Source organism: Artemia sp. Qi Xiang Cuo, chromosome 3 (assembly GCF_049724085.1).
Source record: "Artemia sp. Qi Xiang Cuo chromosome 3, ASM4972408v1, whole genome shotgun sequence".
Classification (NCBI taxonomy): Eukaryota; Metazoa; Arthropoda; class Branchiopoda; order Anostraca; family Artemiidae; genus Artemia; species Artemia sp. Qi Xiang Cuo.
Window position 1 is genome coordinate 12,767,240 of NC_142796.1, and position 576,716 is coordinate 13,343,955.

Genomic DNA, 576,716 nt, shown 5'->3' on the forward strand with positions numbered 1-576,716 from the left:
AATAAAAATCAGTGGACTTATAATCATAGTAGCTATTGTCTTCATAACGATGACGTAGAAACCATATTATTTTTTTGTTCCAATAGTTGAATTGCTGACCTGGCTTTTCCTCCCAGAATAATCTAAAACCACGACGATACCAATCTCGTAGCAATAAACTAAAATCACGCTTAGGATTCTTTCCAATCATACCGGGATATGTATTCTCCCACTGATTACATTTATTATAGTGGCAATTCGAGCATAGGTGGCCTCTAGGATGAGAGTCACACTCCCCTTCAAGACAGGAATTACAAACTTAAATTTGTACAGAATATTCCTTATGTGAATGAAGCGGGTTGCACGGACCGAATTTTCCCAATATCCCTTCAGGCCTTTTATTAATCCCACACTAGTACCCGATTTTCAGTCTTTGGAGAAATAGCGAGTATGTATGGAACATTTTTTCATGTGTTGACACTCATAGCATCACAATGAAACAGTGCTACGGAGAGAGATACCTTGTGTGGGGTAGAGAGAGATAGAGGAGTAAATCATCCTTGAACACCATTTTTCTCATGAAAAAAGTCTTAAATTTCTAAGCTAGTGTTTAAAAGCATATCCACAATACCATTTTGCCGTGTCATGATTAATATATCAATAAATTGTGTAAATGCATTTGGACCGCAACGTAAAAGCTTCATGCAATAGTCTAATTGTGGAGAATCAGTTTTCATTATATTGACAAGCATTCCCTGAGAAAATATCTTCCTTTGAATAGACAACTCTAGAAAATCGTCATCTAGAATCAAACGTTTTTCCATAAACACTAGATTTCCCATGAATCGCTCTTTCTCAAATCTATCCATTTTTTAGAGTCCTAACACTCTCACAACCAACTTAAGACTAACCAGAATTTTTTTTTCTACTCTAAAAATATACGCTAGTCTACTATAGCAAGAAACATTACCTTTGATTTACAAACAATTTTATTGAGAATAATTACAACAATAATATTCACTGATGTATTTTGTTCTCATCAATATATTTCACTAGCGCATCTAATGCTGCCTGAAGTCTATTTATATGCACAATATTCAGTTTCGCAGCAAAACATAATTGCTCCTCCAGCTTAAATTTGCTTAATGATATCACGTATCTAGCATACATATCGTCCCATTCAAGGTATAGTCTCCAGCCTCCTGTATATTTCCACAGCAACGTTTGGTACTCGTATATCTTTGCTGCTGCCAGCTCCACCATCAATCTCCAATTGTGAAAGTGCTCCACTCATTTTCTCTACTAATATCATCTCAAATAAACTATTCTCTCTGAATTCAATTCTCTTACTAACATCAATTGCAATGAAAATCAGTCCTTTTATTCAAATTCAATTACCGATCAAGTTATCGTATATAGAGTAACCTTTGCTCTCTCTCTGATTGGCCCTACAAAACGGATGTTGCCTCAAAAACCAGTTTGGTTGCATTATATAATCTCGACTATACTCTCAAAATGTGTTTGACCACTTTATAGGTATGCCAGCTTTTTAAAATGTGCACGTGAAACTCAAGTGTATAATCATGCCTCAGGCTTGTGTAATTCCGTGTGTATTTTCAATCAATAGCAATAACCAGTCTGATTGTCTTGTACAATCTTGACTATAGTTTCAAAACGTGTTTGACCACTTTATAGGTTTGCACGCTTTTTGCAATGTGCACTTGAAACTGTATTTTATATTCATTCCTCAGGCTTGTGTAATTCCATGTATATTTTCAATCAATAGCAATAACCAGTCTGATTGTCTTATACAATCTTGACTATAGTTTCAAAACGTGTTTGACCACTTTATAGGTTAGCACCTTTTTTGCAATGTGCACGTGAAACTGTAGTGTATATTCATGCCTCAGGCTTGTGTAATTCCATGTGTAATTCGGACCAGCACCTAGGTTACTACTAACCTCAACTCATAATATGCAATTTTGTTTAATTGTTCCGTGTTATTTGCATATATTACTCTATATATATTATTTTGAGTTATACTTTTATCGCATTGCGTTCATTTTTAAGGCTTGAGATAAAAACTGAAACCTTATCGGGGACAGTTGCGGGGGGAAGTCTCCCCCTCAAATGAATAATTGAGCAGCCACAGAGAAAGTAATACAAATAAAATTAACCTGTCTTTCGGAAATGTCTTTTTTTTAAAAGACACGAACAAAATCGTGTAAAGAAACCTGAAGTGCTATCTCTGACATTTCCATTGATTCTTTATTCCCGTTACTTCCAGATGTAGAATTTAGAATATTGTCAAATGGGTTTAGCCGTCTCCTCCCTGAATGACTCACATTTGGAAAACCCATCCCTGGGAAATTCCTCCCCCTTCAAAGAACATTTTCTTTTCCTGCTGATAAATCCCCCGCGATAAATTCCACTCAGCAGAAATTTCCCAGCCGTGTAATATACTCCCCCAAACATATTCCGCTCAGATAATTTCGGATATTCATAAAAATGGAAGCTGAAATTTCTAATCAACTTTTTAGGTCAGAAGCAATGCTATAGCGTTACCTAAGTAAAGAGCCATAAGGGTTCAATGAATTAATACTTATTTATTTTGCCAGGGGCACTTTATGTGGAAGAGGTAGTGACATAAACTTTGGACCGGGGTTCATTGAACTACAAATTAAAATTTATAGTGCCCTTACACTAGGGGAGGATACAGGATTTTTTAGGGGGGAGGGCAAAATAGGTTTATTCGATAAAATTGCGTTAGGAGCAAGTTTAATTAACGCAATCTTGCGTTAATTAAGTACATTACATTACTTTAGACTACGTTAGGGGGAGGTCGCCCCTCGCCCCTCCCCTGAATCCGCCACTGCCTTACACTCTCTGTTTCTTTCCTTGTTAGGGAGGAGAGCAGATGCCTAATAGGTGTGTATTAATACCAAAACATTCTGACTCTCATTGGCCTTCAGGTATAAACAGAATTAGTTCAAAGGGATGGCGGGGAAAAGGGCATGGGGAGGAGGGTATTTCCCCTTAGATCGATTTTGACTCGCAAGAGCTGTACTAGAACTTCCAAATTCCAATCAAACGAGCCCTCTCTGAAGTTTATACGAGAATCCCTTCCTGCCCCCGGGCCCTGGGGGGTTTTGTCGACGCCTGAGTTTTGTTACTTATCCTTTCAACTATTTTTAACAAGATTTTTCTCTGATACATTTAGGGCGTGGAGGAGGGGGGCTAGTTGCCCTTCAATCTCTTTCGACTCTTAAAAAGTGAACAGGAACTTTCAATTTCCAATCAAGTGAGCCCTCTCTAAGGTTTATATGAGTATCCCTTCCATTAAAGTAATATGAAGGATTCGGAGAATCCTTAAATTACAACCCCTGCCCTGAGGGCTGTGGGAGAGTTGTCATCCTCAAAGACCAAATTTCAAGACCTTAAAACTACATTTAATAAAATGGCTATCTCAAAATTTTGATTGGATGTGTTTGGGGAAAAGGTGGGCGTGAGAGGGGGTTAGTTGCCCTCAAATCACTTTCGACTATTAAAAAGGGCACTAGCCCTTTGAACTCCCAATCGAATGAGCCTTTTTTTTAAGTTTCTACGACACCGCCTTCTATAAAAACCCTATATGCACCTATGGTATAACATAAAACCCTTGCCCTGAGGGTTGTGGGGAGTGTCCTCCTCAAAAACATATTTTCTATCTGAAAATCAACTATGCTGAACAAAATGGCTATCTCAAAATTTCGATTGGATGTGTTTGGGGAAATGATGGGCGTGGGGGGGCTATTTGCCCTCCAATAACTTTCAACTATTAAGAAGGGTACTGTCCCTTTGTAGATCCAATCAATTGAGCCTTTTTTGATGTTTTTACGGCAATACCTTCTCTAAAAATCTTATATTTCCCCTTGGCATATCTTATAACTCTTGCCCCGAGGACTCTGGGAGTGTGTCCTCCTCAATAACATAATTTCTATCTGGAAATCAACTACGCTGAACAAAATGGCTATCTCAAAATTTCGATTGGATGTGTTTGGGGAAATGATGGGCGTGGGGGGGGGCTAGTTGTTCTCCAATAAATTTTGACCATTAAAAAAGGCACTAGCCCTTTGAATTTCTAATCGAATGAGTCTTTTTTGAAGTTTCTGGAACAACGTCGTCTATAAAAAACCTTATATGCCCCCAGGGCATAACTTTAAACCTTTGCCCTGAGAGTGGTGGCGGATTGTCCTCCTCAAAAACATATTTTCACTCTGAAAATAAATTACGATGAACAAAACTTCTATCTCAAAATTTCGATTGGATGTGTTTGGGGAAATGATGGGCGTGGGGGGGTTAGTTGCCCTCCAATCAGTTTCGACTATTAAAAAGAGCACTATCCCTTTGAATTTCCAATGGAATGAGCCTTTTTGAAGTTTCTACGACAACGCCTTCTATAAAAACTTATATGCCCCCAGGGCATATTTTAAAACCCTTGCCCTGAAGGTTGTGGGGGAGTGTCCTCCTCAAAAACATATTTTCTATCTGTAAATCAACTTGGTTTTTGAACTTCCAATCGAATGAGCCTGTTTTGAAGTTTCTACGAGAACGTCTTCTATAAAAACCTTATATGCCCCCAGGGCATAACTTAAAACCCTTGCCCTGAGGTTTGTGGGGTAGTGTCCTCCTCAAAACTACATTTTCTATCTGAAAATCAACTACGCTGAAAAAAATGGCTATCTCAAAATTTTTATTTGATGTGTTTGGGGGAATGAGGGGCTTGGGGGGGGGGCTATTTGCCCTCCAATCATTTTCGTTTATTAAAAAGGGCACTAGAACTCTCGAATTCCAATCGAATGAGCCCTCTTTGAAGTTTCTACGACGACCTCTTCCATTTGAAGTGCCTCTGGGAAAAAAAGTAGAACATTGGAGCCGTATGGCCTTTACTATAGGCAACGTTACAGCGTTGCCGCTGATATAGAATTGGTTTATGAGAAGTATAAAGACGTTTCAGGAGGGATTTTTTTCTTATGGGGGGGGGTGTCGGAGGAGAGAGTTATGGGGGAGGATCCTTCCATGGAGGATGTTTCCTTGGGGGAAGGGACATTTCTATGAAGGGGGCACCGGATTTCCCAGCATTTTTAAAAAAAGAAATTAAATAAAAAAAAACTAGTTTGTTCAACTGAAAGTAAGGAGCAACAATAAAACTTAAAACAAACAGAAATCATTACGTATATGAGATGGTTCGCCCCCTTGTCAATACCTCGCCGTTTTCGCTAAAGTATTTCTTCTTACTTTCAAAAGAGCTATATATTCTAATTAACCGGCCTTTGTGATTCAGGGGTTTGTGATTCGAGCAAAATTCGAACTTTAGCGTATAGAGCAAGGTATCAACTAGGGGGCAAACTCCCTAATATACTTAATAAAGCATGCGAATATAGAAGTTCGTTACGTAAGTTAATTCGTAAGTTACGTCAGAACAAAATTTCGTGAAAGCCATTTCGCCAAAAAAGTAAAATTAATACGCAAATTTCGTATTAATTATTCATGTGCGGTGAGCCCTCATCAAATATGAATTAATTCAAAAACGTTCAGAAATTAACTAAAAAAACTATTTTTTTTAACTGAAAGTAAGGAGCGACATTAAAACTTAAAACGAACAGAAATTATTGCATATGTAAAAGGGGCTGTCCCCTCCTATATACCTCGCTCTTTACGCTGAAGTTTGAATCTGTCACAAAACTTTATTTTTTTAAACAATAAAAAGCTTTAGCGTAAAGAGCGAGATATTGAGGAGGGGACAGTCCCTTTCATATACGCAATAATTTCTGTTCCTTATAAGTTTTAATTTCGCTTCTTACTTTCAGTTATAAAACTTGTTTTTTATTTATTCTCTCTACAGTGGTATAGGGTCAACCTCATTGACTCAAACCTGATCCATTGTTTCTTCTATCTCGCTTTGAAATTTAATCCCCGTCAGTATTAATAAAAATCATCATTTAAACATTTTTCAAAAAATCTTTCCAGGTTTCTCTTTGCTTCTGATTTTCTTTTAAATCTACTGTTTTACTGCGCGCTTGCTCATAATCTATAAAACTGAGGACCAAATGCGTTTGAAAACTCAGGCACTAATCAATTATTAGCATAAGAGTGAAAATTGGGTCGACACATCCTCTACCTTTTCTAAAACCGCACTGCTCTTCTCTTAAAACCTTGTCTACGGCATCTCTCAGTCTAAAAAGTATCATATTACTAAGTAATTTACTACCTACAGAGACCAGACTAATGCCTCAATAATTACCAAATTCACTTTTATCACCTTTCTTATAAAGTGGCTTAATTAAGGTTTTCCCAAAATCGTTAGGTACTTCCCCTTTTTCAAAATCACATTCATAATCTTCAGTAACTTATTTCTAACCTTCAGAGCCACCATATTTAAGAAACTCATTTACCACCCAATCAGCACCTGGAGCCTTATTAATCTTTAATCCTTTTAGTACTGTTGCTAATTAAGATGATTTAAGCATCCTAGATGAAAGTGTGAGCAAATGAATGAAGTTTTAGAGGTTTTGCGACTTCAGGGTGCTAGATTTGGTTTGAAAATTAATATTAGGAAGACTAAGTCACTAGGGCTAGGAATAAGTGAAGATGAAAAGGTGACGTTGGGTAATGAAAAGATTGATCAGGTGGACAGCTTCACTTACCTTGGCAGCATTATTAGTAAAGATGGTGGGAGCAGTGAAGATGTTAAATATAGAATAGCCAAGGCTCAGGGCGTGTTTTCACAGTTGAACAAATTTTGGAAGAATAGGAAGATAAGTCTGCAAACCAAGATTAGAATATTAGAAGCTACAGTGATGACAGTGGTCAAATATGCCTCTGAAGTATGGACGTTCCGAAAAGCGGATGAAGATTTGCTAGATGTTTTCCAGAGAGATTGCTTAAGGATTGTTCTGGGTACCCGGCTGACTGACCCTATTTCAAACAATAGGCTATACGAAAAATGTGGTTCAATACCGCTCTATAGAGCTATAATGAAAGAAAGGTTGAGGTGGCTAGGGCACCTTGTGCGGATGATGGATGACAGATTGCCGAAGATTGTTCTTTTCGGCCAACCGTCTAAGGCTAAACGGAAAGCAGGTCGTCCCCGTCAGGGGTGGGAGGACGTCATAAGGAAAGATTTAAAGGAAATAGGAATTTCGTGAGTGGGTGTATAAAGGGAGGCTTTGAATATATTGGGGTGGAGGAGGAGCGTGCGTAGCTGTGTTGGCCTCAGGCGGCTTGATGCTGCGTTGAGTTGTTAGTAGTTAGTAGTAGTAGCATTTGTTTCATTCTCCCCTGCTTTTTAATCTCCCGCTCTTTTCTTATTTCTTCTAGCTCACATTTCTTTCCACTTCATCTTTCTCTATAGCTTCTCTGCAACTTCAAAATTTCTCTCTCTCTCTTTTTTACTTTGATTTTATAAATTATTTTTCCAATTGCTTCGAGAGAGAATTCCTATTATCTTTATAAGTAGGGAAAGGGGTACCAGCGCGATCAGTACATAATTTATGCATGTTTTTATGGTTTTTGTCATTGAGAATGAAAAAACAGGATTTTTCTCACTTCGATGTATTTTCATGGTTTATTGATTCTAATGGGGTAAATGACACCTCTTTCAAGGTTGATTTATTTGTTGTTTGTCTAGGTGTAATGACTCCAGTGTGAAGTTTGCACATGTGCATTAACGGGGGGAGGGGGAGAGATGTATTGATCTAGGACAAGACGGGGGAGTGGATTTCTGAGAAATTGATTTGCATAATCGAGGGGAATTATTGATCTACGAAAGGGGAATTAGAAATGACATCACTTGTTTCCTAGGAATTATAAGGGATTCTAAAGAGATAGAAATTTTATTTTTAAATATGGCTTCTCCGATCTTTAGGTCAGAGTGATTAATTGATATTCTATCGAAACCATAATAGTGTAGCTAGGAACATCTCTGAGATGAAGAGGTTAACGCGGGAAAGGGTTTCCTAAGAATTTCAAATATGACAGCGCAGGGATGCCAAAACAAAAGGAACAAGCAGAAATTACTTTTAGGGGATTATTTGGGCGAAACCGTTTGAGACATTTTAGAAGATTATTTGAGCGAAACAGTTTGAGACATTTTAGAAGATGATTTGGGGTGAAACTCTGTGGTCGTTATAATACACAAGTTTCATTTGAACAGCGTTGTGATGTCCCATACCCCAACCCAAAAGGGCCCCCTACCCCAACCCCAAAGGGCCTTATCCCCCGGGCCTCCAAAGTACCCCCAGGTTCCAAAATACCCCCGTACCCCCAAAGGCCCCCGGGGACCCCGGGGACCCAAAGGGCCCCCCAACTTTTTGCCCCCCCCCCCCCATTTTTTAATACTTTTCTATTTGCGCATTTTGGAACACAAAAGGGTCCCCATCCTCCAAACTTTTTGGCTCCCCCTCCCACCCTTAGTGTTTTGTTGTGGTTTACCTTCTCACAGTTACATTCTGTTGATTTTTCAAAGTTCATTTGAATTTCTTTCGTTGAAATGCAAGAGTTGGAATATTTCAGTAGTGGTCTGTTCTGGTTTACTTTGTCACAGTTACATTCTCTTGATTTTTCAAAGTTTATTTTGAATTTCATTCATTGAAATAACAGAGATGTAATATTTCAGTAGTGAACTGTTGTGATTTTCTTTTTTACTTTTAGATTCTCTTGATTTTTCAATTTTTATTTTGAATTTCTTTCATTAAAATGCAAGAGTTGGAATATTTCAGTAGTGTTTTGTCATGGTTTACCTTGTCCCAGTTACATTCCTTTTATTTTTCAAAGTTCATTTTTGAGTTTCTTTCGTTGAAATGCAAGAGTTGGAATATTTCAGTAGTGTTTTGTCGTGGTTTACATTGTCACAGTTACATTCTCTTGATTTTTCAAAGTTCATTTTGGATTTCTGTCGTTGAAATGCAAGAATTGGAATATTTCAGTAGTGTTTTGTCTTGGTTTACCATCTCACACTTATATTCTCTTGATTTTTCAAAGTTCACTTTGGATTTCTTTCGTTGAAATGAAAGAGTTTGAATATTTCAGTAGTGTTTTGTTGTGGATTACCTTGTCATAGTTACATTCTATTGATTTTTCAAAGTTCATTTTGAATTTTTTTCGTTGAAATGCAAGAGTTGGAATATTTCAGTAGTGTTTTGTCGACGTTTAACTTCTCACAGTTACATTCTCTTTATTTTTCAAAGTTCATTTTGGATTTCTTTCCTTGAAAGGCAAAAGTTGGAATATTTCAGTAGTGTTTTGTCGTGGTTTACTCTGTCATAGTTACATTCTCTTGATTTTTCAAAGTTTATTTTGATTTTCTTTCATTGAAATGCAAGAGTTGGAATATTTCAGTAGTGTTTTTTCGTGGTTTACCTTGTCACAGTTACATTTTTTGATTTTTCAAACTTCATTTTGGATTTCTTTCGTTGAAATGCAAGTTTTGAAATATTTCAGTAGTGTTCTGTCGTGGTTTATCCTGTCACAGTTACATTCTCTTGATTTTTCGAAGTTCATTTTGAATATCTTTCGTTGAAATGCAAGAGTTGGAATATTTCAATAGTGTTTTGTTGTGGATTACCTTGTCATAGTTACATTCTATTGATTTTTCAACGTTCATTTTGAATTTCTTTCGTTGAAATGCAATAGGTGGAATATTTCAGTAGTGTTTTGTCGTGGTTTACCTTGTCACAGTTACATTCTCTTGATTTTCCAAGGTTCATTTTGGATTTCTTTTGTTGAAATTCTAGAGTTGGAATATTTCAGTAGTGTTATGTCGTGGTTTACCTTGTCATGGTTACATTCTCTTGATTTTTCAAAGTTCATTTTGGATTTCTTTCGTTGAAATGAAAGATTTGGAATATTTCAGTAGTGTTTTGTTGTGGATTACCTTGTCACAACTACATTCTCTTGATTTCTTAAAGTTCATTATGAATTTTTTTCGTTGAAACGCAAGAGTTGGAATATTTCAGTAGTGTTTTGTTGTGGTTTACATTGTCACAGTTACATTCTCTTGATTTTTCAAGGTTCATTTTGGATTTCCATCGTTGAAATGCAAGAGTTGTAATATTTCAGTAGTGTTATATCGTGGTTTACCTTGTCATAGTTACATTACGTTCAGTAGTGTTTTGTCGTGGTTTACCTTGTCACAGTTACATTCTCTAGATGTTCCAAGGTTCATTTTGGATTTCCATCGTTGAAATGCAAGAGTTGGAATATTTCTGTAATGTTTTGTCGTGGTTTATCGTGTCACAGTTACATTCTCATGATTTTTCAAAGTTCATTTTGGATTTCTTTCGTTGAAATGAAAGAGTTGGAATATTTCAGTAGTGTCTTGTTATGGTTTACCTTGTCACAGTTACATTATATTGATTTCAGTAGTGTTTTGTATTTGATTTATTGAAGGTTCATTTTGGATTTCTTTCGTTGAAATGCTAGAGTTGGAATATTTCAGTAGTGTTATGTCGTGGTTTACCTTGTCATAGTTACATTCTCTTGATTTTTCAAAGTTCATTTTGGATTTCTTTCGTTGAAATGAAAGGGTTGGAGTATCTCAGTAGTGTTTTGTTGTGGATTACCTTGTCACAACTACACTCTCTTGATTTCTTAAAGTTCATTATGAATTTTTTTCGTTGAAATGCAAGAGTTGGAATATTTCAGTAGCATTTTGTCGTGGTTTACATTGTCACAGTTACATTCTCTTTCTTTTGAATTTGAATTTCTTTTGTTGAAATGCAAGAGTTGGAATATTTCAGTAGTGTTTTATCGTTGTTTACCTTGTCACAGTTACATTCTCTTTATTTTTCAAAGTTTATTTTGGATTTATTTCGTTGAAATGCAAGAGTTGGAATATTTCAGTAGTGTTTTGTCGTGGTTTACCTTGTCACAGTTACATTCTCTTGATTTTTCAAAGTTCATTTTTTGATTTCTTTCATTGAAATGCAAGAGTTGGAATATTTCAGTAGTGTTTTGTTATGTTTTACCTTGTCACAGTTACATTCTCTTTATATTTCAAAGTTCATTTTTGAGTTTCTTTCGTTGAAATGCAAGAGTTGGAATATTTCAGTATTGTTTTGTCATGGTTCACAGTGTCAAAGTTACATTCTCTTGATTGTTCAAATTCATTTTTAATTTCTATTATTGAAATTCAGTAATTGAAGTATTTCAATAGTGCTTTGTAGTGGTTTACGATGTCTCAGGTACACTTTCTTGATTATTCAATGTTCGCTTGTGATTTCTATCGTTGAAATGCAATAGTTGGAATATTTCAGTAGTGTTTAGTCATGGTTTACCTTGTCATACTTACATTCTCTTGATTTTTCAAAGTTCATTTTGAATTTTCTTCGTTGAAATGCAAGAGTTGGAATGTTTCAGTAGTGTTTTGTCGACGTTTAACTTCTCACAGTTACATTCTCTTGATTTTTCAAAGTTCATTTTGGATTTTATTTCGTTGAAATGCAAAAGTTGGAATAATTCAGTAGTGTTATGTCGTGGTTTACCTTGTCATAGTTACATTCTCTTGATTTTTCAAAGTTCATTTTGGATTTCTTTCGTTGAAATGCAAGAGTTGGAATATTTCAGTAGTGTTATGTCGTGGTTTACCTTGTCATGGTTACATTTTTTGATTTTTCAAACTTCATTTTGGATTTCTTTCGTTGAAATTCAATTTTTGGAATATTTCAGTAGTGTTTTGTCATGGTTTACCGTATCATAGTTACATTCGCTTGATGTTTCAAAGTTCATTTTGGATTTCTTTCGTTGAAATGCAAGAGTTGGAATATTTCAGGAGCGTTTTGTCTACATTTACCTTGTCACAGTTACATTCTCTTGATTTTTCAAAGTTCATTTTGGATTTATTTCGTTGAAATGCAAGAGTTGGAATATTTCAGTTGTGTTTTGTTATGGATTACCTTGTCATGGTTACATTCTATTGATTCTTCAAAGTTCAATTTGGAATTTCTTTCGTTGAAATGCGAGATTTGGAATATTTCAGTAGTGTTTTGTCGTGGTTTACCTTGTCACAATTATATTCTCTTGATTTTTCAAAGTTCATTTTGGAATTTCTTTCGTTGAAATGCAAGAATTGGAATATTTCAGTAATGTTTTGTTGTGCTTTACCTTGTCACAGTTACATTCTCTTGATTTTTCAAAGTTCATTTGGGATTTCTTTCATTGAAATGAAGTAATTTGGATATTTCTGTAGTGTTTTGTTGTGCTTTATTTTGTCAGAGCTGCATTGTCTTGATTTTTAAAATTTCATTTGGAATTTCTTTCGTTGAAATGCAAGAGTTGGAATATTTCACTTGTGTTTTGTTATGGTTTACCGTGTCACAGTTACATTCTCTTGATTTTTCAAAGTTCATTTGGAATTTCTTTCGTTGAAATGCAAGAGTTGGAATATTTCAGTAGTGTGTTGTCGTAGTTTACCGTTTCACAGTTACATTCTCTTAATTTTACAAAGTTGATTTTGGATATCTTTCGTTGAAATCCAAGAGTTGGAATATTTCAGAAGTGTTTTTTCATGGTTTACCGTGTCACAGTTACATTCTCTTGATTTTTCAAAGATATTTTTGAATTTCTTTCAATAAAATGCATGAGTTGGAATATTTCAGTAGTTTTTTTGTCATGGTTTACCTTGTCAGAGTTACATTCTCTTAATTTTTCAAAGTTCTTTTTGGATTTCTTTCGTTGAAATGAAAGAGTTGGATTATTTCAGTAGTGTTTTGTTGTGGTTTACCTTGTCACGCCTACATTCTCCTGATTTTTCAAAGTCCATTTTGAATTTCTATCGTTGAAATGCAAGAGTTGGAATATTTCAGTAATGTTTTGTCGTGGTTTACCTTGTCACACTTACATTCTCTTGATTTTTCAAAGTTCATTTTGGATTTCTTTCGTTGAAATGCAAGAGTTGGAATATTTCAGTAGTGTTTTGTTATGTTTTACCTTGTCACAGTTACATTCTCTTGATTTTTCAAAGTTCATTTTGAATTTATTTTGTTGAAGTGCCAGCACTGGAAAATTGTAGTAAGCACTTTTTGTTCGTTATCTTGTCGCAGTTAAGTTCTCTTAATTTTTCAAAGTTAATTTTGAGTTTATTTTTTTAAAATGCAAGAGTTGCATTATTTCAATTGTGTTATGTAATGGTTTACCTTAGCACACTTGTATTCTCTTGATTTTTCAAAGTTCATTTTTGAATTTCTTTCTTTGAAATGAAAGAGTTGAAATATTTTAGTAGTGTTTCGTCGTGGTTTACTTCTTCACAGTTACACTCTCTTGATGTTTTAAATTTGATTTTTTATTTCTTTCGTTGAAATGAAAGAGGTGGAATATTTCAGTAGTGTTTCGTCGTGGTTTACTATATCACAGTTACATTCTCTTGATTTTTCAAAGTTCATTTTTGAATTTCTTTCGTTGAAATGCAAGAGTTAGAATATTTCAGTAATGTTTTGTCGTGGTTTACCGTTTCACAGTTACATTCTCGTAAGTTTTCAAAGTTGATTTTGGATTTCTTTCGTTGAAATGCAAGAGTTGGAACATTTCAGTAGTGTTTTGTTGTGGTTTACCTTGTCATAGTTACATTCTATTGATTTTTCAAAGTTCATTTTGGATTTCTTTCGTTGAAATCCAAGAGTTCGAATATTTCGGCAGTTATTTTTATGGCTTCCCTAGTCGCAGTTACATTTTCTTGATTTTTCAAAGTTCATTTTTTAATTTCTGTTGTTAAAATGCAAGAGTTGGAATATTTCATTTGTGTTTTTTCGCGGTTTACCGTGTCACAGTCACATTCTATTGATTGTTCAAAGTTCATTTTTGAATTTCTTTCGTTGAAATGCAAGAGTTGGAGAACTTCAGTAGTGTGTTGTCGTGGTTTACCGTTTCACAGTTATATTCTCTTGATTTTCCAAAGTTGATTTTGGATTTCTTTCGTTGAAATGCAAGAGTTGGAATATTTCAGTAGTGTTTTGTCATGGTTTACCGTATCATAGTTACATTCGCTTGATTTTTCAAAGTTCATTTTTGATTTCTTTCGTTGAAATGCAAGAGTTGGAATATTTCAGGAGTGTTTTGTCTACATTTACCTTGTCACAGTTACATTCTCTTAATTTTTCAAAGTTCATTTTGGATTTCTTTCGTTGAAATGCAAGAGTTGGAATATTTCAGTTGTGTTTTGTTGTGGATTACTTTGTCATGGTTATATTCTATTGATTTTTCAAAGTTCATTTTGGAATTTCTTTCGTTCAAATGCAAGATTTGGAATATTTCAGTAGTGTTTTGTCGTGGTTTACCTTGTCAAAGTGACATTCTCTTGATTTTTCAAAGTTCATTTTGGATTTCTTTCGTTGAAATGCAGGAGTTGGAATATTTCAGTAGTGTTTTGTTGTGCTCTACCTTGTCACAGTTACATTCTCTTGATTTTTCAAAGTTCATTTGGAATTTCTTTCGTTGAAATGCAAGAGTTGGAATATTTCAGTAGTGTTTTGTTATGGTTTACCGTATCATAGTTACATTCGCTTGATGTTTCTAAGTTCATTTTGGATTTCTTTCGTTGAAATGCAAGAGTTGGAATATTTCAGGAGTGTTTTATCATGCTTTACCTTGTCACAGTTACATTCTCTTAATTTTTCAAAGTTCTTTTTGAATTTCTTTCGTTGAAATGCAAGAGTTGGAATATTTCAGTAGTGTTTTGTTGTGGATTACCTTGTCATGGTTACATTCTATTGATTTTTCACAGTTCAATTTGGAATTTCTTTCGTTGAAATGCGAGAGTTGGAATATTTCAGTAGTGTTTTGTTCGTGGTTTACCTTGTCACAATTATATTCTCTTGATTTTTCAAAGTTCATTTTGGAATTTCTTTCGTTGAAATGCAAGAATTATAATATTTCAGTAGTGTTTTGTAGTGCTTTACCTTGTCAAAGTTACATTCTCTTGATTTTTCAAAGTTCATTTTGAATTTCTTTCGTTGAGATGCAAGAGTTGGAATATTTCACTAGTGTTTTGTCATGGTTTACCGTATCATAGTTACATTCGCTTGATGTTTCAAAGTTCATTTTGGATTTCTTTCGTTGAAATGCAAGAGTTGGAATATTTCAGGAGTGTTTTGTTGACATTTACCTTGTCACAGTTACATTCTCTTGATTCTTCAAAGTTCATTTTGGATTTATTTAGTTGAAATGCAAGAGTTGGAATATTTCAGTTTTGTTTTGTTATGGATTACCTTGTCATGGTTACATTCTATTGATTCTTCAAAGTTCAATTTGGAATTTCTTTCGTTGAAATGCGAGATTTGGAATATTTCAGTAGTGTTTTGTCGTGGTTTACCTTGTCACAATTAGATTCTCTTGATTTTTCAAAGTTCATTTTGGATTTCTTTCATTGAAATGCAAGAGTTGGAATATTTCAGTGGTGTTTTGTTGTGCTTTACCTTGTCATAGTTACATTTTCTTGATGTTTGAAAGTTCATTTGGGATTTCTTTCATTGAAATGCAAGAGTTGGAATATTTCAGTAGTGTTTTTTTATGCTTTACCTTGTCACAGTTACATTCTCTTGATTTTTAAAAGTTCATTTTGGAATTTCTTTCATTGAAATGAAAGAGTTGGAATATTTCAGTAGTGTGTTTGTCGTGGTTTACCGTTTCACAGTTACATTCTCTTGATTTTCCAAGGTTGATTTTCGATTTCTTTCGTTGAAATCCAAGAGTTGAAATATTTCAGTAGTGTTTTGTCGTAGCTTACCGCGTCACAGTTACATTCTCTTAATTTTTCAAAGTTCATTTTGGATTTATTTCGTTGAAATGCAAGAGTAGGAACATTTCAGTAGTGTTTCGTCTCTGTTTACCTTGTCACTGTTACATTCTCTTGATTTTTCAAAGTTCATTATGAATTTCTTTCGTTGAAATGCAAGAGTTGGAATATTTCAGTAGTGTTTTGTCATGGTTAACCATGTCACAGTTACATTCTCTTGATTTTTCAAAGTTCATTTTTGGATTTCTTTCGTTGAAATGCAAGAGTTGGAATATTTCAGTAGTGTTTTATTATGGTTTACCTTGTCACAGTCACATTCTATGGATTTTTCAAAGTTACTTTTTAATTACTTTCGTTGAAATGCAAGACTTAGAATATATCACTAGTGTTTTGTCTTGGTTTACCTTGTCACAGTTCTGATTTTCAAAGTTCATTTTGGATTTCTTTCGTTGAAATGCAAGAGTTGGCATCATTTCAGTAGTGTTATTTCGTGGTTTACCGTGTCAGAGTTACATTCTCTTGACTTTTCAAAGTTCATTTTGAATTTCTTTCATTGAAATGTAAGATTTGGAATATTTCAGTAGTGTTTTTTTGTGGTTTATCGTTGTCACAGTTTCATTCTCTTGAGTTTTCAAAGTTGATTTTGGATTTCTTTCGTTGAAATGCTAGAGTTGGAATATTTCAGTAGTGTTTTGCCGTGGTTTACCGTTTCACAGTTACATTCTCTTGATTTTCCAAAGTTGATTTTGGATTTCTTTCGTTGAAATCCAAGAGTTGGAATATTTCAGTAGTGTTTTGTCATGGTTTACCGTATCACAGTTACATTCTCATGATTTTTCAAAGTTAATTTTGAATTTCTTTCGTTGAAATGCAAGAGTTTGAATATTTCAGTAGTGGTTTGTCGTGGTTTACGTTGTCAGTTACATTCTCTTGATGTTCCAAAGTTAATTTTGGATTTGTTTCGTTGAAATGCAAGAGTTGCAATATTTCAGGAGTGTTTTGTCGAAATTTACTTTGTCACAGTTACATTCTCTTGATTTTTCAAAGTTCATTTTGGAATTTCTTTCGTTGAAATACGAGAGTTGGAATATTTCAGTAGTGTTTTGTCGTGGTTTACCTTGTCACAATTAGATTCTCTTGATTTTTCAAAGTTCATTTTGGAATTTCTTTCGTTGAAATGCAAGAGTTGGAATATTTCAGTAGTGTTTTGTAGTGCTTACCTGGTCACAGTTAGATTCTCTTGATTTTTCAAAGTTCATTTTGGATTTCTTTCATTGAAATGCGAAAGTTGGAATATTTTAGTAGTGTTTTGTCGTGGTTCACCTTGTCACAGTGATATTCTCGTTGATTTTTCAAAGTTCATTTTGGATTTCTTTCATTGAAATGCAAGAGTTGGAATATTTCAGTAGTGTTTTGTCGTGGTTTACCTTGTCACAGTTGACATTCTCTTGAGTTTTCAAAGTTCATTTGGATTTTTTTGTTGAAATGCAATAGTTGGAATATTTCAGCAGTGTTTTCTTGTGGTTTACCTTTTCATGGTTACGTTCTCTTGATTTTTCAAAGTTCATTTTCGATTTCTTTCGTTGAAATGCAAGGGTTGGAATATTTCAGTTGTGTTTTGTCGTGGTTTACCTTGTCACAGTTACATTCTCTTGATTTTTCAAAGTTCATTTGGATTTCTTTCATTGAAATGCAAGGGTTTGAATATTTCTGTTGGGTTTAATTGTGATATACCTTGTAACAGTTACATTCTATTGATTTGTCAAAGTTTATTTTGAATTTCTTTCGTTGAAATGTAAGAGTTGGAATATTTCAGTAGTGTTTTGTTGTGGTTTACCTTGTCACTCTTAAATTCTCATGATTTTTCAAAGTTCATTTTGAATTTCTTTCATTGAAATGCAAGAGTTGGAACATTTCAGTAGTGTTTTGTTCTGGTTTACTGTGTCACAGTTACATTCTCTTGATTTTTCAAAGTTCATTTTTGGATTTCTTTTACTGAAATGCAATAGTTTTAATATTTCAGTAGTGTTTTTTCGTGGTTTAACTTGTCACAGTTACATTCTCTTGATTTTTCAAAGTTCATTTTGAATTTATTTCGTTGAAATTCAAGAGTTGGAATATTTCAGTAGTGTATTGTTATGCTTTACCTGTGTCACCGTTACATTCTCCTTATTTTTCAAAGTTTATTCTGGATTTCTTTCGTTGAAATGCAAGAGTTGGAATATTTGAGTGGTGTTTTGTTGTGCTTCACATTATCACAGTTACATTCTCCTGATTCTTCAAAGTTTATTTGGAATTTCTTTCGTGAAATGCAAGAGTTGGAATATTTCAGTAGTGTTTTGTCATGGTTTACCGTATCATAGTTACATTCGCTTGATGTTTCAAAGTTCATTTTGGATTTTTTTCGTTGAAATACAAGAGTTGGAATATTTCAGTAGTGTTTTGTTGTGTTTTACCATGTCACAGTTACATTCTCTTGACTTTTCACAGTTAATTTTGGATTTATTTCGTTGAAATGCAAGAGTTTGAATATTTCAGTTAGTGTCTTGTTGTGCTTTACCTTGTCACGGTTACATTCTCTTAATTTTTTAAAGTTCATTTTGGAATTTCTTTCGTTGAAATGCAAGAGTTGGAATATTTCAGTAGTGTTTTGTCGTGGTTTACCTTGTCACAGTTAGATTCTCTTGATTTTTCAAAGTTCATTTTGGATTTGTTTCGTTGAAATGAAAGAATTTGAATATTTCTGTTGTGTCTAGGTGTGCTTTACATTGTGAGAGCTACATTGTCTTGATTTTTCAAAGTTCATTTTGGATTTATTTCTTTGAAGTGCAGGAGTTGGAATGTTTCAGTTGTGTGTTTCTGTGGTTTACCTTTTCACAGTTACATTCCCTTAATTTTACAAAGTTGATTTTCGATTTCTTTCGTTGAAATCCAAGAGTTGGAATATATCAGTAGTGTTTTGTCGTGGTTTACCGTATCACAGTTACATTCTCATGATGTTTTAAAGTTAATTTTGAATTTCGTTGGTTGAAATGTAAGAGTTTTAATACTTCAGAAATGGTTTGTCGTGGTTTACGTTGTCAGTTACATTCTCTTGATGTTCCAAATTTAATTTTGGATTTCTTTCGTAGAAATGCAAGAGTTGGAATATTTCAGGAGTGTTTTGTCGTGCATTTACCTTGTCACAGTTACATTCTCTTGATTTTTCAAAGTTCATTTTGGATTTCTTTCGTTGAAATGCAAGAGTTGGAATATTTCAGTTGTGTTTTGTTGTGGATTACTTTGTCATGGTTATATTCTATTGATTTTTCAAAGTTCATTTTGGAATTTCTTTCGTTCAAATGCAAGAGTTGGAATATTTCAGTAGTGTTTTGTAGTGCTTACCTGGTCACAGTTAGATTCTCTTGATTTTTAAAAGTCCATTTTAAATTTCTCTCGTTGAAATTCAAGAGTTGAAATATTTCAATAGTGTTTTGTTATTCTTTACCTTGTCACAGTTACAGTCTATTGATTTTTCGAAGTTCATTTTGGAATGCATTTCATTGAAGTGAAATAGTTGGAATATTTCAATAGTTTTTTGTTATGGTTTACCTTGTCACAGTTACATTCACTTGATTTTTCAAAGTTCATTTTGGATTTATTTCGTTGAAATGCAAGAGTTGGAATATTTCAGTAGTGCTTTGTCTTGGTTTACCTTGTCACAGTTACATTCTCTTTATTTTTCAAAGTTCATTTTGGACTTTCTTTCGTTGAAATGCAAGAGTTAGAATATTTCAGTAGTGTTTTGTTGTGGTTTACCATGTCATACACACATTCTTTTGATTTTTCTAATTTCATTTTGGATTTCTTTCGTTGCAATGCAAGAGTTGGAATATTTATGTACTGTCGTATAACGGTTTACTTATAAACACTTGCATCCTCTTGATTTTTCAAAGTCCATTTTGAATTTCTTTCGTTGAAATGCAAGAGTTGGAATATTTCAGTAGTGTTTTGTCTTGCATTACCGTGTCACAGTTACATTCGCTTTATGTTTTAAAGTACCCTGAGTATTACTTTGATTTAAATGTGAGAGTTGAAATATTTCTGTAGGGTTTCGTTATGGTTTCTTGTATCACAGTTTAATTCTCTTCATTTTTCGTATTCCATTTTAGATTAATTTTTTTGAAAAGATTGAGTTGGAATATTTCAATAGTGCCTTGTCGTGGTTTACCTTCTCACAGTTATATTCTTTTGATTTTTCAAAGTTCATTTTGAATTTCTTTCGTTGAAATGCAAGAGTTGGAATATTTCAGTAGTTTTTGTTAGTATAGCTTGTCACTTACATTCTCTTGATTTTCAAAGTTTACTGTTGAAATGCAAGAGTTGCATCATTTCTGTAGTGTTTTGTCGTGGTTTACCGTATCACAGTTACATTCTCTTGATTTTTCAATGTTCTTTTTTGAATTTCTTTCGTTGAAATGCAAGAGTTGGAATATTTCAGTAATGTTTTGTCGTTGTTTAACGTTTCACAGTTACATTCTCTTGAGTTTTCGATGTTGATTTTGGATTTCTTTCGTTGAAATGCTAGAGTTGGAATATTTCAGTAGTGTTTTGTCGTGGTTTACCGTTTCACAGTTACATTCTCTTGATTTTCCAAAGTTGATTTTGGATTTCTTTCGTTGAAATGCAAGAATTGGAATATATCAGATGTGTTTTGTCATGGTTTACCGTGTCGAAGTTACAATTTCTTGATTTTTCTAAGTTCGTTTTGAATTTGTTTCGTTGAAATGCAAGAGTTGGAATATTTCAGTAGTGGTTTGTCGTGGTTTACGTTGTCAGTTACATTCTCTTGATGTTCCAAAGTTCATTTTGGATTTGCTTCGTTGAAATGTAAGAGTGGGAATATTTCAGTAGTGTTTTGTCGTGGTTTACTTTGTCACAGGTACATTCTCTTGATTTTTCAAAGTTCATTTTGGAATTTCTTTCGTTGAAATACAAGAGTTGGAATATTTCAGTAGTGTTTTGTCTTGGTTTACATTGTCACAGTTACATTCTCTTGATTTTTCAAATTTCATTTTGGATTTCTTTCGCTGAAATGCAAGAATTGGAATATTTCAGTAGTGTTTTGTTAGGGCTTACCTTCTCACAGTTACATTCTCTTGATTTTTCAAAGTTCATTTTGGATTTCTTTCATTGAAATGCAAAAGTTGGAATATTTCAGTAGTGTTTTGTTGTGCTTTAGCTTGTTACAGTTACATTCTCTGGATTCTTCAAACTTCATTTTGAATTTCTTTCGTGAAATGCAAGAGTTGGAATATTTCAGTAGTGTTTTATCGTGGTTTACCTTGTCACAGTTACATTCTCTTCATTTTCAAAGTTCATTTTGGATTTCTTTCCTTGAAATGCAAGAGTTGGAATATTTCAGTAGTGTCTTGTCGTGGTTTACCTTGTCACAGTTGACATTCTCTTGATGTTTCAAACTTCATTTTAAATTTCTTTCGTTAAAATGAAAGAGTTGGATTATTTTAGTAGTGGTTTTACATGCTTTTCCTTGTCCCTGTTACATTTTTGTGCTGTTTCAAACTTTATTTTGGATTTCTTTTGTGGAAATGCAAGAGTTGGAATATTTCAGTAGTGTTTTGTTATGCTTTAACATAACACACTTACATTTTATCGCTGTTTCAAACATTCTTTTGGATTTCCTTCTTCGAAAAATAGGACTTGGATTAGTTCAGTTGGGTTTCTTTACTGTTTACCTAGCTACTCTCACTCTTCTTTTATTTTTCAATGCTCACTTGTGATATCATTCGTTTAAAATCAAGAAATATAATATTTCAGTTGTGTTTGGTTGCAGTTTATCTTTTCACACTTATATCCTCTTGATTTTTCAAAGTTCATTTTGAATTTCTTTCATTGAAATGCAAGAGTTGGATTATTTCAGTAGTGTTTTGTTCTGGTTTACTGTGTCACCGTTACATTCTCTTGATTTTTCAAAGTCAATTTTCGGATTTCTTTTATTGAAATGCAAGAGTTGGAATATTTCAGTAGTGTTTTGTTGTGGTTTACCTTGTCACAGTTACATTCTCTTGATTTTTCAAAGTTTATTTTGAATTTCTTTCATTGAAATGCAAGAGTTGGAATATTTCAGTAGTGTTTTGTTCTGGTTTACTGTGTCACCGTTACATTCTCTTGATTTTTCAAAGTTCATTCTGGATTTCTTTCATTGAAATGCAAGAGTTGGAATATTTCAGTAGTGTTTTGTTGTGGTTTACCATGTCACAATTATATTCTATTGATTTTTCAAAGTTCATTTTGGATTTCTTTCGTTGAAATGCAAGAGTGGGAATATCTCAATAGTGTTTTGTCGTCGTTTACCTTGTTACAGTTACATTCTTTTGACTTTTAAAAGTTCATTTTGAATTTCTTTCGTTGAAATGCAAGAGTTGGAATATTTCAGTAGTGTTTTGTTGTGGTTTACCTTGTCATACTTACATTCTCTTGATTTTTCAATGTTCATTTTGAATTTCTTTCGTTGAAATGCAAGAGTTGGAATTTTTTAGTAGTGTTTTGTCATGGTTTACCATGTCACACTTACATTCTCAAGATTTTTCAAAGTTCATTTTGAATTTCTTTTATTGAAATGCAAGAGTTGGAATATTTCAGGAATATTTTGTCGTGGTTTACCTTGTCACAGTTACATTCTCTTGATTTTTCAAAGTTCATTTTGGATTTCTTTCCTTGAAACGCAAGAGTTTGAATATTTCAGTAGTGTTTTGTTATGGTTTACCTTGTCACAGTTACATTCTCTTGATTTTTTCAAAGTTCATTTTGGAATTTCTTTCGTTGAAATGTGAGAGTTGGAATATTTTAGTAGTGTTTCGTCGTGGTTTACCTTGTCGCAATTACATTCTCTTGATTTTTTGGAATTTCTATCGTTGAAATGCAAGAACTGGAATATTTCAGTGGTGTTTTTTCATGGTTTACCTTGTCAGAGTTACATTCTCTTGATTTTTCAAAGTTCATTTTGGATTTCTTTCGTTGAAATGCAAGAGTTGGATTATTTCAGTAGTGTTTTGTCGTTGTTTACCTTGTCACAATTACATTCTCTTGATTTTCTAAAGTTCATTTTTGATTTCTTTTATTGAAATGCAAGAGTTGGAATATTTCAGTAGTGTTTTGTCGTGGTTTACCTTATTACAGTTACATTCTCTTGATTTTTTAAAGTTTATTTTGTATATTTTTCGTTGAAATGCAAGAGTTGGAATATTTCAGTAGTCTTTTGTTGTAATTTACCTTGTCGCGCCTAGGTTCTATTGATTTTTCAAATTTCTTTGTAGATTTATTTCGTTGAAATGAATCAGTTGGAATACTTCAATAGAGTTTTGTTATGCTTTACCTTGTCACAGTTACATTCTCTTGATTTTTCAGAGTTTATTTTGGAGTTCTTTCATTGAAATGCAATATTTGGAATATTTCAGTGGTGTTTTGTCGTGGTTTACCTTGTCACAGTTACATTCTCTTGATTTTTCAAAGTTCATTTTGTATTTCTTTCATTGAAATGAAAGAGTTGGAATATTTCAGTAGTGTTTTGTCGTGGCTTATCTTCTCACTCTCACATTATAATGAATTTTAAAATTTCATATCTGATTTCTTTCGTTTAAATGAAAGGGTTGGAATATTTCAGTAGTGTTTTGTCGTTGTTTACCGTGTCACACTTACATTCGCTTGATTTTTCAAAGTTTATTTTGGATTTCTTTCATTGAAATGCAAGAGTTGGAATATTTCAGTTGTGTTCTGTAGTGTTTACCTTGTTACAGTTACATTCTCTTGATTTTTCATAGTTCATTTTGGAATTTCTTTCGTTGAAATACAAGAGTTGGAATTTTTTAGTAGTGTTTTATCGTGGTTTACCTTGTCCCAATTAAATTCTCATGATTTTTCAAAGTTCATTTTGGATTTCTTTCGTTGAAAATGCAAGAGTTGGAATATTTTAGTAGTGTTTTGTAGTGTTTACCTTGTCGCAGTCAAATTCTATTAACTTTTCGAAGTTCATTTTTGATTTCATTCATTGAAATACAAGATTTGGAATATTTCAGCAGTGTTTTGTTGTGGTTTATCTTTACTTAGAGGTATTTATTCGATTTTTCAAATTTCATTTTTGGTTTTCTTAATATAAATTCAAGAGTTGTTATATTTCAGTATTGTTTTGATCGTGGTTTACCATGTCACAGTTACATTCTCTGGATTTTTCAAAGTTCATTATGAATTTTTTTCGTTGAAATGCAAGAGTTAGAATATTTCAGTAGTGTTTTGTCGTGGTTTACCTTGTCACAGTTACATTCTCTTGATTTTTCAAAATTCATTATGAATTTATTTCGTTGAAATGCAAGAGTAGGAACATTTCAGTAGTGTGTTGTCGTGGTTTACCTTGTCACAGTTACATTCTCTTGATTTTTCAAATTTCATTTTGAATTTCTTTCGTCGAAATACAAGAGTTGGAATATTTAAGTAGTGTTTTGTCGTGGTTTACCTTGTCACAGTTACATTCTCTCGATTTTTCAAAGTTCATTTTGGATTTCTTTCTTTGTAATGCAAGAGTTTGAATATTTCAGTAGTGTTTCGTCGTGGTTAACCTTGTCACTGTTACATTCTCTTGATTTTTCAAAGTTCATTATGAATTTTTTCGTTGAAATGCAAGAGTTAGAATATTTCAGTAATGTTTTGCCGTGGTTTACCTTGTCACAGTTACATTCTCTTGATTTTACAAGGTTCATTTTGGATTTCTTTCATTGAAATGTAAGAGTAGGAACATTTCAGTAGTGTTTCGTCGTGGTTTACCTTGTCACAGTTACATTCTCTTGATTTTTCAAAGTTCATTATGAATTTCTTTCGTTAAAATGCAAGAATTGGAATATTTCAGTAGTGTTTTGTCGTGGTTTACCTTGTTAAAGTTACATTCTCTTAATTTTTCATAGCTCATTTTGAATTTCATTCGTCGAAAAGTAAGAGTTGGATTATTTCATGAGTGTTTTGTCGTGGTTTACCTTGTCACAGTTACATTCTCTCGATTTTTCAAAGTTCATTTTGGATTTCTTTCTTTGAAATGCAAGAGTTGGAATATTTTAGTAGTGATTAGTCGTGGTTTACCTTGTCACACTTACATTCTCTTGGTTTTTCAAAGTTCATTATGGATTTCTTTCGTTGAAATACAAAAGTCTGAATTTTTCTTTATTGTTTTATTGTGGTTTATCTAGCCAGACCAATATTCTCTTGTTACTTCAATGTTCATTTTGAATTTCATCTGAAGAAATACATGTGCTTAAAATCTCCAGTAGTGTTTCGCCGGGGCTTTACCTTATACACTTCCCGTCACAATGGTTCCCGTTGTTGATTTTGAATATCTTTCGCTGGAAAACAAAAGTTGTAAAATTTCATTAGTGTTTTGTCATGGTTTACCTTGTGAAAGTTACATTCTCTTTATTTTTTAATTGTGAGTTTTTATATTTGTCATTGAAATGTAAGAGTTGTATTTTTTAGGAAGTGTCTTGTAGTGGTGTACAATCTAACTCTTAAAATATAAAGAATTTAAAATTTTCATTTCAGATATTTTTAGTTAAAATGAAAGAGTTGGAGTATTTTAGTAGTGTTTTGTTGTAGTGTACCTTATCACACTTACTTTCTCTGGATTTTTTCATGTTTATTTTGGATTTCTTTCGTTGAAATGCAAAACTTAGAATAAGTAATTACTCTTTTGTCGGGGTTTACCTTGTCACAGTGTCATTCTGTTGATTTTTCAAAGGTCATTTTAGGTGTCTTTCATTGAAATGCAAGAGTTGGAATATTTCAGTAGGGTTTTGTCGTGGTTTACCTTGTCAAACTGGACATTCTCTTGATTTTTCAAAGATCATTTTGGATTTCTTTCGTTGAAATGCAAGAGTTGGAATATTTCAGTAGTGTTTTGTTGTGGTTTACCTTTTCGCGGTTACGTTCTCTTGATTTTTCAAAGTTCATTTTGGATTTTTTTCGTTGAATTGCAAGAGTTGGAATATTTTAGTAGTGTTTTGTCGTGGTTTACCTTGTCACAGTTACATTCTCTTAATTTTCGAAAGTTCATTTTGGATTTCTTTCATTGAAATGCAAGAGTTGGAATATTTCAGTATTGTTCTATCACTGTTTACAGTGCCAGATCTACATTTTATTGATTTTTCAAAGTTCATCTTGGATTTCTTTCGTTGAACTGCAAGAGTTGGAATATTTCAGTAGTGTTTTCTTGTGGTTTACCTTGACACAGTTACATTCTCTTGATTTTTCAAAGTTCATTTTGTATTTCTTTCATTGAAATGCAAGAGTTGGAATATTTCAGTAGTGTTTTGTTCTGGTTTACTGTGTCACCGTTACATTCTCTTGATTTTTCAAAGTTCATTTTTGGATTTCTTTCATTGAAATGCAAGAGTTGGAATATTTCAGTAGTGTTTTGTTGTGGTTTACCTTGTCACAATTACATATTCTTGATTTTTCAAAGTTCATTTTGAATTTCTTTCGTTGAAATGAAAGAGTTGGAAAGTTTCATTAATTTTTTGCTGTGGTTTACCTAGTTACAGATTCATTGCATTGAATTTTTAATATTCATTTTTGAATTTCTTTAGTGGAAATGAAAGAGTTGGAATGTTTAATTCTTTTTTTGTCGTGGTTTACACTGCAACACTTACATTCTCTTGATTTTTTCAAAGTTAATTTTGGAATTGCTTTCGTTAAAATGCGAGAGTTGGAATATTTTAGTAGTGTTTTGTCGTGGTTTATTTTGTCGCAATTACATTCTCTTGATTTTTCAAAGTTCATTTGGAATTTCTATCGTTGAAATGCAAGAGTTGGAATATTTCAGTAGTGTTTTGTCGAGGTATACCTTGTCACAGTTACATTCTCTTGATTTTTCAAAGTTCATTTTGGATTTTTTTCGTTGAAATGCGTCACAGTTACATTCTTTTCATTTTTAAAGTTCATTTTGGATTTCTTTCATTGACATGCAAGAGTTGGAATATTTCAGTAGTGTTTTGTCGTTTTTTACCTTTTCACACTTGACATTCTCTTGATTCTTCAAAGATCATTTTGGATTTCTTTCGTTGAAATGCAAGATTTGGAATATTTCAGCAGTGTTTTGTTGTGGTTTACCTTGTCATGGTTAAGTTCTCTTGATTTTTCAAAGTTCATTTTGGATTTCTTTCGTTGAAATGCAAGGGTTGGAATACTTCAGTAGTGTTTCGTCGTGGTTTACCTTGTCATATTTACATTCTCTTGATTTTTCAAAGTTCATTTTGGATTTCTTTCGTTGAAATGCAAGAGTTGGAATATTTCAGTAGTGTTTTGTTGTGGTTTACCTTGTCAAAGTTATATTCTGTTGATTTTTCTAATTTCATTTTGGATTTTTTTAATTGAAATGCAAGATTTGTAATATTTCACTTGTGTCTTGTTGGGCTTTACCGTGTCACAGTTACATTCTCTTCATTTTTGAAAGTTCATTTTGGATCCCCTTCATTGAAATGCAAGAGTTGGAATATTTCAGTAGTATTTTGTTATGGTTTACCTTGTCACAGTTAAATTCGCTTGATTTTTCAAATGTCATTTTGGATTTATTTCGTTGAAATGCAAGAGTAGGAATATTTCAGTAGTGTTTCGTCGTGGTTTGCCTTGTCACTGTTACATTCTCTTGATTTTCAAAGTTCATTTTGGATTTCTTTCATTGAAATGCAAGAGTTGGAATGTTTCAGTAGTGTTTTGTCGTGGTTTACCTTGTCATACTTGACATTCTCTTGATTTTTCAAAGATTATTTTGGATTTCTTTTGTTGTAATGCAAGAGTTGGAATATTTCAGCAGTGTTTTGTTGGGGTTTACCTTGTCACGGTTACGTTCTCTTGATTTTTCAAAGTTCATTTTGGATTTTTTTCGTTGAAATGCAGGAGTTGGAATATTTCAGTAGTGTTTTGTCGTGGTTTACCCTGTCACACTTACATTCTCTTAGTTTTTCAAAGTTCATTTTAAATTTCTTTCGTTGAAATGCAAGAGTTGGAATATTTAAGTAGTGTTTTGTCGTGGTTTACCTTGTCACAGCTACATTCTCTTGATTTTTCAAAGTTCATTCGGATTTCTTTCGTTGAAATGCAAGATTTGGAATATTTCAGCAGTGTTTTGTTATGGTTTACCTTGTCACAGTTAATTTCTTTTTAATTTTCAAAGTTCACTTTGGATTTCTTTCATTGAAATGCACGAGTTGGAATATTTTAGTACTGTTTTGTCGTGGTTTACCGTTTCACAGTTACATTCTTTTGATTTTTCAAAGTTCATTTTTGATTTCTTTCGTAGAAATGCAAGAGTTGGAATATTTCAGTAGTGTTTTCAGTAGTGTTTACCTTGTTACTGTTACATTCTCTTGATTTTTCAAAGTTCATTTTGGATTTCTTTCGTTGAAATGCAAGAATTGGAATATTTCAGTAGTGTTTTTTGTTGTGCTTTACCTTGTCACAGTTACATTCTCTGGATTCTTCAAAGTTCATTTTGGATTTCTTTCGTTGAAATGCAAGAGTTGGAATATTTCAGTAGTGTTTTGTCGTGGTTCACCTTGTCACAGTGATATTCTCTTCATTTTCAAAGTACATTTTGGATTTCTTTCATTGAAATGCAAGAGTTGGATTATTTCAGTAGTGTTTTTTCGTGGTTTACCATGTCAAACTTACATTTTCTGGATTTTTAAAAGAACATTTGGATTTCTAACATGGAATTAAAAAAGATGTAATATTTCCGTTGTGTCTTGCCATGGTTCGTCTCAACACTACTGCATTCTATTGATTTTTCAAAGTTCATTTTGGATTTCTTTAATTGAAATGTAGGAGTTAGAAGATTTAAGAAGTGTTTCATTATGGTTTACCTTGTCTCTTGATTTTTCTAAGTTCATTTTGAATTTCTTTCGTCGAAATGCCAGAGTTGGAATATTTCAGTAGTGTATTGGTGTGGTTTTCCTTGTCACAGTTACATTCTCATGATTTTTCAAATATAATTTTTGATTTCTATCGTTGAAATGCAAGAGTTGGAATATTTCAGTAGTGTCTTGTTGTGCTTTACCTTGTCATGGTTAAGTTTTCTTGATTTTTCACAGTTCATTTTGGATTTCTTTCGTTGAAATGGAAGGGTTGGAATACTTCAGTAGTGTTTTGTCATGCTTGACCTTGTCACATTTACATTTTCTTGATTTTTCAAAGTTCATTTGGATTTCTTTCGTTGAAATTCAAGAGTTGGAATATTTCAGTATTGTTTTGTCATGGTTTACCTTGTCACAGTTACATTTTCTTGATTTTTCTAATTTCATTTTGGATTTCTTTCATTAAAATGCAAGAGTTGGAATATTTCAGTAGTGTTTTGTTTTGGTTTAACTAGTCACAGTTACATTCTCTTGATTTTTCAAAGTTAATTTTTGATTTCTTTCGTTGAAATGCAAGAGTTGGAATATTTCAGTAGTGTTTTGTTATGGTTTACCTTGTCACAGTTACATTCGCTTGATTTTTCAAAGTTCATTTTGGATTTATTTCGTTGAAATGCAAGAGTTGGAATATTTCAGTAGTGTTTCGTCGTGGTTTGCCTTGTCACTGTTACATTCTCTTGATTTTCAAAGTTCATTTTGGATTTCTTTCATTGAAATGCAAGAGTTGGAATGTTTCAGTAGTGTTTTGTCGTGGTTTACCTTGTCATACTTGACATTCTCTTGATTTTTCAAAGATCATTTTGGATTTCTTTCGTTGAAATGCAAGAGTTGGAATAATTCAGCAGTGTTTTGTTGTGGTTTACCTTGTCACGGTTACGTTCTCTTGATTTTTCAAAGTTCATTTTAAATTTCTTTCGTTGAAATGCAAGAGTTAGAATATTTAAGTAGTGTTTTGTCGTGGTTTACCTTGTCACAGCTACATTCTCTTGATTTTTCAAAGTTCATTTTGGATTTCTTTCGTTGAAATGCAACAGTTGGAATATTTTAGTAGTGATTAGTCGTGGTTTACCTTGTCACACTTACATTCTCTTGATTTTTCAAAGTTCATTTGGATTTCTTTCGTTGAAATGCAAGAGCTGGAATATTTCAGTAGTATTTCGTCGTAGTTTACTTTGTCACAGTTACATTCTCTCGATTTTTCAAAGTTCATTTTGGATTTCTTTCTTTGAAATGCAAGAGTTGGAATATTTTAGTAGTGATTAGTCGTGGTTTACCTTGTCACACTTACATTCTCTTGATTTTTCAAAGTTCATTATGGATTTCTTTAGTTGAAATGCAATATTTGGAATATTTCAGTAGTGTTTTGTTGTGGTTTTCCTTTTCACAGTTACATTCTCTGGACTTTCCAAAGTTCATTTGGAATTTCTTTCGTTAAAATGCAAGAGTTGGAATATTTCAGTAGTGTTTTGTTATGGTTTACCTTGTCACAGTTAAATTCTTTTGAATTTTCAAAGTTCATTTTGGATTTCTTTCATTGAAATGCACGAGTTGGAATATTTTAGTACTGTTTTGTCGTGGTTTACCGTTTCACAGTTACATTCTTTTGATTTTTCAAAGTTCATTTTGGATTTCTTTCATTGAAATACAAGAGTTGGAATATTTCAGTGGTGTTTTGTAGTGCTTACCTTGTCACAGTTACATTCTCTTGATTTTTCAAAGTTCATTTTGGATTTCTTTCGTTGAAATGCAAGAATTGGAATATTTTAGTAGTGTTTTGTCGTGGTTCACCTTGTCACAGTGATATTCTCGTCATTTTCAAAGTTCATTTTGGATTTCTTTCATTGAAATGCAAGAGTTGGAATATTTCAGTAGTGTTTTGTCGTGGTTTACCTTGTCACACTTGACATTCTCTTGATTTTTCAAAGTTCATTTTGGATTTCTTTCGTTGAATTGCAAGAGTTGGAATATTTTATTAGTGTTTTGTCGTGGTTTACCTTGTCACAATTACATTCTCTTGATTTTTCAAAGTTCATTTGGGATTCCTTTCGTTGAAATGCAAGAGTTGGAATATTTCAGTAGTGTTTTGTTGTGTTTTATATTGTCCCACTTACATTCTCTTAATTTTTTAAAGTTCATTTTGGAATTCTTTTGTCGAAAAATAAGAGTTGGATTATGTCAGTAGTGATTTGTCATGCTTTACATTGTCACAGTTAAATTCTCTTATTTTTTAGAATTTAATTCTGGATTTCTTTCATTGAAATGCAGGAATTTGAATATTTCACTAGTGTTTTGTTCTGGTTTACTGTGTCCCCGTTACATTCTCTTGATTTTTCAAAGTTCATTTTTGGATTTCTTTAATTGAAATTCACAAGTTGGAATATTTCAGTAGTGTTTTGTTGTGGTTTACCTTGTCACAATTACATTCTCTTGATTTTTAATAGTTCATTTTGGATTTCTTTGGTTGAAATGCAAGAGTGGGAATATCTCAATAGTATTTTGTCGTGGTTTACCTTGTTACAGTTACATTCTTTTGATTTTTCAACGTTCATTTTGTATTTCTTTCGTTGAAATGCAAGAGTTGGAATATTTCAGTTGTGTTTTGTCGTGGTTTACCTTGTCAGATTTAAATTCTCATGATTTTTCGAAGTTCATTTTGAATTTTTTCATTGAAATGCAAGAGTTGGAATATTTCAGTAGTATTTTGTCGTTGTTTACCTTGTCACAATTACATTCTCTTGATTTTCTAAAGTTCATTTTTGATTTCTTTTATTGAAATGCAAGAGTTGGAATATTTCAGTAGTGTTTTGTCGTGGTTTATCTTGTCACAGTTACATTCTCTTGATTTTTCAAATATCATTTTGGATTTCTTTCGTTGAAATGCAAGAATTGAAATATTTCAGTAGTGTTTTGTCGTAGTTAACCTTGTCACTGTCACATTCTCATGATTTTTCAAAGTTCATTTTGGATTTTTTTCGTTGAAATGCAAGAGTTCTTTTTGGATTTCGTTCATAGCAATTTAAGATTTTGAATATTTCAGAAGTGTTTTGTTGTGCTTTAACTTGTCACAGTTACATTCTCTGGATTTTTAAAAGTTCATTTTGGATTTCTTTCGTTGAAATGCAAGAGTTGGAATATTTTAGTAGTGTTTTGTTGTGGTTTACCTTGTCACAGTTACATTCTTTTCATTTTTAAAGTTCATTTTGGATTTCTTTCATTGACATGCAAGAGTTGGAATATTTCAGTAGTGTTTTGTCGTTTTTTACCTTTTCACACTTGACATTCTCTTGATTTTTCAAAGATCATTTTGGATTTCTTTCGTTGAAATGCAAGAGTTGGAATATTTCAGTAGTGTTTTGTTGTGGTTTACCTTGTCATAGTTAAGTTCTCTTGATTTTTCAAAGTTCAGTTTGGATTTCTTTCTTTGAAATGCAAGGGTTGTAATACTTCAGTAGTGTTTCGTCGTGGTTGACCTTGTCATATTTACATTCTCTTGATTTTTCAAAGTTCATTTTGATTTATTTCGTTGAAACTCAAGAGTTGGAATATTTCAGTAGTGTTTTGTTATGGTTTACCTTGTCACAGTTACATTCTCTTGATTTTTCTAATTTCATTTTGGATTTCTTTCATTGAAATGCAAGAATTGGAATATTTCAGTAGTGTTTTGTTGGGGTTTACTTTGTCAAAATTACATTCTCTTGATTTTTCAATGTTCATTTGGGATTTCTTTCGTTGAAATGCAAGAGTTGGAATATTTCAGTAGTATTTTGTTATGGTTTACCTTGTCACAGTTAAATTCTCTTGATTTTTCAAAGTTCATTTTGGATTTATTTCGTTGAAATGCAAGAGTAGGAATATTTCAGTAGTGTTTCGTCGTGGTTTACCTTGTCACTGTTACATTCTCTTGATTTTCAAAGTTCATTTTGGATTTCTTTCATTGAAATGCAAGAGTTGGAATGTTTCAGTAGTGTTATGTCGTGGTTTACCTTGTCATATTTGACATTCTCTTGATTTTTCAAAGATAATTTTGGATTTCTTTGATAAAATGCAAGAGTTGGAATATATCAGCAGTGTTTTGTTGTGGTTTACCTTGTCACGGTTACGTTCTCTTGATTTTTCAAAGTTCATTTTGGATTTTTTTCATTGAAATGCAGGAGTTGGAATATTTCAGTAGTGTTTTGTCATGGTTTACCCTGTCACACTTACATTCTCTTAGTTTTTCAAAGTTCATTTTAAATTTCTTTCGTTGAAATGCAAGAGTTGGAATATTTAAGTAGTGTTTTGTCGTGGTATACCTTGTCACAGCTACATTCTCTTGACTTTTCAAAGTTCATTTGGATTTCTTTCGTTGAAATGCAAGAGTTGGAATATTTCAGTAGTGTTTTGTCGTGGTTCACCTTGTCACAGTGATATTCTCTTCATTTTCAAAGTTCATTTTGGATTTCTTTCATTGAAATGCAAGAGTTGGAATATTTCAGTAGTGTTTTGTCGTGGTTTACCTTGTCACACTTGAAATTCTCTTGATTTTTCAAAGATCATTTTGGATTTCTTTCGTTGAATTGCAAGAGTTGGAATATTTTAGTAGTGTTTTGTTGTGGTTTACCTTGTCACAGTTACATTCTCTTGATTTTTCAAAGTTCATTTGGATTTCTTTCGTTGAAATGCAAGAGTTGGAATATTTCAGTAGTGTTTCATTATGGTTTACCTTGTCACAGTTACATTCTATTGATTTTTCAAAGTTCATTTTGAATTTCTTTCGTCAAAATGCAAGAGTTGGAATATTTCAGTAGTGTTTTGTTGTGGTTTACCTTGTCACAGTTACATTCTCATGATATTTCAAAGTTCATTTTGAATTTCTTTCATTGAAATGCAAGAGTTGGAATATTTCAGTAGTGTTTTGTTCTGGTTTACTGTGTCCCCGTTACATTCTCTTGATTTTTAAAAGTTCATTTTTGGATTTCTTTCATTGAAATGCAAGAGTTGGAATATTTCAGTAGTGTTTTGTTGTGGTTTACCTTGTTATATTTACATTCTCTTGATTTTTCAAAGTTCATTTTGAATTTCTTTCGTGGAAATGCAAGAGTTGGAATTTTTCAGTTGTGTTTTGTCGTGGTTTACATTGTCACACTAACATTCTCAAGATTTTGCAAAGTTCATTTTGAATTTCTTTCACTGAAATGGAAGAGTTGGAATATTTCAGTAGTGTTTTGTCGTGGTTTACCTTGTCACAGCTACATTCGCTTGATTTTTCAAAGTTCATTTTGGATTTCTTTCCTTGAAATGCAAAAGTTGGAATATTTCAGTAGTGTTTTGTTATGGTTTACGTTGTCACAGTTACATTCTCTTGATTTTTCAAAGTTTCATTTTGGAATTGCTTTCGTTGAAATGCGAGATTTAGAATATTTTAGTAGTGTTTCGTCGTGGTTTATCTTGTCGCAATTACATTCTGTTGATTTTTCAAAGTTCATTTGGAATTTCTATCGTTGAAATGCAAGAGTTGGAATATTTCAGTAGTGTTTTGTCGAGGTATACCTTGTCACAGTTACATTCTCTTGATTTTCAAAGTTCATTTTGGATTTCTTTCATTGAAATGCAAGAGTTGGAATGTTTCAGTAGTGTTTTGTCGTGGTTTACCTTGTCATATTTGACATTCTCTTGATTTTTCAAAGATCATTTTGGATTTCTTTGTTGAAATGCAAGAGTTGGAATATTTCAGCAGTGTTTTGTTGTGGTTTACCTTGTCACGGTTACGTTCTCTTGATTTTTCAAAGTTCATTTTGGATTTTTTCATTGAAATGCAGGAGTTTGAATATTTCAGTAGTGTTTCGTCATGGTTTACCCTGTCACACTTACATTCTCTTAGTTTTTCAAAGTTCATTTTAAATTTCTTTCGTTGAAATGCAAGAGTTGGAATATTTAAGTAGTGTTTTGTCGTGGTATACCTTGTCACAGCTACATTCTCTTGATTTTTCAAAGTTCATTTGGATTTCATTCGTTGAAATGCAAGAGTTGGAATATTTCAGTAGTATTTCGTCGTGGTTTACTTTGTCACAGTTACATTCTCTCGATTTTTCAAAGTTCATTTTGGATTTCTTTCTTTGAAATGCAAGAGTTGGAATATTTTAGTAGTGATTAGTCGTGGTTTACCTTGTCACACTTACATTCTCTTGATTTTTCAAAGTTCATTTGGATTTTTTTAGTTGAAATGCAATATTTGGAATATTTCAGTAGTGTTTTGTTGTGGTTTTCCTTTTCACAGTTACATTCTCTGGACTTTCCAAAGTTCATTTGGAATTTCTTTGGTTAAAATGCAAGAGTTGAAATATTTCAGTAGTGTTTGTTATGGTTTACCTTGTCACAGTTAAATTCTTTTGAATTTTCAAAGTTCATTTTGAATTTCTTTCATTGAAATGCACGAGTTGGAATATTTTAGTACTGTTTTGTCGTGGTTTACCGTTTCACAGTTACATTCTTTTGATTTTTCAAAGTTCATTTTGGATTTCTTTCATTGAAATACAAGAGTTGGAATATTTCAGTAGTGTTTTGTCGTGGTTTACCTTGTCACAGATACATTCTCTTGATTTTTCAAAGTTCATTTTGTATTTCTTTCCTTGAAATGCAAAAGTTGGAATATTTCAGTAGTGTTTTGTTGTGCTTTAGCTTGTCACAGTTACATTCACTTGATTTTTCAAAGTTCATTTTGAATTTCTTTCGTTGAAATGCAAGAGTTGGAATATTTCAGTAGTGTTTTGTCGTGGTTCACCTTGTCACAGTGATATTCTCTTCATTTTCAAAGTTCATTTTGGATTTCTTTCATTGAAATGCAAGAGTTGGAATATTTCAGTAGTTTTTTGTTGTAGTTTACCTTGTCACACTTACATTCTCTTGATTTTTCAAAGATCATTTTGGATTTCTTTCGTTGAATTGCAAGAGTTGGAATATTTCAGTAGTATTTTGTTGTGGTTTACCGAGTCACACTTACATTCTCTTGATTTTTCAAAGTTGATTTTGGATTTCTTCCATTGAAATGCAAGAGTTGGAATATTTCAGTAGTGTTTTGTCCTGGTTTACTGTGTCCCCGTTACATTCTCTTGATTTTTCAAAGTTCATTTTTGGATTTCTTTCATTGAAATGCAAGAGTTGGAATATTTCAGTAGTGTTTTGTTGTGCTTTACCTTGTCATATTTACATTCTCTTGATTTTTCAAAGTTCATTTTGAATTTCTTTCGTGGAAATGCAAGAGTTGGAATTTTTCAGTAGTGTTTTGTCGTGGTTTACATTGTCACACTTACATTCTCAAGATTTTGCAAAGTTCATTTTGAATTTCTTTCACTGAAATGCAAGAGTTGGAATATTTCAGTAGTATTTTGTCGTGATTTACTTTGTCACAGTTACATTCGCTTGATTTTTCAAAGTTCATTTTGGATTTCTTTCCTTGAAATGCAAGAGTTGGAATATTTCAGTAGTGTTTTGTTATGGTTTACCTTGTCACAGTTACATTCTCTTGATTTTTTCAAAGTTCATTTTGGAATTGCTTTCGTTGAAATGCAAGATTTAGAATATTTTAGTAGTGTTTCGTCGTGGTTTATCTTGTCGCAATTACATTCTCTTGATTTTTCAAAGTTCATTTGGAATTCCTTTCGTTGAAATGCAAGAGTTGGAATATTTCAGTAGTGTTCTGTCGAGGTATACCTTGGTAACCTTACATTCTCTTGGCTTTCCAAAGTTCATTTTGAATTTGTTTCGTTGAAATGCAAGAGTTGGAATATTTCAGTAGTGTTTTGTGGTGGTTTACCTTGTCACAGTTACATTCTCTCGATTTTTCAAAGTTCATTTTGAATTTATTTTGTTGAAATTCAAGAATTGGAATATTTCAGTAGTGTTTTGTCTTGCTTTACCTGGTCACACTTAAATTCTCTTGATTTTTCAAAATTCATTTTGTATTTTTTCATTGAAATGCAAGAGTTGGAATATTTCAGTAGTATTTTGTCGTGGTTTACCTTGTCACAATTACATTCTCTTGATTTTCTAAAGTTCATTTTTGATTTCTTTTATTGAAATGCAAGAGTTGGAATATTTCAGTAGTGTTTTGTAGTGGTTTACCTTGTCACAGTTACATTCTCTTGATTTTTCAAATATCATTTTGGATTTCTTTCGTTGAAATACAAGAATAGGAATATTTCAGTAGTGTTTTGTCATAGTTAACCTTGTCACAGTCACATTCTCATCATTTTTCAAAGTTCATTTTGGATTTTTTTTTTGTTGAAATGCAAGAGTTGGAATATTTCAGTGGGGTTTTGTTGTGGTTGATTTTGTTAGAATTACATTCTCTTGAATTTTCAAAGTTCGTTTGGAATTTTTTTCCTTCAAATGCAAGACTTGGAATATTTCAGTTGTGTTTTGTCGTATTTTACCTTGTCACAGTTACATTCTCATGATTTTTCAAAGTTCATTTTGGATTTATTTCGTTGAAATGCAAGAGTTGGAATATTTCAGTAGTGTTTTGTCGTGGTTTACCTTGTCACAGTCACATTCTCATCGATTTTCAAAGTTCATTTTGGATTTTTTTTTTGTTGAAATGCAAGAGTTGGAATATTTCAGTAGTGTTTTGTCGTTGTTTACCGTGTCACATTTACATTCGCTTGATATTTCAAAGTTTATTTTGGATTTCTTTCATTGAAATGCAAGAGTTGGAATATTTCAGTAGTGTTTTGTCGTGGCTTACCTTGTCACAGTTACATTCTCTTGATTTTTCAAAGTTCTTTTTGGAATTTCTTTCCTTGAAATGGAAGAGTTGAAATATTTTAGTAGTGTTTTGTCATGGTTTACCTTGTCACAGTTACATTCTGTTGATTTTTTAAAGTTCAATTTGGAATTCCCTTCGTTGAAATGCAAGAGTTGGAATATTTTAGTAGTGTCTTGCCGAGTTATACCTTGTCCCAGTTACATTCTCTTGGTTTTTCAAAGTTCATTTTGGATTTGTTTCGTTCAAATGCAAGGGTTGGAATATTTCAGTAGTGTTTTGTCATGGTTTACCTTGTCACACTTACATTCTCTCGATTTTTCAAAGTTCATTTTGAATTTCTTTCATTGAAATGCAAGAGTTGAAATATTTCAGTAGTATTTTGTCGTTGTTTACCTTGTCACAATTACATTCTCTTGATTTTCTAAAGTTCATTTTGGATTTCTTTCATTGAAATGCAAGAGTTGGAATATTTCAGTAGTGTTTTTTGTCGTGGTTTATCTTGTCACAATTACATTCTCTTGATTTTTCAAATATCATTTTGGATTTCTTTCGTTGAAATGCAAGAATTGAAATATTTCAGTAGTGTTTTGTCGTAGTTAACCTTGTCACTGTCACATTCTCATGATTTTTCAAAGATCATTTTGGATTTTTTTCGTTGAAATGCAAGAGTTCTTTTTGGATTTCGTTCATAGAAATTTAAGATTTTGAATATTTCAGAAGTGTTTTGTTGTGCTTTAACTTGTCACAGTTACATTCTCTGGATTTTTAAAAGTTCATTTTGGATTTCTTTCGTTGAAATGCAAGAGCTGGAATATTTCAATAGTGTTTTTTCGTGGTTTGCCCTGTCACAGTTACATTATCTAGATTTTTCAAAGTTCATTTTGGATTTCTTTTATTGAAATGCAATAGTTGGAATATTTCGACCGTGTTTTCTCATGCTATTACCTTGTCACTGTTACATTCTCTTAATTTTTCTAAGTTCATTTTGGATTTCATTCGTTGAAATGCAAGGGTTGGATTATTTGAGTTGTGTTTTGTTGTGGTACACCTTGTCACAGTTACATTCTATTGATTTTTAAAAGTTCATTGGAATTTATTTAGTTGAAATGCAAGAGTTTGAATATTTCAGTAGTGTTTTGATGTGTTTACCATTTCACAGTTACATTCTATTGATTTTTCTAATTTGATTTTGAATTTCTTTCATTGAAATGTAAGAGTTGGAATATTTCAGTAGTGTTTGGTTGTGGTTTAACTAGTCACAGTTACATTCTCTTGATTTTTCAAAGTTCATTTTGGATTTCTATCGTTTAAATTCAAGAGTTGGAATATTTCAGTAGTGTTTTGTTATGGTTTACCTTGTCACAGTTAAATTCTCTTGATTTTTTAAAGTACATTTTGGATTCATTTCGTTGAAATGCAAGAGTAGGAATATTTCAGTAGTGTTTCGTCGTGGTTTACCTTGTCACTGTTACATTCTCTTGATTTTCAAATTTCATTTTGGATTTCTTTCATTGAAATGCAAGAGTTGGAATGTTTCAGTAGTGTATTGTCGTGGTTTACCTTGTCATACTTGACATTCTCTTGATTTTTCAAAGATCATTTTGGATTTCTTTCGTTGAAATGCAAGAGTTGGAATATTAAAGCAGTGTTTTGTTGTGGTTTACCTTGTCATGGTTACGTTCTCTTGATTTTTCAAAGTTCATTTTGGATTTTTTTTTTTCGTTGAAATGCAGGAGTTGGAATATTTCAGTAATGTTTTGTCGTGGTTTACCCTGTCACACTTACATTCTCTTAGTTTTTCAAAGTTCATTTTAAATTTCTTTCGTTGAAATGCAAGAGTTGGAATATTTAAGTAGTGTTTTGTCGTGGTTTACCTTGTCACAGCTACATTCTCTTGATTTTTCAAAGTTCATTTGGATTTCTTTCGTTGAAATGCAAGAGTTGAAATATTTCAGTACTATTTTGTCGTGGTTTACTTTGTCACACTTACATTCTCTTGATTTTTCAAAGTACATTTTGGATTTCTTTCCTTGAAATGCAAGAGTTGGAATATTTCAGTAGTGTTTTGTTATGGTTGACCTTGTCACAGTTACATTCTCTTGATTTTTCAAAGTTCATTTTGGAATTTCTTTCGTTGAAATGCGAGAGTTGGAATATTTTAGTAGTGTTTTGTCGTGGTTTATCTTGTCACAATTACATTCTCTTGATTTTTCAAAGTTCATTTGGAATTTCTATCGTTTAAATGCAAGAGTTGGAATATTTCAGTAGTGTTTTGTCGAGGTATACCTTGTCACAGTTACATTCTCTTGATTTTTCAAAGTTCATTTTGGATTTCTTTCGTTGAAATGCAAGAATTGAAATATTTCAGTAGTGTTTTGTCGTGGTTTACCTAGACAGAATTACAGTCTGTTGATTTTTCAAAGTTCATTTGAAATTTCTTTCGTGGAACTACAAGAGTTGGAATTTTTCAGTAGGGTTTTGTCGTGCTTTACATGGTCACACTTACATTCTCATGATTTTTCAAAGTTCATTTTGAATTTCTTTCATTGAAATGCAAGAGTTGAAATATTTCAGTAGTATTTTGTCGTTGTTTACCTTGTCACAATTACATTCTCTTGATTTTTCACAGTTAATTTTTGGATTTCTTTCGTTGAAATGCAAGAGTTGAAAATATTTCACTAGTGTTTTGTATCTGGGTTCATTTTTTGCAAATCCAAGAATTTGTCTTTGTCTTTTTCTATGTCTGAATCTATTTGTTTACATGTCTGGGTTGATGTTTGGTTGGGTTAGGTTAGGTTAGCTAAGTTAGGTTAGGTTAGCTAGTAAACATTTCTGCATGTTTAAGTTAGGTTAGGTTACCTTATCATGAGCGCTCATGATAAGCTAACCTAACCTAAGTTAAACATGCAGAAATGTTTACTAGCTAACCTAACCTAACTTACCTATCCTAACCTAACATAACCAAACATCAACCCAGGCATGTAAACAAATAGATTCAGACATAGAAACAGAGAAAGCCATGCACTTCAGACATTCAAACCGCCAAAGAAAAATTCTTGGACTTGCAAAAAACCAACCCAGATACAAAAAACTAGTGAAATATTCCAACTCTTGCATTTCAACGACAAAAATCCAAAAATGAACTTTGATAAATCAAGAGAATGTTACTGTGAGAAGGTGAACCACGACAAAACACTACTGAAATATTCCAACTCTTGAATTTCAACGAAAGAAATCCAAAATGAACTTAAAAACATCAAGAGAATGTAACAGTGACAAGGTTAACCATAACACAACACTACCAAAATATTCCAGCTCTTGCTTTTCAGTGAAAGAAATTCAAAATGAACTTTGAAAAATCAAGAGAGTGTAACTGTGACAAGGTAAACCACAACAAAACACTACTGAAATATTCCAACTCTTGCATTTCAACAAAAAAATCCAAATGAACTTTGAAAATTCAAGAGAATGTAACTGTGACAAGGTAAACTACAACAAAACACTACTGAAATATTCCAACTCTTGCATTTCAACGAAAGAAATCCAAAATGGACTTTGAAAAATCAAGAGAATGTAACAGTGACAAGGTAAACCACGACAAAACACTACTGAAATATTCTAACTCTTGCTTTTCAACGAAAGAAATTCAAAAATGAACCTTGAAAAATCATGAGAATATAAGTGTGACAAGGCAAACCATGACAAAACACTACTAAAATATTCCTACTCTTGCATTTCAACGAAAGAAATTCAAAATGAACTTTTAAAAATCAAGAGAATATAACTGCGACAAGGTAAACCATAACAAAACACTATTGAAATATTCCAACTCTTGCATTTCAACGAAAGAAATCCAAAATGAACTTTGAAAAATCAAGAGAGTATAAGTGTGACAAGGTAAACCACGGCAAAACACTACTGAAATATTCCAACTTTTGTATTTCAACGAAAGAAATCCAAAATGAACTTTGAAAAATAAAGATAATGTAATTGTGACAAGGTAAACCACGACAAAACACTACTGAAATAATCCAATTATTACATTTCAACGAAAGAAATCCAAAATGAACTTTGAAAAATCAAGCGAATGTAAGTGTGACAAGGTAAACCACGACAAAACACTAGTGAAATATTCCAACTCTCGCATGTCAACGAAAGAAATCCAAAAATGAACTTTGAAAAACTAGTAGAATGTAACTGTGACAAGGTAAACCATAACAAAACACAACTGAAATATTCCAACTCTCGCATGTAAACAAAAGAAATCCAAAAATGAACTTTGAAAAAATAATAGAATGTAACTGTGACAAGGTAAACCATAACAAAACACTACTGAAATATTCCAACTCTTGCATTTCAACGAAAGAAATCCAACCTAAACTTTGAAAAATCAAGAGAATGTAACTGTGACAAGGTAAACCACGACAAAACACTACTGAAATATTCCAACTCTTGCATTTCAACGAAAGAAATTCAAAGTTAACTTTGAAAAATCAAGAGAATGTAATTGTGACAAGGTAAACCACGACAAAACACTACTGAAATATTCCAACTCTTGCATTTCAACGAAAGAAATTCAAAATGAACTTTTAAAAACAAGAGAATGCAAGTGTGACAAGGTAAGCCACGACAAAACACTACTGAAATATTCCAACTCTAGCATTTCAACGAAAGAAATTCAAAATGAACTTTGAAAAATCATGAGAATGTGACTGTGACAAGGTAAAGCACAACAAAGCACTACTGAAATATTCCAATTCTTGCATTTCAACGAAAGAAATCCAAAACGGACTTTGAAAAATCAAGAAAATGTAACTGCGACAAGGTAAACCACGACAAAACACTACTGAAATATTCTAACTCTTGCTTTTCAACGAAAGAAATTCAAAAATGAACTTTGAAAAATCATGAGAATATAACTGTGACGAGGCAAACCATGACAAAACACTACTAAAATATTCCTACTCTTGCATTTCAACGAAAGAAATCCAAAATGAACTTTGAAAAATTAAGAAAATGTAACTGTGACAAGGTAAACCACGACAAAACACTACTGAAATATTCCAACTCTTGCATTTCAACGAAAGAAATCCAAAATGAACTTTGAAAAATCAATTGAATGTAACTGTGACAATGAAAACCACAATAAAACATTACTGAAGTATTCAAACGTTTACAGTAATATGAAAAAAATCGTAAATCAACTTCGAAAAATTTTGAAAATATAACAGGGAAAAGCTAAACCACAACAAAGCACTACGGAAATGGTCCAACTCATTCATTTCAACAAAAGAAATTCAAAATGAACTTTTAAAAATCAAAAGAATGTAACTGCGACAAGGTAAACCACGAGAAAACACTACATGAAATATTCCAACTCTTCCATTTCAACGTAAGAAATTCAAAATGAACTTTGAAAAATCAAGAGAATGTGACTGTGACACGGTTAACCACGACAAAACACTACTGAAATATTCCAACTCTTGCATTTCAACGAAAGAAATTCAAAAATGAACTTTGAAAAATCAAGAGAATGTAACTTTGACAAGGTAAATCACGACAAAACACTACTTAAATATTCCAACTCTTGCATTTCAATCAAAGAAATCCAAAAATAAATTTTGAAAAATCAAGAGATGTAACTGTGACAAGGTAAACCACGACAAAACGCTACTGAAATATTCCAACTCTTGCATTTCAGCGAAAGAAATTCAAATGAACTTTGAAAAATCAAGAGAATATAACTGTGACAAGGTAAACCACAACAAAACACTAATGGTGGGAGGTGGAGCCAAAAAGTTGGAGGGATGGGGACCTTTTTTGTCTCAAAATATGCAAATAGAAAAGTATTAAGAAATGGGGGCTAAAAAAGTTGGGGGCCCTTTGGGGCCCTTGGGGCCCGGGGGGGCCTTTAGGGGCCAGGGTGCCTTTGGGGGATCGGGAGCCCCGGGGAGCCCTTAGGGGGCCAGGGGGGATAGGATCCCTTGGGGTTGGGGTAGGGGGTCCTTTGGGGTTGGGGTAGGGGGCCCTTTTGGGTTGGGGTAGGGACATCACAACACTGTTCAAATGGAACTTGTGTATTATAACGACCACAGAGTTTCACCCCAAATCATCTTCTAAAATGTCTCAAACTGTTTTGTTTAAATAATCTTCTAAAATGTCTCAAACGGTTTCGCCCACATAATCCCCTAAAATTAATTATTGCGTGTTCCTTTGGTTTTGGCATCCCTGCGCTGTCACATTTGAAATTCCTAGGAAACCCTTTACCGCGTTAATCTCTTCATCTCAAAGATGTTCCTAGCTACACTATTATGGTTTCGATAGAATATCAATTTATCACTCTGACCAAAAGATCGGAGAAGCCATATTTAAAATAGAATATTAATTTATCTCCGAAACTCAAGATCAGAGAAGCCATATTCCAAAACAGAATTTCTATGTCTTTAGATTTCCGTATAATTCCTAGGAAATAAGTGATTTCATTTCTAAATCCCCTTTCGTAGATCAATAATTCTCCTCGATTATGCAAATCAATTTCTCAGAAATCCACTTCCCCCTCTTTTCCTAGATCAATACATCTCTCTCCTCCCGTTAATTTGCATGCGCAAACTTCCCCCTGGAGTCATTACACCTAGACAAACAGCAAATAAATCGACCTTGAAAGAGGTGTCATTGACCCAATTAGAATCAATAAACCATGAAAATACATCAAAGTGAAAAAAATTGTGTTTTTTCATTCTCAGTGACAAAAACCATAAAAACATGCATAAATTATGTACTGATCGCGCTGGTACCCCTTTCCCCACTTTTATATGCTTTAAAACAGATAATTCTTACAGCAAATATTCGGGAAAATTAATACTGACAAAATATGAGAAAAAGTTGCAAAACTTGGGTACATGTTTTTTTGTATTTTATGGATATATTACGCTCTCAATGATGTTTATATCTTAGTTACTCTTGGGTCGACCTCATTGGCTCAAGCTTGGGGCACTTTTTTTCCTTCTCAATAAATTAAAGTTTCCTCCAAGCCAGTGTTAATCTAAATCACATTTTTGATATTTCGCTTAAATCTTTCAAGAGTTTTTCCCTTCATACTTTTCTTTGTATTATAATCTTGTTGCTGTAATGTTTCATTTTTATTTTATTTTCTTCTTCTGTCTTACCCTATTTTTCTCACTCTACTCACTCATGTTTCTATTTTTTGCATTTTGCTGTAACTTCTTTGCCATTCCCTAATTTCTCTTTCTCTTACTTCAATTTTAACTTATGCCTCCCATTGCTTTGAAAGAATAATAGTATTCTTTTTTGAATTATTTAAAGCACATAAAATTTAAAATGGATACAAATCAAATGGATAAAAAGAAAAAGGGGGAAAAAGAAAAATTCAAAGTGGAAAAATATGAGGAGAAAACTTGAAATTTAAGGATACATTTTTTTTTAATAAAAAAAAATTTTTTTTTCCCGAGTAGTCGGAAGCAGAAAAATAGCACCGATTTACTACGAATCTTGGTTTAAACAATAAAACGAGTGAATAATTGACCTTCAAACGATGAAAGAGTAATCTTTATTAGTAAGGTACTATCGCGCACCAAAGTCACCGACTAAGTATAATTAAATATAATATAATTAAATATATTTATTGCTGTATAAAATATTTAAGTATTCCTTATTATATTCAATTATTTTCAAAATTTGACTTAATTATTTAATGAATAGTTTAAAATATGTAATTTTTAATACATAATTATTAGAACATATTTTTAATATGCAACAGTCAATTTGGCTAAGAACAGGAATCGGGGCTGTGTAAAGTAGTGGGAATCGGGAAATGTTCAGAACTGTACCATCCCTACTGTCTCCTTCCCAACCCTAGCTTGTCAAATGAAGAATAATGTTTTACATGTTTATATAAACTCTGTAAGGGTTTGAGGCTCAGACGTATCCTTGAAGAGCTTACATAAATCCCTCTCTCCTCCAATGTTCAGTTCAAACAAATCAACCTGGAAAATTAAAAAAATTGTGTATAACAATGTATTTTTTCATGCCTACAACTAATTTACTGGCTTACGTACTGTGAATCTCTTATAAGATTAATATCTTGTCAGTTTTCGTAACTCCTTTCTGTTTATTTCTAGAAAACGAAGACCTCCCGATAATAAATCAAAATATGTTGCCAAAATTACATTATCAAACACCTCACTAGAGCCTTTGGTCCACTTTTTGAAATATTTCTTTGTCTTAAAGATAGAAAGATAAGCTACATAAAACATAAATTATAAAGATAATTTACTTAAAATGTGTGTAACATTTTTTTTTATATTACCGGGAAAGCTTATTCTTGGTTTGAGATTAATACGAAAAGAAAATAATTGAAGATAAGATGCAACAGGAAAGCTTAAATCGAACAGAAATTATTCCATATATAAAGCGGTTGCCACTTCCTCATTACCTTGCTCTACGCACTAAAGTTTTTAAATTTTTGAAAAAAGATTCCTATTCTAATTAAACAGCCATTCTGTTTCAGATGTAAAAAAAAACAGGACCAACAGATCAACTTAAAAAACAGGACCAACAGTCAAGCCTTAGCGTAAAGAGCATATTGAGGAAAGGGCAACGCCTTCGTACACGGAATAATTTCTGCTCGTTTTGAGTTTCAATGTTACTCCTTACTTTCAGTTGAAAAAAGTTTTGTTTTATTTTAACTTCTCGTCGTTTTTTATAATAATGCCGGTAAATATTACTCATCCTCCATGTAAAATCCCAAAGTTTCTCCCGTGCAAACTGTACCCTATGCCCTCGTAAAATTTCTTTTGGACAAAGAAATCCTTTCTAAACCTCACCCCTGTACCCTATCCCAATCCCAATAAGTCTGGATTTCTAAGGTTGACCCTAATATATATGAAGTTGTCTGGATAGAAAAAAACTTCTAAATTGAAACCTAACAAAACAGAAGCCACTGAAAAAAACCCACAAAAGACGTTTAAGGTGAAACGTAACTAAACAAAAGACTTAAAAAATATTTTAAGGTGAAACATAACAAAACAGAAGACACTTTTAAACAAATATTTAAGGTGAAATGTAACAAAACAGAAGATACTAAAAAAAATTTCTAAGGTGAAACATAACAAAACAAAAGACACTTTCAAAAATATTTTTGAGGCGAAACGTAACAAAATAGAAGGCACTAAAAAACACTTTTAAGGTGAAACCTAGCAAAACAGAAGACACTGAACAAAGCTTTTAAAGTAAAACCTAAAAGATCAGAAGACACAGAAAAAAAACTTTCAAAGTGAAACGTAACAAAACATAATACTCTGAAAAAATTTAAGGTGAAACATAAGTGAACAGATAATTCACTGAACAAAAACTTTTAAGGTGAAAAATCACAAAGAAGAAGACACTTTGAAAAAAAAACATTTAAAGGTAAAAGTAACAAAACATAAGACACTGTTAAAAAAAAATTTTAAGTTGAAACACAACAAAAAAAAAGACACAAAAAACTTTTAAGTTGAAACGTAAAAAAACACAGGACACTGAAAAAAACAACAAAAAACTTTTACGGTGAAACATAACAAAACAGAAGACACTTTGAAAAAAAACTTCTAAGGTGAAACAAGAAAACATAAGACACTGAAAAAATCTTTCAGGATGAAACGTAACAAAACAGAAGACACTGGAAAAAAACTTCTAAGGTTAACCATAACAAAGCAGAAGACACTGAAAAAAATCTTTTAAAGTGAAACGTAAAAAAACAGAAGACACTGAAAAAAACTTATAAGGTGAAAAATTACAAAACAGAAGACACTGAAAAATAAACTTATAAAGTGAAACCTAACAAAACAGAAGACACTTAAAAACAACTTTTAAGGTGAAATGTAACAAAACAGAAGACACTAAAAAAAATTTCTAAGGTGAAACATAACAAAACAAAAGACACTTTCAAAAATATTTTTGAGGCGAAACGTAACAAAATAGAAGGCACTAAAAAACACTTTTAAGGTGAAACCTAGCAAAACAGAAGACACTGAACAAAGCTTTTAAAGTAAAACCTTAAAGATCAGAAGACACAGAAAAAAAACTTTCAAGGTGAAACGGAACAAAACATAAGACGCTGAAAAAAAATTTAAGGTGAAACATAAGTGAACAGATAATTAACTGAACAAAAACTTCTAAGGTGAAACATAACAAAGCATAAGACACTTTGAAAAAAAAACATTTAAAGTTAAAAGTAACAAAACATAAGACACTGTGAAAAAAAAATTTTAAGTTTAAACACAACAAAAAAAAAGACACAAAAAACTTTTAAGGTGAAACGTAAAAAAACACAGTACACTGAAAAAAACAACAAAAAACTTTTAAGGTGAAACGTAACAAAACAGAAGACACTTTGAAAAAAAACTTCTAAGATGAAACGTAACAAAACAGAAGACACTAAAAAAAACTTTTAAGATGAAACGTAACAAAACAGAAGACACTGGAAAAAAAACTTCTAAGGTTAACCATAACAAAGTAGAAGACACTGAAAAAAATCTTTTAAAGTGAAACGTAAAAAAAACAGAAGACACTGAAAAAAACTTATAAGGTGAAAAATTACAAAACAGAAGACACTGAAAAATAAACTTATAAAGTGAAACCTAACAAAACAGAAGACACTTAAAAACAACTTTTAAGGTGAAATGTAACAAAACAGAAGACACTTTAAAAAAATTTTCTAAGATGAAACATAACAAAACAAAAGACACCGTAAAAATTCAGTTATGCTGAAGCGTAATAAAACATAAGATATTCTGAAAAAAATTTTTAAGGTGAAACAAAACGAAACAGATGACACTTTGAAAAAAACTCTTTTAGTGTGAAACGTAACAAAACAAAAGACTCTTTTAAAAAATACTTCTAAGGTGAAACATAACAAAACAGAAGACACTACAAAAAATGTTTTAAGGTGAAACTTAACAAAAGAAAAGACACTGAAAAAATCATTTTAAGGTGTAATATGACAGAAGATACTGAAAAAAACTTTTGAGGTGAAACACAACAAAACAGAAGACGCTGAAAAAATCTTTTAAGGTGAAACGTAACAATACAGACGGCACTGAAAAAACTTTTAAGGTGAAACATAACAAAACAATAGACGCTGGAACAAATATTTCAAGGTGAAACTTAACAAAACAGAAGACATTGAAAAAAACTTCTAAGATGAAACGTAATAAAACAGAAGACACTGAAAAAAAGATTTAAGGTGAAAGGTAACAAAACAGAATGCACTGAAAAAAACTTTAAAGTGAAGCCAAAAGCAACTTTTAAATTGAAGGTGGTTTGGGCTCAGTAAGCGTGCGCGAATGCTTACGGAGTCCAAACCAACCTAACTCAAAATCAGTTGGCATAATGTGACCTAAGAAAAAAATCAGTTGTGATACCATCAATAACTTTGGTCAAAAAATATGGTAGTTCATGCACCAAAAAAAAATTAAGTTGCTAAGAAATCCTCCTTGGTGGGGCATTGAACCCCGGTCTTCCGAGTGACAGGCGGGGAAACTGACCACTATACTACCAAGGAAGTGCTGTAAATCTATAAAAGTTAATCAATATTATTGTAAAGAATGAATTTGTATAATTATTAAGAAGAAAGAGGAGCTTGTGATTCTGTCGGATTAAGATTTTCCCTTATATTTGAAAGTTTTGGTACCCAGGACATGAAACTAAAATATTTTTTCGTTCACCTGAGAATTAATTTTTCAGTGTATTCGGTTTCGTTAGGTTTCACCTTAATAGTTTTTGTTTTTCAGTGTCTTCTGTTTTGTTGCGTTACACCTTACAAGACTTTATTTCATTTTCTTCTGTTTTGTTATTTTCATCTTAGAAGTTTTTTTTCAAAGTGTCTTCTGCTTTGCTAAGTTTCAAGTTAAAAGTTTTTTGTTATTTTTTTAGTTTCTTCTGTTTTGTTAGGTTTCACTGTAAATATTTTTTTTTTTAGTGTCTTCTGTTTTGTTATGTTTCGCCTTAGAATTTTTTTTTCAAAGTATCCTCTGCTTTGTTACATTTTACATTAAAAGTTTTTTTTCAGTGTTGTCTGTTTTGTTAGGTTCCACTTTAAAAGTTCTTTTCAAAGTGTCTTCTGTTTTGTAACGTTTCACCTTAACAAATTTAGGTCATGTCTTCCGTTTTGTTATGTTTCACCTTATAAGTTTTTTCACAGGGTACTGTTTTGTGAAGTTTCATCTTAAATGATTTTCTCAAAGTATCTTCTGTTTTGTTATGTTTCACCTTAAATTTTTTTTCATTGTCTTCTGTTTCGTTACGTTTCACATCAAAAATGTTTTTCAGTGTCTTCTGTTTAGTTATGTTTCACATTAGAATTCTATTTTCTAAGTGTCTTCTGTTTCGTTACATTTCACCTTTATTTCAAAGCATCTTATGTGTTGTTAGGTATCACTTAAAAAAAATTCCAGTGTCTTTAAGCGTTTTGTGACGTTTCATCTTAAGAGGTTTTCTCAGTGTTTTCTGTTTTGTTATTTTTCACCTTGACAGTTTTTTTTTTCAGTGTCTTCTATTTTGTTATGTTTGACCTTAGAAGTTTTTTTTCAGTGTTTTCTGTTTTGTTACGTTTCATCTTAAAAAAAATTTCACTGTTTCCTGTTTTGTTACATTTCACCTTAAAAGACTTTTATTAAAGTCTTCTGTTTTGTAACGTTTCACCTTGATTTTTTTGGGTGTCTTTTGTTTTGTTATGTTCACCTTAAAGTTTTTTCAGTTTCTTCGGTTTTGTTATGTTTCACCTTGAAAGATTTTTTGAAAGTGTCTTCTTTTTTTATGTTTCCCCTTATAAATTGTTTTTAAGTATCTTCTGTTTTGTTACGTCTCAACCTTAAAAAAATTTGTTTTTTCCAGTTTCTTCTGTTTTGTTAGGTTTCACTTTAGAAGTTTTTTTATCCAGACTAGTTCATAAAAATCAGGGCAAATCCTAGAAATCCAGACAAAACTATGGAAATCAAGATCAAACCATAGCAATAAGTACCAAACTTCAAAAGTCATGGCCAACCTCTAAAATATGAAGACCAATACAAACAAACCCCGACGAGTTCATAGAAATTAAGACCAAACTGAAGAAGTTAAGGCCAATCTCTTAAAATACAGAAAAATTCATAAATAAAGCCTAAACTGTAGAAACCAGTGCCAACTCTATAAATGTAGACCAAACCAGGGAAATCAAGACCAAACCATAGAAATCAAAACGAAACTGTAGAAATCATGGACAACCAATTAAAAAATCAAGTACATAGAAATTTCGACGAATTCATAAAAATTAAGACTCAACTGTAAAAATTAGGGCCATCCTCTTAAAATAAGGACAAATTCATAAAAATCAAGACCAAACTGTGGAAATCAGGGCCAACCCTAGAAATCAAGACAAAAATATGGAAATTAAGACGAAACTGTAGAAATCCTCTAAAAATCAGACAACCACTAAAAGACAACCTCTAAAAATCATAACCAATACATATAAATTCCAATGAGTTCATAAAATCCTTAACCAATACATAGAAATCCAGAAGAGTTCTATATAAATCATAAGCAATGCATAGAAGTTTACCCAAATTCATAACGATCAATTAAGACTGACTTATTTGTTTTATCCTCATTTTGTATTTTTTATAAATATCACAAGTGTTTTTTTGGTTATAAATAGGTCTATATCTAATGTGATTTTAAGATATAGAAAATAAAATTTTAAAAAATTTCCTTTAAGAAAATCGAAGTGAAAAAAAGCGACACTACAAACATTATTTTCTAAAAGGGTATCTTACGACTGACATATTTATACCATCCTCATTTTGTACTTTTAAAATTTCATAAGGTGGTTCTTTGCTATAAGTATATTTTATACTTATAGCCCCCTCTGAGTGGGGACTCAGAGTCCTGGTGGGAGACTTTAGGCCCTGGAGTGGGGACATGGGTTTTTGGATGGGCACACGGGGGCCCTGGATGAGCATTTGGGGGCCAAAACTCCTGCGCAAGCCTGGTAATGGAAAATTTATGTGCACAAGGTCATTACATTGTAATAACGATACCTGCACTGTTGTACTCATAATTAATCAGCAATAATCAATAATCAGGGCAATACCATTAGAGTACAAAAGATCTCTACCAATTGTTTATTAGAATCCATATCAAAACTTCCTCTATTTGACACAATATCACTTCAAACTCAGTTCTATTATTGAACAACAATACGTGTCAAACGAAACTCAGATATGACATAAACAATTACCAATAATCGATAATCAGCTCGATACAATTAGTGTACAAAAAATACCTCTACCAATTGTATATTAGAATCCATGTCAAAACTTCATTTATTAGACAACATGTCTCTTCAAACTCAATTCTATTATTGAACAACATACTTGAACGGGGGCGAGCATTCTTTTTTACCTGAATATTTGCTTGAGATAGTACTATAGAGCCGCTTGAAATCATAGCATTGTTAAAAAAAGTCCAATTCCAAGAAATAGTAAATGCTGCTTCCGGAAAATAACTTGGCTCTTGTTAAAAGCAGAGAAAAGATATGAGGGATTGGTAACTGCGGAGCATATTGGGATAGGGCTCTGCTTGTAACTGGGTACCGCTTGTTAGAATGACAGGATATGTGTGCGCATAAAGTAACAGGATATCTGTGCGCTCGGAATGATGGGATATCTGGGTGCTCAGAATGACAGAGGTACTGGCCTCCAGGAGTTTATACACCTATACTACTACTCACTTTCCTTTTAAAAGACTAAGTTCGAATAGTTTTTCATATAACTACTGAAATCCCCCTTCCGTGGAAAATTATTTCATGGAAATAAAAAACGCTGAAAATTCACCCGGGCAATTCCTGCACGACATCTCCACACGCAAAATTGATCTGTGAAAGAGAAGGTAAGACAAATGAAAAAATTTTCGTATAGAAATTCTTTCAAATCCCCCCAGGGCAAACTTTTTCTTAGAAAGGCTAGCCCTGGAAATTTCTCTGCATATGGAAAATTACTTCATGAAAACCCACCTCAAGCAGAACCCCTCCCCCCCCCCCATTCAAAAAATATCTATGTAACTAAGTTTTATAACTAAAATTAAAAAATTACTTCACAAAAACAGTTTTTTCGATGGATTTTTGGACAGAAGAATTTAATTAGTTTTGTCATTAATTATTTGTCTTTTATGTAATGATGCAAATATTAGCCAGTATCTCTAGGTTTAAAATTTTAAAAAAAACTATTTTGTTTGACTACATTTAGGAGTCGTGTACCAAAAGTCCCTCCTCCTTCTGATGTTCATATTTTAAAACACCTTTAATAGTGAAAATTGTTTTTGGGATTGAAGGTTAAATCTGTTTCTGAAAACGTGGCAAATATGGAACTATTTCTTATGAGGGGAGGGGCTGAAAACACGAAAAAATCTCATTTAATCGCATGGGACAATTGGAAATTATTTAATAGATAATCAATTTATAAAAAACTACATAAATATTTTGTTAAAAACAGTAGTAGAAAAAGTTGGTAGCCTAAGCAGAAAATAAAAAGAGTTTGATTGTTTTGCGAAATCTACCTTTTTTTGCTTATTTATTCTGACCATTAAGCATTCTGAAAATCAAAATGTGGAAGTTTTGAGCATAGCGAAGGAATTTTAAATAAATGTGAAGTGTGAAAAGGTAATTTTTTCAAAAGTGTATTATTTAAAAAGAAAAACTGGAAAAGTTTTAATCGTTAAATGTCATTTCAAGTAGTTACTTTGAAAAAAAATATGAAAAATTGTACAAGAAAAAACCTTAATTCTCCCTCCCCCCCCCACCCCCACGTTACCCTGTTCTTTTCTTCGCCACACTTTATTTTACACAAAAATTCAACATTTTTTCAATCGAATTAAGGGTTTTCTATCATAATAAATCATTTGCTCTTATTTTTGCTGTTTTTGCCTTATATTCAAAACAGTGCATTTTAAGCGGGGGCAGTTTTTTGCGCTTTCGATAACAGGTTTTGGGCATGCATCTTCCTTCTACGGTATGTTATGGGATTTTTCGCCGTAACCGAAGGTTTTATGCCCGAATCTCTTGTGATTTTCAGCAAATGATAATATGCGAAAATTGTTTTCAGCTTTCCTTTCACAACCAGGTACGTATATAGGAGTGGGGGTATCTGAAATCTTAACTGTTCCTGAATCTCTTAGAATTTCTTTTTCCAATCATCAAACTTCTTTTTTTATAAATGCATTCTAAGACCACTCTGGCTGTACATGACATATGAAACTAAGAGAGGAAAGGAAATAATAAATGAAAAATAAAATGAAAAAAGGTGAGAAATTGAGGATTTTGTCAGCCATTGGTATATTTCGACAAGAACCTCCGCCAAGTCATCCTCAAAAAAAAAAAAAAAAAAAAAAAAAAAAAAATCTAACCTTTCGAAATTTACCCAACAAGATTTTAGATTTTTACTGTTTTTTTTGTTTTTTTTCTTTTTTTTTTAACACTGAGGATGACTTGGCGGAGGTCCTTGTCGAAATATTTGCGTGTTGTTCGTCTTCATGTTTTGCCACTGGCTGACAAAATCCTTGTTTTCTCACATTTTTTTACAGATCCCAAGATAACACTCACAGGACTGTCCAAATTCAAAATATTTGCCCTTAAGAAGAAAGTTCTGAGTTAGATAGACCCTTCTTGTATATGGATCATCTTCTTGTATATGGGTCTAAATACGCTGCTAAAAAAAATACATTACAACTATTTTGGTAAATGTCCCAACAAAAAGTGGTTTTGGTACCACCCCACCCCCCACCTGAGCAAAAATACTGAATACAGCCTTGCAGCAGTTATGCACATTTTGGTTTTAATTTAATGCTTTTCCCTGCAGCCCAGTATTTTCAAAATGCAAAAGCTCAATTTTAAAACTTTCTAAGAAAGAATTTAGGTTTTTGACGGGTGTACCAAGGTTTACTACCAGGAAGGGGAAAAGAGCGTCCCCTCCCCCAGAAAACAAGAAGGTATTGAGAAAATACATCCTACAACAGTTCGTGGTAACGAACTTTAAGTAAGGAGCGACCCGGCTCAATAGTAACCAAAACTCTAAAAAACGAAATTTGATATCAATAGATACATCAAAAGAATTAGATTTTAATGCTGATTTCAAATTTAGAAATTTCATCAAGTTTAGTCTTATTCATCAAAAGTTACGGGCCTGAGAAAATTTGCCTGATTTGCGAAAAAAGGGGGAGACACTCCCTAAAGGTCATAGAACCTTAATGAAAATCACACCATCAAAGCGTATCAGAGAACCCTATTGCAGAGGTTTCAAGCTCCTATCTGCAAAAATGTGGAATTTTGTGTTTTTTGCCAGAAAAAAGATCACGGATGCATGTTTATTCGTTGTTTTTTTCCCAGGGGTGATCGTATCGACCCAGTGGTCCTAGAATATCGTAGGAGGGCTCATTTAAAGGGAAATTAAAAGTTCTAGTGCCCCTTTTAAGTGACCAAAAAATGGAGGGCAACTATGCCCCCTTCCACGCTCATTATTTTTCTACAGACAGCCGATAAAAATTTTGAGATAGTCATTTTGTTCAGCATGATCGAAAATATAATAAATATGTCTTTTAGGATGACTTAATCACCCAAAGTCTCTGGGGGGAGGGCTGAAAGTTATGAACTTTACCAAATGTTTACATATAGTATTGGTTATTGGGAAGTATACAGACGTTTTCAGGGGGGATTTTTTCTGTCAGTAGGGGGGGGGGAGGTCGGGGTTATGTGGGGGGATCTTTCCATGGAGAAAGTTTTCATGGGGGAAGACACACTGCTATGAAAGGGGCCCCGGATTTCCCAGCATTGTTTAAAAAAACGATCAGAAATTAAATAAAAAAAAAAGTTTTTTTCTACTGAAAGTAAGGAGCAACATCAAAACTAAAACAAACAGAGATTATTAAGTATATAATTGGGTTCTCCCCCTAGTCAATACCTCGCTCTTTGATCTAAATATTTTTTAGTACTTTCATAGGAGCTATTTATTCTAATTAACGGCCTTTTTGATTAAGGGGTCACTTTTAAAGAACTGGAACAAAATTTGAGTTTTTCCGTAAAGAGCGAATTATTGACTAGGGGGCGAACCCCCTAATGTAAGTATTAAAAACATATGAATATAGAAGTTCGTTACGTAAGTTAATTCGTAAGTTGTGTATATTTATTACTAATAAAAACGTTCGCAAATAAAATTAAACAGCCTTCGAGAAAGCCATTTAACCAAATAAAAGTAAAATTAATATGCAAATTTTTTTTTAATCACTCATTTACTGTGAGCCAAAATCAAAGCTGCATTAATTTAAAAACGTTCAGAAATTATATTAAAAAAACAAGTTTTTTTAACTAAAAGTAAGGAGCAACATTAAAACTTAAAACGAACAGAAATTATTCCGTATATGGAAGGGGCTGCCCCATCCTCAACGCCTCGCTCTTTACGCTAAAGTTAGACTCTTTCTCACAACACCATTTTCTAAAACAATAAAAACTTTAGCGTAAAGAGCGAGGCGTTGAGGAGGGGACAGCCCCTTTCATATACGGAATAATTTCCATTGCATTTTGCCATGTGTCACTCTTGTTTCAACTTAATGCTTGTAAATCGATTCAACACTGAGGATTGGAAAATAAAATAGGAAATACATTATTTGGGCTAAATGTTTGCACATTGGGGGGGGGGGCGGGGTAAATAATGGTGGAAGTGGCATAAAAGTATTTTTACTGCAATTGTTCAGCATATTTTGAACTAAGAATTGTTTTCTTAACCTTTTTCCTTCTCAAAAGCCGCAATTGTACATTTATATCCATTTTAGCAGTCTAGAGTTTGAGTAAGGGAAGAATGGTCCTCATATTTGAAAGCGAAAAAAGGAAACCTTACTGAATTCATTTTCAAAAAGTTAAAATCACATCGTATGTTCAAGAAACGTTATCATCCTAAAATTATACTAAAAGGGTTTGACCCTGGTCGCGTGGAAAGATGGTTAACGCTTCAATTGGTTGCTTCCTCACGCAAACAGTGCCTTTGGGTAGGGCAATGATCTTGTTGCTAATTCTGCTATTGTTTTCAGCTAGGTGTTGTGAATTGCAGGCCGTTTTGCATATACTAATGAGGGACGATTGTTCAGTTTTCTGGTTTGGGATGTTGCTGAAACACAGCATAGCATAAAAATTACAACAAAAATGCGTCAGGTATGCAGACAGGGGACATTCGGGGCCTGTCTTCCGTCACTTCAAAAAAAGTCTAACATTTCACCAAAATTTGCACTGTTATTCTAATTGCCTGTTGCCAAATACTTTTTTATTCCCCCCCCCCTTTCCCCAAAAAATCTACAGACCAGAATTTTTAACATTTTGATTATCCTAGACTCAAAATATATTTTTCAATGTGGTCCCATGCCCCTCTTACAAATCGAAATAATCACTACATTTATTCATATTAAACTAAAAAAAAAAAGTTTTTCCAAGGGAAGTAAAGAGTGAAGGGGAAACTTAAAACGGACAAAAACGGGGTGTTCCCATTTGAGCGCTTTCCCATTTGAGCGCCACGGAATTTTGTTCCATTTGAGCGCCACGGAATTTTGTTCCCATTTGAGCGCCACGGAGTACCATTTGAGCGCCAAACCCAAAATTGTGATTTTGCGGTGGATGAAGCGTGGTTTGCTGCCACATTGACCTGTAGAAATATTTATTGCCACGAAGACAACGAACAAAACTGAGGATTTTATTGGGTCAATGGTTGTGAAATAACTCTGTACTGAGAGTTAAGAAGCTAAACGTTTGTTAAGCTTGTGAAGAATATAAGTGAAGATTTTACGCACGTTCATAGGGTAAGAACTGATTGCCGCTGAAGAAGGCTTGCTGGTCAAGTCGAAATATTCGGCTCTTTTTTTAGAGTTATTTCACAACGATCGTTTAGAAATGGAACGAAATCACCCAAAAATCGTGCCAAAAACGGATAATTCAAATTAATATATTGGTAAAAATACAAACAAAAACTGCTAATATCACACATCCGGCGAAATGTTATGTGCGACACCCAAGAGAAGCTCGTCTGCTGTTCGAGTTCCAGCCCTGTACTCCGTCGACAGCTTTTCGAGTCGTTCGTTCAGCCTTGCATAATTCTTGTTCGTCCGATGGATGACATGACCCTGGAGTAGCTGTGTCCATGCAGAATAGACGACTGCTTGTTCTTCCTTCAGGAAAGAGATAAACTGCCACAAGTTCGGGTGGTTGTTAGCTCAGTTCAGTTCAATTTCGGACTTGGATAAGAGAAGAGCGATTTTCAACATGAAGAGGAAACGCAAAATATTATCTGGCGCTCAACTGGGACACAACTGAACTAATTAAAATACGGCGCGCAACGAGGAAAGTCCCATTTGCGCGCCATGGCGCTCAAATGGGAAAGCGCTCAAATGGGATACACCCACAAAAACTATTACTTCACAGCCTATCTAATATATATCAATCAAACTAGTACAAATAAACCAACTAATTATGTTTCCCTGTGTTTCTAGGATTATGGAAAAACAAGTGCTTTACTGAAAACACAAAAATCAAGTATTAAAAACAGAAATATTGATTTGGGAGTGAAAAGTGAGTATGAAGCCTAACAACAATAAACTAATCCATACAGCTTTTCATAGTCTTACACCAGTTGGGACATCAGTAACTTTCCATATACAATGAAAATTATCTTAAAAACATAAGCGAAAAATTAAATATTTTTTTAATAACCGCAAAGTCAATGAACAGCATACAGATTATTGGATTGATTTATCAGGTGCTATTTTGGAATAATGTTCATTAGTGTTTTAAGTTATAACATAAATAGTGATTAATAAACAATCTTCAAATGTAAGAAATATGCTTTAGTATTACTTGAAATGAAGATCAAATAAGACATAATATGAACTCTGAAAATCTGGTCATTTGTCTCTATACAACAGAGAATTTCAAGCTATGGTTCAAATTCTAAAGCTAGTCTATAGTCCTAATGCTATCAAGATGGCTTTACTTCGAACTTGTCTACAAACTAATCATTGCATGTCTTTTTTAAAACCAAAATGACAGCCAGGCATTGAAATGAGCCATGGTGCAGAAGTGATACCAAATTAAACGACAAAAAAAAATAAAGCAATAATCCTAAAATGAATTGTTATTTATCTTAAAAGGGATTGATCCTAAAAGGGATTGACAATAGTTTTATTCTGTAAAAAGTGTCCTTAATTGGTTTGCTTTTACTGTACCAAAACTTCTATATTATTTTGTGTTTTCAGTAAAGCGCTAGTTTTCTATAATCCTAGAAACACAGGGAAACATAATTAGTTGGTTTATTTGCACTAGTTTCATTGATATATATTAGATAGGCTGTGAAGCAATAATTATTTTCCGTTTTAAGTTTCAACTTTGCTCTTTACTTCCCTTAGAAAAACTTTGTTTTTTCAGATTAATCTTTGCTCGTTTTTGATTCAAATTTAATGTAGAAACAACCCTGCCATGATATTTTTTATTTATACGGAATAATTTCTGTTCGTTGTAAGTTTTAAAGTCATTCCTTAGCTTCAGTTGAAAACTTATGAAGCTGTTTAAGGGCGCATTTAGAAGCTTATATTTATGCCTAGTCACTTTTTATAAATTTGACTTGATAGCACATTCCCATAAAGTGTACTTTCCGTATTTTCACCCATTTTTTTCAAATGAAAAAAGTGCTATTTTCAGTGAAATAACCAAAAAAAATTGTTTTTCAAAATCTAGACAGGAGAAAAAAATAAGGGGACAAGGACATCTCTTCCCCTCAATTACCGCCTTTAGAACTAGCACACAGGCTTCATCGCAGAGTGAAGTTTGAAGGTTTAATTCGAAAGTGTTGATCATTCAAGCTTAATTTTTGGTAGATTTTAGTTAAAAAGTTTTTAGTTTTAGCTAATTTGTTTTCGCAATAATCTTTTACTTTTAAGATGAGTAGAAGATTTATGAAACTTACACAGAAGGTTTGGAGGGGGAGTATTTGTGAGGGGTTCTTAAAAACCTCCAGTTAAGGGCTTTGGACCATAATTGTTGTAATGGTACCGTCTTATGCTTCCAAACTCTTCCACTTAAGAAGTTGTAGCAAAAGTGCCGTTTTTAGTGGTATATGGCACCTATAGATGGTAAAATAGATAAAAAGTACGTAGATATGAGTAATAGATTTGAAATGAGTCTTCCCGGGATATGCTTGGGAAAATGAGTGCATCACATTATCAAAAATAGTGGATTATCTAAAAATTCATGGTAAGAAGGGACAAATCATGATTGAAAAAAAAAAATCCAATGAGGAATCAAATGCATGATAATTGAATTTGAAGTCCAGCGCTATGCTAAGAGAACCACACCTCTAATAATCTAATTTAATATATTGGTGTTTGTAGGACTTTAATTGCGTAGCTTATTAAGGGGGCCTGGGAGAGGAACCTGCGGGAGGTGTTGTTCGAGCTAAGGGTTTGGATCATAATTATTACACTTATACCGTTTTATACTTTCAAGATTTTCCACTTAAGAAGTAGCACCAAAAGTGTTGTCTTCTGTGATATGTCTCACTTACGAATTGTAGAATTGATAAAAGCCCGTGGATATGAGCAAAAGTTTTCAAATGAGCCATTACACATCATTCTAAGAAGTTCTGGCAGCCACTAACCCCAGCTTTTCCACTTCAGACATGGCACAAAAAGTGCCATTTTTAGTACCATTTGAAACTTGCAAATGGCGGAATTTATAGGAAGAACGTAAATATGAGAAAAAATTTTTATATGAACTATCAAAAATCTATCTACGATGTTCTGGTTGCTCGCTAGCCCCACCCCTTGAGAAATGGCATAAAGTACCCTTTTTATGCCATATGGCACTTACGGATCGTGGAATTTATATAAACCACGTACATATGAGAAATCGCTTTTATATGAGCTCTTAAGCATCTCTCTATGATGTTCCAGTAACCCGCTAGGCCCGGGGGAAAAAAGAAGAAAAAAGACCGTTTTAAAGTTTTTTAGCTTTTAGTCACTATGGGCTGTGGTTCGCTCTCTACTAGGTTGCAGCTACCGCTGCAACCATGATACTAAACAGTCGAGGAGTTTGCTGAATGTACGATCTGAGCAAACCGATTTCATAGCCACAAGGATAAATGACGACCGACAGAATGCATTGGACTTGTATAATTTTGGTTATATATTTGCACATTACGGGGGTGGGGTTAAGGGTAGGTTGAAAAAGGTTTTTAACCAGTTTCTGAAATTTATTTTATCCCTCCCCCCCTTAATGTGCAAATATTTGCCCCAAATTATATTTTTATATAAACTAAAGTATTATATTATCATCATGTTCTGGCATATTTCATTATGATTAACCTAACAGCCCCTGTTGAGTGTGCTTATATAATACATAAGTACTAGTAATTTTTCTTTCAAGAGGGCATAGACTAATGCTACCAATTTTCTGTGTGTATTTAAGTTAATCGCTGAGGGTTGAATTTATAGGAAGGGCGTAGAAAGGGCGTAATTTGATATGGGGCAGGGGGAGGCAACTGCCCCCTTCAGACCCAAGTGTGCTCCCCAGACCTCATTCCCCCCCCCCCCCGGCTGAAATTTCGTTTCTAAAAAAACTAAGATAAGCCATCATAATTCAAGCATCCAGAGAAACAGGTCAGTTTTCTTTAGTACATCTTTCCTTCTATGGTAATATATGGCACATTTTTCTATTTTCGCTATCATTTTCACTTGATTTGGAAAAATTGGATCCAAATTTGACACCCCCCCTCCCACACACACCTCAGGATTTCGACGAAATTACGCCACTCGCGTAGATATGACCAATATCTGTTATAGCCTATGAGCTATTAAACATCTGTCTAGACACATGCGATAACAATAGGCCCAATAACAATACGCTCACGCCGATACGCGTGATATAAATACGCCCGATACCGATACAGTGTGCAGCCCTTTCTCCGGGGAGTATGGAGGGTCGTATCATCACCAAAACCAAAGATATTTGACCTTTGGACTATGTTGAACAAAATGACTATATCAAAAATATGATTGGATGACATTGAGAGGAGAGGATCTTCAGGGAGGGGGGGCTAGTTGCCCTCCAATATTTTTAGTCACTTGAAAAGGAGATTATAAAATTTAATTTCCGCTGGAATGAGCGATTATACATCTCTGTGTGATGTTCTGGTCACCCCCTAGCCCTGCTAGAAAAAAGAAAAAAAAGAAAAAAAACGGGAGACGCATTATGTGCTACAACAAGGAAAAAGTTATTTTCTTTGTTGTTCTATGAGGGGGGACTGTAATTTGTCTGTAAAAAAGTTTCGACCATGGTGATTCCAATGGTACACTTTTCATTTTGATCTAACGCAATTTTCGAGGGGTTTCACTCTTTTTTCGAAATAAACATAAATTTCTTCTCGCAATGAACATTTACTTTTAAAACGAACCAAAATAATAGTCACCATTCCTCAATCAGTGTCAGATGACAATTTGTTTCCGCTGGGCAGTTTTTTCCTAAATATGATTTTTGACTTTTGATTCTTACCGTGTAAAAGAGTTTATAGTAAATTCTCCCAACAGACTAATGAGACTTACTAAGGGGGCTGGAGGGGGAGTATACGGGAATGGTCCCTTGTAAATCTCCAATTAAGGGTTTTGGAACATAAATATTATAATGGTACCGTTTTATACTTCAAAGCTTGTCAACTTAAGAAGTGACAAAAAAGGTGCCGTTTTCAGTGCTATTTGGAAGTTACGACTGGCAAAACTGATTTAAATCACACATATATGAGCAATAACTTTCAAATCAGCCATTGAACATCTCTCTAAGAAGCTCTGGCAAGTCCACTAGCCCCGTGCTTTTCCACTTGGGACATGGCATCAATAGTGCCATTTGGCAGTTGAAGTTGATGAAATTTATAAATAAAACGTAGATATGAGAAATAGCTTTAATGTGAGCTATTAAAATCTGTCCACAATGTTTTTGTAGCCCGCTAGACCCACCCCTTGAGGAATGGCACATAATGTACCATTTTTGTGCTATATGGCTCATTGAGATGGTGGAATTTATAAAAATCACGTATATGTGAAACACAGCTTTCTAATGAGCCATTACGCATCTCTCTTATGGCGTTCTGGTAAACCGCTAGCCCTGGAAAAAACGGGAGACAGATCAGTGCTACCCATACAAAAAAGTGATTTTTCTTGTTTTTCAAGGTTGGGGACTGTAAATTCCCTGAATAAGGTTTTTGACCATGCTGATTCCAATGATAAATTTTTTTTATTTTGATCTGACGCCATTTTTGAGGGGTTTCAGGCTTTTTGTCGAAATGACCATAAATTTCTTTTCCCAATAAACTTATATTTTTAATACGAACTGAAACGATAGTTACCATTCCTAAATCAGTGTCAGATGGAGTTTTTTTTTTATCAAGGCAGTTTTTTTCTAAGCGCGTTTTTAACTTTTGGATACTATGGGCCGTGGTTCGCTCTTTACTAGGTTGCAGATGCCGCTGCAACCATGATAATTTTGTAACTAGTAAAATATTTCCCATTAAATGCGCAGAAACTGAGGAAACTGAGATATAGTACCCAATTTTGTTTTCTTTTTTGTCTAAAAATTTGTTTGTAGTTTTGATGGAGGTATGGAGAGAAAGCCTGAGAAACTATCTTATTTTAGAAAAAAAGGAAACATCCCTCAAATTTTTCTATCCTGGAATCATGGAATCTTGTTAAAAATCGCAAGTTTGAAGCGCCCATCTGCAAAAATGTAGATTTTTTTGCCAGAAGAGAAATCACGGATGCTTTTTTTTTTTTTTTTTTTTTTTTTCTCAGTGGTCATTGTACAAGACTAATAGTCCTAGAAGATAGGAGAGCACTCGTTTAAAAGGAAATTAAAGGTTCTAGTGCTCTTTCTAGGTGAACAAAAAGATTGGAGAAAAGTTAGCCCCCCTCCCACACCCCTTTTTCACGAAAGTTGTCTGATCATAAATTCGATATAGCCAATTTGCTAAGTATAGTTGAAAATTCCAATAGCTATAAATTTGGGGTCGACAAGACCCCCAACAGCCCCCGGGAAAGGGCTGCAGGTTATAAAATTTGCCCATTGTTTACCTATTGTATTTGTTATTGGGAAGTATACAGACTTTTTTCGGGAAGGGGGGCGGTGATTTTCTGGAGGTTATCTTTTACGGGGAGAATTTTTCACTGGGAGGAAAGTTTCTGGGAGTGAGCTTTCAAGAGGAAATTTTACATGGGAGGCATTTGCCAGAATTCCTATACAAAATTCGTTTTATTTTTCTTATTTTCTCTTTGGTGACTCAATTTTACATGCGGAAATGTTCTGGGGAATTGTCTAGGGGAAATTTTCAGTAGGTTTAGAATTCCCTTGAAGTTTTTTTGTGCAAGTGAATATTCCGCGGGAGAAATTCTCCGTGGGGAATTATCACCAGGAACAATTCTCCCCCTTGGAAATTTTCCGCGAAAGTAACTTTTCGTTGGAGGGGGGTCCGGGGAAAGTCTTCCCTATAGGAAGGCTTTCCGGTACAAATTGAAAAATAATCAGAAATTCCATAAAAAACAAGTGTTTTTTCGAATGAGCGCATGATAAGGAACATTTTTCAGGCGAAAACATGAGCAAGAATTTTTCTTGGGTTTGCAGCGAAGACGGAATTGTCCAGTGGTAATTTCCCAGGAGGATACGAAGAATTTTTTGCGGGAGAAATATAAAATGAGAATATGTCTTGGGGAGATAATTTCCATGAGGGAGAGGCGGGTTTCACTGTATTATTTTAAAAAACACCAAAAATTAAATAAAGAAATTTTTTTCAACTGAAAGCAAGGAGCAACATTAAGGCTTAAAATGAACAGAAATCATTCCACATATTAGGAGAGCTGCCTCCTTCTCAATACCCCGATATTTACACTAAATTTTGACCTTTTGTCCCAATTCTTAAAGAACGGCTCCTGAAGCACAAGGACCGTGAAGAAAAGGGTGTTGAGAAGGAAGCACCCTCCCCCCCCCCTAATATACAGAATAAATTCTGTTCGTTTTAAGTTTTAATTTTGCCCGTACTTTTAGTTGAAAAAAACTTGTTTTTTCTATTTAACTACAGAAAAAGAACATGTCAGTCCCTAGAATTTTCACAATTATGGTTGCAATGACATTTTCAGCCTAGTCACAATCCAAGAGCAAACTACGGTCCATATAAATCGAAATTTCGAAAACCTACTATGAAGAAAAATCGTTTTAGGGGAAAAAATTACTATTTCAAGCTAATCCAGGAATAGTAACATGTATGTTGGTTGACCTTAACAGGAAAAATAAAAAAAAACAAGTTTTTTTAACTGAAAGTAAGGAGCGACATTAAAACTTAAAACGAACAGAAATTATTCCCCATGCAAGGGGCTGTCCTCTCCTCAATATCTCGCTCCTTACGCTAAAGTTTTTTATTGTTTAAAAAAATAAAGTTGTGTGACAGATTCAAGCTCTAGCGTAAAGAGCGAGGTATTGAGGAGGGGACAGCCCCTTTCATACACGGAATAATTTCTGTTCGTTTTAAGTTTTAATGTCGCTCCTTACTTTCAGTTTAAAAAACTTGTCTTTTTCATTTAATTTCTGAACGTTTTGAATTAATGCAGCTTTGATTTTGGCTCACCGTACATGAATAATTAAAACAAACTTGCATATTAATTTTACTTTTTTGGCTAAATAGCTTTCTCGAAATTTTGTTTTGAGGTAACTTATGAGTTAAATTACGTAACGAACTTCTATATTCGTATGTTTTATTACGTATATTAGGGAGTTTGCCCCCTAGTCGATGCCTTGCTCTTTACGCTAAAGCTCGAGTTTAGTTCGAATCACAAACCCCTGAATCACAAAGGCCGGTTAATTAGAATAGATAACTCTTTTGAAACTACTAAAAAAAACTTTAGCGAAAAGGGCAAGGTTACTAGGAGGCGAACCCCCTCATATGCATAATAATTTCTGTTTGTTTTAAGTTTTAATGTTGCTTCTCACTTTCAGTTGAAAAAACTAGTTTTTATTTAATTTCTGATCGTTTTTTAAATAAGGCCGGGAAATTCGGCGCCGCCTTCATAGAAATGTCTCTTCCCCCAAGGAAACATCCTCCATGGAAGGATCCTTCCCCGTAACCCCCTCCTCTGACACCCCTTCCATCAGAAAAAAATCCCTCCTGAAACGTCTTTGTACTTCCCATCAACTAATGCTATATGTAAACAATGGGCAAAGTTCATAACTTGTAGCCCTTCCCTTAGGAACTGTGGGGGATTAAGTTATCCTCAAAGGCATAGTTATTAGATTTTCGACTATACTGAACAAAATGGCTATCTCAAAATTTTGATTGGATTACTTTGGGAAAAAATTTGGGAGCGTGGGAGGGGGCCAAGTTTCCCTCCAATTTTTTTGGTCACTTAAAAAGGGCACTAGAACTTTTAATTTCCGTTCAAATGAGCCCTCTTACGATATTCTAGGACTACTTGATCGATACGATCACCCCTGGGGAAATAAAAACAAACAAACAAAAAAACAAATAAACACGCATCCGTGATCTTTCTTCTGACAAAAAATACAAAATTCCACATTCTTCAAGATAGGAGCTTGAAACTTCCGCAGTAGGGTTTCCTGATACGCTGAATCCAATGGTGTGATTTTCATTAAAGTTTTATGACTTTTTGGGGGTGTTTTCCTTTTTTTCGAAAATAAGGTAAATTTTGTCAGGCGCTTAACTTTTGATGGGTAAAACTAAACTTAATGAAACTTACATATTTGAAATCAGGATAAAAATTTGATTCTATCGATGTATCTATGGGTATCAAAATTCCGTTTTTTAGAGTTTCGGTTACTATTGAGCCGAGTCGCTCCTCACTTACAGTTCGTTACCACGAACTGTTTGAAAACTATTGCGAAAGAAAATTTATGAAATTTTCAAAAAAAAAACTTAATCAGCTTAAAAATACTGATGATTCGAAATGGAAAGTGTACCATTGGAATCACCATGGTCAAAAACCCTGTGTGGAAAAATTAAAGTTTGTCACCATGAACAACAAGGAAAATCATGCTTTGCATCAGTAGCAAGGACGTGTCTCCTGTTTTTCCCCAGGACTCCATCAAACGACTGGTCATAGTATCAAAGTATCAAACGACTGGTCCTAGAAAGTTGGGAAATGTCTGATTTGAATTTAAATGGCTATATCTGGAACCCTTTTTAAGCGATAAAAGAGATTGTGCTGAGGGCAATAAAACATCAACTTTTGGCCAGATATTGTCAAAATTCGAGGGAATGCAAATTCTACATTAGTCAATCGATTTTTAATGGCCTGAAATCCTTTAAAAGAAATTTTAAGCCCCACCCACTCATATTAATAAATAGCTCTACAGTATACGGATAGAGCTCTACTGTACGACGTGAATGTTGTAGTAATTGTCGTGTTAATTCATAAATCGTAACCCAAGACTAATGACGATTATATCAAATGACAAATATTATTTGTCAACTTTAAATATATATTAAAAATTGACAAAAAATGGATCTTAGTTGTGATGAACTTTAACTTTAACATGTTTATAGCAGGGCCCAACCGATATGGATTTTTGCAGTCAAACACCGATACCGATATATTCGTGCCGTACCGATACGATGCCGAAATCATTTCCCGAGAAATTCCCAATGCGAAAAAAAAATTAAAGTTTAAACCCATTCATATACCGGTAATTTGCCGGTATATGAATGTGGGCCCACATTCATATTCACACGTTTCTCCTTGGCTTATTATACACCAAAGAACAGCCTCAATAATTTACTGTTGATTCCAAAAATTATGCCATTCACAAGAATTGTTTGATTTTCGTTACGTTTTCTGATCACCAGCTTTTGAGCACCCAAACGGAAATGGGGATTACTTGAGGAAGTGAGGAGGAAGTAAGAAAAAATTAATCGAAGAAGCGTTTAGTTTCATAAACGCAAATACGTGAAAATCTGAATGAAAGAAGCATAAGATATTTATTGAAATTGATTACTCAAAGTCCAAATTTCAATAGTGGGACTTAGAATTTTAATCATTCAAATATTAATGTGAAAGTTCACTTTATGTTCATAAGATATGGTCTCTTACTAACGAGTTACCGCTAGGCACACTGGATACACGAGTGCAGCTAGAGTTTTAAGTATGGATGACAGAGTTAAAGATATGTGTCAACATAATTGTCCAAATTCAGACAAATGCAGACAGATAAGCTAAATTTTCAAGGTAAATAGGTAGATTTTCCAAGGTCTTGACACGCGGCGGTATCTTGGATCTGTCGCTCACGTAAGTTAACATTCCTTCAACAGAAATGCATTGTTCATTGCATTCTTTTTAGCTGCTTTGGTAGAAGATGTACGTTCCTGAAGTCACCGCATATTTCGAACATTGTTGCGCCCGGTGTGTATTGACAAGTTTTGACAACATATATACTTTGACTTCATCTCACTCACCTCTGCTGCTCTCTACACCATCTGGGGCCACTTATCTGGTGGCTCCGCCCCAAAGACTGCACAAGCAAAAACTATTTAAGTAAATCTGGTGCCCTCTTCTGGACAAGTTAAGCATAAAAAATAAAATAAAGCAAAATATCGCCCGATAACTGATATTTTTTCCGATATCCGATAATGACACTGACCCTCATATTGGCCCGATAATATTAGTCGGCCGGTATATCGATCTGGCCCTATTTTACAGATACTCTGATTACACACTACGGACTGATTGCAGATGCTCTGCAACTTTTAAGTTTGTGACATCAATGATTTTAGACATATATCTAAGGTTTAGTTTTCCATTTAGTACCTGTCTGAGGATATACTTAGGAAACTGAACTTAAAATCAAATAGCTTAATAAGTTGCTTAACATCGGAAGCTTTATTTCCATACTGATACGTTAGTATAAAAATATTTATTTGAACTGAATTGATAAAAGTGATAAATAAATAAAAAAACATGAATTCACAATGCTCTGGCAAGTGTTAAATTAGCGAAAAACCATTTAGACTACGATAAATAGCGTATAGAGTTCCAATAGAGGAGGTCATCCTCATTGACCAATGGGACACCATAAGGTCGGGCTTTATATCTTCTTCGGCCATGCAGTGGTCTACCAAAAGCTGGTGCACCTGTTACTGTGCATATGAATGACACCAGGATAAGGATCAGGAATAGCTAAAAAACAATCATTATAGTAGATTCTTTTTTTGAAGGGAAGGTGGGCAGTTAAATCAACTTAAATATTATGTAATTGAACTAAGCATAAAAGGATATTTCTTATACTCTGGCTATGACAAGACTTGAGATTTGGAGGGTGGTAATTTAATAAGTTGGTTAACACGACTTTGTTTATTGACACCCAGGTGTCATGTATATGACATCTTGGTATTTTGGGGAAAAGACACCTTAAAAAAACCTCAAAGAATAGGTTAAGAATTTGAAAAAAATTAAATAAATAATGTGGAAATTCATTAGAGCTCCGAAATTCCAAACACACAGCCCCAAAAGATATCCTATGCACCACCCCCTCTCCTACTCCGTGCACTGCTGATTCATAACGATACTATGTTTTTTTTTTCATCTTGCTCAAATATCTTTTTTAAAGCTTTATTTAAAAAAAAATTTTTGACCTCCCTCCCGAACACATTTCCACGGATTTGCACCCTGGTATGTGGCTTTCTTTGTTAAAGGTGACAATCCTTAAAGTAATAGCCAAGGAGCTGACACAGCTTTGTGGTGTCTTGGCCTTAGGCGGCTTTGTGCTCCAAGAAGTTGTTAGCAGTAGAAGGAGTATTCGTCTCCAATGTGACTACAAATTATACAGTACTTTTATTCTTAGGACTATTTAGTAGTTTCATTGGTCTTTTTATTGTAACTATCGGTTATTTATTGGTGATATTGATCTACAAATATTGGGAACAAAATTAACTACGTAACAAGGCAATTCAAACAAAATATATTTCTTCCAAAAATAAACAAAACGTATCTAAAAAAGCTAGCTGATTTCAAAAGCGTTTTATCGTACATTTGTTGCAGACTACTTAGCCTATATGCCGAAACTATTTGGTGGAAAATAAAGTCAATTAAATAAATTCGGATATTTTGAAATTTTTAACAAATAGTTTAACAATAGGTTTAACAAAATAGGTGTCATAAACACTTGTAGCCAAAAATACAAGGAATGATGTAGCTTATAGCGAGTTGTTCGGATTAGTTTCATTCAAAATGTAAAACATATTTGAAACAGAATTGCACGCAGTTAAGCATTTAACTTTAATTATAAAAAAAACGACTTTACTGATGGTTTTAACCTTCATTATTGTTTACATCTCATACGAAAATAGTAGATGGCACGTTTGCCCCATTTACCCCACAGAAACCGTAAAACAGCCTATTTTGGCCTTTGTTTAAACACATTTGATAGAGCAAAAAAGCGGAAAGTAGAAAGAGTCGAAAGTGATAAGACAATTATTTTGCTTTATTATTTTATAATAGACAAGTGAAAGACAATAAACATATTTGAAGTGCCAAATTGGGAATTATGGGCAAAGCCATGTAACTCGGTAAATCATGGAATTTCGCCTTTATTTTAATACCAGATTGGAAAAAATCGACAAATTGGATTCGAGTCATAAACAAACACATCGGAATAAGCCAAATTACAAATAATAAGCATTACCATGCATAATTTTAGAAGAAGTTGTTTAAATCATCTTGCTCAAGAATTAGGAATTCCTAATTCCTAATTCCTAATTCCTAATTCCTAACTACTAATTCCTAATTCCTAATTCCTAATTCCTAATTCCGCATGAATTAGGAATTATTTGTTTATATTTTAAGTTTTAGGTTAACTTTGTCACACGAAAGCAATTAATAGTTTGGTCCACTCCGGATTCAGCTCATAAAGTACAAATTTATTAAACAAATGAATAATATATAGAGTTATAGAGAGCTGGTTTTATGTGTTATTTAAGGGGTGCAAAAAGTGCAAATTCACCGACAAGCCTATTTTCTGTAAACTTGTAATTAAGTAAAGAAGAACATACTTGGGCAAACTTATATCGTATTTCCAGCTAATACGATACGTCAGCTGAGAAAAAAAGGTAATTTTTAGTAACTTTTTACCGGATCCGGAATATATCCTTAATTCTGTTTCTTTTTATTTAAGTTACTGCACCCCCTTATTTCCCGCCGTTGCTTAAACCAACTATTTGAAAGTGATACATTTGATTTAATGCACCAATGATCAGTATTATCAACGGGGGAAGGGGTTATTTCTGCTCCCCAATTTTTTTGTCCCTCCAACATGGATTTTGAAACATTCCCTTCTGGTATTATCATTGTAAAATACTTTTTTCGGTATCTTTATTGAGAAAGTAGGAAAAACAACAAAACTACCTTCCCTCCAGATTTTGAAAGTTCATTGTTCTCAATCTACTATTTTATCGCGAAATGGCACCTTTGTCACTGATATGATCTCTACGTCAGCTTTCAAAAACAAAACAAAAAATCTTTGTAAACCCACAAAAATAATGTAGATTTATTCAGAGGTGGCCAAGAAACAGGATTTTTTCTAGCAGTGAGGGGGGCAAACCCTGTAAAATACTCGTTGGGTAAACACAATCACAGGAGAAAATTCCCCTCCGTGAAATATTTTCTGATATTTCAAAGAAAACTTTAGCTATGCCGAAAAAAACTTTGAGGCGTTAGATGTGATATAAACTCCTGAGAATATCGGGAAATTTTATTCTTCGAGCCAAACTTCTGATCTTCCAAACAATAAAGAAGGTTTGCACGGAGAGCAGCTCCTTACCCCGTTTCAGAGACTATTGTTTCCCTTTTGGTAAAGATTATACAATTTTAATATACATTTAAGGAGATAGGATGTTTTTGGTTCATCCCAGGTGGCACTCGTTGTTACTGAAATTGAAATAAGTACTTACATTTTTCATTTCTTCCACTGTGTTTCTTCAATTCTTTGAACCTAGACTGAAACTGAAGCTTCTTTAAACAGGTATATATCATTTATCATTTATGGAAAAACCGCACGGCTTTGTTGCAAGTTTTTATCTTTTTTTGTGTTCCCAAGCTAGGCTCATTAAAATCTCTTGTGGGCATTATCATATGACAACATCATCACCATACCTAGTTCCGTTTTAGATTTCCCAGAACCTGTACTTTTAATAAAAAAAAATATTTTGCATAATAAAATAGTCAAAGTCGGTTGTGAAATGAGATAATTGATATACTTTCTGTTTACTTTTTCTAATGTTTGAATTTTCCGCTTGTAAATACCCGCCTTTTATTTAACATACATTCTTCTCTTAATCATTAAATCTCAACGCTTTTTACTTTGCTAATTGGAGTAAAAAAAAAATTCTTTTACTTAGGAAGTACCGAAGGGCTATCAACTTTCTGCTATCTGGTCCACATCACGGAGCGCAACTTGTTTTGCGACACGTAGCATTAGTCTAACTAACTCACCACATGTCTTGATGATGGTTGATTAATCGTCCTCTCTTGTTTGGTGACATTGTTTGGGACGTCCACAACTCTTCCAAAGACAGTTAACACATTTTGAACCACTCAAGGAGCACATCCACCACGCATGACGCTCGTCACCTTGCGTGTACGATTTTTAAGGTGGAATCTCCTTGGAAATTATATATCTTGCCGGTTTTATTGGATTCTCGGAACTTTCAATTACCTACTAATGAAAAATAATTATAGTCTATATTTTATAAATATAATTCTATAAATATATTCTATAAATATCTGATCTATATTGTTGAGTTTGTAATAAATAAAAGCCAGTAGCAGTATCCATCAATTGTCTCGTTTCTGGTTTTCTTATTCTTCTCGATCAATGTTGCTTTCCATATTCTAGTGTGTAGGTTCACTGTTTTGTAAGACCTTTTGATCTTTTGATGTGTATGAATTCATTCTGGATGCACCATAATTAACCATTGAGGGGAGGGGACTCCACAGACGTGGTCTAACATGGGACAAAGATAGGCATTGATGCTGCACCCGATTGAACAAAAAGGTCATTGGAAGTTAAACTAAGGCGTTTAGTGCTGGGCGGGAAATTTCATTATCTGGTTCCCAGCAGAAAGTGAAGTGAGAAAGTAAGCACCATAGCCAAACAAATAAACAAGTCAATTACATGAGAAATATTGGGAACTAAGGGGAAAATCCCAAATGTTAGGGTTACTAGGGACCTAGCATTCCTGCATATGTGTATATATTAGAAACAGAAAAAGTGATAACTTCTATGAAAACGCCTATATGCATCCTAACGATGATAAAAAGTTCAAAAACGTAATGCCTTTATTTCTGACTCCATGGTTCTATCATTTCTATCATTTCTAAAAGATATGAGGGCCAGTTTTTTCACTTTTTAGAAACAGATATGCTTGCTATTACGCATGTTATCTAGAATTACATTTTTTAGCATTGTATTTTTGCAGAAGTAACAAAATATTTACCATAAGATACAATTCTGAAGATAGTTTTGCTTTTACTTGTAAGACGGCGGGCTATACAAATACTTTATTTTTCTTTCTCCATTGATCTATTTGTACCAAAAATATACAGTTTTTAAACATTAGTTTACCAATTTGCAACATCTGTCTTAGGTTACCACTTAATATGGAAAAAGCAAAGTATTATACAAATTAAATAAATAATACAAAAAACATAACATCATCGTTTTACCAGACTCTAAGAAAACAAATCAAGCCAAATGAAAATCTCTTTTAAGCCAAACTTTATAGAATAATAAAAATAGGTTGTAACCAATAATTTATAATAAGGTAGTGGGTGTTTACCCCTCCCCCCTTCGGAAAAAACTCCCAGGAAAATACTCCCCAGACCCTCTACGCGCAGAAAATCCCCCTGCGCATAAAATACCCCCTGTAGAAAATAACCCCATGGAATATACCTTCTGTGGAAAATATCCCCGGGAAATTAAACCACACAGGTCCCCCCCCCGAAAAATACCTCCTCTGATAATCTTCCCTCAGAAACGTATCCCCCCTGCGGTTGGTTTGGTCTCCAATCACGTTAGACTTATAAATAAGGACTTGAAATCTCAATTTCTGATCTAATGAGCACCCTTCGAAGTTTCTGGAGGTGGAGATTTGAATGAGGAGGGGGCAGCCTATACGATTAAATTTTGCTAATTTTGTTGTTTAATGTTACTCTTTACTTTCATAATAACAGCCTAGACCAGAAATACTCCCAGAAATCATAAGGGAGTAGATATCAATTTCACATTTTGATGCGTTTTTAAAGTTTCTCCCCCCCCCCGGATTTCTTTTCAGTGAGGATGTATTTTCCGGGGGATATTTTCCACTGTGGAATTTTGTGGGGGAAGGTGTTTTTCCGGGAGGGGGGGGGGGCAAATTTCAGGGGGATTATTTTCAGAGGGAGGGGGATTTTCGGGGGAAATATTTTCAACGGGCGTATTTTCCAGTTTTTTCTGCTGTTGGGTTCTTTTCTGGGGGGTAAACGCCTAGAATCGTTAATAAACTGTACCTTGAGGAAATAGATTTAGTAAGTTTATCAATAAATAAACATGTACGATGAATTCACGATAATAAATTATGATAATAAATAAAAGTTCAAATAGGGATAAAATCCTTTTAATAGACAGTGATGATAGAAATTCACAAAAATACTGATGACGGTCACTGTATATGTGACCGAAATATCTGGTATTTTTGTGAATTTCTATCATCACTGTCTATTAAAAGGATTTTATCCCTATTTGAACTTTTATTTATCGTCATGGAAAGGCAGTGTGGTCTCCGAAATTATCTAAATTATGATAATAACTATTAATACAACTCTATTGGGTAAATAATAAACATATACAGTAAATACGAATCATATAATAGCATTTATCATATGACTAGATGTTATATGAAAAAATAACATCGGAATCGGATCGAGTAATCTCAGCTTTTCTTCTAATTTGAACTTTACCTCTTCTCATGAGCAATTTCTGCCCCTGACCTTACACCCCAGCTAGCTCGAATGTCGTAACTATAATAAAATATATATAATATTATAATAAAATTTGTAATAAATATTATAATTTTTATATTATATATAAATATTATATTATAATAAATATTATAATAAAATATTATAAAAAATATATATAAGTTATAATAAAAACTTGATTTCAAATGTTAAACCACAATCGTTTTTCACCAGATCTAACACAGTATAGTTTTGTTTGTTTATAGAATTACAATATTTTTGTGCTTTTTTCTCTGTTAATGATTGTTTGGAATATTGTAATATATGTATAATAATTATTATTTGAATAACAATAGCAATTGAAAAATTATAATGTTTTGCATTGTCAGCAATATAAGAATTGTAATTAAAATGTACAATCCATACAACTTTGTTGTATCGTTTCTGTTGTTTGCTCCTGGTTGTGTGTTCTCAATAAGGATGTAGAAAAGGGGGCCTTTGGAACCACCTACCTGAAATTCTAAGTTATTCAAAATTAAGGGGCACATCTTGTTCAAATCATCAAATAAAATTAATTTTTTTTTTATTCCCTCACCCCTCGAAATAAATTTTTAGGTACTTGTCTTGAATCCGATAAACACGCAATGAACCGTATAGAGAATTTCAAAACTACCATTTGAAAAACAGGTTTCTGCTAGTGAGTAAGTTGTTGTTCACTATCTGACAAAGATTTAAACTTTAGTTTTTTGGGGTTGAAGGGGCAACAAAAGGTACTTAGGTTAGGTTATATTACGTATTTAATATATGCTATGCTTTGCCCCACTCCACTCCTAATGTGCAAATATATAACCAGAATTTGTTTATAAACTATTATATTTTTATCCTGTTATGTTTTATTTCATTAGCATTAACAAAACTTCAGTTATTGCGTGTTTAACGGATTCAAGACAAGTACCAATTTCCACTTGTGGACAGCGTCACTGAGAATATCTTCTTTAAACCGTTTTCAGTTTCCGTCTTCAAATCGGTTCCGTTTTCGGTTTCTAAGAACCTGTATATTTTTATTAATTATGAACATATCAAGGACCAAAAAAGGACAAAAAAAGTAAAAAAGGGCAAAAAAAGTATATCAAGTAAAATTGCGATAAAAGATAATAGGCTAAACCACCTTTTTTTATCATTTATTTTCCCTTGTGGAAATACCACGCTTATATTTTCCTTTTTTGTTGTTATTGCTATTCAAACTCAATATCTTCTTAATTAGGCTTTAACCAGCCATAGCTATCGGCTAATTAGAGTTTGGGATGTCTCTAGCTCCGAGTTTCATGACCAGGACAGAAAAAAATGATTTTCGCTCTTTCCCCTTTAAAATACCCCACTTTTTATTTTGTTGAATTAGCAAAAAAAAACCACTAATTAATAACCCAAATCTCAAGTCCTAAGTAAAGAGCATTATGGCTTCAATGTTTTTTTTTCGTGAAGCCACTCCGCATGGAAGAAGTTGTCTTAGAAACTTTTGAGGGGACTGTGTTCATTCAACTAAAAATCCAAAGTTCTAGTACCAATTTGAAGTTTCGAAAGTGATTGGACGGCACCAAGTCCTCCTCTCATGTTCTGTTTAGCTGTTCCTCCCTAACTTTACAACCTCAAAAGACATTGAATCAAAATCTTGAGACGTTCATTTTGTTTGAAATAGTTGAATTTTTCAGTATATACTTCCAGGTATTACATTACCCCAAAAATCTCTATGCTAAGGGCTGTAAATTATGAAAGTTGATTCATCATTGTGAAAGGGGGCATATTTGATGCTAGGTATCCCAAAAACTCAACGGGATTAATATGAAACTTTCAGGGAGCATTGAACTAAATCAAAAGATACTATGTGCATGGCTATTCAAAGGGGTGGAGGTGACCTGGACAAGCTTTCCGGGTCACTGGTCTGTTATGAACTCGCTTCCGCTGTGCTAACATCTAATTGGTGTTTTCACTCTTGGTATTTGCCAGTCGAAATTTATCGTGTGTAACTTGAACATTTACAGACCTTGCATGTCCCTGGACTCTCCTAAGTGATATTGTTGACCTTGGTTCTTGTTAATTGGATTATATTACTAGTAGTATTGTAGTAATAGATATCAACCATACATGGAATTGCACAAGAATATGCTCAAAAGTGTAATAGATATCAACCATACATGAAATTGCACAAGAATATGCCAAAATGGAATCACAAGAATGACGTGCAAAAGTGTAATAGATATCAACCATACATGGAATTGCACAAGAATATGCACTACAGTATCATGTGGACATTTTAAAAAAGCTGGCAAAACCTATAAAGTGGTCCAACATGTTTTGAGATTATATAACACAACCAGAGTGGTTTTTGAGACAACATACGTTTTTGATGGGCCAATCAGAGACAGCGGAGGTTGCTCAATATACGGTAAGTTGATTAGTGATTGGATTCAAATAAAAAAGAGTGATTTACATTCGTCCTTGAGATTTTGTATATAATGGCCATGCATTACGATTAAACTTCCATAATGTTTTAACATACCATGGATAATACACTAAATTTTATTAACGTTGAAGCTATGCCTACTTGAATTTATAATGTGAGTACAGCTTTGTAAATTTCTTAATTTATTTCCAAATAGAATAATTTTACCATCTCTCCAGTAAATTCAAATTTCAGGGGGGCAAAGCCCTCCCCCAACAATACAAACCCTACAATATGATGATTATAGTCGCTAGAAAACGTAAAATACGCACTTTTTCCTATTATGTAAAATTGATCCCCCCTCCTCTCCTCTGCTTACAAGTTTAATTCATTAGAAATAGTTCTTTTCTTTCGAAATTTTCTTTCTCCCATTATCAAAAATCTTTTTCCGGTCTAAAACCACCTGTGTATAATTACAAAAACTGGTCATTTTTGGAACCAGACTTCAAACTCGTCTTATCTGAATTATGAAAACAAAAGGTTGGTAATTAAGACGGGCGTTGTTTAATTCTATCCAGAAACTCAGAATTGATATACAGTCAAATCGTATTCAAAATATTATCTCGGAAAGAAATTTAAGTTTTATATTAATTTTGGATATCTATAGATATTCATTGAGTTATATCATTAAGGAAGTTGCTAATTAAAGAATAGTAGATTAAACTCAGAATTGATATACAGCCAAATCTTATTCAAAATATTTTTGGGGGAAGAAATTTAAGTTTTGTATTAATTTGGATTTTAGCTCGCATTTAACAAACTTAGTCGTAGTTAGTTGAAAGTGTGCATAGATATCTTCATTTTTAATCTAATTGCGTGGCTACTAAAGGAACAATGAGCATTTTTTCTGCTTTTTTTGTTTTGTGCTTTCGCAAGAAAATAGCTCGCCTTTAACAAACTTAGCCGTAGTTAGTTGAAAGTGTGCATAAATATCTTCATTTTTTCTTCTGTAAAAAAGGAAATCGTTTTTCCATACTAAATTTTTCTTCTTTTTAAGGAGGAGGATTCATATAATTACTCTCCCCCTGAAAAGAGAGCAAGATGGAACGATACCACATCGATGCAAGCTACAAGGCCTTCCATCATCAGATATGCTAGTTTCATTACAAGTGCTCTGGGCCAGCCAATGACCACACAACTTTTAATGCCAGGAGTCTCTCATGCCAGTACCAGCTCTGAGCAAACCTCTATGCAACCTGGCAGAAAATTCAAGAAGGAATGGATGGCTTCTCATAATGCATCAGCCTCGTCTACTGAAGATCATGAGGCCACCCCCCTTCATGCTTTGCCAGGGACTTCAGGCATGCCAGTGAAGTCTGAATTTGGAAATGTAGGTATTTTACCTCTACCTTCTACCTGATTATAGAAATATCTACCTATTTCTTTCCAAATTTTTTTAGTCTTTTCTTTTTGCCATTTTTTTTCAACACTCTAAGAGTGTATGTCAGAGAAATTAAAATATTAATCCCCCGCCCCCAACCATTGTTTTAAATTTCTCTGCTCCCCTCAGAGATAGCTGAATATAATGTGTTTTTTTATTGTCAAAGAAAGCACTCTTTTGCTTCTTTTTGAACTTTCTGGGGGAGGGGGTGGAGACAAGTATTTACTTAAATAATGCTAGGAGGAATTGAGTTTTGCGGTTGGTGTGAAAAATGGTACTTATTCAATATCCTGGTAAACATACGACTAGAAATGCTTCAGCATAAATAGTGTATTGCGTCTTTCTAAACTTGCGGGGGCGGGGGGGGAGGCAAGTATTTAGTTTACATAATTCTAGTAGGAATTGAGTTTTGTGAGTGGGATGAAAAATGGTACTTAGTCAATGTCCTGGTAAAAATATGAGATGAAATGATTCAGGGCTAATAGTATTGTGCTCACTTAAGCAATTGCTGGGGAGGAGGGGTGGGATGGTGGAATGAATTTGGTTAAAATAAAGATCTAAGTTCTTGAATCGTCTGGGTGGGATGAAAAATGGGACTTATTAAATATTCTGCTAGACATACAACTAGAAATGCTTCAGGATAAATAGGGTATTGCGTCTTTCTGAACTTTCGCGGGAGGGGGGGGGGTGGTGGCAAGTATTTAGTTTAAATAAAGTTAGGAGGAATTGAGTTTTGTGGGTGGGATAAAAAATAAACATGGTTTTTTAACTTTATAAAATAATAGTTATTTCACATAGAAAATAAACCCTTTTTTCTATAGATTAATGAATTAGCAGCGACATCTTCATCGGGTCATGAAACATCAACTTTTGGTGGACCTGAATCAATCCTAGCACCGCCAATAGAGTTTAGAGATGAACCTACATTAGTTCTAGACAATATGGAGTGGCATAGGGGTTTTCTAAATGACTGTTTTTGGGACATGCTCAGCCTAGACGATTTAATTTGTGACATTGACATGGTGGAGAACCCGGAATGGACAGATAGATTTATGCAAGAGCATTTAGGTGGTGTTAGTAGTAGTAGTGCATCTGAACGAGGTCCTCATAAAGAAATTACGTCACAGGACAATACAGGCTGGCTTGATCAGCTATCCCCAAACACCCTGGAAGCCAAACTAACAGGCTTAGAGGATTTCATGCCACCTCCATCCAACGCAATTGAACAGACTCGGGGTGGTGCTTTTGACAATTCTATGTCACCCCCCATCATTCTGGTTAATGATACAACTAGTAGTAGTAGTAGTAATAACGATACAGCAACATCACAAGTACCCCCACTTCAGATATTTTTCTTTCCAACTCTGCCTTGCACCACACAAAGGTCTACAGCGCCAAATTCGGTGACCCCTTTAACTCTCTAGTGTCAGGGTATATAATAACATATCCCCCGGCCATTACACGTTTATATGCTAATAAGATTCGAACCATTCTTGAACAACAGATGGGGGTGTGGGGGTCAGTTTAAAAGTGTCAACAGCACTAAAAATATTTTTTTTAATGAAAATGCGAGCGAGTTGTATTCGAAATACTTGCACAAAGAGATGTTGGCAGTTCGCCCACATTTATCAAATTATGAGAAGATTTTTCTAATTGGGTTAATAGCATTCAAAGAAAGTGGGAAAATTATAACGAGGGGGGTAGTGGGTCGGTGGTTTTATATATTGAAAGTTTAAACGTTAATATATGTAGATTTAAAAGGATTCTATTTTAAAAGATGGGGCTGGGGAGAGGGCAATTGAATTAAAATATCATTCAGATTTAGAGCGACGTAGGGGGATACAACGAATCTGTTTCGATATGAGGCTAAAGTGTTTCAAGTGTGCATTTTTAATTGGCACCTACAGACCACTTCAAAAAGATACCACTAAGAAAAAGTTGGATGAAATGGCAGTTAATGGTAGGGAGGGTTCAAAGTTCCCCAAAGTAGATTTTAATTGTTTAAATGGTCAATTTCCCGTAACAATAAAAGGAATAGATATTTTCGAGCGGGCTAATGAACATTTAAAGATTGGTGTCACGGTATTATAGTAAGAAACAGAATTTGAAGAGGGTCACCGTTCCGATAATAAGGGCGCATTATTTCCAGTGAGGGCTCCTTCAATTGAATCAGTGGAGCATTGGGTGTGGCTTCTATACACCCCACCCACAGAACCTGATTCAATTGTACATTTTAATCCAATTACTGATATTAGTAGGGTTCTAAGTGAGGATAAAAAGGGGAAAGGTGTGTGCTATTACTGTCCAACATGCTTCTCAAGATTTTGCTCTGATTTAAAGTTAAAGCATCACATGAAACACTGTAAACGTCAGGGATATCAGGCTGTGGAGATGGTAAGCGGAGATAGAGCAATCTTACGTTTTAAAAATTTCCAAAACACGCTCTTACAGAGCAATAAGATCGCTTTGGACTGCGAAGCGAAACTCAGAGACGTGTACGATTCGTCAAAACCAAATCGTGTTAAAATACATGAAGCCATAGGGGTCTCTTACGCTCACGCGGAAAGAGATTCCAATAATACCATGCAAGTGCTGGATGTAGTTGAGATGTTGGGTGACCGTGAAGACTGCATGCGTTCGGCATTGGTCAGTGTAAACAAAACAGCGAACGGTGCAATTTCGCGCCTTCGTTACACAAACTATCCTATTCTCCTATCACCAGATGACAGATTGGCCATTAAAAATCGTAAAATGTGTTAGGTTTGCAAGGGAGAATTTGATGATGGTGTTGGAAATGGGTGGAGGAGGAAGGTGATCGACCACGATCATTTGTGGCAGGAAATTACATCGGGGGGGGGAAATTTTGGGGTAGCACATCAGTCCAGCAATTTAAACGTTAGACAACAATATTTCGTACCTGTTTTTATACACAATTCCAATTACGACTTAAATTTTGTTCTACCGGCGTTTGCCCGCATTGCCAAGGGTAGAGCTGTAGATGATGCATGGATAGATGGTTATTTTTCATATAATATCATACCCAAATCATCGGAGGAGCTACTGCTGCTAGAATTCATGTGGAAAACAGTAGACAAAGGTAACACGTGCCTGAATAAAATCCGTTTTTTAGACTCTTTGAGCTTCTTCCCCAAATTTTAAAGTCAATTGATTCGGGTACAGAAAAGTGACAATTTTGATAGCTTCCCCCTCCTCAAACAGCGCTTCCCCGATGATGAAATGTATGATATACTAACGTTTAAGGGTATATATCCATATGATTATTACAACTCTGGCTCGAGGCTAGATGAGGTGTCACTACCGCCCATTGAAGCTTTTTGCAATTCTCTTACTGAGAGTGAGTGCACCACTAGCGACTATGAATTTGCTAAGAGGGTTTGGGCAGAGGGCGAATGTAAAAATGGGTGGGATTATTGTAAACTATACTTGGCCAGTGACGTACTCACTCTTCTGGACATTGTGGGCAAAAATACGGATAAAATCTATGGGGAATTTGGGTTGGATTTAGGTTATCATTTTTTCATTCCTCATCTGGTGATGGACTTGATACTTAAAATCAGCAAAGAAGAAATAGGTCTGATCGCCGATATGGATCAGCATCTGTTTGTAGAGAGATCAATTAGGGGTGGGTATGTTTTTCACGGGGACCGTATAATGAAAACTGATCCGACTGGACAGCACACCGATGAAAAGTCGGACGCAGTTTTTTTGGATATGAATTCTCTTTACCCATCGGAAAATGTCTCACTACTGTTTGCCTTGTGGCAATTATAAATGACGACAATCCGTGTGCTTTGAATTTCCTCGATATTGCCAGTGTCGAGGAGACTGGGGCACAGGGATGGTTTTTTTAAACTAATGAGTAAAGACCATTGAATAACGATGATTCGGTATAAGACCTTGTTTTTCCATGAATAAATAGACTGGCTGGTAGGGACTCTCTGATCACCTACAATTTGGCATGAGCAAAGGACGGGAGTATGCACTGGGTACCTTCAGAACAATAACTTATTGACATTTTCAATCCAAAGCAGGATATCGCCGATCATAACGTTAAACTGAAGTGGGTGGTGTTCAATGGTTGCAAAGTCTCAAAGATTTAAAGAGCTCTCCAATTCGATTACTAGCCAGACTTAAAAATGTTTATTGACACCTTTGTCAGTAAGCGTTCACAAGCGAAAACGAAAGTTGAAAAAGAAGTCTATAAACTCATTTTGAACTCAGCCTTCGGTAAAATGTGTGAAAGCGTACGTAACAGAAGTCAATGTGACATTATAACCAATCCCAAAGGTTGTGCTCGAATCATTGCGGATCAAAAGTTCACACCGTTCACTATCGTAGACTGTAATATGGTGCTCCTAAACCGCAAGAAAAGAAACATTGTTTTAAATAAAAATATTGCAGGCGGAAGTGCAATAACTAAAATATCTAAGACAACTTTGTTTTAATACTAGTATAAAGTAAATGGGTTACAGTGGCCGACTGAGTGTAAACCGCTAGTTTATTGCGTGGAAATCGATTCAATCCTGTGCAAATATGAAAGAAAGAACTATGTGCATGATTTGGAGCTTGTTGAGTGCAGATTCTCACGAATGGACTACACTAATTGGGACGAATCCCGCTACCCAGAGCTAGTGAAAGGTTAGACCCCAAATTAATTGTTAATGCTGAAATATGAAATGGGTAGAGATCTGATATCCAGTAGTGTGTTTCCTGGACCGAAGGTATGCTCTATGGAAACGCACAACATGGATATCAAATAAGTTTTCAAGGGGGTACCTAAACACTTTGTAAAAAATAATTTCGATATGAGTGTCCATATACACTGTTTAAAACGTATTTTATTACAAAGAGTGAAAGTCATGGCAATTCGCTTTTTAAAATTAAAAAAGTACACAGTTAGAGTTGAGAAAAACACCATGTCTGCCACATCGGACGAAGTCTATGTACTTGAGGATGGTGTGAAGGTACTACCAATCGTTCATTATTTAATATCAGACCGAGTTGAATGTATAGAGTACAGAAAACAACTCGGTCTAGAAAAATTAGCTTAAATTCATTAAAAAAAATAGTACAAATTGGGCGGGAGGTTTTTTTGGGTAATGGGTGTTTTTAAATTCTTTTTTCCTTTATCACAAACAATTTTCAATGTGTGTGTGTGTGTGTGCAAGGCAGATCAATTTCCACTATTTAATGCCCTCCGCCCCCCACCCCCGGCCCGCCACAGCGGCCCCCGCTTCCCAGCCCGCGGCGCTTCCCGGCCCGCCGCAGCAGCCCGCGGCGCTTCCCGGCCACTACAGTGGCCGCGCCCCGGGGGGACCCCATTCCAAATGCTGTAAATAAAAATTATTTTATTTTAAGTGTGTGTGTTTGCATATTTTAATAAAAGTTGTATTTTTTATAAAAAAATTAAAAAAAGTGTATTTATTAAAGTGTTTTTTTTTAGTGCCTATGTTAATCTTGTATTTTTTATTATAAATACATTTAAAAAAGTGTTTTTTTTCATGTTTAATGTGCTTATTTTCAATGTAGTATTTGTAAAGTGTTGTTCTTTTTTTATGTGTATGATAAAAGAAAATATGATTCTTTATTCGTCTCATTATTATTCTTGAATAGACTAGTAGGGAAATTATTTAGTCATTAGACAGCTATAGTCTACAGTTAGTTGTCAAGGTGAACTGTTGAAGGGAACCTATATCAATTTAAAACACCATTCAGATCGTATCTGTTTGGGCCGTCAATGTCAGGCAAAACAACAATCTTAACTAAAATAATTAAAATTGCGATAAAATGTTTGTGGAAAAGCCCAAAATAATCTACTATTGTTAGAGTATTTGGCAGGAGTCATACTATGAAATAAAAGCAATTGGCTTGCTGAGAATGGTGCATATACAGTTCATATATGACCTTGATGTTTTCACTATTATTGAATCTAACTCTTGGCTTATTATTGACGATCTGGCTTAATCTATTGAACATTGGTCCCAAGAAGTTCTACAACTATTCACTGTTCGCTCTCATCATGAACAGATTTCCATCACTCTGGTTCTACACAATCTCTTTCATCAGAGCAAATGTATGCGAACACTTGCATTGAACTTCACCTACTATATCATCCACAGAGTTGTTCGTGATTCTAGCTCACTAATAACTCTCAATAAGCAAATATACCCCGGCGCCCCTAAATTTCTGCTCTCAGAATACAATCAGGCAACTAATAAACCCTACGGCTATATCCTATTGGATCTTAATTAAAATACACCCGAGGATTTGCGTGTAGTCACAGATATTTTTGACAATGAAATTACAATATATCTCCCCGTGAACACTAAAAAAGGCTATTAGTTGCTATCGTGACACTGAAGAAACTACATAAAAATATACTTTTATTTTTATTTCTATGCAATTCCAAAACCTTGCTTAGGAAAGCCATATTCAAAAACGTTACTTAATTTGCTTTGATTTATCTAATACCCGAGCTTTGTGCAAATTTGACCGAGGGTATTTTACAACTGCCAGAATTATTTAAGCAACGGGAAAAGAAACATCGTTCCATTTTACGTACATTGGCCTCTAAAAACAAAGGAAAGAATTTGAAAAGGAAAAGATTTCTTCAGGCGGATGGTAGCTTTTCCACACTTTTACTGCCAATAATTGCGGGACTTGTAAACAGTTTTCTTTAAAGAGAGAGAATGGCAAAACCCTATAAATTGACTCCAATAGAACTCATTCTCTCGCCCGTGGAACACTTTGAGAACAATCTGAGTAAATTCATTGACAACGAGAATATTGAGGATGATAAAAAACTTCTTTTACTTCAAGATGCACTTCGCCGAGTGGACAAACATAAGCCCTGTCGTACGAAGGCCAGTGGTATTGACCATAAAAAAGAATCATCGCCTCTGGATTTTGCTGCTGCTGGAACAAATTTGAATAAGTTTTAATGGTTTTAATTTTTTTCGAAATTCGGAACTATAATCCCCATAAAATAGCGTGAAAACATTAAACGGCCCATTGTTTGTTGCTTAAATTTTGTTCAAGTTAACATTTAAATTGTGGGCTACGGGAAAGGGACCGTAACTCAGTACTACACTTATAATCTACCTGATTTAACTTATGACTTGGTTGCAAATCGTAAAGAACTATTATCATTTGACGCTCATCTTTACAACTTTCTAAATACATTAAACTTCCCCAAAAGCCTTATTAGCAGTAGAGAAATTCTAAAAAAATTAAATGAACATGTACCATCATCAAAATCAACAACAACACCATTAAAATATGAAGAAGAAAAGGAAGAAGAAGAAGATTTTAAATCAATCTTGGAAAATACTAGCACACCTAGTGGAAACTTGACAATGGTGGCGACGAAAAAGCGAAAACGTATCATGTCACCAACCACAACTAGTATACAAAAGGGTAGCGGACGCTACACTACGCGTTTACGTTCAAAATAGTTGAAGTTCTGAAAGGTGTTTATGAAAATATTGGTGAAGCGGGGAGTTTAAGTTCCCCCACCACTCTTTCCAAAGTCCCTTTTGTTCACACTAAAAGTGTACAAGACTATCTACAAAATGAATCAAGTTACAAGCTGCATAGAAATCATAGATTTCGTGCTAATCATCATCGAAAAACTAAAGCCTTTTTCCCATTGCATATAATGCAAGCAGATATCCTGACTCTAGATTAGATTCAACGACGTCACAATACACCGTACAAGTACATTCTACTTGCAATCAGTGCACTCAGTGCACTGCAATCAGAAAGTATTCTCGAAGAGGATTCGTAAATAAAAAAATTCAAACGGATCGTGGTAGTGAATTTGTTCTTTCTTATATTGCAAAACTACTAGTAAATTATAATATACTGGTCTATTTCAGCCATATCTTTATAAGGGTTTCTTCGTCTAAAAAATTGAAACAGAAAGTTAGGATTATACTTGCAAGATCTTGCACGTAGAAAAATAACTAGGCTTTTATTAATGATTTATAAAAAATCATGTTGATTTATAATCAACGACCCCATCGATCATTGCACAACTCAACCCCAACGGATGTTCATCATTCTGATCATGATACAACTGACACCTTTCTTAAACAATATTCCAATGAAACGATTGTTAAGAAGAAAAAAAATTCAATGGTGGTGATACTGTTCTAATTAATAGAACAACTAATGTTTTTGAAAAGGGAAATTACTTTTGGTCGACACAACGTTTTAAAGTGACAAACATTCTAGACACTAAACCCATAATTTATTGTTTGCATGATATCCAAGATGAATAGATTCTCGGGGGCTTTTATGACTGTGAACTACAAAAAGTTAAAAATTAAAGTGAAATTTATGAAACTGGAAATATATTAAAGAGTCGTACTCGCAGGGGTTGGAAACAGTTACTTGTTCGGTGAATAGGATACAACTCTGATTTTGATTCTTGGATTGGTGTTGAAGATATTGACAATGCCCAATGATTTCTATGTAACATTTATGTCCAACGTTTCCGATCCACTCTACATCGACTGGAATAAGACAAGTGATTTTTGACGAAACTGCGTATGAAGTGGCTCTTGTCGATTGTATTCTCAAAAGTACCTATGACATCCTGAGAAAGGATCATGTATATGATAAAAGTTATACCATTCGATTGGTCACTCTTTGTCGACTATGAATGGGTTGAAGCACTTAAATCTAGTGAATATCCACATGTCAAATTGAAAAATTGAGATTTGTGTCGCACAATCAATAGAAAAATCTCATATCGTAGGAATGGTACATTCCATTTTAATTATTCATTGGAACACGATAGGATTTACATTACCTCACCTGTTAACACTGAAATAATTATTCTTAATGATAATCTGAGAGACGTTCTTGGCTTTAAACAGAATATGATCAATAGGAAATATGCTAGCACCGTTTACGGGATGGATCAAGTTATTTTTGCTGATTATCCACCTGGTTTCGCCTCGGACTCTTGCATATTTTTCTATGCATCCTTTGTTGAAACATCGAGAGTTGGTATTCAAAGGTCCCCCTCCTACGTGTTCTTGAACGAAAAACATCTCATGAACTTGTTCATCCCTATGATATAAAGCATCTTCAGTATGTTCCTGTAAACACTTCGTATTTGGAAATCTGTCAGTTAACACTAGGAAGTAAATTGGGTGATCCTCTAGTAATACCAAAAGGCTTAGCAGTGATTACATGTCATTTTCGACCCATTGTTGGCAACACCAGCACCACCTAAAATGAACAATAGAAGAATTCCATTTGTCTGTCCCGATATCAATTGTTATGTTGGTGCTCTGAGTCCAGATCAAATAGGCAATGGATTGGACTACTACAAGAGGCGTACTACAATGTTCGGCTATGGTCTTGGTAGCTGGTTTGCTAGGCTATTTTTTTCTGCACTACCCCTTGCCAGAAAATATCTTGTACCTGCTGCATCAAATTTTGCTGCCTCAACACTACAGGACTGGGGGTCGGGTAAGAACTTCCACGAGAGTGTTAAGGAAAATATTAGATCTTCAGCAAGAGTCGTTGGTGAGCAATTAAAATCTCAGAAAAATAGGAAGGGCTTGAAAAGGATTCATGCGCGTGATTCACTCATCAGTCTCCACCTAAGCAGGAAGCGAAGGATATCAACAAGGAAGTTGAGGAATGAAACAAGGAAGACCATTAAGCAGAAGAAGCAAAAGAAAAAGATTTTTAGATCAACGAAGGATTTCTTCTCTTAAGATGACTTACCTCCCCCACAAGGAATCACATCCATCAATCAGTTCCTCATTGAATCTATTCAATGCTTAAAATGTTGATGTCAGTGTCAATTATGGCTACTATGAGCAATTTCACCCCCAACAACCCCTCTTAGGAAATATACACTTTCAAATATTTTCCAATTAAGACTTTTTCATTGATTTGTCGTCAACATTTATTGATTTAAATGTTGCGGTGAAGAAAAGGTCAGATAATACAACTCCAACTGTTGCTGATGGTCTATCCTTCTATAACTGTATTCTACACAACCCGTTCAAACCAATTAATGTATTTATTAGTGGTACATTGGTCAGCACTAGCAATAATTTGTCCAACTATGCAAGCTACATACAATTTATGGTGATGACACCAAAGGCATACAAGGAGTTGAGAGGAGAATCATTGGACTATGAATATCGATCAGGTGTTGATACTGACGGCGAGTTGACTACTGCAGTGAGCCAGGAGTATCATCTGGTTGGACAATTAAATCATGAGATATTCAATATATACCAATGGCTACCCCCCCCCCCCCCCAATATCAAGATTGACATAAAGTTGCAACTGGCCCCATCGAATTTTTGAGAAAAACACTTCCTGCAGCACCCAATGCAAATGTCATTATCACATCGGCAATTCTCCACGTCCAAAAATAACAGGTTATGAGCTCTTTTGCATTGGCAGTGGAAAAGCTAAGAGCCAATGGCAACAACATTAAACTTCTTGTCCCCCATATGATTACCAATCAACATCACATTACCACTGGCTCTCTTAGCTATAGCGATTCACCATTTATCAATTGAGAAATCCCATTAAAATTGGCTTTGACCTTTGTGAAGAGTGGCAGTGCCGTTGGATCCTGGACTGAATCCCCCCACGATTTTAATTTTTTTGGTCTATCTAGCCTTGTGTGCAAAGTGAATGGGATTCCACTGTACACTTTATCATTTAACAAAAATCCTATAGAACTCTGTACGAGTTGACCATACAATCCCTAGATCATGACTTTAAACTATTTGAAACGGTAATAACCGATTTATTTGTGTCAAAAAATCATCGTATAATTGTTTTGGACTCGTCGGGGACCCAGGAGATGAGCACAGTACAAACAGGGAATGTGCGTTTAGAGTGTACATTTTCCGATGCTTTGACTTAGAGTATCACGCTAATATCATTTAGTCAATTTGAAACCTATTGGGAAATCACACCCGACGGCAGTATTCTACTAGACCTAGCACCATGAACACAAACCAAATAATCACTGTACTTAGTATGGATCCATACATGCGACAGTAAAAGTCCTAATGAATACCATCGGACTTTATTACGAAAATTGCATGTGTTAATAATACCCGAATAATTGTTAATAATAGTCCATCGACTTTGAAGACAGGTCACTGGCTATACATTTTTCAAACAGCGAAGAATATTGAATTTTTTGATCCTCTTGGACTAACGTAAAAATTCTACGCACCATACATCAACAACTTTACTGAAAGCAGTGGGAAACGCATTATTCAAATTCCACGAACAGTACAGGATCTAACGACTAAGACATGTGGCTTTCATGCACTACTCTTTTTCATGTTCAGATATCGTGGCTACACCTACAAGAAGTTTCTTAACTTCTACGTTGACTTACCTCGATTGAATGACTTTCTAGTGGAAAATATACTTACAATCGTGTTTAATATTTATTATAGTGCACTACGATTAAAATGTTCTAAAAATTAATGTGAATTTTTTTATTAATAAATGAAAAATGTATATACATGATAAAAACGACTTTTCTACTCTTTAGATTTTGTCTTCTACTAGGTATAGGTATTTATCGAGAACAACTAATGCAGGTAGATTATCTGAATTCACAGTATACTGATCCTGATGTACTGCAATGTCAGGGTCACATTTTCTACAGTAGAGTGTAACTTCACTCTTGTCATATCTCTTTGTATAGTCAATGATACTATTCTCATTCATTCTATAGAATTCACGTGTTTCAATTTGTTTATTTGAAGCAATGTCACAAACAGTGTCCTCAAGTGGCGAATCACATTCCGTCACAGCCAAATAAAAATCAGTGGGCTTATAATCATAACACCCATTGTCTTCACAACGATGCCGTAGAAATCATATTTTTTTGCTGTTCGAACAGTTAAATCGTTGACCTGGCTCTTCCTCCCAGAACAATATAACACCGCGGCAATATAAGTCTCGTAGCAATAAACTAAAATCGCAGTTAGGATTCTTTCCAGTCATAACAGGATATGTATTCTCCAATTGATTAAATTTATCATAGTGGCAATTGGAGCATTGGTGCCCTCTAGGATGAGAGTCACACACCTCTTCAAGACATGAATTACAACCTTTAACTTGTACAGCATATCTTCTATGCAATTTACACGGGTTGCATAATCTACACTTTTCATCATACTCATCAATCATTGTGCAGTTCTCACATGATGACCAGCTTCCCAGTGTGTACATGCATAGTGGACATGTATGGAACATTTTTTCATGTGTTGAAACTGTCACTGCCACAATGAAACTGAGCTAGCAACAACAACAAATTAACTGGGGTAGAGAGAGAGAGAGAGAGGAGTCAATCATCCTTGAACATCATCTTTCTCATGAAAAAAGTCCTAAATTTCTAAACTGGTGTTTAGAAGCATATCCACAATACCATTTTGTCGTGTCGTGATTAATATATCAATAAATTGTGTATCTGCATTTGGACCACGACGTAGAAGCTTCATACAATAGTCTAGTGATGGAGAATCAGTTTTCATTATATCGACAAGCATTCCCAGAGAAAATATCTTTCTTTGAATAGACAGCTCTAGAAAATCATCATCTAGAATCAAACGTTTTGCATAAGCACTAGATTCCCCATGATTCACTCTTTCTCAAATCTATCCATTTTTTAGATTTAACACTCACACAACCAACAACTGACTGACAAGACATCTTTCAACTCTAAAAAGTATACGCTAGTATACTATAATAAGAAACACATCTTTGATTTAGAAACAATTCTATTAAGTTATATTACATCGATAATATTCAATTATACATTTTGTTCTCATCATTGGATTTCACTAGTACATCTACTGCTGCCTGAGGTCTATTTATATGCACAATATTCAGTTTCGCAGCAAAACATAGTTGATTTCCTCCATTTTAAATTTGCTTAATGATATCACGTATCTAGCATACATATCGTCCCATTCAAGACATAGTCTACAGTCTCCTGTTATTTCCACAGCCACATTTGGTACTCGTATATCTTTGCTGCTGCTGCCGGCTCCATAATCAGTCTCTAATAATCTAAATGCTCCACTCATTTTCTCTATAATATCCTCTCAAATAAACTATTCTCTCTGAATTCAATTCTCTTACTAATTAGAATTGCAGTGAAAATCACTCCTTTTATTCAAATCCAATCACCAATCAAGCTATCGTATATGGAGCAACCTCCGCTGTCACTGATTGGCCCTAAAAACGGATGTTGCCTCAAAAACCAGTCTGGTTGTGTTATACAATCTCGACTTTACTCTCAAAACATGTTGGACCACTTTATAGGTTTTGCCAGCTTTTTTAAAATGTCCACGTGATACTGTAGTGCATATTCTTGTGCAATTCCATGTATGGTTGATATCTATTACACTTTTGAGCATATTCTTGTGCAATTTCATGTATGGTTGATATCTATTACACTTTTGAGCATATTCTTGTGCAATTCCATGTATGGTTGATATCTATTACTACAATACTACTATTACTACTACTACTACTAACAACTTACCGCAGTACCAAGCCGCCTAGGCCAACATAGCTAAGCACGCTCCTCCTCCACCCCAATCTATTTAAAGCCTCTCTTCTTACACCCGCTCACGAAGTTACCAATTCCTTTAAATCTTTCTTTTTGACGTCCTCCCACCCCAGACGAGGACGACCTGCTTTCCGTTCAGTCCTAGACGGTTGGCCGAAAAGAACAATCTTCGACAATCTGTCATCCTTCATCCGCACAACGTGCCCTAGCCACCTCAATCATTCTTTCATTATAGCCCTAGAGAGCGGTATTGAACCACATTTTTGTATAGCTTATTATTTGAAATACGGTCAGTCAGCCATGTACCCAGAACAATCCTTAAGCAATTTCTCTGGAAAACATCTAGCAAATATTCATCGGTTTTTCTGAGCGCCCATGCTTCAGAGCCATATTTGGCCACTGTCATCATGATAACTTCTAATATTCTAATCTTGTTTTGCAGAATTACGTTCCTATTCTTCCGAACTTTTTTTCAACTGTGAGAAAACACCCTGAGCCTTGGCTGTTCTACTTTTAACATCTTCACTGCTCCCATCATCTTTACTAATAATGCTACCAAGGTAAGTGAAGCTGCCCACCTGATCAGTCTTTTCATTATCCAACGTCACCTTTTCATCTTCACTTATTCCTAGGCTTAGTCACTTAGTCTTTTTAACATTAAGTTTCAAACCTATTCTAGCACCCTGAACTCGCAAAACCTCTAAAACTTCATTCATTTTGCTCATACTTTCATCTAGGATGATTAAATCATCAGGATAATCTAAGTCCGGGAGACTTTTTCTTCCCCATCTGATTCCGTGGTCTCCCATTCAATTTCCTGTGCTCTTTGAGACAAAGTCCATCAAAATAATCCATATAAAGGGGGATAGAACACAACCATGTTCAACTCCTGATTTAACACAAAACCAGCTGCTAACCTCATTTCCTACCTTAACCGCAGCAGTGTAATTCTCGTACATAGCACTAGTCACTCTAATGTATTTGTCTGGTATACCATACAGGGATAAAACCTTTGCTAAAGCTCTTCTATCAACAGAATCGAACGCTTGCTCACAATCAATAAAACTGAGGACCAAAGGTGTTTGACAACTCTGGCACTTCTCAATTATTAGCCTAAGAGTGAAAAATTTGGTCGAAACATCCTCTGTTCTTCTCTTAAAACTTTGTCTACGGCATCTCTCAGTCTAAAAAGTATCATATTACTAAGTAATTTACTACCTACAGAGACCAGACTAATGCCTCAATAATTACCACACTCACTTTTATCACCTTTCTTATAAAGTGGCTTAATTAAGGTTTTCCCTCTCAATTTCCTCTATTTGACGCCAAATCGCAGCCTTCCTCTTCAAAACATTCAGTTTTATCACATCCACAAGTTATTCGTTATTATAATCAAGAATGGCAAAGGTTAGCCACATACCTTGCAGTTGCCCATCTTATCCAAATTGAATCCAAGTGAACCAATTGAACTGCCAAAAAGCTACGGTCCAACTTTTATCCTTCAAAACAGGCATGAAATGCCATTCTAACTCAACATTTCCTACGATCCCAACTGTTACAATGTCCCCCAGAAATTTGAAAGAATCACCAGCACCTGAAACAATGGTAGAAGACCCAAGCGATAGCAAAATAGAAAAAAAAAACAAAAAAAAACAAGAAAAAGTCGACTAACACAGTAACACAGAAATTGACGACCCCTCACGAAGTCTCGTCGGGCGAGGATGATGTCCAAAGCAAAACCCAAGCGAAAAGATACCCAACAAGTATACCTGACGACTATTTAAAGTGTGACTTTTCGTTTTTAACTAATTTATCCCTTTCTAATAGCACTGCTTTTAATTATTTCGATATAGAAAGTAACCAGCATGCCAACCCCATAAGCAGCCCCGATGGTACCTTAACTCATGCTAGTTGTAAATATCTTGATATTCTCGATTTTGCTACCTATTTGAAGCCAAAACTAGTCAATAATAATTCCCTTATTGTTCTTTGTTTCAACATCAGAAGCGTCCGGGATAAGTGGCTCAAGTTTAAAGATTTAATTTCATTCAATGGTGTCTTTCCTTTTGACGTAATAGGATTAACAGAGACATGATTTTCCGATAATGATGACACTAGTGATTTCTTACTCCCTGGTTACCAAATAACCCATATGCCAAGGCAATTGACTAAGTGTTCTGGGGGTATCTCACTTTACATCCGATCGAATGTAAATTTTACCAGGCTATCAGAGTGCGAATCTATTTTCTCTGCACAAATAAATCTCAGATGTACTTATTCAATAATTGTTAACATAGTTATCGGCCAAAATTACTGTATACTCTCCTTGTTTTATAAACTTCCTCCATTTCCGACCTCATGTTTTTGTAATCTGTTTGATGATTCCTCTAATTTTAGTAATCTACCCCATAAAAAGGCAATAGTTCTTGGGGACTTTAATTGTAACCTACTCAATGTCGGAAAAAATATTGAATTTGACACTTTTTTTAATCAATGACCGCGAGTGGTCTTCTACCCACAATTTTTTTCCCTAGTAGAGTTAATCCTGTGAGATCAACTTCAACTTTAATTGATAACATTTTTGAATCTACTTCCATGGGAAATGACCTGTACTCAAATATAATATTTTCGGATCTGTCAGACCATTTTCCTATTTACTTGTCACTACCTTCGCAACCACTACCTCTACGCTCTAGAATTAATATCCCAACACCCACTAGAAATTAAGCTCTGCAAATATAACCCATTTTATTGATTGCCTAAGAACCACTGACTGGTCCGATGTTTTAAATTGTCAAGAGGTAAATTCTGCCACAGATGGTTTTGCGCAAAGGCTAGGTGAGATCACCATTCAACTTTTCCTATTCGTAAGGCTAACAGGAAAACTATCCCTATATGCCCCTGGATGTCAGATTGCCTCATTGTCTCCTCATATCGTAAAAACAAATTATATAAGTTAGTCTGTAAGACCGGTAGTGGTATTGACCTATCAAATTATAAAATTATAAAAACTTATACACTAAACTCATCCGTGAAGTGAAGAAAAATTATTATTATAAAAAAATTCTCAATTGCAAAGGAAACCTGAAAAAGATTTGGTCCACCATTAATGATATACTCTCAAAAAATAGAAAATCAAAGTCTATACCTATTCGCCTTAAAGACACAAATGGCAGATTAATTGACCCTTTAAATGCATCTGACGCATTTAATAATTATTTTTCTAATGTTCCTCATACTGAGTAAACAGATTTTTTTGCGAATGGTATCAAGTTTTCCATTTCAGGTCAACTAGACGCGGTATGAAGCTAAAATAAACACTTCTATTTGTTTCCAGATTTTTAAAAGGATGTATGTTCTTAAAATGGATGTATGGATGTATGTTGTCTCACTCCTTGACAACTCGTCAGGTGTCCAAATTGGGGGAATATCGATTGATAAATTAGCTTATGCAGACGACATAGACCAAGTAGCTGAGAACCTCGGGGATCTTCAGTCCCAGGCCGACCAGCTCCTTTAGCTCCTTCGTTCATGGTTCTCGCCCCAGAGGTCGGCCCCCTAAGAGATGGAAAGACAACTTCTCTACACTCAACCTGCCGCTACTTCTACGCCTGACTGAAGATAGATGCTCATACAGACGCCACATCAATAACATAGTGAATGAAGAGAACCCAAAACGACCTTCGAGGACAGATGGGACTTCAGTAAGTAAGTAAGTAAGTAATGTTGTTAAAAATTGCTAAAAAGAAAATTCCATCATACAAATAGTAGGCCAAACTATAAATCTTAAAAAAACGAAAAGGTTTAAAGTATTATTTTCTTTTTCCCTGAAAAGACTGTGTCAATATAAAACGAACAGAAATTAATTTAAAACAACTTTCTCCACAAAGTAGGTTTTTCAAAGAAAAGTAATGAACTCCGTTAAACCAAAAATGAGCAAAAATAGAATCAAACAATCTACCAAGCATAAAACTACCACAAATCAGCATCAATAAATAAATAAAACCTAAAGCGAACAGAAATTACAATAAATAACTGAGTCAAACTCAAAACGAGCAGATATTAACATAAGTTGGGCTCAAAACCCCTATACCTTCCCAAGGCCAGAACATAATTTGCACTTTACTGAAAAAAATACAAATGAATGTGCATTGCAAGTTTAATATACATATACTGATATTTAGCAATCAAAATCTTAATATTCTTTGAGTTTATTAAAGTTATAAAAGTAAAATCATTTATATTTTTTAAGTAAAGTGCAAATTATGTTCTGGCCATGGGAAGGCATAGGAGTTTTGAGCCCAACTTATGTTAATTTCTGCTCGTTTTGAATTAGACTCGGTTATTTACTGTAATTTCTGTTCGTTCTGAGTTTCATTTATTTATCGATGCTGATTTGTGGTAGTTTCACGCTTGGTAGATTATTTGATTTTATTTTTGCTCATTTTTTGTTTAAAGGAGTTCTTTACTTTTCTTTGAAAAACTTATTTTGTGGAAAATTTTTTTGAATTAATCATCAAATGACAGGTGAACCTACTAAATCACAAAATTTCAAATATGCTCTATACTTGCTATTTCCCAACATTTGCTCAGGTCAATTTTTTTCTTCATATTTAAGGTTTTTTACTCTCTAGTATCTATCAGTTCCAAAAGACATATCATTAAAAGATATTCTCTATTATCTAAAACTTCCAAAAGAGATTTCATTTGAGTCGTTGGAAAAAGAAGGTAGGTATACATCAAATATCATTATAAGATTTGTTATATAACTAGATAGGTTAACTCGATTATAGTTTGATGATTGATGTCGGTAGGAGTAAGGGGGCAGGGGTGTCATGTCAGGAAAAAACCAATAATTTGGAGAAAATTGACTATCCGCATATGGACCCCTCTTGCCCCCAATAAAAATGCTGGAGCTACTCCCCTGAAGGGGAATGGGGTATCGGTACGAGAAGGGGAGCCAGCCCTGGACGAGATGTAATGTCCTTGGTAAAAAGCTTTTTTTTCTAAGCCAATCACAGAGCTAGAAATACTGGACGAGATGAAGTTACAGCCACAACCTGATTGAATACTTCTGGGTTCTATATCAGACTAGATTTCTGGGAATTATTAGCTTAAATTATGCGTAATATGATGATGTGTAATTGATACAGACAATGAATTGCGTTGGAATTATAGAGCTTCGATTGTGTAAGAATTCATGACAGAAAAATCAATAGGCTTCATGAGAATTTATATGTATCAATGTACAGTTGCCAGAACAAAGGAATCGTCAGATATCAATTGACATTTTAGGGGATTATTGGAGCGAAACAGTTTGAAACACTTTAGGGGATTATTTGGGTGAAATATTTTAAGACATTTTAAGGATGATATGGGTGAAACAGAGTGATACATGTGAGTTGATTTAGCTTTACTTCATGGCTGTGTTCTGTATAATACACATGAAGCAAATAAAATATTTTTTAGAATTGCAGTATGCTAAAAAGTTAAAAGTAGTAGAGCCGTAGGCGTCAAGAAAAGATCACGTGACATGACCTAGCTTTACTTCTCGGCTATGGTCGTTATCATAGACAAGTACACATGTGATTTGGGCGATATAAAATATTGTTTGGCAATGGAGTATGCTAAAAAGTGGAAAGTAATAGAGACATCAGTGTCAAGATGACCTTATGACTTGACCTAGCTTTACTTCTCGACTGTGTTCTGTATAATACACAAGTACCATTTAAGCAGTGTTGTCAATATGAAATATTCTTTAGCATTCTAGTATACTAAAAAGTTGATACTAATAAAAATGTAGATACCAAAAAATGAATTTTAATAAAGAAATTAAGAACAATCCTTTGAAATCCTTAGAAATCAACTAGTGAGACGATTATGGGTATGAACCATCAAGGATCGTAAGCACCGATGACCCTAACCATCAAGGACCTCAACCTCCAAGGGACCCCTCTCCCCGACCACTAAGGCGTCCCCTCCCTCCAAGTTACTGAGGACAACCACCAATTTTCAATATAGAGGCTCCATTAAGAGTTATAAATGTGTAACAAAAAGGTTATCGGAACGTCATATCAGACCTCATCTTTCAGGACTTAGACAAGCGAATGGATTGAACATTCAATTCTGACACTTTTTGCTTAACATTATGAAATATGACAATTTAGAATGTTATCTTTTGAAAAGTCCCCCGTGGCCTAAAATGTTTCCTCATTATGACTTTTTTATTTACTAACCTTAGGCACTTCCACTTCAACTGTTCATGGAAATATCTAACAATAAATCAATATTAAAATGAAAATTACCACCATTTTCAGAAATTATGTATATCGAAAACATCTATTTTCAAACACATTTTTGACCGATCTGCTAAATTAAACGGCCAGATACAGTTTGAAAGTCGTTTACGAAACGTGGAATTGTTCTTTGTTCCTAAGCAATGAGCAAACTTTAAACACAGAAATTAAATTTCAGATGAATCTACAGAGTTTAAACTTCGTTCATTATAAGTTTTTTTTCATATTTTTTATTATTTTTGCGGGTCGAGTTCAGAAGGAAATTTGAGGTGAAGTTTTATTTTTAAGATGACATTGAGAGGTGGGGGATGATGCAAGGGCTCATTGGGGACATTTTTGCATCTCGTCCAAAATTGATTGCATTATTAGCGGTATCTAATAATGATAAAAACTTATACAATTTTCCTAGAGGTGAAACAAAGCTCGATATTATTCATATTTTTAATTGCATTGTATGAAGGGGATAAAAGAGTTATAAGTGCGTACCAGTTAAGGTAAGTCTGAGAGGATGATACGTCTTAGGCAACTTGACATAAATGTTAGAATACTTTTATGAAAAATCCATCTTCTGCGAAAAATTCAGAATCGTAGTACAACTTTTTTCTATTTTCTACGGAAAAAATTTATTTTTCATTTGTTTGAGAAAATTCAGAAGAGAACTTGAACTTTTTTTCACTTTGGTGAGAAAACTCAGAATTAAAGTGGAGCTTTTTCACTTTTTTGGGGAAAAATTCAGATTGAAACTTGAACTTTCTTCACTTCTTTGAGAAAACTTGGAATTAAAATGAACCTTTTTTTCAATTCATGGAGAATATTCACAATTGAAGTATAACTTTTTTCCATCTTCTACGAAAATTTTAGAACAGAACTTTATATTTTTTCCCGTATTTGAGAAAATTCAGAAGTGAAGTGGAATTTTTTTTATTTTTCATTGGAAATAATTAGAATTGATCTGTAACTTTTTTTCTTTGAGCAAATTCAGAAGCTCAGAATTAAAGTGGACCTTTTTTCTACTCATGGAGAATATTCACAATCGAAGTATAACTTCTTTTCATCATCTACGAATTTAAAAAAGAACTTTTTTTTTCTCGTCTTTGAGAACATTCAGAACTGAAGTAGAACTTTTTTATTTTTCATTGGAAAAAATTAGAATTGATCTGTATACTTTTTTACTTTTAGAAAATTCAGAAGAAAACTTGAAATTTTATTCACTTCGTTGAGAAGACTCCAAATTAAAGTGGAGCTTTCTATCATCATAGTGAATATTCACAATCAAATTATGACTTTTTTCTATCATCTGCGGAAAAATTTAGAATAGAACTTTAAATTTTTTTATGTCTGAGAAAATTAAGAACTGAAGTGGAACCTTTTTTTTTATTTTCTTTAGTGTAAATTAGAATTGAACTGTAACTTATTTTCTTTTCATTGACAAAATTCAGAAGAGAACTTGGAACTTTTCTTCACTTCGTTGAAAAAACTCACTTCGTCTAAACAAAATTTATGTTTGTTGTAGGCTTCACCCATTCATCCATAGAAATAAAGGTTATTTCAAAGCCTATTATAATTATTTTTTAAGTTTTGTTCATTTTAGGTTTCATTTATTCAATGATTGTATCAAAGCATCACTAGGTTAGGTTAAATTAGGTTAACGGCCTTTGAGTTAGGTTAGGTTACCATGGATGACATAGATTGAAACATCATACCATAGGCTTCTCCAAAATGCTGAATCTGAAGATGTAATTTTCATGGAGATTCTTTGATTTTCTTAGGTTAACTTGCACTAGGTTAAGTGTTGTGCCACTTAATCTAGTGCAAGTTAACTGAAAAAAGTCAAAGAATCACCAAAGAATTAAAGTTCTACTTTAATTCTGAGTTTTCTCACCAAAGTAAAGAAAAGTTCAAGTTCTCTTCCGACTTTTCTCAAACAAATTGAAAATAAATTTTTCCGTAGAAGATAGAGAAAAGTTATACTACGATTCTGAATGTTTCCACAAGGATAGAAAAAGTTCTACTTTAGTTCTGAGTTTTTTCAAAGAAGTGAAGAAAAGTTCCAAGTTCTCTTCTGAGTTTTCTCAAGGAAAAGAAAAAAGTTACAGTTTAATTCTAATTTACATTAGAGAAAATAAAAAAAGATTTCACTTCAGTTCTCAATTTTCTCAAAGATATGAAAAAAATTTCAAGTTCTGTTCTAAATTTTTCCGTAAAACATGGAAAAAAGTCATACTTTGATTGTTAATATTCTTCGTGATGATAAAAAGTTCCATTGAAAAAAGTTATGCTTCGATTCTGAATATTCTCCATGAATAAAAAAAAGGCCCCGATCTAATTCTGAGTTTTCTCAAAGAAGTGAAGAAAATTCAAGTTTTCTTCAGATTTCTTCCCCAAAGAAGAGAAAAATTTCCACTTTAATTCAAAGTTTTCTCACCAAAGTAAAAAAAAGTTTAAGTTCTCTTCTGAATTTTCTCTAAGAAAAGAAAAAAGTTACAATTCAATTCTAATTTTTCCAGAAGAAAATAGAAAAGGTTCCACTTCAGTTCTTAATTTTTTCAAAGACAAGTGAGATGTTAGTAGTAGTTCTATTTTCATGTTTATTGCAATTCATTTGTACTATACCTTAAACATTTTCAGATATTTTCTTTATAAAACGTATCTGCATTGACCTCAGGTGTCTTTATGTCACAGTGAGTTGTTAATAGTAGTTCTATTTTCATGTTTTTTGCAAGCTATTTGTACTACACCTTAAACATTTTCACGTATTTTCTTGATAAAGCGTAGCTGTATTGGCCTCAGGTGTCCTTATGTTGCAGCGAGTTGCTAGTAGTAGTAGTAGTATTTTGTGTTTCGCATGCCATTCATACTATAATCTAGAAATTTTCTAATATATTCTTGATAAAACGTACTTTTGTTGACCATGGATGGCTTAGTAGTGCAGTAAGTTGTTAGTACTAGTAGTATTATCATGTTTTTGAAAGCCTTTCTTACTATACCTTCAAAATTCTGATATTTTCATGATGAAACGTATCTGTAGTGACTTTAGGTGGCTTTATGCCACAGTGAGTTGTTAGTAGAAGTTCTATTTTCATGTTTTAGGAAGCCTTTCTTACTATACCTTCAACATTATCAGACACTTTATTGATAAAACGTATCTGCGTCGACCTCAGGTGGCTTTATGTCACAGTGAGCTGTTAGTAGTAGTTCAATTTTCATGTTTTTGCTTGTCATTTGTACTATAGCTTCAACATTTTCAGATATTTTCTTGATAAAACGTACTTTTGTTGACCACAGGTGGCTTAGTAGTGCAATAAGTTGTTAGTACTAGTTGTATTATCATGTTTTTGCAAGCTATTCATTCTATACCTTAAACATTTTCAGATATTTTCTGGATATATGTATCTGTATTGACCTCAGATGGCTTTATGTTACAGTGAGCTGCTAGTAGTAGTTCTATTTTCATGTTTTTTTGTAATCCATTTGTTCTGTACCCTAAACATTTTCAGATATTTTCTTGATTAAACAAATCTGTATTGACCTCAGGTGGTTTTATGTTACAGTGAGTTGTTAGTAGTAATTCTATTTTATGTTTTTTTTTTTCAATCCATTTGTACTATACCTTAAACATTTTCAGATATTTTCTTGATAGAACGAGTAAGTTGTTAGTAGTAGTTTTATTTTCATGTTTATTGCAATCCATTTGTACTACACCTGAAACATTTTCAGATGTTTTCTTGATAAAACGTATCTGTATTGACCTCAGGTGTCTTTATGTCACAGTGAGTTGTTAGTAGTAGTTCTATTTTCATTTTTTTTGCAAGCCATTTGTATTATACCTTAAGCATTTTCATATATTTTCTTGATAAAACATACTTTTGTTGACCAAAGGTGGCTAGTAGTAGTTCTATTTTCATGTTTTTTTGCAATCTCTTTATTCTATACCCTAAACATTTTCAGATATTTTCTTGATTAAACGTATCTGTATTGACCTCAGGTGGCTTTATGTTACAGTGAGTTGTTAGTATTAATTCTATTTTCATGTTATTTTTTCAAGCCATTTGTACTATACCTTAAGTATTTTCAGATAGTTTCTTGATAAAACGTACTTTTGTTGACCAAAGGTGGCTTAGTAGTACAGTAAGTTGTTATTACTAGTAGTAGTATCATGTTTTTTTGCAAGCTATTCATACTATACCTTAAACATTTTCGAATATTTTCTTGATAAAATGTATCTGTATCGACCTCAGGTGGCTTTATGTTACAGTGAGCTGCTAGTTTAGTTCTATTTTCATGTTTTTTGCAATCTATTTATTCAATACCCTAAACATTTTCAGATATTTTCTTGATTAAACGTATCTATATTGACCTCAGGTGGCTTTAAGTTACAGTGAGTTGTTAGTAGTAATTTTATTTTCATATTTTTTTTTTTGCAAGCTATTTGTACCATACCTTAAACATTTTCAGATAATGTCTTGATAAAACGAGTGAGTTGTTAGTAGTAGTTTTATTTTCATGTTTATTGCAATCTATTTGTACTACACCTTAAACATTTTCAGATATTTTCTTAATGAAACGCATCCGTATTGACCTCAGGTGTCTTTATGTCATAGTGAGTTGTTAGTAGTAGTTCTATTTTCATGTTTTTGGCAAGCCACTTGTACTATACCTTAAGCATTTTCAGATATTTTCTTGATAAAACGTAGCTGTATTGGCCTCAAGTGTCTTTATCTTGCAGCGAGGTGCTAGTAGTAGTAGTAGTATTTCATGTTTGTGTATGCCATTTATACTATAATCTATGAATTTTCTAATATTTTCTTTATAAAAAGTACTTTTTTGACCTCAGATGGCTTAGCAGTGCTGTAAGTTGTAAGTAATAGTAATACTTGCATGTTTTTCAAAGGTTTTCTTATTATAACTGAAATATTTTCATATGTTTTCTTGGTGAAACGTGTATAAAATGACCTCAGGTGGTTTCATGTCACGACGTGTTGCTATTACTAGTTAGATTTTTACGTTTTTGCAAGCATTTCTTACAATACCTTAAACATTTTCAGATATTTCCTAGATAAAACGTATCTGTATTGACCTCAGGTGGCTATATGTTTCAGTGAGTTGTTAGTAGTAGTTCTATATTTATGTTTTTTGCAAGCCATTCATACTATACCTTAAACATTCTCAGATATTTTATTGATAAAACGTATCTGTATTGACCTCAGGTGGCTTTATAATATAAGTTGTTACCACTAGTAGTAATATCATGTTTTTGCAAGCCTTTCTTACTATACCTTCAAAATTCTGATATTTTCATGATAAAACGTATCTGTAGTGACTTTAGGTGGCTTTATGCCACAATTTTAGTAGTAGTTGTTAGTAGTAGTTTTATTTTCATGTTTATTGCAATCCATTTGTACTAGACCTGAAACATTTTCAGATGTTTTCTTGACAAAACGTATCTGTATTGACCTCAGGTGTCTTTATGTCACAGTGAGTTGTGAGTAGTAGTTCTATTTTCATGTTCTTTGCAAGCCATTTGTACTATAAATTAAACATTTTCAGATATTTTCTTGATAAAACGTACTTGTATTGGCCTCAGGTGTCTTTATCTTGCAGCGAGTTGCTAATAGTAGTAGTAGTTTTTCATGTTTGTGTATGCCATTAATACTATAATTTATGATTTTTCTAATATTTTCTTGATAGAACGTACTTTTGTTGACCTCAGATGGCTTATTAGTGCAGTAAGTTGTTAGTACTACTAGTATTATCATGTTTTTGCAAGCCTTTCTTACTATACCTTCAACATTTTCAGATATTTTCATGATAAAACATATCTGTATTGACCTCAGGTAGCTTTATGTCACAGTGAGTTGTTAGTAGTAGTTCTATTCTCATGTTTTGCAAGCCTATCTTACTATATCTTCAACATTTTCAGATATTTTCTACATAAAACGTATCTGTATTGAGCTCAGGTGGCTATATTTTTCTGTGAGTTGTTAGTAGTAGTTCTATTTTTATGTTTTTGCAAGCCATTCATACTATACCTTAAACATTCTCAGATATTTTCTTGATAAAACGTATCTGTATTGACCTCAGGTGGCTTTATGTTACAGTGAGTTGTTAGTAGTATTTTTATTTTCATGTTTTTTGCATGCCATTTGTACTACAGCTTAAACATTTTCAGATATTTTCTTGATAAAACGTACTTTTGTTGACCACAGGTGGCTTTGTAGTGCAGTAAGTTGTTAGTACTAGTAGTATTATCGTGTTTTTTGCAAGCTATTCATACTATACCTTAAACACTTTCAGATATTTTCTTGATAAATGTATCTGTATTGACCTCAGGTGCCCTTATGTTACAGTGAACGGCTAGTAGTAGTTCCATTTTCATTTTTTTTACAATCCATTTATTCTATACCTTAAATATTTTCAGAGTAAAAATTGTGTCTTTGTCTTCTTGCATATTGGTCCTTGTATTGACAGCAACGGTAAATCGCTAACCGTTTCCATAGATTGATACCAGTGATGTTATTCTAACATTTATGGCAAGTTGCCTAAGACTTGTCATCCTCTCAGACTTACCTTAACTTTTACGCACTTTTAACTTTATTTTATGCTCTTCATACAATCCAATTAAAACTATGAATAATATCGAGCTTTGTTTCACCCCTATGAAAATGATATAACTTTTTATCATTATTTAAAATACAACTAATAATGCCATCAGTTTTTGACAAGGTGCAAAAATTTACCCAATGAGCCCTTGAATTATCTCCCACCTCCCTAAAAAATATTAAATTTCATTAGTCGCCTAAATTGTTTAATATTTTCACTAGCTAATTTTGAAATAGAAGGGCATAAGAATGTACCCAATGAGCCCTTGAATCGTCCCCCACCTCCAAAGCATTGAGCTTAAGGAAACCTCACCCTAGAGTCCAAACATCCTTTTTTTTACTTTGGCCAAGTTAAGTCACAAAATCTTCTTGACATGCTAACCGTTTCCATAAATTGATACAAGTGATGTTATTCTAACATTTATGTCAAGTTACCTAAGACTTATCATCCTCTCTGACTTACCTTAACTGGTATGTACTTTTAACTCTTTTATATTCCCTTCATACAATCCAATTAAAAATATGAATAATATTGAGCTTTGTGTCACCCCTATGAAAATCATTATACACTTTATTTCAGTATTTGATACCGCTAATAATGCATTTAATTCTAGAATATATGGAAAAAAATACCCAAAAAGCGCCTGAATCGTCCCCCACCTCCCAAACTTATCTTAAAATAAAACTTCAGCTCAAATGTCCTTCTGAACTCGACCCGCGAAAATAATAAAAAATATGAAAAAAGGCTTAAAATGAACAAAGTTTAAACTCTTTCGATTCATCTGAAATTTAATTTCTGTGTCTGAAGTTTGCTCATTGCTTAGGAACAAAGAACATTTCAACGTTTCGTAAACGATTTTCAAACTGTATCTGGCCGTTTAATTTAGCAGATCTGTCAAAAATGTGTTTGAAAATAGATGTTTTCGATATGCATAATTTTTGAAAATGGTGGTAATTTTCATTTTAATATTGATTTTATTGTTGGATGTTGGCATGAGCAGTTGAAGTGGAAGTGCCTAAGGTTATTAAATAGAAAAGTCATAATTAGGAAACATTTTAGGCCACGGGGGGCATTAAAAAAGATAACATTCTAAATTGTCGTACTTGATAATGTTAAGCAAAAAGTGTCAAAATTGATAGTTCAGTCCAATCGCTTGTGTAACTGCTGACAGACGAGGTCTCACATGATGTTCTGATAACTTTGTTTTACACATTAATAAATCTTAATAGAACCTATATGTTGAAAATTTGGAGTCGTCCTAAAAAATTAGAGGAATAAGACTCCTTAGTGGTGGGGGAGAGGGGTCCCTTAGAGGCTGAGGTCCTTGATGGTTAGGGTCATTGGTGCTTACGATCCTTATGGTTCATACCCATAATCGTCTCAGTAGTTGATTTCTAAGGATTTCTAAGGATTGTTCTGAATTTCTTTATTAAAATTATTTTCTTGGCATCCACATCTTTATTAGTTTCTACTTTTTAGTATACTAGATTGCTAAAGCATATTTTATATTGACAACACTGCTTAAATGGTACTTGTGTATTATGCAGAACACAGTCGAGAAGTAATGCCATGTCAAGTAACAAGGTAATTTTGACACCGATGACTCTATTACTTGCAACTTTTTAGCATACTTCATTGCCAAACAATATTTTATATCGCCCATATCCCATATTGTGTATTTGTCAATTATAACAACCATAGCCGAGAAGTAAAGCTAGGTCATTTCACGTGATCTTTTCTTGGCGCCTAAGGCTCCATTACTTTCAATTTTTTATCATACTCCAATGCTAAACAATATTTTATTTGCTACATGTGTATTATACAGAACACAGCCATGACGTAAAAGCCAAGTCAACTCACATGTCTCACTCTGTTTCACCCAAATAATCCTCTAAAATGTCTCGAACTGTTTCACCCAAATAATCTCCCAAAATGTCTCAAACTGTTTCGCTCAAATAATCCCCTAAAATGTCAATTAATCTCTGACGATTGCTTTGTTCTGGCAACTGTACACTGATACATTTAAATTCCCATGAAGCCTATTGATTTTTCTGTCATGAATTCTTACACTATCGAAGCTCTATAATTCCAACGTAATTCATTGTCTGTATCAATTACACATCATCATATTGCGTAAAATTCAAGCAAATAATTCCCAGAAATCTAGTCTGGTGTAACACCCGGCAGTATTCAATGAATTTGTGGCTTTGACGTCATCTCGTCCAGTATTTCTAGCTCTGTGATTGGCTTAGAAATAAGGCTTTTATCAAGAACATTAAATCTCGTCCAGCGCTGGCACCCCTTCTCCTACTGGTATCTCCTCTGGGAATTGTTTGATGGCTCTATTTTTTATTTTAAATATCTAATCGATACTCCAATAATTCTCCAAATTCTCTTGTTTGTAATTGAAATGGCTAATTAACCCGAAAAACTTCTTATTCTATGGAGGTTTCAAGCTCTTACATTCAATTAATTAATGAAATGTTTGTTTTTAACTGAAAGTAAGGAGCGACATTAAAACTTAAAACGAACGGAAATTATTCCGTATATGAAAAGCGCTGTTCCCTCCTCAATGTCTCGCTCTTTACGCTAAAGTTTGACTCTTTGTCACAAATTTACTTTTTAAAACAACTAAAACAATAGTTTCTGTTCATTTTAAGTTTTAATGTCGCTCCTTATTTTCAGTAAAAAAAACTTGTATTTTTTATTTAATTTCTGAACGTTTTTCAACTAATGCGGCTTAAATTTGGCTCACCGTACATGAAAATTAAAACAAAATTTGTATATTAATTTTTACAGATTTATTCCGTATATGAAGGGTTGCCCCTTCCTTAATACCTTGCTCTTTACGCTGAAGCTGTTAGCACTTTTAAAAAAGCTTCCGATTCCAATTGATCGGCGCCCTTGTTTCAGTAGACGCTCTTAAAAATTGGCACAGACAGTCAAACTAGCCTAAATAGAAATGTATTGAGGATGGGACTACCCTTCATTTATGGAATAATTTCTGTTCGTTTTCAAATTATGCCGGTAAATTTGGCTTACCCTCTATAAAATATACCCAAACCCCCTCACGGAAAATTCCGCGAAGGAGTTTTCACCTTGATTAGGGGTTGCGAGCCCTAATCATGTTCATTTCTGCTCATTCTGAGTATGACTCGGTTATTTATTGTAATTTGTGTTCGTTTTTGGGTTTCATTTAATTATTGATGCCGATTTGTTGTAAATTTACGCTTGGTAGATTATTTGATTCTTTTTTTGTTAATTTTTGGTTTAATGGAGCTCTTTATTTTCCTTGAAAAACTTGTTTTGTGGGAAAAGCGTTTTTTTTAGTTTATTGTCAGTAATAAACAGAGATATATTGGGGGAAAAACATTTTTGGGGGATCTTTTTTGTTAAAGGAACGGTAAGACTGATGCTTACTGAAATTTGTGAAGGGTGGGACAAATTTTTTTCATCAACATATAAAAAAGGTCATTTTTAAAATTGTCGCTGGTGTCCAGTAATTACACTAGCCGAACTAGAATAAAAATAAAATAGTTCCCATATTTTTTGGGAAAAACTGGGGTTTTGAATGAACAAGGAAAATAATCAAAAAGTAAAAGTAAATTTTTCGATTAGATCGCCGAGATCTTCACCGATCGGGGAAAAAACCCAGGATATCAAATCAGGAAAATACAGAGAGAAAGCAAGGATTTTGTTCTATTTTCGGCATAAAGACGCAAGAAGGAATTTTTCTGAATTTCAAGGGTAATTTTTGCTTGAGGAAAAACAAAACACCAATCCAAAGGGATTTTTCCACATCTAGGGGGGTAATTTTACACCCTTCCTATACATGCGCCTGTATAGAGCATGGAAAAGAAACTAAATAACTATTCATTGCTTTGATAAATAGTATTATAATTAAAGTGATTTTTTGGTTTATTTAATAATTTTCTTCAATAATCCAGTGACTTATGTGCTGATTAAATAATTTTTTTTCAAGAATCTAGTGATTTTTTTTCCCTAGGCTGCAACCCCGAAAGAGCCTTCTAGGAGATGGTTCTAGGCGTTTACAACACACTTGGAAAATACACCCCTTGGAAAATAGGATTTTTTAAATTTAAGAATTTATTTGAGTTATGTTTTTTTTAGTTTAGTTGAGAAGTGCTAAATCACCATAAATCACCATTAATAAATAAATTAAACCCAAAAAGAACAGAAATTACGATAGATAAACTAAAAAACTCAAAAGAAACCACAAATAACAGTAGTAGGGCTGACAACCCCCATGCTATCTCAAGACTAGAAGATAATTTGTACTTTACTAAAAAACAAACAAATAACCGTGGATTGTCAGTTTAATATATATATATATATATATATATATATATATATATATATATATATATATATATATATATATATATATATATATATATATATATATATATATATATATATATATATATATATATATATATATATATATATATATATATATATATATATATATATATATATATATATATATATATATATATATATATATATATATATATATATATATATATATATATATATATATATATATATATATATATATATATATATATATATATATATACTGATTTTTTTTCCCTAAAGTTTTAACAATTCTTTATAAAAAGGCACTTAAACTTCTACAATGGTGTTCTCTGATTATTTTGTAGTTAGGGAGGGAGGGTATACCTCAAAGGGTGCATTTTAATGCCAAAATATGTCAGCTCTCATTGAGTCTTCAGATAAATGCAGAATTAGTTCTAAGGCAGAGACGAGGGGAGAGTGAGGTTGAAATTGATATACAATTCACAAGGCCATAACTAGAATTTTTTTTTGAATGAGGGTATTTTTCGGGAGAGGGGGTGCACAAAATGAACTTTAAAAAACGCATCAAAAATGTGGCTTTGATATCTACTCCTTTATGATTTCTGGGAACATCTATGGTCTCCGCTGTTATAATGAAAGTAAAAAGCAACATTAAACCCCAGGATTAGCAGAATTTATTCTGTATAGGTGGGTGAATCCCCCCTTATATGGGTCTCCATTCCCTTCCTCGTCTTCCCATGTCATGGTCGCAGAAACTTTGTAGTGTGTTCATTAGATCAGAAATTGAGAGTTTTAGTCTTTTTTTTCAAGTCCAAAGTGATTGGAAACCTACCAGCCATGTAGGGATGGTATTTTTCAGGGGGTATATTCCACGGGGTGGGTTGGAAGGGGGGTCCAGGGGGTATTTTTAGGGTGGCCAAAATTATAGCTTACCATAAGTAGAAAAAATGATTATGTTTCTATAAAAAAAAAAATTTATTCCATTAGCATGATCTGCATGAATACCATTATGTTGGAAACACATTTCAATATGTTTCTCCCACTCTTGACGAGCATAAATCAACAAACAAATGATCTGCTGAAAAAAATAGGTAGCAGTGTAATTTCCAACTTCAATTGCAATCAAGATAAAAGCCTAAATGTTTTACACTAATACCTTGTTTTAAGAATACACCATTCAGATATATTTTACTATTTCAAATAAGGGGAGCACCAATTCTACAGAAAGTCACAAAATTCGTCTTAAAAACATTAACAGATAGGCAGCTACATCTCGTAATACTTGCCAGTTTATTTAGGGCCTTATATGCCTTTTCAATCAAAAGATTTTCGCAAGATGTTGTTTCTGTAAACACAGTGTCATCAGCAAAGGACGTGATTAGTGTCCCAGGAATATAAAATCGTATGGTATCTACATAAATTAGGTAGAGTAGAGGCCGAAGCACCGAACCTTGTGGAACTCCGCAATGAACTCTAGAACTTCATGATTTACAGCCATCAACATTCACTCCAAGTGTTCTCCCTCCAAGATGAGACTCAAACTAATGCAAAGATACATTCCTAACACCTAAACAACGTAGCCTGCTCAATAAGACCTTAAAAACAACAGTATCAAAAGCTTTGCTAAAATCTATGAAAATTGAAAACACCAGCTTCCAACCTTCAAGCGCAGAGTTAGAAAAATTTGTGAGATGGTGAACTGCATCTATTGTAGAATGGCCTTTCCTGAATCCAAACTGTGTTTCTGCAAGAAATCCATATAGATTCAGATACAATCTCCAATACATGACCTTTTCATACAGCTTTGAAAACAAAGAAAGCATCGAAATCGGTCTCCAGTTCAAAGGATCTGTTATCAGACCTCCTTTATGCAAAGGGATAACCGTGGCCTCTTTTAATAGTGAAGAAAATTCACCCTTTTTCAGCGGTAAGTTAATCAAATATACAAGGCAGTGCAACAAATATACCAATACTAATTTTAATGTTTGCAGATTGAGACCATCACTCCCAGACGAATTTGACTTCATCGATCCTATTATTTGCTTCATCTCCATTACATTAGTTTTAGCAATGTTCATGTTTATCCCCAAACCAATTTCATGTTTAAAGGGTTCAGAAATTTTACTGCTATCGTTATATGAAATTTCACTTACTGATTTACTTATTTTTGAAAAATACTCACCCAAAACATCAGAAATTTTCTTCCTTTCAACAACTATTCTATCGTCAACACTTAGGCTAGCTGGATTTTCATTTTTCTTGCCACCATTTAATAGTTCATTAATACTTTTCCACGGACCTTTTGTGTTCCCTTTATTATTTTCAAATTTGATCCCATAATATTTTGAACACAAGATCTTCGATGCCGATTAGTTTCATTATGAAGTTTTTTAAAGTAATTGAACACTACCTTTGACCCTGAATTCAAATAAATTACGTAAAAATCATTTCTTTTCTGGATTAGTTGAAGAAGCTCCTGGGTTACCCATGGTTTTCTAGGAGTAGATTTCTTCAGCTTGACAGTTCTCATTGGACATGTTGAATCAAATATCGGTTGAACACTACCTAAAAACTTATCAAATGCAGCGGATGGACTTTCATACTCATCATAAGCATCTTGCCATGAAAAAGAATTCAGTTCTTGCCTAAATTTATCAATATTCTCTTTTTTCAGTAGCCTTTTCTTTATCCTCTTTATGTCAGTCACTGACACCAAAGGAAAATGATCAGAAGACTCACTTATTATTACATCAGCATAAAAAGTAGCAAGTAGGCAAGATCGAACAATGGTCAAGTAAAAATCAACGGTCTGGGAGAAAATTGCAATATAAATGATTTTTACACCATTTTGTAGAGAAAAAAGTTTTGTACAACATACCAAAAGTCCCTAAAAATCCCCTCGGGGGAACAGGGTGAAAAACGGGGGGAAAGTGGAAAATCTAGGGGAAACTCGGAAATCTACGACCGGTAGTTTTTGATGCTGAGAAAGGTGTCCCTGATGCTCTTGGGTTCAAAAAGAATATGCGTTTTCTTATTGCTGTGCAATAAGTCGTTCCCCCGTTTTCCCACTTACAGGGGGAAAAGAGGGGGTAAATAAAGATCCTGTACAGCAGTCTGCAAGATTTGTTTTCTGGGGTTTTCCAGTACGAGAAGATTGAATATGTCACTTTGACAACTCTGTCATTAGCCTTTCCCCCCGTTTTCCAGTTACTAGGGAAAAGAGGGTGAAATCAAGATATCCTCTAAAGCGAAAAGATAGTCAGACGGCTGTAGAGAATTTGGAGAGGAGACAAAGGTCTATCAACTCGGTTTTAAAACCATCTAACATCGTTTTGACGAGAGTTTAATATCCTATCCCTGGTGCTTCTCTTTTCCTGTTTTCTGGAGATTCACTACCTGCTGGTAGGTTCAATCGGTCAGGCAATAATGCAGGCCTGCCGTCCTCAATCTTTGTTCTCTCCTTTACCCTTGGAGTCCAGCAACACCAGCAATCTGGTTCACGTTTTCTCATCGACCAGCTGAATAGGCTAGGCTTTTCTACTTCTTACTCTGAAGTGCTTTGATTCGAGCGTTCTACCGCAGTAACTCATGACACAGAATTTCCAGGGATGACTTCTAAAACTTTCATCCAGTTCATTGCCGACAATGTTGATCACAACATTTGCACTATCGACGGAAAAGGTACTTTTCAAGGGATGGGCATGCTAGCTGCTGCCACTCCAAGGCTAACCAAATTTCCAATTATATTCCCAAAAGCAATTGTAAATCTTGATGTACTCCAGCAGTTTGGACAAGTGCCTTTCGTCTTCTATAACAGAAGCCAACAGGAGAACAGTCTTGTGCACAAACCCATCCCGATAATCACCTTCGACGGCAAGATCGATGGCATTGACCTACTTTTAGCATGCAAGCTGGATACATGACACGAAAGGGGTCGGATAAAGTGTATTTATCCAAGCACTTAATCATGGGTTACACACAGATGTTTCGTCGATTGTTTTTCGATCAATGGTCGACCATAATCCCTCCGATCTCATTTGTTTATACACGGCTTTACATGGTGTTTCCGATAAAGCACACTAGCATAGAATGGTACCAGTTGTTACTCTCAACCAACCTTTGTACATGAAAGCGGTGAACATCATAAATGCTGAGCCTTATTAGCCACGACATGGACTTCCTCGTTTGACCAGGTTCTTCTAACAGCAAAAGTCAAATTCTAGACAAGCAATCTCAAGCCTATTACCTCCGATTCATTATATGTTCATGTCTCAAATATTTTACTATTATGGGGAGGCAGCCTTTTAATAGATATATTGGCTAGGAAGAGGACACGCAGCAGGCTTGAATACAGTATACTCGATTCTCTGTTTGCGCATTAGCAGGATTATCAGTTTATTCTTTAGCTCTTAAGTCATCAGGTGTCACTTCCGTTTTTATTCGTTGAGATTGTTGTTGCAGATATTCTAACCGCAAACTTCCTTGTTCTTCACTCTCGTTTTTAACTCTTGTGATTACCGCTGTTGCATATCTTCTAACCGCATATTTCTTTGTTCTTCACTTTCGTTTTTGATTTGCTCTGATAATATTTGTCGCATATCTTATAACCGTATATTTTCGTTCTTCGCTTTGGTTGTTGACTCTTTGTATTTCTCGCTGCTGCTTAACTTCTAAATAAATATTTTTGTGTTCTTCACTTTTGTTTTTGACTCGTTTTGATTTTTACTGGTCTTTAACCACGTATTTCTTTGTTCTTCACTCTCATTTTTGACTCGTTCTGAACCTCATTGTCGTATGTCTTGTAACCGTAAATTTCTTTGTTCTTCACTTTCGTTATTGACTAGGTGTAATTCTCGCTGCCGCTTGTCTTCTAACCACATATTTCTTTGATCTTCACTTTTGTTTTAACCCTTGACAGGCCACTATATGAACGAATACCAGGAAAAATCTACAACGCTTCCCATGTAATCTTTAGGTCAGACAATTGACGAAAAATTTAATTTTTGCTTAATTTATTCAAAATTGTAAATTTTAGACCATCTTGTAAAAATACGACATAAGCCTCTCGAGTATATAAAAATGGGGCATTTTCACTTGGTGTGGAAGGCTTTAAAACAATTGTTTTTGGCAGTAAGGCACAGTAGAAGGTCAAAATTTTCGCATTCAAAAGTTGTATATCTCGATTTACGCTCTTTGCAGTGGTTCTGCTTTTCAGTCTTTTTTTGGCCAGTGATCAAGTCCATCGGCTTGAGCAGATATTGCCGGTCGGATTCGATTGCAACTTCGAATGGGGCTGGGGCTGGGACTATATTCAACATCTGCGGATGGTCTACCCCGTTTACGTTGGGGTATCACACGCGCCGAGGCATACAACCCTGCAGCAACTTCAGACCTGAAGGCTCTCAAGATCATCGGTTCATCTGTCCTTGAAGTCAGCACTTTGACGTCTGACCTGAAAAGAAGCCAGCTATTGCAGACTGCTGTGTCAATAAGCCATCAGAAGATTCTCATATACCATTTTCGTGTCCGAAGATTAGTTCGGCACATCTCCGCCAGCATGTCTGCTAAATCTACGCCACCCATATGAAGTTTGTACTCATAAACAATGGATGGCCTAGAAACTTCAACCCTGAATTTATCCTTAACGTTCCAGCGTCTGCACGTATCCTATGGCGTTAGTCCCGCATACGTTGAAGCCAAGCAAACCGTGTTGTTATCTAACCATTTCACTACAAAAACGCCAGAATGAATGTCAGTCTTGTAATCTGACGCTCCTCTCACTCGTTTCTTCATTTCACCATCTGTGAGGAGCGGGCAGCTCTTCAGTTGCGCTTTGTTCAACGTACCAATACAAGGGAATCCTTTAATTTTGAGCAAACTCATTAGTTTCAAGCTCGAAAACCAGTTGTCAAAGTAAATCTTGTAGTTCATTTTCTCTGGCAAGGTACTCATCAGACGTAAAACTATGTTGCCTCCGACTCCAAGATCTGGCTCTATGTCATCTTTAACAAGAGTGCCCTTCCCTTGGTAAACTTCAAAATCATATACAAAAACTGACACATTGGCTCTTGTGAACACTTCTGGTCCCCACTTCGTCGGCTTTTTTGGTAGATATTGTCTCAAGTTGTTTTGCCCCTTAAAAGGAATCATTTGCTCGTCAATTGAAAGATGTTCTTCGGGGTTAACTTCAAGATACATGAATCGGATATGACCTCGGACTGGTTAAATCTTGTAGAGCTTGTCAAATCCTTCTTCTCCAGGTTTCTTAGCTTTATTGTTGTCGTTGAAATGAAGAAAGCGTTTGATCTTGTCAAACCTTTGTCGGCCCATCTTGTCGGCAATTTGAGGGTATCTGGTAGATACTTCCCAATACATTCAATAATAGGGAACTCTTATCACCCACAATAATACAAAAATGTTCATGAAAACTTTTAGCTCTTCGACAATGAGGCAAAGGTTGCATCCGTCAGTTTGGAGTGTAAAGACATTACTTTGTTCAACCATCAGCTTAAAAAGTTCATTGTCAAAGAATTTTCGCAAGTATTTCAGTGGAGTCTCCAAGATGTCCGGAACTTGGCGAGGCTCTCCTTTCCAAGACAGATCAACTTTTTCTATCTCTGCTTTTCTCCAGTCGAATTTTTCTTGGACTTTCTATTTCTTCTTTGATTTTCCAGTGCTTGCTGTTACCGGTTGCTGTTGCTGACTGGAGAGTGGAGTTTCCCCCGAGTCATCGTCACTGGGTTCAGTGTTAGCCTCCACGTCATCCTGTTCCAAGAAGAAGTGGAGATTGTCCAGTAGAGGCAACAAGTCTGCATCAGGATCATCGATAAGATCTTCTGGAGACAGGAAGTCTGGATCATCGTCATCATCATCGTCGCACAAATCAGACAACATGTCTTCTCGAATGTCAAAAATATACTTGGCCGCCTCTTCTGCGTCAATTCGGCGATTTTGTGCTCGTTTTCTTAGTCTGTCGTAAGATTCCGCCATCTAGAAAGAAAACAAAAATTAGACATATGAAACACCCTGTCTACTCAATGATCCACCATTCCTGAGGGGTGCTTTGAGCTACTATTTAGGAGGGACTCCTCCTACATAATAGCTGATGTAAAATTATATTGTTTTCTTCACCCTTTTTATTTTCTTATTTAGTTGTTTGTTTCATAATTTTGAGCCACGATCGTCAGATGTTGTATTTTTACAACAGGAGGAAGTTTATCTTGCTACTGATCCAAATTCTTGCTTATTTCGTTAATTTCAACTACAGTAATTCTAAACGGTATATATTTTATACGCATATGACATACAAGGAATCTCCTACCTTTTCGTTTTGTTTCCAGTTTCTAGCTTAGAAATTGCCTACCTTTTTATTCGTTTTTCTTATCCCTTGGTTTGGTGACTCACTTTTTAGGCCACATGTCACACAGCAGCTCCCCGAAGGTATCAATCGACTTCCATCTTTCAGCCCCAACGAAAGATGTTGATAAAAGCAGTATTTTTTTACAGCAAGATGGCAGTCCAAGCTCGAAAAGTACAGATTTGTTTTTTTACAACAATTGCCTGTGTAGGGTTAACTCGTTGTAATCGTTGTTGTTGCGAGGATTCTAACCGTATATAACCGCATTTATATCATTTTCGTTTATCATTACCTCAGACATTCTTTAAATGCCCTTTGCCGTAGCTGCTCGGATTGGTCTGGTCAAATTTAATGGTCTAGGTCTGAGGTTGGCAAACTTATTAACCAATGAGCCAAATACGAACATATGATCTTTCGCCATCATATAAAGTTATACTGCCAGAAATGGATCAATGGCAAACCATACAAAAATAAGGAAAGCAATACTAGTTAAAACGAACTTGATAGAGAAGAATTTTTCGACAACAACGGAAATAAGTAGCGGTAAAAGAAAAAAAAGTCTTATTTTTCAGCTTTACTGAGAGCAACCCATGTTATCGAAATAATAGAATAGTACTTTGCTCGTTGGAGTAATATTTCTTTTCAGTAATATTCTTTCGTGCTGCTATATTCAACTGCTTCTGTGCTGTAAATTTTTTTACGGGTGGCAGTTGTTGTGTAGAAACTAAAGACTAGTATATTTCACAGTTTGCATCTTAAGTAATAGCATCTATAGTAATTTATTTATTTGTAACCCATCATACAGACAACAACAACAAAAACAGAGTACAGCAAAGACAAAAGAAAAAAATATACACGAGAATAAAGGTAAATGTCCCAACTACATAACAGCAATAAGTTCTACTAATGACAGAGCATCTATAGTAATAAACTTCAGTAATAGACTTTACCAAGAACTGTTTGATGACTCGAATATATTGGCTAATTGATCGATATCATGAAAGAGCAGCTTAGACAGCTTTGACCTCAGGTGCTCAGAGTGGACAAATGTATTTGTATTGTAGGCCTACTTTTACTCGATAGCCTTTAAGGAGACAAGAAAAATAGGATTTTAAGGATTTTAGGTAATAGGATTTTAAGTGATGACTTAAGATCTTTCGGGCTTCTGGAGAAGGGGTGCGCTTTTTTTTTCTTATTTCACATTATTCTGAGAAATTAGAATAGGGAAAGGTCTCAAATGTATTTAAAAATCCAATTCTCTTGACGTATCTATTGATATCAAAATTCAGTTTGTTAAAGTTTCGGTTACTAGACGAGTCGCTCTTACTGTACCGTTCGTTACCACGAACTGTTTGATTAATCAGATATTTTAATATATCCTACATGGTCTAGTGGCTGGGACAGCTGGTTTTACTTATGATGATTTCTTAAGGAATACAATTAAAATAATCGTCTATATAATGATTCATTTTATTAGTTCAGTTACTATGGGATGCAGTTCGTTCCTTAATTTAATCTCAGCGCAAAGCGATCTGTGGAAAATAAAAAAAATAAAAAAAAAGATGCCTTTTAGGCAGAATGCTGTATTAGCTGCCACTTTTCTTGATTTTCAAGCAAATATATTTTCCTTGCTGTTCAAGTCAAGGGACAGAATCTTTCCTATATAGGGGTTTCGGACAAGGCAGTTCTAACGGTGTACTTTTTGTTTTGGTCTGACTCAGAAGTTAGGGGTTATTATATTTCTTAACATTGGACGTGATCGTCTGTTACTAGGTTGCCAGCTATAGCTGCAACCCGAATGTACTATCTTAACTTTTAGTTACAATTTGCTGTGGTTTTTTCTTTACTAGGTTGCCTTATTTTCGAAAAAAGGGGCAATTTGCCTTATTTTTGAAAAAGGGGAAAACACCCCCTAAAAGTCATAAAACCTTAACGAAAATAACACCGTCAGATTCAGCGTATCAGAGAACTTATCTGTAGAGGTTTCAAGCTCTTATCTGCAAAAATGTGGAATTTTCTATTTTTTGCCAGAAGGAAGATCACAGATGTGTGTTGATTTGTTTTTTGTTTTTTTTTCACCAGGGGTGATTGTATCGACCCAGTGGCCCTAGAATGTTGCAAGAGGGCTCACTTGAACGGAAATTAAAAGTTCTAGTGCCTTTTTAATAAAAAAAAAAAAAAATAGAATCACTTTTTTACAAAATAACTGCATTTTTTATGTCTTTTCATACTGCAGTCTTTTCAGAGATATTTCATTTTTTAAGCAATCAAACAGTTCGTGGCAACAAACTGTACAGTAAGTGCGACTCGTCTCAATAATAATCAAAGCTCTAAAAAACAGAATTTTGATACCAATTAATACATCAAAAGAATCGGATTTTCATGATGATTTTAAATATGTAAGTTTCAACAAGTTTAGTCTTTGCCATCCAAATTTACGAACCTGAGAAAATTTGCCTTATTTGCGAAAAAAGGACAAAATACCCCCTAAAAGTCATAAAATGTTAATGAAAATCAAACCATGAGATTCGGCGTATCAGAGAACCTAACTGCAGAGGTTTCAAACTCCTATCTGCAAAAATGTGGAATTTTGTCCTTTTGCCAGAAGGAACATCATGGATGCGTGTTGATTTGTTTTTTGTTTTGTTTTTTTTCACCAGGGGTGATTGTATAGACCCAGTGGTCCTAGAATGTTGCAAGAGGGCTCATTCGAACGGAAATTAAAAGTTCTAGTGCTTTTTTTAATAAAAAACAAAACAAAATTAAAAATAGAATCTTTTTTACAAAATAACTGCATTTTTCATGTATTTTCATGCTGCAGTTTTTTCAAAGATATTTGATTTTTTAAGCAATCAAACAGTTCGTGGTAACGAACTTTGTAGTAAGAGCGACTCGTCTCAATAGTAACCGAAACTCTAAAAATGGACTTTGGATACCAATACATCAAAAGAATCGGATTTTTATGATCATTTTTAATATTTAAGTTTCAACAAGTTTAGTCTTTGCCATCTAAAGTTACGTGCCTGAGAAAATTTGCCTTATAAGAGGCATTGCTATTGCGTTTCTTATAGTAAAGGCCGCACGGCTCAAATGTTTTTTTGTTTTTTTTTCAGAGGCACTTGAATTGGAAGGGGTCGTCGTACAAACTTCAAAGGAGGCTCATTCGATTGGAAATCGAAAGTTTCTAGTACCCTTCTTAAGAGTCAAAAGTGATTGGAAGGTAACTAACACCCCTTCCACACCCACCGTTTCCCCAAACATATCCAAAAATTTTTGAGATAGCCGTTTTGTTCTACATATTTGATTTCCACATAGAAATCATGTTTTTAGGGAGACACTCCCCCCCCCCCAGAGCCCTCAGGGCAAGGGTTGAAAGTTATGCTCTGGGGGCATAACAGTTTTTTATAGAGAGCTTTGTCGTAGAAACTTCAAAACGGGCTCATTCAATTGGAAATTAAAAGCGCTAGTGCCCTTTTAAATAGTCGAAAGTGATTGGAGGGTAACTAACCTCCCTCTCACGTCCACTTTTCCCCCAGACACATCCAAGAGATAGCCATTTTGTTCAACGTAGTTGAAAATTTTGGAAATTAGGTCTTTGAGGATGACAACCCCCCACAGACCTCAGGGCTAGGGTTGTAAGTTATGCCCTGGGGGCTTATGAGGTTTTTATAGAAAGTCTTGTCGTAGAAACTTCAAAATGGGCTCATTCAATTGGAAATTTAAATGGCTATTGCCGTTTTTAATAGTTGAGTGTGGTTGGAAGGCAACTAGTACCCCTTTGACGTCCACCATTTCCCCAAACAGATCCAATCAAAATTTCAAGATAGCAATTTTGTACAACGTAGTTGAAAATTCTGGAAATTATATCTTTGAGCAGGACACTACCCCACAGTCTTCAGGGCAAGGGTTATAAGTTATGTCCTGAGGGCATATATGGTTCTTATGGAAGGAATGCTCGTATAAACTTCATAGAGGGCTCATTTGATTGGAAGTTGAAAGTTCTAGTTAATTTTTTAAGCGTCAAAAGTTATTGGAGGGTAACCCCCCCCCCCACGCCCTTTTTTCCCAAGTGCATCCGATAAAATTTTGAGGTATATTTTTTGTTAAAAATGATTCAAAGATAATAAAACAAAAACTCCGGTATTGACACCACCCCCTAGGGCACGGGGGCAGGCGTTGTAAGTTATGCCCTGGGGGTATATATGGTTTTTATGGAAGGGATAGTCGCATAAACTTCAAAGAGGGCTCATTTGATTAGAAACTGAAAGTTCTGGTTCAGTTTTTAGGAGTCAAAAGAGATTGGAGGGCACCTAGACCCCCCCCCCTCTACGCCCTTTTTCCCTCAAACCCATCCGATAAGAACTTTGAGATAGCCCTTTTTTTAAAAGTAGTTCAAATACCATATAACGAAAGCTCCGGAGTCGACACAACCCCCCAGGGCCCGAGGGCAGGCGTTGTAAGTTTTGCCCTGAGGGTATATATGGTTAATGTGGAAGGGATGCTCGTAAAAACTTTAGAGAGGGCTCATTTGATTGGAAATTGAAAGTTCTAGTTCAGTTTTTGAGATTCAAAAGAGATTGGAGGGCAACTAGCCCCAAACCTATCCGCTACAAATTTTGAGATAGCCAGTTTTTTAAAAATTGTTCAAAAATTAAATAACAAAAACTCCGGTGTCAACACAAGCCCCAAGGGCCCAGGGGTAGGCGTTGTAAGTGTCGTCCTTGGGGCGTATATGGTTCTCATGAAAGAGATGCTCGTATAAAGTTCGGGGAGGGCTCATTTGATTGGAAATTGAAAGTTCTAGTTCACTTTTCAAGAGTCAAAAGATATCCGTGGGTAACTAGCCCCCTCCCACACACCCTTTTTTGCCCAAACCCATGAGATAAAAATTTCAAAATATCCATTTCATTAAAAATAGTTCAATTGTCAGATAAGAAAAACTCCTGTTTCGACACAAATCCCAAGGGCCCGGAGGCAGGTGCTGTAAGTAATGCTCTGGGGGCACATATAGTTCTTATGGAAGGGGTGCCTGTATAAACTTCAAAGAGGGCTCATTTGATTGGAAATTGAAAGTTCTTGTTCAGTTTTTAAGAGTGAAAAAAGATCACAGGGCAACTAGCCCCCCCCCCCTCATTCACACCTTAAATGCATCAGACAAAAATTTTGAGATATAGATTTTATTAAAAAAGGTTTAACGTTCAGATAACAAAAACTCCGGTGTCAACACAGCACCCAAGGCCCGGGGGTAGGCGTTGTAAGTTATGCCCTGGGGGCATATATGGTTGTTATCGAAGGGATGCTCGTATAAAACTTCATAGAGGGCTCATTTGATTGGAAATTGAACGTTGTAATTCACTTATTAAGAGTCAAAAGTGATCGGAGGGCAGCTAGCCTCCCCCCACACTCCCTTTATTTTATTCCCAGAGGCACTTCGTATAGAAGTGGCCATCGTATAACCTTCAAAGGGGGCTCATTCGATTGGAAATCGATAGTTCTAGAGCCCTTTTTAAGAACCAAAAGTGATCGGAGGGCGACTAGCCCCCCCCCCAATCCCTTTTCCCCCAAACACATCTGATAAAAAATTTGAGATAACTATTTTGTTAAAAATAGTTCAAAGATCATATAACAAAAACTCCTTTACGTATGAACATTTTGTTGAAAATAATTCAAAGGTCAGATAAGAAAAACTCCTGTGTCGATGCAACCCACCTGGGCCCGGGGTAGGTGTTGTAAGTATTTCACTAGGGGCATATTTGGTTCTTATGGAAGGCTTGCTCGTGTAAACTTCGGAAAGGGCTCATTTGATTGGAAATTGAAAGTTCTAGGTCAATTTTAAAGAGTCAAAAGATATCAGAGGGTAACTAGCCCCCCTCCATGCCCTTTTTCCTGAAACCAATCCGATAAGAACTATGAGATAGCAATTTTGTAAAAATAGTTAAAAGATAATATAATGAAAACTCCGGGGTCGACAAAACCCCCCAGGGCCCGGAGGCAGGCGTTGTAAGTAATGCTTCGGGGGCGTATATAGTTCTTATAGAAGGGATGCTCGTATGAACTTCGGAGAGGGTTCATTTGATTTGAAACTGAATGTTCTAGTTTACTTTTATAGAGTCAAACGATAATTAAGGGCAGATCGCCCCCCCCCCTCTCCACGCCCTATTTTCCTTAAACCCTTCCGATAAGAACTTTGAGATAGCTATTTTTTCAAAATGGTTCATAGATCATATAGGCTACTGCAAACTCCGGGGTCGACTAAATCCTTCAGGGCCCGGGGTAGGCGTTGTAAGTTATGCCTGGGGGTATATATAGCCGTTGTGGAAGGGATGCTTGATTAAACTTCAGAGAGGGCTCATTTGATTGGAAATTGAAAGTTCTAATTCAGTTTTTAAGAGTCAAAAGGAATTAGAAGGCAACTATCCCCCCACGCCCCTTTTCCCCCAAATGCATCCGATGAAAATTTTGAGATAGCCATTTTGCTAAAAATAGTTCAAAGGTCCGATAAAAAAAAACTCCGGTGTCGACACAAATACCCAGGGCCCGGGGACAGGCGTTGCAACTTATTGCTGGGGGTATATATGGTTCTTATAGAAGGGATGCTCGTACAAGCTTCAGAGAGGGGTCATTTGATTGAGCCCAACTCCGGAGTTGAAAAAAAACCCAGGGTCTAGAAACAGGCGTTGTAAGTTATACTCTGGGTGTATATATGGTTCTTATAGAAGGGATGCTCGTATAAACTTCAGAGAGGGCTCATTTGATTGAAAATAGAAAGTTCTAGTTCACTTTTAACGAGTCAAAGGAGATCGAAGGGCAATTAGCCCCCCACACCTTTTTTCCCCAAACCCATCCGATAAAAATTTTGAGATAGCCATTTTGCTAAAAATCGTTCAAACATCAGATAATAATAACTCCGAGGTTGACACAAACCAATTTTTTCACTTTGATATTGTTACTTTGATACCAGTTTTAATACTTTGATGAACATTTGATTTAAAAAAAGTGATTTTGAAAAAAGGAATTTTTAAAAACCTGAAACTTTTTGCAATCAAAAACGAACAAAAATTAATTAAAAAAAACTTTCCTAAAAATAAGTTTTCCAATGAAAAGTAAAGGCCATTTTAAACTTAAGCTCAGCAGATACAAATGTCTGTTAAAATTCAAACACGAAACGGCCAGAAATTACTGTTATTAAACAATAAATGAAACCCAAAACGAAAAGAAATTAAATAAACTATCAGAGCAAAAAACATTCAATAAGTAATAATATAAATGAATAAATAGATATCAAAGCGAGTAATGCTTAGATTTTATATGAAAATCAAGCTTAAAACGAAAAAAAAAATATTTTGCTATTGAAGTATAAATGAAACTTAAAACGAACAGAAATTAAGTAAACAATCAATGCAAACAAACATTCAATAGATATTAATGTAGGTGAATCAATAAGTCTTAAAACGAGTGAAACTTGAATTGAATATGCAAATCAAGCTTGAAACGAACAAAAGTCACTGAAAACAAGAGTTTGGGTATCGCCTCCTTCTCTCACTGTAAAAGTCTAAAACCTATTGCGTCATTGGTGCTTTACTGAAAACTATATGCGTCATGAACTGTCTGGGAAAGTATAAACAACACCAAGTTGAATATTTGATGTATAATGATGAAAGATCCATCAGATTGTTGAAAGATCCATCAGTTCAAGAATTTATTTTACTGTAATTTTATTTTTATTCTCAATGCTGTAAGAACTGGAAAAGAAAATATTTGTAATATAATTCATTTTCAGTGAAATGCCGATGACGCAATAGGGCTTTTGGTTTTATTTACAGTTAAGGAAAGGGGCAGTATTCAAACTTTTGTTTGTAGTGAAACTATATAAGTCTTGAACAACTTTAGAAAGAACTAATAAATTAAACTGAATATTTGATGTATAATGATATGAATTGCTGAAAGCTGATCAGTTCAAAATTTTACTATAACTTTAATGTTTATTTTCAAAATTAAATACAAAAAAAAACATTTTTATAAAATTGATTTTCAGTAAAGCGCAAATGACGCATTAGGTTTTAGACTTTTACAGTGAGAGAAGGAGGCGATACCCAAACTCTTGTTTGTAGCGATTAATTTTCGTTTCAAGCTTGATTTACATATTCAGTTTAAGTTTTACTCGTTTTAAGATTTCTTTATTCATTTACATTAATATCTATTGTATGTTTGTTTGTATTGATTGTTTATTTAATTTCTGTTCGTTTTAAGTTTCATTTATACTTTAATAGCAAAATATTTTTTTTGTTTTACGCTTGATTTTCATATTCAATCTAAACATTACTCGCTTTAAGATCTATCTATTCATTTATATTATTACTTGTTGTACGTTTTTTGCTATGATTGTCTATTTAATTTCTGTTCGTTTTGGGGTTCATTTATCCTTTAATAGTAATTTCTGGTCGTTTTGAGTTTGAATTTTAAAAGGTATTTTTATATGCTGAGCTTAAGTTTAAAATGGTCTTTACTTTTCATTGAAAAACTTATTTTTTGGAAAGTTTTTTTATAATTAATTTTTGAAAAAAAGGGAAGACACAAAAATGTGATTTGTTGTCATCAAGCACAAACCAGTGCACAATCCTACTTCATAAGTCAGTTCAAGCACAATTCGAATCTGGCTAATAACAGGCAATCCCGTTTATTTGTAAGAAATTATAGAATAAGATGGGTATATGGTCCCAGACTTAGCGAATGTAAAGTCAGATTTAGAAAACTTAAATACTATATTTGATATGTACAAAAAAAAAATAATAGAAAGTATTCAACCATTGAAATTAAACTACTGCTAGAAAAAGCTAAAGCGGTCATCAACAGGGCTTCAAATTCGCTAGCAAAGCTAAATACAAGCATCCAAAAGCAGTGTTCAAAGTTTTGGAGCATCTACCAAAAACAGATTATGTCACTGATTTGAAGAATTCACCGTTGCAATGGGAAATGTCAAGGAACATTTTGTGTATAATGAAGCATATCATGTCGAATCCGTGTATAAAGTCTTTGGTGTCAACCATTGCTTGAGATGTGGTCACACTGGTGACCATTACGGTGCAATTCCGATTGACGAGGAAAGAAAAGCCATGTGTTTTTACTATGGTAATAATCAAGCTGTAGAAATTGGTAATACATACTTGTGTGTAAGGACACCACAAAACCGGCAAGATAATAAAACTGGGCACAGCTTTCCTGATTTTGTACCTTCTTTTCTCAAAAGCTTAATAGAAGGATCAGAAACGCAATCTTCTGCCAAATTTGATTATGAAGAAGGGATTACTAAGATACAAAGTAAAATTTTCACTGAGATTTGTCAACAATATATGGCAAAAGATTTGAATTAAAATACTTTGAAGAGTAGGACCACCAAAATAACTTCTACTATAAAAATTCGGTTGGCAGACAAAAATCACCCTGTTAAATGGAAATGTCACCGAGATCTCTGCAAGCATGAGCCTGTTGACATTCAAATGTGTCAGGTACTCTTTTACACAATTTCCGAGATGAACAAAGAAGACGCGTCAATGGATTCCCTTGTAGAATTGTATTTGGATAAATTCAATTATTGCACAAGCCAGTCAATTCGGCTTGACAAAATGAAACATTCAATTTATTGTCATCCCCGCAATGGATATTACAGCTTTTTTTGTGCTCTAAACGCATTGGCGCCACATTCTCCTGTTCTAACAAACTTTGTTAGAAGCTTATACAAGGCAGTAGAAAACACAAGGCAGCAGAATCATTAGAGATGTAAAAACAATTAGAAGCAAAGGTAGTATTGTACAATTAAGATCCATTGTAGAAGCTGCAATTTCAAAACTGAATATGAAAAACTTTAAAATCTTTCTGGAGCCTAGGTGTCCTCGGGTATCTACTGAAGAATCAGAAGCAAAGGTAGTAGTGTACAATTAAGATCCATTGTAGAAGCTGCAATTTCGAAACTGAATATGAAAAACTTTAAAAGCTTTCTGGAGCCTAGGTGTCCTCGGGTATCTACTGAAGAATCAGAAGCAAAGGTAGTAGTGTACAATTAAGATCCATTGAAGAAGCTGCAATTTCAAAACTGAATATGAAAAACTTTAAAAGCTTTCTGGAGCCTAGGTGTCCTCGGGTATCTACTGAAGAATCAGAAGCAAAGGTAGTATTGTACAATTAAGATCCATTGTAGAAGCTGCAATTTCAAAACTGAATATGAAAAACTTTAAAATCTTTCTGGAGCCTAGGTGTCCTCGGGTATCTACTGAAGAATCAGAAGCAAAGGTAGTATTGTACAATTAAGATCCATTGTAGAAGCTGCAATTTCGAAACTGAATATGAAAAACTTTAAAAGCTTTCTGGAGCCTAGGTGTCCTCGGGTATCTACTGAAGAATCAGAAGCAAAGGAAGTATTGTGCAATTAAGATCCATTGTAGAAGCTGCAATTTCAAAACTGAATATGAAAAACTTTAAAATCTTTCTGGAGCCTAGGTGTCCTCGGGTATCTACTGAAGAATCAGAAGCAAAGGTAGTATTGTACAATTAAGATCCATTGCAGAAGCTCCAATTTCGAAACTGAATATGAAAAACTTTAAAAGCTTTCTGGAGCCTAGGTGTCCTCGGGTATCTACTGAAGAATCAGAATTTATGAATATTTTAAAAGCTTTCTGGAGCCTAGGTGTCCTCGGATATCTAGTGAAGAATCAGAGTTTATGAATATTTTTCGGAATAATCTAACAAAAGTAGCTGAGATAAGAGACGAATACCCATCAGTTCCCTGCGATTCTTGTGAGCAGTTAAAACTGCCGAATGATGTTAAACCTCTTGGCTGTTTTTCAAGGCGGAAAGGCTTCGATTTTATAACCCAAATACTTCAAGAGGAGACTTATAAGTATGTACCTGAGGAAGAGAGAGATGATCTCGATATGTCAATTGACTGGATGGCATACTTACTTCAAACTTTCAAGTTGTGCGAATATTGTGCAGGATCAATGCTCTTTAAAGAAGAAAATTTCCGTTCTGTTGGAAATAATCTTAACGTCCAAGCAACTCCAGATTGCATCAAGAATTTGAATAAATTTGAACTGGCAATGATAAGATTTGTCATGTTATGTCTAACTGTTGTTAGGCTTGGAAAAATCATGGCATCAAAAAGATCTGTAAACGAATTGACAGAGGCTCTTAATGGAAGAATTGTATACCTATAGATGTTCAAGAAAATGCAGATATACAACCAGATAAGCTTCTAAATATTGACAGCTTTCTAATACTTGTCAATGGACAACCAATATATAACAAGAATGTTTGGACAGCATTTACTGATTTAAGGAAAATACATAAAGCACTCCTTTGGTCGAAAGAAAACAATAGTGTGTATAGGAACATTAAAGCATACACATTAGAAGAGTTAAAAGAGACTCATGAGAGTCGTTTATTAGAAATAGAAAATGGATAAGAGCAAACTCATTAAGCACCAGAGGGAGCAATTTTAGAAAAACTTAAAACAATGCCAAATCACAATTAGTAGAGCATTTCTCTATGCAACCACTTGACTCGTCAGTGCCAAAAGACTTTATTGATGACTTCAAGAACAATAAAAACATTAAGAATAACCAATTTCAATTAAAAAGAATATTACATAAAGGATTTATATAGTTCATCATAATGGTGTTGGTCAAAAAATTCTCATTTAGTATTATAGAATAGAATTTATTTATAACCCGTTGTAATGCACTTGACAAACGAGGTAAAGAGAAAAAAAAAGTAAATAGGCAAAAAACTTGCATAAGCAACTTGACTATAGTTAAGATTACAGTATTTATATTATGACAAAGCAAAAGGTATGAGAAAAACTGCAAAACTTGGTAAACTACAAAATTATTTAGGATGTTTTAGTAACAATTTCACTTTATGAAAAGAAACTAGATACATTCCTCAAAATGTTTAAATAAGTTTTATTTTATCTAAATGTTTAAATAGCTTGATACAATATTATTATTACTAAATACCAAAAATTATTTGTAATTACCAGTTCGATGGTTTCAGTTTTCTATTAATTACATAAAGGATCGATAACATTAATAATAAATGGGGCCTAAGCTACTTTCAGCGGATATAGCAGAAACTGAGTACAGAACAAGTCACGGCAAAAAGTAACAAAAAGTTAAGGTAATAAAATTATCTTTTAAATGGAAGTTTGCTGCCTGACTCTTTCAGGGTCTTCTCTTACTATTCCAAATGAGAAAAAGCCATAAGCTTTTTCCTGTTTTTATTAGATTTTTACATATAAGAACGATATAGTGCATCATAAATGGTGTTAGTAAAGAGGATCTCGAGTAGTTGTCCATTGAATGGGATCTCGTGGGAAAGAACGACTATTGAATGTCTAGCTGTTTATGCAAAGAGCTGAAACCAAGACCAGAGGAGTTTTTGAGATATATAAAGAATCGATAATAAATAGTCTCAGTCAAGAGGACCTTATGCAGTTATAATAAATCTTGCATAAAAAAACAATCTAGATAGGTCAGAAGTCTGGAAAATTGGTTAAAAAGCTTAATTTCGGAAAAAATTGCAATAATCAAATATCTTCGAATAGACTGCAGTATGAAAAGACATTAAATTGCCTAGAGAACAAAAACTGTCAATTGCAAAAATATTTGTATATATTTTAACTAGAGATTTCAACAATTTAAAAAATTTAGTAAATTAAACCAAAAGTTTGAAGCTTAATAGAAATCGTTGTTAGAAATTAGAATTGCTTAATAATTAAATATCTTTGAAAAGACCCAGCATAAACAGACATTAAATTGTATAAAGAGCAAAAAACTGGTAATTGCAAAAATGTTTGAATATATTTTGACAAGGGATTACAACAATTCCAAAACCTAAAAGGAAGAAAACCAACTCCATATTTTTTTCGGGAAAATTGGTGTCCTAGTATATTCTGGCCTAAAAAAACGATTTAGATAGGTCAGAAGTTTAAGAAAAATCGTTAAGAGCCTTAATTTTGGTGTTTGCTAATGACGTCATGTAATAACATATTTTATAGCTCATGTTATTCACGTCAGGAATTTGTCACATCTACGTGCTTTTGTAATTAACACAAATATATTTAAAACAAAATCAATATTTTTGCAAAGAACTTTTACAATTACAAGAAGCTTGTAGACATAGTTATGCAAAACTGCAGTACTTTTTTGGGTAAATAAAACAATTTTATTTAGCTGCAAACTGCAAAAATATTTATGGTGTCTGAGCAATAATTTTTGTTTTTAAATTCAAACCAGAAAATACCTGAAAATTTAAAATTAGTTTGGTTTTCCTCTTGCTTCAAGTGACTCGTTACGTCAAGCCGAGATTCCAAACACAACTTCCTTTATGATGAAATCATTTTTTTTCATTGTTGAAATTTCAGTTTGTTTAATTATGCAAATAAATATTGCAACTGGAGGGAAATGCTTAGACCAATGTTCTATACATGACAACACTGTTGATGTGCACTGTGCAAGAATATCTGGTGTTGTAGGCATGCCGTTCGATTTTAAAGGGTCTCCTTTTAATACAAACCCTAAGGAAACCAGATACAAGACTATCATACAGTCTATCCAATCCAGTATAGAAAAAACAGATCTATATAATAGTACACATGTTAAAGAAAGACCTCAAACTTATACGGTTTCAGGCAACCAATTTTATACTCAAGGAAGGGGAAATATAACACTGCAACTGTCCGTTTCAGATGAGCAACAGAGACGGGAAATTGTTTCGATTGAATACTCAATTTGGCAGTCAGAGGAAATGAATGAAGCGAGAGGAAATACTATGTATTCGAAAGCAATAAATGTAGTCCGTGAAAATAGATTCGATGCCCTCTACCGGGCTAAATTAAAAAAAAAAGACTTGCCTTCCTTTAAAGACAGCAGATTGATGTTATCAAGGTCTTCTATGACTCCTTTTAGCATGATAACTATAAAATATAGACTGAAGACGCATAACTTAGTCAGTTCTGCTCTTATACCTGGAATAGTATTTGCCGAATTTGATAATTTTTTCAGAAATAACATGCCCAAGGAATATGGAGAAACGTGGCTTTGGGAAAATATGGTTGTGAAACTCGAACCTGGGAATGATGGGAAAAAATTTTTAAAACCTCATAGAGTTTTTGTTACTTTAGAACCCAAAGATGATAGTTTTTTTTTATTATTTAACTGCCCTCAATTTTGTACACATCGAGTAATAGAACCTAATCAAGAGCGACGCGTTAACACGTATGACTGGCCCCAGGAACGTTTTAGAATTTAGCTTAGCAGTCAATGCTGAACACGAGGGTATAAACTTTTTATTTAAAACGGATACGGAGGGTACTTTCATAGAAGTTATTCTATATCGAGATGGGTTCGTGGTAATATCAACAGATTGTAACGGAATAGAAAAACATGGTGGGAAGAAAAAATTTAGTCAACAGCTTCCTCCAGGCTGTCTAGCGAAATTGACGAATTATAACGGATCATCATTACAACGAGGGAATGGGCTATCTTACTACTGTTTATTTACATTTGAGGTTGATATCGATGATTACGTTAAAGTAACAGTTAAATCATACAACAGCACAGAGCTTCGTGGAGAATTGAAGCTAAAGAAACCTATACAAGCAAATGGTGTTAAAGAAGTATATCTACATGGGATGGGTTATAAACCTAAAGGACCCCAAACCGAAGACCAGAAGCGAAAGCTAATAGTTTATGCAGTCAATGGACAAAATGAACGTCCATGTAATCCTCTGATAAGAAATGACTATGGAGTTATTAACACTGAACGTTCCCACATATATGCAACAGAGGCATTCCTGCCTCCTCAAAGGCGAGCCAACGAATTCTCTTTCCCTCGTCGGTTGAAAATTAAAAAAAACTTTGGGAATGTTACAAGTCAAGGGTTCATACCCATGGGTAATTATAATCATCGTGGAAACACATATACCACCCATAGATGGGATTCTCAAAAGTTTAACCAGAAAAATTTTAGACGACGAAAATATGGAGATGACACATCGTCTGGGTATGCTATTAAGCTGAATATATTCCTTCCAGTTGTTCTATTTTGTGTTTTCGTAATAAATTTATAAATCTTGGCACCATTTAAACATGGGCCCCGTAAATTTAAAAATGTACCTCTAACGTGCTAGGAAGATTTGTCTTGAATTGTCTATGTCCTATTGTTACCTAGTGACATGATGCACCATATTGTAACATACTGTAGAACTTCTAGTCAAAATCAACGGACTCGGGCCGTTGATTGAATTCTTGATCAGCATTCCCACGGACTCGGTCCGTGGGAACGTTCAGTGTTAATAACTCCATAGTCAGTATTTTACCAATCTTTAAGCGGACAAATCCTAACATCAAAAGAAGTCTAATAGCAAGAAAACTTAATAGGAGCCGAAACTTTCTAAAGAAGAAAAAGTATACTCGTCATTTTTGATAAATTAAGTATCACTTATTAATGTCTATCGTAAGGGTTTTTGCCCATTGCTAAAAAGAAGATATCACAGACAGAGGTATAGTATTGCCTATAGTAAAGAGCCATAATGCCTCAATGTACTGTTATTAAATTTTTTTCCAGAGAAACTTTAGATGGAAGGGGTGGTCGTAAAAACTTTAGAAGGGGTTCAATCAATTAGAAATAAAAAAGTTCTAATTCCCTTGTTAAGAATCAAAAGGGGTAGAAGGGCAACCAGCTCCCCTTCTATGCCATTTTTTCCAAAATTGTTAAAACAAAATTGTTTTTTGTTAATTACAAAAAACAATAGATGTAGCAATTACATTAAAATGAGCCATTAATCAAGCTGATACATTAATCAAAAGATACTTTGCATGCTTTAGATTACAACCTATCTAAAAACATAACGATAAAAAATGAAGTGGTCTTTGGTGAACTGAAAAAATGACTAAGATCATGGCGAAATTAATTCTTTAATGAAACTTAGCAAAAGGTGTTTAGTTTGGTCAGACCTAATAATTTTTTCTTTCATTTGGGGAACTAGTTGAGAATGCTACTTTGGCAATTTAACATGGGTGTAACAGGCATTAAAAATTGGTGCTGTGACAATAGAGCGTCCTCCCAAATTAAAAAATTTAGAACAAGCTTAAATTAAAATCTATTTTCTTTCTTTAGTTTCTAGATTTTATTTAGAGCTCTAAAATTCTTTGGATCTAACCTGAAATTTTCTGGACGTGGCCAGGAACTCATTTCGTATTATAAAATACTGATGTTTAGGCTAATCTGTAAAATATAGGCTAGTTGCTAAAATATTTAAGCAAACACGCCCGTTGGGCTGCCATGACAGAAGTGGTCCTGTATCTTTGGGTAAGAGCAAAGCAAAGTGAAAATAAAAAATACATTAAAAGTACTTATTTTCTATTTCTATTATCAGCTTCCTGTGATCTTAAAATATATCTGAAGAATTTCTGCTTCCTTTTAGAGGTCTAATGTGAGGCTAAGCCCTATCCATACTCCCCTAATAAATTTAAACTAGTATTGACATTTTTACTGACGAATTCAGATGTTTTTAACTCGACGTATTATGGGTTTTAATAACTGATATGACACGGATTGTGAAATGAAAATTAGGGTGATAACAATTTATTTACTCATGTAGGAGGTCAGGGGGGGACACAGGCAGTAAATAAGGATCATGATGAATAAGGAAGCTGTTAAATCTTGCTTAGGTTGGGAAGGTATTAATAACAGAATGCAAGTTGTTCATTTTATCACTAAAAACGCAAGGTATAGTATAGGCTTCTGTAGAACCAACTGACGGAGATAGTAACGACTCAGATCACTTATGGCTACGAACAAATAGATAAGATCTCCAGGAGAAACCTGGTATCTTTATTCAACCAGGTCGAAACAGGGATAGATGGTATCCCAGCCTTGGCCAACTTTGTTGACATCACAATCTAGTTATAACTAATTCAGTACTTGGCATAAAATGACCCATAAATTAACATGGTATTCACATGAAGGTAAGACAACTAACCTTATTGATGATGTTATTGCAAACCGAAGATTGGCAGGATCAGTAGAAGATACACAGGTATATAAGAGTGTGGTTATTGATGTTAAAAATAAAGGTTGCAATTATAAGCGTCTAGGGTTAATCTAAAGCTGAAATACGAAGGGTAACTACCTTCCGGTAACTTATAAAATAGGTAGGTCAGTTACTTCAATTTTAGCAGCACAATTATAATCTCCCAGTCTTTTTCCCTTCAGGAAAAGAACTGGAGAGAAATTTTTCAGGAACAATTAAATATTAAACTAGATATTGCGAAAATTTGACAATATAACAGATGGATGCACAAATCTTAGGAAAATAGTTTGTGTAGTTGCAGATGGTATCTTAGGAAGGAAAGTTGGAAACTCAGCTAGGAATTTTACCGAAAAACTTTAAATTTGGTTGAAAAGAGGAGGGGCTTGCAAAAGAAGTATTCGAGTAACAGATCATATTAAAACAAGAGGAATGCAAAGAAAGTGGGGAAAGCATTAGAATATGAATTAAGGAACTTTGAAATGGAGGCCAAGGATAAAATGCCAAAGATCTGTAAGATGTAATTACGCCAGCTCTGGAATTATGCAGACGGCATTATTGTAAAGTATTGTTTTAGCAGATCGCGACTTGCTAGATCTGGAAGATCTGCAATTACACCAGGCGGCGTAATTGCAAAATATTGTTTTAACAAAGGCCAAAATAACTACCTAGTTTTTTTTATTTAGTGGGTTAAAATTATCCTCGTTTTTGCGCTTTTATTTTCTTCATTTAGTTTGTTTTTGTAATTCGTCATGCAGAGTCTATCCTATTCTGCCCCGTCTTATAGTCTATTTATTTCACAAACTAACAATGTATGGCTGCATACTGTTGATGAAGTTGCAGCAGCTATGTCATAATACTTGCAAAAAAATTCAAAAGGTCCACCACGTGAACTTGCTTAGGGGGAAAAAGAGCCTCATGGCCTAGACTTCTCCCGCTGGTCAAAATTTTCGTGACACTTTTTATCAAAATTATCAAATAAAATATGTTTTTTAAATATTTTTTCCCTAGATTTTTTTGTATTGACCCCTCCTGCACAGAAAAAAAATAATCTGGGTACGTGACTGGTCTACTGGTCAACTTTTCTGGATTCTTATTTAACTTTTGATAGTGCTTGGACTTGTGACTGGACAAGTAGCCCAAATTTCCTGCTGTTCTTGACAGGAAGCTGGCCACGAAAAACGCAAAAATCTACACATCTACCTCCTAGAGTGATAGGAGGTAGCACCTTATAGTTAGTGGGGAGGCTTAAAGTCTTGATATTTATCTAGTCTGACCGACAGAACATCCAGCATAATGAGACACTAAGTTGCCTGTGAAGAGAATTGTCACAAATTTATAATGGATACAATCTCGCCAGGAAAAACTTCAAGGTTTGCTGGTCAGGTTTCCAGAACATAGCACCAGGGCAATCGGAAGATTGTCAGAATCCTACTAGAAGACGAAAGTTTTGTCAAGAAAAAATCGTAAAAATTTTGAAACGTGATATGCTCTTAAATCAGCTTCCAAATAGAACACAAAGTTTTAGTTTCAGTATTTAATGAACATTCCAACAAAACAAACAAACAAAACGAATTTAGCAGGTAATAAAATGGCATTAAACTTCAATTGAATATTTCACAGCGTTAAAGAAGCAGCACACATTACCTCTCGACATTTCATCTTTTAAAAATGACAAATAATCATGTCCAGAACTTGTTTATATAGGTGAACAAAACTGTTCAAGAAAAAATAAAATTTCATGAAAATTTTCACAGTCGATTTTTCTTATTGAAACGGTGTATATTAAATTCCAAAAGTTTCAGGAATGACCCCCATTGGTGTTTTATTAAATACCAAAAACTCCAATTTATTAAAAATCTTGTTTTTAAAATTTCGAAGTCGTAGCGAAGCATGAAAGAAAGATGATGAAAAATAGTGTGAATAAATGTACCACAAGAAATTGGCAATTGAAAAATGGAAAAAATTGCTAGCTTGTAAATAACTCAAAAGCAGATAAATAATACAAAATGTAGGAACCTCAGGACAAAATCCTAAACTGCTTTAAATTCAAGCGGTGCGGAATTGAAAGCCCCCATCCTTCACGCGTACCTACTCTACTTTCAAGTAAAATCTTTTATACTCCATTTTGAGTATCCTTTATAGAGGATTATCATATAAATTAAGGAAAAATAAAAAACTTAAACAACAAGCAATATTAAGAGATTTTCCCCTTAATTCACGGAATAACAAATACAGATTTAACATTTCTATGTCTCCTGTACCACGTTTAACCAACCATAAGGAATAACTAAGCTGACCATTGCTACAAGGTTGAAAAACGCTGAAAAAGTCTTGGCACAAATAGTGGCATCAATTAACATAAATACAAAGAAGGGGGGGGGGCAAAAAATATGTGTCTATACATAGCGGTAGGGGAGAGTTATTGTGTATGTCAATTGAAAAAACAACAGTTATGTCGTTCATAACCTAGAGGAAGCAGTAGAAACATCGAGGGAGCGACTATTGTTTATTCATCGCAGCAAAGATCTGCCAGGTCTATGGAGTAGGCCAGAACAGCAGCGGCGACCTCTAGAGGCCAACACAGCAGCAAAAGTTTGTATCAGTATCTTGTGCATTAACCCTAATGACCAACAACCCTTGAGTGAAAAATGACTCGAGTGACATCTGCCAGGTCTCTGGAGTAGGCCATAACAGCAGCTGCAAACTCTACAGGCCAACACAGCAGCAAAATATATCAGTATCTTGTGCATTAGCCTTAATGACCAACAACCCTTGAGGGGAAAATGACTCGAGTGACAATAAAAATGTCGTGTTGTTTTTTGTTTTTTATTCAGTTTTTTCATTGTCCTTGTAACTTTTGATTTGATACGAAAAATCAGAAATCAATTAGTCGTTCATTGAATCAACTGCGTAAAAGCTATAGCTCCATTTTACTGAAAACTAACATTTAAATTAATTATGATAAATAAAGAAATGACAGGAATTTAACTTTCTATCTATATTACATGCTCAAATTTTTACCATAATCGATTGCGGTTAGTTTTAGGATAAGTTGTAACTGATTTGGAACTCTTTGCATATAAAAAAATAAAAAAGGGATACTTCCAAGTAACTCCCCCCCCCCCCAAAAAAAATATATCCTGACCATTAATACTACATATATGTAATTCTCTATATTTTAACGCCATTCACCTTTTTGTTGTATTATCTTGACTGCTGATCGGCCTACCTGTCCCTAAATTTTTTTTTTATTTTTATACAAAAAAGCTTATATAAAAAAGTTTTTATTTAAAAAAAAATGTATATACCTGTCCAAAAATCCGCCAAAAACCTTTTTGTTAAATTATCTTGACTGCTGATCTGGCCTACCTGTCCCCTAAAAGTTTTTTTTATATTTTTATAAAAAAAAAGTTTATATAAAAAAGTTTTTATTAATTTTTTTTTATATACCTGTCCAAAAATTCGCAAAAACTCTTTTTGCTGAATTATAAGACTGTTAAATATACTTATTTCAAGTTAAGTATACATAACATTTGAAAAGTTGCAGAATTGGAAAAAAAAAGGAGTTTGATTCAAGAAAATGGCGGGGTTTCATCTTTTTTTCTGAAAGATAAAGTGATTTATTCCAACTAAACTAGTCACAACATTAAGCCCCAAAGCTTAAATCATTTTGTTGAATTGATGAGTCTTCCGCCAAAAACCCACCAAAAACCTTTTTGTTGAATTATCTTGACTGCTGATCTGGTCTACCTGTCCCCTTAAAGTTTTTTTTATATTTTTATAAAAAAAAAGTTTATATAAAAAACCTGTTTGTTGAATTAACTTGACTGCTGATCTGGCCTACCTGTCCCCTCACAGTCCCATTACCTATTCGTAACAAGGCTTTATCCAGCATTTTTGTCCGGGAGGGGTATTTTTTCAGGGGGAGGGGGTTACAAAAAACTTTAAAAAACGTTAAAAAATTTCTTTATGTGCATTTTTTCAACGTTTTTACGAACGGACAAAAATTTCGTGAGGGGTTTAAACCTTCCAACCCCCCTGGATATGACCTTCTTCCCAGCCCCAACGAAAAAACTGTCGAAGACTCCCCCCCCCACCTCCCACAAGAATAAAAAAATGGTGGCTTACAAGCACTGTTTTCCAATTCGGTTTTCCAACTTCGTCAAACTGAACTCCCCTGAAAGGGGAGACCTTGAAAGGGGAGACCTCAGACCTTTCAGACCCCTGAAAGGTCTGACAACGCGACTGCCCATGTTTATTATCATAATTTTGATTTACCCACTCAGCACCATCACTTACTTATTATTCATTTGGTCATTTTTTATTCAGTGATTTTGTGAGTGGGAACAGAGCAAAGCACACCATAATTAACCATAACATTAAATATATGTTTCTTTTTTATTAGAACGTTCATGTTTATACAATTCACGAAACTATAGTTCAGTCGTCCCAATGCCAAAACTACTCAAATTAAACGTTAGGCATGACAAAGAAGGCAGTATAGACTATTTTTCCTAACGGGTTCAAGGATGCTTCCCCTAGTCTAGGAAACATTTATGTTTCAAAAAAGAAAACAAAAGGCAAGTGTCGACTACCTTCCTCCCCCCACTTTTTTCGTTTATACAAATCAATTATTCTATCTTAGGTTGCTTATGTTTCAAAAAAGAAAACAAAAGGCAAGTGTCGACTACCTCCCCCCCCCCCACCTTTTTCGTTTATACAAATCAATTATTCTATCTTAGGTTGCTGACTCTAGACACTTATACCTTGGTGAAAACGGATCTGACCTCCCTCCCGTCAAAAGTAATTTCTAAAAAAGTATATAGTGCACAATAATTTATTATTTGCAACCAACATGTTTTTAAATCTATTTTTAGAACTCCAGAACTTGGTGTTTAGTACACATTTTTTTTTTAATCAAATCCCCCTTGTCTTAAAAAAAAGAAGATCAACCCAAGGTTTTGAATCTGGATTCGTCTAGGTACAAATGTAGCGTCAAGAAAATAAAAAGGAAAACGAAAAATAACTACCAGCAATAGGAAGGAGGATTCCAAGCAGGAAGACCAGAAGCGATCCAACTAACTGGAATAAAAGATAGAACGCAGCCAGAAAATAGCCAAACAAATAAGAGGATGAGACTGCTTAAACGATGTAATTTGCGAATGCGCGTCAGATGCATATGAGAATCCAGCGACGCCAACAGCGAATGAAATCAGTCCCACAAGCATTTGTGTTGGATGAATAACCCTATAATATATTGGGCAAAATCAACAAAAAAACAGGAAAAATTAAAATCATTAGAAACAGACAAAGGCATATATTCCATTTGAAAATACTTCAAAAATGACAACATAATCACACCTGCATAAGGGAGAAAAAAAAGAAGAGACCGAAAAATAATAAGAATTGATACTGAAAAATAATGGCGTAAAAATCTACTTCTTCGTATTTTGACCTCCCCAAGCTCTTGATAAAAGTCCTAGAAATCTCTCTCCATTAGGCTCATCCTAATGGATGAGCTCATCAAGGAGTATCTGCGTATATACACAAGAATATCTATACAAAGATATCCAAAAACTATACATACACATACAAAAGTCCAGAAACGCCAACAGCGAATGAAATCAGTCTCATAAGCATTTGTGCTGGATAAATAGCACTAATATAGTGGGTGAGATCAACAGAAGACATAATAAAAACTATAAACCCCAGAAAGGTAGAAGAAGTATACTCCATTTGAAACTATTTAAAAAATAAACATCATCATCATTAATGCATAGATAAATCGAACAAAGTACGAAATTGACGTTGAAAAATAATGACCTAAGATTTACTTTATTAGTATTTTGACCCCTCCTTCGCCTGGAGAGCCAAATAATACCTCTCCCTCCAATAACCCATCCAGCATGTGCTAAGGAGCACCATATATAATATCCATATACAATAAAAATTAACGCTTTATCCAATAAATGCCACGCATAAACAAAAAGAAGCCAACTCCTGTTTTATAGGGAAATAGAAGAAGTATTGTATTAATAGATCCAGGCGGGCCCATAGGCAATCCACACAAGCAGGCCAACCATACAAAAAGACACATACCCCACCATACAACAAGACACATACCCAATCATAAAACAAGACACATATCCCACATTTGATGTTTCTTAGTATGGATGTTTTATGTGTATGGATGTATGAATTTTTATTCTTCATTGTATTGGTGTTTTATTTGATGTTTCAGAGCGGAATCATTTGATTGGAAATAAAAAGTTCTAGTTCTAGTCTCCTTTGAAGTGCCCCTTTGAATGAGCCCCTAAAGGTCATACAGCTCCAATGTTTTATTATTTTTTCTTCCCAGAGGCACTTCATATGGAAGGGGTCATCATATAAAATTCAAAGGGGGCTCATTCGATTGTAAATTGAGAGTTCTAGGGCCCTTTTGAAGAGTCAAAAGTTATCGGAGGGAACTAGTCCACCCTCCCGACGCCCTTTTTCCCAAATACATCCGATAAACAGTTTGAGGTATCCATTTTGTTAAAAATAGGTTAAAGATCATACAACAAAAACTCTGGGGTCGACAAAAGCCACCAGGGCCCTGGGACAGGCGTTGTAATTTATGCCTTGGGGGCAAATATGGTTCTTATAGAAGGGATGTTCGTAAAAAACTTCAGAGAAGACTCATTTGATTGGAAATTAAATGTTCTAGTTCCCTTTTTAGAGTCAAAGAGATCGGAGGGCAACTAGCCCCCCTCCTTCACGTTCTTTTTCCCCAATTGCATCAGATAAAAATTTTGAAATAGCCATTGTGTTAAAAATAGTACAAAGGTCAGGTAACAAACCTCCGATGTCGACACTACCAACTCGACAAAACCTACTGCGTCATTGGCGCTTTACTGAAAACTATATGTGTCTTGAAGAGTCTTTGAAAGTATAAACAAAATCAAATTGAATATTTTATATATAATGATTAATTGTTTGAAAGATCTATCAGTTCAAGATTTTATTTCATTGCAATTAATTTTCATTTTAAATGCTGTAAGAACTGGAAAAGAAAGTATTTTTAATATAATTCGTTTTCAGTGAAGCACCAATGACGCAGTAGGCTTTAGGTTTTTAGAGTTAAGGAAGGGGGCAGTATCCAAGCTCCTGTTTTTAGTGAAACTATATTTGTCTTGAACAATTTTAGAAAGAACTAATAAATTAAACTCAATATTTGATGCATAATGATATTAATTGCTGAAACCTCATCAGTCCAAAATTTTACTGCAATTATGTTTATTTTCAATATAGTAATAAGCGCAAAAAAATATCTGTAATACAATTCGTTTTCAGTAAAGCGCCAATGACGTAGTAGGTTGTAGACTTTTACAGTGAGAGAAGGAGGCGATACCAACACTCTTGTTTGTTGTGATTTTTTTTTCGTTTCAAGCTTGATTTGCATATTCAATTTAAGTTTCACTCGTTTTAAGATTTATTTATTCATTTAAATTACTATCTATTGTATGTTTGTTTGCGTTGATTGTTTATTTAATTTATGTTCGTTTTGGGTTTCATTTATACTTCAATAATATTTTTTTGTTTTAAGCTTGATTTGCGTGTTCAATTTAAGCATTACTCGCTTTAAGATTTATTTATTCATTTACATTATTACTTGTTGTATGTTTTTTTCGCTATGATTGTTTATTTTATTTCCGTTCGTTTTGGGTTTCATTTATTCTTTAACAGTAATTTCTGGTCGTTTTGAGTTTGAATTTAAACAGGTATTTGAATCTGCTGATCTTAAGTTTAAAATGGCCTTTACTTTTATTTGAAAAACTTCTTTTTCGGAAAGTTCTTTTCTAATTAATCGCTGAAAAAGGGTGACTTTCCTTCACGATTACAAGAGGCCACGGTTATTCCTTTGCATAAAGGAGGTCTGAAGACAGATCCTTCAAACTGGAGACCGATTTCGATGTCGTCTTTGTTTTCAAAGCTATATTAAAAGATCATGCATAGAAGACTGTATAACCATCTGAATCTATATCGATTTCTCGCAGAAACACAGTTTGGATTCAGGAAAGGCCATTCTATGATACATGCAGTCCACCATTTCACAGATTTTGTTAACTCTACGCTTGAACCTGGGGAGCTAGTGCTTTCAATTTTCATAGATTTTAGCAAAGCTTTTGATACTGTTGTTTTTAAGATCTTATTGCTCAGGCTACGTTGTTTAGGTGTTCAGGATGTACCTTTGAATTGGTTTGAGTCTTATCTTGGAGGGAGAACACTTAGAGGAAATGTTGATGGCTGCAAATCAAGAAGTTGGAGTCCATTGCGGAGTTCCACAAGGTTTGGTGCTTGGACACCTACTTTACCTAATCTATGTAGATACCATGCAATTTTATATTCCTGGGAGACTAATCACGGCCTTCGCTGATGACACAGTGTTTACAGTAACATCATCTTGGCAAAATTTTTTTATTGAAAAGGCAAATAAGACCCTAAAGGAACTGGCAAGTTTTACGAGATGTAGCTGTCTATCTGTTAATGTTTTTAAGACGAATTTCATGAATTCTTGTAGAATTGGTACTCCCATTAGTTTAAATAATAAGATATGTCTGAATGGTGTATTTTTAAAACAAGCTTTTAGTGTAAAATATTCAGGATTTTATCGTGATTGCAATTTGAGTTGGAAATTACACTGTGACGCAGTAGCAGCAAAAGTGGCAAGAGGACTGGGTCTTATAAGAAGGCTAAGGAATGAGCTCCCACCAAGGATTCTAATGATCTTCTATTATCCTCTTATCAGTCCGTATCTATCTTATAGTTGTTTGCTGTGGACTAGTTCTTTTGTGTCAAGTTTTAAAAAAATTCAAATTTTACAAAATAAATTTTTTAGTGTCTTAGGACATTATGTGAGATTTGAAAATAGTACTTTGAGTTGCTTTACTAAACTGAAAATTCTGAATGTTTATAAGTTAAGGGATTATCAACTAGCTATTTTCGTTTATCAATGTTTGAATCGTTATTCACCGGAGTCCTTTGGGTAATTTTTAAGTCTAACTCGTTTTATCATTGTTATGAAACTAGGCATTCTGTCTGAGGCTCGGAGTACTCAACGCAGATCTTTATTTCTGCGTTTTGCAGGACCATAGCTGTGGAATTCACTCCCTGAGGGTATAAAGAGGACAGATAATGTTAGCCAGTTCAAGAGTGGGTTGAAACGTTACCTTCTGGGAAGCTGTTAATGATTTAAGTTGATATAAGTATGCCTCGCTAGTAATGCGTTTCCACGTCGTTTATGTTCTATAGATGATATTGTTTAATAGTGTGTGGTAATAGTTAAAAGCTGTTATATTTTCACTACTTGTTTCCTTTTTTTGCGATTTCGATTTACAGTTTGAATATATGTTAGTAGATTACAAGGATGGAAACAATCATCATATACAACCCAATGGGTTTCCCCAATGATTGTTGAAAGATTATGTAAGCATTATTTTGGTTAATAAATTATTTCTCTGTCTAAAAAAAATCCACTGCACTACCACAGGGTCAAAAAATTAATAGTCAAAATTCTAGTAGTCAAAAAAATTAATTAATAGTCAAAATTAAAACGAACAGTAATTAATAAAAACAGAAGTTTGGCTATTGGTTACTGCACCCCCTACCCCTCCATCAATAGACCTTCTAAAGATTATCGCGTCATTTCCACTTTACTGAAACCAAATACATAGGCCTATTTAAAAAAAATTCGTAAATATAACATCAAAAAAAAAAATCGGAAAATAAAATCTAAAATCATGAATTGTGGAAGTTTTCATTAATTGATACATTTAGATCAAACATTTAGTTTATTTTCAATAGCTCTTTCCAATCATATTTATTATTACGGTTATCTTATATTTTGTTTCTAATTTTCAACGATATTTCCAAAAATTAAACCACACTGTTCAAAATATACGTAGTTTTCAATAAAAAACAAATCACACAATATCTTTTAGAAAGTTTACAGGGGGTGGGGGTATCCTTACTTCTATTTGTAGTAATTTATGCTTGTTTAGAGTATAAAGTGATTATTCATTTTAGTTTCTTATTGTTTAAGGATTTATTTAGTCATATATATCAGTATCTGTAAATTTTCATGCTTGACTTGATTATTTGCTTTAATTTCTGGTTGATTAAGTTTGAAATATTAAGCGACTTTATTACTGCTCCTCTTAAGTTTTAATATGACTCTTTACTTTTCCTTGAAAAACGTCTTTTTAGTAAGTTTTATATTTAAATTAATTACTGGAAAAGACATTTCAAAATTTTGTTTAGTATTTTTCATTAATAATATTTTTACCCGTTGAGTTTAACTGAAGATTATTTTTAACACATCACTTAAAAACCAAAGAGTTGAGGAAACTTAATAAACAAAATATTGAAAATTAAAAGAGCTCAAAGCCTCCCAAATAATGAAAATTAAAAGAGCTCAAAGCCTCAAAGCCTCATTGAAACCAAGCTCAAGCCTCACACTAAAGGCCAAGAGGCAACTGGATTTAACAATTAGAATTGAAAATTAAACGGTAAATTCAAATGCGAGTAATCCATTTTGTATATCTGATCTCATATTTGACTTTGGTTTATCTGACCTCTTTGAATTCAACTTATTAATTTCATTCCGACCTGACCTGGTTTCAATTAAGAAACACAGCACTGTTATTGCTAGTGGCTTTTCATTGGGGGGTACGAACTAAGAATGTACGGCCTTTTCAAGGCCTAATTCAGAACCTACGACCTTTTCAAGGCCGAACTTAGAACGTACGGCCTTTCAAATTCAGGAATTGTTATTAAGAAACACAGTACTATTATTGCTAGTGGCTCTTCATTGGGGTACGAACTAAGAATGTACGGCCTTTTCAAGGCCTAACTCAGAACGTACGACCTTTTCAAGGCCGAATTCAGGAAGTACGACTTTTACAATTCGAGAATTGGAATTAAGAAGCATAGGACTATTATTGCCTTCTCCTCACTTTCGGTCTGAAGAATCTCTCACGAAGAGTGTAAAATATGAATCCAAAATGTACTCTTTAAGGCTTCAGACAAAAAGAAGAAGCTCTTATAAAATTAATTCGCTTTAATTTGCACGATATAGAAACATCTTTGTCAAGCACAAATTTGCACGATATAGAAACATTCGGAGGAGTTGGATCGTATTTGTTTGTTATACCAATCTTTTGGTGTCAATATGAATTCCTGGAGTAAATTAACACGTTTATTACGAGTTTGTAACGCCGAAATTTGCTACGAACTTTTTCTTTTTGGTTCTTATTGCTTTTCAATTTAGTCATTGGTAATACCGGAAAAAAAAAATTAAAACCAATGTATATATATATATATATATATATATATATATATATATATATATATATATATATATATATATATATATATATATATATATATATATATATATATATATATATATATATATATATATATATATATATATATATATGCCTAGGACTTAAAATAAAGCAAACTGATTAGAAACTTACCCTACAATGGTAAAAATCACAAGACCTAGTATAAAATAATTTGTTTGGTAGTAGAGAAGGTTTTGAACAACCCTGTTTCCCCATTTCTCTAAGTCTTTGAGGTTTGGTACTTGAAATCTAGCAGACTCGAGCAAAAAGTCGTCCAGGGATCTCAGAGGAGATAATTCAATACCATTGTCAGTCTTAGTCGCTGAACTTGACATCTGTAAAAAAGAGAACAATTTAGCTTGCATTCTGTTGCCTTTAACGAATCTAGATATTACTGTCTTGAGAACTTAAACAGAATAAACAGAGCCTTTTTTGATGTTATACTATTCATTGTTCTATATCTAAACAAGCAAAATCTTGTGGGTATAATCCTTGTTCTGAACTTCAACAGACTGAGCAAAATCGTTGCTGTCGTCGTTGTAAATCTCAACAAACTGAGCAAAACTTTTTTTTTTGCTTCTAATCCTTGTTCTAACCAAAACAAACTAAGTAAAAACTTTGTGGCCCGACAGACCCCAATGTTCGCGATATTGTTGGCCCATTCACTTACGGCCAGCGGTGCTGCAATGGGGATAGACTACTCTAGTTCACGAGATCTCAAAACCTTACCAACACTATATTCCAACACAAACCCTCTCAAAGAATAACTTGGCGCTCAAACGATGGCTCTACAACTGCCCAAATTGACCATATATTGATCCGTCAGCGTTGGCGCTCCTCAGTCATCGATTCTCGAGCTTACAGAGGGGCGTGCACGGGGTCAAAATCTGGAAGCGATCATACGCTTGTAGGTGCAAAAATACCCCTGAAGTTGAGCGCGAGGAAGAGACAACGCCCAAAAAGGAAGTTACACGTGGAGAAACTGAAAATCCAAACAGTGAAAGAAGACTTTTGCCTGAAGTTACAAAACCAATTCGCAAGCCTGACCAACTGTGATGAAGACCTTACCACCCAATGGAAATAATTCCGGAACACCACTGAAAAGGTGGCCGCTGAAGTTATCGGCTATGCCCCTGCAAAGACGAGGAAGAATTATGTCTCAGAGAAAACTGTAAAGCTAATCGAAGCTAGGCGACAGGCATCAAACGCATCAATCGCAGTAAAAAAGTCGCTATGCAAACAGGTTAAAACAATCTTAAGTCAAGACCGCCAATAATTTTGGGATGTGGTTGCTTTAGAGATGGAAAAAGCAGCCAGAAATGATGACAGGAGAAGGCTGTATAGAATCTTCAAAGAAATAACTAGAATAAAGTCACCTATCGCTGGTCCCTTAAAAGACACTCAAGGAAGTGTGATCACTGACGTACAATGTAAACTTGATCACTGGAAGAATCACTTTAAATACATGCTTAATCCAAATACAGATGGGCAAGATGCAACGTCGATGCTGCCACCTACAGCTGAAAGACCACCATATGAAATCGACATGGCCCCACCTTCAGCTTCAGAGATACTAAACGCGATCAAAGGCTAAAAAACAGAACCCAGAGATACTAAACGCGATCAAAGGCTAAAAAACAATAAGTCTCCTAGAGAAGATGGTCTCCCTCCCGAGGTCTACAAAACGTCACCAAACGTTGTAACGGAGCAACTAGAAACCCTCTTCAGTCTGATAAGGGAGAAGAAGACCTTTCTGTCTAATTGAAGGTGTCAGTAATAATCCCAGTATTTAAAAAGGGGGACAAATGTGACAGCCGCAACTACCGAGGGATATCACTTATGGATATGGCTACCAAAGTATTTGCGATCGTTTTGCTTAAACGGTTCGAGGAAGCAAGGGATGAGGGGTCACGTGAAAATCAATGCGGATTTCTAAGACGGAGAGGGTGCACTGACCAGGTCTTCACTCTCTGCCTTATTCTACAACAGTGCAAACGCTCCAAACATCCCTATTATTAACATATTTCTGGATTTTGTGGCTAGTTTCGACTCGATGAACCGTGAACACCATTGGCGAATCATGGTAGAAGATGGTATGCCGGTTGAACTCAGAGCTATTGAAGGCTATGAGCATTGCAAATCGACTACAAGCGTGTTGGGTGAAGGAACTGAGGCATTTAATGTGGATAGCGGTGAAAAACATGGGTGCATTTGTCCCCAGTTTTGTTTAACTACTGTATAGATTGGGTTCTAGAAAGAGCATTCTCGAGTTTTGATGGTGTTGTTATGGGATTGGTCATTAACGTGTCTGACCTGGACTACGCGGACGACATCGACACTCTTGCTGCTGATTCAGCAACTGCCCAAGCACTGTTAAATGAAATACCACATTTCTCTCAGTTTCTGAGTATGAAAGTCAACATGGCTAAAACTAAAGGCATGAACCTAAATATACAGTCGGATTATCAGCTTGTGCTTTACGGACAAAAATTGGAAAAAGTTGACAGCTTCACCTATCTTGGCTCAATAATAGACCCTCGTGGAGGCTGTGACCTTGACGCACAGAACAGAATCAACAAAGCCCAAGCCATCTTCTCACAGCTTCGTCGCCATTTGTGGATCCGGCGGGAGATCAGCATGAAGACAAAATTTTTTGTCTATAAAGCGGTGTTAGATCTATTCTCTTCTATGCAGTCGAAACTTGGCCACTGAAGGCGCTTCCTCTCCATGATTTGGAGGTTTTTAACCACCGCTGTTCACGAAAAAGCCTGATGATTTGATACTCCGACAGAATCTCAAATGTTGATGTACGCAACCGCTGCTGTAACATCGAACCCGCCGCCATGATTGTCAAACAGAGAAGACTGCTTTGGCTTGGTCGTGTCCTTAGAAGACCCAATGACCGCATCATAAAGCAAGTGCTTCTAGCTGCCCCGTTGCCAGATTGGCGTAGGTGACCTGGCGGTCAATTGAAGAATTGGTGGACAACTGCCAAAAAAGATCTCGACCCCATTGGCGGATTTCGAAAATTTGGCAGAAAGTGGGAGAGTTAGAGGGGAGTATCAGGTTGTTGAACTTGAATGGATAAGATCTTTGATAATCACCCACTACCCCCATATGACTTGAGGCAGTATTCCCTACTACGACTACTAACAACTCACCACAGCACCAAGCCGCCTGAGACTAACACAACTCCGCGCGTTCTTCCGCCATCTTAATCTTTCAAAAGTCTTCCTCTTTACACCCTCCAATAAAGTTTTCAATTCCCTTGAATCTTTCTTTTTGACATCCTCCCACCCCAGAAAAGGATGACCTGCTTTCCGTTTAGCCCTAGACGGTTGGCCGAAAAGAACAATCTTCGGCAATCTGTCATCTTTCATCCGCACAACGTGCCCTAGCCACCTCAACCTTTCTTTCATTATAGCCTAGAGAGCGGTATTGAACCACATTTTTCGTAGAGCCTATTCTTTGAAAACGGTCAGTCAGCCAGGGACCCAGAACAATCCTTAAGCAATATCTCTGGAAAGCATCTAGCAAATCTTCACCCGCTTTTCGGAACGCCCATGCTTTAGAGCTATATTTGACCACTATAACCACTGTAGGTTCTAATATTCTAAAGAATTTTCTGCACTTATCTTAAGACCCAGTTTTACACCTTGTTTATAAAGACAATCGCAAACATAGTTGCACTTCTCTATACTGTACCCAAGTAATCAGAAATATTCTGCATAATCTAAGCCAGATATTACCTTACAACTCCTATCACCCAGCGTTTTCTAGAATTGTACAGAAAACAAAGTCCAACCGGAAATCAAAATAATAAGCGAAGGGCTCAGATAAACGAGAATGTGCTAAACTTGCAGCGCCAATGACTTCAAAATACAAATTTAAAATTCCCTTCAGATGAAGAACGTCGAAAATCTATCGTCAATGAGCAGGACCAAAAGCTTGGAAATAATCAATATAACACTAATCATGAATTTACTAGGAACCACTGCCAAAACTAATTAATAATATTAATCAAATACTTAACACTACTACTATTACCACTCACCACAGCACCAAACCACCTGAGGCCAACACAGCTACACGCACTCCTCCTCCATCCCAAACTGTTCAAAGCATCCCTTTTTACACCCTCCCACGAAGTTCCCGTTTCCTTTAAATCTTTCTTTATGACGTCCTCCCACCCCAGAAAAGGATGACCTGCTTTCCGTTTAGCCCTAGACGGTCGGCCGAAAAGGACAATCTTTGGCAATCTGTCTGCCTTCATCCGCAAAACGTGCCCTAGCCTTTTCAAACTTTCTTTCATTGTAGCCCTAGAAAGCAGGACTGAACCACATTCTTCGTACAGCCTACTGTTTGAGATCAGTCAGCTGGGTACCCAGAACAACCGTAGGCAATTTCTCTGGAAAACATCTAGCAAATCTTCATCTGCTTTTCGGAGCGCCCATGCTTCAGAGCAATATTTGACCACTGTCATCACTATGCCTTCTAATATTCTAATCTTGGTTTGCAGACTTATCTTCCTATTCTTCCAAACTTTTTTAACTGTGAAAAAAAACACCCTGAATTCACTGCTCCACCGTCTTTACGAATAATACTACCAAGGTAAGTGAAGATGCCCACTTGATCAATCTTTTCGTTACCCAACATCACCTTTTTCATCTTCACTTATTCCTAGCCTTAGTGACTTAGTCTTCTTAACATTAATTATCAAACCTATTCTGGCACCCTGAACTTGCAAAACCTATAAAAGTTCATTTTCCTTGCACTTTCATCTAGGATACTTAAATCATCAGCATAATCCAAGTCCAGGAGAGCCTTTCCTCCCCATTTGATTCCGTAGTCTCCCATTGCCTTTCCTGTTCACAATTATTACTTTCCTGTTAACTTGTTTACAATTTTTGCTGTATCAGTGCAAACAACCCATGACCCTCCCCTATCAAAAACACCAAAAACTTCATCATATCTTAATAAGTTTCCTATGTTATTTAATTAGCTTGCCTTTTTAAGTATCTATCTACATCCCCCCCCCAAAAAAAAAAATATGATTGTGCCTACCCACAGCCAAATTTCAGTGGAAACCGGAGGGGAAAAGTGAGGGTTTTTCACCAAGATAGAAAGAAAAAAGCATCTACACGAGACTTTCTTCTGGGGGGGGGGGGTCCATTATCAGAAACAAATATTTGTTAATTTGTATAAGAAAATTTTAGAAAATTTAGGAATTGACCCCCCCCCCTCCGATGCGTACATCCCTGACGAACGGGGTGATATCAGATACTTTAAATACAAAGAAAACATTTCATGTTTTTGAGATTAGACATTACTGTAGTTGTTCTAAACGTTTAACTTCTAGACTCACTTTTATTCTTAGACATTCAAGATATTTACCTAAGAAATTTTATTCTAAGAATTTAACTTCAAAGACACACAATAAAATGCAATAACAATCTCTCTGTTCTAGTAAAAACAAAAGCCAAATACTTTCACGTTATAAAAAAGGTAATAAGAAAAAAAAATAGATTCAGAAAAAAAAATTGCAAGCTCGCTTCGTTTATTACAAAAATAAATTTAAAGGCCTCTATTTCAATCAGCTCAAGCAACAGCATAGTGAAGCGAAAAAAGATCCATGCACCTTAAACATTATTTTTATTTTCAGTGCAGTTCTACCTTTTTTGGGTTTTTTAAAAATTACTTTAAAAGAAATACAAAAAAAATGTGACGCACAAATGACGTTAGAAGAAAAATCGAAGAAAAATAATAATAATAAAGAAATCAAACAACAGAGATTTCCAGCCAGTAGAAGAATCATTAGTTAAAAAATGTATTTACCAATTTTCATTTAAGATTTGTACTGTTTACAAAACTATTTGCTACAAACTTAGCAACCTTACCAAATTGGATTAAATGTACAAAAATAGCCAATTGTAAATTTACCAGTTTCATCAATTTGTATTAAATTTAGAAAATAATATGATACTTGACATACTAACCATATATTACTTATTTTTGTCCAAGAGTAACTTCGTAGACCTCACTGAAATTAGTTTTCATCTCCCTAAATACCCATGTAAATTTTTACCAGTATTTTTACCACAGTACCAAATGGTTTTATCATGTTAATCTCATACTAGCCTTTTCAAAGCTTTCAGAGCTACTGATCAAAAATTATAATTACCACTAGAATTCACACAACACAAATTGGTAGCCTGGGCCATGCCTTTACAACTTATTATCTCGAGTACGTGATAGATACTAAGTGAATTAGGCTTGAGAAGCCAACCGGTCTAATTCTTGTCTTGATAGACCTCCGAAAAGGCTTTGACTTGACGGATCTAATCACTTTTTGCATACCACAGCTGTTAAAACTAACATTTCACTGCAGCACCAAGCCACCTGAGGCCACCAAGCCACCTGAGGGCAGTTGTGCTGCACATCCTTCTCCATCCCAGTCTATTCAGAGCTTTACTCTTTAACCCCTCCCATTTAATTCCTATTTATTTTAATTTTTTCTTATGAACCCTAACCTATTTGATGACGACCTGCTTTTCCGCCTCAGAACGATAATGAAAAGGTATAATCTTTGGCCATTTGTCGTCCTTCATCTGCCATTTGTCGTCATATCAAGGTGACCTTGAAGGTCACCTTGAAGGTCACCAAGGCCATATCAACCTATCTTTTATTTTACCCCTAGAAAGTAGAATTAAACCATGGGCATGTTCCCGGTACGACAAAAAGCTAATAATATTTAATAAAAATTTAATATTTCGTTCCAGGTGAGAGCGAATTAACAGCTGGAACGATCGAAAACTAAATTCTAATTAAATTTTGTATTAAATTTTTGTGAATACGGTTAACTAGCGTATTTATTGAATTAACTTCTGTACATTTATCATCAAAGTTGGGAGACAAGGAGGCAAATGACCAATCTAATAATAATTAATGAGTATTAAGGGATCAAAACTCATATTTTTCTTATTTTACTCATCGCTCATTAAAATTACTCGTGTTTTAATAATAAATTACAATGCATATTAAGGCATTAGTTAATAAACTGTTCCAGGTTGGCAGTTAATTCGTATTAAATATGAAGTAAATACAAATTAAATTGCAATTTCCACCTGGAACACCTAATGTTTCATAGATATTTAACTGAATGATATATGGTCGGTCCATCGATTACCTAAAACTATCCCTAGACAATTCCTTTGGAAAATGTAGCAAATACTTCCCAGCCTTTCAAATCTTCCAAGTTCATATAATATTGGACAAATGCAGGACTTGGCGGTTCTTTAGTAAATATTAAATTAAAAAAAAAAAGTTTTTATTTAACTGAAAGGAGCAACATTAAAACTTAAAACGAACAGAAATTATTCCGTCTGTCCCCTCCTCAACGTCTCGCTCTTTATTACGCTAAAGTTTGACTCGTTCTCACAACTCTATTTTTTTAAACAATTAAAAATTTTAGCGTAAAGAGCGAGGCGTTAAGGAGGGGACAACCCCTTTCATATACGGAATAATTCCTGATCGTTTTAAGTTTTAATTACGCTCCTCACTTTCAGTTAAAAAAATTTGTCTTTTGTAATTTAATTTCAGAACGTTTTTGAATTAATGCAGCTTCAATTTTGGCTCATCGTACATGAATAATTCAAACAAAATTTGCATATCAATTTTTTTTTTTGGCTAAATGGCCTTTTCGAAATTTTGTTCTGACGTAACTTACGAATTCACTTACGTAACAAACTATATTCGTATATTTTTATTACGTATATTAGGGAGTTCACCCCCTAGTCAATACTTCACTCTTTACGCTAAAAGTTCAAATTTTGTTCCAATTCTTTAAGAATGACCCCTTAATCACAAAGGCCGTTAATTGAAATAAATAGCTCTGATGAAAGTACAAAAAAAACCTTTAGCCTAAAGAGCGAGGTAAGGACTAGGGAGCGAGCCCAATCATATACGTAGTAATTTCTGTTCGTTTTAAGTTTTGATGTTACTGATTACTTTCAGTTGAAAAAACTGTTGTTTTTTTATTTAATTTCTGATCGTTTTTTTAAACAATGCTGGGAAATCCGGCGTCCCCTTCATAGCAATGCCCCTTCCTCCATGGAAATACCCTCCCACAAGACCCCTAACGCACCCCCCAGCTATCAGAAAAAAAAACCCTTGAAAACTTCTGTATACTTCCCAATAATCAATACTATATATAAACATTGGGCAAATTTCATAACTTGCAGACCTTCTCCCGGGGACTGTGGGGACTAAGTCATCCTCAAAGACATAGTTATTGTTTTTTTCGACCATGCTGAACAAAATGGCTATCTCAAAATTTTGATCGGGTGACTGGGAAAAAAATGAGCGCGGGAGGGGGTCTAGTTACCCGCCATTTTTTTGTCATATAAAAAGGACACTATAATTTTCAATTTACGTTTGAATGAACCCTTCCGCGATATTCTAGGACCACTGGGTCGATACAATCACTCCTGAAAAAAACAACAAATAAACACGCATCCGTGATCTTTCTTCTGGCAAAAAATACAAAATTCCACATTTTTGCAGATGGAGCTTGAAACTTCAATAGTAGGGTTCTCTGATACGCTGAATTTGATGATGTGATTTTCAATAAAGTTCTATGACTTTCAGGGTGTGTTTCCCCTTTTTTTCAAAAATAATGCAAAATTTCTTGAGCGTATAACTTTTGATGGGTAAGACTAAACTTGATGAAACTAATATATTTGAAATCAGCATAGGAATCTGCTTCTTTTTATGTATCTATTGGTATCGAAATTCCGTTTTTTAGAGTTTCGGTTACTATTGAGCCGGGTCGCTCCTTACTTACAGTTCGTTACCACGAACTGTTTGATTATGATATCCTTCTTGACTGCAAGTCGTAAATATCAAAACGAGCATTCTGACACCCTTCTCAAATATTTTAGGTTCACCATGGGAATGTGGGACACTTAATTCCTTCTTATAGTTAAAACCATTGGAGATGAAATCCCTGACGGATGAAAATCTGTGGACAACTTGTGCAATGCTTGAAATCCGTATATATAACTACTCAAATAGTCCTCTTGAAATTCCAATCCGTATTCAAGAATCACTGAATAAATCTTATTCAGTGATTCATGTTGGATCAGTAAGCAAATCATCATACCTTTGCTTATTATATAAAAGCTGCAAATTAGCAAATATGCTTGTCCCCACATTATATATCAAACACTTACCTATCTTCATATAGCATGTATTAACAATTTCAATTACAAATAAAAAAAAATTAAACGTCAGAAAAAGGAGAAGTTACATTAAACATATAGTCATGGTCTTGTTTCATAGCGAGATATTATAGTGAAATGGATACTTTGAATAGGGATTAGAAGGTTGTTCAGATTCAAGTACGCCTGTTGCTTAGTTCAGGACCTCTTATTCTTTTGTTTGTTCTTAAATTTAGAGTGTTTCTGTTTTAGAACGCCTAAAAAATTTGTAATATATATGAATAATTTTATATGAATAAATATACAAGACGTTTGTAGTGTGACGGGCAAAGGGTGTATAAGCTAAAAGTGTCAAACACTTTGAAAAAAGAAAGTGCTGGGTCTGTATTTCCTGATTTTAGAGCATTTTCCATTAATTGCAAGGCAGGGCTTATGGTAAAACTCATTCATTCTTCCTGTGCATTGTATATTATGATCAAAGGTCCCCATAGGCTCTTTTTCTCTAGGGCAGGGGTGGGGTTCAGAAATAAAAAGAAAAATCATGTTTCCAAGTTCTCATTTCGATTTTTTCCAGAAGGTTTTTTTAATCACCTTTGGGAATAAATCTCCCTTCTTCTTCTTCTTCTCTGTCACAGGAGATGTGATTTATTTAAAGTCTATTTCACCCTTCTTACAGCTTATCACAAACTTAACATTATACTTCCAGGAAAAAATTATTAACTTCCCACAATCAAATTTGAAAAATTGTTCATGGAATTAAAATAAATCTATAAACAAAATAATTGACTGAATAAATCTAATGACTTCTAAAAACAAAGACGATAGCACAAGCAACCAAAATTTCAATTGACATCTAAAGACGCAGTAAGACAATATCTTCATTACATCATAGGAATTAAAAAAAAGGCTCAAAAGTAACAAAAAAAACCCCTTTCAAATCCTAATTGCTTAATTTTTTGCTTGCACTCTGCACTTAAGAATTGACAATTTTGGCATGTCACTTTTTTCAATTTAGGACAATGTGAAATAAGAGAATTTAGCGTCTTTTCACTAACTGAGGGAATATGAGAAAGGTTGACCTCTTCCAAATAACTACAAGCTGTAAATAATATAGAAAGTGCTTGATCAGTCAACAGTACACAAGATGAGAGATCAAGGACTTCTAACTCTCGTCTTTTCATTGCAATGCATTCAATCACTCCAGGAGTAACCCATGAACACTTGGATAAGTAGAGTTTCTTAAGCTTCTGAAGCTTATTGACTAATGGCTGTAATGCAGCAGACTTCAGCCTAGAGCAGTTGCTTAAGTCTAAAACCCTGATATTTGGGTTTCTTGATAATACAGATATGACCACATCATCTGACAGGAAATTGCATCCTGATAAGACAGCCACTCGAAGATTTCCACAATGATTTAAAACAAATTTCAACTCCTTTTCAAAAGTTCTGTTGGATGTTGACCTCAGTTTGCTAGCTTGAATAAATTTCATTCTTGAATAATAACTAATCACAAGATCCCGACAAGAATTGGAGACCAATCGCAAATTAGACAAGTCACGCAAGCTTAGATAATGGCAGATCATTTCAATAGTATCCCAAGGAAGCTCTTCCAACATCTCTTCCCTAAAATGGATAAAAAAAAAATGATAGACGCAAATGGTGCAAGATGAAACATTTCAATCTAGATATATTCTTGATCAAAGACAGTTCAGCAAAATTGTATGCAAAACAGAAGGTGTGCATTGGTTTAATACAATTATGAAAGTGAGCTACAGATAGCTTGTATGAGGGCTTGAACTGCAGTTTTGATGAACAAACTTGGACAAGAGCTATCCTCTTCCTCATCTGCCTATCATACACAGCTTCTTAAAACTGTATAACTGACAACCGATTTTTCTTCTTATCAATTCCCTATCCCATGCACAACTTGGCACTAAAACCGTCTCCACCCTTTCTCTGTCTCCAAACCAGCAACCCCAGACCCAATTAGTACCATTAGAGCAATTTTTGTCATAGGGATATCATAAAGTCTTTCTACAACTTTCTTCTACTGAATTATTGGGATTGGGATTCAGATTCATCTACCAGTAGCCTAGACCATATACTTCTTTCATACTAAAATAAAAGAAGTGGCTATAACCTTAAATACACCAATTTAAGCAAGGATTCAATAAATTTGCATTCTTTTAACAATGAGGAATGATATGCCACACTATGGGTGTGCATACTTGTGAATGCATTCGCTCAAGTGAAGTCTGACACACCACCCACATCAAAGGACCACATTGAAGACCAGGTTTGTTGGTTCAAAAAAAGAAGATACCCCTTTTGGTTGTAAGCTTTAATCCCATCACTAAACTGTTTCTGTTGAGTAGCCTATCAATTAGAGCAACATACTGAATTATGGAAACTCATTTATATGGCTTGATGCTGTCTAATAACCAAAAAATTTGCGGCTTGACATACTGATCAAACAGTTGGTGGTAACGAACTGTATAGTAAGAGCGACTTGTTTCAATAGTAACCGAAACCGTAAAAAAAGAATTTTGATGCTAATAGATACATCAAAAGAATCGAATTTTTACGCTGATTTTAAACATACAAGTTTCATCAAGTTTAATGTTACCCACCAAAGGTACGAGCCTGAGAAAATTTGCTTTATTTCCGAAAAAAAGGGAAAAACGACCCCTAAAAGTCTTAGAATCTTAACGAAAATCACACTGTCAGATTCAGCGTATCAGAGAACCTTACTGTAAAGGTTTCAAGCTCCTATCTGCAAAAATGTGGAATTTGGTATTTTTTGCCAGAAATTTATATAGGAGGAAGTTGTCAAACCTGTACCCCCTTTTTAAGTATGGCCACAGGGGATATTGGAGGCTATAACTTTCAAATGATTTGTCCCTGGACTACGTCACTTCAGAGTAATTTGAAAACAAAGGCCCAAAACTACGATTGCGCATACCTCCTGGGAAGAAAGTCCTGTAACACTCTAACGGGTAGACTGTCTACCCCTTCAAATTGTGGCCATTGGCAACAATGTTAGCATATCATTAGTTAATGACAGGTGTTTTACAACAAAAATCTAAATAAAAAAACTCTATTTGCTATCATACATGCAAACGCTAAGATGTACTCTTCTTCTATACCCAAAAACGTTAAAAAAAAACAGACACAAATGTGTCTGTTTATGATGTGTCTTTTGTATACCAACACAGATATTAGGGCCTCTGAAAATGCCTTTTGGAGCATTGGTAGCCCTTGCTGAAAAATACTATAATCCCCTGCCCCATATTGGCTACGTTTGCCTACAAATGTTAAAATTAGACCCCGGCGCCGCGGCGGCAGATCGACCGAACGTCGCCGACGAGAGGCCCGATCGAACGCCGCCGAAGTGTCGTAACGCCGCCGTCAGAGGCGGTGGCGTTCGGTCGACTTTAAATTAATTTTGCGTCAATTCTTTATTGCGTTAACCGCAAAGTCGGAGCTTTTCCTTCTCGTGTGGTTTAGTATTTCGATTTTCCTGGTTAGAAATCAAGCAGGACTTGCACTATCCCCAAATTTTCGGGTATTTCCCCGAAAATCTATGCGTCACCCCGAAAAAAAATTTGGTCCACCGAATCCCCGAAAATCACGGAATCACGGTGTCACCCCTAGCGATTTATCACCTGTGACTTTCCCTGCCAAATATTACTTTGCATACCACAATTGTTCACTACTCTCTTGTTCATTAATTTTCATTTCTTTTGTTACTTTGCATAAAAAACAGACAGATGCAATATGCAATTGCAAATATTGCAATATACACAGTTCTTCATATGTTGACAAAAAAAATGTAACGTCTTTGTGAAATGAGTTTATATCATTTCTAATGCAGTTTCCCAATCGCTATTTCTTACATCATTCGTAGTCAAGAATTTTATTTCCAAGTTGAATAGAATTATAGAACGCATTCACTACTATACAGCTTCAGCCTTTTGTTGGATTTTGAAATTGACAGCCGACAGATTGTTTCTACAGCTGAATTGTAAGTTTGCAGATTTTTTTTTTTTTGCTGTTTTTAAATAAGATTTTCTTAATTTTTAATACTCAATTATTGAACGCCTGATAGAAAATATAATCTTCTTTCTGGAACATTTTCACCCCCACCCCCCAAAAAAAAAAAAAAAAAACTTCGATTGAGACAAAATTTATCTATATACTAAGCTAAGTACAAGGTTGGGGAATTAAAGATTGAACCGGAAGTTACCCCAAAAATATGCTTCATAAATAAATTTTAAATTATTGCCTATCGGGGGGGGGGGGATAGGGGGCTATCATTTTTAAATGATAATACCTCATTTTTTTTTTGAAAGCAGGGATGCCAAAAAGATAATTATTTTTTTCATTTAAAGTGGAAACAGAAGAAAATGATATCAAATTCCCTGGGAAACATTGGAATATTTTGATAGACCCAGGGCCCCCCAGGGCACTTGTTCATTGTCTTGGGTATTTTGCGATTTCTCATAGGCTACTGGCCTTATTTGGCTTTTGCGTGTGCTCCCTTTTAATTAGATTCTTTGGATCTTATGGAATGCCATGACGAATCTATCACTCAGTTTTCAAATAATTTGAGGTATATCTGAATAATTTCAACATTTTTGTTGTTTTCTTTGTACCCCTTTACTCATACCTTAAATTTTTTTTCAAGGAACACTAAGCTGTTTAACGTTATTTCGCGTGTTTGTTTGTACCATATACTGACCTAGTTAATTATTAAGTAAATTATTTTTCTAATGAAAGCTTAGACGGTATCCTATCAAGGTGGTATCCAGAGGGGGGGGGGGGTACGGAGGCATTACATTTAAATGATAATAGCTCGAAATGTTATTTATTGAAAGCAGTGATCCCAAAAAGTTGATTTTTTTTTATTTACAGCAGACGTCATCCTATCAAGGTGGTATCCAGAGGAGGGGAGGGGGGTATTGAGCTATCATATTCAAATGATAATACCTCGATTTTTTTTAAGCAGGGCTGCCAATAAGCTAATTATTTTTTTTTATTTAAAGCAGAGACGGTATCATATCAAGATGGTTTCCAGAAGGGAGGGGGCATAGGGAGTTATAATATTTAAGTGATAGTACCTTGATTTTTTTTTTATTGAAAGCAGGGATGCCAAAAAATTGAAAAGTTGACAAAATTAACAAGATCTCTGTGAGTTATACTTGATACAACACTTGCATGGTTTTATTGTCAAAGGGAAAGTGACATAAGCTTCCAATCCGTTTTTTTTTTTCTTATTGATGAAACGGGTTTACTTTGAAAACATTCATTCATAAGTACCAGGCAAATTTACACTAAAACGAATTGGTGTAACGAAAGTGATATCGACTTCCTCACCTAACGTTGCGCTTGAGTAGCAATGGAGCCCTTGGTCCAGTGCCCAAGTCAGAGGCAACGCTGTAGCGTTGCCTATAGTAAAGGCCATACGGCTCCAATGTTTTATTATTATTATTATTTTTTTCCCAGAGGCACTTCATATGGAAGCGGTCGTCGTAAAAGATTCAAATGGGGCTCATTCGATTGGAAATTAATAGTTCTAGTGTCCTTTTTAAGATTCGAAAATAATCGGAGGGCACCTAGCCCCCCCCCCCACGCCTACCATTCCCCCAAACACATCCAATCAAAATTTTGAGATAGCCATTTTGTTCAGTGTAGTTTATTTCCAGATGGAAAATATCTTTTTCAGGAGGACACTCCCCCACAACCCTCAGGGCAAGGGTTTTAAGTTTTGCCCTGGGGCATATAAGGTTTTATAGAAGGCGTTGTCGTAGAAACTTCAAAACCGGCTCAATCGATTGGAAATTAAAGGGCTAGTGCCCTTTTTAATAGTCGAAAGTGATTGGAGTGTAACTTGCCCCCCCCCCCACGCCCATCATTTCCCCAAACACATCCAATCAAAATTTTGAGATAGCCATTTTGTTCAGCGTATTTGATTTCCAGATAGAAAATATATTTTAGAGGAGGACACTCCCCCACAACCCTCAGGGCAAGGGTTTTAAGTTATGTCCTGGGGGCATATAAGGTTTTTATAGAAGGCGTTGTCGTAGAAACTTAAAAAAAGGCTCATTCGATTGGAAATTCAAACAACTAGTGCTTTTTTTAAAAGTCGAAAGTCATTGGAGGGCAACTAGCCCCCCCCCCCCTACGCCCATTATTCCTCCAATCACATCAAATCAAAATTTTGAGATAAACATCTTGTTTAGCGTAGTTGATTTACAGATAGGAAATATGTTTTTAAAGAGGAAAATCCCTCACAGCCCTCTGGGCAAGGGTTTTAAGTTAGGCCCTGGGGGTATATAAGGTTTTTACAGAAGGTGTTGTCGTAGAAACTTCAAAACAGGCTCATTCGATTGGAAATCGAGAGTGCTAGTGCCCTTTTCAATAGTCGAAAATAATTGGAGGTCAACTAGCCCCCCCCCCCCACGCCCATCATTCCCCCAAACACATCCAATCAAAATCTTGAGATAGACATTTTGTTCAGCGTAGCTGATTTCCAGATAGAAAATTATTTTTGAGGAGGATACTCCCCCACAACCCTCAGGTCAAGGGTTTTAAGTTATGCCCTGGGGGCATATAAGGTTCTTATTGAAGGCATTGTCGTATAAACTTCAAAACAGGCTCATTCTATTGGAAATTTAAGGGATAGTGCCCTTTTTAATAGTCCAAAATGATTGGAGGGCAACCCCCCCCACTCCCATCATTCCCCCAAACCCAACCAATCAAAAGTTTCAGACAACCATTTTGTTCAGCGTCGTTGATTTCCAGATAAAAAATATATTTTGAGGAGAATACTCCCCCATAGCCCTCACGGCAAGGGTTTTAAGATATGCCCTGGGGGCATATAAGGTTTTTATAGAAGGCGTTGTCGTAGAAACTTCAAAACAGGCTCATTCGATTGGAAATTAAAGAGCTAGTGCCCTTTTTAATAGTCGAAAGTGATTGGAGTGTAACTAGCCCCCCCTCCTCCCCCACGCCCATCATTTCCCCAAACACATCCAATCAAAATTTTCAGAGAGCCATTTTGTTCAGCGTAGTTGATTTCCAGATAGAAAATATATTTTCGAGGAGGACACTCCCCCACAACCCTCAAAGCAAGGGTTTTAAGTTATGCCCTGGGGGTATATAAGGTTTTTATAGAAGGCGTTGTCGTATAAACTTCAAAACAGGCTCATTTGATTGGAAGTTAAAGGGATAGTGCCCTTTTTAATAGTCGAAAATGATGGGAGGGCAACTAGCCCCCCCCCACTCCCATCATTCCCCCAAAAAGATTCCAATCAAAATATTGCGTTACCCACTTTTTTCAGCGTAGTTAATTTCCCTATATAAAATATGTTTTTGAGGAGAAAACTCCCCCACAACCTTCAGGGCAAGGATTTTATGTTATGCCCTGTGGGCATATAAGGTTTTTATAAAAGGCGTTGTCGTAGTAACTTCAAAACAGGCTCACTCGATTGGAAACTAAAGGGCTAGTGCCTTTTTTAATAGTTGAAAGTGATTGGAGTGCAACTAGCCCCCCCCCCCCACACCCATCATTTCCCCAAACACATCCAATCAAAATTTTGAGATAGCCATTTTGTTCAGCGTAGTTGATTTCCAGATAGAAAATATATTTTTGAGGACACTCCTCCACAACCCTCAGGCAAAGATTATAAGTTATGCCCTGGGGGCATATAAGATTTTTATAGAAGGCGTTGTCGTAGAAACTTCAAAACAGGCTCATTCGATTGGAAATTAAAGGGCTAGTGCCCTTTTTAATAGTCGAAAGTGATTGATGTAACTAGCCCCCCGCCCCCCGCCCACGCCGATCATTTCCCCAAACACATTCAATCAAAATTTTGTTCAGCGTAGTTGATTTCCAGATAGAAAATATATTTTTGAGGAGGACACTCCCCCACAACCCTCAGGGCAAGGGTTTTAAGTTATGCCCTGGGGGCATATAAGGTTTTTATAGAAGGTGTTGTCGTAGAAACTTCAAAACAGGCTCATTCGATTGGAAATTAAAGGGCTAGTGCCCTTTTTAACAGTCGAAAGTGATTGGAGTGTAACTACCCCCTCCCCCTACGCCCATCATTTCCCCAAACACATCAAATCAAAATTTTGAGATAGCCATTTTGTTCAGCATAGTTGATTTCCAGATAGAAAATATGTTTTTGAGGAGGACACTCCCCCACAACCTTCAGGGCAAGGGTTTTAAGATATAACCTGGGGGTATATATGGTTTTTATAGAAGGCGTTGTCTTAGAATCTTCGAAAAGGGCTCATTGGATTGGCAATTGAAATGGCTTTTGCACCTTTTAATAGTTAAAAGTGATCGGGAGACAATTAGCCCCCCTTTCACGCCCACTTTTTTCACAAACACATACAATCAAAATTTTGAGATAGCCATTTAATTAAACATAGTTTTAAGTTCTGGAAATTAGGTCTTTGAGGATGACAACTGCCCCACAGCCCTCAAGGCAAGGGTTGTAATTTAAGAATTCTCTAAATCCTTCCCATTATTTCTTATGGAAGGGATGCTCGTACAAACTTGCTAGAGGGATCATTTGACTGAAAATTGAAAGTTCTTGTTTACTTTTTAAGAGTTATAAGAGATTGGAGGGTACCTAGCCCCCCCCCCCTCCTCCAAGCCCTAAATGCATCAGATAAAAATTTTGAGATAAACATTTTGTTAAAATAGTTCAGAGAAACAGAGAGTGTAAGGCAGTGGCGGATCCAGGGGAGGGGACACTCCCCCACAATCCTCAAGGCAAGGGTTTTAAGTTATACCCTGGGGACATATAAGGTTTTTATAGAAGGCGGTGTCGTAGAAACTTCAAAAAAGGCTCATTCGATTGAAAATTCAAAGGGCTAGTGCCCTTTTTAATAGTCGAATGTGATTTGAGGGCAAAAAACCCCCCTCACACCCACCTTTTTCCCAAACACATCTAATCAAAATTTTGAGACAGCCATTTTATTAAACATAGTTTTAAGTTCTGGAAATTAGGTCTTTGAGGATGACAACTCCCCCACAGCCCTCAGGGCAAGGGTTGTGACTTAAGGATTCTCCGAATCCTTCCCATTATTTCTTATGGAAAGAATGTTCGTATAAACTTTAGAGAGGGCTCATTTGACTGAAAATTGAAAGTTCTTGTTCACTCTTTAAGAGTCAAAAGAGATTGGAGGGTAACTAGCCCCCCTCCTCCAAGCCATAAATGCATCAGATAAAAATTATGAGACAGACATTTTGTTAAAATAGTTCAGAGAAACAGAGAGTGTAAGGCAGTGGCGGATCCAGGGGAGGGGACACTCCCCCACAATCCTCAAGGCAAGGGTTTTAAGTTATACCCTGGGGACATATAAGGTTTTTATAGAAGGCGGTGTCATAGAAACTTGAAAAATGGCTCATTCGATTGGAAATTCAAAGTGCTAGTGGCCTTTTGAATAGTCAAAAGTGATTGGAAGGAAACCAAACTCCCTTTAACGCCCACCTTTTTCCCAAACACATACAATCAAAATTTTGAGACAGCCATTTAATTAAACGTAGTTTTAAGTTCTGGAAATTAGGTCTTTGAGGATGACAACTCCCCCACAGCCCTCAGGGTAAGGGTTGTAATTTAAGGATTCTCCGAATCCTTCCCATTATTTCTTATGGAAGGGATGCTCGTATAAACTTTAGAGAGGGCTCATTTGACTGAAAATTGAAAGTTCTTGTTCAATTTTTAATAGTAAAAAGATTTTGGAGGGTAACGCGCCCCCCCCCCCTCCTCCACGCCATAAATGCATGAGAGAAAAATTTTGAGATAAACATTTTTTTAAGATATATCAAATTTATGATACCAAAAAACTCCGGTGTCGACACAGCCCATCAGGGCCCGGGGGTAGGCGTTTTAAGTTATGCCCTGGGGCATAAATGAATAAATAGATCTTAAAGCGAGTAATGCTTAGATTGAATATGAAAATCAAGCTTAAAACGAAAACAAATGTTTTGCTATTAAAGTATAAATGAAACTTAAAACGAACAGAAATTAAATAAACAATCAATGCGAACAAACATACAATATATATTAATGTAAGTGAATAAATAAATCTTAAAACGAGTGAAACTTAAAAAGAATATGCAAATCAAGTTTGAATCGAATAAAAATAAATACAAACAAGAGTTTGGGTATCGTCTCACTGCAGAAGCCTAAAACCTACTGCGTCATTGCCGCTTTACTGAAAACGAATTATATTACAAATGTTTTCTTTTGTACTTAATATTTAAAATAAATGAACTGATGAGCTTTTAGCAATTAATATCATTATGCATCAAATATTCAGTTTAATTTGTTAGTTCTTTTGAAGATTGGTCAAGACAAATATAGTTTCACTACAACAAAATCTGGATACTGCCCCCTTCTTTAACTGTAAAAACCTAAAGCCTTCTGCGTCATCGGTGCTTCACTGAAAACGAATTAATCGTATTTTACAAATTTACTATTTTTCAGTTCTCACAGAATTGAAAATGAAAATAAAAATTTCAGTAAAAAAAAATCTTGGAATTGATGAATCTTTCTTTCAACAATTAATATCTTCATATATTGAATATTCAATTTGATTTGGTTTATACTTTCCAAGACTGTTCAAGACTCATATAGTTATGCCATTTTTTTTAACTCTGCCATTTTTTCTAACTAATCGTGTTAGTTTGTTATGAAAACATTCTATGGCTTCTAGGCATTTCTATTTCAGCGGAAAACCGCACCTCAAACTTTGTGGAACATGCATTTTCTTGCATGAAACACCAAAATATAATAAAATGTCAAGTTTCTGAATGTTCCACCACTCTCAAGCAAGTGCCATTGGTATTTTTGAATCCGCATTGTCAATTTAGGGGGTGGAAGGTAGGCTAATTCTCGTAGCAGCCCCATTCCGTCGTGGTATGATTCACATTTTCAACACCTGGCGTCCGGACTATCATATAATCTACAAAGCATACAACTACCCCAAATCAGTATCAACAAATAAATGAAACCCAAACGAACAAAAATTAAAATAAATATTAAGTCAAACTCAAAACGAGCATAAATTAATATGAGTAGAGTTCAAAACCCCTATGCTTTCTAAAAGCCAGAATATAATTTGTACCTTACATAAAAAAAATTCAAATGAGTTTACTGAAAAAAAATGTGCATTGTCAATTTAATATACATATGCTTATATTTATTTCCTAAAATCTTAATTAATTTTTGATTTCTTAAAGTTACAAAAGTGAAAACATTTCAAAGAATTGTTTTCAGTAAAGCACCAATGACGCAGTAGGTTTTAGGCTTCTGCAGTGAGGCGATACCCAAACTCTTGTTTGTAGTTATTTTTATTCGATGCAAACTTTATTTGCATATTCTTTTTAAGTTTCACTCGTTTTAAGATTTATTTATTCATTTACATTAATATATATTGTATGTTTGTTCGTATTGATTGTTTATTTAATTTCTGTTCATGTTAAATTTCATTTATAGTTTAATAGCAGAATCTTTGTTTCCGTGTTAAACTTATTTCCACATTCAATCTAAACATTATTCGATTTAAGGTCTGTTTATACATTAATATTATTACTTGTCGCGTGTTTTTTGCAATGAATGATTGTTTAAATTCCTTTTGTTTTGGGTTTCACTTATTATTTAATAGCCATTCCTGGTTGTTTTTTTTAGTTTGAATTTTAACAGGTATTCGTATCAACTGAGCTTAAGTTTAAAATGGCCTTTACTTTTCTATGAAAAACTTATTTTGTGGAAAGTTTTTTTTTTAATTAATTACATTAAAAGGCCAGGTTATAATAAAAGCTTTCAATTTGGGAGGTTCAAGGAGGAGTCTTTGACAGTCTTATGACCTCAGGGTACTAGATGTTGCAACGTTCTTACGTATCTACTGTGGTTTAGAAAATTCTATCACCTCACAAATGATTCCCAAAAATATGCACAAATGTAACATTTGGAATATTATATCACTTTTTTCAAAGCTTTGAAGAAAAGCAAAAGTCTAAATACCCCTAACTACGCTTGAAAGCTATTTTAAAATGAAACTCTTTGGAGATTTCCATGGAAATGACCATAGCAGAAGCTTTGAGCCTGGGTGGAGATCAAAGGGGAGTTTTTGAGTATTTTGACCACAAGTGACTTATTGTTGCGACTTTCTTAAATTTGGTAATTCTTGTGAGCATTTGGAAATCAAAGCTTAAACTCAATAACTGATACTAAGTGTCCTAACATTTTGCTTGGATTAAAAGTGACGAACTAGGATGAAAATTTCAATATCTTCCTTGAGCTACTTCAGTCTGCATATTATTTCATTTAATTACACTTAAAACGGATGAGCTTTTTATTTTTTACCTAAAAAATAGCTGGCACTTCATTTTTCTTCATAGCGAATAAACTATTAAGTGTTTTTGTGTCATTGTTATTGAAGTGTTCTCATGTGAAGTGTTCATCATGTATTTTTAAATTTGATAAATTTACTCCTTTTAGATGCAGTTTATAATTTGACCTATATTAGATATCTATCAGTTTATAATTTGGAATGAATGCCCCACCCCCCCCCAAAAAAAAAATGAATAATATCCAAAAGAGAAGTCAAAAGGAATAAAACAGCATTAGTTAAGCATTATCCTACATGACATATATTATATACAGAAGCAAAAAAAAACTTCAAGATTTAGTTGTATTAAATAGTAATTAAAAACCAGTTTTCAATACAAGAAGGCTTTTTAGGAATCCAAAAGAGCAAAAAACAAACAAAAAAAAAAAAAAACAATATCAATGTCGCCCATTTCAACTATTTTAAAGGTGAAAAAACAGATAGAGGCAAAGGACATTATGAAAAAATTAAGCTTCAAAGTTCAAAGTTATATTCAAAGTTTCTACTCAAATAACTGACAAATTTTGGGATACAGTATTTGAAGTTTTGCATACAGTAATGCTTGATGAAAAAACTTCTAATTTTGATAATTATTTATGTTAAGAATACATAGCTAATAAATACTTCAACTACTCGTATTATGCAAGGGTTCTAAAACGCCACAGCCATTTCGTTTCTGCCAGATTTCTACTTCTCTTGATGAATAAAAAAGAAGACCAGTTTCCAGCCAGCAACTTGTGAATTTTTTAAATCAAGAATAGGCTCAAATCTGTTGTAAATTTAAGCTGTGATTTGAGAAAGACTGATGAAAACATTGATATTTGCGGTCAACATTGATCGCGCCGGCGCCGCACCGCCGACATCTTACCGGCGGCGCGGCGCTGTTTTTGGCCCCGCTGCCGCCGGTCTTCCCTCATTAGCGCTGCGCTGGGGTCTAGCTAAAATAGCTGGATATGAGCCCGTATCTTGAGGAGGACATCTAGTAGGGTCAAGCCAAAGCAACAATAATTCTAGACAAATGCACCAACCTTTAAAAACTAATAAACAAATAAAAAATCTCATAAATAAAAAGATCAGTTTAAAAATTATAGAATTTAGCAAACAACAGACTTCCCCTATGGAACGTGTAAAACTAAATATATAAATTTTACACATTGAATGGTAAGGGGGGGAGAGGAGGAGATTTATTATGTAAAAACTTTCTTCTATATCTATCTATGGAGTTTTTAGGGGAAACGAAAAACGAAATTTTTTTTTATGGAACATGTCAGTACCAACACAGATATTAGGGCCTATGAAAATACCTTTAGGGGCATTGGTAGCTCCTTCTGAAAAATTCTGTATCCCCTGCTGTATCCCCATAGATAGATAGATATCCCAGATATTAGGGCCTATGAAAATATATTAGGGATATAAAAGATATTAGAAAAGATATTAGGGCAACAGATATTAGTAGAAAAGATATTAGGGCAACACAGATATTAGGGCCTATGAAAATACCTTTAGGGGCATTGGTAGCCCCTTCTGAAAAATTCTGTATCCCCTGCCCTATAGATAGATAGATATGCCTACAAATGCCAAAATAGCTGCATATGGGTTAATATCTTGAGGATGACATATTTTGAAGATTTTCTATCAGGGTCATACCAAAGCAACACTAATCCCGGTCAAATGAACCAACCTTAATAACTTTTTTGTTTAATGTCATAAATTAAATGATCAGTTTAAAAATTATGGAATTAAGCAAACTATAGACCACACAAATGAAACGCGTCAAATTAGGAAAATAAAATTTACACATTGAATAATAGGGGGGGGAGATTTATTTCCCAAAAACGTTCTTCTGTGGCTGGCTATGGAAAGTTTTTTGGGGAGTAAAACGAGGAATAGTGTTCAACCTAAATGAGAGAGGTGATGCCTAATGGAGGGGGGGGGGGGGGTAACCAGGGAAAAACAAATCTATATGTGGGTTATGGGAAGCACTGTGGACCAAGCGTAAGGAAATTTTCATTCTCCTTTCTTTGGGGGTAACCATCCTGGCACTCTGAAGAAGGGAGATAAAAAGCAACCTGTCTTTATTAAAGATAGTTCCAACGTATTTTATTAAACAGTCTCTATTTTTCCAACAATTCCTTGAAAATGCAAGGATACCAAACAGGTGAGGCGTATTTAAGGAATGAGCATACAGATGAGAGGAATATTTCTCAAATAGTGTGATCTAAGAAACTTAGACTTATTAAGGGATTCAAGGAGGGAGAACATGGGATTTGCGCGTTTTAAAAAATCATTGATTTGGCAATCCCATTTTAAATCACTCGAGATGGAAACTCCTAGTAATATGTTAATACTACCTAACGTTTCAAGGGGAATTGGGCAGACAAAAGAAGGGGGAGTCTTATGGAAATTAATTGTTAAAACTGGTGAGTTTAAAAGGTTGACTATCATTTCATTAGTAGCAGATTCATCTGATTTCTGATCTAGGCTATCCATTTGGCTATTTTTGAAATTTTTATAATACGTCTTGAAGACAGATATATCCATACTATCAACAATACAGTTGTTTTTTATCATCATAAGAAATATAATTGGGCCTAACTTGTTTCACTGGAGCACACAATTGTAAATAGCATGAGGATCAGAACATGGGTGTAAGCATTTAACTACTCGTGGTCTTTGGGAAAAGACCACATGGGCTTGGGCCTAGAGGCGTAAAATGCCATGGGTGTACAAAATTATTACTGAGTTTTCTTTTCTTAACACAAACTCGACCAATGTTATTTATTGTCAACGTTCCAGGTGCATCCCGCTGCCATGCCGATTATTCACAGAAAAGTAATTTTAAAACAACACAGGAATCCCTTGGCCTCTTACAAACGGTCAGATTTCCCCCAAGAATGGCAGCTAAGAGTTCAGGTACCTCTACTATCCCCGAATTTTTTTGGGACTTCGCAAAAACGAAGTGGGAAAACGCTTGGGTTCAAGAGCCTCAAAGCTTTAAATTTGGCCCTTGATTAAGCTAACACATCAAACTCTGTCCTCTGTTAGCAAAAATAGAAATTTTATTATAATTATTGTATTATCACTTACCTTACCTTACAGTAAAATTACCTTACTTTAAGTGAAGATTTGTCTTACAGTTTCAACGCCCCAACCTAGCTGAACTTCAGATTGTATTTTAATGTATGGTTTGTATTTTCTCTATATCATCTAAAGTTTTACCAGTTATCAATGCATTGATATATTTATGGTTTATTTTTAAATAAAACATATAATTTTGTTTTATTTTTCAGAACAAAACTCTCATTCAAGTGTTAGTCAAGATGCTTTAAGAATTGTTGAAGGCCTTGGAACATCATCTGCTATTTCGTTTTCAATGCCAAACAAAAACAGCAAAGTGTTTTTATTTGTAATGGTTTATATTTTTGCTTAATATGTTAAATAAAAGCAAAAAAATTAAAATTAAAAAGGAGTATTGTTTTTAACTTTCACTATAAAGTTATATCCTACCCTTCTTCCAATATTGACCCTTCAATTCTTTACTGATTTGACAGCCTCCTTTTAGTAAATACCAACATTGAGCTTAGTAGCATTTGAAAGAACAAAAAAGAAGCTCAAAAGACACATAGGTTTTACATTGTGAAATTCTTTAATTGACATATAAAGCTTTCTAAGAGCATGCAATAGTTCAGATTATTAGGATGATAACGTAGATTGACGGCGTTAGGCATCTGGATTGGAGAAAAGACGTTAGGTCAAAATTATTTCATTAGCTGAGACCATTAATTCCACAAAAAAAAGACACATCATTGAAAAGTTCATAAACATTTTACAATTCAAGAAAATACACTTAGCTTAATGAATGGATTTAACTGAAGAATTGGCTGCATCCTTTGTTCATATTAGCATCTGCTTGCATGTTGGATGTAATTTTGCCACCTTTTCAAAAAAGGTAAACAGCAATGTTGAAACTTAATATGTGCAGGAATTACCCTAAATATAATTACCAAATAAACCTATTTCTGGAAATTCATTGCAAGTTTGATGGGCTTCTTAACTATCTTCAAAACCCAGAAATCAGATGGCTCTTCAACTCTACAATTTCCAAGCTTTCAGTACCAAGCAGGAAGGAATAACAGAGACACTGATACCATCAGCTGAGAAAAGGATTAAGAATATAACCCATAGCAAAATCTCTTCAACCAATACCATGTCCATCTGCCATGATTTATGGTCAAGATGACAGAGGGCCAGCAGTATCTGAGTAAAAGTGTGTGACATTGCTGCCAATATGCTATCAGTGCTTAGATAGGATTTGTCTGGAGGCAGAGATGTGGAAGAAGAAGAAAAAAGAGATAAGAAACTTGTTACTGAGGACATAGTTTTGCCAAATGTAACTTATTAGTTATTAGTAAAGATAAGAAACTTATTAGTTTTGCCATATGTTGTACCTTTTTGTAGAGGATGCATTCAACAAAGCTGATGGCATTTCTACAGTCCTGGCCAAGGTCTTCAGTATTGTCAGCTATATTAGAATCAGCCTGATAGCTTTTAATCTTCTCTGCTAGTATGGTTGCATTCTAGCTACAAGAACCTGCATCAACAAAAGGTATTTCCATAATTCAACAGGATTTCCTCACTTGCATGAGGGATGGTGGACTATAGTGAGAAGAATAACTTGTTTGCCAGAAAATCAAAGCATCAAATACAGTGCTGTGTACCAATTCAGTTATTTGTCACAAGGCAAGTTTCTTAAAAGAAAAATGATCTATGCATTCATAAGGTATACATGACAAGTATATATGGCATAGCTCACGTGAAACCAAAAATAAATAAAAAACCGGAAACAGTAAATTTAAACAAAGATTAGCCATGCAGCATATCATGGCACTATCATAAACTACTTGGACCAGTAATTGAAACCTGTTCTATCCTCCAACAGATGGGTTTTGGGTATATGATACTTGAACATGAGCCAGAGAACTATCCATAGAATAGGTTTCTTTAAAAGCTTGCCAATTCTTTCAAAATAGCCACAAACAACAGATTGTCAATTTACACACATCGCAAGAACTTGATCCTTGCAAAAATACTTGATCTTCATATCTGAATCAGATGATACAGTGAAGATGAAGAAGATGACACCACCCTTTTCTACATACTGCTTTTGGGTCTGTGAGGGCAGGAATAATATAGCCCCTTAAAGTGATTGTGTACCATCACTAGCAAAGCATCCTTCCTTTGCATGTGTCAAGAGATCAAAACCTATACCAGCCAATGATGGAGTTCAAAAATATCTAAGCAAAAACTTATCTTATGAGGACATAAACCTGTTGGCCTAATGGTAAGAAAACATAGACAAATATCTACTTTTAGTATCTTTAGGAAGAAAACACTTGAGCATCCCACCCTTATTGCCAGGCAACAAGGTTCAGTGTTGCAGAGAATAATTTTGTGTTTTTGAAAGTGCAAATTTTAACATGTTCACTGCAACTGTTAGTGTATTTTATCACCTTGAATTGTAGTACATTTGCAATGGAACTGAAAATTGTTGTAATCAAATAGTAAATACTTAAAAAAAAGATAGTGACCAATAACTGAATTGTATTTGGTTGAAAATTTCAGTTTCAATTGCTGAGTTGACCAGTTTGATTAACCTCTAAATCGCATATCCCTGCCTTATTAATCGCTGAGGTGTGTTTCAGGACCTGTGATAGGATTTTTTTTTTCATAAATAGTATGCACTACAAAGTTAGGTGGTGAGAGGGGGCAACTCATCCTGTTTTTGTCACTTAAGCAGTGGTGCAATTTTCTTAATTGGAGTATATAACAGAAATGGATATCTTAGCAGGGGCACTGTTGCAACTAAAACACTGACCAGTGAAAAAAATTAATGCTATACTAATTTCAATATGACCAAAATTGTATTTAAGCTAAGTATATTTTCCTGGAAGTTAAAATATCCATACAAATAGCAAACAACAACAATTAAGAGTTGCGACAACAATTTAAGAAGTATTGAATATTTTAAAAGCTGTATCACTTTTATCAAAGTCAGAGTTCAACAGCTGGTGTTGGCCTAATTACCAGTAGTGTCATGGGTTGAAAACCTACTGATTCATAAACCACTTATATTTCTTTCTCATTATTATTTTGACAGATCTAGTCAATTTATATTAGTCTGATTTGTTACTATTTGAATTCAATTAGTACTCTTAGGTGACATTTGCTTGCTTAGTTATATGAACAGAATAGCTACTACTGCCACCAAGATGACATTCAAACATTTTGGATCCTTTTTGCTGGGCTAACTGGGATTTCCCCCTACCTTAGGACAAATCACTTTGTTTATTTTGGGTTGGAGTCCCCCTCCCCTGTCCTGTTTTATTTCTTTAGTATATTTTGAGCTATAGGGAAATGTGTTTGAGCTCTATTGCTGTTCATTGATACAAGAAGTTCTATATATGGCTTTATGTGTCCCAGACTATCTATCTTGTGATACTTATAATTCAAAACTCTTTATTTGTGCTAAATCTATTAAGGCTTAGAAGTTTGGAGCTACTGTGACATATGTTTGTATTCGTTTAATCAAATAGCTTTCATAGCAAACAAAACTGAACACTAAATTTTGCTATTTTTACAATGCATTTAAGAAAAAAAATCACTTATTTAATACACAAACAAAATATTGTACGAAGGAATTCGCAAATCTGTTCGTTCAGCACTTGGCGGGTTCCAGTCTGTTCTGATGCCTGGTGAGTTTGGGGGTCGGTGCGGTTGGAGGAAGAATTGAGCGATGTTTCTTGTTTGACATGAGTGATTTCCCAAATCTCATTATCGAATTGTGTCTTTGGGCGAACAAAGTGGGCAAGCTCATAACCACAAGCGCATGCTCGTAACTCTCATACCTGGGTCCAAGAATTATTTTAGTAGCACGTTTTTGAACGTCTTCTGGTTCTTCTGACATATATTCCTCTGACAGTATTTTGTGCTTGGGAACCCCATACAGGACAACAATATTCAAGAATTGGCCTGATGTATGTCATGTAAGCCAGTAAGAGCTGACAATCTGAGAAACCCAGTCTTCGCATACTTGTTAAACTTTGGATTGAGTAGTGTCCTTTGAGTACAATATTGTCTACGTGCAGTTTAAATGAGCAATTGCTTGTAAAAGTCATGCTTAGTATTGTTGCAGACAAAACAATTGGAAAGGGAACATCTGGTATTGTAATATCTTGTTTGAGTGGGTTGAAACATAGAACTTTCGATTTCTGATTGTTCAGTTGCAGGCTATTAGATTTACTCTGGTTAATGAAGTCCAAAAAAAGTGTTGGTTCAAACTGCTGTTTTGCTACTGTGTTTTCTACTATGCATTTGAGAAGTGAAGACAAGTCCTCAACAAACTTGAAACGCTCCTCAAATTCTGCAATGATTTTATTGATGACTGTGAGGAATAAAAGTGCAGCTAGTTTCATTCCTTGGGGACAGCCACAAGTAAGTTCTGTCCACTCAGAGCAGATATCATCAGCAAATAATGGATATACCAATTGCTGTTGCCCTCATAGAAAATCTCTCACTAATAGCAGCAAGTTTTTTCCAGCTCCCATCTCTTTTAGATTTTTCAGTGCAATGAGGTGCTCTATGAGGTCGAAAGATTTCCTGTAGTCTGCCAAAAATAAATTGATAACACTGTTTGGGCTGTCCAGCCATTCAACTATCAAATGGTACATCCACACAAGGTATATTGCCATGCTACTGCCTTGTGTACAGTCATATTGGTAAGAGTCTATTGAGGGTGCAATCTGCTGTAATAGGGCATGGTGGATAAAACCTTTGGCCACTTTAGCCAAGTTGGGAGTTATGGATATAGGTCTCAGCTGATTGCAGGACTGGGGTGCCTTTACTTTCAGAATGACCTGCACATAGGCAGCTTTCCACAATTTTGGGAATGATTGTTCTGAGAAACACTGATTTATGATTAATGCCATGGGTTTGGCTAGAAAAGGTGAGTACTCTTTCAGTAGCTTCACAGGCAGTTCACCTGGGTATGTGGCACAGTTGTTAAGTAGTCCAGAATTATCTATTTTCGTTTGTTTAGGGTTGGGACTCTCTTTCTGGACTGAGTTAGTAAAACCACTGAAGTTTCAATTTATTGTGAAATATGTCTGAGTTTCATTTCTATTAAAACTAAACTAACTAACAACAACTCACCACAGCACCTGAGGCCAACACAGCTATACATGCTCCTCATCCATCCTAATCCATTCAAAGCCTCTCTCTTTACACCCTCCTAGGAAGTTCCTATTGCCCTTAAATTTTTCTTTACAAATCTTTCCCACCCAAACCATGGACAACCAACTTTCCATTTAGCCCTAGATTGTTGGCCAAAAAGGACAATCTTTGGCAATATATTATCCTTCATCTGCAGATCATGCCCTAGCTATCTTTACCTTTCTCTTATTATAGCCCTAGAAGGTAGGATTGAACCACAATTTTTGTACAGCCTACTGTTCGAAATATGGTCAATCAGCCAGGTACCAAAAATAATCCACAGGCAATCAATCTGAAGAACATCTAGAACACCTTCCCTCAAACTTCAGAGCAACCATGCTTCAGAACCATATTTGACCACTGCCATCACTGTAGCTTCCAATATTCTAATCTTGGTTTGCATACTTATCTTCCTATTCTTCCAAACTTTTTTCAACTGTGAAAAAATACTCTGAGCCTTGGCTATTCTGCTTTTAACATCTTCACTGCTCCCACCATCTTTACTAATAATTAATTTAAAAAAAAAAAAGTTTTTCTGAGGAAAGTAAAGTTGAAACTCAAAATGAACAAAAATTATTACTTCACAGCCTATCCTATCTGTGAGACCAGCAATTGCCACTTTATTCTTATGGAGCTCTATGGAGAGTAGGTTCTTTGATGCAGGTGCATTGAGAGTCAAAACATTCACAGTGGCTATTTGAAGCCTCCTTTGGTCCAGGAGATTTAGGCTGTCAGTCTTTCTGACATCAGCAGCATGTCTGTTGATGCACAATGGTTGAGATCTTAAAAGGAAGTCCAGATCTGATGCTATTTTGTAACCTTTCATAGCAATTTATTTCAGGTGGAGGGTTGCTAGGCCAATCAACCCTAGGCCTGGAATCTCATTAGAGCCATGTTAAACCTAGATACTAAGATTCCTGGGGTGGGATCCACCCACCACAAGAGGTTGCAGCCACCCTGATTGGAGTGTTTAGTTAGGGGAAATCTCATATCCAAAGGCACATGGTTGGCAGACAGAAACTGCATCATTTTAGACATCATGGGGGTGGGAGTAACATTCATTTGTGATGCAAATGAAGACTATATTTAGATTCAGAATGCAATTTTGGGTATATATTTTCACATTAGGGGGGGGGGGTTATACTCTGTTAATATATAGCTTCTAAGATATTGATCAATGTCTTAGAACCATATTTAAAAAAAAATCTAATGGAACTAACAACAACCAGGATGAATGCCATCTCTTAAATAATTTATAGCAGAAATTTTAAATAAATAATATTTTCTCAAAAGCATGGCAAAAATAGTAATCTTTTTCTTTTAAATTGGAAAAAGAAGGAAAAAAGAGGACAGATTTGAGGATAAAGGTTCTCCCCCTGGATAATATGTTAACTAGGATCATTATACATATTATAAAGTAAGAATTGTTTTCTTAACATGTCTCCTTATCATTAGTCACAGTTGTAAGCTTATACACTTTATTGATGCAGTGGGAGCCCTACATCATACAGTGTGAGATTTAACAGCCAGGAAGTCTAAGCCAATCTACTACTTCTTCATTGATTCCTCCTGCTGTTAATTTAGCCTAGAACAAAACCAATTAGGAAACTAGAACAAACCAAGTTAGGAAAATTAAACTTTCAGGGATGGATCTACAGGCTAAAGAATGTCATGGGAAGGTATTTTGAAGTACCTACCTCTACTCCTTCTCCCTCTAGAGGGTCCTGACCTTTAAAAAAATTTGTGTATTATAAAAGTGAAACCTTCCAAAATAGATCTTCTGCATAAATGAAGTATAACAAAATTATTTTCACCTTCACAACTTTGCTCAATCCCAATTTAGGCTAGAATGTTCTAAAGATACACAAATACATTTCCTAAATTTGAAAAAAAAACATTGATATGGCTAAAAATTTTGCTCAAATAACAGGAATTGCATTTTCAGAACTAAAGCCAGAGAAAAAAAACTGATAACTGAGAATCAAAGTCAAATGTTTTTTGTCAAAATTTCAATAGGTACCTGTTATGTAGACAAAATAGGTACTTCAAAATACCTTCCTGGGACAAACTTTAGCCTATAGACCTATCCCTGAAAGTTTCATTTTCTTCAACTAACCCCTTTCCAAGAGACAAAAGTAGCTAAAGTAGAATTTTATGGGACTCCACTCTTTGACTATTGGAAAAAATTCCTTTATAAGCTTATATAGAATGGTACTATCCAATCTCCTTATAATTAAAAACATTCTAGTCATCTAGTTGGAAAATTTGGCCCATCTGTATAGGAGAAATCTATATTTGCCAACTAGTTGACAATAAATGTTGCCCTAGGAAAACTTTCCTTTCTTAATTAGTTGACTAATAGCTTCTCCCCAGGAAAACTTAATTTTTCCAACTAGTTGACTAATAACTTCTCCCCAGCAACACTTAAATTTGCCAACCAGTTGACAATAAATGTTGTCCCAGCAAAACTTTCATTTTCTAGCTAGTTAACTAATAAATTCTCCCCAGCAAAACTTAATTTTTCCAACTAGTTGACTAATAACTTCTCCCCGGCAACACTTAAATTTGCCAACCAGTTGACAATAAATGTTGTCCCAGCAAAACTTTCATTTTCCAACTAGTTGACCAATAACTTCTCCCCAGCAAAACTTAATTCTGTAACAAGTTGACTAATAAATTCTCCCCAGCAAAACTTAATTTTTCCAACTAGTTGACTAATAACTTCTCCCCCGGCAACACTTAAATTTGCCAACTAGTTGACAATAAATGTTGTCCAGGCAAAACTTTCATTTTCCAACTAGTTGACTAACAACTTCTCCCCAGCAAAACTTAATTTTCTAACAAGTTGACTAATAAATTCTCCCCAGCAAAACTGAATTTTTTCAACTAATTTGACTAATAGCTTCTCCCCAGAAAAACTTAATTTTGCCAACTAGCTGGAAACTAACATTGTCACAGAAAACAATTCATTTTCAAACTAATAACTTCTCCCCTCCCAGGAAGTTCCCATTTCCTTTAAATCTTTCTTTTTGACATCCTCTCACTCCAGACAAGGACAACTTGCTTTCCATTTAGCCCTAGACTGTTGGCCAAAAAGGAAAATCTTTGGCAATTTGTCATCCTTCATCTGCAGAATGTGCCCTAGCCATCTCAACGTTTTTTTCATTATAGCCCTAGCAAGCAGGATTGAACCACATTTTTTGTACAGCCTACTGTTTGAAATATGGTCAGTCATCTAGGTACCTAGATCAATCTGTAGGCCTAGGCAATTTCAATGGAAAAGATCTAGCAAATTATCATCCACTTTTTGGAATTTTCTTTTAGTTTTGTATATATTGATAGGATCATCAGGGAGGGAGGGTTGCTTTGTTGTAGGATAACAACTAATATATTGAAAAAGAGCATGAAATAAGAAAATTATTATTTTTATTTTATTAGCCTATCATGTTTTTTTTTTTAAAGTTCTGCTAAACTAATTTTCCCATTATCTGGAAATTTGACTAATTTACCCTTCCATTCTTAGAGATGTGTGCACTCACAGTTTCAAGTAGGCCAGCCTATAATAAATAGGCCAGGGTGAAATCCCATTGACAAAATAAAGTTTTGTTGGGGAGAAGCTACTAGTCAACTAGTTGAAAAACGAATTGTTTTCTGGGGCAATGTTTGTTTCCAGCTAGTTGGCAAAATCAACTGTTACTGGGGAGAAGTTATTAGTCAACTGGTTGGAAAATAAAAGTGTTTGGAAAGTAAATTGCTGGGGAAACATTTCTTGTCAACTAGTTGGCAAATAGGCTATAGATTTCTCCTATAGGTATGGGCAAAATTTTCCAACTAGGTGGCAAAAATATTTTTAATTATAAGGAGATTGGATAGGCCTAGTGCCATTTTATATTAGCTTATAAACTAATTTTATCTAATGGTCAGAGTAGATATCCAAATTTTACCACGTTTGACCTTGTCAAATGCCTTGGGTAGGTCTAAAAGAATTGAATCAACAGGAAGGCCTTTTTCTAATAACTGGGTAACCTGTTTATCAAAGAAACACGTTATTAACAATGCTCTCAGGGACTTTTGCAACAGCAGACATGACACTAAAAGCCTAGGTTTATAATTTTCTGCTATTGACCTATCCTTCTTTTTAAAGATATAAACTAGGCCTTGGCTATATGATATAGGCTAATTTCATGGTCAAGACATTAACCTGGTTTCTTCTGTGGTCATCTGCATTCATAAACTATCTTTAACTAACATTCAATATCTAGCCAATCTGAAATTTTTTTACATTTAGGCCTAATCAAAAGTCCAAATGGTTTTGAATGGTCAAAAAACACATTCAAACAGAAAAAAGCTCAGTCAAATACCATCCAAATTGGCAGTACTAAAATATTTTTTTACTGTTTATTTTATTGGATTTCATTTGTCTCTTGAAACATGACTTAAATAGAATTGATTTGTATTTTTAACTAGCCTAGCCTACCCTCCTTTTTAAACAGCTCTGAGCTAAGGCCTAAACACAAAAAAATTTTGGCCATGCTTGAAAACACACGACTGTGAATTGTGAGAAAGTCTAGATTCTAAATATTAAGCTATTAACTTACAATAGGGCTAAAGATAAGCTAATATTGAGTTTCTTGTTTCTTTTTCCGTTTTTTCTTCTAAAGCAAGATTGCCACCAAGTGAAAAAAAGCGCTTGATTCTTAAAACAAACACAAAATTAGCAGAAAACACACTAGATTCTTGAAAAAATCATTAATCAGCGAGTAAACCATTAAAATCATAAGGGATGTTCTTTTGCACTAAGATTTTACATATAAGACCTCACATCTTTCTGCAAAGATTTCCGTTCTTTTAATTCATCTTTACTCTAAGATCTTACAGCTCAAGCTCACTGATATTAGCAAAAAGTGTGAAGGATGTCATTTTTCTGCATTATAGAACAACGATAAGAGAACTTTGATAATAGCTTTGTATTTCTAAAGCACCAGTTTCAATTGTTTTTAAAGCTTTAATCAATGTGAATTATTTGTTTTTAATTATCAATTAATTAAAAAAAACTTTTTCCACGAAATGAGTTTTTCGAAGAAAAGTAAAGAACTTCATTAAACAAAAAAAAAATAAGCAAAAATAAAATCAAATAATCTATCAAGCGTGAAACTACCGCAAATCAGCATCGATAAATAAATGAAACCCAAAATAAACAGAAATTACAATAAATAACCGAGTCAAACTCAAAACGAGCTGAAATTAAAATAAGTTGGGCTCAAAACGCCTATGCCTTCCCAAGGCCAGAATATAATTTGCGCTTTACTGAAAAAAATATAAATATTTTTACTTTTATAACTTTAATAAATCAAATAATATTAAGATTTTGATTACTAAATATCAGTATGTGTATATTAAACTGACAATGCGCATTCATTGAAACAAAGATTTCAATAAAAACTTATGTGCCCACCAAGGCATAACTTATAACCCTTGCTCTGAGACTGTGGGGGGAGTGTCCTGCTCAAATGTATAATTTCCTGAAGTTTAACTGCTTTGAACCAAATGGCCTTCTTAAAATTTTGATTGGATGTGGTTGGGGAAATGGTGGGCGTGGAAGGGGTGTTAGTTGCCTTCAAATTACTTTCGACTATTGAAAAGGGCACAAGCCATTTCAATTTCTAATCGAATGAGCCATTTTTGAAGTTTCTACGACAACGCGTTCTATAAAAAATTTATATTCTCCCAGCGCATAACTTACAACCCTTGTCCTGAGGGCTGTTGAGGGGTTGTCATCCTCAAAGACCTAATTTCCAGAACTTAAAACTACGTTGAACAAAATGGCTATCTAAAAATTTTGATTGGATGTGTTTGGGGAAAAGGTGGGCGTGAGAGGAGGGTTAGTTACCGTCCCAAAACTTTTTGAAGTTTCTACGACAACGCCTTCTATAAAAACCTTATATGCCCGAGGGATAACTTACAACCCTTGCCCCGAGGGTTTTGGGGGAGTGTCCTCCTCAAAAACATATTTTCTATCTGTAAATCAACTGCGCTGAACAAAATGGCTATTTAAAAAGGGCACTAGCCCTTTGAATTTCCAATCAAATGAGCCTTTTTTGAAGTTTCTACGACAACACCTTCTATAAAAACCTTATATGCCCCCAGGGCATAACTTAAACCCCTTGCCCCGAGAGTTGTGGGGGAGTGTCCTCAAAAAGATATTTTCTATCTGGAAATTAAATACGCTGAACAAAATGACTAACTCAAAATTTTGATTGGATGTGTTTGGGGGAATGATGGACGTGGGGGGGGGGTAGTTGCCCTCCAATCACTTTCAACTATTGAAAAGGGCACTAGTCCTTTGAATTTCCAATTTCGAAGTTCCTACGACAACGTCTTCTATAGAAACCTTATATACCCCCAGGGTATAACTTAAAACCCTTGCCCTGAGGGTTGTGGGGGAGTGTCCTCCTCAAAAATATATTTTCTATCTGGAAATCAACTATGCTGAACAAAACTGCTATCTCAAAATTTTGATTGGGTGTGTTTGGGGAAATGATGTTCTGGGGGGGGGGATTTGCCCTCCAATCACTTTCGACTATTTAAAAGGGCACTAGCCACTCCAATTTCCAATCGAATAAGCCCTTTTTGAAGTTTCTATGACAACTCCTTTGATACGAAGTGCCCGGGTATGGAGAAAAAAAAACACATTGTGCCAATATCGTTCAGCTTAGGCAGCGCTAGCACACTGCCTTTGATTTCAACACATGGGCACTAATCAGTGAGGGTACAATTACCCCCCCCCCCCTTAAATTTTACCCCCCCCCCCCTTAAAAATACCTGTTATTATTTTTTTCTATGCAAAAATCCCTCGGGGTTCTGAAATATTCTTTTTTGTATCTTCAGAAAAAATATAAAAAAATATTTGCCCATCCCAAGCGTTTTTCTGGATGACATCTTTGGCTTTTCCTATTAATCTGCAAGTGTTTGACTAGCATTGGTGTAGTGGATTTATGTACTTCTCTCTTATTTTTTTTTCAATTGTCTTTTTCAGTCTCAAGTTTTATCCAAACAAAATGGAAACTATTTTCTCTTTACTCTAATTGATCTAATATAAATACTTGTAGATAAGCAAAGGTTTAAAAAAATATTTGCTTTGGAGTGTTTTCATTGAAAAAATAATAATTTTTAACCCTGATGTACTAAGAAAAGTTTTCCAACTCCCTGGGTTTACCTGACTTGACACGATGAATATTTTGATATGAAAGGCATATATCAGTGGTGCTAATTTGCAAAAAATGTATGAACTGCAAACATTTTGTGCATTTAATAATGCTGAATATATAAAGGTATTTTCAGTGTCCAGGGAGGGTAATTACTCAAGCCCCCCACTAAGTGGTGCTGTTGAAAATTTTTGGGGATGAATATTCTAAATAAAGATTTCTGTGTCGCAAAAAGATGCAAAAATAATAAAATAATGAAGAATCTTTAGGTGTAAAGCTATATCATACAATAGCTTTTATTATTTCACTCTTAAATACATGCCACCTCTAGATTGTAATTTTTTGCACACATATCTAGCTTAGCTATTATTTGTATCGAAAAACATTCAGAGCTTGATGAAGATACATAAAAATAACAAATCCTGAGAAGAAGATGGTCTTGCAGAAACTGAATCTAGAAATAATTTTCACATAACTGATGAATTGATGAAAGAAAGCTTTTTTAACTAAGCAAGGGTAAAGAACTTACTTTAAAATAGCCCATGCCAAATTTATAATAAAATATTGACCAGTAAATGCCCAAGCCGTAACTGAACTTTCAGGATATATAGCTAATAAAAATAAAACGACAAAAAAGTCAATACAGATTAGCCAATTAAGATTCGATTAAATTGCTCAAAAAAAGCGGCTAATTAACTATTCTGTTATCTTGGGTTACTGTTGTAACACTTCTGGATTAGGCAGTACACTTTATAGAAATTTTGACCTACTTTTTCTATGAACCCATTCTCTGTCAAACTAGACTAGCCCATTTTTGATGAACTAAAGTTTCTGAGACAGAACAAAGAGAATATAAATATATTGTATTTGTAGTTAGTGGCTTTTGTCGCTATTCCTATGGCATTCCATTGAAACTGAGCGTGATTTGGAGATTGAAATTACTCCAGTCGATATTTGAGTGTGACGTGTATGATAAAATTGAGACAGATCGAAGGAGTGAATTTAATGGTTCACTTACATAGAAAATTTTGCTAAAATTTTGTACAGTGCTATATTACAGTCATAATTGAAACAAAACTTCATTGGTCGAGCGATCAGTAAGAACTATTTGACTCCTATTGATTTCACTCCAACTAAACATTCTTTTCTTCAAAAACAGCTCCTCCTTAATTCGTGGTTTGGATAGAATTATAAAAATATATAATGAGTATCTGTATCGGTCCCTGTCAAAGCGTTCACCCATGGAGATTCATCATAGCGAAAAAAAAACGCAGCTGACTTTTTTTCGACCAGTACTCTAATGAAAAAGAAATAGTACGGAAATCAAAATTCTCTGTTAGAGATGTAGTTTGAATTAATAGTACTAGCAATGTTTTTAAAAAGGATGGTTAGATGTAGTCCACTGAACTTTTTAAAAGGTCAAAAGTTCAGGGGAGTATGCTGCTGATCTATCGAATGCGAGACAAAAGCGATGGTGAGATTTTTGGGGGATTTTATTACGAGGAATTCCAGAAAGTTAAAGATAATGGCTTTTATCAAACTGAAAAGGTGTAAAGAACTTGAACACGGGGAGGCAAAAATAGTTGCTGGTTCACTTGCTAGGGTACAACTCTGAATTTGATTCTTTAATAGCTGCTAAGAATATAAGAAAGTGATGTCAAATCCTGCAGGTATCTATGTAACATTTATGTATCTGATCTCCTTTAAGATATAAAAAAAGTAATTTTTGGACTAAACTCTTTCTGATGATCAAATTTAGGGTTAATTTGAAGTTATTTTCGTCCAGCGTATTCTCAAGAATACATTTGATGTTTTATAAAAGGGGATGGCAGTATGACATCAATGTCACGTGATTGGCCATTCCTCTACGAGAAATGGCTGCAAACTTTTGACTCCAATAAATACCACTTTTTGACTCCTGCTCTACTATGACAATATGCATTAACTGTGTTGAGTCGAGACACTTTTTTGTCATCAACAACAAAGTGTCAAGTCAAAAAAGGGGTGCTTTCAATTTGAATTACTATAGTGTTTCTGCTGGTTTTAAGCTTAGAATGGCTCTTTAATTTAAAAAAAGCAACTTCTTTTTGGATTTTTTTTAAATTATTCATTATCATTAAGTGATTAACCTTCATTACTGCTATTACTAGCAATTTACTTAAGCATCAAGTCACCAGAGGTCAACACAGCTATACATGATCCTTCTCCAAAACAATCTATTCAAAGCCTCCCTCTTTAAACCATCCAAAGAAGTTCCCGTTTACCCTAAATCATTCCTTATGATATCCTCCCAGCCCATTCAGGGACGAACTGATAAAGTTTGGTCCTAGATGGCTGGCCGACAAGGATGATCTTTGGCAATCTGTGACCCTTCTTCTACAGAACGTGTCCTAGCCATCTCAGCCTTCCTGCGGAATTGACCCAATTTTTTGTACAGCTTACTGTTTAAAATACGGTCTGTCAGTCGGGCACCCAAAAGAATCTTAGGCAATTTCTCTGAAAAAACATGAAGAATATCCTCCTCAGTCCCTCAAGGCGTCAGAAATATGCATAACAACTGTCATCACTGCAGTTTCTAATATTCTAGTCTTGGTTTGCACGCTTATCTTCCTATTCTTCAAATTTTTTCAACTGTGAAAAAATATACTGGGGCTCCACTATCCTACATTTAACATCTTTGCACCCACCGTTCTTACTAATAACAGTATCTAGGTTAGTGAAGATTTCCACTTGATCGATATTCTCGTTACCCAACATTACCCATTCATCTTCACTTATTCCCTAGTCTTAGTGACTCTGTCTTCTTAACATTAATTTTTATTTTCCTAGCATTTTCATCTAGGATGCTCAAATCATCAGTATAAACTACGTATAAGAGGATCTATTCCCCAATTGATTCCGTTCTCTCCCATTTTCTCGGCCATACAATTTAGGACAAAGACCATCATAATAGCCAATATAAATATGGATAGAACATAACCCTGCTTAACTCGTGGTTTAATACGAAACCAAACACGAACCTCATTTCGTACCTTAACCACAGCAGTGTTATTTTCATATATAGCACTCATCACTTTAATGCATTTGTTTAGTATCAGGGCTGCAGCGGTATCTAGCAACCCAGTAAAAGACGATCATGTTCCATACTGAGAAATACAATAGCCCATAACTCCTAAAAACAGTATCAGATCAAAACGTGAAGCATACTATTAGATCTACCTTGTCCGAAACCCCTAAATAAAAAACTTACACTCCCTTGGCTTGAAAAACAAGGGAGTTCCATTGGCTTGAAGAACAAGAAAAGTGGCTCCACACAAGATTTTCTGCACAAACAGTAATTTTTTTTTTTTTTATGTTTTTTCTCTTTTCTGTTTTCCGCAGCTAGCAGGACACTAGAACATCATGGAGAGCTGTTTAATGGCTAATTTTAAATATAATTGCAGTATTTAGAAATCTTTTATAATTAATAAAAATATTTTTTTTTATAGAATCAATTTTGTTCAAAAAACGGCATTTTTGTATAACACTGGAGCAACAAATGTTATCAAATGGGATCAAAAAAGGATTCAATTTTTAGCATTATTACAAAAGGCACTTCGAAATAGTTATAAAAAAAAGATTTCATTTTTAACATTGTAGCATACAAGGATACGACCTTCGCTAAAGCTCCTCTAGCAGGTGAATCAAATGCTTTCTCATAATCTATAATACTGAGGACCAAAGGTGTTTGATGGCTAAGGCACTTATCAATTATTAATCTTGGAGTAAATATTGGTCACCACATTCCCTACCCTTCCTAAAACCACACTATTCTTCTCGTAAAGCTTTGTTTAGAGCATCTTTAAGTCTAGAAAGTATCATTAGACTAAGTAGTTTACTCTTTACATAAACCAAGCTAATGCGTCTATAACTACCACACTCGCATTTATCACCTATCTTATACAGGGGCTTTATTAGGGTTTTTCTAAAATCACTAGGTGTTTCCCCTTTTTCAAAAATCATCTTCATATTCTTCAGTAGCTTATTTCTAACCCCATAACCACTATATTTCCTCTATTTTTCATTTTCCTCTATATCTTTTCTTGTAACTCTATCCCAGTTTAGCACATTCTCAAAATGTTCTACCCATTTCTCTTTAACTCTTTCTTTATCACTAATTGTGACTCCGTTCCTATTATTAATTGGGACAAGTTCAGAATGGCTGATCCTTCTCGATCTATTAACATGCCTGTACAATATTAGCATGCCTGTAATAATTCTTGAACAAGCCCCTTCTCTTCCCTCTCTATGAAGCATTCTCACTAATATGTCTAGCTGGGTTCCCAGCTTTCTTCCCTAAGACACCATTGGCAACTTCACAATTTATGTTCCTAAAATTATTCCATCCATCTTCTACATTGTGAACTTTTAAATTGTTCCGTTTTGGGTTTCAACTGTTCCTAGAAAGCTTGTCTCAAACTCTCATCCTAGAGTCTATCAACGTCATAGCGTCCAGAAGATAGGTACCCTTCCTAAATTGTAGCTTTAAATTAGCCCAAGATGCTACTTGATTGTGATCTTTGCTTTTAACATCAATTACAGTACTCATGCATACCCTAGTATCTTGTATTGATGCCGCCAGTCTTCAGCTTACAATAGCAAAATTAATGAAGTTAAACGTCTTACCCTGTGAATACCATGTTAACTTATTAGCCATTTTATAACCAAATACTGTATTGATTATAACTAGATTGTTATACCTATACAATTGCATCAATCTCTAGCCATTGCTGTTTTCTTTTCCTACACCAAAATTGTCTTAGGCTAGGATACCATTTACCCTTACTTCTACCCACCTGTTCCTTCAAATCTCCTAATAAAACTCCATATTTCCAACTGGAACCCTATCTATTTGTTCTTGTAACTGTAAATAAAATTCATCTGATTCACTACTATCTCCGCCAGTCAGTTTTACTTGACGAAATAGGTCATTTTGGCTACCGAAAACTGGATGTAGAACCGAAGCCCTTGTCGGAGGCATGAGAGTGTAATGAAAAAAATTTGTAAATAAATAAATATTAAAAAAAAGTAACAAATTAAACGAGCTGAAATTAATCTTCGTCCCCCTAAGCCCCCTAATAAGATTGTTAGCGATCTGAGCTTGTATCTTGCTTCCATTGCACAGAGTCTCTCCTCCCTTTCACTGCCATAACACCTCTCCCAAACAAATCTGAGTTTTACGTCCACGTTCTTTTCAAAATCAATAAAAAAAATTCCAAGAAAGAAGTTTTACAAAGAAACGTAAAGGCAATATTAAACTTAAGATCAGCAGAAATAAACACCTATAATAGTTCAAACTTAAAACAACCAGAAATTACTATTAAAGAATAAATGAAACAAAAAACGAACAGACATTAAATAAACAATCATATAAAAACAAATATACAATAGGTACTAATATAAATGAATAAATAAATCTTAAAACGAATAAAACTTAAATTGAATATTCAAATCAAGCTTAAAACGAACAAATACTCGTATCACTAGAAACAAGAATTTTGCTACTGCCTTCTTCCCTAACTGTAATAGTATAAAGCCTACTGTGGCATTCGTGCTTTACTAAAAACAAATTACATTAGAAATTCTTTCTTTTGTAGTTGTTACAAAATTAAAAATAAAAATTACAGGGAAACAATCATTATATATTCAATATTATGTTTAATTTTATTAGTTCTTTCCAAGACTGTTCAAGACACAAAGAGTTTTCGCTACAAACGAGAGTTTGGCTACTGCCTCCTTCCTTAACTGCAAAAGTCCTAAAGCTTAAAAGTCCTTCCCTAAAGCTTACTGCTTCGTTGGCGCTTTACTGAAAACAAATCATATTGCAAATATTTTCTTTTGTGCTTATTACAGCATTGAAAAAAATTACAGTGAAATAAAAGCTTGAACTGATGAGCTTTCAGGAATTCATGCCATTATACAGCAAATATTTAGTTTAATTTTGTTTGGTTCTTTCCAATACTGTTCAAAACACATATAATTTTCAGTAAAGTGCCAATGACGCAGTAGGCCTTAGACTTATACGGTTAGGGAAGGGGGTAGTAGCCACACTTTTGTTTGTAGTGGTTTTTGTTCGTCATAAGCTTGATTTACATATTCAATTCAAGTTTTACTCGTATTAAGATTTATTAATATATTTACATTAGGACCTGTTGCATGTTTACTTGCTGTGATTGCTAATTTAATTTCTGTTCGTTTTGGATTTCATTTATTCCACAGTATAGGTACTCTACAATAACAAAATTCCTACCTTATCCAATAATTATTTTCAACATCACTCGTGCACATTTCTTCATGACTCCGCCTTCACGCCTGCACAATAAGGAATTAACCAATAGTTTTGTACCATTGGGTGCTGTGATGTGTCTCAAATGTGATGTTGTGATGTGTTGTTTCTGAAGCAAATTTTGCTACTGTAGAGTATCAATATTGTGATTTATTCCTTAATAACAATTTCTGGTTGTTTTAAGTTCAAACTATTATCAGAATTTATCGTTACTGTTCTTAAATGTAGCATGACCTTCAGTTTTCTTCGAAAAACTTCTTTTTCGGAAAGTTTTTTTTTATTATTAATTTCTACTCGTTTTTAATTGCAAAAGTTTCAAGTTTTTCAACATTCTATATTTCAAACATAATTTTTTTCCCAAGATCAAAGCATAAAAACTAAGTGTCAACGTAACACCATCCAGGTAAACAAAGTATCAAAGTAACAAGAAGAAAAATGCATAACTTACAGTCCTTGCTTTGTAAATCAAAGTTGCCCCGTAAATGAGTAAATCAAAGAATGAAAGTGAACAAAGTATCAAAGTACCAATAAGCAACTTGCATGACTTACAACCCTTGCCCCTAGGCTCTGGGGGAGTTTCAACCATGGAGGCATAGTTATTTGGCCTTTGGACTATTTTGTTCAAAAACGCTATCTCAAAATTTTGACCGGATGCATTAAAACCCAAGCAAAACTACTTTTTTTTAGAAATGATTTCGCTCTTCGTCCGTAGAAAATGAATTCTTTTTCAAACAGTTCGTGGTAACGAACTGTAAGTAAGGAGCGACCCGTCTCAATAGTAACCGAAACTCTGAAAACGGAATTTTGATACCGATAGATCAAAAGTATCAGATTTTTATGCTGATTTCAAATATATGAGTTTCATCAAGTTTAGTCTTACCCATCAAAAGTTACGAGCCTGAAAAAATATGCCTTATTTTCGAAAAAAGTGGGAAACATCCCCTAAAAGTGGTAGAATCTTAATGAAAATCAAACCACCAGATTTAACGTAGCAGAAAACCCTAGTATAGATGCTTCAAGCTCCTATCTGCAAAAATGTGGATTTTTTTTTTTTTTGCCAGAGGAAAGATCACGAATGCGTGTTTATTTGCTTTTTTCCAGGGGTGATCATATCGATCCAGTAGTCCTAGAATATCGTGAGAGGACTCATTCGAACGAAAATGAAAAGTTCTAGTGCCCTTTTTAAGTGACCAATAAAATTGGAGGGCAACTTGGCCCCCTCTTACTCTCAGGTTTTTCCCAAAGTCACCCAATCAAAATTTTGAGATAGCCATTTTGTTCAGCTTAGTCTAAAATCTAATAAATATATCTTTGAGGATGACTTAATCTCCTACAGTCCCCGGGGGAAGGGCTGCAATTTATGAACTTCGCCCATTGTTTACATATAGTATTGGTTATTGGGAAGTATACAGACGTTTTCAGGAGGTATTTTTCTGGGTGGGGGGGGGGTCGGAAGAGGGGATTACAGGGGAGGATCTTTCCATAGAGGATGTTTCATTGGGGGAAAGGGACATTTCTATGAAAGGGGCGCCGGATTTCCCAGCATTATTTAAAAACAATCAGAAATCAAATAAAAAAAAAACTTTCAGTTGAAAAGCTTCTTCAGCTGAAAGTAAGGAGCAACATTAAAACTTAAAACGAACAAAAATTATTACGTATATGAGGGAGTTCACCCCCTGGTCAATACCTCGCTCTTTACGCTAAAGTTTTTTTTAGTACTTTCAAAAGAGCTGTCTATTCTAATTAACCGGCCTTTGTGATTCAGGAGTTTATGATTCGAAAAAAATTCAAACTCTAGCGCGAAGAGCGAGGTATTGATTAGGCATATACTCTCGATTATATGGGAAGTATACAGACGTTATCAGGAAGTATCTGTCTACGTGGGGTACGTCGGAACAGAGGATTTCAGGGGAGGATCCATTTAGCCAATAGAGGAAGTAAAATTCATATGGGCAAAGTTTGTTTACATTTTTCATGTACGGTGAGCCAAAATCAAAGCTGCATTAATTCAAAAACGTTCCGAAATTTAAAAAAAATTAAATAAAATAGAATAAAAAAAAGTTTTTTTTAACTGAAAGTAAGGAGCGACATTAAAACTTAAAACGAACAGATATTATTCCGTATATGAAAGGGGCTGTCCCCTCCTCACCGCCTCACTCTTTACACTAAAGTCTGACTCTGTCTCACAACTTTATTTTTTAAAACGATAAAAACTTTAGCGTAAAGAGCGAAGAGTTGATGAGGGGATCGCCCATTTCATATACGGAATAATTTCTGTTCGTTTTAAATTTAATGTCGCTCACTATTTTCAGTTAAAAAAACTTGTTTTTTATTTAATTCTTTTCAAGCGTCAGAATAATAAACAAACTCACAATTTCATACATTTTAAAGGGTATCACCTAAAATTTGGGGGTGTGGGTAACATAAAATGACAAAATAACCTTTGCACAATCAAATATTAAATTATTTTTATTCTGTTTTTTGACTATTCAAACAGGCCAAACAAAGATTATTTTATAATTCGTTTAAGAAAATCTCCATTTTCACCCTTTTAAATTCTTAGAAACACCAAACAAATTTTGTAAGTTTGGTACATCAGTTGAATCACAGTTCATATAATTATCCAGTAAGCTTATCGCAGATCATTTCTGGTCTTCGTTCTCGGTGCGAACAAAAAGCTCCTCCCACTTCTTCGTGCAGTTATTAATAGCGGGTTTCCACTTGTTTCGCGTAAAGTGCATTATTCGTAATAGCGGGTTTCCACTTGTTTCCGATTGTTTCGCGTCTGACTTGTCTACCCGTGAAAATATCTGACGCCGCTTATGTTTCTACGTTCTCTGGAGCACTCGCACCCCGGTCCGGGTTTTTATAATGGGTGAATGATCATACTGGATAATTATATGAACTGTGAGTTGAATAGTCTAATGCCATCAAATCAGTAGTAGATAATTTGTAATTTTCTTCATCGTTTGACTAGTGACTTCTGGCATCTGTGTGCCGTTCATGACTGGTTAACAAACCGTGAATTCTTTCTATCATGTAGCGGATGACAACCTGGACCTTAGCCCAAGGGTGATTTTTTGCTCAGTGCGTACATGTTGACTCCAATTCAGGGTTGCCACCCTGACCTAGGAAGAATTTACTAAATCGGAGAGGAAAAATTTAGTAGATCGCATCTGTTTTTACTAAATGCTCCAAAAAAATTTTTGCGCGTGCGGCTACGCCACACTCGCACCAACAAGCATCGATTTTTACTATAGGAGGTTCATCAGTATGATTTTTCACAATCTTTTTCCTTTTTTCTTCTTTTTTTTTCTCCTTTCCTCTTTTCTTTCGTTTTCATAGTATGATTGAAAATTCCGGAAACCTACAAGTTCAAAAATTCTTTTTTTGGATATATATATATATATATATATATATATATATATATATATATATATATATATATATATATATATATATATATATATATATATATATAATGTTACATTTCTACTTACTTTTAATTTCTCTCAGCAGGCTCCTTTTTCCTCAACAAAAATTTTCAAACTGATTCACCTAATCACCTTGGGTGGTTGGCTTTTGTTTTGATTCCAATAGATTCCCAATCATTACAAATCCAAGTGTTATTATAGCTTCATTTTTAGTTGGTAAGATTTGATACACAGATAGCTGATTTTGTCGACCTTTAGACGCCGGTAGTGAAGCGTCCGTTTACGAAAAAAGGTGACAGCTTGTCTATCTTTGAGACAGGCAAGCAAAATTGTAAATTGTAAAACAGACAAGCAAAAATTGTAAATTGTCACATGTTTACGATAATTTTTTTTCCCTGAATTCATGGAAATTTTTTTTTATATAAATCCTGACTTTTTACTAGTTTTTACTAGATTTCGGGAAATTTACTAGATCCTCTAAATTTACTAGATTTTTTTTTACTAGATCTAGTAAAATACTACTGACGGTGACAACCCTGCTCTAATTTGCTCATGGTACTCCTCTGACCCTGGCCGTAATGCATGATTTATTTTTGCAGAAATAAGTCTTTCTGCAATTTTGTCTGCAGTAAGCTGTTCTCGAGAAAAAGAGCTGGATGGCAAAATTCTACAACATCTTAATACATGGGCAATAAAAAAGCAATCTAATCGTGTTTGTTCAAAAAAAAAAAAGATTACAAAACGGAACCAATATTCAGTAGTAGACACCACAAAATTTGTAGATATTTTAACGCAATTTTAGATGCCTTCATTTAGTATTATAGTATTCTTCTATGAACTTACAGCGGAAATAATTTACTTGCCCTTTCTTTCCTTGGGTGACATAGCAACAAAACATAACTATAGCAGCAAAAAATAACTATGTAGTTTAGTGAATGTTAATTTGTGAATCTTATTATCACTGTTTAATAAAATAATTTAAAAGGATTTATATTTTAAAACTAATTTGATTGGTTTATTATTATTTTTTTATTTTGTTTTCAGTGAAGCACAAATTATGTTCTGGTCTTGAGAAGGCACGGGGGCTGTCAACCTTAGTCATGTTAATTTTTGCTTGGGTAAGCTTGGGTTAGGAAAACTTGGGTAGGTTCTTTGCGTCTGGGGTAGAATCTGGATATATTATGTTCTTCTATTAATTTTGTAATTTTCATAGTATTCAGCTTTTTATTTTTATTTTGATGAATTGACACTCCCCTTAGAATATTTTTACTGAATTATGAAAATTGGAAGAAAAATCCTAAGCTAAACCTTCGCTTAGGGATAAACTATAGCTAAACTATAACTATAGTTTATAACTTAGGGATAACCTAAACTATAGGTTAGGGATATAACCTAAGTGGGTACCTAAGAAATACCTAAATGGGTATATTCACTTAGGGATTTACCCACTAATTTTCATAACCACAATAAACATATTTCTAATATACCGTAACTTAAGGCGGATTTGGCTGTTTCAAAGGCAGTATGTTACAGGTATATTACATTAATAGCAGTATATACCTTAAATTTTCCATACCTATACATATCTCAGTTCTTAATTTTTGCAATTTAAGGGTAGATTAAGGAGACACATAACATTAAATATAGGCTACAGGAGAGTGGAAAAACTACAGAACGCATATTCTAGCTTTAATGAATTAGAAGAAAAAGGTTGTGCTAGTATTAAAAGGTTTACATTAACAAACAAAGCTTTTATTTATTTATTACAGTTACTTAGAGATACTTCAGCAAAAAAAAAAAAGTAAACCTCAACCAAAAATCTGCTTTTCAAACAATTTTCGCTTCAGGAATTAAGTTATAACACTTGTAAAATAATTCAGTTAAAAATGAATAGAAATCAATGAAAATAAACTATTTTCTTGAGAGTCGTGTCGTCTTCTTCCTAGGGGGCGGTGAACTTGACGAACTACTTAGGTCTTTACCTGAAATAGCATCCAGTGAGTATAGAAAACATAAGACACTAGAGATATAGAATACCATACTAATACTTAAATGACTTCAATCAATAAATTTACTCCCCCCCCCCACTCAACACAGAAAAAATTGCCATGTGTATAGACTGTCCTACTCCTATTTCCTCCAAATAATTTGCTTCGCATGATGTTAACACTGCTTTTATTTAATAAAAGTCTATACAGACTTTTAATAAAAGTCTATATCGACGCATTCAAATTACAAGAATGCGTGGAAAATAAAGTTTATAATAAAAACAATTGCCCATGCCACTTCTTGACATCTAAATAAAACGTTTGTTATAAAAACAGACAAAAAGGCTAGTTTTAAACATGAAATAAAGCAACTCCAGAGAGTCATATGCAATCAGTTTATGTCACGGGGAGGATTTCTCCAACTAAGAAGAAAACGCAAAAAAAAAGAAATTATGTTAAGGATATAGAAAATTATAAAATTTATTGACAAAAATCTTAAGATACGCGTGGCCTGACAGAAAACCGCGACTCTGCGCATCCACCCAACCTAGAGTCATTTTTCTATTTTCTTCTCTCTTTTTTTTCACTTAATTACCTGTACGACTTCGTAATTCCTCCATTTTGCATTCCTGGGGCCAGTCTGAACCGCCTTAATTATGTTGTTACATAAATCAGTAACAATAAGGCGGGTCCCATTACACATCCCTTATGAAATATCTAAGTTACACAAAGGCATAACTATTGCATTTTCTTTATTTTAAGTCAAGCGGTGGTAAATCTGCAGTTTCAATTGAATTGAGGAATTCTGGAGTAAATTCAGTTCCTCATTTTTCTTTACAGAATCGTATCTTTTATACGATTTGTATTCTCCTGGGAGGCGATCGAGAATTTTCGTATAAATTTTACTATTGATTGAAGCTAAATAACTCGATCCTTCATTAAATTGAGACTTAGTTTAGACAAATATTCTCACAATGATTCCTCAATTAATGATGCTCGTTGTTGCATTTTTTCTTTCTTCTTTACTTTGGATTTTCAATACTTATAACAATTGGTCAATGCCCTTTGCTTTAGCTGCCCTTACTGGTCTAGTCTTACATGATGGTCTAGGTTGTAGATTTTTGTCCACTGTTGATTTAATTTGTTCTTTTCCGTTCTCTTGGTGTTATCACGTTTGGTAGTTCAGGTGGTTCCAAAGAAACATCGCTTGTAACAATTGCAAATTTACGTTTTTTTGGTCTTCCTACAGGCATTATATAACTGGTTGCATTGAAAACTGTAATCAAGATTACTGCATAATCTTAATCTTAATATCTTTTTTTTTTTTTTCTTTTTGCACAAAAATCATCTATTAAAATGTAGAGACTTAGAAAAGAATTTCACTAGAAATATCTCAAAGTATATCGTGGTACGATGCCTGATAGGGCTCAGAGGCATCGCGTGCTGAAACTCACTCTATTTAAATCTTTACTTCTTCTTCTCCTCCTTATTTCTTCTTACTCTATTCTTCTCCTCCTTATTTCTTCTTCTTAAATTCTTTGGCAGGGCCAGGCGCATAGTCTAACACCTGTACACAGCGCTTAGGGAACCAACCTCTTCGTCGACATCCAATTTTCATATCTCTCGGAAACTGAAACACCTCTCCATAATACCAATACCTTTTCCAGCGTGTTACAGTGATAATTTCCCCCAAATTGATATTTATCCTTGGTTCTTCAGTACAGGGCTGACAAAACACGGCTCTAAGACCATGACTAACTGGGAGCCACGAGCCAGAATAGCTTCGGATAACCTTTGTAGTCGATTGAGCAAAGTCTTTTCAAGTGTTTCTGCTCAATTTGTTCGATCGTCAAGGTATATTGATTACATCCCGCTTTTGTTGGCCAAAACATTCCATCACCAAGAGGAGTACAGAAAAAATTGACTACCTGATTCCAGTTCGCCATTCTTCCGAGATCATAGGGATAAACAAAAACATCCTGAGATTCTTTTCTTCTCGCCACAGCCTTCTCTAGTATCCAATCTTCAATACCGGTTCTGTTTCTTAAGATTGTCCTCAACTGAAGAAACAGAAGAATTCCAACCGCAATAACGACACCTATAGCTAAACCAATATTGATGAATATCCAAAATATATGCCACGTTCCAATGTAGCCACTAGATGGCGCATAGTGATACTGCCACGGCTGAAACAAGACCATCATTAAATATGAAAGCAATATAAATGTTGCATGAGAACAGCCAATCACTGCGAAGGCTAAAAACGCTGTAAAATGTCCGTGATTATAATGCCCAACGCAATTGTTTATCCAAGGGCAATGATGATCCATCTTTAAAATACATTTTCCACACTTACAACAATGATGAGATCTAGGTGCTTTATACGCCTTACATATGTTACAAAACTGAAGAAAAGAAATATCGTTTTGAGAAACTGGTTTCCATTGAGGAGGAACATAACCAGGTCCAAGGGCCAATGAAGCCAAAAAATGGTACAATGTTAATGAACTGCTTATTACAAAGAGGACCAGGTTTAATGTGACAGGTAGAGTTCCATCAAAAGGCCACCATTTTTCGTTGTATCTAAGGGCTGTGAAAGTTATAGACTTAATTATGACTAGAGCTATTAATGGACCCCAGTGAAAAATTCTTGAGAACTGCTTAAGAATAGACATGCTGAGCAGCACCAACTGCTAACTACAATTTAGCATTTTAAATTGACCACTCCAATATGTTTCTCATTCAATATCTTCTTTAAGCTGAAAACTTTTGGCTTCTCTTTTTACGATTTTGAAAATAATAATGCCTTTGCAAGTAATAATACTTTTGCAGTTTTCACTTTTTTTTCTCACTATAAACCTTTTAAAAAATTATAAACAGATGTAAATTGTAAACAGTTGTAAATAAACGTAATACACTTTGACATCACTCATATAACATAACGTCGAATGTCCTTCCAAAATTAAAGCTTTCAACAAATTTTCTCAAACTCGTGACCTGTCTATATGTTTTTTTTTAGGCCAAAAAATCCCAAGATGTTAATTTTTTTTAAATATAGAGCCGTTTTAGAGAAAGACATTATATACAATGACTGCTCGTTTAAAGAGATAGTACCGAGAAAAAAGAAAAAAAGATTTTTTTCTCGAAATAAACTCCATGTTTTTTCAGGATAATTGGTATCCTGGGATTTTCTGTCCTACAAAAACGATCTATATAAGCCAAAACTTTGAGAAAATTGGATAAGAGCCTTAATTTAAAAAAAGAAGATTCACGTGAGTGACGTAATACTTATGAATACATTCAAATAGCATTCATGTCTCATATTTGACTCAATAGTATTTGTATTGCTTTTAGTGACTATGATGAAGGCAAAATTACACAAGAAACATGATTGAAAAGAGAAATCATTTCATTGACGTCATATTTACGAGTACGTGTCAAGAGAATAAATTACATTTTTTCTACCCCCCCCCCCCCCCAGGAGTGAACCTATCGTTTTCATCTATGACGCAAGCAAAATTACAAAAGGATCATAGCTAAGTATAAGATATCAAGTGTAATTAGTCTATTTAGAAAAGGCGTTTTAAGTAGTTTCATAATACCTAGAGGACAACTGAACAACCTAGACCATCGAACGTTACATGACCAATCCGAGCAGCTAAGGTATTGAAAAAAAAAATGTAATTAGTCTATTTAAAAAAGGCGTTTAAAAGTAGTTTTAAATTTAAAAAAGTAGTTTCATAATGCCTAGAGGACAAGTGAACAACCTAGACAATCAAAAGTGACAAGACCAATCCCAGCAGCTAACGTAAAGGGTATTAAAAAATATTTAAAGTAAAGATAAACGAAAATGAAAAACCAAGATATAAAGTCAGAATACTTGCGTACGCGACAATTACAACGAGTCAAAAACAAAAATGAAGAACAAAGAAACATCTGGTTCGAAAATAAGCGCCAGCAAGAATTAAAACAAGTCAAAACTAAAGTGACGAACAAAGAAAAATGCGGTTACAATACTTGCGACTACAAGGAGCAGAACGAATTATAAATGAAAGTGAAGAACAAAAAAATTATGTGGGTAAAAGATATGCCACGACGAGAACAATGAAAGATGCGGTTAGAAGATAAGCAGAAGCGAGAATTACAAGCGAGAAAGCGAGTATCAGAACGTGTCCAGGAGGGATGAACAAAGGCATCCGTACGCAATTTCTCTGAAAAAAAAAACATTTAGCAAATCTTCATCCACTTTTCGGAGCGCCCATGCTTCAGAGCCATGTTTGACCACTATCATCACTGTACCTTCAAATATTCTAATCTTGGTTTGCACACTTATCTCCCTATTCTTCCATACTTTTTTAACTGTGAAAAATACCTTGAGCCTTGGCTATTCTATTTTTAACATCTTCACTGGTCCCACCGTCTTTACTAATAATACTACCAAGGTAAGTGAAACTGCCCACCTGATCAGACTTTTCGTTACCCAAAGTCACCTTTTCATTTTCATCTATTCCTAGCCTTAGTGAGTTAGTATTCTTAACATTAATTTTCAAACCTATTCTAGTAACCTGAACTCGCAAAACCTCTAAAAGTTCATTCATTTTGCTCATGCTTTCATCTAGGATGCTTAGATAATCAGCAAAATCTAAGTCCAGGAGAGTTTTTCCTCCTCATTTGATTCCGTGGTCTCCCATTGCCTTTCCTGTGCTCCTTAAGACAAAGTCCATCAAAATGATCCATATAAAGGGGGATAGAACACAACCCTGCTTAACTTCTGATTTAATAGAAAACCAACTGCTAACCTCATTTCCTAACTTAACCACGGCAGTGTTATTCTCGTACATAGAACAAATCCCTTTAATGTATTTGTCTGGTACCATACAAGGATAAGACCTTTGCTAAAGCTCTTCTGTCAACAGAAAAGAACCCTTTGCTCATAATCTATAAAACTGAGGACCAAAGGTGTTTGACAACTCAGGCAATTCTTAATTATTAACCTAAGAGTGAAAATTTGGTCGACACATCCTCTACCTTTTCAAAAACCGCACTTTTCTTCTCTTAAAACTTTGTTTGCAGCATCTCTCAGTCTAAAAAATATCATATTACTAAATAATTTGCTATCTACAGAGACCAGACTAATGCCTCAATAATTACCACACTCACTCTTATCACCTTTTTTATACAGTGGTTCAATTAAGGTTTTCCTAAAATCGCTAGTTACTTCCCCTTTTTCAAAAAATCATATTCATAATCTTCAGTGACTTATTTCCAACCTCAGAGCCACCATATTTAAGAAACTCATTTACCACCCTATCATCACCTGGAGCCTTATTATTCTTTAATCCTTTTAGTACTGTTGCTAATTCCTCCTCACAAAACAGATCTTCCTTCACATCCAAGGCATCAACAAACTCTTTTCATTTTCCTCTATATCTTTTCCTACAATATTATCTCAATTTAGCACATTCTCAAAATGTTCTGCCCATCTCTCTTTAACTCTTTCCGCATCACTAATTGCGACCCCGTTTCTATCTTTAACTGAGACAAGTCCAGATTGACTACTACCTCTCAATTCATTAGCATGCCAGTACAATATTTTACTATTATGCCGTCTAGCTGCATCTTCCAGATCCTCGGCAATTTTACCCATGGCCTCCACTTCACACCTCCTCATATTTTAGTGCTTTCTCCACTTTCTTTACATTCTTTTTGTTTTCATATGATCTATCACTCAAATAATTTTTGTACAAGCCCCTTCTCCTGTTTATTAAACATATACCTTTTTCACTAATATTTCTAGCTTCAATCCTTTCTTCCCTAAGACACCATCAGCAACTTCACAAATTGTTTTTCTAAAATTATTCAAACCATCTTCCACATTATCTTTTAAACTCTCAAGTTTAGTATTCGACTGTTCCTAGAAAGTTTCCAAATTCTCATCCTGGAGTCTACCAACATCATATCTTCCCGGGAGGTAGTTACCCTTCAGAAATTTCAGCTTTAAATCAGCCCTAGACACTACTAAATGGTGATCTTTATTTTAAACATCAATAACAGCACTCCAATATACCCTAGTATCTTGTATTGATCCTGCCAGTCTTCGGTTTACTATAACATAATAAGGTTTGCTGTCTTACCATCAGGTGAATACTATGTTAACTTATGGACCATTTTATGACCAAACACCGTATTGGTTATAACTAGATTACCGGCCTCCCGCTAGATTTTTTGTGAAAAATATGAATTTTATGAACTTTTGATTACAAAAATATGAACTTTATGAACTTTTGATTGTGCTTTTTATGAACCTATTATGAACCTAAATTTACGATAAGTGCACCTCAGAAACTGTCCGTGGACACAAAAGTGGCAGTTGGTGTTTTCATCACTGGTGCACATATTCTTCTTGTTTTTTTTGTTTTTTTGTTTTTTTCATGATTTCAGTTAAATGCGCTTAATTTGTACAAAAGTACAAAATACAATAGTACAAAATAGTCCACTCTACTTGTTCCTTTTTTTGGCAAAATATGACGAAATTAAGGACGACTTTCGTTTGTTTACTCTGTTCTGCACCAACTGAACCTCTCTGGCTACCTCATTTTTTTCGCACGTCTTCCAGCTCAAAGCATCGATCATACTTTGTGCGAGGCTTATTTCTACAAAGTCTTTGGCATCTATGGCTTTTTTTAGCTTCTCATTAGCTTCTTGAAGAAGCCTTTCTGCTGCTTGTCTCTTCTCCTTTTCAAATGACTTCTTCTCAATCAAATCTTTTTCCAGGTGTTCAATGGTCTTCTTCTCAGATAACATCCTCTTTTTTTCCTCTTCTTCTCTTGCCTTCTTCTTTCCTTTTTCTTCTTTTCAGCCTGTCTAGGTCGCTCAGCTTCCAGGTACAGTTTATAGCTATGGCAAGCATTTCGCCCCAAATTCAACAGCTCTCTGGTAATAGGGACTATGTCGGGCCTGATCTCAAACTTCTTTACAGCGTCAGAGACTATCAGTCTAGCATTGAGCATTTTGACTTTCATCAATGATTTTTCCTCGGTCATGATCCGTCCTGACCGGGAAAAATCACGTTCAACGTCAGCGTTCCCATGCGACATGCAGAGAACTGCTTTTACTATCTTTGAAACAAGGGGATATTTTGTCTGTCATTGATGGTTTTTCAGACTAAAATCCGAGTTCCATAAAACATCAATCCTCGCTGAAGTCATGTTCTTAGGCAAACTCGGTTCCAGCTGGAGCAAGTTCCATTCGTCAATGGCAGCTTCAGTATTCACACGGAAAGGCATAAATTCAACAATTTTCGACAAATCGGTTGCCCTTGTCTCAGGATTCGAATCATCCAGCCGCAGGCACCGGAAATGCTGAAGGGCACTTTGACCTAGCGATTTCTCTTCAAAATGGCGACAAGCAGCCCGGTAAGCAGTTCTGGCACTACTTCTGAAGTTCAGAGCATCAACTTTTTGTACCTTCGACAGGCATTCTTCCACGCCGTCACAGCATGCTACTTTATCGGATGTAAGAAAATCCCCCCTTGAATTGGAGAGCTGAGACAAAGTTTTTTTTTTCCCTTCTGAATATCAGTCAAAGCACTTTGCTTGACAAAACGGCTGGCGGTCATCACTACTAGTCGACGCACTCCGTCATACAGAATATGTAAAGGTGGTTCTTCACGTTGAAACAACTCTGTGAACTGAGCAACGCTTTGGTTGTGGTACACTGGAGACTGCTAGATAACTCTCGGTATCCGCTTGACTTCATCAATTCTGGTCTTTTCTTAAGGATGAATTTCAGGAAATACTCACCGAGAGCATCCCATTGCTCATCTAGTCTCTCAGCTGAAAAAACGAGGGTTAGCCACCGACTTGGCACATGTTCCAGGAAACGATGTAGAGGAAGCTTGAGATTCTCCTGGATGTTACCTAAGTCTTCTAAACAGGCAGGCCAACTACTAAAGAAGTAGAAAATTCGAATCGCCAAATCGGAAACTTTGGATCTATAATGGTCCAAACCTTTCAAAAAGCGTTGTAGACTATGTGTATGTTGGATGTCCCAATGTCACCTAGGTCTCGGTCGCTGCGCACAGTTCTAATTTCGGAATCAAATAACCTCCGAACTTTCTTGTTGACATTAGGTCCGTCACTTCCCAGCATCAAGACTTGACGGAGATCAAGGTTAGCATCCTTTAGAGCTTGTAGTAGGTTCTGGTGTAAATCTTCCGCGTTTGCGTGTCCTATGAAAAAGGACTGTAGGTGGCGTACAGAGACTCTTTTTTCGGTCTCCAACCAGTATCGAATCATGATATTCAACTCCTTTGCACCTTTGGCATTTGTAGTCTCATCGTAAAGCAACGCCAAGTAAGAAGATCCAATGTCGCGTAGAAGGTCCTTGCAAAAAGCATTAGTGTGAATCCATGTAAAAAAAAGGAAAAAGAAAAAAAAAGAATAATCAATCAACTTATGATCTTCGGCCAAGAAGTTATGTTACAGCTCATAAGCTTAAATCAACTATTTAGGAATATTACTACTAGAAAACTCTATGAAGGTAGCAAAGACTCAAGCCAGAAAAAGGAAAAGACTAAAAGATAGCTTAGTAAAAGAAGATATGAGGGCAATATAGGAACCAAGTTAGATGTAACAATATCTTTTTGAACAGAAGAAAATGTATGTTCACAAAACATGCTGAGTGTTATAGTTTGAAACGTTTTAAATAAAACTCTTGCACATACATTTGCTTTGCTTGTCCTTTATCAGGAAAAAGACAGCAACTGCAAGTGCTTTTCAGCTGACGACAAGAAAAATATGAACTTTATGAACCTTTTTTTCTAAATTATGAACCATTTATGAACCTAGGTTAAAAATATGAACTTTTTTCATAATTATGAACCCAGTGGGAGGCCTGAGATTATTATACCTACAAAACTGCAAAAGTCTGTAGTCATTACTGTTTTCTTTTCCTACACCAAATTTACCTAGGCTAGTATAACCTATATCCTAATCCCTACCGACCTGGGCGTTAAAATCTCCAAGTAAAAACACCATATTTCTACCTGGGACCCAGTCTATTTGCTCCTGTAACTGTAAGTAAAATTCAGCTGAGTCACTAATATCTCCATCAGTCGGTTCTACAGGGGCATATACTACTATAACTGATAACCTGAACTTTTTAGGCATAAAATGAGCAATCAGTATTCTATTATTAATACCTTCCCAGCCTAAACAAGACTTGGCAGCTTTCTTATTCATAATGAGCTCTACTCCCTGTCTATGTACCCCATCCTTCGTGCCTGAGTAAACAAATTCTATATCACCTAATTTCTGGCTTCCCACTCCTGGGATAGGACTTTCTGAAACTTCTAATAAGTCCAGTTCGAATCGTCTGAATTCGTCAGTCAAAATGTCGATAAGATAGTCATTTTTAACGTCGTAATATTCCAAGTTCCAATTTTCATGTTCTTTAAATCATTGAAATTACTTTGGCCCCAGTAAAAGCAATGATCCCAAATACCAGTGCAGGACGGGGATCAACATATCCTCTCAAGTCTGCACCGAAGCGCTTACGCCGGCTTAGAACCAGACAGGAAGAAGTCCCTGGGACCTCCAGTATGAATGGAGGCTTCGTGCAATCGTGGGCCCATCTTGGTCACAACATGGTTTTCAGCACTCGGCGAAGTTCTTCTATCAACAAAAGTCGAAATCCTGCACAGACAGTCTCAAGCCTATTATTTCCGACTCATTATATATTTATGCCTACAAATATTATGCTATTACAGGAAGGCAACCCATAGTAGATAAATTAGCTTGGAAGCAGTTTTTCAGCCCGAAAACGCCCGTCAAAACAGACCAAGCCCAGAAGAATTATCCATTAATCATAATTCCGTGCGAATACCCCTCCACAGAAAATACCCCCCGGAAAATAGCACCACGGAAAATATCCCCCGTGGAAAAAAAACACGGAAAATCCCCCTCAGAAAATGCCACCCCCCGGCGGCTGGTTGGTTTCTAATCCCTTTGGACCTTAAAAAAAGGACTAGAACTCTCAATTTCTGTTCTAATGAGAACAATCCGAAGTTTATGCGACCATGGGGTGCAGGTATGGATGAGGAAAAGGCAGTCCCCTCCTATACGCAATATATTCTGCTTATTTTGGGATTTGATGTTACTCTTTAGTCTTTACTTTCATAATAACAGCGTAGACCAGAAATGTTCTCATACTCCCTCCGTATTAAGAGAGTAGATATCAACATAGAGTATTTCACATTTTTGAGGGGTTTTGAAGTTTCTTTTGTACCCCCCCCCCCCAAAGAAAAAAAAACTTTGCTGGAAAATACCCTTTTGCTGGAAAACTTTTCCACGGAGGAAGGAATTACCGGCATTATTTTAAAAACAATCATAAATTAAAGTCTTTTTCAAATGAAAGGGAGCTTAGAAGAATCTTTCACCCCAGTTCATCCACGTGAAATTTTCGGGAGGAATTTTCAGCTAGAATGGAATTATCTGGGGGAAATTTCACCGGGGGTGGGGGGTATTTTACGTGAAAAGAACTTTTCACGGAGGAATTTCCCGCACGGAGAAGGAATTTTTCATGGAGGAGGAGTCGGATTTCCCGTTAATATTTAAAAACGAACAGAAATTAAACTAGAACAACATTAAAACTTAAAACGAACAGAAATTAGTACGTGTATGAAAGACGTTGACCCCTCCTCAAGACCTTGCTCTTTACGCTAAAGTTTTGACTTTTTGTCCTGATTCTTTAAGAATGGAGTGAGGTCTTGAGAAAGAGGCAACCACTTTCATATACGTAATAATTTCTGTTCGTTTTAAGTTTTGACCTTGCTCCTAACTTTCAGTTGAAAAACTTGTTTTTTTTTTTTTTTAATTACTTACAAATAGTATTTGTTAATGGGAAACATACGGAACAAACTTTCTAAAGATAAGTAAAGAGCTTCATTAAACCAAAAATGAGAAGAAATAAAGCCAAATAATCTTCAAAGTCAAAAACTATGGAGTCTAAAAAAAAGAAGAAATAAATGTTGTTTTTTTCATGAAAAAGACTATGTCAATAAAAAAAGAACAGAAATTAAATTAAAAACTTTTTCCTAAATAATTTCTTAGACCACATTGCTTTTCCATTTACTCCCGGATGTGGGGCCGAAATATTCGGAGTATTTTTGTTTAATCAAGTGTTTTGTATTCACTGCTTTATAGAATTTAAAACCCGTTTTTCTTGTTTAATTTTTTGAAAAACTTTTTCCACAAAACAAGTTTGTCAAAGAATAGTAAAAAGCACTATTAGGGCGAAAATAAGTAGATATAAGATCAAATAATTTTCCAAGGGCAAAACAATTACAAATCATTATCAAAAAACAAATTAGATCCAAAGCGAAAAGAAATTAAATGAATAACCGAGACAAGCTCAAAACGACCAAAAATTAACATAAGTAGGGGTGACAACCCCCCCGCCTTATCGAGACCAGAACATAATTTGGACTTAACAAAACACATTTTAAATGTTTTCACTTTTGACTTAATAAATAAAGAAGTATTAAGACTATAAGGAATAAATATCAGAATATGTATATTAAACTGAGAATAGGTACACTTTTTTTTTTTTTTCTTTTTTTTTTTTTTTTTTTGAAGGCGTGAGGGTTGTCTGGGTTATCTATTGCAATTTCTGTTTATTTTAATAATAATAATAATTAATTTATAACCCACTTTTAAACAAAACAAGCGGAGTAACTTATACTAAAAAGGAAGAAAAATCAAATACACAGAAACATAGATAACTTAAACCTTAATCACAGACAAAACACACAACACAAGTCACAAGTCATTCTTATTCAATAACGAAAACATTCCACTCAAAAACAAGACAGAAAAGTCAAAACATGTGGAATACATTTTAGCTAAAGCTCGGCGTGAATATTTTCTACGGTTAGGTACAATTTTCGCATATCCAATCTTCAACTTTTCTTTAACATCTCTCAGAACCTGAAGGGTTTCATTTATTAAATAATGGTGATTTGTGGTAGTTTTAAACTTGGAACATAAGAAAACAAACTTGTAGAATTTGACGACGCTTTCGTCCGTAAAAACTTAAAACGATAAGAATTTGTTGGTTCCCAAAACCAACTATCCTTTCAAAGGAAAGCTAAAAACTTTTTGGTGCCATATATTGTTAGCTTAATTTTATGATTTTGCGCCTACATTTTTTTCTTCTTCCTTTTATTTAATTTGGCGCCCGCAACTGCCAAAAATTGCAGAAGTTCAAGTTTTTAAGATACTTATGGTGTAATTCCTCTATTTCCCTTTCCATAGCACTTCTCAACGAATAATAAAAAAAAAACTCAAATAAAATTCCCAAATTTGGAAAACCTAATTTCCCAGTGTGGGGGGGGGGGAGGAGGAGGAATTTCCAGGAAGTATTTTCCTCGGGGGGGGGGGATAGGCTTCATACATGATAATCTATGCACACAAACACATATATATATATATATATATATATATATATATATATATATATATATATATGTATATATATATATATATATATATATATATATATATATATATATATATATATATATATATATATATATATATATATATATATATATATATATATATATATATATATATATATATATATATATATATATATATATATATATAGCATTATCATGTATGAAGCCTTGAGGCATGAAGCAGAATGAAGCCTAGAAACCGTCATGCTTCGACCAAGCCTACCTCTCCATCAAAACAATAACAAGCATAGGTAGCCTATATATGTATCATGAATACCATACTTGTAAACAGGTTTGTAGTTTCGTTTCGAATCCCCTAAAGCGACGGATATAAATTAAAGCGTTTAGAAAACAATTGAACCTCATTACAAATGTCACTCAAATTAAAAAAATAAAAACACTCATAAAAAAAAACTCAAAAACACTCATATTTACTAGTGGTAAGAAAAAAAAATTGACTATGCTGACTAATTTCTTTTTCTATTAGTTCATCCAATTAAGTTTTGGCTCCCTGAAAGCAAAGGTACGCTAAGTGAAGCGAAGCCACGCTTACAAAGAATTGGGACGTGGCCAAAGCCACTTAAACCCAAAAATCAACATTATAATCTCTGCGTTTAGGATTTAGATTAATTTAGGCTCTAGATTTATTCCTAAAAATTTTATTTAATTAGCAAAATTATTTTCCGATTTAGAAAAATAAGTTTATTCCAAAACTATCAAATTTTGTATTTACTCTACTTTTTTTTCAGCTAATTTAACAAATTTCAACTTTCAAAATAGCAACATATCCACAAATTTTTTATTATTACTTTTCTTTACAAATATATTAATAGATTCAAGGTCAAAGATTGTTAAAAGTGACCAAAATTTGCCGATTTTAAGGCCAAGAAAAACGCTTTCATCTATCTGGAATAGAAACAAATTTTCTGAAAAAAAAATTTATACAAGCTCTAATAGATTCAATTTTTTTTAGAGAGGCTAAGTTTCAACTGCCCCCCCCCCCCCAGTAGACCTTAGAATACTCCTCTTCCCCCCTTTTTCGGGCTTGAGCCTGTAGATATTTTACTAATCTGGTAAATAAATATTATAGCAGCGCAAAGAGCATTTTCAATATTGATTCATGCTAAATAACATAAGGTTCGAGAATTCGATGCTTTTTTTCGTGACACTTATAAAAAAGAAATATATTTGATAATCGTTAATATATGACACATGGGCACCCATAAGGGGGGGGGGCAGGGGGCTCCCCGCCCCCCTGGCTGAATGATGCTGCCTTATTTTTATATTTTTGTTCTGAGATTACTATCATATAGCATTAAAAGTGCCAATTAGACGAGGTTGCCCCCCCCTGGAATTCAGCTTATGGACACCCGTGGTATGATAACAATCTATAATTTAATAAAAAGCACAAAGTGTAAATAAAAATAAAAGCTGAATTAATAAAACTGAATCAAGACGGCTAATTAGTCCATACATAATAAAAAAAAGCATTAAGCAAAAATAAAAGCAAAAAAAGCAGCGTCAAAAGAAATTAAACCAAAATGGTTAAAAACATCATATATCGTATATTTCCATCGATTAATTTATTATATATAAGGCAAATTGGATGGTAGGGTGAGGGGGGGGGGGGCAAGACCGCACAAAGCAAAAAAAAAAGTTACTAAAATATTACGCATACAAAGCATAAATTCAATAAATGAAACTAGACCAGGGTGGTCAAATATACCATACATAGTAAAATGCAAAAAGCGTAAAAATACGGTTAAATACAGCGCATACCGTACACAAGTACTCAGCTCTTCAATATAATGGAAGAATAATACCTATCACTCTATGACAGCGTAGTGGATAGGACCATACGTTTCATTCTACAGTACTCAGGTTCGACTCTGACCGTCGCAATAATTACCTGTTGTATTCATGGAATAATAATATTAATAACTAGCTCTTCTTGTATTCAGTTTAAGAGGATTCTTATAAACAAATAAAGTGCAAATTATTTAAAAACGTTTATGATTTTCTTTATTTTTATGCTAAAATACAAGAAATGTTTATGTAGGACAATATACAAAATTCTCTGAAGGAAATTTTAAAATAACTAAAATAATAAATTTATATTAAAATAGAGCTAAAAGTCGCATGCTCAATTTTGGGGGCCAATTGGCAGCAACAATAACATACTGGATTTCAAAAATATGTTTGGTCAATTTCGTTCAAGAATTTGAAATAAAGGTCCCTCTAAATTTTACAAAAATGCAGTTTTTTCCTGTATCTTGACTAGAAAAAATAGGAACTAACCGAAATAGAAACACATTCTCTGGATAAGAACACAATCTCTAATTGAGCCATTTTTTTTTTGAGAGGCTAATTTTCAACTGCCCCTCACTAGATCTTACAATACTCGCTCCCCCGCTTGTAAAATTTCCAGGAAAAATATTCCATAAAGTAGAAAGATTTCCGGCATGGTTTGAAAAACGATCCAAAATTAAAGCATTTTTCAGATGATAGTATGCAGAGAAGAATTTTTCAGGTGGAATCGTCCGCAAGAAATTTTGCGGGTGGAATGTTCAGCAAGGATGGAATTGTCCGGGAATTTTTCCGGTTGGCAGTATTTTATGTGGGAGGAACTGTCCGCGGAGGAATTCCTGTAGGGGGGAATGAATTTTCTATGGAGGGGAGCCGAATTTCCCGGCATTATTTGAAAAACAATCAGATATTAGATAAAAAAAAGTTTTTCAACTGAAATTAACGTGCAATTTTAAAACTTAAAACGAGCAGAAATGATTCCGTATATATTCATCAATACCTCGCTCTTTACGCTGAACTTTAGCTTTTAGACCCAAATCCAAAACAACGACTGTTGAAACATGGTCCGTTTAATTAGACTACAGAACCTTTTTTATAAGTAAAAAAATCTGGCGTAAAGAGCGACATTTCGAAGAGGGGTAGCCGCCCACATATACGGAATGATTCCTGTTCGTTTCAAGTTTCAATATTGTTCCTACTTTCAGTTTTTTTTTAATCTAGTAAAGAACAGACCCCCGGGACTCCGGCAGCAGAATCACTTAAATGTGGCATCACCACATGTGGAATCTACTACTACTACTACTAACAACTCACCGCAGCACCAAGCCGCCTGAAGCCAGCACAGCTACGCACGCTCCTCCTCCACCCCAATCTATTCAAAGCCTCCCTTTTTACACCCGCCCACGAAGTTCCCATTTCCTTTAAATTTTTCTTTATGACGTCTTCCCACCCCAGACGGGGACAACCTGCTTTCCCTTTAGCCCTAGATGGTTGGCCGAAAAGAACATTCTTCGGCAATCTGTCCTCCTTCATCCGCACAACGTACCCTAGCCACCTCAACCTTTCTTTCATTATAGCCCTAGAGAGCGATATTGAACCACATTTTTCGTAAAGCCTATTGCGCCTTAGCCACCTCAACATTTCTTTCATTATAGCCCTAGAGAGCGATATTGAACCACATTTTTCGTATAGCCTATTGTTTGAAATGCGGTCAGTCAGCCGGGTACCCAGAACAATCCTTAAGCAATTTCTCTGGAAAACATCTAGCAAATCTTCATCCGCTTTTCGGAGCGTCCATGCTTCAGAGCCATATTTGACCACTGTCCTCACTGTAGCTTCTAATATTCTAATCTTGGTTTGCAGACTTATCTTCCTATTCTTCCAGACTTTTTTTAACTGTGAAAAACACCCTGAGCCTTGGCTATTCTATATTTAACATCTTCACTGCTCCCACCATCTTTACTAATTATACTACCAAGGTAAGTGAAGCTGCCCACCAGATCAATCTTTTCATTACCCAACGTCACCTTTTTATCTTCACTTATTCCTAGCCTTCGTGACTTAGTCTTCCTAACATTAATTTTCAAACCTATTGTAGCACCTTAAACTCGTAAAACCTCTAAAACTTCATTCATTTTGCTCACACTTTCATCTAGGATGCTTAAATCATGAGCATAATCTAAGTCCAGGGGAGTTTTTCCTCCCCATTTGCTTCCGTGATCTCCCATTGCCTTTCCTTTGATCCTTAAGACAAATTCCATCAAAATAATCCATGAAAAGGGGGATAAAACACAACCCTGCTTAACTCCTCATTTAATACAAAACTGTTAACCTCATTTCCTACCTCAACCACAACAGTGTTATTCTCGTACACAGCCCTAATCCCTTTAATGTATTTGTATGGTATACCGTACAAGGATAAATCATTTACTAAGGCTCTCCTATCAACACAATCGAACGCTTGCTCATAATCTATAAAACTGAGGACCAAAGGTGTTTGAAAACTCAGGCACTTCTCAATTAATAGCCTAAGAGTGAAAGTTTAGTCAACACATCCTCTACCTTTTCTGAAACATAATTTTTCTTCTCTTAAACCTTGGCCTAGGGCATCTCTCAGTCTAAACACCTTCATATTACTAAGTGATTTACTACCTACAGAGATCAGACTAATCCCTCGATACTTACCACACTCACTTTTATCACCTTTCTTATAAAGTGGCTTAATTAAGGTTTTCCTAAAATCGTTAGGTACTTCCCCCTTTTCAAAAATCATATTCATAATCTTCAGTACTGTCGTTAATTCTTCCTCACAAAACAAATCTTCCTTCACATCTAAGGTATCACAAACTTTTTCATTTTCCTCTATAGCTTTTCCTGCAACTCTAAATGTTCTAAAATGTTAGGTTAAGCAAATACTCAAAATGTTTGGCCCATCTCTCTTTAGTTTTTTTCTTATCACTAATTGCGACCCCATTCCTATCTTTAACTGGGCCAAATCCAGATTGACTACTCCCTCTCAATTTGTTAACGTGCCAGTACAATATTTTACTATTATGCCGTCTATCTTCCTGATGCAGCTAGACATGTGGAATCACTTAAATATATACGAAGATCCGTTTTTTCAAAAATTGAATTTTTTTTAATGCCCCTTTAAACAGCTGTCTACGATGTTCCAGCACCCCGCTAGCAGTAAAAGAAAAAAAAAAGAGAGAGAACGCACCAAATAAGCTACCCAAGATTAATCGTAACCATTCCTGATTCAACTTCAAACGACAATAGATTTCGAAAAATTTATTTATAGACATTTTGTAACCTTTTTATGAGTCAGACAAAAATTGCGGGGGAGGAGAAGGGGGACAATTACGTAGCTCCACTCATAGATATGGATTTGTCACAGGTTAGGCCTATTATTCAACTTCAAATTACAATTGATTTCGAAAAATTTATTTATACACATTTTGTTACCTTTGTACAAATCACACAAAAAGGGCGGGGGCGGGGAAGGGGGGAAACTAGCAAACAATAGTAAAAAAAACTAACACATATTCTTACCATGTGTTTACCATATTTACAATACTTATCATATATATAATACTACCATGTAATTTGAAAATTTTGCTGACTCTGAAAAATAAAATTTGAAAAAGTAACTTTTCGAATAGCTTGAGCAGTAAAGAATGGATGAATTGAATCCCCCAGCTAGATCGACAGCACACAACCATTAGCCCCGAAGTACCAAAATTACTTAAATAGTTTATGATCTATCTAATTACAAAATATATTGAACAGCAGTAAATAAGCATAGTTATAAGCTTATAAGCTTAGTCCATAATAAGCTTAGTTAAAAAGTAAAGAATTCACAAACTGTACTTATTTTCCTGGAACTGATTTTTGATTTGTCGTTTAGCGTTTTGTATTCAGTTCACTTTTCACTTTCTGTTTTATGGTTGTTAATTGGTTCCAAAACTAGGAAGTTATTCAACAATTGAAACACGTGTTTGAACTGCAATCACGTGTTTGAACTGCAATCACGTATTTGAACTAATCAGCAAATACTTGTAAACGACAAGTACTTTTAATAAATAAAAAGAAAAATAGTAAATCGGCACTATTTACCAAATTTTTACTTAACTTTTTTTGCCAGAACATACCAATTTACTAGAGTTATAAAAATTTAGAAAGGAAGAGTGACACTAAATCACAAAAAAAAAATTTCTGAATTGTGACTTCACAATACCATCCTGTTGCATATTATCTTTACATTGCTCTACCACAGATAAGAGTTTTCTTTATAACTATACTGCATTACTATGTCTTACCTAAGAACCAGTCATATTACAAAAAAATATTTGTCACTCAAGAAATTTCTTGCTTAACTAGTTTTGCACCGCGAACTGGCATTTCCCACCTCACCTGGCATCTGAAATTCAGATTCTTACTTGGAAATTTGTCTAACCGTAACCTCCCTAGACTCCTTACAGTCATACCACTGAACCCCCCCCCCCCCCATCTAGAATTTGACGACACAAAGAATCTAATCCCGATATCTAAGACAAAAGATTACAGATCCACTATGCCAAATACTCGCTTAGGGTAGTCCTAGAAATTCTAACTCTATAACTTTTCCTCCGGCAACTGTATTTCTTTGTCTGTTTAGTCCAAAATTGGTTGATTCTGTTTTAAGAAGGCGGACGATTTCTACTGTATTTTCTTGTTTGTTTAGACGTGCCACCAATCCTTGGTTAATTTAGTTTTTAAAAGGATAATTTTTTTTTCAGAGATAAACAGCAGTGATTGGCTGGCGAAAATAAGTAAACAAATAAGCCAGTAAAATTAAAATAAACTATTAAGGTTAAAGGACACCTCAAACGTATTTTAGCATGTTAGAAACAAATAGTCATTATATTCAACATCTAACAAAAATGTCATGCAAACCAGTAAAAGAAATTATTCATAGTCACGTGATGCTTATTTACCATTTTCCTTAACTTCTTTTTTTGTCTTAAAATCGTCCTCGCTTTCATCTTCACTAAACGTTATACGTCCACGAGCTCGAGTTGGCCGAGCTGCTCTCTGAATTACTTTGCGGTTATCTAAAATAAAAGAAAACTTCACCTTCAAAGGAAAACTTCTTAAATTGTTTTTGTGCCGCATGTTTTTTAGTTTTTTCTTGCTGATTTTTGATCCATGTTTTTTTTTAACTTTCCTTTTGTTTTTGACATTATTTTGAATGGTGTTTTTTTAACGAATAATCGATAAGAATGACATCAGTAGTCAAGTACCCATGACTTAAATACCCATCTAGACCAATAATGGTATCAGAGAGAGTTAGGATTTTATTTTTGGGATATTTCTAAATTCTGCGGGCCTTTTTGACCCTAGGCTATAAACAAAAGCTAGCTGATTTTTCCAGTTGCTTTTTTTTCACTGCTTTCAAGTCAAAAGTTGGCTCCTTTTGGATTCTGTATTAAAATCATTAAGAATAAACCCACGTTTTGGTTCGGATTTCTGTGTTAAATCCATGGGCACCCATAAGGGGAGGGGGGGGACACCAGCCCCCCACCCCCGGCTGAATGATGCTGCCTTATATTTTATATTTTTGTTGAGATTTCTAATATACAAATAGACCCCGGCACCGCACCGATAAGGGAAGGTCAGCGGTGGCGGGGGCAAAAAATAACAGCAGCGGCGGTGGCTTGATCATTGTTGACCGCAAACATTTATGTTTTGATCAGTCTTTCTCAAATCCTAGCTTTAATTTATATCAGGTTTGGGCCAATTCATGAGTTAGAAACTACGCGAGTCGCTGGCTAAACGCTGATCTTCTTCGTTATTCTTCCAGAGAAGTAGAAATCTGGTAGAAACGAAATGGCTGTGGCATTTCAGAACCCTTGCATAATAGTTGAAATGTCTAACAGCAATGTATTTTTAACAGAATTAATTATACAAATTGGTAGTATTTTTGTTTCATCGAGCGACCGTCACCATCGAGAAGAACTGTCACCACTTACGTCACAGCAGGCTTGGTAGAAAAATCTTTCCCCTTAGCTTTCATACCATCAAATATCCAGAAGGGATTTGGAAGGTATATACCCTTTGAATCCGCATTGGTTTGATAATACAGATCTGAGCTCTTAAATACAGACCAACCAAAAGTTTTTCAACCCATGAAGCTGGTGGCAAATTGCCAAGCTCATCAGAGGTTCTAAGTCCAGTCCCATCGCCCCTAGCTGCACTGCCATCCTCTCACCCAGTGCTTTCAGTAAGCCCTGTGATTTTACAGTCATTCGGAAATGGGATAGTCATACCTGAACAAGTACAACCACATCCCAGCACCAACAAGAAAACAAAACGCTTCAAGGAAGAAAGGAGGGCAGAGCAAAAGTGCTCACTGATACATCAGTGAAAGCCAAGGTGGAAGTTAACCTTGCTACAAGGAAGGCAAAGAAGAAGTGGAAAAGAAAAAATTAAAGCACCAAAAGCAAGAAAAACAAAGAAGCAGACGATGAAGAGATTTGGTGACAAGACAGAACTGAGGGCAAAAATGAAACTGAAAAGGTTCAGACAGTGACTGTTTATGACAACTCAGACAGTTCTCTTAGGTAAGATAGTGAAAATAAATGTAAGCTTAGTTATGATTTGGGTTGCAGTTGAGAACTCTGTAAAAGTAATCTATAAGGGGCCATTAGGGAGAAGGTAGAACCTACTGCAGAGGTTAGTGTGATGACTATAAGTGATGGGAGGGGTAATGTGTGAAAGTGGCTAGAACAGCCAGATCATATCTACTTCATGAAATAGAATTTAGGATAAAAACCCCCATTACTTGGAACGTGTGTGTTTTTGACTAAAATGTATCTTTCCTAAACAAGGACAGAAGGTTCTTAATCTTGGACCTGATGCAAATAGTTGGGATTGGCTGACTACAATCTTATAGCCAAGCCTATTTAAGTATAGGCTGTTTTTCACAACGCATGTCAGTGATTGAATCTGTCCATGATAGACATACTTGAATTTTAAGATCCTTTGTTCAAGATTGAACAGTAGCCTATTTTCCAAGATTAGGCTGAAGCTAAAAATTTGCAATTACAATTAGGCCTCTACTATTAACCGTCTGTGTATTTAAAATAGTTACTATTGTATATGGGTGAAATATTCAAACAGATGAAATACTTATTAATAAAATTTTGACAGATTTAGTAGATAAAAATTAATTTTCCAGGTGGTATAATCAGGGGCGTCGTTTGGGGGTCGCAAGGGGGGGGGCAATTGCCCCCCCAATAATGTGAAGAAAACAATTATTATACACCCCATGCCCTTTGACTATCCGGATATGGACCCCTCTTCCCCCCCCCAATAAAAATGCTGGAGATTCGCCCCTGGGTATAATAGATATATCTATTGAGATGGTGATTAGGGAGACCTGCATCTGTAGTTTAATTCCCCTTCCCTTCTACCCATGTCTGAAATAGGTCCCCCTCCTGTAATAAGAAACCTCTTAGTCTGCTCCTAGTTATTACACCTCCAGTGGTTTTATGACAAATAAGGAAACACAACACTCGTCCCCGATGTTGAATTCAGAATTTAACGGTTAGGAACTTAGAATTTTCAGAACCTCCTATTTCAAGTAACACTGCTATGTCACGAAATCAAAACCTCAGTATTTATAAACACCTGCCAGTGGCAAGGACTCAAGAATATTGATTCTTTGCTATACCAAGGTGTCTGGAAATAGAGAGGTCCTTAAATCTCAAGTCCTTACCTGGAATTCAATCTGGCGTCTGTTCGAAAGACAATTGTCTATTCAATGGATGTGCTACAAAAACTAGTGCTGAATAAAAACTCATCCTGGAAGCACAAGGAATTCCTGCAAACTATTTGCATGTGCACTTTTTTGTTTAATTTTGAAAACCTCACTTGATTTCTAAGCAGGAAAACCAAAATCTTTAACCACAGGAGAAAAGAAAAGCTCCAACATTGCGATTGACGCAATAAAGAATTGGCTCAAATTAATTCAAATCAACGGAACGCCGCCACCTCCGCCGGCTGCGGCGTTACGACACTTCAGCAGCGGTCGACCGGTCCTCTCGTTGGCGGCGTTCGATGCAATGTACCGGCGAGGCGCCGGTGTCTATATGCAACGCTGGAAGTTCCGATTAGACCAGGTAAGCCCCCCCCCCACTAAAATTCAACCTATGGGCGCCAATGATTAGATCTTTATTGATTTTGCATTATTAGAAGTTTGTAAAAAGCTCATTAATTATAATTTATGTTACTGAATCTTGACAAAACAAAAGGCGGTTCGGAGTAAAAACGGGTCCAAATATCGATGTCGATATACTAAATATGGAAAGTAAAAATATCCATAGATCGACATATCAATAAATCAAAATATCGTCGAATGATATTACTTCGAAAAGTACTTTCGAAGTAATCTCATCAAGAAAGATGAAGCTGGTGTGCTGCTAATAATTGAGTAATCCTCGACTCTCTTTTCGTCAGCGGTTAACTTAAATCCTCCCGATTCTCTATTTCCAATTTATCTGTAATACACTATTTGCAATCGCTATAAGGCACCTCTGGCAATCATCGTCCCCGTGAATCGCTCCAGCGACCACACTGGGGTTGTTTTCCCAGTTTTGGGGGATCCCTTTTGTGGACCCTCTAATATGTAGGCTATTTTTTTATGCGTTCGCCAAACTAGCGAACACTAAAAAGCTGACTTGATCAAATAGCTTTAGCATATATTATTTAATGCTAAAAACCTTGTTTGTTTGCTTAATTATCTATAATGAGTGTGACCTTAGTCACTTTAGGAGAGGCATGTCAAAATAGGTCACGGTCCCAATGGTCAAACGGAACAACAATGGGAAAGACTGTATCAGGGAGGAATAAATCTATCAGGGAGTAATAGAATTGCAAACAACTATAATATTTTGAGTAAAAACAAATATATAAAAATAGTCATCCGTTATATAGAGGTAACTCAGGAATACATACATTTTGGCATTCGGAGGAGGGGAGGGAGGTATTATAGATCTTGAAGTCTATCCATTCAAGAATTTCTAACGTCTTTCAGACGATAGGGTGAGTTCAAGAGCACCGATCTCCTAGAAACTATTGAGAAAAAAAAATGTCGAAAAAAACAGGACAGAGACATAAGTCGAATAAATAGACTTTGAGCCTATGTTTTGCACCTCAGGCTCCACTCTGAGAATATTTAATCTTTCAAAAATAGTTTTTTATGCCACATATACGGATGCCATAGAGTAGAAACAATTTTGATTTATAAATAGACGGCGTTTTCATTTAAGTGAAATTCCAAATTCTAAAAGCAAAATAAACATAGCATTAAAAACAGGGTCAAATTTTGAAAAGCAAAAGAACCTAATATATTTCGAAAATCCAATCCTCTCAATTATACACTGCATTTAAAATAAAAAAAAGTCAAATGGGACCAGAAAAAAATTAGCACTAATAGTCTCAAAATAAAATGCAGTAAATAAATAGAATTGTTGACGGATTGGAAAAGAAGCGACGATTATAATGCCCACAATCACCTTAATTGTTGCTTCACTAACAATCCGTGGAATCTTCTTTAATTGGGAGGGATATTTCAAAAGGGACCAAAATATGAAAAAGCGTAAAACTAGAATGCAAAACTAAAAAAATAAAGTCGTTCGAAGTTATTTTTTAAATGAAAAAACAAATAAGTTTTTTTTTCTAAAAAGTTTTTTTGAATGTACCGCTCAAAACCGTCAACAATTTTGCTCAATAACGTTCCGAATTGTTTGAGGATTTCTGTTCAAAAGGAACTGGATCGAAGGGGTCAATCGAAGGTGTTCAAACATTTCTTGAATTTAATTAAAAATATCTATTAAACAAATATAGAAAAGAAATACTTAAATATTCAATTAAATTATATTCAATAATTAATATGTTCATCAGAAATATTCTCTTTTACTATGTACAATGTTAACCCCACTTTTGCTTGTTGACAGTGAAGATATTTAAATATAATTGATATTTACCAGGATGGTTTCTATGAGCAGGATGAAGATCATCATCTGACGAAGACCCTTCAGATTCTGTTACAGCTTTACGACGAGCTGAAAAAAATGTTTATATAAATTGAAACACTCCAATTTTAAATCACTTGTAAACAAATAAAACCCATTTTTTTCATAGCACACTACTGATATAATGTACTTAACTGTGCACAATTATATATTATAAATATTATTACAAGTATTTTGTTAAAAACAAAATTTATGTAAAAAAATATATATTATGTTAAAAGATATTTTTGAGGTATTTTCATTGAAACAAAGGATAAAAAACCAAAGAAAACAAAAACAAGAATGAGGTTTTAGAAGGTCAACGAAAATTTTGGACGAAACAAAACGAATATTTCGAGAGGACAACCACCTCAATCGAAATTTTTGATAGTCGCATGAATAGGGTGAGTGGTTTGACTTTAGAATTAGGATTTTTGGCTTTTCAAAATTCTAATTCTGCTAATTTTATCTTATTCGTTTGTTGTTTTTGATGGTTCTCTTCTTTGTTAAGTTTTTAGCTTTTTAATTCTTCCAATTTTGGCTTTTATTTGCTTTTTATTTCGCGCTGGTTTTGTTATCTGGTTTGTTTCGTTCATATTTTCGCTTAAGACAATGTCGACATGTTTCCTTCTAACTTTCTCTTATTGCACTGAAGAAGAAAGGCGGCTGTCCTTCAAAAAATACGCTTTCTTTCGTCCAGTATTTTCGGTGGCCTTATAAAACATGTTCATAGAAAGTGAAAGCACTGATTACAGGAAAAATAATTGTCCGTATGGACGGGGTTCGAGTTCTGGATATTTCTTGTGGCGTGGGGGTCAGCGATTTGACACTGTAAGCTCAGCCAAGAGTCGACCCAGCTCCATATGGGATCCTGGAGATATCTTGAAGGAAAACACGAGAAATGTCGGATGATTAGCCCCCAGCCACACATTGCACTCCCGACCGAAGGCAGAGAATCAGGTGATCGGTACCTGCAATACGCGGACCATTGGTTAGCATGCGAAAAAGTTATTAAACTCCATTCTCGTTTTCTTTTTTTTATTATTCCTTGTAACGGCAAGCCAATATAGTTTACGAAAAAATTAATTTAATTGAAAAGTGACAATCCCCCCCCCCCTTATTTTTGGGAATCGACACTATTGCAAGGCTTAAGGTGGTTTGGTCAAATAAAAACGAAACCCAGTTTAGACATAAAGATCCCGAATTGCTAGGATTTTCTGCCATCATTCTTATAATTTATACAAAATTATTTTTGCTATTTTCACAAATTCATCCTACTCCTGAAATATTTCTAATACGGTAATTTTGTCCTACACTATCATAGGCAGTGCTGTCTTTATCCCCGGTCTTTCCGAGGGCTCCACAAATTTCTTCAATAGAAAATTGGGCTCTCAAAAACATGTTGGAAAACAGAAAATGAGAATGAATGTCATAAAGCCAGAAAACCAAAAGAAAAGTAAGCAATTGAATGAGGATATTTGCACACTTCGCACCGTGGATAAAGAATTTAATGAAACTAATCACTGCTAAGATCGGATACGATAACTCTTCAATAAAAAAGGGATCCGGGCTATTAATGGGCCTGGATTTAAAAAGCGGCTCCAGGAGCTTAGGGACTAAGGGGTAGGAAATGATATCTCGGGGAAATTTCAAAGAACATCATTTTATTTTTTTGGGAAAGTCGGGGAAACACCATAAAAATCAGAAACAATAAAAACACTTATTATAGGAAAACTAATTAATAATTATTTATTTATATTTATTTTACTTATATAATTAATGATTTTAATTATTATATTTATTAATAAACAAATAATTAATAATAAAATTATCAAAAATGATCATAATTTGCTTTGGGTTCTACAGAATCTATGATCCTTTTTCATGGATTATGATGTCATAGTTAACCTTTACAAAATAAATTGCATAACTAAAAAGTAAATACACTAAACTAAACTATAACAATGAGCTATTACAATTTAGAATAGAATTATCGAAATTAATTGAAATTAACATTACTTCAAAATATAGTCAGCATTGATTCAGACTTCGTTGTGCTAACACCAATTTTTTTCGGATATAACCCTGCTAAAGCTGTGATTTTCCCCTGTGGACTTCCAGTTTGGATTTATTTACACAATCAGATTATCGTTTTGCTGGCTATATCAAATTCCCTTGGGACAGTACATTTTCATTGTCAGTCTTTAGAGTGTAAGCACCTGTTTTTAGACTTATTACTTCACTAACAAGAACTTAATTAATTCAGTGACCTTCAAAATTATAAAAGTTCAAATTTAAGATCAAACTAGACATGCGATATTCGTAGGCAATTACGCTGAGATTGAGTTGGGGAAAGAAAATTAATCAGAAGAGGGGTGGAGGGTTGTTAGCAAGAGCCGTGGTACCCGCTGGGCTTGCCCCTTAAATTGCGGGGACAAGGTAGACAGCCTCCAACACTTCACTTACTTCTCTCGCATTGAAACCACCAGAAAAATATCATTCAGCACTCGGGCGGTGAAGTTTTTTTCCAGGAAAGATTATACTTTCGCATTGCGCATAAGGATTAATTCTTTGGATATTGACCTAACTATATCTATGGACTCTTTTTGACCTTGAATTGGCATTGCAGTTATTATTGCTGTAACGTGAGCAAGATGTTAGTGGAATATGCATATTCGCCTGTTCTGAATTTTCTCCAATCAAATTTTCGCGAAGGAATCGATGATGTGACGATAATTAATCATGCACTGGAATTTTTTGATGATAAAGTCATTAAAGACGCCAAAGCGAGTTTTGGGGAATAGCAGATCTGAATAAATCTGTTCCAAAGCGGCAGGGTGACCTAGCTTCGCAGAGAAATTTGAAAGATATTTTGGACTTGTTGCGTCAATGTGAATCTGATAATACCCTGCTGCCAATTTTTGTCATTTTCTCTCACCTACTGAAGTCCCGATTATCCCCACTGTAGCTTACTCCAGGTTAGTCAGTAAGATTAGCTCCCTAGACCGAGCCCTTAAGCAGATAAACGAAAAAGTGACATCTTATGATCTGAATTTTCCCTCCTTGCCCAGTGCCTCGTTTAAGCCAAATGTAAAACACATCCACTACTACTGTAGTAATCTCTGGAATTTCTCCCGAGCTTAACAATCCTGTGAAACGTCGCGATGCCATTGACCAAATCAATGGACACCAAGTCATTCATTCTATCAAGCCGTCGGGCAATAAACTTTTAGTGCAGATTGGCCGAGCTGCTGCAAAGGACTTTTGTGATGCGGTACCTAATGTTCTGAAGTGCGATGCAAAACTTCAAGAGCGAAAACTCGTTGGAATAGTTAAAGGCATACCGCTAGATTATGACATCAGTTTGTTCGTGGGGCGTGAAGGAGTTGTAGAAGCTAAGCGCATCGGGCAGTCCTTGACTGTTAAGATATTCTTCTACGATGCTGTAGGACTTACAAATGCACTTCGTCTCGGACTTAAAGTAGAATATGAGACTTTCTGACTATTTGAGTGCCTCAGTCCTCTCCGTTGTTGTTATAATTGTCAATCGCCTGATCACGTCAAGGTCAATTGCACCAGCCCTCTCCGCTGTTCCTGCTCCAGCGGTATGCATTTATCAACAAAAGTTATACCGTGCTTCGTTGAACTGTAGTGCGCGCTATGTGGAGAAGGCCATGTTGCATTCAGTCTGAAGTGTCGCTTAATCCACAATCCCATAGCTAAGCAAGCTTCGAACAAAAAATGCCTGGAACAGTAACGTTTTCTATGTGTTCCTTCAAACAAAATGTCACCAAAGACAAAGATTATTCAATAAATCAGAAAATGAACGATTTTGACATCGTGTTGCTACAGGAACATCTTTTGCCGGCTGTAAGTGTCAGCTTACTAAACAGAAGTGACGAACATGTAGTTTATACAACCAGTGCCAGACGTACAAGGGGCAGACCTTCCGGGGGGCTTGCATGTCTTGTGAATAATAGACTTTCGTGCTTCTCTCCCCAGTGCAAACACTCTTACGATAATTTTATTGCCCTTCCAATTGCAGATCTAGTGATTATCAATACTTACCTACCTCATGATAAAAAAACAGTTTTGTCACTTAATAAATTCACAAAAGTTGTGTCATCTATGAAGAATTTCCTTCGGAATATTGAAAGACATAGCTTTAAGTGGATCATAGTGGGAGACCTAAATTGTAACATAAATAGAGAGTCAACTCGGTCTGATCTTGTGCTTCAGTCTTTGCCAGATGGATATCAGATAGTAGCCAAGAGTGCAGATTTTTCATATATTCATAATAGTGGATGTGTGTCTAATATAGACCACTGTGTTTGCTCGGCTGGTATGATATGCTCGAGTGTCGAGGTTCATAATGAAGAAAGAGATTATGATCACCTTCCCCTATCTTTTACCGTCTCTGTTTCGCATTCTTCTGGCCCGAATCAGTGTGAATCTTCTGAACGGTGCATGAAATAGTATAATAAGCGTGAATGGAATAAAGCTAACTGGACATTATATATCTGTACTTTGGCAACTCTGCTCTCATCTGTGACAGTTCCTTACCATTTACTTTCTACCAGTGTCCTCTCGCCTAATGCTCGATCACAACTTAATTCTTACTATTCTCAGATTGTTGCCTGCCTTAAACAAGCCGAGACCATAGCTGTCCCTGTTTCGCGTATTCGTTCGAAAACTAGAAGTTCTTTATGGAAAGAGGACCCTCAGTTAAAAATTGTGAAAAATCGGGCAAAAATGTGGCTTCGGATATGGAATGCGTGTGGCCGCCCCACCTCGGGTCATTTATTTAATATTTAAAAAAAAAACAAATCTGAATTCAAATCTTACTTGCGGAGCGTCCGATATAAGGGTAAGGAATTTCCGAAAAGTCCTCGGCAATGGAGTGAAGTGTTGAATTCTAGTAAGCTAAACCCGACTGTTTCGTTCGGTTTAATTCCTGGTGATTCATGGGTTAGTCATTACTCGACAATTTTCAGTACAGTAAATTATGCAGTCCATTCCAAGTTTTGTAGATTACTTGATTCAGTTATTCCGCGTAGACTACGCCAGAAAGATATTATCCCTATTAGTGCTGAGTCTGTTGTGAAAAGCATTAAAAAACTAAAATCTAAGTCTGTTGATTTGGATGGAATTTGTGTTGAACATTTAAGAATCGATTCTCCCGAGTTGATTAGCCATCTGCAACTACTTTTTCAGATGTGTGTTAGTAGCTCACTAGTGCCTGATTCTTTCCTGTGTGGTATTGTTACCTCTGTTCTGAAGCGAAGGAAGGATCCGCTTAATTGTGGATCCTACCGCCCTATCACTGTAGCGTGTAATTTAAGCAAACTGTTTGAATATGTATTGCTCCCATTTATTCAAGATAAGGTGGATTATGACGCAAATCAGTTCAGTTTTAAGTCGCGTATAGGATGCCAGCATGCTCACCGTATACTTGCAAAGGTGATAAAAGAAGCACATCGTTTAAAAACGGAAGTTCACTTTTATGCGTTAGACCTATCTAAAGCTTTCGATACACTTTGTCACTCTCAGGCATGGTTTTCTCTGGCACGTTTGGGTGTGAATAGTTCAAATATTTGTGTACTTTGGTTCTGGTACCAGAGTTCATTTATCCAGTTGAGGCAGGGGTCCCCGGCCTATGGAAAAATCCTAGTTAGATCTGGGATCCGTCAGGGTGATGTGCTTTCACCTCGAATTTTTAAATCTTGTTTATTGAATGTTCTAAATGTTATACCACTTTCTTACTCTTCAGGGTTGTCAAACGTCTCCTATATTGCATATGCGGATGATCTTCTGCTTGTTAGCAGGTCAAAGTTTACATTAATGAAGTCTGTGCTACTAGTATCGCGGCTGTATGGGGAAATCGGATTAAGCCTCAACACTGATAAATGCGAATATTTAGTGTTTAATTCAAAATCTTCAGCAACGCCGCTTGATTGCGGCGTATTTTCTGTAAAAAGTGTTGAATCTTTCCGATGGCTTGGGATCAATATTTGCAAATCGCTTACCTTATTTCGTTCCGGGCATTGAGTGATATTAAAGAGAAGCTGAAACTGGGGTACGCCAAAATTGTCCCCAACAGGGGAAGATATAACAGAAAAGCATTGGCTAAATTGTCCTCGAGATTTTATGACCATGCAGTTTTGTTCCCAGCTGGCCTTCACATCCTGTTTCGGCCAGGGTATATTAGCAATATTAGAATTATGTATTTTAGATATTGCAAGTTTTATTGTATCTACCTCGCAGATACAGTAATAGAAAGATGATGCGGATTTTTGGCGCTCCGGATATTGTAAATTGTTTTGTCAGACAAAGTAGCCGTCTTCAAAAAAACATTTATGCTACTTTGGGTTTTAACCACCCACTTATCCGGGTAGCAACAGCGCATTGAGTGTAATATTTATTTATTGTGTTGTTGTTAAATGTATCTTTGTGTTTTTTTTGTTTATTTTTTTTCCTCTTTTCTTGTGTTACTCCACTTCATTTTTTGTATAGTGGGTCAAAAATAAATTATTATTATTATAGCTAAATATGTACAAAGTAGCCTAATAAAATCAGAACGTCATTTGTGCCATACTAGAAACAAAATCCATTCAAATGTTTTTTTATAACGTCAAGAAATACAAACTTCTTAAGACTTTCAGGAAAAACTATCAATATATATTAAGCCAACAACTTACTTTTCATTAGTTGTTTTCAGTAATTTTGGTTATTATGGTGATTTGCCTATTTTTTGCCGATTTTATAACAAATAAAACACAAAGCTCAAAATGTTAAAACTAAGTATGGTAGATATCTTACGTTATTCCGTACATGAGGAGGGCGGAAAGGGCCCCTAACAAGGCTACTTTTAACAGTAAGTGTATAAATATCGAACTAACTAAACTAACTAAAAACTCACCACAGCACCAAGCCGCCTGAGTCCAACACAGCTATAGACGCTCCTCCTCCATTCCAATCTATTCAAAGCCTCCCTCTTTACACCCTTTCAGGAAAATTCCATTTTCTTTAAATCTGTCTTTATTACATCCTCCCACCCCAACCGCGGACGACCTACTTTCCGTTTAGCCCTAGACGGTTGGCCGAACATCACCATCTTCGGTAATCTTTTATCTTTCTTCCGCAGAACGTGTCCTATCCATCTCATTCTTTCTTTCATTATAGACCTAGAAAATGGGGTTGAACCACACTTTTCGTACAGCCTACTGTTTGAAATATGGTCAATCAGATCGGTACCCAAAACAATCCGTAGACAGTTTCTCCGAAAAACATATACCAAACCTTCATCCAATTTTCGGACGACCCATGTTTCTAAACAACATTTGATCACCGTCTCCAACATTCTAATCTTGGTTTGCAGACTTATCTTCCTATTCTTCCAAGCTTTTTTTTTAACTGTGATAAAACACCCTGAGCCGTGGCTATTCTATTTTTAACATCTCCACTGCTCCCAGCGTCTTTACTATTAATACTACCAAGGTAAGTGAAGCTGTTCACCTGATCAATATTTTCGTTACCCAATGTCGCCTTTTCATCTTCGCTTATTCCTAGCCTTAGCGACTTAGTCTTCTTAACATTAATTTTCACACCTATTCTAGCACCCTGAACTCGCAAAACCTCCAAAAGCTCATTCATATTTGTCACACTTTCATCTAGGAAGCTTAAATCATCAATATAATCTAAGTCCAGGAGAAATTTTCCTCCCCATTTGATTACGTGGTCTCCCCTTGCCTTTCATGCGCTCCATAAGACGAAGTCGATCAAAATGATCTATATAAATGGGGATAGAACACAACCTCATTTCCTACCTTAACCACAGCAGTGTTATTCTCGTACATATCACTAATCACTTTAATATATTTGTCTTGTCTACCATAAAAGGATAAGACCTCCGCTAAAGCTGTTCTATCAACAGAATCGAATGCTTGCCCATAATCTATAAAACTAAGGACCAAAGGTGTTTCATAACTTCAGCCACTACCGCGAAGGTGAGCGACAAGCTCACTACTTATTTGTAAAAAAACAACCAGAAACCGAAACGTCTGTTCGACGCCCTATGCAGTACCAAGGGCTTTGGAGGATCCTTTTTATGACATAAACGTTAAATCATTTTATCATTTATATAACACGACATAAATGATAATTAAGGAAATAAATGAAGAATGTAGAACTGCAAAAAAAAAAAAAAATACAAAAAGGGGTGCATAATGCAGAAATAATTGCTGAAAGAGGTCAAATTGTCCAGGATAAAAAATATTTTTCATAGAGCAAATTATACAAACTCTATTACTAAATGTGTTTTTGGTTGATGTGGAAAAGGGGATACAAATATACCGCAGTGAACCGGGGTCATTAATGCCTAGTAAACTATTGTCCTGACATACATGTTCAATAAGCTTCAGGAGGGCCAATAGCTTTAATTAGAGGACACACTTAATTAATTCCCACAGCAGTGAATTTGATCCAATAATAGGAATCGAGTTTTTTTTTGTAGCCGATTAAAATAGAAGATATGAAAAAAACAGAAATCGAATGTACCTCTAGCCTTCGCCGGCTTCTTTTTTCCAGTAGTTGCTTTCTGTTGTGCCTGTGCAGCTTTTTGGCTCTGTGCAGCTTTTGTAGCTACACCTACTTCATCTATGCCCTTTTCTCGAACTTCTTCCATTCTTTTTTCAAGTTCTTCCACGAGAATCTGAAAGATACCACCAAACATACAATATTAGAAAATTCGCATTCTTTTGATGCCAATTATATAGCCTATATAACCATATAGCCTATATATAGACCATAACCTCATGAACTTCACAAGTTCAATCAATCATTTTATTATTAACATATACATGTATATAATTGACATAGGCCCATGGGGAGACAAGCTCGAAAAACTAGGCCTAGACAAAGATACAATAAAAAATGTTACGCTACAATACAAAGATAATTACGACGGCAAAGATACAATAATACAAAAATAATATGAAAGTAGCAGCTAGCCCAGGATCCAAATATAAATATAAATATATATATAAAAAAAAGAGAGATCAATATTATTAAATATAAATTCATACTAAAAGATAGCCGAGAGGCCCACATTCACATAGAACAAAAATCCAAACAAATAACTTAATCATATTAAAAAGACACTTAATTAAAAATAATCCTGAACTAAATGAAATTTAAGATCCCTTTTTATTAAATGGATAGAAGAAAATTTATCAATAAAATCCTTGTGAGCATCCCAGCACCGGGCTATTGACACGAACGGGGTGAATTTAGATCTCTCAGTACTATACTTGTCAATGTAGATACTCTTTTTTTGTCGCGTGTTATAACGATGTGAATCATGTGATTGGGAGAACAAATTTTGATTGAGGTAATATGACGGTAATTTCTTAATGTCATAATTAAATTTGAAAATAATTGCTCCGAAAGTAAATTGTTGAGAAACTGGAAGTATATCTAAATAAGTATATAAAGATGCTGTAGAAGACTTATTTGGAAGTGAAATAGGCGATGAAATAAAAAGTTTGAGGATTCTTACTGCTTTATTTTGTAAAATCTGTATTGGTTTAATATGACTTTTAAATGTAGATAAATATACTAGAGAACAATAATTAATATTAGATTGAATCAGAGCAAAATAAATGCTTCGTAAAGCAGAGTAGGGAAAATAATGCTTCAACCTCCGCATTAAACCAACATACCTTGAAATCTTTAAGCGTATATTTTGAATGGGTGTTTTAAAAGATAATCTTTCATCAATCATCAGTCCAAGGTACTTTATCACATTCACACGAGATATTTATAATAGATACTTTGAAGAAGTAACTCGGGTAATACGAGGGTATATATTTGACTTCCTGCCGTAAATTATGAAATTAGTTTTTGACAAATTCAAAGCAATAAAATTTGCGGAACACCATTCAAGAACACTAGAAAATGCAGTATCAAGTTTTGCCTCCAACTCCTCGTCATTCCTCTCAGAAATTGAAACTGCCGTATCCTCAGCAAAATGTGTGCTGAGACATGGGATTGCCCAAGCGCGGTGAAAATCATTTATATAAACTAGAAAAAGCAGAGGACCTAGGACAGAGCCCTGAGGCACCCCAACCATGGAGGACTGAGGAACAGGCGAAGAGAGAAAATTACCTCCATCTATTCGTTGCTTTCTCTTATCAAGATAAGATTTAACTAGATCCAACGCCGGTCCGCGTACACCACAATCATTCAATTTACGAAAAAGAATACAATGGGATATTGTATCGAATGCTTTTTTAAAATCCAAGTATATTGTTGCTGGAATTTCACCTCTATCTAAGCATTCATGAATATATTGGATGAGAGCAATGATAGCGTGCTCAGTATTGTGTCCAGACTTAAAACCAAACTGGGAATTTGTGAAAAAATTAAACGATTTAAGAAAATCATAGATCCTCTTATAAATTGCCTTCTCAAATATTATAGAAAATGCTGACAAAATAGAAATAGGACGGTAGTTTGATGGGTTTTCAGGAGATTCACCTTTTTGAAGTGGAATTATCCTTGCTTCTTTAAAAGCAGACGGGAAAACTCCAGTCTTAAATGAAAGATTAATTATATGATGTAATGGCAAAATTACTGCAGACAATATTTCTTTAACAATTATAGAACTAGACCCGTCAATTCCCACTGAATTACCTGGATTTAGATCACACACTATTTTTGTTATTTCTGACCGAGAAATAGGCGCAAGAAAAATTGAATTACTTTGAGGAGATGGAAGGTATGAAGAAAAATGTTTATTACTTCATGAATCAAACTGGTTCATTACTGATGAAACAATTTTCTCTCCTATACTAGCGAAATAAGGATTCAAAACATCAGCCACTTTCTCCAATTTGTTAGTCGTCGATCCATCTTCTAAACTAATAACATCATGCAACTTAGAATTCCTTTTTTTTTTAATAATAGAATTAATTAAAGACCACGTTTTGCGAGGAGAATTTTGAGCTTCTTCGAAAGACTCTTTATAATACCTATGTTTCGACAATCGTATCAGTGCGGTTAATTTATTTTTGAAGATTTAAAAAATTTTAATATTATTATCAGTTGGATTCTTTAACTGCTTTTTAAATAACTGTTTTTTTTTTATTAACTGATATCGAAACTCCAGACGTTATCCACGGCCTTATAGGAAATTTTTCTCTGCAAATTTTCTTCGTAACAAATGGGCAACTAGAATCAAGGCAGCAATTGAAATTTCTTAGGAAAGTATCAGTTGCCACATCTGTATCCTCCGTGGATATTACATCCTGCCAATCCAATAGACCGAGGCTTTCATTCAGGTGCTTTAATGTTATTTTATTTATTAACCGTACTTGACGTTCCCTACTTACCTGCGGCATTTTATAAGTAAAAGCTAAATCTGAAACCAGCAGGAAATGATCCGATATATCAGTTAAAACAGCAAAATTTGCTTTAATTTGTAAAGATGTAAAAATATTATCAAAGAGAGAAGCAGAACTAGCCGAAATTTTTATAGGTATTAGGCAAGTAGGAAGCAGATATGCAGAAAAGCAAGAAGACAATAAATCAACAGAAGCTTCATTTGAAGCTTCTAGAAGGTCAATATTGAAATCTCCGGAGAGGATAACATCATTATTTTGAAAATGAGGTTGATGCAAAAAATCATGGAGTTTAGATAGGAAAGACTTGATTAGAGAAGGAGGTCGGTATACTACGCAAAAAACTATATCTTTTTTTCCAAGACTAATTTCAGTTACCATTACTTCAAAAAGCATTTCCTCATGAGAACCTTCTATATTTACAAGGCGTCGAAAAGAGATACCATCTTTAACTAATACTGCCAAACCACCTAGGCGCCTTGTCAGTCGGTTTTTGAAAGTAAATTGATATCCAGTAAAAGCAATATGAGGAGCCGTGTCTATGAGAAAAGTCTCACAGAATCCAACGACATGACAAGATAGCTTATGAACTACATCGACAAGATCATCCTGTGAACTAAAAAAACCTCTACAATTTAAAAATCCTCATCTCACAACCCCGGTACTGGGAAGATCAGAAACCTCGGAAGGTAATTTATATCTACATTTTGGAAAATTAATTAGCCCACCATCATTTATCTCATTTCCAGAAAATTTATCATGGCTCTGGAAAATGGAAAAGTCAAAAGGGTTAGACTCTAGGTCTCTCAGTCTATCCCAAATGCAATTATCATCCAATGTAAATAATCAGAATTATGATCAGGACTAGCAGAAACTTACGCAAAATGCACACCGTCTGAGTCTTAACGTAGCAAAAACAACTGAACCAGCGAATACTCGAAAATAATGATGAAAAAAAAGAAACTGCTTGAAAATAAATAGAAACAAGATAAAGAAACTGAACCTATCCACTTCAACATGAAATGCGGATACAAAAAAATTATTGTACTCAATTACTTAATATAAATAGAAACACACGAAAAAGACTGAAAATAAACTTATAATAAGATAAAGAGTGACAAAAAACCTCACAAGAAATAAAAATAATAGAAACACACAAAAAAGACAGATAATAAACTTATAATAAGTCTACAGAGGGACAAAACACCTCACAAGAAATAAAAATAATAGATCTGTTGAACAGAAAAACATTTCATAGTGTAGCCAAAATAATCTCTTCACATGAATATCATTATTAATCAAAGCAGCAAGTAAATCTTAACCCACTATTAAAACGAAGACTCCTTACACTAGAACCATCATTTGCTCCCTTTTTGTTTAATACGCGTAAGATGAACCAAACCCGAATCACGCATGTCCTTTCCCTTGGATAATAGATTATTCCGTAGGAAATTTAGCTTTGGTGGGAGATCAGTGCAAATGCGAATTCCACTACCCTTCAACTTATTCACCTCACTGAGAATCGCCTGAATGCTATGATCTGTGTCTAGCGATATAAAAACAGGGGTCGGTCGAACACTAGTTTTCCTACTAGTGATGTCTGGACTGATATTTCTCTCAAGGCGATAACACTTGGTAAGAGAAATGTCCTCGGTAACTTGCAATTTGTCAGAAAAAAGAGACTTTACGTTGCTAGTCACTGATTGGATATGCTTTTCAGCAGGCAGACCATGAACAATCAAATTCAACTTTCTTTCTCTCACTTCAATGTCCAGAAGCTTACTCTCCAAATCGTTATTCCGCAATTTTTCTTGCTCTAGATCATTTCGAAGCTTTTTAGATTCCTCTCGTAGATTCGCATTTGCAGCTGATATTTGCCTAACTTCATCTTGAAGGGTAATTATTGAGACAGAAAAACTTCTCTGCTCTGCTAATATTTTATCCAGCAACGCCTGAAGCCGTTTCATTCCTTCATCAAATTTTGCTTGAGTGACAGCCATAATGAATGCTATAATCCGCACGTACAAGTCTACACTTGCATAAAAGTACGCAATGGCAAAGTCCAAAACAATATCAAATTTAATCCTTTTAACTTGAAAAAGTAATCCGATTATAGGAGTTCACTCTTCAATAGCTAGATACTGACTGACACAACTTCATGAACATCCATAATTTCATTAAAAAGAACATAACATTAACATGGTATCCATAGCTTCATGAACATAACTTCATGAACATAAACATACACAACGGCTTCGCCATGGTACAGCTTATCATATTCTCAGAGCCAATTGAAGAGCCACAGGTCCCCAAGGGGTTATGCCATTCTTTATGACTGAAGGATCTTTCTTCTGGTTTCTTGGTCGACATTCCTAGTTTTCAAGCGGTTGTGGTTTAATATCAGACTCTAATAGCAGTCACGGATGTCCTTTTTGGATACTCGTCCTGCAGGAACATTAGTGATAAATCTTTGATTGGTGCCAGATAAAGCCTAGAAACATCATGTCACTCGAAGTCACGGATGTTCTTTTTTGATACTCGTCCCGCAGGAACATTAATGACAAATCTTTGATTAGTGCCAGATAAAGCCTCGAAACGTCACGTCACTCGAAGTCATGGATGTCCTTTTTGATACTCGTCCTGCAGGAACATTAGTGACAAATCTTTGATTAGTGCCAGATAAAGCCTCGAAGCGTCACGTCACTCGAAGTCATGGATGTCCTTTTTGATACTCGTCCTGCAGGAACACTAGTGGTAAATCTTTGATTGGTGCCAGATAAAACCTCGAAACCTTGAAGCTTCTTTTTCCTCTCCTTGCCAATACGCGAGCGCATGATAGATGGGTAACTAAGAATAAATTGTTTTTTGCAAGTTATAGCTCAGCATCAACGGTAAGATTAGCTTTCAATTAAAAATGAGGATTCAATTTTAACAAAGGTTGAATTTCCTTACTTTTTGAGCAAACACGCTCAGCGATATTACTCCACCTGTAGGAGAATTGTAGAATATATATATATATATATATATATATATATATATATATATATATATATATATATATATATATATATATATATATATATATATATATATATATATATATATATATATATATATATATATATATATATATATATATATATATATATATATATATATATAAATTCCGTATATTTTTAGAGGACTAAGAGGACCCTCAAATTTAATGGCGGGTGAGAATTTAATCCAACAATCACTTGTTTCATTCAAATCATCTCAGAGGGGATCGGAAACATCGGACATAAATGTCACATAGAAACCTATCGGAATTGACATTGCTGCTGCTGTTTGCGTCTGCACCAGCTATCCAAGAATCAAATTCAGAGTTGTAATCAAGCTAGCGAACTAACAACTGTTTCTTACCACCAGTTTTCATGCTTTCGAGTTTTTAGTATTTTTTTGGGTAGCTTAATATACTACCCAAAGATCGACACCGCTTTGTAGATTATTTGGTTTTATTTTTGCTCATTTTTTGTTTAATGGAGTTCTTTACTTTTCTTTGAAAAACTTATTTTGTGGAAAAAGTTTTTTTATTAATACATAGAAAGGGTCTTCTTCTTTTGGTTTTATTGTTGGGTATACGGTTTGTTTTTTTATATTGTCCTGTGGACTTTTATCTGTATTTTTTATTCTGCACTGAAGACGGTCGAGCGGACTCGACCGATCTTGAGATCGACCGAACCAAGGTCGAGGTTTCGAGTGAAATATTCACACATTTTTCTTCTATTTTTCACTTGCCGTTTTCTCCTCGTTCTCTCTTCTTTACAATTTTTTCCTTCGTTTTTCTAAACACCACAAAAAACCCAGCCGCGCTTGACGCAAAATGCCTCATACACCGCGCATGCAGCAAAAAGGCCGCGTTATTAATTATACATTCAATTCATTCGTTAAAATACAAACAGCGAAACTCAAGACATGGAGTTGGCTAGAAAACCATTTCTCTATGATTGTATCGATAGCTCAGTTGAGATTTTTCAACGAAGTCGAAGAACTGTCTTAGTGTGCACAAACTGCACAAATTTGCGTTTGCGCCCAAAAAAGGACGAATGAAATCTAACATAAAACGCAAAACCAGCAGTTTTTGTGTGAAAACATAGATATGTGAGCCTAGTGTGATAGCCTATATACCGCAAGAAATCTCACCTTAACTTCAGGCTTAGCCAGTTTCTTAGCACTTTGTAGCATCTGAGTGAAATATTCAAACACTTTCTGTTCTTGTAATTTGTCGACCAGAAACTGGAAGTTTTCCTACAAAGAAAATATTTTGCAAGTGATGAACAATTAAACATTAGGAAAATATTAATACTATTAATTAGTTATAAATAATTAAGTTCTTTTCCAGTTCTTACAGCATTGAAAATAAAAATACAATTACAGTGAAATAAATTCTTGAACTAACGCATGTTTCAAAAACTAATATCATTATGTATAAAATATTAAATTTGATGTTGCTTATAATTTCCAAGGTTGTTAAAGACACAAGTAGTTTTAATTAAAGCGCCAATGACACAGTAGGTTTTAGACTTTTATAGTGAGAGAAGGAGGTCATACCCAAATTCTTGTTTGTAGTACTTTTTGTTCGTTTCAAGCTTGATTTGCAAATTCAATTTAAGTTTCACTCGTTTTAAGATTTATTTATTAATTTAAATTAATATCTATTGTATGCTTGTTTGCATTGATTGTTTATTTAATTTTTGTTCGTTTTAAGTGTCATTTATACTTCAATAGGAAAATATTTTTTTTCGTTTTAAACTTGATTTTCATATTCAATCTAAGCATTACTCGGTTTAAGATCTATTTACTCATTTATATTATTACTTGTTGTATGTTTTTGCTATGATTTTTTATTTTATTTCTGTTCGTTTTGGGTTTCATTTATTCTTTAGTAGTAATTTCTGGTCGTTTTGAGTTTGAATTTTAGAAGGTATTTGTATCTTTGAGCTTAAGTTTAAAATGTCCTTTACTTTTCTTTGAAAATCTTATTTTCGGAAAGTTTTTTTAAATTAATTTTTGTTCGTTTTCTATTGAAAAAAGATTCAAGTTTTTAAAAATTACTTATTTCAACATAAAACTTTAAAATCAAAGATCAAACGTTAATAAGATTAACAAAACTGATACCACAGTAGAAAAATAAAGATAAAAAATGGGGTTTATGTCAACCTCGGAGTTTTTATTATCTGATGTTGGAACTATTTTTAACAAAATTGCTATCTCAAAATTTTTATCGGATGGGTTTGGGGGAAAAGGGCGTGTGGGGACTAATTAAGCTTCGGTCTCTGTTGACTCTTTAAAAGTGAACTAGAACTTTCTGTTTTCAATCAAATGAGCCCTCTCTGAAATTTATATGAGTATCCCTTCTATAAGAACCATACATGCCGTATTCCCACAGTATAACTTATAACACCTCTCCCTGGGCCCAGGGGGGTTGTGTCGGTCATGGAGTTTTAATATCTGATAGCTGAACTATTTTTAAGAAAATGGTCACCTCAAATTTTTATCGGATGGGTTTACCCATCCGTCTGAAACGAAATAAAGTTTGGCGTGAATGTTTTTCATTGACTACTTTTTCAATATTTTCTGAACAGAATGCCATAGGTCAATGCTCTACATTTGTATTGATTCATTGACTTTAAATAACGTATTTCTTTCAAATATTTCTTTCAATATAATTCGTTTCATAACTAATTAATTAATTAGTTATGAAACGAATTATATTACACATATTATGTTTGTAAAACATGTGTCGACCCCGGATTTTTTGTTATCTGATCCTTGATTTATTTTTAACAAAATGGCTACCTAAAAATTTTTATTTGATGTATTTGGGGGGAAAAGGCGTGAGGGAGGGGCTAGTTGCACTTCGATCACTTTTGACTCTTAAAAACTGAACTAGAACTTCCAATTTCCAATCAAATGAGCACTCTCTGAAGTTTATACGAGAATTCCTTCCAAAACAGCTGTATATGCCCCCGGGTATAACTTATGATTAATTAGTATACATAATTATAATAACTAATGATTAATTAGTTATAAAACGAATTATATTACAAATATTATGTTTGTACAACATGTGTCGACCCCGAAGTTTTCGTTATCTGACCTTTGAACTTTTTTTTAAACAAAATGGCTACCTCAAAATTTTGGCGTGGGGGGGGGCTATCTGCCCTCGGATCTCTTTTGACTATTAAAAGTGAGCTCGAACTTTAAATATCCAATCAAATGAGCTCTCTCTGAAGTTTGTACGAGCATTCCTTTCATAAGAACCATATATGCCCCAGGGCATAACTTACAACGCCTGCCCCTGAGCCCTGGGGGGTTGTGACGACACCTGAGTTTTTGTTACCTGACTTTGGAGCAATTTTTAAGTTAATGGCTATCTCAAAATTTTATTGGATGAATTTTGGGGAAAAAGAGGCGTGGGGGGGGGGCTAGTCGCCCTCCCATCTCTTTTAACTCTATAAAAATTAACTAGAACTTTCAATTTCCAATCAAATGAGCCATCTCTGAATTTTTTACTAGCTTCCCTTCAATAAGAACCCTCTATTCCTCCAGGGCATAACTTACAACGTCTGCCCTCGGGCCCTGGGAGGCTGTGTCGACCCCAGAATTTTCATTATACGATATTTGAACTATTTTTAGAAAAATGGATACCTCAAAATTCTTATTGGATGGGTTTGAGGAAAAAAGGGCGTAGAGGGGGGGGGGGGCTAGGTGCCCTCAAATCTCTTTTGACTCTTAAAAAGTGAACTATAACTTTCTGTTTCCAATCAAATGACCCCTCTTTAAAGTTTATACGAGAATCCTTTCAATAGGACCCATATATGCCCCCAGGGCATAACTTACAACGCCTGCCCCCGGGCCCTGGTGGTTTGTGTCAACATTGGAATTTTTGTTATATGATCTTTGATCTATTTTTAACAAAATAGGTATCTTTAAATTTTTATTGGATTTATTTGAGAAAAAAGGGCTTGGGGTTGGGGGGAAGCTGGTTACCCTTCGTTATCTTTTGACGCTTAAAAAGTGAACTAGAACTCTCAATTTCCAATCAAGTGAGCCCTCTCTGAAGTTTATACGAGCATTCCTTCCATAAGAACCATATATACCCCCAGGGCATAACTTATAATCCTTGCCCCTCAAGACTGTGTTGGGGGAGTGTCCTGCTCAAACATATAATTTCCAGAACTTTCAACTACGTTGAACAAAATGGCTATATCAAAATTTTGATTGTATGTGTTTGGGGAAACGGTGAGCGCGGAAGGGGTGTCAGTTGCCTTAGAATCACTTTCGACTATTAAAAAGGGAACTAGTCTTTTAAATTTCCAATGAGCCCATTCTGAAATTTCTACGACAACGTTGTCTATACAAAACCTTATATGCCCCCAGGGCATAACTTACAACCCTTGCCCTGAGTGCTGTGGGGGAGTTGACATCCTCAAAGACCTAATTTCAAGAACTTAAAACTACGTTTAATAGAATGGCTATCTCAAAATTTTGATTGGATGTTTTTGGGGAAAAGGTGGGCATGAGAGGGGGGTTGGTTGCCCTCAAATCACTTTCGACTATTAAAAAGGTCACTAGCCCTTTGAATTTCCAATCGGATGAGCCTTTTTTGAAGTTTCTACGACAAACGCCGTCTATAAAAACCTTACATACCCCCAGGGCGTAACTTAAAACCCTTGCCCTGAGGGTTGTTGGGGAGTCTCCTCCTCAAAAACATATTTTCTATCTGGAAATCAACTACGGTGAACAAAATGGCTATCTCAAAATTTCGATTGGATATGTTTGGGGGAATGATGGGCGTGGGGGGGGCTAGTTGCCCTCCAATCACTTTCGACTATTAAAAAGGGCGCTAGAACTTTGAATTTCCATTTGAATGAGTGCTTTTTGAAGTTTCTACAACAACACCTTCTATAAAAAAAACCTAACTCGCCCCCAGGGAATAAATTAAAACCCTTTCCCCGATGGTTGTGGGGGAGTGTCCTCCTCAAAAACATATTTTCTATCTGGAAATCAACTACGCTGAACAAAATGGCTACATCAAAATTTTTATTGGATGTGTTTGGGGAAATGACGGGTGTGGAGGGGGGGGCTAGTTGCCCTCCAATCCCTTTCGACTATTAAAAAGGGCACTAGCCCTTTGAATTTCCAATTGATTGAGCATGCTTTGAAGTTTCTACGATAACACCTTCTATAAAAAACCTTATATGCCCCCAGGGCATAACTTAAAACCCTTGCCCTGATGGTTGTGGGGGAGTGTCCTCCTCAAAAACGTATTTTCTATCTGGAAATCAAGTACGCTGAACAAAATTGATATCTCACAATTTTGTTTGAATGTGTTTGGGGTAATGATGGCCGTGGGGGGGGGGCTAGTTGCCCTCCAATCACTTTCGACTATTAAAAAGAAACTAGAACTCTCGATTTCCAATCGAATGAGCCCCCTTTGAAGTTTCTACGACGACCCCTTCCATATGAAGTGCCTCTGGGAAAAAAATATAATAATAATAAATAATAATAAAACATTGGAGCCATATGGCCTTTACTACAGGCAACGCTACAGCGTTGCCTCTGATCCATGTGATGAGCCTTAAAGATGATTTCCCCCTTCTCATCTGAATATACGTGTGCGAATAATTATATTGGAATAGAAACTTAGATCACCATTTCTTTGATTTTAAGAAATTACACACACAAAAATCTTTTGGATTTATTTGCAACGACTTCCAACCATAGCCTCTGGTTTGAAACCCCATATTACACTTAGCACCTGAAAGACTTCCTATTGTTTCTTCAGCTTCTGAAGAACAGATTCTATATTTTGAGTATTCGTCTTCACCTACTCGAGGAAAATAGGCACTAGACTAATTAAAATTCATTCTCACTAAAAATGATGATCCCGAGTTTATACTCTAATCAAATCAAACAATGATAGTCAACACCAGTGTACATAGCCAAAGATTTACAGGATTATAAGTCAAAGAATTTTTTAAGGGTAAACTATCTGATTGTTCAAAGGAAGTATACCACGACCTTAGAGCTGAATTATTCAAAATGAAGAAAATATTCCGTAACTATTATAGTTACGGAACTAAATAAGGCCGCAACTATTCCGTAAGAATCCACATTTTGGAGATTTTCTTCCATTCAGTATGATTTTTTCCGGTCGTTCGAATGGTCTATATGGAGGCTCAATACGCCTTCTGTTGCTTAGCAACAGATAGTTCAATTTAGTCCTAAGCGGCACTTTTTTCGAGAGCGGAATTATCCAAAATGAAGAAAATACGCAACAGCGGCGGAACTATTCCGTAAAAATCCCAATTTGAGATCTTATTCCATTCAGTATAATTTTCCGCTTCGTTCGAATGGTCTATATGGAGAATCAATACACCCTCTGTTGTTTAGCAACAAATAGTTCAATTTAATCCTAAGCGGATTAAATTCAACCTGTACCAGTCATGGATTTTTACGCCATTAATTGAGTAAAAAAAAAAAAAAATTAAACTGATATACTTTTATTAATTGGACCATGAAGCGTTCGAAGAGGGGCATTCAAAACCTTTTATCACTTTTTCCTCGGAACGAGCTTGTGAGTAGGTAGATCGCCTAAGCAATAACAAAAGGAAAGAATAAACGTTGAACAGGGTTCTTGGACCCAAAAATCCAGACAATCTAAATGATTTTTGGGGGAGATGGCAGGAAAACGGCGCTAAATGAAGCTGCAGGGATAAGAAACTAGCACAATCGAAATAATTCTGGGGCAGATTACAAAGACAATGACAACTAAATGAAGCTGCATGGATGGACAAGAAACTAGCAGCATAAATTTTGTTTTATAAAATAAAAAAAAAAACTTGCTTTATATTGCTTGGCACAAAAATTCGACAAACATTCGGCATACTACAGTTGTGTTTCATTAAATAAATTGCTAGCGTTTTTATAAGTCAGAGAAATATTACTTAAGATTGGCAAAATTTACCTTACAGTTGCTAAAACTAAATGATTTTTGGCGCTGATGCTGGACAACCACTTAAGATTAGGCCCTCATTCAAGCATGTCTGTTTTAGTTCAAATAAGGAAGGTAACCCTTCCTTATTTTCTCTTCTTTTGCAATTTATTTAGTAAATTTTGGCTTTCTTCTCTCCTAGTTTTCTTCTCTGATTGTTCATGCTTATTTTTATTATCTTAGAACTCTCTTTCTAATACATATTAAAGGCTCAGAGACTCCATCAAAACCATTCTCTATTGTTTAATCAGCAGCTGGTAAAGATGGTGGGAGCAATGAAGATGTTAAAAGTAGAATAGCCAAGGCTCAGGGTGTTTTTTCACAGTTAAAAAAAGTATGGAAAAATAGGAAGATAAATCTGCAAATCAAGATTAGAATATTAGAAGCTACAGTGATGATAGTGGTCAAGCATGGACGCTCCGAAAAGCGGATGAAGATTTGTTAGATGTTTTCCAGAGAAATTGCTTAAGGATTGTTCTGGGTACCCGGCTGACTGACCGTATTTCAAACATTATGCTATACGAAAAATGTGGTTCAATACCGCTCTCTAGGGTTATAATGAAAGAAAGGTTGAGTTGGCTAGGGCACGTTGTGCGTATGAAGGATGACAGATTGCTGAAGATTATTCTTTTCGGCCAACCGTCTAGGGCTAAACGGAAAGCAGGTCGTCTCCGTCTGGGGTGGGAGGACGTCATAAAGAAAGATTTAAAGGAAATGGGAACTTCGTGGGCGGGTGTAAAAAGGGAGGCTTTGAATAGAATGGGGTGGAAGAGGAACGTGCGTAGCTGTGTTGGCCTCAGGCGGCTTGGTGCTGCAGTGAGTTGTTAGTAGTAGTAGCAGTAGTAGTAGAGGCCAGTCAGACAACAGGCATAAAAATGAAAATATATCATACAGCCTTTGGTGTAGGTTGGAGATAAATTCCTTTCACCTTCCTCTCCCCAGCCCCAAACTCAAATTTCCCCCCCCCAATATATTACCTCGGTCCCCCAGTCGTAAAACTAAAGAATGCATACTTTCCAAAATCGTAAGGTAGATCCATTCTCCTGCAGAGGTATTTATGTTAATAAATACCTGCTAATAAAGCAAAAACTAAAAAAAAAACATCTAAAAAGTTAAAAAAAAAAAAAAAAATATTGTACCCTATGTAAAAAAAAAATAAAACAATGAAAAGGATAAAAGTCATGTCACAATGAAAAATGAAGTCAAAATTAAATGGACAACACTTTTGTGTTGTTTCTGGCTGAATCACTGAATGCTGCTACAGAAGAAACTTTTAGAATTACTCAAACATTTAAAAAATTGATAGCACTCTTGTGGAACTAATTTTGTGTGGAGCAGGAAAAAAATTGTACCCATCCCCTCAGCAAAGAATTGGGAAAACTAGTTTCTTTTGGTTATTAAACTTGAAAGTTCTACGCGGAAAAACTAACGAAAATGTAATAATGCCCTATAAACTTCTTAATTTTGAAACGACCGAAAGAAAAATGTTAAAAAATCATGGTTTTCAGGTATGAATAGACACAAGAAAGATGTTAACTATTTGTAAGATACTCATTAAGATGGATCTTAAAAGTTATCGTAAAATAACGAACCTAGGATGGAATGTAATGTAAACTTCAAATGAATGATTAATGAAAATACAGGTATTCGTTAAGATGGATCTTAACGTTATCGTAAAATAGCGATCCTAAGATGGAATGTAACTTAAACCTGAGACGAATGATTAATGGAAATACAGATATTTGTTAAGATGGATTTTAACTTTATCGTAAAATAACGATCCTAAGATGGAATGTAACGTAGACCTCGAATAAATGATAAATGGAAATAAAGATATTCGTTAAGATGGATCTTAACCTTATCGTAAAATAACAATCCTATGATGAATCGAAACGTAACTTAAAATGAATGGAAATACCTGCACTTTTCGGAGACTTCTATCAGTGCATGGCAGAAGACTAATACAATAAGCCAAATCCCTCCACTGTCTTTCCATTCGAGCAACACTCAGTCTATACAGCAGCTTTTCAACCAATGAATCACTCTGCCTTTCTTTTTGAATTAGCCCTATAATGAAACTTAAAACAGTCTGAAAATCATCTTCAGGAACGCCAGCATCCGGATCTGACATACGTGATATGATGTCTGGCATCACATTGTAAAGGGAATTTCCCTTTTGAGCCAACTCAGTGAAGAAGAGCTTGCTTAAGCCAGATATTTTAGAATCAGTATCAATTATACACATTGCCATATCAGAGATTTGCCCTTTTACTTTGACCATGTCATTAAGTATTAGATGAGTCAGAACTGTTAATGTAGTTTTCCGTACGTAATTTGAGTTATCGCGAAGTCGTGCGTAGATACGTGGCGTCCATGGTTCAATCAGGTTGGGGAAGCGAAAACTCATATCTCCCAAGGCGATAATTATATTGCCGCGAATTGTAGGTTCTGTTGTACGCTCAAGTATAGTAAATAGAAGTTGCAAGTGAAGGTCGCAAAATTTGGATGAAACTAGCATACACTTGGCTAGGCTTAAGGTTGCAGATGTGCGCAAATCTGTATCAGAATATTTCCCAGGATTTAAACAAACTTGAACCAATAATGCCATTCCTTTACCAAGGATGGAGTCCCCAAGTACAACTTCATTCTCACAAACAGCTCTTATGAACTCTGCTTCAGCATCATCGGCCACAGCTCCCATTATTTCATCTTCATCTTCCTAAATAAAATAGAAGTTGAAAAGAAGAAAGTCACAATGAATATGAGGCATTCTTAAATAAAAAAAACTAAATCGGAATCAAGTGAAATGTTAGAAACTATCTTCGTCCTCATTAAAACTAAATCCCTATTTTAGTCCCATTTTTGCCCACCTCATCCAAAACCTTGGTATTTAAGAAATTTTTTGAGACATTTTTTAATAATAATATATGGACCAAAAGACGAAAAAAGGAGGCTTTGAGATATTGCCAACCAAATTCCTTATCTAAACATCAGCGAGTCTAAGCGTAAACCAGCGTCTAGTAAAAAAAAATGTCTTGATGCAACCTATGCAAACTACTGCAAAATACTTGAGGTTCAAAAGAACCTTTTCCTCATACATTTTAGTCCCATTTTTGCCCACCTCATCCAAAACTTTGATATTTAAGAAATTTTTGAGACATTTTTTAAATAATAATATATGGACCAAAAGACAAAAAACGAGGCTTTGAGATATTTCTTACCAAATTCCTTCTCTAAACATCAGCAATTCTAAGCGTAAACCTGCGTTTAGTAAAATAAAATTAATGCCCTTTCTAACCAAAATTACAGCAAGTGGGGCAGGAATTTCAAAAGAACCTTTTTCCTCATGCATTTTAGTCCCATTTTTGTCCATCTCACTTAAAGCTTGAATATCTAAGCCATTTTGAAGACTTCAAAAGAAGAAGGGTTAGAGACATTTACTAACAAATTCTTTCTCTAATTATCAGCGAGTCTAAGAGTAACGTGCTTCTAGTAAAACTCAAGATTGTAACTAGACTCAAGATTGTAACTTCTATTCAAGATTGTAACAAGAGGGATAGATTTCAAGTCCCTTTTTCCCAAAAATGATCTTTATTTTTAATCCCATCTCTATCAATTTGTTCTAATAATCTATCGGTAGAATGCAATAACATTAATCCATACATACGAGAAGATATTGACATAATGTATGTATTAATTATCACACGTCAACTCCCCCACTAAATAAGGCTTATGCCTGTTCTATCAATAATCACCAACTCTGTCTTAAAATGAGAAATAGAACATTTGGGAGATCCAGATAGATTATACTATAAGGTTCAGTGGCATTTAAGATAGCTCGACTAGGAAGGGTAGTGGATTCAGTTTTAGAAAACAGCAGTTGACGCTACATCCAACCCCTAACTTTGAGGTTGTGAGGGTATCCGATCGATGCTACATGTCACCCTTGCATCCTTATTTTTAGATAATCTTGAGCTTTTCTAAGAGTGGCGTGAGAACCCCTGTAGAAATTGTGCATCTATAATTGGAAATATGCCTATGCTAATGGAAGAACGTAATGATGGCTAATTGAAATGGAAACCAAAAGCGAAAATTGCATCTACATTTCTTCTCCCGCTGCATAAGCCTCAACCATAAAACCGATTCTTAGAGCCTCCTCCTAAAGCCAATTGCCACCTCCTAGAGGAGGTGACAAAGGTTCTTCTTCTTCTTTAATTTCTCTTTCTTAATATTCTCGTTTAATCCCTTTTCTCACATTTTCTCTTTCTTTCCAATAATGAAGATAAGATAAGATTATTGAAAAAACACACCAACTTACTAAACTCCTTGAATTCGCATTTTATGTAACTAAAAAAACAAACAACAAAGAATTCAGAAAAAAACTAATCTAGAGCAAAGTATATTCGCTAATAACATATATGCACCCTATAGCCAAAGAAAAATTAAAAGGAAAAGAACCGAAAAGAGTAAAAATGAAGGTAAAACATGGCAGACAATATAAATTTGGGGAAAAGGTAAGGGGGAAAGTGGCTAATTATAGGGAATGTCAACAAAAGGTGCCAAGCTTTCCCGATTATATTCTGTGACAAACTTTTGAGAGAGAGAGAAGGGGACAGAGGGAGAGAGAGAGGGGGGAGGGAGGGAGGGAGAGAATGTAAAAGGTATAATAAAACCACACAGACCCTAATCTGCCTCGAAGACATCCATTCCGTGGAAAAAAAAACTTAAGAAAAGTCAATAACAATAAAAAAAATGAATATAAGCATATAAATAAACAAAAATCGCAGTCAGACCAAAAATTGTTTCACCATATTTTTAAATGGGCCAAACAAGCGATATCTTCAAGTTAACTCAAGTAGGACAAAACAAACAATATGAGACGTAGTCAAAAGGGTTAAAACTTGATGTGACACATTGATAGGAATTTGAACAATATTTGAATTTTGACGACGATGAGTAAATTAGACAGGAACAAAAATTAGAGCACATGGAGCGCAGTGGAACACATCCAAAGTGCTCTTTAGAAGAATTCTATGGGACTGAGGGATAGTCAAATGAAAGACTATAAATTGGGTATAGAACAAGTAGACCTATAGGTTTAGTTGTCGAGCGATTGGCTACCCATAAAAAATGGATTTCTTTCGATTCCGTTAACAAACAGACTCAAAGAGACACAAGAAGACTCAGGGGAAAAGCTTATTCTACTTTTCTTGCAGATAACCCTACTCTGATTAATTAACACCGAACTTGTATAATTAAAAAAAAAAAAACACCTTTAATCATTAACGATACGAATTTTCTTGATAATTAATCTTGAAATGAACCATAATACAGCTATTTGCCACTTGACCTCTTTAAATATATATATTTATATACATAGATATATATATATATATATATATATATATATATATATATATATATATATATATATATATATATATATATATTATATATATATATATATATATATATATATATATATATATATATATATATATATATATATATATATATATATATATATATATATATATATATATATATATATTTCGTTTTCTACAGATCAACGCGACAACACTAACGAAAATGTAGTACTGGCCTAAATACTTCGTAATTTTTAAATTCTGGTCTTTTAATACATTACAGTCGCATTTCTTTGCTTTTTTCACATTTTATTTTTCTAGATTATTTTTTTATATCTAAAAGTATGGTGTCTCACCATTTGCTCACAAATTTGAGGACAAAACATATAGAATATAATGAGACGTTAAAATTTCAGAGAAAGCATATATGGCCTTGTTTAAGTATAAAATAGGATAAGGATAAAGATCCTCCTGAGCCATTAATGTCGCATAGGGCGTCGAGTCGACGTTTCAGTAGCTGGGTGTTTTTACAGGGACAAAAATCAAAGCTTGTCGCCCAACCCTGCTGCAGCGGGGATCGAACTCTGGTGCTCCGTATTGGCAAGCAGAGCATCAATCCACTGTGCTACAACAGGTTTGTTTAAGCATACAAGTCCTTTTGTGGGGAATTATGGATGAGATGGTGGGTTGAGCGTAAAGAATTGAATGAGTTGCGACAGGAATGGGTGGAAATTTTGGGTTTGATCGAAGTTGGCTGGACAGTACACTGAGGGATGAGTTTTTACTGAGTGTAGAAGAATTAAGACGATTTTTCAGGCTTCCAATGGAGCATAGAAACATATTTCTGTAATGTTTTTCTTTTGGTAGCGTTCATGTCAATTTTGGTTAATTGAAGGAGAACTGAATTTTCCCCTTATAGCCCTAAGGCTTTTAGAGTAATGAAATTAATATTATTAATGTCATTATAAAAAAAAGCCATTTTAATTCACAAGCAACACAAGAAGGTTTCGACTAACATTTCAGAAATAAATTAGTACCAACCTCGTCTTTTTTCAACGTCATGTCTGCTGCTAAAGACTTTCTTGAAGCTCTTTTATTTTTGCTCTGTCTTTTGTACTTATTAAACAGTTCTTCTTCCTTGATTCGTTCTCTCCTCTTCAACTCACTGAAAATGTTCACATCTAGATGGTTCATCTGACGAACTGCCACATGTCCAAACAAGGCAAGGAGACGACTTAGAATTTTAGAGGGTAGAGATAACTGCCCATTTTCATCGCCATAATTTCTGTTAATAATGGAACAAATTTCTCTCAATACGTCATTACAAATCGTGTCAGGAACATCAGCCAGCTAGAGTGTAAAAAGAAGTTACAAAAACGGGAATATCATTTACAGACGAATCCTATTGCATTGTAGATTATTAATATTAAATATCTATTTTTCTTTGAATTTTTTCACTTTTTTGGTGAAACCACCATATAATATGCTGTAAGCGGCACTACTAGTTTGTAATTTTCATCTTCCCGTATTAAATCATCCAAGATCCAGCTCTTATAACTTCATAATTCTCTTAGCTCTTGTCAGTAAGAGCAAAGTCTATGTAAAGAAACAAAAATTGTTAACGTGTCAATTACGTCCTTTAAGTAGCATTCACACGTGTGTCTAGTTAGAGCATGTCCGGACGTCAATATCCAGGTAGTTCCTGTCATGTCCAAAATTTGGTAATCGGCTGCAACAAATTGCAGCTACGCATCCAGTCCTAGAGTTTAGAGCTGCGTGTCTAGGATCATAAATTCTATTAATCAGAATGTCTCTTTTGCGCTATACGAGGTCTATTCAGAAACTAGGGAACGTTTCCGTCTGACGCCACTAGACATGCAGCGATCACGTATGTTTTGGTATGCGCGTGCTCGTCAGCATCCAGCCGGGAGAACGAGAACATCTCCGCACTGCCCGTTTTCCCAATATTCTAATTTAAAATATGCGCTGCAATTTCAAATCCCGCTAGTTATGAAGTGCGGTCCGTAATATGGTTTTTGTTAGCGAAAATCCAATAGAAATTCATTGGCAACTGTGCAAAGTGTATGGCAACGACGTAATGAATGAACGTTCAGTGCAAAAATGGTGTATCCGGTTTAAAAATGGAAGAACCAATGTGCATGATGAAGAGAGGAGTGGACGCCCGAGCATTGTGACAGACGATCTTCTCGCCAAAGTTGATGAGAGGATTCATGGGACTCATTCAAATGGGAGATTTTCCCATATCCACCCTACAGTCCCGACCTAGCACCGAGTGATTTTTACTTGTTCCCGAAGATGAAGAACTGGCTAGCGACACAGCGTTTCGATGACGACGACGAGCTTCGGGCGTGTGTCACTGAGTGGCTGAGATCGCAGGCAGCGGATTTCTATAATGAAGGAATTTCGAAGCCTGTCCACCACTACGATAAGTGGCTTAATTTGTTTGCTGACTGTAGAAAAGTAGCATTTTAGTCACTCTTTCAGATGTATATAATAAAATATTATTCCTGTACCTAGTTTTTGTTTTATAACGAAACGTTCCCTATTTTCTGAATAGCCCTCGTATTTACCATCTGCACTTAAGACCGGTCTTCACATGTATGCCTAACTGAACTTCCATGTTTAAGCAAGTGCATGGCCAGACATCCAAGGGTAGGCATGGTAGTCTAGCTCAACCTGCATGTAAACGCCGCTTTAACTAAGACGGTGAATATATGTCCTATGCATACCAGGCTGTAGCTCTCACGGATGTGGAGTCGGAGTCATGGAGTCAGAGTTTTAGGAAATTTTTGCTGAATGGAATCAGAGTTGCAACTGGTATATTGAAAATGTCTGGAGTCGGAGTTGGATCCGGCGTCACGTATAACTTATAACCAACTCCACAGCCCTGGTATATCTATAGGATGAAGTGGTTAGACCTAAGATGGTCAGAACTCTCATGGGAAGTAATAAAGATAAAGGTGTAAAAATACTAAAGAGTTGCCACCCCTAGTGATTTATCACAGTTTTATTGGTCAAGTTTCATGGCTTCACAGGCAAAGGCTCAGGTTTGGAAGCATTTGCTAGTGAATTTTTCCCAATTGCTCAGGTTATTCAGGAAATGGGAGAAAAACATAATCCAAAAGGTATCGTAATAGTGAAGTAAGTAATAATACATGTGGTAATATTTTCGTTTATCTTCACTGCTTACGTTACCTTACTGATTTTCTTTTTTATTATTCTAAAAAAAACTTTTTTAAGACTAATAAAGTTCGCAAAATACACAGTAAACCATTTCCACCATTACGTTAAAAAAAAAGTCTCAAGAACTACTATTCAGCGAAAAGATCAAAAGATGCAGGCGTCAAAACTCCAAACAGCTTGAACCAGCTAACGGTTCTCCCAACATCCAATATCCCAGGCATCAAGACCAGGTTCAAGAGTAAAAAATGGCAACTTTACAAACATACAGTTACAACAAGATAGGCAATGCAAAAATTGTGGCAAGTGGTAATGTGTGTGGCAATAAGTGGGGTGTAAATATTCTATGGCAACGTCATCAACAACTATTATATCAACATTTCTAAAACTTTCAGTTAAACTACAGATTCATTCGGAGCTTTGCACTCTGTAGGCTGTCATAATCACTGAAATTGACGTGTAAATACATAATAAATAAATTTGGAAAACAAATATTCTCTGAGCATTTCCAGGTAAGTTGCCAGAATCACCACCTAAAAAACTTATTCCAACGCTCAGAAACAGCGACGTGAAATAGTCAGTAGAACTATTTTACCGAACCGGATCCAAGAAGATCGAAGAGACTCGCTTCCGTTTTTGCTTTGGAAAGAATAAGATTATTAAAAAATGTGTAGTTTATTTTATTTTGTATATAAATTATTCTTTTTAATTGTTTTTGTTTAGTATTATTACTGATAACGGTCACTGCATATGTGACCGAAATATCTAGTATTTTTGTGGAATTTATCACGTTCTATTAAAAGGATTTTATCCCTATTTGAACTTTTATTTATCGAGAGCCCTCTTACTTTTGGTACAGATTTTGTTGCTCTTCGATGAATCTTCTCAAGTGCATCAATGTCTTTTTGAAGGTGAGGTCTTATTGTCGTGTGACCATATTCAATGATAAGCCGAAGCAGAGACTTGAAGAGAGTTGAAAAAGCTGAGAATCGTTTAGAATGAAGTTTCTACGAATAAGTCCAACTACTTTAAAAGCTTTGCTCACGATGGATTCGTAGTGGTCGGTGAACTTTAGCTCACTGTCTATTATTACTCCAAGGCCCCGCTAAAAAGATGTTTCTGGTATTAGACTGGTGTTAAAGCTACAGATTGACTTGAAAATTCTGTGGTCCAAGGCAAAGGCGGGAGCTTTTGTTTGTGTTGACCTCCATTTTCCACGTCCTCATCCAATCGGCTATCTTGTTCAAGTCGGTCTGCAGTCCTTGAATATAATTTGACCATTTGATAGGTCTAAAAAGCTTTGTATCGTCAGCATAGACTGCAATATATGTGTTCAGGCAGGTCGTTTACAAAAAGATTGAAGAGCGGGGGCCCGATGACGCTGCCTTGTGGAATGCCGCTAGATATTTTTGTCACAACTTTGTTAATGTGGCCATCTACTTTCACTCTCTGAGTTCTGCCTGCCAGAAGTTTTCCTCTATATCTTTCCCTGTAACTCTATCCCAGTTTAGCACGCTCTCAATCTTCTGCTCATCTTTCTTTAACTCTTTCTTTGCCACTAATTGTGGCCCCGTTCCTATCTTTAACTGGGAAAAGTCCAGATTGACTTTACTATCTCAAATTTTAACATGCCGGTGCAATAGTTTTTTATTATGCCGTCTGGTTGAATCATATACATCTTCGCCAATTTTATCCGTGGTTTCCACTTCACACCTCCTTAGTTCATATTTTAGTGTTTTCTCCACTTTCTTTATATTCCTCTTATTTTCATATGATTTATCACTCAGATAATTCTAGTACAAACCCCTTCTCCTCTTTATTAAAAATATGAGCCTTTTCACTAATATTCTTGCCTATTTAATTTATCAATAAGAAAATAATCAGATCCTTACTTGATAAATAACGGCAACAGCCTGACCTGACATGGGAATATAATATGTATCTTCCATTTTTGTTATACCAGATACTAGAATTTCCTTCAGATTTCTAAACATCAGGTTGTCTTCCTCAAATCTAAAAGAAAAACAAATAAAACCTAAACAAAATGCTTTCCTCATCTTATTCAGTTCAGAAAACAGGCCAAACAATACGTACACGCAGGCTAAATTTTTTCCTTGCCTCTTAGTGCTTTTCAAGCCCCCCCCCCCCTCCCACGGGAGAACTTAAAAAAAATACTGGAACTTAAATAATTATTTTTTAATTCTTTTTATCAGACTTATGCCAGAGCCACGCCACAGTCACATCTGTAGATAAAAAGTCAAAATTTACAAATTATATGTTTTTCTTTTAACCTATACATATTTGTACTACAGAAATGAAAAACTGATACGACAAGAAATTGGTGCATCAACACTAATTTGCTTCCAACTATTGCCTACTAATACAGTGTCTTTGTATATTTTTCCAGATTCATCTCAGAGATAGGGAAACTACTGCTCCAATCTTTAATTTTTTAGCTTCAAAGTATCAGCCTTAAACCTTAACCACGGTTGATTCATCATAAATCTTATGCATGATGATTGAACAGGGTTCACCGTGATAAATTACGAATAGGATACATAATTGGCGATGTAGTTGTCCGTAATTTCGAGTCCCATCCACAAGCATGACTATGTGACTCGGGAATCAATTGAACTTCCATGAAGTAATGACACTAAACTACTATTACTACTACTAACAAATTACTGCATCACCAAACCACCTGAGGTTAACAGAGCTGCACATGCTCCTTCCCAATCTATTCAAAGCTTCCCTCTTTACACCCTCCCAAAAAGTTACAATTTCTCTTAAATCCTTTCTCCACCCATTCGGGGACGACACACTTTTCAATTGGCCCTAAATAGTTGGTCGAAAAGGCTGATTTTTGGCGCAATCTGTCATTTTCATCCGCGGAATGTTTCATAGCAATCTCAATCTTTCTCTCATTACAACCATAGCATTTTTCTGCTTTAGATATGGTCAATCACACGGGTAGGCCTACCCAAAAGAATATGTAGACAATGCTTTTGGAAAAGAGCCGACAAATACTTCTCCGCCTTTCAGAGCGGTCCTGTTTCAGAACAATACTTGACCACTGTAGCTTCTACTATTCTACTCTTGGTTCGCATATTTCTATTCTTTAAACTTTTTGTAACAGTGAAAAAATCTAAAAATCATCACGTGATTCAACTCACTGTTATGTGCTAATAAAGTGCTAATTAATGTGCTAATAAAGTTTCTCCAAAGAGCTAAGATCAGGTTGGTTTTGGTTGGTAAGTCTGATGGTTTTTGTCACTGGATTGTTTTGTGCCCTTAAAATTAGTCTCCGAAGGTGGAGGGCTTAAAAAACTTAGCATAAGGTGTTTTTTGTCTTTTCTTTGTCGATATGTTTATAGTTACAAAATAGTAACATGTGGACAGCTTTAAAGCAGAAATAGAACAGCTTTAAAAGCAGTTTTCAGATAATTTATTTTGTCTGTACAGGGTGTTCTAAAATGTATGGAGAACAAAACATATATGTTTGTTAAATGGAACATTTTGTATATTTATGAATTTTTGGATTCTACAGAAAAATTCTAGACATTTTTCCTGTCTAATGTCCTATATTTATCTTAAACTGTTCACTAGATGTTAGCAAGTGGAAGTCAGTCTATAAGTTCTAACAGTGAAAAATTAAAAGAAACAGTGCACAATGTTTCAAGATTTATTAGAAAGCTTTTAAACCCCAGAATTTGGCTCAGGTTATATTCAATAAATAGTCATTTATTTGAGATCTATTGATATGACATAGGCCAAGGGGGAAGCTCCTTTAAAATTAGTCTCTGAAGGTGGAGGGGGGCTCAAACTTAGCATAATGTGTTTTAGTCTTTTCTTTGTCGATATGTTTATAGTTGCAAAAATAGTAACTAGGACAGTAAAAATTGATAATTTATAATACGAAACTCGTAATTGTTTGCAATAGCTTGTTCTCAGAAAATTGTCTGTCTATATAGACTGTGAAAAATCGGTAAGACGTCTAATTTGTCTGTAACACCTAACACATTTAAAGATCAGGTTGGTTTTGGTTGGTTAGTCAGTTGGTTTTTGTCACACACATTGTATTTAAATGTGGTGACACATTTAAATACAATTTTTATTTTGTAAAATTTTGGCCCCACAAGGTTTAATGTACCAGAAATATTGAAATTAAATAGGGTTGCGTTCAAAGATACAGAGAAACCCACCACAGCGATTTATCTCCATTTCATTCTCTTTTGCATTTGCTTCGATTTGCTATTTGCTTTTCATTTTTTTATCTTTATTTGCGTCATACGGAAAGTTTGATTTGCACTGGTTCTTTTGTCTTTCTATTGTTTTGTTATTCCATTTCTTTTTTCATAAATAGAGTAAAGGAATAAATTGTTATAAATTCATTAAATACATCAATATGTTTTTATTGCACCTCACGAAGCACCTCTTGGCCCAGTACGTTTAGCACTTGATTAGTTCAACACAGGAAACATTATGGACGGAAAATGAACTTTAATTTAGCTGAAGACAAAAACACCTGGTTTTACACAGACTTTTAACGATGTGTTCGAAAACAAAATCGTACCTTTTCCCTAATCCACACTTTTTGCAAAATAATATGATTTTCTGAAATTTGTGTTTTCGTCATAGTTGCTTATTTTCTAAATTTGTAACTCTAATTGTAAAATTCTAAGTTCTTTCGTATCTTAAATTCTAATTCTAAATTCTAGAATTCAAAAACCAAATTCTAGAATTCTTTATGAAATCTTTAATTTGATTGAAGGAGTAATTTTAATTTTCTGAAGTTTGTGCTTTACTAAATTTGAATGCTTGGGAAGAAAAAAAGAAATAATTGTTTAGGAACATTTTCAATTGAAGTTTTGAATACTATACATTAAAATGTTTCAGATTTTTCTAGCATCAATAACCTTTGAGCTATTTTTTTTAATGTTTAACTGTTCTAAATGTCTTTGTCTAGACTGAATTTAACAAATAATTGGCAAAACTAGGTGCTAGAAAAAAATTTTAAGAAAAGAAAATTTAGAGTAAAGAGAAAATAAAAATAATTAGGAAGAGAAAAGACAAAAACATATAATGGAAGAGGAAGAGAAAAAAAATAAGAGAAAAAAAATAATGGAAGAGGAAGAGAAAAACAAATAATTAGGGAAATTTAACAAATTTAACAAATAATTAGGCAAAAACTATGGGTGCTAGAAAAAAAATTTTAAAGAAAAGAAAATTTAGAGGAAAGAGAAAAGAAAATTTACATGCGACAATTGCATTTGGATGTTTTCAAAATACTCCAGTTTATTAGTTTTTCCTTTCCAAGCTAGAATATTAAACAAGCTAGAAGAATATTCAGCTCGTTTCGGGGGGGGGGGCAAGGATGGTTGGTAGTGACTAAGTAAGTGGGGTTTCGCAAAGGTTGATGTTTATTTATACAAGTTAATAAACTTTGGGTTTGTTGTTAATTTCTTTATTTAACAAAACACCTTTCCTACAAAACAGGGTGGAGCAACTAGGATTAAATATATGGAAAAAATAAACTGTATTTGAAGGATAAGATACTTCCTTGACCTGAAAATTGTTTTTCTTAGTATTATAGGGACCAAAGAAAGTTCTCCCAAAGACCGTTAAATTAAAATTTTCTAGATTTACTAGAAATCTAGAAATTTTCTATTTCTAGATTAATAGATAGCTGTCGCTACACGTAGTAATAAAAACGCGATAATAAATCAGCGCTGATCACGGCTCGTGAGTTTATAAACAGAATTAAAACTACGTCTAGGAGAAGGACTTCACCTTTGACAAGGAGCATAGAGACAACAAATTAAAAGGAGTAATAAAAACAAAATGAATTTACCTTAAAGGTGGAGTCAATGAGTCTGACCTAACTCTATCAGGTACTAGCTTCAGTAAGGCTGAACATGTTTCATAAGCAAGGCGGAAATCCTCTTTTCCTCTATCTCCTAGGCCAACACTTATTAGTACATTGATGTTGCTGCTGATAGTTAATTTTTCTGCACTGCAATTCAAGATGACATGTGAATTTAAATTTTAATGGAATATAAAAGTTTTAAATACAAATTAGTAAAAACAAGTTCACGACTCATTAAAACCAACTTCAATACAGTCTCCCCAGAAGGGCTCCATGGCTGGGACACAACCGGGGAGATAAATACCAACACAAAAAAACGATATAATAAATCTACTAATATGCTAAATACCAAAATACAAATAAAATACATGTAATAAATGTAATGCTGTTTATTTGCTTCTCAGTGACACACTAGACATGCATATATCGGCACGCAAATTCACAGATAAAATATCAGCATGCACATGTGTGGATACACAGTAATACAAAACAAATAAATTTAGATGCTAAAATTTTACTTTTCGATGTAAAAAAAAGAAGAACCACTAAAAACTCATCAAAACACAAACCCAAGAGGCCACCACAGCTGCGAACCTCCCCACCCCCGCTCTATTCAGAGCATCACTACTTTCTCTATGTCATCAAAGTCAACACCATTAAGGTACTTTCTGATAACCTCTTCCAACCTCATGCGAGGACGTCCTTTCAAATTGGCTACACCTGAGCCATCAAAAAGCACAAGTTTTTGCAGTATAACCTCCCTTCATCCATTATATTTAAAAAAGAAAGCAAAAAAGAGAAATTTATATATTTCTATCTTTAAAGTAACAGTGGAAGTGCACCCTGATGTTTGAGCTGGCTAAGTAAAAATTAACACAGCCATATGTATATTTAAAAATTAGGAAGAATTAGGGAATTTTTGTTAATGAAAAAACGCCTACATGTGCAGTTATGCAGTGTTGAGTAGTAGCAGGCACTGAATTTAAAAGAAGGAAACGTGGAAGTAAAACTAGCAAAAACTTAGCTAAAACCACATGGCATCAAACAGCTTAAAAATGTGTGACATAGACTACTTTCTTTTTACAGGCGAAAGTCTTGTAAAAACTAACTAATTTGCTTTTCACAGCTCAATGTGGCAACACTGACGAAAATATGGTACTACACCATAAACTTGAGAATTTTAATACAGCCAAAAGTGGGTGGTACTTTAACAAAGGAAACCTTTACCTTTCTTCTTCAGCTTTTAGGGTTTATAACGTTAAGGCTTTTTGGGGTTTCCAGCTTTTTGGGTTTAAGTTTCAACACTTAAATGACAGTGAGGTTATCTTTGAGTATGAAACCTTTACCTTTATTCTTCAGCTTTTGTGTTTTACCGATTTTTTACCGATTGAAGTTTTTGAATCATATTTTGGGGTGTCATATCACATGGACAAAATTTAAAGTATTTTGGGTAAAATATTGTTTATGTAATCAATGGTTCAATTGTAAAAAAAAAATATATATATTTTTACATCAAATTGGCCAAAAATGACGAAGGAAAAAACGGAAAGGAATCAATGGGATTAAGCCAAAGGAAGAAGGGACGACGTTAGGAAGAAAAAGTAGAAAATGTATGATTATTATTGTATATTTTAATTGTATATTAATATTGTCTTTTAATCGTATATTATTATCAATTTGTAAATGTTAACCTTTACCAAGCAAGTTAGGTCTAATATATTTTAACTAGGCATTGGTACCTGACCGTAATCATTGGTCCAAAATAACTACCACATTTTTTTTTTTCAAAATTTAGTCGGAAGCTAAAAATATTCCCAGGGAAGGCAAAAACGAATAAGAATTTTTTTCCCAATTTTTGGGGAGAAACAAAATTTCTTTTGGCACAAAATCTAGAAATTTTTGAATTACAGGGAAGGTTCCGTTGGTTTATCTCGATATTCTTCTTTGCCAAATAGAAAGCAACCCCAACCCCAACTTTGAACAAGCAATAAGCATATTGCAAAAAAAGAAAAAAAAACTCGATGAACCACAAAGACGCCTGAGACCCGCACCATATTCAAGGAGTGGCTTCAAGACCACTCCAACAGACAGGTTTGAACCGCAGTTCCAAAACGTCTGTAAAAGTAAGGATCTGATAAGGTCTAACCCCAAACCATCGGGAACCCATTTTTTTTAGGTGCTGAAGGAATAAAGAGCAGATTATAACCATCCTGAAATGAAATAATTCCCAGAATAACCAGTACGCTTGAACTAAAAACTAAAACCCATTTTAGTTCATATAATGGCAAATTAATTAATTATATTTTTATCTTATACTTTTCATTGCATATTCAAAAAAATAATTTATCACTAACTGGTCAAGGAGCCAGTGTTATTTTATCGGTGGCCGGCGTTTACCCCCCCCCCGCGGAAAATACCCCCCCCCCCAAAAAAAAAAATACTCCCCGTGGAGAATAAGGCTTTCCAAATTTGAGAATTTTATTTGAGTTTTATTTTTTTGATTTCCGTAGGGGGATGGAATTTTGGTACTTGTGTATTATGCGCCACTCACTCAAGTTTACGCTGTGTAAAATTCGAGAACACACCGTTTTTTTTGTCAGTGTCTTCGTTACTTTAGAAATAAATTCGCGCTATAGATTTGCACATTAGGGGGGGGGGGGTAAGCATAACGGGTCTGTATGCAAAATTTGTTTGGTGCAATTACTCTGTATATTAGATAGATAGACAATTAAGTGTATTTTAAAGCCAAATATACGGCCATGAACACAGTAAAATAACATAAATGAATATAGTGAATGGGGGGGGGTGTGGGTTTAACCCCCCCCCCCAAAAAAAATGCCCTCCCCACGAAAAATACCCCCCCCTCCTCTCCTTCGGAAAGTAACCCCGGTGGAAAATACCCCCTCCTTGGAAAATACCCTCCCCCTGTGGAAAATAAGGTTTCTAAATTTGAAACTTTTATTTGAGTTTTTTTTTTATATTTTTTTATCGTTGAAGTCAGAAAATAATTCTTTCTTGGTATATGGCTACTAAAAAATTACAGAAGAATAGCGAGGTATCTGGACACTTTGTTAACTAAAAGAAAACAAAAAAAAAAAAAAAAAAAAAAAAAAAAAAACATCCTAGTATAAAGTAAATGTAATGTTTCATTTAAATGTTTTTTGAACAAACATCAGTACCGACCCGGAAGCATTACGGTTTCTGCCAAAGTGAAATTTATGCAGCCTGGGACTAAACAAGCCCAATCGTTGGGTCAAGCATGTCGGCCCAACACTAGGATATTTGCCTCTGTTAGGAGGCGACCATTTCAAATGCAAGATAATGTAGGTCACTAGCATTGTTGCAATCAGGATGTAATACACTTACTGAGGTATTTCATAGCTCCACCGAGAATCCCTTCCTCCCACCCCACCCCCCAAAAAAATACCTCCTGAAAACGTCTGTATACTTCCCAATAACAACTACTATATGTAAACAATTGGCAAAGCTCATAACTTGCAGCCCTTCCCCCGGGAACTGTGGGGAATCAAGTCATCCTCAAAGACACACTTATTAATATGTCTATATTAATCCCTCCTGAAAACGTCTGTATACTTCCCAATAATCAATAATATATGTAAACAATGGGCATAGTTCATAACTTGCAGCCCTTCCCCCGGGAGCTGCGGAGGATTAAGTCACCCTCAAAGACATATTTATTAAATTTTAGACTATGCTGAACAAAATGGCTATCTCAAAATTTTGATTGGGTGACTTCGGGAAAAAAATTAGCGTGGGAGGGGGCCAAGTTGCCCTCCATTTTTTTGATCACTTAGAAAGGGCACTAGAACTTTTAATTTCCGTTCAAATGAGCCTTGTCCATACTCCTTTTACTTTTTGCTCGTTTTGAGTTTGACTAGGCTATCTATTATAATTTCTGTTAGTTTTGGGTTTCATTTATTTGTTAATGGTGATTTGTGGTAGTTTAACACTTGGAAGATAAGAAAAATAAAATCGTAGAATATAGCAGGTTTTTGTCCGTAAAAACTTAAAGAATTTAGAATGTGTTGGTTCCCAAAGCCAACTATCTTTTCAAAGGATAGCAAAACCTTCTTAAACTTTTCGGTGCCATATGTTTTAGCTTAATATTGATGATTGTGTGCCTAAATTGTTTTTCTTCTTAATTTTTTTTTTTGAATTTGGCACCCGCTACTGCCAAAAATTGCAAAAAATCATATGGAAGCCTTTTCAACACAAATGGATTTATGTTTTTTTTAAGACACTTCTGGTTTGTAAATTCCTCTTTTTTCCGTTCCTTTTCAACAAAGGTATAAAAAAACTCAAATAAAAGTTTTAAATTTAGAAACCTTACTTTCCACAGGGGGGGGGTATTTTCTAGGAGGGTATTTTCCAAGGATGGGGTATTTTCCGCGGGGGTTACTTTCCGAAGGAGGGGAAGGGGATTTTTCGTGGGGGAAGGCATTTTTGGGGGGCGTTAAACACCCCCCCCCCCCATTCACTATATTCATTTATGGTATTTTACTGTGTTCATGGCCGATATTTGGCTTTAAAATACACTTATTTGTCTATCTATCTAATATGCAGAATAATTGTACCCAACGCATTTTGCATGCAGACCCGTGATGCTTACCCCCCCCCCCCTAATGTGCAAATCTATAGCGCAAATTTATTTCTAAGGTATCGAAGAAACTAACAAAAAAAACGGTGTGTTCTTGAATTTTACACAGCGTAAATTTGAGTGAGTAAATTTGAGTGCAGTAATACACAAGTACCAAAATTCCATCCCTCTACGGAGATTAAAAATATAAAACTGAAATAAAATTCTCAAATTTGGAAAGCCTTATTTTCCACGTTTTTTTTTTTTTTGGGGGGGGGGGGTATTTTTCGGGGGGGGGGGTATTTTCCAGGAGGGTATTTTCCGGGGGGGGGGGGCGGGTATTCGCCTAGAACCATGTTATCAAACATGAGAGAAAGGAATCGGTCGACTTATTTGGCTTTAAAATGGGATAAACAATAGCTTTTTCCATACATTAGGACAACTATAGTGAAAAGTTTATGCCAGAAGTGCTTATAAAAATATAAAAGAGCCCATCCAAAGAAAAACGAGAGATTCTGCAATCCACTGTATATGATAATAGTCCTTAAACTGTGGTACGTGTACCCCTTGGAGGTACTCAAAATTTTTTAGGGGGTACGCTGCTGACCAACAAAAAATAAGCAACCCTTTAACTCAAGGACTGGCAATCTTATTTTTGCTACACTTTACTTAGTACCGGTAACTGAGAAGAGGTAGCCAAAATGTTCTGTTGGTAAAAGGGGGTACAGTGTCCAAATAAGTTTGAAAACCACTAGCAAATGGATTCCACCATATCCATTTCCACATGTTGACTTTAGATTCACAAAATAAACAGCTTTTAGACGTTTGTCATGTGGAAGGGTTCTGGAAGTAATTTCTGAATTCTGGCTTTTATAGGGGGTAGAACACTTGCCAATAGACCTTCCCTCAAAGTCCACAGTACATTTGAAACTTATATTATCTTGCAAGAGAAACCATTATTCGTTGTACTCTTTAAACTGCCAATATGCATTCAAAAAGGACGGCCAAATCGAGAATTTGTGAAAACGTCGAAACTTATCTGTCGAACAACAGACAGGAAAAAAACGCAGAATAAACTCTTTTGTCAGGAGATCGGACAAATATTATTTTGCCCCCAGTCACCATAATTCCTCTTTGGAGGGGGGGGATAAATTCCTTTTACCCCCATCGGAAAAACTGAAAAATCTGAAATTTTCAATATAATCCCAGAGGGTGCGGCAAGACAGGGGTATACGTACCAAACTACCCATAAAACTCGTCGCCTTTTAAAAATACCAACTGACATCATACAATCTTTGTAATGAAAATATTAACTTGCTTCACTTAGTCAATTTTGCTCAATGTAGAGCAAAAGTAAAGTTTTTTTTTAGTTTCTGAGTTTTAATTAATTTTGTTTTAGGTTCTTATAAGTAGCTTTACGATTCTGCTGGGTAGTGTCAGTCGAATAGTTTTTTCTGTTTGCTCAAGGATGAACTTGAGTCTCCCCCCTTAACATTTTCCCATGTATTAGGGGGAGGAGGGACTTCTGAGTCGTGATATCTAAACCTAAATTTCTTTCCGTAAACTGTCAAGAAAAGAATCCCTATAAAAATGTCACTCTTGAATTCCAGATGTCTTTAGACCAAGAGATATTCAGACAAGAATGGATTTCAGCACAAAAAAAAACCTTATAAAATTTTCAAACTCACTTTTGATCGAAGCTGGCACATATGACACTTTCGGTCATTAAGGGAGGGTATTTACTGGACCTATATGTATTTGTGGCTAAGGTGCTCAAAGTTTCGATCTGAAGTCTAACCTTTACAAGAGGTTGGAACCTTTACAAAGGGCCAAGGGGTTAGAAAAGGAAATGTTCTTAATCCAAATACAAAAATAGCTATGGAAGTAAATCTTTACAAAGCGGATAACAGCCTTATGAATGAAATTGAAGACAAATTTATTAACTTCCACTACTAATAACTCACTGCAGGACCAAGCCGCTTGACAGCAACACAGCTGCGCACACTCCCCCTCCATCCCAACCCATTTGAAATTTCACTCTTTAACCCCACCCATGAAGTTCCAATTTGCTTTAAATCCCACACCATTTGGGGACGGCCTGCTTTCCGTTTAAAAGTCTTTGACAATCTGACATCTTTCATACGTAAAACGTGCCCCATCTATTCATTGATTTCTTATCCTTTTTTCAAGGGAAAAGAAAATGACCTAACCGTCAAAACAGAATAATAACCATACATCGATGTTGTTTTGCTTAATGACGCTGATTCAGAATTAGGGTAGTTTATAATGGTAGTAGAATGGATATTTATGGTAGTAGACTGATAATGGATATTTAAATGAAAAAGTTAATTGACGTTTTGTTAATTAACTCATGAATTTCTTTTAGTTCAAGGCAAAGACATGATTAGTACCTCTTTGAAATTAAATCCTGGCTAACTTTGGAGTCTAATTTTAATGACATTTTAAAGAAACTTTCCAGAATTATGAATTTTCTTCCCTATTTATTGAAATTAGCTTAAAAGTTGAAACATTTAAGATATAAACTGCACAGAAAGGAAAGATATGTCTTACCATGCAACCATCCTTAAAAGCATTAAAGAGGCTTTCGATTCTATTTCAGTTGTATCTTGAAGTTTCATTGTGAATCTTTCCCATAGAACCTGCAAAAAAGTCAAAATTATCCTTAAGAGCATTAAAGAGGCTTTCGATTCTATTTCAGTTGTATTTGAAGTTTCATTGTGAATCTTTCCCATAGAACCTGTAAAAAAGTCAAAATTATCCTTAAGAGTATTAAAGAGGCTTTCGATTCTATTTCAGTTGTATTTGAAGTTTCATTGTGAATCTTTCCCATAGAACCTGTAAAAAAGTCAAAATTATCCTTAAGAGCATTAAAGAGGCTTTCCATTCTATTTCAGTTGTATTTGAAGTTTCATTGTGAATCTTTCCCATAGAACCTGCAAAAAAGTCAAAATTATCCTTAAGAGCATTAAAGAGGCTTTTGATTCTATTTCAGTTGTATTTGAAGTTTCATTGTGAATCTTTCCCATAGAACCTGTAAAAAAGTCAAAATAATAATTAAATGAAAAAGAAAACTTTTTCGCATGCTGACCTATGGTCTGCGGTGCGCAGGTACCCATCTCCTAATTTGATGCCTTTGGTCGTGAGTGCAATGCATGGTTGGGGGCAAATCATCCTACGCTTTCCGTGTTTTTCCCCCGATTTCTCCAGGTACCCATTTAGAGGTGATTCGAATCTGATTGAGCTTACAGTCTCACCATAGATACCCGTTCCAACCCGAATAGCCAGCGGTACCAGGATTCAAACCCCTCACCTCGGGATTTCAAGTCTGGAGCGCTAACCAGTCATCTGGGACAGCTCAAGAATGATACCGTGCTCTGCTATTTGAACCTACTTTACCATTCTATGTCTTTCGGCAACAATGTAATAGCATTATACACAATAAACTATTTTCACTGATATAGTTTTTTTGCAATTATAGCGAGCTTCTTCATAAACGTTCATAGCCTGCAAATCATATTTCGGTTTTCCAGTCTTTAACTGTTATTTTTAAATGCTGCTTGTAGCGATTATATCAGCTTAAAAGTTTGACAATATCTAGGCAGCACAAACGATTTCATCAGGGTGGGGGGGGGGTAAAAAATAGGCAACTTCTATGACAAAAATATTAAATTATAGAAGAAATTGTAAACATCTTAAGTATTAAGATGGAAAACAATTGCCAAGGATACCAAGTTCAAATTGATTGAAAGTAAAAAAAAAAAAAAAACACTTTAAAAATAGTTCTAAAAATCACCTGGTTATTACTTTATTTTTTCACTGTTTCCAGCTTGGTAGTTATTTCATTGGTCAAAATAACGTACGTAAAAACTGCAAACTCTAGCTGATAAAATGTGTTTTAATATCACAGCGAGTTTACAAGCAGTGGCAGCATTAGCGTTCGTCGGATCTCTTTCAAAAATTGAGTGCGAATGAATATAAAATAGTTTTATTTATACAAGCAATCATAGTTTAGAATAAAGATTCCAATTAAATGGGGCTAGTACTTACAACGAAAACAAGAAAGACACGAGACTATAACTTATTGAACACTGACATATAAAGAGGACGTTTTGAAAAGACGTTCGTGAAGGGACGGTATTTGTAGGACAGATAATGCCGATTCATAACTTAAATATACGTCTGAAAGAGTAACTTAAAAGGGTCTTTTTTGTAGTGACTCAAGTTCATCGCTTAGGTAACTTGCGTCGTTGACTTGAGGGCCCCATACAGGGCAAGCATACTGGAGAATTAGTCGGATGTACGTAAGACAAGCTGTCTTAAGTTGGGTGAATAAGTTGGTGAAATGAGGGATAATCTTTAAATAACGAATAAAATACAGCGTAAATAAATTACGATATTTTCCGCTTTAATATCTTAGCGAGTTTAAAAGCAGTGGCGGCATTAGGATTTTTCAGATCTCTTTCAAAAACTGAGTGCAACTGAAATGGAGGATCCACCTTAAAATAAAGAGTTAAATTCTGCACAAAGGATATACGAAGGAATTCTGACGCCAAAGATACGTTAGTTTGAAGTAAAAGTCTACAGTCATTACTTCTAGGTAGTTTAGAACAAAATAATTAAAAATAAATAAAAATAAATAAAAAATTAAAATTTTGTTGAATATGAAAATTTGGTTGCCATGTTACCTTTGTAGGAAGAAAGATCAGAAAATGTCAATAAATTATCATCAGTTGTCGGCAGTTTTTGGGGTAGTCGTTAGATAAGGCACTGAAACACTCACTTTTGGGGCAATTAAAAAAGATGGTAATATAGTTCATATAGAAATTGTTTTTTTTCCTTGCGCTTTTACTAGGAATTAAGCTATCTTGAATTTTACCGTTCTAAACAGCCTTATTTAAAGTAAAAACAATGTTTATAGGTGTCCGTAACAATCCAATACATTAAAATAAAAATGGCGTTTTATACACCTAACGCCATGAGTACGGTATACTATTTTATACAGCTATATAAGATTTTATATTTCATTTATATATAGGAGAATATTAAAGATTCATTGAGCTCAGAGGATAACTAATTAGTCATTGCAAGATGCGACGAGACAACCGCTTGTGAATAGCGCCAACAGAGTTCGAAGGTAGAAGTATCTACGAAATGTTCGACATATAAGCGACCAAAGCTGCCATCCCTATGTTGCAATGCAACATCAGTGGCATACAGCGGGCACAAGTTGAAGCAGAATGCCCCGGAATACACTAAAACACAACAATTAGACGGATCTGAACAGCATTAATACCTACATCTAACCAGAATGGAAGGACGTCATAGATGCAGAACCTTATGAGATGTCAGGGGGTTCTTCCTTGATACTCTGAGTATATCTGGTGGTACAAATAAAACTAAGGTCTTAGGTACAGCGGATATTATTAGTGGATATTCATGCTATCAGTAGGTTTTAAAAGTAATAATTTTGACCGAATCAGTGTCCCATTTAAAATTCCAATTATAGAAAAAGCCTCACACTTTTTAAAATTTTATTTTCAAAAACTTTGACCAATTTAGGGATGATATGCCACACATCTACTCAATTATCGCTTGCAAAACCATCTGACAGCCAGAATACACATAGCCAAAGTGAGCTGAAATGCCATTGAAATTGTCTTGAACAATCAACAGAGGCACAGATTAAGGGGAGAGAAAAAAGGAGGAGAGGGTTGACATTTGCCCCAATATTCCGTCCCCCCCCTGAGTTTTGATAATATCCTTACTTTGGTATTCTCATTGAAATAAACCTTTCCCCCCTCCCAATTTTTCATGAATTGGCATCTCTAGCAATCAGCCTGCACTAAGACAGAATGTAATCAGATCAATTTTGTTATTCCAAAATTATTACTATAACCTGTTATGATATTATTAATTCAAAATACTTTTATAATATAATTGTAAACTACATAATTATGACTGCGTTATTTTGGTATGAGCATTTACTGCACTAAGACAGTGCATACTGCACTACTTCACTAAATGTATACTGCACTAAGACAGTATGTAATCAGAACAATTTTCTTATTCCAAAATTATTACTATAACCTGTTATGAAATTATTAATTCAAAATACTTTTATAATATAATTGTAAACTACATAATTATGATTGCGTTATTTTGGTATGAGCATTTTACATAGTTTTATTTTTAGGGTGTTTATTTTTAAGAATAGATAATAGGTATCATCATGTAATTGTTATAAAATATAATGTGAACAAAACTGTCACAAAATAATTTCATAGTATTTTAATTAAAAGAAATAAAATACAAAAGTGATCTTTGTGTACAAAAAAAAGGAGAAATTTAATAAACAAAACTAGTCTATGCAATCAAATGTTATATTTGAAGAATGGATTTAAGGTTAGAAATACCAGGAAGTCAGAAAAAGATATACTGTCTATCTCAAACAAACTTTGATGGGGGTGGGGGTGGTGGGGTGCAAAATATGCAACCCCTTCCCTGATAAGGCCCTGGCTATCAACCCTAAATTGATTAGTCTATGTTTGGATATCTAGTGGCTATCTCAAACCACCTTAGACAATGTATAGTTTTCAACTTCGAACTTCAAAAGCAAAAAAAAGTGAAATTCTAACTGCCCCCAACTTCTATCTGCATGGAATGTGGTTTTATTTTGAATTCCCGAGATGATAGAGGAACTGGGGAAACAAAAGAAGCGAAAGGAAGATCCAGAAATATTAATATAAGATTTAGCAATAATCACTAACCTGTATACACTCCTTATTGAGGTCTCCAGTTTTTACAAATTCCGAAACAAGTTCTTCTAAGGATGTCAACTGCCCCCAACTTCTATCTGCATGGAATGTGGTTTTATTTTGAATTCCCGAGATGATAGAGGAACTGGAGAAACAAAAGAAGCGAAAGGAAGATCCAGAAATATTAATATAAGATTTAGCAATAATCACTAACCTGTATACACTCCTTATTGAGGTCTCCAGTTTTTACAAATTCCGAAACAAGTTCTTCTAAGGATGTCAATTCTCCTATGGAAGCACCATTTACCAGCGTTGTCAAATTCTTCACAATTTGAACTGCTGATACCCTAAAATGACATCTTGTATGTAAAAAGATATTGGATTGTTAAGGTTTTTTATTGCAACTAAATTCTAATTTACCTTACTTCCGGTAACACTTCGTATTTTTACTATAGATATTTATTTACGTAATTCACTTCTTCGTCAAACCGTGTAACAAATTCTTTAATATATTTTTTATAGAACAAAGGCACTGAAAAAGCACATTTGGCAGAAAGATAAAACAAAACCAAGGCCGTATTCAGGGGTGGGTTTAAGGGTTTGAACCCCCCTCCCCCCCCCCCCCGAAAAAAAAAACATAAAAAACACATCGAAAATATGTTTTCATGCATTTTATTACGTTTTTACAAGTTTTTTGTAACCTCCCCCTCCCCCCGAAAAACTCCTATCCCGAATGAAAATCCTGGATACGGCCCTGAAAACAACACTGCTTTGTCATTTAAAACAGGCAAATTTCCGCTAATTTTCTACGTTTCCGTTATAGCTTCTTTTATTTTCTTCACAGCAAGAACATTTTTGTTATAAGAACGTTTTAATATAAGAACGAAAAATAAGAGTAGAGGGAATATGAAAATTTCCCAGATAAGTTTTTTTCGCCATTCCCAACACCGAAGGCGTAGCTGACATTTCTAAAATTTCACACGATTGCGAAAATAAGACCTTCGAATATTTTGAGACTTTTTTTCATGATTTTTCATAAAAACCTGAAGGTAATCAGAAGCCACCAAAAATGTAATTTTTCATCACGTATAGACTACATGACCTACTAATTTACGAAAATGAAACTGCATCGTTATGATACATACTTTAATATCTAGGTCTTTATGAAAAATTATTGAAAAAAAGTCTCAAAAAATTCGAAGGCCTTATTTTCGCAGTCGTGTGAAATATTAGAAATGTCAGGTACGCCTTTAGTGCTGGGAATGGCGAAAAAACTTATCTGGGAAATTACTCTTATTTTTTACCCTCTACTCTTATTTTTCGTTCTTGTATTATCAGAATGTATCAGAATGATGCAGCTACATTTTCGTAAATTAGTAGGTCATATAGTCTACACGTGATGAAAAATTACATTTTTGGCAGCTTCTGATTACCTTCAGGTTCATGTTACCACTGAAAAAAAGCACGATTTTGCGACAAGCCTATCGATTTAGCTTGGACCGAAAGTTTCATTAATTTCGGATATATCCATTCAGCAAGGCGAAGCTACGGTGTTACTAAGATTTTTTTTTTCTTAAATGATCTAAACTTTGTGGACTAATAGGGAAATTTTCTTGTTTTATTTTATTTTTTTCGACGTTTTTTTCAATGTGTTGTACATCTGAACAAAAGATAAAAAGTAAAAAAGAAATGTAAGTTGGTAGATGGATAAAGCATCGGACGGGAAAAACGGAAAAAAAAATCGCAGAACGGGAAAACATTTACATTCGAATAACTAGCTCTAGGAGCCTCAACAATGAGCGAACAAAATTGTTTTGTAGAACTTCAATAGCGTTGCACAAGGAGTCAATATTGGAGACCTGAAAATCGTTGAAGTTTTTCCGCAAGGTAGGGCTCTTCCGCAAAAAGGAAAGTTTGGGCAACTGTTCTTCCGGTTTTTTCACACAATAGATAAAAAAAACAGGCAGCTGAGCGATTTCAAATCGCGGAAATTTGAGGAGGAGGGAATTTAGTTTCAAAATCAGGGGGGCAGTTTTATTTTTGTTTCAGTTTTTCAATGAAAATGCCCAAAAAAATTCTCAAAGTTTATGGGGAGATATCTTGGAAGAGGGAGACAAATGCCCCTTCCGCATCCCCATAAATTGACGCCACTGATGTAGCTGAATAATGCACAATCATACATAATTTTTGTTGTATAATTAATTATAATAGTACGAATGAATTAGTCACAACTAGTTATAATTAGTATAACTATATTACGGCTCACAAAAAAAGAGTTTTTTTAAATATACTTTGATAAAGCTAGTCATTTAGGTGGGGGCACTGAAGCATTTTCGCACCAATCACAGTGAATCTCCCCTGCCTTTTTGAATTTAATAAAAACCTACAAAAAGTAGAAAAAGACCCATCAGAAGACTGTTAGTTGCACAAATTGATCGGTCTTCATGAAAAGTAGTAGATACACCCTTTCGTATCTAGTATGAAAAGTAGTTATTTAGTTCTTTACATTTACTCGTAGATATGCCCTTATTCGCCATTTATTCGCAGATACGCCCTTTCGTACCAAGCATGAAAATTAGTTATATAGTTCTTTTCATTTATTCAAACAGAAAGAACTTCAAATGGATAGTAATGTTGACACAAATAAAAACGACAAAAATTCAAGATACAAAGGAGAAAGAGAAACACGTGCGTACAATTTCTCCTCAGCAAAGTTGCCACAGATTTAGTATTGTTAGCTCTTTCAATAATACTATCCAGTATGATACAAGTTTGATCTCAGCCTATATTGCCACTTTTAAGAATAAAAACTCACTACCCCAGTGTGTCTCTCTGCGAAATAAATAGAATTAGTAGGAGTCTAAGGTATTTTATTTACATACTCCGTACTAACGAATGGAGGAGGGGCACTCTGAGAGAACTGCAAAATTCAAACGCAAATCAATTTTGTTAAGTATTTGGGGGGGGGGGGAGGTAAGCCGTTTCCAAATTGAGCAAAAATTCCCAGACCCATGGGATTTAGAAGCAAGGAAGCATCTAGTCTGGCACCTCAATAGGGATGATTTTGTTTCAGTTTAAATTTATGTCACATCTGAGACAAACAGTTTTGCCAACAGGGTACAACTGTACCGTTTTTGGTACAATTTAGAGGTCCTGGTACAATGCGGTACAATGGGACAGTTTTTGGTACAATCAAATTTATTGGTTTTGCTTGCTCTTTTATACTTGGATATCTCTTGCAAGTTTTATTTCACCGAAAATTGTATTCTTGTTGCGGCATATTTTTTACCTGCTGTTCAGATGGTACAAATTAGTCACTTGCGGTACAGTTTAGTCAGAGAACTGACACAGTTTATTTCAAAGCGTTGGCAACGCTGCTTGGCATTGTCAACGCTTACGGACAAAATTTTCTCCGTAATATTACATATTGCTAATAATTGAGAAGTGCCTGAGTTGTCAAAGCCCTTTGGTTCTCAGTTTTATAGATTATGAGCAAGCGTTCGATTCTGTTGATAAAAGAGCTTTAGTAAAGGTTTTATCCTTGTATGGTATACCAGACAAATACATTAAAGTGATTAGTGCTACGTACGAGAATAACACTGCTAAGGTTAAGGTATGAAATGAGGTTAGCAGCTGGTTTTGTATTAAGTCAGGAGTTAGGCATGGTTGTGTTCTCTCCCCCTTTATATGGAATATTTTGATGGACTTTGTTCTAAGGAGCACAGGAAAGGCAATGGGAGAGCACGTATTAAATGGGGAGGAAAAAGTCTCCTGGACTTAGATTATGCTGATGATTTAAGCATCCTAGATGAAAGTGTGAGCAAAATGAATAAAGTTTTAGAGGTTCTGCGAACTCAGGGTGCTAGAATAGGTTTGAAAATTAATGTTAAGAAGACTAAGTCACTAAGGCTAGGAATAAGTGAAGATGAAAAGGCGACATTGGGTAACGAGAAGATTGATCAGATAGGCAGTTCCACTTACCTTGGTAGTATTGTTAGTGAAGGTGGTGGGAGCTGTGAATATGTTAAAAGTAGAATAGCTAAGGCTCAGAGTGTTCTTTCACAGTTAAGAGATGTTTGGAAGAATAGGAAGATAAGTCTGCAAACCAAGATTAGAATATTGGAAGTTACAATGATGACAGTGGTCAAATATGGCTCTGAAGCATGGGCGCTCCGAAAAGTGGACGAAGATTTGCTAGATGTTTTCCAGAGAAATTGCTTAAGGATTGTTCCGGGTACCCGGCTGACTGACCGTATAAGTAACAACACCATAGTTCTACATATAGTGGAAGCCATACGGTTCCAGTTTTTTATTATTATTAATTAAAAAAAACTTTCTGAAAAAAGATATATTAAGATAAAAATAAATAATACTTTGAACTTAACCTTAGCAGATGCAAAAGACTGTAAAAATCAAAAATCAAAACGACCAGAAATTACTATTAAATAAATGAAACCCAAAACGAACAGAAATTAAATAAACAATCATAGCAAAAAACATACAACAAGTAATAATAAAAATGAATATATTGATCTTAAAGCGAGTAATGCTTAGATTGAATATGAAAATATAGCTTGAAACGAAAAAAAATAATTTGCTATTAAAGGGTAAATGAAACTTAAAACGAAGAGAAATGAAATAAACAATCAATGCGAACAAACATACAATATATATTAATGTAAATGAATACATAAATTATAAAACGAGTGAAAATTAAATTGAATGTTCAAATCAAGTTTGAATCGAATAAAAATAACTACAGACAAGAGTTTGGGTATCGTCTCACTGCAGAAGCCTAAAACCTACTGCGTCATTGGCGCTTTACTGAAAACAATTCTTTGGAATATTTTCACTTTTGTAACTTTAAGAAATCAAAAATTAATTAAGATTTTAGGGAATAAATATCAGCATTTGTATATTAAATTGATAATGCACATTTTTTTTCAGTAAACTCATTTAAATTTTTTTCAGTAAAGTACAAATTATATTCTGGCTTTTAGAAAGCATAGGGGTTTTGAACCCTACTCACATTAATTTATGCTCGTTTTGAGTTTGAATCTAATATTAGTAGATAGTATCTATTGACTTCTGCTGCCTGTATAGCAATTCCTATGTTGTTTGCTTACGGTACGCTCCCTGATAGCTTTCCAAGGCATAGTCTACAGCCAGCGGCCATTTGTCGGTGTATAATGTCCTCAAACAGGTTTTTTTCTGTTTTTGTTGTAAAATACACAATGAATATAGGCCATGACTTCACATACACATTCTTAAAACTACACGTGATTAAACACGTTATAAAACTACGTGCTATTTGCTTGCCTGTATAGCAATTTCTATGTTATTTGCTTGCCTGTATAGGACCATGTTATTTGCTTGCCTGTATAGGACCATGCTATTTGCTTGCCTGTATAGGAATTCCCATGTTATTTGCTTGCCTGATGAAGGACAAGTTTTTCTGACGCAATTTACCAGATTTGCAATTTACAGACCAGATTTCTAGTTCATATATTTTTGATAACTTGATAGGTGATTTGAATAAAAGGAATTCAAATATTTTGTCTATGAAATAGAAGCTAACTCAATTTGTGAAAAGGTATTCCATTTACACAACTCTGATCTGATTGAATTGTCGCCGACAATGAGATTTAATCCCTGCTAAGCCTATTGTTATTGCGAAAGGGTTACCCAATTTACTTCTTAGTGTTAAATGACAGATTTCCAAATACGATCATTTTGAAAAGCAGACAAAAAAATTGGAAATTATAATCAGAATTATTTGATTATCTTTTAAAAAGGGTAATGAGATATGTGATCTGTATAATACACAAGTGATGTTTGATAAGTATTGTCAATTTAAAATAGGATCTAACGTTCCCTTTGTTCCCTCATTTCTGAAGGGCAGGAGATAACTTAATTTACTTAGACAATGAACGATATTAATTAATGTTTTGAAAAATAGGAATGTGAATGATTCTAATTAGTGATTGGATTGTATCAGTGGAGAAATAAAGGATTAAACTGATTAACAGTTAAGGTAACCCCAAAGGAGCTGTTAACTGAGGTAATTTGTTATAAATTTGAAAAATACCTAACGACGAATCGGAAATGTTTGATTAACATTTGCAAAAAAAAGGGGGCAATGGGATTTGCGAATTGGAGGAGATAGGGTGGTTATGCACTGTATAATACACAAGTGATGTTTTGGAGAGTATTGTCAATTTAAATAGGATCTAACGTTCCCCGGGGGTTTAGTTAAATTGGGTTGAGTTGCACGAAGGTTCAGTAGTACGAGAGTTCAGTAGCACGGGGGTTCAGTTATACAGGGGTTCAGTTACATGGAGGGTTCAGCTGATCGAGGGGAGATTTGTGAATTGGAGGAGATTGGGTGATAGTGTACTCTATAATACACAAGTGACGTTTTGGAGAGTACTGTCAATTTAAAATAGTTTAGAAATAAAAAAACTCTTCGGGGTGTTTGTGTCTCTTTGGGCTGTTTGTGCCTCTTTGGGCTATGTGTGTCTCTTTGGGCGGTTTGTTTCATTTTGGTCTGTGTGTCTTTATTTTTTCTGTTTGTGTCTCCTAGTGGCCGTGTGTGTGTCTTAGGTCTCTTTGAGTCTCTTTGGGGTGTGTGAATATTTTTGTATGTATGTGTCTGTATGGGCGTTTTTTTGTCTCTTTGGACTGTGTGCGTCTCTCTTTGGGCTTTGTGTGTCTCTTCGGGCTGTGTGTGTCTCTTTAGCCTGTGTGTGTGTCTCTTTGAGCTGTGTGTGTCTCTTTAGGCTGTGTGTCTCTTTGGGCAGTTTGAATCTTTTTGGTCTGTGTGTGTCTCTTTTGGTTTTATGTGTCGTGTTGGGCTTTGTGTGTCTCTGTTGAATGTGTGCGTCTCTTTGGGTCGTGTGCATCTCTTTGAGCTTTATGTGTCTATTGGACTGTTAGATTTTTCTTGGTTTGTGTGGGTTGCGTGTAGCTATTTGTGTCTCTTAGAGGCCATGTGTGTCGCTTCTTGATATGTGTTGCGCATTGAAGGGTTCTAATCTTTTTGGTAGGTATGGCTAGGAAGAGGTGTTTTTTTGTCTCTGGGGGCTGTGTGTGTGTCGCGGAGGACGGGTCGCGTAACTTCGGACTTCTGGTATTACTCTATATCCTGTGTGTGTCTCGCCGTGAGGGGTGGGTATCCATATGCTTTGGGTATCTTTGAGCAGTTTGAATATGCATTTTCGGTGTATGTCTCATTTGAATGTTTATGTCTTTTTTGGCTTTTTCTCTCTCTGTTGGATGTGTGCATCTCTTTGGGCCGTGTACGTCTCTTTGAGCTGTATGTGTCTCTTTTGGCTTTGGATGTCTCTTTGTGATGTGTGTCTCTTTTGGCTGTGTGTGTCTCGTTGGACTGTGTGTCTTTTTGGGGTGCCTGAGTCTTTTTGGTCTGTATGTGTCTCTTTGGGCTGTTTGAGTCTTTTAGGTCGGTGTTTGTCTCTGTGGGTTGTGTGTCTCTTTGGGGCTGTCAGTGTTTCTTTGAGCTGTTTGTGTCTCTTGTGGCTGTGTGTGTCCCTTTGGGCTGTGTGTCTCTTTGGGCTGTTTAAGTCTTTTTGGTCTGTTTGTGTGTCTGTTTGGGCTGTTTGTGTCTTTTTGGTCTGTGTTTGTCTCTTTGGGCTGTTTGTGTCTCTTTGGGCTGTGTGTGTTTCTTGGGGCTTTGTGCGTCTCTTGGGTGTGTGTGTCTCTTTGGGCTGTTTGTGTCTATTTGCTGTGTTTGTGTGTCTTTGGGCTATTTGAGTCTTTTTTGTCTGTGTTTGTCTCTTTGGGCTGTTTATGTCTCTTTGGGCTGTTTGTGTTTCTTTGGGCTATGTGTTTCTCTTTGGACTGTTTGAGTCATTTTGGTCTGTGTGTCTTTCTTTTGGCTGTCTGTGTCTCTTAGGGGCCGTGTGTGTCTCTTTGGGATATGTGTGTCTCTTTGGGGGCGTTTGAATCTTTTGGTCTGTATGTGTCTGTATGGGCGTTTTTTGTCTCTTTGGGATGTGTGTGTGTCTCTTTGAGCTTTGTGTGTCTCTTCGGGCTGTGTGTGTCTCTTTAACCTGTGTGTGTGTCTCTTTGGGCTGTGTGTCTCTCTTTAGGCTGTGTGTCTCTTTGGGCAGTTTGAATCTTTTTGGTCTGTGTGTGTCTCTTTTGGCTTTTTGTGTCGTTTTGGGCTTTGTGTGTCTCTGTTGGATGTGTGCGTATCTTTGGGCCGTGTGCATCTCTTTGAGCTGTATGTGTCTCTTGGGCTGTTTGATTCATTTTGGTCTGTGTGTTTCTTTTGGCTGTTTGTGTCTCTTAGAGGCCATGTGTGTCTCTTTGGGCAATGTCTGTCTCTTTGGGGTGTATGAATCTATTTGGTATGTATGTGTCTGTTTAGACGTTTTTTTTCTCTTATAGCTGTGTGTGTGTCTAATTTGGCGTGTTTTTTATATTCTAGAAGTGTGTATGTCTCTTTATCCTTTGTGTGTCTATGTGTGCGGGATGTTTATCAAGATGGTGTGTGACTCTTCTGTCAGTGTTTCTATGTAGTGTCTGTGTGTGTGTCTCTTTTTTCTTTGTTTTTTTGATTTGTCGTTGTTTGTCTCGTTAGGATGTGTACATCTCCTGTCGCATTTTGAGTCTATTTTATATGTTTATGACCCTTTTATCTTTGGGAGTATCTTTGGAATGCATGTCTCTTTATGCTGTGTGTTTCTCCTTTGACTGTGTATCTTTTTGGGGTGTCTGAGTCTTTTTGGTCTGTATGTGTCTCTTTGGACTGTTTGAGTCTTTTAGGTCTGTGTTTGTCTCTTTGGGATGTGTTTCTCTTTGGGCTGTCTGTGTCTCTTTGAGATGTTTGTGTCTCTTGAGGCTGTGTGTGTCTCTTTGGGCTGTGTGTCTCTTTGGGCTGTTTGAGTCTTTTTGGTCTGTTTGTGTTTCTCTTTGGGCTGTTTGAGTCTTTTTGGTCTGTGTTTGTCTCTTTTGGCTGTTTGTGTCTCTTTGGTCTATGTGTGTTTCTTTGGGCTTTGTGCGTCTCTTTGGGATGTGTGTCTCTTTCGAGTGTTTGAGTGTTATTGATGTGTTTGTTTCTCTTTGGGCTGTTTGTGTCTTTTTGGGCTGTGTTTGTCTCTTTGGGCTGTTTATGTCTCTTTGAGCTGTTTGTCTCTTTGGGCTGTTTAAGTCATTTTGGTCTGTGTTTGTTCCTTTTGACTGTTTGTGTCTCTTAGGAGTCATGTGTGTATCTTTGGGCTATTTGTGTCTCTTTGGGGTGTTTGAATATTTTTGATATGTTTGTGTCTATATGGGCTTTGTTTGTCTCTTCGGGCTGTGTGTGTCTCTTTAGACCGTGTCTGTCTCTTTGGGGTGTGTGTGTCTCTTTAGGCTATGTGTCTCTTTGGGCAGTTTGAATCTTTTTGATCTGTTTGTGTCTCTTTGGGCTGTTTGTGTTTCTTTGGGCTAGGTGTGTCTCTTTGGACTGTTTGAGTCATTTTGCTCTTTGTGTGTTTCTTTCGGCTGTTTGTGTCTGTTTGAGCGTTTTTTTGTCTCTTTGGGCTGTGTGTGTGTCTCTTTGGGCTTTGTGTGTCTCTTCGGGCTCGGGCTGTGTGTGTCTCTTTAGCCTGTGTGTGTGTCTTCTTGGGCTGTGTGTCTCTTTGGTCAATTTGAATCTTTTTGGTCTGTGTATGTCTCTTTTGACTCTTTTTGTGTCGTTTTGGGGCTTTTTGTGTGTTTGTTGTATGTGTGAGTCTCTTTGGGCCGTGTGCGTCTCTTTGAGTTGTATGTTTCTTTTTGGGCTGTGGGTGTATCTTTATGATGTGTGTCTCTTCAGGCAGTGTATGTCTCGTTAGACTGTGTGTATTTTTGGGGTGTTTGAGTGTTTTTGGTCTGTATGTGTCTCTTTGGGATGTGTGTGTCTCTTTGGGCTGTTTTGAGTCTTTTTGGACTGTGTATGTCTCTTTCGGCTGTTTGTGTTTCTTTGGACTATGGGTGTCTCTTTGGGCTGCGGGTTGATTGGTAGAAGTATGTATTAGCGAAGTTATGGTGGAGGGCGAGTTGCTAGAGAAAAATCTAAGTTAATAAGGGTTTTTGACCGTAAACTTTTGTAAGAAAATTATGGAAAATACAATTCGTCGGTTCATAGGTAAAACTTAAGTCCAGGTATGGATCGAAAAATAAACTATATATATAAAATCTGAGCTAATAAGGGTTTTGGATCATAAACTCTAGTTTCCTATAATAAAATTATGGAAAATACAATTCTATCGTTCAAATATGAAACTTAGTTCCATTCTCTGGTTCAAATGTAGAAAAACCGGTGTGGGTGAGTTGAAATAAAAAACTTCTAACTAGAAATGACTGAAAAATGTTTTGTGGGAGAAGGCTTGATTCGCAGAAGGATTTATTAGAAAAGTTATAGTGGAGGGTGACAAAGTGTTCAAAGTCAAAGCTATTAGAAAAAAAAAAGTTCTGAATATTTTTGTAAGTTTGTAGTTTACGCTCTAATATCATATCCGTAACAATTCTATTTGAACTTTTTCCAAGTTGATCTATCAAACGTGAAAATTAGGTCCATTCTCTGGTTCAAATGTAGAAAAACCCGTGTGGATGAGTTGAAATAAAAATTTTTTTTACAAAAAATGAATCAAAAGTGTTTTGGAGGAGATGGCTTGATTGACATAAGGATGTATTAGCGAAGTTATAGTGGAAGGCGACAAAATATTCAAAGTCAAGGCTATAAGAAAAAAAAAAGTTCCAAATATTTTTATCGGTTTGTAGTTTACACACTAATATCAATATCAGTAATGATTCTATTTGAACTTTCTCCAAGTTGATCAAATTGGTCTCTAAACGGTTCATGATAAAAAATAGTTTGGGACAAGAAAAAAAAAACCTAAAATAATGTCGTGAAATCATTTTCGACACTCAGAGAAGTTCTTTTTTTTATGTGTAAGTTTTTGTGTGTGTATGTGTAAGTTGTGTATGTGTGTGTAAGTTTTTTGTGTGTGTGTAAATTTTTTTTGTGTGTGTGTAAGTTTTTTTTTTATGTGTGTGTAAGTTTTTTTTGTGTGTGTGTAAGTTTTTTTGTGTGTGTGTAAGTTTTTGTGTTTGTATAAGTTTTTATGTGTGTGTAAGTTTTTGTGTGTGTGTAAATTTTTGTGTGTCTGTGTAAGTTTTTGTGTGTGTGTAAGTTTTTGTGTTCGTGTTAGTTTTTGTGTGTGTGTGTGTAAGTTTTCGTGTGTTTGTGTGTGTGTAAGTTTTTATGCGTGCGTGTGTTAGTTTCTGTGTGTGTGTGTAAGTTCTTGCGAATGTGTGTAAGTTTTTGTGTGTGTGTGATATTTTGTGTGTGTGAAAAAATTAAAATATTGTCGTGAAATCATTTTCAACACTCAGAGCAGGAGGGGGGGCTGTTGGGATTTAATCATAGAGAAACAACGAATTTACTTTTTTTAAAAGTGTGACTCAAAGACGAAAATTTTTTTGTGTGTAAGTTTTGTGTGTGTATGTGTAAGTTGTGTGTGTGTGTGTAAGTTTTTTGTGTTTGTGTAAATTTTTTTTGTGTGTGTGTAAGTTTTTTTTTATGTGTGTGTAAGTTTTTTTTTGTGTGTGTGTAATTTGTTGTGTGTGTGTAAGTTTTTTTGTGTGTGTAAGTTTTTGTGTATGTGTGAATTTTTCTGTGTGTATGTAAGTTTTTGTGGGTGTGTAAGTTTTTGTGTTTGTGTAAGATTGTGTGTGTGTGTGTGTGTAAGTTTTCGTGTGTGTGCGTGGGTAAGTTTTTATGTGTGTGTGTTAGTTTCTGTGTGTGTGTGTGTAAGTTTTTTGCGTGTGTGAGTAAGTTTTTGTGTGTGTGTAAGATTTTTTGTGTGTGAAAAAAATAAAATACTGTCTTGAAATAATTTTCAAAACTGAGAACAGGGGGGGTGTTGGGATTTAATCATAGAGAAACAACAAATTTACTTTTTTAAAAAGTGTGACTCAAAAACGTTTCGTTCTTTTCACTGGCTTGAAATTGCATACAAACGGGCCAATCAGGTGTTACAATCCTTTTGTTTGCTCAAAATTGTGTAAGTTTCCGTGTGTGCGTAAGTTTTTTGTGTATGTATAAGTTTTTGTGTGTGTGTAAGTTTTTTTTTGTGTGTGTGTGTAAGTTTCCTCAAAAACATATTTTATATCTGGAAATCAACTACACTGAACAAAGTGGCCATCTCAAAAGTTTGATTGGGTGTGTTTGGGGAAATGATGGGCGTGGGAGGGGGAGCTAGTTGCCCTCCAATCACTTTTGACTATTAAAAAGGGCACTAGCCCTTTAATTTACAATAGAATGAGCCTGTTTTGAAGTTTCTACGACAACACCTTCTATAAAAAACCTTACATGCCCCCAGGGCATAACTTAAAACCCTTGCTCTGAGGGTTGTGGGGGAGTGTCCTCCTCAAAAATATATTTTCAATCTGGAAATCAACTATGCTGAACAAAAATGGCTATCTCAAAATTTTGATTGGATGTGTTTGGTGGAATGATGGGCGTAGGGGGGGACTAGTTGCCCTCCAATCACTTTTGACTATTAAAAAGGGCACTATCCCTTTAAATTTCTAATCGAATGAGCCTTTTTTGAAGTTTCTATGACAACGCCTTCTATAAAAACCTTATATGCCCCCAGGGCATAACTTAAAACCCTTGCCCTGAGGGTTGTGGTGGATTGTCCTCCTCAAAAACAAGTTTTCTATCTGAAAATAAACTACGCTGAACAAAATGGCTATCTCAAAATTTTGATTGGATGTGTTTGGGGAAATGATGGGTATGGGTGGGCTAGTTACACTCCAATCACTTTCGACTATTAAAAAGGGCACTAGCTCTTTAATTTCCAATCGAATGATCCTGTTTTGAAGTTTTTACGACAACGCCTTCTATAAAAACTTTATATGCCCCCAGGACATAACTTAAAACCCGTGCCCTGAGGGTTGTCGGGGAGTTTCCTCCTCAAAAAAATATTTTCTATCTGGAAATCAACTACGCTGAACAAAATTGTTATCCAAAATTTTGAGTGGATGTGTTTGGAGGAATGATGGGCGTGGGGGGGGGGGCTAGTTGCCCTCCAATAATGTTTAACTATTAAGAAGGTCACTAGCCCTTTGAATTTCCAATCAAATGAGCCTGATTTGTAGTTTATACGACAACGCCTTCTATAAAAACCTTATATGCCCTCAGGGCATAACTTAAAACCCTTGCCCTGAGGGTTGTGGGGGATTGTCCTCCTCAAAAACATATGTTCTATCTGGAAATCAACTACGCTGAACAAAATGGCTATATGAAAATTTTGATTGGATGTGTTTGGGGGAATGATGGGCGTGGGGGGGGGGGCTAGTTGTCCTCCAATCACTTTCGACTATTAAAAAGGACACTAGCCCTTTTAATTTCCAATTGAATGTGCCTATTTTGAAGTTTCTACGACGACGCCTTCTATAAAAACCTTATATGCCCCCAGGGCATAACTTAAAACTCTTGCCCTAAGGGTTGTGGGGGAGTGTCCTCGTCAAACATATATTTTCTATCACGAAATCGACTACGCTGAACAAATTGGCCATCTCATAATTTTGATTGGATGTGTTTGGGGAAATAATGGGCGTGGGGGGGGAGCTATTTGCCCTCCAATCCCTTTTGAATATTAAAAAGAGCACAAGCCCTTTTATTTACGATCGAATGAGCCTGTTTTGAAGTTTCTACGACAACACCTTCTATAAAAACCTTACATGCCCCCAGGGCATAACTTAAAACCCTTGCTCTGAGGGTTGTGGGGGAGTGTCCTCCTCAAAAACATATTTTCAATCTGGAAATCAACTATGCTGAACAAAAATAGCTATCTCAAAATTTTGATTGGATGTGTTTGGGGGAATGATGGGCGTAGGGGGGGGCTAGTTGCCCTCTAGTCACTTTTGACTATTAAAAGGGCACTAACCATTTGAATTTCCAATCGAATGAGCCTTTTTTGAAGTTTCCATGACTAAGTCTTCTATAAAAACCTTATATGCCCCCAGGCTATATCTTAACACCCTTAACCTGATGGTTGTGGTGGATTGTCCTCCTCTAAAACAAGTTTTCTATCAGAAAATAAACTACGCTGAACAAAATGACCATCTCAAAATTTTGATTGGATGTGTTTGGGGAAATGATGTGTATGGGGGGGGGGGCTAGTTGCCCACCTAACACTTTCGAATATTAAAAATGGAAATAGCCCTTTAAATTTTCAATAGAATTAGCCTTTTTTGAAGTTTCTAAGACAACGCCTTCTATAAAAACCTTATATGCCCCAAGGGCATATCTTAAAACCCTTGCCCTGAAGGTTCTGGGAGAGTGTCCTCCTCAAAAACATATTTTCTATCTGGAAATCAACTACGCGGAACAAAATGGCTATCTCAAAATTTTGATAGGATGTGTTTGGGGAAATGATGGGTGTGGGGGGGGGGGGCTAGTTGTATTCCAATCACTTTTGAAATGGACTATTAAAATGGCACTATCCCTTTGAATTTTCAATCGAATGAGCCTTTTTTGAAGTTTTTACGACAACGCCTTCTATAAAAACTTTATATACCCCCGGGGCATAACTTAAAACCCTTGCCATGAGGGTTTTGGGGGAGTGTCCTCCACAAAAATATATTTTATATCTGGAAATCAACTACGCTGAACAAAATGGCTATCTGAAAATATTGAATGGCTATTACTTTCGACTATTAAAAAGGGCACTAGCTCTTTAATTTCCAATCGAATGAGCATGTTTTGAAGTTTCTACGATAACGCCTTCTATAAAAACCTTATATGCCCCTAAGGCATAACTTAAAACCCTTGCCCTGAGGCTTGTGGGGGAGTGTCCTCCTCAATAATATATTTTCTATCTGGAAATCAACTACACTGAACAGAATGGCTATCTCAAAATTTTGATTGGATGTGTCTGGGGAAATTATGGGCGTGGGGGGGGGGGCTACTTGGCCTCCAAACATTTTCGACTATGGAAAAAGGCACTAGCACTTTAATTTACAATCGAATGAGCCTGTTTTTAAGTTTCCACGACAACACCTTCTACAAAAACCTTACATGCCCCCAGGGCATAACTTAAAACCCTTGCTCTGAGGGTTGTGGGGGAGTGTCCTCCACAAAAATATATTTTCAATCTAGAAATTAACTACGCTGAACAAAAATGGCTATCTCAAAATTTTAATTGGATATTTTCGGTAAAATGAAGGGCGAAGGGGGGGGGGGGACTAGTTGCCCTCCAAACACTTTTTAATATTAAAAAGGACACTAACCCTTTAAATTTCCAATCGAATGAGCCTTTTTTGAAGTTTCTATGACAACGCCTTTTATAAAAACCTTATATGCCCCCAGGTCATAACTTAAAACCCTTACCCTGAGGGTTGTGGTGGATTGTCCTCCTCAAAAACAAGTTTTCTATCAGAAAATCATCTACGCTGAACAAAATGGCTATCTCAAAATTTGGATTGGCTGTTTGGGGGGGACTGCGTGGTGTGAGGGGGGGGGCTAGGTGCCCACCAATCACTTTCGCCAAATAAAAATGGCACTATCCCTTTAAATTTTAAATCGAATGAGCTTTTTTTGAAGTTACCACGACAACGCCGTCTATAAAAACCTTATATGCCCCCAGGGCATATCTTAAAACCCTTGTCCTGAAGGTTCTGGGAGAGTGTCCTCCTCAAAAACATATTTTCTATCTGGAAATCAACTACGCGGAACAAAATGGCTATCTCAAAATTTTGATTGGATGTGTTTGGGGAAATGATGGGTGTGGGGGGGGGGGCTAGTTGAATTCCAATCACTTTTGAAATGGACTATTAAAATGGCACTATCCCTTTGAATTTCCAATCGAATGAGCCTTTTTTGAAGTTTCTACGACAACGCCTTCTATAAAAACCTTATATGCCCCCAGGGCATAACTTAAAACCCTTGCCCTGAGGGTTTTGGGGGAGTGTCCTCCTCAAAAATATATTTTTTATGTGGAAATCAACTACACTGAACAAAATGGCTATATGAAAAGTTTGAGGGGCTGAGTGTGGGTAAAGGAGGGGCGTGGGGGGGGCTAGGGGCACTCCAATACTTTTCACAGATTAACAAGGATACTAGCCCCTTGAATGTCCAATTGGCTGCGCCTATTTTGAAATTTCTACAACAACGTCTTCAATAAATACTTTATATGTCCCAAGGGCATAACTTAAAACTCTTGCTCTAAGGGTTTTGGGGGAGTGTCCTCCTCAAAAACAAATTTTATATCTGGAAATCAACTACACTGAACAAAATGGCTATCTCAAAAGTTTGATTGGATGTGGTTGGGGAAATGATGGGCGTGGGTGGGGGAGCTAGTTGCCCTCCAAACTATTTTGACTATTAAAAAGAGCACTAGCCATTTAATTTCCAATCGAATGAGCCTGTTTTGAAGTTTCTACGACAACACCTTCTATAAAAAACCTTACATGCCCCCAGGGCATAACTTAAAACCCTTGCTCTGAGGGTTGTGGGGGAGTGTCCTCCTCAAAAATATATTTTCAATCTGGAAATCAACTATGCTGAACAAAAATGGCTATCTCTAAATTTTTATTGGATGTATTTGGGGGAATGATGGGCGTAGGGGGAGACTAGTTGCCCTCCAATCACTTTTGACTATTAAAAAGGGCACTATCCCTTTAAATTTCCAATCGAATGTGCCTTTTTTGAAGTTTCTATGACAACGCCTTATATAAAAACCTTATATGCCCCCAGGCCATAACTTAAAACCCTTGCCCTGAGGGTTGTGGGGATTGTCCTCCTCAAAAACAAGTTTTCTATCTGAAAATTATCTACTCTGAACAAAATAGCTATCTCAAAATTTTGGTTGGATGTGTTTGGGGGAATGATTTGTGTGAGGGGGGGGGCTACTTGCCCTCCAATCACTTTCGACTATTAAAATTGGCACTATCCCTTTGAATTTCCAATCGAATGAGCCTTTTTTGAAGTTTCTATGACAACGCCTTCTATAAAACCTTATATGCCCCCAGGGCATCTTTTAAATCCCTTGTCCTGAAGGTTCTGGGAGAGAGTCCTCCACAAAAACATATTTTCTATCTGGAAATCAACTACGCGGAACAAAATGGCTATCTCAAAATTTTGATTGGATGTGTTTGGGGAAATGATGGGTGGGGGGGGGGTAGTTGTATTCCAATCACTTTTGAAATGGACTATTAAAAGGGCACTATCCCTTTGAATTTCCATTCGAATGAGCCTTTTTTGAAGTTTCTACGACAACGCCTTCTATAAAAACTTTATATGCCCCCAGGTCATAACTTAAAACCCTGGCCCTGTGGGTTGTGGGGGAGTGTCCTCTTCAAAAAGATGGGGAATTGTGGGCGTGGGGGGGGGCTAGTTGCCCTCCAATCATTTTCGACTATTAAAAAGGGCACTAGAACTCTCGATTTACAATCGAATAAGCCCCCTTGGAAGTTTCTACGACGACCCCTTTCATATGAAGTGCCTCTGAGAAAAAAAATAAATCAGAGGCAACGCTGTAGCGTTTCCTATAGTAAAGGCCATAGGGCTACAATGTTTTATTGTTTATTTATTTATTATTTTTTCCGGAGACAATTGATATGGAAGAGGTCGTCGTATAAACTACAAAGGGGGCTCATTCGATTTGAAATTGATAGTTCTAGTGCCCTTTTTAACAGTCGAAAATGAATGGAGGGCAACTAGCGCCCCCCACGCCCACCATTCCCCCAAGCACAACAAAACAAAACTTCGAGATAGCCATTTTGTTCAGCGTAGTTGATTTCCACAGAGAAAATATATTTTTGAGGAATCCACTCCCCCACAACCCTCAAGGCAAGGATTTTAAGATATGCCGTGGGGGCATACGAGGTTTTTATAGAAGGCGTTGTCGTAGAAAATTCAAAACAGGCTCAATTGATTAGAAATTAAAGGGCTGGTGCCCTTTTTAATAATCAAAAATTATTGGAGTGTACCTTGCCCCCTCCCCCCCCCACGCCCATCATTTCCCCAAAACATCCAATCAAAATTTTGAGATAGCCATTTTGTTCAGCGTAGTTGATTTCCAGATGGAAAATATATTTTTGAGGAGGACACTCCCCCACAACCCTCAGAGCAAGGGTTTTAAGTTATACCCTGGGGGCATATATGGTTTTTATAGAAGGCGATGTCGTAGAAACTTCAAAAAAGGCTCATTTGATTGTAAATTCTAACAACTAATACCCTTTTTGATAGACTAAATTGATTAGAGTACAACTAGCCTCCCCCTACGGCACGTAGTCCCCCAAAACACATATCTTAAAACTGGTGTTATGGCTAATTTTATGATCAGGGTTGGTCTGCTGATTGAAACAATATTTTTTAGGCGGACACTCCCTAAAAAACGACAACGCAAGGGGCTTAAGTTATGCCTTAGGGGCATATAAGGCGACTATTGAAAGCGTTGTCGTAGAAACTTCAAAAAAGGCTCATTCGATTGGAAATTAAAGGGCTAGTGCCCTTTTTAATAGTCGAAAATGATTGGAGGGCAACTCTCCCCCCCCGCCCCCACTTCCATCATTCCCCCAAACACATGCAATCAAAATTTTGAGATAGCCATTTTTGTTCAGCGTAGTTGATTTCCAGATATAAAATAAATTTTGAGGACGATACTCCCCCACAACCCTCAGGGTAAGGGTTTTAAGTTATGCCCTGGGGGCATATAAGGTTTTTATAGAAGTCGTTCTCGTAGAAACTTCAAAACAGGCTCATTCGATTGGAAATACAGAGTTCTAGTGCTCTTTTTAATAGTCGAAAATGATTGGAGGGCAACTAGCCCTCCCCCCCACGCCCATCATTCCCCCAAACACATCCAATCAAAATTTTGAGATAGCCATTTTGTTCAGCGTAGTTGATTTCTACACGGAAAATTTATTTTGAGGAGGAATCTCCCCCAAAACCCTCAGGACAAGGGTTATAAGTAGTGCTCTGGGGTCATATAAGGTTTTTACAGAAAGCGCTTTCGTAGAAACTTCAAAAAAGGCTAATTTGATTGTAAATTAAAGAACTAGTGCCCGTTTTAATAGTCAAAAGGGATTGGAGTGTAATTAGCTCCCCTCCCCCGCACGCCCATCAATTCCCTAAACACATCCAATAAAAATTTTCAGATAGCAATGTTGTTCAGCATAGTCGATTTCCAGATAGAAAATATTTTTTGGGGAGGACACTCCCCCACAACCCTCAGGGCAAGGGTTTTAAGATATGCCCTGGGGGCATATAAGGTTTTTATAGAAGCCGTTGTTGTAGAAAATTCAAAACAGGCTCATTTCGATTGGAAACTCAAAGGGCTAGTGCCCTTTTTAATAGTCGAAAATGATTGGAGGGCAACTAGCTCCCCCCCCACTCCCATCATCCCCCCAAATAAATCCAAACTAAATTTCGAGATAGCCATTTTGTTCAGAGTAGTTGATTTTCAGATAGAAAATCCATTTTGACGAGAATACTTCCCCACAACCCTCAGTGCAATAGCCTCAGGTTATGCCCGGTCGTAATATAAGGTGTGTATAGACGGAGTTGCCATCGAAACTTCAAAAGAGGTTCATTCCATTGTACATGAAAGGACTAGTGCCCTTTTTAATACTTGAAAGTTATTGGATTGTAACTAGCCCCCCTCTTCCCCCACGCCCTTCATTTCCCCAAACATATCCCCTAAAAGTTTTCAAATTGCTATTTTGTTCAGCGTATTTAATTTCCAAACAGAAAATATATTTTAGAGGTGGACACTCCCCCACAACCCTCAGAGCAAGGGTTTTAAGTTATGCCGTGGGGGCATATAAGGTTTTTATAGAAGGAGTTGTTGTAGAAACTTCAAAACATGCTCATTCGATTGGAAATTAAAGGGATAGTGCCCTTTTTAATAGTCGAAAATGATTTGAGTTCAACTAACCCCCACCCCACGCCCATCATTCCGCCAAAAACATTCCAATCAAAATTTTGAGATAGCCATTTTGTTCAGCGTAGTTGATTTCCAGAGAGAAAATATATTTTTGAGGAGGACACTCCCCCAAAACCCTCAGGGCAAGGGTTTCAATTTATGACCTGGGGACTTATCAAGTTTTTACAGAAGACGTTCTCGTAGAAACTTCAAAACCGGCTCACTCGATTGGAAATTAAAAGGGATAGTGCTCTTTTTAATAGTTGAATGTGATTGGAGTGAAACTAGCCCCCCCCCCGACACCCATCATTTCCCAGAACACATCCAATTAAAATTTTGAGATAGCTATTTTGTTCAGCGTCGTTGATTTCCAGATAGAAAATATATTTTTGAGGAGGACACTCCCCCGCAACCTTCAGGGCAAGGGTTTTAAGTTATGCCCTGGGGGCAAATATGGTTTTGATAGAAGGTGTTGTCGTAGAAACTTCAAAACAGGCTCATTCAATTGGAATTTGAAGAGCTAGTGCACTTTTTAAGAGTCGAAAGTGTTTGGAGTGTAACTATCCCTCCCCCCCCCCACGCCCATCAGTTCACCAAACACAACCAATCAAAATTTTCAGATTGCCATTTCAGCGTAGTTGATTTCCAGATAGAAAATATATTTTTGAGGAGGACAATCCCCCAAAACCCTCAGGGCAAGGGTTTTAAGTTATGCTCTGGGGCATGTAAGGTTTTTATAGAAGGTGTTGTCGTAGAAACTTCAAAATAGCTTCATTCGTTTGGAAATAATAGGGCTATTGCCCTTTTTAATAGTCGAAAATGATTGGAGGGCATCTAGCCCCTCCCCCCGACGCCCATAATTCCCCCAAACACATCCGATCAAAATTTTGAGACAGCCATTTAATTAAACGGAGTCTTAAGTTCCGAAAATTAGGTCTTTAAGGATGACAACTCCCCCACACCCCTCAGGGCAAGGGCTGTAATTTAAGAATTCTCCGAATCCTTCCCATTGTTTCTTATGGAAGGGATGCTCGTATAAACTTTAGAGAGGGCTCATTTGACTGAAGATTGAAAGTTCTTGTTCACTTTTTAAGAGTCAAAAGAGATTGGAGGGTAACTAGCCCCCCTCCTCCTCCAAGCCCTAAATGCACCAGGTAAAATTTTTTGGATGTACCTTTTGTTAAAATAGTTCAGTTATGATAAAAAAAAACTCCGGTGTCGACAAAGCCCCTCAGGGTCCGGGGTAGGCGTTGCAAAATATTCCCTGGAGCAAAAATTATTAAGAGGGGTTTATAAGTTATGGGAAGGGGTTTTGTATGGGAAGGACACATAAGAAATCTACGACGTATTATAATTATCCAACTTTAAGGTTAAAATACATACTCTGTGATAGATGCAAAATTACTTTGGCACACAAAATCCTATTAAGGTCTATTCCAAACAGTCGTGATCCCTTTGTGTCAGCAAGTGAAATGGTCTAAACCCCTTATTGGAGCTATTTTTTCAATCCATTCATTGTTGTCAATCGCTGTCCACAAGTTATGCAAGCTGTATATTGTTCATGTATAAGGTTTTGATAAAATATGTAATCGTATAGACTTTTATAAAAGCCTAATTGGATTTAAATTTAAATTTATTGATCTGTTTTTTGAAGTGAATAATAATCGGACAGTAACTACCCCCCCCTCCCTCCATGCCATAAAAACTTGAAACTTTTTGCAATCAAAAACGAACAAAAATTAATTTAAAATAAAAACTCCGAAAAATAATTTTTTCAAATAAAAGTAAACGCAATTTTAAACTCAAGATCAGTTTATACGAATACTAGTTAAAATTCAAACACAAAATGACTAGAAATTACAATTAAAGAATAAATGGCACCCAAAACGAACAAAAATTAAACGAACTCTCACATCAAAAAACATACAAGCAATAATATAAATTAATAAACAGATCGCAAAGTAAATAATACTTAGACTGAATATGAATATCAAGCTTAAAACTAGAAAAAATATTTTGCTGTTAAAGTATAAATGAAACATAAAACGAACAGAAATTAAATAAAAAATCAGAACGAACAAACATACAATATATTAATGTAAATGAATGAATAAATCATAAAACAAGTGAAACATAAAACTAATATGCAAATCCAATGTGGATTGAATACAAATAAATACAATCACGAATTTAGGCGTCGCCTCACTGCAGAAGCCTAAAACCTACCGTGTCATTGGCACTTTACTAAAAACGAATTACATTACAAGTGTTTTCTTTTGTACTTAATATTGAAAATAAATATTAAATTACAGTAAAATTTTTAACTGATGAGCTTTCAGCAATTAATATCATTATTCATCAAATATTCAGTTTAATTTGTTAGTTCTTTTCAAGATTGGTCAAGACAAATATAGTTTCACTACAACAAAATTTGGATACTGCCCCCTTCTTTAACTGTAAAAACCTAAAGCCTTCTGCGTCATTGGTTCTTCACTGAAAACGAATTACTCGTATATTACAAATTTACTATTTTCCAGTTCTCACAGCATTTAAAATGAAAATAAAAATTACAGTGAAAAAAAATCTTGCACTGATGGATCTTTCAACAATTAATATCATCATATATCTAATATTCAATTTGATTATGTTTATACTTTCCAAGACTGTTCAAGACTCAAGTAGTTTTGCCATTTTTTTTAACTCTGCCATTTTTTCTAACTAATCCTGTTAGTTTGTTATGAAAACATTCTATGGCTTCTAGGCATTTCTATTTCAGCGGAAAATTGCACCTCAAACTTTGTGGAACATGCATTTTCTTGCATGAAACACCAAAATATAATAAAATGTCAAGTTTCGGAGTGTTTCACCACTCGCAAGCAAGTGCCATTGGTATTTTTGAATCCGCATGGTCAATTTAGGGGGTGGAGGGTAGGCTAAATCTCATAGTAGCCCCATTCCGTCGTGGTATGATTCACATTTTCAACACCTGGCGTCCGGACTATCATATAATCTACCAAGCATACAACTACCCCAAATCAGTATCAATAAATAAATGAAACCCAAAACAGAACAAAATTAAAATAAATATTAGAGTCAAACTCAAAATGAGCATAAATTAATATGAGTAGAGTTCAAAACCCCTATGCTTTCTAAAAGCCAGAATATAATTTGTACTATACTGCAAAAAAATTCAAATGAGTTTACTGAAAAAAAATGTGCATTGTCAATTTAATATACATATGCTGATATTTATTCCCTAAAATCTTAATTAATTTTTGATTTCTTAAACTTAAAAAAGTGAAAACATTTCAAAGAATTGTTTTCACTTAAGAGCCAATGACGCAGTAGGTTTTTGGCTTCTGCAGTGAGGCGATACCCAAACTCTTGTTTGTAGTTATTTTTATTCGATCCAAACTGGATTTCAATATTCTTTTTAAGTTCCACTTTTTTTAAGATTTATTTATTCATTTACATTAATATATATTGCATGTTTGTTCGCATTGAATGTTTATTTAATTTCTGTTCGTTGTAAGTTTCATTTATACTTTAATAGCAAAACATTTGTTTTCGTTTTAAGATTGATTTTCATATTCAATCTAAGCATTATTCGCTTTAAGATCTATTTATTCATTTATATTATTATTTGTTGTAGGTTTTTTGCTGTGATAGTTTATTTAATTTCTGGTGATTATGTTTGCCATTTTTTCTTTGTTTTTCATTTCTATTTATGTAGCGTACGAATTTGTATAGTTTTTCATATCATAATCACTTATTCTTAAAATGATCTTTACTTTTATTTGAAGAAAATATTTTTTAGAAATTTTTTTATATTAATAATAAAAACATTGGAGCCATATGGCCTTTACTATAGGCAACGCTACAGCGTTGCCTCTGATTTTTTTTTTCCCCAGAGGCACTTCATATGGAAGGGGCTCATTCGATTGGAGATCGAGAGTTCTAGTGCCCTTTTTAATAGTCGAAAATGATTGGAGGACATCTAGCCCCCCCCCCCCACGCCCATCAGTACCTCAAACACATCCAATCACAATTTTGAGATAGCCATTTTGCTCAGCGTTATTGATTTTCACATATAAAATTTGTCTTTGAGGAGGATACTTCCCTACAACCCTCAGGGCAAGGGTTTTAAGTTATGCCCTGAGGGCATACAAGGTTTTTATAGAAGGCTTGTCGTAGAAACTTCAAAACAGGATCATTCGATTGGAAATTAAAGAGCTAGTGCCCTTTTTAATATTCGAAAGTGATTGGAGGGTAACTAGCCCCCTCCCCCCCCGCGCCCATCATTTCCTCAAACACATCCAATCAAACTTTTGAGATAGCCATTTTGTTCAGCGTAGTTGATTTCCAGCTAGAAAATCTATTTTTGAGGAGGATGCTCAGCCAAAAATCTCAGGGCAAGGGTTGTAAGCTATGCCCTGGGGGCAAATGATGTCTTTATAGAGGGTGTCGTCGTAGAAACTTCAAAACAGGATCATTCAATTGGATATTAAGGAGCTAGTGCCCTTATTAATAGTCAAAAATGATTGGAGTGTAACTAACCCCCATCCCCCCCCCACGTCCATCATTTCCCCAAACACATCCAATCAAAATTTTCAGATAGCCATTTTGTTCAGCGTAGATGATTTCCACATAGAAAATATATTTTTGAGGAGGCCATTCCCCCACAAGCCTCAGGGCAAGGGTTTTAAGTTATGCCCTTGGGGCATATAAGGTTTTTATAGAAGGCGTTGTCGTAGAAACTTCAAAACAGGTTCATTTGATTGGAAATTAAAGGGCAAGTGCCCTTTTTAATAGTCAAAAATGATTGGAGGGCACCTAGCCCCCCCCCACGCCCCTCATTCCCCCAAACACACCCAATCAAAATTTTCAGATAGCCATTTTGTTCAGCATAGTTGATTTCCAGATATAAAATATATTTTTGAGGAGGATACTCCCCCAAAACCCTCAGGGCCAGGGTTTTAAGTTATGCCCTGGGGGCATATAAGGTTTTTATAGAAGGCGTTGTCGTAGGAACTTCAAAACAGGCTCATTCGATTGGAAATTAAAGGGCTAGTGCCCTTTTTAATAGTCAAAAGTGATTGGAATACAACTAGTCCCCCCCCCCAAACCCATCATTTCCCCAAACACATCCAATAAAAATTTTGAGATAGCCATTTCGTTCCGCGTAGTTGATTTCCAGATAGAAAATATATTTTTGAGGAGGACACTCTCCCAGAACCTTCAGGGCAAGGGTTTTAAGATATGCCCTTGGGGCATATAAGGTTTTTTATAGACGGCGTTGTCGTAGAAACTTCAAAACAGGCTTATTCGATTGGAGTTTAAAGGGCTAGTGCCATTTTTCATAGTTCAAAACGATTGGAGGGCAACTCGTCCCCCCCACAACCCAATCGGTCCCCCAGACACATCCAGACAAACTTCTCAGATAGGCATTTTGTTCAGCATAAGTAATTTGCCGATAGCAATAATGTTTTTGAGGAGGACACTCCCCCACCACCTTCAGGGCAAGGGTTTTAAGTTATACCCTGGGGGCATATAAGGTTTTTATTGAAGATTTTGCTATAAAAAATTTAAAACAAGAAAGTTCAAATGGAACTTAAAGGACTATGATCCTCTTAGCAAGTCGAAAGGGACTTGAGGGCACAACGCCCCCCCCCCCACGCCCATTAGTCCCCCAAACACCTCCACACAAACGGCGGATGCGGCTCTTGTTTTCAACGTAGTTAAGATCGAGGTAGACAACATAACTGTGAAGTAGACAATCCTCTATAACCCTCCGGGCAAGGATTTTAAGCTATTAACTGGGGGCATATAAGTTTTTTATACAAGGCATTGTCGCAGAAACTTCAACACAGGATCATTCGATTGGAAATTATTTAGCTAGTGCCCTCTTAATAGTCGAAAGTGATTGGAGTGTAACTAGCCCCCATCCCCCCCCACGCCCATCATTTCCCCAAACACATCCAAACAAAATTTTCAGACAATAAATTTGTTAAGCATAGTTTATCTACAGATAGAAAAAATATTTTTTAGTACAACAAACCACCGCAACCCACAAGGCAGGGGTTTCAGCTTGTGCCCTGGTGACATATAAGATTTTTATACAAGAAGGTGTTAAAGAAACTTCAAAAATGACTTATTAGACTGGAAAATTCAAAGCCTACTGCTCTTTTTAATAGTTGAAGGTTAGTTTAGGGCAACTACCCCCCTTCTTGCGTCCACCTCTTCCCTGACTAAGTCCATTAAAAATCATCAGACATCTATTTTATAAAACGTAGCCCTAAGTTCTAGAAATTCGGTCTTTGAGGATTACAACTCCCCCAAAGCCCTCAGCGCAAGGGTTATAATTTAAGGATTTTCTAAATCATTCATATTATTTCTTATGGAAGGGATGCTCGTATAAACTTTAGAGAGGGCTCATTTGATTGAAAATTGAAAGTTCTTATTCACTTTTTAAGAGTCAAAAGAGATTGAAGGGCAACGAGCCCCTCTACCTCCTCCACGCCCTAAATGCATCAGATAAAAATTTTGAGAAAAACATTTTGTTAAAATAGTTTAAAGTTCTGATAAGAAAGAAATGTGGTGTTAAAACAGCCCACCAGGGCCTAGCGGTTGGCATTGTAAGCTAGGCCCTGAGGCATAACTTATTAAAGGGGGTTTATAACTTATGGGAAGGGGTTTTGTATGGGAACAACACATAGGAAATCTATTATAATTATCCAATTATAAGGTGAAAATACATTCTCTGTGATAGATGCAAAATTGTTTTGGCACACAAATTCCTATTAAGGTCAATTCCAAACAGTCGTGATCCCTTTGTGTCAGCAAGTGAAATGGTCTAAACCCCCTTATTGGAGCTATTTTTTCAATCCATTCATTATTGTCAATCGCTGTCCACAAGTTATGCAAGCTGTCTATTGTTCATATATAAGGTTTTTATCAAAGAGGTAATCGTATAGACTTTGAAAAAAGCCTCATTCCATTTAAATTGAAAGTTCTATATCCGTTTTTTAAAGTAAATAATAATCGGACAGTAAGCACCCCCCCCCCCATGCCATAAAAACTTGAAACTTTTTGCAATCAAAAACGAATGAAAATTAATTAAAAAAAAACTTTCCGGAAAAGATGTTTTTCAAAGAAAAGTAAAGGCCATATGAAACTTAAGATCAGGAGATACAAATACCTGTCAAAATTCAAACTCAAAATCACCAGAAATTACCATTAAAGAATAAATGAAACCCAAAACGAACAGAAATTAAATAAACGATCATAGCAAAAAATATACAACAAGTAATAATATAAACGAATAAATAGATCTTAAAGCGAGTAATGCTTAGATTGAATATGAAAATCAAGCTTAAAACAGCAAAAAATATTATGCTATTGAAGTATAAATGAAACTTAAAACGAACAGAAATTAAATAAACAATCAATGCGAACAAACATACAATATATATTAATGTAAATGATAAATAGATCTTAAAACGAGTGAAATTTAAGTTAAATGTGCAAATCCAGGTTGAATCTAATAAAAATAAGTGCGAACACGATCTTCGACATTATATCATTTCGTAGGTCAAAGACCTAATACGCCATTGGCGATTTACTCAAAACTGATTTTGTTGAGAATATGACCTTATTTGCTTACCATCGAAAATAAATATTAAAATTACAGCAAAATTTGCAACTAATGAATTTAAAGCCATTAATATCATTATGCATCAAATATTCAGTTTAATTTATTAGTTCTTTTCAAGATTGTTCAAGACAAATATAGTTTCACTACAAGCAAAATTTGGATACTGCCCCCTTCTTTAACTGTAAAAACCTAAAGCCTTCTGCTTCATTGGTGCTTCACTGAAAACAAATTACTCGTATATTAAAAATTTATTATTTTCGAGTTCTTGCAGCATTGAAAATGAAAATAAAAATTACAGTGAAAAAAATCTTGAACTGATGGATCTTTCAACAATTAATATCATTATATATCTAATATTCAATTTGATTTTGTTTATATTTTCCAAGACTATTCAAGACTCATATAGTTTTGCCATTTTTTTTAACTCTGCCATTTTTTGTCACTAATCGTGTTAGTTTGTTATGAAAACATTCTATGGCTTCTAGGCATTTTTATTTAAAGGGAAAACTGTACCTCAAACTTTGTGCAACATGTATGTTCTTGCCAAAAACACCAAAATATAATAAAATGTCAAGTTTTGGAGTGATCCCCCGCTCGCAAGCAAGTGCCATTGGTATTTTTCAATCCGCATGGTCAATTTAGGGGATGGAGGGTAGGCTAATTCTCGTACCAGCCCCATTCCGTCGTGGTATGGTTCACATTTTCAACACCTGGCGTCCGGACTATCATATAATCTACAAAGCATACAACTACCCCAAATCAGTATCAACAAATAAATGAAACCCAAAACGAACAAAAATTTAAGTAAATATTAGAATCAAACACAAAACGAGCAGAAATTAAAGTGAGTAGGGTTCAAAACCCCTATGCTTTCTAAAAGCCAGAATATAATTTGTACTTTAATGAAAAAAATTCAAATGAGTTTACCGAAAAAAAATGTGCATTGTCAATTTAATATACATATGCCGATATTTATTCCCTAAAATCTTAATTATTCTTTGATTTCTTAAAGTTACAAAAGTGAAAATATTCCAAAGAATTGTTTTCAGTAAAGCGCCAATGACGCAGTAGGTTTTAGGCTTCTGCAGTGAGATGATACCCAAACTCTTGTTTGTAGTGATTTTTATTCGATTAAACTTGATTTGCACATTCAATTTAAGTTTCACTCGTTTTAGAATTTATTTATTCATTTACATTAATATATATTGTATGTTTGTTCGCATTTATTGTTTATTTAATTTCTGTTCGTTTTAAGTTTCATTTATACTTTAATAGCAATATATTTGTTTTCGTTTTAAGCTTGATTTTCATATTCAATCTAAGCATTACTCGCTTTAAGATCTATTTATTCATTTATGTTATTACTTGTTGTATGTTTTTTGCTATTATTGTTTATTTAATTTCTGTTCGTTTTGGGTTTTATTTATTCTTTAATAGTAATTTCTGGTGGTTTTGAGTTTGACATTTCAAAAGGTATTTGTATATTCTGAGCTTAAGTTTAACATGGCCTTTACTTTTCTTTGAAAAACTTATTTTTCAAAAAGTTTTTTTTTAAATTAATTTCAAACAATAGGCTATACGAAAAATGTGGTTCAATATCGCTCTCTAGAGATATAATGAAAGAAAGGTTGAGGTGGTTGGGGCACGTTGTGCAGATGGAGGATGACAGATTACCGAAGATTGTTCTTTTCGGCCAACCGTCTAGGGCTAAACGGAAAGCAGGTCGTCCTCGGCTGGGGTGGAAGAACGTCATAAAGAAAGATTTAAAGGAAATAGGAACTTCGTGGGCGGGTATAAAAAGGAATAGATTGGGATAGAGGAGGAGCGTGTGTAGCTGTGTTGGCCTCAGGCGGCTTGGTGCTGCGGTGAGTTGATAGCAGTAGTAGTAGTAATATCTATAATACTAAAAAAAAATTAGTATTATAGATAGAAGATTAAGCATCTAATTTCATTTGTGAATTTTAAATGAAACTCAAAGAAAAACAATTAGATAAATACACCAGGCATTTTCCCAAACGCTTTCATTTAAAGTGTCCCGGATAAAAACTTTAGTGATCGAAACAGGTGGAAATTTTTCAAAACTTTCACTATAAAATAACTTTTACAATAAAAACTAAAACATCTTTCTTTTTTTCCCTCGTATTTTTTTACAATTCAGCAGCTGGAGCTTTAGCAGTTTGACCTTTAAGGAATGGAATATTAAAAATTTAATTACTGATGGAGGAAGATTCACTTCTCAAAAAGTGTTTTTAAGCCAAAGTTAATTTGGCTGAGTGGGTTTGAAGTTTGAAATTTATGCCTTGTAGCATCTCTATCTATAATACTACCAGGGATGATTTTGTTTTAGGCTAAATTTATCTCGCATCTGAGACAAACAGTTTTGCGACAAGCCTACAACTGTAACTATGACCAAGGAATTTATTCGTTGTTTCGGATCCCTCTATTCAGCAATCCAAAATTATGATACTACTTACAGTTTTTCTTAGAGAATGATCAAAACTTAACTTACATTTTCCCTTTTTTTCAACATTTTAGACCAATTTTTGACACGTTATTAAAACTATAAGAACCCAAAAATTTAAGTCCGTAGAAGGATAAATAGTAAAATTGCTATGCTGAATGATACATTCTGAATGAAAGTAAAACTTTCGTCTAGCGTTGAAATTTTGAAATTGTAGAGCTGTAAAAAATATATGCCAAAACTTGCAACGTCAGAATAAACTGTAATGAAGAAAGTTACTCGTTTTGACTCATGCTCTCAAACTTTTTGTTATTGGGGAGATAAGGTAGGGTTACCTATGATACTAATATGCTATTTGAGATGCATTTTATACCCTGTAGTGGTTTTTTTTTTGGGGGGGGGGGTATTAACCTTAAATGGCTATGACACCTCATTGAAGTAAAATAAAAGTTCAAATGGGGATAAATTCCTTTTAATAGACAGTGTTACACAAACAGTGATAGAAATTCACAAAAATACCAGATATTTCGGTCATCAGTAGTAAAACTACCCCACTGAAGAAATAAATACTAGTTGTCTTTGGTAGAAATTAAATAAAAAAAAAAACAAGTTTTTTCAACTGAAAGTATGGAACAACATTAAACCTAAAAACGAACAGAAATTATTACGTATATGAAGGAGGTTGCCTCCTCCTCAACACCTCGCTCTTTGCGCTAAAGTTTTTTACTACTTTTGAAAAAAAGCTTTTTATTGTTCCAATTAAACGAGCATAGGGTTTCAGAAGTCGTTCTTAAAGAATTGGGACAAAATTCAAACTTTAGCTTTAAGAGCGAGGTGTTTAGGAGGAGGCAACCCCTTCATTTAGGCCTACGTAATAATTCTGTTCGTTCTAAGTTTTAATGTTGCTCCTTACTTTCAGTTGAAAAAAAATTTTTTTTTTATTTAATTTCTGATCTTTTTTTAAATAATCCCAGGAAATCTGGCCCCACCTCCACAGAGAAATACCCTCCCCATGGATATATCCTCTAGACAATTCAATCCCGGTGATGTTTCGCTGAAGAAGAGAGAACTGAGGAGCAGCAAAATTAAATTAATGTGCATCCCATTTTTATGATGTTTGCTTTTGAATTTACACCAAATATTATTTCCATTTGAAATTTAAAATTGCAACTATAAATAATTAAAATAATTTTAAATTTAAAATAGAAACCGTCACTTTTGGTAACTTTACATTATGAACCGTTTCACGGATATTCAATAACCACAGTAAATAGGGCACACTAATATAAGTAAAAACAGAAGGCGTACAAAGAGTTTGACGATTAGTTTGTACACATATAACTTATTTCAGAAGTTCTCTAAGGACACGTTGACTTTAATAATTATAATAACGCATCCGCAAATGTGATGCGGGAGGTTACAAATTTATTACCCACGAGGTATGGTTGTTTGTTTTGCTCCTTAACTGCGACTTTTGGGTCAACGCTGTTGCTGGAGCTTAAAAGAGGTTATGTATCAATTTGAAATTCTGTGACAACAGTCTTGATGTCGTTGTACACTACGCCATGTTCTAACTACGTCATATTCAGTGTGCACTAGGTAATATTCAGTTCCATGTTTTAACAGGGCATTTGCTACAGCGGTATCAGCAGAAGATTTCAGAATTTTGGCGAATGACTGAAGTGTCCAAAAAAATTACCGAGTAGGTGTTATTTTATTCAGTGGCTTCCAACAAAGGATATTCTGAGGTTTTTTATGTCACAAAAAACAATGTAACGGTTACGGCATTTCCACCATTTGGCTGACACTACAATATTCACTCTGAAGAACTTCGTGGCTTCCAACAAAGAATATTCTGAGGTTATTATGTCACAGAAAACAATGTAACTGTTACGGCATTTCCACCATTTGGCTGACACTACAATGACACTACAATATTCACTCTGAAGAACTTCATGGCTTCCAAACAAAGGATATTCTGAGGTATTTTATGTCACAGAAAACAATGTCACGGTTACTGCATTTCCACCATTTGGCTGACACTACAATGTCGACTTCGCCATAGTTAAGACATATGGCGGATTTTTATTTCAGAACTATGATTGACACAATTTCGCGATTCACTATTTCTGAAGTTGGTATTCGAGATTCGCTTTCCAGAATCATTTTCAAGAGAGCAAAAGAGATACGAATTTTATTCTCAAATTTTATTCTGCCGGAGTACGGCATAAAAATGTTCTGAAAAATTGTATTTTCCCAGCTAAGACAGTTTTCTTTTTATGCAATGTAGGGGAGACTGGGGTAATGGCGGTCAGCGGGTAACGGCGGTCACTATGATTTCTCGTAAAGTGGATAACGCAGATTCATACCGATTGGTGCTGCCATCTCAAGACAGTTTATGGAAATGCTACTAGAGCGATCGGCATCTTGCCAGTCTTAGTTTGTCTGTTGTGTAAGAAAGATTGTTTTGACCTTTCGCCTTATAAGACAGACAATAGTTTAATCCACTGTCAGCTCTTTCTGTTTACATTTCACGGAACGAGAGTTATCTCGCAATAACAAGGTAAGTCATATTGTTGTATCATGTAGCAATTTATTAAGGTTTAAGCACTGATATTCTGATTTTTAGTCGTTAAATAATAACCACGCGGTTGGGGTAATGGTGGTCAGTGCGCTAGGGGTAATGGCAGTCATGATCGGCATTACCCCATTAGTACTAATTTTGTTTTTCTATGTTTCAGATGCCCAAAAAATACATAAGGAAAACAGATAAAGCTGCATGGACTGCAGAGGACTTAAAGAATGCAAAGACAGCCATTTCTAGAGGATTATCGATTCGAAAGGCTGGTGATCAATTCAAAATACCATTCAGCACGTTGCAAGAACGAATGAAGAGTGGGATTGATTCTGATCCAAGCTTAGGCAGGAAGTGTGTATTCCCTCCTGTTCACGAAGCAGCTCTAGCTGACCATGTAAAAACTTTATCAAAGATTTTCTACGGCACCACTGCACTGAAATTAAGAAAAATTGCATTTGAATATGCAGAAAGAAACCTATTAAGCCATAGATTTGATAAAGAAACTGCCAGCCAGCCAAAAATGGCTGGCTTGGATTGGATGTACGGATTCATGGACAGAAACAAAATTAGTGTGCGCAAACCTGAAGCCACAAGCATCGGAAGAGCCATTTGGTTTAACAAAGACGAAGTAAATCGTTTTTTTCCCAAATTTAGAACAGGCTATGGATAAATACAAGTTTAAAGATACCAATTATTGGAACGTAGATGAAACAGGGATCACCACTGTGCAGGACCCTGGTCTAATACTGGCAGAACGGGGCCAAAGGCGTGTGGGTTCTATAACAAGTTGGGAAAGGGGAAAAACATTACAGTTGTGTGTGCAATGAGTTCGGGAGGGCTTTATGCTCCACCAATGTTCATATTTCCTCGAGCTCGTATGTCCCCACTCTTAGAAAAAAATGGGCGACCTAGATCAGTTTACTCATGCTCTAAGACAGGCTGGATCAATGAAGAACTGTTCGTTGTTTGGTTAAAACACTTTGCTCAGTTTACTCATGCTAGTAATGACAATAAAATGCTTCTTATTCTGGACAACCATTCCACTCAGGGATCATTTGAAGCATATGATACTTGTAGGGAGAAAGGGATTGTTATGGTGTCACTACTGGCCCACACATCACATGGGCTTCAGCCTCTGGAGCTAGTATTTTACTCGCCCTGGAAGAAGGCTTGCAAAACGGAATGTGATTTGTTCATAAAAACCCAGAATTTGGTAAAAATAACCCCTTATGATGTAGCAGAAACGTTCAATAAGGCGTATTCACCAGTTGCTACGATTGCAAAGGCAACAAGTGGGTTCAAAAACACAGGGATCCATCCTCTTAATCTAGGAGTTTTCACAGATGAGGATTTTTTGGTAGAGGACATCCTCCAGAAGAATCAAGACTTAACGCCTGTTTGTGTGGACGTTTCCTTGAAAGCTACTGCAAATGAAGACATCGTAGATGTAGGCCGATACGAGGTCACGACTAAACAAAACTTGGAATCCTCTGTCCTACATGATGAAGTTCATACTCAGCCTAACACACAAATTAATGTGTCTATACAAGAGATTTCTCCTCTACCTGGATGTAGTGATTGGGCTGATGAGCCAAGAAAAGGAGCGAGACAAAAGCAACATTGTCAGATCTTGACTTCAACACCGATTAAAATCCTTCTTCAAGAAAAAAAAAGAAATCGAGAAGAAAAAGAAACCAAGATCAAGGAAAAACTAAAAAGGAAAGAAGAAAAGAACCAAAGAACTAAGCGAGTAAAAAAAGAATTTAATGGAGAAAAGAAAAAGCCTGATGTTCCTGAATGAAAAACACAAAAGGTGGAGCAAAAGAAAATGAGCAGGAAAATTTTTGAATCTGACTCCGACACTTCTATTGATGAGGAAAACATTTGTGAAGACGAATCAGAAAGTGAGCTCTGTTTGACAGAGAATGGCAAAGAAACCTGTTTCTATTGCGAAGACACCGGGACAGATGGAGAAATGTGGTATCAGTACACTTTTTGTGCATTCTGGGCACATCAAGAATGTTGCAGATGGGACACTCCTGAGGGCTATTTATGTGACATGTGCTCAATAAAGTAAAATTGACTTAAAGTTCTGCAAGCTCATAAGTTATATGAATTTTTTTTTTTTTTTGGCGCTTTTATTTTTTAAGCCTTTTTTTGCTATGGAAAGATGTTTTTGTTTTTTTTTGTTTTTCAAATAATTGGTTTCTAATTATGTCCATACTTTCAATTACAATTTTGTAATTTCCTATATACGGAATTATGTAACAATATAAATATGATGATTTCAATTTAACGTGTTTATGTCATTAAAATTTCCCACATTTTTTTTATTTACAGCCCTTTAGTAGAACATGACCCTACCGACTGCCATTACCCCCTTAGGGGGTAATACCGGTCAAAGCTGGTTTGGCAAAACAATGCTTAATGCCTATATGTAATCTTGATTAAGGCTCAATTCAAGTATGCAATAGGTAAAATATACTATGCTAGAGATTTAACGTGTTTAGGTTTGAATTTTATCTTTCTTTTAATTGTTATTCTCATTTTGCCTTAGGTGACCCCCATTACCCCAGTCTCCCCTACAACATGAAGAAAAGAATTATTCTTTTGGAAAACCCCTGGGAATTTTACAAACTTCACAAAACTTTTTCTGCCCTCTTTCACGATTCCCATATCCAGGGGAAATTTTGAGTTTTAATCTCGTACTAATTAGGAGCTACAGACCGCTGCGAAAGCGGTAGTGTTACTCCGCCGCACACTTACCGAACTGACTTACCGTAGCCTAGTGGGCATATAAATTTTTTCCTAAACTTACCTTGAATTGCTCGATTTCAAATTGATGTACAGCCTCTTATAAGCTCCAACTACAGCGTCTTTAACAGTTTGCTCCCGACTGAAGACAAGAATTAACATCCTTCGAATCCCAGCAATGGCTTCAGTTAAACCAAATTCAAACGCAAGCACAAAAAATTCAATAGTTTCAAGGACATCAGAAGCCTGCTTTGAACCAAGTAACTGGATTAGTGTACCCAGGGCTCCAAGTAGAGACTCGGTGAAAGATAAACAGTCCTAGAAAAACAATTTAGCATAACATAATCAATCATCTGTCACATTTTTATTAAGAAAATTAAAATAAAATCCAAAAATAGGTTGAAAATATGAAAAGCCTGTTTTGAATCAAGTAACTCGATTGATATGGCCACAGCTCGAAATCCTCACTGAAAGACAAATAGTCCTAGAAGGACAATTTACTATAGGATCTTGTGCCTGTTACCTGCTGCATTTTTAGTGACACTCTTATAAGCGTGCATATTTCTTAGCGACATTCTTTTCAAAGTGGTCTGAACAACACAAAAATAATCTTTGTTGAAATAATCATATTTACCTATTCAATGTATTTAACAAACTTATCAATTTCCACATATCTATATTTAAGCACCATTTAAGCACTGAGCTTCGCTTGGTCCAGGGTATTTAAGTTTAGTTCAAGTAGCCAATTGGAACCCTTTGAAGGGGGGGCATTCTAAGGTTTCTGAAGAATGTGGGCGCTATTCCAAACATAAAAAAAAAACAGTTTATAGGCGGAAAATCACTGGTTGTGCACTGGACACCGGAATAAAGGTGCTCTATGTAATTGCTGGGATTTACTGATGTAGTTAAATAGCAAAATTAGGAGGACTGCATAGGGTAGGTCCCGCCTTCTTTTCTCCCATTTAATGTTGAAAGGTGCAGTATTTTCACACTGCAATTGAATAAAAGTTAAATACAAACAAGTTCTATTCAGTACCGTTGTTCCATATGTTACTCGAAAAAAAATAATTTACTGAAAACAGACAAATATTTCAAAAGATTTCCCCTACGTTCCTCTTAATTATTTATTTAAAAGTAGTCCTAAAGATTATAAGTAGCAAAATCAGGAGTGCTATGTAAATAATTACTCAGACCACAAAACAGACTAAAGAATAACAAACTGAAAGAAAATCTTAAATAAAAAAAAAAAACGATTTTATTTTCAAACGCCATAAAACAGTCATGCCCATCAGCGACAGTTCTTGTCATAATAAGGCACTAAACATATCAAACATATGAAAATCACAGCCATAGCCATCGTCATGCAAAATTATACATTGATTTTAAATATCACAAATTCAAATTAAATAGAGTCAAACGAATAAAAAGAATAATGAACTAAAGAATATAAATATAGATAATTATTGACGAATGGGTACAGAATTAAAAACTTGACGGCGAAGTAACGAAGAAGAAACCGAGTATATTCAAAGCCAGTGAAAAAAGTAAAACTAAAATGTAAATAATTTGGTCGAGACCTCTGCTCAACTATCCTCAGTGCAGAATAATAAAATACGTCTGGGATTGGCGCGATAAAATATCAAACTGTAGTATATAGAATGCTTACGAAAGAAAATAACATTTCGGAGCTTTAGCCCTTTTCCTGCTAAGATGGCCCCGCATAAAATTAATTGTGTCATTTGAAGCCATCCTACCACAATAGATGCACTAAACATACTAACAGTAGGATAACCAAAAGAAGACATTAGAAGAGCTAGAGAAAAAATTTATTCGAATTAATTTCCCATGTACTCAAAATAGAGTGACTCGCGTAGAATCTCCTGAATAACCGGATTCCGAACTCTTGCTACCGATTCAATGTCGTTTTGACATGGAAACTACATCAGTCTTTTACAAAATATGCATTCTCCCTGCATCAGAGGAGTTATCAAAGCTCGTTCTTGAAAGAGTAAAGCCTATAAGGGCAACGTGCCAAAACACAGGCCGGTAGAACTACCTTGACGAGGGTACAGCCCATCGGGAATATGTTAAAAAGACCTCCGCCCGACGATTCGTCACTATCTGGGATACCCTTCCAGCAGAGGTATTCCCTTAAAGTCCTTCGCCTGAAGCATTCAAGCGCGGGTGTAAGAAATACAGCAAAGCTGAAAATAAAACGACGAAATTACAGGGACTAGTGGAACATCACTTTTCCCGATGTAGCTAAGAAGAATGTACTAAAAGAACAAAAAATAGACAGTTTATTTTGCAGCTTATCTATCTTACCCACAACGTTAAGGCAGAAGGCCCCTTAAGAAAAAAACAATTGAATTTACGATAAAAATTGGGAATGTTCCAACTTTTTCGCAGATTTTCCAGGGTAACAACCTATATAGCGATGCACATCTCCCACTCTCACTTTTCATTAAAACTGGCATGATTTGAGATTCCTTTCTATCAGAGACTTTTCCAACTCCTTTAATTAGCGCTAGTAGTTCATGCTAGGCTTGCTTGCGTCAAAAAATATCAACTAGAATTTTCCAAAACGTTAAGCGGTACTCCCATTAAGAACGGCGAGGTTCATAAAAGCAGACCTGTGATGAGAATTCAATTGAAATTTACGACGAAATTTAAGAAATTTATGACAGATTATGCACGCTGTACAAGCTTACCTAGGTTTTATTTAAACCCAGAAGACAAAAAACCTGCATCAAATTCTGAATATATTATGAGAACCTAGATTTGTTCAGTATGAGAGGTCAGTAGTCAAACTGCTAGTTGCAACTTACTAATATAAATCTGCTAAACAGGACAGCAGTGTATTGGTCTGTCTAAATTACACGCTGCTGAATTTGTAGGCAAAAATATATAATGAGTCGGGGGTAACAGGCTTGAGACTATCTGTGCAGGATTTCGATTCTTGTTGATAGATGAGCATTGCCAAGTGTGGTAAACCATGCTGTGACTAAGATCGGATCAGCATTGCACAAAGCCTCCATTCCTACTGGAGGTCACAGTTCTTGCTGTCCAGTTCTAAGCCGAATTAAGCGCTTCGTGTAGACTTGAGAAGATGTGTTAGTCTCAGTCCTGCACTGGTTCTATGACCATTGTTTTTCCTGAGGCCATAATAATTTGAATGATTTAAAACATAATATAAATAACACTTGGAAAGTTCTAACGTCAAAAAAACAACTATCGTATCGACATTTTGACTGACAAATTCCGACGCTTCAAACTGGACTTATTGGGAACTTCAGTAACTCATATTCTAAGGGTAGGAAGCATGAAATTAGGCGATGTAGAATTTATTTACTCGGGCACGAAGTATGGGATCCACGGGCAGGAAGTAGGGCTCATGATGAATAAGGAAGCTGCTATGTCTTGTTTAGGTTGAGAAGTTATTAATAATAAAATCCTAGTTGCTAATTTTATTACTAAAAATTGCGGGGTATCAGTCATGGTGGTATATGCCCCTGTAGAACCGACTGATGAAGATAGTAGTGACTCAGATGAATTTTAATTACAGCTACAGGAACAAATAGACAGGGCCCCAGTTAGATATATAGTTTTTTTTAATCAGATTTTAACGCCCAGGTCGGTAGAAATAGGGATATGTGGTATCCAAGTCAAGGTAACTTTGGTGTAGAAAAAAAAACAGTAATGCCTACAGGGATAGACTGCTACAACTTTGTAAGTATACAAATCTAGTTATAACCAATATAGTATCTGGTCATAAAATGGCCCATAAGTTAACATGGTATTCAAATGATGATAAGACCGCTAACCTTGTTGATTATGTTTTTGTAAACAGAAGACTCGCAGGATTGAAAGAAGATACTAGGGTATATAGGAATGCTGTTACAGATAATAAAAGCAAAGATCACAATTTGGTAGTATCTATTGTTAATCTAAAGCTGAAATTTGGGATGGGTAGCTACCTTCCGGGAAGCTATGACGTTAGTAGACTCCAGGATTAGAATTTGAGAGAAACTTTCCAGGAACTGTTGAACACTAAACTTGATAGCCTAAAATTTGACACTGCAGAAGACGGATGGAATTATTTTTGGAAAATAGTTTGTGAAGTGACTGATAGTGTCTTAGGGAAGAAAGTTAGAAATGCAGCTAAGAATATTAGTGAAAATGTTTTAACTTTAATATAGTGGAGGAGGGGCTTGCAAGAGAGTCATTTGAATGATAGGTCATATCAAAATACAAGGAACTTAAAGAAAGGGGAGAAAACATTAAAGTATGGATTTAGAAGTTGTGAAGTGGAGACACCCGATAAAATTGCTGAATATCTGGAACATACAGCCAGACGGCATAATATTTAAATATTGTACTGGCATGCTAATAAATTGAGAGAAGACCGTCAATTTGAAGAATACAATAGCCAATGCCCAGAGGGTTTTACCAAGATTAGAATATTGGAAGCTACAGTGATGACACTGGTCAAGCATGGTTCTGAAGCTCGGGCGCTCTGAAAGACGGAGGATGACTTGCTGGATGTTTTCCAGTGAAATTGCCTACTGATTATTTTGGATACCCGACTGACTGACCGCATCTCTAGCAGTAAGCTATGCAAAAACGTGGGTCAATCCTGCTTTCTATGGCTATAATGAGAGAAAGATTGAGATGGCTAGGACACGTTCTGCGGATGAAGGATGACAGATTGTTAAAGATCGTCCTTGTTGGCCAACCATCTAGGGCCAAACAAAACGGATGTCGCCCCCGAATGGGGTTGGAGGATTTCGTAAGGAAAGATTTAAGGGAAATTGGAACTTCTTGGGAGGGTTTAAAGAGGGAGGCTTTGAATAGATTATAAGTCTATTGGCCTCAGGTGGCATTGTGAGTTGTGAATTGCAGTGAGTTGTTAGTAGTAGTAGTAGGAGTAGCAGTATTCTTCTTCATTATCATACAATTAGCGTGACCTAAAGAGGTTATGGTAGGCTATTTGATATCAGCAAACCAATTATCAATTTAAAATCATTAATACAGATTTCTGAAAGGGAGATTTTCAAGACAGTTCACGAAAATAGAATGGAATCAAACTACAAACTAAATATTTGGGTAATTGTTTAAAATTTTATTAAAAAATAATAGGGCAAAAAATACCTGCATTCAGGACTTACCTTAATAGTTTGGTCTTCAAAAAGAATATTTGTTGTAGAAAGGAGGTATTGCGCTTGAAAGTGGACAAAATAAATTTTTGTCCCAGCTCAATTTGAAACTTACTAAGTCCTCAGGCCAAGAGAAACCTAACACACAGAAAAATCGTCCCCCCCCAAAAAAAAATAAAGAGGTCTTGGTACTGTAAAATAGAGCTTGAAAGCTTTCTAAAGAATTTATGAGACCTATCTAACTTCTACTATCGTAATATCTTGAAAAACATCGATTACCTTGAGATATTTAACAAGGGACTTCTGTTTCAAAATTTCTGGTGGTAGCTCTTTCCCTTCGATGTGTTCACTACTGTCATCATCATAATCATCATCCTCTTTATCCTCTTCTTCTTCATTATCAGATTTTTCCGAGTAATTGTCCTCTTCTAAAGGAACAAATATCCCCTTCATCTTTTCAAGTATATTGACTTGAACTGCCTTTTCAGGTTCACTGATGGGAGCTTCTTCGACACTGAGGTTTGACAGAATATAAGAATATTAACTTAAACATAAATGAAATATAAAATCAAATTAAAACTACATATTAAAAAAGGAGAAATTATTACGAAAAACGATTCTATAACTGTCTTATTCTTCTTCTTCTTCTTAAAAATTTGGATTAATACTGAGACGGAATCAAATTCCTGGCCGCTGCAGTGTGTTTCTACAACTGGGTTCGATCTCTGGGTCGCGTATTACCAAGGTGAGGTCAAACCCATTGCGTCACTACAGGACATTCTATAACTGTCTTAAAATAAACAAAATTCTCTATTTGAGAACAGCCTCAAAGTAATTTAAAATATATATTCTAGAACAATGGGTCAGAAAAAAACTGCTTGTTAATTGATCAAACTCAGTCTATTGTAATAAGTTTTATAGGGGGTTTATTATAAGTTTCACAAAAATCTAAATATTACAAATAAAAATTTAACAAAATAAACAATTTAAAACCTCAATCCAGAACATTAATCTTCAAAACAATTTGTTCTTATTGAAAAGACAAACCCAATATCTTCGAAAAAATAGATCTTAAAAAAAATCAAGATCATAGGCAACGCAATCGCGCTGCCTAAGTAAAGAACGATGGTGGCACAATGTATTATTTTTTTTTCATACCAGGGCACTTCGTATTGAAAGAGTCGTCGCAGAAAATTCGTAAAGGACTCACTCAATTGGAAATTGGAGTGGTTAGTGCCCTTTTTAATAGTCGAAAGTGATTGGAGGGCAACTCGCCCTCCTCCCCCACGCCCATCATTACCCCGAATACATACAATCCAAAATTGAAGACAACTATCTTGTTCTGCGTAGTTGATTTCCAGATAGAAAATATTTTTTGAGGAGGACACTCCCCCACAACTCTCAGGGCAAGGGTTTTAAGTTATGCCCTGGGGGCATATAAGAACGATGTTGGCACAATGTATTGTTTATCATTTTATTTCCTTTAGAGCAGGGCACTTCGTATCGCAGAAGTAGTCGTAGAAACTTCGAAAAGGACTCATTCAATTTTAAATTGGAGTGGCTTCTTCCTTTTTTACTAGTCTAAAGTGATTAGACGGCAACTAACACTCCTTCAACGCCCACCCTTTCCCCAAATACACGCAATCAAAATTTTGATATAGCCATTTTGTTCAGCGTGGTTGATTTCCAAATAGAAATTATGTTTTCGAGAAGGAGAATCCCCCGCAGCCCTCAGGGTAAGTGTTGTAAGTTATGCCCTATGGCATATAAGGTTTTTATACAACGCGTTGTCGTAGAAACTTCAAAAAGGGCTCATTCGATTGGAAATTGAAATGGCTAGTGCCCGCAGTTCAAAGTTCAGGAAATTAGTCTTCGGAACAAGGGTTACAACTTATGCCCTGGGGACATATAAGGTTTTTATTGAAGGGTCCATCGTAGAAACCTCAAAAAGGGCTCATTCGATTTGAAATTCAAAGGGCTAGTGTCCTTTTAAATTGTTAAAGGGCAACTAAACCCCCTCTCAGAGCCACCTTTTATGGTTTATATCCTTTAAAAACCATATAAGGTTTTTATAGAAAGCGTTGTCGTAAAAACTTCAAAAAAAGACTCATTCGATTGGAAATTAAAAGGGCTAGTGCCCTTTTTAATAGTCGAAAGTGATTGGAGGGCAACTAACCCACCTCTCACGCCCATCTTTTCCCCAAACACATCCAATCAAAGTGTTAAGATAGCCATTTTGTTCAACGTAGTTGAAAGTTCTGGAAATTAGGTCTTTGAGGATGACAACCCCCACCCCCCCCCACCCACAGGCCTCAGGGCAAGGGTTGTAGGTTATGCTCTGGGAGCATATAATGTTTTTATAGAACGCGTTATCGGAGAAACTTCAAAAAGCGCTCATTCAATTGCAAATTGAAATGGCTAGTGCCCTTTTTAATACTCGAAAGTGATTGGAAGACAACTAATACCCCTCTCACGCCCACCGCTTCCCAAAACACATCCAATCAAAAGTTTGAGATAGCCATTTTGTTCAGCGTAGTAGATTTCCAGATAGTAATTATGTTTTTGAGGAGGACACTCCTCCACAGCCCTCAGGGCAAAGGTTGTAAGCTATGCCCTCGGAGCATTTATGGTTTTTTATAGAAAGCCCTGTCGTGGAAACTTCAAAAACGGCTCATTCGATTGGAAATTCAAAGGGCTAGTGCCCTTTTTAATAATCAAAAGTGATTGAAGGGCAACTTAACCCCCCTCTCAAGCCCACCATTTCCCCAAAGACATTTAATCAAAATTTTAAGATAGCGATTTTGTTCAACGTAGCTGAAGGTTCTGGAAATTAGGTCTATGAGAATGACAACCCCACAGCCCTCAGGGCAAGGGTTGTAACTTATGTCCTTGGAGCATATAAGGTTTTTATAGAACGCGTTGTCGTAGAAACTTCAAAAAGGGCTCATTCGATTGTAAATTGAAATGGCTAGTGCTCTTTTTAATTGTCGAAAATGATTGAAAGGCAATTAACACCCCTTCCGCACCCACCATTTCCCCAAAAACATCCAATCAAAATTTTGAGATAGCCATTTTATTCCACGCAGTTGAAAATTTATGAAATTATACCGTTGATTAGAACACTCCCCCCACAGTCTTCAGGGCAAGGGTTATATGTTATGCCCTGGGGGTATATAAGTTTTTATTGAAATCTTTGTCATACAAACTTGAAAGGAGCTCATTGAATTGGAAATTCAAAGGGCTAGTATCATTTTTAACAGTCTCGAAAGTGATTTGAGGACAACTAACCCCCCTCTCACGCCCACCTTTCCCCCAAAAACATCCAATCAAAATTTTTAAGTAGCCAATTTATTCAACGTAGTTGAAAGTTTAGGTCTTTAAGGATGACAACTTCTCCACCCCCACATCCCTCAGGGCAAGGGTCGTAAGTTATGCCCTAGGGGCATGTAAGGTTTTTATAGAAAGGGATGTTGTAGAAACTATAAAAAGGTCTCATTCAATTGGAAATTAAAAGGGCTAGTGCCCTTTTAATAGTTGAAAGTGATTAAAGGGCAACTAAACCCCCTCTTACGCCCACCATTTCCCCAAACACATCCAATCAAAATTTTGAAATATCCATTTTGTTCAACGTAGTCGAAAATTCTGGAAATTAGGTCTTTTAGGATGATAACCCCATCAGAGCCCTCAGTGTAAGGGTTGTCAGTTATTCTGGGGGCATATAAGGTTTATATAGAAAGTTGTTGTAGAAATTTCAAAAAGGGCTCGTTTGATTGGAAATTGAAATCAACCTTTCTAATAGTCGAAAATGAGTGGAGAGTAATTAACCCCCCTCTCACGCCCACCGCTTCCCCAAACACATTCAACCAAAGTTTAGAGATAGCCATTTTGTTCAACGTAGTTGAAAGTTCTGGAAATCAGGTCTTTGAGGATGACAACCCCCACCCCCAGACCTCAGGGCAAGGGTTGTAAGTTATACCCTGGGGCGAATAAGGTTTCTATTGAAAGCGTTGTCGTAGAAACTTTAGAAGGGCACATTCGATTGGAAATTGAAAGGGCTAGTGCCTTTTTTAATAGTTGAAAGTGATTGGAGATTGACTAACGCCCCTCTCACGCCCACCGTTTTCCCAGACACATCCAATCAAAACTTTAAGATAGCCATTTTGTTTAACGTAGTTGAAAGTTCTGGAAATTAGGCCTTAGAGGATTACAACCACCCTCACAGCCCTTAGGGTAAGGGTTGTAATTTATACCCTGGGGGAATATAAGGTGTTTATGGCAAGCGCTGTCGTAGAAACTCAAGAAGGGCTCATTAGATTGGAAATCTAAAGGCCTAGTGCCCTTTTTAATAGTCGAAAGTGATTGGAAAACCCAAAACAAACAGAAATTGCAATAAATAACCGAGTCAAACTGAAAACGAGCAGAAATTAACATAATTTGGGCTCAAAACCCCTATGCCTTCCCAACGCCAGAACATAATTTGCATTTAACGGAAAAAAATACAAATGAATGTGCATTGTCAGTTTAATATACATATACTGATATTTAGTAATACAATTGTAAATATTATTTGATTTATTAAAGTTATAAAAGTAAAAACATTTATATTTTTTTCAGTAAAGTGCAAATTTTGTTCTGGCCTTGGAAAGGCCAAGGGGTTTAGTTTTGCGCCCAACTTATGTCAATTTCTGCTCCTTTTGAGTTTGACTCGGTTATTTATTGTAATTTTTGTTCGTTTTGGGTTTCATTCATTTATCGATTCTGATTTGTGGTAGTTTAATGCTTGGTTGATTATTTGATCTGATTTTTGCTCATTTTTTGTTTAATGGAGTTCTTTACTTTTCTTTGAAAAACTGATTTTGTGGAAAAGGTTTTTTTAATTAATTTTAGAAAAAAGATGGAGCCATGTTAAACATCAATATAATTAAAAAAAATGAAAAAATCGGAAAAGCAAGTGTAGGCCTTATGAAGCTGAATATCTAAAAGTGATTGGAATTAATATGACTACAAGTGTAAAATCATTGAGTTTTCCAACTTATAGTCTTTGTGATAGAAAACAGACTGAAGACAAGATATAAAATAAATAAAGGGATCATTAAACAAAAGCTACCACATTACCAAGAAAAAATGCAAAAATGCAAAAAAAAAAAAAAAAAAAAAAAAAAACTAAAAAGAAAATTACCAATCACCAAAAAAGAAATTACGAAAAAAGCGAGACTTTACCAAAAAACTTGTGAACAATAGAATATTTTAATTCTCTTTTGTTAATTGGCTCCTACATAGGACAATCGCACAATCCTAAACACCAAATTTTGCAGTCAGTTTTTCAATACATGGAAGTGGGAATGAATTGATACCAAATAAATAGTGATATTTAAAAATAAATAGTGATAAATGTGCCTCATCCTTCTGAAGCACCAACGTTTTAGAGCCCCTGTCACTTGACCACAGTCATTACCATGGCTTCCAATACTAGAATCTTAGTTCGCACATTGATCTTACTACCCTTCCTTACTTTTATGGGCCTTAGTTATTCTACTTTTTACATCTACACTCCATCCACTGTCTTTACCAATAATACTTCCCAGGTATGTAAAGCTATCCACTTGACCAATGTTCTCATTACACAACAACAACTCTTCGCCCTCATTTATTCCCAGGCTGAGCAACTTGGTCTTGGTACCATCGTTTCAAACCTATTCTTGCACTCTGAATTCTCAAAACTTCCAAAATTTTCTTCATTTTGCTTAAATTCTTATCTAGGAAAGTCAAACCATTTGCATAATCTAATTCTAGCAGCAGTAACCATGCAACAAAGATAAATACGCAATATACACTACTACATAGTCCAGCCTAAGCAAGAGCGCCTGAGACACTAGCGACTGTGACCACAATCAGTGACACTTAACAACGCGTGACACTTAACAATCTGTGACAACACAATCTGTAATACTTAACAATAAAAAAGCCAAGATTTGTTAATAACATGTGTTTTCTTTGATTTTAACTTCGCACTTGTACTGCAGAAGCACTAAATAGAAATAGCTCTAATTGGGCAATCAACAACTTTATCCTTGAAAGTTCAACATATTTCAACTAAAGATATTACGAAAAGAATACAGAAATAGCACCGTAATTGTGCATGATTTTGATTTTAACTTCGCACTCGTACTGCAGAAGGACAAAATAGAAATAGCTCTGATTGGGCAATCAAAATTTTATTCAATGAAAGTTCAACATATTTCAACTCAAGAAATTACGAAAAGAATACAGAAATAGCACCGTAATTGTGCATGATTTTGATTTTAACTTCGCACTCGAGCTGCAGAAACACTAAATAGAAATAGCTCTGATTGGGCAATCAAAAATTTTATCCTTGAAAGTTCAACATATTTCAACTCAAGATATTACGAAAAGAATACAGAAATAGCACCGTAATTGTGCATGATTTTGATTTTAACTTCGCACTCGTACTGCAGAAGCACAAAATAGAAATAGCCGTGATTGGGCAATCAAAAATTTTATCCTTGAAAGTTCAACATATTTCAACTCAAGAAATTACGAAAAGAACACAGAAATAGCACCGTAATTGTGCATGATTTCGATTTTAACTTCACACTTGTACTGCAGAAGCACAAAATAGAAATAGCTCTGATTGGGCAATCAAAAATTTTATCCTTGAAAGTTCAACATATTTCAACTCAAGAAATTACGAAAAGAACACAGAAATAGCACCGTAATTGTGCATGATTTTGATTTTTTTTTTTTTTTCGACAAGTCTGACTGTGATGTGGCCCAGGAACAAAGCATTAACCAACCTGTTCAAAGAGTACCAGAAACTGACAAGGGAGGAATTGTTAGCACTCAAAAACAGCTCTTGGAAGGAAAAATTAGGGAAGTCTAACAGGAATGAAAAATTACAACCACTCGCACTGTCGTGTTATCTAGCAGCTGAGTCGACAAAATTCGACCCAGCTTCGATTTAATGGTTCTTCCACACTATACCATAAACCTTCACGCAGAAAGGGCCGTATCCAGAGGGTTTTACTTTGTTTACCCCCCCCCCTCCCAACAAAAACAAAGTCCGATTCGTAAAAACTACTACTACTTCTACTACTAACAACTCACTGCAACACCAAGTCCCCTGATGCAAACAAATCTACGTACACTCCTCCTCCATCCCTATCTAGTCAAAGCCTCCCTCTTTACACCGTTTCGGCAATTTCTGACTTTTTAAATCCTTCCTTACGACCTCCTTCCACCCCATTCGGATACAACCTGCTTTTTGTTTGGCCCTAAATAGTTGACCGAAAAGGACAATGTTTCGCAAAAGAAGAAAAAGAAAATGTAATTAAATTTTTGCATACAGTAACGTTGATAATTATGTCTTTTTTTACCCCTCCCCCTCCCCCCGTTACACCGAAGCGAAAATCCTGTATATGGTCCTGCAAACTAGCATAAAATTATGAGTACGTTACGCTAAGTAATATTACGGACTAGATTTGGTCCTTAACGTAGGCATTGCCCAGTAGACTAGAATTCTACTTAGAATTTCACGTTGTGTACGTAACAATTATCTTACGTGCGATTGTCACGTTACGGAAAAGTCAATATAACAGTACCAGAATAGAACTACGAAAGACCAATTAATAAATTTTAGAAAAAAATTGACAAACTTTTTTAGAAATCTTTTTATGCTTGAACAAAATTTCGATCTTCAGTCCACATTTTTAATTTTTGAATATTTGGCTTATGATAATTAAAAGTGAAAGATTAAAAGAGCCTAAAATTCAATTTCATATAGGAAATTTAAATTTTATTATATGCCTATAAAGACACTTGAAATATATAATATATAACCAGGGGCGTAATTTCAGCATTTCGATTGGGGAAGTGAAGGGGGACAAGAAGGGGTCCACGTCCAGGGGGTGGGTGGAAACTCTTCAGGAGAAAGTGGGGTTTCAAGAGGGAAAATACAAGCCTAAACGAGTTTTTAAGCTGTCTGAAAACTTATTGTGGGAAATTACTTTATAATGGATACCGAAAACCAAACGGTAAAAAATTAAGATGGTGTAGACCTCCCCTAAGTCTTCAGTAGCACATTTTTCTTCAAGCAGTAACGAAGAAAAGCTACTAGACGCTACTCGGTTAATTTAAAAATATTACACATCACATAATAAGCAATACACACACATCATACAAAAATTAAATTAAGTTGGCAGTCCTGCTTTCGCGCCCGTCCGGAAACCGGCAGATTCTCGGCGTCCGACGTGCATGGTGGGTATATATTTTTTTTTTTTTTTACCTTGCCCTATCAAACTTCAACCAAAATTAGCACTATCGTAATATTTGCCATGTCAACGTTAATTTAATAGAAGTCAATTAAAATGTACCTCTTAACCTAGTAATATTTTATGCTTGGCAAAGATATGAACCTGGCAAGACATTCACCAATGTCTCACCAATTATCATTTTTAGGTTCAATTAATGAATTATAAGGTTTTCCAAATTATTGGGAGTAGCTACCCCTTGCCCCCCCCCCGCCCCAAACGACGCCTATGTATATTACTGATGGAAACACTAATCTACGTAAATATTTCAGTTTTAGTAAATATTTCAGTTTAGTAGTTTAAACATTTCAGTTTTAGAAAATGGCGGTCATTCATAGCTAAACAAAAATCATAAAAACAAAACAAAAATCATAAAAACAAAACAATTTAATATTAAGTGAAAACACGAAAAAAAAACTGACAAAAGAGGTTAAAATTTTATTTTATCTAGGATTAAATGTCCATTAGGATACTTTAATATCTAAAAAATATGTTGTAAATATTACTGTAATTAAAAATATTGTAACTGTAACGGCACAGAAAATATTTCTTTAAAAAGGCAACAACATTGTAACGATTCGCCACTGTTTGTTCTATATATCCAGATTTGATATATTTTTAACATATTTTCCGAAATTGCAATTGAGGGTTGTTAGATCAAACCTCGAGAGGGTGGAGTCCCTCTCTCCGCCTGTGCCAAGTATGTATACAGGGCATACATTCTTGGCAGGAATAAAAGGGAGGCCCGTCTCCATACATAGATTCAGTTCCAGGGTAATTACAAATCCTGAGCTAGCTATTTTTACAAATATATTTTGATATTTGTCCATTCGCAAGCAAAAGTCCAGTCCGCAAGCTTACTATTTTAAAATATATATTAATAAAATAAATAAATCAAGTACTTTACTGGTTGCTTTTTTATAGGAATAAGGCGACCCCGCATAAATGCCCGTAGCTAGTCCGCCTTTACCAGGCTTTATCTCCCCCCTGGTGGGACCTGAATTGCTCGTGGACGCTCAGAGATAAAACAGACACGCCTTTTGGCAACCTGGTGGCATATAGTGTCTTCTGAACATCCCCCTCAGCAGTCCTTGAAGTTTCTGACTTGATACTTGCATTTGTTCCTGAGAATTATGTCTGAATAGCTAACCTGGCTTCCGCCTCTTCGGGGTTCTCAGGAAACAAAGATATCATACGCTCAGCTAAATAGACGGCTTTTTTCACCTTGGCTTCAGTCAACGCCAAACGGATAGCTTGAGCTGCATTTTCTTCATTCTCCCATGTGGTGCATTCTTCTGTCCACTGAGCAACAAGTTCATTTTCTAGTAAACTTGAGTCATTTTGACTCTCTGTGACAGCTGCCAAAAACAGAATATTTAACTAATTTCTTAGACAATACTATATTTCCATTTACAATTGAAAATAAAATATACTAAAATCGGTACAATTTTTTAATATGAGAGTTCATTTAATATGATATTTTCTTTACCTTTACCTTTATTTAACTTTCTACTTCTATTTAATACGATATTTTCTTTAACTTTGCTTTTTCTTTTATTTAACTTTTTGCTTTAATTTAGTATGATACTTTCCGACATAAAAGGGTTACTTTGTTTAAAAATCGAAACTTGAAACAATCGAAACTTGATAGAGGCCTCGGCCGATTTTTTACATATTGTAGAGAATTTGTTCCTTATCGAATGATATCAAAATCAAAACTATTGCAAATTGTTTGAGGTAACCCCTAAAATTAATATTCCGTTCATTTTGAATTAAAGTTATCAAGTATTTTGCAGTAGGTTGCATCAAGACATGGCTAATTGTAGACAGAGAAAAGCCAAGACAGATAGTCCAAGTAATTGAGTCCAAGTTGTCTATTGTAATAATTAATATTAATATTTTGTTCTTTAAAAGATCGCAAGACTTTTTATCGTAGTACCAAACGACGTTAGGAAAAAATAAATAAACAAACAAAAAAAAACACAAAGATAAATTTAACAACAACACAAAAAATAACTATTAAACTCAATGCGCTGTGGCTACCCGGATAAGTGGGTGGTTAACGCCCAAAGTAGCATAAATGTTCTCTTGAAGATGGCTACTTTGTCTGACAAAACAATTTAAAAGATCCTGAGAGCCGAAAATCCGCATAATGTTTCTATTACTGTATCTGCGAGGTAGATACAATAAAAACTTGCAATATCTAAAATACATAAGTCTAATATTGCTAAGATCCACTGGGTAAAACAGGATGTGAAGGCCATCTGGGAACAAAACTGCATGGTCATAAAAACTCGAGGACAATGTAGCCGATGCTTTTCTGTTATACCTTCCCCTGTTGGGGACAATTTTGGCGTACCCCAGTTTCAGCTTATCTTTAATATCACTCAAGTCCCGGAAACGAAATAAAGTAAGCGATTTGCAAATATTGATCCCAAGCCATCGGAAAGATTCAGAACTTTTTACAGAAACTGCGCCGCAATCAAGCGGCGTTGCTGAAGATTTTGAATTAAACACTAAATATTCGCATTTATCAGTGTTGAGGCTTAATCCGATTTCCCCATACAGCCGCGATACAAGTAGCAAAGACTTCATTAATGTAAACTTTGACCTGCTAACAAGCAGAAGATCATCCGCATATGCAATATAGGAGACGTTTGACAACCCTGAAGAGCAAGAAAGCGGTATCATATTAAGAACACTCAATAAACAAGCTTTAAAAATATGAGGTGAAAGCACACTACCCTGACGGACCCCAGATCTAACTGGAATTTTGCCAAAGGCCCGGGAACCCTGCCTCAACTGAGTAAATGAATTCTGGTACCAAAACCGAAGTACACAAATAATTGAATTATTCATACCCAAAAGTGCCAGAGAAAACCATGCCTGAGAGTGACAAACATTATCGAAAACTTTAGATAGGTCTAACTCACAAAAGTGAACTTCCGTTTTTAAACATTGAGCTTCTTGTAACACCTTTACAAGTATACGGTTGGCATGCTGGCATCCTATGCGCGACTTAAAACCGAACTGATTTGCGTCATAATCCACCTTATCTTGAATAAATGGGAGCAGTACATATTCAAATAGTTTGCTTAAATTACACGCTACAGTGATAGGGCGGTAGGATCCACAATTAAGCGGATCCTTCCCTTGCTTCAGAACAGAGGTAACGGTACCACACAGGAAAGAGTCAGGCCCTAGTGAGCTACTAACACACATCTTAAGAAGTAGTTGCAGATGGCCAGTCAACTCGGGAGAATCAACTCTTAAATGTTCAACACAAATTCTGTCCAAATCAACAGACTTAGATTTTAGTTTTTTAGTGCTTTTCACAACAGACTCAGCACTAATAGGGATAATATCTTTCTGGCGTAGTCTACGCGGAATAACTGAATCAAGCAATCTACAAAACCTGGAATGGACTGCATAATTTACTGTACTGAAAATTGTCGAGTAATGACAAACCCATGAATCACCAGGAATTAAACTCGATGAAGCAGTCGGGTTTTGCTAACTAAAAGACACCACTTCACTCCATTGCCGAGGATTTTTTAAAAATTCGGTAACCTTATATGGGAAGGTTTGCAAGTAAGATTTGAATTCAGATGTGTTTTTTTTTTAATATTATATAAATGACCCGAGGTGGGGCGGCCACACGCATTCCATATCCAAAGCCACATTTTTGCCCGATTTTTCACAATTTTTAACTGAGGGTCCTCTTTCCATAAAGAACTTCTAGTTTTTGAACGAATACGTGAAACAGGGACAGCTATGGCCTCGGCTTGTTTAAGGCAGGCAACAGTCTGAGAATAGTAAAAATTAAGTTGTGATCAAACATTAGGCGAGAGGACACTGGTACAAAGTAAATGGTAAGGAACTGTCACAGATGAGAGCAGAGTTGCCAAAGTACAGATATGTAATGTCCAGTTAGCTTTATTCCATTCACGCTTATCATACCATTTCGTGCCCCGAGCAGAGGATTCACACTGATTCAGGCCAGAAGAATGCGAAACAGAGACGGTAAAAGAGAGGGGGAGGTGATCATAATCTCTTTCTTCATCATGAACCTCGACACTCGAGCATATCACACCAGCCGAGCAAACACAGTGGTCTATATCAGACACACATCCACTATTACGAATATACGAAAAATCTGCACTCTTGGCTACTATCTGATATCCATCCGGCAAAGACTGAAGCACAAGATCAGACCGAGTTGACTCTCTATTTATGTTACAATTTAGGTCTCCCACTATGATCCACTTAAAGCAATGTCTTTCAATATTCCGAAGGAAATTCTTCAGAGAAGACACAATTTTTGTGAATTTATTAAATGACTAAACTGTTTTTTTATCATGAGGTAGGTAAGTATTGATAATCACTAGATCTGCAATTCGAAGGGCAATAAAATTATCGCAAGAGTGTATGCACTGGGGAGAGAAGCACGAAAGTCTATTACTCACAATACATGCAAGCCCTCCGGAAGGTTTGCCCCTCGTCCATCTGGCACTGGTTGTATAAACTACATGTTCATCACTTCTGTTTAGTGAGCTGACACTTACAGCCGGCAAAAGATGTTCCTGTAGCAACACGATGTCAAAATCGATCATTTTCTGATTTATTGAATAATCTTTGTCTTTGGTGTCATTTATGTTCAGAGAAAACCGAGAAAACGTTACTGTTCCAGCCATTTCTTATTCGAGGAACGATTAGCTATGGCACTGCGGATTACGCGGCACTTTAGACTGAATGCAACATGGCCTTCACCACATAGCGCACACTTCGGTTCGGCCAAACATGGTGCATCTTTTGTCGATAAAGGCATACCGCTGCAGCGGGAACAGCAGGGAGGGCTGGTGCAATTGACCTTCATATGATCAGGTGATTGACACTTATAACAGCAACGAGGAGGACGGAGGCACTCAAATACTCGGAAAATTTCATATTCTACCTTAAGTCCGAGACGAAGTGCATTTGTAAGTCCAACAGCATCGTAGAAGAATATCTTAACAGTCAAGGACTGACCGATGTGCTTAGCGTCTACAACTCCTTCACGCCCCACGAACAAACTGACGTCATAAGCTAGCGGTATGCCCTTAACTATTCCAACGGGTTTCCGATCTTGAAGTTTTGCATCGCACTTCGGAAAATTAGGTACCGCATCACAAAAGTCCTTTGCAGCAACTGGGTCTACCTGTACTGAAAGTTTAGTACCCGATAGCTTGAGAGAATGAAGGGCTTGGTGCCCAGTAATTTGGTTAATGGAATCTTAATGTTTTACAGGATTGTTAATCTTGGGAGATATTCCAGAGAACACTACAATAGTAACGGATTTGTTTACATTTGGCTTAAACGAGGCACTGGGCAAGGAGGGAAAATTCAGATCATAAGATGTCACTTTTTCGTTTATCTGCTTAAGGGCTCGGTCTAGGGAGCTAATCTTACTGACTAACCTGGAGTAAGCTACTGCGGGGATAACCGGCACTTCAGTAGGTGAGACAATAACAAAAATTGGCAGCAGGGTATTATCAGATTCACATTGACGCAACAAGTCCAAAATATCTTTCAAATTTCTCTGCGAAGCTAGGTCACCCTGCTGCTTTGGAACAGATTTATTCGGATCTGCTAGTCCACACATCTCCACTTTGGCATCTTTAATAACGTTATTATCAAAAAATTCCAGTGTATGAGTGATTATCGTCACGTCATCAACTCCTTCGCAATAATTTGATTGGAGAAAATTCAGAATAGGCAAATATTCATATTCCACTAACATCTTGCTCACGTTACAGCAATAGCATTATATATGAACTACACAGAAAGAATGCTGACGAGATACAGCTAACATAACCTGTGGGAAGTGCGGGTACCCAAATCCCCTTTCCCCAGCAGTTTAAGGATCAATATCCGGCCGGTACCGATACGGCTCTTGTGTTTGTTCCCGCTCTCTTCTGCACAGGCTGTCACTAATCAGCGAAAATATAATGAAAATTTGGCATATTAAACTATATTATTAGCCAAATAATCCTTTTCTTTCTTTCCCTTAAAATTTGAACTTTGTTGCTACCGTATTAATCCAAACAAGAAAATTAGTCCATATCAATAAGTTTACCTTAGATTATAATCCGTAGCAGAAATAATCCTCAAGGTCACTGAATATATTATAGCTCAAGGCACTGAATTAATACAATTTCACAGCTGGTTTTAAAGTTCACTAGATCCAAAAAGATGATGTTATCACTCCGGAGACTAAATAGAGACTAGTTGCTGTATATATTTAGTTGCTGTATATTTTATAGGAAGGATTCTTTTAATTCTAATTTAGCTGTGAATGCTCGTAAATTTAGACAGTTTTTCTTTGATAGAGGAAGCGACAAAGTATAATTCCTCATTTTTTCTCTCATGCATGACATAGATATTTTCATTCATAGAACTAAAACCATAAGATCAGATTATAATCCAGTTGTACGTTGTGCCTCCATATGACATTGCCTACCCATTAAATTCGGCTATGTCATTCTTATGAACAATTTAAAAATGAGTTTATTATAAAAATGAGTTTATTATAAAAATGAGTTTATATACACCTCCTATGCCTACAGTTAGTTCTCTCCTTCCTTCTCTTTTTCACCTCTATCTTTCCTTTGCAACTTTTTTTGCTATTATTTAATTTAACTAGTGCTTAATTTAATGCTTAATTAGTACTGTAATTTAATTTCATTAATGAAAGTGTGTTATTATCTCTTATTAGTGCATTTACTTAATGTAATGTTTAGTCTCCCATCCTCACATGCCAAAGAGCTTTTGTAGGGGTTTAAGGTTCTGTAATTTTTTCTTTGTTTTTTCTTTAAATAAATCGATTGATTGATTGACTTATATGAAACTCATATACAAAAGTTCTTTATTTAGAAAAAGCTTTTTACTTCACAGAAGATGGGTGTTGGTTACATAGATGGTAATGTATTGGAATGCCCCCCCCCCTCCCTAATGTCAAAATTTCACGAAGATTTATACATTACGAATATAAATGGCCGAAAATCATGTCATCCCCAAAGGCAGAGTTATAGGACCTTCAACTATGCTAAATCAAATGACTATTTCAAAATTTTGATCTGATGTCTTTGGGGTAAATAATTTCTTAGACCACACTGCTTTTCCATTTACAAAAAATTAAACAAGAAAGACGGGTTTTAATTTCTATAAATCAGTGAATACAAACACTTATTTAAACAAAAATACTCCGAATATTTCGGCCCCACATCCGGGAGCCTTTCTCAACGAAAAAAAAAAGGCCTTTTTTAAAAAACCTTAACTTACATCAACATAAAAACATACTTAAACAAACAAAAGAAAAAAAATAAATAAATAGGAAAACAAAACTCACATATTAAATAAACACTTCCATTCACTAATGTGGGGCCGAAATATTCGGAGTATTTTTGTTTAAATAAGTGTTTGTATTCAATGCTTTATAGAAATTAAAATCCGTTTTTCTTGTTTAATTTTATGTCTTTGGGGATTATAGGGGTGCGGAAGGAGAGCTCGTTACCATCCAATCTTTTTGATCACCTAAAAAGGGCACTAAAAGTTTTGATTTCTGTTCAGAACCCTCTCTCAATCTTTTAGGACTATTGTTTCGATAAGATCACCCCTCGAAAAACAAAGTAAAAAAAAAATTAATAAACACGCATCCGTAATCTTTCTTCTGGCAAAAAAAAAAATTGGCAAAAAAAATGGCAAAAAATTCCACATTTTTGTAAACAGGAGCTTGAAACCTATACAGTAGGGTCCTCTGGCATGCTGAATCTGATGATGTTATTTCCAATAGGATCTCTTGACTTTTTTGGGGCGTTTTCCCCCTTTCTCGAAATCCGGCAAATTTTCTCAGGCTCGTAGCTTTTGATAGGTTTTATTAAACTTAATGAATTTTAATTATTTGGAATCAGCATATAAATTAAAAAATTCAATTTTTTAGAATATCAGTTACTATTGGGCATAGTCACTCCTTAATTACAGTTCATTACCAAGAACTGTTTTATAAAAGGGTCACTTCGTTTAGATTAAAGACGACATGTTTTAAAAGAACAAGTTTGGTTTTTCTCTCTAGACTGGACAGTTTTATTTTCATTTTCCCGTCTTCTATTGACTGAAAAACAAGTTCATCTTCTACTGAGGTGACTGACTCTTTGTACAATGATTTTTGTATTAGAATATCAATATCTAATCCCCAACGCAATATCATTAGCGACATGATATCCATGTTTAGCTGATCCACATAATAATATCGATTTGTAATAAAAAATGTAACGAAAACAGATAGAAATAAACTGACCATTAAGAAATAAAATTATTGTCTTAAAATATCTTTCAACATTACTGTTACCCTTTGTAGCTTTTGCTATAGTACGACGTAACCTTTCGTATGCCTTCGCCACATAACGTAACCCCCTGTGTAGTCAACCACGTAGCACTTTCTTTAAACTCTTTATCGCTTCGGAATTTCGGCCAGCAAGGAACATTTTCAAAAGCAAAAGGAGATCGGAGTCACTAAGGACGAGATTGGGGCTATACCGGATCGGTCAAATTGCTTCCAGCTGAAGTCCGAAGACAGTAGTCATGTTTTCTTCGCAGCGCTCATCGCGTGTCAAAATAAGCCCGATTGCGAACATCCTTCGTCACTTATTCTAAAAACGTCTTATAAACCAAAACTTATTCAAGGAACGTTTCCAAAAACAAAAGGTGATTTGAGTGCCCAAGGAAGAGATTAAGGCTGTAAAAAGAGCAGTCAAATTGCTTCCAGCTTAAATTCGAAGATAGTAGTCATCTTTTCTTTACAGCCGTTACCACGTGTCAAAAGAAGCTCTTTTGAGAGCATTCTAAAACAGTCTTCAAAATCAAAACTTCGTCAAGTCGAGGAACGTTTTCAAAATCAAAAGGAGATTAGAGATATAAAGGACGAGATTAAGACTGTAGATAGAGCGGTCAAATTGCTTCCAACCAAAGTCCGAAAATAGTAGTCATGTTTTCTTTGCAGCGATTACCACGTGTCAAAATAAGCCCGTTTTTGAGAATTCCTTGTCGCTTATATTTAAAACATTTTCAAAAGCAAAACTTATTCAAGGAACGTTTCAAAACTAAAAGGAAATTGGAAACATCAAGGAGGAGATTAAGACTGTACAAAGAGTGGTCAAATTGCTTCAGCCACAAGTCCGAAGATAGTAGTCGTTTTTTCTTTTGCAGCCATTACCACGTGTCAAAATGAGCCCCTTAGTGAGTATTCTTTGTAACTTATTCTAAAACATTTTCAAAAGCAAAACTTATTCAAGGAGCGTTTTCAAAACTAAAAGGAAATTGGAGCCACAAAGGAGGAGATTAAGACTGTACAAAGAGTGGTCAAATTGCTTCAGCCACAAGTCCGAAGATAGTAGTCGTTTTTTCTTTTGCAGCCATTACCACGTGTCAAAATGAGCCCCTTATTGAGTATTATTTGTCACTTATTCTAAAACATTTTCAAAATCAAAACTTATTCAAGGAGCGTTTCTTATTCTAATTCTAAGGCTAGTTTTATTCTGGTTAAAGCAATCACTTAATTTACGATGCAGAACCATCATCCACTTGTATATTTTTTCAGATATGCCCATAGGGTCTTTCACGCCGATCTTGAGCGGGGCAAAAGGGCAGGGGGTCAGTGAATCCAATATACATAGAGATACGAGTTTTTACTACCTTTAGTCAATTCCGGAAGCATAGCATTCCAAATCTCTTCTTCTGTAACTCGATGCTTGTACATCTTTTTCCTTGTCCTTTGAGAGCAACGAGGAGTCAGGCCAGGCGCCATCTGCTCCAATTTTTCTTTCTCTAATTCGTACTTGGCCTCAAGTTCCTTGCTTGTTAGCTGCAAATGAGTTTTTTTTATCATTTTTTTAAGCTGATGGTTAATGTATAAATCTCTTTCCTATATTTTTAGGCACTTTTATTTTTATCACGCTCAATATTCAACTAGTAAAAATTGGAAGATACGTTATCAAATTTGCTACTCTTAGGCGGGAAGGTTTCGGAAAGGCGAGTTGAAAAAGAGAGTATTTTCATAATACCCTTTCATTTCTTCAAAGCAATCTTAGACTTTACTACTACTAACAACTTGCCGCAGCGCCAAGCCACCTGAAGCCAACACAGCTACTCACGCTCCTCCTCCATCCCAACAGACTTTAGACTTTAGCGTTTAGGCAATCCTCATATTAAAGTTTCAGGCAAAGCTTGTCTCCATTCCAGCGCGCCAGGGCTAAAAATAGTTATCTCTAATGACAGACGAAAAAAGCTTTACAATCATTAATTATCATTTTTTATGAGGCTGTGAGTGGGGAGGAACAGGGTGGATTACAGATGGAGGCAGAGCTTGTTCAGCTACATTGGCCTCAGGATGCTTCTGTCATTCCTTTAAAACATATTCTTTGTCCTTTCTTCACTACTTATGAGGATAGCTTATATTAACACCATCTGACTTCCATGGAAATAGGACGACTTAGGCTCACCCCGGACTCCCTTCCACGGACTATCGTAATTCCTTTGCAGAGTATTTTATTCATCATTTTAACCAATGATTTTATTATTCTAAAGTAATTTTTAATTGTAAATCTAGTAACTTTGAAGTAGCAAGTGCTACTTTTAATTTTTAGTTTTATTTATTAATTTTAGTTTTGATTTTAGATTTTTAGTCGTTTGCAGCTCTTCACTTTTTTGTCATAATTACATGCTCACGTTAGTTTAAATCTATCGTAGTAATTAAACGTATTCTATTCTAGTGTTCCAGGGTTCAAAATTATTGTCTCCAATAAAATATAGAAAAGTTGTACGAGATGGAGGATGAATCTGCACAGTTTTAACCTCAAACGGTTTGGTGTTGTGATAAACTGGCAGTATTAGTAGTTGTAGTACTTCTAGTACTGTATAATCATCAAAGAATTGAATTTTACAAATTATAATTATAATTAATATTTTTACATAAGACATTTTTTTATTATTTTTATGTCAACAGATAAAACCTCAAATTTCTAACGAAACCTGTGAACTTCTAAGACCTTTTTTAAGGTTCAATTTGCATAGTGCTTACTCTTTCCGCCTAAAGTAATTAAAGCAAATCGCAAACGGTGAATAAGATTAATGCCCCCCCCCAAAGGAAAGTTTTCATTCACTAACTAAATTCACCTTTCACGGATATAATGTATATTTGACTTTCTTCCTCTTTTCCTGCTTTCTGAAACAGTATTTACATGTACAGATAATATATATATATATATATATATATATATATATATATATATATATATATATATATATATATATATATATATATATATATATATATATATATATATATATATAAAATATATATATATATATACAGGGGGTGCACCCAGGAATTGCTTCGGGGGAGGGGGGACACAAAAAAAATTGTGACAAAGATAGATGAGAATAGATTGATCATTCTATTAGCATAAATCTACAGCCTAAGGCTTATACAGAACTAAGTTTTGTTTGAAACCTCCGACTTTAATCTTTCTAACAGTTCAGAATCTTTCTTCACTATCTTCACTTGCCTTAATATCCCATACTATCATGAGTCTTCACTCAGGATAGTATGGGAGGACAAAATAACCAAAGTAGACTTTAGCAAACGCTCCAAGCCGGAACTCTAAGCAAATACAGTTGACTAGGACTACCCAATGACTGATGCCAAAGCTGAGAGTCTTACTATTTTATAGGTAGATTTTACTCGGCTATAGAAATGCATTAAGAATGACATGTATGGGGCTCAATGATTTTATTTTGCAAAGTATATTTATTTTGGTTCATTTATTTGGTATATTATCAACTACTTCTTCTGCGTCACAAGAAATACTTCAATGAAATATTAAAATTTATCAAGTCTATTCAGCCAAGTCTCTACCATGGAACTTTCAAAGTATTTTTTCAATCTTCTTCAATTAGAAAAGTCACTTTTCAGCAATTCTGGTGAAAACCGACAACACTGCGAGAGTCTTTAATAGTACGCAAAAATGGGAGGAGAAGATACTGTCACAAGCATTTAGAGCATACATTGGGCTGGCTTTTCAAACACTTAAGCCTGTCCGAATCCAATCTGGAAGCTGTGTTACAAGAGTACAGAAGCTTAAAGTCTGCAGTTAAACAGCGCAACCTGATTTCTGGTAAATCACGTACATAAGGCTCAACAAGCTTTTTAAAAATCCCAGTCTTTTGAGGTAATGGTTTGCCAATAGCCAAAAGGCTCCCAATACTGCAGAGCATATTTTTAGCCAGATCAGGCTCAAGGACATATACTGGGTCGGCTTTTCAAGCATTTGAGTCTGATCTGACTCCAATCTTGAAGATGTGTTGCCAAAATACCACAGCATAAATTCTGCGGTTAAACAGCCCAACCCAATTTCTGGCAAATGATTTTCATAAAGTACAAGAAGCTTTTTGAAACTTACACAATGTTCTGTGGTAATGGGCTTACCAATAGACAAAAGGCTTCCAATACTACAGAGCATTTTTATATGTTTTGCGAACATATTCTAAAATAAAGTGAAAAAACTAGCTGAACATAAAGAATATTTCGAGGGTAAAGGAACATACAAAAAGGTAAAAGTCCTCAATACAGTTACAGTCCTGTTTGTAGTTTATGAAGTGTCATGAATATCCTGCTTTTATCTATACATGAATTGCGTTTATTAATTCATTTATCTTGAAGGATAAATTCTATAGTAAATGTTATGAAGAAATTTTCTAGTGGCTGTTCTAGGGGCAGAAGCTTCAGCTTATTACAGAAGCTCTTACGAGCAACAGAAAAATTTCCAAGGCCTGGATTTCCTTTGGAGTATGCCCATATTTGTTTTATTCGAGGGAAAGCTGATAGATAATAAGTTCTTATTTTAGGAGCTCAAGTTACATCCCATTGAAGCATTAACTTGATATATACGATTTTGATAGCTGATGCTGAATAGAAAGCAGGCATAATTTGGCTGGAACAAGTTAAAGGAACAAGAGATACATTTGTTTGACGGAAGAACAAACATAATAGCTAGAAATCGATTGGCGCTGAAAGTGGAAAGCTTATTGATTTACCTTATCGAAATACCTTACCTTATTGAAATACTTTACCTTACCTTTTTTTTAACTTTATTGATTTACCTTATTACCTTATTGATTTACCTTACCTAAAGCTTATTGATTTTTTTTACCGCTATAAGAAAACTAAGAGTATTCTTCTAATGGCAAGGTGCAATAGAATTCTAGGGGAGGTATTGTCCCTTTTATTCGGCCTGTGACTGAGTGAACAATCGCTAATACCATAGATATATTAAAAAGAAATTTTGAGTTTACTACTTCTTGGGAAGGAAGCCTGATTCTACATGAATCTGTCAAACAAAGAAAAGAAAATGATCACCAAAGCCGCAATAATTGCTCGAATGCACATTTTAAAGCAGCAATTTGGTCATTTTTCCAACATGTATATTCCCAAAAATGCAACACAGACGACTTACTTTATTAGATGCTGAATTTCTGTAAGACATTGGAAAACTTTTTCCAGCATGAGGTGGTACCAGGGACGTACACGGGGGGGCCTCCGGGCCTGCCCCCCCCCCCGAAATCTCACGATTTTTTTCATTTTTCCATAATTTTCTGATTTTTCTCACAGAATAATGGGTTTAAAGGATTTGCCCACTCCCCGAAACAAATTGCCCCCCCCCCCGAAACAAATTCCTCCCGAAACAAATTCCTGCGTACGTGCCTGGGTGGTACCTTCAGCCAAACTCTACTGCCATCTAACAGAATGGTAATACAAGGCTGTAACATCGGATTGCGAAAGATTATTCCAATATAGAATACGTTAAACACCCTCGATTGAAGAATACTTTCCGAAAAGACTTCCATACTTTTAAGGGAAGAAGAAGAATAAACTACAAAGATACTCACACTGATGAAGAAAATTTAAGCTTTAAGGTAGTCTCTAGTGTTTACTGATTTTATCGGATTTTCAGAAGAAGTTGTAATGCTTTTAAATTATCTGCTAATTTAAAATTCGAGACTACAAGCTTTCTCTTCTTCTTCTTGATTACCAAATAGCCAAGAGGGGCACCCAAACAAGTCACAGGTGGCAGCACCCAAGGCATCAAAATCAAATTTTGATTGCTTGATTAATTCACCAGCTTTATGTAAACAAAATATAAAACATCTTAGCAGCAAAGAGATTTGTTTAAAAAACAGTAGCTCCAATATGATAGCATTCTTCACAACGATACTATTTCTGTCTTGAAGTCTTCCAAAAGCCAAGTCTAGAGCTTTAAGTTGCATATTCAAAATTTTAGCTCCTTCTCTGCATATAATAGGGCTCTCCAGAGAAGCCTTCAACTAAATAAACTAAATTCTGGGCATGATGCTGAACTTAGCTGGATAACCAACCTCGACAGTATCTGGACAAACAATCTGGACCTCATTTATACCACGGATTTTCCGGTAAAATATTATTCCGGTAAGGTAAAATATTATTCCGGTAAAATATTATTTCGGTAAGGTAAAATATTATCAAAATCATTATTGTATCTTCGTTGTCCCTTTTTCTCGTTATTTTTTTTTTCCTGGAGTCGATCACTTTAACAACCAAACCAATTAATAGTCCCATTTAAATTATACAAGGAAATATCAGATATACCACCTCACAATTGTCGACAGAACCGAGCAGTGTAGCTCTAATTCACTACTATGAGTATTGTAAAACTTAAATCATATTCTGAATCATAGCCCCTTGTCTGCATAGAGTCCTGCAATGACCCCTTCAGTTCGGGGGTTGCCTGATTAGTTCAACTTGATTATTCCAAGCTGATTAGGTAGCACTAAACCTGAGTAGTTTCCAGCTTTTTGTAAATAGGAAAATAAGATACCGCAAAAACAAAGAAATGTGCTTGAAGCAGAAGTTAAATGACTATTAAAACTCTTCCGTGCAATACTACTCCTGTCTTGAAGTCTTCAGATAGTCGAGTCAAGAGTCAGCTGTCAGTTGCGTATTCAACGTTTTAGCTCCTTCTCTTATAGAGAATCTGCATTGAAAACTTAACTATGCAAACTAAATTCTCTGCAAGATAATGACTGCAAAAGAAACAGGATTCCCACCTTTCTACTAAAGTTTATCTATGAAGCCTTTGTTTTAAAAGGTAGCTACTAGCCAAATTTGAAATCTTTGCCTTTCCCTGATTAGTTTATCCTGATTATCTTAAATGGATTAGGTAGCTCAAAACATGATTATTTTCTAATATTAAGCAAATAACAAGATAAATACCTTAGCAGCAAAGGGATTTGCTTGGAGTAGAGTAGTTACAAGACTAATAGCATTCTTCCTAACGATACTACTTTTGTCTTGAAGTCTTCCAATAGCCAAATCAAGAGCTTTATGTTGCATATTCAATGGTATGGCTCCCTGTGTGCTCAATTTCTCCCAGACTTGCAACGCTCGACTTCGGACATGCGCATTCACATCATGAACGTGATTCATCAACTGTCCAAGAAGTTGGTCTCGCTGTGATTTCCCAAGGGTGTCTAGCTCTTCGCCAGTTAGTACTTGTACTATAATCTCACCAAAAATGGATAAAACTGCCTGACGCAAACTATAATTCTGAAAAAGAAAACAAAACAAAGTCATACAAAGAAAGGGACCAAGTCTACAGCATAAAATCATTAAAGTCTGCATAAACCTGACAAGTGAAATATTGCTATCAGCACAAAATTTGTATTTAAGTTTAGGTATATGTTAACTCTGAGACAACTCTGTTTACTCTGTGACAAGCCTGCAGTTGTAGCTTACTTCAAAAAGACAAGACAGTCATATCATTCATTCATTAGTCTCAAACCTATCTTTTCACCGAGCCAGGATTATGATATTGCTTAAATTTTTTATTGGAAAAGGATGTAAATTTGCTTTAAAAAAGGAAAATTGTCCTTTTTTCACCAGTTTTCAACGAATATGCAACGTATTTTCCATCTAAAAAACCATGCACACCATATTTGAAAAATGTAGTTCGGTAGATGGATAGAACTCAATCTTAGCAATGCAATGATAGGAAAATCGTCGTCTTCCGCGGATATATTAAAGCCGTAGGGGAGCAGAAAAATAAGACTATAAAAATTGCAGACAACATAATCCTTAAGCATGAACTTGCCCTAATCTCGACACGGCAAGTCCAATGGCAAAGTCACAATGTATCTATCTGCAACACTTTTTGAGACACAAGTTTAAGAATAGATTTCCTTGGCTTTAGACAACCAAAACCTAGTACATGAATACTATAATGACAAAACCAAGCATCTACACACAGCAGAAGATGAAATGATAAAGATGGGGAAAGAACAGTCTTCAGAAAACCAATTGACGATCTCTACTTCTCCCATTCAAAATAAAACACTGTTTAACGATTTACAGGAAAACTTGACAACTACGAATACTAATTTTTGGCAGAGGACAGCCGAACAGCTAATAAATAAAAAAATAAATGGCAAATCAGAAAACAAAACCCTCCCCTCACCATACCCCCTAAATACAATCCAGTACTAAATTCTTGTCATACTAATAACTTGTACTTCAAAACAGTGCAAAACAATTTCCGGTTTTATGAAGCTTAGCAAAACCTATTTTCTACGAAAGAATTCGTCTTGCATGGTCGCCGTATATTTCGCTGCTAACTTAAGAGCGTTACTTTTCAGAAGCTACGAGTACTACTACTACTACTACTGGAGTACTAACAACCGACAGCAGCGAACAGCCACCATAGTCAGGTATAGCTATGCACGCTTCTACTCCACTCCAATATACTCAAAGCTTCACCCTTTACCCTCTCACGTGTATCATATTGCTAAGTAATTTGCCTTTTATGGAAATCGAAATAATAACTCTATAATTATCACTAGACCCCGGTGCCGCGCCGATGAGGGAAGACCGGCGGCGGCGGGGCAAAAAACAACACGCCGCGCCGCGCCGCCGGTAAGACGTCGGTAGCGCGCCACCGGCGCGATCAATGTTGACGGCAAACATTAATGTTTTCATCAGTCTTTCTCAAATCACAGTTTAAATTTACAACAGATTCGAGCCTATTCATGAGTTTAAAAATTCACAAGTCGCTGGCTGGAAACTGGTCTTGTTCGTTATTCATCAAGAGAAGTAGAAATCTGGTAGAAATGAAATGGCTGTGGCGTTTCAGAACCCTTGCATCATACGAGTAGTTGAAGTATCTATTAGCTATGTATTCTTAACATAAATAATTATCAAAATTAGCAATTTATTTCATCGAGCATTACTGCATACAAAACCTCAAATACCGTATCACAAAATTCGTCAGTTATCTAGGTAAAAACTTTGAATAAAACTTTGAACACAAAAGCTTAATTTTTTCATAATGCCCTTTGCCTATATCCGTTTTGTCACCTTTAAAAAAGTCGAAATGGGCGACTTTGATATTGATTGGTTTTTTTCTGGCTCTTTTGGATTCCTAAAAAGCCTTCTTGTATTAAAAACCGGTTTTCAATAACAATTTAAAAAAAATACATTTTAAAGTTTTGTTTTGGCTTCTTTATAGAATATATGTCATGTAGGCTTAGGCTGAACTACTGCTTTTTTATTGCTTATGGCTGCTCTTTTGGATATTATTCATTTTTTATTTTGGGGATTCATTCCAAATTATAAACTCATAAATACCTAATATCAGTCAAACTATAAACTGCATCTAAAAAGGAGTAAATTTATCAAATTGAAAAATACATGATAAACACTTCACATGAGAACACTTCAATTACAATGAAACAAAAAATACTTAATGGTTTATTCGGTATGAAGAAAAATTCCAGCTGTTTTCTTAGGTAAAAAATGAAAAGCTCATCCATTTTAAATGTAATTTAATGAAATAATATGCAGACTGAAGTAGCTCCGGGAAGATGTTGAGATTTTCATCCTAGTTCGTCACTTTAATCCAAGCAAAATGTTAGGACACTTAGCATCAGTTATTGAGTTTAAGCTTTGATTTCCAAATGCTCACAATAATTACCAAATTTAAGAAAGTCGCAACAATAAGTAACCTGTGGTCAAAATACTCAAAGACTCCTCTTTGATCCCCACCCAGGCTCAAAGCCTCTGCTATGGTCATTTCCATGGAAATCTCCAAAGAGTTTCTTTTTAAAATAGTTTTCAAGCGTAGTTACGGGTATTTAGCCTTTTTTGCTTTTCTTCAAAGCTTTGAAAAAAGTGTTACATTTGTTGTATTTGTGCATATTTTTGGTAATCATTTGTGGGGTGATCGAATTTTTTAAACCACTGTAGATACGTAAGAACGTTGCAACATCTAGTACCCTGAGGTCATAACACTGTCAAAGACTCCTCCTTGAACCTTCCCAAATTGAAAGCTTTTATTATGACCGGGCCTTTTAATGTAACTTGGGCACTGGACGTAGGGCGCCATTGTCACTCGAGCGCAACGTTAGGTGGGGATGTCGATATCGCTTTCGTCACACCAATTCGTTTTAGTGTGAATCTGCCTGATACTTATGAATGAATATTTTCAAATTAGACCCGTTTCATCAAAAAGAAAAAAACGGGTTGGACGCATATGTCCCTTTCCCTTTGGACGATAAAACCATGCAAGTGCTGTATCAAGTATAACTCACGAAAATCTTGTTAATTTTTGTCAACTTTTCAACATCCCTGCTTTCAAGAAAAAAAAATCAAGGTACTATCACTTAAATATAATAACTCCCTATCCCCCCCCTCTGGATACCATCTTGATAGGACACCGTCTCTGCTTTAAATAAAACAAAATAACTAACTTATTGGCACCCAAAAAAAATCGAGATATTATAATTTAAATATGATAGCTCACTACCCCCCCCACCCTCTCTGGATATCACCTTGATAGGATGCCGTCTCTGCTTTAAATTAAAAAAAAATTGACTTTTTGGGATCCCTGCTTTCAATAAAAAAAATTCGAGATATTATCATTTAAATATAATACCTCCCTACCCCCCCCCCCCCTCTGGATACCACCTTGATAGGATACCGTCTCTGCTTTAAATTAAAAAAAAATAACTTTTTTGGGATCCCTGCTTTCAATAAAAAAAAATTCGAGATATTATCATTTAAATGTAATGCCTCCCTACCCCCCCCCCCTCTGGATACCATCTTGATAGGATACCGTCTCTGCTTTAAATAAATAAAAAATAACTTTTTGGGATCCCTGCTTTCAATAAAAAAAATTTCGAGATATTATCATTTAAATGCAATGCCTCCCCCCCCTCTGGATACCACCTTGATAGGATATCGTCTCAGCTTTACATTAAAAAAATAATTAACTTAATAATCAACTAGGTCACTATATGGTTCAAACAAACACGCAAAATAACGTTAAACAGCTTAGTGTTCCTTGAAAAAAATTTGAGGGCATGAGTAAAGGGGCACAATGACAACAACAAAAATGTCGAAATTATTCAAATATACCTAAATTATTGGAAAACTGATTCATAGATTCGCCGTGACATTCAATAAGATCCTAAGAATCTAATTAAAAGGGAGCACATACAAAAGCCAAATTAGGCCAGTAGCCTATGAGAAATCGCAAAAAGCCCAAGACAATGAAAAAGTCCGAATGGGGGGCCCTGGGTCTATCAAAATATTTCAATGGTTTCCCAGGGAATTTGATGTCATTTTCTTCTGTCTCCACTTTAAATGAAAAAATAACTATCTTTTTGGCATCCCTGCTTTCAATAAAAAAAAAATGAGGTATTACCATTTAAAAATGATAGCCCCTTATCCCCCCCCCCTATAGGCAGAAAATTAAAATTTATTTCTGAATCATATTTTTTGGGTAACTTCCGAGTCAATCATTGATTCCCCAACCTTGTACATAGCTTAGTATACATCTAAATTTTGTCTCAATAGAAGCGTTTTTTTTGGGGGGGGGAGGAGAAATGTTTCAGAAAGAAGATTGTATTTTCTATCAGGCGTTCAACAATTGAGTATTAAACATTAAGAAAATCTTATCTAAAAACAGCAAAAAAAAAAACTGCAAACTTACAATGCAGCTGTAGAAACAATCGGTCGGCTGTCAATTTCAAAATCCAACTGAAGACTGAAGCTGTATAGTAGTGAATTCGTTCTATAATTCTATTCAACTTGAAAATAAAATTCTTAACTACGAATGATGTAAGAAATAGCGATTGGGAAACTGCATTCGAAATGATTTAAACTCATTTCATAAAGACGATACTTTTTTTTTTCAACCTCTGAAGAACTGTGTATATTGCAATATTTGCAATTGAATATTGCATGTGTCTGTTTTTTATGCAAAGTAACAAAAGAGACGAAAATTAATGAACAAGAGAGTAGTGAAGAATTATGGTATGCAAAGTAATATTTGGCAGGGAAAGTCACTGGTGATAAATCACAAGGGGTGGCACCGTGATTTTCGGAGATTCGAGGAACCAAATTTTTTTTCGGGGTGACGCATAGATTTTCGGGGAAATACCCAAAACTCCGGGAAAAGTGCAAGCCCTGCTTGATTTCTAATCAGGAAAATCGAAATACAAGACCACACGAGAAGGAAAAGCTCCGACTTTGCGGTTGGCGCTATAAAGAATTGCCGCAAAAATAATTTAAAGTCGACCTAACGCCGCCGCCTCTGCCGGCGGCGTTACGACCCTTCGGCGGCGTTCGACCGGGCCTCTTGTCGGCGGCGTTCGGTCGATCCGCCGGCGCGGCACCGGGGTCTAATTATCACACTAATCCCTATTACCATTCTTATAGATCGTTTGATTAAAAGTTTTGTTAAAATTATTACGTGCTGTCACTTTTTTTCAAAAAAGCATATTCGTCGACTTTAGAGATTCGTCTACAACTTCACAAAAACTATATGTCAAACCATCATATACCATTTCATCAACACCTCAAGCCTAATTATTTTTCAAACCTTTTAGTACCGTCTTTAACTCCCCTTCAATAAATTTTCTTTTATGCTATTTCCAAATTGTCGGAAAAAATGGATTTTTTCCCATGTCGTTTCTATATCATTCTCAAAATGTTCATACCATTTCTAATGCTTTCCTTGTCAATTATTGAGGCAACGTTATAATCTTCAACTGAGGCAAGTCCAGACTGACTATTTCCTCTGAATTTCTTAACATGCAAATCCAATATCTTATCATTTTACTGCCTAATTGCATCTTCTAATTCCTCGAAAATCTTATCCACAGCCTCCCTTTCATATCTCCTTAGTTCACACTTCAATTCCTTCTCTACTTTCCTTATTTCCCTCTTTTTCTGGAAATTTTCTGGAACTATTATTTAACTTTATTTTTGCTCGTTTTAGGTTTAATGTAGCTCTTTACTTTTCTTGGAGAAATTTATTTTATGGAAAGATTTTATTGTCAATTCATATAATGCCCATTTCTTTCATACCTTATAACTTGGAAAAGAATCGTTTCTTCTATTTTTACTTTTACCGTAAAAAGCATTTGTACCAATAATTAGTCACCTAGAAATGGTGACTTGAACGGTATTGCATATTTTATATGCTTTAATGGCAATGGATAAAAAAAACCTTTAATTTTGTCAAAGAAAGACTGAGTTTAATAGACTGTGCTGTTTACACAGGATTTGGGTCTAATCTTTAATAATCCAAAATTACCATGGTTCTGATAAAGACCGCTAATTCCTAAGGGATTAAGGCCTATTTTGAAAATACCTTTAACATTCTGGAAGGACTTTCATAGCTATCAACTGTTTCTGGAATATTACTCAGGAAATTCTTTTACATACCCCTTCTCTTTTCTACTAAGCTTAAAACGTTTTAGCTAACATTCCTATCTGTGTTCCTAACTTTCCTCCCTAAGACGTCTTCTGCTATTTCGCAGAGTTCCTCTCTGAAATCATTCCATGCATCTTCTACATTGCCAAATTCCAAACGTTCCAGTTTCATATTCAAATGTTCTTGAAAAAGCACTCATCCTATAGTCTGTCAACGTCATAACGCCCCAGAAAGTAGTTACCCTTCCTAAATACCAGCTTAGAGTTAGCTGTGGAGATTACTAGAAGCTATTCCTTACTTTTAACACCAATAATAGCGCTTTTATATACCCCAGTACCTTGTATCGATCCTGCCAGTTGTCAATTTACAATAAAATAATCAATAAGGTCGGCCAACTTACCATCATGGGAGTGTGAACCTATAGGGCCATTTTATGACCAAATAGCCATGAGGGCTTTTTAAAATGTTTTCCAGAAAAATTGTCTAAAGATATTCTTAGGTTGGATGGGAAGAGGTTATAAGAAAGGGTTTAAAGGAAACTCAAATTTCATGAGGAGGTTAAAGAGGGAATCTTGAATATAGTAGGGTGGAAGCAGTGTGCCCAGGTGTGTTGCCCTCAGGCGGCTTGGTACTGAACTAAATTGCTAGTAGTATTAATAACAGCTGCAGCACATACCACTATGACTGATACCTTGCACTTTTTGGCGGTAAAGTAAGCAACTAGAGTTCTAATACCAAAACCTTCCCAACGTAAGCAAGACACCCGACCTTAGACCCTCCAGAGCCAGGAATTGCGCATAGGGCATCTACGAATCCTCGTCAGACATCTCGAAACTGAGCTACAGCCGTGACATCCTCCCAGTGTGTTTGAAGAGACAGCTCCGTACTTCTCAGGTCCCAGTCGCACTACCGTATTATGGTGTGTCTTGGTCGACCTCTTATGTGTCTCCCTTCGGGCGCCACTCATATAATGTTTTTGGGAGTCGATCCTCTGGCATACGAATCTCCTACGCATCAGGAGGTCACTAACAAATGGCTGACCGGTTCGCCGACGGACTTCTATATTGGTGACCTTTTCCTGCCACGATATGTTCAGGATCCTTCTAAGGCACATATACTCAAAAGCTAGGACCGGTTTCTCCAGTTGGACGTTTAATTTTCCAGCATTCACTAGCATAGAGGAGGATGGACATCACATTGATATTAGGGGGGAGGGCAACCAGGGCAGCTGCCCCGAGTGCCGTGGCTGGGGTGCCCACTTTGACCAAAATTTTTCATTTTAATTCGGCTTTTTTTTGCTTATATATGAGTCGAGAGGGGTGCTGTAATTAATTTACCCAAACCACCACCACCCCTAAAAACGACTCTGGCCATCTATAGCAAAAATTTAAAATGCACCTTGTTAAACCCAAAGGCGGAATAACTATATCAGTTGTGGTGTTTTTAAAGGCATTTTGCGACATTAAAAATCGAATATGGTGGGTCAAAAGTGCAATAAAAGCATTAAGCTTAGCATTCTCTATTAAATATTTGAGTCTAATTTTCCATATCTTGTTCGGTTCTCATTATAAGTACATTTTTTATATTATATGATGCATATTTAAATTTATCCGTAGAAATATGTAGGCTATAAAGTAAAAAAGAAATCATAGTAAAAACAAACTTAAAAAGAGCAGCAAACTACAAAGGATATTTTAAATTAATACAATTCCGAAAAAAAGCAGAATTCGGTCAAATTATGTTGAAAATGTAGGAATTATTAAACCGAAAAACTTATAAAAAAACTGGTTAAGTCAGAGTCAAGGTACACGGTAACCTTCAAAAAAGCAAAAGCAGGTTTTCCGCCAACTCGGATAGAAAATTGGCTTAATTTCTAGTGCTCGACGAATCCCTATTCAAATCCTTAGGATCGATCCTATATTTGCACCAACAATGAAGCACCATTATTGCACCATCCCCTGCCAAACTTGATACTAAATGCTTAAGATGCTGAAGTAAATGCATTATTCTACCCATTATCCGGGAAAATTTAAGAAATCCCAAAACAAAATACGAAGAAAAAAAAATGCTTACATCAGAGTCAAGGTACACCGAAAGGAGACTCGTAACCTTCAAAAAAGCAGACGGGGCTTTTTCCGCCAACTCTGATAGAAAATTGGCATAATTTCTAGTGCTCGACGAATCCCTATTCAAGTCTTTTGGATCAATCCTATTAATTTCACGAATTACATCACTAATTATCATATTACACCCAAAATTGTTCACCATTATTGCCACGCCACTCGCCAAGCTCGATACTAAAAACTCAAAATTCTGAAGTAACTGCATTATTCGAACGGTGCAGCCCAGATTATGATTATATCTCTTCACCAAAGTTCCAAGTATTTGAAAAATACTTTCACGGGTGCTTTTACACCGAGCATGACTTACGGTTGGATTTTCCAGTGTTTTATAGCAAGTCACTGCAAACAAATTAACAAATTCTGAATCAACAATAGGGGGTGACCAGAGTCTATTGATAGGAAGTTGAATCAGCTGATACATAATATTCATAACCTTATCTCTTTGAATATCAATATCAAATCCGCTATCAGATTTTTTCTGTTTTCCTTTCTTTTTCCCAGCGGTTGAAATGCTCGGTTGGGTTGCTTCTGTTTCGAATGCTTCGTATATTGTGCAGAATAAGTACGTTGTCATTTTCAGAGTGTTTAAGACTGACGGTGTATTATTGTCTCCGTTGATTTCCAATTTTGATGCAATAGATTTTACAGTTGTTGCCATTCCTAAAACAAAACAAAAAAATTATCGTTGTTTATTAAAGTATTTAGTGAATATATTACTTTATTTTACAATATATAAGAGCCAACTACTCTTCAATAGTTTAAAATATTATAGACAATATTTAACATACGGAGGCGTTTTCAAAGGCACAGAAATAAAATGAAAGCTTTTGAATTTATGAAGAATAAAAAAAATCAATTATAACTATTAGATATTATTAAATAATTAATTACTGCTTGTGCAACTTTTTTTTAGCAAGACTTGAAGCACCGAAAATTGTTTTAACATATTTTGTTTTTTGGCTGGTGGTATGATTAGAAAAAAATCAGCAGAAGGGAGGAGGGTGACTCAAGATAATTATAAACCTTATTTTTAGCTTGTTTTCAGTCGTTTTTTAATTCTTGACAAATATTAAATGTCCGTTTTTTACAGACGAGGGCAACAGTACTCCACCAAACGGTGTTCTAGATTAGGGGCTAGGGTCCATATAATAGGATAAGCAGCTCTGAAAATCTCCAACCCAGTTTAGAGCATGTGTTAACTTGGGAAAAAAATTCTTTTCGCTCTGGAAGCGTAAACGTCTCCGTTAGCTGAATCCTATTCCAAATATAATTTGATCTGTAATTAATCAACTATTCAAATATCGCAAATAAATATGCCTCGAAATAATATTAAACCATTCAATTTCAGAAACTTAATAAATTTGTAATTATTTCTAGCTAATCATTTGTTTATTTTAATTAAATTAATTTTTCAATTGAATTTAAATTTATTATGAATTAATTCGTTTATTAAACTAATTAATTATTAATTTTTTTAACTGTGTAAGTGTTCAAATATTGTCTTATTTTTAATAACTTTAGAAATGATTTTTATAAAAAATAAAGTACTTAAAAATTGAGGTTACTTTAAAATTAAATTTGAAATAAACAAATTGAAATTAATTTTAAAATAATCGAAAAATAAATTGAAAATGATCACCTTAAAATAATATATATTAAAAAAATTGATTAAAATTGCATTGTTTAAAATCATTAAGCTTTTAAATAAAGTTTGACGCTTTTACTGTGAATTCAATACACTTAAAAAAATAGAAAAAATCGACAATTTAATTTTTAATGACAAAGGCCTCCATATTCACTTATTCAGTTGTAAGTAGCTAAATATATAAAAAAGAAAATAAGTAAAAAAATATGGCATCAAGCAGCTTCAGATGACAAAGCTTTCCTTTCAAGGTATTGTTGTCTTGAGAATCAACAGATTGTTGAGTTTGAGTTTTTATTATTGAGTTTGAGTTTTTAGACAGACAGTTTGAGTTTTTATGCACGAAAAGCGTTGTCAAATTTACCAATTTTTTCCTGATTTGTTTCAACAGTTAAACGTTGCAACATTGACGAAAACATGGTACTACCCATACTTCAAAAACTTCATAACTTTTAAAAACCAAGGGGAAAATCTTAGAAAGTTTCAGATATGAATAGAACTCGCACTCTTTTGTTAAAAAAAGCAATTGAGTTTAGGAGAGTTCATAAATTTCAATACAAAATTCTTGCACGGAGAATATATTCCCTATAAGACACTCCCCAAGCAGAACTCAACCTTTCCGGGTCGTCACTCAGCCTGCTCCTATATTGTCCCCTATTTGCTGCTTGACTTCAAGATACTAAAAAACAGTTGTCCCTTATCTCGGAAAAAAATCTACACAACATCCAATTAATTTACTATTTTTTATGTTTGCTTTTTTCTTCCTTTTAATGATTTTGATGACGGTTTTTATGTTGTTGTTTTTCTTTTTGTTTTTTTTTTATGTTGTTGTTTTTTCTTGTTTTTTTTTTGACAATTTTGATTAAACGATTATTGATTCTTTTTCCAGTTTTGTGTATATGATTTTTTTTAAACCTTGTTTTTAATCTAATATGATTGTATATTTGTATATGATATTTTTATGTATATGATATGATATGTATATGATATTTTATATGATACAATATGATTGTATGTATGTATATGATTGTTTTATGATTGTTTTTAATCCAATTAATTTGCTATTTTTTATGTTTGCTTTTTTCTTCCTTTTAATGATTTTGATGACGGTTTTTATGTTGTTGTTTTTCTTTTTGTTTTTTTTTATTTTGTTGTTTTTTCTTGTTTTTTTTTTTGACAAATTTTATTAAAAGATGATGGATTATTTTGCCAGTTTTGTGTATATGATTGTTTTTAAACCTTTTTGATGTTAGTCAGTTTTTTTTTTGTTTTGACTCCCAGCTGCGATTTAAGTCCAATCGGGCTTGCAATAGCTATTTTTTGGAATAAATTTTATCTAACCTGAGACGGGTCCGGGGACAAAAATATCTTTAGTTCATGCTATTGGTAATTTGAGATATTGAGTCTAAATATTGGAGAGGAACGAAAAAGTAGAATCAAAATATACTTTAACCTTTTCCAAAACTCTATTTTACATTGTCATCCGATAGCTTTTTAAACAGAAAGTATGCATGTAAGTAAAAGGAAAATTGGAGATTATAGACGCTTTGATTCTTCTGAGACACTCACTTACAATAACCTCTAGCAACTTTTGAGACAGACCCCAACCAACATTGGAAACCAAAATACTCAGTTTTAAGCCCCAACCACAGTCATGCATTTCTATTTTTTAGAAAATGTAGAAGCAACGACGAAGACAGCAGTATCTTTCTGTCATACGAAAAACCAAACAGTTACGTGGAATAAGGGCTTTTCGAAGAGAGTGATTCAAATAAAACCTAAGCGAATATTTGGGCTATAGCGTCAGTGCAACTTCTAAGACTCATGTCTGTCCTTATCAAAAGTTTGAGACAACTACCAAAAAATTTTTACTAAGCTGTTCTCAAGAGGAGTATCAGGTAATGCAAGTTCAATTCCATTAACCTCCACCTAATTCACATTGCCTCACTGGGCCTACTTTAGCAAACAGTTCTGGGTAATTACTGCAAAAATTTGATAATTAATACACATCCTTTAGGAGTGACAGTGACGACATGAACAATAGCCGTCCTCAGCGAAATAGAAAAGACTAAAACAAAGAAACCTATGTAAGAAAATCTATGTGAATCCTATGTGAATCAAATTCACAATCAAAAAGCTCGTCAATTAAATAAAGAAACAACAAAAATAAAAATCAAATTATAAGAGCTCTTCTTTCACCACTTCACAAAAGTTCAGTTTAGACAAATCTAACATACGACCTTTATATGACCAATAGCTATCCTCAGTGAAATGGAAGAAAAAAGTAAAACAAAGAAAACAATAAAACCAATACAAAAAAAAAAAATCAAATTCACGATCAAAAAGCTCCTCGATAAAATAAAGAAAAATAAAAAATAAAAACCAAATTATCAACTCTAGTTTCATCTCTTCACATCTCTTCACTCTCTTCACTCGCTGAATTTTGGTGAAGCGACGAGTTAATTTAGGTCTTTAGTTTGTCTTTATTTCGAGTTTGTCTCTCACAAGTAGTCATTCAACATAATATCTTGTTGATGGTAAAAACAAAGAACTAGAAGTATCTAGCAGAATACCCTAGCTTTTTATACCCTAGCTAGATACCTTAGCATTATACCCAAACTTTTTTTTCTAACAATCATACCTTTACTCAAAAGCTCCCACGCTTGTTCTCGTATTCTTTCTTCAAAATATCTTGTTCTTGTTAAAAAAAAAGAACTAGAATTATCTAGCAGAATACCCTATCTTTTTATACCCGAGCTTATAATTATACCCAAACTTTTTTTTTTCTAACAATCATACCTTTAATCAAAAGATCCCACGCTTGTTCTGGTATTCTTTCTTCATAATATCTTGTTCTTGGTAAAAACAAAGAACTAGAAGTATCTAGCAGAATACCCTAGCTTTTTATACCCTAGCTAGATACCTTAGCATTATACCCAAACTTTTTTTTCTAACAATCAAACCTTTACTCAAAAGCTCCCACGCTTGTTCTGGTATTCTTTCTTAAAAATATCTTGTTCTTGGTAAAAAAAAAGAACTAGAAGAATCTAGCAGAATACCCTAGCTTTTTATACCCTAGCTAGATACCTTAGCATTATACCCAAACTTTTTTTTCTAACAATCATACCTTAACTCAAAAGCTCCCACGCTTGTTCTGGTATTCTTTCTTCAAAATATCTTGTTTTTGGTAAAAACAAAGAACTAGAAGTATCGAGCAGAATACCCTAGCTTTTTATACCCTAGCTAGATACCTTAGCATTATACCCAAACTTTTTTTCTAACAATCATACCTTCACTCAAAAGCTCCCACGCTTGTTCTCGTATTCTTTCTTCATAATATCTTGTTCTTGGTAAAAACAAAGAACTAGAAGTATCTAGCAGAATACCCTAGCTTTTTATACCCTATCTTAGCATTATACCCAAACTTTTTTTTTATAAAAATCATACCTTTACTCAAAAGCTCCCACGCTTGTTCTGGTATTCTTTCTTCAAAATATCTTTTTCTTGGTAAAAACAAAGAACTAGAAGTATCTAGCAGAATACCCTAGCTTTTTATACCCTAGCTAGATACCTTAGCATTATACCCAAACTTTTTTTTTCTAACAATCATACCTTTACTCAAAAGCTCCCACGCTTGTTCTGGTATTCTTTCTTCAAAATATCTTTTTCTTGGTAAAAACAGAGAACTAGAAGTATCTAGCAGAATACCCTAGCTTTTTATACCCTAGCTAGATACCTTAGCATTATACCCAAACTTTTTTTTTAACATTCATACCTTTACTCAAAAGCTCCCACGCTTGTTCTCGTATTCTTTCTTCAAATTGGGGAAACTGTACCATTACACTGTAGAGCACATCAAATTTAGTCAAAATAAATTTTTCTTCAACAGTTCGAAAAGCTTCAAAGCAGTCTAGAAGAGAAAAAAATCTAGAAATCTCTGTCCTATAATAGCATAGAAGGTTCTAAATCAAGAGGGTCCGATGAGTGTCCACTTAGTGAACCTTTTTAGGTTATTAACTTCCTGCAAATTCCTGAGAAATTGCATTGTCCATTTTGTTGTGGTTCTTTTTTTTTAACCTACAAGTTTGAACATAATAAGCATTAAAGTTTTGTATTTCTGTATGCTTTTGGCCAACTTTTTTTGCATTTTTTTGGCGTGTGTTGTCCTTGCAATATTTGTTTTTCACATCCAACAGTTTTAATAATTTAGGCATAATTTTAAAGAATTGCAACTGTATGACTATTTTCACGCCTTTTATTTTATTTATATCATGCAAGACACTAAAAAAATCAGGTGATTGGACAAAGTGAAGGATATTATGTGGCTTCTTCTTTTCTGTTGCTGATACGGCCGACAATCCATGTATTCAAGGCAAAGATACGTAAAATAAAAATAGACAGTCAGAAATCATTTTTTTTTTCTTTAACTGACTTTGGGACTCGATTTCATATTATTTGACGCTGCAACTCCTTTTGACAGGGTATTAACCAGGGTTCGACATGACGATCTATCTAGTCATGTTCAGGATACCTGCGCTATGTGTACATTCATCTATCCTAAGGGCAGGGGTTCGAGTCCTAGTGTTGCATTTTATTTGGCTCGGAAAAGGGGTCAGCGGTGTGACCACAAGCTCAGCCAGAGTCGACCCATCTCCAAATGGGTGGCTGGAGAAATCCAGAAAAAAACACGAACCATCAGATAATTTGTCCCTAACAAGGCATTGCACTTCCGGCCAAAGGCAGAGAATCAGGAGACTGGTACGTACGCTACGCGGACCATTGTCTGTATGCGAAAAAGTTTAAGCTCTTTTTTAAAGTCGTCATTATCATTTATCTTTCCTTTGGGTTACTTTTGAAATATTATTAGGAGATGTCCTTTAGTCACCGCAGCCGCTGGTGTTTAATTTTAACTAGTATTAATTAATTAATTTAAATTTAATTAGTATTTTAATTAGTTTAATTTAATTAGTATTGTGTCTTGAAACTGAGCCCTCTTGGTGCCTCCTCATTTGTCATAGTAGTCAGTGTAATTTGTCTTTAGAATGCAGTGGAGGCACTGAATCGCAAAAAGGAGTAGGTTGTACTTTTTCTCTAACTTCAGGGGCAAAGTTTCACCCCTATAGGCTACAAAGCAATCACCATGATCAGACTGATGGATTTTTGCTGGTTCGTGAGGTAGCTACTCTTTTAAATTTTTGATATCTTGTAGCAAGAGCTAGGTAGTGTTTGATATCAATGGTATGGCAGTGGTATGCAGTCAAGAGGCTTCTATGGTATACAAACTGGTCGACCGTTTTGACCATCTGGCCACAATGGATATGGAAGGAGAATTTTCTTTTTTAAAACTAGCCTCCAGAAGAACATCCACCCGCGATGGTATCCTGCAATACAAAAGAATTTCACGCACTGCTGGGATAAGGTTCACAGATGAAAGGACGAGTCCACACCCCAGTGAGCCCGACTCAATTTACATAAGAGCCTCATTCCTCCTTTACCTATATGCATTACCCTTCAGGGTGCCCCAGTTTCACTTTATGGACCCTCAGGGACTGCCTCGTCCTTTTGTTCTCGCTTCTCTTCCATATAGAGCTACCTTGACATCTGTAAGACGTTCCCCTATCCGCCACTAGGGAACGCACTGAGTGACCTGGGGTCCAAGGTTAGTTTAGCCTGATACCCAGAAAATTATACAACACACATACAAATACTAGAGAAATTGAAAAAGGGCACATGGCATGTTAATAGCTCATGCAATAAAAATTTTATGTTTTTTATACTCGCTCAAATATAAATAGTATATTTTACTTCTTTTCAGAGATTTTTGGTCAAATCTGTACTTCCAGGATTCAGAAGGTCCATTAAAAAGGTCTGTTTTATCTAGGGAAGGTTCAGCTTTTTTCTTTTTCGAGTAAATATTTGATTTATGGGGGAGGGGGATTGGGTTTTCCAACAGAAGTACGGTAGAAAACAATATTATTTCACAAAAACAAAACTATTCAGACGTAAAAGACACAAATTGCTGATAAAATCGGGCATAGCACATTTGGAAACATACTCTTGCTGGCTGGAACAAATAATTAATTTTCTTGGTATAACTATTGTAATCTATAAGAAAAAAAGTAACATCCCAATTATAAAAACAAATAGAATAGAAAAAAACTAAAACCTCGTGATGTAAAAGACTAGCGGTAAATCCGATATTTAAATATACCCTGCGCCATGAATTTAGGAATAAAAAAATTGGGGAGGTGGGGGCAAAATTAAATCAAAACAATTAATTGTAAAAATTAAATAAGTAAAACTAGTTACAAAAAATAAATAAAGCTACTTATAAAAATCAATAAATAAAAATTTAAGAATATAAAAATTAAAGCAAAACGGTAATTTGTAGAAAAAAGAAAAAAATATTTACCTAAAACAAATTTTGCTTCGTAAGTATGAAATAAAAATACAGCTGAGGAAGAGTAAATAAACAGAAAATAATTGCTATGGCTCTGAAAGTCCACCTGGGACCTATACAGAGGATTCAAAATAAGACAAGTAGAAAAGCCCCTTCCCCCACACCTGAAGACCAGAAATATACAACAGATGCAACGTTTTCTTACATTCTGAAAGGTGGAATGCTTTCTGTTAAAAAAAATACTTTGAACAATGCTTTCTGTTTGTTTTTTACAAGTTTTTTAGGGATCCCCTTAAATATTTAATTTGAAATTTTTACATCAAAAATAAAAATGCCACTGGAAAAAGGGTTTAAGCTTCCCTGACCAACAGCAAAATTCAGCTGCCTCTAAACAAAGTGTGGCCATACATGTTGTGACTACTACAAAGTTCTGGCAACAGCAGCATCTACTAACAAATATCCTATTTTGGAGGATATTCCTCTTTTTCAAGCACTGTTTGTAATGATGGCAAGACAGCAAAAAAGACGTCCAGCATGCAATAACCACATCCAGGGGAACCACTTTACCTCTTCATTCATAGAAACATGCTCAAAAAACTAACCTGAACAAACTAATAAAAGTAACAAATTAATAAATAAATGGAAACAAACTTGAATTGAAGACAAAACAGAGCAAATATCTTGGTCAAAATATTTCCTTTTTTCTTCAAATATACTCATTATAATATTTCTGTAATTTATAAAATTACTCCTTATAAAATATCATATAATCATTCATTATAAAATTACTCATTATAAAATGTTATAAAATTACTCATTATAAAATATCATAAAATTACTCATTATAAAATATCATAAAATTACTCATTATAAAATATCATAAAATTACTCATTACAAATATTTCTTTAGTTTCTTGTCACTTGTTTTCCTCTATAGCAGACATACTTAACCTATTGGCCTAAGTAAAATTAGGTAAAGGATTAACAGCATATTTAGCACTTTCAGCATACTTGGGGCTAACTTAGTTCTGTAACTATAGGAAAATCGTGAGGGAACTTATCAGATTTTTGAAAACCCAGAGGCTTCCCCCTTCTCTTTTTGTATCAATGCAATTTTGAATTTATGTGAAAATGATTACAAGGCTGAGAGGATGTTATAGCTTGAAACCATGGTCCCCAGCCCTGAAACTTTTTGCAGGTCATTTTTTAGATCTTTACTGGGGACTAAAAATATTTTTGTGCTGCAAATTACGTTACGAAAAATATAGCCTACACAAAAAATGCATATTACCTTTAAGAGCTGAGATGGTTTCTCTCACACTGAGAACCTCTGCTACATAATACTGGTTTTTTGATCCATTACCTAATTTAGTTAAATCTTCTTTATTCAGGGGAATGACAAACTCAAAGTCCTCCATTGCTAGATATAGTGCCAAAAAACTGAAAAACAAAATTCACTATTTGAAAATAATACATGTAGTAGTAGAATATACCATCCTACTTTATAGCACAGAAGCATCAACACTACAAAAGGAAGAGGAATCAGATGGGTTTCAGGAAGATTTCTGGGAATGAAACTTGTCAAAGGGCTTGCAAACTCTATTCTTTGTTTACAAGGTGGTTCACCCAATATATGCATTGTCAACAAACAGTTAAGATAGCTTGACAATATTTTTCTTGCTTTAAGTTGCTTGTGCCATAGTAGAGTGCCCCTTGTGCCTTTCTTATATTGGCTTCACCTGTACTGCCAGAGGTACCCACACCAACCACAAATCTTTGCTGATTCAGCCTGAGGTGGGCCCTTGGTCAGTTGCGTAGATAACTGCCTGAGGTGTTGCTGAGAAGCATTCAAAAAATCCAGGGCATTGTCACATGTGTCAAAGGTTTATTTGCTGATTTCCTCCTTCAAACAAATTGCTTATATCTGTGGGTTTATAAACATACAGACGAGTCCTTATTCTTTATCCTGCTGTAAGACACGTTATAGTGGCTGTCAGATACATCTTCCCAGCCCTAAAACTTTTTGCGGGTCATTTTTTAGATCTTTACTGGGGGACTAAAACATTTTTAGGGCTGCGACTCCCTGTGAGCAAAAAAGGAGCACAAATCCATCTGAACACAGCACAACACAGCTATGTCAACTACTTGGCTATATTCGCCTCAAATGTAGTCACTTCTTCTAGTCCCTATAGTTTGCAAGTGCGCTTTTACCCCTGGAAAAGTCCCGCCGAATAGCCAATAGGGAGTTAAAAGTGAACATCCAAAATCACACTGGGATGACATTATAAAAACAATTTAAGACTATAAGTTTTTTTTTATCAGTTGTTGTCAGTGTAGCTGCCTCGGGCATCTTGTGGCATTATGACAAGTGTGTACTAGTGGTAAAATATTTTATAAAAAGAATTCATCCTATTACTAGCAAGTGCAAGGTGAAGAAAAATATGCAAAACTTATCTTTCATAATAATATTACTGAATCATTACAGTTTCATTGGTTTTAGGCAGTTTACATAGTTAGTCTGTTCTTAAAGCATAGGGGGAGGGGCCGAGGGGATATCATATTTAAATGCAAAGAGGGATTGGAAGCCCCCTATATGGAGGATATTCTCTCAGTTGTATCAATTGAGAGTAGGGGCATGGGGCCCGTAGACTTGTTTACCTCCTACTATATTTGAAAAATCCCTTCTTAGTATTTTCATTAGAAAACATGTTTTCTGGATATCTTCACAGAAAATTGAAAAAAAAACTACCCCGCCCCAAGATTTTGAAAAACATAAAAACATTTTGCAAACCAAATATTTTCTTGTGAAATCATACCGCTAAATTCTCAGTTCATTTTAAAATGCTGCTAACAATTAATTTGGAAAAAAATTTATTTTACTACATATTCAAGATTATCATAGGCAGCGCAATCGTGCTGTCTAAGTAAAGAACGATGTTGGCACAATGTATTATTTTTTTTTCCTTTAGACCAGGGCACTTCGTATAGGAGGAGTTGTCGTAGAAACTTGGAAAAGGGCTCATTCGATTGGAAATTGGAATGGCTAGTGCCCTTTTTAATAGTCGAAAATGATTGGAAGGCAACAACACCCCTTCCACTCCCGTCATTTCCCCAAACACATCTAATCAAAATTTTGACATATCCATTTTGTTTAGCATAGTTGATTTCCACATACAAATTATGTTTTTGAGGAAGACACTCCCCCACAGCCTTCATGGCCAGGGTTGTAAGTTATGCCCTGGGGGCATATAAAGTTTTTATAGAAAGTTTTGTCGTAGAAACTTCAAAAAGGCCTCATTCGATTTTAATAATCGAAAGTGATTGGAGGGGCAACTAACCCCCCTCTCACGCCCACCTTTTCCACAAAAAAATCCAATAAAAATTTTGAGATAGTAATTTTGTTCAACGTAGTTGAAAGTTCTGGAAATTAGGTCTTTGAGGATGACAACCCTATGCCCTGGGGTTTTTATAGATAGTGATGTTGTACAAACTTCAAAAAGGGCTCATTCGATTGGAAACTAGAAGGACTTGTGCCCTTTTTAATAGTCCAAAGTGATTGGAGGATAACAAACCCCCCTCCCATGCCCACCATTTCTCCAAACACATCCAATCAAAGTTTTGAGATAGCCAATTTGTTTGGGTAGTTAAAAAGTCCAGAACTTATGTTTTTGAGGATGACTCTCCCCCCACAGCCCTCAGGGAAAGGGTTTTAAATTATGCCCAGGGGTCATATAAGTTTTTTTTTTATAGAAAGCGTTTTCGTAGAAAATTCGAAAAGGAATCATTAGATTGGAAATTGAAACGGCTAGTGCTCTTTTTAAAAGTCCAAAGCGATTGGATGTCAACTAGCCCCCCTCTCGCACCCACCATTTCCCCAAAAACATCCAATAAAAATTTTGACATAACCATGTTGTTCAACGTAGGTCGAAGGTCCAGAAACTATGTCTTTGAGGATGACAACCCCTCACTGCCCTCAGGGCAGTGAGGTTGTAAGCTATGCCCTGGGGCATATAAGATTTTTTATAAAAATCATTGTCGTAAAAACTTCAAAAAGGGCTCATTTCATTTGAAATTGAAATGGCTAGTGTCCTTTTTAATAGTCGAAAGGGATTGGAAGGCAACTAACACCCCTTCCACGGCCACCATTTATCGAAACACATCCAATCAAAATTTTGAGATAGCCATTTTGTTCAAAGTAGTTGAAAGGTCCGGAAACTATATCTTTGAGGATGACACTCCCCCCACAACCCTCAGGGTAAGGGTTGTAAGTTAAGCCCTGGGGGCATATAAGGTTTTTAATGAAAGCTTTGTTGTAGAAACTTGAAAAAGGAATCATTCGATTGGAAATTCAAAGGGCTAGTGCCCTTTTATTAGTCAAGAGTGATTGGAGGGCAGCTAACACCCCTCTCACGCCGACCTTTTCCCCAAACACATTCAATTAAAATTTTTAGATAGCCATTTTGTTCAACGTAGTTAAAAGTTTTACAAATTAGGTCTTTGAGGATGATATCCCGCTCAGAGCCCTCAGGGCAAGGGTTGTAAGTTTTGCCTCAGGGTATATAAGGTTTTTATAGATAGTGATGTTATAGAAACTTCAAAAAGGGCTCATTCGATTGGAAATTAGAAGGGCTTGTCCCCATTTTAATAGTCGAAAGTGATTGGAGGATAACTAACACCCCTCTCACACCCACCATTTCCCCAAACACATCCAATAAAAATTTTACAGCTAGCCATTTTGTTCGACATAGTTAAAAACTCCGGAAATTATGTCTTTGAGGAGGATTGTAAATTATGCCCTGGGGGCATATAAGGTTTTTATAGATAGTGATGTTGCAGAAATTCAAAAAGGGCTCATTTGATTGGAAATTAGAAGGGCTTGTACCCTTTTTAATAGTCAAAAGTGATTGGAGGATAACTAACACCCCTCTCACACCTAACATTTATCCAATCACTTCCAATCAAAATTTTGAAATAACCATTTTGTTCGACGTAGTTAAGAAGTCTGGAAATTTTGTTTTTGAGAATGACACTCCCCCACAGCCCTCGGGGCAAGGGTTGTAAGTTACGCCCTGGGGGCATATAAGGTTTTTTTTATAGAAAGCATTGTCATAGAAACTTCAAAAAGGAATCATTTGATTAGAAATTGAAACGGTTAGTGCCCTTTTTATTAGTCAAAAGCGATTGGAGGGCAAGTAACCCCCCTCTCATGCCCACCATTTCCCCAAACACATCCAACCAAAATTTTGAAATAGCCATTTTGTTCAACGTAGTTGAAAGGTCTGGGAATTATGTCTTTGAGTATGACAACCCCCTCAGAGCCCTCAGAGCAAGGGTTGTAAATTATGCCCTGGGGCATATAAGGTTTTCATAGAGAGCATTGCTATAGAAACTTCAAAAAGGGCTTATTCGATTGGAAATTGAAAGGGCTAGTGTGCTTTTTAATAGTCAGAAGTGATTGGAGGGCAACTAACCCCCCTCTCAGACCCACGTTTTCCCTGAACAAATCCAATCAAATTTTTAGATGGCAATTTTCTTCAACGTAGTTGAACGTTCTGGAAATTAGGTCGTTAAGGATGACAACCCTCCAGCCCACAGGGCAAGGGTTGGAATTGATTCCCTGGGGGCATATAAAGTTGTTATTGAAAGCGTTGTTTTAGTAACTTCAAAAGGACTTTATTCGATTGGAAATTGAAAGGGCTAGTGCTTTTTTTATTAGTTGAAAGAGATTGGAGAGCAACTAATGCCCCTCTCATGCCCACCATTTCCCCAAACACATCCAATCAAAATTTTGAAATAGCCATTTTGTTTAATGTAAGTAAAAGTTCTGGAAATTAGGTATTTGAGGATGACAACCCCCTCAGAGCCCTCAGGGGCAAGGGTTGTAATTTATGCCCTGGGGACATATAAGGTTTGCATAGAAAGTGTTGTTGTATAAACTTCATAAAGGGCTCATTTGATTGGAAATTGAAATGGCTAGTGCCCTTTTTAATAGTCGAAAGTGATTGGAAGGCAACTAACACCCCTTCCACGCCCACCATTTATCCAAACACATCCAATCAAAATTTTGAGATAGCCAAAATTTTGAGATAGCCAAAATTTCAAAATTTTGAGATAGCCATTTTGTTCAAAGTAGTTGAAAGGTCTGGAGATTATATCGTTGAGGATGACGGTCCCCCAACAGCCCTGAGGGTAAGGGTTGTAAGTTATGCCCTGGGGGCGTATAAGGTTTTTATTGAAAGCTTTGTTGTATAAATTTGAAAAAGGGATCATTTGATTGGAAATTCAAAGGGCTAGTGCCCTTTTTAATAGTCGATAGTGATTGGATGGCATCTAACCCCCCTCTCACGTCGACCTTTTCCCCAAACACATTCAATCAAAATTTTTAGATAGCCATTTTGTTCAACATAGTTAAAAGTTTTAGAAATTAGGTCTTTGAGGATGATATCCTCCCGAGAACCCTCACGGCAAGGGTTGTAATTCATGCCCTTGGGGCATATAAGGTTTTTATAGATAGTGATGTTGTAGGAACTTCAAAAAGGGCTCATTTGATTGGAAATTAGAAGGGCTTGTGCCCTTTTTCATAGTCGAAAGCGATTGGAGGATAACTAACACCCCTCTGACACCCACCATTTCCCCAAAGACATCCAATAAAAATTTTAGAGATAGCCATTTTGTTCGACGTAGTTGGGAACTCCATAAATTATGTTTTTGAGGATGACACTCCCCCCACAGCCCTCTGGGCAAGGGTTGTAAGTTATGCCCTGGGGGAATATGAGGTTGTTTCATAGAAAGCGTTGTTGTAGAAACTTCAAAAAAGAATCATTTGATTGGAAATTGAAACAGGTTGTGCCCTTTTTAATAGTCGAGAGGGTTTGGAGGGGCAACTAACCTCCCTCTAATGCCCAACATTTCCCCGAACACATCCAATCAAAATTTTGAGACAGCCATTTTGTTCAACGTAGTTCAAAGGTCTGGAAATTATGTCTTTGATGATGAAAGCCCCAGCACTGCCCTCAAGGCAAGGTTTATAAGTTATGCCCTGGGGCATATAAGGTTTTTATAGAAATCATTGTCATAGAAACTTAAAAAAGGGCTCTTTCGATTGGAAATTGAAAAGGCTAGTGCCCTTTGTAATAGTCGGAAGTGATTGAAGTGCAACTAACCCCCCTCTCACGCCCACCATTTTCCCAAACCAATCCAATCAAAATTTTCAGATAGGGATTTTGTTTAACGTAGTTGAAAGTTCTGGAAATTAGGTCTTTGAGGAAGACAACCCCAGCACTCAGGGCAAGGGTTGTAAGTTAGACCCTGGGGGCATATAAAGTTTTCATTGAAAGTGTTGTTGTAGAAACTTGCTCTGGGGCATATAAGGTTTTTATAGAAAGCTTTGTTGTAGAAACTTCAAAAAGGGCTCATTTGATTGAAAATTCAAAGGGCTAGTGCCCTTTTTAATAGTCGGAAGTGATTGGAGGGCAACTAACCCCTCTCACGCCCACCATTTCCCCATACACATGCAATCAAAATTTTGAGATAGCCATTTTGTTCAACGTAGTTAAAAGTTCTTGAAATTAGGTCTTTGAGGATGACAGCCCCCCACAGTTCTCAGGGCAAGGGTTGTAAATTATGCCCTGGGGGCATATAAGGTTTTTATGGAAAGCGTTGTTGTAGAAAGCGTTGTTGTAGAAGGTCTCATTTGATTGGAAATTAAAATGGCTAGTGCTCTTTTTAACAGTTGAAGGTGATTGGAAGGCAACTAACACTCCTTCCACGCCCAACATTTATTCAAATCAAAATAGCGTAAGTATATCCAAGCTATCAAAGAAAGTAAATAGTTTTTTTTTTGCAAATGGTGTCAAGTTTTCTATTTCAGGTCAACTAGAGGAGGTATGAAACTAAATTAAACACTACTATTTGTGTCCAGATTTTTAAAAGGGTGTATGTTGTTAGAGATTGCTGAAAATTTTTATCCAGCATACAAATAGCAGGTCAAACTATAAAGTCTTAAAAAAACGAAAAGATTTAAAGTCTGATTTATTAAAACATTTATATATTTTATGTCCAATAAAAAATACAAATGATTTTATTTTATAGCTTTAATAAATAAAATAATATTAACATTTTGATTACTAAATATCAGTATAGGCTATGTATATTAAACTGACAATGCGCATTCATTTGTAATTTTTTTCAGTAAATTGAAATTATGTTCTGGCCTTGTGAAGGCATAGGGATTTTGAGCCCTACTCATGTTAATTTCAGTTTGTTTTAAGCTTGACTCGGTTATTTATCGTAATTTCTGTTCTTTTTGGGTTTTATTTATTTATCGATGCTGATTTGTGGTAGTTCGACGCTTGGTAGATTATCTGATTTTTTTTTGCTTATTTTTGGTTTAATGGAGTTCTTTACTTTTCTTTGAAAAATTTATTTTGTGGAAAGTTTTTTAATTAATTTCTGTTCGTTTTATATTGACATAGTCTTTTCGGGGAAATAGAAAATAATTTGTTAAATCTTTACGTTTTTCTAAGACTTTATAGTTTGGCCTGCTACTTGTATGCTGGAGAAAGATTTTCAGCAATTTTTAACAACATACACCCTTATAAAAATCTGGACACAAATAGTAGGGTTTAATTTAGTTCCATAATTCCTCTAGTTGTCCTGAAATAGAAGATTTGATACCATTCACAAAAAAAAAATCTGTTTACTTTCTTTGATAGCTTGGATACCCTGATGCTATTTTGATTTGGTTAAATTTTAAGAGCAAAAGTAGCCCCAAAAGTTTGAACATAATAACCTCAGTCGTTATTTGGATACTGCTGAGACGCCTTATTAGGAATTAGCATTAATGCAGTGCATTTTGATTTAATCTTAAGGCAACATTTAGATTTTAAACATAATGGGCAGATGGGAGGGGGGCGTGGGAGGGGGACAAGTTGCCCTCAAATCATTCTTGACTATTAAAAAGGGCATTAGCCCTTTCTATTTTCAGTTGAATGAGCCCTTTTAGAAGTTCTTAAGACAAATCCTTCAATACAAAGTGGCCTGGTCTAGACAAAAAAAAAAGCCTTCCAATCACTTTCGACTATTAAAAAGAGCACTAGCCCTTTCAATTTTCAATCGAGTGAGGCCTTTTTGAGTTTCTATGACAACACTTTCTATAAAAACCTTATACGCCCCCAGGGCATAAATTACAACCCTTGTCCTAAGGTTTATGAGGGGGTTGTCATCCTCAAAGACCTAATTTTCAGAACTTTCAACTATGTTAAACAAAATGGCTATCTCAAAATTTTGATTGGATGTGTTTGGGGAAGTGTTGGGCGCGAGAGGAGCGTTAGTTGATCTCCAATTACTTTCAACTATTAAAAAAGGTACTAGCCCTTTCAATTCCAATTGAATGAGCCCTTTTGAAGTTTCTACAACAGTGTTTTTAATAAAAACCTTACATGCCCGCAGGGCAAAACTTACAAACCTTGCCCGGAGGGGGGGGTATCATCCTCAATGACCTAATTTCCAGTTTCAACTACGTTGAAGAAAATTGCTATCTCAAAATTTTGATTGGATGTGTTTGGGGAAATAATGGGCATGACAGGGGGGTTAGTAGCCCTCCAATCACTTCCGACTATTTAAAAGGACACTATTCCTTTCAGTTTCCAATCAAATGAGCCCTTTTTGAAGTTTCTACTACAAAGCTTTCTATATAAACCTTATATGCCCCAGGGCATAACTTACAACCCTTGACCTGAGGGCTGTCAGACCTTCCAACTACATTGAACAAAATGCCCAACTAAAAATTTTGATTGGATGTGTTTGGGGAAATTATGGGCGTGAGAGGGGGGTTACTTGCCATCCAATCACTTTTGAATATTGAACAGAGTACTAGCTGTTTCAATCTCCAATCCAATGATTCCTTTTTGAAATTTCTAGGACAACACTTTCAATAAAAAAAACTTATATACCCCCCAGGGCATAAATTGAAACCCTTGCACTGAGGGCTGTGGGGGGAGTGTCATCCTCAAAAACATAATTTCCAGACTTTTTAAGCACGTCGAACAAAATGGCTATCTCAAAATTATGATTAGATGTGTTTGGGGAAATGGTGGGTGGAAGAGAGGTGTTAGTTATCCTCCAACCACTTTCGACAATTAAAAAGGGCACAAGCCCTTCTAATTTTCAATCAAATGAGCCCTTTTTGAAGTTTCTACAACATTTCTATCTATAAAAACCTTATATGTGCCCAGGGCATAACTTACAACTCTTCCCCTGAGGGCTCTAAAGGGGTTATCATCCTCAAAGACCTGGTTTCTAAAACTTTCAATTACGTTGAACAAATTGGCTATCTAAAAATTTGAATGGATATGTTTGGGGAAAAGGTGGGCGTGAGAGGGGGGTTAGTTGCCCTCAAATCACTTTTGACTATTAAAAAGGGCACTAGCCCTTTGAATTTCCAATTGAATGAGCTCTTTTCCAAGTTTCAACAACAAATCTTTCAATAAAAACCTTATATGCCCCCAGGACATAACTTACAACCCTTACCCTGAGGGCTGTGGGGGGAGTGTCATCCTGAAAGATATAATTTTCAGAACTTTCAACTACTTTGAACCAAATAGCTATCTCAAAATTTTGATTGGATGTGTTTGGATAAATGGTGGGCATGGGAGGAGTGTTAGTTACCTTCCAATCACTTTCGACTATTAAAAAGGGCACTAGCCATTTCAATTTCCAATCGAATGAGTCCTTTTGAAAGTTCCACGACAATCCTTTCTATAAAAACCTTATGTGCTCCCAAGTCATAACTTAAAACCCCTTCCCTGAGGGGTGTGAGGGGGGGTTGTCATCCTTGAAGTCTAATTTCCGGAACTTTCAACTACATTGAACAAAATGGCTATATCAGAATTTTGATTGGATGTGTTTTGGGAAGAGGTGGGCATGAGAGGGGGATTGGTTGCCCTCCAATCACTTTCGAGCATTAAAAAGGGCACTAGCCCTTTGAATTCCAATCAAACGAGCCTTTTTTGATGTTTCTACAACAACGTTTTCTATAAAAAACCGTGTATCCCCCCTGGTCATAACTTACAACCCTTGCTCTGAAGGCTGTGGGGGAGTGTCCTCCTCAAAACTATAATTTCAATATTGAAATCAACTACACTGAACAAAATGGCTATATCAAAATTTTGTTTGGATGTGTTTGGGGAAATGATGGGCATGGAAGGGGTGTTAGTTGCCTGCCAATCACTTTTGACTATTAAAAAGGGCACAAGCCACTCCAATTTCCATTTGAATGAGCCCTTTTCAAAGTTTTTTTTAACTCCTTTGATACAAAGTGCCCTGGTCTAAGACCAAGAAAAAAAAATAATACGTTGTGCCAACATTGTTCTTTACTTAGGCAGCACTATTGTGCTGCCTATGATTGACCTGTTGTAAAACCAGCTACTATGGGTGAACTTGAAGATATCCAATTTAGAGTGAGCAATTGCACTGAATAATGGATAAAAAATATAATGTTAAATAAGTTAGAATTGTGAACTAGAAAAGAATGAACCAGGATAATCTGATTATTGTAAATATACTGCACATTATGAAGTATGAATTTCATGTTTTTTTTATGCTGGCTTGGATTACAGAAAATCTAACACATAGGTCACAGAATGTTAGGGTTGGCAAAGCCTTATCAACCAGTGTAGTGTTTTGAGTCGAGTCCCTCAGGGTAGTTGCTTAGGACCAGTTCTGTTTTGTATATTTATAAATTATTTACCACGGGTAATTCAACATAGTAAAATAAAATGTTTGCCAATGATGTAAAGCTTTACAAGGATGTATTTTCCCCAGATGATGTTGCTCTTCTACAGGATGATTTAAATGCATTGGTATTGGTGCATTGGTGTAGTTTAAATCCAATGACTATTAATCAGGGAAAATGTCATGTAGTGAATTATCTAGTGAATGCTGTAGCATACCAGTATTCTATTGGTGAAGTTTTAATATGTTCTGTTGATTCTATTAGGGACCTTAGTATTGTTTTTGATAATTGGTTGAGGTTTGATAAACAAGTATTAGCTGTATCAAATAAAGCCAATTACAGTTTGCTTTGTATCAAAAGAAGATTTAGAAGGTTTAAACTGCAAATGTTTACTAAGCTGTATAAGACAATAACACAGCCAATAGTTGAATACTGCACATCTGATTGGTATCCAACAAAAAATCTGATTCACAGCTTATTGAAGAAGTACAAAAATGGGCATAAAATTTGTTGCTTATTTGAAGTGCTTTCCTTATGAGCATAGACTAAATGTTTGAGCCTACCATCTTTGCAATTCATGAGGTATAGAATGGGCTTAGTTAATGTATTTTGAATTATTAAAGATATTGATAATTTGTCCTTTAGTGATTTCTATCAGTTTATCCATTATTCACCCACACAGCAAAATTCATTAAAATTGTATGAGAAAAGGGTTTTAAGAAAGGTCAGACAGGGTTCTTTTGTTAATTGGTCCATTAGATCATGGAACATGTTACCTGATCATGTTGTTTCAAGAAATAATGTTACAGCTTTTAAAACCACTTTGGTTGGAACCTCTTTTTATGAAGGGCAGTATATAGAACCATAATATTTATGGCCTTTGTATGACTTGTTTTACTAAGTGCTCCTAAAAAGAGTTTAATGAATTTGTCTCTTTGTTCATTCTGGTGTATTCGCTTTTTTTGTAATGTGTTCAGCCTAAGGAGCTTTTTAGTTAATAGTGGTACCAATCAATACCCAGAGGTTCAGTTCTTGTATATTGTCTTTTGTGTATTGTTGCTTATTGTTTTGTTTACTGTTAATTTGTAACAAGACAAACCTTTGGCTTACTCCATTTTTGTTTAAAATAAATAAAAAAATTAAGTTGTTAAGTGACCAGGTGTAGTTGAATAATCAGTACCTAGTCAGTTCTAGTTCCAGTCAGTAACTTCTTGGAGGACTACTCAGCATTCAGTCTTTGTTTGAAAATATTAACTGATATATAGATAGTTAATATTTCAATACTAACATTCAAATATTAACTGTGCCTTCAGAGAGTTTGTTTTAATTGTTGGCAATTCTTGAGTAAAAGAATTAAGTGTGGACTCTGGTCAGAGTCCTTGGAAAAAATTAATTACAGTCCAACTCAAATACAAGCATAAAAAGCCAGATCAAAGTGAGATACTGGACCAAAGTGGGCAATTCCCTAGCCACAGTGCCCCCACTCCCCCAAAGCAACATCACCTAGGGCCACTGCTCTTGCTGTCCCCCCTGGGAACAGCTCTGACTCTGGTTAGAGTAGACTGCTTAACAAACTTCAGCTGGCATGTCTGTTCTTGAATTAGGACCAACAATAGGAAAAACACCTTGAGCATGTTGGCCTTCATTAGCTTGTAGATTAGAATGGTATCATCTCTATTTCTCCCTGTATACAAGTATTGAGAGTTTCAGTTTAGCTAGTCTTGCAGGGTAAGAAAGTTCCCACATGCTGGATATAATTTTGGTGGCATGTCCCTGCACATTCTACAAAAGTTTTATGTTTTCTTTAAAATACAGGGAGGCTAGAGGATTCCAACTTCAAGCTTGGGTCAAACTAGTCCTTTGTATAGAAGACTAATATATGTACTGAAGACTTGACAGGTCTACATTTTTCAACAAATAGTTTAGTATTGAGAGGAGATCTAGGTTTATAAGTGCTAAGTGCTATAAGTGCTAGGTTTATAAGTGCTAAGTGCTGGACTAGTAGGGATGATAAGACTATGGGAGAAAATCCTGAGTATGCTCAGTAAGGATAACAAAAGCAGCATATTTAGAAGCTCTGAGGATCCCAAAGTGTGATACGTGGCCATCTCAAATAAAGAAGATATTGGATGATTGTGAATTTTAAGAGCTATGGAATGGTGGGCTAGGGATTGGATTAAAGAAAGGAAAAGTTGCAAGTAGGGTTAGGGAGAGGTTAAGGGACAATGAGATCCAGGTGTGGCAAGTGCAACTGAATGAGACCCAATCACTGGAGTTACATGCAAAGGCTAAGGAGCAGTGGGGAGAAGAATTGTATTTTAAGGCGGGGCTTCAAAAGAGGCAGCTGAAGTGTATTATTTGTGTTAGGTCAGATGGGTTGCAAGTAGGTGAGAGAAGGAACTATCAGGTAGAGGTTAGGCAAGTTTATGGTCCTTACTTCTGTCCCATGTGCGGGAAAGAGGAAGATTTGGTTCATTTTGTGGGGAAGTGTTGTGCATTAATAGATTTAAGAAAAGGATTGTTTGGGGTTGAGGTTTGGGAGAGAGATAAGATAATAAATTTATTAGCAAGGAAAGATATGGGAGGTATAAAGTGACGTGGAAGGTTCCTGACAATGGGCATAGAACATAGAGAAAGGTTTTTGAAGTTTAGGGATGAGGGTGATAGTTCACTAGCCTACATTGTACTTTTGTGCCAATTTAAGTTTGTATGAAAGTGTCTTTGTTTCTATGACCACAGCCATTTGGGCTTTTGTGTCAATAAATTCTATTCTATCATATTTGACAAGAGCCCTAAATAGACAATCTAATGGTCCTAGCTTACATTTTTATTCCTAGCCTATCTGATATTGGTGCTAAAATTTAACATTTAGTTTATCTATTTTATTTGGGCTCTTTAAGTATATAATGTGAGAGCAGTCTGATATTCACCAAGATAAATGGATCTTAATTTGCTCTGAAGTACAAATTAAGATAGTAAAAAAAATAAGATACAGATAGCCTTTGGCAGTTTTAGAAGGCCTGTAGCACGAATTTAGGATTTCTTGCCAGTTTATTAGCATATCCTAGTTCTAATAGAACAAACTTTTTGGCAGTACTAGGCTAGTGCATTACTTCCCACCTAAGAAGAAAATGCTATAAATTCCAAAAACAACTTGAAAAATTCTAAAATAATCTAGGGCAAGCCCTACTACTTCTATTATTCCTAAGATCATTTTGCTTCACTTTACCCCTGTCTCATCTTCCCTAATGTAGAAACAAGCAGCCCACAATAAATATTCTCTATCAGTAAATTTTTCACAGTTCATATTATTGACTTACAAATAAAGTAAACATACCACTCAATGTCTTTTTTATGCTCTTTCTAAATATAGGCCTAGTAATCATTTTTGCTGCAAATGAATTTTAGGTAAAATTCTACTTAAGCTACTATTGGCCATCTTGGAAAGGGGTTAGGTTAGGAAAATGAAACTTTCAGGGATGGGTCTACAGGCTAAAGTGAAAATGCAATTCCTGTTATTTGGGTAGAATTTTAGGTATGTTTCAACATAACCTAGGCTGTTTTAACATGGGCCTTATTAGGCCTAGGCTTCAAGAGAAGGAGTAGAAATTACATGTAGACTATTCCTAGGATAGGCTAAAATCAAATTTACAGTAGCCTAGTAATGCTTACTGGCTATGGAAATCCAAAGAAATGACGTTTTCAAAGAATTTTATTCTATCTCTAGTTTTATTCTGGTTCTGGAAAGAAGAAATTTGAAACTAAATCACAGTTTACTTTTTTAAATTCAAATTTCAGGCTAGGCCTAGTACAAAACATTATTATGGTTCATTGAATTGAGCTTAATAGAACGATTTAACATACTTACGAATTTAATTTTGATTTTTGGAAAAAGGTCAATAAAAAATTAAAAAATTTTAGAACATAGGCTAGATCAAGTATTAATAAGGGGTATATACGTAAATAAAAATTTTGACAGTGCTGCCATTCGAAAATGGTAATGGAACAATGTAGGGCTGATCAAAAATCCAAAAAACATTCTTACTAGTAGCCTTTTCCAATGTGTTCCGAAAAGTAATTTCTGACCTTACCGTGTTGAATCACTTGAGGCATTTTCCAATGACAAACCAAGTTCTTAAAACATGACTTAGAACTATTATTCGACCATGGACATTTTTAAGACCAGTTTATTAAAATTGATTGCTAAATTGTAAACTTTGGAACAACCATATTCATAAACTCGACTCGTGACTGGCCAAAATCAACCATTCAAAATCCATAATCTTGTTTTCGAGCATAGCTGTTGAATTTACAACTAGATTTAGAGGTCACAATCCCAATTGTTAGTGAAACAGAATTTTCATAACCTAGATTATCAACTGAACAGCAAATTCAAAATCCAGATTTTAGAATTCGATTTCTCAGTGTAAAAGATCTCGGTTTGAAGATACAGCCAGGGTTCGCCAGTCTACAGACTTTTTTGAGAGATTAATTAAAAAAAACTTTTTACACAAAATAAGTTTTTCAAAGATAAGTAAAAGACTCCATTAAACAAAAAATGAGCAAAAATAGAATCAAATAATCTACCAAGCGTGAAACTACCACAAATCAGCATCGATAAATAAATGAAACCCAAAACGAACAAAAATTACAATAAATAACCGAGTCAAACTCAAAACGAGCAGAAATTAACATAAGTTAGGCGCAAAACTCCAATGCCTTCCCGAGGCCAGAACAAAATTTGCACTTTACTGAAAAAAATATACATGTTTTTTCTTTTATAAATTTAATAAATCAAATAATATTAACATTTTGATTACTAAATATCAGTATATGTATATTAAACTGACAATGCCCATTCATTTGTATTTTTTTAGTAAAGTGCAAATTTTGTTCTGACCTTGGGAAGGCATAGGGGTTTTGCGCCTAACTCATGTTAATTTCTGCTTGTATTGAGTTTGACTCGGTTATTTATTGTAATTTCTGTTCTTTTTGGGTTTCATTTATTTATCGATGCTGATTTGTGGTAGTTTCACCATTGGTAGATTATTTGATTCTATTTTTGCTCATTTTTTGTTTAATGGAGTTATTTACTTTTCTTTGAAAAACTCATTTTGTGGAAAAATTTTTTTTAAATTAATCTCTGTTCGTTTTATATTGACATAGTTTTATCAGGGAAAAAGATAATAACACTTTAAATCATTTCGTTTTTTAAGACTTTACAGTTTGGCCTTCTATTTGTATGCTGGAGAAAAATTTTCAGCAATTTTTAACAACATACACCCTTTTAAAAATCTAAACGCAAATAGAACTGTTTAATTTAGTGTCATACCTCCTCTAGTTGACCTGAAATGGAAAAATTGATACCATCCACACAAAAAATCTGTTTATTTTCTTTAATAGCATGGATACACTTACGCTGTTTTGATTTGGTTAAATTTTAAGAGCAGAAGTAGCCCCAAAAGTTTGAACATAATACTCTCAATCCTTCTTAGGATACTGCTGATATGGCTTATTTTGAATTAGCAATATCACAGTGCATTTTGATTTCATCTTAACGCAACATTTAGTTTTTAAACATAATGGGCAAATAGGAGGGTGGGAGTGGAAGGGGGATTAGTTCCCCTCCAATCACTTTCAACTATTAAAAAGGGCCTCAGCCCTTTCTATGTTCAATCGAATGAGCCCCTTTCGAAGTTCCCACGACAACTCCTTCGATACGAAGTGCCCTTGTCCAAACAACAACAACAACAAAAAATATCACTAATCACTTTCGAGTATTGAAATGGTACTAGCCCTTTGAATTTTGAATCGAATGAGCCCTTTTTCAAGTTTCTACGAGAAAGATTTCAATAAAAACCTTATATGCCCCCATGGCAACACTTATAACCCTTGCCCTTATGGTTGTGGGGGACTGTCCTCTTCAAAAATATATTTTCTATCTGGAAATCAACTACGCTGAACAAAATGCCTATCTAAAAATTTGATTGGATGTGTTTGGGGGAATGATGGGCGTGGGGGGGGGTAGTTACCCTTCAATCACTTTCGACTATTAAAAAGAACACTAGTCTTTTGAATTTCTAATCGAATGAGCCTTTTTTGAGGTTTCTAAGAAAGTGCCTTCTATAAAAACCGTATATACCCCCAGGGCATAACTTAAAACCCTTGCGCTGAGGGCTGTGGGGGAGTATCCTCCTCAAAAATATGTTTTCTATCTGGAAATTGATGTTCTGGCCCTGGGAATGCAAAGGGGGTTTGCGCCCAACTTATGTTAACAAAATGGCTATCTAAAAATTTTGATTGGATATGATTGGGAGAATAATGGGCGGGGGGGGGGCTTAAAATGGTTGTGGGGGACTGTCCTCTTCAAAAATATATTTTCTATTTGGAAATTAACAACGCTGAACAAAATGGCTATCTCAAAATTTTGATTGGATATGTTTGGGGGAATGATGGACGTGGGGGGGGCTAGTTGGCCTTCAATGACTTTCAACTATTAAAAAGAACACTAGTCTTTTGAATTTCCAATATAATGGGCCTTTTTTGTAGTTTCTAAGACAACACCTTCTATAAAAACCTTATATGCCCCCAGGGCATAACTTAAAACCCTTGCCCTGAGTGTTGTGGGGGAGTGTCCTCCTCAAAAATATATGTTCTACCTGCAAATCAACTACGTTGAACAAAATAGCTATCTCAAAATTTTGATTGGATGTGTTTGGGAGAATAATGGGCGCGGGGGGGCTAATTGCCCTCCAATTACTTTTGACTATTAAAAAGGGCACTAGCTCTTTGAATTTCCAATCAAATGAGCCCTCTTTGAAGTTTCTACGACACCGCGTTCTATAAAAACCTTATATATCCCTAGCGCATAACTTAAAACCCTTGCCCTAAGGGTTTTGGGGGTTTGTCATCCTCAAAACATATTTTCTATCTGGAAATCAACTAGGCTTAACAAAATGGCTATCTAAAAATTTTGATTGGATGTGTTTGGGGGAATAATGGGCGTGGGGTGGGGCTAGTTGCCCTCCAATCACTTTCGACTGTTAAAAAGGGCACTAGCCCTTTGAATTTCCAATCCAATGAGCCTATTTTGAAGTTACTACGACAACGCCTTCTATAAAAAACCAAATATGCCCCCTGGGCATAACTGAAAACCCTTGCCCTAAGGGTTGTGGGGGAGTGTCCTCCTCAAAAACATATTTTATATCTGGAAATTTATGTTCTGGCCCTGGGAATGCATAAGGGGTTTGAGCCCAACTTATGTTAACAAAATGGCTATCTCAAAATTTTGATTGGATATGATTGGGAGAATAATGGGCGGGGGGGGGGCTAGTTGTCCTCCACTCACTTTCGACTATTAAAAAGGGCACTAGCTCTTTGAATTTCCAATCAAATGAGCCCCCTTTGAAGTTTTTACGACAACGCCTTCTATAAAAACCTTATATACCCCCAGGGCATAGCTTAAAACCCTTGCCCTAAGGGTTTTGGGGGAGTGTCCTCCGCAAAAACATATTTTCAATCTGGAAATCAACTAGGCTTAACGAAATGGCTATCTCAAAATTTTGATTGGATGTGTTTGGGGGAATGATGGGCGTGGGGGGAGGGGCCTAGTTGCCCTCCAAACACTTTCGACTATTAAAAGGGCACTAGCCCCTTGAATCTCCAATCGAATGAGCTTTTTTTGAAGTTTCTACGACAATGCCTTCTATAAAAACCTTATATGCCCCCAGGGCATAACTTAAAACCCTTTCCCTGACGGCTGTGGGGAAGTATCCTCCATAAAAATATATTTTCTATCTGGAAATTAACTACGCTGAACAAAATAGCTATCTCAAAATTTTGATTGGATGTGTTTTGGGGAATGATGGGCGTGGGGGGGGGGTGCTAGTTGCCATTCAATCACTTTTGACTATTAAAAAGAACACTAGTCTTTTGAATTTCCAATCGAATGAGCCTTTTTTGAAGTTTCTAAGACAACGCCTTCTATAAAAACCTTATATGCCCTCCGGGCATAACTTAAAACCCTTGCCCTGAGGGTTGTGGCGGAGTGTCCTCCTCAAAAACATATGTTCTATCAGAAAATCAACTGCGTTGAACAAAATGGCTATCTCAAAATTTTGATTGGATGTATTTGGGAGAATAATAGGTGAGGGGGGGGCTTGTCACCCTCCAATCACTTTCAACTATTAAAAAGGGCATCAGTCCTTTCTATTTCAATCGAATGAGCCCCTTTTGAAGTTCCCACGACAACTCCTTCGATACGAAGTGCCCTTGTCTAAACAACAACAACAACAAAAAATATCACTAAACACTTTCAACTATTAAAAATGGTACTAGCCCTTTGAATTTCGAATCGAATGAGCCCTTTTTCAAGTTTCTACGAGAAGGATTTCAATAAAAACCTTATATACCCCCAGGGCAACACTTATAACCCTTGCCCTTATGGTTGTGGTGGACTGTCCTCTTCAAAAATATATTTTCTATCTGGAAATCAACTACGCGGAACAAAATGGCTATCTCAAAATTTTGATTGGATGTGTTTGGGGGAATGATGGGCGTGGGGGGGGGGGTAATTGCCCTTCAATCACTTTTGACTATTAAAAAGAACACTAGTCTTTTGAATTTCTAATCGAATGAGCCTTATGCTTAGATTTTTTATGCTTGTAATGCTTCGATTGAATATGAAAATCTATCTTAAAACAAAAACAAATATTTTGCTATTAAAGTATAAACGAAGCTTAAAACGAACAGAAATTAAATAAACAATCAATGCAAACAAAACATACAATATATATTAATGTAAATGAATAAATAAATCTTAAAACAAGTGAAACTTAAATTGAATATTTAAGTTATTCATTTATATTATTATTCATTTATATTATTACTTGTTGTATGTTTTTCGCTATGAATTATTTATTCATTTACATTATTATATATTGTATGTTTTGTTTGCATCGATTTTTCTTTTAATTTTTGTTCGTGTTAAGTTTCATTTATAATTTAATAGCAAAATATTTTCTTTCGTTTTAAGCTTGATTTTTATGTTCAATATAATTATTACTCGCTTTAATATTTATTTATTCATTTATATTAGTATTTGTTGTATGTTTTTTTCTACGATTGTTTAATTAATTTCTGTTCGTTTTGGATTTCATTTATGTAGAATGGGGGGTACCAGCGCAGACGGGACTTCTTATATGGGCATAGAATACTGACGGGACTCCATATATGGGCATAGAGTCATTAGGGAGAACACGTGGTTAATGGGGTCAATGACCTCTTTTTCCAAGGTCGATTTATTTGATGTTTCTATGTGTAATAACTCCGGAACGAAGGTTGCACATGCGCATTGAATTCTAACGGAAACAATTGGTTAATGGGGTCAATGACCTAAATTTCCAAAGGTCGATAGTGTGTCAACAACAACAACATCGACCTTGACATTCGCTGAGAGCGTGCACTTACAACAACAACAACATCGACCTTGGAACACCTGTGCTGTCGACCTCAATTCACCTATCGTGAATCAATAATTCCCCTTAGAAACAACAAATTAATTCCCCTTTCTTGACAGATCAATCAACCAATGACATCATCTGTCAGACTTTAAAAATTTTCGCCTAGAAACGATTCTCCAGGAATATATCCAAGTCATTATTGTCATTGCCACGGAAACAACTCTTTTGGTCGAACTCCAAAGGATATTAATAACCAAATGCCATGGAAACATTCTCCAAGAAACATCTTAGCGATGAATTGTTTTAGCGCGGGAATCAAGTTTCTTATTAATTTGAAATGCATTAGCGCAGAGATGCCAAAAACAAAAGGAACACGCTGAATTACGTTTAGGGATTATTTGGGCGAAACTGTTTTAGACAGGTTATGGAACTATTTCGGCGAAACAGTTAGAGACATTTTAAAAGATGATTTTTGAAGAGATTTTAGAAGAGAATTTAATGGTGAAACTCTGTGGTCGTTATAATACACAAGTTTCATTTGAACAGTGTTGTGAGGTCCTCTAACCCAACCCCAAAGGGTTCCAATCCTCCTACCCCAACCCCGAAGGGTTCCAATCCTCCTACCCCAACCCCAAAGGGTTCCAATCCTCCTACCCCAACCCCGAAGGAAGCCCCCGGTCCTCAAAGGTCCCACAAGCTCCCAAAGGGCCACCGGCGCCCCCAAAGGCCCACCCAGACCCTCAACGGCCAGCCCCGGGCCCCCAAAGGCCCATCGAGCTCCCAAAGGACCAACGGGGTCCCAAAGGCCCTCCACCGGTCCCCAAAGGCCCACCCAGACCCCCAAAGGCCATACCCGGGCCCCCCAAAGGCCCATCGAGCTCCCAAAGGACCAACGGGGTCTCAAAGGCCCTCCACCGGTCCCCAAATGTCCCCCAGGCCCCCAACTGCCCCCCGGACCCCCAAAGGCCCTCCCTGTGCCCCAAAGGCCCTCCCTGTGCCCCAAAGGCCCTCCCCCGGCCCCCAAAGGTCCCCCGGACCAGAGAAGCGCCGCTGGGATGCACCGTGGGCCAGAAAAGCGCCGCAGGATGTGCCGCAGGGATGCGCCGCGGGTCAGGAAAGCGCCGCAGGGGATGCGCCACAGGTCAGGAAAGCGCCACAGGGGATGCGCCGCAGGGAGGCACCGCAGGAAAGCACCGCAGGATGCGCCGCAGGGATGCGCCGCCAAAAAAAGTAAACTCAAAAGTAAAACCTTCGAAAGGTTATCCCCCCAACTGCCGCCGCAGGCCCCCACAGGCCCTCCCCAGGTCCTCAAAGGTCCCCCGGGCTCCCCAAGGGCCCCCCGGCCCCCCAGGGCCCCCCGGGCCCCCAAAGGTCCTCCTCCGGTCCCCAAAGGTCCACTGGGTTCCCAAAGGCCCTCCCCCGGTCCCCAAAGGTCCCCCGGGCTCCCAAAAGACCACTCAATCCTCAAGAGCCCCCGGATCCCCAAACGCCCCCCCTAGGCCCCAAAGGTCCTCCCCCGGTCCCCATACATGCACAAAAAAACTTACACACACACACAAAAACTTACAAAAACACACAAAAACTTACACACACACACACGAAAACGTACACACACACACACGAACACATACACAAACACGCAAACACTAACACACACAAAAACAAAAACACTTACACACAAACACACACAAACAAACTTACACATGCACACGAAAACTTACATGCACATAAAAACTTACATGCACACAAAAACTTACACACACACACAAAACTTACACACACACACACACACGAAAACAAACACACACACGCAAAAAATTAAATACCACAACTAAATAACACACACACACACACACAAAAACTTAGACATGAACACAAAAAAACTCACACACACACACACAAAAACTTACACACACACACACACAAAACTTACACACACACACACTAAAACTTACACACACACACCAAAACTTACACACACAAAAAATTATACACACACACACACACAAACTTATACACACACACACAAAAAACTTACACACACAAAAACTTACAAACACACACACAAAAACACAAAACTTACACACACACACAAAAACTTACATCCACACACAAAAGCTTAGACACACAAAAACTTACACACACACACACAAAAACTTAGACCCACACTCAAAAACTTACATGAACACAAAAACTTACATGTACACAAAAACTTACACACACACACAAACTTACACACATTCACAAAAACAGACACACACACACACAAAAACTTACACACACACACACATGAACAATTACACACACACTCCAAAACTTACACCCACACGCCAAAACTTACACAAACACACACACAAAAACTTACACACACACAAACAAAAACTTACACATGCACACGAAACTTACATCCACACAAAAACTTACACGCACAAAAAAAATTACACACACAAACACAAAAAAAACTTACACACACAAACACAAGAAAACTCAAACACACACCCAAAAACTTACACACAAACAAAAAATGACACACACACACACACAAAAACTTACACATGAACACAAAAAACTCTCACACACACGCAAAAAAACTGACACACACACACACTCACAAAACTTACACATACACACACAAAAACTTACACACACACGCCAAAACTTACACACACAAAAACTTACACATGCACACGAAAACTTACACACACACACACTAAAACTCACACACACACTCCAAAACTTACACACACACAAAAACACACAAACTTACACACACACACACACACAAAAACTAACACATTCACACTAAAACTTACATTCACACAAAAAATTACATGCACACAAAAAATTACACACACACACAAACACACAAAACTAACACACACACACACACACACACGAAAACTTACACACACACGCCAAAACTTACACACACACAAAACACACACACACACACACACATACACAAAAACTTACACATGAACACAAAAAACTCACACACACACGCACAAAAACTTACACACACACACACACACAAAAAACTAACACACACACACTCTAAAACTTACACAAACACGCAAAAACTTTCACACACAAAAACTTACACACTCACACACACACAGACACAAACTTACACACACACACACACAATAGCTTAGACACACAAAAACTTACACACACACACAAAATCTTACACACACCCGCAAAAAATAACATTCACACAAAAACATACATTCACACAAAAACTTACACACACACAAAAACTAACACACACGCACAAAAAATTACACACACACACAAAAACTTACACACACACACACGAAAACTTACACACACACGCCAAAACTTACACACACACACAAAAACAAACACACACACACACACACACACACACACACACACACACAAAAACACATGAAAACTTACACACACAGACAAGTAAAAACTTACATACACAAAATATTAGACACATAAAAACTTACACACACACACACACACACAAAAACTAACACATAAACACCCAAACTTAAAAGAAAACACAATAAAACAACAACACACAAACTTACACACACGCACTCAAACTAAAACACACTCACAAAAACTTACACACACACAAAAACTTACACACAAACACACCAAAACTTACGCACACACACACACACACACACAAAACTCACACACACACACACACGAAAACTTACACACACACGCAAAAACTCACACACACACAAAAACATACACACACACACACACACACACAAAAACTTACAAAAGAAAACGAAAAATAACAAGAACACAAAAACAAAAAACCACAAAAAAACTTACACACACACACACACACAAAAAACTCACACACACACACACACGAAAACTTACACACACACACGCCAAAACATACACACACACAAAAACTTACACACACACACAAACACACAAACAAAAACAAACTTACACATGAACAAAAAAAAAACTCACGCACACACGCCAAAAAACTAACACACACACACACACAACCAAAACTTACACACACACACACAAGAAAAATCACACACACACGCAAAAAAATAAAAAAACACAAACAAACACACACACACACAAAAAAAATAAAACACACACACACAAAAAACTTACACACAAACACAAACAAACAAAAACTAAAAAACACACACACAAAAACTTAAACCAAAACACAAAATCTTATACACACAAAAACTTACACACACACACAAAAACTTACACACACACCCAAAAACTAAAATGCACACACAAACTTAAAACACAAAACAACCATAAACCCCCACAAAAAAAAAATACAACACTGTAACCAAGAATACACACACACACAAAAACTTACACACACACAAAAACTTACACACACACACGAAAAAACACACAAATACTTAAGAATATGAAAGAAAAAAAGCAAATAAAAACTTACACACACACACACACACTAAATCTTACATACACAAACGTCAAAAATTACACACACAAAAGCGTACACACAGACAAACTTACACCCACATACACACACACAAACTAACACAAGCACGCAAAAACTTACACCCACACGCACAAACTTACATGCACACAAAAACTTACATCTACACAAAAACTTACACACACACTAAAACTTACACACACGCACAAAAACTTACAGACACACACACAAAAACTTACACACATACACGAAAACTTACGCACACAAACCCACACACATACACAAACAAACAAAAAAATAAAAAAAGAACACGAAAACTTAAATGCACATAAAAACTTACATGCACACAAAAACTTACACACACGCACAAAATCTTACACGCACACACAAAAACTTACACACACACACGAAAACTTACACACACACACAAAAACTTACACAAACACACACAAAAACGCAAACACGCGCGCGTACGTAGGCTAACCTAGCCTAACCTAACTTAACCTAACCTAACTTAATCTAACCTAACCTAACCTAATCATACACCTAACTTTTTGCCTGTCTCTCACCTAACCTAAGCTAACCTAAGTGAAGCGTACATGGGCTAACCTAACCTAACTTAAACTAACCTAACTTAATCTAAACTAACCTAACCATACTCGCCGGAAAAGGTTAGGTTAACTTATCATGAGCGCTCATGATAATATAACCTAACCTAACTGAAACCGTGAATTTCCATCATTCAGACTGGTGGACTGAGACTCCACATTTGAGCGAGTGGATTTTTACTATTCAAACTGGTAGGCTGAGACCCTAAGTCCGGGAGAGTGAATGTACGCCATTCACTCGGGTGGAGTTGGACTCCAATACCGAGCTAATGGATTTCCACCAGTCGGGCTTGTGGACTAAGACCCCAGTCTTCCTACTCTTGCAGTTCATGTCAGAAATTCAAAATGAACTTCGAAAAATCAAGAGAATGTAACTGTGAGAAGGTAAAGCACAACAAGTCACTACTGAAATATTCCAACTCTTGCATTTCACGACAGAAATCCAAAATGAAATTTGAAAAATTAAGACAATGTAACTGTGATATGGTAAGTGTGTAAGTTTTTGTGTGTGTGTAAGTTTTGGCGTGTGTGTGTGTAAGTTTTAGTGTGTGTGAGTCATTGTTGGTGTGTTTGTGTGTAAGTTTGTGTGTGTGTGTGTGTGTAAGTTTTTGTGCGTGTGTCTTAGTTTTTGTGCGAGTAAGTTTTTGTGTGCATGTAAGTTCTTGTGTGCATGTAAGTTTTTGCGTGTGGGTGTAAGTTTTTGTGTATGTGTGTGTAAGTTTTTGTGTGTCTAAGATTTTGTGTGTGTAAGTTTTTTCGTGTGTTTGTTTCAGTTTTCGTGTGTGTGTGTGTGTTTAAGTTTTTGTGTGAATGTAAGTTTTCGTGTGAATGTGTAATTTTGTGTGTGTGTGTGTGTTTGTAAGTTTTTTTTTTTGTTTTAGTGTTTGTGTGTGTGTGTGAGTGTTTGTGTGTGTGTGTAATTTTTTGTGTGTGTGTAAGTTTTTGTTGTGCATGTAAGTTTTTGTGTGCATGTAAGTTTTTGCATGTGGGTGTAAGTTTTTGTGTGTGTGTGTGTAAGTTTTGTGTGTGTCTAAGCTTTTGTGTGTGTGTGTAAGTTTTCGTGTGCATGTGTAAGTTTTTGTGTGTGTGTGTGTGTGTGTAAGCTTTTGTGTGTGTGTGTGTATGTGGCGTGTGTGTGTGTTTTCGTGTGTGTGTGTGTGTGTGTGTGTGAGTTTTGTGTGTGTGTGTGTGTGTGTGTGTGTGTGTGTGTGCATGTAAGTTTTTGTGTGCATGTAAGTTTTAGTGTGTGTGTGTAAGTTTTTGTGTGTGTGTGTGTGTGTGTAAGTTTTTGTGTGTGTGTGTAAGTTGTGTGTGTGTGTGTGTGTGTGTAAGTTTTCGTGTGTGTGTGTAAGTTTTCGTGTGTGTTGTGTAAGTTTTTTGTGTGTGCGTGTAAGATTTTGTGCGTGTGTGTAAGTTTTTGTGTTCATTTAAGTTTTTATGTGCTTTTTAGTTTTTGTGTTCTTGTGTATGTTTTGTGTATGTTTGTTTTTTTGTGTGTGTTTGCATTTTTTTTCGTGTGTTTTTGTATTTTTGTGTTTGTTTTTGTAAGTTCTTTTGTGTGTTTGTGTACGTTTTAGTGTGTGTGTGTATGTTTTTGTGCAAATGTAAGTTATCGTGTGATTATCAGTGTAGGCGTGTGTGAGTCAGTTTTTGCATTTTGGTGTAATTTTTTGTTTGTGTGTGTGTGTAAGTTTTTGTGTGTCTAAGTTTTTGCGTGTGTAAGTTTTGACGTGTGTGTGTGTAAGTTTTCATGTGTGTGTGTGTGTGTGTAAGTTTTTGTGTGAATGTAAGTTTTCTTGTGCATGTGTTAGTTTTTGTGGGTGTGTGTGTGTGTGTGTGTGTTAGTATTTTTGTGTGTTTTAGTTTTTGTGTGTGTGTGTAATTTTACTTGCGTGTGCGTAAGTTTTCGTGTGTGTGTGTGTCTGTTTTTGTGTGTTTTTTTGTTTTTGTGTTATTGTTTGTTTTTACGTCTGGGTTTTAGTTTTTGTGTGAGTGTGTGTGTAATTTTTTGTGTTTCTAATATTTTATGTGTGGGTGTTAGTTTTTGTGTGTGTTTGTCAGTTTTTTTGTGTATGTGTGTGTGTGTAAGTTTTTTGTGTGTGTTTGTAAGTTTGTGTGTGTGTGTGTGTGTGTGTGTGTGTAAGTTTTTGTTTGTTTATTTTGTGGCGTGTGTGTGTGATTTTTCGGTTGTGTGTGTGTTTGTTTTTTTTGTGTGTGTGTTTGGAAGTTTGTGTGCGTGTGTGTGTGAGTTTTTGTTGTGTTCATGTGTAAGTTTTTGTGTGTGTGTGTGTGTGTGTGTATGTGTGTGTAAGTTTTTGTGTGTGTGTAAGTTTTGGCGTGTGTGTGTGTAAGTTTTCCTGTGTGTGTGTGTGTGAGTTTTGTTTGTGTGTATGTTTTTGTTTGCATGTAAGTTTTTTTGTGCATGTTAGTTTTAGTGTGCATGTGTTAGTTTTTGTGTGTGTGTGTGTGTGTGTATTTGTTTGGGTGTTTGTATTTTTTTGCGTGTGTGTGTATTTTTTCGTGTGTGTGTGTGTGTGAGTTTTGTGTGTGCGTGTGTGTTTGTGTGTGTGTGTTTATGTGTGTTTGTGTGTGTTTGTAAGTTTTCGTGTGTGTGTGTAAGTTTTTGTGTGTGTGTAAGTTTTTGTGTGTGTGTGTAAGTTTTAGTGTGTGTGTAAGTTTTGGTGTGCATGTAAGTTTTTGTGTGCATGTAAGTTTTTGCGTGTGGGTGTAAGTATGTGTGTGTGTGTGTGTGTGTGTAAGTTTTTGTGTGTCTAAGCTTTTGTGTGTGTAAGTTTTGACGTGTCTGTGTGTAAGTTTTCGTGTGTGTGTGTGTGTGTGTGTGTAAGTTATTTTGTGTGTGTGTGTGTGTCAGTTTTTGTGTGTGTGTGTAAGTTTTGGCGTGTGTGTGTAAGTTTTCGTGTGTGTGTGTGTAAGTTTGTGTGTGTGTGTGTAAGTTTTTGTGCGTGTGTGTAAGTTTTTTTGTGTTTGTAAGTTTTTGTGTGAATGTAATTTTTTGTGTGCATGTAAGTTTTTGCGTGTGGGTTTAAGTTTTTGTGTGTGTTTGTTAGTTTGTGTGTGTTAGTGTGTGTGTGTATGTGTGTGTGTGTGTGTGTTTGTGTGTTTGTTTTTGTGTTTTTATTTTGTTGCGTTTGTTTTTTATTTGTAGTTTTTTTTTTTTTTTGTTTTGTGTGTGTGTGTGTGTGTGTGTGTAAGTTTTTTTGCGTGTATGTGTTAGTTTTTTTTGTGTTCATGTGTTATTTTTTGTGTATGTGTGTGTGTGTGTGTGTAAGTTTTTGTGTGTGTGTAAGTTTTGGCGTGTGTGTGTGTGAGTTTTAGTGTGTGTGTGTAATTTTTGTGTGTGTGTGTGTGTGTAAGTTTTTGTGTGATTTTTATTTTTTTTGTGATTTTTATTTTTCGTTTGATTGTTTAATTTTTTGTTTGTGTGTGTGTGTGTGTGTATGTTTGTTTATGTGTGTGTGTGTGTTAGTTTTGGCGTGTGTGTGTGATTTTTCGTGTGTGTGCGCGTAAGTTTTCGTGTGAATGTGTAAGTTTTTGTGTGTGTAAGTTTTGGCGTGTGTGTGTAAGTTTTCGTGTGTGTGTGTGTAAGTTTTGTGTGTGTGTGTGTGTTTAAGTTTTTGTGCGTGTGTGTTTGTGTTTTTTTGTGTTCATGTGTTTGTTTTTGTGTGTGTGTGTGTGTGTGTGTAAGTTTTGTGTGTGTGTGTAAGTTTTGGCGTGTGTGTGTGTGTTTTCGTGTGTTTGTGTGTTTAAGTTTTGTGTGTGTGTGTGTGAGTAAGTTTTTGTGTGCATGTAAGTTTTTGTGTGCATGTTAGTTTTCGTGTGCATGTGTAAGTTTTTGTGTGTGTGTGTGTGTGTAAGTTTTTGTGTGTGTAAGTTTTGGCGTGTGTGTGTAAGTTTTCGTGTGTGTGTGTGTGTAAGTTTTGTGTGTGTGTGTGTGTGTGCAAGTTTTTGTGCGTGTGTGTGTGAGTTTTTTTGTGTTAATGTGTAAGTTTTTGTGTGTGTGTGTGTGTAAGTTTTTGTGTGTGTGTTAGTTTTGGCGTGTGTGTGTGAGTTATCGTGTGTGTGTGTGTGTAAGTTTGTGTGTGTGTGTGTGTGTGTAAGTTTTTGTGTGCATGTACGTTTTTGTGTTCATGTAATTTTCCGTGTGGATTTTTAAGTTTTTGTTTGTTTGTGTGTGTAATTTTTTGTGTGTGTGTGTGTAAGTTGTTGCGTGTGTGTGTAAGTTTTGGAGTGTGTGTGTAAGTTTTCATGTGTGTGTGTGCGTGTTAGTTTTTGTGTGTGTGTGTGTGTAAGTTTTTGTGCATGTGTGTAAGTTTTTGTGTGTGTGTAAGTTTTTGTGTGCATGTAAGTTTTTATGTGCATGTAATTTTTTGCGTGTGTGGTCTAAGTTTTTGTGTGTGTGTGTGTGTGTAAGTTTTTGTGTGTCTAAGCTTTTGTGTGTGGATGTTAGTTTTTGTGTGTGTGTGTAAGTTTGTGTGTGTGTGTGTGTGTGTGTGTAAGTTTTTGTGTGTGTAAGTTTTTTGTGTGTGTGTGTATAGTGTGTGTGTGTGTGTGTGTGTGTGTGTGTAAGTTTTTGTGTGTTTAAGTTTTGGCGTGTGTGTTTATGTTTTGGTGTGTGTGTGTTTTTGTTTTGTGTGTGTGTGTTTTTTTATTTTTTTGCGTGTGTGTTTGTAAGTTTTTTTTGTGTTCTTGTGTATGTTTGTGTGTGTGTGTGTGTGTAATTTTTTGTGTGTGTGTAAGTTTTGGCGTGTGTGTGTGAGTTTTCGTGTGTGTGTGTGTTTAAGTTTTGTGTGTTTGTGTTTAAGTTTTTTTGTGAATTTAAGTTTTTGTATTCATGTATTTTTTCGTGTGCATGTTTTAGTTTTTGTGTGAGTGTGTGTGTGTAAGTTTTTTTTTGTGTGTGTGTGTTAGTTTTGGCGTGTGTGTGTAAGTTTTCGTGTGTGTGTGTGTAAGTTTTCGTGTGTGTGTAAGTTTTTGTGTGTTGGTGTAAGTTTTTGTGTGTGTGTAAGTTTTTGTGTGCATGTTTGGGGCCCGGGGGAGGACCTTGGGGGCCCAGGGAGGGCGTTTGGGGATCCGGGGGCCCTTGAGGATTGCGTGGTCTTTTGGGAGCCCGGGGGACCTTTGGGGGCCGGGGGGGGGCCTTTGGGAGCCCAGTGGACCTTTGGGGACCGGGGGAGGACCTTTGGGGGCCCGGGGGACCCTTGGGGGGCGGTTGGCCCTTTGGGAGCCCGGGGGACCTTTGAGGACCAGGGGAGGGCCTTTGGGGGTCTGAGGAGGGCGTTTGGGGGATAACATTTCGAAATTTTTACTTTTTAGTTTATTTTTTTTTGCGGCGCATCCCTGCGGCGCATCCTGCGGTGCTTTCCTGCGGTGCCTCCCTGCGGCGCATCCCCTGCGGCGCTTTCCTGACCTGTGGCGCATCCCCTGCGGCGCTTTCCTGACCCGCGGCGCATCCCTGCGGCACATCCTGCGGCGCTTTCCTGTTCCACGGCGCATCGCGGCGGCGCTTCTCTGGTCCGGGGGACCTTTGGGGGCCGGGGGAGGGCCTTTGGGGTACAGGGAGGGCCTTTGGGGCACAGGGAGGGCCTTTGGGGGTCCGGGGGGCAGTTGGGGGCCTGGGGGACATTTGGGGACCGGTGGAGGGCCTTTGAGACCCCGTTGGTCTTTTGGGAGCTCGATGGGCCTTTTGGGGGCCCGGGTATGGCCTTTGGGGGTCTGGGTGGGCCTTTGGGGACCGGTGGAGGGCCTTTGGGACCCCGTTGGTCCTTTTGGAGCTCGATGGGCCTTTGGGGGCCCGGGGATGGCCTTTGAGGGTCTGGTTGGGCCTTTGGGGGGCGCCGGTGGCCCTTTGGGAGCTTGGGGGACCTTTGAGGACCGGGGGCTTCCTTCGGGGTTGGGGTAGGAGGATTGGAACCCTTTGGGGTTGGGGTAGGAGGATTGGAACCCTTCGGGGTTGGGGTAGGAGGATTGGAACCCTTTGGGGTTGGGTTAGAGGACCTCACAACACTGTTCAAATGAAACTTGTGTATTATAACGACCACAGAGTTTCACCATTAAATTCTCTTCTAAAATCTCTTCAAAAATCATCTTTTAAAATGTCTCTAACTGTTTCGCCGAAATAGTTCCATAACCTGTCTAAAACAGTTTCGCCCAAATAATCCCTAAACGTAATTCAGCGTGTTCCTTTTGTTTTTGGCATCTCTGCGCTAATGCATTTCAAATTAATAAGAAACTTGATTCCCGCGCTAAAACAATTCATCGCTAAGATGTTTCTTGGAGAATGTTTCCATGGCATTTGGTTATTAATATCCTTTGGAGTTCGACCAAAAGAGTTGTTTCCAAGGCAATGACATTAATGACTTGGATCTATTCCTGGAGAATCGTTTCTATGCGAAAATTTTTAAAGTGTGACAGATGATGTCATTGGTTGATTGATCTGTCAAGAAAGGGGAATTAATTTGTTGTTTCTAAGGGGAATTATTGATTCACGATAGGTGAATTGAGGTCGACAGCACAGGTGTTCCAAGGTCGATGTTGTTGTTGTTGTAAGTGCACGCTCTCAGCGAATGTCAAGGTCGATGTTGTTGTTGTTGACACACTATCGACCTTTGGAAATTTAGGTCATTGACCCCATTAACCTATTGTTTCCGTTAGAATTCAATGCGCATGTGCAACCTTCGTTCCGGAGTTATTACACATAGAAACATCAAATAAATCGACCTTGGAAAAAGAGGTCATGACCCCATTAACCACGTGTTCTCCCTAATGACTCTATGCCCATATATGGAGTCCCGTCAGTATTCTATGCCCATATAAGGAGTCCCGTCTGCGCTGGTACCCCCCATTCTACTCATTTATTCTTTAATAGTAATTTCTGGTCGTTTTGAGTTTGAATTTTAACAGGTATTTGTATCTCCTGAGGTTAAGTTTAAAATGGCCTTTACTTTTCTTTGAAAAACTTATTTTTCGGAAAGTTTTTTTTTAATTAATTTTTGTTCGTTTTTGATTGCAAAAAGTTTCAAGTTTTTTTTGGTATGGGGGGGGTGCTTACCGTCCGATTATTCTTGACTTTAAAAAACGGATCTAGAACTTTCAATATAAATCGAATGAGGCTTTTATCAAAGTCTATACGATTACCTCTTTGATAAAAACCTTATATAATTGAATTGACTATAATTGAATTGACTATAATTGAATTGAATTTACTTATATAATATAGAATTGACCTTAATAGGAATTTGTGTGCCAAAGCAATTTTGCATCTATCACAGAGCATGTATTTTAGCCTAATAATTGGATAATTATAACAGATTTCTTATGTGTTCTTCCCATACTAAAACCCTTCCCATAAGTTATAAACCCCCCTTGATAAGTTATGCCCCAGGGCATAACTTAAATCAGCTACCCCTGGGCCCGGGTGGGCTGTGTCGACACCGGAGTTTTTGTTATCAGAACTTTGAACTATTTTAACAAAATGTCTATCTCAAAATTTTTATCTGATGCATTGAGGTCGTGGAGGAGGGAGAGGGGCTAGTGGCCCTTCAACCTCTTTTGACTCTTAAAAAGTGAACAAGAACTTTCAATTTCAAATCAAACGAGCCCTGTCTAAAGTTTATACGAGCATCCTTCCATAAGAAACAATATGAAGGATTCGGAGAATCCTTAAATTACAACCCTTGCCCTGAGGGCTTTGGGGGAGTTGTAATCCTCAAAGACCTAATTTACATAACTTAAAACTACGTTTAATAAAAGGGATGTCTTAAAATTTTTATTGGATGTGTTTGGGGAAAAGGTGGGCGTGATAGGGGGATTAGTTGCCCTCAAATCACTTACGACAATTACAAAGGGCACTAGACCACGGAATTTCAAATCGAATGAGCCTTTTTTGAAGTTTCTACGACACCGCTTTCTATAAAAACCTTATATGCCCCCAGGGCTTAAATTAAAACCCTTGCCCTGTGGGTTGTGGGGGAGTCTCCTCCTCAAAAACATATTTTCTATGGTGAAATCAGCTACGTTGAACAAAATGGCTATCTCAAAATTTTGATTGGATGTCTATGGGGAAATGATCGGCGCGGGGGGCTAGTTGCCCTCAAATCACTTTAGACTAATAAAAAGTGCACCACCTCTGTAAATTTCCAACAGTAGGTATTTTTTTTTAAGTTTCTAAGATGACGCCTTCTATAAAAATCTTACATGCCCTCAGGTCCGCGCTTAACTCGTGCCGAGGGTTGTGTGGGAGTGTCCTCCTCAAAAACATATTTTCTATCTGGAAATCAGCTACACTGAACAAAATGACTATCTCAAGAGTTCGATTGGATGTGTTTGGGGAGATGATGGGCGTAAGGGTGGGCTAGTTGCCCTCCAATAACTTTTGACTATTAAAAAGGGCGCAATCCCTTTGAATTTTCAATCGAATGACCTTTTTTGAAGTTTCTACGACAACGCCTTCTATAAAAATCGTACATGCCCCCAGGGCATATCTTAAAACCCTTGCCCTGAAGGTTCTGGGGGAGTGTCCTCCTCAAAAAATATTTTCTATCTGGAAATCAGCTACAATGAACAAAATGGCTATCTCAAAAGTTTGATTGGATGTGTTTGGTGAAATTAGGGGTGTAGGGGGGGGGGGGCTAGCTGCCCTTTAATTAATTTCGTCTATGTAAAAGGGCTCAAGCCCTTTCATTTCCAATTGAATTAGCCTGTTTTGAAGTATCTACGACAACGCCTTTTATAAAAAATCTTAAATGCCCCCATAGCATAACTTAAAACCTTTACCCTGAGGGTTGTGGGGGAGTTTCCTCCTCAAAAATATATGGTCAATCTGGAAATCAACTACGCTGAACAAAAATGGCTATCTAAAAATTTTGATTGGATGTGTTTAGGGGAATGATGGGCGTAGGAAGGGGGGGGGGCTAGTTGCCCTCCAATCACTTTTGACTATTAAAAAGGGCACTATCCCTTTGAATTTCCAATCGAATGGACTTTTTTGAAGTTTCTACGACAACTCCTTCTATAAAAACCTTATATGCCCCCAGGGCATATCTTAAAACCCTTGCCCTGAAGGTTCTGGGGGAGTGTCCTCCTCAAAACATATTTTCTATCTGGAAATCAACTACGATGAACGAAATCGCTATCTCAGAATTTTGATTGGATGTGTTTGGGGAAATGATGGGCGTGGGGGGGGCCAGTTGCACTCCAATCACTTTCGACTATTAAAAAGGGCACTAGCCCTTTAATCTCCAATCGAATGAGCCCGTTTTGAAGTGTCTACGACAACGCCTTCTATAAAAACCTTATATGCCCCAGGGCATAACTTAAAACCCTTGCCCTGAGGGTTTTGGGGGGTATCCTCCTTAAAAATATATTTTATATCTGGAAATCAACTACGCTGAACAAAATGGCTATCTCAGAATTGTGATTGGATGTGTTTGGGGAAAGGATGGGCGTGAGGGGGGGGGGGCTAGTTACACTCCAATTACTGTCGATTATTGAAAATGGCACTAGCTCTTTAATTTACAGACGATTCAGCATATTTTGAAGTTTCTGAAACGATACCTTCTATAAAAACCTTAAACACTTACATGGAAAAGTTTATGACCTTTTGTCTAAGGTTTGTGGGGGAGTATCCTCATCAAAAATATAATTTCTATCCGAAAATCATCTATGCTGAACAAAATGGCTCTCTAAAAATTTTTATTGGATGTGTTTGGGGAAATGATGAACGTGGGGGGTGCTAGTTGCCCTCCAATCATTTTCGACTATTAAAAGGGCACTAGAACTCTCGATTTCCAATCAAATGAGCCCCATTTGAAGCTTATACGACGACCCCTTCCATATGAGGTGCCTCTGGGAAAAAAAACAATAATAAATAATAATAATAAAACATTGGAGCCGTATAGCCTTTACTATAGGCAACGCTACAGCGTTGCCTCTGATTATTTATTTTAATTTTTTTTTCCCAGAGGCACTTCATATGGAAGGGGTCGTCGTATAAACTTCAAAGGGGGTTCATTCAATTGGAAATCAAGAGTTCTATTGCGCTTTTTAATAGTCGAAGATGACTGTAAGTCACCCAGCCCCCCCCCACGCCCATCGTTATCACACATCACCCCGATAATAATATTGAGGTAGCCATTTTGTTGCGCGTAGTTTACTTCCGGATGGAAAGTACGCTTGTGTGGGGGACGCTCCCCCACAACCCTCAGAGAAAGAGTTGCAAGTTAAGCCCTGGGGGACTATAAGGTTTTTATCGAAGGTGTTGTCGTGGAAACTTCAAAACAGGCTCAATTGATTGGAAATTAAAGGGCTAGTGCCCTTTCTATTAGTCGAAAGTGATTGGGGTGTAACTAGCCCCCCCTCCCTGCCACGCCCATCATTTCTCCAAACACATCCGATCAAAATTTTGAGATAGCCATTTTGTTCAGCGTAATTGATTTCCAGATAGAAAATATATTTTTGAGGAGGATGCTCCCCACAACCCTCAGGGCAAGGGTTTTAAGTTAGACCCTGGGGCATATGAGGCTATTATAGAAGGTGTTGTCGTAGAAACTTCAATAAAGGCTCATTAGATTGGAAATTCAAAAAGCTAGTGTCCTTTTTAATACGAAAGTGATTGGAGGGCAACTAGCCCCTACCACACCCATTATTCCCCCAAACACATCCAATCAAAATTTTGAGATAGCCATTTTGTTCAGCGTAGTTGATTTCCAGATAGAAAATATATTTTTGAGGAGGAAATTCCCCCACAACCCTCAGGGCAAGAGTTTTAATTTATGCCCTTGGGGCATATAAGATTTTTATACAAGGCGCTGTCGTAAAAACTTCGGAACAGGCTCAATCCATTGGACATTAAAGAGCTAGTGCCTTTTTTTATACACGAAAGTGATTGAAGTGCCCCTAGCCCCCCCCCCCCCGCCCATCATTTCCCCAAACACATCCAATCAAAATTTTGAGATAACTATCTTGTTCAGCGTAGTTGATTTCCAGATAAAAAATATATTTTTGAGGAGGACACTCCCCCACAACCCTCAAGGAAAGGGTTTTAAGTTATACCCTGGGGGATAAAAGGTTTTTATAGAAGGCGCTGTCGTAGAAACTTCAAAAAAGGCTCATTCGATTGGAAATTCAAAGAGCTAGTGCCCTTTTTAATAGTCGAAAGTGATTGGAGGGCAGCTAGCCCCCCCTCCATGCCCATTATTTCCCCTAACACATCCAATCAAAATTTTTAGATAGCCATTTTGTTCAGCGTAGTTGATTTCCAGATAGAAAATGTCTTTTTGAGGAGGACACTCCCCCACAACCCTCGGGGCAAGGGTTTTAAGTTATACCCTGGAGGCGTGTAAGGTTTTTTATAGAAGGCGCTGTCGTCGAAACTTTAAAAAGGCTCATTCGATTGGAAATTCAAAGGGCTAGTGCCCTTTTTAATAGTTGAAAGTGATTGGAGGGCAACTAGCCCCCCCCCACGCCCATCATTCCCCCAAACACATCCAATCAAACTTTTGAGATAGCCATTTTGTTCAGCGTAGTTGATTTTCAGATAGAAAACATGTTTTTGAGGAGGACAATCCCCCACAACCCTCAGGGCAAGGGTTTTAAGTTTTGCCCTGGGGGCACATAAGGTTTTATAGAAGGCGTTGTCGTAAAAACTTCAAACCAGGCTCAATTGATTGGAAATTAAAGGGCTAGTGTCCTTTTTAATAGTCGAAAGTGATTGGAGGGAAAATAGCCCCCCCCCCCCCCCCCCCCACGCCCATCATTCCCCAAAACACCTCCAAACAAAATTTGGAGATAGCCATTTTGTTTACCGTAGTTCATTTCCGCATAAAAAATATGTTTTTTAGGAGGACACTCCCCCAAAACCCTAAGGGCAAGGGTTTTAAGTTATGCCATGGGGGCATATAAGGTTTTTATAGAAGGCGTTGTCGTAGAAACTTTAATAAAGGCTCATTAGATTGGAAATTCAAAAAGCTTTTATAGAAGGCGTTGTCGTAGAAACTTCAAAACAGGCTCATTCAATTGGACATTAAAGGGCTAGTGCCCTTTTTAATTGTCGAAAGTGGTTGGGAGTGCAACTAGCCCCCCCCCCTGCCCATCATTTCCCAAACACATCCAATCAAAATTTTTAGATAGCCATTTTGTTCAGCATAGTTGATTTTCAGATAGAAAATATGTTTTTGAGGAGGACACTCCCCCAGAACCTTCAGGACAAGGCTTTTAAGATATACCCTGAGGCATATAAGGTTTTTGTAGAAGGCGTTGTTGTAAAAACTTCAAAAAGACTCATTCGAATGGAAATTCAAAGGGATAGTACCCTTTTTAATAGTCGAAAGTGATTGGAGGGGAACTAGCCATCCCCTCCACGCCCATCATTCCCCCGAACACATCCAATCAAAATTTTGGGATAGCCATATTGTTCAGCGTAGTTGAATTTCACATATAAAACATGTTTTTGAGGAGGACAATCCCCCACAACCCTCAGGGCAAGGGTTTTAATTTATGCCCTGGGGGCATATAAGGTTTTTATAGAAGGCGTTATTATAGAAACTTCAAAAAAGGCTCATTCGATTGGAAATTTAAAGGGATAGTGCCCTTTTGATAGTCGAAAGTGATTGGACTGCAACTAGGACACCCCCCCCCCCACGCCCATCATTCCTCCAAATACATCAAATCAAAATTTTGAGATAGCCATTTTGTTCAGAGTAGTTGATTTACAGGTAGAAAATATATTTTTTAGGAGGACAATCCCCCAATACCCTCAGGGCAAGGGTTTTAAGTTATGCCCTGGGGGCTTATAAGGTTTTTATAGAAGGTGTTGTCGTAGAAATTACAAAAAAGGATCATTCGATTGGAATTAAAGGGCTAGTGCCCTTTCTAATAGTCGAAAGTGATTGGGGTGTAACTAGCCCCCCCCCCTCCCCGCCACGCCCATTATTTCCCCAAACACACCCAATCAAAATTGTGAGATAGCCATTTTGTTCAGCGTAATTGATTTCCAGATAGGAAATATATTTTTGAGGAGGACACTCCCCCACAACCCTCAGGGCAAGGGTTATAAGTTATACCCAGGGAGCATATAAGGTTTTTATAGAAGGTGTTGTCGTAGAAACTTCAATAAAGGCTCATTAGATTGGAAATTCAAAAAGCTAGTGTCCTTTTTAATACGAAAGTGATTGGAGGGCAACTAGCCCCCCCCCACGCCCATTATTCCCCCAAACACATCCAATCAAAATTTTGAGATAGCCATTTTGTTCAGCGTAGTTGATTTCCCGATAGAAAATATATTTTTGAGGAGGAAACTCCCCCACATCCCTTACGGCAAGGGTTTTAACATATGCCCTTATGGCATATGAGATTTTTATAGAACGCATTGTCGTAGAAACTTCAAAACAGGCTCAATCGATTGGACATTAAAGAGCTAATGTCTTTTTTAGTAGTCAAAAATGATTGACGTGCAACTAGCCCCCCACGCCCATCATTTCCCCAAACACATCCAATCAAAATTTTGAGATAACTATCTTGTTCAGCGTAGTTGATTTCCAGATAAAAAATATATTTTTGAGGAGGACACTCCCCCACAACCCTCAAGGAAAGGGTTTTAAGTTATACCCTGGGGGATAAAAGGTTTTTATAGAAGGCGCTGTCGTAGAAACTTCAAAAAAGGCTCATTCGATTGGAAATTCAAAAAGCTAGTGCCCTTTTTAATAGTCGAAAGTGATTGGAGAGCAACGAGCCCCCCCCCCACGCCCCTTATTCCCCCCCACCTATGCCAACCTAAATTTTTTAGAGCCAATTGGTTTCGCAGGGTTTATTTCCCGATAGAAAATATATTTTTGAGGAGGATACTCCCCCACAACCTACGGGGCAAGGGTTTTAAGTTACAACCTGGGGGCATATAAAGTTTTTATAGAAGGTGTTGTCGTAGAAACTTCAAAAAGGCTCATTCGATTGGAAATTCAAAGGGATAGTGCCCTTTTAATAGTCAAAAGAGATTGGAGGGGAACTATCCCCCCCCCACGCCCATCATTCCTCCAAACACATCCAAACAAAATTTTGAGATAGCCATTTTGTTCAGCGTAGTTGATTTTAACATAGAAAACATGTTTTTGAAGAGGACAATCCCCCACAACCCTCAGGGCAAGGGTTTTAAGTTATGCCCTGGGGGCATATAAGGTTTTTATAGAAGGTGTTGTCGTAAAAACTCCAAAACAGGCTCAATTGATTGGAAATTAAAGGGCTAGTGCCCTTTTTAATAGTCAAAAGTGACTGGAGTGAAACTAGCCCCCCCCCCCCCCAACGCCCATCATTTCTCCAAACGCATCCAATCAAAATTTTGAGATAGCCATTTTGTTCAGCGTAGTTAATTCCTAGATAGAAAATAAGTTTTTGAGGAGGACACTCCCCAAAAATCTTCAAGGCGAGGGTTTTAAGTTATATCCTGGGGGTATATAAGGTTTTTATAGAAGGTGTTGTCGTAGAAACTTCAATAAAGGCTCATTAGGTTGGAAATTCAAAAAGCTAGTGCCCTTTTTAATAGTCAAAAGTGATTGGAGGGCCACTAGCCCCCCCCCACGCCCAGTATTCCCCCACACACATCCAATCAAAATTTTGAGACAGCCATTTTGTTCAGCGTAGTTGATTTCCAGATAGAAAATATGTTTCTGAGAAGGAAACTCCCACACAACCCTCAAGGCAAGGGTTTTAAGTTATGCCCTTGGGGCATATAAGGTTTTTATAGAAGGTGCTGTCGTAGAAACTTCAAAAAAGGCTCATTCGATTGGAAATTCAAAAAGCTTTTATAGAAGGCGTTGTCGTAGAAACTTCAAAACAGGCTCATTCGATTGGACATTAAAGGGCTAGTGCCCTTTTTAATTGTCGAAAGTGGTTGGAGTGCAACTAGCCCCCCCCCCACGCCCATCATTTCCCCCCACACATCCAAACAAAATTTTGAGATTGCCATTTTGTTCAGCGTAGTTGATTTCCAGATAGAAAATACGTTTTCGAGGAGGACACTCCCCCAGAACCTTCAGGGCAAGGGTTTTAAGATATGCCCTGGGGACATATAAGGTTTTTATAGAAGGTGCTGTCGTAAAAACTTCAAAAAAGGCTCATTCGATTGGAAATTCTAAAAGCTAGTGACCTTTTTAATAGTCGAAAGTAATTGTAGGGCAACTAGCCCCCCTCCCACGCCCATTATTCCCCCAAACACACCCAATCAAAATTTTGAGATAGCGATTTTGTTCAGAGGAGTTGATTTCCAGATAGAACATATATTTTTGAGGAGGACACTCCCCCACAACCCTCGGGGCAAGGATTTTAGGTTATGCCCTGGGGGCATATAAGGTTTTTATAGAAGGCGTTGTCGTAGAAACTTCAAAATAGGCTCATTCGATTGGAAATTAAAGGGCTAGTGCCCTTTTTAATTTGTCGAAAGTGGTTGGAGTGCAACTAGCCCCCCCCCCCCACGCCCATAATTTCCCCAAACACATCCAATCAAACTTTTGAGATAGCCATTTTGTTCAGTGTAGTTGATTTCCAGATAGAAAATATGTTTTCGAGGAGGACACTCCCCCAGAACCTTCAGGGCAAGGCTTTTAAGTTATACCCTGGGGGCATATAATGTTTTTATAGCAGGTATTGTCGTAGAAACTTCAAAAGGCTCATTCGATTTTAAACTAAAAGGGATAGTGCCCTTTTTAGTAATCAACAGTAACTGGAGGGCAACTCGCCCCCCCCCCCTCCACGCCCATAATTTCCCCAAACGCATCCAATCAAACTTTTGAGAAAGCCATTTTGTTCAGCTCAGTTGATTTTCACATAGAAAAGATGTTTTTGAGGAGGACAATCTCCCTCAACCCTCAGGGCAAGGGTTTTAAGTTATGCTCTGGGGGCCTATAAGGTTTTTATAGAAGGGGTTATCATAGAAACTTCAAAAAAGGCTCATTCAATTGGAAATTCAAAGAGATAGTGCCCTTTTTAATAGTCGAAAGTGATTGGAATGCAACTAGCCCCCCCCACGCCGATGAGTCCCTCAAATATATCCACTAAGAAAGTTGAGATAGTTATTTTGTGAAGCGTAGTTGATTTCCAGATAGCACATATGTTTCTGAGCAGGACTATCTCCCAAACCCTATAGACCCTAGTTTTAAGTTATGCTGCGGGAGCATATAAGGTTTTTATAGAAGGTGTTGTCGTAGAAACTTCAAAAAAGGATCATTCGATTGGAAATTCAAAGGGATAGTGCCCTTTTTAATAGTTGAAAGTGATTGGAGGGTAACTAGGCCCCCTTCCCCTACCCGACTAATTGCCCCCAACCCCACCACTCAATATGGGGTGATAACCCTGTCGGTCCGCATCAGTGCTATTACGAGATACAATATAGTTTTGAAGACGACACTCCCCCACAACCCTCAGGGCAAGGGTTATAAGTTATGCCACGGGGGCATAAAGGCTCTTATAGAAGGTACTTTCGTAGAAACTTCAAAACAGTTTCAATCGATTAGAAATTCTAATGGCTAGTGCCCTTTTTAATAGTCGAAAGTGATTTTACTTGGGCGATTTTCTTCAGCGTAGTTGATTTCCAGATAAAAAATATATGATAGGTTTATATATTAATAGATAGGTTTCGATGTTTCATTATTTTTTTAGTTGTGCAATAAAATCAGTGAAAACAGGACCACTAGCTAGAAGGTTTTGCACAGCCAGTCCCGTCCACCCACCCCTTTGCACTAAACCCGACCCCCTCCTCCCATTTGTTGCACAAATGGGAGGATAGCTCTTCATACTAATTGTTAATGGGTAACTCTTTTATAAAACTATTTTGTTTGGCTTTTTTTTAATTAATGTTTTGGGCTTCTAAGTATTATTAAATAGTAAAAAAGGACGTACGGGAATTTATGCTTTTATTATTTTCTTGGCTATTGTCTATGAGAGCATTATTTTGTTATGCAAAGTAAGTCCCACCCGTACCCAATTGCTCCAGACAATCGACCCCCCTACTCTACACACATTTGTAGCGAGAATTGGAGGCGATGGTTATAAGCTGAAGCGATCATACAATTAAGTCGATGCACTAAAATAATTGTCCGTGGTTATTGATTTTTCCAACACATAAAAGAAATTTTTTATCTGCATAAAGGCAAAAAGGTTTCGGTGTTGTATTGTTTTTAGTGTTACAATAAAGTCCGAAAGAACAGCGCCACCAACTAGGAGGTTTTGCACATTCAAAACTATTGGGCCTTCTTCTAAGAACTCCTCATTTTCAAAAAACAGCTCATTCGACTACTTATCACGTACCTTTTTAAGAGTCAAAAGTTTTGAGAGAGCAACCTCCCTTACACCTTTTTTCTTCAAATGGACCAGATCAAATTTGGAATAGCTATTTTTGTTCAAAATAATCCTACGGCAAAAAAATTATAGTGACATATAAAGGTTTCTTATGAAGAAAATAGTACTGCAAATTGACTGATCATTTAACTGAAAATTTGAAAAAATCCTATTAAGGTCAATTTCAAACAGTCGTTATCCCTTTGTGTCAGCAAGTGAAATGGTCTAAACCCCCTTATTGGAGCTATTTTTTCAATCCATTCATTGTTGTCAATCGCTGTCCACAAGTTATGCAAGCTGTCTATTGTTCATATATAAGGTTTTTATCAAAGAGGTAATCGTATAGACTTTGAAAAAAGCCTCATTCGATTTAAATTGAAAGTTCTAGATATGTTTTTTAAACTCAAGAATAATCGGACAGTAAGTACCCCCCCATGCCATAAAAACTAGAAACGTTTTGCAATCAAAAACGAACAAAAATTAACTTAAAAAAAAATTTCCGAAAAATAAGTTTTTCAAAGAAAAGTAAAGGCCATTTTAAACTTAAGCTCAGGAGATACAAATACCTTTTAATATTAAAGCTCAATACAACTAGAAATTACTACTAAAGAAAAAAAGAAACCCAAAAAAAACAGAAGCTAAATAAAAAGCCAAAGCAAAAAACATACAATAATCAATGTCAAAAGTAAATTAACAGGTTTTAAAGTAAGAAGTGCATGGATTGAATATAAAAAACAAGCTTAAAACAAAAAAAAATATTTTGTTATTGAAGTATAAATGAAACTTGAAACGAATAGAAATTAAATAAACAATCAAGTGAGGCGATACCCAAACTCTTGTTTGTAGTTATTTTTATTCGATTCAAACTGGATTTGCATATTCTTTTTCTCTCGTTTTAAGATTTATTCATTCATTGACATTAACATATATAGTATGTTTTTTTACACTGATTGTTTATTTAGTTACCGTTCGTTTTAAATTTCATTTGTACTTTAATAGCAAAATATTTGTTTTCGTTTTAAGCTTGATTTTCATATTCAAGCTAAGCATTACTCGCTTTAAGATCTATTTATTCATTTACGGTATCACTTGTTGTATGTTATTTGCAATGATTGTTTATTTTATTTCTGTTCGTTTTGGGTTTCATTTAATAGTAATTTCTGGTCGTTTTGAGTTTGAATTTTAACAGGTATTTGTATCTCCTGAGCTTAATTTAAAATGGCCTTTACTTTTCTTTGAAAAACTTATTTTTCGGAAAGTTTTTTTTAATTAATGTTCACAAAATGGCTATCTGAAAATTTTTATTGGATGTGTTTGGGGTAATGAAAAAACATATTTTCTATCTGGAAATCAACTACGATGAACAAAATGGCTATCTCAAAATTTTGATTGGATATGTTTGGGAGAATAATAGGCACGGGGGGCTAGTTGCCCTACAATCACTTTCGACTATTAAAAAGGGCACTAGCTCTTTGAATTTCCAATCAAATGAGCCCCCTTTGAAGTTTCTACGACAACGCCTTCTATAAAAACCTCATATACTCCCAGGGTATAACTTAAAACCCTTGCCCTAAGGGTTTTGGGGGAATGTCCTCCTCAAAAACAGATTTTCTATCTGGAAATCAACTAGGCTGAACAAAATGGCTATCTCAAAATTTTGATTGGATGTGGGTGTGGGAATGATGGGCGTGGGGGGGCTAGCTGACCTCCAAACACTTTCTAATATTAAAAATGGTACTAGCCCTTTGATTTACCAATCAAATGAGCGTGTTTTGAAGTTTTTACGACAACGCCTTCCATAAAAACCTTATATGTCCCTAAGGCATAACTTAAAACCCTTGCCCTGAGGGTTGGGGGGAGTGTTCTCCTCAAAAACATATTTTCTATCTGGAAATTTATGTTCTGGCCTTTGAAGGCATAGGAGTTTTGAGCCCAACTTATGTTAACAAAATGGCTATCTCAACATTTTATTGGATGCGTTTGGGGTAATGATGGGTGTGGGGGTGGCTAGTTGCCCTCCAATTACTTTCGACTATTAAAAAGGGCACTAGACCTTTGAATTTCCAATCGAATTAGCTTTTTTCGAATTTTCTACGACAAAAAAGGGCTAGTGCCTTTTTTAATAGTTGAAAGAGATTGGACAGCGACTAACGCCCCTCACACGCCCACCATTTTCTCAAACACATTGGATTAAAATTTTGAGATATCCATTTTGTTCAACGTAGTTTAAAGTTCTGGAAATTAGGTCTTTTAGGATGATAACCACCTCAGGACCTCAGTGCAAGGGTTGTAAGTTATGCCCTGGGGCATATAAAGTTTTTATTGAAAGCGATGTCGTAGAAACTTCAAAAGAGCTCATTCAATTGGAAATTAGGTCTTTAAGGATGACAACCCCTCCCCCCATGGCCCTCGGTGCAAGGGTCATGAGTTATAGCCTGGGGGCATATAAGGTTTTTATTAAAAGCCTTGTCGTAAAACCTTCAAAAGGGCTCATTCTATTGGAAATTGAAAGGGCTAGTGCCTTTTTTAATAGTTGAAAACGATTGGATAGCGACTAACGCCCCTCTCACGCCCACCATTTTCCAAAACACATCCAATCAAAATTCTGAGATATCCATTTTGTTCAACATAGTTGAACGTTCTGGAAAGACAACGCTTACAATAAAAACTTTATATGCCCCCAGGGCATAACTTACAACCCTTTCCCTGAGGGCTGTGGGTGGAGGGGTTGTCATCCTTAAGGACCTAATTTCCAAAACTTTCAATTACGTTGAATAAAACGGTTATCTAAAAATTTTGATTGGATGTGTTTGGGGAAAAGGTGGGCGTGAGAGGGGGGTTAGTTGCCCTCAAATCACTTTCGACTATTAAAATGGGTACTAGCCCTTTGAATTTTAAATCGAATAAGCCCTTTTTCTGAATAAGCCCTTTTTTATGCCCCCAGGGTATAACTTATAATCCTTGCCCTGAGGGTTGTGGGGGAGTGTCCTCCTCAAAAATATGTTTTCTATCTGGAAATCAAATACGCTGAACAAAATGGCTATCTCAAAATTTTTATTGGATATGTTTGGGGGAAATGATGGCGGGGGGGGGGCGAAGTTGCCCTCCAATCACTTTTGACTATTAAAAAGGGCACTAGCTCTTTGAATTTCCAATCGAATGAGCATTTTTGAAGTTTTTACGACAACGGCTTCTTTAAAAACCTTATATGCCCCCAGGGCATAATTTAAAACCCTTGCCCTGAGGGCTGTGGGGGAGTGTCGTCCTCAAAAACATATTTTTTATCAAAAAATCAACTACGCTGAATAAAATGGCTATCTCAAAATTTTTATTGAATGTGATTGGGGAAATGATGGGCGTGGGGGGGCTAGTTGCCCTCCAATCACTTTCGACTATTAAAAAGGGCACTAGCTCTTTGAATTTCCAATCGAATGAGCATTTTTTGAAGTTTCTATGATCACGCCTTCTATATAAACTTTATATGCCCCCAGGGAATAACTTAAAACCCTTGCCGTGAGGGTTGTGTGGGAGTGTCCTACTCAAAAATATATTTTCAATCTGGAAATCAACTACGCTGAACAAAATGTCTATCTCAAAATTTTGATTGGATGTGTTTGGGGGAATGATGGGCGTGGGGGGGGCTAGTTGCCCTCCAATCACTTTCGACTATTAAAAAGGGTACTAGCCCTTTGAATTTTCAATCGAATGAGCCTCTTTTGCAGTTTCTACGACAACGTCTTCTATAAAATTGTTATATGCCCCGAGGGCATAACTTAACACCCTTGCCCTGATGGTTGTGGGGGAGTATCCTCCTCAAAAACATATTTTCTATGTAGAAATCAAGTACGCTGAACAACATGGCTATCTAAAAATTTTTATTGGACGTGTTTGAGGGAATGACGGGCGGGGGGAGGCTAGTTGTCCTCTAATCACTTTCAACTATTAAAAAGGGCGCTAGCCCTTTGAATTTCCAGTTGAAAGAGCTTTTATTGAAGTTTCTGCGACAACACCTTCTTTAAAAACCTTATATACCCCCAGGGCATAACTTAAAACCCGTGTCCTGAGGGTTGCGGGGGAGTGTCCTCCTCAAAAACATATTTTCTATCTCGAAATCAACTACGCTGAACAAAATGGCTATCGCAAAATTTTGATTGGATGTGTTTGGAGGAATGATTGGCTTCGGGGGGGACTAGTTGCCCTCCAATCACTTTCGACTATTAAAAGGGTACTAGCCCTTTGAATTTCCAATCTAATGAACCTCTTTTGAAGTTTCTACGACAACGCCTTCTATAAAACCTTATATGTACGCTGAACAAAATGGTTATCTCAAAATTTTTATTGGATGTGTTTGGGGGAATGACGGGTGTGGGGGAGGCTAGTTGTCCTCCAATCACTTTCAACTATTAAAAAGGGCGCTAGCCCTTTGAATTTCCAGTTGAAAGAGCTTTTATTGAAGTTTCTGCGACAACACCTTCTTTAAAAACCTTATATACCCCCAGGGCATAACTTAAAACCCTTGCCCTGAGGGTAGTGGGGCATTGTCCTCCTCAAAACATATTTTCTATCTGGAAATCAACTACGCTGAACAAAATGGCTATCTCAAAATTTTGATTGGATGTGTTTGGGGGAATGATGGTTGTGGGGGTGGCGAGTTGCCTTCCAAACACTTTAGACTATTAAAAAGGGCACTAACCACTCCAATTTTCAATCGAATGAGCCCTTTTCGAAGTTTCTACGACAACTCCTTCGATACGAAGTGCCCGGGTATGGAGAACCAAAAAAATAACAACACATTGTGTCCCCATCGTTCTTTATGTGAGAATGTGGGAAAGCCATCATAACCTGACTAAATTGTAAAAGTAGCAAACTATGACTTTTCAGTAATGATAAGGTAACGAAGTATTAATTTTATTTATGTAAGGAAACAAACAACATTCAATTTGAATAAGTGCACCCTATATCCAACAAGGACCATAAAATGCAAATACAAATACCGGACTGCCGCTTCAAACTCAAGGGGTCAGCGACAAGAAATATTACGTGAATTGTATCAAACGACAAAACAGGGTTTTTAATAAAGAAAGTGGAAAATAACTCTTTGAAAAAAGAGCAATTATTGGGATTACATCAAAACTAGTCCCTGGCCAATAAGAAACAAGAATGACAAAATAAGACAAAGTTTAAGAAGGGATTCGGGAACGAAGAGAGGGTGGTATTTTTTGGAACTAACAACGAGTAAGTTTTTTTACTTTGTAATTAAGGTAGACTACCACTGTCTGTCTGAATTTCCCTTGGAGATAAAAGTTTGAAGATAAAATTAAAACAAGAAGAAAACCTCTAAAGATTTCTGTCACTTTGAGATAACTTTAATACGTATATAGGAGAAAATAATAACAACTAGTGCTGAAATCTAACATTTTACTATAAGTTGATGATTTTGGGTTTATAGTTCGGTAGTATTTCCACTTAGACAAGGCCTGAGCCATTTGGACAAAACAGCGTTTTAAGGTTAGAATAAGCTAAATTAAATTTCTTCCCAGAAATTTAAGCCTCGAAGAACTGAGGGTTCAAATAGGAAAGGAACCTTAACCAAGAAGTCAGTGTTAGAAGAGCCCTTTGTGCTCCCCTTTTCAGCCTAGAGTTCCTTGGAACTTAGCTTGACTGTATAAAGACCTTATATCAGAACATTTGAATTATCGGACAACAACATTACTTCCCCCCCCCCCTTGTGCAATCTTCAGACGTTTATACGAAGGAGAACCTGTTCCCTTTTAATCATTCTTTCATTTCGTTAAACCCGTACTGCATGTTTATACAAAGATGGCCTCGATGTTTATACAGATAGGTTAGAGGAAAAGGACCAATATTGTCAATTTAAGAATTTCTAGACCTTAATGTCCAGATATTTTCAATTGAGAGTTTTCCCTGCTAAAGTTAAAGCTTACTAAAGGTCTAAGGAACACACAGCCCTTTTCAAGAAATAATAAGAGGATCTCTTGGTTTGGGTTAATGTAAATTGAAATAAAATCAAGTACGGTTATTCTTAGCTTAGCTCAGCAATAGTTTGAACTAAAGGATTTTAATAACCCAGAACTCAAGCCTTGACTAGCTATTCAAGTGTAACTATTTTAAGTAGAAAAATTCCATAGCATATAATTATCTTAATCTTTTTCTTTTCGGTAAACATCAGGGGATTGGACAAGTTTACAATACAATTTAGGCCTAGAAGATGCTTCTACATCTTAAAAATAATCAGAATTAGATTAGTTGTCTTTTTATCTTCTTTTGTAATAAAAATCAGTTGACACTGAATTCTGAGTACCGATTTCTTACCCAACCCTCAGTAGGTAACGCACTACCAAATTTATTAGCCCTGAGAGCAGCGGCATCCTTGCAACTGGTCACAATTGTACTTACATTCGGTGTAACTTTCGTTTAGTTGGGGGAGGATTAATTAAATTTATATAATTTTGTAAAATTTATTCCTCTCTTCCTCACAAGAAAGTGTGTGTTCAGTTTTCCGAACCGATCAGAGACAGACACGTTTCAAAAAGTGTTTATTAAAGAAATTTTTAACCTTAATGGTAAGCCTGAAAAGCCTTTTATATTCATAAGATTCTTTCTTTCTTCTACTTTTCTTTCTCTTTGCTACAAGTTCTAGTATCCGAATCGTCTATAATATACTTAAATAGGGTCATAGATTAATCATTCTCAAGTGTGTGTAATTATAATACTAAACTTTAGGGGAAATTTAAATCAAGGTACTGAGAAAATTCTCATACAATTTATAAAAGACCCATTTTAGCGACTTAAAACACTATGAGGGATCAAAAAGTTTCCCACACTAAGAGTTTATAAGGATAGAACAATCATGAGTTCAAATGAAAACAAAATCAAAGAGTTAGAAATTGCACTACAAGACGCACAGTCTAGAATAAACGCTCTAGAGGGGCAATATAGAGATGCCACAGTCACAAGTAGGCTTCAAAATCTATTTGTGGAGCAAGCACCTCCCATCTCGTTACTGACATATCCCAATGAAGTCCATTTATGGATTACCACCCTTAAACAAATACAAAGGAGTTTAGTAACAGATTAATTATTAGCGCTGACAAAAAGATTTGAATTGATTGATTTTATGTATAGGGACTCCTCAGACATGTCTTTGGGAGCAACGGTGGTTGACTCAGGAGACAAGACTTCCCCTGCAGAACAAAGAGATATCTCCAGAGTAGAATTTCAAAATATAGGAAATTATAAAAATAACCCAAAAAAATGTTTGAACAGTGGAAAAAAAGATATGTCAAGACCAACTAGGGGTAATTATTCCAGGTATAAATTTAGTAAAAGAAAAAATGCTTGTATAAAATGCTGGACTTGCGGGGGTCCACATAGACAATTGGAATGTTAAAAACCTCCAACTTGTATCCGCTGTGGTCAAACAGGTCACAAAGCAAAATATTGTTTAGCTCCAACACCTATACACCAACCCTAAGAAAAATTTTAAGGAAATATTGCCGAAGGTAGTGCGGCCTCCAAGCAATGTTTATGGAACCACCAGTAGGCACAGGCCCAGATTCCGTAGTTTTTTAGATATAGGTTAACCGTTAGTAGTAGATTTAGTGTGACCAAGAGTCACTAACACGAACAAGACTAGGACTATGAAGGTCACTAGCACGGAAAGACTAGGACTATGAAACAGGAGTCAGTAGCACTGACAAGACTAGGACTATGAAGGTCACTAGCACGGAAAGACCAGGACTATGAAACAGGAGTCACTAGCACGGACAAGACTAGGACTATGAAGGTCACTAGCACGGAAAGACTAGGACTATGAAACAGGAGTCACTAGCACGGACAAAACTAGGACTATGAAGGTCACTAGCACGGAAAGTAGAGGACTATGAAACAGGAGTCACTAGCACGGACAAGACTAGGACTATTAAGGTCACTAGCACGGATAAGACTAGGACTATGAAACAGGAGTCACTAGCACGGATAATTGGGAGGATTTTTGTTCTGAAGATGAATGAGTATCTAATCTCGTTCAAGAGGTATTTGTCAGCCGACAAATATGTATTTTAAAAAAAAGTCATTCAAGAAAGTTCATCAAAAAAATTATTCTTATAGGGGACCCTATCTAGTGTTATCGGAATTATATAAAAACGTCTTTTTGTTACACCAGTTTAAAACTCATAAACGACGGTTAGTAAATATAAGAGAACTTAAAAAGATAAACAAGGAAGTAACAAAAAGTTCAATTCAAATAAAAAGTTGAGTAAAGAAAATAGAAACAGTAATCCCTTCTATTCTTCAAGCAGAAAATAACAGTTTCCCTTTCATTGTTACAGATCCAGCAGACATGATCAGGACAATTTTTGAAATTGAAAATTCGCTACCAATAGGTTATAGAATATCGGTTAATTATAGACGTTACGGCTTACTGGAACTTTATAAATTGACTAACTGCAATGTGGCGACAGAACAATTGAAATTGTTGGTTATTTGTGATTTCTCAATATCAAATAAAAAAGATGGGTTCAAAATGTTCGAAATGTTCAGCATTCCATTCCCAGCGTCAAACACTTCGTATTTCTTTCAAATAGAAAACGAGTTGAAATTTTTTGGGTTTAGTAAATATCAAACAAGATATTTCTAAGAAAATGACAATATAGAAAAGGAATGTAACTTAAAGGGTATACTACTATTGTGGAACCACCAATTTCTTATTAGAAGCACACAAATGAACTCCTGCAGTTTAGCAAACTACATGGAAAATAATGCATTAATTAATAAAGAGTGTCAAACCAAAATTATAAAGAAAATAAAATCTTAATCCAAAAAATTGGAAGGGAAAAGTATATAATCACATCTCCATTCAAAGAAGAAATAAGAATACATTTCGAATGCAAAACAGAGAAAAGCAGTAAATTCACATATATAAAAGGCAGCTCAATAGTGAAATTGCCAGACGAATGATCTCTAACTGCAGAGATGTTAAAGATAAGCAGTATGTATAGGGGACAGATTACAAAAGAAATGGCACCTTTAAACATATCTATAATTAGCCTAAAAGGGAACCTATCCATAGCTGGAATAGAAAACGAATGGACAAAGAGTTTGGAGATTTAATCTCTATATATTTCCAGAACAACTCCAAGACGCAGATTGGCATAGCTGAACTAAGAAAAATGCACATTTCCTTAAGGGACGAAAGAGGAAGGAAAACAGCTAGCTATTGGACATTTTTTCTCAATACCTTAAATCTATTTATATCTTTTTTAGGACTAGTCTCTATAGGAATAATATTCAAAACATTGAGAAAGCTATGGTTAGACTATAGGAAACAAAAGTCTCAAGGATTTCACGTAAATGTGGAACAAGAAGAAATTGAACTAAGTTGATTCTTAGCAAAGTTATGGTTTCATTAAGAAGAAATAACTATACTAAGAATTTTAAGTGTGGGATGTTGTGAGAATGTGGGAAAGCCATCATAACCTGACTAAATTGTAAAAGTAGCAAACTATGACTTTTGAGTAATGATAAAGTAACGAAGTATTAATTTTCTTTGTGTAAGGAAACAAACAACATTAAATTTGAATAAGTGTACCCTATATCCAACTAGGTCCATAAAACGCAAATACAAATACCGAACCGCCGCTTCAAATTCGAGGGGTCAACGACAAGAGATATTACGCGATTTGAATCAAATGACAAAACAGGGTTTTTAATAAAGAAAGCGGAAACTAACTTTTTGAACAAAGAACTATTATTAGGATTACATCAAAACTAGTCTCTGGCCAATGAGAAACAAGAATGACAAAATAATACAAAGTTTAAAATAGGGATTCGGGAACGAAAACAGGGTAGTCTTTTCTGGACCAAACAACGATTAAGTGTTTTTTACTTTGTAATTAAGGTAGACTACCACTGTCTGTCTTTCTGAATACCCCTCGGAGATAAAAGTTTGAAAATAAAATTAAAATAAGAAGAAAACCTCTAAAGATTTGTGTCACGTGGAGATAACTTTAATACGTATATAGGAGAAATTAATAACAACTAGTGCTGAAATCTAACATTTTACTATAAGTTGGTGATTTTGGGATTATAGTTCGGTAGTATTTCCGCTTAGACAAGGTTTGAGCCATTTGGACAAAACAGCATTTTAAGGTTAGAATAAGCTAAATTAAATTTCTTCCCAGAAATTTAAGCCTCGAAGAACTGAGGGTTCAAATAGGAAGGGAACCTTAACCAAGAAGTAAACGTTATAAGAGCCCTTTGTGCACCCCTTTTCAGCCTAGAGTTTCTTGGAACTTAGGTTGAATTTATAAGGACCTTATGACCAAAAATTTGAATTATCAGACACCAATATTACTTACCCCCCCCCCCCCTTGTGCAATCTTCAGACGTTTATACGAAGGAGAACCTGTTCCCTTGTAATCATTCTTTCATTTCGTTAAACCCGTACTGAAGTTTCTATGACAACGCTTTCAATAAAAAGCGTATATGCCCCCAAGCCATACATTACGGCCGTTGCCCAAATGGTTGATGGGGGACGAGTTGTCATCCTTAAGACCTCATTTTCAAAACTTTCAATTGTATTGAGTAAAATGGCTATTAAAAATCTTGATTGGATGTGTTTGGGGAAAAGGTGGGCGTGAGAGGGGGGCTAGTTGCCCTCAAATCACTTACGACTATTAAAAAGGGCACTAGCCCTATGAATTTCAAATTGAATGAACCCTTTTTCAAGTTTCTACGACGAAGATTTCAATAAAAACATAATATACCCATCAGTTATAACGTATAACACTTACCGTGAGGTCTGCGGGGAAGTACCCTCCTCAAAAATATGTTTTCTATCTGGAAATCAACTACCCTGAACAAAATGGATAACTCAAAATTTTTATTGGATGTGTTTGGGGGAATAATGGGTATGGGGGGGCTAGTTGCCCTTCAATTACTTTCGAATATTAAAAAGGGCACTAGCCCTTCGAATTTCCAGTCGAATGAGCTTTTATTGAAGTTTCTACGACAACGCCTTCTTTAAAAACCTTATATTCCCCCAAGGCATAACTTAAAACCCTTGCCCTGAGGGATGTGGGGGAGTTTCCTCCTCAAAAACATATTTTCTATCTGGAAATCAACTACGCTGAACAAAATTGCTATCTCAAAATTTTTATTGGATGTGTTTGGGGGAATGACGGGCGTGGGGGGGCTAGTTGCCATAGAATCACTTTCGACTATTAAAAAGGGTACTAGCCCTTTGAATTTCCAATCTAATGAGCTTGTTTTGAAGTTTCTAGGACAACGCCTTCTATAAAAACCTTATGTACCCCCAGGGCATAATTTAAAACCCTTGCCCTGATGGTTGTGGGGGAGTTTCCTTCTCAAAAACATATTTTCTATCTAGAAATAAAGTACGCTGAACAAAATGGCTATCTCAAAATTTCGATTGGATGTGTTTGGGGGAATGATGGGCGTGGGGGGGGACTAGTTTGCCCTCCATTAACTGTCGACTATTAAAAAGGGTACTAGCCCTTTGAATTTCCAATCGAATGAGCCTGTTTTGAACTTTCTATGACAACGACTTCTATAAAAACTTTATATGCCCCCAGGACATAACTTAAAATCCCTGTCCTGAAGGTTCTGAGGGAGTGTCCTCCTCAAAAACATATTTTCTATCTGGAAAACAACTACGCTGAGTAAAATAGCTATATCAAAATTTTGATTGGATGTGTTTGGGGGAATGATGGGCGTGGGGGGGGCTAGTTACCCTCCAATCACTTTCGACTATTAAAAAGGGCACTAGCCCTTTGAGTTTCCAATCGAATGAGCCTGTTTTGAAGTTTCTACGACAAAGCCTTCTATAAAAACCTTATATGCCACCAGGGCATAACTTAAAACCCTTACCCTGAGGTTTGTGGGGGAGTGTCCTCCTCAAAAACATATTTTCTATCTGGAAATCAACTACGCTGAACAAAATGGCCATCTCAAAATTTTGATTGGATGTATTTTGGGTAATGATGGGCGGGTGGGGGCTACTTGCCCTCCAATCACTTTCCACTATTAAAAACGGAACTAGCCCTTTGAATTTCCAATTGAATGAGCCTGTTTTGAAGTTTCTACGACAACGCCTTCTATAAAAACCTTATATGCCCCCAGGGCATAACTTAAAACAATTGCCCTGAGGGTTGTGGGGAAGTGTCCTCCTCAAAAAAATGTTTTCTATCTGGAAATCAACTACGCTGAGCAAAATGGCTATCTCAAAATTTTGATTGGATGTGTTTGGGGGAATGATACGCGGGGGGGTGGGGGCTAGTTGCCCTTCAATCACTTTCGACTATTAAAAAGGGCACTAGCCACTCAAATTTCCAATCTAATGAGCCTTTTTCGAATTTTCTACGACAACTCCTTTGATACGAAGTGCCTGGGTATGGAGAACCAAAAAACAACACATTGTGCCCACATCGTTCTTTACTTAGGCAGCGCTAGCGCGCTGCCTATGATCTACCGAATCCTAAGCCCATCTCCCGACAAAATAATTTGAAAATACTAAAAGTTTGAATCCCAAGAAAATTTTACTTTTACTTACTTTTTGCAGGTGTATTTCCATAAAAATCCTAACAGGACAAAATATCTCACGATAAAACTAACATCATCAATATGCTTAAATTCTCTAGGACTGGGTTAATCAATGTCTTATAGAGCGATTCTCTTGAAGCAGCAGCTTCATACATAATTACCCACCTCTTCTTTGAAATAGGTCAACGTCAATTCAGCGGTGTGATAGTGATTGATATAGCTTGATTTGACGTTTTATTTTTTATCAGCGCTATTTACAATTAGAGTGACAGCTGTGGCATTTAGTATTCAACAAGTACTACTTCCAAAAGAATTTCAATTTGGGGTATAAAATATATTTTTCCAAAGGAAGTTTGTTTTTCGTGTGCTAAATCCATCAATAAAGTGTGCTAACTTCACACCAGGAATAGTTTTAATTCCTTTTAATTTTTTTTTCTTTCAAAATCTGTCCTGATGAAATCCAAAGAACCCTTATTTCCAAAAAAACCCACTCGGTATTAACTATGCACTGGTTGGAATCATCTGAGTTCCCGTCCCACAGCTGCATATTCTCTACCTTTTCAACATAACATGCATTTGTCCTGGTTATGCATTTGTCCCGGAATCTGATTTATTGACTTAATGTTCGCTTCACATGCACTCGAAACGGTCTCATTCCTTATAATTTTAATGTTGCTTTTTACTTTCAGTTGAAATATTTGTTTTTATATAAATTCTCAGGTTTATTTTCAAATTATACCTTTCCCTAACCCTAATATGATATAGGCGATGCCACTATCAGTTTTTCTGCTTAAGAATTGAAATGTTGTATTGCAATTAAAATTTTGGACAAAATTTGAATATTGAGTCAAAGCTACACTGATCAGTGGTTTTGTTGAATAAGTTTTTAACCATAACGGAGATGGACGGGCGGTTTCGGGTGGACGAAGATGGATATTATAGTTCATACTGATGAAAATTCTGCGTGACTTTATATTTTCTATGTGGCTGAAGCCACCGTGACCTCTATAATTGTTTTTTTTATGTTTTTAAGGATATTGGATACTTATGTTTAAATTTCAAAGAAATCAAATAATTGTTTTAGACCACACTGCCTTTGCATTTATAAATACTAATTAAAAACTTTTTCTGCGAAACTGGTTTTTCAAAGAAAAGTAAAGAGCTCCATTAAACCAAAAATGAGCAAAAATGAAGTCAAATAAATTTTCCAAGAGTAAAACTACCACAAACAACCATTAATAAATAAATGAAACCCAAAACAAACAGAAATTACAATAAATAACCGAGTAAAACTCAAAACGAGCAGATATTAATAAGAGTAGGGCTGACAACCCTTATGACTTCTAAAGACCAGAACATATTTTGCACTTTACTGAAAAGAAAGAAACAAATAAACGTGGAATGCCAGTTTAATATACATACACTGACATTTATTTCTTAAAGTGTTAATAATTTTTGATTTAATGTGAAAACATTTAATTAGAAACTTTTAACATTTAATTAGAAAACATTTAATATGTATTTTTTTCAGCAAGGCTGTACCCAGAGGACGGGGGGAGGGTAGGGAGGTTTGAACCCCTCCCGAAATGTTTTTTTGACTCGTAAAAACGCAAAAAAAATGGATATAAACAAATTTTGTATGTGTTTTTTGAGGGCTTTTTTTGTGTACCCCCCCCCCCTCCGAAAAAATCTTTGAGTAAAACCCCCTCCAAAAAAAAATCCTGGATACGGCCTTATTTTCAGTAAAGTGCAAATTATGTTTTGGTCTTGAAAAGGCATGAGGGTTGTCTGCCCTGCTCTTGTTAATATCTGCTTGTTTTAAGTTTGGCTCTGTTATTTATTGTAGTTTCTGCTCATTTTGGGTGTAGCAGCAGTAATCTTGTATTAGTAGTAGTAGTAACAGTATTAGCAGCAGTATTAATAACAATACTAGCCTGTACATGCTGCGTTTAGTCAGTTGAATATCCCCCGCATGATACCCAGGAAATTTTACCTTGAAACGGTAAGCCGTTCCAAAAGTATTGTTGATGTGCCCTCCTGATGCCCTATGTTATACATGTAGTTGCAATCGAATTAGTAGACGAAGTATTTTAGTGGAAGTTATAGTAGTAGTAGTAATCAGAGGAAAACGCTATAGCATTGGCTATAGTAAAGGCCATACGGCTCCATTGTTATATTATTGTTATTATTTATTATTAATTTTTTTTTCCAGAGGCACTTCATATGGAAGGAGTCGTCCTATAAACTTCAAAAGGGGCTCATTCGATTAAAAATCGAGAGTTCTAGTGCCTTTTTTAAGGGTCAAAAGTGATTGGAAGGCAACTAGCACCCCTTTCATGCCCATTATTTCCCCAAACACATCCAATGAAAATTTTGAGATAGCCATTTTGTTCTACGTAATTGATTTCCAGATAGAAATTATATTTTTGAGGAGGACAATCCCCCCAAAGCCCTCAGGGCAAGGGTTATAAGTTATGCCCTGGGGGCATATAAGAATTTTATTAAGAGCTTTGTCGTAGAAGGGTGTGCGAAAGCGCAAGATGGCTGGCCCCCAGCCCCCCATTGCACTTCCTGGCTGAAGGGCCACGAAACGGAGATCAGCACCGCCTGTTGGACCTTAAGGGTCTAGTGCCGTCATAATTACTTTTTGTTGTCGTAGAAAAAGAAGTATAAAGTGCGACTATTAAAAAGTGCCCTTTTTGATAGTCGAAAGTGATTGGAGGGCAACTAACCCCATTCAAACGCCCTCCTTTTCCCCAAACACATCTAATCAAAGTTTTGATATAGCCATTTTGTTCAACGTAGTTGAAAGTTCTTGAAATTAGGTCTTTTAGGATGATACCCCCCCCACAGTCCGCAGGGCAAGGGTTGTAAGTTATGCCTTGGGGGCATATATAATTTTTTTTAAAAGCGTTGTCGTAGAAATTTCAAAACGGGCTCATTCAATTGGAAATTTAAATGGCTAGTTCCCTTTTTAAAAGTCAAAAGTGATTGGAAGGCAACTAACATCCCTTCCACGCCAACAATTTCCCCAAACACATCCAATCAAAATTTAGAGATAGCCATTTTGTTCATTTGAAAGTTCTGGAATTATATCTTTGAGCAGGACGCTCGACCCACAGCTATGAGGGTAAGGGTTGTAAGATATGCCCTGGGGGCATATAAGGTTTTATTGAAAGCTTTGTTGTAAAAACTCGAAAAAGGGATCATTCGATCCCTTTTTCCCAAATGCATCCGAAAAATTTTTTTAGATAGATATATTGTTAAAAATAGTTAGCTATTTTCAGAGTTCAGAGTTCAGAGTTTTTATTCCACAATACATACACAATCCAATCACAACACTCCTAATCCCCCTCGATAGGCTCCATGGCCAGGGATACAAGGGGGAATGAGAAAAAAAAATACAATATATCCAAACAACCATAAAAAAGAAATCAATCGCCAAACAACATATAAAATTAAACCATAAAAATAGACCATACCTGAGGCCTGGGAGTCATAGCAAAGAGAAGACCACCATATAAAAAAACTAAACATTCAGGGTACATAAACTCCACAAAAAAAAAAAACAAAAAAAAAAAAAAACTATTCTGTTTTATTCTTAACTAAATGGTCCTTAAGAATACTCTTGAAAGTGCCAAACGAGTGGCATTTCTGTAATGAAGAAGGCAGGGAGTTCCAAACCTGATAACAAGCAATGAGGGGATTGAAATCTGACCGTATAGTAGGGGTAAGAGGAATGCAGATACTATTTGAAGAACGAAGGTTATATGGAGATGAATAAGAAATAAACTGAGAAGCTATTTGAAGAGATTTTGGAATATTGCCATGAAGCTGATAAAAGATAAAAGAAGCACAAGAAAGAATGCAGATAGACTGTAGATTTAGAAGCGGCGTTGGTGAGGAACGGTTGGTGTCCATAACCAGACTCCGTGCTTTATAATGCATAATAGAAAGTGACCACAGTATAGAAGGAAAGGTAGACGTCCATAAAATGGGGCAGTAGGGAACATATGACTGTACATGGCAGAAAAAAAAGAAGCTTCAGAATAGATCCAGGAAATGTGTGTTTGAGTTTTCGAATGACACCCAAACTCTTTGAGACCTTGACCCTAATCATGGCTATATCGTGTCTAAACGAAAGGTTCTCATCAAGCAGGATACCAAGAAACCGGACCAACCGATTCTTTGGTCTACACAAGGAGCCTTGTGACATCTGAAGCTGTGTCAGTTGAGGGAAAGCTACACCAATTCGAGAAAAAATAAGAAAATATGACTTGGAAACATTCAAGGCCAAGTAATTCACATCAAACCATGAAACTACTCTCTCGAATATTGCCACCAGGTTAGACCTGATATCACATTCCGTCTTCCCTAGAGCCCCAAAAGTGCTGTCGTCAGCAAAAGCAATGAGGCAATCTTCATTAGAGGACTGCATACTAGAGGACTGGTGTTCTTTACTGCTGAAATCAGATCATTGACGTAAATCAGAAATAAAACGGGGCCAAGAACAGATCCCTGGGGGACGCCATATTCTACTTCAGAAGGGCTCCGGAAATTCGGATCAATTGAAATAAGTCTACCAGAAAGATATGATTCAAACCAAGAGAAAGCATTTGATCTTATACCAATATGCGATAGTTTCCAAAGAAGAATATGATGAGTCAAAGAATTAAAAGCTTTACAAACATCCAAAAATAAAGCTGCCGGGATAAGACCAAAATCTATTGCCGAATGAATGAAATTCAAGAGAGATGCGCAAGCAAGCTCTGTTGAGTGATTCGATCGGAATCCGAACTGGAAATCATGGAAAATTTTTTTGACATCCAGAAAACTAAGAAGCCTGGATAGCATAGCCTTCTCAAAAGTTCTGCTGAAAACAGATGAAAGAGATATTAGCCTACAATTAGCAAGCTCAGTCCCAGATCCACCTTTATACAGACAGCACTATTACCTTAGCTCACTTGAGTGATTCAGAGAAAATTCCTTTCACGAAAGACAGATTGACAACTTTAGTCAAGGGTGACAGAAAAACAGGAAGAACTGCACGGATAACCCTTGTAGGAATTGTGTCTGGCCCTGAAGACGATGAACCTTTAAGTGTATTTACGATCCAAGCTACCTCAAACTCAGAAACAGGGTTCAAGACCACTGACTTTAAACATGGGGGTCCAAGATAGGCTCTGAAATCGCAACGAGGAGTTGTAGAGCTCACAGAGGAAGCAGTCGTCTTTCCTATATTAGCAAAATAAGAAATAGCTCTAGCTGAACATTTTCTTCTCCTTGGACAATTTTACCGTCGACTATCAGCGTTGTTTGAACTGAAGGCGGGGGAGGAGTAGGTCTAAGTACAGAATTAATAATTTTCCATGTCTTCCCAACATCCGTTCTACGCTCAGAAAATTTTCTGTGATAATACTTAGACTTGGCCTTCCGACACAGAGAATTAAATATACTCCTATAGGCCTCGAACCGCTGATGATGAGAAGCAGATGACGAAGCCTTGTATAGCTTACACAGATAATTTTTCCTTTTCCAGCTATTATGGAGACCTGGAGTCATCCACAGATTCAGCAGTACTATCCTTTTCGAGGTATGAGGCGCTAGATTCTGGTGGCAAACTTCTTGGATACCTTCTTTTACTGAATCATAAAAGAAATCAAAAGAGCGGTTAAAATCCGATTCAGAATCCAAACTATCCAATGGCTGATCAGTCAAACGAAATTTAAGTAGACTGATCTCACTGACACCAAAACAGAAAAATGGGAGATTAGATGGCGAAGCTTTAAGCTGCGATCGATCAGCAGTCCTATATCGTGAAACAGCAGGGAAATGATCAGAAATATCACTAACCATTATCTAAGACATCTAGTGACGAAGAAATATTATCAATAAGTGATGCATGCATCTCAGTAATTCGGGTTGGTATACAAACTGAAGGTAGAGTTCTCGCAGAAAGCATCATTGACAAAAAAATCTGCAGCCGAAGCAGAATTTTGATCCAGCAGGTTAAGGTTGAAATCCCCCATAAGGATTAGTTCGCAAGGATGCTTTTGGACTAAGTCCAAAACCTCTTCCCAGAATTTTCATAAACGAAGGAATAGATCCACTAGGGGATCTGTAAACCAAACCGACAACTAAATCCTTACAACCTGACTTAATCTCAATAAAAAGGGATTCAAAGATTCCTTCTTCATTTCTACTCGAATCACTTCGGAAATTATATACAAGATGATCGACAATATACAGGGCGAGGCCACCTTTCGCCGTCTGTTTCTGGTTCATCCTCTCCATCCTAAATCTTTGGATGTCTAAAAGCATATCCTTTTTTGAATCCAGGAAAGTTTCACATAATCCAATAACATCCGGAGTTCCACCACTGACGATCCGTTTCAGCTCATCAAAAGAGGAGCCAAGTCCCTTAATGTTTAGGTGAAACACAGACAAAATACCATCTTGTTTAGAAGAGGCAGAACCATTAAATTGCGAAACATATTTACTTTCAATAACCGATTTAGGATCATTATAATTAATATTTCTACTTCCAACTGAATTATTATTTATACTATCTATGTCTAAAGGATTATTTTGTAACTCAACAAAACGTTCCCCCAAAGAGTTGACATCACCCTGGTCACCAAAAGAATTAATCATTTTACTTACGGTGGATGGTAGATCCGCTCCGCGACCAAACTCACTAGACCAAAGGTTATCGACATTACAGCAGAGCTATGGCATCTATGCGAAAGTAACGCTTAACTAATTTTTGTTCACACATGAAATTGAAAAACAAAAGTAAAACCGAAGTAAAGACAAAAGGATAGACAAAAAAAAAGAAATAAAAGAAGAACACACAAAGAGGACAAAGAATACTAGATTATATCATCAGGAATATCAACAGACACACAGGACCACAAACATATTATAGTAAATATGACAATTAAAATATAATCATACAAAAAAACAAAAACAAAAAAAAACAAAGGAAAGAAGGAACCTTGTGAAATAAAAAATTTAAATAAAGGAGTAAAAATCAGTCCTCATTCACTCGTGAAGGGATGACCTCGTTAGACGCACTAACAAAGATCATAAACAAATCAAAACAAGTATCCTCTACACACGTCCAGTTCTTAAATTTCGAATTTTTCTTAGCTTCAAGCCAAATTTTAATCCCTTTTGACATACCTCTGGTTTTGGCCATCTTCACTGACGGAATAGCAGAAGTGCGTAGACTAGATCCGTATGCAAAAAGTTCTTTACGGCGACGAGCTAGGTCTCGAGGTAAATCGTAACTGATACTTTTACGAGATCCTTTTAGCTTTCCACAGTTCTGCATAATATCATCCTTGTCAGTAATGCTAGTCAGCGTGACTATAATAGGTTCAATCTTATTCCTAGCGGAATACCTAATTGAAGCTCCTTTCATTCTATTATTGTTAAAGCGATATCATTTCACAAATGGAATGGCGACAGCTTTTTATCACCCAATATAAGTAAAAAGCTCGCGAACACCAGTTTCTGCACTTTACCTAGATACAATGGGACTACTATAAATAGAAATATTCTTCATTTCAGACATAAGCTCTAAATGCAGGCACAAAAGTCTTAATTCGATTAACTCTGATTTCAAAACGAGATTTTCCTGCCGGGAATTTTCCTGGCGGAGAGCCATTGGGAATTTTTTGAAAATCAATTGGGAATTTTCCTGGTGGAGAGCATCAATTCCTTGTTCCAGATTAGCCACCAACTGCATAAGCTCTTAATGCTTCTGATCGAAATAATCCTTTGTAAGAGACGTCATATTTAAATTCCTTATTACTAACAATAAATTCCTGCATATTTGTTTAATCTCCTCTAAAAATCCATAGAACGAAAACTTACTCGCAGGGGCCCCTTTCTTCAGAGAATAAAAACCAGAGGGACCCGCTTTCAAACAACGCCAAAAGAAACAATATCCAGCCAGCGCCTTGAAATGATACAGCAATCACCTCTTACGCACACAAAGCTCCGTACCGAATGAATGCTGGCGAGCTTGTCAGTTATTTTGTAACAAAGATCATATAACAAAAACTCCGGTGTCGACAGAACCCCCAGGGCCCGGGGGCAGAAGTTGTCAGTTATGCCCTGGGGGCATATATGGTTCTTATGGAATGGATGCTCGTATAAGCTTCAAAGAGGACTCATTTGATTGGATTGAAAGTGCTAGTTCACTTTTTAAGAGTCAAAACATATTAGAGGGCACCTATCCCCCCCCCCTCAACGCCCTTTTTTCTAAAACCATCTGATAAGAACTTTGAGATGGCCATTTTTTTTAAAAATAGTTCAAAGACCATATAACGAAATCTCCGGGGTCGAAACAGCCCCCAGGATCCGAGGGCAGGTGTTGTAAGTTATGCCCTGGAGGAATATATGGTTCTTATGGAAGGGAGGCCCGTAAAAACTTCAGAGAGGACTCACTTGATTGGAAATTGAAAGTTCTAGTTCAGTTTTTGAGAGTCAAAAGAGATTGGAGGGCAACTAGCCCCCCTCCCCCCCCCTGCACGCCCCTTTTTCCCGAATGCATCCGATAACAATTTTTAGATAGCCATTAAGTTTAAAATTGTTCAAAAGTCAGATAAGAAAACTCAGGTGTCGACACAACCCCCCAGCGCCCGGGTGCAGGCGTTATAAGTTGTGCCCTGGGGCATATCTGGTTCTTATCAAATGGTTGCTCGTATAAACTTCAGAGAGGTCTCATTTGATTGGAAATTGAAGGTTTGAGTTCACTTTTAATAGTCAAAAGAGATCAGAGGGCAATTAACCCCCCCCCCCACCCCCACGCCTTCTTTTTCCAAACTCATCTGATGAAAATTTTTAGATTGATATTTTGTTTAAAAAATATAATTCAAAGGTCGGATAAGAAAAATTCCAGTGTCAATATAACCCCCCTGGGCCCGGGGGAAGGCGTTCTAAGTTATGCCCTAAAGGCAAGTATGTTTCTTATAAAAGGGATGCTCGTAAAAACTTCATAGAGGGCTCATTTGATTGGAAACCGAAAGTTCTAGTTCACTTTTTAGGAGTCAAGAGATTAAAGGGCAACTAGCCCCCTCCCCAAGCCCTTTTTCCCCAAACCCATCTGCTACAAATTTTGAGATAGCCAGATTTTTTAAAAAGTGTTCAAAGATTAGATAACAAAAACTCCGGTGTCAACAATACCCCCAGGGCCCGGGGGGTAGGCGTTGTAAGTGTTGTCTGGGGGGACGTATATGGTTCTTATGAAAGGGATGGTCGTATAAACTTCAGCAAGGGCTCATTTGATTGGAAATTGGAAGTTCTAGTTCACTTTTTAAGAGTCAAAAGATATCCGAGGGCAACTAGCCCCCCCTCCACACCCTTTTTCCCCTAATGCACCAAATAAAAATTTAATGCATAAATAAAATCAAAGCAAATAAAAACAGTTCGAAAATCAATTATTAAAACTTCTGGGTTGACACAACTCCCCAAGGCTCGGGGACAGGCGCTTTAAGTTATGCCCTGGGGGCATACATAGTTCTTCTAGAAGGAATGCTCGTATAAACTTCGAAGAGGGCTCATTTGATTTAAAACTTAAAGTTCTAGTTCACTTTTATAGAGTCAAAAGAGATCGAATGGCAATTAGCCCTCCCCCTCCCTCCATGCCCTTATTTCCCAAAACCCATCCAATCAAAATTTTGATATATCCAATTTGTTAAAAATAGTTCAAAAATCAGATAATAAAAACTTTGAGGTTGGCACAAACCCCTCCAAAGTCCAGGGCCAAGTGTTTTAATTTATGCCCGGGATATATAAGGTTTTTATGTAAGGAAACGTCAAATAAACTTCAGAAGTGGGTCATTTGATTGAATATTGAAAGTTCTTGCTTCCTCTTTATAAGCCAAAAGGGATCAGAGGGCATTTCGCCCCCCCCCCCACACACACACACTGGTTTTTCCAAATGGATCCGATCAAAATCTTGCGATTGTCAGTTTGTGAAGATTGTATTTCAAAGCAAATACCCTAACTCTCACTCATCCTCCAGATAAATGTAGAGTGAGCTCTAGGGACGAAGGGAGGAGGTAGAAATTAATATCTAATCCCTCCTAATTTACGGGAATATTTCTGGCATATATCAATTTCAAATGGCCTATAACAATATCAAATGTCCATTTTTTAGAGTTTTGGTTACTATTGAGCCGTCCCTCTCCTTATTTATAGTTCTTTACCACGAACTATATTACCACCAAATATAGACGGTTGATTATAGTAAATGCTTTAACAGTTATTACAATCATATTTGGACAAAATATGAAATAGAGTAGCCCTGTTATGAAGCCTAACCCAAAAACCGTTATAAATGCAACTTACTTAATAACCGAGATGCTCCCTGCCTAATTTTTGCTTCACAATAACTGGAATCAGACTATTATATTATAAGTCTGAGCAAAAGAAGAAAGAAAAGAGAAGCTGATCCATTCAAACTCGTTTAACTTGGTATTTCAAAAATAAATGCTTTTATTTAATGCTTTAATCTTCATACCGACTTTTTTTGTGCAAGAGAAACTGTCTTTAACTTTTGCATTCCTGTTGCTATGCTATGTTAACTGACTAAATTTAAATTAGTAAGATTTCAAACCATTTATGTTTATATTTTCCAGCCATTGAAGCATGCGTTCGAGTATAAGCCTAGAATTGGGGCTATTGGCATGGAAAAATGTTAAGTACTTCACGTAACAAAAATGTTAAGGTCAGGTAACATAAAATCCGGTGTCGACAAAACCCCCCAAGACCCATTGGCAGGTTTTGTAAGTTATGCCCTGGGGGCAAATATGGTTCTTATAGAAGGGATGCGTGTATAAACTTCTTAGAGTGCTCATTTGATTGGAAATTAAAAGTTCTAGTTAATTTTTCAGACTTAAAAGAGATCGGAGGGCAACTAGCCCCTTCCTCCTCTACACATTTCTTTCCCAAAACCCATCCCATAAAAATTTTGAGATGACCATTTTGTTAAAATAGTTCAAACATCATATATTAACACTTCGGGGTCGACGGAACCCCTAGGGCCTGGGTAGAGGCGTTGTAAGTTATGCCCTGGGGGCATATATGGCTCTTATAGAAGCAATCAATTATTGAAAAAAAAAACGAACAAAAATTATTTAAAAAAACTTTCCGAGAAAGAAGTTTTTCAAAGAAAAGTAAAGGTCATTTTAAACTTAACCCTTTCGCCCCGGAGCCCGTCAAATGATGGGTGGCTAATTTTGCTTACCAGATGCTATCTAGTGTGAAAAGTAGTAACTAAAACCATGCTCTTTGTATTCTTCAGACATCTACCAATCTATTGATGCATCACACGTGATGTTCGGAACATTGCAGTGGACGAAAATTTAATCAGAAAAAAAGTGGGAAAAGGTCTGTTAGAGGTGGGTCATTTCTAGTTAGAAATTCTAGTAGACGTTCATTTATTTGTCTACTTTTGTAATATCATTTAAAACTAGATAGCTGAAACTAATCAATGAGAGTTCTATTTAGTGACTAGTGCCATCTAGTGGGCTATCTGAATTTTCACAAGTCAGTGTACGTCAAATGACAAGACTGGGACTCTCAGACTGGGGGGCTTACTCCTTTCGAATACTTCTACAAGTATATTCCGCTTGAGTTTTTTGAGACTATGGCTGAAAAGACGGACTTGTACCATATGAAGGAATACGGTAAAACTATAGCAGTCAAAGGCAAAGGTCTGGCCCGAGAGATACGCCAAAGGGTTGGTATCCCAATCCTTATGGGATCTCTGAATCTGCCGCAGATAGGGCTTTACTGGACCAAAAAGTACTTTCTTCCTATAGTCGGAAGAACACTTCCAAAAGATCGATACCATTGGAATCATCTCCACTTTGCGCCCAAAGAGGACAGGAACGAAAATGATGCGTTATGGAAAGTCAGGCCTGTGTTATCCCTTGTTAGAGCGGGGTGTTTGGACCTTGGAAGGGAGTAAAACTTATGTGTGGACGTGTAGATGATCCCCTTCAAAGGCCAGACGAGGATGAAGAAATACATAAAGTCAAAGCCAAGACCGTGGGGGCTGAAAAACTTAGTTATCTGTGGTTCTTCCGATAACATGTATGACTTTGAAATTTATCAGGGAAAGAATACCACTATTGGGGAGGAGCGCAGAGAAACAGCTGGAGATTTAGGAGGAGCAACCGTTCTTAGTCTGCTGGAGAAAATTGACAAGCATGTCTATCACAAAGTGTAGTTCGACAACTACTTTACAACGTCACCACTGCTTGAAAAGTTGACAGCAGATGGCTTCTTGGCAGCAGGAACTATCACAAAGGGCAGGGTCTCTAAACGAAGAGCTGGTCGTCCTCACCAGCAACAAGATGAAGAGAATTCTCCGGGTCCTTCGCCGTCCCGACCTGTTGCGCGATCAACTAACACGATCGAAAGCGTCCGGTATGACGAGTAAATCACTTCCCCGTGTATTTAGAAGGTCGGGAAGCCCAGTGCCGCTGTGAAAAGTAGCCAAAAGGAAAAAAGGGTGTTTCACGGATTCGTTATGAGAAATGTGAGGTTGTGCTTTGTCTTAACAAAGACAGGAATTGCTTCAAGATGTACCATGTTCACTGATTTTGAAACTTGACATTGTGCATATGTTTTGTGCCTTTTTTTATATTTTTCGTATAAACGAAAATGTCTTGCTGGTATACTCTTCTAGTGCCATTCCTGTCATTTGACAGGGATCGAGATTTCTAAGAATATGTGCCTCACCGGTTTTTTAACACAGCCATAAGTTTTCTAAGGTCGAAATGAGCCCTATACTATAAAATCAGAATTTTCCTGTGCAGAAAAAATATTCATGGCTGAAAGGGTTAAAATCAGCAGATAAAAATACCTGTTAAGATTCAAACTCAAAACGACCAGAAATTACTATTAAAGAAACCCAAAATGAACAGAAATTAAATAAAAAGTTATATCAAAAACATACAGCAAGTAATAATATGAATGAATACATAAATCTTAAAGCGAGTAATGTTTAAGTTGAACATGAAAATAAAGCTTAAAAAAAAAAATACTTTGCTATTGAAGTATAAATGAAACCCAAAACGAACAGAAATTAAATAAACAATCTATGCAAACAAACATACAATAGATTCTAATATAAATGAATAAATAGATCTTAAAACGGGTGAAACTAAAATTGAATATGCAAATCAAGCTGGAAACGAACAACAATCAGTACAAATAATAGTTTGGATATCGCCTCCTTCTGTCACTGTAAAAGTCTAAAACCTACTGCATCATTGGTGCTTTACTGAAAACGAATTATATTACAACTATTTTCTTTTGCACTTAATATTGAAAATAAACATTAAAATTAAGTGAAATCTTGACTGATGACCTTTCAGCAATTAATATCATTAAACATCGAATATTCAGTTTAATTTATTAGTTCTTTCTAAAATTGTTCATCAAGACGAATATAGTTTCACTTCAAACAGTGCTTAGATACTGCCCCCTTCCTTAACTGTGCAAACCTAAAGCCTACTGCGTCATTGGCGCTTCACTGAAAACGAATTATATTACAAATAGTACTTACAGCATTGAAGATGAAAATAAAATTACAGTGAAATAAATTTTTGAACTGATGGATCTTTCAACAATTGATATCATTATATATCAAATATTCAGTTTGAATTTGTATATACTTTCCAAGGCTGTTCAAGACACATATAGTTTTTAGTAAAGCGCCAATGACACATTAGGATTTAAACTTTTACAGTAAGGGAAGGGGTCAATATCCAAGCTCTTATTTGTAGTGATTTTTGTTCGTTTAAAGCATGATTTGCATATTCAATTTTATTTTCACTCGTTTTAAGTTCTATTTATTTATTTATATTAGTATCTATTGTATTTTCGTTTGCATAGATTGTTTGTTTATTATCTGTTCATTTTGGATTTCATTTATACTTCAATAGCAAAATATTTGTTTTCGTTTTAAGCTTTATTTACATGTTCAACTTAAACATTACTCGCTTTAAGATTTATGTATTCATTCATATTATTACTTGTTGCTTGTTTTTTGCTATGATTTTTTATTTAATTTCAATTCATTTTGGGTTTTATTTATTCTTTAGTAGTAATTTCTGGTCGTTTTGAGTTTGAATCTTAACAGGTATTTGTATCTGCTGATCTTAAGTTTAAAATGGCATTTACTTTTCTTTGAAAAACTCCTTTCTCGAAAAGCTTTATTTTTAATCAATAGTAGTAAAATAGCAGTGTAAGTATATACATGCACATATTACCTTTTGGTTAATTGATCTTCCCCTTTAAGCATTCTCTAAAAGCTCATACTTAATACCCAAATGCATTCTTGAGATCAGTGGCGCCATTTCAGAAAACCTCGGGGGGGGGGGGGAGGGGCAAAGATCAATTTCGGGCCCCCATCGCGACTCAAAGTGTAATTAATCTGTTTCACAGACTACTCTTCAAATTAGTATTCGAATACACATTTAAGCAATTGAGAATAAAATTATGTGATAAAACTTCGTCAGGATAAAATAAACTAAACAATAAAAACACTAGAGATCATTGTAATATTTCACAAAGCTTGGCACAAAGCTTTTACTGTAGCGCATGGTGTTACAGTGGACTGGGGTTAGTTTCAGGCCACTTCCCTGGGGGGACGAGATCTTATTGGGACAAAAGGGGGGGAAGGAATGATCGGTAGATGGGATGTTGAAGGAGGGTGGAGCCAAATCTTTGGCATAATTGTCCTCGGCGGGAAGAAAGGGATTCAAGTTTAAATTCTTTGAGGTAAAAGGAGTAAGGTAGAGGGGAACCGCCATAAATGATTTGCAGTGATCTCTTCTGAACTCGTTCTATTTTATCAATTTCATCCTGGGTAAGGGCAAAGTGCCAAACCGGACAAGCATATTCAACTAAGGGGCGGATGAAAGTGTAAAATATTAGTTTCAGCTTGTCCTTAAGAACTCGAAATTTTTTCAGTGTTTTTAGCATTTGGATTGCGCCGTTAGCTTTTTTTACAATTGTCTTTGTATTCTCCCGCCATGAGAGGTCAGAAGAAATCACCACACCAAGTAAAGTTATTTTATGGCTTATTAGCTCGGAAGCGATAGGAGGTTCGAAAGACGGTTGAGTATTCTGAAGAAAAGAAAATGTCGTGACCGAGGCTTTGTCTTTATTCACGACCATATTTAGTTTCGCTGCCTCTGAGGTAACTTGGTCGATGAAACCAGCAGCATTGTTCTTCGAATCCTTATATACGATTTCCGTTAAGGACAAGTCGTCAACGTATTTCCATCTGTCCTCCAGCTCAGCAGCAATTTCATTCATTTATCATGAGGAGGAAGCCCAGCGGCCTGATCACAGTTCCTTGTAGAATTGCACAAAAAACTGGCAGAGAAGTGGAAAATTGGTCTTTATACTTCACAGTTTGCTCTCTATTTGTTAAGAAGCTCTTGATGATTTTAATAATAAAGCTGGGTATATTTTTTTCCGCCATTTTTTCTAAAAGGATTTTGTGATCAACAAGGTCAAATGCTTTTCTGAAATCAATTGTGATTAAACTTATCCATTTTCCAGGTTCATCCGGGTGTTTTAAAATAAAATCAATTAAATTAATGAGGTAATGAACTGTCGAACACTTAGGGATGTTACCAAATTGCTTTCGATCAGTTACTTTCAAAAGATATTTTTCAGCCATGCGGCAACAAAGCTTTCGTATATTCTGCTAAAAACTGACGTAACTGTGATCGGCCGGACACCAGAGAAATCATTAGCTGCTCCTTTCTTTGGAATGGGAGTAATCAACCCTTTCCTCCATTTCTTTGGAAAATATACTGTTTTTGTTATATTATTGAAAATTATCTGAAGGGGAAATGATAATTCTTTAGCAAATGCTTTAATGAGAGCAACTGGAATCTCAAAAGGGGCAACGGAAGTTCTTTTTAACGAAAAGAGTTTACGGATTATAAGTGCCGATGAAATATCAGCAATTAAATTATCATCTAAAGGAGTAGTTAAACTTACTGGAGGATCCTCGGGTGGAAGAGGGGGGTAAGACTGCACAACTGAAGCAAAATGGGCATTTAAATCATTCGCGGTTTTCTCTAGAGGCTCCTCCTTCATGAGGTCAACTGGTTGAGAACTTTTGCCAGTCAGACTTTTTACTTTACTAAAAAACTGCGACGGTTTGGACTCCAAAAGATGGTCAACTTCATTTTCATAGTAATTTGCTTGTGCCTTTTTGATTTTCCATTTTATTTGGTTTGCCAACTGTTTTACTTGGTTCACTTGACCTTTTCGTAATAGGTGCAATTTATGTTTTATCAGTTGCTTTATTTTTGAATTTACGTATGGTTTATCACTAGAACAGAATTTAGTCTTACGTTCGGGAAAGCACTCGAGAAATTTTGAATTTACCTTATGGAATTCTTCCTACTTGGGAATCCAATTCTTTAGCTGAAGAGACCGCGACCCAGTTATCTCCCGTTATCCAGTCACCGAATTGCAGCAGACCATGGTCAGTGATCGGCCTTGAAGTAACTTTGGTTACTGAATATTTAATTTTTACTTTTTTCCAAGGGGTTCCACTGTAACATATAATGTAAAGAATGGTAAAGAATGTAAAGCCTCGAAACCTGTTAAGGCCGGTGGTATTCTTCTGATGAGCCCTAAATGGAAGGTTTTACTTGGAAATATTTTGCTAGATTTAAGGTGCTTTTGCGGGTAATTTTACAACGACTTACATTTATTGATGACAACTTTGCATGGATTTGGACTTTTCTATTTGGTTGATGGTTTGGGTATACTGTTTGATCCTAGGTAGTTGGATGGATGTGTAAGGTGAGAGCCTCGTTCAAGTGCTCATTTGTCTCAATTGCTGGATTAGGACGACAGTTTTTTTTTTTTTTTTTTTTTTTTGCCAAGTAATTACCTCTTAAACATAATATAATGATAACTTCCACCAAGTGGTGCTAGTTTACTTGGATTCTGGTAATATTCCGAAAGATTTGTCAGGATTACATCCAGAGAAGTATTCCCCTTAGTTGTTGGGAAATCGACTAGAGTTTTAAGGTTAAGTGACCTGACCGGCGATTTGCTATCGAGTTCGTTAGTATCTCCTAGCATTACTACTCCAAAATATGGGTCAACGTGTCACAACTGTCCTTTCAAGAGTTAGCACGGACACGTTAGCAGTTTTCTGGACCTTGACAAACAACTGGTATCGACTGTTGCTGTTAGAAACAAAACCATAACTGTTTGCGAACTGAAAATACTTACGAAATTCTTCGTTTTTTCTGCACACAATCACCAATAACAAGATCAAATCTATGGGAATGACAGTGAGTGCACATCGTTTGGGGTGCTTTTTCCTGGAGACCTGAAAAACGTCCGCTCATTACACTCGCCCCGTCATAGCACTGTCTGACACATTTTGACCAGTCAATGCCGATACCCTTTATTTCGTTTTAAATAAAGTCAGCCAAACTCTCAGCGTCAACCTTGAGCATGTGGTAGCAACCAATGGCTCTTTCTTTGATTTTCATATCATGAACATAGCACACTAAGATCGCAAGTTATTCCTTATTTTAGAGGTCTTTTGTTTCGTCAGCAAGATCGGCAAAATATTTTGCTTATCTGACTTCTTTTGCGATAGAACTTTTAACTTTATTTTCTATGACCTAAATGTATTCGTTTTGGTACTCGTGTGACAAGTAATGGCCGTAGGTTTTGCGAGACTTGTCCATCAGGTCCTGGTTGATTTCAGACAGTTCGTGGTAACGAACTGTAAGTAAGGAGTGACCAGGCTCAATGGTAACCGAAACTCTAGAAAACGGGTTTTTGATACCATTAGATACATCAAAAGAAATCAGATTTCAATGCTGATTTCAAATATATAACTTTCATCAAGTTTAGTGCTACCCATCAAAAGTTAAGCGCCTGTGAAAATTTGGCTGATTTTCGAAAAAAGGGGGAAAGACCCCTAAAAGTTATAGAACCTTAATGAAAATCACACCATCATATTCAGCGCATCAGAGAACCCTACTGTAGAGGTTTGAAGCTCCTATCTACACAAATGCGGAATTTTGCATTTTTTGCCAGAAGAAAGATCACGGATGCGTGTTTATTTGTTTTTTTGTTGTTTTTTTTCGTTGTTTTTTTTCCCCAGGGGTGAACTTTACCCAATGTTAACATATAGTATTGGTTATTAGGAAGTATACAGACGTTTTCAGGGGGGATTTTTTCTGGTAGTAGGGGAGTGGGTGGGTCGGGGGTTATGTCGGAGGATCTTTCCATGAAGGAAGTTTTCATGGGGGAAGGGACATTTCTATGAAGGGGGCGCCAGATTTCCCAGCATTATTTAAAAAAAAGATCAGAAATTAAATATAAAAAAAACAAGTTTTCCAAATAAAAATAAGGAGTAATATCAAAACTTAAAACGAACAGAAAATATTACGTGTATGATTGGGTTCACCCCCTAGTCCATTCCTCGCTCTTTAAGCCAAAGATTTTTTAGTACTTTCATAAGAGCTATTTATTCTAAGTAACGGCGTTTGTGATTAAGGGGTCATTTATATAGAATTGGAACAAAATTCGAACTTTAGCTTAGATAACGAAATATTGACTAGGGGGCGAACCCGCTAAGATACGTAACAAAAATATACGAATACAGAAGCTCGTTACGTAAGTTAATTCGTAAGTTACGTATATTTATTACTAACAAAAACGTTCATAAATAGAATTAAACAAGTTTCGAGAAAGCCATTTGACCAAATAAAAGTAAAATTAATATACAAATTTTGTTTTAATTATTCATGTACGGTGAGCCAAAATCAAAACCTGTATTAATTAAAAAACATTCAAAAATTAAATAAAAACAACAAGTTTTTTTAACTGAAAGTAAGGAATGACGTTAAAACTTAAAACGAACTAAAATTAATCCGTATATGAACGGGGCTGTCCTCTCCTCACCGTCTCGCTCTTTACGCTAAAGTTTGAATTTCTCACAACTCTTATTTTTTTTAAACAGTAAAAACTTAAGCGTAAAGAGCGAGGCGTTGAGGAGGGGACAGCCCCTTTCATATACGGAATAATTTCTGTTCGTTTTAAGTTTTAACGTCGTTCCTTACTTTCAGTAAAAAAACTTGTCTTTTTTTATTTAATCCGTTAAAAGACCTACAGTCTCAACGAAATTCCCTCGATTGCCACTATACTCTCCTTCGTCATGGCCACGAAACGCAAGACCTTGCCGGCCAAGAAAAGCTGTAGTTTTTAGCACAGCCTTTACATACCGTCTGTTCTCTAATATTTCCTTTTCCCGTTCTTTGGAGATGCGTGAGGCTACAGATTCGGTCGTCTCCGTCTGAATAGCTTTAAATTTGATCCAGGAAATGGTACATGCTTTGCGCCAGTCACTGCTTTCGTGCTGCCTTACCAGCTCTGAAATATCTTTCTACCTTCTTAATCCTACGTTGATGAATTCTCTTGCGGCATATCCTATCATAATATCATATGATATTATGTTTTTAACACGCTATCTCATAAATTACGGGAATGAGAATAATGTGATACGCCAAATCCAACGAAACTAAGCCAAAAGAGATATTCTTCAAATGGGTGACTTCGCTGCAAATTTTCGAGTGTCTTCAATTTGCTGTTTTCTAATGACCTGGTTTTTGGTTTTTCAGGAATAAATCGAAAGCAACAAAAAATTCGGAAAAGGAAGAATAAACTAAGAGCTTCAGAGTTGAAAATTGGGCCCCTCAAAAAATCAGAGGGGCATGACCCCCTGCTCCCTTCCCCCAAATGGCGCCACCGTTTGATATACACCCTTTTGACAATCTGCACGCACATGGTGTATTTGATTAAGTGCAAATTACCCATACCATTATGTCAAATTTTCACCATCATACGCGTAGCCTTAATGGTATTAGTATCATAATAGTAGCGGTAGTAGCAGAATCAGTAATAGCAGTATAAGTGTGGGAGTAGTTATAGTAGTAACAGTAGTAGTAGGTACATGTTATCCTTTGGTCAGTTTCACATCCCGCTCATGATGCCCCAGGAGTGTCATCTTGACATGGTAAGCCGTTCCAAAAATATTGCTGATATGCCTGTATCAGCAATCTGTATGCACAAAGCATGCTTTGATTTATTTCAACTTTCCCCTCAATGTTTCCTCAGATGTTCATTTTAATGCCCTCAGCCTTGGTAGTACTCACTACAGAAGCAGTAGTTTTAGTGATAGTAATGGTAGAAGTGGTAGTAGTAGTAAGTGTAGCAGTAATAGAGTGCAAATAGTGTCTCTTTGGTCAATTGATGATCTCCCTTATCATTTCCTGAAAGTTTCAAATTAATATACTCAGTCATTCCTGAGTTACATCCCTTTGACAACCCGTATATACAGAACGTGTTTTGCTGTAGTTCAAGACTCCCCTTAACGTTCTCTGAAAGATCTTTTGTCTTTTTGGAAAGTGAAGATTAAACATGCCCACCTTTCTCAATAACATATACTGTATTTAAATAATGAACAAATTGCCTATCTTAAAGCCCTTGCCCTGAGGGCTGTTGGGGGAGGAGGTTGACATCCACAAAGGTATAATTACCGGACCTTTCAATTATGCTGAAAAAATAGCTGTCTTAAAGGTTTGATTGGATATGTATTTGGAAATTATGGGGGGATAGCTGCCTCCATTCCCTTTTGATTCTTAAAAAGGGAATTAGAACTTCTGATCTCCAATCAAATTAGCCCCATCCGAAGTTTGTACGACCACCTATTACATAAACTTTATATGCAAGAACCTTATATGACCACGGGGCAAAACTTATAACCATTGTCCCTGGGATTTTGGGGTTGTGTCAACTCTGGAGGCATTGCTATATGTTCTTTGGACTATTTTGAATAAAATGGCTATCTCACGATTTTGATCAGATGCATTTCGAAAGAGTGGACTGCTTGGCGGGGCTAGTTGTGCTCAAAAACCCTTGTCTCTTAAAAGGGACCCAGAACTTTCATTTTTCAATCAAATGAGCGTACTCTAAGGTTTTTACGATCGTCCCTTCCATAAGAGCCTTATATGCCCGGAGCAAAACTTAAAACCCCTGCCTCCAGGTCCTTGGGAGTTTTTTCATGTCCGAATGTCTTGTTATATGGTCTTTGAACTATTTTGAACAAAATGGCTGTCTCAAAATTGTTATCAGACACGTTTTGGGAAAAGAGGGCGTGGGGGGGGGCTAGCTGCCCTCCAATTGATTTTTACTATTAAAAAGGGTACTAGAACTTCTGATTTTCAATTGAATGGGCCCCCTTCAGAAGTTTATACGACCACCCCTTCAATTAAGACCTTATATATTGCTAATGGACAACTAGTATAACTTATAGCCCTTGCCTTGAGTTTTTTTTGGGGGTTGTCATCCCCAAAGACATAATTACTGGACCTTTCAACTATGCTGAAAAAAATGGCTATCAAAAATTTTGATAGGATATGTTTGGGGAAATGATAGGCGTGGGGGTCACCTTCCAATCACTTTTGGTTCTTCAAAAAGGCACTAGAATTTTCATTTTCCAATCGAGTGAGCCCCTTTTCTACACAACTCCTTCTACATCAAGTGCCTTGGTCACAAAAAATAATAATACACTGTGCCCATGTCGCTCTTTGCTTAGGCAGTGCTATTCCACTGCCTATGAAAACGAATGAAAATAAAAAAGAATGCAGCATTTCAAATAAGACAGTGCAAATAGCAAAAAAAAGTACCTTTCTCACTAATAATAATAACAGTCCAAATCTTTCAGATTAAAGCTTGAAGCTTTTATCAATGAAAAAAATTGAACTAAATTAAACAAAACATAGAAAGAAAGGGGAAAACAAAATAAAATTACAAAGGACAAAAAAACTTGATATTACTAATCTTAATAATATATTATCATGTACCTCTAAACAATTATTAAGATTTTTCATTTGTTTTTGTGTATAAGATTTTATTTCATTTGGTATAAGATTTTTCATTTGTGTTTTTCATTTGTGGTGATTTGTCATTTGTGTTTTTAATTTGGTTTTTCCCTTATTTTATATGTTTTTTTTTAAATTTAGTTTAGTTTTTTTCTTTTACTTTTTTTCTGTTTATAGTAGCTTTCGGACATAAAACCAAAGTGTTAAGACTCCTATTATTACTATTAAAATAAAGACTTTTTTGTTGTTTTCCGCTGTCTTACTTGAAATATTACATGTATTTTTTAATCTTTCATTTCGTTTTATTTTTCAAATATAACCGTTCAAAATTGCTCAAAACAAATCCCCTGATGACCCTTGCCAACCCTTTTCCCCAAGCTGTATTCCGATCAGGCTTATGATGGCTTCCCTCACTTTTTCTTATTTCGATTTTTATTAAATTAGCAAAGCAGCATATACATGATCAAATTTCATTTCGCTTACCGTGATTCTTTAAAATACGTTTATACCCCTTTTCATTGATTTATTATAAACTATTCATTTTTCGTTGTTTTAAACAGCATCGGGAGAGGATGACTTGTATCCAATGGTTTGGCTGTGTGGAATGCAGCTTTTAAAAGTTGTCTTAATTTTTATATCATTTTGAATTTATGTGTATATTATAAAGTTGAGAATTTGCGTTTTAACCTGAACCTTGGCTATTTTATTTTTAACATCTTTACTTCTCCCACCGTCTTTACTAATAATAATACCAAGGTAAAAGCCAGTCTCCATTTGGCATATTCTGCAAATCTGCCATCTGCAGAAAAAGCAACGTCAAAGGCTGCAGTATCTGTAAACTGCCAATACGGAATCGGAAAAGAAGTCTCCATTGAAATAAAATTTACAAATTGGCGGTGCAGATTTGCAGAATCTGCCAAATGGAAACTGGCTTTAAGTGAAGCTGTCAACCTGATCAATATTTTCGTTAGCCAGCTTTACATTTTCATCTTCACTTATTTCTAGCCTTAGTGACTTGGGCTTCTTAACATTAAGCTTTAAACCTATTCTAGCTTCCTGAACTCGCAAAACCTCTACAAGTTCATTCATTTTTCTCATACTTTCAAGTAAGATAGTTAAATCATCAGCATAGTCTAAGTCCAAGAGACTTTTTCCTCTCCATTTGATTCCGTGGTCTCCCATTCCCATTGTCTTTTCTGTGCTACTTGAGGCAAAATCCATCAAAATGATCCATATAAAGGGGGATAGAACACAACCCTGTTTGACTCCGGATTTAATAGGGCCGTTTTTTTACTCAGCTTTGTGCTAAGATCTTTCGTCTTTTGACAAAGAACGCTTAAAGGTGAAATCTTAGCACTAAGATCTTGCATCTCATAGTGTTCTTTTGAAAACATCTTTCAATGTTCTGCTCCGATTGTTCTATATGGCGCAAAGATGGCGTCCTTCCCACTTTTTACTAACATTAGTGAGCTGGAAGATCTTGGAACAAAAATGAGTTAAAAGGACGGAAATCTTTGCAGAAAGATGAGAGATCTCAAGGGCTCGGCACACGTAGCTGATTTCGGGAACCGATTTCAGCATCAGTGGACAAACGATAGCGGTAAGAAAAATGTGTCGAAATAAAAATTTATTGCGCGATATTTTCAAAACAAAGAATCATGGACTACATTGAGTCTACATTGTCTACATCAGTCTACATTGAGAGTTCATACTGCAAACACATCTTTTTAGATATAATCTCATTCATACAGTAAAACTGTTAATACAGTAAGAAATCTGTGATTCGCTATGGTTTTTATTGAATTAAGTTCATAATCGGAATTGGACTTGAAAACAGTTCACCTTGAATTTAGATTATATTATTTGATCTACATATTACATTGACCTACTACATATATATTTTGATTGGAATACTCAACTGTCCCTGGCCATGATAATTAGATTGCGCAATGACCGATCAAAATATGAAGATTATTTTAAATCCGTACTGAACTTTGTCACGAGATCTATGCTTGATGATGCGAAAATTGATCTGATTATCGGAAAAGCTGTGAGTTTTCTTGGTCATGGTACTATTATCAGTGCTAAAGAGTTGCTACATAAGGAGCTGAATATTCAGAGCCGATGCTTGAAACATGCAAAAGATGAAGATAATGTACTTGACATTTGTAAACAGTTAAATCAGGCGGCAAAGGATAATTTGCCTGTTCCCACTTTTGTTATATTATCGCCATCTTAAATCGCAACAATTGGGGAGGCAGTCTCGGCTACTTTAGTCTCGAAAGTTAATGAACTCTCTAGGAAAATTGACGGCTTTTTAGAGAATGCGACGCATTCGGGCCCTGTTTGGCCAGCTAGAATTAATACCAACGTAATAAAGGACTTCGTCGATAAACTTTGCCCTGAGGCCTCAGGTGAAATAACTGAACTTAAAAGATCGGCTTCAGAATGGAAACTTGTTGTTAAGTCAAAGCGTGCAGCAAACAAAATTGCCGAGAATGCTAAAAACAGTACCTCAGGTATCTCGGTGAGTGTGAAATCCCCACTGTTTATAGGGATCTTGAAAGGCGTACCGATCGAATACGATGAGAATCAAGCAAATCTCTTGTACCAAATTGCGTGAAAGTTTCACAATGCGGAAAGTCCCGAGTGTTTTTTTCTGTATAATATTTATTCAGAAAATACTTGACTTGACTTGCTTTATTTACTACTAATTACAAAATAAACTATATACAAGCAACCGCCCGGGGAAGGCTCAAAAAGCCTGATGAAAGACGGCTGCAATCCTCTAATTCCCAACATTTTACAAATTTCATTGAAAAAAAAAAAAAAAAAAATAAAAAAAAAAAAAAAAAGACCTGAACACTCTCTCAATTAAATATTAATACCAAAAACTATGAAAAAAAAAAAAAAAAAAAAAAAAAAAAAAAAAAAAAAAACTAAGACATTAATAATAATAATGACAATAATAATAAATTACTTGTCCTCTCCCAATAATTGTTTTTTTATTTTTACTTAGAGGACCCAATGTGTTTAGCTTCCCGAACGCCAATTGGAATATCATTCCAAATAACTGGAGCCAAACACCGAATTTCGAAACCTGCACGTGTGGTGTCTCGATACCCAACCGTAAAATTTTCCGCCTCTCTAGTCGCATACCTATGGAGTGAACTATTTACGCGAAAAAAAAATGTAAAAACTGGAGGACATACATCATTCCAACATCTATAGGCAAAATAGCAGCTTGGTAATCGCGAATCTGACCAATGTTAAGCACTCTTAATTTTTTAAAACATGACGCGGTATCATTCACATTTTCTATATGATTCCCAAGACGACGTACTGTTTTATTTTGTAAAATCTGCACTCTTTTGAAATTTGCATAAAAATTGCTAGACCAAATGACACAACCATAAGAAATATAAGGCTCAACAATACTATGATACAATAATAAAAGAACCGATAATGGTAAAAAAAGCTTCAAATGACGCAAAATTCCTAGACCTCTAGCAACTTTAGCTGCCACAAGATGACTATGGTGCTTCCAAGACAAATTACAATCCAGCTGGAAGCCCAAATAACGCACCTCATGCACCTGTGACAAAGGCTTACCATTAAAAACTATCTCTCCATCAACACTCGGAGGCTTACCAACTCTCCTAGAAATTATAAAATTAGTTTTTTTAACACTCACTGAAAAAAGGCTGAAACTTGTAAATACATAAAATTACCTTAAAACCCTATTTACTTTCAAAAATAGATCATCAATCATTCGACTAGACATAGTTAAAGCAGTATCATCCGTAAAAGTCGTGACAAAACACTCCGGTAAGTAAAAACGCATTGAATCAACATACACAAGGTACAGAAGTGGTCCCAAAAAAGATCCCTGAGGTACACCACACTTCACTTGATAGGGAGAAGAAAATGAATCATTTAAAACAACTTGAATAGATCTTCCACTTAAAAAACTATCAAACCATTTCAGATAATTACCACGAACTCCAAGGGACTGTAGACGTTTGAGTAAAATTTTTAAATCTACTGTATCAAACGCCTTTCTAAAATCAATAAAAACAGTCAAAGGGATTTCACCACGTTCAAAGCATATATTTACAATATCACAGAGAGAATGCACGATGTCCGACGTCGAGTGACCTTTCCTAAAGCCGAACTGAGTTTCACTTAACATCCCTGTTTTCGTAAGGTAATCATATAGCCTTTTATGCACAATTTTTTCAAATATTTTTGAAAACAGGGGAAAAATTTGATATAGGTCTATAATTTTCGATATCTAGTTTAGACCCACCTTTATGGAGAGGGATGACTTTTGCCCTTTTAAGCGCATCGGGGAATACCCCAGTTTCCAGGGAAAGATTAATTATGTGGGCGAGACATGGTATTAAATAACACATCACTGATTTAAAAGCCTTCAAATGAATTCCATCTGTCCCTGCGGAATTCGATTTGATTGTTTTCACACCCTTCAGAATTTCATCTCGAGTACACGGTTGAAATTCAATTTCATTTCTAATTCCTCTTTCATCCAAAAATTCGTCCTCCAAGGAATCATTATTAAAATTCACTAACCCTTCCGCCTGCACATTTTGACCAATACTTGAAAGAACTCAGCAAATTTATTAGTAATAATCGTTTCATCACTCACTGCTTCTCCTTGAATCAGCAGCGAATTGGGTGGAGCTTCTTTCCTCTTTCTCAATAGGTCATTTATAAACTTTCAAGTTCCTCTCGCATTATCCTTATTTAAACTCAGTTGGTTAGCAAAATATTCTTTTTTAGCTTTCCTTCTCATTGAGTTCACTTTATTACGTATTATTTTAAACTCTTCCAATTTCTTGACACACTTACTATTTGAATAATCTGCATACACTTGATTTCTTAAATCTGACGCTTCAAGAATTTCTGTAGTTATTCAAGACTTCCTGGGTTGATCCTTATGCGGTTTCACAAATTTAACTGGGCAAGTCTTGTCATAAATTGACTGTATGATCCCCATCATGCAATCAAATGCCCCAGAAGCGTCATCTTTTATCTCCAAAATCTCACTAAGATCAGTCCTGCTTAACTCATCACCAAACCTCTGTAAGTTCTCTTTTCTTAACGATCGAGTCTTCACTTTTTTTCTTTCATTTCTTTTTATGCGGACACAAGGTACCGTTCCGAGAACTGGAAAATGGTCAGAACAAGGGTACAAAACCACATCAGCATAACTACGGTCCAGATACTTCGAACCAACAAAAATATTGTCAATGAGAGTAGCTGAATGACTCGTAACCCGTGTTGGAATATTAGCTAGGGGAAAAAGATCATTAGCAACCATCAAATTAAAAAAATCAAGATTTACTCCATTCAGCGATAGCAGATCAAAGTTAAAATCACCCATACAAATAAAATCTAAACCTGTCCGAGACACCGCACGCGTAAGTTGATCAAATCCACGCTCAAAATCTTCCCAGCTTGCGCTCGGTGGCTTATACACAATACTAATCAAAAATTTACTACTACCCAAATTTAAATATATACTAAAACTTTCAAACTTACCCTCTATCCAAACATCAATATCATTTCTTACTTGGTATGTCAATGACTTTGAAATCAAACGCGCAATTCCCCCTCTGTGAAGTGACGTCCAGTTTGTAGCCTCCAAATTATAATCTGGAAAAGAATACAGCGAGAAAGAGTGTTCCTGACTAAAAAAAACTTTCAGATATACCAATAAAACTAATTTTTCCTTTAGAATCAGAAAGAAATTGCAACACATTTTCATAACCAGTAGTGAGGTGACAATTCCAGGCGCATAAACGCAACGAATCGGCTTCCCCGGGGTCTAACTTCGATCTTTGGACATAAGCACTACTTTTTAACGGTTGAAATCTAACTTGGTTCATACACGGTTCTGCATCTCTTGCTATTGGTGCCGATAAAACTTCTTCTAGACGAAAAGGTCGGCTCATTAAATCATCAACTGAAGAACCAACGAAAGTAAATAAATAAACATATAACATATCTCTCTAAATGAAAAAAAAGAAAAAAAAAGTAAGAAATAAAAAATAGGAGACCAAGACATTTTTTTGCAAATAATAATAGAAAGACTAAAACCAAAAACGAGACAAAACGGATCCCTCAAAAGAAAAGGAAAAGCAAGAATAAAACAAACGGGAGACCAAAACAGTTTATGCGAATAATAATAAGAATGGAAAAATCGCGAAAAAGAAAGAGAAAGAGAAAAGGCAACAAAGCTGTACAGAGAAGAAAAAACGACAAAACAACACAAATACGAATTCAAACGCATTCAGCAAGGGATCTTATTTTCCGGGCAGACGGTTCACCAGGTAGCTTCACTAGTATCTTACCCCGGTCGGTCCATACATTTTTAACACCAAAGCGATCCCTTGCGGCGTTTGGCAGGTCGCGACGTCGCTTTGTAAGGGATTCCGACACAAAGATTCCAGACCCAGCTAGTTTAGACTTCTGTAAGAACACTTTTCGAGCAACTTCTTTACTAACAAATCGTACTAAAACTGGGGCAACTTTGTCACTGGTGGTATGAGGCCCATTCATTCTAAACCGGAAAACACTTGATAATTCACCAGAAGATATACCAGTAACACCAATCCGTGTCGAAAGGACACTGAGCATAGTCGTTTTAAGGTCAACTCCTGGCTTTTGCTTCAGACCATTGAAAACAAGACTGTCCAACATATTTTCTTGATCAATATCGTCTAGCTTGACTTCGATTTTTTCAATTGGATCCTCCAGATTACGGGTTTGCATTCTATGCATTTTCAACTCACGCTCGATACGGTCTAATATGGGGTTGAACTCTAGTGACACAGACTTATATAACTCGCTAATTATAGTCTCAGCTGTATCTTTAAGACCAGATTTCGCATTCGAGCCACACTTGGCAGAAACCTGACGAGTTATCTCTGTAACTATAGATTCCCTAGTTTTCTCTAGCTCCTGTTCTGTAGCGGAAATTCGTGCAAATAAAGCAGACTGTCAACCGAGCAGCGCGGCAGCTTGATCCGGTACTTTTAGTGCCGCAAACGCTTTTGAAATAGACCTGTAAATGTCGGGAAAACGCTCAAGTTCCTCAAAAGCGTGTTTCGCATTCTTCGCAGTTTTAGTAGAAGTCTCTTGAATATTATCCTCGTATGAGACAAGATTATTCTCAGAAACAATTTGCTCGTTATGATCCCCGTAACAAAAGATCAAATAGTTAGTTCGCTTTCCATCATTTTTCGTAATCTTCAGAATTCGTACAGGCCACAATGGATAGCCTGCAAATTTCACCAGTGCAAGATCGAATAGCTTGAAAGACGTCATGATTAGTGTGAGAAGGAAAAACCAAAATTAAAAATGAAAAACCAAAATAAGACTTATCTTGTAGTGGGCAGGCCCACAGATGGCGTTGGCAATCACCGCTCTTGCAGGGTGGCCCAGTGGACCGTGGAGGCCTGCGACGTTTTTTTTCCACCATTTTCTTACATCCAAAACAGCATAGCATCCAATTATTAACAATATAACTAAGCCACGGCAAGTCCTTTTTCTTTTCACAAAACGTGAATACAGCGAAACGAATGAATTCACTTATTGCGAAACTGTCCACTGTAATTTATTCTAAATTTAATCCGGCTTAAAAACAAAACACATGTTTACAGGTCAGATGCCAAACAAGAACTGAATAATTACAAGAACAAGATATGAATAATTACAAAACAAGATTAATGACAAAATGCTATTAAAAAAAAGATAACCAGAAAACATGAAACAGATTGACAAAGAAATTTTAAATGTCACAAGAGGCATTGGGGTTGATTAAGGCTAACTCTGCATGTTAAAAGCTTTTTACTGTTTTACTTTCTTGGCTGGTTTTTATTCCGTCATATCTACATCTTCAAATTTTCTCTTCATTTTAGGATAATCCTATGACCTTCTTATTGACAACTCTTACATTTTAATCTATTAGGGAGAATTTTCTTGACATACCTTTTTACAAACCTTATTACAAACAGAACAAGTGACAAACTTGAAAAATGTTCCTGTTGGGCGCTGCATGTACTTGTGATCTCCTTTCCAATATTTGAAACGCGTTTCTTTATGTTTATTAGCACAGTAATCAATTAGCTTGTGTCCTTGCTTCCGACATTTCAGACATGATCCTTTAACATCTTTAACATTCTTTCCAGCCTTTTTGTTTGCTCAGTTATTTCTGTTTCCCCATTTTACTAACACACTCCCTTTTTTTGGAGTTTTGCTTTCTAAGTTGGCTTTAAATCTTCCTTTTTTTTCTTAAATCCCACCTCCTCTCCTCTCAGTGGCACTAACATTAAAAAAAGCTACTTTTAAACATTACAAAAATCTAAATGCCACCTACACTCTACAATTTACTAAAATTAGCAGCCAAAGAGTGGTCTTCGCATTTTTGTACTTCTACTAAAATAATTTTTATTAACAATAAAATAAAATGCTCTCCCGCAGAGAGGGCGTCCCCCCTCCACAGGAAGTGCCTGCTTGCGGTGGCCATTTACAACAACAGACAAAATTTTCTCACATTCCAATTCTGCAAAGAAGCCACTACTAAAAAAAATATAAAAAAATATCCCAATAAAAATAAATAAAAAAAACAAAAAAAAACCCTCTTTTACATTATCATTTCAGCTTATTTTTACAACACACAAAAATAAACACACTAATATTTACGAAAAACAAATAAGCTGAAATGACCACCAAACCCCATTTTTAAACTTCATTTTTTTTTTCATTTTTCCTTTTTTTTCTTTTTTTTCCTTTTTTGGCTGCTAATTAAAAAAACAATTATCAATAATTTTCTTTAAACTACCTTACTGGCAACGCTGTTTTCTCACTCACTCACACAAAAAACTATCTCTTACCAATAAAAAACTCAAACTCTCTCCACTACTTACTTTCTCACTCTCTTTTTCCACCCACCATATTTACAAATAATTCATAATTCGAATTCAAAAAAATACTCTCTCCACTCTTTTCTTATCTTGAATAATTCCATTTTCTTCTCAATTTAACTCCTAAAACCCTCTAAACACACCACTTTCTTTCTTTTCCTTCTACTCCACACATAATGACACATATTTCCAATAATATAACACAGAGAATTTTTCTTTTTCACTTCCAAATCCAAATTTATGTCAAATTTATGTCACCAGCTTCTTCTTTTCTTCATCACTTTGAACTTCAATTTTGCACTTTTCACTTAAATCAAGAACAAACTGAAAAATTCCCTTACTGTCATTACACTTGATAAACTGGTGGTCTAAACCATCTTCCACTACTTCAAAACAAAAAGAGCATTTTTTATCTTCATTTCTCAGGAAACGTGACACTCTATTTCGGTAAGGCAAAATCATGTGTATGACTTGAAACATAAGCTCTCTCACTTTTGGTTCCATGGGGAAAGAATGTAGATTTCTAAAGGCATTTTCAAAACTTACAAATGGGTCAATCCACGCCAAATCATCCAATCGTGACTGCGCGTGAAATTCCAATTTTGCTGAAAAAATTCTCAGCTGGTCTCTTCATTGATAGAGCAAACAGGATTTTTTTTTTTTTTGAAAGCGAGTTTTTCGGAAAAAAATTTCCAAAGTTTCAAAATTCGCAAAAAAAGAGATTTTTTTAAAAAAAAAATACAAAAAGTTGGTATTTTTTTTCCACTTATTTATACAATTATCTACATAGCCAGGAGAGGTTGGATAGAAAAAATTGAGGCAGTCCGATAACGACGGAAGAACTGACGGCCAACCGAAGTTTTTGAACCCTTGTGCGAAAAAGCAGAACTTCAAAAATCTGTAAGTTCTTAACGGTAAGAGCTAGGATACCATTTTTTTTATTCTTGTCCTCTTGTCACCAGGTACAAAGGGAAGTTTTGCATTTTGTCCTATCGCTTTTAGTTTCGGAGATATTTTCATAGAATTTTGACAAATTGTGAAAATTGTCACTTTTCATCCCCAAAAAAAGCTCTGTAGGCAACGCGATCCAGGGAAACTACTTATTAGGTCCTAAACTACCAAACATGACCTACCTTAAACCGTAAAAACCTCGATGGCAAAATTCGATCCTGATTTTTAAAAGAAGATTGAAGTTGGACCGTTTTTCAAGTTAACAAAATGCATGAGGAATGAACAGCTGCAAGTTTAAATTCTTTGTTGCCAAGCAGTTTATTTAAATATCGAAATCACACAAATTGACCGATTCCTTTCTCCAGAGTAAGTTAGTGGGATGCGTCATCGAATTATTTGAAGTTCAGATATTTCACTCACAGTCAAATAATTGCTATTGACCGTGAATGAAGTATAATTCATACCGTACTGTGAGGATTGTTAGATGTCGGAATTAGAAAAAATAGTTCTTGAAAAATGTTGTGTTGGACTTCATTTAAATAGCGAGTGTGACAAGAAAACATTTTTTCGCAAAGAAGGACTTAGACAATTTACCGAACTTTCAGATCAGAGTCGCGAGACAATTTTATTGAGAACATTTATTAGCTCCATAGAGCGTATTTGCTTTCATCATGAGCAATTCTACCTTCATCAGTTTTCTAAGGCTGTTCCGAGAATCTGCTGTGATCCATTTGAGTTGCACACCTCTTGTCCTCGGAAAGGAACAAGAGCTATAACACTAGAAAACGCTAGAACCTTGTCTCGTTTCAAACTTATTCCCGGTTACAAGGTGTGTGCTGAATGCCGCACCGAAATTGACGATCGTGCCTACGAAGAGTCCGTTGATGATATTGTTAATATCCCCCAAGTTTCTAACGACGGATCTTTCTCATACAATTCCCAGCCTGATTGTTCCTCAAGACAATCTGCAGCGAACGCAGCTACAGTTGTTTCAAGTTTATTTGAAAATATTGGGACCTCGCCGCTCAAGCCTTATTCCTTAAAACTCTCTGTTGGACAAAAAAAAAGACTACGTTAAACGGAAGTCCGAAACGGTTGCAGAATCCGTTTCCAAAATCATTAATGTCGCTTTGAGTGTTCCAACCAGTGCTACTTCCTCTCCTGTGCTGAAGCGCAAATGCATAGCTTCGTCATTGGTTCAGAATTATATGAAGTCTGCTGAAGAATCTGTCTCCTTTCTGATGAACGACACAGAAACAAAGGATTTCTGTATTTCCCTGAAAACCAAACTTGAAACCTCGGATACATTATCTAGGAAACTTAGTCTTCTCACTCTAGTGCCTTCGACATGGTCCCGGCAAAAAGTATCTGATTTTTTCCAAGTATCGGAATACCTTGTTAGAAAAGCTAGGAATATCAGAAAGGAGGGAGGAATATTGCCTCTTTTGACCTCAAAAAAGCCACCTAATGTTCTTAAGCCACATGTAGTTCAGGCTGTTCTGGACTTTTATGAATCTGACGTCAACAGCCGGCAGCTTCCAGGCAAGAAAGATTTCGTCTTCGTAAAAATCGATGGCAAAAGGGAACAAAAACAAAAGAAATTACTGCTGGCCAATATTTCTGAACTTTACGAGTTATTTAAGAAGGACAATGAGGACAAGCCGGATTTCAAAATCGGACGCAGCAAATTTGCTGAGCTTAAGCCACCCTGGTGTGTTACAGCTGGCTCAAGTGGGGTTCATTCGGTATGTGTTTGTCTGTACCACCAAAATGCTAAGCTTAAATCATTAGGCGCTGATATAAGTATTTCGCTCGAGTATTTGATGTCCAAAGTTGTATGCTTCATCAGAAATGAAATGTGCATGCTACACAAGTGCACTGTCTGTGTTGATAAACAAAACGACTTGGAGAGTTTTCTCTGGGAGGAACTAGCTGAATCTGATTCAGTGACCTATAAAGAGTGGGTACATGTGGACCGAACAGTTCTTAGACAAGTAAAAGAAACGATAGATGTGTTCATACCGAATTTCGTCGAGTCAATCCGGAACCTTACAGTACACCATTTCATTTCAGTCCGTCAGCAAAATTACATAGACCAACTAAAGCAGAATCTCTGCTCCAATGAGGTCCTCCTGCTTTTAGACTTTACAGAAAATTTTTCCTTTTTGGTCCAAGACGCAGTTCAGGGTTTTCACTGGGAAAATTCTCAGGCAACATTACATCCGTTTGTGGTATATTGGCGTAGGGGTAATAGCCTGTTCAGCAACAGTTTGTGTGTTATCAGCGACCACATGGACCATAACACTGCTGCAGTTCACGCTTTTTTGAAAGTCGTATTGCTTCACGTTAAGGCTATGATTCCCGGCCTTTGCAAAATCTATTATTTCAGCGACGGTGCAGGATCCCAGTACAAAAACAGAAAAAACTTTGCAAATTTGAGCTGCCATTTCAGTGACTTTGGGTTAGATGCTGAGTGGAATTTCTTTGCTTCGTGTCATGGAAACAATGCGTGTGATGGGATTGGCGGTACTGTGAAAAGACTAGCAGCTCGCGCCAGCTTGCAAAGGCCATTTGACAATCAGATACTTAAGGCACACGATCTTTATGAGTGGGCAGATAAGTCCCTACCCAACATTACAGTATTTTGGGTTTCGTCAAATAACGTTAATGAAAACTTTGAAAGTTGCCTCGAAGACCGCTTTGAGAAAGCTAGTACTATTCCTGGAACTCAGTCATTTCACAGTTTTAGGCCCAAAGGCAAAAATAATATCAGTGCTTGCGTTTTATCGGATTTGGGTACTATCTTGCCAAGAGAAGAATTTATTGTGTTGCGAATAGATTTCGAGAACGTCCTTTTAACCGATCTGGACTCGGGAGACTACGTAGCCTGTGTGTATGGCTCTGATTGGTGGGTGGGGTGTGTTGTAAGCATTGATGAGGAGAGTGGCGAAGTTGAAGCTAAGTTTATGCACCCAAATGGACCATGCTCAAGTTTTCGTTGGCCTCGGCCTGACGACACGTGCATAGTACCAGCTGCTAACTTACTACAAAAGCTGCCAATTCCTGAGTCTCGTAGACGCTCCGCAAGAAACTTTGTTTTAGAGCCAGATGTAGTAGCCGTTGTTACAGAAACATTCAAAACTTACAAGAAGAAAAGCAGAGAAAGCAACCATAAATTGTTTTATTTTCATTATTTCATTTTTTTCTAACTTAATTGATCTAAGTAGTTTTGAAGAAGCGTCTATTTGTTTCAAGAAACATAAAATCAGCCATTTCCGGACAAGTTCACATGAAGGGTAGGCTAAAAAACTTTAGTATACTATGCTACATACTAAGAATACCAGGTGCCTGAATTGATGAATTACATTCAAACTAGAAAAGTTTGAGATTGGTTACACGAGATACAGCATGAGTGGCCATATTAAAAGATATGTTCGCTAACCAAAAAAAAATGCAATAATTGGCGATAGAAGAATCTGCATTTTTATGATAACAGGAAACTTGAAAAACGGTCGAACTTCAATCTTCTTTTAAAAATCAGGATCGAATTTCGCCATCGAGGTTTTTACGGTTTCAGGTAGGTCATGTTTGGTAGTTTAGGACCTAATAAGTAGTTTTCCTGGATCGCGTTGCCTACAGAGCTTTTTTTGGGGATGAAAAGTGACAATTTTCACAATTTGTCAAAATTCTATGAAAATATCTCCGAAACTAAAAGCGATAAGACAAAATGCAAAACTTCCCTTTGTACCTGGTGACAAGAGGACAAGAATAACAAAAAATGGTATACTAGCTCTTACCGTTAAGAATTTACAGATTTTTGAAGTTCTGCTTTTTCGCAAAAGGGTTCAAAAACTTCGGTTGGCCGTCAGTTCTTCCGTCGTTATCGGATTCCCTCAATTTTTTCTATCCAACCTCTCCTGGCTATGTAGATAATTGGATAAATAAGTGGAAAAAAATACCAACTTTTTGGATTTTTTTTTTCAAAAAACCTCGTTTTTTGCGAATTTTGAAACTTTGGAAATTTTTTCCCGAAAAACTAGCTTTCAAAAAAAAAAAAAATCCTATGTATACTATCAATGAAGAGAACAGCTGAGAATTTTTTCAGCAAAATTGGAATTTCACGCGCAGTCACGATTGGATGATTTGGCGTGGATTGACCCAAATGGTTCTTTTTCTTTTACGTGATATCCGTTATTTTCCTCTTCGGGAGTTAAAATCCTGGTTATCTCAGTTTTTATTTCTCTACTATCTGCCATGAGAAGCCTCTTCTCTTGCAGTTGCTTTAATATCGGGAAAGAATCTTTCATGAAACTGGGACGTTTGTGCCTGAATTTGTTGAACTAGGATTGTTTAGTAGGGGAACCAACCACTCTCTGGTCATTTGAAAGTGTTCTTGTGGTCCATTTAAAAATTCAAGTGTCATTCTAGCAAGCATATTTTGGCACAGTTTTCTAAAATCTAGTACTCCCAGACCTCCCGATACCTTCGGGCACAAGTGCAACTTCTTACTCAGTGTTTCTAGCTTACCGCTCCATATAAAACGCCACATGTAGGTTTCAATTTTCTTTGCTATAGGTTCCGGGAGGGGTATTACTGGGGCCAGATAAAGTATTCTTGATACACAATACATGTTGACGAAAGTTGATCTCTGAAACAAGGAAAGATTTCTGCCTCTATCTTTGCCACATAGCAAACACTGAATCTCGAGTACTTTCTTTTCCCATGCGATCTGCCAGCAATTTCCTTTGACTGAAAACTCCACGCTAAGTGTCTTTACTGTAGGACTGACTTCCAGCCAAGTTTCCTTTTCCAAGCTCCTAATCCAACTCGCCTTTGCGCTTTTTGTTAACGGGAGGATCTTGCTTTTTTTTTCTTGTGAGTCCTGACGGCAAAATTTTTCTCGTACCATTCTAGGCCCCGCATTACTGTTTTAATGTCACTCACTCCATCGGCGAAGATCCCATCATCCACAAATGCCTCAGACTTGAGAACTAAAGTTGGCAGTACTCTGATACCCACTATTCTGACTTCTATGTATTATATCAAAGGGTCGATATAGACCTCAAACAGAAATGAAGAGCTTGGGTCACCTTGCCGGAAGAATATTTCAAGGGGGACTTCCTCAGTAAGGTTTCCGTTTACCACCACTTTCGCCGCTGTGTCAAAGTATACTTTCTTGTAAAAAAACGACAAATTCACCACAAAACGAATACTTCACCGTCATCAGTTCCCATAGGACTTCCCGGACTAACGAGTCGAAAGCTTTGATTAAATCAACGCATATTAAAACCCATTTGAGATCATTTTCCGATAGTTCTTCTCTTCTAAGTAGTAAGTCGCGTAAAATTGCAAGAATATGTTGGACTTTTCGACCCCTTATGCCCCCGTGTTGGATCTCACCCAGAATCTCTCCCATCAGCTTTCTGAGTCTGTTCATGAGTACTTTGGAACATGATCGGGTATCACAGGGAAGTAGAGAGATGGGCCTCCAGTTCTCGATATGTTGCATGTCTGCCTGTTTTGGCACTAATGTGATGATCGCTAGGGTCTGATCCGGTGTAGCTCCTTCACGTATCATCTCGTTCATTGCTGATAACATGATTTCCGAGATTTCACTAAAAAACACTTTGTAAAAATCGTAGCTTAAACCATCTCTTCCTGGGGCTTTCCCTGTTTTAGTAGAACTTAAAGCTTATTTTAGTTCATCTTCAGTTACGGGCTGACTTAACATTTCATTCTCGTCCTTTGAAACCTTTCGCTTCACTTCAAAATTGTCAAAAGCATTTGCCTCTCTTGCTCCTTCTTTCCATTTAAATAACTCTGAGAAGAAACCATATAGCGTGTTTTTTCTCTCTTCTTGGTCATCTGTTATCTTTCCATTATGTGTTTTAATTCTCTCAATTTTGCAGTCATATCGATTGCTATCAGTTTTCAAGATTGTCGGTAGGCTTATTTGTTGTCTCTCATAAAAATCGTTTAAAAAATTTTTTACTGTCCAGTTTTCAAATTTTTTCTGGTCGATTTCCTTTAATTTTCGTCTTATTTCATGGTGTTCGAAAATCAGATCGCCTGTATTTAGGTCTAGTTTATCTTTCAGTTGGCTAAGGACTTTTCTTAAAAATCGTTCGTGGGCTAACCGCTCTCTTTCGCTTTCCTTTTGTAGGTATTTTAGAAAATTTACGATCTGTTCTTTAACAGATCGTAACCGTTTCCGTTCGGGACGGAAAGTCCCGAATGTTCAAGGTCTACTTTGAGTCAAAACAAAACCTGGATCAGTTCTTGAAAGTTTCTGTGAAAGTTGGCTACAAAAAGCTTTCTGCACAAGCATTTGTATATCTCCCAAAGTGTTGTTTCTCGTGTATTAAAACTGGGCATCTGGCCTCGCAGTGCTCTAATCGGGCCCGCTGCTCTCGCTGTGGATCATCCGATCACACCTCAAAAAGGGCCTCTCCGTGTTCGGAAAAAATGTTCTGTCTAGGATGTAAAGTTACCGGCCATACTTGTTACAGTGTAAAGTGTCCTAATAACAACAGTCAACTAGCAAAGCCCATGGTGTGACATGTATCTGTCTACTGCTACGCAAGCTGTACTTTTATGGAATATTAATGGTGGACTTTTAGTCAAAATTCCTGTGATAAAAGGTTTGCTTTCCAATTGTGACGTATTGTGCTTGCAAGAGCATTTTTTGACGAGTCATAGTTTAGGCCTTCTGAAAATTGACAAATTTTACTAGCTATTCGGTGCCCGCTAAACGATTCGCTCCCAGTGGCCGCCCCTCGGGTGGTATTGCGATGCTTGTTAGGACCTCATGCCGGTCGAGTATTTTTTATTCAAGGGATTTTTTTCTTGCTGTCCGTGTAAAAGGGTATGTTATTGTAAACGTCTATCTCCCGACAGATTACCGCAATGACCGATCGGAATTTTTATTTACTTCTGCGTGTGAGAAACTAGGGTCGTGCCTTACAAAGATTCGCCTGTTAGGTAAATGTTGTATTATTATAGGAGATTTTAACTGTAATTTAACTGACGCCTCGTTATTGCGAATTTCTATTTTGTTTGGTATTTTTGACGATTGGCTTAGGATATTGCCGAAAGATCTTGATTACACTTACACGCACCATTCAAGTCACGTGTCGAACCTTGACCATGCAGTTTCTTCTATAAATCTCCAAGTGTCACCTGTTCACGCCGTTACTGATTTCCAACTATCAGACCACCTTCCAATATCTGCAACTATTTATTGTCCCTCTGCTCAGTCTACTCCCACCACACAACCACATCAGGCCCACGCCCAATTTTACAGGGATTCGGAAAACATACAAGATGATCTTTTTGCTGCAGTTACTAATTCTGTCCTACATAAATTTCATGTTCCGTTCCAGCTGCTCATTGAAAATCTGCAAGTTGATGCAAATGAAATACGGGTGTTGCTAGATATGTATCTTGCAAAAATTTGCCATACTCTGCGACGCGCAGGAAAAGCCACTATACCTCTTATACGTAAACGTTAGGGTGTCACAAAGCACTGGTCCAGTAATCCAAGCCTAATTGAAGCTTGGAGAAAATCCAAATTTTGGTACCATTTGTTTCTCTACTGTGACCGTCCTCGCTCTGGCTGGGTTTCTGACATTCTTCTTTCTACCAAAAGAAAGTTTGCGAGAGAACTATCTATCCACATGAACCAGATAGTTGAAGAGACATCCCAGCAAGCTTCTCTTTCCCAACCTTGCTTCTGGAGAAATGCATCAAGAGATCCTCCTAGGGTCCGCCTACCTACTCAAGTTATTCCTGATTCAGAATGGAATTCATACTTCTCTGCTGAATTCTCCCCACCAGATGTCGCCCTACAGTCCGAATATGAAGATAAGCTTGATAAATTTCTGTCTAGTTATGTGGTAAGATGATTTTATGGTATTTAGGTGATTTTTTGGAAGATGCCTTTATTCTCCCTTTATAGGGGAGATAAACTATGGCCCTAAGTTAATTAAACGTTGGTAGCGTGCCTTAGGCTATGACTGGACTAATGAAGGGTACCAGCTGGGTATATCCGAGAGACTAAATGTAGATTGTAGAGAGGTTGGCTATAATACAATACCCTTTATTCATTTAACATATACCAGTGCAAGGTATAATAATATATATATTATTCCGCTAGGACTAGTGGTTCCAGGGAGACAACAAGTATCATAAATTTACAATAAGATATAATACAATAAAGTGCTTAGACACTTACAATAATTCGACAATATTCCAAGGAATTTCTAAATCAACGGACCAGAGGTCAGTCCGGCATAAAATTAGTATCAGTCTACCCCTTCCCATAAAATGTATCTTTTATACATTTTATCAACCACACCTTCTGGGACCCAACCGACGCACATAGCTAGGAAGTGGTAATTTCTCAATTTCCCATTAAACATAAATTTGCCAGGATATGTTCCTTATCTTAATAAAAAGTGGTATTACTAAACTTTTATATTTGCGTCTTAATATTTTCACTAAATTCCAAATTGACTTAATTAGAAAGCATCACCACCGTGGTCCAAAATACAATTTTGTTGTTTCAGCTCCGAGCAATCCAACGCCTAAAGCGTAAGATAACTTCTGGCATCGATAAAATAAGCGCTCTTCACATTCTGCATGGAAACGAGCTGATGGTAAACCATCTTGCTCTTTGGATGCAGATGATTGTTACCCAAGGAACTGTACCATCTTCTTTCTCAATCGGGGATCTCACTCCAATTCCAAAGAAAGGTAAATTCGCTACCCAGTGCTCGTCCTTCCGCCCTATAACAGTGAGTACTACCTTCTGTAAGCCTTTTGAACTTCAGTTATGGTCTGGTGTCTGATGGTGTGAGCTGTTGGTATCAGGATACAATTGAAGTGGGTTTGAAATTTGCTACTTTCCAAAAATGCGTCACAAAAGGATTGAAAAAATGGATTTGAAAGGATGTTACGAAAAAGTTGAGTTCCAAAAAAAAAACTAAGCCTGTATCTAAAATAATTATTCACATTAGAATACACATAAAACATAAAGTGTAACATATATAGTAAAAAAAACACTCAATTTTGTAAAGATTAATTACTTTTAATTATTTTTCTCTCTTTTTACTCTAAACACAATATGCCGCTTAAATAGAAACATTATGTTTCTTGCTGGATTATCCTTTTCAAACTTAATACTTAACGGATTATTTGACAATACAAATATTTATACGTTGACTCGAAGTCAAACATTTATATATAACATTAAATCACTAGTTAAAACTTAGTTATTTCTAAAAATAAAACATAGTATATATACAAGCATTGTGTAATAAACTTACACGAGCATTGTTAAGTAACAAAACTTAGATACAACATTTATCAAAAAATATATTTGATTAAAGTTTTAAAAGTTATTTTAAAACACTATATAGTAATTCAACTATACATAAAGCTTTTTTTTTCAAAGTAGATTTCTCACAAAGTAACACTAAAAAGTGGTATAACTCTTTCTTTCCATTAGCAAAACACTCAGGCCCTGTTTGGCCAGAAAGAATTGATACCAACGTAATAATACCAACGTAATAAAGGACTTCATCGATAAACTTTGCGCTGAGGCCTCAGGTGAAATAACTGAACTTAAAATTATTATTAACTTAAAATAAGTATTATTGCTGACATAGCAAAAAAAATTTGCTCCAATATTTATCATAAATTTCTCTTTTACTTTCATATTTATGAACTCATAGTGCCAACCGGATTGTCTGAGGTTGTAGATAACTTTTTTTTTCATTTTTTTTATAATTAGTTTATTTGCGATAAATTATGGTTTTGTGCAGACAGGGGTTCTTATATCCTTCCCTCCGGGGGTTTGATGTTTCCTATAATACTAATATTTAAAAACACATATAATCAATCCCACAATCACGATAGCAATTATGAAATATCCCCAAGTTGAGGCTAGTAAGCCTTTATAATAAGTGGTTATTTTTTCATTATCTTGTTTCAAGTTGGTTATTTTAAAAAGATTTATGTGGGGTATAGGTTTTATACTCCATTTTTTTATATTTATCTCCGTAATTCCCATAATTAGAGACTGGATAAATGTCCTTTTTGTCTTTAAACGACAGGATGGGGGGATATTAATCAGGCCCATCCCTTCTATTCGAATATCTCTTGTATTCCTCAACCCTGAAGAATTTTTGCATCTCAACTGCGCCATATAGGGTTGTGGAACGCTGAATATGAAATCATTTTCACTTATTTTTTCCCATAATTCAAGATTAACCTCGCTCACTATATCAACATCGCATTCTTTTGGTAGGGGTCTTGAGGGTTCCATCTCCTCCCAAATTTTAATAGCACAGACTTTTCTTGCGCGTAGATGTAATATAGTTCTAAAGTTGCAACAGGGTATTTTATCATTTTGACATTTAATCGTTTCTTGTTACTCTGGTATCCTATATTTTAAGTTGGAAATGGCTATAAATGGTGGCAAATTAATTATCCTAATGCAGCTTGTGGTGTTCGTCAGTTTTGTAGGGAAAGCATTTATTTGGAACTGTGCATATTCTCCATACTTAACTAGGAGTACCATTAAAAATATCCATTACTCCTCTCGCTTAATTTGCACAATAATTTTCCGCTTTGCTGTAAAACTAAAGGATATTCTCGAAATTTGGTGCTAGTCCTAGTCTCAATTGATAAGGAAAATGACTTTCTACGCCTTTGAGCACTTCTGTTAATTTACTTTGGTTTAAAAGTCGTGCAGATGAATTTTATGTCAAAAGGTTGTTAGAAACTCCGACTTCAATTGATTAGATTCATAAGGAATATCCATGATGGCAGTAGATAATAACTGTAGAGCCATCTGAAGATTTATATCCTCTATGATTTCACTTTGATTTCCTATTATTTGTTTTAGAGTTATTAATACTGCATTGGTAATATCCTGTATAACAATGGAAAGCTTATTGATTGTCTGATTACCTTTTTCTTATATCTTTGATATCCTTGTTTCGTGATGTTTTAAGATTGTTAGTTGTTTGTCTACCAAGTGTAGAAGATTTTGATTTGTTACTTTGACTTTCCCTATTCATTTTACTGCTTCCTTCCACGTTCTCTCAGATATCGTACCAAATATATATTCTGATATTTCTCCTTCAATGCAGATTAAGCTTCTTTTTTGTCTGGCCAAGATATTGTTTGGCTCCTTTTTATGCGGTTTTTGCAGCGTTATTGTCATTCTGTGTATACCTTCCGAGATTCCATTGACCTGGTTTCTCAATACATTGAACAACAAAGTTGCCTGAGTTTGAAATAATAATACTTTCGTTTCTATATTACCTGAGGGGGTGTGAAAGAAGGTGGGTTAAAAGTTTTTTTCTAATTCTCTTCTTGTCCTTTCCAGATTTTTTGCAAGTACCGTTATTTGGTTCTGGAGGGTATGTAAGGCTGAAGCATCAAACCTAATGGCGATTTGCCAGTAACCTTCCATGGGCTTGATGGTATTCATCATGCGAAACGATACTCCTTTTACGACCCTAATTCGGCCGTAATAAGCTGGAATAGCTTAAAAACGCAAATTATTGTCCAAATTATCATCTGCAATAAATATTCCTTATATATATATCATATATAAACACTAAAAAAAAAATTGAAAGTGTTGTGAATTAAAGCGCAATTCCTGTGTATTCGGCATATTCGTGGATCTTTTGTAATTGTCTTGGCGTTATCGTCAATTCTTGTAAATCAGTTACTTCCTGTCTTACACCTTGTGTTTTACTCTTTTGATAAATAATCCAAGCTGTTATAAGTGTAAATAAACTTACACATGCTGTGCCCAATATACCCCCTACTAAAAATATTATACCCCCTACTAATTCATACCCCCTACTAATTCATTGAATTGAATGCTTTCATCCCTTATTACTTTCAGTGTAATTTCTGCTTGACTAAGGGCTATTTCTTTTCCTTGTTTTATATCTATCAGCATTTGTGTCCAAGTAATAGGTTCTTTAAGATTGTTTTCCAATTTTCTATTAGATGCTTACTACCTTTTTTCAGAAAAAAATTCTAATTTGCCTGGTAAAATTGTTTTAATTTTTAATGGAGTTAATTTAGTGACGTTTTCTTCTGATCTTTGCCTATTTTCTCTTTTAAGAATGAAATTTGTATCTTTGTGCCATAGATTATATTCTGACATTGTCAATATAATTAGTGGAACATTTGGTATTTCTCTGTCTTGAACACAAGTTCCGTCCAGCGTAACATTATTTGAAACCAATACTTCGGATACACTTATTTTTATAATTCCTTCAGTTGTTTCTGAAGGTTTAGAGACTTCCCAATGGCATGTTTTCTGAATGCCTTGTCGGTTTTCTAGAATTATGTTTACCCAGCAATTTAAAATTTTCCCATTTTTTATCCTTTTCAGTCCTTTTTTGGTCAGTTCTAACATAAAAATACTATTTTCTAAAACGAACATGACCCAAATTTTATCTAGAAAAATTATTCTTCCTCCTTTATTTTCTACTAGTACATACGTTGAAGTTGATGTTATGGTGATTATTACCTCTCGTGGGCCCCCGTTGCAATGGAAAAGCTTGTTACGTTGTAAATATACTCTTTTTCTGAGACAGGGGAGTTTTTGCGTTTATTCGGATGTTTTCTGCAAATAGAAAATAGAATGCGTTCAATAGCTTAGCATACCAGCTTAAGGGGTCGATCGGTTCTAACCCCGAAGGTAATTCATAATACCCTTCATTTAATACAAAATACTCTATGTTTTGTGTGATTTCTTTTAACTCCTTTGGAGGCAACAGAAGTTTCGGAATCTGTCCTAAGTCTAGTAAACCTAAGGCTCATTGAGCTTCTATTGTATAGTCACTTAAAATATGTAGATGTGTCATTAGCTCTATCATGCTTGCCGCTGAATGTTCTCCATATAACGGCTTATCTTCTTTACTTTCATTAAACAGTAAATTTTCTATTCTACTGAATATATTGTATATTTTTAGTCCAATTTAAATTGGAGATTTTTTCATTCTGTGCTAGCCATAACGATTTTTTTTTTCTTTTTCAATATGAAAATGTGTTTTGCTCGATATTTTCTCCTTTTCGTCTTCCGGGATATTGGCTTGTATTATTTCCAAATAATATCTTTGTATATATTCGAAAGCTATATTCGTTGTATTTTGTTGTTCTATTAGTGATTGAACATTAACACTAGCAGGGAATTCGTCACATGTATTATAGCTTCTACTTGTCTGTTTATTGCGTACAATTTTGCAAGCATCAATTGCTTGAAGCTATGGGATATATTTGCAATCCCTTCATATCTGGTTTTTTGCAAATTATTTTTTCTTCTCTGTTACTGGTTTTCAACTAAAAGGCTTTGACTATCTTCTGATAAGCGTCCTGTTTTAACCTTATGGTATATAGCATCTTTTGCAAATGCTCTAAGTCTATTTGAAATAGAATTTGCCAGTAATTTTCTACAATTCTCACCTGGCGTATTTGCCATATAATTCCTCCGTCAACCCCTTGTACTTTCTCGCCCTCTAATTTTGTTTTTGTCATCTTAGCACTTTTTCCCCAAAAATAATAGCGATAAAACAGCCCACCAGTAGAACTTCCACAGTGTCTATAAGAAAATTGATATTACCCTATGTCCCTCCTTCTTCTGTAAAGTTTTTTTTTCCTCCCCGCAATATGCTGTCTTACAGTTTATAGGGCTCTCCAGCATATTATGGGTTTTAAACAAAAGTTTGGAAAATAAGTTCATAGCCCTGATAATTCATTGGTTACTATTTTCCCGTTATCTTTGTATACTGTTTTCCTTAACGGAAATAGATTGTGTATCACTTCACAGGAGTTATTTGAGAGTCTGAGTATATATTTTATATTACTTTTTTGAAACACCTCTTCAAGTTTCTTTGAATCTGCTTGTTCTTTTTAAAACTTGTAACAATTCCTTGTTTTCCTTCGTTATTTTTGTGTTGGTTTTTACCAACCCTTTAATTTTTGCAAAAAGCTGATATTAGGATATTTTCCTACCTCTGAGAGGATTTCTATTAACACGGTTAACATACATTCTTTTGAAAAGTCTTCTGTCACTACGGGGTGGCGTTTACTGGTTTTAATGAACTTGTTTAAAACCTCTTTGTCACTTAATGGTGTTGAGAATTCGTGCTTCATGCCCTAGAAATTTATTTATTCACGTATAATTACCATACTTTTCTTATTGTATGTTTTCCCTCAAATTGTGTGGTTTCCGCCAAAATAGTTCGTGCCAATTTCGGTTTTGCGATAGGGGTTATCAGTACCCATTGCTTTTTCCTTTTAATCTCTTTTATTATTCGCGACTCGCGTTTATCCAAAGTTTAATTTTCGCCTTAGTTTTATATAGTATTTGAGTTCAATTTGTCCCATTCGTGATATTTTGACTATTACCTTGTTCTACAGGCTTATGGGTTTAGTGCCCGTGTGAAATTTCCGACTTGCTATTTATTTTAGCATGTCGGATTTCACTAAAACATTCAGCTCAAACCTCCTTCAAAATTTGACCGTTATTTGTGATATACATTTGGTTAGCCTTATGGATCCCCCCAATGACAAGACGTTTAGCAGTTTTTACTTTTAAATGCCAATGGTATCGCCATTGGTGTCTTTAGCCGGCAATTTCCTAGCTATGGTTATTTCTGTTAATGGTGCGTTGTGAATTTATTTGATATGTGAAATTATTTATACCCAAAAACAAAAACTTTGTTTTATACTGTGCTATACTTTTTAAATTGTGGCCATTTTTATCTACGGATCCTAATTATGTATACTTTCCTTATTGGTAAGTGTCCATTTATTATCTTCTAGCATTTATGATAAGATTACAGTTAGCTTATACATGTCTGGATTCATGTAAACTCTTACTGCCTTTCCCATTATAATTATTTTTTTAATCTCTTCAAAACAATTTGTTTTAAATTCGACTGTAGGTGCCACCTCCAAGGGTCAAAGGTCAGTAGATCCTTCGCATTTAATTAACAACGAGAGAACAGCAGTGATTGAGTTCACTCCAAATTTTCTAGCTTCCAATGACCTTATTTCAGTAGACTACCCTCCTTCGTTTTTTTTTTTTTTTGATTACCTCCCAAAATTTTTTTTTTCCAATATACATATCAAAAGAATTGCCTTTTAATGCTGATCTAAATATTTATAATTCAATTAGTTTCACTACACCCATTAAAAGTTACGAGTCAATAATTAATTTCTTTTATGAAACGTAAGAACACGAGTCTCGTCAGAACACGATTCGCGAAGTTTTATTTCGTCCTGGAGACAAAATTTGTGCAGGAAGCTATGATGTCTCATAGATTTGCGTTTATTTTTCTCTGGGAATTTACGAGTTTCTAGGTTATATTTTTTTTTAGTTTATTTTCTACGTTAATAATTTTTACTGGCAACATATATTATGAAGGAAATTTTGACGTTTTTTGTATGACAATTAAAGGAAGAAAAAATTTGGGTAGTTCTTTGGAAGCTCTTTGCTCGTTTTCTTTTTCTCAATTCATAGTTACTTTATTTAACTACTTATTGATTGTGAACAACGCTAGTTCTTCCATTTTCCGTTTTCTTTTCTGACTTTTGCATTCCAAATTTTGTTTCTCTTCTTTATAATGTTGAAAAGTTTTTCCTTGGTCTCTAGAATGTGGCTTACAAGGTTCTGAATTCAAGAATGGGTTTGTTGCTTCGTCAAATTTTTTAAACCTCCGTTCCTCATGACGTTTGGCCTTTTTCCTTAGTGTTTTAGCCACTTGTGCTGCTGAAGAAAAATGTTGTTGCTACATTTTCTGCTTGTTAATTGCTCTCTGTAGTTTTTATCTTAAGGGGTTTTTCCTTAACGATGGTCCAAGTTTATTTATATCTGTGTACGTAGAGGAACTACTTGTTTATCGTTCTGTTAGCTCGCTTCTGGTAGCTTGTATTTGTTCCAAAAGCCCTTTTTGTGTTAAAACTGTAGGCGAGTCTAGCGTATGAAAATCAGATAATTCTTTGGTTTCTTCCAATTTTTCTTCCTCTTTGGATTTAACCTCTGGTTTATTATCTCTTAAAGCCGTAGGTTGTTTTTGAGTATCTTCTCTATCGCTTTCATCGCTAGTATCCGATGAGCATTGGACTTTTCCCACTTTCTCTTGTTTGTTTTTGAGCGTTTGTAGCCAAGACTGGGCTAAATAGTCCTTCCACTTCTCCCAACTGTTGCGATCATTAAAAAAGTCAAAGAATCCATATGGCCTTCTGATATATAATAGTGCAAATTTTTCATTTGTGCCTTTGTCTGAAGAAATGGGCTCTTATTTCCATGATTTTGAGGAAAATCCTTTTTTCATTCTATTATGGTGTACTATTTCTTCCTTTTCATTATACTGATGTTTTATATTATAGGTTAAGTTATTTGGTAGAATTTTACAATTCTATTGGGCACATCCCATTTCGGTTTTAACTTTTTTGTCCCTTCTAGATTGGTTTTGTCTACATAGGCCAATTTTCCTAAACAATAATTTGTCAGATTTATGCTTTTTATGTCATATTTTTCTTTTTGTTCTGTTTTCGCATCTTTCAAATTGTCTTTAACCTGTTCCATAGCTTTTTTTATTCGCATCACCATTTCTTGCTTGTATTGGTCCAGATTGTAATATATTCTATCAATTTGTATTTCATCTAAACAAATTCTGGGATCTCTTAGATGTTGTAAAAAAATGGCGTTTCTTTTAAAGAACGTGAAAAAGCCGTATTTACTGCAAAGATAACTGCAAAGAAACTGCTACGAATGGTATGTGTTCGTCCCAATTCTAATTTTCTTCTCTTGCGTTTATCCCCAGCATGTAAGCTAATTCCCTATGTTTGCATTCAACTTTTCCATTAGCTGATACCATGTAAGACAAGGTAAACCATCGCTTTACCCCCAAATATTCCGTAATTTCGTCTAATAATTTGGCTCTAAAACATGGCCCATTGTCACTAAGTAAAATTCTAGGGAAAATCCCGTGTTCCAGAAATAGCCGGTTGACTAAAACTTTCGCAAGGGTTTTTGTCTTTTCGTCTTTAATTGGAAAAGCGTATAAATATGAGTTGAAATGGTCAACTACTGTTAGTACACACCTATTTCCTTTCCTGGAAACTGGTAAACTTCCTCCTGCCCCCCAAATGTCAATTGACATTAATTCTCCTACCCCTGAAGCGGTGGGGTATTGACCTAATTCGGTCCTAGGGGTCTTTGGTGGCGACTTTTGTTTGGCACACTCTTGGCAGCTTTGTATGAAAAATTTTACTTTTGAGTACATTTTTGGAAAATAAAAATTTCCTTTTATCCTCCCAATAGTTGTCGCTTCTCCCATGTGACAGCCAATAGTTGCGTGTTCCATCTGTAAAATTTCTCCTTCCAGTGATTTTGGAATTACTGGAATAATTTTTAAGTCATATTTTCTATATTATTGGGGTTCTCTGTAACATCTTACCAAAAGATTTTTACTTTCATCCAAATCAGAATTATCTAAGTCCTTCAAAAAATGTTTAAAGTGTTGTGGCAGTTCCGTTCCTTTTGATAAAAAAGATTTAATATCTAAACAAAAAACATCTTTATCTTGATGATTCGAAATATTTCCATTAGATAGTATTTCTACCCCTTCCAGTTGGTTTTGGATGGTTGTTATCCAATTTCCTTCTGTGTCAGGATTTCGTGACAAATAGTCTGGTAAAATGTTTGTACGGCCCTTTATATATATTGGGGTATATGATTATGCTTGCTGACGTAGTATTCATCGTGTCAGCCACGCTGAAGTATTTTGCATCGTATGTATCTAAATTAGTGAATTTCGATCCACACGTAAATTAAATTTTTTCCCAGATAAATATTTACGAAAATGTTCTGTAAAAACTGTCAATGCGAGGAACTCTATGTCAACCCCCTAATATTTTTTATCTGCCTCAGTCAGCTATCTGCTGGTGTATTGGACTATTGATCCTACTCCTTCCGAGTTTATGTTTAATAATATTGTCCCAATTCCGTACCCCAAAGCATATGTTTGTAAACAGAAGTCTTGTGACAAATCTGGTAGTTTAAGAATTGGTGCCTGTAATACTTGCCTTTTTATTTCATTCAGCGCCTGTATTGCGTCCGATGGAAATTCGAATTTGCCTAATTTTTTTTCAAAATGTTTGTCAAAGGTTGTGCTATTGCTGCATATTTTTTTAATATATCGTCGGAAATATCTTAACAAACCAAAAACTGATTTGCAGCTTTTTTGATCTTTTGGTGGCTGTAAATCTTCTATGACCATAAATTTTTCTGGATTTGGTGAAATATTACCTTGGTTTATCAGATGTTCAAGAAAAACTAGTTTTGAGAATACTATTTTTAACTTTTCTGGTTCTAATTTTAAACCTGTTTTTTCAAATTTTTCCAGTATTTTTTCAAATCCGACTAAATGGTCTTCTAGGTTTTCGGTAAACAAAATTACATCATGTAAGTAAGCAAAGGTATCTTTTTTCTTTCCTGGTTCGTTATCTTTTAGCACTAAATTTATTAGTCGACTAAAACAGTTTGGACTAAATGATAATCCTAAAGGCATACGTTCAAATGTAAACGTTCTTCCATCATCTAATATTACAGTTGCTTTGTGTTTTGTTTCTGGATCAAATGCTATTTGCCAATAACCTGCTATTAAGTCAAAACTAGTGTAGTATTTTGAACTTCCCAGCGAATCTAATATCCTGTCAGTTCGTGGTAGTTTCATAACATCTTTTACCGTGACTGCATTTAGCGCTCTAAAATCTTTGCGAAATTTCCAGGCATTATCTTTTTTTCTGAGTATTGCTAGTGGAAAACACCAATCGCTAATACTTTCTTTCATAATACCCTGTTCTTCCATTTCTTTCATTTGGTCGTCCAGCCATGGTTTTAAATTATAAGGTGTTTTATACGGTGACTTTTTAATTGGAAGGCCCTGTGTTGATATTTTGTGCGTGATTAAGTGAGTTAATCCGTAATCCGCTTTGTGTCTTGCGAATGTCTATCTAAAATCCCAAAGAATATTTCCCACTCGGATTTTTACGTTTTCCGGTAAATGTTTTAAATCAAATCGTCGCAAAAAGTCAGTTTTCGTCATTCCATACTTTTCTTGTGGTTGCGGTTTTGATGATGATATTTGTTCGTGGCTAGTGAAATTTACGCTTAATTCTGGGCTGCTTAGAGATATTATTTCTAAATTTGTAATCTTTTCCACTGACCCAAGCCCTATTTGGTTCAGCTTTATTTTTTTATTACTTAGATTGGATAGTTTTAAGTATTTTATACCATTTTCAATTTTAATAACTTGATTTTCCATAAAAATCGTGGGGTAGTTTTCAAGCATTTATCCTCCTATCATGGCAACCATTGTTTTAACCTTTCCTTCTTCTGTATTTAAAGTCGCTAGCACTTGAACTGTTTTTCCCCCTTTTATTGTGATTTTCCCGTTTATTTTTAGGTTATAATCCGAATCGTCACTGCCTTTATCTGTTGTTACGCAAATTTACCTATTAGTTTCATTTGGCTGGCTTATGGTTATTGTATCAGTTACGGGTTCCCATGTTTCCTTATAGCGTCTACTCCTAGAATACAAGGAAATGGTAGCTGCTTATATATTATCACTGTTACTGTTATTTCTTTATTCTATATTCTGAATTTGAATGTCTCACCTCCCAAAATTATAAGCTTGAGACTTGTCATTTCTGACAAGGAGTTGTTATATCTGCTTACGCAATTCGGGACAATAACAGGAAACTCCTTAAAAACTCCCCATTGAATTAATGATTTAGATCCACCCGTGTCTAGTAAACACGGTAAATTTTGGAAACACTCAATTTTAAAACAACGCAAAATCGGTACATTATTATTATTTGTATTTGTATCACAACACTCTAAACTATAAAGGGGTCTTTGTAAGGATTCATCTCTGTTGACCCTTACAGGCTGGTTTCTCCGTTTAAATGCCCACTGTTTGACCAAAAGTTTCTGGGGTTATCCCAGTTATCTTCAGCGTTGCTATTTTGACCCTGGGTGTTGTTAATCGTTTGCCTTCTAAGCCTAAATTCAGGAATATTATTCGGTGTTTGCCAAGTATTAATTGTTCCCTGCCTTCCTAAATTTCTGCCCCCCCCCCTGTGTTCTGAACTGGTGTCTTGTCTTGTACGTCTGGCCTTCTTTGCATATTCTATGCCAGCATTCTGCTGCGTAGTGGTTTGGTTTGGTACAATAATAGCAATTAAATTGTTCTCTTAAATTGTTTGTTGGTTTCCTGGTTACTTCTAAATATTCTTTATATGTAATTGTTGGTTCCCCAACTATCTGTCTTTGGTTGGGGTGGGTGCCCATATTTTCTATAATTATTAGCTTCTAATCTCTCAAGGTCGTGGAATCTGTCAGCTACTTCCTTAGACGGCGACCCTTGGCCCCTGTCGCGCCTTTTTAGTTCATGATTTGGCTCCTCAAAGTTCACCAGCTTCTTTCCCCTTCCATATTTTATACTTTCTTGGGCTCCTGTGTTATTTATTGACATCTGATCAAACTTTTTCAGGGCCTCGTCAATTTTTACCTCTCTGTTTAGTAGAATTATAGCCTGCTCTAAATTTTTGGGTTTCTGTGATAATATTAGTCTTAATAGCTTTTTTGGTAACCCTTGCGTAAAAGTATGTAATTGTACTTTCTGTACTGTCTCGTCATTTCCGCCTTTCTCTAACTGTAAGCATACAGATCGACGAATTTTGTCTGCATATTCCCTGATACTAGTTTAGGTATTGAATGCCACTACCTCTGTTCTTAGCCTCTCGGAGATGCTTGTCTCTATGAACCTTGTTTTAAAAGATTCAATTAGAGTACTAATGTCCTTGGGCTCTTTTTCTTCAATTGCCTCAAAATGTTTAAGGGCGCTTTCCTTTAATCTTGCTGCAACGCATTGCTCTTTGAACTTATCGTCAAACGACTCAGTTAGTTTGTCGAAAATTTTCAATTTTTGGATAAACTCATCTACATCTGAAATTCCCGCGTATTCTGGTATAATTTTGAAAATTTCAAGTACCGTTAACAGAGAAGTCATTTTTTCCTCTGGTAAAGCCATTTTATTTCAATCTATTATTTTTATCTATCCCTCTCGACCCAGTTTTTGCAACCACAACCAGTTGTGGTAAGGTGACTTTATGGTATTTAGGTGATGTTGTGGTAGATCCCTTTATTTTCCCTTTATAGGGGAGATAAACTATGACCCTAAGGTAATTAAACGTTGGTAGCGTGCCTTTGGCTATGACTGGAATAATGAGGCGTACCAGGTGGGTATATTCGAGAGACTAAATGTAGATTGTAGAGAGGTTGGCTATAATACAATACTTTTATTCATTTAACATATACCAGTTCAAGGTATAATAATATATATATTATTCCGCTGGGACTAGTGGTTCCAGGGAGACAACAAGTATCAGAAATTTACAATAAGGTATAATACAATAAAATACTTAAGACACCTACAATAATCCGACAATATTCCAAGGTATTTATAAATTAACGGACCAGAGGTTAGTCCGGCATAAAATTAGTATCAGTCTAGCCCTTCCCATAAAATGTATCTTTTATACATTTTATCAACCACACCTTCCGGGACCCAACCAGCGCACATAGCTGGGAAGTGGTAATTTCTCAATTTCCTGTTAAACATAAATTTGCCAGGATATATTCCTTATCCTAATAAAAAGTGGTATTACTAAAGTTTTGTATTTGCGTCTTAATAATTTTACTAAATTCCAAATTGACTTTATTAGAAAGCATCACGACAGTGGTCCAAACGACAATTTTGTTGTTTCAGCTGCGAGCAATCCAACGCCTAAAGCGTAAGAAATCTTCTGGCATCGATAAAATAAGCGCTCTTTACATTCTGCATGGAAGTGAGCTGCTGATAAACCATATTGCTCTTTTGATGAAGATGATTGTTACCCAAGGAGTTGCACCGTCTTCTTTCTCAATCGGAGATCTCACTCCAATTCTAAAGACAGGTAAATTCGCTACCCAGTGCTCTTACTTCCGCCCTATAACAGTAACTACTACCTTCTGAAAGCTTTTTGAACTTCTATTCATTGACCATCTAAACGCGAAATGCTATGTTCCACCTTACCAATATGGATTCCAGCCACGTCTCGGTTGCCCCTACGCTTTGTCGGTTGTCGCGAACGCATTGATCGATGCTGATGCATCAGGTAAAACTGTCGTGTTGGCTGGGCATGATATTCGTAAAGCGTTCGACCCTCTCATTCTCACCGCTATGCTACTCCATGCAGAAAAACGTGGAGTGAGCCTCTCATATATCGGAGCCCTTCGAGACATGTATTATCGTCTTAAAGTTAGCCTAATACTTCACCCATTAGCTAAAGTTGACGGCTCTCAAGTCTACGCACCAACCCCTAATATTTTTGTCAATGTCGAAAAAGATACCCGTCAAGGTTCTGTTTGTTCCCCTTCATTCTTCAGTAATGGAGTTCTTGATGCACAGTTATCTGTTCCCACATCTTTCATCTTTTCCGGTCTTGATTTATTTCTCGTATGTTATGCAGACGACATTCTGAATTTGAGCCGTATTATCCAGCGCATTAGCGAGATTTTACCAGCACTACAATATGAGTATGGAAAACTAGGTCTTCAGTTCAATGCTGAAAAGTCCGAAGTTGTATTCTTCAACTGGAAGCAAGCGTCGCCTAGGGATAATCCTCTCGGAAATAGAAGGATTAAGCCAGTAGATCATACCACCCACCTCGGTCTTCCCATTGGTTCGTCAGTAATGCACACGCGACAACTATTAATTGCTCACATTGAGCGTAGAGTTGGGTTATCATATGCTTCTTTTGTAACTAATAAGTAACGGTTCAACCGCCATCTTCTCTCGAAACTTTTTAACTCTGTCACTCTACCTTTTCCGTTTTGGAAAATGATCACAAATTCTGACAAGTCCAAAATTCGTTCAGTTTTCTTCCGGTTCGCAAAATATGTTTTACATTTTCCCTCTTGGACGCGCAATTCTTATCTAATTAGACAATTCAACATTGCTGACCCCATTATAGCTGTGGAAAAGCAAATTCGTGCATATAATTCCCGTTTAAAGAAGTTGAACCATCCCTGGTCGTCAGTACTGGCCCAGTAGTTTAGATGTATTTGTTGTGTTTGTTGAGTGTGATCTGAGTTAAAGACTAGCGGGCGAAAGTGTCGTTTAATTGTTTTTACCGTTTCTTGTAATATTTCCACTAGTTGATATGATTATCTACCGTATATCTTTTTTAATTCACTGATGATTATTTGGGTAATTTTTTTTTTACCAATTGCGGCTTGATGCAATGATGTTTATTTTGTTTATGTTTGTTCAGTAATTAGGAGCCTAAAAAAAAAGAAAAAACATGTCGCGTACCTACAGAGCAGTGTATAATTGAGTTTTTCTTTCTCGTTTTGTGTAATTTGTTCTAAGAGCTGATTTAGATCTTAGCTCCAGCGTTCGTCACTAAAAACCACATGTATAACTCCTAAGTTTATGTGTATTGCTTTTTTTGCTTATTGCTCCGTCTTTTCCTTTTTTGTATGAGGGGTTTTCCAATAAATAATAATAATAATAAATAGTCAACTGGAGTTTATTAATAGTTGCATGGTTGATCTCAGCTTAGTTCTCAGCTCAATAGCGGGGTTTTTCACCACAGACATCTCTGGCTGACTATTTATTTGTATCCCTATTTTTTGTGATGATCATGATGAAAATCGCCACTGATTTTGTAAATCGGCGCCGAAAACTAGAAAAATTTTTCAAGCTCAAATCGACGCCAATTTCTTTTAAAATCGGCGCTGATTTGGAAATCAATTCCCAAAATCAGCTATGTGTGCCCAGCCCTTTAGTGCAAAAGAACGGGCCTAATATGAAACCAGCCACTAACATCTGCTCATTGAACTTTTAAAATGTTGCACTTAATTTGTGAATCACTCCAACTCCTCCAAAAATATAATATAAATTGAAAAACAGTTCTGCCAAAATTTCCACCTGATTTCGAAACCATTCGACCGATTTTTTAATCGTCAACATTTCACTGATTTAAAAAGAAATGGAAACACCACCGAAGACGCTGCCTTTTTTATAACGTAACAATATATTATTTCTTTTTCTTAAATTAAAACTTATAATAAAAAAAATCATATTTTATAATGTCTTTTAGTGATATTTAATTGAAACAAGAATTTTGTTTTGATTGACTATAAAATTTCTTTCACTGTATATCTGTAAAATAATTAATCTGATTGATTCTTCCATTGGAATTTATTTTTATTTACCTTGAGGAAAAGTTGGCTGTAATTAGTTTCAGATTACGCTGCCTTTTATATCATGCTTAAATTGGATTTAGGCTGTAATCTGATCACGATTAAAATTTATATGGGGCTCACTAATTCGTTTCAGTAGGTCTAGGCTAATTGTGAGGAAATCTAAAGGCTTAATTTAACCCTATACATGTTTCCAGACATCATTTTCCAGGCATTTTAGGTATAACACAGATCACTAATAAGGTAGAGAATAAAGAAGTATACCATTAGCCTAGATCTAGTAGCCTAGGCTAAGCTAAATTCTAGATGAGGGGCATTTGCCATCTTTGAAAGTAATTGAGCTTGGAGAATGAAAATAAGGAAAGGAATGCAGAGCCTAAGTGCTACCTGAACAAGGTCCTCAAACTCCTATTTCTACCCCTTTGCTATTTCCAATTCCATGGAAATAAAGGAGGCCACTGGCTGAATAGCCTAGTCTACTCCCAGTTGCCTGCTTATAGGCCTACAGTGTATAATCTAAGGCAAGCATTTTAACTAAAATGTACCTTTCATGGTGAATTTGCAGTTTATAACACGGTTTAGCTAGAATGAAAGTGAATATATCCTTAGATGCCTTTTTTGGTGCTCCTTCATATTTCAATAGGCCTAATTGTTTTTTACAATTCAATAATTGTAAATTTTGGCCCTAAAAGGGCTCAAAATAGCCCATGCATAGTTTAATAGACCTATGAATTAGCATAAGGAAAGGCATCAAGCAATGTATTCATTTTCATCCTAGCCTAGCTAAATTGTGTTTAAAACTGAAAATTTACCCCTTTCATAAACAGACAGACACCTAATCTTGGATATGAAGTACAGAGTTTTAGAAATTTGGGATTGGCTAATGGTTAGGCTAGTTATGATAGTTTGACTATGTTATAATCTACGAAAACTTTTTTCAATATTTAAACTCAGGCAAAAGTTAATCCTAGCCTAGGCAAAGGCTCTCTAGAAAGAGAGATGCTAGAACAAAACAAAATTACATTTTTAGATTGGTGTGACAATCTATGCCCAGACCCCTCCCCCCTAGTAGTCTCACACAGCCCTAGGCTATATAGAACATAAACAAAATTGGGATAATCTTTATATTAACAGACTACTCAGGTAGCTAAGAAATAAACTTACCTCTATAGTCTGAATTACATCCTTAATATTCATTTTTGTCAGAAATGAGTTTTACCCCCACCCCATATATACCAATTCAGGGCATATATTTGCACATTAAGAGGGGGGAGGAGTAAAGTTCATTTCTGATGCAAATGAGTGTTAAATTTAGATTCAGGATACAATTATGACTATAGAGATAAATTTGAACTTTACACCTCCCCCCCCCCCTAATGTGCAAATATATACCCTGAATTGGTATATATAGGGGCAGGGCCATCACATATGGGAAGAGAAGGGGACCCCCCACCCCCCAATGTTTTTGCTCACTCAGTAAAAAAGTAATTCAGTAAAATTATGGTGCTTTGTGCCACAATTTTTCTGATGCCATTAAAATTCTTTGTTTGATTCAATAAAGACCATGCAATTACTGACATTTTTTAACAGAAATTTTTAAATTGGTCAGTAAATGCAGTAGTTTTACCAACTCCTGCCATGATTTTATAGATGGTGCCACAATTTTTGATTTGGTCAAATAAACAGCATTAAAATAGTGATATGATATGTACCAAAATCTAAATCTTGGTTGGTAAATGCAGCAGTTTTACTTACTTGTGCAGTGATTTTAAATATTGTGTTCAAAGGAGAAATTATGCTTATTATTGACAAAAACTGTCAGTAAAAAGTCAGTGACCAGCCAGTTGGTAAAATCCCTCCCCCCCCCCAAACATTTTGACTAGTAACAACATTGTGTAGGAGTGGGGGTAAATTTCATTTCCAACATAAATGCATGTTAAGTTTTGATTTTGGATGTAATTCTGACTAGATGTAAGGTTATTTCTTAGCTACCTGAATAGTCTATTAATATAAACTTTATTATTTTCTGTGATGATTATTTATTAAACCAAACAGCATGCAACAAAAACACATAATAAAGCAAAAGCAAGCAGCAATAATAAAGCAAGCACTATATAAGCAAATAGCAAGGACAAGAACAAAAAAACTACATAAACCTTACCCAAAAATTGTGCCATTAGATTCCTAAGGTTATTTTATGCTTTGTTGTTCCTTAATAGTTGTTACCCTGAAAATACATTCCCTCTCCAATGAACAAATCTTTCCACTGATTGATCTCAGTGGTGGATCCAGGGGAGGGGCCAGCCCCCCCCCCTACCATAGTCTAAAGTAGTGCAGTTTACTTAATTACATCAAGATTGCATCAATTAAACTTGCTCCTAATTAAAGTTTATTGGACCAACCTATTTTGCACCCCCCCCCCCCCTAAGAAAAATCCTGGATCTGCCTCTGATTGATTTTTTGTAAAACTGTTTACTCTGTGTAGAATTGGAAATATTAAGTTTAGCCTGAGTGAGATTGCTGAATGTTGGACAAAAAAAAATCTATATGACATGAGCTAAAAATATGAACAATAAAAAAGGGAACATTATAGTCTGATTAGTATAAACATGCTGAATAATATAAATTAAGAATTTTTTATTTTAGTTTTTTATATAGTCTATAGCTATATGAGACTGTTTGGGGGGGGGGGTATAAATTGTCACAAACACACAAAACCATGCAAATGAGCATGAAATTAGCCATATAACAATGTTTCTGGTTTTGGTCTAGCATGTATTTTTAGGAAGCTGATGTTCTTTACCCTAGCTTATTTTAATTATAATGATACAATAATTTCACTACACTTGTCATAACTTTGAAAATTAAACAGAATAGCAAAATAAAACAAAATTTAAACTCATGGTTCAGCTGTCTAAAATAACCCTCTTTGCATTGATGCTCAGAGTTACACTAAACATGCTCAGAATTACACTGAACATAAATATGTTCAAGTGAAATTCTTTGCCACGAGTCACAAGAGAGTCTTTGATGAAATGGTGGAGTCTGATAAACATTATGCTTTTCAGAGGCAACGCTGTAGCATTGCCTATAGTAAAGGCCATACAGCTCCAATGTTTTATTATTTATTTTTAATTTTTTTTTTCAGAGGCACTTCATATGGAAGGGGTCATCGTAGAAACTTCAAAGGGGGCTCATTTGATTGGAAATCAAGAGTTCTAGTGCCCTTTTTAATAGTCGAAAGTGATTGGAGGGCAACTAGCCCCCCCCCCCTCCCCGCACATCATTCTCCCAAACATATCCACTCAAAAGTTTGAGATTGCCAATTTGTTCAGCGTAGTTGATTTCAACAGAATGTTTTTGAGGAGGAAAATTCCCCACACACATCAGGGCAAGGGTTGTAAGTTATACCCTAGGGACATGGATATGGTTATTATAGAAGGTGCTGTTGTACAAACTTTGATTGGAAATTCAAAGGGCTACTGCTCTTTTAATAGTAGAAAGTCATTGGAGGGGAACTAACCCCCCCCCCCCACGCCCATCATTTCCTCAAACACATCCAATCAAAATTTTGAAGTAGCCAGTTTGTGCAGCATAGTTGATTTCCAGATAGAAAATATGTTTTTTAGGAGGTCACTCCCCCACAACCCTCAGGGCAAGGGTTGTAAGTTATGCCCTGGGGGCATATAAGGTTTTTATAGAAGGTGCTGTTGTAGAAACTTCAAAAAAGGCTCATTCGATTTGAAATTAAAAGGGCTAGTGCCCTTTGTAATAGTTGAAATTGATTGGAGGGCAACTAGCCCCCCCCCCCCCTCCCAAGCCCATCATTCCCCCAAACACATTCAATCGAAATTTTGAGATAGCTATTTTATTAAATGTAGTTTTAAGTTCTGGAAATTAGGTCTTTGAGGATGACAACTGCCCCACAGCCCTCAGGGCAAGGGTTGTAAGTTATGCCCTGGGGGCATATAAGGTTTTGTATAGACAAATTTGTTGTTTTAGAAACTTCAGAAAGGCTCATTTGATTGGAAATTTAAATGGCTAGCTCCCTTTTTAATAGTCAAAAGTGATTTTAAGGCAACTGACACCCCGTATACGCCCACCACTTCGCCAAACACATCCGATAAAATTTTGAGATAGCCATTTTGTTCAACATAGTCGAAAATTCTGGAAAATATATATTTGAGCAGGACACTCCCCCCATAGTCTTCATGGCAAGGGTTATCAGCTATGCCCTGGGGGCATATATGGTTCTATGGAAGGAATGCTCGTATAAACTTCAGACAGGACTCATTTGATTGGAAATTGAAAGTTCTAGTTCACTTTTTAAGTGTCAAAAGATATTGGAGGGTAAGCAGCTTCCCTCCCCCCCCCCCCCCCAAACCCTTTTTTCCCAAATGCATCCAATAAAAATTTTAAGATAGCCATTTTGTTTAAAATAGTTCAAAGATTGTATAACAAAAATTACGGTGTCAACACAACCCACCAGGGCCCAGGGGCAGGCGTTTTAAGTTATGCCCTGGGGGCATATATGGGTCTTATGGAAGGGATGCTCGTATTAAATTCAAAGAGGGCTCATTTTATTGGAAATTAAAAGTTGTATTTCTCATTTTAAGATTGAAAAGAAATTGGCTGGCACCTAGCCCCCCCCCCCCCCTCCACGCCCTTTTCCCTCAAACCCATCCGATAAGAGCTTTGAGATAGCTTTTTTTTAAATAGTTCAAAGACCATATAACGAAAACTCAGGGGTCAACACAGCCTCCCAGGGCCCAAGGGCAGGTGTTGTAAGTTATGCTTTGGGGGAATATATGGTTCTTATTTATGGGATGCTTGTAAGAAATTCAGAAAAGGCTCGTTTGATTGGAAATTTAAAGTTCTAGTTAAGTTTTTAAGAGTAAAAAGAGATTGGAGGACAACTAGCCCCTCCCCCACGTCCCTTTTTCCTCAAATGCATCCAATAAAAATTTTGAGATAACCATTAAGTTAAAAATGGCTCAAAGGTCAGATAACAAAAACTCAGGTGTCGTCACAACCCCCAAGGGCCCGGGGGCAGGCATAAGAAAAAATCTGTTTCCCCCAAGCCCATCCAATAAAATTTTTATAATACGCATTTCATTAAAAATAGTTCAAAGGTCAGATAAGAAAAATTCCTGTGTCAATGGAACCTGCCAGGACCTGGAGGCAGGCATTATGAGTAACACTCTAGGGGCATATATAGTTCTTATGGAAGGGATGCTCGTATAAACTTCAGATAGGGCTCATTTGATTGTATAGTAAAAGTTTTAGCTACATTTTTCAAAGTCGAAAGAGATCAGAGGGCAACTAGCCCCCCTCCTCCATGCCCTAAATGCATCATATAAAAATGTTGAGATAGACATTTTGTTAAAAATAGTTCAAAGATCATATAACAAAAATTATGGTGTCAACACAACCCACCAGGGCCCAGGGGCATGCATTGTAAGTTATGCCTTGGGGGCATATATGGGTCTTATGGATGGGATACTTGTATTAACTTCAAAGAGGGATAATTTGATTGTAAATTGAAAGTTCTAGTTCACTTTTTAAGAGTGAAAAGAGATTGGAGGGCCCCTAGCCCCCCCCCCCCTCCACTCCCTTTTTTCCTCAAACCCATCCGATAAGAACTTTGAGATAGCTTTTTTTTAATAATTCAAAGACCATATAAAGAAAACTCAAGGGTCAACACAGCCCCCCAGGGCCAGAGGGCAGGTGTTGTAAGTTATGCTTTGGGAGAATATATGGTTCTTATTGAAGGGATGCTTGTAAAAAATTCAGAGATGGCTCATTTGATTGGAAATTGAAAGTTCTAGTTCAGTTTTTTAGAGTAAAAAGAGATTGGAGGGCAACTAGCCCCCCCCCACGCCCCTTTTTCCCCAAATGCATCAATTTCCCCAAATAACATTAAGTTAAAAATTGCTCAAAAGTCAGATAACAAAAACTCAGGTGTCATCACAACTCCCAAGGGCCTGGGGGCAGGCATTGTTAGTTATGCCCTGGGGCATGTATTGTTTGTATGAAAGGGATGCTTGTATAAATTTCAGAGAGGGCTCATTTGATTGGATATTGAAAGTTTGAGCTCACTTTTTAATTGTCAAAAGAGATCCGAGGGCAGCTAGCCCCCCCCCCACGCCTTCTCTTGAAAACACTCTGATGAAAATTTTGAGGTAGACATTTTGTTAAAAATAGTTTATAGGTCGGATAAGAAAAACTCCGGTGTCAATAGAACCCCCCAGGGCCCAGGGGAGGGCGTTCTAAGTTATGACGTAAGGGCATGTAGGGTTCTTATGAAAGTGATGTTCGTATAAACTTCATAGAGAGCTCGTTTGATTAGACAATGAAAGTTCTAGTTCACTTTTTAAGATTCAAGAGAGTAAAACTCCCCCCCCCCCATGCTCTTTTTCCCCAAACCTGTCCACTACAAATTTTGAGATAGCCAGTGTTTTGGAAATTGTTCAAAATTTAGATGAAAAAAACGCCCCCCCCCCCAGAGCCCGGGGGATAGACATTGTAAGTGTTGTCCTGGGGGCGTATATGGTTCTTATGAAAGGGATGCTTGTATAAACTTCAAAGTGGGCTTATTTGATTGGAAATTGAAAGTTCTAGTTCAATTCTTAAGAGTCAAAAGATATGCAAGGGCAACTAGGCCCCCCCCACACACCCTTTTTCCCCAAGCCCATCCGATAACATTTTTAGAATACCCATTTCATTAAAAATAGTTCAAAGGTCAGATTAAGAAAAATTTCTTTGTTGATGGAACCTGCCAGGACCCGGAGGCAGGCATTATGAGTAATGCTCTAGGGGCATATATAGTGCTTATGGAAGGGATGCTCATATAAACTTCGGAGAGGGCTCATTTGATTGGAAATTGAAAGTTCTAATTAACTTTTTAAGAGTCAAAAGAGATCAGAGGGCAACTAGCCCCCCTCCTCCATGCCCTAAATGCATCATATGAAAATGTTGAGATAGACATTTTGCTAAAAATAGATAAAGTTCTGATAACAAAAAGCTCCGGTGTTGACACAGTCCCCCAGGGCCCAGGCGTAGGCATTGTAAATTATGCCCTGGGGGCATATATGGTTGTTATCAAAGGGATGCTCGTATAAACTTCCTAGACGGCTCATTTGATTGGAAATTAAAAGTTTCAATTCCCTTTTTAAGAGTCAAAAGTGATCGGAGGGCAACTAGCCTCCCCCTACACTCCATTTATTTTTTCCCAGAGGCACTTCATATAGAAGGGGTCGTCGTATAAACCTCAAAGGGGGCTCATTCGATTGGAAGTCGAGAGCTCTAGTGCCCTTTTTAAGAGTCAAAAGTGATCAGAGGGCAACTGGCCCCTCCCAATTTGAGGTAGCCATTTTGTTAAAAATAGGTTAAAGATCATATAACAAAAACTCCTTTATGTATGGTCATTTCATTAAAAATAGTTCAAAGGTCAGACAAGAAGAACTCCTCTGTCAACATAGCCCCCCCCCCAAGGCCAGGGCAGGCCTTGTAAGTATTGCTCTGGGGGCATATATAGTTCTTATGGAAGGTATGCTTGTATAAACTTCAGAGAGGGTTCATTTGAATGGAAATTAAACATTGTAGTTCATTTTCTCAGAGTGAAAAAAGATTGGAGGGCAACTAATCCTTCCCGCCCTCCATGCCTTTGGGTGTATCGGATGGATAAACCCATCCGATAAGAATTTCAGGTGATAATTTTGTTCAAAATAGTTCAACCATCAGCTATTAAAACTCCGGGGTCGGCAAAACCCCCCAGGGCTCAGGAACAGGCATTGTAAGTTATACTCTGGGGATATGTGTGGTTCTTACAGAAGGGATACTCGTATAAACTTCAGAGAGGGCTCTATTGATTGAAAATAGAAAGTTCTAGTTCACTTTTGAAGAGTCAAAATGAACCGAAGCTTAATCTAGTCCCCCACACCCCTTTCCCCCAAACCCATGCGATAAAAATTTTGAGATAGCAATTTTGTGAAAAATAGTTCAAACATCAGATAATAAAAAGTCCGAGGTTGACACAATTTTTTCCCTTTGATATTGTTACTTTGATATCAGTTTTGATACTTTGATGAATATTTGATTTTTTTTTTTTAAGTTTTATTTTGAAATAAAGAATTTTTAAAAACTTGAAATTTTTTGCAATCAAAAACAAACAAAAATTAATTAAATAAAACTTTCCGAAAAATAAGTTTTTCAAAGAAAAGTAAAGGTCATTTTAAACTTAAGCTCAGCAGATAAAAATACATTTTAAAATTTAAACTCAAAATGACAAGAAATTACTATTAAAGAATAAATGAAACCAAAAACGAACAGAAATTAAATAAACAATCATAGCAAAAAAATACAACGGTTAATAATATAAATGAATAAATAAATCTTAAAGCAAGTAATGCTCATATTGAATATGAAAATCAAGCTTAAAACGAAAAAAAAAATATTTCCTATTGAAGTATAAATAAAGCTTAAAATGAACAAAAATTAAATAAACAATCAATACAAACAGACATTCAATAGATATTAATTTAAATTAGTAAATAAATCTTTAAATGAGTGAAAATTAAATTGAATATGCAAGCTTGAAACAAACACAAATCACCACAAACAAGAGTTTGGGTATGACCTCCTTCTGTCACTGTAAAAGTCTAAAACCTACTGCGTCACTGGCGCTTTACTGAAGACCAATTTTGTGACAATATTTTCTTTTGTACTTAATATTGAAAATAAACATTAAAATTATAGCAACATTTTGAACTGATGAGCTTTCAGCAATTAATATCATTATACATTAAATATTCAGTTTAATTTATTAGCTTTTTTTAAAGTTATTATAGACGAATATAGTTTCCCTACAAACAAGTGGTTGGATACTGCCTCCTTTCCTAACTGTAAATAAAAACCAAAAGCCTACTGCATCATTGGCGCTTAACTGAAAACAGATTATATTACAAATATTTTCTTTTCCAGTTGTCACAGCATTGAAAATAAAAATACAATTTCAGTGAAATAAATTCTTGAACTGAATCTTTCAACAATTAATATCATTATACATCAAATATTCAATTTGATGTTGTTTATACTTTCCAAGATTGTTCAAGACGCATTTAGTTTTCAGTAAAGCGCCTATGACGCAGTAGGTTTTAGACTTTTACAGTGAGAGAAGGAGGTTATACCAAAACTCTTGTTTGTTGTGATTTTTGTTTGTTTCAAGCTTGATTTGCATATTCAATTTAAGTTTCACTCGTTTTAAGATTTATTTAATAATTTATATTAATATCTATTGTATGTTTGTTTGCATTGATTGCTTATTTCATTTCTGTTCGTTTTAAGTTTCATTTATACTTCCATAGGAAAATATTTTTTTTCGTTTTAAGCTTGATTTTCGTTTTCAATCTAAGCTTTACTCGCTTTAAGATTTATTTATTAATTTATATTATTATTTGTTGTATGTTTTTTGCTATGATTGTTTATTTAATTTCTGTTCATTTTGGGTTTCATTTATTCTTCAATAGAAATTTCTGGTCGTTTTGAATTTGGATTTCAAAAGATATTTGTATCTGCTGAGCTAAAGTTTAAAATGAGCTTTACTTTTCTTTGAAAAACTTCCTCGCATTACTCGCTTTAAGATTTATTTATTCATTTATATTATTACTTGTTGTATGTTTTTGCTATGATTGTTTATTTAATTTCTGTTCGTTTTGGCTTTCATTTCTTCTTCAATAGTAATTTCTGGTCGTTTCGAGTTTGGGCTTTAAAAGAGATTTGTATCTGCTGAGCTTAAGTTTAAAATTACCGTTACTTTTCTCTGAAAAACTTATTTTTCGGAAAGTTTTTTTTTAATTAATACTAGCACAGGAAGAAAGGTCAGTAGCCTAATTCAATGGTCTATGTCTGGTTTTTGATGTGTAGCAAATAATTAAGACAAAAATTTTGGAAAGTAGTGAAAAAATTATGTCAAGTTAATGGAAAGTTACTAGGGGTGGATTATCACTAGTAATAAATCACTAGGGCTGGCAACCCTGAGCAAAAGGGGATTTTTGGGGAACCGATTTTCTTTCGAGAAGACAGAGTTTTGGTGAAACCCCCAAAAATTCAAGGATATTGGAAGCACTGGTATTTTCTGAGAAATTTTGCTAAAAAACTTTTACTAGCTCATGAAAACTGCCTAGTAACACTGCTAGTAGGCTATGCTACCTCATTTTTTGCATGGCAGAGCACAACTTGTGTTTTGAGAGCTTTTCTTTGAGCAACATTTTTTTTATATGTAAAAACAGTATTTTCAGACAAAATTTGCCAACAAATTTGAAAACTGCCAAATAGCATTGCTACTTTGCTACCCCACTTGTTGCATGGCGGTAAATTACATTTAATTTCAGCTTCTTTTTTTGTTATTCTTTTCCAAAAATATGCTGATACTGCAACACTTCATGCAGGCTCCATTTGTCCCCTAACCTTTTCTGTCCCGTGGTGGTGCAGGGGGTTTGATCTTAGCTTGGTATTGCAGGACCCAGAGACCAAACCATGATGTTGCAGTATACTGCAGGGCCAACACAGGTACCTTAGTATTCAAGAAGCATTGCTGATTCAATTACTGTTATTTATTTCATGCAGATTGGAAAGAAGATAAAGTAAGGGCAAGCATACTATTGTCAACATAATTTAGCTAGGATGAAAGTGAATACATCACTTGATGCATTTTTCTATGTTCTTTCATAATTCAATAATTGCCTCTGGGAAAAATTACATATTACAGATTCTGGAATATTAATAATTATTTTAATTAGTCTTAATAGTAAAATGTTATTATTAAAACGAATTTGCAGGAAATTTAAAAAAGAGCCAGAAACCCCACAAAAATGATGTCAGTTTTACTTGATGTCATTTTTGAGGGGTTTGAGGCTCTATTTAAAAATTAGGCTGGGTTAGGATAGTTCAGGCTTTAGCTCCTTTAAGGGCTCAAAATGTAGTTTTCCCAGAAGTAATTATTGAATTATAAGTGCATAAAAAAGGCTTGAGGTGATGTTTTACTTTATCCTAGCTAAATTATGTTGAAAACTGCATATTTACTAGCTCTTACTTGGCAGGGTGGATAAAAGTTACACTAACTACAGGGTGGGGTCTGCTGGACCCCAGTTAAAAAAAAAAAAATACCGTTTTAAATGTATCGCCATTTCACTTACAATACACTCATATATATAAGTTAGATACACTAAAATGTAAAGATAATTCAACTTTTCGCAATTGAGGCACAGGAACCTGGTATGTTCCATACACAAACTGTTTTCGGATGCAAAAAAGGTATACTTCGATTCTCTGTCCTTGCTTCGGGCGCAAATGACGGAACGACCTTTTCGGTCCTTGGAACATGAAGAAGACACCTGGAGGACATTTTCAGCTGAAAATCTTGTAATGTTGTCGATCAAAAAACGCAGTTCTCGTGGGATCGTTTGAAGAGTTGCTCTCATCCTAATTTGTAGGTTGATAAGGCATCTTCCTAGCTCTATCAACATTTTCCTTTGGGTTAAGTCATTTTCTTGGGGTCTTGAGTAACTCAGAATGACGTTGGCATTGACTCCAGCTATATCCATGATCGCATGCCATACCGCCATGGACCATCTTCTCGTGCATCGGCTAGTCGTGTAATTAGAACACTTTTGATCTAGAGAGTCTACTCCACTTTTTGTTAAATTGTACGTCATGATTATATGTCGATTACTACTCTCGTGATCAATATCTGCTGAAAAGTACATTGATGAAGCAAGAATTACTGATTTGTTTTTCTTTGGAACAAAGAGCACTAGGGTCAGATGGTCTCTAAACCCGAAGATGGAAGTGTTGGGTTCCCTTGTACAACTAGTGAGGAAAGGGGGTGGAATTTCTCTTGTGTTCTTTTTCACTCTGTCTGCTTAAGTAGTTTCCCAAGGAGCTGAACTTTTGTGTAAGCTCTATGTAATTGAAACATTTGTCGGCTGTAATGTCGCGGCTTTTGCCCTCCAAATTATTGGAAATGGTTATTACAGTTCGCATTGGAACTGAAGTATTCTTTATTTCAACCATAGGTGTTTCCTTTCCAGTGTAGACAAATGCATTAGACAAATAGAATGTCTTCGAATCTGCTAGGCATTGAATTTTTATTCCATACTTGTTCGGTTTTGAGGGAATATACATCTTAAATTTGCACCGTCCTCTGAATGAAATTAGCATTTCATCAATCGTGAAGTACTCGCCAGGTGAGTAATTTGCTTTGCAGTTTTCGATAAAGAAGTCAAAAACCTCTTTGGTGGGAAGCTACAGGTCCACTTATCTCGTGGCTTGTGTGGCTTTTATAGAACCGAAAACAGTTTTCCAAATACTGGAATCCCTTTAGGGTCATTGTAGCGCAGAAAATGTCCCACCCAGTTCCATCAGCTGCAAAAAGACCTTCGCAATCCTTACTGCCCGACTTGAATACTCCAGAGAGATACAGAGGGCCTAAAAGGGCTCAGATCTTTGTGATGTCTACCGGGTTCAAGTACGTTTGCTTATCTACAATGCTAAAGTCATAACGAAGACGGTACTCGTCAATCTTTACATTGGTGTGAAGGACGAGCTTCTCAAGAATCTCGGCTGTGATGAAAAGGTCCCAAACCTTTTCAGAAGCTTTAAGTCTCTCTTCCCGCGGATGACCTTGGAGACCTGGAAAGTGCATAACAGGATTACAGATTCTAGTACGGCTATGAGGTGGTTCAGACTTGCTCTACTTGGTTCGCCTGTTTTGCCAGAGAAGAAGGACTTATTTATATTCTTCCTCTGCTGTTTTTTTTTTTTCGAATTCGCTTAGCAAGAGGAATATCTTCCTCATCATCACCTGATTGTCTCTGGACTGCCTGTTCATCATCTTCTTCGCTTGTACTCCCTAAAGAAGTGACATCAACGCTCTTGTCAATGAAGTCTGGATTGTCTCCATCATCTTTGTTGGTTGTTAGGTCCTCGTCTTCTAGGACGTTGAGGATATCCTCCTCTGTAAGAAGTCTCTGGCTTGTTCGTGGCATCCCTCTGGCACAACAGATGTTTCGTATTATACAAGATTCTACCAATAAATTTTCTGTTTCCGCTCCTGAACACGAAAAAATTGGAGTTATTCTACAGAAATAAACTAAAAAGAGCTCAGTAGAAACCTAAATCTTTCTCTATCAGATGTAAATCACATATGCCACAAGAAACTTGGAAGGTTCTTATTGAATGAGCCCGTTCTTAAAATTTTGGAACAACTGGTTTAAAAATTGGCACATGTCAAGAGCATATTTCAAAGATTTAAACCCCTTTTAGCCCTTGACCCAACTTTGCATATATAAATATTTTCCTCTTCTGACTCATTACGACTCCCAAAGTATTAGCAAAAGATCCAAGTGTTACAAATAAAAAATAATTAACATCACTGTAGAGACTGTTAAACCGAAATAACTTTTTGTTATGTTCTGAAATACAGCAACTTATTTCGCCAGCTAAAGGTCACTGCATCTGCTAAAGTCACGCCAAGTTTACGTTATAATAAAAAAAAAGTGTAATTTAATTATGTTGGTATTTTTTTCTGATGCATTTTCAAATGTCAATCACAATATTCCTCATATCTAGAAAGACAAACGACCTTGTCTTTTTAAAATATACCTATAAATTAAATTCTGAAAGGGCCTTTAAATAACTTTATGCCTTTAAATAACTTAAAACGAAAGTCATTGTTCACTAAAAAGCTTATAAAAATTAAACTTAATTTGTTCTGTTAGACCCCAGAGCCCTGTATCTACGCACCTGTAAGTGATTTCAAGATGTTCTTTCACCAAGCTTTAGAGCTCAACTGGTCCGAAAAATACACGTGATATTAGCCTCCTAGCTATACCCGGTGGTACGAGATCGATAAAACACTGTGCGCTGGGGTCTAATAGACCCCACCCTGCCAATTAAGGGCTAGGAAAGGTTGTTAAATCTTGAGTTCTAAAAAAAGGAATGCACCAGAAGATCACTGATCAATTAGTATTGCTTCAAATCTTACCTTAAATTACCTTAAATCACACTTACTAGCGATATGGACGTGTCCAGTGTACGCCAATTAGTGAGGATAGGGCTGCAGGACATAAGCTTCATCCCATTACGTGAGCCATAGTTTGGTCTCCCATTCCTTATCGAGATTCGTTTTGAAACCGTCAACAGATGGTGAACTCACTGTCGTTTTGCTCAGATCGTTCCAAAGGCTTATGATGTGGTTGGAGAAGAAATGGTCCCTCTTCCTTGTATTAGCACGCTTCCGAAAAAGCTTTGCTGAATGACCCCTGGTTCTTGATGATTGGGCAGACTGGAATAAGTCTTTGTCATCAGACTGGAGCAGTTTGTAAGTCATTATCATATCACCTCTTTGCTGACGGTATGTTAGAGTTGGTAGCTTGAGGCACTGCAGTCGGCATGCATACTCTTTGTCTTTGAGCCCCTTCATGCAATTAGACGCCTGTCTTTGGACAGACTCGAGGGCCATCTGGTCTGTTTTATTAATTGGCGTGGCTACACACATTCCAAACTCTAATCTTGGTCTCACCAGGCTCTTGTAGAGTTTGAAGATTATTGTTGGGGATCTACTTGTCATTGTACGTTTGATGAGACCGAGAGTTTGGTTCGCCTTTGCTACTTCAGCTTGGGTGTGGCAGTTAAAATTAAGGTCTTCATCTACAACAACCCCCAGATCTCTTTCAGAGGTATTCTCAGAAAGTGGTTGTCTCACAGCAGCATTTGCTGACATAGAGTATTGCCATCATGGGTTGTTTCTTCCGAAATGGAGAACCTTGTGCTTATCTACATTAAACTCGAGCCTCCATATCCTGGCTCATTTGCCAAAGCTGTCAAGATCTGACTGTATTGAGGTCACACCTTGCCAAGTTCCTTTAGGAAAGACATGATCCAGTCCACTATACTCTCTTCAAGTCCAATTGCCTTCAGTTTTAAATGAAGCCTTTGATGGCAGACTTTATCAAAGGCTTTAGCAAAGTCTAGCAAGATCATATCTACCAGGAGACCTAGGTCAAGGAGCTCGGTTATGTGATTATACAAGTCAATCAAATTGGTTTTGACTGATCTGCCTGGTGAGAAACTATGTTGTTATTTTGATAGAAGGTTCTTCTTCTTCTATTTCAAAGCAGGCGGGCTTTTCAGTAGATACTATTTAGCCCTTTTCGTTTTGATTCACTCTGTGGGCCACAGAGCTACTGGCTTGATTGCCTCTCATTTATTAGATATTCTCAGATATCTTTCAGTAGATCTTTTAACGCTAGGAGTTCAATTATGAGATTATAGATGTTAATTTCTATGCTTTTTGTGCAGGTATAGTTGGCTAAGCTCTTGGTTTATAGTGAGATTTTTTGAGGTTTGAAGCATTTTTACAGTTTACAAAACAAGGTATGTTGTGCAGACGTCACCATATTACATTCAAATAGGCAGTGGTCAATTGTTTTATTATTCATATTACAATACGTGCAAAGAGGGGACAGGGGAACTGAACCACTTGAATTAAGAAACTGGTACAAGAATGCAAGAAAATTTAGTCCATTTGTTCAAGAACGAATTTTATGATAAATTTTACAAAAATACTTATTGGGAAAGGGGGAAAGGATAGGATTATTTTGATTAAACATAATATCTGATAGTCTTCATCGGTAAATATCTCTGATGGGGTTGGTCTCCCACTTGGCTGGTCGATATTTATAGCATTTTTTGCTATTTCATCAACCTGGTGATTACCACTTATACCAGAGTGGCTAGGAATATACTGAAGGTAAGTTCTTATGCCACTTGAAGCAAGATTATCTATAATACTAAGACAATGATAAGTGTCAATATCCAACTTATACTGAGGAGCTGAAGACAGCAACTCAAAGCTTGATAAAGAGTCGGAGTAAACTATAATATTATTAGAATTAGCAATCAAAGGTTGGTTTTCCATAAGGTGTTCTAATGCCATGATTATGGCATTTAACTCTACAGACATTATAGATACATTATTATACAATCTCTCACCCATTGCAATTTTCAGGTGAGGAAGGAAAACACCACTTGCTACCTTCTCATTCATTTTGGACCCATCATCAAAGATTTGGAAATGGTTTTTATAAGTAATTGTATTAAGTTCAGCAAATTTTTTTCTGGACAAAAGCAATGGGGGTTAAATCTTTAGTCCACTTTGAGAAATCAGTATTTATTATGGGGATTGACCAATCCATGGAGGGGATTGGGGGAAAGTAGGTGCAATAGACTTTGCAGGTACAGGGAACTTCTTCTGAATATTGGCATACTCATCTGCAATACCTCTACATGGCTGGATTTCTTAACCAATTATGTAGAGTGTGTGAGCTATTTGATTCAATTTTTGTAAGATGTTTTAAAACTACGTCTCTCCCTTATTGTTATTAATCCACTCTCCATAAGCAGAAACTTGGTGCTTGTGGGTTTCCTAAGACCAAATATGAGACATTATATCATTTTGTATTGTTTCAATTTTTTGCATCTGGGTCTTTGCACATGCACCATAGACGATGAGCCCATAGTCAATATGGGGTCTTATATGTGATTTATAAAACTGAAGTAAGGTTTTCCCCTTAGAGCCCCAGGGTGTGGAAAGAAGTCTTTTTAGTATATTTGTTTTTCTATAGCATTTTTTTTATTGTGTTTCAAATGTGGAGGTGGAAATTAAGTTTTTGGTCAAGCATGAGACCAAGGTATTTAATATGATTATCTTCTGGAATAGTTGTTCCATTTAGAGTTAGTCTTGCATTAACATGATTTAACTTTCGGTGAAATTGAATTATTTTTGACTTGGTATGGGTAAATCTGAATGTTGAGAGAATTTTTCAAATTGGAAAAGTGACTTTTGCAGCTTTGACTTTGCAATCTCAAAGGTGTTGCCAGATGACCATAGCATGGGCTTCCATAAGCTGAATTCCAGGGGGGGCAAACCTCATCTAATTGGCACTTTTAATGCTATATAATAGAAATCTCAGAATAAAAATATAAAAATAAGGCAGCATCATTCAGCCAGGGGAGGCGGGAGCCCAACCGCCTGCCCCCCATATGGGCGCCCATGGACCATAGTACCAGATCATCAGCATATTGTACATTCGTGTGGGGGAGGTTCATGCCCCAGAGATATAGAGCAAAGAGGAGACAGCTCAGGACTGCTCCCTGAGGAAGGCCTTTGATTATTGTCTTTTGGGGTGATGAGGCTGAACCTACACAAACAATGGAACTTCGCAATTCTATGAAATATTTTATAAAAGATACTAGCTTGGGGGGTAGTCCAAGGTTTGAAAGTTTATTTAAAAGGATTTCACATTGTCATATGCCCCTTCAAAATGTAGGAAAGCTGCAACTAGGACATTATTTTTTGAGAATGATTCATTTATTGGATTTGTTAATAATATGAAAGCATCTGTTGAGGAATGGTGTTTCCTGAAACCAGTTTGAGTGTGAGGGATCATATTTTTTTTTTCAACAAACCAGAGGAGTCGATAATAGATCATTTTCTCCATTATTTTCCTCATCATAGGAGTAATCATTATGGGCCTGTAAGACTCAGGGTTATTTTTTGGTTTATTTTTCTATGGGACTGGTAGGAGGGACGAAAATTCCCATATATTGGGGAGCGTAGATGAAGCCCAAGCATGATTATAACAATTTAGCAGTTCCTGTTTGTATGAAGGAATGAGATTCTGTTTTCATGTAGAGTGTATATTGTTATAGCTGCTGCTAGTCTTGATCCTAAGATTATGTATTGCATTATTCATTTCCTGGATTGAAAATGGGCTGGTTATATACTCGGATCCTGGGCGAGGTTGGTAACTTGGAATCATAAGAATTGGGGAGGTTCTTCTGAAATTATTTTATGCTAACTTATTAACAAGAAGAGTGGCAAATAACTTAGCTTTCTCATTATCATTGTCATAATGGGTATTATTATGTATAAGCTCATACAGGAGTGGGTTGGGGGAAGTCTTTTTCCCACACATGTGGCTTATAACTTTATGTATAATTGGCTCATGTGTTTCTCTGGAGATATTATTTGCAAAATTATTCCAGTAGTTATATTTGGCATTTATTGTAGTCCTTTTTAGATTAGATTCTGCTTGTAATTTTTTTAAATATGTAGTAGGTGATGGTTTTTTAGGAATGTTCTCCTAGCTGCCTTTTTTGTTCTCAATTTATTTTGGCACTCATTTGTCGACCATGCTTTGGGAATGTGTTTAGGGAATATTTTCCTGGGTGTTGTCCTGGGGATAGCATGATTAGCTGTATTTATTAGTAAAGATGCCAAGATTTTAGCTTGTGTGTCAGCTGTTGCATTTGTAATGCATGAATTTCGGGGGAAACTTGTAATTTCATCATTTATCTTATTTTGGGACATAGCCAATTTGCTTTAGTGTTGATATATTTGGAGGTATATGATAGAGTTTCAGCAGGTTTATTTAGAGAGCAAACTATGGCAAAGTGGTCAGTACATAGACTATCAATTTTATTTATATAAATTTTATTCAAAATATTTAATGACAGAATTTGTACGGTAGGTCAATCGTAGAGAAACTTCCACTTTTGGGATTGAAATATGTATTCAGGTTTGGAGGGGTAGCAACAGCTAAATCAATATTATTAGAAGTCATACTCTCAATGAACTTACCAGCTTTATTTTCTGGTTTATTCCCCCACAAAAGGCTGTGGGCATTAAAGTCTCCACAAATAATTATATTTTTCAACATATTAGAAATATTTATATATCTGAAGAAATCCATGGCATCTGTAGTTTAGCCATTAGGGTTATAAAAGCTTATTATGTAAGTTTTTGTATTATTCAGCCAAACACTGATACCAATTGCATCAACATCATTTACAAAATCTGGAAAGTTGATGCCACAGAATTTTATATTATTATTAATTATTAAGGCTACTCCACCTCCTTTTCTCTCTGATGATCTATCCTTTCTCAGGATAGTATACCCCAGAGACTTAATTTGTTGATTTTGGTTTAAATGAGTTCGTGGAGGCAAGCAATTTCAATGTAATTATTATTCATAAAAGATATTAGTTCATTTAGCTTATTTTCTGTAAGTGATCTTACATTCAACTGGAGTATTGATATGTGTTGTGTTGTTGATTTAATTTTCATATGACTGTGTATTAATGTTCAGCTTTGTTAATAGTAGAGCAAGATCTTTTTTTTGCTTGAATGAGCATATGATTAGGGATGTAGATTTTTGCAAACTCAGCAATGATTTTTGTTTTCTGTTGTTGTATGTTTATGGCCTGAACTGCATTACAGTTTAGAATGAATAAGCATATATTTGGGGTTTGCATGTTTGGTTGTGCATCCAGTTTGTCAGTTAAGTGATTAATTCCTGGTAGTGTTTCTGGTTTGTTTCTTCTTGGGAGGGGGTGCCAGGCTGACCTCATCTCACTAGACAAGGAGGCTTGTTGGCTTGTTGATTCTTTCTGGTAGAGATGTGAGCTAGGGGGCTTAAAGGATGGTGTTTTGTAAGGGGTACTTGATGCATTGGGAGTGTTTGACTTGGGAGTTTTATTTGATTTCAATATAGGTTTTATTTGGTGTGATTGGGCAGCATTTGCTTCCATAGCTGCAAAAGTGTATTGAATGGCCTTCTCTGTTGCTATTTGGAGTGTTAGTGCTCTTTTCTTATATGCAGGGCATTGTGATTTATTGGTAGATTCATGTGGGCCTTTGCAATTGATACATGTAGGCTGAGTGTTGTTACAAGTTGTCAACTCTTTAGGATGGGAGCCTTTACAATTACTACAGGCTTGGAGAGTTTCATTGCATTTATTTGTTGTGTGTCCCAGTTTCAGACACTTCTGACACTGGATAGGCTTTGGCTTGTATTCCTTGTGCAGTTTGGATTAGGAATAACCTTTCTGGGATATTAATTTTTTCCTTCAGTGTAAATAAGAAAGATCTACTTGTTTTTAATCCATTAGAGTTGGGTTTACCCAGTTGAGTGACATCTTCTACAGGGATTTTGTTACCAGCCCTATCTGAGAGCCCTTCTTTAAACTCCTGAATTGGTATTTCTAGGAGAACATTATATATTACTATTTTTGTTGGGGATTGTTTTGGGTTCCATTTAGATGAATTAATTGGGGTATTCAGAAGAGATTTTAGATTAAGTATTATATCTGCTGATTTTAGATCTTGGACAGCTATTAGCAAAGATCCATCACGGTGAATGTTAAGAGAAAACATTGATTTTAACATTTTGAATATTGCAACCCTTATTGTAGTAGTCTTTGTTATTTCAAAGGGGGTATTATGAGAAATTTTGAGGTAAATTCCTAAGTTTTTGGGAAGAGGAACTTGGACAGGGGGAGGGGAAATGCTTTTGATTGGGTTTTTTTTTTCCTTTTTTTGGAGCTCCTAGAAAGGACCTCTTGAAACCCATTATCATCTATGGTGACATTAGCTCCAACACTGATCATTGTCCTATTCTCAGAATTTGAGCTTTCATGCAAGCTTTGTGATAGAGAGCTTGAACCGCCAAGATGGGGCAAAAATGAATCAATTTCATTAGTATTTGGGGTGGGGTCCGGGGGGACGTTTTTGTAGGGAGAGTTCTTTGCATTGCCTATTGGAATGAGCTTTAAGCTAGACAGGAAAGGATAGTACTATGATGCCCAGACTGTCTGCACTCTACTGTGGGAAAACTTCACCATCCACAAAAGAACACCACAGTATGGCCCTGAGGAGGATTTTGAGCACGATTGGTTCGGTACAACTACTGATAAATCGAGACAATAATTCACAAGAAATTTATTTGTAAATTTCTTTTAGTGTTGCTGTTGTGTCCAGTAGTCTTTTTTTTATGTTGTCTTGTAGTCCAGTAGTCTTTGAAGGTTATTTGTAATCAAGTGTCTAAGAACAGCAGTGTTGACAATACCTTCTAGGATTTTCCCAACAGCTGACTGTTGTTAAAATAATTAAGCAAATAGTAAATCAGTGCATCATTAAACAACTAGACAAAAACAGTATGATACAAAATATAGTATTTAATCCTTATTTCACTGGACAATGCAATTTATGGTAATCTAAGGTAATACATCAGTTCCAAAGCAGTAGGACTATAGATAATAACCTACTCCAGTGATGTATTTTTATTACAGATCTAATTAACAGAGGAACCCCATAAATGTGATTCTTTTTTGCCTTGCTAAGGCTTTTAACAAAGTCTATCATAAGAGAGTCATTGTCAAGCTACATGCTGTAGGGGTAACTAACCAAATCTTAGGATATATTTTTAGCTAGCAATGTCCAATAGATCAGAATCTATGGCCCTAGGGGTAAGCTTATCTACTCAAGGTCTTTATTAGTTAAAAGGAGCATACCACAAGTCACTTTTACACACAGTAACTGGGCTAACCAGTGGTTGTGAGTCTTATTGAGAGAGTTGTTGTGATGCTTTCCAATATGGCATGAATCAACACAGTAACTGGGCTAACCAGTGGTTGTGAGTCTTATTGAGAGAGTTTTTGTGATGCTTTCCAATATGGCATGAATCAACACAGTAACTGGGCTAAACAGTGGTTGTGGAGCTTAAATATATCTGAAATATCCATCCTCCACTTTGAACATAAAACCTGTACCTTTTATAAACTTTAAGTAAGAATAATAATAATAATATATTGTGAACAGAGGCTTGCGCCTCTATATACAAAAATTTAAATAATCAAATGCTTTTTCACTATAATGATTGTCAATCTTGTTCTTAAATGCATTGACTGAATCTGAGTTGACAGTGTCTGACGGTAGTGCGTTCCACTCGGAGACAATGCGGTTGCTGAATGCTCACCTACCAACATCTCTTCTAAAAACTTTCTTTGGTAAGGTTAAACTCGTGACCTCTCAGGTTATTAAGTTGAAGCATTCAATGAGAAAAAGGACCTAAGAGTGATTGTTTATGATGAGCTTAAATTTAACTTCTATGCTGATTCTGTTACTTCTTCAGCCAATTAAATAAAACTACCAAAAGATCCATCAGCAGTCCTGATCAAAATAACCACTTCTCCCTTCATTGCTTTGGTCAGACCTAAGTAAGGGGTCAGTATGTGCATGCCATTTACATTCTTTAGGAAAGTTAAAGCCATACTTGAAGCAGTCTAGACACGAGCTCCTAAACTGATTGGGGCCTTAAAATCTCTCATACAACAAGTGGTTGCTCCACCTCAAACTACCAAGCCTTTCCTAGATGATAATAATGGGATGTCATCACTCCTTACAAGTTCATTTCTGAACAAACGTTTCCTGACCTTCTCATATTATCAACCATAGAGTCTACCATTGGATGCTTTAAAAAATAAATAAAATGTTTTGTCAATTCTGTCCTTAAAGCTACTCCTTTTCTAGTTGAGTTCTCAACTTCTGTAACTCGTTCCAAAAAGAAAAATATTAGCAGCTAGTCTAGAGATCTTCGAGGCAAGAGTTACTGCAGAATAGAGTAATGCCAAGTGGAAATATGATTGGGAAGCCCACAAATCATCAACTTGACAATAGTAACTCATCACTGAGGAGCCTACAAGATTCTCATCCTTAGATTGCCCCAATTTCTAATTTAAGGTAGTAGATCCATGAATCTTTGAGCAATTGGAATGAATTCGTCATAGCTCATTGAACCAAGGAATAGATTGGATCTTATTCATGATATTTACTAAGTTTGCATCTGATACTGCAGTGGTGATGACCTTGTTGAGTCTAGTAATGATGTTCAGGCCCCCAGCAAATCCTTTAGATCCTTAGTGTAGCCACTAAATAAAAAAGTGTAGGATAATGGGTGCCCACTCAGAATAGGGTTTGGATCTGACCACTAAAACCCCAAAAATCCCTTTAGTGAATCTCACAACAGGTTTGTGCTTTGAGACGTTATGGTGTCTTACTGAAGCTTCATTATAAACCATTGCTGCCATTTTTAGGGCACCAATTCCCAAAAATGCTGGGAAGGGCAAAGTGTATTTTCAGAATATCTGGAGACCCAAACCATAGCCTCCACTCAATTCTTTTTCTTGAGAATTATCAATTGCTAGAACATGGTCTCTGAAGATGCAGTTTGTGCTGACTTTTACATTTCTAATGAAGGCTGGGTGCTGAAGGGTCCTTGAAGGAGTGAAAGCTACTGGTCATCCAACTGCACTTGGTCACTATACAACATAAAAACAACTTATGGATCATTAATTGTGGAGCTTTACAAGGAAATATCCATAGATTGCTCTAAGCTGCAATATAAGGTAATAACAAATTTTAAAAAAGAATGAGATTTGAAATATATAAAAAAATGAAAAGTAAAGATCAAACCAATATATACAGATGCCATTCAATGAACAAACTATGGAAGTAAAATTTATTAAAATTGAATAAGGTGCTCCAATAACAACACTGAAGCAACAGTTACTTCTAAGTTGTTAGAGAAGTGATTGTTCTTCTTTTTCTTCCAAATTGCCATAGACCTGTTGTATTTGAACATTTTCTCCTTTGGTTTGGTCTATTTCTGTGTTAATTTTACTTTCTGTTTTAGGTATATTGTGCTAATCATGGACATAGGGGAACAAGAATTTCGCTTAAAGTGGAACAACCATCAACCTACATTAATAGCTGTTTTGGACAGGCTTCTTGTAAACCAAACTTTAGTTGATATAACACTAGCAGCTGAAGGACAGACGCTCAAAGCTCACAAACTTGTACTCTCTGCCTGTAGTCCCTTTTTTCATGTAAGATTTTATATGTATATATATTTTTTTGCATTATCTATATGTAAAGTAAAGCCTTGTTAGTCGACTGGCTAGTCAGGATTTGTGGAAAATTTCAATAAGTTTCTAACAACAAATCAGAAGTATTTATATCTTTAGAAGTACACATTGTGGGCTCATACAGCCGTTGGTGGATGGGCTGTTTAAGCCCATTGTTGCATTACAAGAGCCCTAGCCCATTGCTGCAATTTGGGTTCATATAACTTTAAGCCCATTGTTGCATTACAAGAGCCCTAGCCCATTGCTGCAATTTGGGTTCATATAACTTTAAGCCCATTGTTGCATTACAAGAGCCCTAGCCCATTGCTGCAATTTGGGTTCAGTAGTCAAATAACTAGTAGTTGTTAAAATAGACTTCTGGTACTTTCACAATATGCTGTAGAGCCTTTCAGATTAGCAGAACTTGAGAGTTTGTGTAAATGTATGTGATCATACAGAGTAATTTTTTTTTTTGCAGTCTAGGCAGTGCCAAGTAGACTTGAGCTTATCAAAAACGTTGCCTGTGTGTCATAATCACAGACAAAATGTGTATCATGTATGCTGTGTTTATATTGTCATCCAAATCCTCTTGAAATTTGTCTTGTCTCTTTCATTGTATATTTTCACCATATTCATTCAAATCCAACGAATTTAAACATACAAAAATGTTGAAAGAATGTTGAATTTTATATTACATTATGGCAAAGTTTCTGGGATTAGCAACAGATAGATTCTGAAATTAGATTTTAAAAATATTTAGAAAGACTTTCATGCTTGATCAAGGTCTCCATCTTCATCTCCATCTTCTTCTCAAAATGCCAAGCCTTCCAGAGTTTACTTTGGTCTCCTTTTGGCTGCACAACAATTTTCCATCTGCAGGTGATAATGGGTTAGGAATAAGTCTTGATATTATCTGACTGATCTATTCGCAAATATTATTATGCTTTATAGTTGTCATCCAGTGTTAGCAAGTAGGCTTCAGAGCTGGAACACGTTTATGTCAGGCTGGAGGTTTGCATTATTGAAGATCTTCCTATTATTGACTACTTCTTGGTGGATGAATTCACATTCAAAAATCAAGTGGCTCAAGGATTCTAGAATTGAGTTGCAAAATCTAAAGTATGAATTGGCTTATTTATGCCAACTAAATTCTTCTTTTCTCAGCATCAAAGAGATATTTTTGATTCTATAATAAACTGAAAATATCATCTGCCCTTGCAAAATAAGGACAGGAAGGGTATTTCATTTTGAAATAAAATATTTTAAGATGGGTAATGAATTGCTATTTGGGTGATAAAGGTTAGTTGGATCCTCTTAGATGCAAACATTATACTAATAAGATTACTACTGCACTAAATTTTAAAAATAATTTTCTCCAAGTTTGTCTTTAATTGGATTTACTGCAGCACATTCAGTTTACTAGCCCCTTCACCTCCCTCTTTAAGCCTGAATCTCTTTTTACTGCAGCACATTCAGTTTACTAGCCCCTTCGCCTCCCTCTTTAAGGCTGAATCTCTTTTTACTGCAGCACATTCAGTTTACTAGCCCCTTCCCCTCCCTCTTTAAGGCTGATTCTCTTGTCAAGTGAGTTAATTTATGTTTCTAACAAAGGATACGTGCAGGCATCAATGGACTAAATATAGGGAGGGGATTCTTTGCCAGGCTAGAGTTCAAAAAAGCTGTTTTTTAATAGGGGGTGTTTTTATTGAAAAAAAGTATTTTTTTATTTTCATTGAAAATACTGAAAAGCCTCAAATCTGTCCCCTATAGATATTGAAAAACAATTTTCGTAGTCCCTCTTCTGTTTTTGCGAGTTGCCATCACTTTCAGACATTGGGAGAGGGGGTAGCAGTATATAGCTCAAATTGAATATTTCTCATGTATTTTTTCCGTTTTTTTTTTATTTCATCAACGTTGCTTCATTTTATGGGTATTAACTTGAAAAATGAGAGATCGCATAACAAAGTGGTGGAAAATTTGTTATTTTGGCTATATATTTGCACATTGGGAAGGAGGGGAATTGGAGGTGAAATAAATTAAAGCACTTTTAGAACTGATGTAAATAATTATTTTAGGATTTTCTAGAGTTGTTGTTAGAATTTAGGCATTAGGCATTTTGTCCAATCATGTATTTCGAATAAACAGCAGCTATTGATGCTAGACTCCTTAAAAAAATACATTAAAAAAAAACATGTTTCACTTTGAAAAACAAACTGTTTCCAGTTTCGTTGATATGGGCACGGAGCTTCCCGAGACTCATTTCATTGAAGGGCGATCTTCGTAAATTCCACCGAATCGCTACTTGATTTATGCTGAATTTTCTGCAGAAATCAAGAATTTTGCTAAATTTTGTAAAATTTCTGGCAAAATTTTCGCTTCGGCAAAAATTTTACCGAATACCAAAAACGTTGGAGGGGCGGTGCGCCCCTGGATATGGAGGTATTCATTTACACAGCATTGGGTTGAGTTGAACGTTCAATCTATCTTTAGTAAGGAGAAAACACATACGTTTCGTATTATATTGTTCAGCTAAGAACGATATTTTCATTTTCCGAATCTTTAGCTACACTGAGAAAACAAAAGATTTTGCAGAATTTTGATTTTTGTTTGGTCATATTTCTTTCTGAGCATGTCTCTTTTGCTCTCTTTCTGAGCATGTCTCTGAAGGTCTGGGCTTTCAAACTACTCAAAAGAATATTTGAGAAATGAGGTCTGCCACCTCATTATATTTAGTGCCTTGGTGGCTGGGAATGTGCTGAAACTTGAAATAAATAAGGTTATTTTGAAGACTGATTAAATGCTCTCTCATCACCCTCAGGTCTGTATCTGTGGCACTACCTCTCAATTCCACATTTTTACTTTTGAATAGTTAGCTGTAAATGATTTTAGAAGATGATTAATATGGTTTTGCAGATTTTTATGTCATTCCAGTGGGGAATCACTTGTTTAAGTGTGAAAGGCTACGTAATGTAACTTAACCACTTACTATAGAACTTTACGTATGTTGTGTGAAAACCGCTTTAAGTTTCATTCTGAATCTTAAGCAGATGAGAGGATAAGAGAAGGTTATGTGTTCCTTACAAAGAATTTTATTAAGAATAACATAATATATAAATAATATTAGTATATAAATATAAATAATATATAAGTATTATATATAATATTTATAATAACAAATAAATATATATATAAATAATATTAAGAAACATTAATTTTTCTTATTAATATTATATTAAGAAACATATTTTTAAAACATTAAAAATAATATTAAGAAACATAGTTTCTTAATATATAAATAATATTAAGAAACAATAATTTTTCTTATTAATATTATATTAAGAAACTTATTATTAATTATAAAACTTATTATTATATTAAAAACTTCTTATTAATTAATATTATGTTAATAAATATTAAGAAACATATTTTTAAAACATTAAAAATAATATTAAGAAACATAGTTTCTTAATATATAAATAATATTAAGAAACATTAGTTTGTCTTATTAATATTATATTAAGAAACTTATTATTAATGTAAAAACTTCTTATTAATTAATATTATATAAATAAATATTAAGAATCATAAATTTTTGATGACTGTATTCATATGAAGAACAAATTATTGCTAGTGATGTTATTTTTAGACATCTCTATTTCCTAATAAGCAATAGGCAGAACCATCGTAACACCAAACGGGGAAAAAATGAACAGTAGCCTTTGTAACCAAATAAATAATAGTATGCTGTATTTTACCCACTAAACAAAATTGTAAAAAATAGTAGAAATTGTAAAAAGAGAAGAAAAAAAAATGCAAGCAAGTAAAATTGCAAAAATTTCAACAAAAGCAAAACTAAAAAAGTTCGAAATAAAAACAACAAAAATCACGACTTTGCAACGAATCTGCTAAGACTGCGATAAGGCCCTATGAGTGAAAAAAGGGCAATGAAATGGCACTAGACTTTATAGTCTGAACTGACGGTGCTGATGTTTGTTTCATGGCCCTTCAGCAAGGAAGTGTAATGGGAGTTGGCTGCCAATGATCCTCTGCTTATTCACGCGCTTTCTAGTTACTCTCTCCAGATTTTTCCCAGTAAACTAAAAACTAATAGATGATAGAGAAGTAGAGACAAAGAAAATGTGCCATATTTCCCTTTCTTGTTAGTAGAAACTCAATCACAGGAAGGTTGTTCACAGAAGGATATCTCTTCATCAGTAAAAAGCTGAAGAAGATTCTAATTTGCAGTTATACCTAAATTATGGAACATCCCAATATGAAAGGAGCTTTCAGCAGAACACAAGAAGTGGAAGTCTGACGTTTCGATGCCAGATGAAATTAGTTTGTGTGGTAATATCCTATTTTGAGTTCATATAGGATTTCACTGGATTAAATAACTGATGACAAGGAAGTAACAGGAATCTGTTTAACAGAGCCAGAGAAAATAGCTCTTCCACGACTTTGCAACGAATCTGCTAAGACTGCGATAAGGCTCTATGAGTAAAAAAAATGCAATGAGATAATACTAGACTTTATAGTCTGGACTGACGGTGCTGATGTTTGTTTCATGACCCTTCAGCAAGGAAGTGTAATGGGAGTTGGCTGCCAATGATCCTCTGCTTATGCGCGCGCTTTCTAGTTACTCTCTGCAGATTTTTACCAGTACCCATTTAGAGCTGGGTCAACACTGGCTGAGCTTACCAAGTCTTACCACTCACTCCTATCCCAAAGCAAATAATTGGTAAGACCAAGATTTGAACCCTAGCCACAATGAACATAGGGTTGCAAGCTCAGTGCATATTTGACAAAGCGTCTTTGAACAGTGAATCCAATAGCTTCTCAAACAACAAAATATTACCATTAGTTCTGTGTTTGGCAGTAATTCTTATGTTGTGGTAGAGTTAAGGAAAATAAAGCAAAAATTTACAATAATGAAAATATGCACAGCAGACCAACAACAAAAAATCGCAAATAGGAGAACGAACATTTTCAGGTGGGGGGGGGGGGGAAGATTGCAGCTGGTAAATTATTTCGCAATGACAAGTAACTAGGTAATGTTTGGTGGTTAATTGATGATTTTCTTTAAGAGAAGGAGAATAGTATCTGACTATTGAGTTATGCTGAGTCAAATTTTTATTGATTATCAATAAAGACACTTTTGTATTTTTAGTGTAAAAACTAAGCATTACTATAGTTGTTTAGTATTACTGAGGAAGCCTGCTTGGTAAACTAATAGATGATAGAGAAGTAGAGACAAAGAAAATGTGCCATATTTCCCTTTCTTGTTAGTAGAAACTCAATCACAGGAAGGTTGTTCACAGAAGGATATCTCTTCATCAGTAAAAAGCTGAAGAAGATTCTAATTTGAAGTTATATCTAAAGTATGGAACATCACAATATGAAAGCAGCTTTCAGCAGAACACAAGAAGTGGAAGTATGACCTTTCGATGCCAGATGAAATTAGTTTGTGTGGTAATATCCTATTTTGAGCTCACATAGGATTTTACTGGATTAAATAACTGATGACAAGGAAGTAACAGGGATCTGTTTAACAGAGCCAGAGAAAATGCACCAAATTTTCTTTTCCTTTCTTATTTGTGGAAGCTCAGTCACAGGTAGCTTGATCACTGAAAAAGCGAAATGACATCATTTTTATACAATTCTGAAAAATGCTTATGCCAGCTTTGCCTCTCACTCATACTATCTTGTCTTGGCTTTTTCTTCAATCAGCCATGAAGGGATTGCAACTTGATTTTAATTCATCTCTTTATCAGCAAAAGGTTGGAGAGTTGTAATTTACTGCTTCGTTTAAAGTGAACATCCCACTATGGAGGGAAATAGAAAAGAGGGAAAGAAATCGAAGTGTGGCCTTTCGATGTCAGAGGAGATTAGTTTGAATGGTAACATCCTATTTAAGTTCACATTAGTTTTCACTGGGTGAAATAACTGATGACAGAAAAATAACAGGGCTTGGTTTTACAGAGCCAGAGAAAGTGCACCAAATTTTCTTTTCTCATTTATGAAAGCTCAGTTACAGGTAGCTTGCTCACAGAAGGATTTCTCTTTATCAGCAAAAGGATGATGACAGAAAAGTAGGGGTTTATCTTTTGGAATTTTTGAAATTTATAGTCTTGTCTGTATCATGTAATGTTGTTTTAGAATTTTTTAGAAATTTTTTAGAATTTTTATAATTTATAGTCTTGTCTGTATCATGTAATGTTGTTTTAGAATTTTTTTGAAAAATTTTTAGAAGATTGTAATTTATAGTCTTGTCTATATCATGTAATGTTGTTTAAAACTTATGCCTTTGTCTGTAAACCGATGTTTGGTAGCAGTTCAATGTAAATTAAATTCTATTTCGAAATGGACTCTAAACAAAAAACTGAAAAGTTGCCGCAAGCGGGAGAAATAAAAATGGAACTCCCAGCAAAATGGTGGTAGTACATCAAAATGGCACCACTACGTTTTAAATGTGATTTTCAATGTGCCACTACGTTTTATTTCGATGTGACTGCAATTGATTTTCTAAAGAATGAATTTAAAGTTTACCTTTTTTTATTCATCTAAATGTTTTGTCTTCTATTTTTTAGTTGAGGCTACTTAACACTGTTTGGCAACCTTTGATGCCAGGTGACTGTCGTTTCTGGCCACTCAGGTCGCCATTGTTTTTTTATTTATTTTTTAGAGAGACATGGATAGACATCTATTTTGATTTTTTTTTTTTTTTTTTTTTATCAACAAAAATAAATGAATAGTGATGTATATTGTCATAGGGAAATAGCTAAACTACCATAGTTCTAGATTTTAGTTAAATGAAGATAAATCGATTTTCAACAGAATGAATCTTAAATGTAGTTTTTTTATTTGTTTCTATGGTTGACCCTCTCGTCTTTTATAAGGGTAATTTGCTTTTGTCTCTACCCTTGTTAAGGTATATTATATCTTCGCAAATTCAACTTAGTTTATCTCGAAATTAATGCTTAGTTTAAATGTTATAGAGTAAATGAAGTCTAGAGTCACAAATGCTAAAAAGGGGGGGCATCTGCACCAGACGCCGTGGGTGGGTGCCGCCGCGGCTGTGGGGTTGGCCACTATGATCAATTTTTTCACTTTGATTCGGCTTTTTTGCTTATATTTGAGTCAGGAGGGGATGCTGTAATTAATTTCCCCACTGGTACTATCAACCCTAGGAACGGCTCTGTCTAGAGCTGATCTTTTACACCGTCCTGATTTGGTACCAGACGCCACGAAAAATACTATTATGCTGCATTATATTTCAGTCAAGCAAAATTGATTTTCAAAGGAATGAGCCTTAAGTGTTGCTTTTTTATTCTCTTCTATGCTCCATTTTGTTTTACTACGGTAATTTACTTTCGCTTGCCTCCTTTTGGTGCCATATAGCAGTCATTCCTAGCCACTCACATCACCTCTGAAGATTTCTTTTGAGAAGCAAAGGGGAAGCTTTTTTTTCTTTTTTTATACCAAAAAATTGGTGATTTTGGTTTGTATGTGAAATTGCTGAAGCACTGTAATACATGCTTTTAATAAAATATGAATGCAACATCATATACTAGCCTGTGTTGTAAAACTTATTTTTTAATATTAAGGAGCCGAACTTCATCTGTCCAAAATGTGTTTAGTTACCCATATAAAAATTTCCGATGAATTTTGCTTAATAACTGTTTTATTTTTTTTGAAGGATCTTCTGTCCAATTATACCGGAAGGGACATGGTTGTATTCCTCAAAGATGTCAGATTTGTTGAATTACAAGCACTTATTGACTATATGTACAAAGGGGAAGTGAGCATAGCACAGCATAATCTTGCTTCTCTCATACAGACAGCAGAAAGCTTAAAAATAAAAGGCCTAGCTGAACCAGATGATCTCTCTAGAAGGGCTCCGCCTCCGCCCCCTCCTCCTTTGCACAAAATCAATATTGTTTCTAGTCAGTCGCCAAAGAGTGAGTATAAAAAAGTAAGTGCTGATTACCCAGTAGGTGTACCAAACTTTGGGAGTGTTTGTATGAAAAGACGTCGGGTTGATGTTCCTGATAGTAGTGTATCAGAGGTGGATAAAGAAAAGGAAGTTGTTGGTGTTAATGGTAGTGATGAACTAAATATTAGTAAGCCAAAGTCGGAAACGAGTTTCAGTGAAGATGAGGGTGCAGAGGATGAATGGAGTGAAAATGAAATATCAAATACTCAGGAAGGCGAAGACAGTCAAGGTAATATTTCTTTGGGGTTCATTTAAAGGATTTTAATTATTTCTTGAACAATGGTGTCAATTTACGAAAATTAGGCAGGGACCAAAGAACGTTTTTCAAAATCGGGGCGGAGGAGGTGCTGACAATTTTTCATTTAATTTAATTTTTCAATTAAAGTATCAGAAAAGCCATTTTGCATGGCAATTATGTAAACGGGTATTTTTCAAAATGTAGGGGAACCATAAATTACTGGGGGAGAGGCGATGCCCCCCACCCCCTTTGACGCCACTGTTCTAAAATAATCCGTTTTTGGTGGCTGTTGCCCGAGATGTATCAATGATAGTAAGTTGATGAAAGCAGTATTCCCCTTATCTTATAATTAAATTTACTAGTTAATCAAAGTTTTTTTTTAACTTAAAAAAAAAAAATTCTAGTTAATGAAAGGGTCTTTCAGGAGTCATTCTTAAATAATTAGAAAAAGAAGTCAAACTTTAGCATAAAGAGGTAGTATTGAGGAGGGATCAATCCCCCTCATATACGTAATAATTTCTGTTCGTTTTAAGTTTTAATGTTGCTCCTCATTTTTAGTTAGCCAGTTCTTTGGACATGTGCAACCTACGCCTCCTCCTTCTTCACCACTTTGAAAACACAGAAATGTTGTACATCTTAACTCTTTACCATTCATATATTTCTTTAAAAATTATTTACAATAGTTAAATGTCAGTTCAAACAGTGTTTAAGATTACCTTTTCTCTTAAATCAAAGTACCTACACTGATTACCTTGTTGTTTGATTTCCACCAGGCTGGTGTATAAGAGTTTTTGAGCTTGCTTATTTCAAATCAGATTAGTATTGAAATAGATACCTCTGAATTCAAACCTGTGAAGTACATATTTCAGAGGGCTCTTGCAACCATCCACCTCCCCCCTCCTTAAATTTGCACATTTATATATTTGTTACCTCTTTTGACTTTTATTGAAAGAAAATATTTAGAGCATGTTTAATCACTAAAGAATTGTTATTGTTATTGTTATCACCATCTATGTTATTTCCAGAGTGTATGTGCCTGAGTTTGCTTGTTTGCTGTTAATGGGATAAAGCTATTGCACTACTTTGAGGTTGTTTTCATATTGATTTGTACCCTTTAATAGACAAATTTATAGTTAAGTTAAATTGATTGATATTCTCCAATTCCTAGAATATGTCTCTCTCTTCGGACATCCTCACCAGTGCTTTCTTTTTTCTTAAGTGGACTGGGTTGTTATCTATAATGCCAATTTCTCCCATATCAGTAAGGTGCTGACTTTTTACTGGCAACAAGCAGAAGAGGGGAAGGAACTCCCAGCAAGCGCCGTACTGTACCTGCTGGTATATTCAGTGACTTAACAAGGGCAGGGGCACGATGAGGGGGTGTTAAAACTTTCCCTGTTCTTGCGTAATTGTAGTACCCGGACTTTGAGAATTGGGTTGCAATTTGTCTGATAACGTGGAGGTGCGATGGCGAAGCTTGTACGAAATGCTTTGCTGAACTTTATGTATCGCTCGATGCAAACAGGAAACAAAATAGATCAAATTGTTAAAAAAGCCGTGGAGTTTTTCTCTCATACGGACATATTGAACGCGAAAGAAAAGTTGATCTCTATCGGGAGCGAACTGGGATATGATTACGTATTCCAGAAAACTGCCAACGACAGCGATAATATTATTGAAATGGCGAAGATATTGTTCCAATGTGCTAAAGACAAGAAATCATTACCACAATTTGTTATTGTGGATCCCCAGGAAGTTCCCACATGTCCAGACGAAATCAGTGCTTGCATTCGAGTCAAAGTTAATGAAATGTGTCGACGCGTAGATGTTGGATTATACTCGATATCTGGAAAAATCAAGCTAGCTACGGATACGTTCTCCGAACAATTAAGTAAAGTGTCTGAACAGTGTGCTGCTATCTCCGACACTATGTCCCGAGCCCCTCCCTCTCTTGAACCACAAGTGACACAACAGAAGCCTCTGTACTCAGTGGTGGTTAAAAATATGCCATCTGATCTCAACTCGCCGCAGGCTAGGCAAGAGTTCATAAGCAAGCTTTGCCCAAGTGGGGTTGATTCGGACTCTCTTACTCTAAAGCGTAGCAGCAATGACTGGAAAATCCTTGTCAAGTCACGCGATTCAGCAGCACAACTAGCCCAGGCCATGAGCAGTAAGCAAATTGACACCCAAGTTAAAGTGCCTCAATTTCTAGGTATTGTAAAGCGGATTCCTAGTTTTCTAGATGAAAACGATCTGAGTCGAATAGCTGGGTGTGAAAAAGCTGTTCAGTGCGGTGACACTAAAGCCTTCAAATTATATTACCTGAGTCGTGCTGATCCGGACAATACTATTCCTAATCCCCTTAAGATCTACCTTAAGCTATTCAGGGTTGAGGAGTTTTGTTTCCTGCCCGGCGCTGCTTTAAATGTCACAGTGTTGGTCATTTTGCTGCCAACAGCAACCAAAAAGAAACGTACTCACACTCTGGCAGCATTGATCATATGTCTTCAAGAGTTAGCCTGTATAAAAAGCCCCAAATGTGTTTAAATTGTAGTTCAAAAAAGCACAATTGCTACCACGCCTCATGCCCACTTAATCAAGCACAGCCGTTTATTCCTCCTGTATCTTAATGGGCTGCAAGGTGTACTGTTGGAATATGAATGGTAAAGTGCCGGTAAAATTACCATTTCTTAGTGATCTAAAGAAGAAATACGACCTTATTTGCCTCCAAGGACATTTTCTCATTGAAGCCAGGGTCAACTTGCTAAAATTTTCTCCAAATCATCATTAGATTATACAGCCAGCACGCAAATCCAGCAACCACGGACGTCCTTCAGGAGGGCTTGCTACAATCTCCAATTCTGGTCCCCTCCCCCTGCCTGTCTCCGGCAAAGTGAACACTTCCAGCTTATTAAGGGTGGGGATTTCATTGCAGCGAATGTTTACTTACCTACTAATTACAATAATATCGTTTCGGAACAAAAGTATGCTATCGCTTGCAAGAAACTCGGAAACTCAATAAAGAAAGTACTAAGGGAGGGCTTACCATTAGTTATTTTGGGGGACTTTAACTGTAACATTGAAGACAGTAGCAACTCTCGTGCCCAAGTGCTTCTAAGTTCACAAGCAATATTCTTTTATAAATGTCTCTCAGTCTGTGTCTAACATCGATCACGCTATTAATTATAATGTTGAGCTACTTACCGTACAGGTAGGACTTGACAGAATGCACTGAAACCGTCTGGCCCTGTCTGTCACTATCTCATGTACTGTGAATACATATCTGCCGAAACCTAAACCGAAGCTTGTGAGTTACTGCAAAAAGGTCTCATGCCCTTTATTCCAACAAAAGTGCGACGAACTCCTCGGAAAAATTAAGGTCCCATTTAATCTGCTCAAGTGGAATGCTGGCTTACCTGATAGTGAAATAAGACTGCAATTGAACCTATACTTTTCTGAAATATGCCACACTTTAAAAATAGCTGAAAGCTCAGCTGTTCCAAGCGTTGAATTGCTCCGTACATCTCGAGTAAAAGGATGGGCCCGCTACTCTAATATGGTGAATACAAAGATTCAGCCAAGTTTTGGCTGTAGATTTGACATGAATGTGGCAGGACTAAGAATGGCGATGCTAATCAAATTTTCATTTTCACTAGATAGAAATTTGCAAAATAACTGCTTAAACATCGCAGTGGTATATAACATTAACCTGTGTCAAAAGTTATGGATAATCCTAATCTGATTTGGAATTTGTGTGCAAAGCCTGCTCAGTATAATAATCCGATTTCCAGTGAGATTGGTGAGAAAGTATGGGTTGATTATTTTAGTGCGGAATTTGCAGCCCCAGATGAGTCGAAAAACCAAATGTTTTGTGAGCAACTAAGTCCCCTCCTTACTAAAGACTTAAATTATTTTGTTGTGAGCAGTAAGCAAATCCGGGAAGTGTGCAAAAAATTAAAGAAGAAGTCGTCAAGTGGTGCCGATAAAATATGTGCACATCATCTATTGAATGGTAGTCCCCTTTTATTTGAACATCTTGCAATTGCTTACCAGATTATTATGACGCTTGGTGTTGTACCATATTTATTTTGCTCAGGAACCATAACGCCTGTACTGAAACAAGGAAAACCCACAACAGAACCTTCTTCTTATAGATTGATTAAGATTTTCGAATTGTTAATAATAGGTGACATTAGGAAGTGTTGCAAGGCCCCTTCCCACCAGTTTGGTTTCCAGTCAGGAATGGGATGCGCTCACGCATTAAATGTTGTAGCAAATGTTCTGTTAGTTACGTACATTTCTAATGAATCGCTGGCTATTGGCGAATATGACGCACGCGCGCATTTGACTTGGACATATATGCACAGATAATGTTAGAACTATGGAAAAATGGTGTTGACCAAGCTATTGTTAGACCTCTTTATGGTATGTATCGCCAACTAAATGTGTGTACGCATTCCTAATGCAGGACCCACTAGGAAAATCCCTGTAAAAAAAGGTATAAAACAGGGTGCGATTTCTTCACCAGATTTGTTTAATAATAGTATTTCCGAGGCGCAGTCCAAAGTCACTACAAGCTGTATTCTAAGAGGAATAGATGTGACCTTAGTTGGTTTTGCGGATGACATCTTGAATTTTTCTCGGCAAATAACTTCCCTTGAAAGTAATTTTAATATCCTGTCATCTCATTATGGTGATATTGGCCTTAGTTTTAATGTATCAAAATCGGAAGTAATGCTGTTTAATTGGAATAAATCTGTTCTACCTCACATTCAACTAGGATCCCTGTCTTTTGAGCCTGTAAAGTCACTAGTATACTTGGGACTGCCCATCGGAGAAAAGACTGTCATCTACCCGTTCGCTAATCATCACACATATAGAGCGTAAAATTCGAACTGCTTATGGGGCCACAATTTCTTCGAAGAGAAATCTTAATAGGTTTTCACTTGCTAGAATTTATAATGCTGTCGCGCTGCCACATATATTATATATAACACCATTTTGGAAACTTCTGCGTAAAGAAGATAAATTTAAAATCCGTCGAATTTTCTTCAGATATTTGAAGTTTTTGCTGCAAGTTCCATTGAGAACGAGTAATTCGTACCTGATCCGGCGATATGCAGTAACTGATCCATTTTCTGCAGTTAATCAGTTGCTTGATAAGTATTGTGCTAAGTTGGAGGGTAGCAGCCATCCTTGGCTACCTCTACTCTCGTCACTTTGATTGATGTGTATGTGTATTTGCTTTGTCTGTACCATTAAGTGTATGGTTTTTTTTTCTCTCTCTCTTTTCTGTTATTTTTTCCATAAATTTCTGTATTTATGATGGGTTTAAAAAATAAATTCAAATTAAATTAACCGAAGAATCAGTAAAGTATCATGAAATGAAAATTTAATTGCTAAATATCACCACAGTTGGTATGAGGCAGTCTTGCATTAAAATACACCAAGTTCATGTTTCATAAATCATGATTGGTTTCTTCTAAATGGGCTTATAAAGATTTGGGAATTTGTTGATTACAAATCTAGGGCTAATATTTCACTATAGGTGTCCAACATCAAAACTTGCTATGAATTACACTAATTGTAGACGTACCACGCCTTGTTGAAATCTGTGCAATTGGGAGGCCAAATGGTTTCCACCAAATTCTGTTTATGCAAATTTCTTAGCTTACTAAATTGTAAAACCAAGACTAACATTCAAAGATGCAATTTTAAGGTATAAATTAAAGGCTAACATTCAAAGATACAATTTTAAGGTATAAATTAAAGGCTAACATTCAAAGATACAATTTTAAGGTATAAATTAAAACACATCAGCTGCATATTTCAGGGAACCCGTGTTGCCACCAAAATCCACTCTCCCTCAGTGACGTCAATGGGGGAGCATGTGTCCCTGACCTAGAATCCCCCTTAGATTTTGAAAAATACCTTCTTCGGGCGTATTTTCTGTGAAAAATGCCTGTTTTCGGTATTTTCATTGAAAAAATTGATAAAAACGACGAATTTTTCCCTTCTCCTCAAATTTTGAAAAATTCATTAGAAAGAATAAAAAACACCGAATAGAAAAACAAGAATGGGGTTTTGCACATTTTGTCGCTCGCCCTGAATTTTTGTGAGTCGGCATTGCTGCTCTCCCTAGCTCTGCGCAACATAATTGGCCACTTATGACTCATGAAAAGTCATGAATATTCTATTAGTGAATGCCTAATAGTATTTAGGGAACGGCTCCAAATGGTCGAGGGCTAATCTATCGTTGGGGTTATTGTATGATAGGTCTAAATCAAAACATGTTAAGTATATATTTGTCAAATTTTTTTTGGCTTAACCAAAGTTAGTTTATCTGTTGTTGCTATTATATTGCAACAAAAGACATTTTCTAAAGCTTTATTATTACGTATACGAGGGGGGTTGTGCCCTCCTCAACATCTCGCTCTTCACGCTAAAGTTTCTCGGCATTTAAAGAAAAGCTACTTTTTGTTCTAAGAAAATGAGCCTTGTATTTCAAGAGTTGTTCTTAAAGAATTGGGAAAAAATTTAAACTTTAGCGTAAATAGTGAGGTGTTGTGAAGGGGGAATGGGCAACCCCCTCGTATACTTACTAATTTCTGTTCGTTTAAGTTTTAGTGTAGCTCCTTGCTTTCAGTTGAAAAAAAACTTGTTTTTTATTTAATTTCTGATCGTTTTTTAAATAACGCAAGGATATCTGGCTCCACTTCCACGAAAAAATCCCTCTCCCCACGGAAATATCATCTGGGCAATTCAACCCTGGTGAAAATTTACCCCGGACAATTACCCTTAACACCTCCACCCGTAAAATTGAGTCAGTAAAGAGAATGTAAGACACAAAGAAATTTCGTATAGGAATTTTGGCAAATTTCCCCAGTATACAATTTCCCCTGAAAAGTTCACCTCCTAGAAACTTCCCTTACCATGGGAAATTGTCTCCGTGGTAAATCACCCCAGCAAAAAGTTCGTCCTCCCTTACCCACCCGAAAAACGTATGCATACTTCCCAAAATAGTAATACTATACAAATACTATACGTAAACTATGTGCAAATTTTATATCTTAAATTCCTTTCCCGAGGGATGTGTGTGGGGGGGGCGTCATGTTATCCCCAAAGATATAGTTGTTAGGCATTTCAACTATGTTGAACAAAAAAGCAATCTCAGAATTTTGATTGGACGATTTTGGGGGAAAAAGTGGCTCGGGAAGGGGCATAGTTGCCCTCCAATTTTTTTGGTCACTTAAAAAGGGCACCTAGAACTTTTAGTTTTCGTTAGAATGAACCCTCTCCCGATGTTCTAGGCCCACTGGGTCGATACGATCACCGCTGGAGAGAGAGAAAAAAAATACGCATCTGTGATCTTTTCTGGCAAAAAGTACAAAATTCCACATTTTTGCAGATAGGAGCTTGAAACCTCTACTGTATGGTTCGCTGATACGCCGAATCTGATGGTGTGATTATCATTAAGATTCTATGAATTTTAGGGGATCTTTCCTCCTTTCGGAAATTAGACAAATTTTCTCAGGCGCGTAACCTTTGATGGGTATCAAGTTGAAACTTCCAGGGTATTTTGAAGTGGATGTTGAACTAAATAAAAGGTACTTCGTGCTTACTACTGCTACTGCTAGAAGTACTGCTAGTGAGTTTCAAGTTCAAAATATCAGGGCATACTACTACTGCTATCACTACTACTATTCCAACTAATCCTGCGGCCACTACCGTTACCACAACTACTAGTATTGTCAATGCTAAGGGTAATAAGGTAAACTTTCATGGAGCTTTTCGGGGTGTTTAATTTAATCAAAACACACTATATGCATGCAGGTTCTCAAAAGGATGTATCAACAATACCCCAGGAACTGCTTAGAGCATATTTTAGGGCATTTTGAGGGATATGTCGAAATAAATCAAAACACAGAATGTAAATGCAGGTTCTCAAAAGGATGTATCAACAATACCCCAAGAACTGCTTAGAGCATATTTTAGGGCATTTTGAGGGACATGTCGAAATAAATCAAAACACACTATATGCGTGCAGGTTCTCAAAAGGGTGTATCAACAATACCCCAAGAACTGCTTAGAGCATATTTTAGGACATTTTGAGGGATATATCGAAATAAATCAGAACACACTATATGCATGCAGGTTCTCAAAAGGATGTATCAACAATACCCCAGGAATGCTTAGAGCATATTTTAAGGCATTTTGAGGGATATGTCGAAATAAATCAAAACACAGAATGTAAATGCGGGTTATCAAAGGGGTTTATGAGCAATATCGCAGCAACGCGTTAGGGTATTAAGCTAAAATTTTCAGGGCTACTAATATTACTGTATTTTTGCTACTACTTCTACTATTAATACTGCTACTATATAACTAAATGTATAGCTTAAGTGCATATACGTTGTCAAAATGGCATAGGCGGGATGCCTTAGGACTAAAATAGGGTATAAAGTAGAAATTTTCAGGGAATATTTTTGCTGCTATAAAACCAAATTAAAAGGCACTATTTGTATACCGGTTTTCAAAAGACTGTAAAGCATTATCTCAAGAACGGCGGAGGGTTTTTAAGTTCAAACTTTCAGGGCTCCTACTATTACTATTGCCACTAATACTGCTTCTACTACTTTTGAACTAAGTCAAAAGGGTTTAAGTGCATCCAGATTGTCAAAATAGCATAGATGCAATGTCTCAGGAACAGAATAGAGTATAAAGTTTAATTTTTAGGGAAAGTTGAACAGGGTGTAAAACTAGGTCAAAGGGTACTAAGTGCATCCGAATTGTCAAAAGGAGGTATGTGCAATATCCCAGGAACGGCTAGGGGTGAAATGTTGAAAGTTCCTTAGCACGTTATTGGGGATGTTGAACTAATTTGATAGACATTATATTCATCCATCTTTGTCATTAGGGCGTATTTGCGATACAGTATTTTAGGAGCGAATAATGGTGCTAAGTTGAAACTTTCAGGGCATGCTGAGGGGGGAATATTTAAATAAATATGGATGTTAAAAGGGTATATTTGCTATATATCTAGAATGGCTAAGAGTAATAAGGAGAAACTTGTTACTGCTACTGTAACTAATTGCAACTGTAGCTACAAGTGACTGTGACTACATATAACTGCAATTGTGGCTACTTGTGGCTACTACTGCTACTGCTACTACTAATGAATTAAATTAAAAGGGCTTAAGTGCATCTAGGTTTTAAAAATGGCATAGAAGCAGTATCTCAGGAAAGAAATGCTGTATTAATTTGAAACTTTCCGGGAGAGTTTAGGGGGATATAAAACGATATTGACATAAGTATATTAAAATATAAACTAAGATCTACATACCAAAATATTACTAGTTAAAATATATACTAAATTAAAATATAAACTTTTTATAATATATGAAATATAACTTAATACATAAACTAAGTGTTTTCAGATTGTCTAAATGATGTCTGTGAAATTTCCCAGGAAAAACTCAGAGTATTACGTTGGAAATTCAGGGTGTATGTTTTCGGGGATCTTAAACTGAATAAAAAGAAAATATGTAAAGTACTATTTCAGGAACAGCTAAGGACATTAAATTAAAATTGCTAGGGTTTGTTAAGTGGGAAATTGAAGTAAATCAAAATGCACCATGTGCATCCAAGGCTGTCAAAAGTATGTATCTGCGATATATAAGGAAAGGTTTAGGGAATTTAGTTGAAAGTTTCTGGGCTTAAAAAGGGGAATATTTATTAATATATGTTTATGCTCATGCTCATGTTACATGATGAAGGTTAGAATTCTGTTAGCCTTAAGGACCTCGAAGATTAGGCCGATTTTCCACCCATATATTTATGTATTGTTGTACGATCCAAAGCCAAAGTATTATCAATCCAAAGTACTATAGTACGAATATTATTAAAAATTGTCCAACGTATAAATAGTAAGCCAAAATCTGGATTCTTATATAGAAAACTATCATAAATCACTATAAATAGTTAAATGAAACTTAAAACGAAGAGAAATTACAATGAACAATCAATTCAAACTCAAAACGAGCCGAAACTACCACAAAGAGGAGTAGGGCTAACTCCCCCTGTGTTTAGTAAGAATCAGAACATAATTTCTACTTACTGTGCATTTCCTATTTACTATTAGTGTTTATTTGACAAATAGTGAACTTTTCTAAATAGATTCGGTACCCTGTATAAGCTAACATCTGGGGTCTTCTGTTGCTTTCTGTCTTTATATTTTACATATATATATAAATTTTCTCTTCCTTTTTTTTAACTCTTTTTTTTCTTTAGCTAAAGAAATTTTTTATCTAAAGAAAGTTTTTATTGTTTAAGAAAAATAGAGTTGTGAGAAAGTCAAACTTCAGCGTAAAGATGCGAGGCGTTGAGGAGGGGACAGCCCCTTTCATATACGGAATAATTTCTGTTCGTTTTAAGTTTTAATGTCGCTCCTTACTTTCAGTTTAAAAAACTTGTTTTTTTTTATTTAATTTCTGATCGTTTTTTAGTTAATGCAGCTTTTATTACGTTGAATCTGACGGTGTGATTTTCGTTAAAATTCTTTCACTTGTAGGGGATGTTTCCCCCCTCTTTCAAAAATCAGGTAAATTTTCTGAGGCTCGTAGCCTTTGATGAGTAATACTAAACTTAATAAAATTTATATATTTAGAATCAGCATTATAAGCCCATTCTTTTGATACATTTATTGACATCAAAATTCCATTTTTGGAAGTTTCGATTACTATTGAGCCGTATCGCTTGTTTTTTATTGTTTTTTTTTATTACTTATATGTTATTACGTATATGAGGGGGTTCTCCCCTTAGTCAATACCACGCTCTTTACGTTAAAAGTTAAAATTTTGTTTAAATCACAAACCCCTGAATCACAAAGGCCGTTTAATTAGAATAGATAGCTCTCTTGAAAGCACTAAAAAAAACTGTAGCGTAAAGAGCGAGGTATTGGCTTGGGGGCGAACCCCCTCATATACGTAATAATTTCTGTTCGTTTTAAGTTCTAATGTTGCTTCTTGTTTGTTTTTTTTTAATTTAATTTCTGATCGTTTTTTAAATAATACTGGGAAATCCGGCGCCCCCTTCATAGAAATGTCCCTTACCCCAAGGAAACATCGTCCACGCAAAGATTCTCCCGAGTAACCCCCTCCTCCAGCCCCCCCACCCCCTCCACCAGAAAAAAATCCTTCCTGAAAATGCCTGTACACTTCCCAATAACCAATACTATATGTAAACAATGGGCAAAGTTCATAACTGGCAGCCCTTCCCCTGGGAACTGTGGGGGATTAATTCATCCTAAAAGACATATTTATTAGATTTTCAATTATGCTGAACAAACTGGCTATCTGAAAATTTTAATTGGGTGACTTCGGGAAAAAATGAGCGTGGAAGGAGGCGAAGTTGCCCCCTAATTTTTTGGTCACTTAAAAAGGGCACTAGAACTTTTAATTTCCGTTCAAATGAGCCCTCTTACGATATTCTAGGGCTACTGGATCGATACGATCACCCCTGGAGAATAAAAAAAAAACAAATAGGCCTAAACCCGTGATCTTTCTTCTGACAAAAAATACAAAATTCCACATTTATGCAGATAGGAGCTTGAAACTTCTACAGTAGGATTCTCTGATACGCTGAATCCGATGGTATGATTTTCACTTAAGTTCTATGACTTTTAGGGGGTGTTTTCCCCTTTTTTCGAAAATAACTCAGGCGCATAACTTTTAATGGGTAAGACTAAACTTGATGAAACTTGTATATTTGGAATCAGCATAAAAATCTGATTCTTCTGATGTATCTATTGGTATCAAAATTTTTTATAGTTTCGTTTGCTATTGAGCCGGGTCGCTCCTTGCTTACAGTCAGTAGGTTTGGTTAAAAGGGAATATGTTTCATGTTTGTTTTGTCTCACGGCTGGTAAAGCATAGCATAAATTAAATACGTAATCTAACCTAGGTACCTTTTTTTGCCCCTTCAACCCCAAAAAACTAAAGTTTAAATCTTTGTCAAGGAGTGAGTAATACCTCACTATGCAGCGTAAACCTGTTTTTCATATAGCATCTTTGACATTTCGATGCAGTCCTCCCGCGTGTTTAATGGATTCATAACAAGTACCGTTTTGTTTTATTGTTTTTTGTTTGTTTGTTGTTTTCGTTTGTATTTGTTTTTTATGTATCTTTTATGCAATCTTTTATGTTTTTATGTCATGTTTTGTTGAGCTCTTCCAACATATAATTTTTCACAATAACAAGCACCGCTTTTTGTGCTTTTGATAAACAAATTAGTTTTACTGTTTTTTTTTTGTTTTTTTCTTTCTTCTCTCCCTCTATCTTGTTTTTGGTTAAAAAAGGCTTCTTAATAATTATAATAATAATTTATTTATTACCCACTATGAACAAAAAGAAGTGGAATACATAAAAAAAAAAAAAAAAGCAAACTCGCACACTTAACAATTATTTACATAAAACGACGTAAATTATGGTGTGCAGTAAGACCTGCAGATAACGACAGCTTTTCCACAACCATAGTCACTTTTTCCGTAGATCAGGGAGGCCGAATCGCGATATGAAACCTGAAATATTCTAGTTTTGTTATTTAATTCTCTGTATTAATCAAAAGGCTTACACGTTGTCATACATTTCTGTATTTCTTTCTAAATATCGGCACTTCATCATTTTAGTAGCACGCTTGTCAAAACTGCTCGGCGTTGCCTCTAGTATCTTTACAAGGGTTGATTAAACGCTTTTAGTATCATATCTCTAAGTTGTTAGCGCTTCTGAATCTTATTCCCAAACACTCTTACCTCCTTTTAGCCTTCTCCTGCCTTTTTCTGCTACGCAAGGAAAACTTCGTAAATACTATAGCCGCTTTGAATAAAGTGCCATATGGCATATATATGCCATAAAATGCCATATATACGCCATATATTTCTACCTCTCTCCCCTTACCCTCCTCATAATCTGCTAGAACAGTTTCTGCCCAATCAGTGGTGGTTATGGCCTCTCCTCTCTTGCGCCCGGGGCAAAATCTTGATTAGCGCTCCATTTTCAGGCCAAATTTTAATAAAATTTCCATTTATTAACAGAATTTTGGCAACTGCGCCCTCTACTTTATTTAAATAAAAATAAAATATCTGGCATATTTTGCACCCGGGGTAAAATCTTTGATTTGCGTTCCCCCCCCCCCCCTGTCTCCTAAAAATGTTCACGCAAAATTTTGATAAAAATTTTCATTTAGTATCAAAATTTTGCCAATTGCGCCCTCTGCTTTATTTTGATAAAAATAAAATTTCAAATATTACAAAATCATAATAACCTTTAGATTATTTATTTGAAATTTTGTACTCCTAAAATTTCTGCGCCTGATGCATTTGCCCACTTTACCCTCTCCCTTACACATTTATTGGGAGAGAGCGGTCAATTTTGGTATTATTTGTTATGTGAGTGTAATTTGGTACCTTTTTTGTTGCACATCGTTTATGTTACTAGCTGAAAATTAGAGGATTGCAGCCGTCCATCATCAGGCTTTTCGAGCCTTCCCCTGGCGGTTGTGTATATATAAAGTTTATTTTGTAATTATTAGTAAATAAAATAAATTTGTCCCTTAAAACCGCCTCTTGGTCCTTTTGCCTTGGTCCTAGAATGCATAGCAAAGAAAAGGACAAAGTGTTTTGTTATTATAGATAAATGACTGATTTATTGATTATGTTGTTTCTAGGTCAATGGCAGTCTGCAGAGGATGCTCCTTTACTTTTTGCGTCGGAAAGTCAAGGTAAGTCCTGCTTGATTGCCTGTGAGTGTGACTGTAGACCTGGTATCGATTTACTCAGCATTTTTTATCCAAGTGTGTGACAACTTATTGATTGCTTAGGGGTGTTCTTATCTCGCTTTGTTTTGCTTACTGGGAATCATCACTTAGGCCTATTTATATGTACTAAGTGCAAAATATAGGCTGTATATTAGTATAAAGAAGAAATAGCTTGGGCAGCTATCAATTGTTATTTAATGTGTTTTAATATATTTTACATCCAGTTACTTATTTTATTATAAACCTTTAGTTATTGCTATTTGTTAAATATTCTCATTTTGTTATCTTGGTGTTTTTATTTGTTAATTCATTATAAAAGGGGTTATATTGAATCGCTGATTTTCGTCGCTAATCGTATTTTTAATCGTTAATCGTATTTTTAATCGTTAATCGTATATTTAATCGTTAATTGTATATTTAATCGTTAATTGTATACTTTATCATTGATTTTTTCCCCGAGGATTTACTTACCCTATGGTTCAATGCTGTTTCCTGTTACTTAAAAGGGCATAGAATAAATTACTTGGAGTAAATTACTTAAATGTTTTGTTTCATTCGAAATTTAATAATCGACTTCTCCCCTCCCCTCTTACCACCAAATTAATTCTTTGTATATTTGGTAAGAAATCAAATTGGTTATGGGGTAGAATAAATAAGAAATCAAAAATCGGAAATAAGAAGTCAAATTAGGTTAGGTTATTTGGATAGAAATTCTAGTTTGGTTAGTCCCATCAAGGAACTATTTGGAGGAATGGTTTCTGACTCGAAAAATAAGGGAAATCTTCTAATACCGAATATAGTTCAATATATTGCATTATTATTTTTGGAATAACTATAATAAGCTTATTTTCAATTTTAGCTTATTAAATTCTCAAGAATTAAGAACCTATAATTGCGGGATGATGCGGCGCCCTAACTTGGGTCTCATTTAGTATCATATAATTTTTGCTTAAATTAATAAAAAATGATGTTTCTAAAAAAAAGAGGATCATATCCTACATGCTTATGTTTTTGTCGGATAAAAAAAAAAGTTTTCCCCCCGCAAATTTCTTGCAGGGGTGAAGGGTAAAAAATAAAAAATATTTTATGCTGTATTTTGTAATCTGTCATTGGAGGGGGTTTAACGAACCAATCTCGAGGCCTGGAACGTCAATTCCCTTTCTGTAAGTATGGTTGGAGGGATATCGGAACATTCTTTCTTGGTTAGAATGTGACCTATAAAATTATATCATTTGTAATTTTTCTGTTTAAATTGACTCAAACTAATGTCTGCAAAAGATATAGAAGCAGGAGGTAGGCTACTCTATTTATACCTCTTGTAAGAAGTAATAGAATGTCATTTTACCCTTTTCTGCAATGAAATATTAATGAAATATCTGCGTAGCATTTTAAAAAGATATATGGTGAAAACTTGCATCAGGCGTAGAAATTTTAGGGGGTGCAAAATTTCAATAAAATAATTCATCAATTATAATCATTTTGTAATTGTTGAAACTTTATTTTTATTATAATAAAGTTGCGAGCGCAGTTGATAATGAAAATAATTAATTGATTATTAACTAATCAATAAAAGAAATTAAAAATAACTAAATGATAATAATTGAACAATTTAAATAATGAATTAGAAAATAATAACAAATTAATTATAAAATTGAAAATAATTTCGTTAATAAATGATCATTTTGTTAAAATTTGGCCTGAAAAATTTTTGGGACACAGGGGGAGGGTGCTAAACAAGATTTTTTTTTTCCTAGGTGAATGAGACGCCATAACTGCCACTACTACCTATTCTATAACTCATATCTGCAATTTTTTTCGGGGGATCTACCTAATTCTCAATTCATACCCCCCCCCCCCCTGGATACGGCCTTGATACTTTCATACCGAATCCAAACCCAATAAAGATAATTTGATCATTAGCTGCCAATCTTACCCTAGCTGCCAAGTCTAATAAGTGGATGTGGCTGATCACAAGTTACCACTTCCCTCGCAGAGGTTCAGTCAAGCAGGGGCACACCACACCTATTACGGATAACAACAGTTGCTAGTGTGGTGACGCAAAAAGTTGGTTGAAAAAAGCAAAAATTTTGGAGTAAATGTTTAAACTTACCTCTCATTTACATTAGAAATAAAATTTGCATCCCCCCCCCTAATGTAGAAATATATACCCTGAATTGGCATATATAGGGGGGGGGCTAAAATTCATTTCCGATAGAAATTATTGTTAAATTCGTAATCAGCATAAAAAAGGCATCGAATGGTAAATTCACTTTATTTGAAACTCAATAATATGATTTGGTAAAAATTTACCAAACACCGTTGGGGGGACACGCACCCTCAGCTGGATCGGCCACTGCTGTTAATTGCTTGGAAAAATTGTACTTACTTGATCTCTTGCAATTAAAAAGTAGCGTAATCTTATTTATCGGATAACTAGCCCGTACATGCATGAACGTAGTCGCTGAGTGCCTTTTACTTGACCGAAGGAGAAGGAAATCGCTGGTTTACCATGTCTATGGTGCCGTTGTGGGATGGCCAGGGGGCGGCTCTTGCCCCCCCCCCTGGCTGAATGATGCTGCCTTATTTTTATATTTTTGTTCTGAGATTTTTATTATATAGCATTAAAAGTAGCAATTAGACGAAGTTTGCCCCCCCCCTGGAATTCAGCTTATGGGCGCCCATGGTTGGGGTTGGAGGTTGAGGTCCCACGGTGGAGGTCCCACCTCTTTTAGCCAACCTTTTATATACCATGGGCCAATATCCGCGCCTACTATTTCCATTCCTGTGGTTCTTTGCATCTTTCTATATTGCATTTTAAGGGGAAGAGGGAATTCAAAGACTCGAAACCATTATGGTAAGGGCTAAACCTGACGTGATTGAGATACGATATAAAATAAATTTGTATCCATCATCAAATGTTATCTCAGCACGTAATTTGACTAAATCTTCTGTATATTGGCACGACATCAACAGAGTATGTATTCGACTCTATGGTCAAAAACAACTATGTATTTAATTTAAATAAAATTAATGCTGCTTTGCTGAGTGAATAGTCAATTTGTCTTCAATTCGTTTCCCTGTAATATACATATTCAAGAATTCTATGTACCATTTGCAGTCAACTATTGTGCCAAGTTTGGCGCATGTGCCATAGTTTGGCCACTCCTGCTTTACCCCAATCGTTTCAGGATACTAGAGCTTTAAACTATGACGTCTTATGCGTAATCTTATTTATCGGATAACTAGCCCGTACATGCTTGAACGTAGTCGCTGAGTGCCTTTTACTTGACCGAAGGAGAAGGAAATCGCTTGTTTACCATGTCTATGGTGCCGTTGTGGGATGGACAGTCTACGACAACAATTACAAGTAAGAGGAAGGTGGAAGTAATTGGTAGATTTAGGTGAAGGTTAGCCTAGATTTGAAAGATAATGATGAGCCAAATTAGAAGCTTTGGTTAATATTGGCTTCTATAGAAGATGTACATTCTCCCGCTAAGATTTATGTTCCCTGTTAACATGCGAGTTTGTGACAAGTCTACACGGTATTTCCAGCTCTATCCTTTCACTGAGTTAAAATTATGAAATTATTTAAACTTTTTCTTTGTGAATGATCTAAACTTGTTTAAAAATAGGAAATTTATTATATTTTGTCAGCCGTTCGACTTATTTACAACCCCCCCCCCCAAAAAAAAAAGAGAGAAAAATGCAGAGTAAATTTAAGAAATGTAATCTTGCGAATGGGTAAACCTGAATTTCAGCTATTGAATGTATACCAAAATCGTCGCCCAGCGTTGAAACATCCAAACCGCAGGACTGCCACGGGATAAGGTACCAAAAGCATTCACAATGGACATAAACCTTAAGCCACATGTCTTTTTAAGGCGAAGCTGGCCAACGTCTTTCAATATCGGTGAGAAAATAACATATACATTGATAGGATAGTGCTAAAAGCATCCTATTCGTGTCCGTATTGATTGGTGACCGTTTCGAGGTCACAAATAGTGGCGTAAATTCTCTAAAATTTTTGAGGTCAAATGATTTGTCAATATGTATGGGACAAATTTTTTTTTTTTTCAATTTTTTTTCGATGAAAGCACAAAAATGTATATTTTTTGTGCTTTCTATTTTTTGGGACAGAGACCCCCCTTCCCCGCCCAACTGACGTGACCAGTCCCAAGGCCAACTTCGTCTCGAAAAGGCAAATGAAGACAGGGTTTTGCATACCTTACAGAGTCTGCTTGAACAGGATTTCTGAACGGGAACCTAGAATAGTATCCTTCTTCTGTTATTTCTCATATCTTTGAGGAAGAACATTGTAATTTGGCTCAATATCAGGTGATGGACTAACTTTTTTTTAATTCCGTTCTTATTAGAAGCTGGCTTCTGACCTGCTATATTTTTCGGGGGGGTTTATACCTCCAGAACCTTCCAGCTCCTAATTTAAACCGTTTATACAGTATTCCTGTGAGCGAATTATTCAAAAGTCTGATTTTGACTAAAATTATTGAATATGATTTAAATTGATTATGTTATCAGTCTAAGTTATGTGTATACTTAGTATTGTGTATTAAATAATTATCAAATCATGCTAAAATTGGGCTTATGCCTTTTATCATCTTTTTAATATTTTCAGTTGAAGACGGTTTATATGTAATGGCTGAAAAAGTCGCTTCAAGTCACTCAATTAATTAATTTGTCATTTACCTGATAAAATAGATCTTGTAAATAATATTGTTTCATCTAGATTGAAATTAAATAAGCCTTGAAATAAAATTAAGTTGGGGGGGGGTAGACCCTCCCCCTTCTGATCACGGGAAGTACTTGATATGACATTTTTTCTACTAGACGCTTTCCACAAATCCTAATGTATAGTGTAAACAAGTATTAATTCGAAGAAACTTGTTAGGGTACTATTATTTTAAAGCTTATTAATAGATTGATTAAATTGGGGCATTTAATTTAATAGCTTAGATGTTTAGTTTGTTTATTTAATATATTTCGGTATGTTACTTTTTTCATCTATTTAATATACTTCAATGCAAATGCGATCAATATTTATCAGCACCTCTGTACTCCGATCTCTTTTTTTATGAAAGAGGGTCAAACATGTGAGAGTTTGAGTTTAAAAAAAATGAGTATGTGGAACTGTGATAAAAAGCATGGACGCCCCCCCCCCTCCAGAACACAATTACAAATTTAGGCTCCCAAAAAGACCCTAAAGGATCTGCCCTGTCTCTATCGCGGCAAGATAATCTATGTGAATTGTTTTTATTTGTATCAGTTCTAGTAATCGTGAATATCATAATATAAAAATAATATTAATGTATAAAAATATATAACAATAAAAAATGTAAAATAAATTAATATATATATACAAATATATATATACATAAATATATATATATATATATATATATATATATATATATATATATATATATATATATATATATATATATATATATACTAGCTATTTATCACTTGATTTAAAGTAAACAAATTTAAACTTAAACTTGATTTAAACTCATTTAAACTTGATTGCTGTAGAATTGAACGTTGGAAAAATTCTTATTAATTGACAGACTTGAATCGTAAGGATTTCAGGCCAGTCAATTGTAGTGACTATGCGTGATTTGATGTTTTGCTGTTTATCCATATTTTATGTCTATCTGATTCGTAACTCAAAAATTCTTCTGTTTTGAAAAATTCGACTGTCAGATAGAAAAAAAAGTCCGACGGACAGTCGGGTCTATGCTTGAATGAGTAAACTAAAATTAGAAGCCTCCAAAAGTAAAATGTGACAGAAATAATATTCAGCGGGTATCCTGAAGAATCAGAGTATTTTATTGAGAAATGCCCTACCATGGCTACACTCATGGCTTTCTGGCTATACTTTCGTACTAGATTGTGCTAATTTCGTCCTTGGTATATAAGTTGTAACCAATCTAGGGGCGTGTTCCAAAAGTCAATTATCATTCATTATTGCTTTTGTCTTCAGCCTAAAATTGCAGGTGACAGTAAATTGAGACCCTAAAATTCCAATACCAGGGGCGTATCTCTTGGGAGGGGTTACTCGATTTGATCCCACCCCTCTCTAAGTATTTCTCTGACTTGTAAATTACATATAAAGGAAGTTTCTACCCCCCCCCCTCAAAAAAAAAATCCTTCGATGTCATCTTCTGGCACAACTATTCTGTTGGTAAACCCCCTTACTGAGCAAAAAACCTGGATAAGGATATTATCTCTAGATAATATCCCTGAGTATTACAAATTGCTTGTAAAATTGCATTATACATTGTTTTGGGACAAAAATAATAACAAATAGTTAATGATAATTGTGTTTTGGAACGCACCCTTGGAGAATAGCCCACTTTTAGGATAGTTGAAAGAACATCGCACCTTGATGAAGATTCGGCTGTACTAACTTGCTCGTTTTGCCTACGTTGGAAGTTCCCAGTTTTTTGCTTTGTGAGTGATTTTTGGGGATATCTTTTGTAAGCTATCTTGCTTTGTCCGAATGTCTATGTAAGTACCTCTCTCTTTATATTTCTTTTTTGAATTTAATTTTTTTCATAGTTTTTTTTGTGTATTATATATTACACTGTAAAACGAAATTAAATTTGTTGGCAAAATAATTTAAATACAGAATATCAATAGAATTTGGTTCGCCAGATTTTAAAATACAACCAGCATATCATCAACAGTTTTCGTCCCAACATTTTTTGAAGTTTTCTTTCTGGAAAATATAGACATGTTTTTTAAGACTATAATTTTCTTCGAAGGTCTTCTAATGTTTTCTTTGTTTTCAAATTCTAAAAAATGAATGGGTTTTTCTTGACCCCACTATTTTTTTTTAATTATATCATATTTGCGGTGTTAAAACCGAATAAAAAACCATTATGCAGAAGTGGTGTCTGCTAGATTAAAATCTGGCTGTATTTTTAAATCCAGTATTAAAATTTGCGCCAGGAAATTACCCACTGTGGCTTGCCTTGATTTAAGCCTCCTATTGGGTATTTCCCTGCATAGAGTTCTGCTAGTTCTGGCGCATTGCTGACCTCGATCTAGCTTTCAGTATTTTTATGAAAATATTAAATATAGAATTTCTGGCGAAAAAAAAACAACAAATTTTCCTAATCAATTAAAACTAAACTTTTGTAAAATTTTCAAACACCAAAATTTTTGGGTGGGGGAATTAAAAACTGATACTCAAAAATTGCGGGTGATTAGAAATTTTTTTAACTTTAGAAATTAAAATTTCTTTTTCTTTGAAGGAGATTTCAGTTAAAGATTCTAATGAAAATGAAGAAATAAAATGAAAAAAAATTGCAACATGTAAATTTTATTAAGGCAAAGAGAATGGCTGAAGCTGCTATATTAAAAAAAAGAGCAAGGAAATAATTTAAAATAAAATACAAAAACATAGTGTTTTTATTTGTTTCTTTAAACTACTTAAATAGAACAAAAATATTATGTCTATTTTAAATTTGCTGAACAGTTATTTTGTAAAAAAATAAATGAAGATAAAATATCAAATAGAGTTTATTTTAAAATTAAAATTTTGAATAAGCTAAAATTATAATAAATGCGATAAAATGAAATAAAAAGAGCTAGACTATTTTGCTTACAGGGTTAGTGTTATTGTTTGTGGTTTGCACGCTTTTGTTATCTTATTTATTTTGCATGTTACATATGGTATGTGCACGAAATACTAATTGACCCTACTAATTAATGAGACCATATTCGAATAGTTTGTAATATTACTCATATTTAAAAACTATTCTTATGGTGTGTTCTACTTTTCTTTTTGTATCTGATCATTTTAGTTTGTACTTGTTTAGATTTTATTTTTAATCTTTTCCTTTTAATAATTTTCTAGAGCCGTATTTCCTTTTATTTTATTATTTTTGTGCTTAAAAAAAAGAACTGAAAACTAAAACATCAAATTATGGTTTTCGGGAAGACTTGCTACCACGCACCTTGTACGCCGGAAATAAGTTTTTTGGTACGCCGGAGTTTTTTGGTGTAATTTCAACTTGCCTGGATTCATTTTTCAAAGCCCAAAGAATTTACTAAACAAAAAAAAATTCATATAAATATAATTGAATCAATTAATCGGTATAATTTGAATCTAATACAAAGTATATTGTTAAAAAAAATATATAATAAAAAAATAGCTTTTTAAAATTGCAATGCCAATGACGTACCTAAAAACCTTATTTTCTAGCAATAGCGTTCCGTTCCAAACTACATAGGTTATTGTAAACAAATATAAAAAAAATTAATGGGATGTTTTCCTTCATTGGACATTACAATACGAGCTATGAACTATGATGATCTTTTAGAAATCGTTCTCTTTATGTTAATCGCAATGGAAATGAATCGGAATCGTAATAATTAACGCTAGTTGTAATCGTTATGTAGTTATGAGCTATTGAAAATCGTTATTTACCAAAATGTGGATTTTAAACGAAATTTTTATTTTATTGAAGAAACACTGGTGACTATAAATGCCATCTCAGAAAGTAAGCAGTCTTTTTCTGTTTTTAAATCGTTTCCAATGATAATGTCCTGTAGACGAGGGTTTGAGTCCTGGAGTTACCGATTACTTGGTTTTGGAAGGGCTCAGTTTTTTATTCTGTGAGCTTATCCAGGGTCAGCCCAGCTCAAATGGGTAAAGGGAAGGAGAAATCTATGGAAGGTAAACAGGAAGGGAGTGCGAAAGCAAAGGATGACCCCCTCTTGCACTCACTTTATTGCTGAAGGGCCATGAAACGCTGTGGGAAAACCAGGATTACCGACCCCCCCCCCCCCCCCCCTGTTACGCTTTTTGGCTGAGGGACCAGGAAACGGAGATCTATATCACTGGTAGGGACTGTAAATTCTAGTATCGTATCCTTTGCCTTACGTTTTTTAATATTTTTGCAAATGCCATAATGAGTAACAAGTTACATTGACTAGTTACTCTAATAGTTAGGTACATAAGCGTCAGGTTTGTGCATTTTATGGTAAAAGCGTGGAATTTATCAGACATGTGCAGAAAAATATGGAGAATCTGGTTGGGGGCAGAACCACATTTTCCGATGCGGTTATCGTGCCGTTTTGTGTTTTTCCGCGCGAGAAAAAATAGCTGACTTTCAGAGTGGGAAATTTTTCCGATTAGAGGGTCATTTCAGACTAATTTGTCTCTCCTAATTCCAAAAATGTGCCTACTTTTGCGACTCCTGGTTATTGAGTTGTCGTCATTTTCACCACTACGCTCCATGCACTTCTGAGTAATTTCCGCTTTCTAACTTTTTATTTTCCATCGTAATTGCAAAGAAACTGGTGAACATGTTACGGAAAATGTGAAGAATCGACTAAGCGGCAAATTCAAATTTGTCTCTGTGGTTCCGCACTGTTTTTCCACGTGAAGAAAAAAAAACATGAATTTTGAGAATGAGCGATGACCGAGTTTTCGATCTCTTTTCTGACTAATTCGAGCCTCTCGATTCCAAAAATGTGGCTGTTTTTCCAATCGGATTCTTGGTTCAGGATTTACCAGTTTCATAACCACGGTTTCTATGCCATACTCTAACAACAACTCATACCTCCCTATAACATTCTGAAGGAGATCATACGCTATTGACTGCAAGTAATTAATTAGCGTTTCAGATCTCAATAAGCTTTCAGTAAAAAAAAATCATTTATTCAACTCAAACAGCTTGACTTAAGGAACTTTGGACGTAAGAAGCATACTATTATGATGATAAAATGTAGAATGATAAACTGCTTCAGGTATTTCAAAATAGTTTAAAAATAACATGGTTCATAGGAATGAAATAGCCGATTTCGACTTGTTTCATCATAAAGATTGCTAAAAAAAAAAAAAAAAAATGAGGTTCTAACGGACAGGATACAGGTTGAAATTGGCTTCTGATAATTAAAGCTACAAAAAGTGCACTACTGATTGTACTGATCATCACAGTATTTGTACGAACAGAAATCTGTACATTTAAGGGAAGCTTTTGTACATTTGCACCTGTTTTTGCACTTTGTTTTGCACCCACATTTGAGCAGTTCTTTGCAAATTGTCGCTGCCTCAGGAAGATTAGTCCAGAAAGGCTCCCATTTTCCGTCATGCTTCACCCAGTCCTATAAACCTGGATCCGTTGTGGAAGTTCCAGACAACACTATGATGCCCATATCTGGGCCTGCAAGTAAGTGCGTTTGGTATGCTGCTCAAGAGCAGCCGGTGTTGGAGGTAGTCTTTCCGTTCCTGCTGTTTTTCGTGTGAAAAGCTCCTTCGGCAGACTGTTCACTTCAGACAAGCTGCATGATTTTTCGCAAAGAACGACAACGAATCGCTGGATGTCTGTAAAGTGACAATCTAGGAGCGGGGCTCCTGATGTACTCAGAGTAACGAGAGTCGGAAGAATGGATTCCACAGCTTTCCAGGTCTTCAAAACACCATGCTTTCCATGAAAAGCAAAAGAAGAAGTCCTATCTCATCCAGAGAAGGCATGCAAAAAGAGAAGGCTGCGAGACCTGTCAGGTCCTAGACGATAAGTAATATCGTGAATGGACAGTATTTTTGTTTTTGCTCCATGCCCATAGATGATAAACAGGTTTTCAATCTAAAGCTGCTAGAACAAAGCTGTTGCAATCGCAACTACATCAGAATCCACAGTTCTAATGGCTATGAAGTTATAGTCACACTGGGCCTGATGGAAGGCATGGAGCAGCACACAGGTTTTACCTTCGTGGTTGGTATGTGTGAGGCCTTCGCGAAAATCGATATCGCGCGTTGAAATAACTGTGTCTCTAAGAGTGGACACTACAAAGATGTCATGCCATTCCTGGACTACCATAGTCGCCAAAAAATGGAAGAGTCGACTCTGGTTCTCAGTTGATTTCAAAAAGTCACGCCAGTTCATCCGAGGAATGGGGATTCGGTATGTGATTTTCACGGCATAGGACGATGTTCCTCTGTGTTTATGTGCTCCGTGTTTAGGCTGTCGTCAGTGTAGATGTCAGAGACGAGATCAATCCTTTGAGCGTCGGTTTAGGACTGTTGCTTTCTAATGTAGGTAGCGAAGTTTGAACAAGCGTATTCATCGAAACTAATTTCAGGCTTAGGAACGATGAGTTGTACTAGAACAGACCCTTCTAGCGCAATTGAGTCGACGGTTGGGAGAATGTTGGGCTGTGGCTCTTCAAGCTCTGCAGTCAAACATTTAACTATGACAGATTGTTCTTCTAAAACGAAGTTTGCCGTACTCAGACCTGGAAGGTGGGAAAGGCTGGATCTCGAGCTTGAAAAAATTGGTCAGATCAGCCCCTCTACCCTTGCAGCCTATGTACAAACGACTGAAGAGGCTGCAGTTTGACTGCATGTACTTTACCTGCAGCTGAGACTTGGAGATAGTTTTTCTTTTTTGGCGGAACGAACAGAACTATTTTCTATCTCGGTAAAGTATTTGTAATGTATAAGTATGAAAGACAGTCTACACCCGGCGTTGATGAAAGTGATGATAACTCAGTAACGGATGGTTGGATATTAAAAGTAAGCACATTTTCAGATTCAGCATACTCGATTTAGCCATTAAAGGTGCCCTAAGCGTATCTACTACCTCAGTATACATAAAAGAATACGACCCGCGATGATGAAAATGACGATAACTCGGAAACAACTGATCTGATTTCAAAAGTGGGCACATGTTCAGAATCAGCAGACCCGAGTCAACCAGAAACGACCCTTCAAACGTCCAAATCCTTCAATTTAAAAAATAAAGGATTTTTCGCATGGAAAAGCGCGGTGGAACGCGGAAAAACGTGTTCAGAAAATGTGGTTCTGCCCCCTGTCAGATTCTCCGTATTTTTCTACACACCTGTGCCAACTTTCGTGCTTTTACCGTAAAATGAACAAATCTTATGGAAATTAGCGCTTATGTGCCTAACTATAAATCAAAAGAACTAAAAAGAAAAATATAGTAAACTTAATTTCCCAATAAAATAAAATAATGCACTTAAAAAAGGTGATTCATTGAATAAATTTCCTATAAAAAAAAACAAAAAAAAAACAAAAAAAACAAAAAAAAACGCAAAGATAAAATAAAGAACAAACAATCTATCTGTCTTTGGCAACAGTCTTAAGAAAGCCGTTTCTGAGCTATGTTTGAAATTTATCTTTGTTTCCTTTCTCAAACGCAATCTGTCAAATTGGGATGTATATTGAACAAATTTCCATTCAAGGCTTATTTTGTTTTTCCAAAATAAATATGTTATCTTACGTCAATTTTAGTTTGCCGTCATTTGCGCAAAAAAATCGAATCTCAGAAAAAATCTTCACTGCCATCTACTACAAAAAATTTTAACCTTTAAATTTCTCACAGAAATGAGGAGGATTTTAAAAACTAACTGAAAAGATATCTCCTATCCGAGAATGTGTGATAATCATACATCTATTATTTCATTATATATTACAAGTAAGACTCGGAGTTTATCAAAATTAAATTCGACTCAATTTTGTCAATTAAATCCAAGATTCAATTTTTTTTTTTTTTTTTTACGTTTTGGCTTTTGAAACCCATTCAGCCAGGCACCTAAATTGCTGTAGAAAGAGAAGGTAATACTATGGCCTATTGATGACCCATTCCAAATTAAAACGTAGAACCTTGAATTATGAACTCAGCTAAAATGAGATTCTAAATTATTTTAATATTTTTTTAATTATTTTAATATTTATAATCTGATTATTGTTTATTATTTACGAGAAAAGTCTGCAGAAAGATATTCTGATTTTTATTTTTTTCAACTGAAACTATTTATAAATTTTCAAATCAATGGGCGAGGGAAAACTATGGAAGAATTAATTTTCTATCAGTCGAATTACCAAAATATTAAGTATCTCTGTAAAAGCAATTACTGAAAACAGTTATTCCTAAGATTGCCCCTTAGATTTTTTTTTTTTTTTTTGTACTTTCATTGGAAAGTGCTTTTTGGTATTTTCATTGGAAAATCGAAAAAAACATCGAAATTGCTCCCCCCCCCCCATAAATTCTGAAACAATAGATTCCACCCACCCCCCTATAATTTTGCGAATTGATACCAAGACTTATTTTAACCTGTGAGTCTAAACCCATATGTCAATCTCGCCTAATGATTTTTGATAAGGATTGGGTTTCTCATAGTGCATCAACTTATATCAATCAAGAGTTGGTGTAGCACAAAAGTAATGTAAAATAACTGCTACCCGCATGCTGCTGTTTCACGGGTAATATTCATTTGGGCAGCTCTCATGGGCATCACGGGTAATATGGTATTGGCGTAATACTCGAACGCCAAGTTCTCTTGTTTGCTCTTCTTAAAAGAATCAAAGCTTTGGTTCCTTTTTGGATTTAGGTGTTTTAGTGATTATATTTAATATGGGGCTGTTAACAATTAGATGGTGATATTGTCTACACGGAAACTGAATCCTTTTTTTCAAATCTTCAGCGTGTGGACTTAATAATGGTATAGCTTTTTCAGTCTTCATAGGCTGTAACAGTGACGTCAGCCTATGAAAATTTAAGGCGGGGAGAGAGAAAACACATTCTTAAAAATTTATCATCTTTCAGTGATAATACTTAAAAAAAGATTTCCAATGAAAATACCCCATAAGAAACGGATTTTTCGAAATCTAGGTGGGACAAAAGAAAAAAACTGAGGGTTAAACCCATTTTTAGCCACTGGACTGTAGGTCAAACTATGTTTATTTGGTCAGAATCATATTCCAACTGGCTGTCAGTTGTCCAGGAGTGTATGTAGGCAAGGGTGTCCCGAGGCTCGTTTTATTCGGGGACGATCTTCGTAAATTTTACCGAATCGCTACCTGACTTGTGCCGAATTTTCTGCAGAAATCAAGAATTCTGCTAAATTTCGGCCGATTTTGCAAAATTTTCGTCTTTGGAAATTGTCGCCTTCGGAAATTTTTTTACCGAATATCAAAAAAGTTGGGGGTGCCCCTCCCTCGGGACGCTCCTGATGTAGGGAGTGGGTTGGAGGGCCTAGTCGCCTTAAAATTTCAAATTTCCCAATGTCTGGGCACTTGTCAAATAATATTGTTATTTAATTATTGTCCCTCCTCTCTCCCCTCTCCAGGAAAAAAAAATTACTGTGCGTGACTGGCATAAGACGCTGTTGTGATTTGGCGTCATATTGAAATTTAGTTTGGCTAAAAATTACTTTCAAACGGCTTTGTTCTCGTGATTGAGTCCAGTCCATTTTTGCCAAAATGTATTTTAATATCCTACTTTTGACAAAATAACTGACTACTGTAACCCTAAAAAGAAGCATATGTTCCTTAGTTTATTGGGAATAAAAACAATTCAATGCATAAACAATAATATAACAATCATTCATTGTAACATTAAGCATGGGGTTCTCAAGTCTGATGTTGGCTAAACATTGGCTTTAAAGAATTATGCATGTCTATTAGGATAATTTTCTTAGCTATTGCTCAGTTCAAGTTTGAATTTGGATAAGAAATGAGCAACTAATAATTAATTAATGAATTCGATGAGTTGGAAGACTAAGAAGAAATGCGAGGCGAAATTAAGAGTGAACGTAGCATAAGAGTGACATAGAACATTGTAACGCATAATCCCATATTGCAGCTTCTATTTCTAAAATATACCCTTAGTAATATACATAAATATACATTAAATATACACTAAAATGGTACCCTTAAACATTTTTTTTTTAGTTTCAGTATTTCAGCTTTTACTGTGCTTTTCTTTTTTTTTTCTTTTTTTTTCTCTTTGTTTCCTTCTGAATGTCAAGTGGTTCCCGTAATGCTTGAAAATTTCTATTTTTCAAGAATATATTTTGTATCCATTTTTTTTCTTTTTATCTTCATAATGAATTGTAAATGAAAATTGTTTTTGCTGCGTCTTAAAGATCTCAAGAAAATTGTGCCAATGAGGGCCTTTAATTTCAGTTGTAACTACGATAAAAATCTATTTGTTGTAACATAACCCTTTTTGAATTACTGCTGCTGAAACTTTTATCATCGGGTCACGTGACGTTCGTAAAGTATATAAAGTCTTACATAAAAAAATTGCTGTAAGGTTTGTGACCACCCGAACGAGAATTTGGTTGTTGACTTTATAGAAATTGCCTATACCGAACAGTTTGAACATCTCTGCAATCAGTTCATGTAATCTAGAGTTTTATTTAAATTTGTACACTAATGTACAACGAGAGTCTCGCAGTTTTCGGGCCTCATAATTGCAACGTTTCTCCCTTTGAAAAATTTTGCCTCTTGTTTTTTTTTTTTTTTTTCCTGTTGTTGGTCAATTTTCTTGACTTAATTCTTAAAAGGGAAACGAAATTTTATTTCATTTCAAGGTCGTAAAATGTTTCATCAGAAATTATTGTCAGATCTAGTAGAATTGTAATACATTTGTTAAATTTACTAAGTATATTTTATGTATTTAATTGAATATGTTTAAATTTTACCAGAAAGGGGAACAGATGCAAACCGAATATTTGCTAAAGAAAAGATGTTTATTTTCATGGGTAAAAAAAAAAACACATAAAAATGCGAAGAAAGGAAGAAAACGAGGATCATTAACAGCCAGTGAAAAAATTGAAAAATTATGCAAATATTTCGGCTTGACCGTCCTCAGTGCAGAATAAAACTGATAAAAATATAAAAACAAATCTTAAAATAAAAACACAAAAATGAATCACCCATGATTCACGTCATGGGTGACGTGAAATCAGACGGATTTCAGCTGCTGTCGGAGACTAGCTTAAATAACGCTCAGATACTGGGTTCAGTCTTGGATCGAGTCCGGAAGTTCAAAATTGGTGAATTCTCGAACAGTAAGATTCAAGATTTTGGCCAATATAGTTTAAGTTTCTAAGAGTTGGGACTTGTCTAAGTTCTGGGGCTGAACGCCGGCTTAATAAACCATTTGACATTTAGATGCGATTTTGGCTATAGACTTGTTATGTTTTTGGGCTTTAACTTGTTTGTTTGTAGTTGATCAAGTTTCTTCTGTATATCCCTGCACCCAATGTGACAAGAGGTATGGACGAAGAGACTCCTTGGCAAGGCATGCAAAATATGAATGTGGTGGTCGACGATTATTTGCTTGTGAGTTTTGCGGTCGGTCGTTCAAACAAAGGACGAATGTAAAGAAGCACGTGTTTGCTATTCACTTGGCGAAATCTGCTGGAGGAAGTCAGGTAAGAAGGACGATTTGTTAAAATACAAAGACTTTAACTACTCCTTCCTTTTTGCCTTTGTGACCAAATATGGTCACAAAAATATAGACTACGCTTAGCTCCAGAAAAAAAAGCAAAATGGTTGCTTTTACACAATCGAGGACATTGTAAGTTCCTTTCGCTCTAAAATATATGACCACCTGATTTCCGTTATAATGCAGGTAGACCACATTGGGTTCATATTAGACCATCATTTAAGGGGGAAAGCTCCCTTTAAAGACGAATTTCTGAAAGCAATAGCTTCCTTAATCCTATTCGGACGATGTGTGGGGAGAAACTAGGGTTTAGCTCCAAATAAAACTTTATTTATATAAGACTATAGTCAGACTGAATTTATCATATGGAGCAGTGGAATTGGTCAATTCTAATCAGATTAAAAGCCACATTACCCCTCTAATAAGGGTTGGAAGGCTAGCGTGGCTAATGAGTATCTCAGCATACCATGGAACATTCAAAGCATCCCTGGAGCTAATACCAGGATATCGACCCTAGAAAATCTTCTAGACCTTTAGAAAATCCCTCAGGTAAAATCGAAATGGTAACTTTTATCTATACTCAACAATCCAAGGGTTATCTAATATCATAACATGACTTTATCAAAATAGGAGACAAATTCTTTTAAAACGAAATATCGTATCAAAACCTTCCAAAACCTAGGTCAAGAGATAAATTTAGGCACATGAAACTCTAAGAAACTTACTATTTTCAACTGAAAGTAAAGAGCAGCATTAAAACGAACAGAAATTATTATGTATGTGAAGGGGGTTGCCTCCTCCTCAACACCTTACTCTTTACGTTAATGTTTTTTAGTACTTTTAAAAAAGCTTCTTATTATTTGAATTAAACGACCCTCGTGTTTCAGGAGTCGTACTTAAAGAATTGGGACAAAGATCAAAACTTTAGTGCAAAGAGCGAGGCATTGAGGAGGAGGCAACCCTCTTCATATACATAATAATTTCTGTTCGTTTTAAGTTTTATTGTTGCTCCTTACTTTCAATTGAAAAAACTTGTTTTTGTTTAATCTAATTTTTGATCGTTTTTTAAATATTCCCAGGAAATCTGGCCCCACCTCCACGGATAATTACCCTCCCCACGGAAATATCCTCTAGACAATTCAATCCCGGTGAAAATTTACTCAGGGCAATTACCGTTAACAACTCCACGCGTAAAATTGTGACGGAAAAAAGAAAAAGCAATACATATGAAAAGAATTTTGCGTAGGAATTCATGCGACATTCCCCCAGTGTATAGTTTCCCCTCACAAGTGCAACCCTCTTTATATACATAATAATTTCTGTTCGTTTTAAGTTTTATTATTGCTCCTTACTTTCAACTGAAAAAACTTGTTTTTGTTTAATTTAATTTCTGATCGTTTTTTAAATATTCCCATGAAATCTGGCCCCACCTCCACGGGTAATTACCCTCCCCACGGAAATATCCTCTAGACAATTCAATCCCGATGAAAATTTACCCAGGGAAATTACCCTTAACAACTCCACGCGTTAAATTGTGACGGAAAAAAGAGAAAGCAATACATATAAAAAGAATTTTGTGTAGGAATTCTTGCGACATTCCCCCATTGTATAGTTTCCCCTGACACGTTCACCTCATGGAAACTTCCCTCCCTATGGAAAATTCCACCGTAGGAAAACCCCCATCAGAACATTTGTCCCCCTCCCCCCCTAAAATGTATGCATGCTTCCCAATAACAAATACTATGCGTAACCAATGGGCAAATTTTATCACTTAAAGAGCTCCCCTGGGGCTGTGGGGGTCATGTTATATCCAAAGGCATAGTTATTGGGCCTTTCAACTGTGATTAACAAAATGGCTATCAAAATTTTGATCGGGCGGTTTTTGTGGAAAAGGGGCGGGGAGAGGGCCTAGTTGTCCTCCAATCTTTTTGGTCACTTAAAAAGGGAACTAGAACTTTTAATTTCCGTTCGAATGAGCCCTCTCACAATATTCTAGAACCACTGGGTCGTTACGATCACCCCTGAAGAAAAAAATAAAATAAACAAAACATACATCCGTGATCTTTCTTATGGCAAAAAATATAAACTTCCACGTTTTTGCAGATAGGTGCATGAAACCTCTACACCTCTTGGAGCTTGTAGGGTTTTATGATAACTATTGGTATCAACATTTTGTTTTTTAGAGTTTCGGTTACTAATGAGCCGCGGCGCTCCTTGCTTACCACGAACTGTTAGATAACTAATCACGGCCATTCTGACCAAGGTCTTACCTACGCAGCTTATGAGAATCAATGAATTGTCAATTTAAGCTGAAAGATCTCTGGCAACCCTGCTCTTCGAACGTCTGGACTTTCGGATAAGTCAGTGTCCGCCTGATTTTTGTGTTTGTCCTAATTAACGACTTTTTCTTTGTGTAAAAGGTTATCGTGGAAAAAAGGGATATGAGGACTTATTAACGAACAAAAAGGGCATCGAGCTAATAATTAGGGCCAGGGGCAAAAAGACAATTGCGAAATAAGCTGTGAAAAGGATATTTGTGTGATAATCAAGGCCAAGGGCCCAACACCCTCCCCCTAAGATAAATAGCTGCCACCTTCCCCCGTTGGTCAGAATCTCAAAGGATAATACAATAACAAACAAAAACAAAACAACAGTACCTCTAAAATCTAGAATTTACCTTCCAATCTTCCACCACTTCTTAATGTCTTACTGTGGCTACAAATAAGCTAGGCCCAGGATCCACTGTCATACAACGTGTTTGTAGAACAATCGGAATCATTGGCTGTGTAGCCATCTCAGTGAGACTTGGGACTTTGAAGAAGGGGATCCATAAGGTTAGTAGGAAATAATAGTGCTGATTTAATAATGAAACTGTTGGGCTTGGCCCGAGGGGAAAATCTTATGGGTTCTGGGTCGTCACCGGTCAGGGCCTAGTAGCACGATCAAATAAGAAATCATCTTGCCCTCTGGAATTTACTTTTGAGAAGGGTTCTGGCATATGAAACTGTACCAAGCGTCTAGAGGAACGGTCTCCCCTGATCTCTTAAAAGGATTCGATACCATTAAGAATCTGCCTATCATGTCTGTTATAGACGTTTTTAGTTTGTCTGGCTTAACTATTTATAGTTGTTTGGGTGTTCTTGCCGTAACTTGTAGAGCTTGCTTTAGTGGTTCGAGTGGCAGAAAACTAGAAGCCAGCAACTACTTTCCCTAAAATCTTAGAAAAACTCTGTAACTTCTCTTTTTTGTGCTGGAGATATTTAGCTTTAGTGTAACTTCTATCATTTGGAAGTTTGAAATTTTTTCGATTAAACGAAGCTGAATTTTCATTTTAATAATTCAAGAAAGGATAGTCCCTAAAAATATTCATGCTTAGAAAATGCTTAGAAAACCTGCTTAGAAAATGCCAAAAATCATCTGAAAAGAAATGTCATTTGGTCAATTTGATAGCTCTGCAGGTTTCTTATGTTCATCATGTATTTTCATTACTCCAACCTCAGATGTCATTATTTGCATTGTATCATGTTGAAAGGGATGCCCTCTATGAGCAGCTGAGACACAGTTACATGTAGGTGCATGAATTTAGAATTTCGCTCGAGTAGTTATGTATTTATAGCTAGTAACCTAGATTTGCTTGCAAAAATAAATGCCTTTTTTGACTACCTACTCAAGTCACGGCAACTTGGCTTTCAGCTATTTATTAAATCTTTTATTTGAATTTATAATTTTAATCATTAAATAAAGTCTTGTCCAGATAAGATGTTATTTTCCCCTCCAGCTGACTTGGAGGAAATCAGTAAGCATTGCTACATATGTATTTCTCCAGTTTGCCAGTAAGAGCTAGGCTAAATTAACGTATTTTGTTTTAAAAACACATTTTTCAGTACTTCAAACAAGACCTGCAAGCATTTGAAAGATGGAGAAAAACCGACATAGAGCAATACAGGTCATTATATGTCTCTCGATTCATTGTAAAATATATCTCTATAATCTGTTTGTAACTTGCATAAACGACATACTTTCTTTCAAAAAAAGGAAACATTTTTTTCGCAAATTGTTACAGTTTTTAAGACTAGTTCTCACTCAAAATGAAGGATTTTGTTTCAGCATTTCTATATGATTAATCTAACTTCTCAAGCGTGGTCGGTATATTTAACAAGTACCAATAATAGGAAATTAACATAGAAAATGAGATAAATGGAGCCACTAGCCCCTAAATCCCTCACACCTTTACAATGGGGTCCCTGATTCTAGGTGTTCCAATATTTCTCTTAGCAACCAACATCAGACGCCATTTATCACGATTCGTAGCCATTTTTGTTGTAGAGGCTATTCTTTTCTGGAAGACACCCAGGATTCAAGTGACCAGGCGTAATATAGATACGCCATCGTATGTAACAAGTTAGACTTCGGGAATCCATGGGGAACCTCCGATTGCAATCGAGCACGGCACACACGTGGGTGTTGCGTAATGACGGTTCACATATCTTATGTAAGGACAGTGCACACATTACGTAATGACAGTGCGCACCTTGCGTAATGACAGCGAACATTTTACGTAATGGCAGTGCACATCTTGCGTAATGGCTGCGCACACATCACTGTCACCTAATACTTTTTGAGATTATATTATTTCGCCGACAGGTTCAAAGCGTTTCTTTTTTTCTTTTTTTTCTTTAGTTCTTTGTTCTCGCTGGGACTCGAAAGGTCAATTTCCTTCCAATGGAACAACTCCTCAAGCGCCAGCGCTAAACTGCTATTCCCATTATTTTCTCCTGGTGAATATATTCTAGAAATAACCTATTGCGTGCGAGAGAAATTCCAATGTTTCACTTTCTAGAATGAGATGTTTCGTACACCTGCGATTATTCACATGCAGATGGAGAATATGTATTTCCAGAAATTACACCTCTTCGTTAAGTAATGCTTTTTCAGGAATGATGCCAAATAATATTTTTAATTGTTCTTAATGTATTTATAGTAATAAAAAACGGAAGATGTGCTTAAATTGTGTAAACGCTTAGGTATTTAAGATTCGCCCTAAACAATAAATCTTAAAAACACAGACTTTGTAAATAAAATTTTGTTAATTAAAACAAATTTACAACAATATTAAAACAAAGACATAGCAGTTAAAAACACGACAAACAAAAAATCTAACGTTAAAAGGCTTATAAAGAATAAAGTGTAAGCAAAAAAAAATCATGCATTAAAGAAAAATACATCTTAGCAATCATCTTCAGACGGGCAAGATTGATATTAGAGGTAAATTTAAACCATTTTGAGGTATTTCCGAGAGCACTTAATAAAAATACCTTGAAAATATACTTCAGTCCATTGATTCAAGTTTTTCAATACCCCTACACCGTACAGCTTTACACACCTGCCCCTCCGTCATCCACGTGGCACACCCTCGCTCATCACCCTAGGTCATTTTCAACCCTTTCCCTCCGAAAATAAGCTTATGAATCGGAACTAAATACCATATTGTTTTGAACAGCAGAAACTAAGCATTTCACTGCTAGAATGTGATTTCCCAAGGCAATTGACGCCATAGAGAATTTAAAACATTTCTTGAACGAGCCTACTCCTTATTTCCACTGGTTTTATAAAAATTGGCAGCATGATGACGCCCTGTGACATCCTTCCACATCATTTATACAGTTTCTAACGCTTAAATACCCCCAATGGATATATTTTTTATTGTTATTAGTTTCCGACAATTCCCAACCTGTACCACACTATTACTGGACCTCTGGCACTCTCTGGCACTCCCATCTTCATTCATAAGATATTTTTCAGATATTTTGCTGTTAAAATCCCGCATTAAATCCATTGGTTCATGTTTTCGCAACTTAACGAACCCTCCGGAATACACCATCTCAAATCCCATCCTCTTCCACACAATTACTGGCCTACACTATTGAGTTAACTACATTTATGTTAGGTTCATTTAACTTAGGTTAGCATGAGCAGTCATGCTAACCTATGTTAAATGAACCAACTTAAATGTAGTTAACTTAACAGTGTGGGCCAGTAATGGTGTGGCACAGGATGGGATTTGAGGATGGTGTATTCCGGAGGGTCCTGTGTCACACAATTACTGGCCTACACTATTGAGTTAACTACATTTATGTTAGGTTCATTTAACTTAGGTTAGCAAGACCACTCATGCCAACCTAAGTTAAGTCAACCTAACTTAAACTCAGTTAACTTAATGTAGCTGATTTAAGTTACACTTTAGTTTTGAATGTTTCCAGAAAAAAAATATTACCATTTCTCTTTCTAATTTATCAAAGATGATCAAAACTTAAATTTCAATTCAGAATTTTTCCAAAGAAGAGAGAAAAAATTACAGTTCAGTTCTGAGTTTTTCTAAAGAAGAATAAGTTCATCTTAAGTTCGGAATTTTCTCAACGAAGAGACAAAAATTCAAGTTCTCTTTTGAGTTTTCTCAAGGAAGAGAAAGAAGTTAAATTTCGATTCCAAATTTTATCCAAAGAATTGAAATAGTTCGAGTTCAATTCTGAATTTCCGGTAGAAGATGGAAAAAGGTTATACTTCGGTTCTGATTTTTTTTTTCAAAGAAGAGAGAAGGTTCCACTTTAATTCTGGGTTTTCTCAAAAAAATGAAGAAAAGTTCAAGTTCTCTTCTGAATTTTTCCATAGAAGAGATAAATGTTAATGTTCAATTGGGAATTTTTTCCAAAGAAGAGAAAAATGTTGAACTTTGACTCTGAATTTTTTCCTAAGAAGGTAAAAAAAAAGTTATCCTTCAGTTCTGAGTTTTCCTAAAGAAGAAAGAGTTCCATTTTCATTCGGAATTTCTAAACGAAAAGAAAAAACGTCAAGTTCTCTACTGAATTCTCTCAGTGAAGAGAAAGAAGTCTCACTTCTGAATTTCTGTAGAAGATTGAAAAGTTATACTTCGATTCTGAATTTTTCTCAAAGAAGTGAGGAAAAACTCAATTTCTCTTCTGAATTTCCATAGAAGAAGAAAATGTTGATATTCAATTGTGAATTTTTTTTTTCAAATGAAGAGAAAAATGTTAAACTTCGACTCTGGATTTTCGGTAGAAGATAGAAAAAGTTACACTTTAGTTCGGAATTTTCTCACCGAAGACAAAAAAAGTTCAAGTTCTCTTCTGAATTTTCTCAAAGAAGAGAAAAAAGTTACATTTCAACTCAGAATTTTCCCAGAGAATAGAAATAGTTCCAGTTCAATTCTGAATTTTCTCGAAGAAGAAAAAGGAGTCACTTCACTTCTGAATTTTCTCAGTGAAAAGAAAGTAGTCTCATTTCACTTTTGAATTTTCAGTAGAAGATGGAAAAAGCTATATTTCGACTCTGAATTTTTTCGAAGTAAGGGAAAAAGTTATCCTTCAGTTCTGAGTTTTCCTAAAGAAGAAAGAGTTCCACTTTAGTTCTGTTTTCTCAAAGAAGTGAAGAACAGTTCAAGTTCTCTTCTGAATTCTTCCATAGAAGAGCGAAAAAAATCCAAGCTCTCTTCTGATTTTTTTCCAAAGAAGAGAAAAAGGTTCCAGGTCGATTATGAATTTTCTCATGAAGAGAATAATGTTTCACTTCAGTCCTGAATTTTTCAAAGAAGAAAAAAAGGCAAGTTATCTTCTGAATTCTTCCCTAGAATATAGGGAAAGTTACAGTTCGATTCTTAAGTCCAAGTAATTGAGAGGCAAATGTTTAAATGGCTGCGGCTCGGGTAAATAGCGGGAGTAAGTATGACTCTTATCGGACACATACTTGTCAGGTTAGTGTTTGGAAGGAAACGCCTTTCCAAATGTCGAAACTTGGTGCGGAATTGATGGAATCGGAACTGTGAAATCGGGGTTAGAAGTTGCCAATTCGGAACTGACGCAACCGGAGACGGATTGGAGTTGGGATCGGAGGGGACATTGATGGAGCTGGAGTCGGTTGTGCCGGGGTGGAAGCCAGCAGTAATGGAGGTGGAAGCGTTGTAACCGAGGTCAGAAGTGGGGTTATGACCCTATTAAAATATCTTGAAAGTCTTAGGAATGATGAGGAAATGACAGAGGGGTGCCAGAGGGCTGTGGCATGGTGGTGTGAATTGACACGGTGTATCTCTTAGGGTTGGGTTGCGAAAACATGAGTCAGTAGATTGAATGTACGATTTTTAACAAAAATGTCTTAGGAATAAAGATGGGGTGTCAGTGAGTGCCAGAAGACAAGTAATAGTGTGGTACGGTGGTGTGCATCGACATGGTGTATCATTGAGGGTTGGGTTGTGAAATACATGAATGTACGGATTTAATGCGTGATTTTTTTCATGAGAATATCTGGAGAATGTCTTCGGAATGATAATATTTATCATAGGGTTGTAACGGGGCACTAATAGTATGGCACGGTTGCGTGAATTGACATGGTGGATTACGGAAGGTTGGGTTGCGAAAACATGAACCAATAGATTTAATTTGTGATTTTTAGCATCAAAATATCTGGAAAATGTCATAGGAATAAAGATGGTGTCGCAGGATGTCATCATGCTGCCCATTTTAATAAAACTAGTGGAGATAAAGAGTAGGCTCGTTCAAGAAATATTTTAAATTCTCTGTGGCGTGAGTTGCCTTGGAGAATCAAATTCTAGCAGTGAAATGCAAATTTCTGCTGTTCAAAAAATACAGTGTTTAATTCAGATTCATAAGCCTATTTTTGGAGGGAAAGGGTTGAAAATGTCCTAGTCGTGACAAGTGGGGGGGTGTGCCACGTGGAAGACGGAGGGGCAGGTGTTTAAAGTTGTGATGGTGTAGGGGTGTTTTGGAGGTTATTATGATAGGCTTGTCTCGTGAAAACGTGAATCAATGGATTCAAGTATAATTTTTAACGTATAATGTCTGAAAATGTCTTAGGAACGATGAATGGGGTGCCACAGAGCAGTAATAGTATTGCATTCTGGCGTGAATTGCTTGGAGTGTTATGTTATTGCAATGAAATGCCGAGTTCCGCTGTTCAAATAAAGAAATTGTTGAATGTAGGTTCACATGCTTATTTTCCGAGTTCAAAGATTGAAAATGTTCTAGGGGGTGATGAGGGGTGTACCACGTGGATGATAGGTTTATAATGCCATGATGGTGGGGGGTGTTTTGAAGGTTATTATGATAGGCTTTGGCTTGCGAAAAGTTGAATCATCGGACTGAAGTATAATTTTTAACATTAAAGGTCTGAAAAAATGTCTCGGAGGTGATGTGACGATGTCAGAGGGTGTCACAAAGCAGTAATTGTGGCGTGAACTGCTTGGAGTGTCGTGTTCTAGCAATTAAATGCCCGGTTCCTGCTGTTCCAATATTAAACAGTGTTAAATTTTGATTCAGAAGCTTATTTTCAGAGTGAAAAGGTTGAAAATGTCCTAGGGGGTGATGAGGAGGTGTGCCACGTGGACGGCAGTGGGGCAGGTGTGTAAAGCTGTGATTGTGTGGGGGTGTTTTGTGGAGTATCATGATACGCTTGGATTGCGAAAACTTGAATTACCGGGTTAAATATGTAATTCTTAACAAGAAATGTCTGAAAAATGTTTCGTAGGTGATAATGTGACGTCAGAGTGTGCCATAGAGCAGTAATAGTGTGGCACTGTAGCGTGTATTGCATGGAGTAACATGTTCTACAGCTTTAAAGTTAAGTTGGAGGTCTTAAAAGAATTTTTCCGTGTTGGGAAGGGGGAGAGTTAAAATCTAACATGCACTCAAAGAAACGCTGTATTTTCGTTAAGGGCTCTCGGAAAAACCTCAATATGGTTTAAATTTATCTCTCATATCACCTGCACTCTGGAAATGACTGCTAGGGGGTGTGGGGCAGTCAAATAATCTACTGTGGCGTGAATTGCATGGAGTAACATGTTCTACAGTTTAAAAGTTAAGGTGGAGGTGTTAAAAAGACTTTTTTCTGTGGATGGGGGGAGTGAAAATCTAACATACACTCAAAGAAATGATGCGTTTTCATTAAAAGCCCTTCAAAAGTACCTCTTAAAATGATTTAAATTTATCTCTAATATCAGAGTGCCCTCTGGAAATGATTTATAGGGGTGGGGGGGGGCAGCCGTATATTGTCAGGATTGGGTGAAATATTCATAGTCTTGGCTCAAAGAAACGAGTCATTTTCATTAAAAGCTCTTGGAAATACCTCAAAATGGTTGAAATTTATCTCTAATATCAATCTTGCCCGTCTGAAATAATTGCTGTATTTTTCTTTACTGCATGTTTTTTTTGTTTTTGTTTTTTTTTGCTTATACTTTATTCTTTATAAGCTTTTTCACGTTTTATTTTTTGTTTGTTGGGTGTTTTATGTGCTTTTTCTGTTTTAATATTGTTGTAAATTTGTTTTATTTAACAGAAATTTTATTTACAAAGTCTGTGTTTTTAAGATTTATTGTTTAGGACGAATCTTAAATACCTAAGCGTTTACACAATTTAAGCATCTCTTCCGTCTTTTATTACTACAAATACATTAAGAACAATCAAAAATAATATATGGCAGCACTCCCTAAAAAGCATAACATAATGAAGAGGTCTAATTTCTGCAAATAGATATCCTCCGTCTCTTTGCCAATTATCGCAGGTGCACGAAACATCTCATTCTAGAAAGTGAAACATGGGAATTTCTCTCACACGCAATAGGTTATTTCTAGGATATATTGAGCAGGGCGAAATACTGGGAATAGCAGTTTAGTCCTTGCGCGTGAGGCACTGTTCAATTGGAAGGAAATTGACCTTTCGAGTCCTAGCGAAGACAAAGGACTAAAGAAAAAAAAGAATAAAAAAAAGAAAAAAAGAAACGCTTTGAATGTTTCGGCTAAAAATAGAATCTCAAAAAATATTATGTGACAGTGATGTGTGCGCTGCCATTAGGCAAGATTTGCACTGCCATTACGTAAGATGTGCGTTGCCATTACACAACATTTGCGCCGTCCTTTCATAAGATATGTGAACCATCATTACCTAACACCCACGTGTGGGTCATGCTCGGTTATAATCGGGGATTGACCATGGGTTCCCGAAGTCTAGCTTGTCACATACGGTGGCGTCATCCATATTACACCTGGTCACGGGAAGCCTAGGTGTCTTCCAGAAAAGAATAGACTCTATAACAAAAATGGCTACAAATCGTAACAAATGGCGTCTGATGTTGGTTGTTAGGGGAAATATTGGAACACCTGGAACCAGGAACCGCAGTGTAAAGGTGCGAGGACTTAGGGGCTAGTAGCTCAGTTTATATCACGTCCCATGTTAACTTTCTATTATTGGTACATTTTAAATATACCGACCACACTTGAGAAGTTAGATTAATCATACGAAAATACTGAAACAAAATTGCGTCATAACACCTGGAAACAGGGACATTTTGCGGGAATCTTGCCAGCTGACCGCTAGAAACAGGGATCGCATTACACAGGTGCGAGGGGCTAGTAGCTCCACTTACCTTACTTCGCATGTTAATTGCCTATCCGTGACTTTAAATGTACTATGGCATCACTACTGATATTAGATAAAATTTTTGCCTTAGTCTTCTCAAGTGTAATACAGCACTTTTTGTCAAACTTTTTTGTCAAGGTGGCAAAACTTGGCTTTTTTTTTGCTTTTACTCTCCCAGCCCGACATAGCTTTTGACCAGAAGGGGGTTAAATCTTTCTTTTTATATCAGAAACTTAGTGGGTTTTTTTTTTACTTTTTGTATTTTTGATTGAATATGCGCCCCAGACCTTTTGATTCTGATTGCCCTGTCGCTTTGTGTTGAAGGATGGTCTTTGAAACTTAGGAGGGGACTTTTTCGATCGTAGAGTCAAACATCTTGTCTTGTATAAGGGATTGAAAGGTATTAAAGAGCGTCCAGCTCGTTTGTGCCCTTTTTACTCCCTGGGGACACCCCACCTCTTATGCTGATGGGTCACAATTTTAATTTAGCCATTACAGTCAAACTGATAGGAAGATCCATAAAATCTGTCCTGAGGGGGTATAACCTATGCAGTCCCATGGGTAAGGGGCCCATGTTAAAGAGTTTATCCATTCTGCACATTTTAGGATAGAATATGGTCATATCATCTGCAAAATTATGCAGATATTTTTGTTCGCCTTCGTTAAGGCAACTTCAAAAAACTTTTTTATATTATAGTCTATATATTTTCTGAGCACTGGAGACAGCTTAGCGTAGGTCTTTGCCGAAAAATTCCGTTTTTCTGTTATTTGCTGGTTGAGAATTATCCTACTTTTGTTTTATCTTTTTGCGTCTTCTTTTTTTTTCGTTCTGTCATTTCTTTTGTAACAAATTCTAGACGGTATTTCTTTTTTTCAGAATGGAGAAGACCTGTCCACGGATCAAAAGACAATAGATCACCAAAGCACATCAGAAGTTGAAGGATGATTTTTCCTTTTTTTTTTTTTTTCTTTTTTTTTTTTATTTATGTTATCGGTAGGCCCAATTGAGTATGTTAGGCAGTATTTGATGCCCCAGTTGTTTGTTTTATCGAACTTAGCACATCTGATCTACTGTTGTTTCTGCGTATTATGTTGTATTCTTTAAGATAAATTGGATGATAATATAGTTTGTATTATGGATGACTTTTTCGTTTTGTTTATTTACGAGCTTTTTTTTAAAGAATGTCTTTGGTAGCTGCCCAAGTTAATAAGACTTGTTTATATATCAAGATTATGTTAAATCGTGTTTGTAAACCTAATCATCTTAAAAATTGTATCGTCACTATAAATTAGGTATTTTCGAAGACCACACTGCCTTTCCATGACGTATAAATAGCAGTTCAGTACTGTGCCAGTGTGTTTGTGACCGAAAAATATCCTGGGATTTTTCTTTTTGTGTTCACTGTCAAATAAAAAAAAATATATTGAACTGTTATTTATACATCAATATAAATTAACTATACAACCACAAGTATCTGTAGGCAGTACTTTCGAGAGGGGATCTCATGAGTCATAAAGGGTGGAGGGGATTTGGCTTCACATATTCAAGATATGCCCCTGATTTGAATTATCTGAAATCGTCTTTGATACCTAAAGATTTGGTATATTGTTTCATGCTCTTCTCACAATTTTCGAGAGCTCGTTGGGATCTGAATTGTCTAACCAAATTTCATTATTTCTTTGTACTTTCTTGTCTGGATGTGTGTCTTGTTTTTTATTTTTCTTTCTTCTTTTAGAAATACATTTTGGTAGTTCTCCACTAAAGATTAATTTGGTAAAGATAAAGATAACGGTTATCGAGAGATTGTAGGGAACTGAATTGTCCTACTACATTTCTTTGCATTCTTTGTTTGTATGCGTGTCTTGTTTGTTTCTTTTTCTTTCTTTTTTTTAGGAATACATTTTGGTAGTTCCCCACTGAAGATTAATTTGGTAAGGATTAAGATTAGTGGCTCTCGAGAGCTCCTTGGGAACCTACTACATTTTTTGGCAGTCTTTGTCTGTATGCGTGTCTTATTTGTTTATGTTTCTTTCTTCTTTTAGGGGCACTTTTTGGTGATTCCTCACTAAATATTAATACTAGCTTCTCTCGAGAGGTCGTTGGGAACTGAACTGTCCTACTACATTTCTTTGCACTCTTTGTCTGTTTGCGTGTCTTGTTTGTTTATTTTTCTTTCTTCTTTTAGGAGTACGTTTTGGTAGTTCCCCACTAAAGATCAATTTGGTAAATATTCTCGAGAGCTCGTTGGGAACTAAATTGTCCTAGTCCTACTACATTTTTTGGCAGTGTATGCGTGTCTTATTTGTTTATTTTTCTTTCTCCTTTTAGGGGGTACTTTTTGGTGATTCCTCACAAAATATTAATACTAGCTTCTCTCGAGAGGTCGTTGGGAACTGAACTGTCCTGCTACATTTCTTTGCATTCTTTTTCTTTTTGCGCGTCTTGTTTGTTTCTTTTTCTTTTTTTTTTTTAGGAATACATTTTGGTAGTTCCCCACTAAAGATTAATTTGGTAAGGATTAAGAGTAGTGGTTCTTGAGAGCTCGTTGGGAACTAAATTGTCCTAGTCCTACTACATTTTTTGGCAGTGTATGCGTGTCTTATTTGTTTACGTTTCTTTCTTCTTTTAGGGGGTACTTTTTGGTGATTCCTCACACAATATTAATACTAGATTCTCTCGAGAGGTCGTTGGGTACTGAACTGTCCTACTACATTTCTTTGTACTCTGTGTCTGTTTTCGTGTCTTGTTTGTTTATTTTTCTTTCTTCTTTTAGGAGTAGGCTACGTTTTGGTTGTTCCCCACTAAAGATCAATTTGGTAAATAGTAAGAGTAGTGGTTCTCGAGAGCTCGTTGGGAACTAAATTGTCCTAGTCCTACTACATTTTTTGGCAGTGTATGCGTGTCTTATTTGTTTACGTTTCTCTCTTCTTTTAGGGGGTACTTTTTGGTGAGTCCTCACACAATATTAATACTAGCTTCTCTCGAGAGGTCGTTGGGAACTGAACTGTCCTACTACATTTCTTTGCACTCTTTGTCTGTTTTCGTGTATTGTTTGTTTATTTTTCTTTCTTCTTTTAGGAGTAGGCTACGTTTTGGTTGTTCAACAATATATATCAATTTTGTAAATATTAAGAATAGTGGTTCTTGAGAGCTCGTTGGGAACTAAATTTTCCTAGTCCTACTACATTTTTTGGCAGTGTTTGCGTGTCTTATTTGTTTACGTTTCTTTCTTCTTTTAGGGGGTACTTTTTGGTGATTCCTCACACAATATTAATACTAGCTTCTCTCGAGAGGTCGTTGGGAACTGAACTGTCCTACTACATTTCTTTGCACTCTTTGTCTGTTTTCGTGTCTTGTTTGTTTATTTTTCTTTCTTCTTTTAGGAGTAGGCTACGTTTTGGTTGTTCCCCACTAAAGATCAATTTGGTAAATATTAAGAGTAGTGGTTCTCGAGAGCTCGTTGGGAACTAAATTGTCCTAGTCCTACTACATTTTTTGGCAGTGTGTTTGTTTATTTTTCTTTCTTCTTTTAGGAGTAGGCTACGTTTTGGTTGTTCCCCACTAAAGATCAATTTGGTAAATATTAAGAGTAGTGGTTCTCGAGAGCTCGTTGGGAACTAAATTGTCCTAGTACTACTACATTTTTTGGCAGTGTATGTGTGTCTGATTTGTTTAGGTTTCTTTCTTCTTTTAGGGGGTACTTTTTGGTGATTCCTCAGAAAATATTAATACTAGCTTCTCTCGAGAGGTCGTTGGGAACTGAACTGTCCTACTACATTTCTTTGCATTCTTTGTTTGTATGCGTGTCTTGTTTGTTTCTTTTTCTTTTTTTTTTTTAGGAATACATTTTGGTAGTTCCCCACTAAAGATTAATTTGGTAAGGATTAAGAGTAGTGGTTCTTGAGAGCTCGTTGGGAACTAAATTGTCCTAGTCCTACTACATTTTTTGGCAGTGTATGCGTGTCTTATTTGTTTACGTTTCTTTCTTCTTTTAGGGGGTACTTTTTGGTGATTCCTCACACAATATTAATACTAGCTTCTCTCGAGAGGTCGTTGGGAACTGAACTGTCCTACTACATTTCTTTGCACTCTTTGTCTGTTTTCGTGTCTTGTTTGTTTATTTTTCTTTCTTCTTTTAGGAGTAGGCTACGTTTTGGTTGTTCCCCACTAAAGATCAATTTGGTAAATATTAAGAGTAGTGGTTCTCGAGAGCTCGTTGGGAACTAAATTGTCCTAGTCCTACTACATTTTTTGGCAGTGTATGCGTGTCTTATTTGTTTACGTTTCTATCTTCTTTTAGGGGGTACTTTTTGGTGATTCCTCACACAATATTAATACTAGCTTCTCTCGAGAGGTCGTTGGGAACTGAACTGTCCTACTACATTTCTATGCACTCTTTGTCTGTTTTCGTGTCTTGTTTGTTTATTTTTCTTTCTTCTTTTAGGAGTAGGCTACGTTTTGGTTGTTCCCCACTAAAGATCAATTTGGTAAATATTAAGAGTAGTGGTTCTCGAGAGCTCGTTGGGAACTAAATTGTCCTAGTCCTACTACATTTTTTGGCAGTGTATGCGTGTCTTGTTTGTTTACGTTTCTTTATTCTTTTAGGGGGTACTTTTTGGTGATTCCTCACACAATATTAATACTAGTTTCTCTCGAGAGGTCGTTGGGAACTGAACTGTCCTACTACATTTCTTTGCACTCTTTGTCTGTTTTCGTGTCTTGTTTGTTTATTTTTCTTTCTTCTTTTAGGAGTAGGCTACGTTTTGGTTGTTCCCCACTAAAGATCAATTTGGTAAATATTAAGAATAGTGGTTCTCGAGAGCTCGTTGGGAACTAAATTGTCCTAGTCCTACTACATTTTTTGGCAGTGTATGCGTGTCTTATTTGTTTACGTTTCTTTCTTCTTTTAGGGGGTACTTTTTGGTGATTCCTCACACAATATTAATACTAGCTTCTCTCGAGAGGTCGTTGGGAACTGAACTGTCCTACTACATTTCTTTGCATTCTTTGTTTGTATGCGTGTCTTGTTTGTTTCTTTTTCTTTCTTTTTTTTAGGAATACATTTTGGTAGTTCCCCACTAAAGATTAATTTGGTAAGGATTAAGAGTAGTGGTTCTTGAGAGCTCGGTGGGAACTAAATTGTCCTAGTCCTACTACATTTTTTGGCAGTGTATGCGTGTCTTATTTGTTTACGTTTCTTTCTTCTTTTAGGGGGTACTTTTTGGTGATTCATCACACAATATTAATACTAGCTTCTCTCGAGAGGTCGTTGGGAACTGAACTGTCCTACTACATTTCTTTGTACTCTTTGTCTGTTTTCGTGTCTTGTTTGTTTATTTTTCTTTCTTCTTTTAGGAGTAGGCTACGTTTTGGTTGTTCCCCACTAAAGATCAATTTGGTAAATATTAAGAGTAGTGGTTCTCGAGAGCTCGTTGGGAACTAAATTGTCCTAGTCCTACTACATTTTTTGGCAGTGTATGCGTGTCTTATTTGTTTACGTTTCTCTCTTCTTTTAGGGGGTACTTTTTGGTGATTCCTCACACAATATTAATACTAGCTTCTCTCGAGAGGTCGTTGGGAACTGAACTGTCCTACTACATTTCTTTGCACTCTTTGTCTGTTTTCGTGTCTTGTTTGTTTATTTTTTCTTTTCTTCTTTTTAGGAGTAGGCTACGTTTTGGTTGTTCCCCACTAAAGATCAATTTGGTAAATATTAAGAGTAGTGGTTCTTGAGAGCTCGTTGGGAACTAAATTTTCCTAGTCCTACTATATTTTTTGGCAGTGTATGCGTGTCTTATTTGTTTACGTTTCTTTCTTCTTTTAGGGGGTACTTTTTGGTGATTCCTCACACAATATTAATACTAGATTCTCTCGAGAGGTCGTTGGGAACTGAACTGTCCTAATACATTTCTTTGCACTCTTTGTCTGTTTTCGTGTGTTGTTTGTTTATTTTTCTTTCTTCTTTTAGGAGTAGGCTACGTTTTGGTTGTTCCCCACTAAAGATCAATTTGGTAAATATTGAGAGTAGAGGTTCTCGAGAGCTCGTTGGGAACTAAATTGTCCTAGTCCTATTACATTTTTTGGCAGTGTATGCGTGTCTTATTTGTTTACGTTTCTTTCTTCTTTTAGGGGGTACTTTTTGGTGATTCCTCACACAATATTAATACTAGCTTCTCTCGAGAGGTCGTTGGGTACTGAACTGTCCTACTACATTTCTTTGTACTCTTTGTCTGTTTTCGTGTCTTGTTTGTTTATTTTTCTTTCTTCTTTTAGGAGTAGGCTACGTTTTGGTTGGTCCCCACTAAAGATCAATTTGGTAAATATTAAGAGTAGTGGTTCTCGAGAGCTCGTTGGGAACTAAATTGTCCTAGTCCTACTACATTTTTTGGCAGTGTATGCGTGTCTTATTTGTTTACGTTTCTTTCTTCTTTTAGGGGGTACTTTTTGGTGATTCCTCACACAATATTAATACTAGCTTCTCTCGAGAGGTCGTTGGGAACTGAACTGTCCTACTACATTTCTTTGCACTCTTTGTCTGTTTTCGTGTCTTGGTTGTTTATTTTTCTTTATTCTTTTAGGAGTGGGCTACGTTTTGGTTGTTCCCCACTAAAGATCAATTTGGTAAATATTAAGAGTAGTGGTTCTCGAGAGCTCGTTGGGAACTAAATTGTCCTAGTCCTACTACATTTTTTGGCAGTGTATGCGTGTCTTATTTGTTTACGTTTCTCTCTTCTTTTAGGGGGTACTTTTTGGTGATTCATCACAAAGTATTAATACTAGCTTCTCTCGAGAGGTCGTTGGGAACTGAACTGTCCTACTACATTTATTTGCACTCCTTGTATGTATTCGTGTCTTGTTTGTTTATTTTTCTTTCTTCTTTTAGGAGTAGGCTATGTTTTGGTTGTTCCCCACTAAAGATCAATTTGGTAAATATTAAGAGTAGTGGTTCTCGAGAGCTCGTTGGGAACTAAATTGTCCTAGTCCTACTATATTTTTTGGCAGTGTATGCGTGTCTTATTTGTTTACGTTTCTTTCTTCTTTTAGGGGGTACTTTTTGGTGATTCCTCACACTATATTAATACTAGCTTCTCTCGAGAGGTCGTTGGGAACTGAACTGTCCTACTACATTTCTTTGCACTCTTTGTCTGTTTTCGTGTCTTGTTTGTTTATTTTTCTTTCTTCTTTTAGGAGTAGGCTACGTTTTGGTTGTTCCCAACTAAAGATCAATTTGGTAAATATTAAGAGTAGTGGTTCTCGAGAGCTCGTTGGGAACTAAATTGTCCTAGTCCTACTACATTTTTTGGCAGTGTATGCGTGTCTTATTTGTTTACGTTTCTTTCTTCTTTTAGGGGGTACTTTTTGGTGATTCCTCACACAATATTAATACTAGCTTCTCTCGAGAGGTCGTTGGGAACTGAACTGTCCTACTACATTTCTTTGCACTCTTTGTCTGTTTTCGTGTCTTGTTTGTTTATTTTTCTTTCTTCTTTTAGGAGTAGGCTACGTTTTGGTTGTTCCCCACTAAAGATCAATTTGGTAAATATTAAGAGTAGTGGTTCTCGAGAGCTCGTTGGGAACTAAATTGTCCTAGTCCTACTACATTTTTTGGCAGTGTGTTTGTTTATTTTTCTTTCTTCTTTTAGGAGTAGGCTACGTTTTGGTTGTTCCCCACTAAAGATCAATTTGGTAAATATTAAGAGTAGTGGTTCTCGAGAGCTCGTTGGGAACTAAATTGTCCTAGTCCTACTACATTTTTTGGCAGTGTATGTGTGTCTTATTTGTTTACGTTTCTTTCTTCTTTTAGGGGGTACTTTTTGGTGATTCCTCACACAATATTAATACTAGCTTCTCTCGAGAGGTCGTTGGGAACTGAACTGTCCTACTACATTTCTTTGCACTCTTTGTCTGTTTTCGTGTCTTGTTTGTTTATTTTTCTTTCTTCTTTTAGGAGTGGGCTACGTTTTGGTTGTTCCCCACTAAAGATCGATTTAATATTAAGAATAGTGGTTCTCGAGAGCTCGTTGGGAACTAAATTGTCCTAGTCCTACTACATTTTTTGGCAGTGTATGCGTGTCTTATTTGTTTATGTTTCTTTCTTCTTTTAGGGGGTACTTTTTGGTGATTCCTCAGAAAATATTAATACTAGCTTCTCTCGAGAGGTCGTTGGGAACTGAATTGTCCTACTACATTTCTTTGCACTCTTTTTCTGTATGCGTGTCTTGTTTATTTTCTTTCTTCTTTTAGGAGTACGTTTTGGTAGTTCCCTCTTTAAAATTAATTAGGTAAAGGTTAAGAATAGTGGTTCTCCAGAAGGAGACATGCTAGAGGAAAAAGAGAGACATTTTTAAATTGTTAATTTTATCGTTTTGTTTGTGTTTTCGGCAATTCATCCCCAGCTCCCCCCCCCCCCCTATATAGCTCTAGACTATATAGAACCTTAAATGAAAATTTTACCGCCCTATTTTCTGCTCTTTTTCAACATAATGGTCGTTACTCAGACAATGCCCCCCCCCCCCCAATGGACACATATATAGCTCTAATAATATATTTGCTGGTTCTTCCCATTGATTGATCTGTTGTAAAACCGATTACTCTGTGTGTACTCGGGAATATTTTGTTTAACCTGAGTGAGATAGATGAAAATTGGATGAAAAAAAAATACTACGCTAAATAGTTTGAAAATGTGAATAATAATAGAAGGGAACATGATAATGTTATTAATGTAAATATGCTTCACATTATAAATTATGAATTTAATTGTTTTTTTTTACTTTATTTTTTATACACCCTACGACTATATGAAACCATCAGGGGGTTGAATTGTCGAAAACGTGAACAAAATCATAAAATTAGCAGTCCAAAATTTTTTTTTTGTCTAGCATTTCTTTGTCTGAAGAGCCACTGATCTTAACCTGTACCGATTAATTTTGAAAATGATTGACTCCTAATTTAAGCCTTGAGGGTGACAACTTGGCTACTTCATTCTTGCAACTAATTCATAACAAAGTGGAGCCTTGATAACTCGTATCAAATATGTATCTTGGGGAGTTTGTAAACCCCCCCCCCCTCTTGCTTCATTTCTAATTCATTTCTTCCTAATTTTCTTTGTCCTGTTTAATACGCCGTACATTTGCTATTCTGAAGAATATTCCCCCTTCTGTCCCCTCCCTTTGCGGTTTTTTACTCGGTGAGGCTTTCTCTTAGGAGTTTAACAACCAATGAACTGGCCTTCTTTTAATCAGTAGATACTGAAATAACTGAATGGATCACATGGATGCTATAGGCGAACTGTGAATAGTTTCTAGAATAAGTTTTGAGTAGATGGCTGTGTCATTTTCAATATTCAAGGGTATTTATTCTAAATGCCATCTATGCCTATTATGCGCTCATTGTTGAGCTAGAAAAAAGTAGATGTCTCTCATGTTGACGCCATGCATTCAAAAATGTCACTTAAAATCTTGTCTGCCTTAGTAACATTCTTCGGCACGTGTCTGTTTATATTTCTTTGAAGTTTTTCAGGGGTACTATAACCGCCTGTAAAATTTGAAATTGTTGTATGTTTTTTCCTCGTGACGTTTGTGCCTTTTGATCGGTCTTTACCCTCTTTTTTAACCTTGTGACCTTTAACGAATTTGCTGTCTATGTGCCTATCACTAATCTTTTTCTTACAAGCAAGCAAAGGACGTATTAATCTCTGAAAAACTGTAAAACATTGAGTTGGTTGTATTGTGCAATTGTATCGTGCGCCCTTTTATGAAATATAACCATTTCTGACCTGTTGACTGTTGATCAAGAGAAAGACTAACTAAATCTCTTAACAGTTAGAAGTACTAACAGTTCAATCTCACAGTTCTGCCACGTCACTATGTGTCTTTACTATTCCAGAGCTAATAGCTAATCTTTTTCTTTCAAGCAACCAAAAGGACGTTTTAAATATTAAAAAAAATTAAAAAAAAAAAAAACACGGTGTCATAATATTCCCCGGGGTGCTACCAGACTTTTTTTTTTTTTTTTTTTTTTTTTGTGATTTGAATTGGAGTAGTTTCCATTTTAATTCTTTAATATGTTTCTCAATGCTTCTTTTTCTGAACAGCAATGGTGTATAAAAATAAATTAAAAATAACCCCATGACTTTATTATTGTAACTAAATATAGATTTAAAATATTTTGATGAGTCATATTTATTTTGTCATCTATTTTGTTGCTTTAATCTTACATATTAATTATATATATTTAATCCGTTCATGTATGTAGATAACTATCAGTGTATAGCTGTCCTTTGAGAGATTTTAATGATTTTGGGAACAAAAAGAAGAGGCTGGGGACAAATTAGAACTGTTTTATGCCTGAGGGAGTGTTGAGATGCAGACCTTGGTCAGGTAGTTAAAGGCTATGTGGCTAGGAACATTGTTATGGTGCAGCTTATAGGTATCCTTCATATTGTGCCTGAATTGGTTGGCCTGTTGGTTTAGCAGGGGCGTCAATTCAAGAAAATGGGAAGGGGGCAAAATCCTTTTTTCAAAATCTTGGGGGACACTTTTTTTAATGAAAATACTAAAACAAAGGTTGTTTTATGAGTTCATCTCATAAGAAAAACATATGTTTGAGCATTATAAAAATTGTACTTGAGCAGTCTTTCTTAAGGAATTGTGAGAAAAAGTCAAACTTTAGCGTAAAGAGCAAGGGTTGAGGAATATTTTTTTTTTTCTATTTTTATAGATTTATCATATTCAAGTCAACTAGTAGAAGGTTTGTTAGAATATTTTAGATTAGACAGAAGCTTTTTGCAGGAAAATTTCACAAGTTTTTATCTCATACGAAAAAAAAATATATTTGAATAGTATAAAAATTATGTTTGTGCAGTCTTTCTTAAGGAATTGTGAGAAAAAGTCAAACTTTAGCGTAAAGAGCAAGGGTTGAGGAATGTTTTTTCTATTCTTAGAGATTTATCATATTCAAATCAACTAATTTATAGTCTGTTAGAATATATAGACAGAAGCTTTTTACATAAATCTCATATAACTCGCAGGTTTTTCTTCAAAAACTCACACTGGAGTAAGCTGAAATAAAAAAGTATATTGACTGTGAGGAAAGACATCGCCCAGCCTTCAAATGTCAATTATTTTATCCGTACAAAGAATTTTTTTAGCCAGCACTGCTAAGGGCTAAGGTTAGATCATTACGAACAACAAAAGCACGAAGAACAATAGGGAAATCTTTTTGCAAGACAGTGAAGATAATTTGAATGAATATTTCGGCCCTATATCAAAAGGGCCGTCCTCAGCAAGACAAAAATACACTACGTAAATGCTCTAAACACAAATTTAATTAAAAATGATCTTACAAAATATTTTAAAAAACCAATAGACATTAACACAGAACCAGTCACAAAAAGACCCTTCAAGTTAGCTACCAAAAAGGTTGGATTAGCAATAAGAACGTGTTTTTAAACTGTTTTCTTTCATCTCATTGAATCGCCTTGTTTTACCTCACTTTTTATCAGTCCTGGTTGAACTTCGCTGAAGTAAGGATACTGGGACTGCTTTGAAAAAAATTTAATTTTTGGTTTTATTGGTCGCATGCTGTTGTGAGTCTTTTTTCTTTTATATATTTTTTTTTTCTTTATGTATTTTTGTCTTGCTGAGGACCTCCCTTGGGCATAGGGCCGGGATATTCATTCAAATTATCTTCACTATCTTGCAAAAAGATTTACCTATTGTTTTTCGTGCTTTTGGTGTTCGTTATGGAAAGGCAGTGTGGTCTTCGTCGCTATTTTCGTCTCGCTTAGATCATTAGCAACATCGTTAATTTGGTAAACGAAATATGTGAATTCTTTCAACGAAAAATGTGCATTCTATTCAAACATTTAGGGATCGTCTAGTAGCGACTCTATTTGTTGTGAGTTTGATTTTGTGTTGTAGTGAGTGTGATATGTGTTGTGTTTTTGATTGATGTGGGATCGTCTAGTAGCGACTCTATTTGATGTGAGCGTGATATATTTGTTGCGATTAATTTGCTGTGAGGCATTTAAAAACTGCAATTTTTGAAGATTTGTTTTGTCAGTAGTCAAACTGTGTTATTGCAACTGCCAAGTTTTCCCCAATATTCAGGACGTGTTTTTGTTGCACGAGAGCCTGTCTACGATGATGGGGGTCAGATCCCTAGCTCCCTCTCTGGGTGATCCTTGGCTTATGTATAATAGTCCAATCTTAAATGTCAATTCGGACCATGATGTAGCGTATAATCAAGGTTGATCAGGTATTGTCAAGTCTTGGACCATCATAATCTTGGACCATCAGGGCACAATTTTGCACAATTTATATTGCTTTGAATTGACGGTTATCTTTAGAAAGAAGAAGATTACTTTTAGAACAAGGAATGCTCATTCAGAATTTTGAAAATATGCATGTTTGAAATTTAATGGGAAAGACAGTTCATACGCAACAGAATTAGTCAGTTCGTGGTAGCCAACTGTAAGTAAGGAGTGACGCGGCTCAATAGTAACTAAAACTCGGAAAACTGAATTTTGATACCAACACATATATCAAAGGAATTATATTATTATGTTAATTCCAACTTTTGCGTTACCCATCAAATGCTACGAGTCTGAGAAAATTTGCCTGATTTTCATTTTCTGCCTGAAAATTTGCTTGGAAACTCAAGAATCTTAATCAAACTATCAGATTCAGCGTATCAGAGGACCCTACAGTAGAGATTTTAAGCTCCTATCTGCAAAAATGTGTTTTTTTTTGTTTTGTTTTTTGCCAGAAGAAAAATCACGGATGCATGTTTATTTGTTGTTTTTTTTTTCCAGGGGGTGATCATATCGAACCAGTGGTCCTAGAATATTGCGAGAAGGCTCATTCGAACGATAATCAAAAAGTTCTAGTGCCCTTTTAAGTGACCAAAAAGATTTGAGGGCAACTAGGCCTCCTCTCACGTCCTTTTTTCTCCCAAAATCGTCTTATAAAATTTCTGAGATAGCTATTTTTTTAGCATAGTCTATAGGCCTAAAAACTATGTATTTGGACATAACATGACTCACTACAGTCCCTGGGGAAAGGTCTTTAAGTTATAAAATTCGTCCATTGTTTACTTATATTATTTGTTATTGGAAGGTATGCATACATTTTTCGGGTGTAGTGAGGGGGTTTAAATGCCTCTTTTTTGCTACATTCAAAAAAACAAATACGTTATTCCCCCCCCCCCCCCGCCAACCTACATTTTGCACCTCCCCATATTTTTGTGAATTGGCAACACTTAAAAAAGTTCCCCTGTTTGTTTGTTTTGTTTTTGTTTTTCTTACCTGCCTTTGTTGTCAAAACATCTCAAACATTTTCCCTTAATTTCAGTTGTTGCAACCATTTTACAGACAAATGGATTCTCAATGTGTCACTCATGTAACAGAGGATTTCACTCCGATGAAGAATTGATGAAACATAAAACGGAGTGCGAGTTAGAAAAACGATTTCCTTGCCCGAATTGTACTCGTCGCTATAAGAGAAAGCCTGCTTTAATGTTTCATTTGAAGTTCGAGTGTGGTGGAATTAAATTATTTCATTGCCCACACTGTCCGTATCAAGCTTCACGACGAACTACACTCAGAAGACATATTAGTACACGACATAATATAAACCTAGACATTTTTGGAAATGAAATCAAGGAAGAAAAAGTGGTGATTGATGAATGAAACGTTTGTTTCATTCGATATGAACTTATCTAGTCTTAACTCATAACAGTCATTTTTTTTTAGATATATAAAATTTGTTGGTATGAACCAGGGATCTCCAAGCTACAGAATTTGGGCCAGATCCGGCCTTTGCAAACATTGAAAAGATTTAGCTTTATTAACATGTTCAATAATATTAGCAACCCTTATATTTCTTCTTATATAGTTATATATTTTACGACCCGTCCTAGCCGAGTGGTTGACGCGCTAGACTTAAAATCCTTTGTCCGTTAGAACAGGGGTTCGAGTCCTGATCTCGCGGGTTATTTGGTTTGGAACATAGTCAGCGGTTTGACTCTGCAAGCTCAGCCAGCGTCGAAAATGAGCTGGAGGAAAGCTCAAAATGAGCTGGAGAACGCTTTGGGAAAATATGGGAAGCGTCAGATAGTTTGCCCCCAACCGCGCATTGCACTCCCGGCCAAAGGCAGAGAATCAGGAGACCGGGACCTGCACTACTCATATTCTTGGTCAACATGCAAAAAAGTTAAAAATAAAAATATTATAAATTTATGAATAATAATAGCCTACGTCTCTCATCTGTCAAAACCTAGTAGGTTTACCTACGCAAAAAATTGAGTTTGCGTTAAGGAGGAACCTTGCCTAATTTTGACACCGCGATTCCTTTTTCTTCTGCTTCTTCTTTGATCACTTAGAGGCACTAAAGCGTAATATTCATGATAATCCAGGCCCTGCGGGAGACGAGACCGAACTCTGAGTCCCTTGTTACCAATCAAAGACCAATGTCATTGCGCCACCCCAGGGTAACAACGCGAGTTCAGTGTTGAAGTCAGAATCTTTCTATCTGCTATATTTTCTGTGATACGACCAGACCCGTATCCAGGATTTTTATTCGGTTGGGGAGAGTTACAAAAAACTTTTAAAAACGCATTAAAAATGTGTTTTTAATGACATACTTTTTACGAGTCAGTCAAAAATTTTGGGAGGGGGTGCGAACCCCCTAACCACCTGAATACGGCCTTGGATACGAGCCCCTATTTTTCGAAGCCAAAACAGAAATGGCAAAGCTTTTTATTTGTTTCCTGTTGAAAATTGATTATAGAGAGGCAAAGAAAAAGATCATTGAAATAATTATTTATGAAGTTTTGTTGCTTCACTTAACCAGAATAATTTAGCTTCGCTTTTTTCAAAAAAAAAAAAATTAGTATTTCTGTTGTTGTTTTTTCGAAAATATGGAAAATGCAGATGCTACGTTTTTTTTTCAGATGACAAACGAAAACCCAAATTAACTAAGAATACTTTCAATTATGTTTTCTTTTCAAAATGCAACACCTGATTTCGAAGACAGGCCGTTTTATAAATCTCTTGAACCGTAATGTGTAAATAAGTTGTCAAATTAAATATTTTAAATCTGAATAACGCCCTATTAGGTCTTTGCCTTAGTATAATACAAGAATTATTTTAGACTTTTGTTCCGTTCACAATCTATATCTCGTGGAGACCTCCTTGGTTCAATTGTATATTCACGCCTGATAACAATTTCTGCTGCTATGCTAACCTCTTCGTAGTGTTATATTGTCATTGGTAAACTGTGATGTGATTGTAAGATAGTTTAGATAGTTAAAGAAGACGTGTTTTTTCAGTTGTGACTATGATCTCAAGTTGTAAAAGTCCTGTCCACAGATTATATGTAATACGGTGCAAAAGTGCTTATGCCTATGTTGAAAAATAAATATTAGTTTTCTATAGAAATATTAGTGATCACAGATATTAATGATCTTTAGTTTCCTTGTCTATATTTTAGTCCAATGTTTCCTCATGGGATGTTTTGGGGCCGCTCCTTTCAAAATTTCACGGACTAGTGTTCAACATTGAACACTGAACACCTTGACAATCGAACATAAATTTGAAGCTCTGTTGGTGTATTTCTGGACCGAACGTGGATAACACCCTGTCCCTGAAATTTAAAACTGAATTTTGATATAAAAATATAGTAGAAAAATTATGCTCAATTTAGAAACGGAAATTTTATCTAGAGATTGATGTTTCATCTCAGAATGAATCTCAGTTTTTGATGAAGACTTTCAGTTACATTATATGCTCGTTTCGATGTTTTGTTAATACAGTCATTAGGAAAACTTCATGGGCTCTTTGAAACCTGGATAAACTAGGCTAAACTGTGACTATGCTCAAGGACTGGGCTAGACCTTATACTCCGTATACCCCGAAGTGTATTTACCTTCAGGTCCCTGTAAGTTCTTGACAGTATCGGTTTTAGGCCTCACAATCTGGGGAGGGGGGGGGGGGCAAGGTACCTTAAGAGAAGTAAACAAATATAAAACGAAAGGAATTTAATGTCGTAAAAGGGGGGGGGGCAGCTGGCCCCCTGTCGACCTTCTACTGGTTCTTGACCAGTGTCAAAATTCTAGTAGCCTACTGTATTACTTTCTACATTTTCATATGATTTTGTATAATTCATCCGTTATATGTTTACAGATGGACAGTTGTGTGTCATGGATGGTTTAGTAAGATATTTTTCAAGATACATTTGTCTCTTGAGATTATAATCTCAGCTGTATTAGTCTGTAATTTCCTTGTTTCATGAGTATTCAGTCTTTGCAACTTTTTTGGTTTTTCGTTCTTTTCTGGAAAACTCTTTATCTTTATACGTCGTTATTTTCAATTAATTTCTCTGATTTAATTTAAGTTGTTTTTTAGGGGAGGAGGATTCACATTGATGGATTAGGTTTAGGTCAAGGATTTGAAATCTAAAAGTTTTTAATCAGAGGGCTTCCAACCAGGATTCATGTCCCCCTAGAGGGAGACCTATCACAGTTATTGACAATACGTATGTTAGGGACGAATTGATGAGTCTTATTATATGGTACAAATGCCATACTTGGGCATATGAACTGGATTGAAGGGGGAGGGGGAGTTGTCAAAATTGTAAGGGAAAGGCAAGTTGGTTGAAATTTCAGCGGGAAACCTAGAAAAACCTTTAAAAATTATTGGGGTTTCGTAAGGAATGTAGGCCTAAGAAATCTGTATTGGGTTGCTAGTACAAAAGTAGGCTATGCAAAATATTTCCGAATTATTTTTAGTCAATTTTTCAAGTCAGCCTATATTAAATACGTAACCTAACCTAGGTACCCTTTTCCCCCCTAAACACCCCAAAACAATAGTTTAAATATTGTCCATTTCTCTATTTCAAATACCCGTTTGACTGGTTTCCTTTAGTATTTTCCTATACAGTATATAGCGTCGTGTACCAGACAATGCATAAGTACCGAAAAGACTCTAACTTGCAATAAAGCCAGCTGTAAGGTTAAGTTTGGAGCATTAAAAATCTGTCAAGATGACTATAAGAGGAGATGTGAATTATAATATCATAACATATAATCACTACGTAAACCCTATTTGCCTAATAATAATAAAATTGAAAATATCAAGGTGTCTATATTAAAGTGAACTAAATAAACAAATAAAAAAAAACAGAAATGCGACGTCAAAATTTCATTACCTGAAGTTAGTCTTTAGCTTTGAAGAATTTTTGGATAACTGCCAGAGTTATAGGCTTAATTCAGGTCATATATTGACTGGTTTTTATGATGATTGAATTTGTTATGGGTCGCTATAATCTTCGTGAGAAAAATTAGACCTGGTTTCCTTTAATTCTGGACTTAGCTACTTAGGTTGCGACCATCCTCGTCGGACGTTTTGGGACCACTCCTCCTGCTAGCTCATGCAAAAGTTCTCGGTACATTATTCTATCAGGTGCGGTACGTGATTACTGGGCTAACTTGACGTTGTCGAAACGGAAGTTTTCTATCCATCGCTTTCATGGTCTGACTCGTCGACTAAGGCCATGCAAAGATCCTTCAAGTGTGTTATTGGGAGCAGGATCCACCAATAAAATTTAACTTTTGGTTTTGTCTTTTCTTTAATTATTATTATTTTATTATTAATATATTTCTCACCATTATAGTGCTAGATTCAGAATTTGAGAAGTATGATTTTGATTATATTTTGATTATTTTTGTTATTGTTTGATTATTATTATTATTCTCATCTTGACACTGTTAGATTTGAAAAAAATAACTTTTAATAATATCTAAGAATATTGTGGATACTTGCAAAAAGGGCCTTGCCTTGAATTTTAACCTTTGAGGGGTGTAGTCTTTGATGGGAGCGGGAGTTTTAAACAGAAAAGAACTAACATTACCTCCTCCCTTCCATCATAGCTACGACCTGACTTTAAAATTTGTTGTTTATTTTTTCGCCATTTGATTTATTTCTGGTTTGTGATTCAATTATTTTTTCGTACTTTTCTCTTAGTTGCTTGAATTGTAGCTCCGGTTTTTTTTTATGTTTTTTGTTTTCTAGTCGCTCGTAATCTGAGATTCGAGGTGCTACGTAAACTAGTCGCTCTGTGTGTATATTTGTGTTGCATATAAACTGTGTACTGCTTGTATTTCTTTTAATTATACTAAATCAAAAGTATATACTTAGTTTCCATTGTTTTTCTCTATTTGTTAGTTAGTGGTGTTGCCTAAAGAGTATAGGCAACTTATAGGAGTGGAAATTGGTTCTTCTGCCGACAAAAAAACTGCCAATGCCATCGAGCGTTTGGCGTTTTTTGGCATTTTTCTCAAGCTAAGTAACTGTGTTTTTTTTTGTTTTGTTTTTTTGAAACTGATATCAGATACTTATTCCTCTACGAATTTGCCAATTACACCAGTTCCACTAATTTTATGGCAGTTTTTTCGAAATTCCCGGAAACACTTTTCTTCTCGGTCTCACGTCTCGGGAACTGCTGGAAAGCGAAAATGGAAATGTGGAAAGTCAAGACGACGCCTGAAGCACGAAAAGTAGTGGAATACGTTTGATATGGCTATCTAGCTTACCTGCACTTCGGATCAGGAACTGGCCCTCTTTATTTGTGCCCCAAAAATTTTCTTCCACAAATGTAGTCATGTTTTTCCACGTCTTTCGGCCTGTTTAAAAACAGTGCCAGAAATGTGGTTTCCAGTCCCACCTTCCACGACCTGTCTGGATTCACTTTTCAAAGAAGCGGACAGGGTCCCCAAAACCCGAATGGAAAGTCATTCCTGTCCGGCTTCATTTGCGGAAACATGTGGGTAATGATTTTGGATCTGCTTTCCAAGTTGTGAAAACCGCCCTTTCATCTTACAAGTGCGATGAAAAAGACCAATGGACCTAAGATGCTAGATGGCGTTAGTGTTTATTTTTTTGACAATACTAACGCCAGTTTCAATTTTTATAGTTCGCCCATACTCTTTGGTGTCGCCAATTATTGTGAATATCAGCTTTTGTCACTGTTTCATAGTGCGAAAAGGATCCACACAGAACTATATATAACATGTATACGCACATACGGAGTGGGGTTTCGCTTCCCTCAAGATTGGCTATCTTAGAAAAAATATATGATTTGGCCTGATAACGCACTTTTTCGTATTCTGATACACCATTAAATGTTGTATATCGCTCTGTTTTGTTGTTGCAGCAGTAGATGGGTAATAGTTAAAAAAAAGTAGTGTATTCATTTGGCATTTCTGTCAGCTTTTGAATTTTACTTGAATTACCATCATTAATTTTACTTGAATTAAAACGGAAGTACAGCTTTTGTTGAGGGTTAGGAGTGTAGTTTGTGGTAGATAGGCTCACTAGCGTCGATAGTTCATCGAGGGGCAAAGTCCAATGTGTCTTTCGAATTCAGACAAAGCTTTATACTCTCCCCCGAGCTCTTCAACTTTTTAACGAGTGGATCGTGAAGATAGAAATGAATAGGGAGCATTCATGTTAAGGTAGTTTCTCAATCATCTCTAACTTGTGGTGACTGACTAATCATACAGACCACATGGTCATTTTAGGTAGCTCCTTCCAGATGTTAAAAAATGTCAGTTAAGGTGCTGCCCCTGTTGGCCGGAAAGCTGGCATTGAAAGCCTACACGGATTACAAATAACGAGTCTTGCTACCCCTCTGAATCCGAGTGAGTTAGACGCAGGTTGTAATTCTTAATAGCTGCATCTATTATGCACACAATCAGGGTTGGGAACTAAGAGACTTGCTCCTGTATTTGCCTAACTCTGAAGACCCTTGTAGGAGAACAAGGATTCACAAATCAATTCAGAACTTTGTCACATGTGAAGATCCTGTGCGTTTTATACGCTTGTATGATTGTGAGACTTGGCCTCTGAAAGCAGCCGAGATAAACTTGCTCAGCACCATAGATCCATATGCACCTGAGGCAAGTACTTGGATTGCACCTACGAGCCCACCAATAAAATTGCTCTATCTGCTTGTTTTTTTAATTGAAGCTGAAAGTCAGCTTTTACACCATCATCACCTGCTCTAATTCGGCCATGAGCAGAAATAAATTCATAGTACGGTATGTCTAAATTTCTTATGGGAAACTAGCACTGAGAGGGGCACAAAGGTTTTTGAGCGGCCATGGGCCCACTTTATGCCTCCAATTATATAGACAGAAAATGCCTCTATCATTTGGCATCAAATAAGTCCAAAATGTACGGCTTTCAGCAGAACAATTAATGGAGAACAGGCGCAGGGGGAGGTGATGGGGTGAGTTCGGTCCTTCATTCCTTCTAATTGAAAAATTGTCGTGTGTTGCTGGTTCAAGATTGAAGGTGCCGCATGCCTAACTTTTCACAAAAAAAGGTCGTGGTGGGGGAGGGCTTCTTTTCACCATCTTGAAAGGGACTCTCAGGGATGGGTCTACAGACTAAAGTAAATCCCGGGAAGGTATTTTGATATACCTACCACCACTCCTTCTCCCTATAGAGGACAGTGACCTTTCAAAATCTGTGTTATGAAAGTGAAACCTTGCAAAACAGATCTTATGCTTAAATGAAGTGCCAGAAAACTGTTTTCAGCTTCACAACTTTGCTCAGTCCTAATCAAAGTATAAACACATACAACTGACAGTACTAAAGTACTGACAAATCCTATCCTCTCCACACAAAAAAGTGACCCTTTGTCCGCGTCTCCGGAGACGATTCCATACCTATGCGAACCTGGGGGATAAATGCACAAGTTCCGTCGGTGATTATACTTGTTCCGTAAAAGCTGTATTAAATTTAATTTATTGGTTCGGAGCGATTAAGTAGTACAGCATTTTTCCTCTAGAGGCGCTGAGGTGCGTGGGGTCACTTTTGGAGAGTTTTGTCAGTATGTGTTTATACTTTGGTCCTAATTTATGAGGTGTGAAAGATCTGCAAGCACATTTCCTAAATTTAGAAAAAAAAAACATTGATATGGCTTAAAATCCTACCTAAGTAAAAGGAATTGCATTTTAAGAATTAAAACCAGAGAAAAAGAAACTGATAACTGAAAATTAAGGTAATACCGTCCCAGCGTGTTTTTTTGGTCCTGGATTTTTTGCTGAAAGTTTTTTTTTTAACCTAACCCCTTTTCTTAGATAGCGGAAAGTTGCTAAACTAAAATTTTACCCCATAAATATTCCTTGATTTGAGATCGATACAGATTGAAAACCCTTGTAGTTATCCGAGTTTAATCAAATTATAAAATGTCTGATTTCTGCACCAAATCCGGTGGAAGAAGGCTAGAGGGGGGGGGGGGGCAACACAAACAGGGGCCTTGCCGGAAAAATTCAATATCTACCTATAAATTATAGATAGGTCATGATCAGAGATACCTTAAAGTGTTATCTTTTGCAATACTATATTCAGAACGTTGGGCTTCAGATCAACACCCGATTGCTGCTTAACACCTTGAGAACTAAATGTGTTTTCTTGCTCCTGATAATCAATTTTTTACTTCTAGTTTTGTCATTTGGTTCTCTACATTTTCAATCAGGTCTTTAAGATACGTTATAGATAGCAACAGTCACTCTGGCTTGTGTAATGGGATAGATTCTCAAGAAAATATACATCAAAATTCCCCAAAATTACCCAACAAATATCAAGCGTTCAATTTAAAATACCGAAATAAACGTAGTTAATTAAACAAAAATCTTTCCCACAGAAAATGTAATAAGTAAATCCGACTTCCCGTCTCCAAAGTATCCAATAAATATTAGCTTGACCCAATCTTATACGACAGGTGACCAACACCTGTGTTCGAATAATAAGCGCTCGAAAATACCAAACTGTCAAGGGAGTAAGATTTACAATACAAAAAAAAGTAGTCGCTCGAGATGCAAAATATATTTGCTAAAAATAATTGAGTTTTTTTTAATTCTAAATCCGAACCTATTTGTCTTAGTGAATTTAATTTTTGTTACCTTTTACAATTTTTAAAATAAATAAAATATACTTCTACTGAAAATTATGCAAAACCCTGCTGGAAATATATTACAATACAAAACTTTGGTAGTTCGAAAAAAATCCAAAAGTGATAGCTTAAAAGTCATAAATTAAGCGACACCTGTTAGCAAAATATTGCAGTGTAGAATTTTTAGTTGCTAGAAAAATTCCAGAGTGATAGCTTAAAAGTCATAAACTTTAATTAAACCCAAGTAGCTCATTGGTGCAAGCCAGTCCAATAGTAATGTAGGACAACTAGTGCAGCCAATAAGGACTGAGAAAATATACTTTTAGCAACGCCTAAACGTAACCTCCGGCATAGTTGCAGAGGATAGATAGTTAGAACTTAACAATTTTGGGCTAGTCTATTTTGAGTCTTCTACAGCCTTAGTTTGAGTTCAATTTGAGTCTTACACCATGATTGCGTTGTAATAAACTTTTGCAGTGTACAAACTTTGAATCATTTCCTGTGTTGTTAATTTGTTGATATAACAAAGAACTCTGCGACTATTATGTAAGTACAATAAATGCATCATTATTTTATTTTACTCTCTTGTGTTAATATTTCTCAAGCTCGACAGTCCTTGTGGCTCCACTCGCTCCTAAGGGAAACTGAAACTCATCAATCTGATTTCGACTCAGTATGGTCGTTAATATAAGCTCCCTACACGTACTCCTAGATTAAGCTCCCCACTCTAGAAGTTCAGCCTCCACTCAGGTAAGCCACCCGTGGACCGCTAACCAAGGGTTCAACTAAATATGCCTTTGGATAAATTAATCGGAAATTCTCAAAAAAGATATAAGAAGTAGTCGTCTCGAAAACCCTCCCATTAGATATAGACTTAACTAACCAAGCTCAGCTTCTCAACTTTTTTAAAAGAAACCCCCCCATTAGACTTGGTATTAAATTGGAGTGGCACTGACGAGTATATTTCCTTCACAGTTTGTGTACCAAAAGGACAAAAAAATACTAAAAATACTTTGCGTTCATCATGGTTGCTAGCTGCTCATTTGATAGAAATTTAATGCCTTTCATAAGAGTCAAAAGTGATTTGCGGACAAGTGATTTGAGGGGTGGGGGGGGGTGTTTCGGGGTTTATCTGGAAGGATCTCTCCATGGAGGAAGTTTTCATTGGGGCAGGGACATTACTATGAAGGGGGTGCCAGATTTCAGAAATTAAGACTATTTATAGATACCAGCAGTCACTCTGGCTTGGTATTAAATTGGAGTGACACTGACGAGTATATTTCCTTTACAATTTTTGTACCAAAAGGAAAAAAATACTTTGCATTCATCATGGTTGCTAGCTGCAACCTGGTAAAGAACGAAACACGACCCACATTTACCAAAAACTAAAGAAAACTTTAAAATAAAATGGCTAGTGAAAAAAAAAACATAATTTGTAGCTGATTCAGGAATAGTATTAGTTTCAGATCTGTCCACTCGCCGAATCACAACTATAATATTAGTTATGCTTTTTTCTTAGAGAAGGCCTTAAACTTGTTTTAAAAATAGGAAATTATCCTTTTTTGGACGACATTCAACGTCTTTTCAACCTAAAAAAAATCCTGTAGTCTAGATTTCAAAGTTTAATTCCCTAGATTGGTGGGACTGAAACTCAGCCACGGAATGATAGCCAAATTTTCGTTTTTGTTGAAATATTAAAATCTTAGAAGAGCAAAAAATAACAAACCGAAACTTGCAAAAAGAAAATAAACTTTAACTGGAAGAAACAGAAACCCCAGCTCAAGCCCCCAATTTCTCGTGATGAGCACCCTATTTAAGTATATTTCTAATGACAAAATCACAGGTGTAAATATGGTGAGTCAAACGCCGAAGTTATGTTTGATTAATTCCACAAAGCGATCCAAAAGTTTTCCGGTGACTTAGTAGCTTTTCAGTAGATTTTGATCTGAGACCAACTGACGTTCTTCATCAGAGGCATTATTTTACTGTAGTCTCAGTAGCCCCATAGGAGGTTTTGAGTAGTTGATCCTTGCCAAACTTACTCTGAACATGCTTTGAAATTATATTGCTTTGTACTTGTGATTTTACCCTTAATTATGTAAATTTTTACTAATTGATCTCCTGTAGACGATTTAGAAGAGACTTCTTTTATCTATCCGTAAGTTTTGGAAGTGTCCATACGAGCTTCCAACATTTTTATCCATTTTCCTAGGAGCGTCGACGAAAATCTAAGACAAACATGCTAATTAGTTTAAAAATTCCCTTTTTAGTCTTTGATGCTTGAATAATCTGTACTATTTACAGTGGACAGCCTTTAAATTTTGGCACATCTTAATCTACGGCGACGAGAAAAAAATGAACTTAACTTCAACTGAGAAGGCTTACGGCAGCAGTGGCAGTCTACATTGTCAGTTGGTTTGATGGTCCATGGAGCCTCCTTTGCTCACCATCGTACTCTAACATCCTCAATCAGCAAATCAAAATCACTCCAAATAGTCTTATTCCATCTCTAATTGATTATAATAGCATTCATTTCTCAAAGTACACAAGATTCCAATTAATTCAGATTATAATATTCTTTTCAATGCATAAATTTAAAACTGGAATTACTTCTTTTTCAAAGCACATGCACAAAACCGTTTTAACAGATCAAGAGACTATAAAGGACTCAAACACTTAAAGAAATAATTAAATTTGTTTGTTGACAGCAGATGTTTGGAATCAGAGCAGGATCCATAATGGAAGAAATTTTGATTGGCAATGCAAGAATAAGTTCAAGTGACAGGCATAAAAGACATAGAGTAGACTACAGAAGTAATTTGTTTTAGCGAGCTTCTTGCGTTTTTCTTCCATCATTAGCAAATGTTTCCGATACATTAATTTTTTCCGAACAAACAAAGTGTATGGTTGAGAAATGCTTTTTTATTGCTCTATTGCTGCCAGAATATAATTTATAAGACTGATGGCTATTTATCAGCTCGTGTATTGCAATTTAAGTTTTATATTAAATGATACCTATTCAAGTAAAGAAAAACCACTTAAATTAAAAAAAAACTACTTCACAAGAAAACTCAGTCTTTCTTCTTTTTTAGTGTTTTCTTGAAGTACTTTCATTGCCTTTTATTGTCAATTGACAAAAATGCAACGAAAAGAGGGAACAAGAATAAGCTAGACTTACTTTTTTGTTGGAAAGAAAAAGAGTATTTTCGGGCAAAACAGCCACTTTTAGGCTGGTTGTCCCCAGTGTGTTTGGACATATCATAAGGGGGAAAAATTCCCCAATTGTTCATTTATTTTTGAGAACAATGTGACAAGAATAAGAGTAAAGTAAAAATTTTGGAAAACATTTTCTAAATCGACTTGTGGCTGCAAAATCTACACACAATATTTCTTTGTGATTATTTTTATTCTACTATCCATTTTAAGTGTAATGTGCTCATCGACAAAACCTGTTTGTTCTTGAAACAATGTTTCAGGTTTACTTATGCTTAAATTGAAGCTATAAATATTTCGCAGGGGAAAAGCACACATATCATATGTATAAGCTTCATTATTTTGAACTCACTACTTGAAAAAAAGCAATACAGTAAGTGCTTGAGACCAAATCGAAAAATTCATTATACAAAACTATATGGAAGAACTATTTAAAATAGGATTTATTTTCAAAATTTGGCTTTTACAAGCCAGATGAACTTTGTGTTCTAGAGCATTCAGTATTCCTAACCACAGACAAAACTTATGTAATTCAGACAATCAATTTCGTGCCGCTGCTCATCTTTCCTCAGTCTTCCAGGCTTCTTTCCCGAAATAACGTCACTACACATAGGCTAAGGACACTTCGATACACAGTCCTTTTTTAACATTGTAAGGCGATAGGGTATGTTGTTGTTGTTGTTTGGGGTTTGACGCGTTCGACCGTCAAACCCCGACGTTCGATTATTCTGTGCCTTCTGTAATCACTAGCTTGCTTGGGTGTCACTTCAGTCAGTATTCATTGAGCCGGATCAGGTATCACTTAGTGTGCTATTGATTGGGGGTTATTCACCTGTAGCAAATGCCTCCGTTAAAAAACGAGAATCAGAGTAATTCAGCACTGCTTAGTCATAAACAATTAAAATACAATTACGACAGAATTAAATAAATAATGCAAATATACATCATTCCTGTCACATACTCCAACAATAGAAAAAAGTTGATAAAACATAGATAAAAAAGGAAAAAATATACTAAGACGCTTTTTATCTGTGGTCCTAAGATTCTAAAAAGAAGTCAAATTGGAACTTAGTAGGTCCTGCTATCTATAGACTATTAAGATCTTTCGCCAGTAAACATTCATCTGTTCTTCTTATTCCACATTTCCGTATTGAAAATGGCACCTGTAAGTACTTATCCTACAGTGTTTTTTTTTATCGCTACATAGTTTGATACTAAGATAAATCTTCCAATATAAAAAATTTTTAGTAAAATTACTTTAGCTACTTTTGGCTATCTTGGAAAGGGGTTAGGTTAGGAAAATGAAACTTTCAGGGATGAGTCTACAGGCTAAAGTATGTCCCGGGAAGGTATTTTGAAGTACCTACCTCGACTCTTCCCTATAGAGGGTCCGGACCTTTGATGACCTTTAAAAAATATTTGATTTATAGAAGTGAAATCTTGCAATTTTCAGGACCCTCTAGAGAGAGAAGGAGTAGAGGTAGGTACTTCAAAATACCTTCCCAGGACATGGGCTACTTTGGTAAATTTTTCAAAGTTCATATTATTGACTTACAAATAAAGTAAATCATTCAGGCATATCATTCAGTGCCCTTTTTTGTGCTCTTTCCTAATATAGCCTAATATTTGGAAATATAATATATTTGCTTAATTAATTTTGGAAAATATAATATTCACTTGTCAGAAATGAATTTTACCCCTATCCCTATATATACCAATTCAGTGTATATATTTGCACATTAATGGTGGGATTTAAATTTTATTTCTGATGTGAATGAGAGGTATGTTTAAACTTTACCCCACCCCCTAACTTGTAAATATATGTGCTGAATTGGCATTTTAAATTGGGGATAAATCCATTTATTTAGACAGTTAAAAAACAGGTACAAAAGTCCAGATATTTTGATCACATACTCCAACCAATTTTTTTTTTTTAGTATTTCTACTGAAGACAGTCACTGTATATGTGATTGAAAAACCTAGACTTTTGTACCTGTTTTTCACTGTCTAAATAGATAGATTTTTCCCCATTTTAAAGTTTATTTGTTTGTCTTAGAATGGCAGTCCTGTACTAAATGGACTCTTCTATATAGTGCTAGTTGGGTTAATGCTAATGAAATAAAATAAAATAGGATGAATATATAGTTTAGAAACAAATTTGGGCTATATATTTGCACAGTATTGGGGGGGGGTAAAGCATAGCCGATATTATTACATAACCTAACCTCGGTACCTTCCCCCCCTCAACCCCCCAAAAACAGCAGTTTAAATATCGTATACGCAATGAAAACCACGCAATGCATTGCATTGCTCTATGGCGGTGTCTTGAATTAACCCGTCAAAAACGGGTTTTTCGTGACTAGATTCCATTGCAGTATATAAAAGTCCGTTTTGTACAGGAGTACCCTGATAAGACACGCAAGGCCACTACTATTATTAGTGCTACCCAGAAAAAGTCGCAGTTTTTAAATTTAATTTGCATGTGGCCGACCTACTTCTGCCAATTATCTAATACTTATATTTTTTATCTATTTCTTAATATGTTCTTTTTAAATGACTAACCATATCTAGATTTTTCAGTCTGTAAATAATAGTTTTGGTCAACCGTCTAGGGCTAAACAAAAAGTAGGTCGTTTTCGGTTGGGATGACAAAGAGAATATTCAAGGAAAATGGGAACTTCCCAGGAGGGTGTAAAGAGGAAAGCTTTGAATTGACTGGGATGGAGGAGGAGCGTGCGTAGCTGTCTTGGCCTCAGGCGGCTTAATGCTGCGTTGAGGTGTTAGCAGTAGTTATAATAGTTTGAAACCGTATACTTCACAGAAATTCCCGGTTAAGTAATAAATTAAAAACGAAATTTTAAATAAGTAAAATAATTTCGAAATTATAGAATTAGTTTTCAAATATTTAATACTGCTACGTAATTTTGCATTTTCGGTGCAGTAGTTTAATATCTAATAAATATGTACTGAATCGAAAAAAAACCATTTAATTTTCAATTTCTGTTTTATTTTACTTCTTTGGGGGCATAAGATGAATAACAAACTAGTTTTCAAAGTAAACTAAAAAGGTAGAAGAATCTTATTTGCGCTCTTCGTTTTCACTTGTATTCATGGATTTTCAAAACTAAATTATACAAATACAAAGATGGTAATGTTCCGATAAAGGAGTAAGCCGATTTGTTTCTATCAAATTTTTCTAGAATTTATTTTGTTCTATTTCTAACGCTATTCCCCTCTTTAAAACTTGTATTATTCCTTTATATATTTATCTGTGTTTATGAAATTATTGTTTGTTTACCTCTGTTTTTCATAACTCTTCATGTTATTTGGTGATGAAAACGCAAAAAAACCTCATTAACAAATTGTTGATGCATTTTTATTTATTTTTTTTGTAGAGCCCGTAACATAAACACATGCAACATAAAATTTTAAAACTTATAGGGGTTGACAACTTAAGTGTTGTGTTTCACATTAGAAAGAAAAACCTTGTTCAAATTTGAAGACAGGATCCATTTGTCGTTGCGAAAAATTTGGTTTCATATCCGCTGTGGATGGACGCTTGGTTCTCGTAAAATTTACATGACTCATTTTTCTGTCCTTTTTTCTCTGACACTTTTCTTCTTGAAAACTGTTGGCTAAAATGAGGCTCGGTGGGATCAATTGAATCTTATCATGAGGATCTATGGGTGTTAATAGCTTAATTTTTATAACATTGAATAGAGTATAGAATCATTTTTGTAGTTATTGACGAATATAAACTAAAAATTTTGAGTTTTTTTAGAAACGGTTTGTTTTTATCAAGGATGTATTTTTTTCAATCTTTGACTACTCTTGTAGTAGTTCAAAAAGCGATAATTTTTTGAAAACCTAAGCAAATACGTTCTATCAACCACTCAAATTCGTTATTTAGTTTATTTTCCAAAATCTATTATATTGGGTTTTTTGTTCCACTAATCTAAATAAATTAAAAGGGGACTTTCGTATTAGAGTTTGGTATTACTCAATTACGAATGTATTAGAGTAATACTTTTACTATAATAATCACATTACTGGCCTATATAATTATGTAATTATATAGGCCAGTACTAAAACTATATCTCTCCTCCATATCTAGCTGATTATGCATATTTAAAATATAAGGCTTTAAACTCCAATACCAAAATTCCCTTTTAATTTATATAGATAAGTGGGATAAAAAATCCAATATAATGGATTTTGATAAAAATCCATTATATTGGGTTATATTGGATTATGATAAAAAGAGGCAATGATCCAAAGGTAATATATCATCTGTGGGTCATATGAAAGATTAATTGCATTGCTGTTGAGTTAAATGCTTAGTTCAGAGATAGAATGATCTGTTACCACAGAGTTCGAGAGACTCGAATCCCTCAAGAGTCGAAAGAGCGTCCTTTCACCGCTAGATTGTGAAGAGGTTCAGTTAAATGCACATTTTGTAACTAGACTGTATTTAAAGCGGCATCTACTGATATTTGTATCTTGTCTTACACTCACAGAACGTAGATGGTAGTAATGTAGTCTCGAGAACTAAGGTTGCATGTTTTAAACACCTTCTCTATTCGGCTTCCCATTGCATATCATTGGAGTAGAGGGATATATTTATGATGAATTTTGTTTCGGATGAGTCTCTGATTATTATGAGAGATAAAATTTACCTGATGGATTTGATAAATATATTTTATTTTATGGCTGTCTTTACATGTACACTAACTTGAGAGTTGATGTTTCAGATACCTCAAGTACCTTACCAAAAAATACCTGAAGAAGAATAGTCTTCGGGATTGGCTCCGTGTGGTTGCTGACTCCAAGGAAAGCTACCAGCTAAGATACTTCAACGTAAGTTCTAGGGTTTCTCGTGCTATATCTCTATTTGCAAATTTTATTAGGAGGTTAGAGACGGTGATAGAGATGAACCAATAATTTCTAAACCAAAAATTTTAAATTTTTAGGTGGGCAAGAAAACTGATTAAACGGACTAGTGGGTATCTCCAAAGCACTGTGAAAGCGACTTTCATATTTTATAAAAAAAAATCCTAAACTTTGAGTAGGGTAATAAAACTCATAAAACGGACCTATGGGTATATTCAAGGCACTGCAAAAGTGAATAGCAGATTGTTTTTTTTTTTTTTTTTTTTGAAAATTAGAGAGGATTGTAAAAATTAACCTATGTTTGCTTATTTAAAATCCAAAATTTTGAGGAGGGCAAGAAAACTGAACAAACGAACTTAAAGGAGCCTTCAAGGTGCTGTGAAAGCGACTTTCTGTTTTTATTGGAAGGTTAGAGAGTGTGTTCAGGATGAGCTAATATTTGCCATGTTAAAAATCCTGAACTTTGAGGAGGGGAAAAAACTAAAAAGGAAATCATGGGTACGTTCAAGGCATTTCGGAAGCAACTCTCAAATTTTATTGGAAGGTTAAACGGTGGTCAAGATGAGTCAATATTTGCCAAATTAAAAATTCTAAATTTTGATGAGAACAAGAAAACTTAAAAAAAATTGAGGATGATTTCAAGCCACGGTAAAAATGACATTAATAAAATAAAAACTGATCTGTTGAATTTAAACAAAATGTTCCGACATAAAATATCCTGCCTCTCGTAATCAATAATATTTGAAATTAATTAAAAAGAAAAGGTACAAATTGGTGAATTTATGTTCAATTTATCTTTGGGGGATCATACTGTAAACAGCTAAACAGTGGAATAAATTGAACCTTGTGTCTATTTCAATTTTCTAAAGATAATTTTGAGTGGGAGGGGGGATGATTAAGGTGACGTTTTTTTTTGTTTTTTTTTATTACAAGACAGCGCATGATAAAAATATTGTTCAGTATTTAAATTAAAATGAAAAATTATAAAAAATAAATTAACCTTTGTGTACCGGGTATCGGGAAGTTTTCCGGACTCCTGACAAGGCTGTATCTGAGGGAGGGGGTAAGGGTGTTGAAAGTCTCGGGAAAGTGTGGCCTAAATAGGAACCCTCCCACCCCATGTATTTGACAAATTTGGATGCTTCTTCAAAGTATTTAACGAATTTTGATATTTTTCGGTCAATATTATCTGATTGATTTGATAATTCATTTTACTGGTTAATTTGAGAATAATAGCTACAAATAAAGTGACTTATAATTTACTTGAGTGGCGGTTAGGTTATAACAGTTCACAATGTGTGTGTATACATAGATTTTGTAATGTTGTATTGTAGCGTCTTTGCCATATGTTCTGTCTATACTAGAATTTATAACTTCAATCCAAGTAATGTTTTCCCAAAGATATTTATAAATTTGGCTTATAATGCACGGGTTTCGAGTTTTGACAGAGACGGTTGAAACCAATGCTTGTTTGTTAAGATAGAAAACAGCGAATGAATGAGAAAAAACAGGCGACGCTATCCAGCGGGCTGTAAATTGACTAGATGGCACTACCTTTACTCAAAAGTATTTTAATATTCGAAATTTGATTGCTCGAGTTGCCACGTTCCAGGTTGAACCATCTCGCATTAATCCATAGCCTTACTAAAACCGATAGCAACAAGCCTTTTAAAACAATCAATTTTGTTCTGTATTAAACAATATCAATTATTCATTATTAAATAATAATTCATAGGTTTTGATCTCTTGCTGCTTAAATATTCCATAGAAAATTTGTTGTAGTTAAAGAAATAAACACATGACAATGCTGGAAATAACCACCGTACATGTCTTCATTCAGCTCTAGTGGTGCGAACATTTTGATTTCTTTCTGGGAGATATGAGCTTTCGCTTCGCAACCCAAATAATCTTTGACTGGAAAATTTCAACCATCTGTAGTGTTGCTAACATTTTTTTATTTTTTTTAATGTGCTTTCCCTTTGCAACTCAAATAATCTTTAGATGAAAAATAGATGGGACATACAGAAAGTGTTACAATCGTTGGTTTTTCTAGTTTTTTTTTATATTCAGTACATTTTTTTTTTTGCTAAGATTGCTGTGAATAATACGACTAACTGAAAGGTAAAAGAGGCTTTTAGGGCTTAAATTTTCCGGAAGGAGAAAGGTACGTGGAGGAATTTTCTGGGATAATTTTTTTCTAAATACCTATACCAAAATATTTGTGTGATATTACCCCTCCGTTCTGTCTTTTTTGAGGGTAACAGGGGGAGGAGTACTATCGCTGAGACCTTTGTACTAATGTACCCTAGTGCAAATAATTTGTGTATGTTGAAGTGAAATATCCCCTTGTTAACAAAAATTAATACTATGTCAACCATTTAATCTGTAAGGATATATTAGTCAAATAAGTATAAAAGTGAAGGAAACTTAGAAGATAGTGACTCTTGCAGTTTGTCATTATTTCGCGATTTATTAGTATTCTTCATCCTTTTTGAGATTTATAACATTTATTTATATATATATATATATATTAAGTATTTTTTATGTTTTTTTATATACTTTTATTTGTATAATATTTACATATTTATAAGATTTATATTAATTTGATATTATGTCTATAAACTGCAGTTGATCGAAGATTTCAAAGGAGTTTGCCTTGAATTCTCGAGTTTCTCGACTAGTTCTGGGAGACTTTAGTAGAAACTTGCTCGCTAGCCCATGATTAGCCGATTTAATTATCTCTTCCTGGATCCGCCATTGATCTCAAATAGCTTCAGCTATTCAGAGTTGTGTTTTCAGGCACCGGATTTGAAGCGTGTTTTGATCGGGCTCGACAAAAATCGTTTTCAGGTTCTCTATGTTCAACCCTGAAAAAATTTATAGCGTTTTTGTTCACGGGTTCCAAGCTTGTTGAACACGGGTTCCTCAAGATTATAACGTGCTAGAATGGAATGGTTGAACGCGGGTTCTGAGAAGACGTTAATAGTCATTTTGTAACTAAAAATTTTTTATGAAGAGTTTTGCTTTCATTTACAAATGTTATAGTGCTTACAATTTATTTTGATCAATATTTATTAATATGACAGATTGGAGAATCAATTAACAAATTTTGTATTTGTGCATATTCTATTTTTTAGATTAAAATAAAAAAAATAGCTTTAGATGTTCATTTTCAAGCACTGTATTTTCTTAGTAGACTGATTAGTTAATGTTATTCTTTTCTTTTATAGATTAACAACGAAGAAGAAGAGGAGAAATAAATTTGACTTCTCTTTTGTGGCATATTTTTGCTTTGCAATAAAAAGTTTGCCATTCATTATTTAGTTTCGATATGTATACTACTATAATAGGACTTATGGCTATTTTAATAATCATACTAAAAATATTGGCAACTTAGAAAACTGGGAACTGAGGCTACTGTCAAAATAATCGTTATCACCCTATAATATTTGGTACCCTTTAGCTTTTTTTGGCTTAGTCGGTTTTTTTTTTTTTTTTCAGGAATTAATATTTCTCTAAAATAAATTCCTTATAAAACAAAAAAAAAACGCGGGCGCTACACGGCGCGGGTTATTTTTTATTATAATCTACGACCAATATCCATTTTATTAGTTATACCTCGGAATCATTACGTACTTATGACGAGACACAGGCTATTTAGCCAACTTAGGATCAAGAAGCAGCTGGACCAATGCTTCCATTCGGTTCTGTCTTCTGTTGGTGGTCGAATAAACTTCAGCCACGCCTTGTCTCACTTGTGACCATGCTTTCGGAATCCCCCAAGCGGTTCAACATGTTTCGTAGGACTTTGGTTAACCGATGGTTCCTCAGGCCTTCGGTCACCCTAGTGCGTTAGCACCCTTTGAACTGGAGGTAGACATTTCGCGGGGAGTTCTACCACTTTGAGGTGCTAACGTATTATGTTTACTCTGAATCATACAATAGATTGGCTGAAAAAATAACTTTCATTTTTAATGTACGGGTTTATTTCATTTAAATAGCTTACTGTGTGAATTCAAAATTAATTGATCGAAAAAATTACTGAAACAAGGATCAGATTTTCATATGTAAACTCTACAAAAGGAAGACTAGTAAAATAATGTTTGATAGTAAAATATTAACGAAATATTCTTCGTTTTGTTGAAGTTTTTCTCTACCTATTTTGTACTTGCCTCCAATAATGGGTTTGCGTTGTTGCCTTGTTCTCAGACAGGACACAGGAGTAGAACACCCGTACTGGGTTTGTGCCCCCTCCTCCGATAATATTTTTCCGACTCGTAAAAAATCAACATGTGACGGGTTTTGTACTTTTTGTTGTAAAGTCCATCCCTCCAAAACATCCTTTATGTGCCTTTACATAGAAGACAGAGTAGACACGTGCTAGTGGTGAGAGTAGAGCCCGGCCGATATTGGGAACCTGCGTTATTGGGAAAAAAAATCGGACAAAAATCATTATTGGGAAAAAAAATCGGACATTGGCTGGTTCTTTTTTGTATACGCAACTTATCCAGAATATCTCGCCAGATTTCCTCGGGTAACTTGCTTGTCCAGTCCTATGGGGAGCCATCAGCTCAATCTATCCACTGAAGAGAGCAGCAGAGGTGATTCAATTGAAGTCAGAATATATTTCTTGTCAATACAGATCTGGTGCCGCAATATACGAGATGTAGGGTGAGCTCAAGAACTTACAACCTATGTTCACTTGCGTGGTAGAAATATTCAACATTTAATCGGTTAAAACCATGATACCTAGTCAGGGAGCAGCTTGGATAATTAGCTATTTTTCCGCATTTCGTCCCCTGAGAGCGGTTTTGTCGTATCTGCGACTTTTTCGGGAAGCGGAGTTAGAGCTGCCATCTAACGTGAAATTTTTTGCTCTATCCGATTCCGTCGACCATTTTGTTGTAGCTCAGCTAGAAGTGCCCCAATTTAAGATTTCTCGTTTATCGCATCTCACATTTTTCCGTTTTGTTAAGAGCGGTTTTGACGTACCTCATATGGGAAAATTACATGGGCATTTTTGTCCTGACTCAGTCAACGTATACTTTTGAAGAAGAAAAGATTCGGTTAAAGTTTCACAATGAGACCCAAGCGGACATTGTTTACATCCGCACAAGTTGCACAATATTTGCAGGAATCCAGGTACCTCATTTTTGTGGAATTGACTAATATTTTGTTCCAAGAGTATATCAAAATTTGATATACTCTTGGAACAAAATATTAAATAGGCTACAAATCAGGTAGCGTATTCAATAGGCTACCTGATTTGTTATGATTTTTGGTGCATATCAGTGGTCAGAATAAATCTTGGCTATGGTCATATTTTGGTAGTGTTTCCTTGTAAAGCAGCAGCCTATCTGTTAAGCAATTTACAGCTCTGGATCTTCCTGTAGCTTCAGCTGCCAAGCTTGGACACACTCTTAAAGATCTAAGTGATCTGACCCACACACAATATACAGGAGCTTGACAACCATCTAACTACAGAAATGATCTTTGAGTGCTTCTCCTTCACTGTGTGTTGCAATTACAATATTATGAAGATACTACTATTCCCCTACTTTGTTTTGATCTGGAGAATGTTTTTCCGCTGCCCCGGGGTAATGTGTCTTCCTTTTTCTATAAAAGGAAGATAACTGCATTCAACCTCACGGCAATTCTTTCATTTCAGATAAGGATTGGAGAGAAAATCAATGAGTTATACTGTTGCATTTGGTCCGAGTTTGAGGCTGGACGTGGAGCAAACCAAATAGCTAGTGGACTAGTGGCCATACTGGAAAAAGTCCTTGATACTTACCCTGATATCTGCCAGTTAATTACTTGGTCGGACTCCTGCGTGTCCCAGAACCAAAACTCAATTATAAGCTTCGCCATCCAAGATGTTCTAAGAAAATTTCCGCACTTAGAACAAGTGGTTATGAAGTATTGTGAACCATGTCATTCGAGTATACAGGAGGTTGATGCTGTACATAGCACTATTGAGCGGGGGCTAAAGCATCTTGATTTGTTTCCCCCACTAAATCTGGTGAGGAAGTTACTAAAAGTAAGAAGGATACATCCTTTTAATGTCCTGCAAATGACCCAGTCAAAGTTCTTTGACTTTCAAAAGCCAGCAAAGCTGTACAAGTACTCGTTGGTACCGTATTCAAAGGTAAAACAACTTGAGTCCCGTTAGGATAACGCTAAGAGAGTTTGGTTCAAAACTTCCTTCTCTGGAGACTTGCAAATGGCTACTATATTACAAGAATGTACTTCGGTTAAAAAGTGTCCCAACACTTCGGCTGTCCGTGTTGTTGAACGTCTTGTTTTGCCCAAACTTTGTGGCAAAAAGATTGATCTACCTGAGGCGAAAATCAAAGATGTCAAGTATCTCTTGAAGTTCATCCCCAACCAAGACAAGGAGTATTTTGAAACCAAGATTGAACAGTACTACACGGCCAAGGGGGGTGCTGAACGTTTGGAAGCCTCTTCGTCTACGCTATATCCCTGTCCAGAGGAGGATTCCACTGAAGCAAAACGGCGGCCGGCAAAGAAACTCAACAAAAAATAAACGTGTCTGACGTTTTTTGTAATTTTTATACTTTTTAAAATAGTATTGCTGCATCAGAACTCGTTTGTCGTATCTTCATGGTGAAAAGAATAGGCAGCACACACCATTTTATCGTATATAAGTTTACTCCCATTTCGTTAAGGGCGGATTGTCGTACCTGTATTTCATTTCAAGTTTCGACAATGAAAACTTTACCTTTTCCATCTCATGTTAGGAAGACCTTCCTTGTTATTTTTTCTCTTTTTTTTGATGTATTTGCGAAGAAAATCGGTTGTACCGTGTAAGTTCCAGCAAAGGTGAAATTTTCAAAGTCGTTTTTCTCGGAATTTTGAAAACCTTAGTTACGACAAAACCGCTCTCAGGGGACGATTTGTTGGCACGATACTGGACGATTTTGTCGACTCATTCTTTAAATCCATCCTCCAATTAAAGTCCTAACTTCACCCCTGTATCCAGTGTGCCTAGAATGGATTCGTTATTAACAGACCTTATAATATGAATATAAAGTAAAGTTTTTACATTAATATCTTAATGATCAAAACACTAATTTATGCTATTGAAATTTGGGTCTCGAATAATCAATCTCAATAAATATCTTGCACTTCTTTCAATAAGAATTTCGCGTATTTGTGTTTATGTAACTAAACCGCTTAAAATAGTTCTGCTGCAGCTGCAGCTGCACCTGCAGCTGCAGGTGAAGATTTTTAATGGAGTAGCTCAGTTCTGTTGATCTTATCAAGGTGCTTTTGTAGACTCATCTTAATAACGCCTTTATAAAGTGCTACGTGGCAGCAAAACACTTTCGTGGCTTTTCTTAAGCTAAAAGATTTTGAAGCACATGAGGGTAAAATCATAATGTTCAGGGTTGAAAATAATCCACTGGAGGTTTAGATCCACCCCTCTTATAAAATTGACCGTTCAGTCTCCTTAGTGCGTGAGAACTAAAAAGTTCAATGAGATTGATTTTGGAATAACAACTTTTTTTGTGTTTATTTTAACTGTATAAGTTAATTATGAAAACTATATTCATATTCTGAAAAATATTTTGACACTGACGTCTTCTTTCATTCTTTTTATTTTTTTCAGCACTAGCGGGGTGCTGAAAAATCGTAGAAAGCTGTCTAAGGGCTCATCTGGAATATTTAAGCGTATAAACTTATATATGTTTCTAGACAGAATAAGTGTAAGGTGGAATATGGCACCAAAAAATGGAATATTTTTGTTATGTACCTTTGAAATCTTCAAGATCCAAAACCCTTAACCGGATCCGTAGAACTCCACCTCTAATGCTACTCCCTCATAGTCCCCTTAGTATGCAAAAAAAACGAGTTTTGAAAAAAAAACTGGCCAATTAAAAAATGTTTTCACTCAAATTTAAAACTTATTCCAAAATAATTTCAGGAAAAAATTATTTCGAAATAATGATAAATACTATTTATTATAAATAAATACTATTTATGTTTATCCAACGGTAAAGTAAAAGTACTAAAACACGTTTTTGGGAATGTCCAAAAAGAGCTTGAAAACTTGATATGCCTTTGCACTATCTATCTACAAGTGAAAATCAAGTTGCCATCAATCCATGGCTAATTGGAGAAAACGCTAAGACAGATGGTAGTCTGAGTGAGAAGTACAACTGGCGAAATCCTTTTTCAGAAATGTATAAAAATGATGTCCTGAGTCCGTTGATTTTTGAATTACAATCAAGTTGACATCAACCAATGGCTAATTGGAGAAAAAGCCAAGACAGTTGATAGCCTGAGTGAGAGGTACAACTGGCAAGATCCTTTTTCAGGAATGTATAAAAATTACTGAATTTGCTTAGACTCACAGGCGAACAAGTAACCTAGGCCTAACAGACTCACCTGCTTAGAGTCTCAGACAAACCACTATGTCTTAGGATTGACACTTGACCAACAAGTCTTTTGGACTCGCAGGCGAACGGGGAGGCCTACATTTTTCCAAGTGTTTTGGTAAACAGCCTTGGCAAACAGCGGGAGTAGCTATGATTCTCAAATTAAACAAATTACTTGTGTGTTAGCTTTTGGAGAGAAACGCTTGCCTAGAGTCTCAGGCAGGTTGACCAAATATTAGAATCGACACATGATCGTTAAGTCGCCTGGAATTAGAGGCAAACAAGCATCTAGTCCAAAGCCTAACAGGGCTGGCCCGCCTGCCTAGAGTTTTGGGCCAGGTTTAACGTCCAATTCATAAGCTCAGATAGTTGCACTAACAAAAACTAAATTAAATATTGGGTTGACCGAGAAGTCACTTGACCATGCAAGGATTGTTTTACAGAACCAGGAAATCCAGAAATGATATTGTGAAATAACGTGTTCCCATCTCTCTTTCTATGTATGCTAGGATTAAGGAAGCGTGGTGAGAAGAACTTCCTCTTAAGGCAAGGTTTAATAAGGAGAAAATAAAGTAGGTAATACCTCAAAGGAAATTAAATAGCGACGAAGAACACACTGCTTTTCTATAACAAACACACTTAGAAACAATAGGGGAAATTTCCTCAAGACAGTGGAACTCAAAACAGTGAATATTTCGACCCTATGTCCAAGGATATATATATATATATATGTATATATATATATATATATATATATATATATATATATATATATATATATATATATATATATATATATATATATATATATATATATATGTGTGTGTATATAATGATAACTTTATAACTAAAATGTTTTTAAAAACATAAAACAGCCCTAGCATCATTACTTCAACGAAGTTCAACCAGGACTGATAAATAAAAGGATGTGATATTCTTTCAGACGAAATAAAATAATTAAACTGAGCTTACAGCTAGCTACTTTAAATTATTTGAGCTTATGAAGGGATTAACGGGATGCTACCATTTCATATAACCATCAAAAGCACTAAACGTCATTTCGTCGACAAGGAAAATTCATTAGAACATCGACAGTCATAACATTGAAACGTCAGGACATCCACAGTCACAATCGCTACACGTCAGAACATCGACAGTCATAACACCAATACGTCAGTTCATCGACAGTCACAATCGCTACCCGTCAGAACGTCGACACGTCAGTTCCTCGACAGTCACAATCACTATCCGTGAGAACGTCGACACGTCAGGACATCGACAGTCCCAATCGCTACACGTCAGAACGGCGACAGTCATAACACCGATACGTCAGTTCATCGACAGTCACAATCGCTACCCGTCAGAACATCGACACGTCAGTTCATCGACAGTCACAATCGCTACCCGTCAGAACGTCGACACGTCATAACATCTAAAAAAATTTATAGATGTTGTGACGTGTCGATGTTATGACTGTCGACGTCCTGACGGTTAGTGGTTCTGACGGATTTTCCTTATGTAAAAAAATTTATAAGTTTATATAATAGTAATTAGTATATAATAGTTTAGAAACAAATTTCGGCTATATATTTGCACATCAGGCGGGTGGGGCAGGCCTAAAGCATAGCATATATTAAATACGTAACCTAACCTAGGTACTTTTCCTCCCTAAACCTAAAAAAAAACTAGTTTTAAATTTTAGATGTTATGACGTGTCGATGTTATGACTCGACGTTCTGACGGTTAGTGGTTCTGGCGGATTTTCGTTATGGAAAAAAAAATTGTGAAAATTGAATTGAAGTTATCAAGTATTTTGCAGTAGGTTGCATCAAGACATGGCTAATTGTAGATAGAAAGAGAAAAGGCCAAGACAGATAGTCCAAGTAATTGAGAGGCAAATGTTTAAATGTTATGACATGTCAATGTTATGACCGTCGACGTTTTGACGGGTAGCGATTGTGATTGTCGATGAACTGACGTGTCGACCTACTGACGGGTAGCGATTGTGCCTGTCGATGTTCTGACGGATAGCGATTGTGACTGTCGATGTTCTGACGGATTTTTCGTCGATGTTATGACGGATTTTGTCGATGTCCTGACGCCTTCCCGGGATAAACACTAAATCGCTTTTTACACTAAAGTTTTTATTGTTTTAAAAAGTAGAGTTGGGACAGAGTCAAATTATAGCGTAAAGAGCGAGGCGTTGAGGAGGGGACAGCCCCTTTCATATAAGGAATAATTTCTGTTCATTTTAAGTTTTAATGTCGCTTCATACTTTCAGTTAAAAAAAACTTATTTTTTTAAATTTAATTTTTGAACGTTTTTCAACTAACGCAGGTTCGAATTTGGTTCACCTTTCATGAAAAATTAAAACGAAATTTGCAAATTAATTTTGGCAGATTTATTCCGTATATGAACAGTTGCCACCTCCTCAATAACTTTCTCTTTACGCTAAAGCTGTTAGCACTTTTTAAAAAGCTTCCTATTCAAATTAAACGACCTCCGTGTTTCAGCAGCCGCTCTTAAAAAAATTGGTACAAAAGTCAAACTTTAACATAAAAGAGCACAGTATTGAGGAGGGGGGGGGGGCAACCCTTCATATATGGAATAACTTCTGCTCGTTTTCAAATAAAGCCGCTAAATCTCGCTCGCCCTCTATGAAATATACCCCTCCCAAGTAAATGAAAATATACGTTGACTAAGCTCTGCGTGCATGAATTTCAAGATATATGGAAGAAAAGACTGCTTTTTGTATATCCCGAATACAGCTATAGTTTACGGTGCTGAATGTGAATCTGATGAAGAACTGGAGGAAGGCTTAAGCAGAGAGCAGATCGATGCCGACGAAGATGATCTACCCGATGTCATAGATGAGGATATTGCTAATACCGCGTCTGATATGAATGACCCTGACAAGTTGGATGAAAAAAGTGCATGTGATGAGCAGTGTTGTTACTAGCCAAAATGTTTTTTTTTGGGGGGGGGGGGGAAGAGAGTTTACGGACTGTTTTTTGTCAATAATTATCATAATGTCCGTTTCGAATACAATACGTAAAATCACTGCATGAGTCGGTAAAACCGCTGCATTTACCAACCGAGATTTAGATATCGGTACCTATTATGTCACTATTTTAATGCTGTTTATTTAACCAAACGGAAAGTTGTGGCACCATCTATAAAATCACATCAGGAGTCGGTAAAACTACTGCGTTTACCGACCAAGTTCGAAATTTCTGTAGATGAAATGCCAGTATTTTCGTGATCTTTATTGAACCGAACAAAGAATTTTAAAGGCATCGGAAAAATCGTGGCACAAAGTGGCATGATTTTTTCGAATTAATTTTGTTACCGAGTGACCAAAAAGATTGGGGGCGCCACCCCCCCTTACGTGACGGCCCTTGTGATGAGTGGACTGAAACTACATCTGACTCTGGAGGCAGCACTATAGATATAATTTTTATTTTATTTAACTAGCTCTTGTAACTAATGCTTTTTCAGCTAAGAAGAAGCTCTAGTCTAGCTACAAGACAGTCTCGGATATTCAGAACCTGTAGCTCAATATTAACTTTAAAGCTGGCCCAAAACAGAGCCAGAAGCTTGCAGCACTGTTACCTTAGATCTTAGAACAAAATATGTAAGGTTCGGCAGTTTGCAAAGAAGAGAAAAGGGCTTTATAGTATAAGTCGGTAGAAAAGGTGGCTCTAGTGATTTATCAGTGTTTGTTTTCAACGAATTTTAGACACAGTGGATGCATTAGTAGTTGCAGCCTAGTAAAGAGCAAATCTCGCCTATAGTAACCGAAAATAAAAAAACAAGTTTTTAGAAAAAAACATTCTATACAAAAAATTATTTGATGCCGATTCAGCAATGGTAATTAGAACCTCCATTAAACTTCAATGTTAATCTTAGCACAAAAACAAGTTTCTCTTATTTTCGAAAAAAGCCCGAAACCTCTCGAAAATGGGATTGGATCAAAATAAAAAGTACACCATTGAAATCGCCATGTCCGAACACCCTAACCAGACGTATACAGTCCCAACCCCAAAAACCAAAGAAACTCGTATTTTAGCATGGACATGCAGTCCAATGTGCAGTAAAAACTGATGGAACACTCGAAACAAAAATTATTCTAAGTGACAAGTTCAAAGTATGAACTTCAGTTTGTTTTCCATTTTATTCAAAGCTTTTGTATTTGAAAGAAAAGTTTGTTTCTTTTATTTCATAGCCTGTTGATCAATATCTTGAGATGGCAAGAAGGAAATGGTGGTATCCCCAGGTCCTCTAATAGGTTTTATAATTGCCTGTGCAGTCGGAGTAGTATTGTATGTGCATGTACTTGATTAAAAATAAGATGGATTAATGAATTTGGGATGGTTTCAAGGCGGTTTCTTCACGCAAGCTTGGAAATTACAGCGTATAACTCGCCCAGTATAGATGACAGTGTGCAACATCTTAAAAAAACCCAGCGGTTTTTTGTATAACAACAACAGTTTTCTGTTTTTCCAAAAAACAGAACAGAAAGTAGAAACAGGTCACCTGTTTTTGACAGACCTTCTGTTTCTGTTGTGTTTTTTCACCTGTTTCTGTTTTTCTGAAAAACAGTAACAGTGCCGAACAATTCAGGGGCTCCTTGCAAAAGAGATCGTTCGATCGGAAATTAAAATTTCTAGTGCCTTTTGTAAGAGTCAAAAGTGATTGGAGAGCAAGAAGTCACTTCCAAGGCTTGTCTGCAGTGTCCAAAAAAGATACACAGGAGGGGGTGGGGGGAATAAATTCACGCCTGAATGCCTTAACCATCCTGGAATAGAATGAAGTTTCGCCATTGATGGCCCATCTGGTAGCCTCATAGGAAGGGTAATAATAGACAAACTTGCTAATGCCGGCAATAAATCACTGATTTTTTGTGTCCCATCGGGATCCATCAATCCTGCACTGGCATCGTCCGCACGACAGCAAGCCTTTTGAGGGCGATCATCAACACCTTGAAAACGATGACCCTGCGCTGCTCACGCAAACCAGATTCTCTGGTAACCTCCAGCCTCAATCTTCAAAATGACAGTATGGGGTCGGTCGAAGAATTTACCTACCTTGGTAGCTTACCCACCTCAAGCAATAATCACTTACAAGATATCAAGAGATGCTTAGCACTTGCAAATTCCTAATTTAAGAGTCTGTTGCCTATCTGGAGGAACAAGAGCTTATCAACAACGCTTAAAGTGAGGCTATTTAACTTGATTACCCCCCTCCCGCATCTCCATTTATACCTGTGAATCCCGGATTCTAAAAACAGAATATAGGTACCGTCTTGCTGCCTTCGAAACAAAATCCCTGGGACATATTACCAGTATCATTAATAATGACAGAATATCCAACATCGAGGTTCTCCGTAATCTGAAGGTTTAAATAACCATCCTCGACAGAAAAAAATACCTGCAGCAGCTTATGCAAATACACAGTATGGATGGCACTCGTCTCCCAAAAATAACCTTTGAAGGTCAGGAACATGGTTCTCGACCTAAAGGCCCCCCCCCCCAAAAAAAAGATGACGGACAACTTCTCGTCGCTTAGCTTACTAAACTCCCTCCACCTGGCAAACGATAGAAGTGCATACAAGAGTTACATCAATGGACTGGTGAAAGAAGAGGCCCTAAAGACCTACAAGGATGGATGGGACTTAAGTCAAGTCACCTTAGTTATTAGTAGGGATCGCTAGTTATCCTCAACTAAATCTCACACTCATTTGGAAGTCACTATTAGGTAGGTGCATCAATTCTAAGGAAAGGGCTATTGCATCTACCAAGAAGTCGTCGTTGATTAATGTCCACGTCAGCCACAAGAGTATGCCACTGTTTGCACCTATTTCTCTCTAGAGTGCAAATTGAAGTAATTTAAAATCTCAACAACGTAGCTGAAACTAAAGATCATTTATTT

The 576,716-nt window shown here is 35.7% G+C and overlaps 5 protein-coding genes and 1 long non-coding RNA gene across 14 annotated transcripts; 2 read left to right on the forward strand and 4 right to left on the reverse strand.

The window, feature by feature from the left end:
• Positions 1–153,634: 153,634 nt before the first annotated feature.
• On the reverse strand, positions 153,635–179,660 carry LOC148953777 (uncharacterized). The gene is made up of 2 exons (XM_089086813.1): positions 179,583–179,660; positions 153,635–155,928 (listed from the first exon to the last, which is right to left on the reverse strand). Exon 2 carries the CDS (start codon positions 155,919–155,921, stop codon positions 155,214–155,216), a length of 708 nt encoding a protein of 235 aa, XP_088942939.1. The 5' UTR covers positions 155,922–155,928; positions 179,583–179,660; the 3' UTR covers positions 153,635–155,213.
• Positions 179,661–193,693: 14,033 nt separating this feature from the next.
• On the reverse strand, positions 193,694–409,358 carry Cap-D2 (CAP-D2 condensin subunit). 5 transcript variants are annotated; one of them, XM_089108481.1, is made up of 20 exons: positions 409,244–409,358; positions 347,709–347,857; positions 343,793–343,927; positions 338,326–339,035; positions 329,754–330,086; positions 324,143–324,311; positions 315,564–315,771; positions 306,366–306,600; positions 300,995–301,248; positions 265,776–265,908; positions 261,357–261,445; positions 254,174–254,335; positions 250,215–250,335; positions 246,163–246,471; positions 241,674–242,474; positions 233,899–234,003; positions 226,874–227,027; positions 218,291–218,368; positions 213,239–213,355; positions 193,694–193,930 (listed from the first exon to the last, which is right to left on the reverse strand). In XM_089108481.1, the coding sequence occupies exons 1-20, from the start codon at positions 409,297–409,299 to the stop codon at positions 193,860–193,862; spliced, it is 4,389 nt and encodes a 1,462-aa protein (XP_088964607.1). In that variant the 5' UTR covers positions 409,300–409,358; the 3' UTR covers positions 193,694–193,859. The 5 variants fall into 5 exon arrangements, with proteins under 5 accessions (XP_088964607.1, XP_088964610.1, XP_088964609.1 ...); XM_089108484.1 differs by lacking the exon at positions 409,244–409,358 and adding an exon at positions 362,020–362,091; XM_089108483.1 differs by lacking the exon at positions 409,244–409,358 and adding an exon at positions 362,016–362,089.
• Positions 195,453–196,884, reverse strand: LOC148953779 (palmitoyltransferase ZDHHC6-like). Its single transcript, XM_089086814.1, is given in 2 exon segments — positions 195,453–195,731; positions 195,733–196,884. Coding segments are annotated over 2 exon segments (1,158 nt in total). The 5' UTR covers positions 196,612–196,884.
• Positions 409,359–458,801: 49,443 nt separating the features above from the next.
• Positions 458,802–548,311, forward strand: LOC148953780 (uncharacterized). Of its 5 annotated transcripts, XM_089108489.1 has the most exons (7): positions 458,802–458,832; positions 482,397–482,589; positions 490,304–490,829; positions 504,561–504,614; positions 507,897–508,017; positions 511,028–511,175; positions 520,660–520,795. In XM_089108489.1, exons 2-6 carry the CDS (start codon positions 482,413–482,415, stop codon positions 511,146–511,148), a joined length of 999 nt encoding a protein of 332 aa, XP_088964615.1. In that variant the 5' UTR covers positions 458,802–458,832; positions 482,397–482,412; the 3' UTR covers positions 511,149–511,175; positions 520,660–520,795. The 5 variants fall into 5 exon arrangements, with proteins under 5 accessions (XP_088964615.1, XP_088964616.1, XP_088964614.1 ...); XM_089108490.1 differs by lacking the exons at positions 511,028–511,175; positions 520,660–520,795 and adding an exon at positions 545,674–545,867; XM_089108488.1 differs by lacking the exons at positions 507,897–508,017; positions 511,028–511,175 and adding an exon at positions 533,198–533,467 and having other exon boundaries at positions 520,660–520,865.
• Positions 472,943–473,323, reverse strand: LOC148953781 (uncharacterized). Its single transcript, XM_089085897.1, has one exon. It carries the CDS (start codon positions 473,321–473,323, stop codon positions 472,943–472,945), a length of 381 nt encoding a protein of 126 aa, XP_088942023.1.
• An 11,430-nt stretch (positions 548,312–559,741) lies between the features above and the next one.
• Positions 559,742–565,699, forward strand: LOC148953782 (uncharacterized). Its single transcript, XR_016143768.1, has 2 exons — positions 559,742–562,350; positions 565,614–565,699. It is a non-coding gene; the product is annotated as an uncharacterized LOC148953782 (long non-coding RNA).
• Positions 565,700–576,716: the final 11,017 nt, after the last annotated feature.

Excerpts from the sequence above, each read along its gene's own strand:
- LOC148953777 (XM_089086813.1), bottom strand. The coding sequence starts at position 155,921 with ATGTTGGAAGAGCTTCCTTGGGATACTATTGAAATGATCTGCCATTAT.
- Cap-D2 (XM_089108481.1), bottom strand. The coding sequence starts at position 409,299 with ATGTCGATAACCTTTGGTCTAGTGAGTTTGGTCGCGGAGCGGATCTAC. Across the intron at positions 254,336-261,356 it reads CTTTTAAGGATGGTTGCATG|TGCAGAAAAATTAACTATCA; the intron begins GTAAGACATATC and ends CTTGAATTGCAG. Across the intron at positions 213,356-218,290 it reads TGCTCATAGAAACCATCCTG|ATAACCGCAAAGTAATTCAG; the intron begins GTAAATATCAAT and ends CTTTTATTTTAG.
- LOC148953781 (XM_089085897.1), bottom strand. The coding sequence starts at position 473,323 with ATGGCCCTCGAGTCTGTCCAAAGACAGGCGTCTAATTGCATGAAGGGG.
- LOC148953780 (XM_089108487.1), top strand. The coding sequence starts at position 482,413 with ATGGACATAGGGGAACAAGAATTTCGCTTAAAGTGGAACAACCATCAA. Across the intron at positions 482,590-490,303 it reads CCTGTAGTCCCTTTTTTCAT|GATCTTCTGTCCAATTATAC; the intron begins GTAAGATTTTAT and ends TTTTTTTTGAAG. Across the intron at positions 490,830-504,560 it reads GGAAGGCGAAGACAGTCAAG|GTCAATGGCAGTCTGCAGAG; the intron begins GTAATATTTCTT and ends TGTTGTTTCTAG.